The sequence below is a fragment of the Eubalaena glacialis genome, chromosome 4 (assembly GCF_028564815.1).
Source record: "Eubalaena glacialis isolate mEubGla1 chromosome 4, mEubGla1.1.hap2.+ XY, whole genome shotgun sequence".
NCBI lineage: Eukaryota > Metazoa > Chordata > Mammalia > Artiodactyla > Balaenidae > Eubalaena > Eubalaena glacialis.
Window position 1 is genome coordinate 177,353,205 of NC_083719.1, and position 481,875 is coordinate 177,835,079.

General features: G+C 45.8%; 3 protein-coding genes, 2 non-coding genes and 1 pseudogene across 9 annotated transcripts; 2 read left to right on the forward strand and 4 right to left on the reverse strand.

Annotated features, from left to right (window-relative positions):
• Positions 1-567: 567 nt before the first annotated feature.
• On the reverse strand, positions 568-3,398 carry STX10 (syntaxin 10). Of its 3 annotated transcripts, none has more exons than XM_061190360.1 (8): positions 3,301-3,398; positions 2,891-3,060; positions 2,631-2,725; positions 2,492-2,554; positions 1,445-1,552; positions 1,244-1,350; positions 1,052-1,146; positions 568-954 (listed from the first exon to the last, which is right to left on the reverse strand). In XM_061190360.1, exons 1-8 carry the CDS (start codon positions 3,333-3,335, stop codon positions 878-880), a joined length of 750 nt encoding a protein of 249 aa, XP_061046343.1. In that variant the 5' UTR covers positions 3,336-3,398; the 3' UTR covers positions 568-877. The 3 variants fall into 3 exon arrangements, with proteins under 3 accessions (XP_061046343.1, XP_061046342.1, XP_061046344.1); XM_061190359.1 differs by having other exon boundaries at positions 1,052-1,149; XM_061190361.1 differs by having other exon boundaries at positions 865-954; positions 1,248-1,350.
• A 1,245-nt stretch (positions 3,399-4,643) lies between these two features.
• Positions 4,644-8,071, forward strand: IER2 (immediate early response 2). Its single transcript, XM_061190362.1, has one exon. It carries the CDS (start codon positions 6,054-6,056, stop codon positions 7,101-7,103), a length of 1,050 nt encoding a protein of 349 aa, XP_061046345.1. The 5' UTR covers positions 4,644-6,053; the 3' UTR covers positions 7,104-8,071.
• A 33,188-nt stretch (positions 8,072-41,259) lies between these two features.
• Positions 41,260-276,964, reverse strand: CACNA1A (calcium voltage-gated channel subunit alpha1 A). Of its 3 annotated transcripts, XM_061188734.1 has the most exons (48): positions 276,672-276,964; positions 232,922-233,027; positions 230,388-230,527; positions 166,078-166,169; positions 163,043-163,195; positions 158,819-159,012; positions 143,839-143,942; positions 142,634-142,749; positions 141,471-141,527; positions 140,121-140,210; positions 131,814-132,023; positions 128,481-128,593; positions 127,141-127,253; positions 126,860-126,991; positions 126,494-126,566; positions 124,555-124,672; positions 124,343-124,419; positions 120,571-120,677; positions 118,084-118,887; positions 109,196-109,659; positions 107,394-107,532; positions 105,682-105,811; positions 101,165-101,224; positions 100,296-100,402; positions 91,406-91,505; positions 89,047-89,207; positions 86,392-86,529; positions 84,397-84,598; positions 82,710-82,874; positions 80,305-80,415; positions 76,451-76,534; positions 73,437-73,442; positions 68,750-68,866; positions 68,339-68,404; positions 68,047-68,162; positions 66,546-66,696; positions 62,653-62,780; positions 60,342-60,438; positions 57,816-57,921; positions 48,556-48,663; positions 48,320-48,420; positions 47,081-47,190; positions 46,840-46,978; positions 46,565-46,678; positions 45,201-45,236; positions 44,015-44,201; positions 43,431-43,681; positions 41,260-42,647 (listed from the first exon to the last, which is right to left on the reverse strand). In XM_061188734.1, the coding sequence occupies exons 1-48, from the start codon at positions 276,962-276,964 to the stop codon at positions 41,931-41,933; spliced, it is 7,503 nt and encodes a 2,500-aa protein (XP_061044717.1). In that variant the 3' UTR covers positions 41,260-41,930. The 3 variants fall into 3 exon arrangements, with proteins under 3 accessions (XP_061044717.1, XP_061044715.1, XP_061044716.1); XM_061188732.1 differs by lacking the exon at positions 73,437-73,442 and having other exon boundaries at positions 124,352-124,419; XM_061188733.1 differs by lacking the exons at positions 60,342-60,438; positions 73,437-73,442 and adding an exon at positions 61,280-61,376 and having other exon boundaries at positions 124,352-124,419.
• Positions 276,965-352,325: 75,361 nt separating this feature from the next.
• Positions 352,326-353,834, reverse strand: LOC133090351 (mitochondrial transcription rescue factor 1-like; annotated as a pseudogene).
• A 33,600-nt stretch (positions 353,835-387,434) lies between these two features.
• LOC133091614 (small nucleolar RNA SNORA20) lies at positions 387,435-387,522 on the forward strand. Its single transcript, XR_009700948.1, has one exon. It is a non-coding gene; the product is annotated as a small nucleolar RNA SNORA20 (small nucleolar RNA).
• Positions 387,523-452,942: 65,420 nt separating this feature from the next.
• Positions 452,943-453,105, reverse strand: LOC133091599 (small nucleolar RNA SNORA62/SNORA6 family). Its single transcript, XR_009700934.1, has one exon. It is a non-coding gene; the product is annotated as a small nucleolar RNA SNORA62/SNORA6 family (small nucleolar RNA).
• Between the last annotated feature and the right edge of the window lie 28,770 nt (positions 453,106-481,875).

Genomic DNA, 481,875 nt, shown 5'->3' on the forward strand with positions numbered 1-481,875 from the left:
ACTGAGAAGGGTGGGCCTGATGCCTGATTACATAATGCTCAAGATGGAAACATCTAAGACAATAAGTTAAGATTCACAGCACTTACAAGTTTTCCTGGCTTATAGGAATCATTTCTCATACTCAGGAAGGCTCTATGGCAAAGCCCTTAAATTTACAAACGCTTTCTTGTTAGAGTGAAGCATCACAGGGATCGAAGTGACCAGGTGTATGAGGGAGCCCAGTGGTACTCAGAGGCCCCTCGGAAGTGACAGCTCAGTTCCACAGCTAAGGGGCTCACCTACCTATCTTAGACAAAGAACAAGCAAAAGACGTTTAGGGGGCACTTCAAAAACTCAAGAAGAATCAGTGTTTGGAATTTCGATGGTAATAAAATTATCCGTCGTGAAATCCAAGAAATAAACCAGAATAGTCTTTTCTGCACCAAATATCAACCACTGAAATCCTTAACACACACATGCGCACACATGCACACTGGGCCCCAGCATGTGCAAGCAGGGGGCTTAGAACAGGAGTTCCCATTCAGGGACAGCCACAAGTTCAGATCAACACATCATATGATACAAATATATATAACAAAGGCTGGGATTTTATTTCCAAGTTGACACATGTAGAAGGCACACGGGCAAAGCGATGGCTTTGGGGCACGGGAAGGAGAGATGGGGAGGGGCGTGTCTGAGGTCCCCCTACCTCCACCACCCCCTAAGCGCACTTGAGACAGAACCAGTGGTGGGGGCTCCCACCCAGGGCCCTGAGGGTCCTACTGGCTCTGGATGAAGCCTTGGGACAGCTCCCCAGGCATGATCCCCCTCCTCCCAGGGGGCAGGGCTCTGCTGGCCCCCCCAGTTGGAGGGACCAGCTTCCTGGGGAGGACCAGGATCAGAGAGAGAAGAACAGGATGAGGACCAGGAGAAGCACCCCCAGCAGCACCACAATGGCACACCACTGTCGGCGGTCTGGGGGCAAGAGGGTCAGAGTTCACAGAGGGGAGGCAGCACCACCCACAACCCACTCCCCCCACTGCCGAATTGCCCCCCCCTCCAGGGGACTCACCACTGGTCATGTGGGATACTTTGGCCATCTTCCTGAGGACCCCATCCATCCGGGACTGGGTGTGGTCCATCTCATGAACAAAGGTGTCCAGCATACTGCTGAGATCAGGATGTCATCAGCCCCTGGAGGGTCTGTGCACACCAGTGCAGCCGGCTGAGGGTTCCTGGCCCACCCCCGGGGTCCTGGCCTCACATGCCCTGCTCATCTAGCTCCTCCCCGACGCGGCCGGACATGTGTTTCAGAACCTGGATACTCCCAGACACCATTTCCAGCTGTTGATCCTGCTGGTCCATGATCAGCTGCAGGTTGGAGGGGTGGGAACTGTGGTCGGCAGGGAGCCCTGAGCTGCCTGAAGGCTCCTCCAGCCCGGGGCCTCCAGCCACCCACACACACCTGCTGTGTGGCCTGCTGCTCTTCAATGTAGCGAGAGGTGGTTGAGACCACACTGGTGTCCAGCAAGTCGCTGGATGACTTCAGGGTGGCTGGCTTGCCTGTCAGCATCTGTGGAGGCCAAGACCACAGGCTCAGGGAGGGTCGCCCACTCACGGCAGAGACAGACAAGGTTTGTGGCAAATTTAGATGGTGGTTTGTCAGGAAGGCAGTCTCTGGAGTGGGACGGCCTGGGTTCCTCAGAGCCACCACTTACTAGCAAGGTGACCCCGAGGCCATATCACTTGACTTCCCTGTGCCTCAGTTTCCTCATCTGTAAAATGGGGAGAGCTATAATTCCTGTTTCCTGAGGATGCAATAAGGATTTAATGAATTAATCCAAGGAGAACAGTTATTATCCTATAAACACATGTATTTAAGAATTGCACTTTAATACCCAAAGCAGCACACATGGAAGGCATGTGGACCCTGCTATAGGACTCCAAGCTGCTGCAGACCTCAGCCCTCCACCCTCCCAGACCCCATGTGGGTTTAATGGGTGAGGCTGCTGTTTACAACATGCAAGAACGAACACACAACATAGAGGGAAAAGGTGTACAGACAGAGGCAGCAGAGAGAATGCCCACAAAAGGCATGAGTGGGTACACACATGGGGCAAGCACACCCACAGAGGGAAATGGTGTGCATGCACAAGGCAGATGGGGATCCACTCAGAGATCAAGTCCAGCGAGGTCAACTGCATACACAGATTAAAAAGGTAAGCATCAAATCCTGAAAACGGTAACACAGAGAGCTAAAAAAAAAAAAAAAGAAGGAAATAGGCCACCCCCCACACACAGGAAACCAGTATAGACCCACAGGAGAAGGCAGAAGAGATTATACACACAGAGGGAGCTCAGGTGTACACATCCAGAAAGAGTAGGCAGGTAGACAGCATGGAGACAACTGTGCACAGAGAAGATGAGCACTGACACAGAGGGTGGCTTGCACTCAAAGGGGAGGGTCACCCCGAGAGACAGGGGGTGAGGATATTATGTCAGGATGCCTTACCTCTCTATTATTCCTCTCCATGAAGGCTATGGCTGCGGGGCTGACCATATGGTCCTTCATTTCCTAGGAGTAAGGACAGCATCAGAGAGTAATGATACCCCAACCTCCCCACCCTCATCCCACTGGAAACTCTCTTCACCTGGACTGCTTCCCGCATCCTCTCCACAAACACCTTTCTCTCCTGCATGTCTCCGGCTGGGAGCTTGAACTTGCCTGGGTTGGCTTCCACTATGCGTAAGGCGCGGGTCAAGAGTCAAGGCCAGAGCCCGACAGAACGCCCTCCTCTGCCTCAAAGCCCTCAACACCTCCTAGGTGTCCAGCCTCCCCGAGGGCTGGCTCCCACCGTCCCCTGCCACTTCAGTGGGCTCTCCCATGCCGCCCTCCAACTCCCCAGGATATCGATGGTCTCCTCCAGGTCCTCGAGATCCCACTCGATGCTGCGCAGGCCATTCCGCAGCTCATTGGTCGTCCAGTCCAGCTCCTCGCGTCCGACCGCCGCGCCCTCATGCAGAAGCTCGCACCACCGCTGGTACAGCCCTCGAGCCGTGTTCACCGCCTTCTGCACCTCGCTGCGGGCAGGGGCACAGCGGGCGCGGCTGGAGGCAGGCGGTCCTCCCTCCCACCACTGCGCCCCCAAACGAGCTGGGGACTCAGGAGACCCTCATATCCCACTGCGTACCCCTCCCACACGGCCACGGGGCGATCCCGACGGCCGTGCCCAGAATGCCTGACATGCTCCGGCTGGCACGCGGGCACTGGCTGGCAGGGGGACAGCACACCCGCTGTCCTCCCCCATCGCTGTCACTCACCCTCGGACTACAAAAAACGGATCTTCGAGAGACATGTCACGCCCCTCACCCGCCTGAGGCCGAGCCCCCTCCCCTCTCGGGCTGGGAAGCTGGTTCCCTCCAAGAGGCGCAAAACGAGCCGTCACCCCCGCCCCCGTCACGTGACCCCTGCCATCATTGAGAGCTGGGCCGCCAGGGGAGAAAGAGAGGCCTTGGCAGCCCGAAGTGCGGAAACATCCGCTCTCTCTTTCGCCATCTTGGTTGTGGGCAGAGACGGCTTCCTGTCTGCACGTACCGCCCCTTCGCGTCCTGGTCCGCGGAGGTGTCCTAGTTCTGTCTGGCTGGGTTCGACTCAGAGCTCCAAACCCCTCGGTTCGAGACCCAACCTCTCGGATTGTTGCTGCGCAACCTGTTTCCCTTCCGGGCAATGTAAATAATAATAGTCTCCTTTAAATCAGGCGAGATTATGGCTGGGGAAGGGGCTCATTCAATTTGTAGATCATCTTCATGGGCTCCCTGAGCCTGCGCCTCGATCCTGTCCTAGGAGATGGGAGATGAGAGATGGTCCCAGTCCAGGGTCGGGAGTGGCAGGTTTGGTAAGGAGTACTGGGAGAGGTTGTATCCCCACCTTCCCGCGGGGGCAGGGTGAAGTGCGGGCGTTCTGTGGGGAGTTCTGCTGGACTCTCCCCTCCTCCTCTTTTCTCCTGCGGAGGAGGGACGCCTCGAGATCGCCCTGGGGCGGGTTGGCCGCGAGTGGGGGCCTGGAGATGCTTCTGGGGGGTGAGGTCTTTCTGGGTGCGATCCTGGGTGTCGCGGGAGTGGGTGTGGTGGTGGCTCTGAGGATGGTCTGCAGGGAAGTCCTCTGCTTGTGAGGACGGGTCAGGAATGTCTGGAGAGGGACTCATAGGGTCGCCACCTGTGTGACAGAGCCCTTCTGTGTGGGGTCTCCGGGAAAGCACTTTTTTTATGGGCGGGGGCGGCAGCTGTCGGCTGAGTGGGGTCCTGATCTCTGGAGCGGGATGTCTGAAGAAGTCCTCGGAGGGTCGTCCCCGTTGTGTGTCAGAGATAGCGTCTGGGCTGAGGATGTCATTGTGGAGTTTCGTGGGGGGGGGGGGAATGGGGGCGTCCTCAGCAGGTTGCCGTAATATGTGGCAGGATCGCTGAATGGGGACAGTTTTGGGAGAAGTCTTTTAGAAGAGAGAGTAATTGTTGTTTCCGTGTGCCGGGGTTGGGAGTGGGGGACATGAGCATGCTCCAAATGTGCACGAGAAGAGCAATTTTTTTGGCGGAGGGGCAGGAATACATGAGAGGGGGCCTGGCAGGGTCTCCATGGGGGGGAAGGGGCGGGGACAGGAATGTAGTGGTCCTCAGGGAGTAGCTGCTTGTGTTGGCAAGGTCTTGGTGTAGGTCTCTGGGAGATGGCGTCAGTGTGAGCCCTGAGGTGGCCCCTACCCGCCGGCAGGGGGCTTTCCGGAGAGGCGTCACACCTTCCTGGCCTCCGGAGGGAAGGAAGCGAAACTTTCTTCTCTCTCTCCGCGGGCCCGCCTGGACGCCGCTCCGGAAACCGGGGGTTCCAACCGGCTCTAGCGGCTGGGAGAGGGAGAGCGGAGGGGGCCTGCCCGGAGGGTAAGGCACCATCCCCGCCCGCCCGGAAATAGCCGGCTAAAGTCTTGTATAGAGAGCCTGGCCCCAGTCCTTATATGGGCAGACGGAAGCGGCTAGCGCGCATGCCCTACGTCATTACTTCCAAATTTAGTTGTGGAAGTCTGGCAGATCTAGTGGCGGGAAGGTTCGCGCACCAGTGCGGGGGTGTGTGTGGGGGGGGGGGAAAAGCCTCCCCTTAAAGGGCCCGCACCACGAATGAATGGAGCTGTTCGAACAATTCTGCATTTTCTGAGGAACTGGAATTAGGTTTTCTTGGAACTGTAGTGCGTAGCGGAAGGTGGGGCCGATGTTTTCTGTCTATCTGCTCTGTCTCTGCGTTGCTCAGTTTCTAGGTCCTATCCCAACTCCGCCTCCCGGGAAGCAGAGGCGGAGCACGGCTGCGTCGTTTGGGGGACCGCAGCCACATGTTCACTCGGGCTGTGTTGCGGCCGGGTCCTCCGCCTTACGAGCGCCACACCCACGGTGGATTTCGTGCCGACGGAAACTGGGGTGGGGGGGCGCGGAATGCTCAAAGCGGAGCGCGGAGATGGCAGCCTGGGCTGCGCTTGTGTCTGCAGACGTCCGCCGGCCGTGTAGTGGGCAACTTTGCCCTAGAGCCAGCCAGCGTGTCCCGCTTTCTTACCGCTTCCAAACGAGGGGAAGACGGGGGGGCGGACGGGGGCTGGCAGACGCTGGAGAGACCGGAGAGCTTCAGGTTACACTGGTCCCCTTTCACCGCCGTGGCTCATTTATTCGTTTAGCAAATATTGGACGAATCATTCTGCCTCGGTTTCCTCACCTGAAGGAATAAGATATAACTACCCTCCGCGGAGTGGAGGTGAGAGATCAATGAGATGTTTATGAAAGGAAAGCCTTTAGCGCCTGGCACGTAGTTAAGAGCTTAGTAAGTGTAAGCATCGTCATTGATTAAAAAAACAAAAACAAGACATTAATTAGGCGCCTGGTAGATGCTAGGCACAGTTCCCACGGGGGATGTACCGGTTAGAACCCAAGTCTTCCCGGGCGCGAAGGGAAACGTGCCACGTACGACCCGCAGGGGTCTCCAGACGCAACCCGTGGGTAGACCCTGAGCCCCACCCACGGCCCCTCTCCCCTGGGCCCGCGCGCGGATGCAGTGGGGGGCCCTGAGGAAGCAGGCCGCCCCGAGAGCTCAGCTTGGACTGGGGAACGCTCCTCCTCACACGAGTTCGGGTCCCTTTTCTTTGCTCGGTAAATTCCACCCTGTCGCTTTAAGGAGTCTCTCGGCGCGGAGCTGTGGAAAGCCCGGATGCGGCTTTCTGATTGGGCGGGGCGTCTCAGTGACTTCACTTGGGGTACAAAAGGGCCCGGGTGGCGGGCGCCGGGGCAGAGCGTCCTGGCAGCGTCTCATCGTGGGTTGGCCCGTAGAGAGAGGCGTGAACGGGCGCCTTGTTCAGCGTGCACCTGCCACCTGCCCTGCCCAGCCCAGCCGGGAGTCTCCGCCGCCTTCGCCCCTCCGTCAAGCAGCTATGGAAGTGCAGAAAGAGGCGCAACGCATCATGACCCTGTCGGTGTGGAAGATGTACCATTCGCGCATGCAGCGCGGTGGCCTGCGGCTGCACCGGAGTCTGCAGCTGTCGCTGGTCATGCGCAGCGCCCGGGACCTCTACCTCTCAGCCAAGGTGGAAGCCCAGGAGCCCGAGGTGACCTTGCCGCCCGCCCGCTCCCCTGACCCTTGCCTGCACCCGCGGCGGGAAGCGGAAGCCGCAGCAGAGGCAGCGCCCTCCGACGGTGAGCAGCCCTCTCCGGAACCCATGGACACGCAGGAGGCACCGAGAGCGGAGGAGACCCCTGCCCGCTGTGCCCAGCGCCCCGCCAAAGTCAGCCGCAAGCGGCGGAGCTGCAGCCTGAGCGACGGTGGGGACGCCGCACTGGTCCCGAGTAAGAAAGCCCGCCTAGAAGAAGAAGAGGAGGAGGAAAGGGTTTCTTCGGACGTCCTTGATCGCCTGCAGCCCCCTCCGGCGCAAGCGGAGGGCGCCTTTCCCAACCTGGCGCGTGTCCTGCAGAGGCGCTTCTCCGGCCTCCTGAACTGCAGCCCCGCCGCGCCCCCGACGGCGCCGCCGGCGTGTGAGGCGAAGCCGGCTTGCCGCCCGGCGGACAATATGCTGAACGTACTGGTGCGGGCCGTGGTGGCCTTCTGAGGGTCCGTGAGCGGCTACCAGATCCCAGAGCGCGGGCCGAACCGTCGGCCAGAGTGCGCAGACCCGAGGCGAGGCCCACCCCCGGGGGAGCGCCCGCGGAAACCGTGGAGAGGAGCAGCCGGCCGGGCTGCCGAGATGCCCTGAGAGGGACTCTACCTACGGGGTGCCGTCGCCACCTGTGTGCAGCGGCGATACCGAGAAACCTGAGCCGGGGGCGCGGGCGCCTTCCCCCAGACCTGCTGCGCCCACAGGTGCTGTCTTAACGGACTGGGATGTGGACCTTACCCTCTCCTTCTGGGACTTGGAGAAGGGAGCTTTGGTTCTTTAAACTCCTCAGGGTCGTACTTTATTTTTTACTGGGGGCTGTGCTGCCCTTTCAAGGTTTTTCAATAGTTGGTGTTTGCGTTTCCAACCTCAGAGAATTCCAGGCACTCCCCTTCCCCCTCCAGTGACATACTTGTGCAAGCGGTCATCGTTGCGTCATGGGCAGACGTGGGGAGCTTCCTGTTGCCTTGCGTGGGTGTGAGGCCTGGGAGGAGGATCTGGGGTGTGGACGCCCAGGGGAATGGGAGGAGGGCGGCCTGAGTCACTTTGCCTCCGCGTGTTGTGGGTTATTGCCCCGAGCCCCGACGCCTTCGGGGGCAGAGGGCAGATCTAATTTCAGGTTAAAATTTTTCTCATCTGGTGTGTTAGAGGTGGGAATATGTTGACAGCCTCAAGCTTGATCCTCCCTCAGACCAACAGACAAAATCAACCCAGACGTTCCTGGTCTGAATCACAGAAATGGGGGGAGGGAGTTGTTCAGAGCGCTGTAAAGCTGAGCTGGGATCAGTTGCTGGTGAGACTGGGCCAGTTTGGGGGGAGGGGGGTTCTGTTTACCTTTACTGTGGTGGATTCTGTTAACTCCATCTGTCTGGCCTTTTTGCTAGAAACGCCAGATAGGAAAATAAAGACCATTTGAAGAAAAAGTCTGTGGAGCCCGTCTGGTTTTCTTCCCTGGTGGGGGAGGGGCAGGGTTAAAGGGTCAGGAGCTGGCTGGCGGCTTGCTGGGGCCCCAGAAACCGGTCTGACCGGCTACCACGTGGGCAGAGTGGGCGGGAAGGGGCCGGGCCCCTTTTCTTTGCCAGAGCACTGGGTGCTGATTGTCTGGTGCTCTGACCTTTCTTTAACCCTCTCACGTTTGGGGGTTCCTTGGACATTCTCCTATATTTCTGGCTGGGTCAGAGTGCTTTCCGAGTTCAGACGTTTGGGGGATACTTTGGGTACTGTGCCCCCAGCAGAGTCGGGGGACCACACCTCCTTTGGAGACTTGAAGGATGTCTCCCAACAGTCCTCCCCCCCTCTCCCCCTCCCCCACCCCCGCTTGATTAACTGAATCAGCAGGGATCCCACAACTGGGGTGGATCTGAGCAGGTGAGCTTTGGAGCACCCTTTATGCCCAGTTCCAGTCTCTGGCGGTATAACTGTGTGGTTCAGGCAGGGAGGTGTGCTCCCAGCCTCAGTTTCCTCATCTGCAAAGTGGGCCTCAACAGCTTCCCTGCGAGGCTGTAGGTTTAGAAATACCCGTGGGAGCGCTTGTTTTCTTTGGCCCCACCCCATCCCCAGGTTAGCCCCCCAGAGAGGAGGAAACCCTCACAATTTCCCCAGTGCTGGTTTAGGAGAGTGGCTGTAGACGCTGCACCGGGGCTGGGGGGTGGGGGCTGTTGGGAGGACAAAGGAGCCGCAGGTGCGGGCGGTGAGGGCGGCGGGAGGCGCCGGGAAAGCTCCCGCCCCGCCTCCAGACGGCAGGCTCCGCCACGGCGGGCCTCCCGAGACCCGGGGGACCTGACCCCGAGGGTTGAGGGAGGAGGGTGCGGGGGAGGGGCGGCCCCGCCCCCGAATGCTCTCCCCTGGCTCCCCTCCTGCCTCGTTCACCCATCGCACTCCCTCCTCCCTGCCTCCCTCAGGGCCCCCCAGGGGAATCTCGCCTCCACCTCAGCCCGTTTCCTTCCCAGGAAACGTGAAAGACTTTAGTGCCGCCCACTCAGGGGACCGACCCCAGCTCCGCAGTGGGATGTTGGGGGACTGGAGCCTCACACCCCTCGCGGTAGCTCAATGCGTCCGCGTGGGAGCAACTCCCTCGAGAACCTGGCCCGGCCCCGGGAAGTCCCCGGCGGCTGGGGAGGGGGCATCACTGCGCATCCTGTCGCAGGAACCGCCGGGCGCTTCCTTCCGCGGGAAGCTGCTTGGCCGACCCCCGCCCCCGCCCGGGCCGCCTGGGGGTTTCCGGTACCCGGTCACTGGGGGCTGAGGGCTGGAGGGGATGCTGTGGGAGACAGGCCAAGTGCCCCTCACATACATCCGCTTAACGTATGCCCTTCCCCAAGACCCCATGTCACCCATCAGAAGAGACAAAATTGAAAATTTGTCACAACAGTCGACATTGATGAGCCATGGAGTTTCCACGCCATTACATGGCATTGGGTTATTGGGACAAGCCCTCTGGGGAGTAATCGATTGGACAATAGCTGTGAAAACTAAAACTGTCACAGATCTCATGGCCCGTGGATCCCCACGGAACCTCAGGCCTGGAAAAAGAGGCTCCAGAAGGGTATTCACTACAGCATTGTCCAAAACTGGCACAAATTGGGGACTTCCCTGGTGGCGCAGTGGTTAAGAATCCTCCTGCCAATTCAGAGGACACGAGTTTGAGCCCTGGTCCGGAAAGATCCCACATGCCGCGGAGCCACTAAGCCCGTGCGCTACAACCACTGAGCCTGCACTCTAGAGCCTGTGAGCCACAACTACTGAGCCCGTGAGCCACAACTACTGAAGCCTGCGTGCCTAGAGCCCGTGCTCTGCAACAAGAGAAGGCACCGCAATGAGAAGCCTGCTCGCCGCAACTAGAGAAAGCCCGCTCGCAGCAACGAAGAACCAACACAGCCAAAAATAAAATAAATAAATAAATTTATAAAAAAGCACATACAGCAGATATTCACTACTATATATAAAATAAACAGCAAGGACCTGCTGTATGGCACAGGAAACTATATTCATATCTTGTAATAACCTATCATGGAAAAGAATCTGAAAAAGAATATATATCTAGGGACTTCCCTGGCGGTCCAGTGGTTAAGACTTCGCCTTCCAATTCAGGGGATGTGGGTTCGATCCCTGGTTGGGGAGCTAAGATCCCACATGCCTCAGGGCCAAAAAACCAAAACATAAAACACAAGAAATATTGTAACAAACTCAATAAAGACTTAAAAAAAAAAAAACGGTCCACATGAAAAAATCTTTAAAAATCTATCTATCTATCTATCTATGTCTTGGGGCTTCCCTGGTGGCGCAGTGGTTGAGAATCTGCCTGCTAATGCAGGGGACATGGGTTCGAGCCCTGGTCTGGGAGGATCCCACATGCCGCGGGGCGACTGGGCCCGTGAGCCACAACTACTGAGCCTGCGCGTCTGGAGCCTGTGCTCCGCAACGAGAGGCCACGATAGTGAGAGGTCCGCGCACCGCGATGAAGAGTGGCCCCCGCTTGCCGCAACTAGAGAAAGCCCTCGTACAGAAACGAAGACCCAACACAGCCATAAATAAATAAATTAATTAATAAATTAAAATAGCACCCCACTCTGCTACCTACTCCTTTACCCTGTTCAGCCTTCTTTAGAGCACTGCTCACCTCCTGAAAGGATATATTTTATGTTCTATTTAGCATCCATGCCCCCATATAAATGTCAATTCCATGAATGCCCAGCCCAGGCCTGAGTGAGTGAATGAGGTTGTCTGGGGTAAGCAGGTGCTAAATGCTTAATATTTATTATCTCATTAATCAGTGGCTTCCCATGGCTCTTAGAATTGAATTTCCCAAACTTCAGACAGTTGAGGGTCAGGATTTTTGTCATATCTGCTTAACAACAGTAGTATTATTTAAGTAATATATTTTTTAAACTTAACCCACTCACCATACTTAGAAGGTAACAGTGTATAAAAGTTACACTGAAAATGAAACACTGTCATAAGAGCCTGCTGAAACAGTAGCCAATGTTAGGTTCCAGACAGCTTTCTTTGTTACAAAGGAAGATTAGAAAGGTTAAAGATACATTATTGCCAAAGACGATCCTTAGACTAGCTGAAAAGGGAGAGACTCTGAGGGATTCATTACATTATTTAAATAACATTGAATCACTTTGCCCACTGTCCCAGAATTAGGAAAATTCTGCTTCTGGAAGAGGGACAAAACCCCTACGACTGTCTGAAAGACTCTGCTTAATCTGTGCCCAGCCCATCTCTGGCTAATCTTGCATCATTCTCTGGCCACACTGATCTGCTTTTTGTTCCTTATATTTCCACAGTCTTTCTAGCCACAGGGCCTTTGTATATGCTATTATCTGCTAAGAGTCTTTTCTCTTCCCTATTTACTTAGTTAAGTCAGCTTAGCTCAAGGGCAAATCATCAGGGAACTTAACCTTTCTGCCCTCCATTTTAGTCTAAGACTCCTATATTTATTGCCATTCTGATCAGGAGCTACTTTGTAGTAGTAGTAGTAGTAGTGGTAGTAGTAGTGGTGGTAGTAGTAGTAGTAGTATTTATCACAACTGCAATGTTATATTTGTTTCTGGGTCTGTCTCTTCTAGCTTGTGGCCTCCATCAGGGCAGAGATGAATCTAGTAGATGCTTACTAAGTGTTTTTTGTGAGTGAATGATGCATTTGCTACTTTCCTTTGAGGTCGGTCCTTTTAATGTCCACTTTTTACAGACTGGGAAACCGAGGTCCAGAGAGGATTGTCCTGCAGGAGAGCAACTACGGGACAGGTCTGGTGGTGCCCCATCCCCCCATCCAGAGATTCGCTCACCACGCCCACCCCCACCCCCGCCTCCTCCACTGTGTGGGACCCAAGGAACAGATGCCCCAGTTCGGACTCCGCTGAGCTGGGAAAGGGCCGGTCCACAGGTCGAGACCAGCCAAGAAGCGGCTCCCAGACCGGCTTACCCGGTTCCAGGAACCTGGGTGACGTCCACCCGCCCGAGGCGGTAAAACGCAGGCCTCGGCCAGATTGCTAGTGGCGCGGGGCGAGGACTTGATCTAGGCTGGGAAATTTAAGTCCGAGGCTGGGCCCTCTGGGTGGGTAACGTAGCCAGGGCGCGGGGCGGGATTATCTGGGTGTCAATCACCGACGGGGGCAGGATATGCAAATTTACCCGCTTTGCACTCCTCTCTGGGCCCCGCCCCCGAGCGCTGCGCCGAGCTAAGTACTTCCTAGAGCTCCAGGTGTTGGTCTGTGACCTCAGCTCCGCCCCTCGCCCCCAAACTGGTCCCTTCCGGATTCCGCCCAGACCTTCAGAGCTTGCCTCCCCTCCCGCCCCAGCGCGCCCTGCGGTTGTAGGGGCGGGGTTTAGGCGCGGGGCGGGGTTTAGGCGCCAAGCAGGAAGGCAGAGGTCGAGCTGGGGGCTCCTGGGGCTGGGCGTCGGCTCGGAATCAGGTAAATGGCAGAGAAAAGCCGAAGGGAAATGGGGGTTGCCAGAGTTTGAGGCTCACGCTACCCGCCCTTGGCGTGGGGGCTACTGAAACTCTCCCCCCATGTATGTTTAGGCGAGCCCAGAACCCCACACCGGTGTCTAGGGGAACCCAGAACCTCCACATCAGTGTGTAGTGGAGGTCAGATCCACACACCTGTGTTCAGGGGAGCCCAGACCTTCCCCACCTGTGTCCGGGACTGCTCTCACTAGGGTATTTCATATCTGTTTGCTGAGGCTCAGCCTAGAGGGGTGCTCTGCCCACCTGTGTCCGGGAAGCTAAGGTCTCCCCAAATTTGTGTCCAGGAGAGCTGAGCCTAGGGACTAAGGCCCTCCACCTGCATGTCCAGGCCCGAGCCCTCTCCAAGGCCAGCTCCCTGCCTGCCCCTTTCTTGCAGCCCCTCTCAGCAGAAATTCCCCTGGGTCCCTACCCCGCCGCCCCTCCCTGCCCTTTTAGTTCTCGCTGCCTTCCAGCCTCCTGGCCCAAACGGCTTCAGATCTGCGCCCCCTCCCCAACACATTGTTGACTCTCACTTAAGAAGTTATCTCAGCGTTCAGTCTCGCCACCCTCCCTCCTGTACCTAGGTAGCTCCCCGGGGGCCCCCTGGGGTCCTGCCTTCTCCGCCCACCCCCACTGGCACCAATTAATTTCCTCCTCAACCTGTCCACTCACATCTGGTTGCCAGCTGCTCACCCTCACCCTGCTTGCCCCCCAGGGTCTCCCAGGGAATTGCTCACAGCTCTCTGCCTCCTTTTGCCCCTCAAATCCAGGCCGCCCCGCCAAAGCACAGCACCCACTCCCCACCCCCCCGCAATCCGAGTCTGCTAATCAGAAAAAGACGGCGGTTAGTGCCTGCAAGAGAGATCTGAAATCAGACGGAGGAGGGGTGCGGTGTGAAACTTTCTAACCCAGAGATGCTGGGGGTGGGAGGGGTGGGGGGCAAATGGGTGGAGGGAGGCAGGAGCTTAAGTTGTACTTAAAGAATTGAGATCAAAGCCTTCCGGCTTCCAGATGGGGACTGTGGGGGAGGGCTGCACCCCCCCCAGGGGCGGGTGAGGCCGAGCCCCCCTTCCTCGGAAACCCCCCGAGACTCTGCGGTGACAGCTGTACCCCAGCCCGCGCCCGGCGGGTTTCCTTTTCCTGTGCTGGCTCTCCCGACTGGCTGGCCTGCAGTATGGAGACACCGGCCTGGCCCTTTTGAAGGAGCTCCCTGGAGGGTCTTCCTGGACGAGGGGGAGGGGGCCAGCTGGAGAACAATGGGCTTCTGTGGCTGCAGGACGCCAGGCGCTTCCTGTTAACTCTTCCCTCGGGGCCCAGCTGCAGGGGGGAGCAAGGCGAGGGGATTGACAAAACCAGCAAATGCACAGCTTTTTCTCTTGTTCCACGACTTGTTTGTGAAAGTACCTGGAAGTGGTGAGATGAATGCAGACCTTGCTCTCCTCAATGGAGTCACAGGGCCTGTTTCTTTTCCCCTCTGTTGCTGAGGGTTGTACCATCAGGGGACGGGGCATGGCTAGAAATCCCGGGATCTCTGGGGCTGGGCTGGGCCGGGCAGGGGACTCAGGTGTCCCAGGTGAGTCCAAAGTACAACTATGTTTGCCAACCACGGTTGTTCTAACTGCCCTGCTGGGTGAGCTCGAGGTTGCGCCCCCCTGAGCTATTCCCTTGGTAGTCTGGGCCTCAGTTTCTCCCAAGGGATTGACCAGAGCACAGGGTGGTCCTAAGGGGCCAGAGTGAGCTGAGCAGAGCTTGCAAACGCTCTGCTCTTCCTTGGAGCCCTGGGAAGATGTGTTGGGGAATTAGCCGCTGTGTCAATTGAGGCTTCATGCAAAGTCCTCTGTGTTTACAGAGCTAACCTGAGAAGCACCCTCAGAAGATTCTGTGAGACTCTGAAGGGCCCCTGAAGATTCAGCATTCAACCCCAGGGGCTGCCGGTTAGAGACCAGATAACATGCCCTGTTCTAAGAAGAGACAGTGTGTATTTATACTGACTGCCAGCCAGGTGCTTTGCTGCGCTCATTCTACATATTCACTTAGTTAACCCCTGCCCCAAGCCTGGGTCAGAATTAAAGTAGGCACTTTCACTAGCCCCATTTTATGGATGAGGGAGTTGAAGCACAGAGAAAACATGTGTCTACTAAAACATAGTCCATTGTTTTTCTTTCTCTCCTGGGATTTGGGGGCAGGGGATGGGGTGGATGGGTAGCGATCTTTCTCCAGACCCGGTGGACTTTTGCTTACGTATACCCAGCAACTTATCGTAGATAAGGAAACAGAGCTCAGGGTGGTGAGATCCATGGTCCAGGTCCTCTGGCCACCACCGGGCGGCCTTTTCTCTCCTGGCATCCTGGGCTAGCCACCCACTGGCTTCGCCCACCAGCTTCCTCCTTCAGCTTTTTCAGACCCACTTGCTGGGTGATTCTGTACTGTCTTTTCTCCTGCTTCCTCTGGTGAAAACATCCCCAGAGGCCAATTTGTGCATGCTCAGCCCAGGGGCTTGATGAGGACAAAGTTGGGTTTGGGTTTTAGTTTTTGTTGTTTTTTGTTTTGGGTGATCATTATTAACTGAGCAAATCCAAACTGCCCACACTGCTAGACTAGAAAGGCTGCTGCCGGGCCCCCTTGCAGGTGTCTGGAACAAGAAATGGCTCACTGTTTCACCCTTTAGACCCGGGGGCGGGGGCGAGGGCAGGCCGGGAGGGCCATCAGAGGCCACCTGCCACGTTAGGGGTGTGTTAGAGGCCGCAGGAGCCTGGGCCTCAGCCCATGGGCCCCAGGCCAGCCCACTGCCAACCAGCCTCCACCTGAGTACCGCCCTTGCTCCACCGCCACTCCGCTCCCCTGCTGTGGCCCGCCCTTCCAGAATGAACCTTGTCCTGGCTTGGAGCCACCAGGAAGGCCAAAGCAAGCCTGCAATTACTGCCAGGGCCCTGCCGGCTGTGGCTTGGAGGCTCAGCATGGGGCGGGGGTGGAGCTCTTCCCTGTCGGGCTGTGTGCCTGGAGTGGTGGCTCAAGTCTGCAGCTTCTACCACCAGGTGGTCCCCTGCTGCCTTCTGGCTCCCCAGGGATATTGTCTTGTAAACAGATACTTGGATTTTCAAAGTACTCTCCTGTTGTTTGGGACAAGGCATTACCTTTCGAGAGGGGTGGGCATGAAACCAGTTCTTTTTTTTTTTCCATGCCCTGGGGCTTGCTGGATCCTAGTTTCCCAACCAGGGATCGAACCCGTGCCCCCTGAAGTGGCAGCATGGAGTCCTAACCACTGGACTGCCAGGGAATTCCCTCTGAGGGAGAAACTGAGGCTGTGAGAAGGGGCTTGCCCCAGGATCCCCAAAACCTTCCTTTTAGCAAGGGGGGCTTCCCCTCTCCTTGCTTTGCATCTCTGGCTGCTGCTGCGGAGATGAGGCTACCGAGGAGGGAACGTGCAAGAGAGGGCCTCTGGGGACTCTGCAGTCAGTGGGCTCTAATGTGTCTGTCTCTGCAGCCTGTGCGTCCTTCTGTCTCCCCTGACCTCCCTCCCTTCTCCCCAGGCTTGTCCCTCTTTCTCACGACTTTCTGGACATCTGTGGGCGGTGCATACTTGTTGCCTAATCTCCCAGTGGTTCCACTGTGACTAAAGCCAGCTCTGTCCCTGGAGGCTGGAGCCAGGGTGCACCCCCGGGGCCACATGTCCCAAGCTTGGACCTGGGTTTCTGGTCAGACTGGGCGAGTGGGCAGGCAGGCTGGGTCTTCTCAACACCCTGAGCTGATTCTAGGCCCAGCAGGTTACACACACACACACACACACACACACACACACACACCTCTGGGAAATTCTCTGCCCACCCTCTGAATGGCCCAGCTTCCCTCTGATTGTCCTGGATTACCCTAGTGTACCTGTCCCGGCTCTTGGTGAATTTCCCTCCTTGCAGCTACCCTGTATGTTCTAGAAAGCTGGGGAAAGATCCTAAGAGCCATCCTCCTGCCAGCCACCCACCAGATGGGCCAGGTCTCAGGCATGCTCCCTGCTCTGTGCTCAAGGCCAGCATGATTCTTCCCCCAAACCTTCTCCAATTCATATTGCACCAGAGCCCGTCCTGTCCCGTTGCCATGGCATCTGTGGTACCCAGAAGCCAGATGGTCTTATGTTCCCTAATGCCCCTTCCAGGCTCATGCACTTCTGAGCTCTGCGAGAGTTTACTCTGTACCCCTAAAATCCCCCCCACCACACCGAGGCTGTGTGCCCCAGTAGCTCATCTGTCTCCCCCCATGACTCTGAGCCAGGCAGTGATAGCACTTGTCTGAATTTCAGATTTGAACTCGGGTCTGTGGGAGCCTTGGAGCCTAAGGTTGACCTTAGGAGCCTAAGAATGACCATCATCATAACAGCTATTGCTTCCTGGTGAGGCACTTTACCTATGGAGTCCTCACCGCAAAGATTTATTACCTTATCCTCATTTCACATTGTTGAAACTGAGGCACAGGGAGGCTGGATAGCTTGCCTGCTCTATATAGTCTTTACAGCGAAAAAGTGCCAGTTTCTTGACTCTTGACATTTGGGGCTGGATCGTTCTCTGTTGGGGGTGGGGGCTCTGCCTTGTGCATCTCAGGATGTTGAGCTGCAGTCCTGGCCTCCATCCACTAGTGTTACCTGAAAACTGGGATCACCTCTAGGAGGGTGTCAAGCCAAAAGACACAATCAAGCCAAAGATTGGGAGAAGGAAGGATTTATTATTTGCAGCAGGTAAGGAGAATACCAGAGATCTTTCCTAAAGCAGTGTCTCTCTGAACAGCAAAACTGGGGAAGTTTCAAGTAAGGGTACGTGTATATTCAGGAAGGGGCTTGAGCAGAGGAGAATTCAGCATAGAATTGGGGCAAAGGTAGATGGAGTCCAAGCTTTACTTGATTGAAGTCGGAAGGGTCAACATCATCATTCTATCTTCCACCTGAGTCGGGGCCTTAGTTTCTGCAGAACTCAAAGACCTGTATCAGATTGTTATGTATATCCCTTCAGGAGGAGCTAGGTCTCTATTTTATCTCTGAAATATTGTTTCTTGACTACTTTTCCTGTGTTTCTGCATTCCCTCGCTTCCCTTAAGGTCACTGATTACTGAGACCCGTTCAAGGGCAAGCATTGTGGCCAGGCTTAGATCACAAAGTGGCTTAGGCCAGAAATGACTTCACTTATGTCAAGAAAGCCATGTCTGGTTCTCTTTCTTTGGGGACCCCCTACCCTATCTACTTACACTAGGTACCAGAGCGCCTCTTCCTACAGTCATGGCAACAAATAATGTCCCCAGATGTGCCTTTAATTTGGTGTGGGGTGGGGAGCAGCCTCACCACCTGCCTTTGACTGCCCTGACTCTCCACATAGGTGCCCGCCTGCAGAATATCAGTGTGTGTGCGTGTGTTTGTGTGTGTGTGTATGTGTGTGTGTGTGTGTGTGTGTCTTTTCCCAAAAACGGGCATGGAGTTCTGGGGATGGAGGTGATTGGTAGGTTCTGGCATCTTGGGGAGGGGTCAGTGGGGCTGTCATTCTAGGCCATGTCCCCTTTTCCTGGCGGGAGGCGTGCAGGTTCCCCAGGCCCTGGCGGGTGGAGACAGGCAGCCCTTTTCTTCCCTTCTGGTTCCCAGGGGTGGGTGATAGTGGCAGAGGCAGCCCAGGAGCCAGAGGGTATGGGGAGCCGCGACCTGGCCTCCGGATTTACTGGGCGGGTGCCCGGGTGTGTGCTCTGAGACCCAAGGGCCCTTGTGGGTGTGGAGGAGAAACCAGAGGCTAAAGTAGGTCTCCCCACCTGCCTGCCTGCCACCCTCACATCCCACCCAGCCCTGGCTCCAGGCCAGCAACTGCCAGAATAGTGACTCACAGAGCTGCAGAGCCCAGGAGAGAAACAGGATGCAGGGTGGTGTGTCCCCCTCATCCTCAGCCTTCCCAGCATCCCCGTTAAGACCAGGACCCTTGAGGCTGCATTTCACTCTCCCTGCGTGACACTGCCATCCCCCTTCCCCGCCCCCCACCAGTGGGATTTCTTTTTCTCGGCACCGGCACCGTGCTATGGCAGGAAGACAGAAATGAGTGTGGGGCATGGAATGTCTCTGAGGTTGGAATATATTTAGGCCAGGATGAGAGAGTATGTGTGCTGGGGAGCAGTCCATAAAAACTAACCACCCTATATTGTGGGCTGCTCTCACCTTTTGAAACAGACCCCATTCTGTCTATGGATTGTGTATCTCTCTCAATAAATCTCCTTACCTGTCACTTTGCCTCTTGCTGAATTCCTTCTGCAATGAGATGTAAAGAACCTGAGCTTCTTTAAGTCCTGAGACCAGGTGTGCTATTTCAATTAAAAGACAGTGGGTTTGAGTGTCAGCCTGTGGGTTCAAGTCCCAGTCTGAGTTTTGGCTGAGTTCGAGTCTCATTTGAGGTGCGATTGGGTTCGAGTACCAGTCTGAGTTGTGCAGTTTCACGATAAGGGATAGAGTGGAGTTGTGACAGAGACCCCCCCAACCCGGACATATTCCCTAACTTGCCTCTTGCTTGCTGATCTCTGGATTGTACAGATGGGGGCCTTTCCATCAGGGTCGGGGAGACAGGCAATATTTGATACTCAAGTGCACTGATAAGCTCAGAAAAAAGAAAATAACAATGGGGTTACAAGAGAAGGAGAGAGTGCTGGGGGGAGAGCAGAGTGGTGGCTAATTTAGAAAGATGGTCAGGGGCACATTTGAATGTTCTTTCCATCCCAGGCCTGGAAAGGAGGTCTATGTGTGTTGCTGCAAAGACCCCCTCATCTGGTCTCTGCCAACCTGTTCCTCCTGGGCAGCTGGGGGGCCCGGGGGTGCTTAGGGGTTTTCTGGCTTCTGACTGTGGCCATGATGAAGTGACCTGGTGTCCCAGGGGTCAGGGCAGTGTCTCAGGCAGTTTAACTTGGGGATTTGGAAGGTGATGGATGTGGAGGGGGGAAGAGAAGAGGGAAGCTGTCCCCAGCTGTCACCTGCCACCCTGCTTATAGCCACTCTGTGCTGACGGCCAGATGCAAGTCAGTGCCAGACTCCTGTACATTTCCTTTTTTTTTTTTTGGATAATAACTTGGACTTTATTAAAATTAAAATTTCTGCTGTGGGAAAGGCAGTGTTAAGAGAATAGAAAGACCAGCTACAGATTAGGAGAAAATGTTTGCAAAACAAGTATTTGATAAGTGACTGGTATCCAAAATATACAAAACCAGAACAAAACAACACAAAACCAAAACCAAACCAAAAACAAAAAAACCCTCTTAAAACTCAACAATGTAAAACAACAATAAGATACCACTACACATGTATTAGAATGGCCAAAACTGGGAACACTGACAGCATGGAATGCTGGTGAGGATGTAGAGTAATAGGAATTCTCATTCATTGAGTCCTGTACCTTTCTTCCTGATCCTTTCCACATAAGCTTGTCAAAGGGCTCATCCTGCCCTGTCTGCTTCCTCTGCCCCTTTCTCCTGGGTCCTCCCACCCCGGCATTTGTAGTGTGGGCCAGGAAGGGAGTAGGCCCTGCAGGATGGTGGACACACATGACCTAGGGCACCTTGTGGGGGGATGCTGCCTCCACCCTACAGGCTGGCCTCACCTTCTGGGCAGCTGTCTCAGGGGAACCCCAGCACCCTGTTCCTTCTGTTCTTTAAAGCTGGACTTTGAAGGTTGAGACCTTTCCAGAAAACCACTTGGGTCCCTAGAGTTCAGGAAGGAGGAGCCTACATTCCTCCTCGTTTTTCTGGGCTCACCTGACCACCATCCCACCCCAGCTGCTGCATTTAAGGCCGTCACCCTAGCCAGTCAACTTCTCTGTCAACAAAAACTGCAGTGCTCCCAGGAAAGTTTCATCTAAACATTGATTCATTGCTTCATTCCACACACATCTAATGAGCTCATCCTGCAAACCATCGAAGACTGGGTGCAGAATTGGCCTGCCACTGGGATGTCTTTGCTATATCGTTAAGTAAAAAAGCAAGTCATCATCCCCCAAAGAATTGAAAACAGGTACTCAAACAAATCCTTTTACACACATGTTCATAGCAGCACTGTTTACCATCGCCAAAAGGTGGAAACAACAGATGTCCATCAATGGATGAATGGATTAACAAAAAGTCCATCCATATGATGGAATATTTTATTCAGCCTTATAAAAGAATAAAGCACTGATACATGCTACAACATGGATGAACCTCAAAAACATTATGCTTAGTGAAAGAAAAGGTCACAAAAGGTCACATATTGTATGACTTTGTTTATATGAAATTTACGGAATAGGCAAATCCAGAGACAGAAAGTAGATGAGTGGTTGCCAGGAGCTGGGAGGAGGGGGGATAAGGAGTGACTGCATAATGTGTATGAAGTCTCCTTGTGGAGTGATGAAAATATGGAACTAGATAAGATGGTTGCAAAACATTGTGAATGTACATGCACCCCAGTGTTGATAGCAGCACTATTCACGATAGCCAAGACATGGAAACAATGTAAATGTCCATCCACAGATGAATGGACAAAGAAGCTGTGGTACATATATACAATGGAATGCTACTCAGCCATAAAAAAGAATGAAATAATGCCATTTGCAGCAACATGGATGGACCTAGAGATTATCATACTAAGTGAAGTAAGTCAGAAAGGGAAAGACAAATACCGTATAATATTACTTATATGTGGAATCTAAAATATGACACAAATGAACGTATCCACAAAACAGAAACAGACACACAGACACAGAGAACAGACTTGTGGTTGCCAAGGGGGAGGCATAGTGGGGGAGGGATGGATTGGGAGTTTGGGATTAGCAGATGCAAACTATTATATATAAAATGGATAAACAACAAGGTCCTACTATATAGCACAGGGAACTATATGCAATATCCTGTGATAAACCGTAATGGAAAAGAATATGAAAAAGAATGTGTATATATATATATATATATATATATAACTGAATCACTTTGCTGTACAGCAGAAATTAACACAACATCGTAAATCAACTATACTTCAAAAAAAACCAAAAAAAATGTGAATGTACTAAATGCCACCAAATAGTAGAGTTTATTACTTTTTAAAAAAAGTTTTATTTATTGTTGGCTGCGTTGGGTCTTCGTTGCTGCGTGTGGGCTTTCTCTAGTTGCAGCGAGTGGGGGCTACTCTTCATTGCAGTGTGCGGGCTTCTCACTGTGGTGGCTTCTCTTGTTGCGGAGCACAGGCCCTAGAGCGCAGACTCAGTAGTTGTGGCGCACGGGCTTAGTTGCTCCGTGGCATGGGGGATCTTCCCGGACCAGGGATCACACCTGTGTCCCCTGCATTGGCAGGCGGATTCTTAACCACTGCGCCACCAGGGAAGTCCCTGTACAGTTTAAAATGATGGTTACTGGTTGGGAATTCTCTGGCAGTCAAAAAAAAAAAAAAAAAAAAAAAAGAAGAAGAAGAAAGAAAGAAGGAAAGAAAGAAAGGAAATGGTTCCTAGTTAATTTTATGTTCTGTGAATTTTACCTCAAATTAAAAAAAAAAAAAAAAAAAGCAAGTCACCAAATGTAAGTATTGCATGCTTCTACTTTGGCTTCAAATAAAAGGACTTACAAGGGTGTGGGGTGGGAGGCAGTGCCGTCCAGGAGTGAAGGAAAGAGCCTGCCCAGTATCAATCCCCTGCTCCTACCAGTCTTCAAGGCTTTGCGCCTCCCAGCCAAGTCTGCACAAATGGATGTGGCCTCCGGCCTGTGGGAAGGGTGGCTGCTTTGTGCCTGCCCATTGGAGGGGCTCAGCAACAGTGAACTCTCAGGATGGTGGTGAGAACAGAGTCCCAGTATAGACCAGATGGCTAACAGTAGTCACTCAGGCAGGAGGGCACTGGGTGGCCACTTTGTTCATGAGCCCATTGGGTGATGACAGGGGTGGCTGGGGAAAGAGGCCAGTTGGTATCCACAGACTCCTATCCATTTGATTATTAAAATCCTCTTCTGCTAAGGCCATCCTTCAGTGAATGTCTTGGTCTGTTCAGGCTTCTATAACAGACATACCATAGACTGGGTGGCTTATAAACAACAGATATTTATTTCTCATAGTTTTGAAGGCTGGAAGTCCAAGATCAAGGTGCTGGCAGATCTGGTGTCCGGTGAGAGCTAGCTTCCTGGTTCATAGATGGCATCTCCTTGCTGTGTCCTCACATGGCAGAAGGGACCAGGGAGCTCTCTGAGGTCTCTCTTTTTTTTTTTTTTAAATGCTAAGTAATTAATTAACTAATTAATTACTTAATTTTTGGCTGTGTTGGGTCTTCGTTTCTGTGCGAGGGCTTTCTCCAGTTGCGGTGAGCAGGGGCCACTCTTCATCGCGGTGTGCGGGCCTCTCACTGTCGTGGCCTCTCCCGTTGCGGACCACAGGCTCCAGACGCGCAGGCTCAGTAGTTGTGGCTCACGGGCATAGTTGCTCCGTGGCATGTGGGATCTTCCCAGACCAGGGCTCGAACCCGTGTCCCCTGCATTGGCAGGCTGATTCTTAACCACTGCGCCACCAGGGAAGCCCTCTGGGGTCTCTTTATAAGGACACTGAATCTCATTCAGGAGGGACCCACCCTCATGATCTAATTCCCTTCCAAAGGCCCCACCTTCTAATACCATCACCTTGGGGGGAAGGATTTCAATATATGAATTTTTTTGGGGGGGGGACACAAACAATCAGAACATAGCAGTGAGCATTGACATGGGATACCTCACACTTATTGCCCATTCAGAGAAGCCTGTTTGCAGATCTCTTCCCCAGACTTCTTCGTCATGAATTTTCCAATCATCTTCTTTTCAAGTACCTGATCATCCAGCCAAACCACTGGCTCCAGCCCCCGAATCAGCATATAATCACACATCTGGCCATTTCTCCTTCCAGGTAAAATGAACAACCAAACCTGGTGCACTGCTCACAGTTCTGCCCACTGGGATTCCCTTCACTACTGTCCTTCAGGGGTGTCCCAGAGAGGGGCTATAGTGCTGCAGCTGTTCAGCTTCAGGGGGTGTCTGCAGATCATGCAGAACCATCTGTAAACCAGGCCTGAATTTTCTTTTCCTTAACTGATCGTAGGGACCTCCCCAGGAAGCCATAGGTGCAACATGAGAAAGAGCAGGTAGCAAGGCTCTGTACCATGTCATCTTTTGCTTAAACAGTGCAGTTTTATATTACCCCTATAATAATTTTTGAAAACCTGTATACTCACTACTGTGGTCTGACTGTTTGTGTCTCCCCCCAAGCCCCCAATTTGTATGTTGAAATCCTACCCCCCAAGGTGATGGTACTAGGAGGTGAGGCCTTTGGAAGGGAATTAGGTCATGAGGGTGGGTCCCTCATGAATAGGATTAGTGCCCTTATAAAGATAACCAAGACTCCCTGATATACACTATTAGAAGCGACAGATGTGGGGCAAGAGATCATGCTAGAACCATCCACAGCGTGGTCGCTAAATGCAGCCTGCTGTCTGTTTCTGTACAGCCTGTGAGTTAAGAATGGCCTTTTCTTTTCCTTCCTTCCTCCCTCCCTCCCTCTTCCTTCCTTCCTTCCTTTCTTTCTCTCTCTCTTTCTCTTTCTTTCTCTTTTCCTTCCTTCCTCCCTCCCTCCCTCCCTCTCTCTCTCTCTCCTTCCTTCCTCCTTCCCTCCCTCCCTCCCTTCCTTCCTTCTTTTCTTCCTCTCTTCCTCCCTCCCTCCCTCCCTCCCTTCCTTCCTTCCTTCCTTCTTTCCTTCCTTCCTTCCTTCTTTCATTTTTGACCATGCCTCACGGCATGCAGGATCTTAGTTCCCCAACCAGGGATTGAACCCATGCCCCCTGCAGTGGAAGCACGGAGTCTTAACCACTGGACCGCCAGGGAAGTCCCCAGGCCTTTTCATTTATAAATGGCTGGAAAAAACTTTCATGACTTGAAAATTATCTTCAATTCAAATTTTAGTGTCCAAGGGATTGGGGGGATAGAACAGATATTGTTGAAGGGCATAAACTTGCAACGAGTAGTAAATAAGTCCTAGAGTTCCACAGATGCACAGAAGAGTAAATATAGACAACAGTCTTGTATTATAATCATCAGACTTGCTAAGAGACTAGCAACTTAATTATTCCCACCACTAAAAAGAAATAATGATGTAACATCATAGAGGTGCTAATTATGGATACAATGGAAATCATATTACAATATCTAAATCAGTTACAATATATAAATGTATCAAGTGTTGGACACCTTAAATTTACATAGTGTATATGGCAAATATATTTCAATTAAAAAAGTCAGAGTTCATAAAGTTTTATTGACACACAGCTGTGCTCATTCATTTACCTATTATCTGGGGCTGCTTTTACACCAGGCAGAGTTGAATCATTGCAACAGAGACTGCCTGGCCCTCAGAGCAGAAAATATTTCCTGTCTGGCCCTTTCCAGATGTTTGCAGACCCCTGCTCTAAGGAGCCTAAGACCTGAATGTTACCTGATGCTGACTCGGGGTTTCCTGGTTGGCACAGCAAAGAGGTGGGTGGGAGTTGGAGTTGGAGGGGAGTGAGGACACGCAGAAGACTCTGATGATTAACATTGGAGAGGGGACGATGAGGATACCCCCGGGGGGAGGGGACACTTGAGCCTTCAAGGTGGAGTGAGATTGAGCACTGAGATGGGCAGGCTGGTGGGGGCACAGCAGGAGCAGAGACAGGAAGGCCAGACCTGTCTCAAATTATGGCTTCACCCTGGGCTGATGGATGGGATAGAACCATCCCATGAACCACCCGCCTTCTAACCAGTCACAGGGTCCCATCTCCTGTCTCCGTGTTTCTCCCTTTCCTCTGTTTTTCCCTGCCCCTCCCTGGTGCCATCATCTGTCACTGCCTTGGGTTCCGAGATGTGCCCCACCTCCCTTCCCTGGTCTCCCTGCCCCACTCATCTCTTTTCTCAGTGTAGCCAGTGAACTTAACTTTCCTTTCCTTTTTTTTTTTTTTTAATTGAGGCAAAATAAATAACATAAAATTAACTTTTTTTTTTTTGGCCTGCGCCACATGGCTTGCAAGATCTTAATTCCCTGACCAGATATTGAACTCGGGCCCCCAGCAGTGAAAGTGCCAAGTCCTAACCACTGGCCTGCCAGGGGATTCCAAACCATTTTATTATTTATTTATTTAATTTTTAATTTTTATTTTTTGGCCATGCTGTGCGGCTTGCAGGATCTTAGTTCCCTCAACTAGGGATATTATTTTTCCTCCACCAGGGATTGAACCCGAGCCCTCCACAGTGAAAGTGCGGAGTCCTAACCACCGGACCGCCAGGGAATTCCCCAAACCATTTTAAAGTGTACAATTCCCTGGTATTTAGGACATTCACAATGTTGTGCAATTATCACCACCATCCATCTCCAGAATATTTCCATCACCTCAAGAAACACTGTACCCATTAGCCGCCATACCCATTCCACCTCCCCCAGCCCCTGGCAACCACCAATCGTTGTTTTCTGTTTCTATGGATTCCCCTATTCTGGACACTTCATATCAATGGAATCATACACTATGTAGTCTTTTGTGTCTAGCGTCTTCCAGTTAGTTTGTTTTTGAGATTCATTCACGTTGTAGTATGTATCAAACTGATCATTTTCTGAACGAACACTCGATTGTATGGATATACCACAATTTGTTTATCCATTCATTTGCTTATGGACATGTGGGTTGTTTTCACCTTAACTCATGACATAAATATACCTAACATAAATTGTACCATTTTAATAATTTTTTAAACTTTTTAAAATTGTGGTAAAATATACATAAGATTTACCATTTTAACCATTTTTAAGTGAAAGTTTAGTGGTTTTACATACATTTACATATTGTCACCCAACCGTCACCACCATCCATCTCTGGAACTTTTTCATCATTCCAAACTGAAACTCTGTCCCTGGGAATTCCCTGGTGGTCCAGTGGTTAAGACTCCGTGCTTCCACTGCAAGGGGCATGGGTTCAATCCCTGGTTGGGGAACTAAGATCCTGCAAGCCGTGAAGTGCTGCCAAACAAACAAAAAACCCCCACCAACCAACCAAGAAACAACAACAAACAAACAAAAAAACACAAACCAAACTCTGTCCCCATTAAACAATAACTCCTCATTCCCCTCACACCAGCACCTGGTAACCACTGTTCTTTCTGTCTCTAAGTCAGTGAGCTTTTACAAATGGAAGTCTGAGCATGCCAGCTCTCCTGAGCCTTCAGAGGCTCCCTACTGTTCTCAGAATAAAGACCAAGTAGTCCCAAGGAGGATGTACATGGCACCTTGGTCTTCTCAATTTGCTCCTACTCAGAGCTTCTTTCCCTGCATGGCATGTCCCCACCCCTCCCCCTTCTCCCACCAGACCCTTGTCCTTCAGGCCTTGTGTATATTTTCCCTTCCCCTTCTGAGGAAGGTCAGCCTCTCTGCAGTGCTCTGGGCTGTTCCTTCACTGCACACATCCCAGTTGTCATTCATTATTTCTCTGCTTTTTCTTTTTGGTTTGTCGATGTTGGTTTGTCGATGTATGTTTGTCGATGTGCCCTTTGCCTCCTCCATCCGACTGGGAGTCCGTGAGGATGTGACAGTGCCCATCTTACTCTCCACTGTGCATTCCCAGCTCCTGACCTGTGCCTGGCACCTAGCCGGTGCCCTATGTACCGTTGAAGGACCGGCAGAAAGTCCCCGCAAGGGAGGGGGGGATGGGCTGTGGCAGGAGGTGGACATCTCGAGCTCCGGATGGTGTGGGGAGCTTGGGCTGCAGGTGGGCTGCATGAGCAGAGAGCCCAGGGAAAGGGGGGCGCTGGCTGGGTGGGGCTGCAGTTACCCTGATGGAGGAGGGAGGGTCTGCCCAAGTGGAGCAGTGGGTGTGGAGAGCTGGACAACTGGGCAGAAGTGCAATCTGGAAGCGTGATCAGGTGGAGGTGGGGCTGAGGGACAGGTGAATGATCCCATTGCATGGGTGGCTGTCCTGAATGCACATTCAGAGCCTGGGGAGGCCAGCCTGGGGCTGGAGCCCTGCTAAGGGCTGGCAGCCTTTGTCCCACAGTGTCCATGTGTCCCCCCACCCTACCCAGGTACGCTCCTGGAGCGGGCTTGACCTGCCTCAGCTGGAGGCATCTGCACAATCTGCAATTTCCAGCACCCAGTTCCGGCCAAGGAGAGAGACCTTTATAAAGTCAGACTTGGCTTTCCCCCAACTGGCTGGCCTCCTTATCCCTGATTCTAAATGCCAGCTTGTCACAGTGTGTCTGCACGCAAGCAGGAGCCTGCATCTCTAGGGGCGGTGGTTGGGGGGATGTTTGCTGTGCTAGGGGCAGCATGGGGGTGGTATCTCTTAGCAAGCTGGTGGCCATTTCCCACCCTTCCACCCGCCCCATGGTTCTTTTTATAGCTCACATTTACAGAAAGCCTAAACATCTGAGCCTGGGCCTCGTGACAGCAGGCTGTTTGAGGCTGCAAGGGAAGGGGCGAGAAGGCAGAGAGGCGGGGGTGTCTGAGCCCAGCGTGGAGGACGGCTGGCTGGGTCAGGGGCGGCTGTTGGCTTCCTTCCATCAGCCCCACAGTCTCAGATGGTGCTGAGCTATATTTAAAGGCTTCTTTCTCTGCCTCCACTGATGAATGAGTCAGAAGGAGGGCTGGTGTGGCCCCAAGGCTTGGCCGGGTCCACCCTGAGAAGCTGGGAACAAACTCCCCAAAAAGTAATCCTGTAGCAGCCCCAGCAGGGTCGCTACTGACCTGGCATCTCCTTGCTCAGGCCGCCCTCCCCATCCCTGCACCAGCTGTGCACCAGGTGAGAAGCCCAATGAATGACCCCTGACTTAGGGGTACCCACAGGCAGCTGAGGACCAGTGATGGCTCCCTGGGCTTATGCAGTGGCCTCTGTAGCCAGGTAACTCCTGCAGGATTCCCAAGGCAACCACTTCCTCTGGAAGTGCACTGTTACGTTTTCTTGCTTTTATAGCATCACCATGTGCCACTGTGGTTGGCACTGCATGCACACACAGTGCCAGGTAGCCCCGAGGGGCCTGCACACACATGTCCTCCTTACCTGACTCCTATTTTATTGATTAGAAGGCTGAGTCCAGGGTTGGGATGTATCTTAGTCCATCTGGGTTGCTATAACAAAATACCATAGACCAGAAGGCTTATAAACAACAGACATTTATTCTTCACAGTTCTGGAGGCTGGAACATCCAAGATCAAGGTGCCATCAGATCTGGTGTCCAGTGAGGGCTTTGTGGTTGACAGATGGTGTCTTTTTGCTGTGTCCTCACATGGCAGAAAGGGCAAGTGAGTGCTCTGGGTTTCCTTTGATAAGGGCACTAATACCATTCACGAGGGCTCCACCCTCATGACCTGATCACCCCAAAGGCCCCACCTCTTAATACCATCACATTTTCTTCTAAAATTGGAGTATAGTTGCTTTACAATATTGTGTTAATTTATACTGTACAGCAAAGTGAAGCTATATGTATACATATATCCCCTCTTTTTTGGATTTCCTTCTCATTTAGGTCATCACAGAGCATTGAGTAGAGTTCTCTGTGCCATACAGTAGGTTCTCATTAGTTATCTATTTTATACATAGTATCAATAGTGTATATATGTCAATCCCAATCTCCCAATTCATCCCACCCCCCCTTCCCCCTTGGTATCCATACATTTGTTCTCTATGTCTGTGTCTCTATTTCTGCTTTGTAAATAAGATCATCTATACCAATTTTTTCAGATTCCACATATATGCGTTAGTATATGATATTTGTTTTTCTCTTTCTGACTTAATTCACTCTGATGACAGTCTCTAGGTCCATCCATGTCTCTACAAATGACCCAATTTTGTTCCTTTTTATGGCTGAGTAATATTCCATTGTATATATGTACCACATCTTCTTTATCCATTCCTCTGTTGATAGGTATTTAGGTTGCTTCCATGTCCTGGCTATTGTAAATAGTACTGCAATGAACATTGGGGTGCATGTGTCTTTTTGAATTATGCTTTTCTCTGGGTGTATGCCCAGTAGTGGGATTGCTGGGTCGTATGGTAGTTCTATTTTTAGTTTTTTAAAAATACTGTTTTCCATAGTGGCTGTATCAATTTACATTCCTACCAGCAATGCATGAGGGTTCCCTTTTCTCCACACTCTCTCCAGCATTTATTGTTTTTTGTTTTTTTTAAAATTTATTTTATTTATTTACTTTTGGTTGCGTTGGGTCTTTGTTGCTGCTCGTGGGCTTTACTCTAGTTGTGGCGAGCGGGGGCTACTCTTCGTTGTGGTGCGCGGGCTTCTCACTGTGGTGGCTTTTCTTGTTGAGGAGCACAGGCTCTAGGTGTGCAGGCTTCAGTAGCTGTGGCGCATGGGCTCAGTAGTTGTGGCTCATGGGCTCTAGAGCACAGGCTCAGTAGTTGTGGCACACGGGCTCTAGAGCGCAGGCTCAGTAGTTGTGGCACACGGACTTAGTTGCTCCGAGACATGTGGGATCTTCCCGGACCAGGGCTCGAACCCATGTCCCCTGCATTGGCAGGCGGATTCTTAATCACTGCGCCACCAGGGAAGTCCCGGCATTTATTGTTTGTAGATTTTTTGATGATGGCCATTCTGACTGGTGTGAGGGGATACCTCATTTTTGATGTGCATTTCTCTAATAATTAGTGATGTTGAGCATCTTTTCATGTGTTTGTTGGCCATCTGTATGTCTTCTTTGGAGAAATGTCTGTTTAGGTCTTCTGCCCATTTTTTGATTGGGCTGTTTGTTATTTTGATATTAAGCTGCACGAGCTGTTTATATATTTTGGAGATTAATCCTTTGTCAGTTGCTTCATCCACCCTCATAACCTGATCACCCCAAAGGCCCCACCTCCTAATACCATCACATTGACAGTTAGGGCTTCAACATATGAATTTTGTGGGGGCACAAACATTCAGACCATAGCAGGATGTGTGTGTATGTGTGTAGGTGGCAGAGCAGGGATTGGAGGATGGTCTGTCCAACCCTACTATGCAGATGTCACCTACTTACCCCAGTGCTGAGGCCCACAGATGAGTGAGATCCTGCACTTGGACACTAGTGGGCAGCGGTAGGGGTGGCCCCCCCCCGCTCCCCGCCAGGCACAACAGAGCTGGAGAATGATGCCAGGAGTGTGAGATAGACCTGTGCTGTCCAGGATGGTCGCCGTGAGCCACACGTGGCTATCGAGTGCTTGAAAGGTGCTGATCTGAATGGAGATGTGCTCTGAGTGAAAAACACATGCTGGGTTTCAAAAACTCAGCATGAAAAAAGAATGTAAAAGATCACAATAATATTCATATTGGTTACATGTTGAAATGATTATATTTTGGCTATGTTGTATTATTAAACAAACATATCATTCAAAATAATTTCCAGGACTTCCCTGGTGGCGCAGTGATTAAGAATCGCCTGCCAATGCAGGGGGCACGGGTTCGAGCCCTGGTCCGGGAAGATCTCACATGCCGTGGAGCAACTAAGCCCATGTACCACAACTACTGAGCCTGCGCTCTAGAGCCCGTGAGCCACAACTGTTGAAGCCCTCGCGCCTAGAGCCCATGCTCTGCAACAAGAGAAGCCAACTCAATGAGAAGCCCGTGCACTGCAACGAAGAGTAGCCCCCGCTAGCCGCAACTAGAGAAAGCACACGCGCAGCAACAGAGACCCAACACAGCCAAAAATAAATAAATAAATAAATAAATAAATAAATTTATTTATTTATTTATTAAAAAAAAAACCCAGCTGACATATGTACAGCCTGCCATATGCCACACACTGGAGATAAAGAAATGAAGAAAGATCACATCATAGAAAACAAAAACAAAAATAAACGAACAACAACAACGAAACCAAAATAATTTCCCTTCCTCAAAAAGCTAAAAATAGAGTTATCATAGAACCCAGCAATTCCACCCCTAGGTATATACCCCAAAGAATTGAAAACACGTGTTCAAACAAAAACGTGTACGTGCATGTACATAGTAGCTCTACTCACAATTGTGAAACAACCTAAATGTCCATCAACAGATGAATGGATAGACAAAATGTGGTCCATCCACACAATGGAATGTTATTCAGCCATAAAAAGGAACAGAGTTGTGAGAATTCCCTGGCGGTCCGGTGGTTAGGACTCTGCACTTCCACTGTAGGGGGCCGCAGTTCGATCCCTGGTTGGGGAGCTAAGAGCCTGCAAACCATGCAGTGTGGCCAAAAAAAAAGAAAAAAGAAAAAAGACTCCTCCACGGGGCTTTCTCCAAAAACAAAACAAAACGAAACAAAAACCAAACCAAAACAAAAACCAAGGAATGGAGTTGTGACACATGTTATGACATGGGTGAACCTTGAGAACATTAGGCTGCGTGAAAGAAGCCAGACTGAAAGGTCACATATTGTGTAATCCCATTTATGTGAAATGTCCAGAAGAGGCAAATCCACAGAGATAGAAAGTAGATTAGTGGTGGCCAGGGGCTGAGAGGGGGCAATATGGAGAGTGACTGCTAATGGGGATGGACTTTATCTTGGGGTGATAAAAATATTTTGAAATTAGCTAGAGGTGGTGGTTGCACAACATTGTGAAGGTACTAAATGCTGAAGAATTGTCCACCTTAAAGGGTTAATTTTATGTTATGTGAATTTCTCCGCAATTTTAAAAAAACTAAAAAACTTCACTTGTTCCTCTTTTACTTTCTTTAATGTGGCGACTAGAAAACCCAAGTGTGACTCACTTTAAATTGCCGTTGGACATGGCTGGTCTAGATCACTGTGCCTTCAGGGGAATCAAATCACACCTGTACCCTCTGCTCAGGGGGGTGAAAACCCCCAGGACCACTGCTGACCCGGAGCAGGGCAGGGAGGAGCTATAGTCCTGGGGGCTGAGGAGGGGGGGAAGGGAGCTGTGACTGTCCATCCCTGTCCACCAGGGGACTTTTGATGTATTTTTCGGATAGTGAGGCAGCATGACCTTGCTCTCCCCGGCTGGCCAGAGGAATGGAGGACTGAGGTTGGTGCAATACTCTGAACCACCTTGAACTTTTGACACCTGAAGTTCAAAGACCTGGAGACTGTTCCTGTTGCTTGGTGGTTTGGTGGTTTGCACCCCCAGCAGTCCTGGTGGGCAGGGAGGTGTCACCTGGGAGTGGGTTTAGGATGAGATGACAGCAGAACCAGAAAAGAGGGCACAGCACGGAGGAGACAAGAGGTAACTAGGCTCCAACCGGCAGGGGCATGTCATGTCCAGGGCTGACTGGGGGGGAAACCAAGTGGATGAGGGTTCAAGGTCTACCCTTTTCCACCCATGTGACCTTGGGCAAAGGATTGAACCTTTCTAGACTCTCAGTTTTTGATCTTAAAGTGCCTCCCTCATTTCCTCCTATCCAGTCCCTCCTCTCACAGCGTTCCCGGAAGCATCTCTGCTGGCCTCCCTCTCCAGTGGGCTCTTCCTGAGAAAAGTGGAGCCAGAAACTTAGTGGCTCACAGGGCCTTCAGCTTTAGCCAGACTTAGCTGGCTTGGATACTGGGTCCCCCTGAACCATCTGCTCTGTTCTGAGCAGTCGTTAGAAAGTTCTTTCAATAGAGCGCCCGGCCGTTTACTTGCGTGATGTCCCGCAGGTCCTGCTTCTGACCTTGGAGCAGGGAGTAGGGGTGCTCTCACGCTCTCTTCTGGCTCCACTTCCGCGTTCCCGGATCCCCTAGTTACAGCGATCACGCGCTCGGCCATTCGCCATCTGGCCTCTAGGTGGCGCTGCCTGCATGCCTGGTGCACCTTGACTGGTCCAGCCTGTGCAACCTCAGCTCAACCAACGCCCCCTGGGCGCTCCCACGGACCAGGAGCTGGGGACATGTCCTTGAACAAGACCCAGGCCTTGGTTTTGGGGGGAACACAGTCTCATTTGGTTGTCCAGTGGATTGATTATTATTGTGTGGTCTTTGATTGGCCTGGAAATCTGGAGATCAGAGAAAGCACTTTTTGCAGGAGAAGGCGTCTGGATGCCTTTAAAAACTGTTTCCTGATTACAAAAGCGATCGTGTGTATTTGTAGAATTAATTACCAAAGTCTACACTCCCTCCATTGAGGGCCTTCCCCACCCTCTTCAGAGATAAACAAAATGGTCCACAGCTGGCTGTATTTGTCTTCGGATCATTTTCTACTGAGCAAATGGAGTCTTGGAGGATACTTCCTCAATGGTGAATTCTTTCTCCTGTTTAAGAGCTGGAGCAGGGTGGATGAGGGGGAGGGTGTGGGGAGGAGCTGGGCCTGTGGGGAACTGTCTGGGAGGTGGGGAGGAAGGTGGGAGCTGTGGGCAGCTTGCAGGGCCCAAGGTGGTGGGCTTGATGGGGAGATTGCAGGAGGGCCCGGGCCACCATTCTGAGCAGGGACAGGAGGCCTGATGAAAAATGGGTGTCATTTTTGGCAGATGGGGCTATCATGGCAGATCGAGGGCAGGGGTGGGATGATTTTGGTTCTGGGCCCATCCCCTCTGCAGACTCTCCTCCAGCCAGCAGCCCTCCCCCCTTTTATAAAATTAATTTTTTAAAAATTGGAGTATAGTTGATTTACAATGTTGTGTTAGTTTCTGTTGTACAGCAAAGAGAGTCAGTTATACACATACATATATCCACTCTTTTTTAGATTCTATTCCCATATAGGTCATTACAGACTTTTGAATAGAGTTCCCTGTGCTGTACTGTAGGTCCTTACTACTTATCTATTGTGTATATAGTAGTTCATATATGTCAATCCCAATCTCCCAATTTACCCCTGCCCCCCTTTCCCCCTTGGTAACCATAAGTTTGTTTTCTTTTTCTTTTTTCTTTTGGCCGCGCTGTGCGGCAAGCAGGAACTTCGTTCCCCCACCAGGGATCGAACCCGCACCCCCTGCAGTGGAAGTGTGGAGTCTTAACCGCTGGACTGCCAGGGAAGTCCCATAAGCTTGTTTTCTACATCTGTGACTCAATTTCTGTTTTGTAAATAGGTTCATTTGTACCATTTTAAAATTTTTATTTATTTATTTTTTGGCTGCGTTGGGTCTTCATTGCTGTGTGTGGGCTTTCTCTAGTTGCGGCGAGTGGGGGCTACTCTTCATTGCGGTGCACGGGCTTCTCACTGCGGTGGCTTCTCTTGCTGTGGAGCACGGGCTCTAGGCACTGGGGCTTCAGTAGTTGCAGCGTGCGGGCTTCAGTAGTTGCAGCATGCAGGCTCAGTAGTTGTGCCTTGTGGGCTCTGGAGTGCAGGCTCAGTAGTTGTGGCACACGGGCTCAGTTGCTCTGTGACATGTGGGATCTTCCCGGACCAGGGCTCGAACCGGTGTCCCCTGCATTGGCAGGCAGATTCTTAACCACTGCACCACCAGGGAAGTCCCTGTACCATTTTTTTAGATTCCTCATACAAGTGATATCATATGATATTTGTCTTTCTCTGTCTGACTTACTTCACTCAGTCTGACAATCTCTAGGTCCATCCATGTTGCTGCAAATGGCATTATTTCATTCTTTTTTATGGCTGAGCAATATTCCATTGTATATACCTACCACAACTTCGTTATCCATTCTTCTGTTGATGGACATTTAGGTTGCTTCCGTGTCCTGGCTATTGTAAATAGTGCTGCAATGAACATTGGGGCAGCAGCCCTCTTCTGCTCATCCTCTGCAGCAACCCCACCAGGCCTTCAGCAGGTGTTTGGCTTAGTCTGTTCAGGTGCTAAGAATATCATGGACTTGTGGCTTATAAACAACATTCATTTACTTCTTGCAGTTCCAGAGGCTAGGAGTCCAAGATCAATTGGATTCAGTGAGAACCCATTTCTTGGTTCATAGATGGCTCTCTTCTCTCTGCGTCTTCTCATGGGGGTCTCTCTGAGGTCTCTTTTATAAGGGCACTAATCCCATTCATGAGGGCTCCACCTTCATGACCTAACCACCTCCCAAAGCCCCACCTTTTAATACCATCACATTGGAGATTAGGTTTTAACAGATAACTTTGGGGGGACACAAACATTCAATCTATAGCATCAGCCAGCATTGGCAAGGGAGTGGGTGACTCCTCATCACAGTAATTGTGTACAGGAGACACAGGCTCAGGGTGAAGTCAGCTCCTGTAGGACACACAATGGGTGACAGAGCCGGGGGTCAAACGCTTCCTTGTCTGGCTGTGTCCCACACTTTGGTCATTCACGAGCACTATCTCAGTTTTTCCAAATCTACTTTACTGCTTGTATTACTGTCACTGGTTGAATAGTATCTTTCTGGAATCCATGTCCACATAGAACCTCAGAATGGGACTGGGGTGTTTCCTGACATTGAACATGTGGGTTTTTTTCCCCATGCTAACCAATTCTCTGACACTAACTGGATGTCCAACAAATCATTTAGTTCTGACACTATTTTCCTGGAGTTAGCATCACAAGTTAAAGGGCTTAGTCCCACAGAGCACCCTCACTTCAGACACAAGTCCCAAGTCTCGGGCCACCTGTACTTCTGACCCACTGGCTCTAAATCGGGAGTTCCCAAGACCCCCTTCTCAGGTTTGATAATTTGCTAGAATGGCTCATAGAACTCAGGAAGGCATTTTTGATGTTTACTGGTTTATCATAAAGAAATGAACAGCCAGATGAAGAGGTATACAGGGCAAGACCTGGGAGGGTCCTGAGAGCAGGCGCTTCTGTCCCCATGGAGCTGGGGTGTGCCACTCTCTGGGCATGTGGATGTTTTTGCCAACTCAGAAGCTCTCCATACATCTTTGTTTTTACAACCCCATCTCTAGCCCCGACTTCCCATTCCTCCCTGGAGGCTGGGAGTGGGCCTGAAAGTTCCCATCCTTTAATCACTTGGTTTCTCCAGTGATCAGCCCCCATCCTGAAGCTACCTAGGAGCTACCTACCATCCTAAGTCACCTTGTAGCATAAACTCAGGTGTGACCCAAAGGGGCTCCTTGTGAATAACAAAAGCCATGAGCCCTCGGGCCGGGCATTGTCACCCATCCAATCCCCCCACCGCAGTCCCTTGATGCCAGATGAAGGGGATCAGGATATGTCACCCTAAATACGCTGCTTTGGCATACGGGTTATTCTGAGCTGAAGGCAATTGAGAAACAACAACTGCAGGAAGAGTTCTCTGCCCTCCTCTTTTCTGGCTAAAAGCAGGGCATGAATTTCCCCTGGAGAAGGTGACATAAATTTCTCTTTGTGAAGGTGTCCCCCCTTCCCCTGTACCAGGAAGAGGAGAGTGACTCTTTTTTTAATTAATTAATTAATTAATTAATTAATTAATTAGAGAGTGACTCTTATCGCTGGAGACAGAGAGTCAGCACTGAGATGAGTCTGAATAAATGAATCTTACTAAAAATAACCCTGAGTTTCCATTAGTTTCCCTCATATATTTCCTAGTTACTCCCCCACAATTTATTGTCCCTTGAAGCTCAAACCCTTTTTCCTTTGTTAAAATGATAGATAAGTCCCTGAGTCTAATCGCTCTTTGAGTTTCACTACTTTTCTGTGAACTTCCATGCATGTAAATATTAATAAAAATTGTGTACCTTTTCTTCCATTAATCTGTCATTTGTTGGTTTAATTCACAGACCCTAGTCACTGAATCTAAGGAGGTAGAGGAAAAGTTTTGCCTCCTTGACACAGTAGTGGGTCCCCATTTTACAGACAGGACTTGAGGCTCAGGTAGCAATTGGAGGCTGTGGATTGTAGGGAAGGGGCAGTGATACCTTGAAGCCCCAAGGACACATCTGAAATGGAGCCTGGATTTTTTGGATCTCTATGCCCCATGAAGGGAGCTGCCCAGGGCATTTGTACAGCATAGCTTGCTCTCAGAGTTTCTGTTTCCTTGCCCCTTTTTCAGCCTTCCATAGGACGCAGCTCAGATCAGGGACCAAAGGGATGTGAGACCACAGCCTAAGCCCCACTCTGCCTCTTCATCCTCTAATCCCCCCACTTTGTGTCTCCTGGGCAACTTACACTCGCTCCAGCCTAAATGTGTGGGCTGTGGATGCCTGAGGTTCAGCCTCCCAGCACTGAGCCAGAGTCTTGCCCTTTGGGTCCAGAGGTGTGGGGGGCTCGGGCAGTGGGTCTCATTCCCTGGTGTTCAGGTGGCTGCAGCTTCCCTGGCTCCTGAGGGAATTGCATGCATCTACCTGTTCCTGAATTGCCCCAGCACCACAGGAGGGGGAGCTTTGCCAGAGGCCAGCCTTGCCTTGGGCAGGCAGCTGGTCTAGAAGTCTGCGGGGGTTGTGACTGGGCAAGCTGCCTGGTTAGGAAGCTAAAACCCTCTTTAGTTTCTTATTCCACTGGTCTCTTCTTAGGTGCATTATAGGGGGAGCTCTGCCTGTCCTGCCATTTGGAGTCCCTCAGACTCCTCTACTCGAGTTCAGCTCAAAGCTTGGGGTCTGGAGCAAGTCCTTTTGGAACTTTCTGCTTTGATGCTATGGTAATAATGGCCATAGCAAAAAATCGCTTACTATGGGCCAGATATAATTTGTTCTGAGAACAGCAGTTCTCAAAGGGGTCCAGAAACTTGGGGGTTACTGAGATCCTTCCAGGGGGGCCCATCAGGCTGAATTATTATTTTTTTTGGCTGTGCCCCATGGCATGCGGGATCTTAGTTCCCCGACCAGGGATCAAACACATGCCCCCTGCAGTGGAAGTGTGGAGTCCTAATCAGCGGACTGCCAGGGAATTCCCATGAACTATTTTTATAATATTAAGATGTCCTTTGCCTCTATCACTTTCATTCTCTCACATGTGTATGGTGGAGTTTCCAGGGGAGACTGGCTATTGCAACAGGTGGAGTGCAGAATCAGATATGAGAATCCAGCTGCTTTCTGTTCAGCCGACATTAATGCGAGGCAAACATGTAAAACAATGCCTCTCTTTTTATGGAATGTTTTTGTTTTGAATGTGATTATTTTTCATTAAAAATGTTATTCGTTATCATTAGTAGGTTTATTGTTGACTGTAATTTAAAAGCTAATAAATAAGATGAATGAATAAAGAAGATGTGGCACATATATACAATGGACTATTACTCAGCCATAAAAAGGAATGAAATTGAGTTATTTGTAATGAGGTGGATGGAACTAGAGTCTGTCATACAGAGTGAAGTAAGTCAGAAAGAGAAAAACAAATATCATATGTTGACGCATACATATGGAATCTAAAAAAAACGGTACTGATGAACCTAGTGGTAGGGCAGGAATAAAGATGCAGATGTAGAGAACGGACTTGAGGATACTGGGGGGAAGGGGAAGCTGGGACGAAGTGAGAGAGTTGCATTGACATATATACACTACCAAATGTAAAATGGATTGCTAGTGGGAAGCAGCAGCATAGCACAGGGAGATCAGCTCGATGTTTTGTGACGACCTAAGGGGGTGAGATAGGGAGGGTGGGAGGGAGGCTCAGGAGGGAGGGGATATGGGGATATATGTATACATATAGCTGATTCACTTTGTTGTACAGCAGAAACTAACACAACATTGTAAAGCAATTATACTCCAATAAAGATGTAAAAAAAAGAAGGTAATAAATAGTTTAAAAAAGTCTCAGTTTTAATTTCTAAATGGCAAATATTGGTAGCTATAACCCATATAAACAGATGCGCTTTGGGATCCTCAATATATTTTTTGAAGAATGGAAAGGGGTGCTGGACTTTCCTGGTGGCACAGTGCTTAAGGATCTGCCTGCCAATGCAGGGGACATGGGTTCGATCCTTGCTCTGGGAAGATCCCACATGCCGCGGAGCAACTAAGCCCGTTCACCGCAACTACTGAAACCCGCGCGCTCTAGGGCCCCGTGCTCCACAACAAGAGAAGCCACCGCAATGAGAAGCCCGTGCACCCCAACAAAGAGTAGCCCCCGCTTGCAGCAACTAGAGAAAGCCCACACGCAGCAATGAAGAACGCAGCCAAAAAAAGAAAAAGAAAAAAAAAAAAAAGAAGAAGAAAAGAAAGGGGTGCTGAGACCGAAACATTTGAGAACTGCTGATGTAGAAGAGTGGTCCAATCCAGCCCTATGCCTGTTTTTATAAATAAAGTTTTATTGGAACACAGCCACACCCACTCGTTAACATAAGGCTGCTTTCCTGGTGCAACGTCAGAGTTGAAGAGTTGAGACAGAAGCCATTTGGGCAACAAAGTTGAAAATATTTACTCTCTGTTCCTTCAAAATAAAAAGTTTGCTGATGACTGATGTAGAATAATGCATTTAATCGTCACAAACAGTTCTATTACTAGTTCCCGCTTACAGATGGGAAAAAGAGAGGCACAGAGGGGTTAAGTCATTTTCTTAAGGTCACACAGCCAGGGGCTTGGTACCCCTTCTTCTGGTACCCCAATGTTCCTTGAAAACGATCCCTCTCTCCTTATCTGCAGGTTTTCCGGGATTCTCTGAAGCCCTTTCTTGGGAGAGGCGGGAGCTGCCTTTTCAGACCAAAGAAAGGCCTTTCACCTCAACTTGAACACGGGGTATAACTGGCCTTTTGCTCACCTGAATCAACACAGCTCTCTGACCTCCTAATTTTACTAACTACAGTTCTGTGGCTATCGACTATATTCACAGAAGCATTCACAGAATAGGCAGGGAGGTGAGGCCCTGGGGGTGGGGGCAGCGGGGTGGGGGTGGGGTCCTCTACCACCTTCATCTTTGGGGCCAGGTTCTGGAAGCCTGGAGTGGGACTGTCCCAGCAGGTGCATTATGGCCCGATGGAAAGACATGTTGGGTGGGGCTGAAGGTGGAGGGAGGGCAGACTGTCAATCCCCTCGTAAGAAGCCCATCCCCACCTGTACCTCTGATATGCTGCCTTCACCTTGAACTGGCCATGACCATCTTCTGCCACCTATGGGCTGCTCTGAACTCTGATCTCTAGGATTCCCCAGTGACTGCGGGTAACTTAGGGGCATCTCAAGAAAGTCTGTGAAATGGGATACAGCTTGGGGTGGAGCCCATCAGAAGCAGCTTCTTGGGTGCAGGTAGGTGGGGTGGGAGTGCCAGAGGCCTCAGGAAGGGCTCACCTCCCACTGGGGGAAAACTCTCTGGGCACAGGGTGTCTGAGCTGGGTTTCCAGGTACCTCCTCCAGGGTGCTTCCGATAGGAGTTTTGCTAATATGTTGGGTCTCACACATACTCCCTGGGGCCTCACTTGCCAGATCGTGTAGGATGGTCATCCAGGAAGGTTTATCATCCAGGATGGTTGCTTTAGGTACAACCTGGCCTGCAGAGGCAGCAGCAGGCAGACTGTGGAACCCCCGGAGGGCTGCGGGTAGAGGCATGGGCTGGTCAGTGTCTTTGGCTTTAACTTTCTTGCAAGGAGTGCTGGCTGGAGAGCTACAGCTTTCTCATCCTTAGCCACTTTCAAAGCGCCTCCTTCCATGGTTTCCCCAAAGAGACCTGGGGAGTACTTTGCAGAGGATATAAAGACCATTCCAATCCAGAAGCCCTTTGATTCAACTTTTTTTTATTATTTTTTTTTCTTTTTGAATGTCATGCAATAATTCACAGTCCCAAGCCCACAGTTTTCAAACAAGGTAGGAAAAAGGAAAAAAGAAGCAAAGGAAATCGGTGGTGTTTTTTTTTTTTTTCTTTTTTCTTTTGTTATTTCAAGCAGGACCAAATGTCAGAAAAAAATGCTTCTTTTCTCAATCATTAATTTTTTGTCCTTTTAAAATTGTTTATTTTTTTAAATTGATTTCTGCAGGCAGTTATAGTAGGGTTTGATATAACCAGCAAGCACTCCTGTGTGTGTCTGAGAACGTGTGTGGGGTATGAGTGTGTCTGGTGGAGGTCTGTGTGGGACGCTGGGTTTCCTCTTCGCTTCCGGCTTCTCGCCACACACGGGCCACCAGCTCGCGTTCACCAGGGAAAGGAAAGATTCAGTTGAGATGATAAAACTCATCAATAGAAGCAATTTTTTTCTCCCCGTTTTTCTTTTAAAAATGTTTTTTTTTTTTTTTTTGAAATTTCCATTTTCCCCAAGGTTCTCCAAAAATGGCTGAGTTAATTCGAATCCCTTGGCTGTATGGTTTGTCTGCCCCCGAGGGACCCCGTCGTGGGGGGTCGGGGCTGGGTGGGGGGCGCAGTAGCTGCCCAGGAGCGGCTTGTCCGGCTGAGGGTCTTTGCGGGACACCCTGGTGTGTCCCGGCCCTGGGGACTCCCTCCAGAGGCCGGGGCCGTCCAGCTGGTCCTCTCCTGGGCCCTCCCGGGCCTCCCCCGTGTGCTGGGCAGGTGGCAGCGAGGTGGCCCCGCGGCCGGTGCGGCTCCTCCCCGGGGGGGCGTGTGCGTGGGGTGCGTGGGAGGGGGCCGGGCGGGCGCGGGTGCCACCTCGCCCGGGCTTAGCACCAGTCGTCGTCGTCGGTCTCGCTGTAGGTTTCGTGCAGGCCTTTCCGGGAGCCCGGCCCGCGGGGCCTGGCCAGTCCGTGGGCCGGGTAGTAGCCGTTGGGGAGTCGCCGGCCGTGCCTGGAAGGCGAGGCGCAGGCCGGGCCAGCGGCCCGGGGAGTCCTGGGCGAGCACGCGTGGCGCGCGGGGGGCGGCGCGTCGTAGGCGGCGGCCCGGGGCTCCTCCCCGCCGCCGCCGCCGCCGCCGCCCAGGCCGTCGGGCTCGTCGTAGTCGGAGCCCCGGTAGTAACCGTGGTGCCGGGGGACCGGGGGCCCCTCGGCCGCGTGCGCGCCGGACGCCGGCCACCGCGCCCCGCCGTGGCGACACGCCCTGGGGGACTCGCTCCTGGCCATGCCTGGGACCCGCCGCTCCATCGTGGGCGAGCGGCTGCTGCCGTGGCCCCCCGTGGGCGGCCGCTCCCCGGCCAGGGGCTCGGCCGCGGGGCCCGGGTACCTCCGCGGGCCGCTGGGGGCCGCCCGGCCTGGCCGCACCGCCGGCTGCTGCTGCTGCTGCTGCTGCGGGGGACCCGAGCCGCCGGCCTTACGGATCACGGGGGAATAGGACACGTGTGGCCGGGGGGTGGAAGGGGTCTGGGGGAGCTGGCGGCGTCCCCGCCGCGGAGTGCTGGTACCAGATGTTGAGGGGGCTGGGCTTCCACTTACGGAACTACTGCCCTACACGAAAATTGAAACAAAGGAAATCAAAAAAAAAGATACACCAAAATCAACCAGGAGATGGAAGGAGACACAGAGGACGGGAGGGTGAGGACCGAAGGAAAACCAAAGGACAGGAGAGGGACCGGGAGGAGGAGGAGGAGAGGGGGACACAGGACATTCGAATGGAAAAAAAAGGAGAAAAGCAACAGCCACAGGGAGGATGAGGGCAGGAAGAGGAAGAGGAGGAGGAGGAGGAGGAGGAGGGGGAGTGGGAGAGACAAGGAGGGAGGGGGAAGTCGAAAACCAACACAACAAAGTGAAAAGAGAAATGAGAAATGGAGTTTTGTAAGTTTGGGGGTTAAAATAGCAGAAGTTTAAAAAATTACTCACAGGCGTCCAGAGGACAGAAATCATAATCGAAACAAAAAAAAAAAAACGGAAGCCGGGTTAAACGAAAGCAAAAGGCAGCGGGGCAGCCAGCGTGGCCATGAGTTGTAAAGACTACGCTGGCCAGAAACTCAAAACGTGATCCACAACCAAAGAGGAAGCAGCTGCGGGCAGGGAGCGGGTGGCAGGCGGGCAGGGAGGCTGGGGTGCAGAGTGGGGAGCCAGAGTGGCAGGGGACAGTGTTCACCCCTGCCCGAGCCCAACCCCCTGGCTTGGGGAGCCCACTCCATGGTGGACAGGGTCAGAGGTCACAGCAGCAGTGGGGGACCCTGCCCAGAGTGGCTGTGGGGTGTAGGCCCCCTCCTCTCCCGGGCCCCAGGGGCTCGGCTCAGGGGTACCTCCTGCCACACCCACCTGCCGGTGTGCCATGTGCTCTCGGCCCTCACTGGGTGAGCGGGACCAGCGCTGGTCCCGGGCCCGGGTCCGGCCGTGGTCAGGCCGCTCCTGGGCGTAGCGCTCCTTGTCTGGGGGCGGGGGGTGGTGGTGGTGGTGGTGGTGATGGTGCTGCCGATGCTTCCGGTCCTTGGGTCGGCCCCGCTCCTGGTCTCGGTCCTTTGATGGCAGGTCCCCAGACTGGGTGGTCATGCTCAGGTCTGTCCCCAAGCCTGGGCCAGACGGGGTCAGACAAATAGACAGATGGCTGTGAGGGAGGGGTGGCATGGTCTGTGCACATGGGAGGCCACCAAGGGGGTCTGTGGGCCCTAGAGAGGGGCACCTTCCCCTGGACCACCCTGGACCAAGGATGGCCTGGTGGGTGTTGGGAGGGGGGTCGGTCCCCAGGTTCTGAGCAGCAGCTGTCACAGCTTGGTCCCTTTGGTCTTGTCCAGGCCTTTCTGTCTTTCTCCTTCAGTGTCTACCCCACTCTGCCTTCTGTCCTATCTCCCCTCCTCTGTCCCCTCATACAGCCTCCGGTCCCTGGGCCCCGCAGGGCGACCCACCTGTGTCCACGTCCGTGTAGCGGCCCAGGGAGCGCTCAGAGGCGCGGTGGCTGCGCTCTCTGCGCCGCGGGTGGTGCCGCTGGTTCTCTTCGGGTGGCACCCTCTCCAGGGAGTAGTCGTCCAGGCGCCGGGCCTTGGGGCCCAGCACGGAGGCCGAGCGCTTCATGGGGCTGGTGTCTGAGATGGTCTGGGGGGGACAGGCCGGCAGACCGGGGTCAGCGTCTGGCACCAAGCAGTCCCGGTCTGTCCTGCCCCATCGGCCATCAGTGACTGCGGTGTGACCGTCCAGGGGCGGGATCCTGGGCCGGAGGGGGGCCATGGGCCTCAGGTCCTGATCAACCAGAGCTCCAAGACTCCTCTGTCACCCCCCAGGCTCATGCTGGGTTCTGGCCAGGAGGCCCCATTCTATCCACCTCCTGCTGGGACAGGCAGGCCGGCACTCGCCCTGCCTGCTCGCCAGGGCGGGTGAGGAGCCTCTGCCTCTCCTCGCTGTCGGGCCTCCAGGCCCAGGGCCAGGCACCCAGCTCACTGTCCTCCTTGGCCAACTGGGCCTGGACTTCTCTGACCACCTGAGTCTGGCTTCCGTAAGGAGCCCTTGAGGGGCTGCCCTGGCATTTGAGGCCCCGAGGGATCTGCTCTCCTCATCCTTGGCCTGCAGCCTGGGGGCCTGCATGTGCTGCACCCACTGGGTCCAGCTGCGTTCTCTGTGGCTGGGAGAGGAGAGGAGGAAGACAGGGCAGACGTTGCCCAGGGCCCGGCCCAGCTAAGGGGGCAGCGGTACTGCCCGAGGAAGGAGTTTTAAGGAACACAGGGCTGCGGAACCAGAGGTTCAGGGGTGGTGGTAGGGGAAAGAGCCCCTGAGAAAGAGTGGGCCAGGCAGGGCTGCAGGTCAGACTTCTTGGAACGATGGACCCCCTGGCTTGCGGGCTCTGAAGAGAAGGGGGTGGTGAGGGGGGAGGGAGGAGGGGGGCGGGGCAGGGTCACTCCTCCAGGGCACACGTGGGGCACACAGAGAACACAACACATGAGGATGGGGCTCCACAGGGGGGGAAGGGGGAGGGGGTGCAGTCTGCAAAGAAAGGGTGGGGTCCGAGGACAGGGAGAGATGACAGGACTCCCACGAGGGGGGGTGGGCGGGAAGAGGGGGCCGGAGCCCAGCTGGGCGGCGGGCGGGCGCGGTACATACACTGAGGTTATTCCCACGTGGCCGGCCCCTTCTCCTCTGTCACAGCCCCACGGGATGGTGCACACAGAAAAAACAGAAAGAAGGAAATAAATATAAAAGCTGAGAGGGAGAGTGGAGAGGTGGTAGATGGAATAGATGCCAGGGTCGGGGAGAGGAACCTGAGGGGGAGGAGAAGGGGGAGGGAGTGAGAGGTTAAAGTCCCCGGTGGTGTGTGGGCGACCCCAGGCCCAGCCGGCAGTCCTCCCATGAGCACAGAGGAGACAGACAGGAGACACCACAGACAGATGGCAAAGGCACGAGACCGACAGATGGGACGGCGTGGCTGCAGGGCCCTGGCCCTGAGCTTTGCCTCATGCAATGCGCCCCAGCCTTGGCTCTGCGGACACTCAAAGCTTTGGGGAGGGGTGGCCGTCGGCTAGCTTGTCCCACCCGTCTCCTGGGGCCCAGCAGCTCAGTCCTGGTGGGTGGGGGGGCGGTGGGGGCCCGTCAGGATGGGGCTGGGTAGCCACATGCAGGCTGGGTGCCTCCCGCCCAAGTTCCCAGCAGCCAGAGGCCAGGCCCCTGGGTGACCCTGGCCCAGCCAGGCACAGCACAGCCTCCCACCCCGTGCAGATGTCACGGCACAGCACACGGGCAGCCCGCCACAGTCAGACATGCCGCCCCGCCTCTCAGGCTGGGTGGGCAGCCAGCCATGCTTCTGGCTCTGGCCCCTCTGTCCCCGTGGGCCTGGGGCAGTGGGACCCCCCCCTCCAACCACCCGCCCACCCGAGCCCTGCAGCTGGGTAAAGCAGCCACACACAGGCACACGTCAGGCACACACACCTGTTCCTCCCCAGCGGCCCCCACAGAGACCAGACAGAGAGACGAACCCCAGCTGCCCCCAGGCCCACCCCAGACTCCGCTACCAGGTCCTAGGACCTGCCAAGTTCCCCAGAGCGTGAATGTATATGAGCACACGCATCCGTGTACGTGAGAGCGCGTGTGCACGTGTGTGTGTGCATGAGTGTATATTCTTGATTGCAGCTCTCACCTGGGCCAGACACATCACCTCCCATACCCCCTCTGCAACCTCCACATCCTCCTGCCTCAAGTACCCCCAAACGGGGCAGAGACAAACCACTTGGCGGTGCCCACGGTACCCTGCCCCAGGGGAACCTCGCCCCCTCTCAGCCCTCCGTCAAGGAGGAGCTGAGAGGACCAGGGCCTCCAGGGGCTCCAGGTGTGGCCTGTAGGGGCAGTGGGGCCTGCACACTGCTGCCGAGGGTGCAGGAGGCCCGCCCAGCCCCGGGTCCCTGGGCTCCGTGGGGAAGCAGAGACTCCAGAGGCCAAGTCCAGCCCCCAGGGTGGTGGGTGAAAGCCCTCACCTGGTTCTCGGCGGGGAGGCGGGGCATGGAGGCGGCCCGGGCCTGGCCCTCCATGGGGAGGTAGTGCTCACTGTCCGAGTAGCCGTCTCTGCCCATCTCTCGCATCTCCACAGACTGCGGGGCAGATGGCGAGGCCGGGTGAGCCCCAGGGCCTGACACGTGGACCCCGGGGGTGGCCCGGTGTGTGTGGAGCTGCAGGTGGGGGGCCCAGACCCCTCCTTCTTGTCCTGCCCGGGCCTGGGAGCCATGGGGGGCGTGGGGGGTTATGGAGGCACCTGAGAGTTGGGCTGGCTATTGGGCATGTCCGTGGGGGGTCCTCGCTCTGGGCTCCACGTGCCCGTCTTCTGGAACATCTCCTGGGCCCGCTGGGTCACCCAGGATGGGCTTTCCTTCATGCCGCTTTCGTGAGCCATCCTGTGTGGGGCACAGAGACCAGGGTGGTGGTGGGCACTCCAGGGGCTTTCACACCCGACCGGCACCCCCGTTCCCCCGCCTCCTGGCCAGAGGGACACTCACAGGCCTCCTCCTGGGTCCAGCTGGGTGGAGGGGAGGGCATTCTGGCCGGGCCCCCCCTCCTGTGTTGGAGATGGGGGCTCCATGCGCTGGAACATGAGAGGTGTCCGGTTCTGGGGAAGCAGAGAGCAGTGTGTGTGCACAGGGTAGAGGGGGACAGGGGACAGGTGGAGGAGGGCACCCCAGGCTCAGGCTCTGGTCAAGGCTGCAGCGGGGAGGCTATGGAGGGTATGCTTAGCCCACCCCTGGGGTGAAATCCCAGGAGTCATTCTTGACATGGCCCCCCACCCCAAAACGCACACACACTCAAGTCTGATCCATCAGCTAGTCCTCAAGACTCTTCCTTCCAAATCCATCCATAACTGGATCACTTCTTACCACTCCACAGCCGACATCCTGGTCCGGCCTCATCAGTTCCGGCCTGGACCAGTGCAGTTGCCTCCTCTCAGGTCTCCCAGCTCCAGCCCTTACCCCCCATGGCCACTAGAGGGCACCTGTGAACACCTGCATGAAGTCACTTCCCTCCTCTATTGAGGAGCCCCCATGGCTCCCACATCACTCTGAGCAAAAGTCAAGGGCCCACTAGGCCCTGCATAATCTGTACTGTCACCTCCCCACCCTTGTCTCCTGCTACTGACCCTCTTGCACACTCTGTTCCACCATATCGACTTCCTTGCTGTTCCCCGAACTCAAACTCATGGTCCTGCCTCAGGGCCTTTGCACTGGCTGTTCCCTCTGCCTGAAACACTCTCCCCCTAGGTATCTGCTTGGCTCCCTCTCCTCTTCCTTCAAGTCTTTCCTCAGATGTCACTTCCTCAGCGAGGCCTCCCCTGACTACCCCTTTCAAATCACATTCCCGCCCCTGCCCCCAATTTTTCCCATGGCACTTAGCATTTTCTGCAATGCTATGTAATTTAATCATCTGTCATCGTTGGCATTCCCCCAACTGGAAAGTCTGCTCCACAGGGATTCTGGTCTGCTTTGCTCACAGATGCACCCCCGGAGCTGAGAACCATGCCCGGCACACAGTAGGTGCCCAATAAATGTTGATGGAGCAGATGAGTTAATCCAGGCTACGTCTCCTTGGCACTGTCCTACTTTTCAGTGACCTGCCTTGGAGCCTGGCCTCATCCCACTGTTCTGGTTGGTCCTCATGGTGACAAGGAAGCCACTGTCTCCCAGCCTGGATGTCCCCAGAGCGATGGACATAGCAGGGCAGGGCCCTCAGGGCTGGGGCCATACCTGCTCCTCGCGCATGGCCTGCAGCTTCTTGGCCTTGCTCTGCCGGTAGTACTCCATGATCATCATGGCTGCATAGATCTTCCCCACCGTCAGGTCCGTGGCTGGGGGCACAGGATGAGCTCACTGTGGGTGGGGGCCTCTGTGTGCACCAGCCCTGCCGTCCCTGGACCTCCTCTTTGCCTCCCCCTCCGTCCTGGTGGGACAGAGCCCAAGGCCAGGCCGGGCCTGGCTCTTACACTTGTGAGGGGTGACCAGCAGGTCCAGCGTCTTCTGGGACAGGTTGGGCCAGATGGCCATCATCTCCTTCCGCAGCTCAGCATCCATCTGTTGTTTGTCGGCTCCACCTGTGGGTGGGCACAGAGAGGCATCAGCCGGCCTCTGGGGCAGCCGCAAAGCCAGAGGCTCCTGTTGACCCAGGCTCTGGGGTCCTGGTTCCCAGCGGGTCACCAGTGCCCTACGGGCCTGACCCAGAGGAGTCTAGTCCTCAGCAGGGCCAGGGCCTTTGAAAGACCATGTGGGGGACAGTCCAGCTTCCTGAGGGGCCAACCTGGTTCCCACTTACCAGCTGCGTGACCTGGGTGTTAGTCTACTGTGCTGTGCCTCCGTTTCCCCATCTTCAAAATGGGGATGATGGCAATACTACCTGCCTCACTGCGTTGTCTGAAGATCAAAGTAGTTAATGTACAGCATTAGGACGGTGCCTGCTGTAGGGAGCCTGTGGTAAGCCTCAGGGAGCAGTCCTGATAGAGGACGTTCTCCCTCAACCAAGTATCCCCTCCTGTGAATGTTGACCTTGGACAGAGCCAAGCCCTGGTCCCTCACTCCAACCATGGTGGTCATTTAAGTTCTTTGGCAGCAATTCCTGGTCCCTCCTGCCCGAGTGCATGGGAGTGTGGCCCTTCCTGGCCCCTGGGGTTGACCAGGGCCATGGGACGAGTTCTTGCCAATGAGGTATGAGCAGAGTGAGGTCCCACTTTGGGCATTAAATGGCCAGTGCAGGACCCTCCTGAGTTCTCATTCCCTCTGTCACAGCGGCTGGTAATGTTGGGGACAGTGGTTGCCCCCTCAGGCCTGGTCCCTAAGTGACTGATGAATAGAAGACCCTGCTGACCCCGGAAGTTCCCACATAATGGAAGTGGGAAGCGAATCTTTGTTGGTTCAGGACCTTGGGGCTGTTTGTTACAGTAGCACATTCTCATCCATCCTAACTGATACACCAGCTTGGCCCCTGCTTCTACTCCTGTTTCACAGCCCCAAACAGAGGCTATTCTAAACATTTACCAGCTGGTAGGGAAGGGACACTGATGACAGAGCTAGAGCAAGGGCCTGAAGGCTCCCTGCTGGACCAAATATTAACCCTGTGGTTGCTGGATTATGGGAGGAGATCTAGGGGAAGGGCAGGAGCCAGCTGCCAGCCAGTAGAGAACTATTGCGGTGTTTAACAACCATCCACGGGGGCCTGTGGCTGAATAGCTGGACCGCCCAGACAGCCTCAACATCCCCCTTTGCCTCCATTCTCTGCCCACCTCTCATTGCCCAGCATCTGCCCTCTTTGTCCCTCCTTCTCCCACTCCTCCATTTCCCGGGCCCAGCCCGGAGCTCCCTCTGGAACCCCTGCCCAGCTTCTCCTTCTCAGCAGATGTGGGTCAAAGCACAGACATCTGCCAGGCACTCCGTGGAGCTTTCACTCGTCTTCCCCCGTGTGACTCTGGAGATGGATGCCTTTATTCTGAGAAAAATCCTTCAGAAGGGCTTTTTTGCAAGTCAAGCTCAGATCCTGTTCCAGAGTGAGGATATGGAGGCGGTGGGGAGCTGAACTGCCTGGACCAGTGTAATCGCTTCTGCCTAGGTCGCCTTGCTCCTCCCACAGCCACCAGAGGGCGCCCGTGAACACCTGAGTGCAGTTGCCTCTGCCCGGGTCCGCCTCGTCCTCCCATAGCCACCAGAGGGCGCCCACGAACACCTGCATCAGTCACCTGCCTCCTCTGCTCAGAGCCCTTCAAGGCTCTCACCTCACCCAGGGTGATCCCCCAAGTCCACAAGGCCCTGCACGATCCACCCTCATCTCCTCTACTTCCCCCCTTGCTCACTCTGTTCCAGCCACACCAGCCTCCTCGTTGCTCAGCAAACACGCCAAGCACCGTCCTGCCTCAGGGTCTTTGCATGGGTTGTTTCCTCTGCCAGGATGGTTCTTTCTACAAATATCTATGTGGTTCCCTCCCTCACCTCCTTCAGGTCCCTGCCCAAACCCTTTATCAAAGAGGTCTTCTAGCTGCCTCCCAACCTAAAACAGCCGCCCCCCCCTTCTATGCTTTTTTCCTGCTTTATTTCTCTGCTCTTTATCATCTCCTGCTATTGTTCACCACCTCACCACTAGGGGGCACGGTCCATGGTCTGGTCTCTTTTCGCTGCTGGTGGTTGCAGGGTCTAATGATACAAGGGACTGTGGTCACTGGGGCCGACCTGCATGGGTGTAGGGATGATTGGCGGGCCTGGACACAGGTTGGGAGGTTGTGGGAGATCCTTGGGAAAATCATCTGTGTAGCTGGGTTCTCAACATACTTGACACCAACCTATGACAGTTTTTTTTTTTTTTTTCCTCTAGGGAAGCAGTTGGAATTAATAGCTAAGTCTCTTGTCCACTGTAGCTAAGTGAGGTGCCTGGGGTCTCTGTGGCTCCTTCTCAGAGACATGGGAAGGGAAAGAAGAGAACATGACATTCTTGTGAAAAGTCACTTTCTCCTGACAGCTTACATATTTCCTGTTTCTAGTGGAGAAAAGGAAGATACCTATTGTTATGGACTGAATTGTGTACCGACCACCCCCCCCCCCCAATTCATGTTGAAGCCCTAACCCCCAGTGTAACGGCATTTGGAGATGGGGCCCTTTAACGAAGTAATTAAAGTTACATGAGGTCATAAGGGTGGTCCCTAATTCAATAGGACTGGTGTCCTTATAAGAAGAGAGAGATAGACACCAGGGATGCACATGCACAAAGGGAAGGCCATGTGAGGACACAGCAAGAAGGCGGCCATCTGCAAGCCGAGGAGAGAGGCCTCAGGAGAAACCAAACCTGCGGGCACCTGGATCTTGGACATCCAGTCTCCAGAACTGTGAGGAAATAAATTTCTGTTGTTTATGCACTCAGTCTCTGATATTTTGTTATGGTGGCCTGAGCTGATTAAGATACCTGCTCTTGGCGTCTGAATTAGGTAAGGTCAAGGTTTCTCCCCCTGTCAGCACTGTCGACACTTGAGGCTCGATCATTCTTGGTTGTGGGGTCGTCCTGTGCATTGCAGGATGTTGAGCAGCACCCTTGGCCTCCACCCACTAGTTACCAGTAGCGCCCCCTCCCCCAGTCCTGACAACGAAGCCTGTCCCCAGACATTCCCAGGTGTCCCCTGCTGGATAAAACGGCCTCCAGTTGAGAACCACCTTAGACTCTTTCTGCTTTAATTCACCGGGAAATCTTGCATTCAGGATTGTCGTTCACATTTAAATAAAGGGAAAATCCTTAGGGGATTTCAAGGTGGCCCTCCCCTGGGGTCACGAGATCTGCTCAAGGCCGCATCTCAGGTTTACTCCTCCTCCAGGTACGGAATTGTTAACACCGGGGTTCCCAGGGACAGAGGGCTCCCTGGTATTCAGGCATCAGTCCCCCACAAACCAGTTGTGTCCCGAGTTTATCGCCCGAAGGGTCCTCCCCTCTCCCACATCACTCTGCACACCTCTGGTGAACCTTCGCTGTTGCAGGGTCTGTCCCGTGCACTCTGAGACATTCAAGCAGCATCCCTGGCCCCTACACACCAGATACCGTGAGCACCGGCCCTCTCCCAGTTGCGACGACCCAAACTGTCTCCAGACATTGCCAATGTCCTCTGGGGGCAGAATTACGCCTGGCTGAGAACCCCTGACTTAGGGTTTAACCCCTGACCTGGATCCACAACCTCTGACCCTGCTCTTTCTTTTCCATAACACTTCTCGCTCTTGAACACGTGACATATCTACTTATTTATCGTTGCCTGTTTGTTTGTTGCCTCTTTCCCCGCAGCCCCACAAGGGCCGGAGGTACATCTGTCTTTCACTGCCACATCCCACATGCCAAGGACAGGGCCAGGCACACAGCAGGTGCCCCATGGATGTTCTCATTCAATGAGCTGATAATGCAGGCAGGTCAAAGCCCTTCAGCTCCCACCAGGCCACCCCAGAACCTTCCAGCCCATTGCAGAACCCACCTCCAGACAGAGCCTGGTCTTTGAGGGTATTAAAGGATGAGACAGTGGCCTTTTGGCTGGTCAGCCACGTGGAGTCCTGAAGGAGAATCCAGGCTGGCCCGGACTCAGGGAATGCTGGACAGCTGTGGAGATTCTGTCACTGGCTGGCTGAGGCCTCGTCTCTTCTCCACACAACCCTCCACTGCTGTCCACAGTTGTTAGCGTGCAGACGGCAGTGTTTATAAAGCTCTCCCTGCAGGCTCTCAGCAGAAGCCAGAACGTTAGCTTGAGGCTGGGGATTTTTTAAAAAACTTTTATTTTATATTGTAGTTTTCTTGTTTTTTGGCCGCACCGAGTGGCTTGTGGGATCTTAGTTCCCCAACCAGGGATCAAACCCCGGGGCCCTGGCAGTGAGAGCGCCAAGTCCTAACCACTGGACCAACAGAGAATTCCCTGGAGTAGTTGATTAACAATGTTGTGTTAGTTTCAGATGTACAGCAAAGTGATTCAATCATACATATACATGTATCTATTCTTTTTCAAGTTCTTTTCCCATTTAGGTTATTACAGAATATTGAGCAGAGTTCCCTGTGCTATATTGTTGGTTATCAATTTTTAATATAGCAGTGTGTGTATGTCAATGAGGCTGGGGATTTTGGATTTTGATGCGTTAACGGGGTTTACATTCATTCAGGCAGGTGGCTGGCTCTGCCCTCATCACCTTCTGGTTGGGGTGGGGAACAGGAGGGCAGTGGGGGATGAAGGGACACAGCCCAAGCCCCTTGGGGGAGGTTTCAGGGATCCAGACACAGCGTCTACAAGAAAAAGAAACATGAAGACAGAGGATTTTCCCCCAGACAAGAATGAGATTCTTCTGGGAGGAGAGAACAGAGGGGTGGGTGGGAAGGAGAGACAGACAGAGAAGAGGAAGGACAGACACAGAAGGGACACAGACAGATAAGCAGAGGGACCTGCCTTCTCTCTCCCAGCTAAGATGGGCCTCACAATTTTTGAAGAATCTGAAGAATCACTGAGGTTAATCCACTCCCCCATGTTACCCCCTGCCTGCTGGAAAGGAACTCAGTGTGTTTAGAAGCAAATTCAGTGTTGAAAAAAAGTGTGTTGTACTCTCAGCCGGCGTGAGACGCGATTCTGTTGAAATGGCTGTGATTGTCATCACTGTTAGAACTGTTGTCCCCAAGCTCTTGGCTGAACTTCCTTGACTCCAGAGCTGTGCCCCATGGAAATTTGGGAGGGGACAGGACGGGGAGGGGTCCCTGGCTCAGAGATGCTGGGGGCATGACACTCTGGGAGCTGAGTAGGGTCCGGGGTATGAGTGACAATGACAGCCAAATGGCAGGCACATCCCTGGAGTCCTTGAAATCCTCATGTGGGGAATCTGGTGAGTGTCCTAAAGGCTGAACTTGCTAGAGTCCCACAGAAGGGGTTCTTTTTTAAAATATATATATTTATTTTATTTTTGGCTGTGTTGGGTCTTCATTGCTGCGTGCAGGCTTTCTCTAGTTGTGGTGAGCGGGGGCTATTCTTTGTTGTGGTGCACGGGCTTCTCGTTGTGGTGGCTTCTCTTGTTGCGGAGCACGGGCTCTAGAGCACAGGCTCAGTAGTTGTGGCGCACGGGCTTAGTTGCTCCGCGGCATGTGGGATCTTCCCGGACCAGGGCTCGAACCCGTGTCCCCTGCATTGGCAGGCGGATTTTTAACCACTGCGCCACCGGGGAAGTCCCACAGAAGGGGTTCTGTGCCGTAAAAGACAACTCAGCAGGCCTGGGTTGTCCAAACCCTGCATATTCCAAAGGAATGACTGGTTCTTGACCAGCTCCTGGAAGATAATATCTAAGTCCTTAGAGTGTCCTGCCTGATAAGAGTGTTTTTGTTTACCTGGGGGCCTTGGGCCAGGCCAGATAGTTTATCCTAGCAATGTGATTTATGGTGGGGGCCGTTGAGCCACGTGGTATCAGTGTGACCTATAGAGGGGCTGGAGGCTAAGCAACTAAGGTCAGCCAGGCTTATACAACCAACTCCCAATAAACACGCTAGACACCAAAGTTCAGGCGGGCTTGGGTGGCTGGCAATACTGCATACATGTTGTCACACATCATTGCTGGGAGAAGTAAGCAGTGTGCATGTGACTCCACTGGAAGGGAGTGGAAGCTCCCTCTTGGTCTCTCCCGGACCTTGCTTCATGTGCCTGTTTCCTTTGCAGATTTTAATCTGTATCCTTTTGCTGTAATAAACCATAACTGTTAGTAAAACAGTTCTGAGTCCTTCTAGCGAATCACTGAACCCAAGTCTTGGGTTATCTTCAGACCCCTGAACACAGGTCCCCAGAGGGAAACAGCAGCTGGGATACAAAGGCATTAGGTACCAAGAGTAGGCGCACTGTTGGACCCATTTTACAGAACTGTGGCAGGCAGAAATCTAAAGTTGCCCCTTCTTTCCCAGCAAAATTCTGGTTATTCAGTCAAATGCTTGGGACTTCCCTGGTGGTGCAGTGGTTAAGAATCCACCTGCCAATGCAGGGGACACTGGTTCAGTCCCTGGTCCGGGAAGATCCCACATGCCACGGAGCAACTAAGCCACAACTACTGAGCCTGTGCTCTAGAGCCTGCAAACCGCAACTACTGAGCCTGCGTGCTACGACTACTGAAGCTTGCATGTCCTAGAACCTGCGTGCCAAAACTACTGAGCCCGCGTGCTGCAACTACTGAAGCCCGTGTGCCTAGAGCCCATGCTCTGCAACAAGAGAAGCCGCCACAATGAGAAGCCCACACACTGCAACGAAGAGTAGCCCCCACTTGCCGCAACTAGAGAAAGCCCACAGGCAGCAACAAAGACCCAACGCAGCCAAAAAAAAAAAAAAAAATTAAATCAAATGCTAGTCTAGGGACTGCTATGAAAGGACTTTGCAAATGTAATTAAAGTCCCCAGTCTGCTGACTATAAGCTGATCTGGGTGGGTCTGACCTAATCAGGTGCTCCCTCTAAAAGCAGACCATTTTCTTGGCAGCAGAAGAAGTTAGAGCGATTTGGAGCACATAAAGAATTAGATGCATCCCTGGGAGCTAAATGCAACCTCTGGCTAAAAGCCAGAAATGAAACAGGGACCTCAGTCCTACAGCCACAAGGAACTGAATTCTGCTAACATCTAAATGAGCTTTGGAGTAAGTTTTTCCTCAGAGCTTCTACAGAAGCTATAGAGAAGGTGGCCTTGCCACCTTGATTTTGGCCTTGTGAGACCCTGAACGGAGAGCCCAGTTGAGTCCACCTGGACTTCTGACCTACATAACTGTGAGCTAATAAGTAGGTGTGTTTTAAGCTGTTAAATTTGTGGTCATTTGTTACATGGCATAGCTAGCTAATACATGTGCTGAGGCTCAGAGAGGGTGAAGTCTTCTGCCAAGGTTTACAGTTGAGGACAGGGAAGGTAGGTGGGCAAGGTGAGTCCACTTTCCCACGTGATAACAAGAAAGCTGCTGCCCACACTTCTGCTTCCTCACCTCCCTGGGTTGGAACCTCCACCAGCTTCAACCATGCTGATGAGCAAACAGTCTGGGGCAGGCAGTGCCACAACACAGACAGAACCTGGGCCCCCACTGGTCATGTGCACCGAGATGCTTGGCAAGTCCGGACCACTTGCCTCTGACTTGTTGCACGAGAAAGAAACTTACACTGTGTGCCAGACAAGTGGCACTTATGCTGTCCCCTGAGTCTCGGCCTCACTTCTGATTCTTTCTCACTCTATTTGGGGGCACCTCCTGCTCTATCTTCATCTGCATGTTTCCTGGCTCTAATAATGTCTGTCCTCAATGTGCCCCGCCCCTTCACTGGGCACTGTCCCACTGGAAGCTGCTGGTCTCCTTCCCTGAATGTCCCCACTCCGAGCAACTTCCAGTTTTGGCTCCTCCTCCCCCTCTTCTCCCCAGGACCCTGGAAAGAACATGTGTCCCTAAAGTGCAGTCTTCCTTCCTCATAACCTCCCAGGGGCTTCAGCTGGGTGGAGTCCTGGCCTCTCTCTTCAGCCCCTGATTCACAACCCTCTGCTGGACGATGGACACAGCCCTCCACCAGCTACTCTCCCAACTTCCTTCTCTCTGGTGACCCATGTGTTGCTCTCTCTGCCCTGCTGTCCCATCCACTGCCAAGTCACATCCAGTCTACCGCCAGGCCTCAGAAACCCACTCCAAGCAGGAGGACCGTGACCCCTCCACCAGAGCTGCCCTGGTCAACGTGACCAGTGGTGACCTGGCACAAGATCCACCAGTCACTCTTGGTCCTCATTCTTCCTTGGTTGCTGGGCAGCACCTGACACACTGGAGACGCCTTTTAGGAGCCTGAGTTGCCTTGGTCTCCACCCACCTCCCTGGCCACCTTTAATGCTGGGGTGGCCCCAAGCTCAGTCTTCGGGGGTCTCTCGATCCACTCAACCCCTTGGAGAGCTCGTCCAGTCTCCTGGCTTAAAATCTGCCAGCATCTGACGCCTCCTGACTCTACATCTTCAACCCAGCCAGGAAGACTCATCCCCTCACTTCCTTCAGAACCTTCTGGGGGGGCCTCCACCAGAAGTGTAAGTTGGAGAGCCCCCTGCCTAGCCACCATCTTCATGTGCCACCTCCGACACCAACCTCCTGCCCTCCCTTTGCCCCAAACCTGCCCCTGCCATCTCTTCTGTCTCAGGGCACGGCAGCTCCATCCTTCAGGCACGGGGGCCCCAACCCCTGGGGGTGGCCTTGTTGCCTCTTTCCCTCACACCCCACATTCCATGCATCAGCCTCTGGTCCTCTTGACTCCCAGGAAATATCCAGAATCTGAATATTCCATATCCCCTCCTTCCCAGCCGCCATCCTGTGTTCACAAGAGTTATGTCAGGCCTCCTCCTAGCTTCTCCTCACTTCTCCCTACCTTCTCCCCACTGTGGTTAGAGGGAGTAGGTGCCTCCTCTGCTCTCGAGGCTGCTTGGTGCCCCCATGCGCAGAGTGCAAGTCAGTTCAACACAGCCCCAGGTGGGGGGAGGGGCTCTGCATCCGCTGGTCCCTCTGTCTGGAGGGCTTTCTCCCCAGGTATCCACGTGACTCCTTCACAACCTCGTTGGGGAGGCCTCCCCCCACTGGAAGTGTAACCTGCATCCTCCAGCCTTAGAGCGGTGTCCGGCACACGGGAGGGAAGCTAGCTCTCAATATTTGCTGAGCAGGTGAATGGGTGAGCCCTCCGAGGCCCTGGCTCCATCCACCCTGCCTCACCTCTCTGCTCCTGTTCCTGCCCTTACCCTTGGCGATCTTGATATCCAGGGCTGTGCGGATCAGAGCCATGAGGGTAGAATTGAAGTGGACGGTGTTGTCATCGGCAACAGGCAGGTCCATCCGCAGGAGCCTCTACAGAAAACCAAAGGCAAGGGCAGTCATTCCCAGGCACCCCTCCCCGATCCCGTGAGCCACACCCACCCTACCCAGGGAGCCCCAGGAAGAACTCTGAAGGCAGCGGCTAGGGTGTCCTCCACCCTCAGGTTACCTGTCCCAGTGTTCCATTTCCTGATTGCCCTCGGTGGCTCATAGGGAGGGCACCAGGGGCTCTCCTATGCTGCAGAGCCCCTGCCCGTTCCTTGCCCGCCTGCTGGACCCTAAGGCTGGCATTTCCAGGGTTGGCCCACATCCTTGCCCTGCCCCAGAGTTCTTCTGGACAGCTCCGTTCCATTCTGACCCCAAAGAAGAAGAGCACAAGCCAGATTGCAGCAGACATGCAGCAGCCAGGCAGAGGGGTCCATTGCCACAGCCGCTGGGGGGGCCGCTGGCTCTCCACCCCCAACCCCTGGCTTGGCCCAGACCAGACCAGATGGGCACAGACCACATCATTCCTCCGAGAAGCGGCAGGCAGGTGACTCCCCCTGCTGATGGGGTGGGCCCCTCGCGCAGCACATGCAGTGAGGCCATGACACACAGAACAGCGGACAGGGGCGCATGCAGACGGAATCTCGAGACTCATTCATAGCTCCGTGGAAAGTGTATCTCAGGGGCATTTCCAGATCTTGGCTCTTTGTGCAATGGCAGGGGGAAGGGGTGAGGGAGGTGTTCCCGTGGCCCAGGGAAGAAAAGATTCCCTGTATCCCAGGCAGGGGCTCTGTCCCCCATGCTTGGTGGCGTGGAAGGGGATGCTGGGCTAGTGTGCACCAGCCCAGGTTGAGATGGCATGGAGATGGAGATTGATGTTCACCAGAGGATTCAGACACAGGTCAGCAGGAAACACAGAGTTGGAGATGGCGAAGGGGATGGCAAACTCAGAGCCGAACACAAGAGATGGGTTGAGGCAGGGTGGGGAGGGAGATGGTAGACAGAGAAACACATACACACTGGGCCACTGTGCACAGCTGTTCAGGTTGTGCACTGCACAAAGGGCTCCCCATCTTAGAAATCATGGATTTGTGTATTTAAATGACAGCTTCCCAGCTGATAGTGGAAAAGTATCTTGCTCTCCCCACATTGGTGGATTCCAATTGTTTTCCCACAGACAAAGTGTTCTGTGCAAAGGATGTTCATTTCAAATTTGCACAAAGGTGCCTTATGGACCTGTGGCGGCCCTGCACAGAGACCAGGAAGGGAAGGGCACTCTCTCCCTCTCTCTTGCACACGCTCACACACACACCCACACTCGGCCAAGGAGAGACCAAGAGAAGGACAAAAGAAAATTAGAGAAGTGACAGGTACATGGTAAGGCTGGTGGGGCCATCTCCTGGTCTCGCCTGGGAAGGAGGAGTTCATGGAGGGAGGAGGAGGAATGAGGTTGTGGGGAGGTGGTTACACGAGGCAGGAAGAAATGGGATGGACAGAGGGGAGGGAGGACTCTCGTAGACAGAGTAGGCCAAGGTGGATGGGTGAATGGAATGATGGGACCATTTTTTTTTTTTGGAGGGGCTGACTGTAAAGGTCATCTCTGAACTTCTAGTGGATGAATTAGGGGGAACAGAGCATCTGTCCTTGGGTGCCAAGGGAGATTCCGGGACGGGGTCTAGAGGGGTGGCCCGGCCCAGCCGCCTGGCGGCTACTTCAGCCAGCATGCACCACCCCCCCGGTCGGCCATGGTGCCTGCCCGCCCCAGGCCCCCGCCAAGGCAGCGTGCATGGCCTGCGTCAGGGTGCCACGGTCCAGGGGTCCAGCTGCGGCCCGCCTGCCCACTCTGGAACAATGGAGAGGCATGTTGGGGTGTCTTGGAGGGAGATGGGTGGCTTAGGGACAGGAAGACTGGAGAAGCAACTCCAGGGGGGAGGGAGGGGAAGAGGGGCTCTGGGTGCTCCCCGGGAAGTCTTGGATCCCCCAAGGCCCTAGGTCAGAGATCAGCTTCAGGTGTGTGTGGGGGACCGTGAGACCTGGGGGCTCAAGATACAAAAGATGGGGTCCAAGCCCCTCCCTGCAAGGCACCTGCCCAGGTCTGGGCATGGGGGCCGCTCTGGGCTCATTGGCGACCCCCACCTCCCAAAGGGTGTTTGTGTCCAATTTGGTTCCTGGGGGACCAGGTGCGAGGGGACCTGGGGGCTCCCCTCACCCTCCCTCCGGCGTGTCGGCCATAATAGAGTCTCAAAACACCAAGACACACTGATCAGAAAGGACGGACACAGTATACTGCTTAGAATCAAGGGATGGTCATGATCCATTTACTCAAGGAGGAAAGGGGAAAAAAAGGAAAAAAGAAAAAATAAAAAAAGAACAGTAACGCTGGAAAAAGAGACTCGGCTGGTTGTTCCTGGTCAGCACTGAAAAATCCCCAGTGCCCGGACATTGGTGGTCGGCAAGGGTTAGACTACCTTGTAAGCCACTCTGGCCGGACACTTCTTCCCCAGACCCAGGGGCGGAGACATGTGTCTCAGCATCTGATACATGTCCGGGTAAGGCATGCGGCCCCTGGCAGCACCGAAAACAAAAAACGGGGGTGGGAACGGAGAACCAAAGGAAGGGTGGGTGGAGGGAGGGGAAGAAAAGGAAGGAAAAAAAAAAAAAAAACCAAAAAAAAAACCAAAAAACCAAAACAAAAAAATCACACGAGCCGAAAAAATAGAGAGAGAAAGATGCAGAGAACGATAAAATAGGTATTTCAAATAAATGGAAAAGAGGAGGAAAAAAATGGAAGAGGTAATTAAAAAAAGATTATTTCACTGCTTACTAGCAGGGAGAGAGAGAGAGAAAAGAGAAAAGTCAGATTCACTTTTGACTCTGAGCTATGGTTCTGGTGGAATGTGGACGGAAGTGGGGGCTTCTCACTTGGAAGCAATGCTTTGGTTCAGTGTCATTTAAAAAACTGGGTCAAGTTCTCTGGTTTGGCTGAGGCTGGTCTCTGAGGGGGCCTAGATGGGGAAGAGGGGCCAGGGCAGTGGAAGGAGGGCTGGGGGCTTTGGGAGGCGAAGGGTGGAGGAGGGGAGAGTGGAGGAGATGGTGGGGGGGTCAATGCAAAGTTACAATCTCCCCGGATATGTCTGATTTGGGGTGCCGTTGAGACCCCGGGATGGGCAGCTTCAGCTAAGAGCAAGCAGAAATGGCTGAAGGGAACGGAGAGATATATGTTCCATGCTTCATCAAGTCTATGTGACTGCATTCTGTTGGCTAAGTTTTCTAGTTTAGCGCAAAAGAGAGAGATGGCTCTGTTTTTTAGATTATATATATATATATATATATGAAATATATATATTGAAGAACCCCAAGCCACACTCATTCCATGGATGCTAGCAGGTTTTAGTGGAAATCAAACCTTGCAAGCAACCCTATGAGGACATTTCTTGCCTAAGCCGAGAGGGGGAGATATTACGCGCAATAAACTGTACATATCCTTATAATGAATCCGACCGCTGAAAGGAGAAGAGAGGGGATTAGTGGAGGCATGGGGTTAAGCTGCGTTCACACTGGCTCCCCGTGCACACAGTGAGGTCATGATGCCAGGGGCTGGGGACCCCCTGGCTTGGAGTAGGGGAGATGTGGGATGAGTGAAGGTCCCTGAGATGTTCCCAGACACTCACAGACCCTGGGGCAGAGGGTTTCATTTGGAGTGGGTTGGGAGCTCTGGGCTGGGGGAACCTCCCCCAGGGCTCTCTGTGTCTCCCTCCTCCACAATCTACATGGGCCACACTGGGGGCTGGGGGGGTTCGTGGAATAGAGGACAGGGGGACAGCATCCAACTGCTGTGACCTAAAATCAAAAGAGGAAGAGTTAGGAACCAACTGAAAGTCAAGCCCCAGCCCCGCAGCTCACCCCAGCCTCTTGGTCTCATGGAGCGTTTGTCCGGGGCTGAAAGAATGGCAAGGATCGACTCCGTCCCGCCTTCTTCATGAGGCTCCCCTCTAGTGTCCAGGCTGCTGAGGGCCCCCATTTAATGCTTTCTCAGGCCCCAAGCTCAGCCTCAACTAGGATCCTCAGTTTGTGGTTGGTGGGCTCTGAGCATCAGGATGGCACCTCTGAGCATCCTGCAAGGGCTTGGTGTTCAGCAGGCACTCAATACACTTGAGCAGGGTGGAGACCACCCTTGGAAACCATCACCTGTCAACCAGGAGGGGGCACTCTTGTGCCTACGGAGATGGGAGAGCTCACTCCCTTCGTGACCATGAAGATGCAAGGACCACCAAGGCTCTGTGTTCTCTCCCCTGGCCTTGTGTGACCACCTGCTCCAGGGTCCTGGGATCCCAATGGGAGCTGGGTTCCACCACTCTGATCTTGCAGCCAATTCTGTCTGCCAAGGGTACTAAACCAGCCCTTCTCCCCATACTCCCAGGAGAAATGAGGCTGAGAGGCCTCTGGCTTCCTTCCTGGGGCCTGGATAACTTGTCCTCACCATCTGGAAGCCTCACAGTGGTGGGGGCAGGAGAGACTCATAGGAGGTGAACTCATGGTGGATTCCCTCCCTCGTCTCCCAGAAAACCTGGGGTTTGAGCAGCAGTGGTACCCAAATCATTTAATCCAGGATGTGTGAGGGTGCTGATTCTCATCTCTTTTTTCTAGACTGATCCTCCTGAAATCCCTGCTAGCTCCCCAGGGAGCCAACACCCCAAGGTCTGGATCCTGACCTAGACTGTGCTCCAGTGCCAGAAAAAGGTGGGTGATGTGGCTGGAGGATTTGGGGTGACTGCTTACCACGCTGCGGGGTCGTACTCGGCCCAGACACGCACGTACTCATCCAGGTGGTGGGGACCCAGGATGGAGGAATCTCGGGTGAGGTACTCAAAGTTGTCCATGATGACAGCAACAAAAAGGTTCAGCATCTGTGGGGACCCCAGGGGCCAAGACGGGGTGGGGGAGAGCAAGGCACATCCAAACACATATACACAGAGGCCCAGAGGGAGAGAGGGAGGGAGATAAAAATGGGAAAAGGTAGTCAGAGAAAGAGATGGGGGAGATAGAGGAAAGATAACATGCTCACAGAAGGAGCCCAGAGACAGAGAGATGGAGAAATGGAGATGGGGGAGAGAGACAGAGAGATGGAGAAATGGAGATGGGGGAGAGAGACAGAGAGATGGAGAAATGGAGATGGGGGAGAGAGACAGAGAGATGGAGAAATGGAGATGGGGGAGAGAGACAGAGAGATGGAGAAATGGAGATGGGGGAGAGAGACAGAGAGATGGAGAAATGGAGATGGGGGAGAGAGACAGAGACAGAGATAAAGATGGAGACAGAGAAAGATACAAAGAGAAAAAGACCAACAGTGATGGACAGAGACAATCGGAGAGAGAGGTAGAGAGGCTATGTTAAATAGAGGCCAACACCAAGGGGACCACCATGACCCCAAATCCTCCCACACCTGACCCCCAGCAAGACCAAAGTGAATACTCCATGGGCCAGAACGCTGTCATGTTTCCATCCCCAGCATAAAGTAAGCATTCAGCAAATATTTCTTCGATGGATGGATGGATGAATTTTCCTGCATTTGTCTACATCTTGTAGCACCTTGTCACGTGCTCTTCTAGCCTTTAGCACATGGGGTGCTTGCATCAGCCTTGCCTCCAGGCCTTAGTAAATGTTGCTCCCTCAGTGGACATCATTTTTCTCCCTTTGGATAACAGTATCTGGGGAAAACCCCACCCTTATACTTAGATGCTGTTGTTTGGTGTGGCTGGCTTCACAGGTGGTGGGCACATGACCTTGTGATTGGTTAGGGAGGGGCACATTACCCAAGGTGGCCAATGAGAGCCTTCCTTGGGATTTTTGCTGGCACTCTGGCAGCCATCTTTCCTTTATAGGGAGAAAGTTTGAGAATAAAGCCAGTGTGAAGGAGAACAGCAAAGAGGACAGGGTCTGCTATTGCCTGGATCCAGCCTCATTTGGACTTTTCAGTTATATAAGTTAGTGAACTGCATATGTCACTTGTCAGTTTTGGTTGAATTTCTGTTACTTGCAACCAATTTGATCAATACATGGTCTAAGCCCTGCCCACAATCCCTGAGGGCCACTCTTTGAAATCTTCCTTCCCTCAGTCTGAGTCTCCCCTATCAAAGCACATATCAGATTGTATTGCTACTGTCTCCTGACTTGTCTGCCCAACACCCCTGCAAACTGAGAGAATTATGTTCTTTCCTTATATCCCCAGTGCCTAGTATAAGGCCTGGCACATAGTAGGTATTAAGCAAATGTGTAGACGTAAGCATAGTAGGTGCTTAATAAATGACCTGTCATTCTAGGTGTCCCTAACTTTAGTGACTCTACTTTTTTAATATACATCGTTATTGGAGTATAATTGCTTCACAGTGCTGTGCTAGTTTCTGTTGTACAACAAAGTGAATCAGCCATATGCATACATATATCCCCATATCCCCTCCCTCTTGAGCCTCCCTCCCACCCTCCCTATCCCACCCTTCTAGGTGGTCACAAAGCACCGAGCTGATCTCCCTGTGCTATGAGGCTGCTTCCCACTAGCTATCTATTTTACATTTGGTAGCGTATATATGTCAATGCTACTCTCACTTCGCTCCAGCTTCCCCTCCCCGCCGTGTCCTCAAGCCCATTCTCTATGTCTGCTAGTGACTCTATTTTTAATTCATCATTTCGTGATATTGATTGAGCACCTGCTGTGGGCCAGTCACTGTCCTAGGTGTTGGGGATGCAGCAGTGAACTAAACAAAAATTCCTGCCTATGAAGGGCTGATGATCAAGTGTTGTAGATGTCTTCTAGGGTGCCTGCCCTTCCCAGATGGGACGTAGTATAAGACTGTGTCTCCATATGCACCCAAAGCTACTAAGACAAGGGTGGTCATTTGACCAGGAGCTAGGATGGCCCATTCAGACTCTCTTCTGGGAATTTGGAACTGGGCAAGGGACCGTCTAGGTCAATGGCTGTTGACATTGGACTTGGAGGGTGTGTTGCTGTGAGACTTAGGCTGCAAGTCTCTCAGTGTGAGACCGACCGCTGGTCTGAAGAGGGTGGATGTGTTGGGCTTTTGCTGACAAGACGCTGGTCCTTGGGTTGAGTTCTGAAAATAACATCTTCCACACTCCCTGGGCAGCTTACATCCTGCCCGTAGGAGCCATGGGTAGGGGGCCAGCCTGGGGAGGAGAGAGAAGGAGGAGAGGAGCTTCCTTCTGCTTCCCACGTGGGTCTGTGTTGTGGGTTGAACTGTGTCCCCCAAAAAGATATGTTCAAATCCTGGCCCCCTGTGCCTGTGAATGTGACCTTATTTGAAAAAAGGGTCTTTGTGCACGTCATCAAGTTAAGATGAGATCATACTGGGTTAAGGTCCGCTAAATTCAGTATGACTGCTGTCCTCCTAAGAGGGAAATCTGGACACAGACACACACGGAGAAGACCATGTGATGACAGAAGCAGTGATTGGAGTGATGTTGCCACAAACCAAGGAACACCACCTGTGGCCACCAGAAGCTGGAAGAGGCCGGGAAGGATCCTATCCTAGAGGCTCTGGAGGGAGCATGGCCCTGCCAACACTGTGGTCAGACTTCTAGCCTCCAGAACTGGGAGAGGATAAATTTTTGTTGTTTTAAGCCACCAAGTTTGTGGTTCTTTGTGACAGCAGCCACAGGAAACTGTCTTCAGTTGTCCAGGGGCAGCAGACAGCTAGGGTGCCAGCACTCCCTCAGGGGTGCCAGGGGCAGCTTGGTTGGTTGGTAACACCTTCTTTTCCTTTTAATACCCCAGCCCTGGCCTTCCTGCAGTTGTTAATCCCTGGTGACTTCAGTGTTCTCTGTTTGCTCTTTCAAGCCTGTGTAGCCAGTCCCTATATTAAATCCCCTCTGCTTGAAATACCTAGATAGTTTCAGTTCTTCTGACTGTGCTCAAACTGCTCCAGGAAGAGTGGAGAACAAAAAAAGATTTGCCGAGATGAGGCCCCAGAGAGAGTGAGAGAAAGAGAGAGCAGGATGGAGGTTCCTGATATATATTTTCATTCGTCCTGGTTTCAATCTTGCAGTGCTTTATATTCTCTGGTCCTAGGAGAGTCCTCCTCTTGGCAAACATATCTTTTACTAGTAAAAACCCATTCAATTTTTTGCAAAGCCCCACAGCTCCCAGAGAATGTTCACGTGGTTGACTTTTTCCTGCCTTCTGATCGTACAGAGGAAGGCGCCCACCTTTCAGAGGGCAGATGGGAGTCTCCCACAGCTCAACTAGATGGGTCCTGGGGCCAGCTCTGAGCTCCATTAATTTTTCCCTCAGCACATCCAGTGGGTCTCAAATGGGGGAGATTCTGCTCCCTCCCCCAGGGGACACTTGATAATGGCTGGAGACATTTTTGGTTGTCACAACTGGGAGGGTGGTGGGGCATGTGCTACTGGCATCTAGTGGATCAAGGCCAGGGATGCCGTCAAACATCCTAGCATGCACAGAAAAACCTCCAACAGAGAATGACGCAGCTCCCGATGTCAACAGTGCCGAGGGTGAGGAACCCTGGTTAACCTAATCCTGGGCTGGCCCAGAGAAGGCTTGGAGGGAGAAAGTGTGCAACACAGCCACGTTCTATAGCATCCACACCCCTGAGAGGGAGCCAGGTCTAGGGAGCCCACCCACACGTCCACAGACTCACCAGAAATGAGCAGAGGAAGATGAAGGAAACGAAGTAAAAATAGGCAAATTCACTGCCGCACTCATGAGTCAGGATGCCAGAGTTCTTATCACAGGGTTTACCGCTGAGGCAGGAAAGCATGATGTTGTGCCAAGCCTCCCCAGTGGCACTCCTGAGGACAGAGAGGGGGCATCAGGGACCTGGGTACCCAGCTGTGGACACCAGCACCCCCCAGGGAGGCAGAGCATTGAGGTTAAACACTTAAGCTCTGGAGCTGGACTGGTGTTGGTTCAAGTCCCAGGTAAATCACTTTTTTCCTCTTGGAGCTCAGAGAGGGGGATTCTCATCCTTGGCTGTGCATTAAAGCCCAAGGAGAATGTTTTTTGAAAATGCTGATGCCAATGCCCCACTCCCACAGACTTGGATTGAACTGGTCTGGGATGTGGCCCGGAGACATAGGTATGTTTCAAAAGCTTCCCTCTCTCTAGGTGGTTGTCATTTCTTATTTCTTTCTCCTTAGGTTACTCTGCTCCAGGCACACTGGTCTCCTTGCTGTCCTCCAACATGAGAGCTATGCTCCTGCCTCAGGGCCTTTGCACTTGCTGTACCCTCTACCTGGACTGCCCTCCCCCAGATATCCACATGGCTCTCTCTCTCAACTATTTCTCTCAAATATCACCCTCCTCAAGGGAGGCGTGACCTATCAGCCTTCCTTTTTTTTTTTTTTTCAGTTGTTACTTGAGAAAAAAATTTAGTGTGACAAAAATATACATAAATTTTATAATTTTAAGCATTTAAGTGTATAATTCAATGGCAATAAGCACATTTACAGTGCCATGCAACCATCACCACTATCCACCTCCAAAACCTTTTTATCATCCCAAACTGAAAAATTGTACCCCATTAAACAATAACTCCCCCTATTCCCCTCTCCCAGCCCCTGACAATATTGATTCTAGTTTTTTCCCCCAAGAATTTGCCCATTTTGGGTACCTCATGTAAGTGGAATCACACATTATTTTTTCTTTTGTGCCTCCATGTCCCTCTTAATCTTGAATTTTATCTCCTTCTAGTAACTGCTATAATTTGATTATTGATTGTCTGCCTCCCCCACGGGAATATAAGCACCCAGAGGGCAGATAATCTTGTCTCTGCTTTGTTCCCAGTATTTACAGCAGTGCCTGGCACACAATAGCTGCTCAATAAAACTCTGATGAATGAATGAAGGAACCCTAAGTGCCAGGATTAAGAATCAAGGCTCAGAGTCTATTCAGAGTCTATAAGCCTTTTTCCTCATCTGTCAGGTGTGGTTGCCAAGAATCCCTCGACAGGATGCTCAGGAGGATTCAATGAGATAATGCCTGAAAATGCCTTCATGTTTACGTCCCAGGGCCTTCAGCTCCTGCCCTGCCAGGGTCCCTTGGCCCCCCACGCCCACTCTAAACCTCAGTGGAACAGAAGGTTGAGGGCACGCCCCACCCCCCCCACCAGAAGAGAAGGATGAAAGTGTGCCCCCTCTCACCGGAAGAGAAGCATGAGGGCCTGGAAGAAGGTCCGGAAGTTATTGTGCTCAGTGATTTGGAATTCATCCTCATCACTATCCTCGTCCTCTACGTCGATGCCAATGTTGCCAAACACCTGGGGAATTAGATGGTGATGACTAGGGGTGGCCACGCCCCCTAGTGGCTCCAGGAAAACTCCACTCAACCTTCAGGGGCTGCCTCTCTGAACTGGGCTCCCTTAACCCACCCCCACCTAAGGGCGGTGGCCCTCCTTGGGAGCGCTCTGGGAACATTATGGGGGCTGGCACTCACCTGCATCCCAATGATGGCGTAGATGAAGAAAAGCATGGCAATCAGCAGACAGACATAGGGCAGGGCCTGGTGGGAAGGAAGGCAATTAAGAATAGTGCTGGGGGCCCCTTATCCACACTGTTTCCTTCATTTGTCCCCACTGCTCCACCCCCATGGGGTGGCCGCGTGCTGTGCCAGAGTGGTGCCAGGGTTGGTGGGCCTCTTTGGTGGCTCTGGGAGATTCCCCTTGGAGCTCTCAAGACACACCAGGGCAGGAAGTTAGACAAGAGCCCTGCATATAACACATTCTCAGCAAGGTGTATCATAGAGGCATTTCCCCCTGATTTCTAGATTCAGCCAGAGCAAGTCGGGGTGGGGGGGATCCTGATTTTTCTTCTCAGTCCTGGGCTGGAGGCAGGGGCAGGGGCTCACCTTGAAGGACTGCACAAAGGTCCAGAGAAGAATTCGGATGGTGTAACCCTGACGGAGGAGTTTGATGAGCCGGGCCGCTCGGAAGAGGCGCAGGAAGCTCAGGTTGATGAAGTTATTCTGGGGAGACGGAGAAAGAGGGGTGACCATCCACCCACCCCCAGGGGCTCAGAGCTGTCACCACTCACAGAGGCCCCTACATGAAGCCAACCAACAGGAAAAAGCAAGCCAGACCCCAAATAAGGAGGGAGAGGAGAGAAAGCACTATTAATGCAATGGTGCGGAGGAAAAAACTCGAAAAAACGAAGTGGGGTGTGGGGAGGAGAAAGGGTGAGAGGGAGGAAAAGGCATCAACTCAAAGGCATAAACCCTCCCTGCCAGCCCCACCCTCAATGGGGAAAGGAAAGAAAAAGGAAGAGAAAGGAATGTGGGTGGGTCGGGTCGTGGAAGAGATAACAAAAGAACAAGGAAAAGAAAATATATCCGAATCATCCAATCAGGAAAAAAATCGAGATGGTTTTTGTTTCTCCCAACAACCAAATGCACTGAGACAATAGGACACAAGCAGGTCAAGTTGCGGAATCCATCACACATGTACGATGCACAAACACCAGGGCGGGGTGGGGGCAGCCAGTACGCTCAGGCCTGGTGGACATGTGCGGGTTCCGAGGGCATGTTACGCTCCGGGCCAGAAATGCATCTGTCATGGGACTCACCGGGCACCCTGCCCTGCCCTGCTGAGCTGCCCACCCTCTCCTGCCCGCCCTGACCTCACCCCACGGCCAAGAGGAGCAGTGGCTGAAGCCAATTGGAGAAGCGGAAGAGCATCTTTTCTTACCCCCTTGGCGAGCGGGAATGGGGAGGACGGGAGGGAGCTGGGGCTGTTCGGCTGCAGGGCGAGTCCTCGCTGCCCGCTGAGTCGGAGAAGATGCATTTGGGGCCCTTTCCCCCCTCTCAGGGATGGCTTCTCAGCTTCTGGGATTGGGTGGAGTAGCACGGGACCAGGCCTGCAGGAAGCAGGAAGTACGCAGCGCCCGTGGGTGGCTGAGCTCGCCGTCAGCCCAGGCCCACCGAGGGGCCGGTGCTGGGGGCCGGGAGGTGGGGCTGTCCCTGCCCCCAGGACCTCCCTGGGTGGACCCTGCCTCTGCTCAAAGGCCCCCTGTCTAGTCACTGCCTCTACCTCCTCCCTCCCGAGCCAGAAGAACCCCAGGTCGGGGTAGGGGTGGGGAGACAGCTGTGGAGATGGTGGGTCTTATATGACTGTCCAGGGGCTTGTCTGCTGGGGCCTCTGGTGGGGTACTGGAGGCTAGAAGTCACAAATGGACCAAATTTGGCCAACGAAACTATTTTGTTGGGCCTGAGAAGTTTTCCTTTAGAAATTAAAAATAGCTGCTAGTGTTTAAAAGTCAGATTTTGCCCCCAAATCTGGCTTTCAGGCAACCCTGAGGCTGCTTCCACGGGTAGCAGTTACTTGAGGCTCAGATGTGGCTGCCCGCCGTGAAGCAGGCCATGTTTCCTCCAGTTTGCCAAGGTTCCCATATACTAGAAATGGAACTGGTTTCCTGGCTTACGGCATCTGCTTGGTCCCCAGAGGCATTTGAGTTTGAGATCCCTGCTTCAGGTAGGCATGGAAACCACCACTGATCAGTGGGTTGGAGGCAAAGGGGCCTTAAGGGGACTTGGAGGAGCGCTAGATACAGGCCACGTAGCAACGTTTAAACTGGCCTAGCTCTCACCCTGCAAATGGCACAGGGGTGATCATACAGGTTGCCCCAACAGTCATAGCACCCCTTTCGGTCTCAAAAGTTTGGACAGTGAATTATATGGGCATCCTATTTGATGGTTCCTGAGGGCTTCCCAGCCACTGGATCTAGCTAGCTCTGCTGGCCTGGGAGCTGAGAGGCAGGGAGAGGGGTTTCAAGGAATTTCTGAGGTTGGCAAGAGGCCTCTGGGTTTTCTGGAAAAGTCTAGGATGCTCTCTGGGACACATCAGTTGACCCTTAGGCCTCTAGGATGGGGGAGGGGTGTGGGGATCCTACCCTGACCACATTTGGGGCCTAACCACTGTGAGAATCTCTCAAGTGCCTCGAATAAACCCCCAAACTCAGCTTGGCTGACGGTCACCCTCCGTGCCCTGTTGACCTGACTCCCAGCCCTGCCTGGCCACCTAGCTCCATCTGGGGACAGGGCCGATGGCCCAGGTGTCCCCAGTCCCCTCCCGTCCATCCCCAGAGTACAAGCCATCCCTTCACGGGGCGGGGCATAACATGTGGACCCATGCAAAGTCAGGCGGGTCCTGGAAGCAGCCTCTGGGGGTCTCAGGGCAGAGCAGGGCTGTAGGGACTGCCACCATGCAGGAGAAAGAAGGGGGGTTTGCAGGGAGACGCGTGCAGAGAGCATGCTGCCCTTCTTGGGGCCAGGGAGACAGGAAACACACGGGGGAAGTAGGGGTGGAAATGAAAGAGGTCCAGGTGACAGGGCAGGGGAAGGGTCTAGTCTGCCCTCATCAACCCCTCCATCTCTTCCTGCGTTTGCATAGAGTCCTTCAAGTGCTCCCAGAACTTCCGACTTTCTTCTTCCTAGCTTCCATCCTTTTGTCCACAGCCAGGAAGGAACAGCTGTCCTCTCCTCCAACCCTGCCCAGTGCTTCCTGGTTCTAGGCTGAAGGGGAGTGATGTGGGCCCTGGAAGGCTTGCTGTGTTCAGGGGTGCGAGTACTCAGAAGGACATGGGGACTACCCTCCTGAGGGCTCCAGAGAAGTCCTGCACTCACAGACCCCACCTCCAGCCCAGATCTTGCCTCTGCACTCCAGACCCACTAACCCACTGCCTACCTGACTTCTTCTGGGGTGCCCTTCAGGGCACTTCAAGACCACTGTGCCCACACTTGTGCTATTCCCCTAACCTGGTCCTCTCCTGGCATTCCCTAACTTCCATCTCCCAGTTCAAGCCAGACTCAAGTCTTCCAGGCACCTCTCTCCCCCGAGCCCAGACCCAGCCCATCTCCAGGTCCTGGAGAGATCCCTGCTCAGACGGCCAGTCCTCCCACAGCTCCTGCTTCCCCTGCTGTCATCTCTCCTTGGGATTCCTGGTGCTCACTTCCAGCCCAGCCCGCTGCCTACCCATTCCCTGCTCTGCACCTGCAGGGTCTGGTCTAACCGCACTTCCGATCACGCCTCCCCTGCTCCAAATCCTCCCAGACTCCCACAACAAGGCCCCAAGGTCCTGTCCCCTTCTGCCCTCTTTACTTTCTCTGGGTCAGCCTTCCTCTGCTCTTTGCTCCAGCCACACCCTCTCACTCGCAGACCCTGACCCCAGCATGCTCCGACCTGCCACAGGACTTTTGCACATGCTATCCTGGGCCTCAAATGCCCTTTTCTCCCCCTCTCCACGTTGTTAACGCTGCTCATCCTTCAGCTTGCAACACAGTTACAATTTCAAGTGGGTTTCAGGGGTTATTTGACCAATGCCTGCCTCCTCCCACCTGACTGTAGGTGACACAGGGGGTGGGGGCAGTGATGGTGTCCCCTTCTGCCCAACCCTCCATCTGTGGCACCGAATTGGGGCTCATTAAATGTTTGGTGGATGAGTGCCTGTGTATGGCTAGCAGGGGAGGGATCCCGGTGCAAAGATGCCATTGCGGGTCCTTCAAAGGGGTTCAGAGGATGGTGGGGGAGGGGCAGAGGCAGGTGGGATTTAACAGAGTAAGGAGTGTGCAAGTGTGCAGAGAGCCGAATAAGTGAGGCGAGGGAGAGATGGACACGGTGCATCCAGGGTTGGGGTGTGGGTTTGCAGGGGGGATGGATATAACAGAAGGGAGGGATAGTGTGTGCATGTGTGTGTGTGTGTCAGGGGGTGGGGGAGGATCAAGAGAGGGAGATTGCAAGAGCAAAAAAAGAGAAAGGGAGAGAGAGACAGAGACAGACAGAAAGAGGGAACGAGAGTCAGAGACTGAACAGGAAAGAGGAGAGAGCACATGTGTTCAGTGACCGTGTCCGGGTGGGGGGAGGGGAACAGGAGTACATGCAGATCAGGGCTCCAGGAGAGGGCATCAGCTGGCCGGTCCATCTGGAAGCAGCCAGACCTGAGTCCTGGCCGTTCAGCCAGAACCGGTTCTGGCCATTCTGAGTCCCCCTCGTTTGAGCGTCTTTGCCTGCACATTGCAAGGCCCTCAGACCTCCTCCATCACACTTGGAGATTTACATCGCTGCCGGTCAAGCCCGAAGAGCTCGTGGGCTTGGAATGGGGTGAGGACTGTTGGAGCTTTCCTGGGGGCCCGGGATCCATGGAGTTAACCAGGGACAGGAGTGGTGTGAGAGAGTGCCTGATGGCTCTGAGTACAGGGCTGTGTGTAAGGAATGGGGTGGGAGACTCAGCCAGCCAACCCGTCCTGTTGGAGGTGTTGCATGGGGCAAACCCATCCTTTTCTCTGCAGAAGACACAAGCCAATCCAAACAGAAAACCCTAATTCAGAACCCAATACCAACCAGAGGAAGAGAGGCTGCAGGAACAAGGCGGGGGCGGGGGGGGGCGGGTCGGGAGGGCGGACAGACATACGGGGGTGGGGATGGGGGGGTGCATCAGGCAATCCAAGTTTAGAAAGCCCAGGGTGTGACGTGCAATGCTGATGCGAGAAGATGCGTTCACAGTTAATGTAAGGCATTTAGACTTCAGAAAGAAGTAAGACCAACCGGATTCTAGATGCAGATGTTGAAGATGGAGGGGGAGCAGGCGGGCGGGGGCAGTTGGGGAGGCGTGTTCAGCGTTTTTTTAGGTTGATTTGTAAACCGTGCCAAAAAAACCAATGGGTTTCGGTTCCCGGGCGGGGAGTGGGGGTGGTGGTGGTGGGTTGGGAGATAGTCATTGGTGTATGAACACACAGACCACGTCATGGATGAACAAATGAATTTCATAGTGCATTTTGATTGGATGAGTTTTTCAGACGGCGTTGTGCCAATATACAGTTTAAGGAGCAGGCATGAAAAGAGACAAGACAAGAAACACAGTCATTATGCATCGCACGCAGGGCAAACCCACGTCACCCCAGCCACTTGTGGGTGGCAGCTGAGGCCCGGTGGGCCTCACACCCTCTCCCCCTCCCCCCAAACCCTGGGGGCCTTGCCCTCCCAATGGTCTGGCTCCCCTTGCCTCAGCCTGGCTGAGCTCTGTCTGGCCTCAGACTTAGTGGGCTTACCTGGGAGGCACAAAGGGGCTGCTGAGGGCTCCTTGCCTAGCAGGGCAAACCTTCCCCAGCTCCAGGTCAGGCGTTTATCCTCCTAAAGGGGTCCAAATGCCCACCCTCTAGCTTTCCCGCCAAATGATTATAATTCAGGGCTGAGGGGCTGCCTAACAAACCACAATCCAAGTACGTTCACAGGAATAACAGCAATAGCAATACTAATAACCACCATTCGTGAACTAATTCCTGGCAGGTTCTGTGCCAAGCGCTTTACGTCAATCGCTCTGATTTGTTCAAAGTTGCCATCTCTTGCCCTAGAATGTCAGCCCTCTGGGGGCAGGCATTCTTGTCTGTTTTGCTCTGTTCCCGGCACCTCTAACAATGCCTGGCATACAGCAGGTGCTTAATGCATGCTTCTATGAATGCATGAATGAATGTGGGGCTTGCAAGGGTCTGATGAGGTTGGCTATGAAGGTTAGTCCCAAATACAGGACGAGAAGAGGTAGTACAAGTTACCCAGGGTCTAACAGCTCATAAGGGAGGGCTGTTTGACTACCGCAATAGTCCTGATATCCCTGAATTGGATTCCGTGCCCCATTCTCCTGCCCCATCCTCCTGCCCTCCCATATCTTGCAGCCAGGAGAACAAGCCGTTGGGGTCCAGTCCTACAGATCTCTTACTGGCAACTAGAGCTTCAATCAACTTCCTCCACCTGCCCTACTGGGGTGGTGGGTCACCCCTTCTAACCTCTTGACCCAGAGGGATATTTGTTCAAGGCTGTCTTGTCTTCAGCTGGATGGCAAGATATTTTGACTGCCAGGAGAACCTCCAGATCTCTTAGAAACTTAGGACAGAAGATGAGGTCTAAGCTCTGGCCCTCTGCTAGGGGACAGTGGCCAGATGGGGGCACCCCAATGGGGATAGCCCACAGCTGGGCATGACCTCTCTAGAGGAAGGTGTCAGGGGTGAGACGGGGGAAGGGGGAACTTCTGGTTCACTGAAGCTGAAGGCAAATAATTGTGGCCAGGATACCACTTGGGTGGGGGTATGGGGGATGCGTCAGAGAATGGCCCCTCTTCTGTGTAGCTTCCCAATCCTATCAGGCTTCCAGGATAGAAGAGTGGGCCAATTGATCCCTTTGTTGCTGGTGGCTCAGTTAGGGACACCCCAGGGAACACCAATGTGCCCTCAGGAGTCACCAGGTCTGGCTGCATGACTTTAAGTAGGTCCCTCATTCTCCTCAGCATTGAGCATCAGTTTCCTCATCTGTGAAATGGGGCAACACCCTCTTCCTCGGGCCCCACCCCACCCAGATCTATTCTCTGCTCTCCTCTGCCTGTTCTGAGCATCACCCTGGCTCTCTGGCCTTCTGGCTCCTTTCTGGCTGGGCTTGGCCAATGGAAGTGGCTGGCAGGAGATAGAGAGTGGCAGGAGAGAAAGGTAGGGGTATTTCTCCCCCGATGCTCCATGCCTGCTTTGGCCCTGTCTCTGGCAGGAGCTCTGTCCCTCCACGTTCACAGCTCCCACCAGGCGGCCCCTCTCTGACTTCAGCACCTGGGCAGGTAACAGTTCCCCACGGTGGTTGGGTGCTGGGCCCCTTCCCCTCCGCTCTATGAATAGTCTCTGCTTTTGGATCCCTTCAGTTGAACCCTCTAAAGGAATTCTTTTATATGCTGAGCCCCCGACCTGTACCACGAGCTAATCCATGTAAAACGCTTGGCACAGTGCCTGGCCGTCCCTGTCAGCTTTTATTATTGTTATTATGACAAGGTCGTTACCACCCCCGGCCCTTGGCTCTGCCACTCTTTGCCCTTTTGCTTGGCCTGTGAGGACCTCCTATCCTCCCACAGCCTCCCGAGGGCCCTCAAGCCTAGGCTCACTGGCAAATGGCCAGGGAGGGGGTGTGGGGCAGGAGCTCTGGGACCTGTGTCTTCCAGACGATGTGGTCCTGTGAGGGGCCACCACAGCGAGGTCCAGAGACCACCCCCCCACCACGTTGGGAACCTCCCAGGCCTGGGGATAGAGGAAGACACATGTCTCAGGGACCCTCCTAAGGTCCTGGGAATGGTGTCCCCCCGTTAACCCAAGGGCCATGGCATCCTCCTCCCTGTGAGCCAGAAGATGCTTAATTCAACCAGAATGGACGTGAAGCTGGTTCCCTCTGGGTCCCCAACACGGTGTGGTGTTTGTGGGGTGGGGCTCAGCCTTGGGATCCTTTAAGTGTCTCAGTTTTCTCAATGAGCTCATCCACATTATTTAATCATAAGTCGGTAGCCAAGAGGCAGGGAAGTTCACGTTGCAGCGCTAGCCCCACGGCGGTGGCTTTGGACACCCCTGTCTCCCCGCATCACCCTCCTGAGGGGCTGCCCTTGCTCTCAGGGGCCCCACTTCTCCCTCTTTGGTTATGGTCAAGCGCTGGCTTGAGCCAGCTGTGGCTGCCGGGACCCACTGCTTCTTGATGACCTCTTCCTCGCCCCTCCCAGCCCAGCCAGGAACTGCCCAGAGAGAAGCCGGAGGGAAACTCACCCCAAACTCGGTCACCAGGATGTCAGTGATGCTGCCCAGAACAGTCACAAAGTCGAAGATGTTCCAGGCATCGCGGAAATAATTCTAGAATGGGGACGCACAAGATAGAGATGCCAACATAGGGCTCCATGGCTGGCCCCCAAATCCAGCCCAGGGGGCCCGTTAGGAGCACAGCTGCAAACCAGTCAAGTGCCCGGGACAGTTACAGTCATTCAAACAGCAAAATGTTGCTGGATGGGCTGCTCAGTATCATCTGTTCTGAGTCCCCCCTCCCTGGGACCCCCCAGCCTTCCCACGGCTTGCTTGGCCCCAGAGGGGGTTCTCCGGGTGCCGCTTCAGCTCTATTCTGGGGGAGCGCTGCCTTTCTGGGCTGTGCCCTGTTTCTCCAACAGTTCCAAGGGCTCTCTGAGACCTCAGATGCTTCATAAATGACGTCACTGGGATCCTCATGAAGACCCTCGGAAGGAAGGTTTATCACCCATTTTATATAAGGCGACCGGGGCTCAGAGAGCGAAGATGCTCACCTCAGGCAGCACAGAGGTGAAGAGTCAGGATTTGAACCCAGGTCTGGGCAAGCCCAGAGTCTATGAACAGGACCCTGCTGAATCAAGACCGTGCTTATAGCACACTTGCTAAGACAGCAGCCTCTGGGTTCACATGCCAGCTCTGCTACCATCCAGCTGTGTGGCTGTGGGTCAGTGACTTAACCTCTCTGTGCCTCCATTTCCTAATCTGGAGAAGGGGGATAGGAACAAGGGTGCAGAGGCCTTCTGGGCATACACGAGGCTACACTTCCTGGCCCCCTTGTGGTTAGATAAGGTTGTGTGTCTAGTTACAGCCGATGGGTCGTGAACAGAGGCAGCGTGAATCACTTTCTGGCCAGTGCAGGACCCGCCGGAACTCTCTTAACCCTGGACCTGGTGACCAGTAATGTTCCAGATGACGGCTGCTCAGTGAGCCCGGGTCTCTGAGTAAACCCTTTGTTGATTGGAGGAACTGAGATGTGGGGGGAGAGTAAACCCTTTGTTGATTGGAGGAACTGAGATGTGGGGGAGAGTAAACCCTTTGTTGATTGGAGGAACTGAGATGTGGGGGAGAGTAAACCCTTTGTTGATTGGAGCAACAAAGCTGTGTTTGTTACCACAGCTTAACTTGAGCTATCCTGACTGGTATATCCCTGGGCTGGGTTCTGGCTCAAGTGGGACACACAGGTATAGTATGCTGTTGTTAAAATACTGAAATATTGGAACTTCCTGGTGGCGCAGTGGTTAAGACTCCACGCTCCCAATGCAGGGGGCCTGGGTTCAATTCCTGGTCAGGGAATTAGATCCCACATGCATGCTGCAACTAAGAGTTTGCATGCCACAACTAAGGAGCCCGCCTGCCACAACTAAGACCCGGTGCAACCAAATAAATAAATAAATACTAAAAAAAAAATACTGAAATATTTCACACTGTTTGAGCCCACAACGAGTAGCACCTCTGCCTGGATGTAAGGGTCTGGCTCAAATAGACGGCCCTTCCCTCAAGGCTTGGTGGGACCCATGCTAAACACAGGCCTTCCCAGCAACCTCACAAAAGCAGAGGCCAGGTCGGGGCTTGGGCCCCATTCTGAGCAGTCATCTTCTCCCCTGAGCATCTGACCCAGCGGCAGCCCCTCTGCCTCACAGAGAAGGACACAGGCTTTGGATCTGTGCTTCTCAGGATCAAATTCTTTTAGCATGTACGAATCAAATGTCCTCGGAGTTGGACTGCTTGGGCCTCAGGGTCCTCTTCTGGAAGATAAAGGTATAACAAGAATCTGATAATGAATGTGAGTCACTGAGTATGGGGTTTGGTATATAGTAGGTGCTCAATAGATGGATGTTGTTTTATGATTGTCTAAAAGGAGTGCAGATTCCACTGGCACTTTTTGGTATTTTAGCAGGTGCTGCTGGGGCCCTACCCATAACCCCTCATATTTTGACTGTGTACCCTTGTTACTCTGCCCAGGGGCTTTCTCTAGCTGCACAGGGGAATTAACAGCTCCTGTGGGAGCAGCCCTTGACTATGACTGATGGGCACTGGAGGATAAATACTCCAGCTCCCCCACCATGGGTGACATGACCTGAGTATGTGCTCTCTGCTGCATCCCAGAGGTCCTCCATGGAACTGCATCCCAGTTATACCCATAGGGAACCTGCTCACCAACACACCCTGTACCGGCTGCCTTCCCTTCCCTGTCTCACTCCCTCTTTCCCCTATGGGGCTTCCTGGAGTCACCTCCCAGATAAATTCCTTGCATTCAAGTTTGTCTCAGGCTCTACCTCTAGGGGAGCACAAACGAGGACAACTTTATAGGTGTTTGGCTACAGGCCTCAAGCCCCTGGATAGTCCCTCTATCATTTAAACTCCACACTCCCACCCAACCAAATGAATAAGGATCTCTTGAGGTGGGTCTGGGGCATCATTCAACTTTAAGTGCTTCTGATGGGTTGCAGGCTTGGTAGCCACTGCTTTGGAGGAGAAAGGTCAGGTGATGAGCTTTATTGTAACACTTTCTGGTATTTACTGAGTGCTCGCAACATGTCAGGCTTGGACCCTCAGTCTCCAGACACACATTATTTGCATTTGGGGTTTGCAAGAGCTCTTTCGAGGGAGCGGCAGAGGACGGGCCTTTCTTGCAATGGAGGAGAGAGAGGTGAGGTGACATAGCCTGGATACGATTGGACTCGAGGTCTCTCTGGTGCCAAAGCCGACAGCTTTTACCACCTTGGGAAGCCGAGGTATGACCCCAGCCTCGGTCTGCTGACACCACGGACTGTAGGTCATTCTCTTCAGAGAGGTGGGCTAAGCATATCCTCAAGTCCTTTACAGTCAGGCCTCTGTATCCGCGGGTCCCACATCTGTGGATTCAACCAATTGCCAATCGAATTGGTTGACTCCGTGGATGCAGAACCTGTGGATATGGAGGGCTGACTTACCTGCAACCTCTGGGATGCGATATGAGAACATCTGATTTTTATCAGTGACACAGATCATATTGGTAATCCTGCGGGGGTTTGCTGTCTACTTTCAGCATGGAAGGAAAAGCAAAAGTCCAGTTAGCAGCTGGTGAAAAATAAAGAAGTAATTTTTTTCACCTCTTATTTCCTGGGCTCCCTCACCCCACCCTACATCCATAGATCCCTTAGGGGGTCAATGGGCCTCAGGTTAAAACCACTTGCATTAGTGGGAGACGAAATCAAGTTAGTAGTTCATGAACTGCATTAAAAAAGGAGGGGCGTGACTTCCCTGGCGGTCCAGTGGTTAAGACTCCGCGTTTCCACTGCAGGGGGCGTGGGTTTGATCCCTGGTCGGGGAACTAAGATCCCAAGTGCCATGCCGTGCGGCCGGGGGAAAAAAAAAGTGGGAGCGGGGCGGGGGGGGACATGGAATCAAGGAGATAGACAACTTCAGAGTATAGGGCATGTGCTAAGGGGAGATACAGATTCTGTGACTATTGCATTTTGGTTGTCTGTTTGTACGTCTGAGTACTGGGCTCCACTGCAAAATGTATTTCTTACTGCGATTGTGGCTAGAACAGTTTGAATGCTATGGACTTGGCCTGTCTGGATCTCAGTTTCCTTATCTCCAAAATGAATCATTACCCCTCTCATCGCATCATTTAATAATAGATATGTGCCTGACACAGAGTTTGGTGTTACTTGGTAAGTACAAGAACACCTAAGTAGAATCTGTGCACATTGGAGGGATGCTCAAGTCACCATTGGGGTTGGGGGCAGAGGGGCCAGGTGGGGAGACCACCACCCAGCACCCAGTGCCCCTCTGGGCTTTCCCTTAACCCACAGCTCTAGCTCCAAGGCTGGACTTACCAGAATCCCAAAAGCCATGACTTTGAGAAGACATTCCAGAGAGAAGAGGGAAGTGAAGACAATGTTGAATACCCTCAGGGCATTTTCATAAGCGACAGAGGCCCCGTAGAACTAGAGAAGGAAGGAGGGAGAGTAGTGGGGTCAGTGGGCACAGTGTCGAGGACCGGGGCTGGGGTGGCTTCGTGGCTGCCCTTTCCCCGGGGCAGGCAGGACTCGGACACTTGGTTTCCCTATTGATGTCCTGTGGAGCCAGCCCGGGCCCCAGGCAAGCTCTTCACTGGCTGGGCTACTCTTTTCAGGTCAAAACAAAAATTCCTTTCTTGAGTCCTATCTTAGCAGCCGAGATCCCGGGAGAGCCTGGCCCTGTCGATGGGTCTCCTGATGGAATGCAGGATGTCTACAGCATCCTCTTTGCAGTCATTTCTTCTTTTTTTTTTTCCTTCCAGATGTCTTTTTTAATTCTTACCTGTACACTCCTATGAGACCACTTCCCAGACCAAGATTTAGAACATTTCCAGCACCCCTCCCAAAAGTTTTCTTGCACCCCTTCCCAGTTGATAACCCACCCACCCCAGAGGTAACCGCTATTCTGACTCCTTATGACTCTTGCCCAAACGAATCAGATTTGAACCGATAACCTTTAAATCTAACTACCAGGTTACAGGAAATCCAGCAGGTGGAGTAAACCAATGCACCCAGAGGTGGGACAGTTTTCATTCAACTCATCTGGTTTCCTCAAAAAGTTAACAGCGTGGGGTGGTGGGGGGTCGGGGGATGGGGCAGAGGACAGAGGTTTAAAAACAAAAAACTGGAGACCATGTGTAGCCATTTAGATCTTGGCTCAAAAAACAACTTACTGTAAAAGATGTTTTGGGGACAATTCAATATGGATCTTACGGTGTTAACACTAATCTTGTCAAGCATAAGAACATGTAGGAAAATGCTCTGATTACTTTGGAAAGCACACTGAAGAATTTAAGCGTGAAATAGTGTGGTGTCTATCATTTAAAACACTTTAAAAAATAGATGAAATGTCCAGAATAGGTACATCCATGGAACACAGATTAGTGGTTGCCAGGGGCTGGGGGAAGGGTAATAGGGAGTCACTGGTAAGGGGGATGGGTTTCCTTTTGGGGTGATGGAAATGTTCCGGAAATAGATAGGGGTGGTGGTTGCACAACATCGTGAATGTACCAAATGCCACTGAACTGTACACTTTAAAATGGTTAACTGTAGGTTATGTGAATTTCACCTCAATTTTTAAAAAAATGAGAAAAAAATAGATGAAGCAAACATAGCAGAATGTTCCAAATGGGTAACTCTGGGTGATGGAGACTGGGTATTCACAAGCGCCTGGATGCTCAGGATGTGGTCCAGGGACCTACAGCATCTGCATCACTGGGATGCTGGTTAGAATTGTGGAGTCCCAGACCCACCCGGACCTGCTGAACCAGAATCTGCAGATTCACAAGATGCCCAGCTGATCTGTGAGCAGTTTGAGAAGGGCTGTGCTATTCTATCTTTCTCTCTTCTGTTTGTTTGAAACTGTTATGTTCCTAACAATGAAAAGACAAAGCACTTGCTTATGGAGATGAATTTTCAGGTGAATACAGGCACTGCTTTTTTACCAGTTCAAAAAATCAACAGCTAAACTTGTTGAGTGTTTTTAAGAATTGAGAAATGTGCTAACGTCTTTGCAGGAAATTTCTTATTCAATCCTAATCCCTACCGGCGGCAAGGAACGTGCTATTATTATCCTTCCCATTTTACTGACAGGGAAACTGAGGCCCTGAGATGCCACTGGTCACTAGTGCAAGGTTAAATGGTGAATTAAATGGTGAATTAAATGGCAGAGCTGGGCTCAAATTCAGGCTTTTGGTCTCCAAAGCACAGGGTGAAAAGTTTTGACTTTTCACCCTGAAGAGGCTCCACGGCCCCGAGGCTCGCAGGGTCTTTACCTGCCCTTCCCTCCTCATTTCTTTCGTCAAACATTTATCAAGGGGCTCTTGTTCCCTCTGAGTTAGGCCCTCTCTGAACCCATGAAATTCAGGGGTGATCAGTACTTGTGTGGCCCCTCGGAGCTCACAGGCAGGTGGCAGACCATCAGGCAACCCAACACTGATATCGTGGCATGTGAGATAACAGACAGGATGCTTGCAAACACCTCATGCGGTCCTGGGAGGTCAGGGAAGGCTTCCTAGAGGAAGGGCTCTGCAGGGGCAGCTGGAAGGGGCTGGCCAGACAAAGTGGTGGGAACCGTGTGTCAGGCAGAGGGAACAGCAGGAGTGGGGGCTTGGCGGTGACACAGAGTGTGGTCTGCCTGGGAAACTCGTAGCCGGTTCTGTTTTGCGTGGGGCAGGGGTGCGGTGGGGATTAAGCAGTGCCTGGGGGGAGGGGGGACTCACCTTCATCATGAGCACGATGGTGTTGAGGGCGATCATGGCCATGATGGTGTACTCGAAAGGCGGGGACACCACGAACTGCCACATGCGGTATTGGAAACTCTGCTTGTTCTGGGGCATATGTCGGGTCAGGGGTTTAGCGCTGATGGCGAAGTCGATGCAGGCCCTCTGCGGGAGAGAGCGCAGCAGTGTGAGGGCCTGAGGCAGGAGAGAGGCGGCTGGACACCCAGCACCCCCCATCTCATTTGATGCAGCTCTTCTGCATGTCTGCCTGGATGTCTGCCTCTCTTGCCCACCCCACACCCCCCATAAGCTCCTCGCCATGAATGTTTTCTTCTCCCGACAGCTACAGCTCCTTGAGAAATTACCATCGGCCAAAACTTGTGCTGACACTCCCCCATTATCTCATTGAATCCCCTTAGCAAACATGATCAATGGGTACTATCAGCAGCCCCCACTTTGCAGATGAGGAAAATAAAGGCTCAGAGAGGTTAAGCCTGACGTGGCACAGCTGCCTAGTGGGCGAACCTTGAATTTCAACCAGAGTCTGACATTGAAGCCTAACCATTCTTTTTTTAAATTTTATTGAAGTATAGTTGATTTAAAATGCTGTGTTAATTTCTGCTATACAGCAAAGCAATTCAGTTGCTTTTTTCATATTTTTTTCTATTATGGTTTATCACAGGATATTCAATATAGTTCTCTGTGCTATACAGTAGGACCTTGTTGTTTATCCATCCTATATATAATAGTTTCCCTCTGCTAATCCCAAACTCCCAATCCTTCCCTCTCCCCCGCCCCCGCCCTTGGCAACTACAAGTCTGTTCTCTATGTCAATGAGTCTGTTTCTGTTTCATAGATATGTTCATTTGTGTCATATTTTAGATTCCACATAAAGTGATACCATATGGTATTTGTCTTTCCCTTTCTGACTTGCTTCCCTTAGTATGATAATCTCTAGGTCCATCCATGTTGTGAAGCCTACCCATTCTTTCTTACCGACTATTTTGCTTCTCCTTCTCTTTGAGGGAAGGAGACAGGGAGGAATAATAGTTATTTAGTCTTAGAGGCCAACAAAGCAGAGGAAGAATGCATTCTAGGTCCTCCATCTAGCTTGGATGATTCTAGAGAAGCAAAGGGTCATGCCTATACTCTCTGGTAGACTGGATTTTCATTCGTAAATATTCACCACCCCTCCCTGGGGGAGATTATATTTCCCTGCCCCACTGACATCAGACATGTGACTAGCTCTGGCTAATGAAATGTGAGAAGTGACGTGTCACTTCTGGGCACAAGCCACAAGAGTTGGACCATGGTTTGCCTTTCTCTCTTTTTTATCTGAAGCATCTTAGAGGGGAACCAGAATAAAGATGACATGCAGCAGAGCCACCTGGACATGCAGTCCAGTTCCTTTGTGGATATCTGGCATTGAGATGTGAGGGCTGCTTGTTACCACATCATAACCTAGTCCAAACTGACTGATACATACACAACTTCTCTCTGATGTGTTTTCCTCTGGAAACCCCATGAAGGGTTGCCCTTCATGCAGACTGGATTCTGCTTGGAGAATGCTGATGTTCCCTCCCCAGATGCCCCCAGAAGCTGGTTCCTCTGTGTGTGTGTGTGTGTGCATGTGTGATGGGGGGGTGTGTGTCAGTTTTTAAGTGGGGATATAAGTGGGAAGTGGTACCTCATTTTTCTCCAGGCTGTATTCCTCCATCATTTTGTCCCCCTGCTCCTGGAAGGTGATGATGATCAAGGCCACAAAGATATTGACAAAGAAGAAGGGGAACACCACAAAGTAGACGACGTAGAAGATGGACATCTCCATGCGGTACCCAGGGCTGGGACCCTGGTTTTCAAAGGTGGCATCCACGGAGTGCTTGAGGACCCTGTGAGGACCAGGGTGGGGAGAGGGGGAAAGTGAGACAGGGGAACAGGAATGGAGGAAAATATTAAGAGGAAACAGAAAAGAAATGAAGTCATCACTGTTTTCTGACTGCAGTCACTGTGGTTACTTTATGAAGCCGTAATCTTCCCACCTCTTTTGCCTGTGGGGAGTGTTGACAGCAATGTCAGTTACTTCTACTGCCCTGTATTGAGGGCCTGTTACGTGCCAGAAATGATGTTCAACATGTTATTCATTTTCCCAGCAACCCTCTCAGGGAGGTTATTACTGGCTCCGTTTTGCACACAAGGAAACTGAGGTTCGGCTGTAGATCACCCACTCAGGTGCGGCCAAGGTGGGATTTGTAACTAGGTTTGTGGTGATGAATGGGAGTGAGTAGGGGGTCACGGAGGCAGGCGTATGTGTGTGCATGCGTGTGTGTGTGAATATTTAAGCACAGGTGGTCATTCGAGCCAAGGAGGGGTAATGAGGATGCACATGGAAGTGAGTGTATGCGCGGCTGCCCTGTACATCTGCACAGATCACGCACTGCTCAAGTGCTCTGCATCTAAGGGGCACCATTCATACTGTAGACCTGATAGATTTGTGTATTAATGGTGACAACTTTTTGGCAGGTGGCCATAAAGTGCCTTTTTTGAGCAAGGTCATTAAGTATATTGCAACACTTTTCTGACAGATGGAAGTAAAGTCTGTTGAGGAATGGGTGTCTTTAAAAATTCCCTCAAAGGTGCCTGAAAGGCTAGCACTGGCCCTGCGTGTGTGGATCCCGAGTGTGTGCATGGGTGATCAGACAGGCATGTGTGGGTTGGGGTGTTTGCTGAGCGAGGGAGGGAGGTGAGGATGCTGAAGGCACACGCTGGAATCTACCAAACCTTCAGCCTGCATTCAGCCGAGACCTCTGGGAGGAGGACCGGGACTAAGGTGAGGCGAGAGAGGCACTTGCCATGGGCACAAATTCAGGGGGTGTCAAACCCCTCAGTAATCGAGATAAATAACATTTCATTGTAATATTTAGTATTTCCTGCAATATTTTAAAAACTCAAAAGAAATGCCCCAAAGCCCCTGATGAACAAAATCTCAAAAATTTAAATTTTGAGGACTTCCCTAGCAATCCAGTGGTTGAGACGCGTGCTTCCAATTCAGGGGGCGCAGGTTTGATCCCTGGTTGGGGAACTAAGATCCCACATGCCACGCACCGTGGCCAAACCACTCCCCCCCCAAAAAACACCCCCAAAACAAAAAAAACTTAAAAAAGAATTAAAGTTTGGACTTGCAGAAGTCAGTCTCACCCGTGTCACCCCAGCCTTAGCCCTGTCTGGGACAGATTGGTCCTGTGGTCAAACCGACTTGGAAAATGCCAGGTTCATACCCCCCTGGCTTGGAGGTTTTTGTTCACCAGCACCGGAAGGGTTAAGAGGATGTGACCGCATGTGTATGTACATGCGGCCTTTCTGTAAATTAGAAACGGTGCCTGTTCTGGGAGCACACAGCCCCGTACACTCAAGGGGTTGGCAAGCCAAGCGACCGCTAGATTTCTGCCCCGAGAAGCCCAACCACACATGGGAGATGCTGTTCTGCTGACGTCTTGCATCTTGCATTGTCCCCACTCGCATCTGACATCTGGTGCCTCTTGCATTGTCCCCACTGCTGGAAGCCAGGAGCAAACCCCTCCCTCCCTCAGACCTTTCTCAGCACTGGGCTCTTGGACCCTTTCCTCTCCTGCTCCCTGGAGGCCCCCGAGCTCCTCCTGTGGGGCTTTCTGACTGGACCACTTACTGTGGCCAGCCTTCTCCCGTGGACACGGTGAAGAGGGTCAGCAGAGCCCATAGCACGTTGTCATAATGGAACTCATACTTCTTCCACTCTCGGTCCCGCGCCTTCACCTCGTTCTTCTCATAAAGGAGGTACTTGCCACTGCCACAGAAATTGGGGACCATTAGTAAACGGAGGGACACCCGTATTTGGCCACCAGAGAGACGGGGGAGGAGGAGGAAGAGGGGCTCACCAGCCCACGCTGCTTCCCACAGCCCAGGAAGCCCGTTTCTCCCTGGAGCTTGTGTGCAGCCATTTGGAGATAAATCCACAGATGATGCCACAGCCCTGTGTCCAGTGGGAGAGCCAACTCAGAATCTTGTATCCTTTTCCAACTTGAACACTTCTAGACCCAAGGGTGGGAGCCTCAGGCTTGGGGGGCAGTTGAGAGCAGGGAGGGAGACAGGCACATTTCTGGGTTCATCAGACCAAGGGGGGCAGCCGCTTGCTGCCCCTTCTCAGGGTAGGAAACAAAGGTTAGCCCCAGACTCCTAGCCCAACGCCTGGGATCCTTCCAAATCCAGGAACCCGCCACCAAAATAACCACCGGCTGCCCTTTGGTGCATAGTAACCGTTTATACTAGTGACAAAAGCAATATTGACTGAGCGCTTGGTTAGTGAGTGGCACAGCACTTTCCTGGACTGAGTCCAGAACTTTCCGTCATGAGGATGACCCAAAGATGGGGGGATTTCAGGTCCACAGTCCCTTAGCCACAATTCCAAAGTCCAGAAAGCTCTGAAAACCAAACATTTTTTCCTAATCCGGCAGTTGGCAAGTTCCAGCCTGCAGACCAAATCTGGATCTGCCTCTGGGTGGCCCACAAGTTAAGCAATGGTTGTTTACAGTTTTAAATGGTTGAAACTAAAAGAATTCATTCATGACAGATAAAAATGATAAGAAATTCAAATTTTAGTTTCCAGAAAGAAAGTTTGATTGGAACACAGCCATGCCTGTTCTTTTACCTATTGTCTGTGGCTGCTTTGGAGTGGCACTAGGTGCAATGGAAAGTGTATGCAAAGTCAAAGATAGTTACTATCTGGCCCCTGACAGACAAAGCCTGCCCATCTCTGACCTAACGCGTTTGGCAACAAAACCTGATGCAATTGGATGTGAGGCTCTTTCGACTTGTTATTTATCCCATTTGGTGCAAATAGTTGTATGATCCCAGGCAGAAACATTGCATTTGATCACAGGGCTGCCTTAATTTAACTGTGTTATGTGCTATGTGGGACACGCACCCCACAATTTTTCTAAAAATCTCAAGGTATTCTGAATTTTGAAACACATCTACCTATAAAGGTTTCATACAAGGGAACCGAGATGTGTATTAATATCCCCTACTTGACAAAGGTGGCAACTCAAAAGTTAAGCAACCAGCTTATGGCTCATCCTGAAGCCATGGGTCAGAGACTCCTATTCCAAAACTGTCTTTCTTTCTACTTACAGATCCAAGCTGGTTGTAATCGGGTCACCCCCAACGCCCAATGCCTCAGTTTCCAAGCCCAGGATGAAATGGAGCAGGACCCTATGGTCCTTCCCCCCCATATCCTCAGCCTGCCTTTTGTCTGTGCAAAAACTTTAGCCAAAGAATGAGTTTAATCAGAAAAGTGAGAAAATGCAGAAGCAAAGGAAAACAGTCAAAGGAGATCAAATAATAATAGTTTAGTCATTAAGCATAGTCAAGGACCTTTAGTTCCTTCTCAAGGGCTATAGATAATATTCTGAGCCATATCCTTTGATCTGTCTCATAGATACTGAAACCCCACCAGGTGGAAGAAGTCAACTACATGATGACCAGACTGTAGCCATTACATAAGCTCCACAATTCTGAGAATTGGCCTCAAGGAAATGGGAAAAAACTGACCCTGGAACTGAAGATTGACTGTACTTAAAACAATCAAGATGACGCTGATCAGACCACCACATGATCAATATCAAGATGACTGTCAGGGCTTCCCTGGTGGCGCAGTGGTTAAGGATCCGCCTGCCAATGCAGGGGACACGGGTTTGAGCCCTGGTCCGGGAAGATCCCACATGCCGTAGAGCAACTAAGCCCGTGCGCCACAACTACTGAGCCTGCACTCTAGAGCCCACGTGCCACAACAACTGAAGCCCGCGTGCCTAGAGCCCGTGCTCCGCAACAAGAGAAGTCACGGCAATGAGAAGCCCGTGCACCGCAAAGAAGAGTAGCCCCTGCTCGCCGCAACTAAAGAAAACCTACGCACAGCAATGAAGACCCAACACAGCCAAAAATAAATGAATAAAATAAATAAATAAATTAAAAAAAAAAGTTGACTGTCACAGCTGACCGTGCTGTTTCTACATGTAGCTCCCTCTCTCCATCTATAAAAACTTTTGTCCACTGGTTGTCAGTGCCGGGGGAGGAGTTGGTCTTTGGACGAGAGTCTGCCCTCCCTGCACCAACCCCCCCCCACCCCCCGCCCGCAGTTGCCAGAATCCAAAATAAAGCAAACGTTCCTTTCTACTAACTTTGCCTCTTTATTGGCTTTTGAGCGGCGAGCAGCCGGCCCCCACTTTCGGTTACAAAGAGACTGGTGCATCTGGCCGCCCCCCACCTGCCAGCCCCGACGGGGAGGCCTAGGAGAGTCAAGACTCACCGGCAATCTTTCTCAAACTCCTTGGACTCATCGGTGCAGTGGAAGAACTTGCCCTTGAAGAGCTGCACGGCCACCACGGCAAAGATGAACATGAAGAGCATGTAGACGATGAGGATGTTGAAGACATTCTTGAGTGAGTTCACAACACAGTCAAACACGGCCTGGTGGGTGGGGTGGAAGGGACAGCGTGAGGGGCTGGGAAGCAGCCCGGCCTCCACCTCCAGCAGCTCATAATACCCAAGTATTGTCATTATTCCTATTTTCCAGGCAAGGACATGATCCAAGTCACTCGGTTAAGGCCACGCAGTTCTGAGAAATGTTGGGGCTCGACCCAATTCTGAGTTTTTATGCATCGAAAACCCCCAATTTTAACTCCTGGGAAATGGGACCGCTTCTCCGAGCTTCTCCAAGGTAAGCTCATGGCTCTTCAGGGCAAGAGGAAAGGTCCTCGATGGAGATGTCATTTCCTGTTCATTCTGTGTCCCTGCTTCACGTCACTCCCTTCCCCATAATCTGGAGTTGTGGTCCCCTCCTTTTTGCCCACTGATCACTTGGGGGCACTCTGGATTTGCGAGCTGGCTTCACGTGCCCTGGAGATTCTGCCCTGCGTAAGATGGAATCCTTCCATCCTCCTCCAGAGAAGGCGGGGGTCCCAGCCTGGAATGTCCCCCACTGCATTCTGCTATTAATCACAGCGGGTCCTAACTACAAGTAGGCATCAAGGATTGTCAACCTACTGGAATCACACGTTAGCTCCGCCAGCTTCCCCTGGGGGAGAGAGTGCATAGCTTTCATGGGGCTTTCAAAGGGGGCTGTGACCCAGAAAATGGGAAAGAGCCACTGAACCGACTACTTCTGGATTCCACGTATCTCAGTGCAAGCAAGCTTTCCCGTCCAGAGGGCAGCCACATTTCCTCTTTGAATATTCATCAACAAAAAGGGGGCATTCGAATCATTATTTCCCAAATCATGGGGGAGGGGCACACCACTGGTGATATCAGACGTACTTTTAGGTCCTATAGGAGCCCAAGACCAAGTAACACTGAATCACATGGTAGCAAAGTTATTCTCTAATTCTTTCAATCCTTTTGAGTGAAGGAGAAAGTCTTCCTTAGTTGTTACTGTGTTAACACCTAACATTTATACTTTTCCTTTGTTTTTGGCCGCGCCATGCGGCATGCAGGATCTTAGGTCCCTGACCAGGGATCGACCCTGTGCCCCCTGCATTGGGAACACAAAGTCTTAACCACTGGACCGCCAGGGAAGTCCCTGTACTTTTCCTTTTTAACCAAGAAAGAGCAAGTATCCATGCTCAAAGTCTTTGTCAGGCAATTATTTTGGGCTAGATTTTAATAACAGTTCTCTTATTTTTTTGAACAGATATTTAGTTTTACCTTCTATTAACAGTGGGTTCTGGTTTTCCAACTTAAGAAACTTGACAAGCATTTCCTTTTAAAATAAATTCACTTAAGTAAAAAATAAAGTGACTTGACTTAACGAAACATATTAAGAAAGAGATAATACAGGTGATCCTCAGGTGCATCATAAATTGAAAAGGGGTGTTTGAATGACTAGGTTTCATTTCCTTCCTTCCTTCTTTTTTTTTTTTTTGAAACAACAAGCTTTTGGGAAATGCTGGTTCATGTTATTTTTTTCAAGTTTCATTTATTTATTATTTTTTTATTGAAGTATAGTTGCTTTACACTGTTGTGTTAGTTTCTGCTGTACAGCAAAGTGAATCAGCCATACGTATACATATATCCCCTCTTTTTTGGATTTCCTTCCCATTTAGGTCATCACAGAGCACCAAGTAGAGTTCCCCTTGGTATCCATACGTTTGTTCTCTATAGGTCTGTGTCTCTATTTCTGCTTTGCAAATAGTTCATCTATACTATTTTTTCTAGATACCACATATATGTGTTAATATACAATATTTGTTTTTCTCTTTCTGACTTACTTCACTCTGGTGGTTCATGCTATTTTGGAACAGGAGATATTGGACCCTAGAATAGGCACGTGAAAAGTTAAAGGTTATGTGGGACCAGAAACCTAGTTTCCTGCTTCCCAGATTAGGGTTACGCCCTGTTTTATCCACATGATGCCTTCATGGGAATTAAGAAAAGGGATCTCAACTTTGCAAGAGACATTTCATCTATTAGAAAATTACCATGATATACAGATTTTGTTCCATTAACTCACTTTACTGCCATCTACTGGAGAGTTGTAGTGATAAGTATATCCATATATAATGGCTGTGATGTTAGCAGCATCCCTTTCAATGTAGTGTCCTTGAGCAGTGTGCAACCTGCTCAACTGTACGTGGCAACCCTGATAGATCTTCCACATACCCCAATCTCACCTTGAGCTTTGGCAACCGCTTGATGGTTTTAAGAGGTCGTAGCACCCGAAGGACTCGGAGGGATTTAATCGTGTTGATGTCCTTTCCTTTGCTATTGCCACTGTGGAGGGATGTTAGAATGGGGAGAAGGGAAGAGAGGGAGCCAAGGTCAGGCTGGGTGGTGGGTGGTCCACAGCCCCAAGTGGCCCCACCCTCCCAGGCTTAGGAGTCTGGGGTGGGCCTGGCATAGCCATGTCCTTCCCGGAGAAGAGTAGTCAGCTCCCCTGCTACATCTGGGCTCAAGAGCTGGTGAGTAGATGGCCTTTTGTGGTTTTGGTCTCAGGGTTTGTTGAGGGCCCTGGCTGAGCCTGAGCAGCTGCATGGGGTGGCTCTTAGATCCAGCACGAGGAAGTTGGCTGCCCTCTGTGTGCTCTCTTTGGAGGTGGTCTTAGTGAGCTTTTAGAAAATGGGATTCCTCCCTCTTCCAACAGGATCCAGGAAATGCTTAAAGTGGCCTTTAAACCAGAACTCCCTTCCCCCACCCCCTGCCCCAATATTCCCTGAGCCCACAGGAGCGGAAGGAACCGGAACATCAGATGTCGAATCACTGCCTCATTCTTTCAGGGTATCTGAGCTCATCTTTGTCAGACTGCTGCATAGAGGTTCAGTCCAGGGTCTCCTGGGCCTGAGTCTTAGCATTGCAGATGTCATGACACCCTTGGCCAACCATGATTCAAGTGCCCCCAAAAGGAGGGCATTGGGTGTGGCCATCAAAGGCTTGTGATTAATGGAACTCACCACCCACCCAGCTGCCCAAGCCAGAAACCCAGCACTTGTGTTCAGCTTCCTGCCCTCCATCCTCATCCCCAAAGGGTCACCCTCCTACACACGGCACCATCCTAGGTCAGACCCCCATTATCCACCTCCCAACTTTCCCCCCACTCCCTGTCTCTCTCTTCTTGCATCTTTTCTGCACACAGCGGCCAAAACCAATGACCATGTCACTCTCCTGCTCCGACTCCTGCTGGAGAAACTGAATTCCTAGAAGTGCGAACTCCTATCTTGGCATTCAAGGCTCTTTGGAATCTAGTCCAACTTACCTTTCTGTTTGCATTCCCATTGATTACTACACACCCCAAGCCCCAGCCACACTCTTTTGCTTCTCTTCCCTCTGCTAGAAATGCCCTTCCTCCACTTCTCCATTCACAGAACTATGCAGCCCTCAAAGCCCAAGGTAAATGTCCCGTCATCTGACAGCCTCCACTGACTGCCTCTGGGCTGTGCCAGACCCCAGTGCTGTTTCAGAATCACCTTTGTTCCTGTCATTGGCTTCTGGCTTTAGACAGAAAACTCTTCAAAGGTGAAACTGTGATTTCTTCTTCTATGTGTTCATTTTCCCTTTAATCTTGGTTCTTGTCTCTGCCCCCAGCATGTGCCTGGTGTGTAGTTTCAGGACACGTGTGAATGGATCCAGATCAGAGTTCTTTGGGGGCCAGTTAGCAAACATCTCCCTACAGCTACCTCTTGGGTCATGAGTAGAGCTGCCCCAGAAACACCCACCGTGGTGTGCCCGGGTATCCAGGTGCAAAAACATTCTTCGTGACATTTGCTTTTTTTAGGGTTCCTTTTTCTCATCTTTCAGAGAAAAAAGAGAATTGGACTTTAACCTGCCAGGCACAACCGTGCTCCAGGATTCAGCAGTCTGAACATGGTTTTTTCTTTTTTAAACCAAAGTCATCATTATTATCTCAAGGCTGTGCCCCCAAAGTATGAGACACACATCAGGAGAGTCACTGAGATATTTTCAGGCAGATCACAAACACAATTAAGTAATGGTATCACACAGGGAAACAGCTATGTTTTCTTCAAGTTATCTTTCAGGCCTCCTGTTTTGGTCAGAGACGAAGTCTCTGCTATGCGTTCATAGGTCTTTAATGCCTCCCTAACACTCACTAATTTCCCTTTTAGCAAAGAACCCAGCTCGAATGTAACAACTGCTACATAACTGTTTCATTCTTGTTGGATTCACTTTTGCGGTTGCCTGTTCTATCTGAGGTTAACAATACTGGTTGTAAGGGGATGGCATAAAGTGTTCTAGCAAAACTAAAATGAAGTTTAGACTATGTGTTGGTGGAAAAAACATCAAGCAAGTGGACATCTAGGTTGTATGTGGAACTGGCTAAAATCTTGATGGGCCAAACTGCTGACATTTGGGAACACACCTCCTGGGGCACATCTACTCATCTAAAAATGACTCCATGGGCATTCTGGGGGTCTCTCTCCTAGGAGGCACTTCTCCCTTGGGAGAGGCTGAGAACAATCCTGTTTGTTGAGACACCAAGGAGAGTGTTCCTGGCAGTTTGGCTCCTGAGCATGCAGGAATGGCTTGATCAAGGTGTTCTCACAGAAAACAACCAGATTTTCAAATCACTTTGCTGAGAGTGTAGATGCTCCTGTTGGGGGGGGGTTACTTACTGCTCTTAAAGCCCAAGCCCTGGTTGTTTGGACTGTCCACCTTTCTCCCATCTGGGAAGCTGGACATTCACTCCCCTGATAACCACCCATCCGGCTCGTCTGCCCTATTGAAATAAGACCATGGGGAGACCCCCTTCCATGCCCTTTATGTTCTCTTCCAAGAACTGGGCTAAATGGTGGGTCCTGATGAGAGGCAGTGGCCAAGACCCCTCCAGCCTCCTGCTCCTTGGGGAGCAGGCTGAGGGGACTCTGGTCACTGCAAGCGACAGGACGGTGGCAATGACACAAGGCTACAGAAACAGGCCCAGAACCAGTGTGGCTGCATCAGGGCACAGAGAGCGAGACAGAACGAGAGAGAGAGAGAGAGAGAGAGAGAGAGAGAGGCACTTTACCGTGTACTGCTCCTGGTGACGTGGCGTCGGAGGGAGAGACAGATCGTAAGCGGCCTCAGAAGAAAGAACACAGAACACACACATACATGCACGCACACCTGAGCACTCCCTGCCCTGCCTGGGTACCAGGAGGGGCCGCCTCAGGCTCGTGGCTCTGGATGGTGTCCATCCTTCCATCTGGAAGACGCTTGTTCCGTCCCCTGCCTTTGGCTGGCCCCCGGCACTGCCCAACAGCACCAAGAAAGCCGAATTTCCAAGTAGCAGAACAGCCCGAAAGTTATCAACTACCAAAGGCGAATTAGCCACTGAAGGTCCCTGCCAAGAGCTGGAGGAAAACCCCTTTTCTCCAGAGGTTCTGGGACTGGAAATTTTTAGAATGTCTTTTTTTTTTTTCTGGCCACGCCTCACAGTATGCGGGATCTTAGTTCCCCAACCAGGGATCAAACCCGCGGCCCCTGCATCAGAAGCATGGAGTCTTAACCACCGGACTGCCAGGGAAGTCCTTTAGAATGTCTTGAAGGGGGTGAGCTTTGGAGTTGGGGGGACCTGGGTTTGACTCCCAGAACTGCCCTTAATTATTGTCCTCATCTGTAAAACAGACCTTTGGGGTGCTGATGTGTGATACACAGTAACTATGGCCTTGGCTTTACCCCCTAAGTTATGAAGGAGAAGGGGGGCAGCTAAGAGTTCCAATTTGGGATGAAATTAAGGGGCAACTTTCAAGAGCCTTCTGGGAAAACGTGGGCCTGGGGGAAGCTCTCTGCATCTGGCAGTGGCCCCTTGCACAACTCATCTTTGGAATCAAGGCTCAGTCTCATTATGACCCTCCAACCATGACTGGAGATCAAGGTGCAAGAAACTTGATTGCCATTAGAACAGTGGAAGCCCTACTGCCAAGCAGGTACTCTACAGAATTTCCCACCTGCCACCCCCTTTTGAAGTTAGTGACATTTCTAAAAACATAATGGGTTAAAAGCTTACAAATATTCCCACTGGATTTTTCTTCCCCCTGCTACCTTTCACTTTACCTCAGTGGCTTTCAAAGCTTAACATATCTAGGAATTATTGCATAGACAGAATTGTATAGATTCTCCTTTTTGGATTATTGAGGAATTTTTCAGTGACAGTGATTTCTGCCCAACCTGATGGATGATGTTAGGTGTAGTATGTGAGTCTTCTGAATGTCACTCAATCTGTCTGTGGCAAGGTGGTACCATTATACCCATTTTCCAGATGAGGAAGCTGAAGCTCAGAGAGGGAAAGTGACTTGTCCAAGGTCACACAGCCGGGAAGTGGCAGACTGAGATTCAAACCCAGGTTTGTGTGTCTTGCATGCTAATCTCCTTTCCATTTCATTACACACACACAAAAGAATGCCTTCAGGGGTAGGGGTTGTTTTGAGGATGGGGATAAAAAAAAAGCAGCCCGGGGGGCTCCTTCTTTGGCTTCCTGGCAGTTGGGTTCCTGAGCATGCAGGAGTGGCTTGATCAAGGTGCTCTGCCAGCTGTGCTTTGAGGGAGGAGTGGCAGCCCCAGACGGACTCTTGGCAGTGAGGGCAGGACCATGATTTGCCAGCTGCTGAGAAATGTCAGTTGGCTACCCCGTTGCATGGGCACAGAGCGTGATGTCAAGTGTGGTGACTCATGAAATGGCGTGTTAATGGTGGTCGCATGGACACAGCACACAGTCAGTAGATGGAGCAAGACACACGCACACAGATATTTGGGGGAGGTGCAGGAGGGGTGGAAACCGTCGGGAGAGCTTCGACACATCCCTTGGAGGACCACAGGGATCATTTTCCCATATCCGAGACGGGGCCACAATCACAGCACTGCAGAATCCTTGCCTCCACCCCAACAGGCCAGAACAGCAAGATTCCTTTCGACAAAGAAGGGAATAGTCTCATGCCCTCTTCCCCTGGACTTCTAGGCCCTGCTGGGGCCTTGAGGAAGCCAGGCTGGCTGGGCTGTCAAGTCTCATTCTACTGACTTGTGAAAGTCTCCACGTTCAGTGCTGGGAGATGGGCAGCAACCCTCAATCTGACAGCTGACTTCCCTCCACAATCTCTCTGGTCGTCAGTTTCCTCATGTACAAAAAAGGAATAATAAGAGAAGTTCCTGCGTGGGGTTGTAAAGATTAAGTAAACGGAGGCTGTTACTATCATTATTACCCAGTCAAGTTTGTCAAAGTTATGGGGAAACTGAGGCACAGAGAGGTTCAGGGACTTGCACATCTAGAGAGAAACCGGACAGACTTGCTGGAACCTTTTTCTAAAACCATCAGGTTGATTTAACACTTGTTGGGGTTCCCAGCCTTGTCTATGAGGAGACAGGCACACAGGACGGATAATGTGAGTTAAAAGAACAGAAAGAAAAGAAGCAAAGGACTCTGGGATTGGACACTCAAGTGGAGACTCTCAGAGCAACCCCTACTCCTGCCAATGTGACATCCATCTGGTAACAAGGAAAGACAATAAGCAAAGTCCTTGTAGGGTGAGAGACCTTCTCAGGTAAGAGAGGCCAGAAACCTGAAGGCAGAGGGAGGATTCTGAAACTTTTCTGGGGAAAAAAGTAGCAGCCTGGGTGGGGGGGTCCCTTCTCTGGTTTTCTGGCAGATTGGCCTAAGGCATGCAGGAGCAGCTTGATCAAGGTGCTTGCCAGCTGTGCCTGGCCTGTGGCCCTGCCCTGGAGGAGGAGTGGCAGTGACAGATGGATTCTTGGCAGTGAGGTGGGGAGGGTGTGGCAGGGGTGGGGTCTCAGGGTCTACCTCTTCCATCCCTATGACCATCACATAACGGTGCTCCCCAGGTTGTCAGCTCTTCTAAAACCCCAAGAGAGTCCCTAACACTTGTCAGGACCCCACTGGCAAAATCTTACACACCCCAGTTCCTGCAAGATCCACGAGCTCACTGAGACTCATAGGGATGACCTTAAATCCCTGTCCAGACCCTTCCCTCACATAGGAATTAAAAAAACAATTGGAAACAGGGATTTTCAATGGCATTAACCGGCTGGCTTCATGCCTGTAGCAACTTCATAAAACCAGTTTCAAAGGTTGACTCTACAAATATGCTGCTAAATTTCTCTGAGCTGTAGGCTCATTTTGAATGCCCTTGTATAACTTTATATTTAAAACGAAAACTCAAAAATTAAAAAACAAAATCAGCTCCCTGTGGCAGATTCTTCTGCAGACACAAAGAATCATTTTCCTTGATTCTGGGTGGAAAAATAATTTTGTTTTCGCAGATTAGGTTTGCTTAAAGTTGAGCCTAATTGTAGCTCCAGGAAAACTACGGCCCATCATGGCAAAAGCTCTACGGTTTGAAAGGCTTGTTCCCAGGTCTTTCGAAGGCCACACTTTTCCCAAATTGAGAGGCCAAATGAGGGATGGAGATGGGACAGGGCAATAGTGGGGGCCCCCTCTTCAGCACTGAAGCTTGTTGGCTCTCACAGAGGTCTGGAAGGAAAGTGTCAAGGATGAACTGATGGGCAGCAGACACTACCTCTATTGTACTACACCCAGTGGTGGCCACGGAGGGCAAAACCCACCACCCAGGGCACAGCTGGCAAAGGGGGCTGTTGTGTGTGGACAGATGGATGTGATCTCTTTCTGAGCTCCGGGGGAGCTGGGGGCTGCTGGGCAGACATCATCCTGGAGGGCTGGAGGAAGTGTGGGAGGGGTGCTTGCCTGCACTTGCCTTCCCTGGACATGAAGACCACCCCAGGTCAGAACATGGTGGGGACTGGGTTTCTGATGCCAGAGCAAATGGCAGAGTGTCTGCCTTCTCCAGGCCATGGGGCCCGGGTTAGGCAGAAGGTTAAGGCGAAGGACAGGATGGAAGGGAGAGAGAGAGAAAGGGTCTGGAGGAGAGGGAGAGGGAGCAGGAGAGGGGAAGGGGGAGGGGAGAGGGGAGGAGGGAGGGGAAGGGGAGGTGGGGAGAGAGAGAGAGAGACAGAGAGAGTAGGAGAGGGAGTCAGAGAGAGGGAAGAAGAGAGAAAAGGGGAAGGATAAAGAAGGAGAAAGACAGAAACAGGAGCAAGGGAGGGAAGGGGATTTGAGATGGATTCACTCCAGGATGAGGGCAGTCAAATGTTCTGGCTTTTCAGAATTGAAACTTTCTCAGGACCTAGCATGGTGCCTGACTGACACCTTGCAGAAGTCGCTCAAATAACTGATGGACAGAGGGAGAAGCATATTTCATTACATTCTCATATACACCTTTTAGAATCTTTTTTGGGGGAAGAAATTTGTGCTAACTTGATAAGAAACAAATTGTATCTTGTTTGTATTTTATACATCTCCTAATTCCAATGAGGTAGGTTTTTTTTTTTCATTTTTTATTAGTCAGCATTCTGTGAAATTTCTGTGTTAAATCCTGTGCTCACTTACCTATTGAGGTTCAGTGTTTCTTATTGATTTGTAATTGCTTTTTATATATGAAGGCCATGGACACCTTGTCTTATTTGTGGTAATCTTTCTCCTCTAATTTGCTGTGCACTTTACTTTGATTATTATTATTATTAAACCTACAGGACATCTTAATGAAAATGTAGCCAAACTTCTTGAATTTTTAAGATAATCTCTTCCATTGTTCTAATGATCAAATACTCAATTACTTAAAAAAGTGGGAGAGAGAGAAGGAGGAGTGGAAGAGGGACAGAGGAAGAACGAGAGAAAAGGAGAGGGGGTGGAAAAGAGCAGACACAGAAAGAGGAGGAGAAAGTAGAAGACAAAGAGAAAGGGGGTGAGAAGTCTGGCCAGAGTCAGAAATACATTCAGCTTCCTGACCTTCATGGTACATCTCCACCAGCTCAGAGGTGTCCAGAAACTCTGGAGGTTTCTTGCTCTTCTGACACAACTTGATCTCATTGTGTTCCCAGGGAAGGATCTGAGAATGGCCCAGTTTAGCCCTTAAATTGGAAATGGGCCACCACACTGGCCTCCTGAAATACCAAGTCCTCATTGTTTGGTCAGGTGGGTGGGCCATTCAAGGGCTCTTCCAGGTCTGCTGAGAAGGGGCTCAGGAGGCAGAGGCAAAGGGGAAGCCCCTGATTTCTCCTTATGTAGGTGAGGTGGGTCCGAATCCCTTTGAGACTTTCCTTTCTGGGAATGATCCACTGTGATGGGCACAGACAGGGTCCCTAAGAAGATTTGTTTATGGATTAGGGGCTGATTAGGTTTTTCCATCCTGCCCCAAGCATCTACAACTTGAGGAATGTACTGCTAAGTTTGCTACCAGGGCCCTAAGAGCTAATGGCTACTCAGCCCTTGGATGCCGTCTTGGAATCGCATCTTGGAATGGCTACTGAGCCTTTGGGTGCCATCTTGGAATGACTACTGAGCCCTCAGGTGCCATCTTAAAATGACTGCCCAGAATTCGGGTGCCATCTTGGAATGGCTGTCCAGAACTCATCTGTCATCATGGAATGGCTGCCCAGAATTTGGGCACCATCTTGGAATGGTTACTAAGCTTTTGGGTGCCATCTTGGAATGGCTGCCCAGAACCCAGCTGCCATTTTGACATGGCTGCCCAGAATTTGGGCACCATCTTGGAGCTGCATGATGAGGCATGACCTTTCAGAGTGTCCTAGGACTGCCAGGAGAAGTTCAAGACACACAAGGGGAGTCATCAGGTCTATAACTACAGGGCCTTTGGGCACAGGGTGGGGATCCAAATTCTCATGCACATTCGTTTCCTTATTGTCTTTTTAGGGGCTCCCCAAAGAGACAGTGGCTTGGGCAGAGCTTGTAGAGCAGAGGGAAGATGAGATGTCCCGGTGGGGCTAGTCTACGGAAAGCAGCACAGCAAGGGGTCGGTGGCATGGCTGTGTGAGGAGGTAGAAGGTGGGAGGCCTTCTCCTTCTTCCTCCGTGGTGGGCATCATGCAAAAGCCAATCGAAGCTCTTCCTGGTGGCATGCGGATGCTTCCCACCACCCTGGAGCCCACTCTCCCCTTCTCTACACCCCGAGAACACATCCCCTGATTCAATGGGCTGGGGACGGAGGGACGAAGGGGCAGGTGGAGTCCTCGAGAGGACACTTACGTGAAGGCAAAGGCCACCAGGGCCCCACTGACCACTATGAAGTCGAGAATGTTCCAGAGGTCACGGAAGTAGGCACCCTGGTGCAGGACGAGCCCCAGGTCGATCATCTACGGGAGGAGAAGAGACAGCGCTCTGATCCCTCATCCCCACCTTGCAGAGCAGCATCCACCCTTTAGCCTCAGGAGGAGGGGCAACAGGAGGGGGCACGGTAGCCAATGGGACCACCCACCTCATCCTGAAAGGCTGGGACAGTGGCCAGAGGACCTGGGGGAGGAGTGAGAGCCCCTGCCCAAGGCACCTTCCCACCTTGTGAAAGGTAGTTCTGACTTGCTGGTTCTTAGGTCAAAACCTTGGGATCCCCCTGGGCTCCTCACCCCACATCAGATCCATTAGCAAACCTCGTTGGTTCTGCCTTCCAAACCTTCCAAGAATCTGCCCACTTTTCACCACCTTCTCTGCCACCACCCTGGGCTGGTCCCCATCATCTCCTGCCTGGACCAGTGCAATCGCCTGCTCCCAGTTCTCTTGGGTCCCACCCACCCTGCTCCCCCTCCCAAGCCTGTCCTCCCAGAGAGGCTAGAGGGTGGCTGTGAACACCTGAGTCCAATCATGTCCCTCTTCTCAGAACCTTCCATGGCTCCCACCTCACTTGGGATAAAAGCCTAAGTCCTCCCTGTGGCCCCCAAGTTCCTGCATGATTCGTCCCTCCCTGCTCATCTCCCTGCCCTGGTTTCCCCACCCTCCTCTCTCACTCATTCCAGCTGCACCAGCTTCCTTGATGTCCCTCAAACACACCAAGCATTTCTAATCTCTGGGGTGAGCCTCCTGCACCAGGGTGGCATTCTTGAGGGTGGAGCCCTGGCACTCACCTTGATCACCATCTCAAAGGTAAAGACGCCTGTAAAAACATAGTCAAAATATCGCAGCACCTGCAGGGGATAAAAGCAAGGGGGCAGCGGATCATTGGCTTGCTCCAGCAGAGCTCCCGTGCACCTAGCCTTGGTCCACTGGGGTGTGTGGCCTCCAACAAAGTCCCCAGGGAGCAGAATCTCCATCTACATGAGGAAATGCTGCATCCATGTACAGTTGGGCAGGTCGTGCACTACCCAAGGGCCTCCTCCCACTGTCTCAGGGCAGATTTGTATGTTGTGAATGAAACTGTCCAGCAGATGGCAGCAAAGTCCTAGCAAAAATCACTCTACCAGGCTGGTCTGCTTACCAACGGAAAGGGTGCCTTTTTTATTTGCCCAAAGCACTATATAGACTAGAGGTGGCCCCAGGGAAGTTCAGGGAGGACTGCATCTCTGTGGGCGACAGATCTGATCCCCCAGTGCCTCTGACCTGCTGGGTCTCCTGGGTGAGTAACTGTTCCCACATAGGGTTTCCTAAACATGATTAGCCATCCAGGACAGACACTGGGGACAAACCTCACTGTGGCGCCCATCTCCCTCCCCACTCCGGGGCCACACACTCAGCAGGGTGGGTTGATTCTCCCTCTCCCCACCACTTTACACAAGACCAGGCATTAGTGGTTTCTGTCTGGATGGGCAACATCCTGCACTCTGGCCCCTCTCCTGGCCATGCCATAGCACATCCCTGGTGTGACCCTGGCGTGAGGATGTTGAGTGTGCTGGCACAGTGCCCAGCACATGGTAAGCACGGGGGGCTGACTTCATCAGATTTGCCTTGGAGAAGTAAGGGCTGGTAATTACTAAGGATGGCCACCAGAGGGCGCCTGTGAGCACTCAAGTCAGGTCACCTGCCACCCTCTTCTCTGCTCAAGAACACTCTGTGGCTCACACCTCACTCGGGTAAAAGCCAAAGTCCTCCTCGTGGCCTCCAAGGCCCTGCACAATCTGCCTGGCCACCTCCTTGCCCTCATCTTGTCCTACCCTCCCCCTTGCTCACTCTTGATTCTGCCACCCTGGATGTTCTCACCTCAGGGCCTTTGCACAGGCTGTTCCCTCTGCCTGGAATGTTCTTCCCCATGTTCCAACTGATTCCCTCTCTCTCCTCCTTTATGACTTGGCTCAAATATCACTTTCTCAGTGAGGCCTTCCCTGACTGCCCGTTTAAAATTCCACCAAGTCTACCCCTTCCCCCATATCCCTCATCCCTAGCACTTATCACATCCTGACACACTATTTGTTATAGTTATTAATAATCTCACTGTCCACCTCCCCAACCTGAAAGTCAACCTCACAAGGGCAGGGATGTTTGTCTGTCCCTGTGGCGTCTCCAGCTTATAGTACAGGGCCAGGCATACTCAAGAAATGTTTGCTGAATGAATGCATAACAGCTGTGGCTGCACTGGGTCCTGCAGGAGCTGGGATCTGTGATCTGTGTGGTCACCACTGACATTCTCATTATGTGTGGTGCTTGAAGGGCCATTGGAGACCAGAGCGGCCAGGATGGCTAACTTCCTGGGATGTGCAGCAGGTGCAAGGGGCTGGAAGGTTCTGGGAAGGCTGAGGGGATGGTGGTGGGAGAGCATTTCAGGTGTACCAGGCAGAGGGCACAGCACGGATAAAGGCCTGGTGCTCTGTGAGCTCTGAGATGGCAGGGACTGTCTCATACCCTGTCAATCCTTGATGTTTAGCTCAGCACGTGGCACACAGTAGTTGCTCATTAAATAATTACTAAATAAAGCAATGAATGGAAGCAAAGGAGGAAAGAAGGAAGGAAAGGAGGTGGGGGGAAAGGCAGGCCAGGTGGTCAGCTGAATCAAATTCTGGAGAGCTTAATAAGTGGAGCAAGAGGAAATCAAAAGACCAATAAATTAGGTTCAAACATATCTAATATGTAGATCTTTTGGACCTCTACAAAAGGCAATTTTCTGTGGCTCACTGGAATCCAAAAAGGTTCTCAGTCTCATTTATCACAGGGAAATGCAAATCAAATTCCCAATGAGATTCCACACCCACCAGGTTGGCTAAATGAAAGAGCTGACAGCACCAAGTGTGGGCAAGACTGTGAAGCAGTGGGAGCCTTGTACGTTGCTGGTGCGAGTAAACATTCTGGCTGCATCTTTGAGGCCAACCACATGTAAATTCTACGTATGATCCAGAAACTCCATTTCTGATTTTAGACCCTGGAGAAAGTCAAGCCCAGGGGCCCCATGTTGGGGGTAGGGGATGCTGTGACAGCATTCTAAACTGCAGACAATCCAAATGTGTGTCAAATGGAAGATGCATAAACAAATTATGGCATGGAGTGGAATATTAAACAGCAACGGAAAAGAATGACTCTCACTACCAGCATCAATACATGCTCATGTCATGGTGGACACGATTTTGGGTGACAGAGAGATGCACAGAATTTATCCCATCTGTTCAGTGTTAGAAACAGGCAAAAAAATTCTAGTGTTTAAGGATGCATGTACAGGTGGGAAAATCAGAGCAGCTAAGAAACGCTCCTTCCAGAAGTGGGGATTTTGATACCTCTAAGGTAGGGTTTTTCAAGCACTGTTGACAATACGGGTCAGGTCATTCTCTGTGGTGAGGCTGCCCTGTGCGCTGCAGGGCGATGAACAGTGTCCCTGGTCCCCACCCTCTCGATGCCAGTAGCAACCCTCCACCTGTCCCAACTCACAACACCCAAACATGTCTGAAGACCTTGTTCCCACTTGTGAACCCGGCTCCAGAGGGAAGGGATGGGGGCGATCAAAGAGGTGCCTGTGGTCACGCTCAGTTTTGTTCTACGTCTTGGCTTGGGTGGTGCTTACATGGGGGAGTGCACTCGATAAATGAATGGATCATACGTGTTCTGGGCACTTTTCTGAGGCCTGTTCTAGATCAGCTAATAAAAAGAACTCGGGAGGGGGCCTGGGGTATCAGCTGCCTTACCATGCTCTTGAAGAGAGAGGGCTTTTAAGAAAAAAATTATTATTATTTTTTTGGCCGCGCGGCATGTGGGATCTCAGTTCCCCAACCAGGGATCAAACCCGTGCCCCCTGCAGTGGAAGTGTGGAGTCTTAACCACTGGACAGCCAGGGAAGTCCAGAAGAGGGAGGGCTTTGAGGAGAGAGGTTTCAACTGTGAGATGGAGCAGTGGGGATGGGGCAGGGGAACCAGAGCTCTGCAAACGCTCCACAGGGGCTGGTCTGAGCCCTGCCAGGGTTCTCTACAGCCCCAGGAGCTGCAGCGGTCCCCCTGGAGCCCCCATGCCCATCCCCTCCCTGCCAGAGACAAAGCCTGCTCCAGTCTCCTAGAGTCAGCAGGGGGTTTGCTGACCCCTCTTGGGACGCCCCTTCCCCAAGCCTGGCTCCCTGGGTCCCTAGTTGAAACCAGGCAGCAGGAGATAACAGAGTACAGCCTCAGCCCTGCCCTGGTACCAGTTTCCTCCAGGAGGCTTGTTCTAATTATTTCCTTCCATCTCCCCCATCGGGTCCCCAGGGGGCCTGCCAGGCCTGTGAAGGAAGGGAAAGTGCAAAGTAAGCTGAGGACGGGCTTGATTTATGGGACTTGCCAGCCTCGCCAAGGCTCCTAGCCTGCTTAGCGAGGGCGGCAGGGCCTGACTCCCAGAGGAAGATGGCTCGTGTAGGGGGTGATGGGGGTAGAGGAAGGAGTTGGGGAAGAAGGCGCTGCCACCAGTCCAGCCTCTGTCATGCCCTGGCCTGCTGGTGCCTTGGTTTCCCCTCTCAACCACGGCACACACTCATTCCTGCATGGCAGGACTTAAGGGGGGACATGCGCACAGCAGGTGTTTGATAAATGGAGACAGTTGAGGGAAGCAGCGGGAGATCTAGTGGGGGCAGAATTGGAATTCTGCTGTGTGACCCTGGGCAGGTCACTAAACCTCCCTGAGCCTCAGTTTCCTCATCTGTCCAATGGGGATACCCCAAGCACCTGGGGTTGTGCCTGGGACACAGCAAGTGCTCAACTGACAGGGGCTGTTAGCAGACCTTGGGCCCCCAAACGGAGAGCTTTTTAGCTCTCCCAAAAGCTCAAAGTTTAGGAGGTGCCCCTGAGTCAAAATAATCCTTTCTTTCAAAGCTTCACATCAAAACCAAAAATTCCATTTGGTGAGACCTGACTGCAGAGGAGATGCCTCTGGAGCACCCCCTGTCTCAGTACCCCCCCCACTCCATGCAGAGCTTGTGCACCTCCACATCCTGCCAGACTCACTCCCCCCACCAGGGATTCCAGCAATTTTCAGCCCCTCTTGGCCACCTCTTCCCCACCAGGCACACAGAACCACAGTCGCAAGGAACATCCTTCCTCAAGAAGAGAATCAGAGCTTCCCCTCCCAACCAGTGGCCACAAGGGCTGTGCCCAGGGGTGCCCCCAACATTTATTCCACCCTAGCTATCAGCTTTTATGATGCAGGAGAAAGTGGCCCATGACAGAGTAGCTGGGCTGGAAGGAACCTGCTGGGTGGGACTCACATTGTTTCGCGGTGCGTTGGGCTGCACGGGGTCCTCAGCTGCCAGGGCGATGCTGCTCATGGCGATGACCATGAGGATGCACATCTCAAAGTAGCGCAGGTTCAGGATGTAATGGCACAGGCGGCGAAGGCTGTTGCGGACAGGTAGGCGTGCAGAGGTCCACTCAGACCACAGGCTATCGAGCCCCTTCCTCTGTAATCTCCTTATGTCACCTACCACTATCTGAGATCTCTAACTCCCAAGGTCCCACACCCAACAGAGTAACAAGCTCCTTCATCTGGGGACCCTCTTGGGGCAGGGGAGCCCTCAGCGAGGGAAGATATCCATGTCTCTGTTTATAAGTTCCCATCACTTCCAAACCACCCTCTTGGAACATCTTAACTCATAGGCTGAGTTTAAGAAATATTGTCCTTGATTCTGTAGAAGATGAAAAGCTTTTTATGCATAAAATGTCACATGGTCAAACAAAATTGGGAAATTCTGGGTTAAGTAGATTTCCTTTTTTTTTTTCAATTAGTTGAGTGACCTTAGGCAAGTTATTGTACCTCAGTGCCCTCATCGGTAAAGTGACCATAACAACAGTGCCTAACTCACAAGAATGTGAGGATCAAAGGAGTTAATATATGCCTGGTACATGGTAGGGGCTCCAAAAAGTTAGTTACTTAAATTATGAATTGCAGGCCTTATCAGAGCCTTCAATATGCTAATGAGATAATAATGAAATAATTAACCTCAAGTGGAGCTAATAATGATAAATATGTCATGAGATTGTGTGAATGGCTGCAGGGCTGAGTGGCTAAGAACAAGGATGCTGGAGTCAGTCTGTCTGGGCTCTCCCACTTGCTTGCTGTTTGACTTTGGGCAGGTGACTTCACCTCTCTGGACCTCAGTTTCTTCATCTGTCCAATGGGGATAAGCAAAGTACCAACCCCTATAGGGTTATTATGAGAAAATTTTTTTATTTGTAATTTGTAAATTATTTTATTTGTAAAGTATTCAGAATAGTGCCTGTTGCTAAGTGCCACATAAGAATTTCTTTATTAAAATAGATAATGTCAACCACATAAAAAAGTAAATGCACAGGGTGAGTCTCCAAGAGGCAGGTTAGAGAAAGCAGTTTCCCCTGCAGCTTATTGGACATGATTCTTCTTTGCCAAGAAGCATTTTGAGGGACGAGGGTTTCAAAAAATACCCTTTGGAAAAATGCAATTCTAAAACAACCTCTGAGCCACCAAGACATACATGCGATAAATTTCTCCCCTAAATAATCCAGCCTCCTCAAGGATGCCCAAGACAGAGGACCATGAACTCAGAGACCATCCACCCAGAATTCAAATCCTTGTAGAGCAGAGCTCAGGGACCAGGGCTGCCATGTACAATTGTACAGGTTGTGCACTGCACAAGGCAGCCATTTCTAAGGGACACCTCTCACATCACAGACAGTGTAGATGTGGATATTTATGACAGTGGTTTTTAGTTGGTGGCAGGAGGGGGTCTTTTCCAACAAAATCAGTACTTTATGATAAGTTTCTATCTTCTATGACTTAAGAAAGGGACATCATTTTTTAATTTGCTCAAAGGTCTCCTATGGACTCATGGTCTTAGAGGCAACTCTCCCCCACTACCCTTTGTCTGGGTCTGCCCTCTGTCCTGACTTCCACTGCCCCATTGGGAGCCCTGGGCCCCCTGCCCTGGCCATGGGCCATACTCACGGGTTGGTCGTAGAGAGGATAAACATGGAGCTGTAGGGGGGCATGGGCTTGGGGCCGTCTTCCCCGGGGTCGTCTTCCTCCTCCTCTTTCTTCTCTTCCTCCTTTTTTGGCAGTGGGTCTGGGTTGGCGTTTTTGTTCACTGTTGGGAAAAGAAGCAACACAGGGCTCCCGCCACGATTTCCCGCAAACCTCTGGTCTCCTGCCTACTCTCCAGAGCAGGCAATAAGCAGCTGACCCAAAGTGCCTACTATGTGCCAGGCACCCTATTATGCCATTTAATCCTCACCTGACCCTATGAGGTTGGTACTTTATGATCCCCACTTTACAGATGAGGAAACTGAGGCACAGAGAGGTAAAGTGGCTTGCTTAAGGTCACATGGCTGGGATGTGGCAAAGCTGGGATTTGAACCCGGGTAGCCTGGCCCCAGAGTGCTTGCTCTCAACCACTCTACAGCCTTGAGTCTGCTGGGACCCTCACGGGAAACTAACATAGACCTACCCCCCAGACTATGATGACCTTTATATTGTCACTTGGAGACAGGCAGGGTGGCCAAGAGCCCCACTTTACAGATGAGAATACTGAGCCCCTCCCAGAGTCAAACTGCAGGGTTTTCCCCCATTAACACCCCTCTCCTGAGTGGGGTGAGGCACCATCCTCCTGAGCATTGATCCTGTAGCCTAGCTACTCTATGGGTCCGTGGACAGGCTGAGCCTTGCTGAGCCTCAGTTTTTTCATCTGTGAAATGGGCACAATGACAAGATCCACCTTGTAGGACTGTGGCAAGCATTTATAGAGCAAACTCATGGACAGCTTTTGCATAGAACTGGGCTACCATTATCATCTTAAAAATAATAAGCTCGGGGTAATTTCCAAATTCCTGGTGCTTCTCAGATCATAATCTTACAAGGGGGAGTTTGGTGGGGGGGGGGCAAAAACAGCCAATCCCTCAAGGTCCTAGACCTGCACTGTCCAGCATTTGAAACGTGGCTAGTCCAAACTGCGGCATGCAGTGTAAAAACAAGCCAGATTTCCAAGACTGAGTATGAGAAAAAGAATTTAAGGTAGCTCATTAATAATTTAAAAGGTATTGATGCCACATTGACATGTTAACACTTTGGATACAGATCAATAGTATTTTGGGTTAAATACGATTTAACTATTAAAGTTCAATTCACCTATTTCTTCTTTATTTTTAAAATCACTCCTTCCTTCCTCCCTCTTTCCTCCCTCCTTTTCTCCTTTCGTCCCTTCTTTCTTTCTTTTAACATGGCTACTAGAAAGTTTAATAAATAAATAAATAAATAAATAATTTTGGCTGCACCACTCGGCTTGCGGGATCTTAGATCGCCAACCAGGGATCGAATCCATGCCCCCTGCAGTGGAAGCATGTAGTCCTAACCGCTGGACCACCAGGGAATTCCCCTAGAAAGTTTAAAATTACATAGGTGGCCTGTGTCACATTTCTTTTGGACAGCGCTGGCCTAAAGAATCATCTGACTCCCCCAGATTTCCATCAGAGGAATCCGTTGACTCCTCAAATATGGTGGCTCCCTGGCTCCCCTGTGGGAATTTGGGATGCAGGAAATGTTGCTAACCTATTGTGTACTTGCCAGGCATCGTATGCATATTATCTCATTTAATTCTCCCAGCAGCCCTGTGGGGGCAGGAACTATGTCTCTACCCATTTTCCAGATGAAGCAACTGAGGCCAGAGAGATGGAGCCACTGTCCAGAGTCACCCAACTGAGCCTCTGGGGATTGAGCCCAGGAGGCTGGCTCATGTGTGAGATTGGAGCTCATACCTTGGACGACGGTGTGGTTGAGGGGGCGCGGGCAGGCTGGGGGGATGTCCACCGTGGTGTGGTCGGGTTTCCTGGCAGTCTTAGCTGAGGTGGTCTGGGTGCTGCTGGGGTTGGTGACGATAAGGCTGTTCTCGGGGGTCTTGGGGGGGCCGGGGTTGGACGGGTTCCCCGGGTTGTTGGGTGTCCGGCGGCTGGAAGCATGCTGGGGGTTGGTGGCCATGGCAGGTGGGGCAGGCGTGGGGCTGGGGTCGGTGCTGTTCACCATCTTGGCCGGGCTCTGGGGCAGGCCGGCATGGCCGAGGCTGTCGTGGGGACTTGCTGACTCCGCGGTGGCGAGCTTGTTGTTCTTCATGTTGTCAATATCCTCGGCCAGGGGTGGGTCTTGGCGGCCCAGGTCCTGCTGGATCGGCCGGGTGGTTGACAGGTTGGGGCCCGACACGGGGACCCCGGAGCCCTGGTTCTCTCTGTGGCAGGCAGGCCAATGAAAAAGAACCCATAAGTGAGTTAGAACATAGAGGGAATGTCTCCAGATCCTGCCTAAGATTCCACCACTCGAGGTACAAGTTGGCGGTCGAGGGGCCGTGTCCTGAAACTCTCCGGTGCCTGGTCCGTTCTTGTTAGGGATCAAGACCCCGTGGGAGTGTAAGTGCCCACCCTCCCAGGTTTCAGTGTGGTGCTTCTCCTGCCAGGAGGGCTGCTTCCTAAGAGATGAGGCTACTCCTTCATGGAGAAATCAGAAGGGAAAAGAACTTTCTGCCAGAGCCCGCATGTCTCCAACCCAAACCTTCCTGACCCTGCCTATGTGTCTCCCATTAGCTCTGAGGCAGGACGGGGACACACAATGTTTCCAGGAGTGGCTAAAGCAGACACAGGGACATCATCTCTTTAGGGGTGAACTGCCTCATGGATTTATCTTTTTGTTTTGTTTTTTGGCCACGCCATGTGGCTTGTGGGATCTTAGTTCCCTGACCAGGGATTGAACCCCGGCCCTCGGCAGTGAAAGCGTGGAGTCCTAACCACTGGAATGCCAGGGAGTTCCCTGCCTCGTGGCTTTAAATGCTTGTAGTAAGTATGCCCCTTCCCAATATTCCAGTTAGCGAAAGCAGGTAATATATGTACATTACCATAATAAAAAATAACAATAGAAATAATAACAGCAAACATTTCAGTAACACACTTGCCTTGTAATAACCCCTTCGTCCTTAGCCCTAAGAGGGATAATTACTAGCACCATTTTACAGATGAGAAAACTGAAGCTCAGAGAGGTTAAGTCTCTTGCCAAGGCTACACAGCCGGTAAATGAACAAGGTAATTTCTCACAGGGATACAAGTGTGGTGGGCAAAGCATTCCAGGCAGAGGGAACAGCCAGTGCAAAGGCCATGAGGTGGGGATAAGCTTGTTGAGTTTCAGAAGGCTGGTATGGCTGAAGGTGGAGAGTGGGAGAGATGAGGTGGGTAGGGGTTTGGTGCCTCAGTGACTCAAATAATTAACACCATGCAGATAGACATGAGAAGAAGAGTCTGAGTGCTCAGTGCATTTGGAGAAGGAGAGGAAAAAGTTAAAGGTCCTTGCTTAGCTTTTCCGACCTCAATGCCCACTGAGACATCAGTTCCGCAAGGCAAGGGGTTTATTTTTGTATGTCTTGTTCACAGCTGTGATTTCAGTGCCCAGAACAGGGCCTGGCACATGGCAAATGCCTGGTCACTTCTTGTCAAATGATAAATGAGTGTCCCCATTTTTCAGATAAGGACACTGAGGCCCAGGAGAAGTCCCACAGGCCTAGACTTGCCATCAACCCCTGCCTTCTCCCATCTGCACACTCACCGCCAGCTTGTCAGAGACCCCCAGGAGCCCTGGCTCTGGTGAGGGTGGCTACAGGCCCTGCTCACTCTATGTCTTCGGCTGGTCCCAGCTCTGCCTGCCTGTGCATGGATCTGTGTGGACCTGACGCCCAGTTTGTTCTGTTTGCCTTCAGACACCTCTTCTGGACCCTCGATCCTCAGATAAGAGGCCCCATTCTTCCCCCATCCCTGGGCACTGGCCCTGGCAAAGTCTGTTTCCCGGAAACCCCAGGACATCTGTAGTTTATAATCTCAACGACTCCTCTCTCCAGAGGGCTCTGCAGTCCAAGACTTACCCCTCTGGCTCTTCTTAAAGGCACCCCCCAATTCTGTATCCCATGCCCTCCACACCTCCTCATAAGAGCTCACACATATTGAGTACTTGCTGTGTGCCAGCCTTGACACGTCAGCTCATCTAATCCTTAGAATAACCACAGGGAGTGGGTAGTACTGTTATTCCCTTTTTACAGATGAGAAAACCAAGGCCCAGAAACACGAAGGGCCTTGCCCAAGGCCACACAGTCAGTTGCTGGCAGAGGCAGTTTGGACCCAGACCACATGGCTCCAGCACCCATACTAACCCCCACCTGACACTGCAGCTCTCTTACTAAGCAGTTTGAGATCTCCCAGGAGGCTCAGCCCACAGCTGCTGGGTGCAGGGAATCCTTGGCACTCACTGCAACCTCCAATAGTGTGAGCCAGCCTCTCTTCTATTTTGACTCATTAACTTCTGGGACAGTCTTATGACGCCTGAATTGTTAATGCTCCCATTACACAGTTGAGGAAACTGAGGTCCGGAGAGGATGAGTTAGGCATAGTAGAAAATGGTTTTGTGGGACTTACCTGGTGGCGCAGTGGATAAGACTCCGCACTCCCAATGCAGGGGGCCTGGGTTCAATCCCTGGTCAGGGAACTAGATCCCACATGCATGCTGCAACTAAGAGTTCGCATGCCATAAATAAGGAACCCACGAGCCGCAACTAAGGAGCCCGCCTGCCGCAACTAAGGAGCCCATGTGCCACAACTAAGGAGCCTCCCTGCTGCAACCAAATAAATAAATAAATATATAAAAATTAAAAAAAGAAAATGGCTTTGTCAGGCTGTCGCCATCACGCACTCACTCAAGAGACCAGATGTGAGCAAAAGACAGCCTTCAGATTGTATCCATTCATCGAACACCCAGGAGATTAGGTACAACCGCAGGAACCAACCAAAGCCCCTGGACAGCATAGGCTTGCTTCCTGAGGCCCAATCTGTAACCCTAAATCTACCTAACACTTAAAAATTTAAAATAAGCTGGCCTCTGTAAATCAACTATACTTCAAATAAAAAATAATAATAATTAAAAAAAAAAAGAAAAAGCTGGCCTCCCCTGGAGGCCCTTCCACTGGCTAAGCCACCAGTACCCTCTTTCTTGTTTTATTTTTGCATTTTAACTTGCAAAAAGTCCATGGTGTTTTTAGCAAGCAGAAGAGAGATGAGGTAATTTATTTTCAGGCTTGTGTCCCTGAGGCCGCAAAGGGAGAAGGGCAGGTCCAGGCGAATTCCTCACTTCTCAGTCACGTGAGCAGGTCCTACATTGACAGACTGACCTGGGTTTGAGTCTCACCAATGCCACTTACTAGCTGTGGGATCCTCTGTAGCTTGATTAACCTCCCTGAGCCTCAGTTTCTTCATCTTTATTTATTTATTTTTTAAATCTTAGCAGAGTTTGTTCAATTTTTAAAAAAATATTTATTTATTTATTTGGTTGCACCTGGTCTTAGTTGCAGCAGGCAGGCTCCTTAGTTGTGGCATGTGAACTCTTAGTTGTGGCATGTGAACTCTTAGTTGCAGCATGCATGTGGGCATCTAGCTCCCTGACCAGGGATTGAACGCAGGCTCCCTGCATTGGGAATGTGGAGTCTTATCCACTGCGCCACCAGGGAAGTCCCAGTTTGCTCATCTTTAAATTGGGGATAATAGTAGTAGAACCTTCTCTATAACATGGAGACTAAAGTGAAGATCCTGAACTTATTTGCTATGTGACCACCGGTGATTTACTCAGCCTGTTTCTCACCCATAACATGGGGATGATAATCTCGCTGAGTTCCTGTGAAGAATAAATGTGTGAATGAGCTGAGAGCTAGAGCATTGCTCGCAGGCCTGGAAACCTAATGGAATTTGCTCTGTTGGATTTAGAACTTGCTGGGGACCAGAGACGTTTTATTCCTTCCAACTTCCCCCTTTTGGAATAGGAATGTCTATTTTTGTGCTTGTCCCACCTTTGTGTTTTGGAAGCAGATAATCTGTTTTCTAGTTTTCAGGTCCACCGATGGAAGAAAATTTTGCCCCCAAATGGATCATACCTAGAGTCTTACCAATACTGGAGTTAGATGATGAGATTTGGAATTTTTGAGCTGATGATGGGGTAAGACTTTTGGGGATGTTGAGACGGGGTGAATGTATTTTGCACGTGTACATCAGATGAAAAGCTGACTGGGAATATTTTCTCATCATTTTGTATATTCTTTTAAGTAGAGCTCTACCAAAAAGCAGGCTCAGTGAAGTTATCATTTCAAAGAGAATCTGAATCTTTTGGTCACCATCTAGAGAGACCGTACTAAATAACACAGCAGTTGAGATCACGGCGTACGTTTTGTTAGAGGGACAGCCTCACACATGGACCAAGAGCCCCTTGTTCGGATGGAAAGGGGATCTGAGGGTCTTTGTTTTGTCTTGCTTTTGTTTCTTCTGCTGGCTCTGTTCGCAGTGCAGTTTTAACAAGCTCAGCCTGCAGAGGCCTAGTGTCCATCTCCAGGAAGTTTTATTTCCAAGTGTCTCCGAGGAGAACTCAAAAGCGGCAGAAAACTTTGAAGTCAGGCCCCTTCCCCCTTCCCTCTTGGGGATCTGCCATCATCTGCCCGGAATAGGCAGCTGATTGCATAATGCCTGTCCTGCACTGCATCCCTTTGCCAGCTAATCACTTCAGCATCCCTCTGCCAAGGGCTATGGACATCTTGCCTGGGGCATGCTCAGGTCCCTAAATTCAGAGGATGCTGCTTGTGTCCCCACTATCCTTAGGACCTGCACATGTTAACTCATTTAGTCCCCACAGCAATCACCATCTGAGGTGCTATTAGGATCAGGCCCATTTTACAGACGAAGAAGATGATGCCCAGAGAGGCAAAGGCACTTGCCCGTTGTTATGCAGCTGGGAAAGGGCTGAGTTGGACTCTGGCCCTAGAGATCTTAAGCTACAGCACCACTCAGTGAAGAAAATGGGGCAATGGATGACTTGGTGTGCGTGGAATGGAGGTGCTGAGACTGGCTAAGGCAAATTGGGGGTGCTGTTAAGAATCAGGGTATTAAGGGATGAAGCCTCTCCTCTCCACCCCATGCTGGATAAACTGTGAGGCTCGGAAGTCCAGTATCTCTCTTATTGCCCCTTTTGGGGAGTAGGTTGTCTTGGTGATGAAAGCAGGTGGAACTAGTATGCAAATAGCCGAGATATTAATTCTAGGGTGGTGCAGGTCTTGCAAAAGGTCCCGTTGCTCAGTCAAATCTAGCAGGAGGCACTGCCCAGCTATCAGGGAGTGGTGGATGCCCTGCAATCCACAGATTTTTTACTGGGAGTCAGAGAAAGCTCCATCCTCACTTTGGTGCCCCTGGGGTGACACTGGGCTCAGCCACCTGGTGTGGGAGATCAGGGGTTAGTGACTGTTTAACGATACAAAACAGAGTGTGCTCTACCCCCTTTTTAACTAGGGTGAGCCAGTGAAAGCTTTGGGGGTGGGGGACATGTAAACCTGGGAAAACTGAAGTGGAAGAGATTAAGGTAGAAATGGTGGGGGAAGACAGGGGAAATAGAAAGAAAACAATTCTATTTATTATCAATGCTCTGGAGAATCAAAACACAGTGTGTGTCTGGGGAGAGGCCTAAGGAAGGACAAGAGGAGAAATGTGTGAGGCAGGCCTGTTAAGGGCCACTGCCTTTGTCATAATACAGAACTGAAATGTCTTTTTAGTATGTTACGTTCTTGAATAAAATTTTATCTTCGCCATTCTTATTTTATTTTTTTGGCTGCGCCACACGGCGCATGTTTGTCTTGGATTTTTTTCTCTAAAAGTGCCCAAATCTTCATGAAGTTTTATTTCCAATGAGAACCTTTTTATCAGCCAAATGAATAATGCCTCTCCTGGCCAGGGCGTTCGACACATCTATTAATAAAGGAGTGAGCAGTACCCTCCTGGTGCAGATTTGGGGGTGGAAGTGGGGGAGGTACTTTGTTCCTCTGGAGAGGAGGGGGAGCAGGGGCCACCTGAGGAATTCAGGAAAGCTGGGTTCTTATCACACTACTGCTATCAGCTGGCTGGCTGCCCTTCGGGAAATCTCTTTCCCTCTCTGGGCCTCAGTTTCCCCATCTGTAGAAAGGAGTTTGAGTGGACAAACAAAAGGCTATGCATCTAAAGTTTTGTTTTTTAGTCTATGATGCAAGTGTCTTAATAGTAATAATGATAATAATAATAGTAATAGCTAAAACTTATCGAATGCTTATGACTACTGCTACTGTGAAAAATAGTTAACATTTACTGAGTACTGAATAATAATAATATTCATACTAATAATAGCTAATACTTACTGCATACCTATTATAAGCCAGGCACCATTTAAAGCATTTTGCATGTATTAACTCATTTGAACCTTATACCTACCCTAGGAGGTAGGTAGCATTCTTATTCCCACTTTACAGATGGGGAAACGGAGGCCCAGAGAGAGGAAGTGACAGGCTGCAAGTCACACAGCTGGGAAGTGATGGGGCAGCAGTGTGACCTCTGGCTCCAGAATCCTTGCCCTTCACTACCAGGCTGTGCTGCCTTTCTGTCCCTGTCATCCTTCCTCCTTCAACGATAGGAGTAGATATAATACAAGGATGATAACAACGGTAATATTAGTAGTATTAAAATAATAGCACCAGGAGACTTGCCTGGTGGTCCAGTGGTTAGGATTCCTCACTTCCACTGAGAGGGGTTGGATCCCTGGTCGGGGAACTAAGATCCAGCATGCCACGTGGCATGGCAAAAAAAAAAAAAAAAAATAGCACCAGTGATCCACTGGTTCTTAATTATGGAGTCCTGTGCTAAACACTTTATTCCACATAAAATCCCTTCAGTGGCCTCCCATTTCCCTGGGAGGACTCAAGGCTCTGCTGACCTATTACACTCCCTTCAATTTCTTTGTCTGCCACTCTCTCCTCACCCTCCAAATGGCAAACTGGCCTCCTGCCGTTCTACCTTAGGGCCTTTACACATGCTGTTCTTAGCCTAGAACACTATTCCCTTCTCAGAAACAATGGTTTTCAGGGGGCTGTTGCGGAGCTATGTGGAGACCTAATGCCATAATAATTGGGGGCATTGTGGGCATTTAGGAAATGGGAGGCAGGTATATAAGTATCTTACCATGTGCAGGGCAGTCCCACCGAGGAAGAATTATCCTTTCTCCTTCATGACTCTCTAATGTCCCTCACACAGGTGAAAACTCTGCTTGTAATGATCTGGGTCTTTTGTTTCAACCTAACTCTGCTTTATGTATCAGCATAAAGTATTTTTTGCATGTTTTAAATATACATCACATCTTCCCAGAATGCAAGTACTGGACAAATTAAAGGAAGAGTAGACTCTATTTCGTACGGAACTTCACCATTTTGGAACATCTCAACACTGATGGTAACTCCCTCATGTTATTCGAGTAGCCTGCATCCTGAGTCAGCTGGCATTTGTACCTGTCTCATTCATGGTGATTTTGTGTATAGGTGTCTGCATCAGAATTGCTTCACTCTGTCTTCTAGGGTCTCATTACTCAAAGTGTGGTCCCTGGACCAGCACTGGCTCCTTAGAAATGCAGAACCTCAGGCTGCACCTGAGACCTACTGAATTAGAATCTGTATTTTCACAAGATCCCTGGGGATTCGTGCACCCCCCCCATTCAATTTTGAGAAGTGCTAGCTTAGTGCATATGGCATGTAACAGAAGCATTTAAACACATCATTAAAAATTAATATGGTGCTGATGTATGTAAATGAAATCATTATGTTGTACCCCTTACACTTATACTGTGCTGCCCGTCAATTATACCTCAGTAAAAGTGGAAGAAAAAAAAAGAATACCTAATGCCGAAAAAAGAAAACACAAAAAACTTACAAGAGGGTTTTTTTAAAAAAAGAAAAAAAAATCAAAAGGATGCCCTAGTGGCGGGTGATATATAATAAAAGAAGAATAAGAGATCAACTATACTCCAATAAAAATTAAAAAAAAAAAAGAAGACTAAGAGGACGTTAATTAATGAAAGAACACATGTAAGTTGTTTGGGCTCCTAAATGTACAGTCACCGTAGGATTTTCTAAGGAGTGTTACAAAATATTGTTATGAAAAACAGGGTGTCGTTTCTGACTGGGTGAGGTGCTGGCCTGGAAGTTGCTGCCAAAAGCCTTGAACCCTGCTCTTCATTCAATTCTGAGGGCCCAGAGTGGCTTTTCAAACCCCCCAAGAATAGCATCAGGTGAAAAATGATTGACTCAATAACAGCTAAAAAGGGTCTAAATTTCCCAAGCACTTATTATGTGTCAGCTGCTCTTTCAGGCCCTTTGCATATATTACATCATTTAATTCGAGCAATGACCAAATTAGACCCCACTATCTCCATTTTACAGATTGTGAAAACTGAGGCCCAGAGACATGAAGTCCCTGCCAAAGGCCACACAGCAAGCACATGGAAGAGCTGTATAATTCTGGGGGAAAGTTCTTGTAGAGTTTCCCTGAGACGTACAAGGGCTTGATAGTTTGCAGCTTCTGGCGCGCCAGATGACCTGGGTTCAAGGCCACTTATTAGATGTGTTACCTTGGGCAAATCAGCTCCAACTCTCAGTTTCCCCATCTGTGAAACGGGGCCATGACAATGAGGGGGCTGTCAAGAAGCTGAAATAAGTGGCTCAGGAGAGTACCAGGTATCCAGAGGTGCCACTTTGCCTCATCTTATCATTTCTACTATGGTCATCGCTTCCACTTACTTCCTCCTCCGGTGCCTGCGCTCCTTGTCCTCCCTGCGTGCGTCCCCGTCGTAGGCGGGCGGAGGGCCAAGCCGGTGCCGCCTCCTCCGCTCGCCGCCGTCTGGGCCCTCGCCTTCGCCGCCCCGGGCCGGCCGGCTGCCCTCGCGGTGCCGGGACCTGCGATCGGCCTTGTCTTCTGGGCCCTCGTCGCCCGGCCTGCGGTGCGCCCGGTGCCTGCGGGGCTCCCCGTCGGCCCCCGTGCGCGGGGACCCGCTGCGGCTCTCCCGGCTGCACCCCTGCCGGTGGGCGTGCCTCCGGTGCGGGTCGCAGACTTTGCCCCGCTCCGCCTCGCCCTCCCAGAACCCCGGCTGCTCCAGGCCGCTCTCCCGGGCGTGGTTGTCCGACTCGCGGCCGTAAGGCCCCTCCCGGCTCAGCTCGGCCTCCTGGCTGCCCGCCCAGGGCCTCCGGGTGTCCAGGCCCACGGAGCCGCAGGGGTCCCGGGCCCGGTCGTGGTAGCGGGCCTGTTTTCTCAGGAAGTCCTCGGCTCGCTGCTGCCCGAGGCGCTGGTCCACCGTGGGCTCGGCCGCCCGGCTCTTATTGGTGTTGTTGTTGCGGTTCTCCTGGGGATCGACCACCAGCGGCCGGTCCAGGTGGGTCTTCATGTCGGGCCGCAGGTGCCGGGCGTAGGAGGCCTTCCAGCGCTCGTCCGGGTCCATCTCGTTGTACAGCGCCTCCCGGCTGGCCAGCAGGTTCTGCTTCCGCATCTCGCTTGTCCGCTGCTCCCACACGGACTTGGCGGGCTTCTGATTCTTCTGTTGTTCCTTCCTGCAACGGAAGGGCGCAGGGGTTAGGGCACTGCTGGGCACCGTGGCCTGCATGGACCTCTCGGGCTAACAGGCGTCTCAGCCCAGGTGGGCATCTCCACCCTGGCGGGTGTCTTGCCCCAGGTGGGCATTTCCGCCCAGGTGGGTACCTTGGCCCAGATGGGCATCTTGACCAAAGTGGGTATCATGGCCTGGCTGGGTATCCCTGCCTAACTAGGTGTTTCAACCTGTGTGGAAAACTCAACCTGGCCGGATGTCTCATCCTTACAGGCGTCTTGGCCCAGATGGGCGTCTTGTTCCAGTAAGGTATCCTGGCCTGGCTGGGCATTTCGGTCTAATGGGGGTCTCAGCCCAGGTGTATGTCCCCACTGACCTCTCTATTCCTCTTCAAATTTTAGCACATGGCCTCTGGGGGCTGTCCTGATGTTCAAAATATTTTAACCTCTGAGACAGCCAATCATAATGGACACTGACCTGGGGCAGGTTCTGGAAGCGCTGACATGAGCGCTTGGGAGTCTTGGGACAGTACCTATCTATCCACCGGTGCAAAACACCAGTGGGGTCATGGCTGGGAGTGCTGGCTGGGCTGAAGCCCTGCCTGGAGCACACAGATTTTTCCAGGGGTTCTATGTGTATTGATAGTTTTATACAGACCATCAACTTCTATAGGCTTGCCTGCCTGAGCATGTACCTTCCTGGGCTCCCCTTCCACAGCCATCTCCTTGCACTTTGAGAAAGAAAGCCCCCTCCCCATTGTCCCATTATGCACCGCCCCACAGTACGCAAAATCCCAGGACCACCCAACAAAGGTGCAATTCAGAATATCTGTGTTAACGAATCTTTAATCAAGACACCTTAACTCTTACCACCTTAACACCTCTGATCCACCAGCAAATTCTGTCCACTCTGCCTTCATGATCTGTCTAGAATTCAGCTACATCCATGACCTGTTCAGTCACCACCCTGATCCAGCCCCCACTATCTCTTTTGCAGGGAACAATGCAGTCTTCTCCAACCTGGTCTCCTGGCTCCTGCCCTTGCTCCCCTGATAGCATCCAAAGGGTACCTGTGAGCACCTGAGTCCCTCCCTATCCCTCCTCAGCTCAAGAACCCTCCATGTCTCCCACCTGGCTCAGAGCAAAATTCTAAGTCCTCCCTACAGCCCACAAGGCCCTGCCTGATCTGCTCATCACCTCTCTGCCCTCACCTCCCCCTACTCGCCCCCCTCACTCACTCTACTTCAGTCACACTGGCCTCCTTCATGTTCCCTAAACACACCAGGCATGTTCCTGCCTTAGGGCCTTCGTACACGCTGTTCCCATTGCCTGCGATGCTCTTCACTCAGACCCCCCCAGAGCTCCTCCCTCACCTTCTTCAGGCTTTGTCACCTTCTCAGTGAGACCTTCCCTGACAACTTTACTTAAAATCATAACTCTCACCACCTCTAGCCCTCCCTATAAACCTCAACCTCTTGTTAACGCTGTATTCCCAGCAGCTAGAACAGTGCCCGGCACATAGTACCTGCTTATTAATTATTTCTTGAGTGGAAGTGGGTGGGAGGGCAGAAGCACCTCTTCCTAAAGCTCAACCCAGTCAGGGACTGCTCCCTGCCCCCCAAATCCTTGACTGGGAGGGTGCAAAGGTTGAGGAGCCCGGAGAGCATACCGGAGTTGGGGGCACTTACACAGCTATGGACATGTTGGCTGCAGACAGAGGGCTCACTTCTGCCACCTCCTTGGCTTTCTGGAGGGCGAGTTTCTGGTTGGCTGCCTCTTCTTCTTCTTGTTCATCCTAAAAGTCACATGTGATCCCTGTTCACAAAACATGAACTGGACCTTGGGGCCTGACCTCTGACCCTATTGTTAACCAGGGGCAACATTTCAGATATTTACAAACAGGTGTGGCCTGGGTGTCAGCCAAACAGAGCGGAGGCCCAGTGATTGGAAAGGACGCCCGTCAGTTGAGTATACTGCTATCCCCTTTATGTACAGGCTCACTATCTAGCTCATTATTAACCCTGTTTTAACACACAGTCAGAAGAAAAGGAGAAAGACTCCCTTCCCTTCCCACAATGGAAATTTTTCTGTACCCTGTCTCAATGAGCTGGAAATTAATGCAAAGATTTTCCTCTCACTCTACTTCCTGGGCCATTTAAGCTCTCTGAACCAAGACTTTTAAAGAACACTGACAAGCCCCCACGTGCAGAAAAATCTGGCATCCCACAGCCCATCCCATGCACTGCCAACAGCCTCCAGAAGGGGAAGTAGGAGAGGATCTTATATTCTCAGCCAGTTAGGTTCAGAGAGGAGGAGGATGGGGGAAGATGTTTTAAAAATACACACAGAAAAAGACGTTTTGGGGCTTTAAATCCTTCTTCAGCCTTCATGCAGGGCCTCATTCGTAAAACAGAAAAGCCAACAAAGAAAAAGCAAAGAAAAAGCAACAAGAAAGAAATGGCCAGAGATGAACCCGCCAATAAAAAAGGTCATGCGGTGGCAGGGCACCTCTCCCACTGTGCTGAGCTGTCTGGGGCAAGAAGCAACCTTACCACCTCAGAAATGGTCAGATCAGGACACTCTCTGTCAGTGACAACACAGGGGTGGGACCCGGCTGGCCACCCTGCTCTCCCAAGGCCTCCCCTCCTCCTGGCATCACACCCAGTATTTCTCAGAGCTGAGTCCCTGGACCACCTGCCTAAGAAACACTGCAAATGCAGATTCCCAGGTCTCCTGAAGAACCTGGGCTGGGCCCTGGAATCTGCATTTTCAGTAAGCTCCCAGTTGAGTCTGAAACACGTTCAAGTTTAACCAGCGTTGCATGTGATTAGAAGCACAACTTCTGGACCCATCTGGGTTCAAATCTCAGATCCTCCACTTTCTGCTTACCTTGGACGAGTCTCTTAACTTCTCTGTTCCTCACAATCTTCATCTAAAATTTCAACTCTCCTCGACTTTCCCCACTTTGTTTTTCTCTTTAGCACTTACCACCATCTGACAAGTTTCTTTCTCATCTATCTCTCCCCCTAGAATATCAACGAGGGCAGGGATTTGTCTGTTTTGTTCCCTGCCATGTCCCTGGCTCCTAGACCCCGTTCACAGTAGATGCTCAATAAAGGCTTTTCCTTTTTTAATTTCAATTTTAATTGATTAATTTATTTTTGGCCGTGCTGTGGCTTGTGGGATCTTAGTTCCGTGACCAGGGACCGAACCCAGGGCCCTGGCAGTGGGAGTGCCGAGTCCTAACCACTGGACCACCAGGGAATTCCCAAATGCTTTTCAATGAATGACAAAATCTGTAAAATGGGGATCAGAGAATTTGCCTCCTAGGTTTTCTGTGAGGGTTAAATGAGATAAAAACCTATTACTACTATATATAAAATAGATAAACAATAAGGTCCTACTGTATAGCACAGGGAACTATAGTCAATATCTTGTAATAAATTATAATGGAAAAAATATGAAAAAGAATTATATATATGTATAACTGAATCACTTTGCTGTACACCAGAAACTAATACAACATTATAAATCAACTATACTTCAATAAAAAAATTAAAAAAAACCCCAACCACATAAGGGGCTTAGTGGGGTCCCTGCCACATATTAAATGCCTGAGAAATGCTTGTGGAATAAATGAAGGAAAGAATGAGGGTCTGGAAGACATGTCACAGGAGATGAGCTTTCTCCTTCCTCTTCTCCCAACCTCCTGAGGTATCTCCTCCCCCATGATGGCCCTTGAGGATGAGGTCTTGGAACCTGGATGAGATCATGGCTGGAACAGCCCCTGAAGCACTGACGCCAGCCAGCTCCATGGTGGCCAGGACTGTGGCTGTGTGCTTGGGGTGGTGGAGACTTCCGTTTCCCCCAGTCAGAGCTGGGCCCAGGAAAGTCTCTCTCCCTCCTGCCAAGGCTGGCAGATGGAGGGTTGGCAACGTCTGCTCGGTTCAGTTCAGTTCCCTGAACATGGCCTGAACACCTCGAGGCACTGGGGATGGGGCTGTGAAGCTGAGGCAGGTCCCAGGCCTGGACCTCCTAGGCTGAATGATTCTGCACACGTTCTTTTAATGTGATGAGGCTGCTGGCGAAAGGCTTAGGTCAGACGACTGCTAGCTCCTAAGATGCCTTTGTTCCTGACACCCTCCCCTCAAATTGCAAAAAGGTGCCCAGCTTCCTTCGTGCAGTGCACAACCTGTACAACCGTTCCCAGCCGCTCTGCTTGTGGGCTATCCCAGGGGTGTGAGCTGTGTTACTGAAAGCAATATTGCCTCCTCTATGACTAGCTGAGGTGGACCTGAGTCCCAGGGAGTCCAAGGCTGCCCTACGGGGCATCTGGCACCAGGTTTTGTCCAGATAATCCAGTATCATTGACCATGAATGAAAACTGGACTTCTCCTCACATGGATGGTTCTCACCACCCATCCCCCCAATTCCCTTCTGATCTCATTTCCTGTACTCTTCTCTCTTTTCTGTTCTTTGAGGGGTCACACCTCTGCTCTTTCAGTTCCTAGATATGTGGTGAGGTCACAACCTCTCTGGGCCCCAGTTTTCCCATCTGTGAAATGAGCATAACGGTAACTCCCTACCTCTTATGCTTTCTGGTGTCTGGCATACAAGAGGGGCAATCACATTTTCCCTGGTTGTTGTTATTTTTATTTTTATCATTACCTGCTCAGCTGGGGCTCAAATGAAAGCTGGCAGGGTGTGTGGGTAGACAACTTAGGTTCTGGAACTTGCCAAGTCTGGGTTCGAATCCTAGCCTTCCCTTTACCAGCTCTGTAAAATGTGAGCTCTAGGTCCAGGTGCCTGCTAATGCCAAGTGACTTACAAAGGCTCCCTTTATTGAGCGCTTCCTGTGTGTCAAGAACGGTGCTGAGCACCTGACATGTATAGCATGATGCTCTAAATAGTAGCGGACATTATCATCCCATCTGGGGCCAGTGATTTTGCCTTTCTGAGCCTCAGTTCCCCCTTCCGCAAAAGGGAGATAATAGCAATGCCTGGAACCATGAGCACATATAATTCTTTACTGCTACCACTCAGTGATGAAATCCAGCCAGCTCCCAAGCTCACAGGGACACACACTGAGCCTCAGGACCTTGTCTGGGTTATTCTCCATCTGTCCCCTCCTTTCGGGTTTAGGGTGGTGACAGTGCCTGCTATCCTAGAGGCTGCCGCATTCCTTGGAAGTCCCTTGACACTGCCCACTCCTTATAAATGGGCACTCTGGTGGAGTTTGCCATCTGTTTCCTGTAGAAACCCTGCTGCCTTAGCCCCCCTCCTTTGCTGTAGAATCCACTTGATTATGGACAGTCTATTTTGGGGGTGGGGGAGGAGGCACTTTCTCCCTGGTACAGTGCATCCAGGGCAAAAGCTCTGACCCTAGCCCCTACCCCCACCTGGCACGGTCCTGATCTGCCATGAGCAGGTGGTAACTTTGCCACAGCAACATTCTCCCACCAACTCCACCTTGGTGAGCTCCTGGGCGTTGGCCAAATTATCCACTGCGATGGCCAAGAACACGTTCAGGAGGGTGTCTGCAAACGTGGGAGTCAGGGAAAGCATCGCCACTTGGACCTTGATATCTGGGACTCCTGAATCCCCCCCTTGTGCCCCCCAATCTGCTCTCCCTGAGGCCCGGGCACGTCCCCATTTCCCCACACAGAGGATACAGTTCCCAAAGAGCGTCAGCACGATGAAGTAGATGGAGAACACCATGCCGCCCTGCACACCCCCCTGAGACTTGATGCCGTCGTACATGACCTCATTCCAGTCTTCGCCCGTCAGGATCTGAAAGGGGAGGGAGAAACACACAGCCAACCCCCTCTCAACCTTGGGCCCCTCGGAGATGCAGCTGTGGAGCCGGAACCTGCCGTGTGGGCCCCTTCTCGGCCCTTGTCTCTGGGTGGGGAGGGTCTCATCTGTTTGCAAGAGGAAAGGGCTGTCCCTGCATTGAGGGGCTCTCAGCCTGTTCTAGGAAAAAGTGACCCTGCAGGAGTCACAATCTTTCTGTAACTCCATCTTCCCTGATGTGATAAGGGGATTTTGCTATAGGCTGAGTTGTACTGCCTAAATTCATATGTTGAAGTTCTAAACCCTTGTGTGATGGTATTTGGAGATGGGAGGGAATTAGGATTAGATGAAGACATGACAGTGGGGCCCTCATGAGGGGATTAGTGCCTTTATAAGAAAAGACACCAGAGAACTTGGTCTCTCTCTCTCTCCCTGCTACGTGAGAGAGAAGTGAGAAGGCTGCCGTCTGCAAGCCAGGAAGAGAGTCCTCACCAGGAACCAACCCTGCATGCACCCTGATTGTGGACCTCCAGCCTCCAGAACTGTGAGAAATAAATTTCTCTTGCCATATATTCACTGGTACTTCTGGACTGCTTTGTCTGGGGGTGGTGATGGTGGTGGTACTGGTGACCAGAGGAAGCCTCAGGTAAAGGGACACAGGTGCTGGCAAATAGAAGTTGTGCAGATGCATATGGGAAGGGCTAAAGGGATATGTATGTAGCATCCACACAGTTGTTAAAAAATATCCAACTTCCCTCCTTTGTTTTATTTCCATGAGGATAAAGTAAATGTGAAAGAACTCCCAAAACATTAATCTGTTAATGCAGGGTTTTTTAGCCTTGGTACTACTGACATTTGGGACTTCCTCCCATCCTGTGCAATGTAGGGTGCTGACCGGCATCCTTGGCCTCTACCCATTAGATGCCAGTAACATCCCCCCACACCCCCAGTTGTGACAACCCAAAATGTTTTCAGATACTTCTAGGTGACCTTGGGGGACAGACTCCTTCTTGGGCAAGAACCCTTGTGCTGAAGATATATGGATGGTGATTACTACTATTAATAATCATTTATGTGAGGGCTCAGAACTTCATCGATGGTTTCCCTTTCCAAGCCCCTGTCTAGGGGTCTCATTTAGAAATTACCTCTCCCCCAGGAGAAGAGAGGAGTGAAGTCACATTTTCCATAATCTCTCTGTCCCCTAAAGAGACAGAACCCACATGGAAAGGCTCTGGAAGTCCCGGCTAGGCCAGTTCCAAACCTCAGGGCATGTGCCTACCTGGGTACAGAAGTTGGTTTGGGGAGACCACCCAGGGTCAATCTGTTTGCCTTGGAATATGGGATTGGGGTGTCTTCCAATCTGGGGGAGGATGGTGTATTATCCATGTCTATTATTTTCTATATTCTGATGCTTTGACATATGTGGGAGGCCTTGTTGACCCTGGAGGGAGTCAGGACTAGCTAACTCTTAGAGATAGTAACCAACTTGCCTGTGAATGTGCTTTTCAAATGCAAACCAACCAATCCAGAGCCCACACTCCCAACCATCTCCACTATTGGGCTCTTACAATCAGGGCCAACCTTCTCCTGCCAGAATCAGCCCAGGGTCAGGTACCAGACAACTCAGGACAGCTCCAGGGCCTGATGAAATTATTTAAACTAGCCAATCCTAAGCCTGATTAATGTGCCTTGCCCATTTCTTCCTGTGGAAACCACAATAAAGGCTCCTGCCCACGTTCTCCGCTCCCTCTGCCTCCTGATGAACTCTGGTGCTTCCCTGTATGGCCCTGCATTCATGGGGCTGGGTGAAGGTTGTACCTGAAATACCGTCATTATTGCTGCTGGAAAGGTGTCGAAGTTGGTAGGAGGAGTCCCTTCATCGAAATTAAACCTGCAGAGAGGACACAGACATTTCACGTTGGTCCCACCTCAGGTGTTCTGAGGGCTTGGCTCAGTATCTTGTTTCCAGGGCAGTATCTCTGTCCCCTAAAAGGACACCCTGCGTGGCACCCAGGGCCCCACTCATCTGGGTGAGTGCACTGGGCATCCAGGTCACGAGGAGGGCAGACTGTGTGATGCAGGTGGGCCTGGGTCTCTGGAGGCACTGAGCGAGGTGCCTGGGGGTGGGAGGCCCTGGGCTGGACCCCAGGGAAGCAGAAGTCAGAGAATCTGCTGAGCACTCACTGGCCACCAAAGAGTTGCATTCCCAGAAGGGCAAAGACGACGATGAACAGGAAAAGGAGGAACAACAGGCTGATGATGGATTTCATGGAGTTGAGAAGAGAGACGACCAGGTTCCTGAGAGATGCCCAGTACCTGCCAACAGAGGCCAGGGTTGGGGGGTGGGGGTCAGGCTGGGCCAGGGTGGCAGCAGCTAAGCCCACCTTCCCAACATGGTGGAGGTGGCCCCACCCTGGCCCCCATCCCCATTCCCATCCGGATGCCAGGGAACCCCAAAGACTTACTTTGTGACTTTGAAAATACGCAATAACCTGAGGGCTCGTAACACACTGATTCCAAAGGATGTGCCGGGTTTTATGACGGCCCAGATGACCTCAAAGATGCTCCCGATGATGACCTAGAACAGAGGACCCGGTCTTATGTCCAGGCTCCTTGCAAACGTGCCCTGGGTCTGAACCTTGCAGGAACCCAATCCAACTCCCACCCTCAAATAGAATCAGGGTGAGGGTCTCAGACCCCTCTCATCCCTTCTCTTTTTTAACTTAAGAGCTGATGAGCACAAAGAATTCATGAAACACATAATTACAGCGCGAATGCCCACGAAACCACCACCTATGTCGAGAAATAAGACACATCAGCAGCCTGAAAGCCTCCAGGGACCCCTAGACATAGCCACCACCTTGAATTTTATGCTAACCATTTCCTTTAACCATTTGCATTTAACAAATTGAGGTGGAATTCACATAACATAAAATTAACCAGAATGGTTAACTTAAAATACTGCACAATTCAGTGGCCTTTAGTACATTCACCATGTTGTATAACCATCACCCCCCAAGAAGACCCCGGACCCATTAGCAGCCACTCTCCATCCCCCTCTTCCCGGCCGCTGGCAACCACTAATCTACTTTCTGTCACTGGAGATTTGCCTGTTCTGGATATTTCATATAAATGGAAATATGTAATATGTGACCTTTTATTTTATGTCTGGCTTCTTTCGCTTATCATAATGTTTTCGAGGTCTTTGCCTTTTTAAAGCGTTCAAGGATCCTCCGTAATCCATATAGCTTAGTTTTACCCATCTGAACTTTCATCAGCAGAATCATGCTGCAGAATCATGCTGTATAGACTGGTTTTGTCAGTGTCTTGCTTCCTTTTGTGCAGTATTATGTGGCTGATGGGTGTGGCTGTTTTTGGTTGCCTCTCGTTGGTGCAGAGAATTCCATTATGTGGCTAGGCCACAACTTTATCCACTCTATTGCAAAGGAATATTTGGGTCGTTTGGTCTGGGACTAGCGAGGCTGCTCAGGACATTCTTGTATGTGTCTCCTGGGCATCTGTGTGAGTTTCTCTAGGGTGAATCCCTAGCAGTGGAATCGCCAGGTCAATCCTGCTTTCCAAAAAGGGTCCACAAATTTCCCCTCCCACTATAGCAGTGGTTGAGGAGGGTTCTAGGGGCTCTGTATCCTTGCTGAAGTTGGGATTGTCCTTTCATTCCTTTTGCATTCAGCAGAGTCTCTCGTATCCAGGGGTGATCCTACTTCTTGCTTTTGGATGTCCCCAGGTGTCAGCCATTCTAAGCTAGAGCTGGAGAATTGAAATCCTTAGAAACCAGACCACTTACCCCACAATCAAAACAGTTGAAGGAAGAGTGGAAGTAAGGCCGTGTCCCAAGCCCGTACATTTTTATAAACATTTCGGACATAAAGAGTCCTAAGAAAATGAATTCTGCATAGTCTAGAAGGGAGAGGGGGGAAAACAGAGGAGGTTAGATCTGTGGGGGGAGGTTCCAGGTGGCTCTGACATTCCTGTTAATTGCAACCCTGGCTGGTGGGTCCCTGCATGCTTACTATATTATTTTTTTAAAAAGTTAATTAATTAATTTAAAAAAATTAAATTGAAGTATAGTTGATTTATAATGTTTCAGGTATACAGCAAAGTGATTTAGTTTTATATATATTCTTTTTCAGATTCTTTTCCCTTATGGGTTATTACAAGATATTGAATATAGTTCCCTGTGTTACACAGTAGGTCCTTGTTGTTTATTTTATACATCTTACTATGTTTTTAAAATGAACAAATGAATGAATTAACTAACTGACTAACAGCTAACTGACTAACTAATTGGATAACTAACAAAATAAAGTGGTTCCATAATGCCAGCATGTCATAATCTAAGAATTATGACTAAACCACTTTATATGTCTGAGTTCCAAAGGAATAATAGAAATAGAAATCATGACAGTGTTCTATTTGTAATCCTTGTGCTGGGGACTTAGTTGGAGCACCACAGGCCACTAATCTAAGGCATGGCTTTTCTCCGAACTTCACGTCCCTTGGAAATCCTGTCTTGCTGATGCCTGAAAGTCGTGATGCAAGATAAAGCCTTTTGTTTTTTGGTGAGAAAGCATAATGGTGCAAATACCTTGGGGAGAGGTAACTCATGGTTATTTGTTTGCTCCAGCAAAGAAATGTTTAATAGCAGTCCCTTTTCTGAGATGGCTTTCTTGGTGGGGTAGGAAGTTGAGGGGTCAGGAAGGGCATGAGTAGTCACCTACTGGAGGGGAAGGAGAGGTAAGGAGGAATTCTGAGGGGAAGAAAGCATACAGAAAGGGAAGACAGAGGACCCAAACCTCCAAGAATTCCATTTTGGTCACATAGCTAACTCTGTTTGAAGGTCAAGGGTATTTGTTATATCATTCTTTTTTTTAATGGTGTAAGATTTTTTTCTAGTTCTTTGTGATTTTACTTTCTTTTTCTTTTTTTTTTTGGCTGTACCGCACAGCTTGTGGGATCTTAGTTCCCCAATCAGGGGTTGAACCCGGGCCCTCGGCAGTGAAAGCGCAGAGTCCTAACCACTGGACCACCAGGGAATTCCCTGTTATATCATTCTTTTAAGAGGTGGTTTGAACTGACTGTTAAGGTCTTACCCACTCATTCCTGATTGAAACTTGCCCTTAGTTTTAGGACTCCAGGGAGCTCCTAGTGTCTGAGGGAAACTCTAGGGTCTCCAGGGCCCCTGGGACCAAAATGTCAGCAAGGGAAATCTGTCCATAACATCTGGTGTATTCCAAGAACCATCAGAAGAAACTCTGGGAGAACTTAAGCGTTTCCAAGATACTTGTTCCCCAGTTACCATGGAAATATGATAGCTGGTGATGCACAAGACCTGAGAGAATTACTTCTGTAGCACTAGTGGGTCTGGAAGAACTTTCAGGGTCATCAAATCCAATTTCCACCAAGTACAGAAGAGGAATTTGAGACCCAGAGAAACGACTACACTTCATTGATTCCAAGACACATATTTTTGTTCACATTTTGACATCTCCGAAACGGGTGTATCTTAAAATTGGCATGTCCTAGTTAAGATGGCAGCATTGTTTTATTTCTTAGTGGCACATAAAATAAAAATAAAAGAGTGCCTTATAACTGAAGATGTGTTTGATTGATGGACAATGGTAAGAGCTTGTCCAAGGTCACACGGAGAGTTAGGGGCAGGGCAGGCATCAAGACCCCAGGTTACCTGGGATTCAGGGCAGGGATGTACCATCAGATACAGCTTGGACTCTGGGTTCAAATCCTGGCTACATCACTAACTAGCTGTGTGACTCTGGGCAAGTTGCTTAACCTCTCTGTGTTGCAGTATTCTCAACTGGAAATTGATAATTAAAGGACGTTTACAGACACAGAGGCCCCAGGCGGGAAGTCCCAACCCCCTGTTCCTGAACCAGGACAGATAGAGCAAGGTGATTAGTGGGGAGAATATGGGAGATTAAAAATAGGCTATCAGAGGAGGTTAAGACAAAAAGTAAATAGTTCTCATTTATAAGTGACTCCAGGGGGACTAAATGCAATTACTAAGGTTGGAACTAGGTCAGGGCTCTCGGAAGGAGAACTGGCCCCTGGGGAGTGTCCTCGGGGGGGGCCGGTCAGCCAACATGACTGGGAACAATGAGGGTTACAAGGAGACAATGACCTGGACCAGGCCTCTCTAGGCTGAAGACTCAACTTCTCCAACGGTTGTCTGGGTTAATTCTGAACCAGGTCAGAAGGGCAGAGAATCTACAGACCTAAGTCAGACAAGCCAGTAGATGTAGGAGGAGGGCAGCCAGCAGGAAAAAAGGTTTTGGGGAGCCCTCACTCGGGGCCCATAAGCCAGAGCCAAGATATCCACTTGCCTTCCTCACTGTCCAGCCATCACTCTTGTTGATTCCTCAGAGCTCTTTACTTTTTAAATCCTGCTCAGAGGTCTCCCCACCTTGCACTGCTTCTTTTCCCCCAACCTGGTCATCAGTTTTGATACTATCTCACATTAATTCCTGAAATCTTGGAATAGGCCCAAAAGGGCAAAGCCTTGGAAATCCTGGTACCCACTGAGGGAGCAAGATGTTTTCACACTTGTTAGAGGGTATCTTCTAGGAATGAATCCCAGACATAAGGAAGTCAAAAGGACAGGAGACGAAAGGGGAAAGAAGCAGAAGGTTTGAAAGAAAAGGGAAGAAGCAGAGAGTCAGAAATGAGGATAGAAAATGGGTACAACATACGGGTCACTTTTTTATCTCTAATGTGCCCCCATCTCTCAACCATAAATTATTTGATTCCCAGAGATGCACCTAGAAATCACATGTATGTTTCTGTCTCTATCTGGCTGTCTTGCAGTCTCTGACTCTCTCTGTCTCTCTTCCAATGCACCCCTATGTGCCTTTCTTAGAAACTGATCATGAAAGTCTCTGGTGGCCTAAATTCCAGCTTCCAGCTCAGGCCCAAAGAAATTGGGTTCTGTCATTGTGGCAGCAGCAATATCAGCCCCCAAGTTGAGTTGTAGACATGGCCAAATGAAAGGGCAAAGTCAATGAGGACCAAAGAAGGAACACATACCATCAGAGAAAGAGAACTGGAAAAAGGGTGTGAGGAAGGGATCAGGGAGCCGGTGGGGGCGGGGCCAGGAGGTACTCACAGAGGAAGTCGGAGAGCCACTCGGGCTGGTTGTAATGAACGATAGCGACACACAGCGTGTTGAGGGCTACCAGACTGAGCACAGTCCAGTAGAAGGCCTGAGTTTTGACCATGCGGCGGATGTAGAAACGCATCCTCCTCTCCTTTTTGTGAAAAAAAGTTGAGTTCTCCAGCTTGGCACTTTTAATGCTGGCTCGGGCGAAGGGAGACCCTGCCAGGGAAAGGATGGAGAATGTCAAGGTGTTCCTGCAGAGGAAATTAACCAATGCATAGCCCAGGCACGGATTGTGGCCAGGGAATCCATTAGCCTCCCAAGCAAGGAAGCCCCTGGGAACCATCATGACCTATGGGCTTAGCTTTCCAGAGATGGAGCTTATGAGAAGGTGATGTCCCTGAAAATAATAGTATTGGAAATAACCAATGAGCGCTCAGGATGTCAACGGGGAGGCTGATGACTCTTCATTGCTGGAGCCAACTTTCCGTATCTTCCTCTCCTGGCCATGTCTGATGACTCTGGGGGGGTCATGCTATAGGGTGGGATAAGGCAGGAGCCTCTGCTCAGGACTCCCAGTGCAGAACTGCATGGACCATACTTGGAAAGCCTCCAGGAGGAGGTGTGGACAGGATCCTAGTTTTCCATGGACATTTCACTTTAGAAATAATCACCAAAGAATGAGACAGCTGTGCCCTCTGCCTACATATATTTTTGCTCCCAAGCATTTACAAGGTACCTACTGTGCCAGGCTCTGTCCCAGGTGTTCCAGATACACGTTAACAGAGTCCTGCACTCCTGGGACTGATACTCCAGTGGGGGAGACAGACAGCACACATAATATAATAAATAGTAAATTAATAGCATGATGGGGGACTTCCCTGGTGGTCCAGTGGCTAAGGCTCCACACTCCCAATGCAAGGGACCCGGCTTTGATCCCTGATCAGGGAACCAGATCCCACATGCTGCAACTAAGAGTTCACATGCCACAACTAAAGATCCTGCGTGCTGCAACTAAGACCTGGCACAGCCAAATAAATAAATAAATAAGTAAATATTTTAAAAAAATAGTGTGATGGAAGGTGAAAAGTGCTTTGGAAAAAAGAGAAAGTAGAGCAAAATAAGGGGACTGGGACCCCCCAGGAGGGACCACTGGGCAGGCTGCAGTATTAAATCAAGTGGTTAAGGTGAAGGGGTTGGCCTGAGTTACCTTAGTATCTTAGGTGCCTTATGCAGAGGAAATAGCAAGTGCAAAGGCCCTGAGGCAGGAATGTGCCTGCCTGACATATTTGTGGGAACAGCATAAAGAGAACAGTGTGGCTGGAGTGGAGTGGTTCAGGTGGGAAAAGGGAAGAGGTGAGGGTAGGGAGGAGGCTGGGCAGGTTGTGAAGGGCCTTGGGGGCTGTGGGGAGAACTTGGGCTTCTGTTTTGAGTGAGGTGGGAGCCATGGAGGGTTTGAGCAGAGGAGGGATGTGACCTGACTGGGGTTCACAGGTGCCCCCTGGCTGCTGTGGGGGGAACAGACTGTGGAAGGCAAGGGCAGGAGCAGGGAGGAGGTGACTGCTCTAGTCCAGGCAAATGATAATGGGACCACCACTCCATAGTGGCTGAGAAGGAAGAAGAGTGGGCAGATTTGGGATGTATTGTTAAAGGTAGATTTCAACGTTTGCTGATGGACCAAGTGTGGGTGGAAGAGAGAGGGAGAAGCCAAGGTTTTTGGCCTGAGCCCTGGGAGGGATAGGGGGGAGGTTCAGAGCTCAGTTTTGGATAGATTGATTTTACCTTCTAAAATACCTCCTCTTGAAAATCTTCCATTGCATTCATTTGTTTATTGTTCCTCATTGGTTCATTCATTCTTTCATTTATTCATTAGTGTGCTCATTCATTCATTTATTTGTGCATTCATTCATTTGTTCACTCATTGGTATGTCTGTCATTCATTCATTCTTTCATCATTTGTTCATTAGTGCATTCATTAATTCACCAATTTGTTTCTTCATTCATCATTTTTTCACACATTCATTCATCCATCCACCCATCCATTATTCATTTGTTCATCCATCCATCCATCCATTCATTCATTTGTTCATTTATACGTTCATCCATCAAGCACTTCATCAACCTCATCACACCAGCCAGGCATGGGACACAGAAAACATCTCTCAGGATGCCTCTTCCTATTAGCAAAATTCTAAACAGAGGTTGTGAGTTGGCACCCCAGGGGCCATACTGGTTCATCCTGGGTTTGTGAAAGTTAAAATTATTGGTCTACATTTAAAAACTGGGAGATTTTCCATAAAAATATGGATTTCAGCTTCTCATGAATGAAAATAACAGCTGACATTTTTTGAACATTTAGAAGGCACTGCGGGGGATGCATTTTACACAGTAAGCTCCTCATCACAACCTTAGGAAGTAGGGACCATCATTAACACCATTTTACACCCTGAGCAAACAGAGACTGAGGGGAGTCCAGTAACTGGTTAAGAAGTGTTGAGTTAGTTCAGAGCCTGTGCTCTTGGCCACCATGCTGCACTCACTCCTGGAACATGTGGCCGTGAGGAAGGGACCACATTCCTGCCCAGCAGCAGTTGGCCAGGTCCAGTGGCTGGATCCTTCCCTCATGTCCACCACCTGCCTGACCCCACGGGCATTGGGAACCCTAGGGTGGATCTTCACACCCCTTCCCAGTTGGGACATTTCTGGTCCTTATGGCTCCCAAAGATGTGCCCAGACCCACAGGCATCCACAAGGCTTGGCAATCACACCAGGAAGGAGGCCCCTTACCCCAACTCCTGCTGGAGTCACATGGAAACCCAGCTCCATCACCAACCGGTGAGTGACCTTGGGCAGATGACCTCGGACAAGTCACCTTGCATCCTGGGACCCCAGTGCCTTCCACCTCACAGGGCCGTTGGGAGAAATCAATGAGTTAACACCCCCTAGCATGATGCTGGCACATCATGCTTATTGGTAAGATTAAAATCTCTTACTACAACCCTAAGAGCTGAAATCAAGACCTGTTCACATATCAACGCCTGGAGGAAGTCTTTCCTGATCACAGGGCTTGGAGACATATCCCATAATAGGCATCTCACTCATCAGGAATGGAGAGGAAAGTGAATATTAACTAAACACCTACTGCATGCCAGGCCGTGTGCCAGCTCTGTACTGTCTACTCTATTTATTGCATTTCATACTCACTCTGACCCATGCTCCCTTTTTCTATACACTCTTGTCTATACTTTTCCTCTGTGGTCTGGAACTGTAATTGCTGGCAATCCTTAGATTTTAAAAATAATTTTAATAAGCTATTTTATGAAACCCCATATATCTAAGATATCAATTTCAATGTGGAATCGATATAGAAATACATTAAAGAGATATTTTACACTCTTTTTTTTTTTTTTTTGGTACTATGTATTCCAAATCTAATGTGTTAGTATGAAGCACATTTCAGTTCAGATCAGCTACATTCAAGGAGTCAAGAGCCAGAGGCGACCAGTCCTAGTCAGGAATGTTCCACGGTGAGGACAGCAGTATGGCACCACCAAGGCTGAATCTTGGGATTTGGGGCAATTTATATGCTCGTCAAATTCACTGTAAATTGAAATAGGTGCTTCCCAAATTGTGGGTTGAACTGTCCTTCAAAGAGATGTCCCTAACCCCTGGTACCCGTGAATATGACTTTATTTGGAAATAGGGTCTTTGGAGATGACACCAAGTTAAGATGAGGTCAGACTCGATTAGAGTGAGCCCTAAATCCAATGACTGGTATCCTTATAAGAGGAGAAGAGACACGGAGATACACAGGAAAGGACCAAGTGATGACAGAGGCAGAAATTGGAGTGAGGCAAGTAAAAGCCAAAGAGAGCCCAGGATTGCCGACAACACCAGAAGCTAAGAGAAAAGCGTGGGGGCAGATTCTCCCCTAAAGTCTTCAGAGGCAGCACGGCCCTGCCAACATCTTGATCTCTGTTTGGACTTCTGGTTTAACTTTTTTTTATTTTTATAAATTTATTTATTTTATTTATTTATTTTTGGATGGTTTAACTTTTTTATTTTTTATAAATTTATTTATTTTATTTATTTATTTTTGGATGGTTTAACTTTTTTTAATTTTTATAAATTTATTTATTTTATTTATTTATTTTTGGATGGTTTAACTTCTGGCCTCCAGAGCTGTGAGAGAATACACTTCTGTTGTTTTAAGCCACCCAGTTCGTGGTACTTTGTGACAGCAGCCCTAGCAAATGAATACAGCCCACACTGAGCTTATACCCTTAAAACCATCTAAATGGAATCTGATTTTCCTAAAGAACCTGTGTTGTGATGGCAGATTCCATTCATGGCTCAATTTTTCCTAACAATGACTCAAGGTCCATATTTCAGCAGTCAGTTGATCAACTCTACATGAAACTGTTTTGTAATGTGTTTATCAAATGAGCTGACAGCACAGTAGAATCATCAGTTACATAAAGCTGCATTTACTAGGGTACAACATGAGGGCAAATGCCACACAGTTCCTGCCTGACTTTGAAACACATTATTATTATTATTATTTTACATAAATAAATAAAGGTAAAGGCATTTCCTTGTCAGAACCCTGGAATTTCAGAGGTCTCTTTCAGGATTGTTTAGGAAGCCCCTGCTAGCATAGGGGCCCCTTCCTGTGGGTTTTTGATCTATCAGGCAAGGGAGCTGGCTTTAGGTGGGTTTGCCTGTAGCAAACCTGTCCTGGGAGAACAAGCCACTGGCCTGTGTTTTGGACCCATCTACAAAGTTGAAAGTCACCTGCTTTCTTAACAGAGGTGCTGTGGGACAGCGCTGGCACTTATTCAGTGTGACAGCTTTCAACTTCGGTTTCTCGTCTTCCTTTTATCACACATTTATCAAATGCCAGCCTTGAATCTGGGTTCTCCAAGTAGCAAGTTTTCTTATGTCAGCCACAAATTCGAGCCCCGGGGTCTCCCACAGACAAACCCTCTGTGAATCTATCATGGCTTCCTGGATCATCCCCACTCCCCCCTCGTTAGGAGCTGAACCATAACCTCCCACAAATTCATATGTTGAAGTTCTAACCAACCCCCACCCTGCCCCCGGGATCTCAGAATGTGACTGTATTTGGAGAGAGGGCCTTTCAAGAGGTAATTAAATTAAAATGAGATCATTAGGGTGGGCCTTAATCCTCTATGACTGGCGTCCTTATAAGAAGAGATTAGGACACAGACACACATGGAGGAAAGACCACGTGAAGACACAGAGGAAGACAACCATCTATGAACCAAGGAGAAAGGCCACACCAGAAACCAACCCTGCCAACACCTTGACCTTGGACTTCCAGCCTCCAGGACTATGAGAAAGTAAGTTTCTGTTTTAAAAAAATAAGTCACCCAGTCTGTGCTATTTTATTATGGTGACCTCAGTGAACTAATAATACTCTCCCATTGCACGTGAAGCCCAGTTAAAAAATGCCTCCTTCACGAAGCTTTCTTTGCTCTTCCACCAGACAAATTCCTTCCTGCCTTGGATAGCTCTTAGACTCCTTATAATTAGTCTCTGTTGCTTTTAAGTAACTTTAAACTTGCCTAATTACTTTTCTGATTTCAAAAGTAATGCCTGTCACTAATCCATCCATTCCAGGAACATGTCATGGAGAAAGTGAAAATCCTTTGCAATCCCTCCAATTTCCACATCTTTAAGTACCTCTCACACTTCTTAATATTGTTTTCAAAATGGGACCACACATTTTACATTTTGTTGTACAACTTGCTTTTTTTCACCAAAAAATATATTTCAGACATCTTTCCATGCCACAGCAACTCCATTCTTTTTCCTGGCAGCAGAGTATTCAATTGTATATAAATACTATAATTTCTTTAACCATCTCCCTATTTGGGGGCACACGGGTTGTTTCTGGTTTTTACTTTTTTGAATACCAGAAACAGTGCTGCTGAGAAGAGGTTGGTACATAGATCTTTCGCATATGTGAAGAAATGTTTTGAAGCAGAAATTCTAGGTCAAAGAATATAAACATCAATAATTAAATAATGCCAAACCATACATCAGAAACACTGCAACCTACATTCCTGACAACGGCATATGGCTATGCCCATTTCTCCTCATCGTTGCCAACACTGGGTGGTATCACTTTTTCATCTTTTTTAGAAGGACTGATGAAAAATAATATCTCCCTGTTAATTAAGAACAGGTACCCAATCTTATCCATAGAGGAGATCTTGGGTACCCTGTTTTTTTCAGTGCCTGACATTTAATAAATGTGGTATAGACAAAAAATATTTGCCTATCAAAATATAACAAAACAGATTAGAAAAATGGAAGCAACCTAAATGGGAAAAGATGTGGGACAGATGTAATGGATCAAATTCACAGAGCATTGATGGAGCACTCCAATTCCTGAATTTGCTGGAAGGAGAGAAACAGATGTATCCACAAGTGGAAACAGGACTTGTTCATCATTACGAGGAAAAGAGTGTTTTGGCTAGAAATTAAAAATGCAAATGAAAACAAGCTTTAAGGTATCATTACAAACCGACTTATCTGGGAAAGGAAATTAAACGGGTAATAGGCAATGGCCGGTGTGGGAGAATCCGTGAGTGTCTGCATACTTGGCAGGTTTATAAATGGGTTCAATGTTTTTGAAACTCAGAATGGCTCTGTGAATGAGTTGAAAACCTGTTAATATCTTTGATCCTATAATTATCCCCAAGGAAATCCGCCCAAAGGGTGGGAGGAGTCATTGTACGTAAATGTTCCCAGCAGAGCTCCTCGTAAGGGCAAAAATTGGAAACAACTCAAACACCACATAATAAAGCCACGCTGAGCAAACCATAGTGTAGCCACCCTCTGGAGTGTGGGACAGTGACGGAAATCATTTTGAAACTCAGCAGTAAGCTTATAAACTAGGGGTGAATGAAAAAAGCAGAGTATGAAGTAGTTGGTTCCTGGGGATTAGAAACACGCATATATTTTGATTTTTTTTTTTTTTGGCCGCGACTCAAGGCTTGTGGGATCTTAGTTTCCCGACCGGAGATCGAACCCGTGCACCCTGCAGTGGAAGCGCCGAGTCCTAACCACTGCACTGCCAGGGAAGTCCCAGAAACACGTGTATATTTTGAATTCCCTCCATCTCTCATCCTTGCCTCTATGCTCCATATACCCCATCAGCCTTAATGCCTTCTCCCCTCAGAGTCTTGTCTTATTTCCTCTGCCTGGAAGCTCCCCCACCCACTCTTCATAACTGGAATTTTTATTTTTATTTATTTTAATTTTAATTTTGCTGTACTCATGCAGCTTTCGGGATCTTCGTTCCTGCACCAAGGATTGAACCCACACCCTGGGCAGTGAAAGCGCAGAGTCCTAACCACTGGACTGCCAGGGAATTCCCTTCATAATCGGAATTTTTAAAAACCCATTTCAAAAGATAGTAGAGTCTCCTTGGAGAAGATCGAAAGCAACACAGTCTCAATCAAGAGGGGTGAGAAGGAAAGAAGTCAATGTCCTCTCCCACCTCAAACGCTGCCCTTGGAGATAACCAACAGCAACAGCCCGAGCACAGCCTTCTCTCTGCTCTCACTGCCATGGTGAACCCCTACCCACCCGTCAGTTCTCAGTGTCAATGTCACCTCCTCTGAGAAGCCCTCCCTGACCACACTCCACTCTTCCAGAGCAGGCTGAGCGCGGGGCGTCTCCTCTGCAGTGCTGTTATCATTACAGGTTTATTTGTGTAATGACCTGTTTAATATCTATTTTCTGCACTGGATGGCAAGCTCCACATGGGTGGGGATTTGGTCTCTGTCTTGTTCACAATTGGGCACCTAATAAATGTAGCCCCTCAATGAGAACTAGTGAACAATAATAATCTTATTCATAAATAATTAATAAATAATAATATTAGCCAATATCATGGGGACCTTATTCTCTGCCACATGTTGTTCTAAATGCTCAATGTGGATTATTATTATTATTCTTTTGGTCACGCCACGCGGCATGTGGGATCTTAGTTCCCCGACCAGGGATGGAACCTGTGCTCCCTGCAGTGGAAGCACGGAGTCTTAACCACTGGACTGCCAGGGGAGTCCCTATATGTAGATTAGTTTTATTTCTCCTCCCAATAATATGAAAAGACATGCTCTGTTGTTATTCTCATAATCATGTCATCTGCCCCAGGACACACAGGTGGTAAGGAGTAGAATCAAGACCCAAATCTAGCCAGCCTGGTCCCCCAAGCTCTCACACTCCATCTCGAGGGCGATCAGTAATAAACGACTGCCAGGCGGCAGCAGCAAGACTTACCCACGGAGGCAATATCGGCCAGCTGATCCTCAGCCTCCTCGGGGTTGAGCAGGTCTGTCTTGCTTTTCTTTATGGTGGCTCTCCGCAGAGCTCCAACAATGGAAACATGGCAAGAGAAAAAGACGTTACCCTTTTTGCTACAAAAAACGACATCGACTGAGTGTGTCCTGGGGTGCTGGGCGCTCTACCAGGGACTTTCTATGTGTTGTTGGATTTTACCCGCGTGGTGGTCTGGTTTGGTGGAAAGTAAGAGCATGCGCATTTCACAGATGTGGAGACAGAGGCTTAGGGAGGTTACGTGACTTTGCCCAAGGGGTAAAGATGAGAACCAAATCCCGTTCAGTCTGACTCTAAGTCTGGGCTCTCAGCCGTCATTTTCCCTCTAGGAGCCCTAGGATTGGATATGTAGTGACTCCTGTGAAAACAGTGCACCCCTTAACCTTTAGCACACTTGCTAGGCGGGCTGGGACTGTGGAAGCCCTTCCTCGGTATTTAGGTTCTCCACCCTCAAGAGCTCGCCGGGGGACAGTGAGTGCAGGCATATACTTCCAATAAAGTGATTTAGACACCCCCAAGGGTAATCTCTTTCCCTCTCCCCAAAATCCATTTTGTAACCGACTGAGATAGGGCCCCAGCTCCTTTCCTTCCTTCTCACTCCTGGTCTCTCTTCAATCCAAAGTCATTGCTCTGTCTAGACAACTTTCTAACATGTGAGACAACTGTCCTTAATAGTAAGCTGGATTCTTGGTGAAATTTTTTTTTTTTAATTTAATTCATTTTATTTTTGGCTGTGCTGTGTGGTTTGCGGGATCCTAGTTCCCCGACCACAGATTGAACCCGGGCCACTGCAGTGAAAGCGCCAAGTCCTAACCACTGGACTGCCAGGGAATTCCCATTGGTGAAATTATTATTTATTTTACTTAGTGAACACAAATGGGGCTGACCCCGAGCCAGACACTGTTCTATGCATTCTATTTGCAATAATTACTATAATCCTCATAAACAATCAACTAAGGTAGGTATGATTATTATCGTGCCCATTTGACAGATGGGGAAAATGGAGGCACAAAGCAGAAGAAGCTGGGCACGTGGTCAAAGCAGAAAGGGCAGGCAAGAAACGGAAACCCTGTGCCAAGGTCCTGAAATTCCTCAAGGAAGCAGATTCCCACCATTCCCTTTATCTTCCTGAGCCTGACCTGGTCTTGTGCTTGTTCTTGGCATCACCTGGGCACTGAACATCCATTCCCTGGAAGCCCCCTCAGAATGGAGTAGCCTGTCCCCCCAGCCCCGGCTCCTCCTGTGTCCCCTGGGACCCACCCCCACCCCAGGAGCCAGGTTCAGAGCAGTTACCATCAAAGGGATGCCTCTGCTCCCCGTCGGTTTCATCCTCGGCGAGGATCACCTCTTCTGAAGAGGAAGAGCACATAGTTAAGCTCCAATGTCTGGAGGACTCTCCTGGGGATGGGTTCCCTTGGACCAAGAAGGAGAAGGGTCCTCCTGGCCACTCTACTCTCCCCTTGCTGAGTGACAACTCAATCAGCCAGAAATGTGCTGCTCACTTGCTTCTGACTCCCAGCCCCACTTCAACGATGGTCCTAAAGCCAACATCATCCCTACCTCCTTCAAAATAAAAACCGACCTCCTTACCATAGCCTATAAGATCTTGCCTGATTTGGCCCCCGTCACCTCCCTGTCCTCCTTTTCTCCCACTCTCCCCCTCACGCTGCTCCAGCCACACACAGCTTCCTTGCTATGACTCAACTCTACTCCCACCCCTGGGCCTTTGCACTTGCTGTTCCCTCTGCCTGGAAAGCCCTTCCCCTAGACATCCACATGGCTTCCTTTTTCACTTCCTTCAGGTCTCGGCTCAGAGGTCACCTCCTCAGAGAGACCCTCTCTGATCACCCTGCCTTCTCTGACTGTTTTCTGCCCCCTACTCTGTTTATTTTTCCTCTCAGCATTTGGCAACATCCAACATTATATGTATTGGGTTATTTTCTGCTCTCTCACTAGACTATCAGAATCCTGCAGGCAGAGACCAAATCTCAGTGCCTAGAACAGTGCCTGGCACACAGCAAGTGTCCCATAAGTGTTTAAATAGCTGACCAAATAAACATGTACCTACTGTATGTGAGGCACTGCTCTTCTTAGGTGACTTAGCTTGGATTACCTTAGAGACTCCTCAAACAGCCTTATGAGGTAGGTACTGTCATTATCTCTGTTTAACAGGCAGGGAAACTGAGGCACAGGGAGGTGAGGTGCATTGCTAGGAGGTGGCAGAGTTGGGATCTAAACCAATGTCTGATTTTAAAGCTCTTAAGTGTTATGTATGTCATATCCTGGCTTCATCCCGCTGGATCCTTGTTGCTAAAAACTGGAACTACCAGTGCAGATCCTCTTTCTCCTCCCATCATGACCCCTCCCTCATCCATCTCCAAACTGCATGCATGACCCTCTGTGTGCTCCATGGCCTGGGATTTCAATTCCTGAGCCCCAGGATGAAAGGGCCTCACCTGCTTTCGAGATCCACTCCATGTACCCATTGAGTTCTCGTTCAATCTGTTGCTGCCGCCTCAGCTTCAAAAAAGCCCGCCGGTTCTCTACCCGCTCCCTTTCTTTGGCAAACTCCCTGAAGAAGCACAGAAGAGTCAGGTCTGGCTGTTTTAGAAATTTTAGGGAGTCTGTGTGTGTGTATGTTTGGGGATTCAGAATCCCTGGAGGGTAGTGCATTTCAACAAGAGGAATCAGGTCTTCTGAGAGAAGATCAGAATATTACAGGAGTGGGTATTTCTGCCAGCTTCCACATTTCCCAACAACTGCACCCAGTTAGAGAAAAAAAACAAAACCATAAACCATGCCATGCCAACCACTGCTGGCTGCATACCCCATTCTCATTCTCTGTACTCCTGGCTAAAGAATAGTTTCATCCCTCTTTTAAGTTAAGTTAATGACACATGAGCTGAAGATTTCTGCAGCAGCCTCACTTCTGTGATATAGGACTTTTCCAGTTTCCCTTCTTCCTCTTCCTGTTTGGAATGTGAGATGGCTATCTTGTGAGCATGAAGCAGCTATTCTGAGACCATGAAGCATCCATGAGATTGAAAGTCTCCAATAAGGATGTCAGAGTGGAAAGCTAGAAGATGCTGGGGTCCATCATGGCATCATGGAGGTACCAAACCAGTCCCCAGACTTCTTGTAGTGAGAAAAATGAAACTCACTTATGACTAAGCCAGAAAAACAATCTTGGGGGTAGGGGACAATGTGTGTCATGAAAATGCATGGTTGATTGTATGCTACGATTTTATATTTGGAAAATAGGGGAGGGGGGAAACCCAACCAATTGTTTCTTTGAAAAAATGTAAATTAAAGCTCTATAGACTTTTCTTGTGTTTTGGGTTGTGGGCCTGAAAATTTTGAGAAAACCTTCCAAGTGAGAGGTCTAAATTACAAAGAGGCTTCCTGCCCCCTGGGTGGAGGTAGCTCAGTGCCAGCGGCACAGCTTGGTGAGTGAAGGCTGGGCTGGATTTCACCTCCCATGAGTCCCTTCACTGGGTGCCTCCAGCAGTGCACAATTTATGCACCTGTACATGGCTTGCTGATAACTGTCTAATAACCCAAAGCAAGAGAAGAGGCCTATTCTCTGCCTGGAGAATGATGGCCTCTTCCTGGGAAAAAGATGGTGAGGGGGAGTGGGATGGGGGGAGTAGCAGAGACTTACCCAGACAGCACACCCAGCACGAGGTTCAGCATAAAAAAGGAGCCGATGATGATGAGGGGGATGAAGTACAACCAGTTCCAAGTGTTCCCTGAGGCATCATTGCTCTATGGGGGGGTGAGGAAGGAAAGCAGGTGAGCACTGAGTGGGACTCAGGTATGACCTGACAGGTGAAGGAAGGGGGAGCTCTTGTTCTCCTGGGACTCTGTCCTTAAATGTCCTTGGCCTGTGGAGTCCTAGAGCTCTGGTAGCCCAGAGAGGGAAAGAGAGCACAGGATCAACCAGTAGGGGAGACTCCAGAGGTACCACTAGAAGGACAAAGCCCCCTCCTAATCATGTAGTCCTCACAGGACCAGAAACCAGCATGAAACTCAGGAGGACTCCACAGATCAAACTCCAGGAGGAGAAGGAAAAAAAGCTCATTGAAATGTAGAAATGAACCCCCAGTTCCCTCCCTTCTCCCCCAAGCAGTCATGATGGCAGGGTCTGATAATCAGGTTAAATCACCAAGCCAGATGGCAGGGCCGTGAACCTTTTCCTTAAGTGTCTCCCTCCTCTATTGCCTGCAGCCTCAATGTCAACCACAGAAAAATTCCCAGAAATGCCCAGATCAATTTTCAAGGGGAAGAACTCCACAAATAGAACATTCTTCTCTGGGAGAACAGAACACTGTGCCAATAAGTGAGAGGAGGGGAAGAAAATCAAGAATAGAGAAAGAAAGAAAGAAAAAAAACCCCCAGCACTTAAAGAGTACTTATTTGTGCCAGACATTCCTCTAAGCATATTACATACATTGGCTTATTTACTCATTTAATTCCCATGATGTCCCTATGTTATTGTCATGCACTGAGGAAACTAAGGCCCAGAAAGACAAAATTGCCAGCATGAGGTCACAGAGCTAGACAGTGGTGGACATGGGATTTGAACCAGGTGGCCAGGACCCAGAGCCTGTGGACTTAATCTCTGTGCTGGGGAAGCCTTCTGGTGGTTCATCAGCTGTATGGCATCTGAGAATGGGGGCGGGGGGGCCCAAATGTGGCTTTAAAAGCTCACCTTTAAAAGCACTTTCAGTGCTACTGCTGCCCTGCAGAAAGGCTAAAATGAGAACGACTGACACTGGTGCTGTGAATCTGTGGAGGAACTGGAACTGTCGCATGCTGCCAATGGGAGGGTAACATGGTGTATGAGTTTCTTTTGGCTGCTGTAATAAGAAACCACCAAGTGGGTGGTTTAAAACAACAGAAATTTATTGGTTCACAGTTCTGGAGGCTAGAACTCCAAGATCAGGGTAGCAGCAGTGTTGGTTCCTTCCGGAGGCTCTGAGGGAGAATACGCCTCTCCCCTGGTATCTGGGGGTTTGCTGACAATCTTTGGTGGTTCTTTGGCTTGTGGATGCATCACCCTGATTTCTGCCTTCATCAACACATGACTTTCTTCCTGAGTGCATGTCTGTCTCTGTGCCCAAATTTCCCCTTTCTATAGGGACACCAGTCATATTGGATTAGGGCCCATCCTAATGACCTTATCTTAACTAATTACTCCTGCAATGACCCCATTTCCAAATAAAGTCACATTCTGAGGTACTAGGAGTTAGGGCTTCAACATGTGCATTTTGGAAGGGACACAATTCAATCCATAATACATGGTACAACCACTTTGAAAAATGGGTTGGGAATTTCTACTAAAATTAAATCATGCACCTTCACTATGTCATGAACATTCCATTCCTGGGATGTTATCCAACAGAAATGTGAACCTGTGTATGCCAAAGACACATGCAAGAATGTTCATAGTGGTGATCTTCGTAACAGCTCCAAACTGGAAACAAACTGAATCCTTCTCAACAGGAGGGAAGATAAATAAATGGAATATTGTGCAATGAATGACTGCTATCCACCACAAGAAACTTTACAGACTTGGCATCAAGCAAAAGAAGCCAGACAGAAAAGAGCATATACGTAAGATTCCATTCATGCAAAATACAAAAACAGGTAAATGAGTTGATGATGTTTGAGGCCCAGAGGGAGCATCCTTTGGGGAGGGTAGTGACTCTGGAGGGAACAAGAGGGGGACCTTCTGGGGCTGAGAAGGTTCTGTTTCCTGATCTGGGTGCTGGTTACACATGTGTGTTCAGTTTGTAAAAATTCATCAAATGTGATCTGTGAAGTGTCCTGTATGTGTATTTTACTTGAACCAAAAAAAAGTTGTTTTGTTTTTTTTTAAAGAAAGTCAACTTTACCTTAAAAAGCAAGGAAATTCTGACACATGCTACAACATGGATGAACCTTGAGGACATTATGCTAAATGAAATAAGCCAAACACAAAAGGACAAAAACTGTATGATTCCACTTATATGAGGTTCCCAGAGTTGTCAAGTTCACAGAGACAGAAAGTAGAATGGTGGGCAGGGGCTGGGGGAGGGGGATGGAGGGTTAGTGTTTAACAGGGACAGAGTTACAGTTTTGCAAGATGAAAAAGTTCTGGAGATGGATGGTGGTGACAGCTGCACATCAAAGTGAATGCACTTAATGCCAATGAACTGGACAGCTAAAAATGGTTTAGATGGTAAATGTTAGGTTATGTTTATTTTACCACAATAATTAAAAAAAAAGAAAAGAAAACAAACAAACCAAAAAAGCCAACTTCCATGATGGACACAGAGAGGTTCAGGGGACAATGACTATGCCAGTCCCCTGCTCACACCCTTGTTCTAACAGAGTTCCAATACTTTGCTTCTTGAAGGTTCTGGAAGAAAGAAAAGGGTCAGCAGAACAGGGGTGGACAGAAGGCAGGACTGGCTTTGTGCTTCCCCCTCTGATGCTGCTGCTGTGGCTGAGGCCTTTTCGTCACCATTTCTTAGGGCTAACTATAGCCCAGGGAGAGACAGCCTGCACCGGCCAACAGAAGAAAAAAGTCTGGCTATCTCAGGAAGCAGGTTTGGGATGGAGACAGAGCAGTGGGTGGGTGGGGGGAGAGGGGCAGGACTGAACGGGGAGAAATGGCTGAGGCCCTTGGTACCAAGGCAGCCCCTCCACCCCAGGATCTGCCCACACCCCAGCTCCCTGATATGCTTAGAACCACCTGGCCCCATGATGCTGCCCAGCATAAAAGACACTCACAGTGCCAGGTCCTCAGCCTACTTGAGCTCATTTAATCCTCTCACAAAAGGTGGTATGTAATCCTCCCCATCTTCCCGGGTGAGGAAACTAAGGCACATAGAGGTAAAGTCCCATGCCCAAGGTCCCTGTCATGGGCTGCACTGTATCCCCCTAAAAGATATGTTGAGGGACTTCGCTGGAGGCCCAGTGGTTAAGACTCCGTGCTCTCAATGCATGGGGCACAGGTTCAATCCCTGGTCAGGGAACTATGATCCCACATGCTGCATGGCACACCGCCCCCCCCCCCCCAAAAAAAAGATATGTTGAAATCCTAACCTCCAGTACCTTTCAATGTGACCCTATTTGGAAACAGGGTCTTTGCAGCTGCCATCAAGTTAAGAAGAGGTCATGATCGTGGGCCCTAGTCCACTATGACTGGTGTCCTTTTAAGAAGAAGAAATAACAGGTGAAGACAGGGACACACAGGGGAGAGGACAGCCATGTGACAATGGAGGCAGAGACTGGAGGGACACAGCTGCAAGTCAAGGAATGCTGAGGGCTGACAGTCACCACCAGAAGTCAGGAAGAGGCAAGAAAGAATTCTACCCAGAGTCTCAGAGGGAGTATAGCCCTGCTGACACCTTGATTTTGGACTCTGGCCTCCAGAACTGTGAGAGAATACATTTTTGTTGTTTTAAGCCATCCAGTTGTGGTACTTGGTGATGTCAGCCACAGACAAAGAACACAGTAACTGAGCTACTAAATGGCAGAGGTGCCACCTCCCGACCCCATCACTTCCAGGCCCTGCTCTCCTGTCATTCTCCCCCTGGATCACTCCAGCCACATGGCCTTCCTGTAGCTCCTCAAACGCACCAAGTACAGTCCCACCTCAGGGCAGGGCCTTTGCACCTATTGCTTCCTCTGCCTGGAATGCTCTTCCCCCAATTTCCTACATGGCTCCCCTCACCTCCTTCAGATCTCTGCTCAAAGGCCACTTTCTCGGGCAGGGTTTTCCTGATGGCTTTTTACAGTTGCACCTTCATTTCTAGTCTCATTTCCTGCTCTATTTTTCCCTTAGTGCATCTCCTCCTCTATACTTATTTCTCCTGTTCATTGTCTGTCTCCCCACTGTCAATTCCATATGGGGCAGGGACATTGTGCTTTTTTCCCACTGCTATATTCCCTATCACAATGCCAGGCATGCATGCAGTGTCCAATAAATGTTTGTTGAATGACTGAATGAGAGGTGGCTCCCCACACAGCCCACATCCTCCACCCCAAGCTGTGCTCCCTTCTCCCTCCTCTCTCCTTCTTCCTCCCTTGTCTTGCTTTTCCCTCCCTGGGGACTGGGGTTCTGCTGCCTGATTTTAGAGATGCTTGTTCTCTTTCCAATCTAGCCCAGATGACTCAATTCCATGCTGTGGATCCAACAACTCACAGAGAAGAAGCTGGCAGAGGGTTGGATGCAGTTTTTGATTAGTAGGTGGGCTTTCCTGGGGTTTGCTCAGGAGAAAAATGGGAAATATATTTCCCAAGCCGAAAGACTGGAGCTTCCTTGGCCGTTCTGTGATAGCACAGAATGTGGGGGACACAAACCTCCTATCCTGGGTCTTACCTCCTTTGGCAGTTCAGGTTAAGCGTGGGTGTGCTCATGAGTCTGGGTATGGGGAGGAGGGAAATTGCTTGCTTGTCAAAGTCATTAACACCAGAAAGATACACTCGCAAGATCGCCTTGTCTTTCTTCCCAAGGCTCAAAGAGTTCCACTGCCTGAAACTCTGTTCTTCATTAGTGCTGTCACTAAATATTTCCTGAGATACGGCAAGATGGCCCGTCCCTGTCTCCCTGTGGTTGGCTGAGGGCCATATGATGAGTGCTGGCCAATGAGGAGTGAGTGGAAATACCTAAGTCACTTTTGGACCAGAGCATTGAACTGCCAGTGTGGGACCCTCCAGGGCTCTCTTTCCTTTTGGAATACCAACTGGTAATGCTCTAGGTGCTGGTTGCTCCATTAGCTAGGTCCCAAGTGACTCTGCTGAGTATACCTCCCTTCTTCCTCACTGCCAACCTGCACTGGACATGTACCAGAAAAGACATTTGTTGTTAAAATCACAGTGATGTTGGAGAATGTTTGTTACTGCAGCATAACCTAGATTTTCTGACTGATACACCCTGATATTTCCTTGGTTCACTCCTTTATCTCCTTTAGACTTCTCTCAAATATCACTTTCTCATTGACTTTTATATGGCTCTCAGGAGGCAGATGGGGGAAAAGAATGTTTCCTGTATGTCTGACAGAGAAATTAATGTTCAAGATTACAATGAGCTGGTTGTCCTCTGAGCCTCTGCCTGGAGACAGTTTCTCCTAGATCTTGACTTGGTTGATTCCCTCTCATTACTCAGCCTTTCATTCTACTGTGCCCCCTCTCAGAGAAGCCTTCCAGCCAAAAGGGCTTGCCCCTCCTCACAGCACAGACAGAACTCTCATTCACTTCCAAGCATGTTTTGCTTTCTGAATCATTTTGTCAATATATGCATTTGCATTTGAAGTCCATGTGGGCAGATTGTTTAAATAATAACAATGACAGGGAAATGTATTTATCCCAAGTCCCAATGATCAGGCTGTTTCCCTGGGAAACGAAGAGGCAGGTGGGACAACAACGGTCACTTTAGTAGAGCCCGTTTGAGCTGACAAAACACCCCTTGATTCCCAGAATCTCCAGTGGATGGGGAAACTGAGGCAGAGGGAGATGATTTGCCTGGCTCACACAGGGTGCGGATGGCACAGCTGGGGCTAGACCCATCATTCTGGCTTGTATCCGACAGATTTTTTTTTCTACCTCACTCCTTCACTGCACTTACATAGTATTTTCTGTTTATAACAATTGGCCCATGAGAGCCTTAAAGGAGAGGGAAAATACTGATTCACCCCCTCACTGTTGGTACCTAGCATGATGCCTGGCGCTTAGCAAGCGCTCAGTACTCATCAAACAAATGAATGGCTGAGTCCCAGTAAAATCCTTAAGTGCCTTCTGTTTTATGGCTTATTTTCCTCTAATTTTTTGAGCATGGTTCAGTCAGAAAAAGTATAGAAGATATAAAAAAACAACAAACCTCAGCTCAAGAGAACACCCAACTCCCCAGTATAAGGGATAAAAATGGGGTGGATTTGACTGTGAAAGAGCCAAAGCCCCACAGTGGCCATGAGGGAGGTCGTATGTCTGTCCCAGTTTGTACCTGTTATTAAATCATGTGACGCCTGTTAATTATTTTTTGAGTTCTTCTTTCCCCATTCACTCTCAAAATTCTCCTGGTTTGGGCAGCGAATTATATGGTCTTTCTGCCTCTGAGGTCTCCTGTCACCTCCCCTGGCCTCTTCAGCTCCCTTGCTCACCCTCACTCCCTCACTTCCAGCCACATGGGCTGCCTGGCTGCTCCTCACAAATGCCAGAACCACTCCTGCCTCAGGGCCTTTGCACTGGCTGTCCTGTCCACCTGGGTCTCTCTTCCCTGACATACCTACATGGCTCTCCCTCACCTCTTTCAGGTCTTATTAGAAGAACTTCAACCTCTCACCTTGAGGATCCACAACCCCTCTACTGCTTTATTTTTCACCTGAGCTTTCATCACCCTCTTACACAGGAGTTGACAAACCACCACCTATGCGTGCCACCTGTTTTTGTAAATTAAGGTTTATTGGCACACAGCCATGCCCATTCATTATGTATCTCCCCTGTGGCTGCTTTTGTGCTATGAAAGCAGATTGAGTAGTTGTGACAGAGACTGCATGGCCCACAAAGCCTAAAATATTTGAGATTCTGCCACATATATAAAATTTTCTTAATTATTTTGTTGGCTGCCTGCTTCTCCCACCAAAATGTCAACTCCCCCCAAACAGGGATTTTTTTGTCTCTTCCATTTGCTGCATATCCTTGGTGCCTAGAACGTTGCCTGCATGCAGTACACATTCAATGAATGTTTGTTGAATGAATGCGTGATCTAAAGTCCCCCAGATCTGATGCTTTGATGTTGGCCAAAATAAACATCTATGAATTATACAAAGGCTTAGGTCAAAGATCAGTTTCAACCAATAGTGACCATTTGTCAAGGGACTTGCATTTATAATCATCAACTAAGCACAGTTTTACCACTTTCTTAATTGACATTAAGTGAGGAATAGAAATAGAGAGTAGGAGAAACACACAGAGAAAAGCACAGAGAGGTGGGGGAGAGAGAGGAATAAAGAGGCATAGAAAGGAAAGGAGGAGAGAGAAAGAGAGAGAGACAGGAAGAAACAGAGAGAGACAGAAAGACCAAGAATTAAGAGAGACAAAGACAGAGAGGGGAAAAAAAAAGAGAAGGTGAGAGTCATAGAGAGAGGGAGGGAGCGTAACAGTTAGTGCCCAGTGCTGGGTTCAAATCCTGACTTCACTACCCTTGACTAGGGGATCTTGGCAGGTCACTGCATCCCTGTGAGGCTCAGTTTCCTCATCTGGAAGATGGACCTAAAAATATTTCCCCTCATGAGGTTGTTTTATGGATCAGTTGATGATACAAGGAAGATGTAGGGATGCAGCAGGCTCTCAGCGAATGGTGAAAAGTTAACTCAAGATGTACAGGTCCTGCCAGGGCCCCAGACTCTTCCTCTCCCCACCCTGGTAGCAACTAAGAGAGGGCAAGTCCCATCGCCCACACTGCACCCCCAGGCTGCTTTGGCTCATTCGGTGAGAAGCATGTTGGGTATGTCCTCTGTGTGGGGTGGAGGTGATTTCTGATTTTTTTTTTTGTTTTTGAGTCATGCATGCACATATGGTGAGGGAGTCCTTGTGAAATAAGGCTGCCTGTTGCTCAAGCAATACACAGAGCCACCAACTTTTGTCTCCAGCAAATGGCTCCAGTGCAGCCCTCCTGGGCTTCCCCATGCCGCCCCCTTGAGCTCAGAGAGCCAGTCCTCCATCCTGTTTGCCATGGGAGGTAGCAAATAGCAGATTCTGAGGGAACCAGTGTTGAGTCAGAGCTGGATTCCAACCTTAACTCCCTGTGTGTGGCCTTGGCCCTCAGTTTCCTCATCTGTAAAATGGGACTATTTAAGGCTCTACCTTAGAGGGTTACCATCAAGGAGTCACGGGCTGGTGCACAGAGAAACACCCAGAATAGTGCGATACAGAGGAAATAGCTGATAGCCCATTAGGATTCCAGAAGGCTGCCCAGATCCAACGTGGGCCCCAGGAAGGTCCAGGGATGGGCACAGGAGCCCTCTGGGTCCTTCAGAGGTCCAGGACAAGGGTAGAGCTCGGCTATGTTGTCTGAGGTTCATTTTATAGCAGTTAGACATGACTCGGACCACTCTTTTGGCACAGAATTTCAATATACTTGCCTTTGTGGTCTTTGGGCTTGGATAAGCACTCACCCCACTACAAAATCCTAATGTGGGCAGGTCCACCATGCCCAGGGATGCCTCAATGCCCCATCTTCAAGGATCCCTGGTCTTCTAGAGCAGGGTTTCTCCACAGTGGCACTCTTGACATTTTGGATTGGGTAACTTGTGGTGGGGGTTGAGCCAGACACGGACAGCGAGAATTTCAGTTACTTGCTAAGTTATCACCTCCTCGGAGGGTTTTCCTAGCCAAGCAACCACAGAAATCACTGCGAGATTCCCTCAGGCTCAACTGGGGTGGGAATCCTTGGGGAGTCTGTGAATTTGCATGGAAAAAAGTTAATCCTTCACTTCCCCTAATTTCCACCAGAAAGTGGGGCATTTTCTTCCATTATGAGGGGAGGCAGCAAACTGCAACAGTGTGGGCAGAACCGGTGATGCCCCTCACCCACAGAAATCACATGTAGTTCACAGATATCCCACAAAATCTTTTAGCTTCAACACTCCCATGAAATTATGGGGGTTATCTGACTCATTGCCAGGTCCTGTTGGCAATGTGTTATAAACACTAAAACGACGTCACCAATCTGTTTTTAACAATATTTTTATAACAATTTCAGTGCATTTGGCTTCCTTCATCATCTCCAGTCTTTTAATTTATTAGACTTTAAAAATAATTACACTGACAAAGGGGTCTGTGGCTCAACAAGGTTTAAAATTCTTTCAGGTGGATTCTCTTTGCTCCTGATCTTCCATCTTTCTGCCCCAGACTTAGTGAGAGTTTTAAGAAATTCCTCCTTTGAAAATTAACTGCCCTCCTTCCCTCCCGCCCTTCCTCTCTCCCTCCCTCCTTTTCCCTCTCTCAACCCCCCATCTCTCTCCCCCTCCCCCCCAATATCTATTTCTCTGGGTTCAGCTCAGAGCACAGGGAAGAGGAATGCAGAGCTCACAGGCTGGTACTGCCATTTCCTGTCTGGCAACCCCCGGCAACTTTCTCAACCAGACTCTTATTTGTAAAATGGGTGACAGTAATCTCTCCTTCACCAGTTATTTATAGACTTTATTTGGGTTTGCCCCCTTTTCAGGATCCCATCCAGGATCCATCATTTCATTTAGTCCTCACGCCTCCTTAGGTTCCTCTGGTTTGGGTCAGTTTCTCAGTCTTTCCTTGTTTGTCACGACCTTGACAGTCTTGAAGAGAACTGCTCAGATATCCTGCAGAACGCCCTACAATCTGGGTTTGTCTGATGTTTTGCCTACGATTATGGGGTTATGAGTCTTTGAGAAGAAAACCCCGGAGGTGAGGTTCCCTCCTCATCATACCAAATCAAAGATCCTATGATCACACATCCACTGGGATGTCAGAATTTGTCACTTGGTTAAGGTGGTGTCTTCTAGGTTTCTCCACTGTGAAATGATATATGTCCTTTCCTTACGCTATTCTTTAGAAGCAAGTCACTAAGTCCAGCCCATCCTCAAATTGGGGGTGGGGGAAAGATTAAACTCCATTCCTGGAGGGGGACTGTCTATATATATTAAATGGAATTCTTTTGTAAGGAAGATTTGTCTCTTCTTCACTTATTTTGTTTATTTAATAATAAAGCAATAAAATGACCATTTATTATTGTTATGTCAATCAATAAGTCATTTATTTATTTTGACATGAACTCTCTCTGGACAGGTAATATAAGATAAAAACACCCGGCATACGATGGGCACCCAGAAAATGCTCTTTTTCCTGCCCTTCCTCCCCATCTCCTGGTCTACGAGTAACCAAAAATCTTTTTCCTCCTAAACTCTTAGCAAGACAAGTTTAAATGCACTCCCTGCTTATAAAAGTCAATTATGAAACTACTATACATAAAATAGATAAGCAACAAGGATTTACTGTATAGCACAGGGAATTGTATTCAATATTTTGTAATAACCTAAAATGGAATATAATCTGCAAAAGAATAACTGAATTACTATGCTATACATCTGAAACTAACACAATATCGTAAATCAACTATCCTTCAATTTAAAAAAAAAGAGGATAAAAGTAAATTGTGCTCATTGTAGAAAATTTTGACAATATAGAGAAGTATCAAGAAGATAAAGATTCCCAAATCCCACTACCTAAAGGCCATCTTGGCACAGCGGACTGCAGTCTTTTTTCCTTATATTTTCAAAATGACACACTTGAGATTATAAGGTTCTATGGACTGAATTGTGTCCCTTCTCCAACCCAATTCATGTGTTGAAGCCCTAATCCCCGATGTAATGGCATTTGGAGATGGGGCCTTTGGGAGGTGATTAGGGTTACAGGAGGTCATGAGAGTGGGGCCCGTATGATGAGATTAGTGTCCTTGTAAAAGTCACTAATCCCAGAGAGCTTGCTCTCTCTCTCTCTGCCCTTACCATGTGAGGACACAGTGAGAAGGCAGCCGTCTGCAAGCCAAGAAGAGAGCCCTCACCAGAACCGGACCACGCTGGCACCCTGATCTCAGACTTCCAGCCTCCAGAACTGTGAGAAAGTACATTTCTGCTGTCTAACCTGCCCAGTCTATGGTGTTTTGTAATGTCAGCCTGAGCTAAGACATAAGGCTTATCTCACCTTGATTCTATTTTTAAAATCAGTTCCCCCCCCCACTTGTCATTATATGGTGAGCACTTCCCCGCATCCTTAAATATTCTCCCAACAGATGATTTTTAATGACATGATACTCCATCATATGGAGGGACCATACGGTATTTAACCAGTTGCTTCCAGTTTTGTTCTATTTTTACAAATAACGCTGGGGTGCACATCCCGATATAAATCTTCGACAGGGGTGCTGATTAGTTAAGGTTAGGCTTTTTCTAAAAGGCACTTTAACCAGGAAGCCAAGTGGGAAAGAAAGGAGACAAATTGAAAAGGGAAAAACCTGGACGGGGCCCCAGCACACCGTGTAGGCGAGCTGCTGTTCCCTTTGCCAAGAACGCTCTTCCCCCAAACATCTGCCTGGCTCTCTCAGTCTCTGTGGAAATGTCACCTCCTCTGAGGAGCCTTCCCTCATTGCCTGACCTAAACTAGCCCCCACACCCCAACACCTGTCCTTTTATGCTGCTGTTGTCCTCATAGGATGACACAGGTCATGTCACCACGTCCCACATTATGTATTTGCTTAATGTCTATCCTCCACCTTCTGAATAGTTTATTATTTATAATGTTTATTGGTCACATCTGTCTCCCCTACAAGGATGGGGAGTTTTGTCTGTCTTCTTCATTGTGTTGTCCCTGATCACCTGATAATTTCCTGGCACACAGTAGGCACTCAATAAGTAATTATGGAATAAACAAATGGATTTCAATGATACTGAGAAAAGAAATGAGATGTTGGGATCATAAAGCACTGCCCACCCAGGTGGACGACATCCATCTGGCATCTGTGCCTGTGGATTCTAAGATGCTTGGAGCAGGTGCTTCTGGACTCTTCCCATGGATCTCACCTGATAGCGGATGGTGAGGTCATGCCCACGGGCTTGGCTCTAGCACAAGCATAAAGGACAGACAGTCCAGACACTGTGCCTGTCTGTGGCTGGATGGAGCTAAGGGAGTCCTAGGGCAGGCCTGGCAAATGGCAGAGCACAAGGGCAGGACCCAAATGAGTCTGGAAAAGCAATAGCTCTATCCTCGTCAGCAGAAACTCAAAGATGCCACTTAGCCCCTGCCCTTAGCAATGAGTTGTCCTAGTGGTTGTGTTTCAGGCTGGGGGGAGGTTGTCTTAATTTAGGAAGCCCCAGACAAGGGTTCAGGTGCAAGCACTTCATTTGGGAGATGTTATGAATTGAATTATGTCCCCACCACCCCTGCCCCACCAAGATCTGTTGAAGTCCTAACTTCCAGGACCTCAGAATGTGACCTTATTTAGAAATGGGGTTATTGCAGATGTAATTAGTTAAGATGATGTTGTACTGGAGTAGGGTGGGCCCTAAGCCAATACGACCAGTGTCCTTATAAGAAGATGGCCATGTGAAGATGGGGTATTCGAGTGGACAACAGAGAATCTATAAGCCAAAGAATGCCAAGGATTGCTGGCAGCCACCAGAAGCTGGAAGAGGCAAGGAAGTATCCTCCCCGAGAGCCTTTGGAGGGAGCCTGGCCCTGCTGACACCTTCTGGCCTCCATACTGTGAGGTAATAAATGTCTGTTGTTTTAAGCCACCCGGTTTGTGGTACTTTATCACTGCTCTAGGCTCACATCAGGCTCAAATCCCTGCTCCCTGGGTTTCCACCCAAAGCATGACTGTGGGATGTAAGTGCATGGAAAGTTCTAGAAGGCTACTCTGAGTTAGTGGCAGTTACCAGTGGGGTGAGAGTAGCAAATAAAGTGGGACCCAATGGCTCACTCCACTTCTTCAGGTGCTGCTGGAGTTCTCACAATGAAAAATTCATTTACATTTTTAAAAGGAGTGCCCTTTGGGGTGGAAAATTTGGCCTACAAATTTGGACCATGCACTGTTCTAAATGCTTCACATATATTCACCTCCCTCAGTCCTTGTGCCCTGTGAGGTAGGACTGCGCTTCCCCTCATTTTGCACACATGGAAATGGAGGCACAGAGAGCCCAAGTGACTTGTCCAAGGTTGCACAGCAAGGAAGTGGTGGAGTCGGGAGAGGAACCCAAGCAGCCTGATGCCTTACTCTGTTCTCTCAACTGTTTCCCTTGAGTTTGCTTCCCCCAAAGTGATTGAGCTCTAAGCTTCCAGGGCAAATATCCCCTAAGATGATGGTGCTTACAACTATAGAACCCTGTGGAAATTCGTTTCCCTGCTCACACTTCCTCATCCACCCCTGAGCTCATCTCCATTGTCTTCCTATGAACCTCGGACCCTTTTTCTGGATGTCCAACCCCATGATATAACCTGTTTCCATGTTCACACTTTACTTAGCTCCTGTTCTCCACCCCCACTCTCCACCTAAATTCCCTTACCTTCCTGTCTCCCAGCTCTGTTTCACTCCCAGGAGGGTTCATTTCCCTCTGAAGCCTCCTCTTGCAACAGCCTTGTAAAGAAGAAAAACCTAGGGACTTCCCTGGTGGTGCAGTGGTTAAGAATCCGCCTGCCAATGCAGGGGACACGGGTTCGAGCCCTGGTCCGGGAAGATCCCACATGCCGCGGAGCAACTAAGCCCGTGCGCCACAACTACTGAGCCTGCGCTCTAGAGCCCGTGAGCCACAACTACTGAAGCCCGCGCGCCTAGAGCCCGTGCTCCGCAATGAGGGAAGCCTCCGCAATGAGGGAAGCCACCGCAATGAGAAGCCCGCGCACCGCAACGAAGAGTAGCCCCGCTCGCCGCAACCAGAGAAAGCCCGCGTGCAGCAACGAAGACCCAACGCAGCCATAAATAAATAAATAAATAAATAAATAGATAGATAGATAGATAGATAGAATTAAAAAAAAAGAAAAGAAAAAACCTAGAGCCCAAGCAAGCTTTGGCCAATTGGGTGTAACCTTTAGTCCAAGCTCTTTGCAGGTCAGGGCCAAGAAAGAGCCTGAGCATCTCAAACCTGCTGTCTGTTCCTAGAGATGCTGTGCAGGACGGAAGGAGGGGGGGCAGGTAGGAGTGTACATCTTTCTGACCTGAACTTAACATTTTCAAGACCTAGGACAAGAGTACCAACCGAGGCCCACATATATGTGTAAATATTTAAAAGCTACTAAATAAAACATGCTGTATGCGTCTCCTTTACAAACACACCTTCATGAGCACTTGGAAGGTCAGTCTGGAATTTAGAATCTGGATGTCTGCACTGGATTATGGGGTGGGGACAGCCTTCCCTGCCCCTTGACCATGGCCTGCCACCTGGAGGCAGGGGAGGGGGTGCTCCATACACACACCTGCATGGACACACCAACTTGCATGTCCAAACTCCAGCCACATCTGTGCCAACAGCCACCCCAAGGACACCCTTGGCCCTCAGGGGATACAAATGGGTGGTGTAGTCAGAGAACAGACCCATGGAAGAATCTCATGCAAGTCCATGGAATCTGGGCTTAGGGAGGGAATTCTAGGATCTAAGATGACCCAAAATGTGATCTAGAAAGTGGAGTGGTGGTGGCATTAGCTCCTGGTAGACATTTCCTGTCAGCCCCATAGGGAGGGGCATGGCTGGAGGAGGGCCAGTGAGGGCTCCAGTGCAGAGCCCCTTTGCATAGGTGCTCAAGGACATTTCTCTTTCTCTCACCTATGTTGGTTTTTAACTTACACAACCTTTACATATTCAAAAATCTAAAATTATATTTAAAAACTTGTGCAATTAAAAATTATTCAGCATCTGTTTGCCCTCTAGATCTCCATCTCCCGAGGGCCCTTCTCTACTTAAGAGTTCTGAGGACAACACTCCCATATCCTCAAAGGACTGAGCCTCAGGCTGGCTCTCCTGGGGCCGTGTTGAGTTGTCCTTCGGCGGCCTCCCCGGCTCAGGGTCCCTCCACTGCAGCCTCAGGAGTTGGCTGGTCCTGGCTCTCCACAACCCCTTATCACTTACGTTGTAGAGGAGGTCAGTCCACCCTTCCATGGTGATGCACTGGAAAACAGTCAGCACTGCAAATAGGATGTTGTCGAACTGAGTGATCCCATTGTTGGGCCCTTCCCAGTAGGGCTGACATTTGGTCCCATTGGGGCAGGTGCGGGCAGGTTCCTCTGTCCCACACGGAGCTGGAGACTCACCCTGAATGTCATCTGTGAAAGGGAAGGGGAGAAAAATCAGGGGAAAGGGCCAGCGAAACCAGCTCTGAGAAACAGGAGCCAGCGAAGATTCAATGCTGTTGAAGAAAAATGGCTATTAAGATGAATTTATCAGTCTCTTTCCAAAAAAGTCCAGTGTTTGGCTTTGTTGACCTATTCATCGTTTTCCATTTCATTAATTTCTTCTCTAAGCGTTGTTCCTTTTTTGTGCTTTTCCTGAACTTTTGGGATGAATTAATGTTCCTTAAGGCTATAAACTACTCTTTAAGTGCAGCTTTAACTGCATCTCACAAATTCTGTCATGCATTAGTATCATTATTGTTCAAGTAAAATATTTAGCAATTTCCATTATTATTTCCTTCTTTGACTCATGGATAACCAGGAAGCATTAAAAATTTGTCATATATCTACAAAAATAGAATAATATAATGAATTCCCCTGTACCTATCATCAATTTCAACATTTATCACCTCAGGGCTAATCTTGTTTCATCCACATCCCCTCCCCATATTAAAATATTTTGCCTTGCCACTAAAATATTCTTAAAGCACATCTCAGACATCCTACCATTTCATCCACAAATAAGAAGCATGTCTCCTAATTTCCAAAAACTTTGATTTCCAGCTTAATTGCACTGTGGTCAGAGGATATGTTTTGTATTACTCTGTCCTTTGAAATCTGTCGACATGCACTTTAAGGTCCCAAATACAGTCAGTTTTGGTAACTGTGCTGTGTGCATTTTGAGGTGGTTGGGGGCAGTGTTCTCCAGACTTCCATCAGCACAAATTTGTCAATTGGGTTGTGTTATTCTTCTATAGCCTGACTGATTTTTTTTTTCTTGAGATGTACTGGGCTCAGGGAGCTGTTCTGGGGGTGAAGGAGGCCAGTACACACAGTACTCACCCTTAGACACAGTAGCTAAGCTTTCTCCCCAGATAGCAGGAGGCAGATTGTAAAAATGTCACAAGGAAAGAGACACATGTCAATGGATGTCCCTTTTGCTGGAAACCTAAAACAGCTTCCTGGTAAAGTTGGGCTGGGCCATAAAGGTCGGGTCTGAATTCTAAGGTGTTGATGGGGAGACCGAGGAGAGACGCCTTCATGAGAACACGGAGTTAGGGGAGCACAGAATATCCCAGGCTTTTCCCCATTGGACCAGAGCCGCGGATATGAGGGGATTCTATTCAGTGAACGATACTTTTGAAGGTTTTCAGAGAGTGACACTGTCCGACAAGAAATCAAACAGCTGAGTGTGTAAACTCAAGCTCCCACTAAACAAAAATATATCTCAATTGATATATTTATATATAGGCTATATATAGCCTACATACAGGCTTTGCAGCCCATTCTTAACCTCCACTTAGTAAGCAACAGAGTGAAATAAACCAACATAGAATGCATGAATCTTATTGGTCTTTGAAACTCTGGTTAAATAGAAACTCTAGGTCATGCAAAATGACATTTACCATCTCAGAAGGGACACCTACTACTCAAGAAGCAATGACACATCGGCCACTATTTTAAGTTGTGGGAAACCCCTTCCCCACTCACGTCAGATTTGGTACAGGGGCTATTATTTAATGAATACAGATGGGAAGGCAAAATCTTTTAAACTTAAGGCTCAGGGCAAGGGGGAAAATTCCATGGGCTCCTGTAATGAATGAGAACCATTGTCTGTTGGGAAGGTCACCTCTGTCCAAAACCTTCTCCATTTCCACCTTGTGTCCAAGTCTGGCTCAATACCTATCCACCAATGTGCCCCCCCCACCCCCCAGCCTCCGGGTTAGCCCAGTGAACACTGGTCCCTTTCTTTCCTCGGGGCTACAATAGTTCCCGAATGTTCACATTTGGTGAGGAGACAAAAGCAGCATCAACCTGCATTGCTATGGACTAGTTGCAGACAAGGGGTCTTGTTTCCTCAAACTATTTTGGAAGCTCTTAGAAAGCAGGATGCTTCCACTTTTCCTTGGCATTTCTCTGGGTGTTTAGCGCGGTGCTGGGCACACAGGAACCGGGTTCCTGATGATAAGGAGAACCTGTCTGCAAGAGAAAACCTGTCTGTCTTTAGCAGCTTTGCCTAGTGGTGTTCTTGATTGCGACCCACTCCCCACAACCCCCCACCTGCCCCCTCATCACGAAACACTCTGTGGGCTGCTTCTAGAAAAGCAACCATCCAGAGAGTCTGAGGAATTTGATTATAAATATATTTTAAAATTAACCTGCTGCCTGGGTGTCTGTTTATATCTGTCTCTTACTCACATGCCTTATATTTTTAATTGCGAGCTTTTCAGTCATCATCCCTAAATCAAGGCCTCCTACCCTCCGGTTGCCCCACCCACATCTGTCCCCTTAAAACCTCAATTCAGACTCAAGCCAGTCCTCTGTCCCCTTTGCTGGAGAGAGAGAGAGAGAGAAAAAACAACAACAACAAAAAACCTAGGATCCAGGAATCCTGGTTTCTCTACCTTCGGCTGATTTTTCCGAGGGGCCCTGCCCTGTATCTCTCCCTCTAGCATTTCCGCCTGGATGACGAGGCCAGGAGCAGAAATAGCTCTGCCTCAATTAACACCTTCTTCATCGGGGAAAGAAATAATTAGGACATCCCATATTGAGCAAACTTCACAAGCCCAGGAGAGAAGGAGACGGGGGGAGCAAGAAAAAGGAGGCAATAAAAGCATCTCGAATAAACCTTCCTTACTGGGTTTTGCTGCCCCCTGGGAGGTCTGGGGAGAGGGCTCTGCCACCCGGGGGTCATCGGGAAGAGAAGGTGGATGGGAAACCACTCCAGGACAGAATCTTCTTCCTAATAAGACAGGCCTGAAATCTCTTTCCCTTCCCAACGGGCTCCCCTTTGGGCTTTACTGTCTCAATTCACAGTTTCTTTGACGCACGACTAGCGCTGTCATTCAGCCGGTCCACATTGAGGCGGCCCGTGGTCCAAATATTGAAATACAGGCTTCCCTCCAATTTGATTTGATTTGGTTCTTGGTCAGAGAGCAAGTAGCTAGGTTTGGATAGCAGGGGATTTAATCAAAGATGTATCTGGAAGCTATTGGGTCCTTGAGTGTGTGGATAGCGTGGGACACTATCCCCAGCAGTTGCCCCGCTGCTGATTCAGAGATGAGCACCAGGCCTGTGCCTCCTGGCCCTCCTGGGTTTTCTCCTGCACCCACCCTGCTTTCTCGATCCAGCAGCTAAGGGGTTGACACTGGCATAGTGCCGGGAGCACGTGAGCCAAGATCCTGCTTGCGCTCTGGTTCTGACTGGCTGGTGCCAGGACTCCCAGCGGGATGTCTTTAAGGCACATTCTGGGGGAGACCAGGAGGAGCCCTCCTCGACTCTCCCTTTCCTCCAGGGTAAGGAGGCTTTAGAACTCAGCATGCGCTAGGGTCTGGGGTCACTGCAAGGTAACTAGGCAGAGGCTGTGGGCACTGCGCCTATATTCTGCTGTCATTTGCCCCTACATGCTCCCACCGAAAACACCTTTGATATGTGCTCCAGCCCAGTGTCAGGGCAGCCAGCTGTGCCAGGGCCTTAATGCCCTCCCAGGGGGCAGTCCTTGCCATTGTCGGATAGAATTTGGTGGATAAGTCGCCAGCTCCCTCGCCCCACGTGTGGGATGGCTCTGAGTGTGACCTACACTGTTTCCCCGAGGTGCCCAATGCAACTGAGGTCTGGTTGCCCAAGATGGTAACCTACTTGATAACACCCCCTTTACTAGATGTTTTCCCTTCCCTGTCTCACTTCTCCACTCCTCTGATGGTGCTTCCTGGGATCACTTCCCAAATAAACCACTCACCCCAGGATAGCTCCTCGGGGACCCCAACGCAATGCCCCAGCAACAACCAAGATCTCGGGAACAGTTTCACCCCCTGCCTTGCCTGCAGTGCTTTCGGGAGGAGGTTCTCCCGGCTTCCAGGAGAAAGAAGCAAACCCCTGTAGATCCCTTCCAGGAGCTTATCCCTAAGGGAGAAAAGAAAGGGGAGGAAGGTTGGAAAAAAAATATGCTGCTGCTTGGACCTACCTGTGCCCTCTTCAAAGCAGGTGGTATGAAATTTTCCCATATAAAATTCTAACCCTATGATTGCAAAAATAAGGATTGCAAAAAATAGGAGGAGGCCGATCTGCAGCAGGGGGATCATTGCCTTCATGATCGACTTCAGGACGACTTGTAAACCTGGGGAGACACAGAGAGAGAGGCCCCACAGGCCCGTGAGAAGGCACCCCAAAATCCCACCCCCAAGATGCCTCCTGAGGGAACCCAGAGCACACAGGAGGCTGGGGACTGGGTGATAGTGAGGGAAGATAGACGGAAGACACAGAGGCTGCTCGTTATAATAATAAGAACAATTCCTCCTAATATTTTAGAGCACTTTTTTTTTTTTTGTTTTGTTTTGGCCGCGCCGTGCGGCTTGTGGGATCTTAGTTCCCCAAGCAGGGACTGAACCCGGGACCATGGCAGTGAAAGCTCGGAGTCCTAACCACTGGACCACCAGGGAATTCCCCACTTTTTATCTTTAAAATATTTTTAAAAGTATTGGACATAGGCTGTCCCATTTGATGACCTTTTGGGCAAGAAAGAGGTGGAAATTCATGGCTTTCTGAGCCCCATTCTTGGGTGTTGGGTGGCTTTCACCCAGAGCGGGGTGACTTTTTCTAACTTCTTTCCACCAAGAGAGGGCGTCTTTTCCTAATTCATACAAAGGCGCCATATACGCTAGTTGCAGCTCTGCCTGGGAAAGCGGTCAATGTCCTAGTTCCAACCCTGAGAAACCAGACATTATTTCATTGGCTTTTAGCAACAACCCCGTGAGGCAGGTGCACGTGTAAAATTATCCCCATTTTACAGAGGTGGGAAGCAAACCTCAGCGGATGTCATGATTCACCTTAGGGCATGATAAATAACAGGGCCAGGATTTGAATCCAGGTTGGAATGATGTCAAATCCTCTGTTTGTAACCACTGTTCTGTATGTTTAGGAAAGTCTATGGTTAAAATGAGGATTCAAACATATAGCTTAGGTCTTGCTTCTTGATGAGAAGAACTTCCCATGGCCCACGATTAGCACCTCCTGATGGGTGGAGACCACAGGGGGATTATGCTACTCCAAGGGGTCCAAAATGTAAGGGTGATGCACATGGCAGAGTGGCTAAGGCTCTGGACACTGGCTGAAGTTGATGCCCAGGCCAGATCTCCTTTGCTGTTGGTGGACCCTCCCTCCAGCTGCTGTGGGCATTTGCTGCTAACGGCTCCCAGATGCTCCTCTTTTCATAGAATTGCCCTTGGTTATCAAAAGCTCCCCACCTGGGAGGCTATCGCTTCCCCACCTCCCACCCCCAATAACTGACCACAGAAGTACAAAAGACCAGCCTGTTGCCTCAAGTGGGAGACAACTCTGATGCTATTCACACTCCAGAGCTCCCTGCAGGATCCGGCTGAGACTGCGTCCTTGTTCAGATCCTTCCACTACCCCGTCCTGCTGCCCTCATTCTCTTTCTCCTGACAGCACTCCCCCAATAAAGCAAGTGCATCTGAACACCTATCTAAATCTGCTTCTAGGGAACCTGACTTAGTCATCTCCTGACTAGCAAAGTGATCTTGAGCAAGTCACGTTCCCATTCTGAACCTTGGTTTCTTCATCTGTAAATGGGATTAGAATAGCACCTCCCTCTCAGAATTAAATGAGAGGGTTCATACCTAGCAAAGTCCCTGGCACATCATAGGTGGTCATTAAACAAAAATTCTTATTAGTATTAGCTTTGGTATGGCCCTTGATTTAATATGACGTAGGCACCCACTGGAATCTTGCAGACACCTGAGTAGAAGTGCCTTCTTTCTAACAAAAAGACCCTGCTGGTGGTTATCTGGAAAATCTTACTCTTTAAATCTGGATGGCAATGAACTTGAAGAATGAAGCTAATGAAATGTAAAATGGTGGTAATAACAGAACCTACTTCACAGGCTTGTTGTGAGGATTAATGAGTTAAAAAAATGGCAAATACTTAGAACAGTGCCTGGTACATAGTAAGTGCTTATAAATAAAAAATAATAGCACAGGGAGATCAGGTCGGTGCTTTGTGACCACCTAGAGGGGGAGGATAGGGAGGGTGGGAGGGAGACGCAGGAGGGAGGGGATATAGGGATATATGTATGCGTATAGCTGATTCACTTTGTTATACAGCAGAAACTAACACAACATTGTAAAGCGATTATACTCCAATAACGATGTTAAAAAATAGGAATTATTGTTATTATTATTACTACTACTACTACTGAGGCAGTAGGACAGAAAAAGTTTAGCCCTGTTTTGTTTTTCTTTTGTTTTTTCCAGCTGAACCTAATCCTGACCCTGTATAGTGCAGCCACCCACAGAGGATCTGGAGGAGAAGTATCCCTGGAGGATGAGAAAATAGCATGGAACGAGTATAGACTTTGGAGCTCATCGCTGTCAAGCTGTAAGAACTCAGGTGAGTCATTTAACCTTTCTGAGCCTCCACCTTTTCATCTGTAAAATGGGTTCACTGGGTGATTGTGAGGATGAACTAAGATAATACACAAAAAGCTCTTTCTGCCGTGCCCGGTACACAGTAGGCACTCAATGAATGGTAACGGTCATTGCCACCAGTATTACTAGCCTTGGGGTCAGACTGGCTAACTCCTAATTCTGCCATTCTCAGCCACGTGACTTTGCTCAAGTTATTCAGCCGCCCTGAGCTTCAGTTTCCCCATCTGTAAAATGGAGATAGCAGCATCATCGACTTCACAGGGTTGTGAGTATGAGGACCTGGGTGGCGCTTACCATGGCTCCTGATAGAGAAATGCTCAATAAATGGGTGCTGTGGTGATGGGTGAGGCTCCTGGCTGGCTTTCAGGAGCTCACCCAGACCTGCAGCCAGATGCCTGGTGGGGAGTCCCCTGAGGGACTTCCCCAAAGTGGAGGCTGCCCTGACCCAGGCTGGGGAAGCACCCAAGGGTTCCTGTGACACGCTATGCAGAGGGGAAACCAAGGGCTCGCGGGACCCCTGAGCAGACTCCTGGTCACGGTTGGAAACTCACGCACTTGGGATTCCAGACACCAGCTTGAGCGGCCGCAGCACTCGAACTGCCCTCAGCGTTCTTAGGTCAAACTCCGTCCCAACTGTTGCCAAGATGCTGGAAGAAAGAAGCCAGAACAGAAAGCAGAAGGTGGGTTTCAGGGTCAGACAGGTGGGCGGGGGTTCGATGTTGTGGTGTATTGGCTGGGTGACCACAGGCAGGTGATTTTACATTGCTGGGCCTCAGTTTTGTCACCTGTAAAACAGTGTTAATAGTACCTGCTTCACAGGATAAAAGATGATTTACAAAGACCCCAAATAGGTGTATGGTTGATGATACTCAATAAACATTAGGCTGAGAAGAACAGAAGCTTCCTGTGGCACCTGGTCGGGGTGACTTTCAGTGTATTTTGCAACTCACAATCAGGATGGATCCTGGGGAGGCTGGGAGGCCCTGGGGGAAGGACCAGGGGGAGTGGCAGATCCTTTGGGGCTCAGGTCTCTTTACCAACTGGCAAGAAAGCAGTTTAGTGTTAAGATCCCAGCCAGCATGGGTTCAAATCTCAGCTCTGCTACTTCCCAGCTGGGTGACCTTGGGCAAGTTACTTCCCCTCTCCATGCCTCAGTTCCCCCTTTTGTATAACAGGGATCACAACAGTACCTACACCTCAAAGGGGTGTGAGGATTAAATGAATTGATGCATGTGAAGTGGTTGGCATTGTGCCCAGAACACAGGAAGTGTACTCAGCTACTCAAACAACCCAAACAATGGGTGTAGCCCTGCGGGGGTGGACCAGCTGACATCAGCTCCAGAAGGGGGCTACAGACCCCGAACCTCAGGGTAAAAAGTCACTCCTGTAAATACAGGTGAGTAAGAATCACGGTGATAGGTGAGAGGACCCTCCCGTAGAAAGCCCCCCCGTAAAGACCCCATCCTAAGACCTCATTTGTAAAAAGTATTGCTGGTGAGAAAAAGGGTCCCAGAGACCCTCCTCAACCCAAGGAACCCCCAGACCCGTTTCCTGAATAAGAAATGTAGTAGGAAACACCATGGAACTATGCCACAGAAGAGGTTGTTGTTGGAGCCTCACATGATGGGCAAGAAATGCTGAAAAACAGAGGGCTCTGTGGTTAAGAGGAGGGAGACCACGCAGATAATTTGGGGGTGTCTTCAGTTTTGTCCAGGGATCTGGATCTTATGACTTTTACTTTGAACAACCATATCTGCATCTGTGAATACCCAGTATCTACATCTCTTTGTCTTTTTAAAAAATAAATTTATTTATTTATTTATTTTTGGCTGTGTTGGGTCTTCATTGTTGTGCGTGGGCTTTCTCTAGTCGCGGTGAGCGGGCTTCTCCTTGCGGTGGCTTCTCTTGTTGTGGAGCGTGGGCTCTAGGCGTGCGGGCTTCAGTAGTTGCGGCACATGAGCTCAGTAGTTGTGGCACGCGGGCTCAGTAGTTGTGGCTTGCGGGCCCTAGAGCACAGGCTCAGTAGTTGTGGCACATGGGCTTAGTTGCTCTGCGGCATGTGGGATCTTCCCAGACCAGGGCTCGAACCTGTGTCCCCTGCATTGGCAGGTGGATTCTTAACCACTGCGCCACCAGGGAAGTCCCATCTTTGTCTTTTTTTTAATTTAATTTTTATTTTATATTGGAGTATAGTTGAGTTTCAATGTTGTGTTAGCTTCAGGTGTACAGCAAAGTGATTCAGTTATGCATATACATACATCCATTCTTTTTCAGATTCTTTTCCCATATAGATTATTATAGAATATTGAGTAGAGTTCCCTGTGCTATACAGTAGGTCCTTGGTGATTATCTATTTTATATATAGCACGTCTCTTTGTCTTTGAGACAACCAGTATCTGCATCTGTAAATAACCAATATTGGCACTCCTTTGTCTCAGGACTTTCTTTGAAGCTGAGACAGGCCCAGGGAGTGAATTCCCCTGTGAGAGCAGCCCTCCACCAAAGATTGCTGGGAGTAGGTGTATGAATTCCCCAGCTCCCTTGCCCCCTCCTCCCAGATCCTCTGAGGTGTGAGTTCTACACAGGCTCCCAGAGAGGCTGAGCCCAGCTGCCCGCAGCGGGTAACCTGCTTGAACCTTCATTCTTCCTTGTCTGCCCACCCTTGTCCCCCACCCACACTATTGACCCTGAATCCTTGTTTCAGGGTCAATATGGAGGCACACCAAACTAAGACAGGGGTGTTCCCAACTATTCCTAGAGCAGAGACGGGTCTATTAGGTTGGGCTGATCTCCTTTTCCACCATCAACAAATGCATATCTGAACACGTCCTGTGTGCTGGGCAAAGCAATACCTGAGGTCCTCCTTGCCCCACGGAGCTGATGTGGGAGAAAAATGTTTCACCAAAAAAGGCACACAGAGAAGGAATCCGTCACAGGTGTCATGCATTCTTAGAGAGAGCAGGGGAAAACAACAGCTCTGAGGGCACACAGCAGGTAGTGTTAACTCGTCTGGGACCCAGGGAGGACCCCGTCTCAAGCTGAGGGCTCACGGAAGAGGAGGAGGAATCTGGTCCGTAGGGGAAGAACTTTCCAGGCTGACGGAATGGCAGAGACAGAGAGCCTGGGGTGGTAAGGAGCTTGGCAAATTCAAAGAATGAGATGGTGCATGGTGGGGATTTGGATGGTGCCATGAAGCTGAAGTATAGGTGGGGGCCATGCCATGCAACCCCAAAGAACTTTTCATTCATTTAATTCTATTTTTCTTTTCCTCTCCCAACTTTCCGATATTCACTGGCATTCCTCAAACTCCATCCTACAGATCACCAGTCTATTTCACTTTCTTCCTTCTTGGCAGATAAAAGCCATGGGTGAGGGCATGCACAGTAAATGACAAGCATTTGTTGAGTTTTCATTCACTCACTTCACAAACATTAACTGGGCACCTACAATGTGCCAGGCCCTGTCTAGGTCCTGGGGACAAGAGTCATAGGAATCCCTGTTTGCATGGGGGAGGCTGAGAATAAACGCAGTAAATATGCCAGATGTCAGGGTGATGAGTACAAGGGAGAAAAGCAGTGCAGAGAAGGGGGTGCATTGGTAGCGTGGGGCAGGGTGAGGGGAGTGATGACACACATATCAATTGGTAAAGGCCAACTGCTCTTTCCTACCTGGCAGGTAGGTAGTTCAGAGTTAAGGATGTTCAGACCAGCACTGCCCAGTAGAACCTTAAGAAGAGCCATGTGTTGGACATAGAGAATAGACTGGTGGTTGCCAAGGGGGAGGGGGTTGAGGGAGGGATGGAGTGGGAGGCTGGGGTTAGCAGATGTAAGCTTTTATATATAGAATGGATGAACAACGAGGTCCTGCTGTACAGCACGGAGAACTATATTCAATATCCTATGATAAACCATAATGGAAAAGAATATAAAAAAAGAGAATGTATATATATGTATAAGTGAATCACTCTGCTGTATAGCAGAAATTAACACAACATTGTAAATCAACTATACTTCAATTAAAAAAAAGAAAAGAAAAAAGGAAAAAAAAAAAGGAAAAAACAAGAAGAGCCATGTGTGAAATTTAAAATTTTCCAGTAGCCACATTAAGAGTCAAAAGAAACAGGTAAAATTAATTTTAATAAATATAGTTTCTTTAACCTGGTATATCCGAAGCATTATCATTTCAACAGGCAATCAATATGAGAGATTATTCTCAAGACATTTTATACATTCTTTCCTTTGGAGTACGTCTTTGAAATCTTGGTGCATATTCTACACTTATGGCACATCTCAACTCAGGTGCTCAATGGCCACACGTGGCCAGTGGTGAATGGACCACACAGCTCAGGTACGGAGAAAGAGTCAGTGGGATAAAGATGTGAAGTGAGCCACAGGAATATGTCAGAGGAAAACTCTAGGCAGAGGAACAGTCAGTGCAAAGGTACATGTGAGGAACAGCAAGGAGGCTAGTGTGGCTGGAACCGAGTAAGCCAGGGTGACAGTGGGAGGAGATGAGGCCTGGGGGGTGATGGGGCAGATGGTGCAGGGCCTTGTGGGCCACGGTGAGGACTTCGGCTCTTTTGCTCCGAGTGAAGTAGGAGCCATGCAGGGTTCTGAGCACTGAAGAGACATGATCTGACTTGTATTAAAATAAGACCCTTCTGGGGGTCAAGGCCAGAAGCTGGGAGACTAGAGGGGAGGTGACTGCCCTGGTCCAGGTGAGAGATGATGGGTTTAGACCCGGTGGTACTGGACACAAGGATAAAGCTGAGATGAACTCAGCTCTGCCCTTAGATGACCATACAAGTAAGTGGGTGAGAGATTCAAGTCCTTTTGGCTCCAGGGCTGTAGGAGGCAGGAACGAGGAGGAAATGAGTACAGACAGGAGGGCTGGGGACAGCATGATTGTGGAGCCCAAGTCTGAAGAGGCAGCACAGCACAAAATGTTACAAAATCTTAGATCTGGAGTTAAACCCTGACCCTGAATTTTCTCATTACATGGCCTTTGCCCTAACTTCTCTGAGCCTCTGAAATGCAGACAATCCAACCTCCCTCCTGCCCAGTGCAATCTTAGCTGGCACCCAAGGTGTACTATCTCCCGACCCCCTCCCTGGATGGATGACAAAGAGTTAGGAGAAGAACAGGAGGAGGGGGAAGGCTTCTCAGGCCGAGAATGTCCTACAGAGGCAGAAGGCTTCCCTCAGGATACGTGGTGGGGGGAAACCGGAGGCAGAGAAGGTGGGTCTTGTCGTCTGGACAGTGAGAGTCATGTAAGGTTTTGGAGCAAGGGAGGGATGTGATTAGGGTTGGCGTTAGGAAGACAAGCCTGACAGCTGAAAGGACAGATTGGTGGTGATGGAGGGAGGAATTAGGAGGCAGCCACAAGAGCCGACCGGCGTAATGAGGGCTAGAACTAGGACAAAGGCAGTGGGAGTACAAAGGAGGCCCCAATTTATATATAGCTGCCATTGACTGCTGTGCACCAGGAAACTTGCCTGGGCTCATCAAGTCCTCCCTGCATCCCAGCAGTCAGCAGGATGAGTCCCATTTTACAGAGGAGGAAACTGAAGCCCAGATAAGTTACTAATGCATGGAGGTCCACACCACCAAGTAAGAATGTGAACCCAGGACCCCAGGACTCCTGAACCCCAGTTTTCTACTTCACGTGGCTTGTTGGATGGGGAGGAGGCAATGGTGGGAAAGAAAGGGAAGGGAAGAATGGCTTTCTGATTATGATTGGAACACCAAGTGGTCCATTTATTCAACCAGGGTTTATTGAGTACCTGCTATGCACCAGCCACTCAGGTAGGACCTGAGGATGCCACCATGAACAAAGTGACAATGGGAAAATAAACGGTATGTCAGATGGTGTGAAGCACTATGGAGAACAATACGGCAGCCACCAGGGCTTCCAGTGGAAGGATGGAGCATGTGGTGGGAGAGAGGGATTAAGACTGGGCTACCTGAAGGATGGAGTTGTCAACTGAGATGGGGACGATGGAGGAAGGGGGTGGTTTGGAGGAAGATCAAGAGCTGGATTGTGGACACGTTAAGTTTGGGAAGCCAGTTTTCTGTAATTCCCTCATTAAAACCTTCCAGTGGCTTCTATCAGGCTTAGAATAAAATCCAAACTGTAGCGTGACCATAAGACCTTGTGTGACTTTACTCCCACCGACTGCTCTGTGCTATACTCCAGGCACTTTGGCTTTCTGTTCTTCCAGTGGGAAAATCTCCTTTCCACCTTGGGAATGCTATGTTGGCCATCTCTTCTACTTCAAACACTTGCCCCATCCCGTCAACTCTCTCCCTCTTTTCTTAGCTGGCCCTCTTCAAATCCTTCAGATTGCAGCTCAAATTTTTCTTCTCAGAGAGGATTTCCATGTCCCCTCCAGATAAAGAGAACCTTCACTCTCTGGAATTATATTGTTTATTAAGTTGTATATATTATTCACCTCCTCTTCTAGAATATCAGCTCCAGGAGGTCAGAGACTTTTTTTAAATTGGGGTATAGTTGTTTTACAATGTTGTGTTAGTTTCTACTGTACAGCAAAGTGGAGTTCCCTGTGCTATACAGCAGGTTCTCATTAGTTATCTATTTTACACATATTAGTGTATATATGTCAATCCCAATCTCCCAATTCATCCCACTCCCTTGGTGTCCATACGTTTGTTCTCTACGACTGTGCAGAGACTTTTTTTTGGTAGTACCTGCAGCACCTTTCATGATGCAGCAGGTACTCAATGCATATTTGGTGAATGCGTCAGGAGTGGTCGAGGGTAGGGTTATGGTAGACCAGATATCCCAGGGTAGATAGATAAAATGAAAAAAGCCAAGAATCCCCAAAGGAATGTTGGAGAAGGGCAAAAAAAAAAAAAAAAAAAAAAGAGACAAGTAGAGGAAAGATATTGGTGAAAAAGAGGGAGAAGTCACAGAGGCAGGAGGAGACCTGGCAGAAGAGTGTCATCCCTAAGGGTCAAGTTCAAAAGCGTTTCGAGAAAGGAGAGGTCATTGGTCTCCAGGGCAGCACAGAAATGAGTAAGATGCAAGGGATGAAAAGCATCCATTACGCAACACTGGGGAGTCTCGCCATGGTTGATGGCTGGAGAGAACAAGAGGAGAGGAACTGTAAACAAGAGCCTGGGTATGAGAAGAGAGTCTTTTTAGGGTGGAAGAGAACTGAGTATGTTTATGTGTCGAGAGAGAGAAGAGTCGATGATGTATCCCTTGGCCTTTAGAGCCATGCTGCCTGATAGAGTAACCATTAGCTACACATAGTTATTTAAATATACATTTATAACTAAATTAGACATTCAGTTCCTCAGTCACATTAGTCGCACTTACACATAACTATTTAAATATATAATTAATTTAATTTAAATTAAATGAGAACTTCAGTTCCTCAGTCGACTTTTAAGTGCTCCACAGCCACATGTGGACAGTTGCATACAAAGAACATTCCCATCATTGTAGAAAGTTCCATTGGATGGTGTTGCTCTAGCATGTACCCCCACTAGGGCAGGAATTTTCATCTGTTTTGCTCACAGCTGTATCCCCAGGACCTAAAACTGTGCCTGGCATAGAGTAGGTGCTCAATAAATGTTTGTTGAATGAATGAATGAATAAATAATGAAGTGAAATGTAGGAAAGCATAGTGATAACTAATAGACTATATTCCAGAAGAGATGGAAGGCTGTGTAGATGACAGGACTTGTCTTAAACTAGGAAAAAAAATCAGGGAAGACACAGATGGTTGTCTACTCGATAGACAATCCCACCCCCTCCCTTGCTAATGGAGCCCACCTTCCATCAAAGAGGCAGAAAATACCCAATAGTCTCTTTCTCCCAGGATTCCTTGCAATGGGAGCACTGGTCACATGACCCAGTCTTGTGCTTAACAGGATCTGAATGAAAGTCTGCTGGGTGCTTCTGGGAAAGAGTTTCCCTTCTTTGAGAAGAGTCACAGGGCAGGAGACAGCCCTTCCTCTTCTTTGGCCAGATGCTTTTGTGCCTACATGGGATGGCTGGGTAGACATCTTGGAACTGTGAGTAGTAAAGGTTACCAAGAAAAGTCCTTACGCTGAAGATGGCAGAGTGGAAAGATGGAAAGGATTCCTTGGAGACATTGCTGAGCTGCAGAACCAACACTGCAACCAAGCTCCCAGCCTGCAGACTTCCTGTAATGTGGATAACAAACACTCTTCCTAGCAGTTAAGAGCCAGAGAGCCCTGGTTCAAATCCCAGTTCTGCCAATCACTAGCTGTGTGGCCTTGGGCAAGATACTCAACTTCTCTGTGCCTCAGTTTCCTGAGCTGTAGAATGGGGATGATCATAGTACTTCCCTTTATAGGTGTGGGAATTTAGGTGATATGCTTAGCACTGTGCTTGGAATTTAGTCAGTTCTATATAAATGTTTGCTATCATCATCATCATTTAAATTTTTATTTTGTTACTTGCCCCTAAGTTATACCAGAACTGACTGATCAAGGAACCAACATTCATTGAGTTTATTCTCTTTGCCAGGTTATATGCTAATGGCCTTACATACTGAGGTCCCATTTTATGCCTCAGCATCTTTACCAGGTGAATGCTCTACACTCAGTTCATTGACAGGGGAACCGAGACACTGAGGGGTTAACTACTTGCCCACAGTCACACAGCTAACATGTGGTGTCTGTATCCTGAGTCTGGCTTTGCTGCACCTAGGGAGCCTAGGGCCCAGCGAGAGTCCCAGACTGCTGCCCCTGGTTAACTTCACCACACCCACTTACCCTCTCCTGGGACCTCAGCCAATTTTATACCTCCACTAACCTTAGTGTAAGAAGGAGCTAGATTTTTCTCTAGCTGGCTGGAAGTCAGAATGCCAATAAATATTCGCAGAGGAGCAACTACTATGCGCCAGGTGGGTGAGGAGGGGAACATGTGCAAAGGCCCTGGGGCTGGAGAGACCTTATGGTGAAGAGTGAAGTTACCAGATGAGAGGGAGGGGCAGGGGACAGGAGAATGAGAAGGAGATGTTAGCGTGGTTGGAAAGCAGGGGAGAGGAGGGGGGATGTCGTCAAACCCCTGACCTCTGGTTAGAAGAAGCACCTGCCCACACTATTTACAATAGCCAAGACATGGAAGCAACCTAAATGTCCATCAACAGATGCATGGATTAAGAAGATGTGGAACATATACACAATGGAATATTACTCAGCCATAAAAAAAGAATGAAATAATGCCATTTGCAGCAACATGGATGGACCCAGAGATTATCACACTAACTGAAGTAAGCCAGACAGAGAAAGACAAATATCATATGACATAATATGATATCATTTATATGTGGAATCTAAAAAATGATACAAATAAACTTATTTACAAAGCATAAATAGATCCACAGACATAGAAAACAAACTTACCGTTACCAAAGGGGAAAGGAAGGAGAAGGATAAATTAGGAGTTTGGGATTAACATATACACACTATATATATAAAATAGATAAACAACAAGGACCTACAGTATAGCACAGGGAACTATACTCAATATTTTATAATAACCTATAAGGGAAAAGAATCTGAAAAAGAATACATATATGTGTGTGTGTATGTATATATATATATATATATATATATATATGTAAGAGTGTATATACATACATATATATGTATAACTGATTCACTTTACTGTACACCTGAAACTAACACAACACTGTAAATCAACTATACTTCTATAAAAAATTTTTTTTTTAATTAAAAAAAGAAGCACCTGCCCTCATAGATCTGGGTCCAATCTTCCTGAGATGAGTATTTAGGAGCATAACTAGTTCCCGTACAGTCTATATTCTTGCCATTCATAGATTTTGCAAATCTTCTTCAAGTTCATTCTTATATCACCTAGATTTTAGCTTCTCTTGGGAAAACTATTTCTAAAATTCCTTTTTTAAACCCTCAAATGCAGAGAGTTGAGACAATCGCTTTTTCAGTTCATGGCATAGCTTTGCCTTTGGTCTGTGCAATACCCCTCTCTTGTTCGTTCGTTCGTTCATTCATCATTCATTCCTTTTTATCTCCATATTCTACTTTCATTCTTTTTCCCCAAGACAACTGATATGTCTAATTTTGTCTTATTGGAGTGCATTCTTGTAAAACGTGTTTTATTTTGAGTGCATATATTTTAAATTTACACGAATGGCATGAAGTTAGGAATATACTGTTGTTCTCTGTTTTCAGCCAATGAAAACAGAACAGCAGACGTGCATTCTGGGGCTCTCGCTGGTCCCCAGGCTCCCTAGGTGAAGCCACCACATCCCACCTCCCCATCCCCCAGGGACAGACACCAGGCAGCCTCCAGATCCTCTTCCACAGATGGCGATGGAGTGAATATGCCCATACTCAGTCCTTACAGACCCAGTGAAAGTCTCCCTGAGATGGGTTGCTGGGAGCATCTGGACTTAACTGGACTAGGCACTGCCCATGACCCTCCAGAGTGGCCACCCAGGCCACGCCCCCATGAGTGGGGAGGATCTTGCTCTGTCCCCACATCCCACTGACCCTTGACTTAACCACCTTTCTAATTTTTTCCACTCTAAGAGGCATGCAGAGATACTCACTGTTTTTTCATTTTCATCTTTCTGATTACAAGTGATTTTGAGTACCATGTCATCTACTGATTAGCTTTTCAGACTTCTCTTCCCTAACCTGTCTGATCACATTTTTTGCCTGCTTTCCTCTTGGGGTTGCTGTGTTATTTTTGGTTTTGGTTATTATTATTATTTTTATTGGAGTATAGTTGATTTAAAATGTTGTGTTAATTTCTGCTGTACAGCAAAGTGATTCAGTTATATATATATATACATATATACATTCATTTTCATATTTTTTTCCATTACGGTTTATTAGAGGATATTGAATATAGTTCCCTGTGCTATACAGTCGGACCTTGTTGTTTACCCAGTCTATGTATAATAGTTTGCATCTTCTAGTCCCAAACTCCCAATCCAACCCTCCCCCGATCCCCCCACTTGGCAGGGGTTGCTGTGTTATTGTTGTTGACTATTCCCCCCTATAGTCTTTTTTTTTTTTTAAGAGTATTTTTTTTAATTAATTAATTAATTTATATTTATTTTTGGCTGTGTTGGGTCTTCGTTCCTGAGCGAGGGCTTTCTCCAGTTGCGGCGAGCGGGGGCCACTCTTCATCGCGGTGCGCGGGCCTCTCACTATCGTGGCCTCTCCCGTTGCAGAGCACAGGCTCCAGACGCGCAGGCTCAGTAGTTGTGGCTCACGGGCTTAGTCGCTCCGCGGCATGTGGGATCTTCCCAGACCAGGGCTCGAACCCGTGTCCCCTGCATTGGCAGGCAGATTCTTAACCACTGCGCCACCAGGGAAGCCCCGCCCTGTAGTCTTGATCAGTGCTGCCCAATATGGTAGCCATGGGCTGCATGTGGCTATTGAGCTCTCGAAATATGGCCGGTGTGAGTGAGAAGCTGAGTTTTAAATTGTATTTACTTTTAATTCATTTCCATTAAAAAGAGTCACATGTCATAGAGAACACATTTGTGGCTGCCAAGGGAGAGAGGGGGTAGGAGAGGGATGGATTAGGAGTTTGGAACTAGCAGGTACAAATTATTATATATAGAATGGATAAACAACAAGGTCCTACTGTATAGCACAGGGAACTATATTCAATATCCTCTAATAAACCATAATGGAAAAGAAAAAAAAAAAGTCACATGTGCCTAGGGGCTCCCATAATGAACAGCTGTGAGCTATTAATCCTTGGTCACTTTTTTTTCTACCATCCATCCTATGCACTATTTACAAACACTACTTTAGTTCTTACCACATGTCAGGTGTTATTTTAAATGATTATAAATATTAACTCATTTCAAACTCCTAACAGCCCATAGGTAGATGCTATTCTCTCCATTTTATCGATTAGAAAACTGAGGCACAGAGAGGTGGAGTAACTTGCTCAAGGATTCGTAGGACATTGTACAGCTAGGATCTGGATCTGGGAACCAAAGTGTCCCCATTATGTCCTTATTTGAACAGAACGTCTTAGTTTTCATATAATCAAGTTTTTTGTTTCTTTTCTTTTTTTTTTGCTTTAGAGTTTGTGCTTTTAAATTTGAGAAGTCCTTCCCCCTCCCTGGGTGGCACAGATATTCTCCTGCTTTTTCTCCCTTAATGTGAAGTTCTTACCACTCACACAATGTCCTCTCAAGTGCCTTAACATTTGCATGGAACAGTTCTTCCTCTTATTTGTCTTTTAAAGTAGAGGATGGCACAAAAGGGCACGTTTCTATTTTGGGTGATTCCTGAAGCTGTGTTAAAGTGCAGTGTTTTCTTAAATAAAAAGGAGCAGAAGCAGATGCAAAAACCCCAGAAGGTGCAAGGTAAGTGATTCTAGAAAAGACGAGAGCCACAGAGGGGTGAGTTTGCTGGGGACAAAAAGGGGATGGATGTTGAGTGAAGGTCTGTGGATCTGGAGATGAGCAGGTCGTGGTGGGCCTCCTGAAGGGCCTTATTGCATTGCCTTGCTGATTGCCAGGCTGAAGGAGGCAGCGGAAGAGAAACCTCTCCTTGAGAGAGACTGGGATGAGAAGAGGGGGGAAGAGAATGTGGCAACTTGAGGGAGGTGGGGGCAGAGTGTCTTCCAAATAGAGGAGATCTGTCCAAGTTTGCAAGCAAAGAGCATTGTGTCCCCGGAGAAGGAGAGCCTGAAGATCCAAACGAGATATTTGATGGAGTAAAGCTCTCAAGGAAATGGATAACTACGTTTACAATTTAATTCCCAGACATTTAGTGGGCACCTCCTACAGGAGAGGCACTTGTGGAGCAAAATAAAAACAAAAGCTAAACTCTCGCCCGCAGCTGGTGGGAGTTGCAATTGGTTCCACCACTTGGGAAAATTGTTAGGCAGTTTCTGCCAAAGCTAAACAGATTCCACCCCATGACCCAGAAATTCCACCCAGGAATACCTCCCAGAGAAATGGGAGCTGTGGTCACTGAATGACAAGTAGGAGTGTCAACAGCACTTTTTTCTGTAATAGCCCCAGAGTGGAAAGTATCCAAATGCCTACCACCAGCACAGTAGATAAACAGCCATGAGAATGAATGACCTACAGCTACAGCTACAACATAGATGGATCCCACACATACAATGTCAAGGGAAAGAAGCCAACGAGAGCACACCTTATGATCCCATGTGTTTACAATTAAAGAATAAGCAAGATCACGCGCCAGGGCGGGTGGGGGCTGGGAGCTGAGGCTCGGGCTTCGGAGGTCGGATCCCAGGGAGAGGACTGGGGTTGGCTGCGTGAACACAGCCTGAAGGGGGCTAGTGTGCCACAGCTAGCCGGGAGGGAGTCCGGAAAAAAGTCTGGAACTGCCTAAGAGGCAAGAAACCATTGTTTTGGGGTGCGTGAGGAGAGGGGATTCAGAGCACCGCCTAAACAAGCGCCACAGACGGGCGCCAGCTGTGGCTATCAGCACAGACCCCAGAGATGGGCATGAAACGCTAAGGCTGCTGCTGCAGCCACCAAGAAGCCTGTGTGCAAGCACAGGTCACTATCCACAACTCCCCTCCTGGGAGCCTGTGCAGCCTGCCACTGTCAGGGTTCTGTGATCCAGGGACAACTTCCCCAGGAGAACACACAGCGCGCCTCAGGCTGTTGCAACGTCACGCAGACCTCTGCCACCAAAGGCTCACCCTGCATTACGTACCCCTCCCTCCCCCCGGCCTGAGTGAGCCAGAGCCCCCGAATCAGCTGCTACTTTAACCCCGTCCTGTCTGGGCAGGGAACAGATGTCCTCTGTAGCAGGGCAGAAAATAGCAGAAAAACTGAGGCAGAAGAACAGATAAGTGACCTGGAAGATAAAATAGTGGAAATAACTACTGCAGAGCAGAATAAAGAAAAAAGAATGAAAAGAATTGAGGACAGTCTCAGACACCTATGAGACAACATTAAACACACCAACATTCGAATTATAGGGGTCCCAGAAGAAGAAGAGAAAAAAAAAAGGGACTGAGAAAATATTTGAAGAGATTATAGTTGAAAACTTCCCTAATATGGGAAAGGAAATAGTCAACCAAGTCCAGGAAGCGCAGAGTCCCATACAGGATAAATCCAAGGAGAAACAGGCCAAGACACATATTAATCAAACTATCAAAAATTAAATACAAAGAAAAAATATTAAAAGCAGCAAGGGAAAAGTAACAAATGACATACAAGGGAATCCCCATAAGGTTAACAGCTGATCTTTTAGCAGAAACTCTGCAAGCCAGAAAGGAGTGGCAAGACATATTTAAAGTGATGAAAAGGAAAAATCTACAACCAAGATTACTCTACCCAGCAAGGATCTCATTCAGATTCGACGGAGAAATTAAAACCTTTACAGACAAGCAAAAGCTAAGAGAATTCAGCACCACCAAACCAGCTCTATAACAAATGCTAAAGGAACTTCTCTAGGCAGGAAACACAAGAGAAGGAAAAGACCTACAATAACAAACACAAAACAATTAAGAAAATGGTAATAGGAATATACATATCGATAACTACCTTAAATGTAAATGGATTAAATGCTCCAACCAAAAGACATAGACTGGCTGAATGGATACAAAAACAAGATCCATATATATGCTGTCTACACGAGACCCACTTCAGACCTAGGGACACATACAGACTGAAAGTGAGGGGATGGAAAAAGATATTCCATGCAAATGGAAATCAAAAGAAAGCTGGAGTAGCAATTCTCATATCAGACAAAATAGACTTTAAAATAAAGATTATTACAAGAGACAAAGAAGGACACTACATAATGATCAAGGGATCAAGCCAAGAAGAAGATATAACAATTGTAAATATTTATGCACCCAACATACGAGCACCTCCATACATAAGGCAAATGCTAACAGCCACAAAAGGGGAAATCGACAGTAACACAATCATAGTAGGGGACTTTAACACCCCACTTTCACCAATGGACAGATCATCCAAAATGAAAATAAATAAGGAAACATTAAAAGCAACGATATGCCAAAAAAATGGACAACCTGGAAGAAATGGACAAATTCTTAGATAAGCACAACCTTCCGAGACTGAACCAGAAAGAAATAGAAAATATAAACAGACCAATCACAAGCACTGAAATTGAGACTGTGATTAAAAATCTTCCAACAAACAAAAGCCCAGGACCAGATGGCTTCCCAGGCAAATTCTATCAAACATTTAGAGAAGAGCTAAGACCTATCCTTCTCACACTCTTCCAAAATATAGCAGAGGGAGGAAGACTCTCAAACTCATTCTATGAGACCACCATCACCCTGATACCAAAACCAGACAAAGATGTTACAAAGAAAGAAAACTACAGGCCAATATCACTGATGAACATAGATGCAAAAATCCTCAACAAAATATTAGCAAACAGAATCCAACAGCACATTAAAAGGATCATACACCATGATCAAGTGGGGTTTATCCCAAGAATGCAAGGATTCTTCAATATACGCAAATCAATCAATGTGATACACCATATTAACAAATTGAAGGATAAAACCATATGATAATCTCAAGAGATGCAGAAAAAGCTTTCAACAAAATTCAACACACATTTATGATAAAAACTCTCCAGAAAGTAGGCATAGAGGGAACCTACCTCAACATAATAAAGGCCATATATGACAAACCCACAGCCAACATTGTTCTCAATGGTGAAAAAGTGAAACCATTTCCACTAAGATCAGGAACAAAACAAGGTTGCCCACTCTCACCACTATTATTCAACATAGTTTTGGAAGTTTTAGCCACAGCAATCAGAGAAGAAAAAGGAAAAAAAAAGGAATCCAAATCGGAAAAGAAGAAATAAAGCTGTCACTGTTTGCAGATGACATGATACTAAACACAGAGAATCCTAAAGATGCTACCAGAATACTACTAGAGCTAATCAATGAATTTGGTAGAGTAGCAGGATACAAAATTAATGCACAGAAATCTCTTGCATTCCTATACAGTAATGATGAAAAATCTGAAAGAGAAATTAAGGAAACACTCCCATTTACCATTGCAAGAAAAAGAATAAAATACCTAGGAATAAACCTACCTAAGGAGACAAAAGACCTGTATGCAGAAAACTATAAGACACTGATGAAAGAAATTAAAGATGATACAAACAGATGGAGAGATATACTATGTTCTTGGATTGGAAGAATCAACATTGTGAAAATGACTATACTACCCAAAGCAATCTACAGATTCAATGCAATCCCTATCAAACTACCAATGGCATTTTTCACAGAACTCGAACAAAAAATTTCACAATTTGTATGGAAACACAAAAAACCCCAAATAGCCAAAGCAACCTTGAGAAAGAAAAATGGAGCTAGAGGAATCAGGCTCCCAGACTTCAGACTACACTACAAAGCTACAGTAATCAAGAGAGTATGGTACTGGCACAAAAACAGAAATATAGATCATTGGAACAGGATAGAAAGCCCAGAGATAAACCCACGCACAGATGGTCACCTTGTTTTTGATAAAGGAGCAAGAATATACAATGGAGAAAAGACAGCCCCTTCAATAAGTGGTGCTGGGAAACCCGGACAGCTACACGTAAAAGAATGAAATTAGAACACTCCCTAACACCATACACAAAAATAAACTCAAAATGGATTAAAGACCTAAATGTAAGGCCAGACACTATAAAACTCTTAGAGGAAAACATAGGCAGAACACTCTATGACATAAATCACAGCAAGATCCTTTTTGACCCACCTCCTACAGAAATGGAAATAAAAACAAAAATAAACAAATGAGACCTAATGAAACTTAAAAGCTTTTGCACAGCAAAGGAAACCATAAACAAGGCGAAAAGACAACCCACAGAATGGGAGAAAATATTTGCCAACGAAGCAACTGACAAAGGATTAATCTCCAAAATTTAGAAGCAGCTCATGCAGCTCAATATCAAAAGAACAAACAACCCAATCCAAAAATGGGCAGAAGACCTAAACAGACATTTCTCCAAAGAAGGTATACAGATTGCCAACAAACACATGAAAGAATGCTCAACATCACTAATCATTAAAGAAATGCAAATCAAAACTACAATGAGGTATCAGGTCACATCAGTCAGAATGGCCATCATTAAAAAATCTACAAACAATAAATGCTGGAGACGGTGTGGAGAAAAGGGAACCCTCTTGCACTGCTGGTGGGAATGTATATTGATACAGCGACTATGGAGAACAGTATGGAGGTTCCTTAAAAACTAAAAATAGAACTACCATACGACCCAGCAATCCCACTACTGGGCATATACCCTGAGAAAACCATAATTCAAGAAGAGTCATGTACCACAGTGTTCATTGCAGCTCTATTTACAATAGCCAGGACTTGGAAGCAACCTAAGTGTCCATCGACAGATGAATGGATAAAGATGTGGCACATATATACAATGGAATATTACTCAGCCATAAAAAGAAATGAAATTGAGTTATTTGTAGTGAGGTGGGTGGACCTAGAGACTGTCATACAGAGTGAAGTAAGTCAGAAAGAGAAAAAGAAATACCGTATGCTAACACCTATATATGGAATCTAAAAAAAAAAAAAAAAGTGGTCATGAAGAATCTAGGGGCAAGACGGGAATAAAGACGCAGACCTACTAGAGAATGGACTTGAGGACACGGGGAGGGGGAAGGGTAAGCTGGGACAAAGGGAGAGAGTGGTATGGACATATATACACTACCAAATGTAAAATAGATAGCTAGTGGGAAGCAGCTGCATAGCACAGGGAGATCAGCTCGATGCTTTGTGTCCACCTAGAGGGGTGGGATAGGGTGGGTGGCAGGGAGACCCAAGAGGGAGGAGATATGGGGATATATGTATACATATAGCTGATTTGCTTTGTTATACAGCAGCAACTAACACAACATTGTAAGCAATTATACTCCAATAAAGGTGTTAAAAATAAAAAGAATAAGCAAGAGTAATCTATGCTGTACCATAGCAGGATGGGGTTACTGGCAACTGGAGGTGAACGAGAGGGTTTCTGGAGCTTAAGGATGTTCTGTTTCTTGAATTGTGTGCTGGTTACATGAGTACGTTCAGTTGTTGAAAATTATTCAAACTGTATTCATATACATGTGATTTTCTCTTTGTACCTCCTACTTCTAAATATAAAGCTAAAGCCCACAGATTTAGAAAGAAGCTAACATTTATTCAGTGCTTGCTGTGGGTCAGGTGGTGTGCATTATTTTATCCAATCCTCATGACGACCCTATGAGGTAGGGTAGAAAGTATCTGGTATACTTTCCAGATCAGAGAGGTTAAATCACTGCTCCAAGCTCACACAGCTAGTACATGGCTGAGCTGGGTTTTGATCCCCTGTTCCATTCACTTCTAACTACTCTGCCATACTTCCCAGGCTTGGGAAAGTGATGGGACATGGACATCTCTGAGACAGAGGAGAAAAAGGAAACAAAAAAGAGATGATGATCCCAGGAAAACTGAAAGGAAGGGAGTTCATAAAAGTGACTACCAACAACTCAAGAAAAAGTTGGCAAGATCCTAAGGAATCATGGAAAGGTGGGAAGCAGATGTGGGGTGAATTTAATAAGGCATTGACTAACGATGAAGCATTGAGGGATACTGAAGATCCAGCGAAAGGGATACCGTGCAGGAAAGAAAGGTTTTCTTGTGCCATTCTGGCCTACACATTGGTTTTCTTGTGCCATTCTGGCCTCAGTGGTCATTTCCCAATATGGCAACAATGAACACTTTATACAGTCTTACTTTTCCATAGCCCCGTTCATGGGCATCGTCATCATGGAAAATGAGCTGACACCCACATCGATGATGAGCAAACTGGGGTTCCAAGAGGCCAAGTGTCTTGTCTGAGATCACACACTGGTTAAGTTTCAGAGCTGACCCTGAACTGAAGCTTTCTGACTCTACTCTGCCCCAAGGGCTAAAGCCTCTATCCCAGCAAAGCTGCTCATTCAACCTCCCTGCTTCTCCCTCCGCTCCTTTATCCAGAGAATCTCCTCCCCACCAATCTACACTCTGCCCCGCTTCAAAACTGCCTCTTTGGGCTTCCCTGGTGGCGCAGTGGTTGAGAATCTGCCTGCCAGTGCAGGGGACACGGGTTCGAGCCCTGGTCTGGGAAGATCCCACATGCCGCGGAGCAACTAGGCCCGTGAGCCACAACTACCGAGCCTGCGCATCTGGAGCCTGTGCTCCGCAACAAGAGAGGCCGCGACAGTGAGAGGCCCGCGCACCGCGATGAAGAGTGGCCCCTGCTCGCCGCAACTAGAGAAAGCCCTTGCATGGAAACGAAGACCCAACACAGCTAAAAATAAATTAAATAAATAAATAAATAAATAAATTTTAAAAAACTGCCTCTTTCACTGTCCAGTCTCACCCCTGACTCCCTTCTATTCCATCTCATAACCTGCAGGGCCTCAGGTTACATCAGAGCCACGCCAGCCCATGAAACTTTCTATGAACATTTCAGGAACATTCTATTCTGAGCTGTCCAATATGGCAGCCAACAGCCATGAATTAAAATGTGACTAAGCAACTAAATTTTTCGTTTCATTTAATTTTAATTGATTTACATTTATATCTAAGTAGCCATGTGTAGCTAGTGGCTACTCTGCTGTATCGTGCAGTTCTAAAGTCGCATTATAGAGTGGATTACATCATCGAGGGCATGCAGTTGGTCACACACTGGTGTGTGCTGATTATTCCCCGTTTGCCCCCCCCCCAGATCCATTCTCTAGCTTGCTCTTGCCCTGCCAGGTCAGCCCTGGGGACTACATCTCCCAGAATACTTGGTTCTGGTTCCTGTTGGGTTGGCCAGTGGGAGGCACCGGCAAAAGATGAGGGAGAGAGGTTGGAGTATTGCTTCCGTACTCTTTCCCTGGTTCTGAGCCTAGCCCTTCCTGTGTGGCTCTGCCTTCATGGGGTTCCAGGAGTGTAGGGACAGCAATGACTTCCTTCACGGGATCTCAACATCCATGACCTGTTTCCTTGACCTGCCCTCACCTCTTAAGGAGTTTCTTCATGACATGCTCTTCATATGAAACCACTTGGTGGGTGGATTCTGTTTCCTGTTGGGACCTTGACTGATAAAAGGGGGAACGGCTGACCATGAAGCCTGCCCATCTGATGCGTCCTAAAGCCCCCAGTTTCTGAGACAAAGGTCTCTGGAGAGGCAGGATTCAATTCTAGGTTTCCTCACCTCAGGAGGCAGGAATACTCTGCTGCCTTTTCCAAATAAGATTTCAAATTAGGGGAAAGACATTCTGCCAGGTTCCTGCTTCACCCCATTTTAAGGCAAGAACAATTCCTTAGAGCAGGAAGTCCAAGAAACAGAGGAGGTGGGTGGAAGAAGATAGGGGTGTCTCTCTCTTTTTTTTTTTTTAATTTAATTTATTTTTGGCTGTGTTGGGTCTTCGTTTCTGTGCGAGGGCTTTCTCCAGTTGCGGCGAGTGGGGGCCACTCTTCATCGCGGTGCGCAGGCCTCTCACTGTCGTGGCCTCTCCCGTTGCGGAGCACAGGCTCCAGACGCGCAGGCTCAGTAGCTGTGGCGCACGGGCTTAGTCGCTCCGCAGCATGTGGGATCTTCCCAGACCAGGGCTCGAACCCGTGTCCCCTGCATTGGCAGGCAGATTCTTAACCACTGCGCCACCAGGGAAGCCCAGGGGTGTCTCTTAAAGCTGTCCTAAGGTAGGACTTGTAAGGAGGTGACGTGGATCAAAATGTGGAGCTTGACTGTCATGAAGACCCACAGCAGAGACTGCTTTTTGTTTCTTCTTCCTGGGCACTTAGCTAGATTACATTTCCCAGCCTTGCAGGTAAGTGTGGCCATGTGACTAAGTTCTGGCCAGTGGAATGTGAGGAGGAGTGATGTGGCCTGGCCCAGAAACATTTCCCTTGTGCTCTCCTCCATACTGTTTTCCCTTCTGGGGCTTCATGTCAAGGAGCCCAGAGACCTTGGAAGCCATGGGTTGAAGATGAGGAGCCATAATACGGAAGGAGCCTAGGCTTTTTGCCTCTCTACTTGGAAGAAAGCTGCCCACTGCTCCAGAAAACTCACTTTGGATTTTGTGTGTGCAAGAACTAAACTTCCATTGTGTTTGAGCCCTTAAACATTTGGGGGGTTTTTTGTTACAGCAATAAGGAGTATCTAATACACTTCCTAGTATCTCTTTTTTTTTTTTTGGCCACACCGTGCAGCTAGTGGGATCTTAGTTCCCTGACCAGGGATTGAACCCAGGCCCACGGCAGTGAAAGCACAGAGTCCTAACCACTGTACCACAGGGAATTCCCATACACTTCCTAGTATCTTAACTTATTTAATACACAGTGACTAATACACTTGTGCATCTAAAATGTCAGCTGCATGAGGCCGTGCAGACTATCATCTGTCTCTTATTCACTGATGGACCCCCAGTGCCTAGAACAGGGCCACTCAGTACATGCTGGGCCTCAATAAGTATCTGTTGAATGAGCCAAGAGCTTCGATGTTTCTTTCCAGCTGAGTGAAATGCAGAAAAGCGTAGCAGATGTGAGCTCTGGCTCTGAGGTGGGAAGGGGCTGGGTTTATAGCCTGCCCAATTATTTACTAATTTTTTACACTGGGCGAATTCCCAAGCCTCAGTTTCCTCACAGGGAGAATGGAGAATTATATAAAAGCTTTTTCTTCTTACAGACAGTGGCAGGATTAAATGTGACCATTCATGAAAAGTGCTGAGCACACCGCCTGAGGCATAGTAAGCCCTCAGGAAGTAGCGGTCACGATGATCTGAACTTCTCTCCTTCCCCCGGCAAACCAAAAGCCCTGAAACCGCCTGTGCAATTGACCCTGACAAATTTCAGGCCCCAAGGTATTGGGAGTGGGGGAGGGGAGAATCAGGGCTTGAGCCTGGGATTATAGCCAAAGACCAACTTAGGAAATGCTATTACATTCCCATGATCCTTTCGCTGTCCCAGGAGGGCTCGATACCCCGTTTCTCATTCTGACCTCAGACTAGCTCTGCAGGAATTAGCCCTGCTGCTTTGGGGCTCAGATCAGCTGCTTCTGGATCAGGGATTTCCACTGCGGACCCGGAATTTGGAGGGCCTGGTGGAATCCTCAGGAGTAACAGAGGGAACAAGCTGTTGTTTAATTAAGGGCATCCCACATTTTGTGGGGGGTATTCTTATTAATAGAACCAGCCTGGAGGTATGGGTGATTGGACACATGCCTTAGAACTGATTGGGTTTTTCTCCTTCATTAATTAAAATGTGAATCATAGCTGAGTCACTGAAGAAGGAAAACGGTCAATGAACAATTCCGACTTCCTCCCTCCTTCCTTGCTCGGAGAGATGAGTCAGCAGAAGTCCGGATCCAAAAATGAGAAGGAAAAAAAAAAAGCAGAAGAGACGCAGGGCTTGGAGAGCAAGCAGCAAAATGAACCTGAGTCAGTTTATTCTTTGTCTTGGAAGAATGTCCCCAAATTCCCGTCCCAAGGCCAATCAGCCAAACCCTCTAGTGAGCATGCCTCTGTTTCTCATTTTTACATAGACCTACAGGCACCCTGAGTTCTAAACAAGCCCTGACAATCTCCTTTCTTGCTTTCTTCAGGCAAAGGCAGGCTCCTCCCCATGCCAAGACCACCTCACATCTCCATTCTTCTGCTTCATTTTGCCCACAAAGCCCAAGCTCCCCTTTGAATTCGTACATCATGATCACATTTCATAAACTAATGGAAGACTGGGGAGCCATGTTGCCCCTGGTCAATAGGAAAGGGCCATGGGGAGCAAGATTAGAAGATTCCAGAAGTGGGGGTACCTTTCAGGATCAGGGCAGCCATGGAGTCTAATGGCTAAAAACATGGCACCTGGAGCCCGGCAGGGTCTAAATCCTGGCTCTGCATAGACCTGGGAGAGTTAGTCCATCTTTCTGAGCCTCAGTTTTCTCATCTATGAAATGGGAATAGTAAAGAAACCTACTCACAGTAGAATATTCAGTAAGCACCCCTTAGAAGTTAGCAATGATAATATTCATTAGAAAAAAAATAATCCAGCAATTCCTGCTTTACCCGGAAGGTCAGTAGGATGCATAGTGCCTGGCACACATACTCAAGCAGGTGTGTGTGTGTGTGTGCATGCAATTTCCCCAGCAAAACTGCCTGATCACACGTAACATCCCACACTTCACTTTTGATTTCTGCATCATGAATTTTCAAGAGGATTATTTTCATTTTCAAATTCCCAGGGGTTTCACCAATTACCCCTGTCTTGATACTTTGATATTCAAACCACTCTCTTAATTTTAAAGAGCTTATGGTGTCTTTGTCCTTGTCAATTTTTAACTAGATGAACAATGGTCGGGTCCCATCTGTTAAATGTCTCCCATCCAAGTACTAACCAGGCCCGACCCTGCTTAGCTTCCGAGATCTGGTGCATTCAGGGTGGTGTGGTCGTAGATCATCAGTTAATGTCTTAGGGTGTGATTTCAGCGGTTTGCTACCATCATGCTCACGGACTTTATGAAATCCTGCATTTTTAAAATAAGGTTGGCAATTTCAAAGTCACTCTGCCTTGGACTTGCACTATATTGTAGGATAATATTTAACAATCTAGAACAGTGGTTCTCGATCAGGGGCAATTTCAGCTCCCTGGGGACGTTTGGAAATATCTGGAGACATTTTGATGATACAACTGGGGGGTGCTACTACTGGGGTCTAGTGGGTGGTGGTCAGGGATGCTGCTACACATCCTACAATGAACAAGACAGAAAGAATGATATGGTCCTAAATGTCAACTGTGTTGCTGCTGAGAAAACTCTGATCTAGAACCTTACTAATAAGAATGAGGACCCAATGGACCATAGTTGCTCTGGGGTGAGATATTTGAATCGGGATTCATTTTTACAAGTGGTCAGTTCCTTCCTGACCAAAAAGTGGATTATGCCAATTTTTGGACTTCTCTGCCTCCAACTAGTGTAATGAATTTGTGCTAAGCTTGGGGCTTTGCAGCCAGACTGCCTGGATTCCAATTCCAGCTCTGCCACTTCCTAGCTGTGTGACCTTGGGCAAGTTACTTAACTACTCTGGGCTTCAGTTTTATTGTCTATAAAGGGTGGCTAATAATAGTGACCACTGAACAGTAATGTGACATGAGATGAGTTGATACTTAGTACAGTGCGTGGTATACAGTCCGTTGGAGGATGGGTGGGAAATGAACGGAATCCCTGGTACAAACGTGGTACCAATCTGCCCAATTAAGATTTACATTCCCCTTCCATAGGGTGGCTGGGAAATGGCTGCCTAGTCAGAAACTACATTTCCCAGCCTTCTTTGAATCTAGGTGGGGCCATGTGACTAAATTCTGGCCAATGGAATGTGAGAGGAAGTGAGGTTCACCACTTCCTGGCCTAGCCTGTAAATACCTCCCACTGCACTCTCCCTTTCCCCCACTTGCTGGCTGGATGTGGACTCTTAGGGTAACCTTAGAAGCCACATGTTGAGGAAGGCAGAGACTCCATCAGCCTTGATGGAGTCTGCATAGAGCAGAACCATACTTGCACCTCCTACCCTTCCACCCCATCCTATCCCTCACAAGTTGTACTTTAGAAGTTTATTTCTCACTCACGTATACTCCTAAGCCAAAGATTTTTGGTTTTATTTGTTATAGCAGCTGGTGTTAACTAACACAGCCTCTTCCCTCATCACTGCCTTTTCTCTACCTACCAGCAAATATCGTCATCTCCCCACCATCTGACCAGCTTCAAGATGACTCTGGAATCCTTTCCTTCATACCTTCCCTATGACCTGGCAGGTAAGCTGGAGAGAAAGCCCCTACTCCCAGTGGAGGTGGAGAAGGGGGATGGGTTCCCCAGGCTAGGATCTTAGTAAATATATTCTATGAGATACAGGAACAACAAGGAACCCAAGGGTCCTGCCTCCTCAACCAAGTTTTGGATCTCAGGCCAATTCATGGGAGCAAGTGAAACTTCCCCCAAATGAAATTCAAACTCATATTAGTACCACCGAATGGCAGTGATAGATGCCAACACCCTGGTAGTCTGCTCAAATGACCTTCCCTATGAAGCCTACCCTGACCATCCCATTGAATACTGCATCCCATACCCCTACTCAACATTCTTAACTTTCTTTACCCAATTTTACTGTTTTTCCCATGGCAACCCCTCCTTTTAGCACACCATTGTTATAGTATATGCCCCCCCGCCAAGATCATAAGAGTGATGAGGTCTCCCCATCACCTAAAACAGTGCCTGGAACATAATAGGTGTTCAATAAATCAATTGATAGATGATAGATAGATAGATAGATAATAGATAGATAGATGTTGATGTAAGTGCTTGCCCTGTGCCTGGAACATTCTAGGTGCTTCACACATACGAACTCATTTTAAGGCTCACAACAGTTTGACAAAGTGTAGATTATAATCATCCCCATTTTACAGATGAAAAAACAAGTTCAGAGAAGGCACTCAGCCAGGAAGTGAGAGAGCCAGAATCTGAACCCAGATCATTTCGGTCTAGGTCTTCTGTAATTTGCTTTGTTTGAGCCCATGTCACAGAGTCAGCTAATCCTGGATGAGCATGAGGGGAATCTAAAGCAGAGCTGTTTATTTATTTTAGTTTGAAAAATATATGATGTGTGAACATGGCTAGGCTCACAAAATTGTAATTGGGGACCATTATAAGGGTGGAGAAGTACGTGTGATCAATCTTGGCCCCTCCACTCACCAGCTGTGTGACCTGAGGGCAGTAACTTAACCTCTCTGTGCCTCAGTCTTATCATCTATGAATTGGGTTGTTGGGAGGACAAAAATACGTTAATATTTGTAAAGTGCACAGAACAGGTTCATAGTCACACGCACACATGGACACACAAATGTGCACATATTCACACACAAACATAGAAAGGTTCATAGTAAGTTTCAAGTAAGCTATACAAGTGTCCATTAAAGAAAGAATTATCACAGTTCCCACCTGAGGCTCGGAGAAGTGGGGCAGGCCACCTGAGAGCAGAGCCGATCTCTGCCCTGTGCTCAGCTGCATGCCACCTGGGGAAATGTATGGAATCAAAAGAGCTAAGTAATGGTGGCCCTCTGATGACTCCTGCTAATTTTAAGGACAAGCTTCTCAGTGCTGACTCTTGAGCTAATTGTTGCCTTTTAAATAACAGCACCAGGTGTGTGCTTACAGGCCTTCCACTGGGAAGATGTCCTCTCTCGAGAAAGCTGAAAGTGGCAAGCAGTCCAGACTGCCCCAAACAGGACAGAAAATGGCCCAGAGCAGAGCAGAGGTGGGCAGGGAGAGAACACATGAGGGACCTATCTTTTGTGTCCTTCAGTTCCTTCAGGCCAAAGGAACTGGTGTTGGCTTAGATATCATCCAAGCCCAGCGATGTTTCCAGCCTGCAAAGCATGTGCAGCTCCAAAGTGCTTTCAAGAAATGAGCTAATGAATCCCCAGGGATGTGTCATTGACACTGAACATGGTCACCTTGATGGGAAATGTGTGGAGTTCCATTCCAAGAAAATTGGCAAAATGGTGAGGCAGGGAATGAGAGGCCCTTAGTAACAGTGATGATGATAAAGATGAAGATGATAAAAAAGATAATGAGGAGGATGATATAATCATTATTAATGGTCTCTAATATTTATTGAGCATTTACAGGGAGCCAGGAGCTGTTCTAAGAGCTATACATGGATTATTTCAATTAAATATCTACATAATTCTAGGAAGTAGGAGTATTATTATCCCCATTGAATAGATGAAACAAATTAGGCTCAGAGAGGTTCAGGAACCTGTTCCAAGTCACACAGCTTGCAAGAGGGGGAACTGGTTGGAACCTAGGTGGTGGTCTGGTAACATAGCATCCTCATGATCCTCACCATGATAATGATGTTCTGTATACTTTACAACCCCCTGAGGTTGGCTATTATGGACCTCATTTTACAGATGAGGAAATTGAGGCACAGAGAGGCTGGCTGACTTGCTCAGGGTCACACAGCCAGGAGGTGACAGAGTCAGGATTCATCTACGCTGCCTTTCTGTTTCAATGCCCACATTAGCACCACTGGATGGATGTTCTTTCCTCAAGCCAGCTTTATAAAGCAGAGAACCTGACCCCCCACATTAGTGGGACAGCTTCAATTCAGGATTTGAGCAGGACAAGAAGCTGATACACTTGATACCCACTGCCTGACTTCAGAGTGGGGCTGCTCAGCTTCGCCAGAGGCCTCCACATCCATTCTGCTGGGTGGAGAGGGTGGGCAGGCATCCTCATACCAAGGCAGGGGGAGTCCTTCACATACACTTGTATCCTGGCCACACACTTCAGCCAGAGTGATCCTAAATAAAAATCTGATCACATCCACCCCTTGTCTAAATCCTTACGTGGTTCCCTTGTACTTTCACGATAAATGCCCAAACCCTCAAAACATGGCTTGACCTTCTGTAGATTCTTCTCTGGCCACTTTCCTCTCCCAGAACACAAGCATGAGTACATGCACCCACATACATGCTCACACACACGTGCACATAAAATCACATGCAAATGCCCACGTGTAAGCTTGTATGTGCACGCATGCATGCACACACACACGTGCACATGCACAGAGCTTCTGTTACACTGTTTTCTTTTTCTGCATAAATCCTGCATCCAGACTGTCTGGTTTTGAATCCCAGCTCTGCCACTTGGGCAAGTCACTTAAATTCTCTGTGCCTCATTTTCCTCAACAGTAAAATATTTTGCTCAACCATGTTTTTCTAGAATCTAGGAGCATCTGGCACACAGTACAACTTAATAACTGCCATGGACTGAATGTTTGTGTCCCTCCAAAATTTGTATGTTAAATCCTAATGCCCAATGTGATGGTATGTGGAGGTGGGGGCCCTTGGGAGCTGATTAGGTCATGAAGGTGGGGCCCTCGTGAATGGGATTAGTGCCCTTATAAGAGACCTCAGAGAGCTCACTTGCCCTGTGTGAGGATACAGTGAAAAGACAGTCATTTATGAGCCAGGAAATGGGTTCTCACCAGACACTAAATCTGCTGTCACCTTGATCTTGGACTTCCCAGCCTCCCAAACTATGAGAAATAAATGTCTGTTGTTTATAAGCCACCCTGTCTATGGTATTCTGTTATAGCCTGAACAGACTAGGGCAATGGCTATTTTCTGTCTGGTTTTGTGGAAGATTATAAACATATGTGGTCTGTGATTCAGAAAAGCATAGAGCATTTACTGTGGAAAGTAAGTTTTCTCTGGACACCCACTTCCAAGTCACTCAGGGTCCCTCTACAGAGGCAAACACAATTATTAGTTTCTTATGGAATCTTCCAGAAATAGTTCATGCATTTACAAGCAAATTGTAACGGCTATATGTACCACGAGGAAACTTGCTCTTTTCACTCGACAATATAACTTGGATACAGAGATTCCTATTTCCCCATCTGTAAAATGGGAATATGACAAGATCTACCTTACAAGCTTATTATAGAATTAAGGAGTTGATAGGCATTTTAGAACAGTATTTAGAATGGTGCCTTTTATACAGTAGGTGCTCTGTAAGTGCTAAGCTCTTAATGGTACCCAGAGATCTGTTTTTTCCTTTTTTAATGCCTTCACAGAATCCCGTGGGATGGATGTACCATAATTTATTTAATAGTTCCCTACTGAGTTATTGGATACTTGAGTTATTTCTAGCCCTTTGCTATAACAATAAATATGGCTGAACAAGGAAAAGAACCAATGAATGAAGAGATAAATGAAGAAATGCACTTCGAGTAGGATGAAAAGATCTTGGGTGAGCTTCAGCGACTCAAAGTTCTTCAAAGGTATCTTCCTAGACACTGAATCCTGGGCTTTTACAAATTGCTTCCAAGTGGTACTAAGGGTATACGTTCAGCATCACCAGTGCGATCAGATGATGCCACTGTGCATGTGGTATTAATGTCAGTTCCTTGATGGAGAACTGGTCTACCCACTGAGAGAACCCTTATACGTGTAAGCTAAGCTGGTCCAGTTTATCAACTGTTCTTGCCCCAAAGAATGTAGTTAGTGTCTTTTCCATCAACTCATGACTTTTGAGGATATTGTTGGTTCCTAAAGAGAAGATAGTAGTTGGTCAAAGGAGGACCAGTTTGGCCCAGGGAGGGAGTCATGTGGTGAGGGAACAGCCCCAACCTGGGGTATCCTTGAGGGATTTGAAGGAGACCTGGTGAGCTTGGATTGAGTTGCAGGATGAAGGGTGAAGAAGAGGTGGGAGGGAGAGGGGAGGAATGAGGTGGATCGTGAGCTTTATTAAAATGTATTTTTGTAACTCCGAGTTGAAAATAGGCACACCGACTTCATGCTGACTGATCCATCTTGATGACATATCCCTGCTAGTGGGGGCCTTTCCATTCAGCACATCTCCGTGGCAACAGACCACTTCTTCACGCTATCACCAGGGTTACCTTGCTTGGCTCATTCATGATTGTTGCCATGGATACGGACCCATTGATACAATCTTGATTCTTTGGAACTTTGCTTTCTTGAAAAAGAGAGTGTTGGCTTTGGGAGTATGGATGGGACCATGATAGGAAGTGGGGTGAAGAGGGTTCTAAGATGTGTTGGGGGGAGGGCAAAAGACTTAAAATCCAGCAAGAGGAAGACGAGGTGGTGGGAGACGGGGGAGAGGAATAGATAAGCATCCTTCCTGATTTTGGCTTGCTGGTCCTAACAATCTCACGTGTGTATGTCCGATGTCTTCTACTGGACAGGAAATAGAAATACCGCAGGTGCTTAGCTGTGCCTTTGTTGGCAGCTATACCCCAATCCCCAGCACAGTGCCTGATACAGAGTAAACATCCTACAAATAATTACTGAACATAGTTGAATTTGTTGCTCACGAACCTGTCCTTGATAAATCGTAAGAAAATAGAGCATTAGAATAGAAGTTCCGCAAGCACCCGCCACTACATTTACTCCCCACCTCCCAACCCATATAGTGCCTTCCCTTATATTTCTATAGATGACTTGTATATGCTTCCATCTAAAACAAAAAAACATTCCACTTGTACACCAAATGCCATTCCCTCCCGGCGGCTGAGAGATGTCCCTCCTGCCAACCCTCTCCTTTTTCTCCGGCATCATCATGTTTTTCCTCCCTACTGGGTTATTCCCATCAGCATAAAATCTGCTGTTAGCTCTCCAATCTTAAAAAAGAAATATTTCAATTCCACTTTCCCCACCAGCTAACACCCTTTTTCCCCACTCCACCCTTCACAGCAAAAACTCTTTTTAAAAGAACTGATAACAGTTCTAACAAGGTCCTATTGTAGAGCACAGGGAACTATATTCAATATCCTGTAATAAACTATAATGGAAAAGAATATGAAAAAGAATATATATATATATGTATAACTGAATCACTTTGCTGTATACCAGAAACTAACACAACACTGTAAATCAACTATACTTCAAAAAAAAAAAAACTGTTAGTAATCCCTCCAGTAGCCTTTTGCCTCAACCTCTCCTCAAAGCAACAGTGGCTAGGACCACCAAAGACCTCCATGCTGCTAAATCTAACAGCTGATTCTCATTCCTCTTTGGAGTAAACCCACTGGCATCAGTGACACTATCAATCATTCACTCCTGGACTTCCCTGGCAGTCCAGTGGTTAGGACTAGGTACTTCCACTGCAGGGGGCACGGGTTCAATCCCTGGTCGGGGAACTAAGATCCCACATGCCCCGTGGCTCGGCCAAAAAAAAAAAAAACATTCCCTCCTACTGTACTAATGCCTTCACGCACAGCGTCCAGGTCGCACACTCCTTTCATTTGCTCCATCTCAGTCTCCTTTGCTACATCCTCCTCATCTTCCCCCCTCTTTAATGATGAAGAGCCAACCCCAGGCTCAGTCCTTGGTGCCCTTTTACATCCACTCCCTTATCCACTTTCGTGGCTACAAATAACCTCCAAAGGCTGATGACTCCCACATTTGTACTTCCAGCCCTGTCTTTTCTTCTTAACTTCAGGCTCCGAATACTCAATGGTCAACACAACATCTCTACTCAGGCATGTAAAACTTAGCATGTCCAACGCTGAGCTCCTAATCTACCCCCGACCCCGTCCCCTTCCCATCTTAGTCGATGGTAAATCCATTCTTCCAGTCACCTCCCAAAGAATGTCTCTGCTTCCACACACCCTTCAGTCTATCCTTTTTTTAAATTGAAGTATAGCTGATTTATAATGTTGTGTTAATTTCAGGTTTACAGCAAAGTGATTCAGTTATACATACATATATATCTATTCTTTTTCAGATTCTTTTTCCTTATAGGCTATTACAAAATATTGAGTATTGTTCTCCCTTCAGTCTATTCTTGACACTGAAGCAGGCAGTATAATCCTTTTACTTCCTCAGTCAGGCCTTCCATGACCATCCTGTTTATTTTTTCTTTTTTGGCTGTGCCATGCAGCTTGTGGGATCTTAGTTCCCCAACCAGGGACTGAACCCGGGCCCTCAGCAGTGAGAGCGCAGAGTTCTAACCACTGGACCACCAGGGAACTCCCATGACCAACTTGTTTAAAATTGCACCCCCGCCCCAGCATCCCCTCTGCTCCTTCCTGGCTTTAGTTTTCTCTATAGCACTCACCACGATTTATTCACTATATATTTTATTTATTAAGTTTATTGTCTGTGGTCTGTCTCCCCTCTTCTAGACTATCAGCTTCATGAGTTCTGGAAATTTGTCTGTATTGTGCTCCTGGTACCTAGAAAATTGCCTTGCACATAGCAGATGCTCAATAAATGTTTGCTGACTGACGGAATGAAGGAGGATAATGAGAAGGAAGGCTAGTGAGCTGGGCCAGGGCCAGACAAGGTGGCCACAACAAAGAGTTTGTCTTTTGTCCTAAGGTTAGTGAGTTCAAACTGGTTTCCGCAGAGGCGCCTTAGGGGTTAACTCATGGCAAGGGGGAGTGGGGTGTGGGCCAGCAGGTGGAACTTTCTGGAAAGTCCTTTTCTGCTTCAAAGCTTCATTTTTATTGCTTTACATATTGGGATTCAAATAACATTACAGAAGTTTAGTTAATAGTAATGTACTTATGTCAATTTCTTAGTTTTGACAACAGTACTGTGGTCATATAAGCTTGGTAACATTAGGGGAAATTGGGTGAGGGGTATATGGGAACTTTATTATCTTTGCAAGCTTTCTGTAAGTCTAAAATTGTTCTAAAATTAAAAAGTTTATTTCAAGGTAAGATTTATTTGGTAGAAAGGGTTCCATTGCTTTAAAATGGTTTGAAGACAACTGTTTAGATGTTTAAAGCAGGAAGTGACATGATTTGACTTAAATATTAGATGAGGATGGTTTAGTTAGAACTTCGGAAAGTGGGTTAGAAGGAGTGGATGCTGGAGGTGAAAGCCCAACGGGATGATGACCACAGGTTCAGGTGGTCCAGGTGAAGGATGATAAACCCTGAACTGAAGGAAGGGCAGGGGATGGAGAAAAATAGATACATGCCTCTGAGAGACATTCAGGAGGTGGGCTCAACAGATGTAGTGATTATGTGGATAAGAGGAGGGAGGGATAGAAAGAAGGCAATGATGGCTTCTAAGGTCCTGGTTTGGGTGAGTGAGGCAGACATGGTGTCATTGAGTAGGAGGGGGTTGGAGAACAGGCTTGAGTTTTCACTGATTTGGGGTTGCTTAGATATTTAGCCATGGAGCTCCTAGAGAAAATTGAGCACAGGCTTGGTGGTGAGAGGCTCAGCATCGACTGGATGTTCTCCAATTTCCATGTTCTTGTCTGTCCAGGCACACTGCTAGATTATATTTCCCAGAACCCCTTGCATCAAAACAGGGTCATGAGACTAAATCTGGCCAATGGGATGGGAGAGGAAGTGATGTAAGCCACACCCAGGCCAGGTTCCTGAAACTAGCTGCAAGATCCTCCATGCTCTCTCTCTTCTCCTGTCCAGTGTCCAATTGTAGATGATCTAGTGGAGGACTCGAGGATGACAGAACCACAAGAAGGATGGAGCCTGGGTCCCTGCATGACTGTGTGAAGCAGAGCCCGACCTCCCCCTTCTAATCAAACTGTGACATGTGCAAGGAATAATCCTTCAAGCCACTGAGATTTGGGAGTGGTTTGTTACAGCAATTAGCCTATCCTAATACAGCATCTTAAGCACACAGGTGATAGCTCAGTTTAGTTCAGTTAATTGAGCACCTACTATGTGTCAGCCATTTTTCTCAGTATCAGGGATACAGATGTAAATAGAAATGTGACATGCTCCCTTTCCTTTCAAAATACTGTATTAAAGGTTACACTAATAATAGCTAACACTATTCCATTAATTGTTTCATTTAATCTTTCAAAGAACTTTATGAGGAAGCTACTGTTATTTATTTCCACTGTACAGATGAGGAAACTGAGGCGCAAAGAGGCTTGTAACGTGCCCAAGGACACACAGGTAGTAAACGGCGGAGCTGGGACTTGAACCCAGGCAGCCTAGTTTCAGAATATGGGCTCTTAACTTCTGCTCTATGTATGTATGTACCACTTGCTTTGGAGCATGATGAAGGGAACAGAGCTCAGCTTGGGGGAGTGGAGATGACTCCAAGATGAACAAGTGGGAAGGGTGGTTTAGGAGGCTGACTCAGCATGAGCAAAGGCTTGGAAGTATGAGAAGGCTGCATGTGTGGTTCCACTGGAACTGGGATAATGCAAGGAGTGGGCAGTGGGATTTCTCAGGGCATTTACCCCGAGAAAACCGTAATTCAGAAAGAGTCATGTACCACAATGTTCACTGCAGCTCTATTTACAATAGCCAGGACATGGAAGCAACCTAGGTGTCCACCGACAGATGAATGGATAAAGAAGATGTGGCACATATATACAATGGAATATTACTCAGCCATAAAAAGAAACGAAATTGAGTTATTTGTAGTGAGGTGGATGGACCTAGAGTCTGTCATACAGAGTGAAGTAAGTCAGAAAGAGAAAAACAAATACTGTATGCTAACGCATATATATGGAATCTAAAAAAAAAAAAAAAGAATGGTTCTGAAGAACCTAGGGGCAGGACAGGAATAAAGACGCAGACATAGAGAATGGACCTGAGGACATGGGGAGGGGGAAGGGTAAGCTGGGACGAAGTGAGAGAGTGGCATGGACATATATACACTACCAAATGTAAAATCGATAGCTAGTGGGAAGCAGCCGCATAGCACAGGGAGATCAGCTCAGTGCTTTGTGACCACCTAGAGGGGTGGGTTAGGGAGGGTGGGAGGGAGACGCAAGAGGGAGGAGATATGGGGATATATGTATATGTATAGCTGATTCACTTTGTTATAAAGCAGAAACTAACACACCATTGTAAAGCAATTATACTCCAATAAAGATGTTAAAAAAAAAAGACATATACTGTATGATTCCACTTATATGAAGTCCATAGGGTAGTCAGATGAATAGAGACATAAAGTAGAATGGTAAGTGCCAGGGGCTGGAGGAGGTGACATGGGAGTATTTGTTTAATAGGGACAGAATTTCAATTTGGGAAGATGAAAAAGTTCTAGAGATGGTTGGTGGTGATGGCTGCAAAGTAATATGAATGTATTTAATGCCACTGAACTGTACACTTAAAAATGGTTAAAATGTTAAATTTTATGTCTTGCATATTTTACTGCAATTTGAAAAAAGCAAAAGAAAATTTTAATTCACACATGGCTAGCAGAGACCGAGACCGAATTGGACAAGTGCAACTCTAAGAATGTTTCCAAGGATGGCTTTGATGACCACCTCAAGGCTCACAGTCTTTCGAAAGAGACCACCATCCCTTCCTTGAGGAGGCAGCCCGATGTTCCAGGAGGTGGCAGCCAGGTGTCCAGGTGAGAAAGCAACTGCCAAGAACTTGCTGGACTTTGGCAGTCGGCCAGTTGCCAATCTGTCAGCTTGTATCTGGAGGGCTGGAGAAGTGTTGCATTTGCTGTGCAGCTCTCTGCTGCCACACATGCTTGGTGTCCAGGTGCCAGAGGGTTTCCACTCCACTGGACAGAAACAGGGAGGAAAAGCTGTCACGCCTGAGTTTCTGCATGCCCAGCAGCTGTGGTGACAGCAGGAGAGAGTGGCCAAGGGCTGAGAGTGGGAGTGCCTGGCTCCCCAAATGGAACAGTCTACCCGAGTCCACTGTAGAGGCAGCAAGGCAGGTTTCAGTCAACCAGCAGCAGAGTCTCTGCTCCTGTTTAGCTCTGCACGCAAGTGCCTGGCTTTCTAGGGGTGAACTGGTGAGGGTTTCTCTGATAAAACCAGCACAAGAAGTTAAGTGAGATCCGGGCCATCTTAGATCAAGATGCAGATCCCCATCCCCAGCTCTGTCATGGGCTCTCCTGGCTGCATGTTCTCTTTCTTCCTGGCTCTTAGCATAGCAGAAGCTCAAAAAGTATTTGGGACAACACTTATAAGGTAGTTTGAGCACACATCTATAGTCAGATCATACAGGTTAGAATCTTGGCTCTGCCACTTACTGTGTGTCCTTGGGGGAGTTACTTAACCCCTCTGTGCCTTGATTTCTCTGTGGTTTTATACACAGAGACAGTGAAATCAGTTGATGCACGTAAAGTCTGTAGAAGAGATTGGCATGTCGCAAGGGGAATGAAGCCCCCAGGCTGGGGGCAGGATGCTCCAGGTATTAAATACAAGATGGGTCCTCAGAGGTCTGAAGTCGAATTCTAAAGTGCACTGTGGGTGTGCTGGGCTGAATAGTGAACCCCCCTCCCAAAAAGTAGGTCCACGTCCTAATCCCTGGAATCTGCGAATGTAACCTTATTTGGAAAAAGGGTCTTTTCAGATGTGATTAAATTAAGGATTTGAGAGGAGGAGCTTATTTCTGGGTTATATGGGTGGGTCCTAAATGCAGTCACATGCATCTTTTTATAAAAAAATTTTTATTTATTTATCTGGCTGCATTGGGTCTTAGTTGCGGGATCTTCGTTGAGGCACGTGGGATCTTTCTTTGTGGCGCACGGGCTCTTCATTGCGGTGTGCGGGCTACTCTCGGTTGTGGCGTGCAGGTTTTTCATTTTCCTCTTCTCTACTTGTGGTGCGCAGCCTCCAGGGCGCGTGGGCTCTGCAGTTGTGGTGTGCGAGTTCCAGAGCGTGTGGGCACTGTTGTTTGTGGCACGCGGGCTCTCCAGTTGAGGCGCATGAGCTCAGTAGTTGTGGCGCCTGGGTTTAGTTGCCCCACAGCACGTGGGATCTTTGTTCCCTGACCAAGGATCAAACCCGCATTCCCTGCATTGGCAGGCAGGTTCTTTACCACTGGACCACCAGGGAAGTCCCACATGCATCCTTATAAGAGGGAGGAAAAGGGAGTTTTGAGAGAGAAGAGGAGGAGGACATGTGACCACAAAGATTAGACTATGTGGCCACAAGCCAAGCAACACTTAGAGCTACCAGAAGCTGGATGAGACAAGGAAAGGACTCTCCCCTAGAGCCTTCAGAGGAAGCACAGCCCTGCCAAAACCTTGGTTTCAGACTTCTAGCCTCCAGAACTGTGCGAAAATAAATTTTTGTTGTTTTAAGCCACCAGGTTTGTGGTACTTTGTAACACAGCCCTAGGAAACCAATACAAGCAGAGAAAGATGAGGCGACATGCCCCCAATTCTCTCAGCTTATTTTGAAGCAGTTTTGTATCAGATAGATCCTGTTTGACAATTTGATTCAATAAATATGGTGTTAACCACTGGATGCCCACCAAAATCCATCCTTCCCCTTGCTATCTTTTACAGCTATGGAATTTTAGCCAGGCCCTTGGCTTCCCAGCAAAACCACATTTCCCAGCATCCCTGGCAGCTAGGTGTGATCACATGACTAAGTTTCCACCAATAGTATGTGAGCAGAAGTACAGCGCCACTTCCTGGTCTGAGACTTAAAGAGACTGGGATATCCCCTCCATCCCCTCTTCTGCCTTCATAAGGCCAGTCGGTTTTGATTGTGCGAATGATGCTAACCCCCTTGGCAGCAAGAAGAGGGTAGGAACCTGGATACCTGAATGACTTTGTGGAACAGAGCTCCCCTGTCAACCCGCATAGCTCATCTTGGAGCTATTATGGGAGGGAGAAATAAAATTCTTTATTGTTTTAAGCCACTGATTTTTTGAGGTCTCTTATTATAGCAACATAGCTTTACCACATAATATAACAAATATTGATTATATACCTAAGATGTTCCAGGCACTGGAGAAGTGACAATGGACTGAACAGGGAGGGTTCTGCTCTCATGGAGCTCACAGTCTAGTGGGAGGAAAGCAGATTGTGAAAATCTCAATGATAATATAACAGAACAAGGGCACTCTCAGAGCATCAGGAAGTTTCTTAATCCAGATTTGGAGGGTCAGTGAAAGATTTTTGGAGGAAATGGTGCCTATTCTGAGACCTGAAGGCAAAAAGAGAAAGAGTATTTCAAGAAAAAGGATGAATACTGCTGAGGCTGCCCAGTGGGAGAAAGCACAGAATGCTAGAGGATCTTAAAGAAGGTAGATGTAGCTAGAGAGGAGAGATGACCCTGGTGAGGTGGGCAAAGGCCAGATGATACAGGATTTCAAATGCCCCGCTAAGAGCAATGGATCAACTTGGGAGGACTTTACGAGAAGAATGACTTGGTTAGATTTCTATTTTATGCAGTGAAGGGTTAACTCAGCAGGGCTGGGGGTGTCTGAACCATGCAGATTCCAAAGAAAGGACTGCCTCTTGACTGGATCCTAGGAAATAACCTCTGGAATATCCTGCCTGGTAAGAGTGTCTCTGTATACCTGGGGTCTTGGGGACTGCCAGGTAGTTTACACTAATAATGTGATTTACGGTGAATGCCTATTTGTGTTCACCTGGGCCCTGGGCCATGCTGTATGTGTTTGATCTCTGGAAGTGCTGGCGACTAAGCAGTTAAAGTCAGTCACATGGGTGTTCCGTGCCTATGTGATCGAACCCCAGTAGCACCTCTGGATACCAAGGATGGCACCAGATACTGCCCTTGGTTGACAATACATCATGCCTGTTGTTACATGGTGTCGCTGGGAGAACTGAGCACTCCACAACTCCACTGGGAGGGGACGACTGTGCCCGGTCTCTCCTAGATTCTGCCCTAAGCACCTTTTGCTTTGCACATTTTCAAGTGTATCCTTTGCCCGTAATAAACTGTAACCATGATTATCACAGCTTTCCTTTGTCCTGTGAGTCCTTCTAACAAATCGTCAAACCTGAAGGTGGTCTTGGGGACCCATCACACATGGTCTTACAATCTTAAAGACGCTTCAGACCAATGAGATTCCTGTTCTAGCTGCATCTCAAGAGAAGGCAATGCCAGTTGACACATTTTAGAAGTCCTGCCTGTTTGCCTGGCACAGAGCCTTAGTGAATTCAGAAATAGACAAAACTGGTCCCTGTCTGCAAGTAGCTCAGAAGATAGAGGGCAAGACAGAAAGGATGTTGAGTTCTTTCATGGCAGAATATGTGATGGAGGGCTAGTGGGTTTATTTCTTCTTTAACTTCTAGCCAGGAATGGGAAAAGTAGCAGCTCCCAGCTCATGGATTAAGTTGATGGAGCTGGGTGTGTGTGTGTGTGTGTGTGTGTGTGTGCTGTGTATCTCAGGGTGAGGAGGAGGTAAAATGGAGCAGCCAATGCTGCCTGAGCCAGGATTGAGCCCCAGAGAGAATTTTCTTTCAGAAACTCCACCAGGAGCAATGCAGCATTCTGGGTACTCAGAGCTACTCCAAGAAACAAATGAGGCTCCTGTCCAATGTTGGCTAAAATCTGAAATACCATCCAAGGGAATCTGCATCACACCCTCTGACTCTACCACCCCACAGCACCCTTGCCCTGCCATCCAGGGAATGCCCCTAACCAAGACCTGTTCTCCATTCCCTTTCACACCATCCTCAGAAACAATTAAAGTAGCCAACACACGTCAAGCACTGCACTAGATGCCCTCCTATTTTATATAATCCACATGACAGACGTCCATTTCTGGTAATACGGCAACCTGGGCAATCAGACTGACCCTCTTGCCGAAAACAATCATAAATCCTGCATAAAATCCTAAGACCCTCTTGTCGAAGAACTCAAGTCTGGACAATTTAGTAGGTAATTATCAGTCCTACGTTTAAGTGAAATCAGGGACCTCCAGGAGGTAGGCAGAGCATCAAAGCCACACTTGCTCTGAGGGCATGTGCTTAATTCAGAGAACTGCTACTTGAATTTTCATGGCTTCCTGGGGAGCAGGGATATAAGGTAAAGCCCAGGGCCCACCTAAGATAGAGAGCCTTAAAAGGAGCACCCCCCGAATTAGGACAGGACCCCAAAAGGCTACTGTTTCAGGGTAAGAAACCTGGAGTAAATTTACTCCATCCTCCCATCCCAAAAGAATTTGAGGAAAGTTACTTTGGCACTTAGCTGAGAAGGAGAAAAATAAAAGCCTTTAAAAATTATCACAAGCTGGCCCTTGCAAACACTGGCATCCTAAATTCTCAACACATAGGTGGTCCAAAAGTTTAAGGTGACCCTGGGATGTGAGTGCCCCAGGCACCTGGATAAAGTAAGTGCAATTCTTCCGGGGAAGATACACCTTCATTTCAGGCCTCAAAGAATTCCCTCCAACGATGTCCCAAAGAAAATGAGCGTTTCACAATCAAGAATAATAAAACACTCAAGGAAGCAAGAGACAGCAGGGAAAAAGCCAAAAAGAATTTAAATACTTAAGTTATCAGACACTGATTATAAGATAATTCTTTGCATATTATGTTTAAGGAAATATAAGATGTGCTTGAAAATACCTATACAGCAATTCTCAAGTGGCAATGAGTCTGCCCCCCCCCCCCCACAGGACATTTAGCAATATCTGAAGACATTTTTGGTTGTCACTACTGGGGAAGGGGTGCTACTGGCATTTACCGGGTGGAGGTTAGGGATGTCGTTCAACACCCTGCAGTGCACAGCACGGCCCCTTAGAGTAAAGTATTATCTAGCCCAAAACGTCAATAGTGCCAAAGTTGAGAAACCCTGCCATAGGGACAGAATAAATGCTGGAGAGGGTGTGGAGAAAAGGGAACCCTCTTGCACTGCTGGTGGGAATGTAAATTGATACAGCCACTATGGAGAACCGTATGGAGGTTCCTTAAAAAACTAAAAATAGAACTACCATACGACCCAGCAATCCCACTACTGGGCATATACCCTGAGAAAACCAGAATTCAAAAAGAGACATGTACCACAATGTTCACTGCAGCTCTATTTACAACAGCCAGGTCATGGAAGCAACCTAAGTGTCCACTGACAGATGAATGGATAAAGAAGATGTGGCACATATATACAATGGAATATTACTCAGCCCTAAAAAGAAACGAAATTGAGTTATTTGTAGTGAGGTGGATGGACCTAGAGTCTGTCATACAGAGTGAAGTAAGTCAGAAAGAGAAAAGCAAATACCATATGCTAACACATATATATGGAATCTACAAAAAAAAAAAATGGTCATGAAGAATCTAGGGGCAAGACGGGAATAAAGACGCAGACCTACTAGAGAATGGACTTGAGGATATGGGGAGGGGGAAGGGTAAGCTGTGACAAAGTGAGAGAGTGGCATGGACGTATATAAACTACCAAATGTAAAATAGATAGCTAGTGGGAAGCAGCCGCATAGCACAGGGAGATCAGATCAATGTTTTTTGACCACCTAGAGGGGTGGGATAGGGAGAGTGGGAGGGAGGGAGACGCAAGAGGGAAGAGATATGGGGATATATGTATACGTATAACTGATTCACTTTGTTATAAAGCAGAAACTAACACACCATTGTAAAGCAATTATACTCCAATAAAGATGTTAAAAAAAAAAAAGGGAAACAAATTTACTACGAAATATGAGGCAGGTTGAAAAGGACCAGATGGAACTCATAGAAATGAAAATTTTAATACTCGGAATTAAAAAACTTAATGGGCATGGTTAACAGCAGATTAGACACAGCTAGAGAGGGAATCGGTAAACCGGTGAGAGGCAGGTCCAGTTATCCTCCTCACTGGACAAATGGGTAGACTGAGGCACACAGAGAACCAGCATCTTGCTTGCTGGGAGGAAGTAAGCTGAAAATTGGCATCTGCCTAACTCGAGATCCATGCTCTTAGCTACTCAGCTGTTCTATTTAAACCCAAGAGAATGGTTTCCTCTCCCTGCCTGTGTCTCTGAATTTCTTTCCCATTTGCTATTTTCTCTGGCAAAATATTTTGAGGAAAATAGAATTTGTCTAAAATGCCTGACAGAAGAAAGACACATTGTGTTGCATTAGTATGCAGGCAACAATGCCTGCACAGCAATTTCCATCTCTAAAGCATTTACCTTCCGTTAAATAATTATGTCCCACAGTTTACAGCAAAGGGACTTGGTGTGTTTATCTTTACACGGAAGCAGAGACAATGGAATAAATGCACCTATAAAAGCCTCCCCACTATGAGCCACTGGAGCCTCAGTTGCAGGGTCCAAGGCCACCCCAAATTTGCGACTCCAGAGTCCTCAGCTGCAAGATCTTGAGCAAACTATTTAAGCTCTCTGGGCTTCAGTTTCTCTCTCCATAAAATGGGGATCACTGAGAACAAGCCACATCAGATTGCTGCCAGGGTCCAATGAGATGTGTGTGAAGGGCACAGCACATAGCAATAGCTCAATGTGACTAAAGATTATTTTTATCAGAGGGGCAGGAAAGCACAGTGGTAAAGAACACAGACTCTGCGACCACTCTCCCGGGTTTGGGTCACTAGCTGTGTGACCTTGGGCAAGTTACTTAATCTCTCTGTGCCTCACACTCCTCACATATAAAATATGGATAATAACAACTCTTACCTTATAGGACCTTCGTGAAGATTAAATGAGCTAATATTCGAAAAGGGCTCAGAACAGCGCCTGGCTCATAGTAAGTGCTAGTTGCTGTTATTCTTACCACAATTTAAGAGAATTATTAGGCTGACGAGTGCAGTGTAGCTAGGCTGAAGTTCACTAGGGCAGGAAAGATATCTGTCTTATTGACCACTGTACTCTCAGGGCCTGGCACATAGTAGGAACTCAGTAAGCAATTTTTGAATTAATAGAAAATTTCCCCTTTACCTGCCAATATCATCCCAAAACATAACAAAACCACCACTACCATTTACTGAGAATTTCCCTTGGAGCTTCTTATGGAGGAAGTTATTTAGTTCAGTGCCTCAGTTTCCCTGCTCATAAATGGAAGATAATAATGGTGTCTTTCTCAGAGAATGACCATCAAGATAATGTGGGTGAAGTGCCTCACACAGCCAAGTCTCCATAAATGCAATCATCTCTATTCCACTTGTCGACTAACATCGACCGTCGCCATGATCCTGGGGTTCACACCTTGGGACTTACTTACCACCGCCCTGTGTTGGGTCTTGGTCTCCTTCGCGTTAGCTTTACTTTCCCTAAGCTAACTTATTCAGCATCTCCTCCCCCACGAGGCCTCCGACACTGTGTGCATGCCACGCCTGCGCATGCGCGCGAGCACGCGCGCACTTCCCCCCCCCCACCCCTTTCTCTCAGCCTCTTCAGCCCCTAAAATTAGCTCCATCTCCAGCCCGTGTCCCCAGCGCGTCTGTCCTGGTTTCTCTCTGGGCTCCCAGCCACTTGTGATATTGTGTCTCAGATGCCACACGCTGCCTTCCTGATACCACAGCCATTTCCTGAAGCAGGGGGGTATTTTGAGATACTGGAGCGGGTGGGGTGGGGAGGGAGGGATTTCACACATCTTCCTCCTGGTTTGTTTAAAAAAAGCTGACACAAGAGCTGTCGCCCCAACCGCCCCGCCCGCAACCCCCGCACTGTACCCCTCACCCCTATTTCTAGTTTCAAAATGTCCCAGGAAAGCTTTAGCTAATGAGACCTCCAGGGCCCCAGTGAGTAAAAAATCTTGATTTTTTCAAAAAATGGAAGAACAATGATCCAGCAATTTTACTTCTGGGTATATACCCAAAAGAATTGAAAGCAGGGACTTAAATAGATCCTTGCACAACCAATGTTCATTGCAGCATTATTTGTAATAACCAAAAGGTGGAAGCAACCCAAGTGTCCATTAATGGATGACTGAATAAACAAAATGTGGTCCATCCAGACAATGGAATATTATTCCGCTTTAAAAAGGAAAGACATTCTGACACATGGTACAACATGGATGAATTGAGGACATTACCCTCAGTGAAATAAGCCAGTCAAAAAAGGACAAATATTGTATGATTCCACTCATATGAGGTCCCTAGAGGAGTCAAATTCATGAGACAGAAAGTAGAATGGGGGTTGCCAGGGACTGGGGGAGGGGGAATGGGGAGTTAGTGTTTAATGGGGACAGAGTTTCAGTTTGGGAAGATGACAAAGTTCTGGGGATGGATGGTGGTGATGGTCGCATGACAATGTGAACGTCCTTAATGCCACTGAACAGTACAGTTAAAAATGGTTAAAATGGGATTATCATACTAAGTGAAGTAAGCTGGAAAGAGAAAGACAAATATCATATGATATCACACATATGAGGAATCTAAAAAAATGATACAATTGAACTTGTTTACAAAACAGAAAGAGGCTCACAGACTTAGAAAACAAACAAACTTACGGTTACCGAAGGGGAAAGGGGGTGGGGGAGGAATAAATTAGGAGTTTGGAATTAACATATACACACTACTATATATAAAATAGATAAGCAACAAGGACCTACTGTATAGCACAGGGAACTCTACTCAATATTTTGTAATAACATATAATGGAAAATAATTTGAAAAAGAATATATATATATGTATAATCGAATCACTGCTGTACACCTGAAAGTAACACAATATTGTAAATCAACTATACTTCAATAAGAAAAACTTTTAAATGGTTAAAATGGTAAATTTTGTTATATGTATTTTACCACAATGAAAATTTTTAAAGAAAGGAAGAACAGTGAGGCAAGCTGGTCAGGAGGAGACAGAACAGGCTGTGTAGGCGGAGGAGGGCAAGTGCCTTGGACGATCGGGCAGGGCTGGGCACCCTGCCACCTAATCAGGGCAGGGACTCAATGACCCCTGGAGCATTTCACTGGGACAATTCATTGCACAAATTATTTATTGAGCACCTATTATGTTGCAGGCCCTGTTCTAGGCTCTGGAACAGAGTAGTGAAACAAACAGACAAAAGTCCCCATTCTTGTGGGTCTGATATTCTTGTGGTAGAGATGAATGATAACCAAGATAAAAAATAAATGTGGTCTGGCAGTTGCCCATCAGAGGTGTGGAGGGAAATAAAATGGAGAAGGGGGAGTGTGAGTATCAGGAGAGGGGTGGGGCAATGACAGTGTTGAAGGACATTTAAGCAAAGACCCAAAGCAAATGAGGAGTCATATGGAGACCTGATGGAGGGAACAGCTCATGCAAAGGCCCTGAGGCTGGATGGTGACTGGTGTGTTTAAGGAACAATGAGGAGGCCCACAAGGCTGGAGCTGAGTAAGTGAGTGAGGAGAGTGGGGAAAGGTGAAGGCTGGGAGAGGATGGGACAGAGGATGCAGGGCCTTGTGGGCCATGGGGAGGACTTGGGTTTTTTCTCTGAGGGAGGAGACAGCCACAGAGGGTTCTGAGCAGAGGAGGGACATGGCCTGACTCAGGCGCTCAGAGGCACCCTCAGGCTTCTATGTGTGTGTGGGGGAATAGTCTATGGAGGAAAGGGCGAGGGGGAACATTAAGAGACCAGGATATGGGGGCACGGCCAGAGTAGGACTGTGAAAGTGGTGAGAAGCAGGTGGATTTCTGGGTAGATGCTGAAGGAGAAGCCAACAAGATTTGCTAATAGATTGGATGTAGGGGTTGAGATAAAGGGGAATAGAAAAAGACCCTGAGGTTTGGGGCTCCAGCGCCTGGAATGATGAAGCTGCCTTAATTAAGACGGAGAAGATGGCAGGTTTGGGCAACAATGATCAGAGTTCTTTTGTCAGAGTCATACTAAGTCCAGTACCTCCTATGTCAGCTGAAGAAGATGGACCCCTAGAGATGTGGAAACCGGCTTGTACACAGCCTCGGATCGGGGCCTGACTTGGGCTAAGGCTGACCTCAATCTGGTTGAGGGGTGCAGGTCAGATCACTGACCTCATTCCCGGGGTCTCATGCACAAGCAGGGGTGCTAACGGCCCCAATTGCAGAGTCACTGTGAGGCACCAATGAGTGGATCTATGCAAAGGGTTTAGACAAGCCCCTGGCACACAACAAGCACACTGTAAAAGAGAGCAATTATTATTATTAACAAGAGAACTGTTGCCAGTTGCCGTGTATCCAGCTAAACTCTCTCGGACAGCACTGCATCCACCAGCCACCGCCCCTTTGGAGCCAAGTTAAGCAGCGGATGTCTGGAAGCAGGGTCTTTACCTCCCTGATTCCCGCATCAGATAATCACCGAATCAAACACCTTCTCTCCATGTATTGAGTGTGGCTATTAAGAGCTTCGATCCCAGGGCCAAGCTTCCTCACGTAAATCCCAATTCCGCAACTTCCTAGCTGTGTGGCTTGGGTCAAGTCCTCTAGCTTTTCTGAGCCTCAGTCTTCTCATCTATAAAATGGGAATGATGACAGTTCACACCCCATGGGGAGACAGGGGCTGAATGCACTGATCCTTGTAAAGTTCTTAAAGCAGAGAGCCTGGCCACAGCATGCATTGTATCTGTGGTCACCATTATTACGAATATCTTTATTCACCCTGCAAAATAGGTATAAGCCCCATTCCTCAGATGAGGAAACTGAGGCTCAGAGAGACAAGAAGGTACACCAGAGGTCAGTAGAGGAGTGGAGGCGAGTGGGCAGCACCCAACTGCCTGGGTCCCTGCCCTGGCCCTTCCCTTCACTCTTCTCAGGGGGCCCCTCAGCCATTCTGTCCTTGTTTTCCCAGCTGTGAAATGGGGACAAGGACAGCACCTACCAAGAGGGATGTTCTTGGAGGATTAAATGAGATAATTTACTCCAAGGGTTGAGAACAGCACCAGCCACAATGGTAAATTCTCAGTGAATGTCAGTGTTGATTGTAACTGCCGCAGGTCCCACAGCTGGATGCTGGGGAAGCCCACGTCTGTCTAACTCCGGGATCTGGCTCTTGATCAGTGGGCTTTGCTGTTGAACCTACCGTTTAAAAACATGCTAACCTTTGCCCACTCCTTTAGAAAGGACTAGAGAATGGGAAATTAGGGGCTTTCCCCCAGCCCCCTGTGTTCTCCAGGTCCCCACTGCTCTTGGTGCCCAAGGCTTCCCAGGATGCCCCCCTGGGTGGCACAGCCCCTGGCACAAGGCCAGATTGAGAGGAGAACCTTGGCAGCTCCTGTGTCTCTGTTGCTTCACTCCTACTTCAGAGCACAAGACTAAAATCAAGGATATCCCGTTTTTCCCACTGTCTACCCTTCAGCAACGTCTATGCAAACCTACCAAAAGGCATGGTTCTCTCTACCACCGGCTATTCATTCATTCCTTCATTCACTTATTCTTTCAATAGATGTTTACTGAGCCCCATTCTCAGGTTCTGTACTAGGTTCTGGGTTCAGTCTTTGCCTTCCAGAGGAGGAAGATAGATGATTAACCCAGTAAACAATGGTGAAAGGTTTCACACAGATGCCACCAGATGCCCATAAAGAAGACATCTAAGCTGGCCTCATGGTGGGCATTAGGTGGGGAGGTCAGGAAGGCATTCTGGAGGAAGAGACTACTTATATCAGTAAATATGTACTTCCTTGAGCCCCATGAGTGCCCCTCGGCACCTCAGCCCTCTTCCAAGTCTCCTGGATCTCCCCATGAAGGGTCCACACTTGGCACAAAAAAGGGAGCCTCCTTTCTAATTGGTCAGGGCCCATGCCACCCTGGATGTTAAACACTTTAAGTGTCATGTCTGAGTAAGAAGTAACCAGACACAGAGAAGAGAGCATGTTGCAGACACAAGCAGTAGCATGTGCAAAGGTCCTGAGGTGAGTGGGCAGGTACTGCTGATATAGGAGGCTGGCATCCCTTTTCTTATTTTCTCCCACTAACATGCGATAGTGGACAGAAGGAAGCCTGGCTCTGCCGTGGGGTGGATCTACATCCAAAATCCTGGCTCCAGGACCTCCTGTTTGTGTGACTTTGGACATGTGGCTTTGCCTCTCTGAGCCTAGTTTTCCTCATCTGAGGTTTGAAGGTGATAAGGTATGCAAAGGGCCTGGCACATAGGAAGTGCTCAATTAATGCCAATTTCCTTTCTTTGAGGTTGACCTCCCCCACTGGTCTGGGTTCTCATAAAGCTAGAATTCCAGGAGGGAAGAGAGGTGGGAGTAGCTACAAAAAAGAAGGCAGAAACCAAAAGAAAGAGTTGGGGTGTGAAGGCAAAGGGATGAACAAAAAGGTCTCCACACAGATGCCCACCAGCCTGGCCTCTGTCCCTCCGAGCCGACAGAATCAGAATGAGGTTTCCATCCAGCTATAATCAGGAGTGAGTGACGTTTAAAAGGAAAAATGATATCAAAAGCTCCCGTTGACATAGAGAGCTGGGATGCATGACTGTGAACTGTGCCAGTTCAACATGGCAGGCAAGGGACTTCCCTGGTGGTCCAGTGGTAAAGAATCTGCCTTCCAACGCAGGGGATGTGGGATAGATCCCTGGCCGGGTAACTAAGATCCCACATGCCGCGGGGCAACTAAGCCCGCACGCCACAACTACTGAGCTCGCACACCTCAACGAGAGAGCTCGTGCACTTCAATGAGAGAGACCGTGTGCTGCAAACTACAGAGCCCACGTGCCCTGGCACCTGCACGCCGCAACTAGAGAGAGAAAACCTGCACGCCGCACCTAAAGAGAAGCTCACGCACTGCAACTAGAGAGAAGCCCACGTGCCGCCACAAAGAGACGCCGCCACAAACAAACAAACAAACAAACGTGGCAGGCAAGAAATCTTTTCTCTTGCTTCAACCACCCATGAGGGCTCAGAACTCAGATATCAAGTCGAGATTTGATAAAAGCAGAAGGAATCTGAGGAGGTTGTGTAATCTTCCTCACCTTTAATTCCCAGGTGGCTGTATGACCAGCCCTGGGCTCTCAGCAGAGCCTTTGTTGGCATTTTCTCTCCTTTTCACTGTGTGAGTGACATGGTAATAATAACACATCATCCCCATTTCTTGCTAAGAGTCAGGAATGGAAAGGAATGGAAAGGAATGGGGCAGATGGCCTCAGAGGATAGGAATTGGGGACACAATGGTCCCAATGAATAACTTCTTGGATATACACCCTTTGCAATGTGATGTATTGCTCTCCCACTAAGAGTTGGGGGGGTCTATCGCCCTACCCCTTGAATATGGACTAGGCTTACTGCTTGCTTTGGCCAACAGTGGCCAAATTGAGGGTGTCCATTCCTAGGACTAGCCCTCCAGAGACCTGTGTGCTTCCTCTTTCTCCTAGAACCCTGCTTCTTCCATGTGAACAAGCTCAAGCTATCCCGTTGGAGGACAAGACTATGTGGAGCAGAGCACAGTGGTCCCAGCCAAGGCCACCCTAGACCAGCCTACAGCCAGCCAACACCCAAACAGGAGATCCACCCAACTGCCCCACAGCTGACCACAGATGCTTGAATGAGCTCAACTGAGACCAGGTAAAGCACACAGCTGAGTCTCTCCAAAACTGCCAACCTGCTTCTTCCCTGCCTTGAATGTGGACGTGATGCTAGGAGCTCTAGCAACCATTCTGCAACCATGAGGTAAAGGCCAGGAATATTGCAGAGATGTCAGCCAATGCCAACCAGTACCCACTCCAGACAGTCTGTAACATGAGAATGAGTAAGCCCTTATTTGTTTAAGCCACCATGAGTTGGATTTTCTGTTACATGCCACTGAATGCATCCTAATACATCCTTCAAATGTTTCCCTGTTTCTGGGCTACATAAGACTCCACAATAGGAATAGAGGACCCACACTTATTCCTTTTTCAGGAGTGAACACATGGGCTGCTGTGCCATCCCCAATGGAGAGGCTACCCTGCTGATGCAATTCTCACCTCCCAGTGAGAGAAGCCCAGTTTGCTCATTTCTCCCTTCCTGGAACAAATTCTACTCAATTGTTGCCAGCCAAAGACAATAAAAAATGTTGCTAACTCATCCCTAATCCTGGGTCCTGGATCCCACCTGGACCCTGTTTGGCTCTTCTGCTTCGAATTTCCATGCCTTTAATGCACGCTGACCTCTGCTCTTCTCTGCACAGAAATCCTGTGACCCACTAGGCCAGGAAGGAGAGGGAGTGCCTTGTCTCAGGAATATCGATGGAGCCAAAACTCCCCAAAGGACAAGGGTCAGGCTTTCAGTCGCCCTTCATTTATCCCTTCCCTATGGAGCAACGGTTCTCACTTCCTACTTGGGGCCAACAGGGTGAGCCTTAGAGATGAACTGATTCTCCAAATGCTTCACTAGGAAACCTAAGCAGTTGAATGACAATTCACGGCAGAACTAGGTAAGTGTGGCCAGCAAGGCAGATACTGTGGGTGCCATGCCTGTGTCCCACACTTCACTGTGACCATCTATGATTTCCTGGCCACAGAAGCGTGTTCAACCCAAATATAGGGCAAGCCAGGAGACCCAGAGAGCTCACAGTCCAGAAGGATTCCCCCATCCCAGCTCCCTTACTTCTTTGGTGGGCTAACTCTGAGGGGCATGTTCTACTTGGCCTCCCAAAGTTCTCCAGAGAGATTAAGCAAGTGATAGTTGCCCACGGCACAAACTTGTTTGCTAATCCAACATTTTTTCCCGTTTATTTTTCTTTTTTTTTTTTAAAAAAAATTTTATTGGAGTATAGTTGACTTAGAGTGTTGTGTTAGTTTCAGGTATACAGCAAAGTGAATCAGTTATATATATGTATATACATATATATATATATACATATATATACACACAGTAAGTCCGCTACATACGAACGAGTTCCGTTCCGAGAGTGCGTTCGTTAAGTCCAAATTGTTCATAAGTCCAACAAAGTTAGCCTAGGTACCCAACTTTTACAGATAACGCCAGGCACGTGAACGAACTTATGTGACTGGATATGTGAACACACGTTTGCATCTTTGAAAGTTAGCAACTTGAAGGTTTGTATGCAGGGGGCTTAATGGGTGTGTATGTGTGTGTTTATATATGTATATATGTGCATATATATATATCCATTCTTTTTCAGATTCTTTTCCCATATAGGTTATTAGGTTATTACAGAGTATTGAGTAGAGTTCCCTGTGCTATACAGTAGGTCCTTATTAGTTATCTATTTTATATATAGTAGTGTGGATATGTTAATCCCAATCTCCTGCCCCCCACGTTTCCCCTTTGGTAACCATAGGTTTGATTTTGAGATGTGAGTCTGTTTTACTGGTTGCCTCCTCTTCACTATCTGAGCCCTCTATTCCCCTATCTGTGTTTCCCGGGATCTCCAAACAAACCACTGGCCCAGGGCTGGTTTAGGTTCTGGGTTGCAAAACCCAGAAACTGACCGGCTGGCTTCGGCATAAAAGGGATTTTTAGGAAGCTCAGATAACAACAAGAGGCCCAAGGAGGGGGCTTGGAAAATGGGCAGGGACAATGCAGCGAGACCAACCCCATTGCAGCAGGCTGCCATGAAGGAATCTGGAGCCATGCTTCATGGTTGAGTCACTTCCTCCATTTTCAAATTCTTGGGTGAGGAAGCACAGGACTGGTCGAGTTTAACTCACATGCCCTGACTACCAAGGGGTGGAGAGAGGAAGAATCCCCCCCTTCAACTTTCAACTTGTGAGTAGGGGTCCCATGGTCCAGCAGTATGATACACAAAGGAGGGTTCTCCCTAAATTGGAAGAAGAGGTTGGAATTTGGGTCTCCAACTAATAAGAGCAAATGTTCTCTACAGTTAACTTGCCGGTCTATGGAACTGGGTCTGGAGAAGTAGTAATAATTATTATCATCATTATAATTATAGTTATTAGTCTTACAATAGCTAATATCATTGAGTACCTACTCTCTGCCAGTTTCTAAGTGTTTTACATATATTATCTCATTGAATCCTACCTTATGAGGTAGGTACAATTATTATTCCCATTTCACAGATGAGGAAGCTGAGGTCCAAAGAAGTGCCATATCCCTTCCTCTTTCTTCAGACCATCCATTGGTAAATACCATTCATAAACCCAGTGTACCATGTGTCAGGTACTAACTCACTAAACAACTCTACATGGGAGGGAGTATCATTATCCTGTTTTCCAGTTGAAGAAGCTAACATTCAGAGAGGTACAATCACTTGCCCAAGGTCACACAGCTTGGAAACAGTGGAGCTGGGTTTTAAATCTGTTCCAACTCCAAAGCCCATTGTCTTAATCATTGTGTGTGTATACAGGCTGCCCTCTCATTTAGAGTTGCCTGAACAAGAAAAAGCTGTGTTGCAGGGCAGTGTTGCAACTTGAAGACTCTACTACCCAATTACCTTTCAATGTAGGGCTCAGATTTGAAACCATAAGATATATCACTCCCAAGAAGAGGCCAACCAGAGTTGTACCTCAATTCCTGCTGCCCTAGTGGATCTCAAGCGAATTTCCTGTATGTCACTGAGTAAAACCATCCCAAATGTACCCACCACATTTCATGAAAATCTGTCCAGATGTTTTGGTATGATATAACCAGAACTTTATTTATGAAGAGATACATGATATTATGTGATGCCCATTTTCTTCATCTTTCTAAACATGCCCATAATCTTACACTTCTGATGTAAAATTTTGTTAAGGAAAGGAAAAAGGCCCAGGAAACTGAGCTATTCCCCAATGAGACCACCTAACCCATCATATCTTTGGCATAGATGGTAGGAAAGACCAAATGTTTCCCTCCTTCCTTTCTTTGCCAAACTTCCTGAATGGGTTAGACTTACTGTTTACTTTTCTTTTCAATCAGAATTCCACTGCCAAGATTTCATGCATCCCCAACTTCCCTACAAACAACGCTCTTTTTCTCCCATTTTCAGGCATACTTCATTTTATTGTGCTTTGGAGATACTGCATTTTTTACAAATTGAAGGTTTGTAGGAACCCTGTATTCAGCAAGTCTATTGGTGCCATTTTTCCAATAGCATTTACTCACTTCATGAGCAAATTCACATTTTGGTAATTCTCGCAATATTTCAAACTTTTTCATTATTAATAATAACATATATATTATTATTAATATATTTGGCATAGGGATCTGTGATCAGTGATCTTTGTTGTTACTACTTCAACTCGCTAAAGGCTCAGATGATGGTTAGCATGTTTTAGCAATAAAATATTATTAAATTAAGGCATGTACATTTTTTAGATATAATGTATTGCACATTTAATAGACTATAGGATAGTGTAAACATAACTTTTACATGCATTGGGAAACCAAAAAATTCGTGTGACTCGCTTTATTGCGCTATTCACTTTATTGTGGTGACCTGGAACCGAACCCACAATATCTCTGAGGCATGCCTGTACAAAGCCCCAAAGCCCCAGAGATTTTCTTTTCTCTTCTGTTGCAATCAACATAGCTGACTATGGCATGTCTCTCTTCCTAACTATCCGTCTACCACATCTTCTGTTTCCTTCTCTGCTCTTCTTTCTCCCTCTGGTCCCTAAGTGTGGGTGCCTCTCTGACCCCGTGTTCCTGTCTGTTACATCATCATGCCTACAGGGCTCAGTCACTCTCAGATTTAACCAACTTTTTGTGGATGACTCAAATCTGGATAGGCCAGTCAAGCTTTAACTATATCTACCTCTGTCTGCAAAGCAATATTTCTGCTTTATGTCTTGCAGGGACCTCAACATGATTGAAATAAGTTCTTCCCACTAGAAGCACCCTGTGATCCTGATATGGCACCACCATTACACCAGCCAATAGTCAGTTGATTGTCATGTTCCGGAATGTTCTCTTTCTTGGTGAAATAGACCTTAAATCCATCTTTTCCTTCCTATTTCCATTATTCTAAGTGAGTCCCGAATCATCCCAGACTTAGAATCATCTCAATTCTAGGACTTACTCCATCACAATCAGGAATCTTCCTCCTCTTCCTCCTTTTCCCCCTTTTTTTCCTCCTTCCCCCTCCCCCATCCTCTTGACTATATTTTATTGAGCCCCAACTATGTACTAATTATCCCATCTAATCTTCACCTCAGTCCAATGAGGTATTAATATAAGCCTCATTTAACAAATGAGTAAAACAAGAACTAGGTCGAATAAATCATTTCCCAAAGTCACACATCTTAGTGGCAGAGCCAGGATTTGAGCTCACCTCTCCAAACTGGAGAGTTAAGTTATGGTTCTGAAGTCAGTGCACAAGGGAAAAATTGTATATACTCAAAAATGCCTTTGAAAAACTCTTAAATCATCCATAAGGGACAGTACACATGGTTTTGTGTGTTTAAGCCTGGGCAGTAATAGGTGTGTATAATATGTGATATAAAAGAATGAGAGTAGTATGGCACATGTGACAGACACTGCTAACTATCACAGTCATTTCTTTCTCCCATCTTTCCTACAGGCAGAGCTAGTCTCCCATAAAATAGCAAAAATGGTAGGTATTCATGTTTCTGGTCTTTCCTGAAGCTAGAAATGGTCATGTGACCCAGGTATGGCCAATAAGATGTAGGGGGAAGCCTGCTGGGAACTTATAGGAAAGATTTTTCTTCCTAGATTAAAAAGAGAAAAGCCTCCAATGAAAGTTTTCTCTTTCTGCCATTATTTTCCTGATTTTGGATGAGGCTGTGAGAGGAGGAGTGTGACAGCCATTTCGCAACCTTGAGGCAAGAAAGCATGAAGTAAAAATTCAACACACTGAGGAAGGTGGAGTGGAAGATAGAAGGACATCACTGAGCTAATCCTGGTCCACTGATTTGTGGATTTCTAAGTCAGGTGACAAAAGCCTTTAATGTGAAAGCCCCCTTTTAGTTGTCTCTTCTGTTACTTGCAGAAAAAAGCATTCCTAACTGATGTACTGGGATCTATGAAGAACAGGTATCATGCTGGTTCCTTGGAAAAAGTTCACTAAATGGAACGACAGGTAGAAATGACCTCACTATTCAATTTTTATATTCTTCCTTTTTCTTCTTATATGTGTGCCAGTTACATGTCAATGATTTTGTGTAAGTTAAATTTGCATAGGATGGGATTCTGCTACACACTTCCCAGTTTCTGTTTTGAAAATATCCAGGGCTATTTCCTACCAGTATAAACTCCTCAGTCTAGTTTAGGAAGACCTCCCAGTCTGATCCCTTCTGTCCATTCAATCTTATTAATATCCTGTAATCCCTGGAATACCAACATGAAGCAAAAGAGACAGCACCAGCCACATTTTAGTGCCCAGAGCAGGACTTAAGAGTCTTAGGTTTCCTTCCTGCCTCTGTCCCTGATGCCAGAGTTTCATATCTTGAAATTCTGTGGGTGGCCTCCAAATGTGCCTGTGAGCAGTGAAAACAAAACAGCCCATGGCCTGTGTCTCTACAGTACCACCTAAAAAACCTGACTCCTGAAATCAAAGCTTCTTAGGGCTAAAGGGACTCTTGGGAGTAAAGTATTCAATACTCTTTAGCCCACGATGTTCTCCAAAAGAGGTTTACACATAGGTGAGCTACACACTTAGAAAATGTACTCCAGCTGCCTGATCCTGTGTGCAACCACACATAGCAGGCCCGAGAACACACCCCTGCTCAGGCCCTTCCCCTTCTGCACAAACTTGTTCACCTTTGTGCCACTTTATTCATGCAAAGTAGCTAACAAAACTGATTCTGAAGGAGTTTTAGTCCGTTCAGAGCTATGACACAAAAGATACACCACACTTCCTGGAGTAGGACCAAAACCACGTGTACGCATATCCCAGCCCCTGTACATGCGATAGTTAAGGCAACACTCCCAAATGCCCTCCAAAACTGCACCATCTCATCTAGACCAGCTGTCATGCATGAGCACTCAGGCAGAGACTTCTCTGCCTTCAGATCAGTTTATTTCTCAGTGAAACTTCCCGCCACATTGGGAGGCCATAAGTACCACCGATTCATTCATTCAGTCAAAAACATTTATTGAGCACTTACTTACTGTGTGCCAGGCGCTATTCTAGGCACTGAGGAATACAACCTTGGGCAGAAGAAATGAAATCCCTGCCCTCATGGTACTTGACCTAGTGGAGAAGATGGGCAAAAAATAAATAGGTAAAATATCCAGTTTGTCAGAAAGTGCTAAGTGCGTGGAAAAAAATCTAAATAGAAGAAAGAAGACAGGAAGCATTGGGAGAGTGTTGAAATTGTAGACAAGGGGTCAGGGGACCCTAGAGTAAAGTCTTGAAGATAAGAGAATGGATGGAGCAGATATCTGGGGTAAGAGCATGACAGGCAGAAGAACCCAAAGTGCAAAGGCCCTGAGTTTTCAAACTTGTCTGAAGTGTTCAAAAAAAATAGACAGCAGGAGCCTGGTAAAGCTGAAGCCCAGTGAGCGAGGAGGAGGGTAGGGGGTGGTGAGGTTGGGAGGTGATGTGGGCAGATTGTGCAGGTAGGTCCCTGTGGGCCATGCTGAGGACTCCGGATTCTCCACTGAGCAAGACAGAAACCGCAGGAGGGATGTGAGCAGAAAAGTGATTTGATCTAATTTAGGTGCTAAAAGGATCCTTCTGGCTGCTTGTGTTGATAACAGGCTGTGGGAAAGGAGGGCAGAAGCAGAGAGCCCTGGGCAGAGGCTGCTCTAACAAACCAGCCGAGAGATGATGATGGCTCAGCCCAGGGTGGTGGCACTGGAGGTGGGATAAGTAGTGAATGCATATTAAAGATGGAACCTATAGAATTTGCAGAAGGATTGGCCATGGGGTGTGTGAGAGATGGAGGAGGCATCAAGATTTTTGACCAGAGCTCCTGGAAGGACAGAGCTGCCATTCACTGACAGGGGAAGACAGGGAGGGGCAATATTGGATATCAGGAGTTTAGTTTTGGACATCTTGAGTGTGAGATGCCGGTGAACTCCTCCCTCAAAGTGGGTACTTTGAGAGAGGTCCAGGCTGGAGATGTTAAGTTTGGGAAACATCAACATAGAAGGAGTACTTAAACCCCTGAGGTTGGATGAGATCACCAAAGGGCTGAATATAACCAGAGAAGTCATGAAAATGGGTTCTTTCTTTTTCCTAAACGAACACCCCCCAGTTCCCCCTCCCCCCAGTTCTCAGCTTCACCCTTCTACTACACAACCCCACTAAAGGTGAGGGGCTTTTGTCTCTGGGTCAGGCCCAGGTTCTCAGAGAGAAGAGACATTGTCCAGCTTCTGCAACCTCTGTCACAACACAGCATCTGCAGGTCCTATAGTTCCTCCCTGCATAAATCAAAGCACAGCGTCTTTTCAGTTGGCAGCCTCTACCTTGGCCCCAGGCACCCACTTGCTTCCCGTTCCATTGAGATTTCCTCTGCCCGCCAGGCAGCTACCTCCCTGCCTTGGTGAGAAGAGAGAAGTCATTAGTCCTGAAAACTGTAGAAGCAGTGGCCAGATGCCTCTCTAGAGGCAGGCTGGCATTTGTCACAGCAATTCAAGAGGACAAGACCGTGATCAGCCCCCAAACCTGTGGAGAGATAGATGGCAAAGTCTTCTCCAGCCACACAGGGAAAATGGCCGAGGAGCTCAGTACAGAACAATATTACCTGGCCATCTGGCCCTCACTCAATCTTTCCCCACCCCAGTCGGGGGCGGAGGGAGAAAGGAGGACACCTTTTGATAATCAAGTGTGCTGGGCGTTGCGCAGGGTGCTGCAATCTCTAACCCACTAGGCTTCTGATTATTGCTGCTTGCATTGATTTGGGATCCTCTGAAAGCAGATCCAAGACAAAGAGTCTTGGGAGGTGATCCATGGAGCTACAGGGGGTGAACTAGAAAGCAAAAAGTTGGTAAATGGTGTATAATGAACGGCTTCATTGTGAGCAACTGGGATTCAATCCTGTTGAGGACCCTTTGAGAGGCTGTAGAACACACCTCTGAGTTTTCTCACTGAACAATGGGAAAACCAGGGTATTTATACACTGACTTCCTCGCTCATTGGTTTAAGGGCTGTTCCTGGGGGTGTTCAGTGTCTGTCACGTGGGCTAAACAAATCGCCTTCTCCTGAGATTCTGGAGAAGGCTCTCCAACACATATGCAGAAAGATGAGAGAATTGGAGGTGCAAAGAGGTGAGCTTGCATAGGAACTGCCCACCACAGTTGCAGGTAAACCCAAAGGTGAGCTGTACCAATAAGGAGTGGGGCACGTGAAGCATCAACCACACTCCTCCAAAAGAATCTGTTTTAACTTTCCCTTCAGTTCACCAACTCCCATTTCTGAAGCACCCAGAAAGCTCCAGGGGCTCAGGTCACAGTATCTGCCACATATATTGCCTTCTTTATTCTCTACCACATCTCTAAGAGGTAGACACTCATTACTCTCCTCTTCCAGGTGAGAAAACCAAGATTCAGAGAGATTAACTCACATTCTTGAGTTCATCACTGGCAGAGAGTCCCCTGACTTTGAAGCCCAGGTCTTAGCCATCAGTCTATGCCAATCTACCATTTCTGGAAATCTGCCCAATTTTTTTCCTGCCACGATGGAGCCCAAGATGGGGGAGAAAAGGAAGGATCCCCCTGACTTCCCTGAAAAACTTGACTTTAGGGAAATAGGACTCAAGAAAATGGATTCTGGATCCAGATCTACCTGAGTTCAAATCCTGCATCTACTATTTATGAGGTGGGTGACTCTGGGCAAGTTTTTAAAGTTCTTTGAGCCTCAGTTTCTTCTTCTGTGAAATGGGGATAATAATGGTACTTAACTCAGAGGGTTGTAAGAATTGACTGAGCATATAAACACGTACAGTATATCATGTTACAACTGCCTTGTAAGTTCTAGTTTGTCAATGTTGCCACTATTGTTAATAACAGGTATTATGTTCATAAGGATACTGGGGTGGATATAGCTCTTTGCCTGAATTTAAGTTGGGCCCAGGGTTATCCTAGATTTAGGGATGTGTCCTAGCACAGCAGTTGAGATCCTGATCTGCCCTTTACTAACTGCGGGACCCTTTGTAAGTAGCTTGATCTCTCTGAGCCCCAGATTCATCTCTAAAAAAAGGTTTATGCAACTGAAATGTGATAATGCACATGAAATTGTTAATATAGTGCTGGCACACAGTAAGTGCTCAATAAATGATAAGAATAACAATCATGGCAGCCAGCATCATTATTATCACTGTCGCTGTTGTTACAAGATGGAGAAACAAGCTCCTGCTGCTAGGAAGTGAGGTGGTTCCTGATGGAACATGGTTCAGCAAATATCATGACAACCAAATGCTCTGAACAATAAAAAGATCGATGCTCTCTCAACGATAAAACTCTCTGAATGATAAAAAGCATTTGTGCCACAGTGGGGGATCCTTTTGGTACCAAGAGTGACTGATCCTCTGCTTGGGGAGGGGAGGGATTAATGCAAAGAGACATTAAAATAAAAATGCAGCTGGCATTTATAGGAGCCGTTCATTGGTCTCATGAGTTAGAATGCTACTTGTGTTTTATTGTTGTTGTTTGGAATGCTGTGTTTATTTGCAGGCAACTCAGAACAGCTGTGTAGGAGGTAAAGGAAAGAGGAGAAGCTGAGGAATGACTACAAGTGCTGTTCAATTAATCAAAAAGGGAAGAGAGAGCGAGCGGTGGGTGACTTTGGCCAAGTCATTTTGACCCTTCTGGTCGTCAGTTTCTTCAACTATCTAAGAAAAAAGGGGGAATTGGAATTACTCTCTGAGGCACCCTATTTCTCTATAAAGGGACCACAGGCTGGGTACTTGGGGGGACAAGAGAAAGAAAGAGAAGGCAAAGTTCTGATGGCAGAACCCAAGGGGTGGCAGTACTTATCTATACCACCCCTACTGCCCCCCAAACTGGGACTCCAAGGCTCCCTGACATGAACATACCTTCTGATTCTGGAAGACTCCTGATTATCCACCATCTCGAAGTGACCTTGGGCAAATTACTTAGCCTTTCTGTGTCTTAACTCCCTGTGAGTAAAATAAAGGAGTTGGACCTGCCAGAGTCCACTGAGCCCTTACATTCAATGATGCTATGAAAACAAAGCCAACATCCCTTCCCTGATGGTCTCCAAGTACTTGGGTCTTTTCCTCATTTCTGTCATCAACACAAAACTGCCCAAAACCTGGGGTGGTACACAGGACCTTCCAAAAAGGAACCTTTGTTTTATACAGTCACAAAATGTCAGGGTAGGTAAAGACCCAGAGCTCATCTGCCCCTTGCCTGCCTTATCTGATGTCAGGGTATCTGTCATAGGCTCCTGGACTGTTTGACTATTTCAATCAGTGCAATGGTCCCCATCTCCTTAAACAGCTTAGAAAATTCCCCAGAACACTCTGATTATCAGAAGTGTTACCACCTTCCAGTTTAGCAAGTATTTATTTTACTGAGCACCTACTATATGCCAGGTATGGTGCTAAGCCCATGAATAAAAAAAACAATCATCTTCATTCCTACCCTGGTAGTGTTTGCAGTACAAGTGTATTATCTGACCTCTTTGATGTTTACATGTATTTGAACATTACAGTAAAAGCTCTGTTATCTCAGAAATATAGCCAAGCTTCTGAAATCTTCCTCTTACACATTTTTAATTTAATGATCAGAACTTCAAATACAAGGGGAGGATGCTTTAAAAGGGGTTGATCCATTACAAAGTTAGAATTTCTCTGGGGCCTTGAGCTACACAGAGCACACAAAAATCCATGGGTAAGATCTTTTCCACCAAATGTCACACAAAAGAAGGCCAAAACCTTGGTAATCCACGAAAAATGAATGGTGTTTTAATGCTGCGGTTTGCTTCAAAATGTGAGAACACAATGAGTTAATCAGAAAGTGCACATTCAAGTCATCTTTGTCTCAATGTCAAATTAATACACTCGAGTCCCCTCCCCCAGGAACACGAAATTAAGAGTTTACTGCATTTCCCCACCGCTGACATTAAGCAGAAGGCTAGGTTTGCAGGGCTTTTATTCTTCTCTCCCTGTTTCTAGCTTATAACCCAACAGGAGACTAAACCGCCCCTTGCAGTTTGAAGTAATAACATTTGAGCTATGTGCCTGATTTGAAGGAGATAGAACCACCAGACAGTAAGGAAGAAGGGTTGGTTACTGGAGAAGTAAGAGTAAAGCAAGAGAAAGAAATGTGGGGAAAAATAAAGAAGGAAAGGAGAAGAGGTTAAGAAATGAATAGAATCTACAGTAGTGGCTCCTTGTGGCTTTTGACCCCCTGAGACTCTAACGAAAACTACAGACCAGAAAAATATACAAACACACAATTTTGGCATGCAATTTCAGAGGGTTCATGGATCCCATTACTTCCAACTCTGAAGCTATCTGTCTCAAATGAAGAATTTCTCCTCTAGAGGCCCAGCAGATATCAGGAAAGTAGAAGAGAAAAGACCACCTTGTTGTAATCAAGGAGCAGATACAGACATCCAAGTAGCAGACTGACTGACCTATTAAATGGCCGCCTTTCAACTTACTGATCACTTATTGAGATTTACTACATGCTTAACAGTATGTGAGCTTCCCTAGGTGTTTCAAGAACCATGTTATAAAAAGCCAGGTTTTCTTTAAAATTTAATTTAATTGTTTTTTATTGGGGTACAGTTGTTTTACAATGTTGTGTTAGCTTCTACTGTACAGCGAAGTGGAGTTCCCTGTGCTATATAGCAGGTTCTCATTAGTTATCTATTTTATACATAGTAGTGTACATATGTCAATCCCAATCTCCCAATTCATCCCACCCCCTCCTTCCCCCCTTGGTGTCCATATGTTTGTTCTCTACATCTGTGTCTCTATTTCTGCCTTGCAGACTGGTTCATCTGTACCATTTTTTCTAGATTCCACATATATGCGTTAATATACCTTATTTGTTTTTCTCTTTCTGACTTACTTCACTCTGTATGACAGTCTCTAGGTCCATCCACATCTCTACAAATGACCTAATTTCATTCCTTTTTATGGCTGAGTAATATTCCATTATATATATATGTACCACATCTTCTTTATCCATTCGTCTGTCGATGGGCATTTAGGTTGCTTCCATAACCTGGCTATTGTAAATAGTGCTGCAATGAACACTGGGGTGCATGTGTCTTTAAAAAACCAGGGGTTTTGGGACTTCCCTGGTGGCGCAGTGGTTAAGAATCCGCCTGCCAATGCAAGGGACACGGGTTCGAGCCCTGGTCTGGGAGGATCCCACATGCCTCAGAGCAACTAAGCCCGTGCGCCACAACTACTGAGCCTGCGCTCTAGAACCCACGAGCCGCAACTACTGAGCCCACGTGCCACACTACTGAAGTCCACGCACCTAGAACCCTGTGCTCTGCAACAAGAGAAGCCCCCGCAATGAGAAGCCCATGCACCGCAATGAATAGTCCCTGTTCACCACAACTAGAGAAAGCCCGCGTGGAGCAATGAAGACCCAACGCAGCCAAAAATTAATTAATTTTAAAAAACCAAAAAAACAGGGGTTTTTAAGGCTCCTTCCCACCAGCAAGGTCAAGCCAGCTCCTGGCAGCAAAAGTCAGCCCCAGGAAGCATAAATTGGTACAACCACTTTGCAGAGCAATTTGGCAATATCTAGTGAAGCTGGGGATACATATAGTACACAACTCAGCAATTCCACTCCTGGGTATATGCCCTACAGAAATCCACAGGCAAGACTGAGGAGACAGCTTGGTTCAAAATAGCACAAAACTGGAAACAACCCACATGGACAAATACATGGTAGACTATTCATACCACAGAATACCATGCAGCAGTAAAAATGGATGAATGGGAACTATTCTTGTCAATCAGATTGACCTCACGTTGAATGCTAAAGGCAGTTTGTAGAAGAAAACATTTATAGAGAAACTTAAGGCATGCATAACAACACATATATACTTCTTATATACTTACGTAGTCAAAATGTAAAATAGGTACCATATATGTCTTATATTCTTACATAAAAGTGTAAATACACAAATGGAAATGATAAACACAAAATTCAGGAAAGTGTTTCTGGATGGAGAGAGAAACGAATGGGGCCAGGGAAGGGAATGCAGGGACTTACACTGTATTATAAAGGTTTCATTTTAAAAAAAATTGTTATTGGAGTATAGTTGATTTACAATGTTGTGTTAGTTTCAGGTGTACAGCAAAGTGAATCAGCTATACATATACATATATCCACTCTTTTTTTAAAAAAATTAATTAATTAATTTATTTATTTTTGGCTGTGTTGGGTCTTCGTTTCTGTGCAAGGGCTTTCTCTAGTTGCGGCAAGCGGGGGCCACTCTTCAACGCGGTGCGCGGCCCTCTCACTATCGCGGCCTCTCTTGTTGCGGAGCACAGGCTCCAGGTGCGCAGGCTCAGTAGTTGTGGCTCAAGGGCCCAGTTGCTCCGCGGCATATGGGATCCTCCCAGACCAGGGCTCGAACCCATGTCCCCTGCATTGGCAGGCGGATTCTCAACCACTGCACCACCAGGGAAGCCCTCCACTCTTTTTTAGATTCTTTTCCCATATAGGTCATTAGAGAGTATTGAGCAGAGTTCCCTGTGCTATATATAAAGGTTTCATTTTGATGGCAGTTTGCCACCTCACCTCCCTGTCCTCACCTCCTCCACTCTTTCCCTCACCCACTCTGCTCCAGGCATGCTGGCCTCCTCACTGTTCATCAAACACACCAGACACAGTTCAGCCTCAGGGCCTTTGCACTTGCTGTTCTCTCTGCCTGGCACTCTCCTCCTTCAGCCATCCTCATGGCTTTTTCACTCACCTCCTCTAGGTTTTCATTCAGATATCACCTTCCCAATGCAAGTCTTCCCTGGCTTCTAGCCCTCCTGCCCATAATACATCCCATCCCTTCTCTGCTTTATTTTTTTCTCTGTAGCCCTCATCAACATCTAACACACTAGATATTTCATTCATGCATGCATTTTGTCTTTCTTCACCACTAGAATGTCAGTTCCACAAGAGGAGGGGCTTTTGTCTGTTTTGTTCACTGCTATGTCCCAGAGCCTGGCACATAGTAGTTGCCCAATAAATACTCATTGAATGAATATTTGCATACACAGGCATTTGTTATATTATTCTCTACTTATTCTCAAATGTCTGATTATTTTTATTATGCATTTTTTAAAACAACAACAACAAAGTCAACCACTGGGCTCTTGCACAGATGAGTTTCCTAGAGAGTGACAAGTGCCCAATGCCATAATATGTCCCAGGAACCTTCCAAGGTCCCAAGCCAAAGGAGTGTGGGCACAGCAAACAGAACTCCCTGAGTGAACACCCAAGCCTGCTAGAGCTAGCCCATAGTGCTCGCAACAGACCACTCAGATCTGAATGCCTCTAATGATACAGCCCGATATGATGCTTCTGTGAGAAGCAACATTGTTTTGAAACAACAGATATGTTCAAAACTTTAATTGTGAGAGCCCAGCCAACACAGCATGGGTACTAAGACCCGTGACATCTGCCAAGAGAGACAGGACCTGGAGCAGCAACAAACCCTAGAGGAGAAATACGATCCCATAGAACAGAACTACGACCCCATGCAGGATAACTATGAGGAAGGTCTCCCAATGAACAGGGGTCTTGGAAGAGAAGAAACAGACTTAGCTTGGGAGAGAGGAGTGGGTAAGCAAAGGAGCCAGAAATCATCACAAAATGGTAATGTCTATATTGGGACCTGATAAAGGGCTTTGGGGTCTGTGACAAAGATTGGCTGGCTATCCACCAAATGCATTTCCGTTTCCTTCTAAACACAGTCTGATGTTTCCCAGCTTCCCTGAAGCGATGTGTGGGCATGTGACTGAATTTTGGCCAAAGGCATATGAGTGAAAGAGGTTACATGCAGGGTCTCAGCCAGGCCCATACAACCTCCCAAGCATCACCATCCATGCTCGTTTCTCTTCCATGGTTTGATGCAGACAAGCAGACCTGATCTGTGGGTCAACAATAAGGAACCACCATGTAGCAAGGGCCCGGGTCCCTCAAACACTGTGTGGAGGAAAGAAGCCTGCCAATGAGGAACAGCTGTTTTGGTCTTTCAACGAGTGAGAAATAGACTGCTGTTGTGTTTAAATCATTACCTAGTTTTAGATTTTTTGTTGTTGCTGTTATAGCAGCTAGTGTTACCTTATACAAGGTCCTTGGTGGAAAGTGCATACACATTCCCCTTTCAACTATGGTTCATTGTATCAGATCTGAAAACTCCTCAAAGGCAGTAACTGCACCTTACTTAGACTGGTTTTCGCCATAATCCCACCTCAATCTCTTGCACCCAGAAGTCCTCAAAAAACATTTACCAACTTAAAATAAAGGCAAGATATCCCCAAGCAAAGCAAAAGAACCAAACATGCACAACAGTTAAAAACTTGAGTTCTGGAATCACATAATCTCAGGTTCAAATCCCAGCTTCATCACTTACTAGCTGGGTGATCTCAGATAAGGTCCCTCTGTGCTTCAGATTCCTCAATGGTCACATGGGAATATTAATATTTCCTAATTCATTGGGTTGTTGTGAGTATTAAATGAGAGAATGCCCATAAAGCACTTTGGAAGCAGTCAATTCTAATAAGCTATTATTCTAATTGTAACAGAAAGCATCCGCTCTGATATGCAGCTGAGATGAGGCCACTGGGGGGAAGAAGGCACATGCACATTGAAGAAGAACATGGGGGCTCAGCCTTCCCGAACCCAGCCTGGACCACATCAACCCTTAGGTTTCCAAAGTCCTCGCAATTCAAGATAATTCTAAGAAACACAGCACAGGCCACTTACCCTGTTAGCACCACCACGAAGTCCATCACATTCCAACCATTCCTCAAGTAAGAGCCTTTATGGAAGGCAAACCCAAGGGCAATGATTTTAATTCCAGCCTCAAAACAAAAAATTCCAATGAAGTATGGTTCTGTGTCATCCTGGAAGGGAGAAAAGGTAAGGTCAGTGTCTTTGGCTTGGCAGAGGGTGGCATGAACAGGGAACCAGCCCACTCAGATAAGTGTACCCACTTCCCCTCACCTCTCCTGACCTTCCAGCACTCACTGCCCTCCACTGCATCCTGCCTGGAGTTACCCTGTCCAAAGGCTTTTGCAAGAAAAACAGAAACATGGAGAAGACACTTCCTTCTTTCCTTTTGGCCAACTTTACACACTACTTGGCCAAACAGAATTGTTTGTTTGGATGTGAGCTGTTCAGTAGGGCAGCCACATGTGGCTACTTAAATTTAAATGGATTTAAATGAAATAAAATGAAATATTCAGTTTTGCAGTCACACTAGCCACATTTCCAGTGGCTACCATATTGGACAGTGCAGACGTAGGACATTTCTATCACTGCAGAAAGTTCTACAAGAAAGCACTTGTTTAGAACGTTTACTTGTCACCTATATCATTCAGGCGCTTGTGCTTGGCCCCTGTGCACTGACCTCACCCCCAAATCTGACATTTGCGATGGTTCTAAGCCGGTATGCACCAGTACAGCTGTTCAGGTTGCTAAAATATTGGAATCAATGCTTCTGCACTGGCTGGTAAATGGCCAATGTCCCAACTCCCAGCCCCCTGCCAGACCTCCTGCCAGATCTGGCTTCCAGCTGATAGTCTATAGTACTTGGAATTAAGCTATAAGCTCTGCTCCATCAGAGCCCCTACATGGATGTTTCCCCATGTGTTATGGCAATGTTTCTCAAGCTTCAATCATTTGCATTCTGCTTTCATGAGTCTTTCCATGCCAGCTTGCCACCAGTACTACTATTTGTTTACTATTCTTTCAACGGACTCTTTTTACTTAGCTTGATTGTAAGCAAAAACAAACAAAAAGTCCTGAAATCATAGTTTTTCTGGGCTAGTTATCTATTTTTAGGATACACATTATAATATGTAACTATTAACATTTAAAAGCCTTGAGATCATTGATGCTTTGTGGATTAGGAATGAGTGGATTCTAACATCTCTCTCTCCCTACACTTGAGTCATGACAGCTGGCTTTGAAATGGTGATGGAAAGGAGAGAGGTCTCCTTCTTGGCACTGTCAGAATGCCAGGAGGGGAACCAGGGGGCTGGGGGATGGCTAGGGGCATCGAGAAAGATCTTAGTACTAGTTTACAGCTCTGCAGAGTTTCACCAAATCATCAACTGGATTTTGAATGTCCCTCCAGAGCTGATATTCATATATAGGAAACACTGGGGATAGAAGAACAAGCTAAATGACATCCCAAGCAAGCAACCAGGCAAAAGTCAGAACGTGGGACATTCCTTACAGCAACTGGACTGGTTTCTGCAGAGTCAATGGCAGGAGGGAAAATAACTGCTTTAGATTAAAAGTCTTAAGCAACATAAAATCTAGACCATGTTTGGGTCGTGGTTCAAATGTCCTGTAAAATGCCATTTCTGAAACAATCACGGATATTTGATTAGTGGCTGGGTCTTTGATGATTCCCAGGAAACACTGTTGTGTTCGGTGTAAACATCTCACTGGGGTGATGTAAGAAAGTGCCCATATTTATTTTTTGGCCATGCCGCACGGCTTGCAGGATCTTAGTTCCCCAACCAGGAATTGAACACAGGTCACAGCAGTGAAAGCACCGAGTCTTAACCACTGGACCGCCAGGGAATTCCCAGAAAGTGCCCATGTTTTTAGCAATGCAGACTTAAGTATGTGGCAGGGAACTGACATTTTGTCTGGGATTTGCCTTAAAATACTTTGGCCAAGAAAGACAAACCAAGGAAATAAAAAAGGACAGAAAATATGAAATGAGGCAAAATCTTGACAGTTGTTGAATCTGAATGATGGGTTCATGAGGGGTTCACAGTACTGTTCTCTGTGTATTTGTGTATGGTCAACATTTTTCACAAGAATTTTGTTTTGTTTTTATTTATTTTATTTTATTTATTTATTTATATTTTTATTTTAATTTTTTTGGATGCGCCTTGGGGTGTTCAAGATCTTAGTTCCCCGACCAGGGATTGAACCCGAGCCCTGGCAGTGAAAGCGCTGAGTCCTAACCACTGGACGGCTAGGGAATTCCTAAGAATTTTGTTTTGAATGTGACTTTTCACGGACGAGGTGACCACTCTCACCCACCCCCGTCCAGATTGACATGAGGTCTGCTGGGGGGGTGAGAGTGGAGGATGGGCAGTGAGGGCATCTCTCTCCCCAGATGATTGTGTTCATGAAATTTAGGCTCCCCAGGTAGAGGGCCCACGATCCGGTTCTTGGTGCCAAGACGGAGAGCCCACTCTGCCCTCGGCTCCCATGGCCACACCAGTTTGCCACCAAAGCAAAGAAGAGACCTCCCCTAGAGAGACCTCACTCACCAGTCGTTCAGACATCGGGGTCTTGTCATCATCAGGTAGGTGTTGCTCCAGGGCGAGGACAATGCAGTTTGCTATGATGGTGGCTAAAATCATATATTCAAAGGGAGTATCACAGAATTAAGGAAAATCTTTCCAGCTTTGTTTAGGTTCAAAGCACAGTTGAGTGGAAGGTACAGAGATGTCCCATGTGCCCCTGTCCCCCACATAGGCACAGCCTCCCCCGTTATCAACATCCCCCACCAGAGTGGCACATTTGTTATAATCGATGAACCTACATTGACACATCGTGATGACACTCAAAGTCCATAGCTTACATGACGGTTCATTCTTGGTGTTGCACACTCCATAAGCCTGAACAAACGTTTAATGGCATGGATCCACCATTATAGCCTGATACAGAGCAGTTTCACTGCCCTGAAAACCTGGCAGATGACTTTGTAAGGAAAATGTGGATATGCTTCCTCCGTTTCACCTCCAACCTTTGTTGGACAAATATTAATTCAGCACCTACTGTGTGTCAGGTCCTGTTCTGGGCACTAGGGACACAGCTGCCCTTGTGGAGGAGAAGTGAGTAAGTGAGATAACCACATTATACAGTACATTAAAAGATGGTGAATGCTATAGACAGAAAAAGCAGGAAAGGAGATCGGTGGTTGCAATTTAAAATACAGTAATCATACCAAATGTAAAATAGATAGCTAGTGGGAAGCAGCCGCATAGCACAGGGAGGTCAGTTCAGTGCTTTGTGACCACCTAGAGGGGTGGGATAGGGAGGGTGGGAGAGAGACGCAAGAGGGAGGAGATATGGGGATATATGTATATGTATAGCTGATTCACTTTGTTATAAAGCAGAAACTAACACACCATTGTAAAGCACTTATACCCCAATAAAGATGTTAAAAAAATTGTATTGTAAAGCTAAAAAAAAAATACAGTAATCAGATCTGATATCAAAAGCATGAGCAACAAAAGAAAAAATAGATAAATTGGACTTGGCCAAAATTGAAAATTCTGTGAGCCAAAGGGCATTGGCAGTAAAGTGAAAAAACAAAAACAAAAGCAAAAAACCAACCAACAGAATGAGGGAAAGTACTTGCAAATCAGATATCTGGTAAGGGTCTGGTATCAGAATATATAAAGAACACTTACAAATCAACAACAAAACGATAACCCAATTAAATAATAGGCAAAGGGCTTGAAGAGACATTTCTCCAAAGAGGATTAGGAAAATGCAAATCAAAACCACAATGAGATGCCACTTCACATCCACTAGGATGACTAGAATGAAAAAAACAGAAAACAATAAGTGTTGGTGAGGATGTGAGAAATTGAAACCACTGTACACTGCTGGTGGGAATGTAAAAACAGTGCTGCCACTGAGGAAAATAGTTTGATGGCCCCTCAAAAAGTTAAAACACAGAATTACCATATGGTCCGGCAATTCCACCCCTAGCTATATACCCAAAGAATTGGAAAACCGGTACTCAGATACATGTTCACAGCATCAATATTCACAGTAGCCAAAAGGTGGAAAGAGCCCAAATGTCCATCAATGAATGAATAGTTAAACAAAATGTGGTATATCCATAGAATGGAATATTATTCAGCCATAAAAATGAAGTACTAACACATGCTACGATGTGGATGAACCTTGAAAACATTATGCTAAGTCAAAGAAGCCATACACAAAAGACCACATATTGTATGAATTCCATTGATACGAAATGTCCATAACGGGAAAACACACAATCAGAGAGCAGACTGGTGGTTGCCCAGGGCTGCGGGAGGGGAAAACGGTGAGTAGCTGCTTAATGTTTTGGAACTAGATAAAGGTGATAGCTGAACAACCTTCTGAATGTATTGAATGCTACTGAATTAGTCACTTAAAAATGGTTAGTATTGTTCTGTGAATTTCACCTCAATAAAATATAATATGGTGGTCAGGGCAAGTCTCCGAGAAGCAGACCTTTCAAGATCTGAGGGAGGGACGGGATGGTCGGTCCATATGGCTATTTCCAGATGTACATTCCCCCTCTCTCTAGGCACAAACTCCTCCCTGCATCCTGGGAACTCTCCTCCGGGTTGACGAGGCTACCAGATAGACCCACTGGAGGGTCTGTCCTGCTCACTTCATATTAGGGCCTGGTCTGCTGATCAGTCGGTAAACCAGAATATCCCTGTCCCCCTGCCAGATCTGCAAGAGCACCCTCAGGCCTATAGCCTTAGTAAACAAAGCTGGCAATTTCTTTTCTTTTCTTTTTTTAATTTAATTTTTAATTTTATATTAGAAGAGAACAAAAGAGGAAGAGAAGAAAAATGACCTACAAAAACAAATCCAAAACAATTAACAAAATGGCAGTAAGAACATACATATCAATAATTACCTTAAATGGAAAGGAAACTAACATAACAAAGCTGGCAATTTCTGAGAAGGAGGTTTAGGTGTGGAGAAATGGATGCTAGAGGGAGAAAGCCATAGGGTATTGGTTACTCTTCAGCAGGAGTTCCCAACTTCTGCACTACTGACATTTGCGGGTGATCATTCTGTGTGTGTGTGTGGGGGGGGGCGTCCTGTATATAGTAGGATGCTAAGCAGCATATCTGGCCGCCACCCACTAGATGCCAGTAGCATCCTCCTCTCCAGTTATGACAGCCAAAACTTATGACAACCAAAAGTCATCTCCAGATATTGCCAAGTATCCCCTGGGAACACTGAAATCCACTGTTTTGCAGAAAATCTAACAGCATGTCTTGAACTTGGCCATGTTAAACTACTGCCCTCCTCCCAGCTTTCTCTCTTACAAACTTAACTAGCCTCAGTCTCCTGTTTGGCCCTAGAGTTACATTTGGCATCTTGGAAGCTCTGTAAAAACCAAGGGATCTTACAGGCTGGAGGAGGAGTTGGAGTGTCTACCCACTTTGCAGGTGTGAAAACAAAGTCTAAAATAGACGACCTGGGAGTAAGAGTCTAAGTAAGCCGGGAAAACCAGGTCTTCTTTGTCACCAGCTTCAGCCTTTGCCTCCAGCTGAAAGCAGCTGAGCCACGCTCCACGCACACTTTGAAAAGCAAATCCAAGACTCAGGGCAATTTGGGGAGTCAACAAAAACCATTCCTGCTGACGATCATCTCTGATTGGCTTCCTGCCTCCGAGCTGACAGTCATTAGAAGCACAGAGAACAAAGCTGGGCTGTGTTGCACAAATACTCCATTCTGTCTCACCCTGCAGCCCAGAAAATAAGAGACAATATTTGTACACAAAGAAGCAATGCCAAGCCCTTCCCTGGCCTCCCCTCGCCGAGGCTTCTGAAGCCATGATTTGAATCCGATGATTTCACTTCCCTTCACTGCCAACTAGCTCCCTGTTAGCTTCTGCATGAAGCTGCCGCCTCACTTTTCAGGGCCCCCTGTCCTCCTGCCCCTAAACAGCTGGGATGTGACTTCCTTTGCATCAGATTCGAGCTGAGGTTCCAGGAAGAGTCCCAGAAGTCCAGGAGCAAGCTGCACTTTTATGGGCTGCATTCTCAGGCTTTCAGTTGGCCGCTGTCACCTGGATTTCAGACCCAGAGCTCTTGGGTACGACAATGAAGCCTTAGTCAGCATGGGGGCCAACAGAAAGTAGCTGCCCACTCCCACCTTATTTCTTTTTCTTATTTTTTGTCAGACATGGGCACACTGGCTATCAAATGTCATCCCCCTCTCTCTGCACACACCCATGCACCCCATCAATGTCCACAGACACACGCCAAATGGGTGTCTGCAACACTGACCTTACACCCTTGCTACTCAATGTGTGATCCATGAACCAACAGCATAGGCAACACCCATTAGAAAAGCAGAATGTCAGGCCCCACGGTGACCTGCTGAGTCAGAACATGCATTTTAGCAAGATCTCCAGGGGCTCTGTGTGCACACTGAAGTTTGGGAAGTGCTGCCTTAGATCTATTTCAGGGGGAGGAGGAGCCCAGGTAATTGTGGCTTTGAGTCATCCAGAAAGAAGTGGGGGCCCGCCTTTTTCCTCCAAGCCTTCTCCTCCATGTTCTGACCCCAGGAGGAGAATTCAGGAGGCCTGGACCAGTCTTCTGCCTCCACTGAAGGGGGCTGAAAAGAAACCCAAGATCTTGATGGAACAAGAGCAATGTTGGAATGAGACGAATAAGCAGCAAAGAAAATTCTGGCTTACTGCACGTGGAAATATGCACAGCCCTCCCATGGCTACCATCTCACTCAGAAGAAAAGTCAAAGTCCTCCCAGCAGCCAGCAAGGGGTCCTGCACCACCGGCCCCCATCACCTCCCTGCCCTCATCTCCTCCATTCTCCCCCTTGTTCACTCAGCTGCAGCCCCACTGGCCTCCTCCATCTATGAGGCACATTCTACCGCCAGGGCCTTTGCACCTGCAATTCTCTCCCCTAGAATGCTCTTCCCTCCACCCCCCCAGAGACCCACATGGTTCCCTCCCTCACTTCTTTTAGGTCTTTTCTCAAAGGTCATATCCTCAGTGAGGCTTTTACCCCCTTTCCCTACTTATTTTTTTTCCTTGGCCTTTGTCCCCAAACGTCTGCTATGTTTTTCTCCTTTATCTGGTTCACTGTTTCTCTCACCTATTAGACTATAAGCTCTGTGCAAGCAGGGATTTTTGTCTGCTTTGTTCTCAGCACCTAAGAGGAGATCTGTTGCAGAGTAGGTGCTCAGTAAACACCTGTGGAAGGAAGGAAGGGTGAGTGGGTCTTGCTTTCCACATCTCTCCCCTCACCTCATCATGTGCCAAGTCTCCGTGGGCACACTAAGGATACAACCGGCTCCTTGAAATATGCAATGTTGTGGCTGGTGCACAGACGCAAAGGTGGGGTACTGAGTTCTTGGCACAGGAGTTTCTCTCCCCAAGCAGAAGTCAAAGGTAGTCCAGGCAGGGGGAGGTAAGACTTTCTCAGCTCAACCCTGAGTCGTGCCTGATCCTCCCAATTTAGAAAGCCTGGGTTCTAACTCACAGCTGCGGTGAGCAATGCCTCTGCTAGCTGAGCTGAGCCTTCCCGCTCCCTGATTGGTTCAGGGAGAAAGCACCTGTGTCAGTGGTATCCAGAATAATCAGCCAGCCAAAGAGGCCAAGGAAGGGGTGGGGGGGGGGGTGGATGAAAGGAGAGAAGCATCCCTGGTGGGAGGAAAAGCTGGCTCCTGAAATGGCTCATGGAAGTCAGGCTAGCAAACAGCCCTGCAGGCAAGTGCAGATACACAACGCTTCTCCCACAATTAGATTGATCAGGACCCACAGAGGCCCCAGAGAGGGGCTGTGTGTGACACTGGAAACGACCAAGTGATTTCTTTGCAGGGAACAAAGCCTGCATCTGTGAACAGGAGCTGCTCAGAACATCAAGGAAAATCAACTTGTAAAGTTGGCATGGCTGATGGTTCCAGCCCCTTAGCAAGACCTTGCAGAATGTCCAAATAATTCATCCTTCTCTTTGTGGTAACCCCCATTCCCATCTCTTTTCCAGCCTCCTGTGGTTGGTGTGAAAAATCAGATCAGGTTTGTTAACTCATCAAGGTCTTGACACTACCATGGGGGCTGCCTGATGGGTGTGCTCTGAGGAAACACATACTTCAATGAGTCAACCAAGCAGTTGAGCTTATGGGGAGAAGCCCAGTAGGTCTTATTTTCATGTTAGTTCCATGCTCGTCACAATTACCAGGAAAAGAGTAGGAGGTACCAGGGCCCTGAAGGTATGGGTGTAGGACATATTCCTTGCTCCGCTAAACATGCCACAATTTAACTCGGCAATAAGATCAACTATTATGGGGCCATAACAGGCACAACAACATAATTACAGCTGCCATTTACTGAGTGCTTCGTTGGGCAGACACCAAGCTAAGCACTCGTTGTTTCCGTTAATTGCTTGCAACAATTCTACAAGGTAGGTTCTATTGCAAGCCCCATTTTCCAGATAAGGAAATTAAGGGTCAGAGAGGATAAACAAATTGCTCAAGGTCATACATGCAGTAGGGCTCACTCCAAGATCCATGCTGGTGGTCCCCGCCACAGACCACTCAACAGCTTACCCTTACTTGTTAGAAGGTGGATGTTTTTGCCTTTATTTGAAAATTGGAGTTGGGGTACACCTGGGGTGTTAACCATGGATGAGGCCAACTGGATCAGCCCTCACCTGACTTCCAACCACTGCCACAATTTAATGCAGTAATTATCAACCACTGCATGCTGGTTCACACCTTCATAATATTAACGAATATTTCAACTTCAAACAATACAGATAGTCTCCCTCGAGTTCTCAGACATTGGCTTCGAACTCTCCAACACACAGTACTAACCAAAATCAAGCTAGAAAAGAGCTCTCCTCCAGCAGATCAGCTCGAGACTGATGGGTGATGACGCGCTAACAAGGGCATCTCCGGAGCGGCCCGGGATATTTTCAGCACCACGGCCAGCGGCAAGAGGCCCAAGTTTAAATTACACATCCTCCCAGACATGGCAAGCTGGGGCAGGGCAAGTAAACCCAGTGTCAAGTATTAACACTCTCCGAGACAGTTGCAAAGGCCTACATTTAACATACACAGTAGAGGCATACACATGCAAAAAGATTCATTACGTCAGCAGGAAAATCAAATGAAGAGAAAATGAAAATCCCAACACTAAATAGATTTGATGTGCTGTTTGTTTTTTTAATATTATCCAAGGATTTTCAACACTTCGGTTCTGAAAAGAGAAGTCTATCCAGGGCAGCTAAATCATGCTTCAGCTCAGAAAATTGGAAATATCTGCATGAGAAATTATACAGCAAAGTAGTTGAAAGTGTTTGGGGGTCAGACATGGTTTTGGACTTGGGCAAAGGAGTTTCCTTCCCCAAGCCTCAGCTTCCTCATATATATAATGTGAAGAGTAGCACCTACCTCATAGGGCTGCGTGAGAATGGAATGAGTGGATACACACAGTAATACACGCAGAACAGAGCATGGCATATAGTATGTACTCAGTAAATGTGAGTGTTTTGTTATGGTTTACTCTGGTTCCTGTGAGATTGGGAAGCTTTATATGCTTACAAAAGCATAATACAGGGTTCATCTCATTGTAATCATGCAATCAATGTTCATTATTTTTATTTCAATTGCTGCTACCAGTATTACTAACTTTTCCTATTTCTTTTTTTACCCATGTAAGTCTCATTCCCCTCCCGTCATTGGAGAGCATAAACACCTAGTCTCATCATGGCTGATGAGGCTGCCTCTCAAATCTGAAGTGTTTCCAGGAACAAAACACAGTGAATGTGTGTGGTCCACTCTCTGAATATCAGGCTTACAATAAATGTTGCAAAAATATCCATCAGATATTTCATACAAATGGGATCCTACAATACGTGACCTTTTGTGTCTGGCTTCTTTCCCTTAGCATAATGTTCTTGCGGTTCATCCACATTGTGGCATGTATCCATACTTCACTCATTCTTAAGGCTGAATAATATTCCATTGTACGGATATACCACAATTTGTTTAACCATTCACCCACTTTGGGGCTGTTTCGACATTTTGTTTATCTAGAATAGATGACTCCATAGAGACAGAATGCTGATTTGTGTTTGCCAGGAGCCTGGAGGCAGCAGGAAATGCATAATGGGTACAGGGTTTCCTTTTGGGGTGATGAAGATATTTTAGAACTAGATAGAGGTGGTGGGTGCACAACACTGTGTACTAAATGCCACTGAACTGTCCACTTTATTTTTTATTGAGGTATAGTTGATTTGCTGAACTGTTCACTTTAAAATGGGTAATTATGATATGCGAATCTCACCTCTATTTTAAAAAAATCCCTGTTGTTTATCCTTCTCCTTTTTCCCCCCTTGATTCTCAGAGTTCACCTCATATGCTTCTATTCACTGACTTTTGCAGGTAACTTTTTCCTCAGACAGCCCTCAAGATCCCTTTTTAAAAAATAAATGGTTTTAATTATAATAGGAATATGTGCTTATTGTATTTTTTTCATTTTTAAAATTTATAATATATCATTTAAAAAGTGAAAAGTCCTTACACCACCCCGCTTCCCAGAGATAATCAATGCTAGCAGTTTGGTGTTTCTCTCTCAGATTTTCCCCTACACACATTCTTTGCACTGGCTGCTCTCTCTTCTACTTTCCCCCTAGTTAGGAGCAGGGCTTACTCTCTCACCTCCTTCAGGTTGTACTAAAACACCTCCTACACTGTTGGTGGGAATGTAAATTGGTGCAGCCACTATGGAAAACAGTATGGAGGTTCCTTAAGAAACTAAAAATAGAGCTACCATATGATCCAGCAATCCCACTCCTGGGCATATATCCAAAAAAGATGAAAACTCTAATTCGAAAAGATACATGCACCCCAATGTTCATGGCAGCACTATTTACAATAGCCAAGGCATGGGAGCAACCTAAGTGCCCACCAACAGATGAATAAAGATGTGGTATATACATACAATGGAATACTACATAGCCATAAAAAATAATGAAATATTGCCATTTGCAGCTACATGGATGGACCTAGAGATTATCATACTAAGTGAAATAAGTTAGACAGACAAATATTAATATGTTATCACTTATTTGTGGAATCTAAAAAACAATACAAAAGAATTTATTTACAAAACAGAAACAGACTCACGTAGAAAACAAACTTATGGTTACCAAAGGGGAAAGGGGGGTGGGGGAAGGGATAAATTAGGAGTATGGGATTAACAAATACATGCCACTATATATAAAATAGATAAACAACAGAATTTACTGTACAGTACAGGGAACTATATTCAATGTCTTGTAATAACTATAGTGGAAAAGAATCTGAAAAAGAATATGCATATATATATATCTGAATCACTTTACTGTACACCTGAAACTAACACAATATTGTAAATCAACTATAGTTCAATTAAAAAAAAAATTGTCTTCCCACTGAGGCCTTCCCTGGCTACCAGATCTAAAATCCCAACCCTGTCAACATCTCCACCTCTCTGCCCTGTTTGTTTTTTGCTTGTTTGTTAGTTTTTAGCAACTTTTCACATTAAACAAATTAGGTCATTTATTTATCCTATTTATGTTGGTCACCCTCACTGGAATGTCCACCCTAATCGGAGGGAGGTGGGGGCTAAGGATTTGTCTGACTTGTTCTTGATTGTATGCCCAGCAACTAGGACAGTACTAACACATAATAGGTGCTCAATAAATACTATCAAATGCATGAAAACAAGCATTCCAAATCGTGTTTTCCCTTTACAAAATTGGGATCATGATACATAACATTCTGTGATTTGCTGTGCCCCTCACCACACTGGACACATTTTCCATATCAGTACATTGGACTTCCCTCTTTTAAAAGGCTGTGCAGTATTGTTGTGAATGGATGCATCATCATTTATTTACTGTTCTCCTAAATGCTTCCAGTTTGTCTCTATTACAAGCAAAGCTGTGATGAATAATCTGACCATACATCCTTGTGTATCTGTGAGGACTTTTTCTGTGGGATAAATTCCAAGACATGGAATTGCTGGGTTAGAGGGGGTGCAGGGTGCACGCTTGACATTCTCATAGATACTGCCAAATCAACCCTGAGATTCACAGGGCTATATTTTACAGTGTTTTAGAAAGTGAGGTGAGTATGTGTGTTCATTCTGAAATTAAATCCCTGATTCAAATGTAAAAATTGCTCTGTAACAAAATGTTTAAATGTGGAAGAATTAACATGACTCACGGAAAACACACATACATACACACACATGCATGCACACACACACAGCAAAATGAAGTTCCCTTAATGAAAAAGAGAAAGGAAAGAAGTACCAAAACAAGTTTTGAGCAGGAGGTATTGGTTAATTTTAAACTCTTGGGGTCTGAGGCTCCAAATAAGGACTGAATACTTCTCTTTGTTTCTCTCTCTCTCTTTTTTCAGGACAGTAAAGTTCCCTGGAGACATCTGAGTGATGTGAGATCTCTGTCTCCTGGTCCAATTTACAACCATGTTCCCTGGCATATTCACTCTACTAAGAGGAAGTCATTCTCCTGTCTCGTTGTACTGTCACCCCTGTGCAGTGGTCAGCGAAATCCTCTATTTCCTCAGCATCTTCTCGATATATTTCATCTACCCCTTGGCTTAAATTCAAACCTGAAAATTCCCTGAAGACCATCAACTCCAAGGCCAAGGGGGCCACTGGCAGCTTCAGATTAGTTTCCCCAAACAATAGGAATATCCAGCCCAGGGAGACATCTGCCATGATAGCCCTAAGTAAACAGTGAAGCCAAGGAGAAGAGCCCCAAGAAAGCAAGAGAGACAAAGAAGGACCCTCCCAATCCAGGTGAGGTGAAAAAGGTATGTAAGAACCCAGAGGAGGTGAGTAAGGACCCCTCAAACCCAGGTGCAGCCAAGGAGAAGGTCCCCAAGAAAGGCAGGAAGGCCAAGAAATTCCCTCTCCCAAACCACACAAGGCCACACAGGTCTCTCCCAGTGCCACTGGGCTCAGCAGGAAGTCGTCCAAGGTCAAAGCCTCAGCAGCCAAGATGCTGAGGTCCACAGGAAAACAAAAGCTGGGAGTAAGACTTCGGTAGAGCCTGTAACTATGATCTTCAATTTCCATGTGGCAAGACCATTGTCCGTGCTGCCCCCTTCCATCCCTGACCATTGGAGGACATCCTTACATCCTCATCAATGACCAATGTCAACTCCAAGCCACACACACCCAGAAGTGACACCAGCTACCTCCAGAATGCCCCTTCCCATCATCTTTCTCTTTAAGTACCACTCTCCTCCTCCCAGCTAACTAACTTTTTAAATGCAAACCAACATCCATCCTATGAAGTCCCGCAACCTGCTGACCCCACCGTTTCTCAGCACTCTCTCCTGCCTTCATCTCCTTCCTTATCAACCTTACGTAGGTTGGTTATATATCACTCCCTTGCCTCTCTTTCCATCCTGGAAAAAGCCTGTCCTTGGATGAACCCCACCAGTTGCTTTCCCGGGGTCTGTACAGAGTAACATTCCTGAACGAGATCAACGATCTGGGAGGATGACATTGAATTCATGATCCTAAATCTCGAATGGCCATTCAAGAATTAGAGCGTCCTAGGTGGAAAAGATACCAGCACCTATTGGTACACTGCTGGGAATAACCCAATTTAGAGAAATAAATATCCTCCCATCATTAGAAACCCCACCCTTGACTTCAAATCTCCCTCCAGCCACCAAACCATTTCACTACTCCCCTTCGTAAAGAAGGAGTTGACTACACATGTTGCCTCCACTTCCTCACCTCAGATTCTTCTTCCACTCTCTCCAGGCTGGCTTCTAGCCCTGTCACGTAACCAAAACTCTTATAGTGAGGATCGCCAAAGACCTCCAGGCTGCCAAATCCCAGGACCACTTTTCTGTGCTCAGATTAATTGGTCATGCCCTCCTTTTGTGTTTTCCTACTATCCTTCTTGTCACTATTTCTCTGTTTCCCCTTCTCACTCCCCCGTTTCTACTAAATCTCTAAATGTTGGTCTTCCTTGGGGCTCAATCCTAGGCAGTCTTCCATTCTCTACATCTACTTTCTAGGGAGTCTCATGCATTTTGATGTGTTTTGTCATCTCTTGCTGCCCTTGCCTCCCAAATATGTACTCATTGCTCTGCTCTGTGTCTTGGGAAAAGCAGGACTGACTCTGGTAAACGGCATTACCCAGCCTTCCTCATCTCTTGCCTTCTGGGCGGGTTTGGCCAATGAGAAGCACCAGCAAGAGATTGAAGGAAAAGAGGGGGAGTTGGGATATTTCTTCATCCCATTTCCTCCCTGCTCCAGAGTGAGTTTCTGGCTATGGATGTGTCCTTTTGCACCTTCTCAGAGACATCTCAACCTTCATAGGCATATCTGTATTCATTTCCTACAGCTGCTGTAATGAATTACCACAAACTGGGTGGCTTAAAACCCACCCATAAAAACCCATAAAAAAAATTTATTCCCTAACAGTTATACAGGCCAGGAACCCACAATTAAGGTATCGGCAAGACCAAGCTCCCTCCAAAGGGTTCTAGGGGAGGATCCTTTCTTGCTTCTTCCAGCTTCTGGTGGCTCTAGGTGTTTCTTGGCTTGTGGCAACATCACTCCAATCTCTACCCCCATATTCACATGACCTTCTCCTGGGTCTTCTCTCCTCCTCATCTTTTCTAAAAACACTTGTCATAGAATTTGCTCACCATGACATCCTCAACACCCATCCCAGTGCTGAGCACATAGCAGGATCCCAATAAATGTTTGTCAAGTGAGCGAATGAATCCCTATCTATTTCATTTCTCTCTATATCTCAACAGCAGTCCTTTCTAAATCTTCCAACTTCTCTTCCAACTCTCCCAGCTGTTGCATTGGCAACCTGAGTTAAACAGATTTTCTGGAAAGCCCCAAGTCCCGGATGAAACCTCCTTCATTTGCTCCCCCATACACTTCTTCAAATATTTGGGTCTGCCCAGCCTTTTCCTCTGCTGGCCCTGCCATCCATGAAGATTCTCCTTGAGGCTTTATCATTAAAAAATAAACCAATATATTCTCTGCCTCCAAAAGAAGCTTTTACTTTTGCAAACTCTATTGATTTAATCCTAGAGGCTGCTGGCAGCAGTCCCAGGAGCTTCATCAATATGACAACACCCGGCGCAGCCGGAACAGCAAGGAGGCTCAGCCAAGATCTTCTGCTTGGGTCTTCACTGATCCTGACTGAATCTCTCACAATGATGAAGAAGGATTTACAGTAGGGGACAGGATATTTGCAATTGCTCCAGGATCCTGCTTAGGTGAGCAAAAGGAAATGTCTTCAAGCTTGAGGCACTTCAGAGTTATTTGTTAATTTGCTACTATAGCTGATTCCCAGGGGGTGCTAAGCAAGCAAGAAACCAAAGATAATGGAGGAACGCTACAGGTTCTAGAACTTGAGTATAAACTCCCTGGTGGGGTAAGCAGGAGTAGAACAGGCAAAGGGGAGGTGGGGAAAAGGAAGCTGAAGATGGCAAGAGTTAAAACAGAATGAGTTAAAACAGAGGTTCCTTCATCCCTCAGCAGATACTAAGTGATCGGGGAAGGAGAGAAAAAAAAGTCATAGGAAGAAGGAGGTTGAGGGTGTCTGAATCAATGGCCAGGGGTTTAGAAACCATTCATCTCCCCAAAGGAAAAGTCAAACAATTCTTTCTCTATTTTTATTCAAGATTGAAAAACAGGGAAAGGAAATAGAGTCTCCATAGGAAGAAAGCAAAAGGGAAATAATCTTTGTTAGCTGGAAATTTAAATGAGTATACATACCCCTCATCAGAAAATTGTGCTTAGATATTAGCCCCAGTGCACAGATGATGAATATACGTTCTGAATATTCTACATCCTGCTGCAGTAACAAAAAAACCTCCAAATCTTAGTGACTGAAAACATCACAGGTCTATTTTCTTGCTCATGCTATATGTCCACTGCAGATGAGATGGGGACTTTGTTCTATGCAATCCTCTCTCCAGCGTCTAATCTGAGGGAGGCTCCCTCTCTGTGCATGTGTGATGGTGGAGGCAAGAAAAAGGGAACATGGTGAATCATACACTGGCTCTTAAAGCTTCTACCCAGAAGTGACACCTGTCACTTCCCCTCACATTCCACTGGCTAAAGCAAGTTACATGACCACGCCTATCTTCTAGGAGGTGGGGAAGAGACACTCTACTGTGTAACCAGAGAAGAACCACAAACATCAGCTAAGCAAGGTGAAGGATTTCCACTCAGGAAGATTAAGTGACTTGCCCAAAGTCAAAACAGCTTCAAAGGTGGCAGAAGTGGGATCAGAATTCAGAACCATATGGGCCATGTTCTGCACATGACAAGACTTGAGAATAAAGCCTAGATAACTGTGAGGATAAATATCAATGCAGGCAGGGGGGAGAAGGGACAAGGGAAAATAATGCATTGAGTGAGGGAGAGACGGAAGGAGACAGAAAGCTAACACCAGAGCATAAGTAAAGAGGTCTCATCTTTAGAAACCAAAACACATCACAAACATCAAGAAAGGGATGAAGGGCTTCCCTGGTGGGGCAGTGGTTGAGAATCTGCCTGCCAATGCAGGGTACATGGGTTCAAGCCCTGGTCCGGGAAGATCCCACATGCCGCGGAGCAACTAGGCCCGTGAGCCACAACTACTGAGCCTGCGCGTCTGGAGCCTGTGCCCCACAACAAGAGAGGCTGCGACAGTGAAAGGCCCGCGCACCGCGATGAAGAGTGGCCCCCACTTGCTGCAACTAGAGAAAGCCCTTGCACAGAAACGAAGACCCAACACAGCCATAAATAAATAAATAAATAAATAAATTTATTAAAAAAAAAAAAAAGAAAGGGATGAAGAGTCTCACACTTAGAGAGAGAGGTCAACAGCAACAGAGAATGGAGTAGGGATTTGTATGAAGCCACGTAAGGAAGTGGAGGCACAACCATGAAGAGAACAAGTATGCTTCTTGCTCTTGCCCTGAAAGCTGCCATCTTGGTTGAAGCTCTAAACACTAGTTTGTGTAACAGCCTCAGGAAGCCAAGGCCAGGGCTTGCCAGAACTCCCATCAGCTGCATTGTCCCTCCCTGGACATTTTCCTGCACGGTTCTGGGAAATCTGTACCGGAGTTGGATGGTGTTCCAGAACGGATGGTGCTGGCTTGGCCCTTCTGAGTACTCCTCCCCCACCCATACCCAAGCCAGACTGGAAGTGTCAAAGATCTGGCTCTACTGTACACCCAGCCAGCAAGTGGCAATTCTAAATAGATGGGTAGGCCAGTTTAGCATTAGAGCAAGGCTTCTGGAAAGCACTCACCATCACTGCCAACACATCATAGCCATTTCAGCTGTGAGCACCTAGTATGTGCTACCTATGTGCTTTCTGCACATTAATTCATTGAGCCCTCACCACCTATCTATCCAAAAATCCTACAGATCAACCTTCAAATTATATCCAGAACTGGTGGTTGCCAGGAACTGGAGGGTAGCAGGGGAGAGAGAATGGGAAGTGACTAGTAATGGGTATAAGATTTCTTTTTGGGGTGATCAAGTGTTGTGAAACTAAGAGAGGCGATGGTTGCACAACACTGTGAATCTACTAACAGCGACTGAATTGTTCACCTCAAAATAGTAAATGTTATGTTATATATATTTTACTACAAAATAAATTTTTTTAAATTGTTGCCAGAATCCAACCACTCATTATCTCCACAGCTAATAGCCTAGTCCTGCCCCCACTTGCCTGAACCAGCACTGTCACTTCCTCCCTAATCCCCAGTTTCTGCCCTTCCCCCCACCATGGTCTGCTCCCCGCACAGTGGCCAGAGGAGCCTGTGAACATCTGAGTCAGGTCGCGTCCCTCCTCTGCTCAGGACTCTCCATGGCTCCCACCTTACCCACAGCAGAAGCCAATGTCCTCCCTATAATCCACAAGGCCCTGCACCACCTGCCCTGTCATCTCCCTGCCCTTACCTCCTCCCACTCTCCCCTTTGCTCACTCCCTTCAGCCACACCAGCCTCCTTGCTATTCCTCCAACATGCCAAGCATGACCTTACCTCAGGGCCTTTGCACCTGCTGTTCCCTCTTCCCCGAGACATCCTCATGGCTTCCTCCTCACTTCTGTTGAGCCTTGGATCAAATGCTACCTCCTCAGTGAGGCCTTATCTAATATAGAAACTGGTCTCCCCACCCCTTTTCCTTGTTTTCCTCCATTGCCCTTATAATCTTCTAGACTACAAGGCAATTTACTCATTATTTTGTTTGTTGCTTATCCTATGTCTCTCCCACTGAGTATGTAAGCCCATGTGGGCAAGGACTTTTGCCTGCTTCTTGTGTCTAGAACAATGCCTTGCCCACTGTATACATTTGATCAGTATTCGCAAAAGGAATATACAGCCCTATGTGGTGGAGACTATTTTCCATCCAATTTACAGAGCAGTAAACCTGAGGCTCATTACCAAACTCAGTCTGAGTTCACAGCTCAGGTTCTCAACCACAATGATTGACTTTTATTATTAAACATGCAGCAAGGATCAATTGAGCACCTACTATATGCCAGGTGGTGTCCTAAGTGCTGGGGATACGACAGAGGACAAAACAGACAAAGCTCATCTCTCATGGAGGCGACACAGAACCCAGCTTAGCGCTTTCCTGCCCAAACTCTCACCTGCCTTCACGTTTGGCTCCAACAGCGGCCGCTGGACCACATGGTTAGAGATGCCCTAAGAAATAGACTGTCTGTGTGATCTACACCAGCTCTCCACAGTGCTTCTGTGTCGGCTTTTATGACAATTTGTCATTGTATGACATCACATGATATTTTATAACACTGTATGACAGTGATTTGTCAACCCCGCCATCTTTATGATCAACTGCGAACTCCATGAGCTCAGAGACCTCAAGACAATTTTCTTTTCATCCCATGTTTGCTGATTTATGGATGAATGGAGCACGGAGGGCTGCCTCCTTCAAGAAGCAGCCCTTGATTTTTCCTCTTCATCTCTCTGTCCTTGGAAACCTAACTAAGCACGTTCCTGGAGCTGTTTTACAAATATTTGTGTTGTTGTGGGTTTTTTCCTTCCATTTTCCTGGGAGTAGAAAGTCCTGGCCAGAATGCCACCTGCACCCCTACAAAATAACATACATTGTGATAAGTGCTCTGAGGAATGATGAGGCGGAGACCTAATTTAGACTTGGGGGTGGTGGCAACTGGTTCAGGAAAGGCTCTCTGAAGATGTACCATTTAATGGGAGACCTAAAGGATTTATAAGGATTCTCCAAGTGAAGAGTTGGGGGAAGGTACAAGAATTTCACAGTGGCTTTATTCATAATGGACAAAACAAGAATAAACCCAAATGTCCATCAACAGATCAATGGATAAGCAAACTGAGATATTTCTATACGATGAAATAGTACTCAGCAATAAAAATGAATGAAGCTGTAGTGCTCACTCATCCAGCACACATTTATTGGCCACCTATGATGTGCCAGGTGCTGTTCTAGAAGGTTCTAGTCCACACTGGTGGACAAAACCAATAAAACTGCCTGCCGTTGTGGAGGTCACGGTAAAGTAGCGAGACAGACAACTAGAGGATGCCAAAGGGAGAAATAAAGCAGGGGAGTGGGTGGGAAGTGCTGGGTGGGCAATTTAAAATCATGTGGATGCTGAGAAGGTGGCCTTTGGGTAAAGACCTGGAGGGGGTGAGGGAGAAGCCATGAGGTTGTCTGGGGGAACGAGGATCCAGGCAGAGGGAAGAGGCCAGTGTGGCAGGAGCTGGTGAGTGTGGCGGGGCGGGGGGTGGGGCTTGCTGTGGGGAAAGGAGCTTGGAGATCCTCATGGGTTTCCCTGAGGCAGAGAAACTCAGTAATGGGCAAGGAGCATGGTGGCTTCTAGACCTTGGGAATGGGGGAGAGAAGAGAGGCCTGAGCTTGGAGTTCCTGCTACCCTCACTCTGCATGTCTTATCGGACAAACAAGCCTGGTGTTAGGAGAGAGTATACATTCCTTGGCCTGACACGCTTTCCTAAAAGACCAGAACAAAGAAGAAAAAGAAAGAAAGAAAAAAAAAAAGAAGAAGAAAAAGAAAGTCTGGCCTTGTGAGAAAGGAAGGGAAAAGAAGGATCTAAACAGAGGAACACAGAAAAGAAATTGCTGACATATATTAATACTTACTATATCAGGTCTTGGCAAACTACAGCCCATGGTGTGCTTTTATAAATAAAGTTTTATTGGAAAACAGCCACAGCTGTTTGTTTACATATTGTCCATGGGTGTCTCTGCTCCACCAGCAGAGCTGCATGGCCCCGACAGAGATTTATAGCCCACAAAGCTTCAGATCTTTACTATCTGGCCTGTTGCAGAAAAAGTTTGCTGGCCCCTGTACTATAACAATAACACAGAACTACATATTAATACGTTAAGTATTTACAGCATGTGTTTATATCTTAATATATAACTCCATAATATAAAATGATGTAATTACAATTATAATTAACATCTATATTAAGTGCTTATTATGTGCTGGGCACTGGACGAAGCTCTTTTGCCTAAATTATTGCATTAAATCTGTTCAATAGCACATTGAATTAGGACATTATCATTACTGCTGTTATTGATTAAGAAGAACACAGACTCTGGAGCCAAGACAGCCTGGATTCAAACCCCACCTGCGCTGCTCGTGGAGTGGGGGGCCTCAGACAAGCTACTGAACCTCCTTCTGTCCTGGTTTTCTCTTTTGCTACATGGGATGATGACAATGGTACCCACACCTTAAGGCATTGAGAGGATGAATTTAATCGATACAAGTGAGGTGCTTACCCTATTGTCCAGGGCTCTTGTTACTATGATTGTCTTTATTGACAGATGAGGAAACTGGAGCACAGGGAAGGGAAGTCACTTGCCCAAGCCAGCCAGTGGTCCAGTCGAGATTTGAATCTGTGCTGCCATTACTGTCAGAAGCAGGGATGTGGCAAAGTTGAGAAGAAGGTGATGAAAACCAGGAACCATGGAGCTCATGAGAGGTGGACCCCACACACCGCCCTGGAGGACTTGGGTCTGACCACCTCTCTTCTCATTGTTGTCCTGGATCTTGGAGTGATTGGAGGAAGGAGGGGACCTGGCCGGTTGGCTGCCAGAGGCGATGAGGGGCTGCTCTTCTGCTCTCCGTGGAGGGGAGGAGAGGCCAGTTAAGCTTGAATGGAGGAAGTCAAGACAGTGCTGCCCTCATCATCACAGAGCCTTGGGGGATTCAAAGAAGTAGGTGAGGCTGGGAGGAGACAGGCCATTGTTACAGTCGCTGGGCTGACCTTGGAGGGGGCTGGAGATGGGGATCCACTGCTAACACAGCCGGACCAGATTGGGGTGGGGTGGGCGCGAGCCATTGTTAGCACATCCGGGCTGCAATTTCACTTGTGCACCTACTTCTGGCGGCCAAAGAGAGGAGAGAGCAGATGTGGGGTTGGAGAGTTGCTTCCTGCCGGTAGGACCAGAGTCCACCTTCCTGGGCTCAGCCTGAAGGGCCTCTCCTAGGTTTCACCTCCAGCAAGATAGTCACTTTCTTTGGGCAGGAAGCTGCCCTCTCTGACCCCATCCATGCACCTTCCCCACCACAGCCTTGGTTTAAGCCAAGGGCCTTGCCAGAGGCACAGATTGCCTGCTGACACCCAAACGATCCGCTGTCTGAGCAAAGGGCCCCACACTCAAGCCTGGCATAAAACTGAACACCTTTCAAGGACACCAAAAAATTTCCTCTGAAAGGGAAAGAACTCTCAGGGCGAGGAAAGAGTAAAGGAGTTATTAGCACGCAGAGAGAACCAATAATCACACCACCACCAGCAACAATAATAATAGCAGAAGAGTAGATTCTTTTTTTTGCCATCTGGGAACCTGATTTCTCCTTGTGTAAAAGACAATGTAATGTGTCCACCAAACCTCCTCCTCCTGGATGCACACATGGACTCAATGTCCAGGTACGCTCTGCAGTTAGGTGAGCCATGGTACGGGCTGTCTTCTGTTACCCAGAATCCACTCCTCCTCCTTCTCTACTCTGCTATGCCCAGGGAGGCTGACCTGTGCAGACAGCCTCATTGAGCTCCTTATCCTCTGGCTTCCAGTTGGGTTTGGACAATGGGGATCCCCGGTGGGATATGGGGGGAGGGCATGAAGTTGGGGCATTTATTCTGTTGGCTTCCTCAGGTTACAGCTCCTGTGGGGCAGCTGTTCCTCCCTCTCTCTCCCTTCCTCCCTCCCTCTCTGCTTTGGTAACTGCCCGCCCACATCTCTTAATTCAATTCTTGATGTGTCTTCTGTTTCCTACTGAAGCCCTCTCTGGTACACACCATGGGACAAAATTTTGGTCGATTAGCATGCTGGCAGAAATGAGTTTCTCTACTTCTAGATGTGACTCACCAAAACCTCCTGTGTGAGCCTTCCTAATCTCCCTACAGGCTAGAAGCAAGACTTTCAAGTGCTTACGGGATAGTAGAGCCACGAGATGGAAAGAGCCTGGGCCCTGGAATCACAATGTGGAAGGCCACCTGCTGATTATCCGACTGGGCTTTAGGTGAGTGAGAAGTACATTCTTGCTGTACTAAGCCACTGCAGATGTGAGGGTTGTTTTTTACACCAGCTAGTACACCCTGATACACCTTTAAAAGGACCATTCCTCTTCCCCATTCCCATGGAGTTGGCTCCACCCCCAATGCCAGAGACCCGCTGATGTGACTCAAGCCTAAGTCAATCAGAGCACCCCTTCCCCCACAGTGATTGGTTCAGGCATGAGCATATCACCCCAGCACAGCCAATCAAAATCAATAAATCATTTGGTGAGAATGCTGGGAGGATGGCTCGGAAAGAGAATCACTTTGGAGAGGACCAAAGGTCTGGATCTTCAGGCATGTCCTGTCCACATGGAGAATGGAGCCAATTTCAAAAAGCAGAGCCCAGAAACCAAAGCCTAATGATGTCATCTGATTTGTGGATCCAGACAAGCCAGAAGTGGGTCACTTTCTATACTCTTCTGTCTCATAGGCTAGTCAACTCCTCTATTCTTGCTTAAGTCCCTTTGACTTTTCTGCTCCTTGCAGCTGAAGGGCACTAATGAATTCATGTAGGTAAATGTGATGAGTCTTCACTATGTGTCAGGCACAAAGTTTAGAGATAGGTATTTTATTTTAATTCCCATTTTACAGTCAAGGAACCTGAAGCCCTGTATATTACCCAGGAGCACTCAGTAGGAAATGGTTTGCAAAAGAGTATTTTGTGATCTTATAAAAACAGAACTGGGCCAGAAGTCAAGGTACTGAATTCCAATCCCAAAACCAACATTTTTTGGTGAGATCTCAAGTATGCCCTAATGCAAAGTAAAACATTTCTCTCTCCCTCACTCATCTCATTAGGGTTAGTTGGGGTGACACATGACGCAATAGCTAATCAGTGTTTTGAAGGAAAAACTATCAACTCATTGTTCATAAATAACATATTGTTATTAACAAGTGGCCATTGTTGAATTAAATCCAGAAAACCCTGGGGGCCAGGGGCTGTCCAGTGACTCTCTCGGCTAGATTTCCAAAGACCATCTGTGGCAAATATATCCTTCAGAGCAAATATCCTTGGCAGGAACACAAACTGCTTTCCTCACCCAGAAAACTCAACCACAAAAGGAACAGAGATAAAGAGAGGGGAGAGGGAGGGGGGGAAATTATGCCAGCTCAAAATATCTTTCAATCTGACCAGTGAATTCTATTTCCACAGCCACCATCCCAATCTAAGGCACACTGTCTCTTCCTTGAAGGACTACAGTGATATCCTCACAGGTCTCATGGCTTTCTTTCTTGCTCCCATAGAATTCATCCTCCACACAGCAGTCACTGGGGCTGTTCACAGATATAATCTCATTGCATTGCTGCTCCAGTGACCAGACAGTGCCTTTAGGATAAATACCAAATTTTTAATCATCCGCCACAGGACCTTGGCACATGCTGTTCCCTCCGGGAAGAACATCTTTCCCACCACTCCTGCCCTCTCTATATCAAAGTTCCACTAAAGACTCGCCACTGGTGAGTCTTATCACCACTTATCACCACAGTGGGGGTTTATCACCACTTCCTTGGGGGAGGTTTTCTTTTTCAATGTTTATTTATTTGGCTGTGCCAGGTCTTAGTTGCAGCATGCAGGATCTTTAGTTGCGGCATGCGGGATCTTTTAGTTGTGGCATGCAGGATCTAGTTCCCTGACCAGGGATCAAACCTGGGCCCCCTGAATTGGGAGCACAGAGTCTTAACCACTGGACCACCAAGGAAGTCCCGGGGGAGGTTGTTTTATGTGTTCCTCTCAGAGCAAGCTGGATTTGTCCTTCTTAAAACCTTATAGCATTTATAATTGTAACTTAAGTGGCCATAGCTATTTACCTGTCATCCTTGCCACACTGTAAGCTCCACAAAAGCACTGACTGCATCTGCCATGTTCACCATTGTAACCCAGTACCTTGTATATAGTTGGCACTCAATAAATATGTGTGGTTTGACTGGCTGAGCATGAAAACAGACAAGACCAAAAGAAGTAAAAGTTAAACAGTCAGAGAGGTTGTCTTGCAGATCATTGAGGCAAGACTTTTAATAAATGGTGCTGGGACAACTCTTATGGAATAAAAAGGAAATCAGACCCCTACCTCACACTATACACAAAAATCAATTTCATGCTGATCAAAACATACAATGAGCAAAACTGTAGAAGTTTTAGAAATAATATGACCTCAGGGTAGAAACAATTTTACTAAATAAGGTACAAAACCCACAAACTGTAAAGGAAAAGATTTCTAAATTCAACCACAATAAAATTAAGAACTGCTATTGATCAAAAGATGTCATAAAAAAGATCAAAAGACATGCTAAGAGAAGATATTGCACAGCATACAATGATGAAGGACCAGTTTCCAGAATACATAAGGATCACCTACAGATCAATAGGAAGAAAAAAAAATCAAACAACCCAATAAAAAAATGTGAACAGGGCATGAAGAGGCATTTCATGAAAGAAGAAACTTGAATAGCCAATAAATGTATTAAAATATGTTTACCCATTTTTGCAATCAGGTAACACAAACTCAAATCACCATGAGAAATCACCACACATCCACCAGAAAGGTTGCAGTTAAAAAGCCACAAGTGAACACTCCCATTTACCATTGCAACAAAAAGAATAAAATATCTAGGAATAAACCTACCTAAGGAGACAAAAGACCTGTATGCAGAAAATTATAGGACACTGATGAAAGAAATTAAAGATGATACAAACAGATGGAGAGATATACCATGTTCTTGGATTGGAAGAATCAACATTGTGAAAATGACTATACTACCCAAAGCAATCTACAGATTCAATGCAATCCCTATCAAACTACCACTGGCATTTTTCACATAACTAGAACAAAAAATTTCACAATTTGTATGGAAACACAAAAGACCCCGAATAGCCAAAGCAATCTTGAGAACGAAAAATGGAGCTGGAGGAATCAGGCTCCCTGACTTCAGACTATATTACAAAGCTACAGTAATCAAGACAGTTTGGTACTGGCACAAAAACAGAAATATAGATCAATGGAACAGGATAGAAAGCCCAGAGATAAACCCACGCACATATGGTCACCTTATCTTTGATAAAGATAAGGATAAAGGAGGCAAGCATATACAGTGGAGAAAAGACAGCCTCTTCAATAAGTGGTGCTGGGAAAATTGGACAAGTACATGTAAAAGTATGAAATTAGAACACTCCCTGACACCATACACAAAAATAAACTCAAAATGGATTAAAGACCTAAGTGTAAGGCCAGACACTATCAAACTCTTAGAGGAAAACATAGGCAGAACACTCTATGACATAAATCACAGCAAGATCCTTTTTGACCCAGCTCCTAGAAAAATGGAAATAAAAACACAAATAAACAAATGGGACCTAATGAAACTTAAAAGCTTTTGCACAGCAAAGGAAACCATAAACAAGACCAAAAGACAACCCTCAGAATGGGAGAAAATATTTGCAAATGAAGCAACTGACAAAGGATTAATCTCCAAGATTTACAAGCAGCTCATACAGCTCAATAACAAAAAAACAAACAACCCAATCCAAAAATGGGCAGAAGACCTAAATAGACATTTCTCCAAAGAAGATATACAGATTGCCAACAGACACATGAAAGAATGCTCAACATCATTAACCATTAGAGAAATGCAAATCAAAACTACAATGAGGTATCATCTCACACCAGTCAGAATGGCCATCATCAAAAAATCTAGAAACAATAAATGCTGGAGAGGGTGTGGAGAAAAGGGAACACTCTTGCACTGTTGGTGGGAATGTAAATTGATACAGCTACTATGGAGAACAGTATGGAGGTTCCTTAAAAAACTAAAAATAGAACTACCATTCGACCCAGCAATCCCACTACTGGGCATATACCCTGAGAAAACCATAATTCAAAAAGAGTCTGTACCAAAATGTTCATTGCAGCTCTATTTACAATAGCCAGGACATGGAAGCAACCTAAGTGTCCATCATCCGATGAATGGATAAAGAAGATGTGGCACATATATACAATAGAATATTACTCAGCCATAAAAAGAAATGAAATAGAGGTATTTGTAATGAGGTGGATGGAGTTAGAGTCTGTCATACAGAGTGAAGTAAGTCAGAAAGAGAAAAACAAATACAGTATGCTAACACATATATATGGAATCTAAGGGAAAAAAAAAAAGGTCATGAAGAACCTAGTGGCAAGACGGGAATAAAGACACAGACCTACTAGAGAATGGACTTGAGGATATGGGGAGGGGGAGGGGTGAGATGAGACAGGGTGAGAGAGTGTCATGGACATATATACACTACCAAATGTAAAATAGATAGCTAGTGGGAAGCAGCCGCATAGCACAGGGAGATCAGCTCGGTGCTTTGTGACCACCTAGAGGGGTGGGATAGGGAGGGTGGGAGGGAGGGAGATGCAAGAGGGAAGAGATATGGGAACATATGTATATGTATAACTGATTCACTTTGTTATAAAGCAGAAACTAACACACCATTGTAAAGCAATTATACTTCAATAAAGATGTTTTAAAAAAAAAAAAAAAGCCACAATGTTGGTAAGGATGTGGGGCAACTTGAATGCTCAGCTACTGTTGGCAGGAGTGTAAATCAGCACAAACACTTTGCAAGAACAGTTTGGCAGTATTTAGTCAAATTGAAGACGCACTAATCTTAATATCCAGCACTTTTGCATCGAGGCATGTACTTTTAAGAGACTCTTGCACACGTGCAGCAAAACCCATAACAACTAGCAACGTTGCTTATTTTCAGCAACCAAAAGAGAACAGACTCACATGTTCATCATCAGTGAACAAATATGACCACGAAGGAGCCGCGGCGACCACAATAAGAATGGATCTTACCAACGTAATTGTGAGTCAATGAGGCAAAATACAAAACAATTCATATCACATAATTTTAAAGTTTATATAAAATTTATAAAATTTTATAAAAGTAAAATTTATAAAGTTCAAAACCACGAAACATTTAACTATATTGCATACTTAGGTGGTAAAACCACAAAGAAAAGCAAGCTAAAGATTCCCATAAAATCCTCAATAGTGGTTCATCCGGGAGGGGTTGTGATGGGGGATTGTGATGCGGGTTGCGATGGGGGATGGGCACATGGGAGAATCTGAGGAGATGGCCGTGTTCTGGCCCTTGACCTGGATGAAAGGTATTTTTTTTTTTAATTGAAGTATAGTTGGTTTACAATGTTGTGTTAGTTTCAGGTATACAGCAAATTGATTCTGTTATACATATAAATATATATCTATTCTTTCTCAGATTCTTTTCCACTATAGGTTATATTAAATATAGTTCCCTGTGCTATACAGTAGGACCTTGTTGTTTATCTCTTTATATACAGTAGTGTGTATCTGTTAACCCCAAATGCCTAATTTATCCCCCCCTTCCCCTTTGGTAACCATAAATTTGCTCTCTGTGTCTGTGAGTTTACTTCTGTTTTGTAAATAAGTTCATTTGTATCATAACATGGTTTTTAAAATGTTCATCTATGCTCCTACACTCTTTTCTAGGTTTGTTTTCTCCCTCACTCCCCCCAGTACATACACACACACACACACACACACACACACACACACAGTCTTAGGCTAAAGACTGACTAGGAAAGAATAAGGCACATACGCCAAGGGATGGTTTATGAAGAGAAAGAGAAAAGGGATAAACATTGAGACAGAAAATTAAAAGATAACAGAGACACAGGAAATGAAAAGGGATGAGGGGCTGGCAAGAAGGCGTGAGTAAGGAAATGAGAAGTGGAGAGACAGAGGGAAAAGGGGGGGAAAAGATTGTCGAGGATAATGAGCAGGGGAAAAGATACTTGAAATGATATTCTCTTTCTTCTTTCTGTTCCTCTTTTTTCTTTCTCTGTATTTTCCCTCTTTCTCTTCCTCTTCCTCTCTCCCTCCATCTCTCTCCCTCTTCATCTTTCTCTGTGTCTCTCTCTCCCTCCCCCATCATTGTCTTCCTTGCCTCCCTCCAGATCCTTCCAGATCTTTTTCTTTCCCCTTCCACCTCTCCCTCCCTCCCTCTCTCTCCATTTTCTTTCTCCCTCGTCTCTCCGTCTCCTGCCTTTTTCTCCTCCATCTCCTCTACACATACACACAAACACACACACAATCTCGCTTTTAACATATATGTATCATGTGGTTACTCTCTGCCAGACACAGCGCTAGAGAGGGAGGCCACAGCCAGGGGGCACAGGATGGCATGGCCCAGCGCGGTGACCCAGATGCCTGCCCAGGTCTGTGCCACCAGGGTGCCCATGGCCAGGCTCAGGCATGGATGGACCTGTGGGCTGCCTGTGACTCTCTCCCCCTCATTAATTTCACTATCAAACACTCTCAGCATCACAAGTTGTAGGTCTTATTTATTAAATATTTAACTAGGAGAAACCCAGCTGAGATGAAACCTCTCATTTGTGGCAGCCTCAGGAGAGCAGAACACGGGGCCTGCTGCTGGGATTAACTGTGGCTGACGGGTGAAGCCCAGGGTGCCGGAGGGGGACACCGGTGGGGGCAGCCCTCATCCCAGAGGCGGAAAGACCCAGAGATAAAAAGAGCTGGGCCTTTTCCTAGTCTCTCTCGGGATGCCGAGAGGTGACGGCGCCAGGGGCAGGACACTTAAAAAAGTCTAAAACCAGAATAGGTAAATCTACAAAGACAGAATGCAGACTAGCAACCAGGGGAAGGAAGGAGATGATGGGGAGTGACTGCTTAATGGTACAGGGTTTCCTTTTGGGGTGATGAAAATGTCTTAGAACTAGATAGAGGTGACAGATGTACAACATCGTGAATGTACTAAATGCCACTGAACTGTACACTTTAAAATGGTTGATGTAGAGCATTTGAAAAAGAATAGATACATATATATGTATAACTGAATTACTTTGCTGTATACCTGAAACTAACACAACATTGTTAATCAACTATACTCCAACATAAAATAAAAATTTTTAAGATAAAATGGTTGATGGTTAACTTTCTGTTAAATGAATTTTACCTCAATCTTTTTAAAAAAGAAAAAAATCCATTAAAAAATAGAGTTTTGTTTCCTCTACTCCAGCTGTCAGCTCTAAGGCTGCTGATTTCATTTCTTAAAAGTAACATTTATGTAGGAAGGGCTTACTATCCACATCCCAGGCCCCCTGCTTAGCACTCTGAACCGTCACATCATTTACACCCACAGTCCTGGGAGGGAGGTGCCATCAGGTTCCTGGTTTTACAGAGAGGGAATTTGCGGCTCAGAGAGGGTAAGTGGCTTGTCCTAGGTCACACAGCTCCAACTCCAGTTCACCTGCTTTTCGAGTGTTCTTAACTACTCGGTGCTCTCTGTCAATTCTAGCTGAATCTAAGGATTGAATTTTGAAAACTGGGGAGTTTTCACAAGTCCCCGTGCCCAGGGACAGCCCTGGACCAATCTCACCAGCATCTGTGGGGTGAGGCTTGGGGCATCAGTATTTTGTTTTGCTTTTTGGCCACACTACGTAGCTTGTGGGATCTCAGTTCCCTGACCTAGGATTGAACCCTGGCCATGGCAGTGAAAGCCTGGAATCTTAACCACTAGGCCACCAGGGAACTCTAGGGGCATCAGCATTTTTAAAACTTTCAGGTAGATTCTAAGTACAGCCAATCTTACCTGGGGGGCGGGGGTGTTGTTGAAATACAGATTGGTACTGAGCAGGTCTGGGATGAGGGATGGAGATTCTGCATTTCCAACAAGCTCCCTCCAGGAGATGCTGTTGCTGCTGGAAGGTTCTGCAGCAGCAAGTCCCATAGAACTTGCCATGATGGAATGTACTAATCTGTATGGTCCAGTATAATGGTTACTAGCCACATGTGGCAACTGAGCATCTGAAATGTGGCTGCTGCAACTAAGGGAGTGACTTTTTCAGTTTATTTAATTTTAGCGAATTCTTAAGTGGAAATAGCCATGTGTGGTTAGTGGCTACCTTACTGGGGCATAGCAGGTCTAGACAACCTTCCAGGGAAGAAAGGCACAAGACATCCAACAGGTTAGAAAAAATGATATCCTCGAATTTTAATAAATAACCTAGAGTCTTGAAAATAACCCTGAGCTCGGTCTCTTTGCTTATGTCTTTAAGTGACCCAAAGGGATACAGGATGAGAAGACATCTTGAGGAGCAAGGAAGTTGGTTCTTCTCCATTCTTCCTTTTTTTTTTTTTCTTTTAGCATCGCTAACCTGCTTGGAAACTTCACCGGTTCCCTTCAGCAGCCCTACCTTGGGTCTCCCCAACCTACCCCTTTCACTCTCTAGACAAGAGTCCTCTATGAAAGAGACCTCCAGCCTCACTACAGCTGCCCCTCACTTCTGTGCTCTCCAGAGTGACCCAACTCAAGCCCACACCTCTCCTCAGGTCTCCTCCTAGCTCAGCTTCTCAGCACCAATACCCTCTGTCTTCACCACCCTGTTGTATCTCCTATCTCTGCTTTATTTTTGCACCACAGCACTTAACCAACCACACAAACTGTAACCTTTAACTGGTCCTTGGTCTGTCTCCCCAACTAGAATGTTAGCCACACCAGGGCAGGGGTTTGTGTCTGTCTGTGTGTGTTTGTGTCCCAGTGCCTGTACTAAGGAGAAAACAAAGAACTTCAGCTACCTGTCGAGCATTTACTCTGTGCCGAGCATGATGTTTGTCATTCACCATTGATTTCATCCTTACAGCATCTCTGGGTGGAAAATATTATTCTGTCCATTGTAAAGATGGAGAAATTGAGGATCACTGAAGTTAAGTAACTTCCCAAAGGCAACATCACTGTCAGAGAGGAACCTAGTACTGGCTGACCTCAATGTCCCTTCACTCTGTCCCTTAACTATTCCTTTGTACCATCTCTTCCCATAGGCATGCCAACCTCTCTGGAGCACAGATGTTTTCCCAGGCAGGACCTGAGCATCTGCCCCTTTGGGCCTTTGTTCCTGCCATGCCATTACCTGTCCCATGAAGTTTCCCCACATGATAGATGTGTGACCTTGGCAAGTGACTTTACTCTCTGAGCCTCAGTGTCAACATCTGTCAAATGGGGGCAAAAATAAACCCACTGAGCCCTTGGGACTGATATTAAATCAGTCAAAGAGTCTGAGGGCTCATAAGCTCTCCATAAAGAGGAGCTACTAACTAGATTTGAAAAGGCAGTCAGTTTCCATTCTCTCCTGGGATATGACACTTCATCTTTACTGGAGGTCTAGTGAAATCCCAGACATGAACAAGCACAGGGGCCAAGGAAAGGAAACCCATCGGGAATGTGAAAAATGGCCCAGTTGCTTTTTTGGGGGGGGGAAGCACGGGAGATCCTGTTTGGTCAGTTAAAAGAGCCATGGCTGGCACTAATTCTTGGAGAGCTTGCTCTTAATCACGTGGTGGCTATTGCACCCTGAAATAAAAGGTGCACCAACAAAGGCACACAGAAACACACACACTATTGTATGGAGGAGAGAGGAAGCTAATGCCTGGCCCATAACAATAATGAGGGCAAATTCTTATTCGTGACCCACTGTGTGCCAGGCACTGTTCTAAGTGCTGCTTGAGCCTTATAACAACCCCATGAGGCAGGAACTCATTTTATGCCCATTTTACAGATGAGGAAACTGAGGACTGGGAGGTGAAGTGACTTGCCCAAGATGATGCAGCTGGAAAGAAACAGAGCTGGGATTTGAACCCAGGTAGCCTGGTTCTACAGCCCTCCCTCTTAACCACTATACTGCTTCGAACACAACACAGAGCCACAGAACCCCTCAGTGTCTATAGAACCTGGTGCAACCTCCCCGAAAGATATCTATGAAGAATGTCCCTAGAGAAAACAGAGTCAAGGGTGTGACCAGGAACATCATGAAGGAAATACAGACAGCCCATATGGATTTGAAAAATGCTCTGCATCTTTGGGAACTGAAGAAATGCACATTGCACCACAAATAGATTCCACTTTTCACTTACCTGATTGGTGAAGATATAAAATCAAGCGCAATCTAGTTGGGCCACACAATCAGGGCAATGGGACCTCGGAGTTTGAAAAGGCACAGACTAACTGTTCCTTGCAGCCTGGCCCCAAAGCCTGACATATGACCCAGCTGTGCCACCTCCAGGAATCTGTCCTAAGGAAACAGTCACAGACGTGTGTAAAGACATCAACACAGCAGAGTTCACTGCAGTGTAGCTAGTATTGGAGAAAATACAGCAGCCCTCAAAACACTGTGTAGACACAAAGGGCCCTATTTTCTTATGGAAAACAGAGTATAGGTGTGCCAGGTGGAAAATGGGAATGATGATGCCATTTCCTTTGGCATAAAAATCTTCACTGTGGCCCACATAATCTACGCTTGTCACCTTCCTGCCCTCATCTCCCCTCACTCACCTGGCACATAGTAGGTGCTCAGTTAACATTTATGAATGAATGAATTTATCAGAATGCACTCCTTTCCCCCTTCACATCTCTAAGCTAATCTGTCTCAGTGGTGTCCTGGACATGTCCAAGGCCAACCTTGGGTGTGGGGACTAAAGGAACAGAGAACCACTGTCTCTACCAGCAGTACTCACCATGCCAGGAGCCCAAAGAAAGTGAGACACGATTTAAAAACTGGGCAACAGAAGGAGAAGGAGGGAGAAAGGGAGGTTGCAGCAGCTTTCATTCCAACATTTTCCAGCTGAGATTTCCTTCTATATACTCATCTATATTTACATCAACGAATCTGTCAGTAGCAAGCCTGTTGCTGATAGTGTGGGATCTAAAGTTCAGAGAAAGCTGGCTTAGACACCCAGATAGGAAGAGAAACTGTAAGCAAAATTTAAGTAACCCCCAAACTCTAAATCCACCCACTCTCCTCCAAGGAATCCGTGATATCTTTTACATCAGGATTTCTCATTTCAGCAATATTGACATCTTGGGTTGGATAATTGTTTATTGGGGGTGGGATGAGGGTGCTGTCCTGTGCATTTTAGGATGCTCAGCACATCCGTGGCTTCTACCTGCTAAGTACCAGTAGCACCCCACCCTCCACATTCGTGACAACCAAAAGTATCTCCAGACATTACCAAAAGTCCCCTGGAAGGCAAAAATCACCCCCAGTTCAAAAGCACTGTTTTACATGCAACCTAGGAAAAATTCCAAACCAATCAACTGTTCTTTCCCTACTCCTCCTCAGCTTCCTAAATTTCAAGTCACTTGGTCTGAAAATCTCTTTTACATAGTCAAGGAAAGTGGTGGCAACAGTTTTAAGACTTGAGTGACATCTCTAGACCAGAATTTTATTTTGAAAATAATCAGCACCTTGGACAGAGATTTATGCACAAAGATGTTTGTAGCACTGTTGTTTACAAGCAAAACAAACGACTGGGGAGGATTACAAGAAGTATGATATATCCATAAAGTGGAATGTCATCAGATATTAACAACAGTCTTTTCTGGGGTTGCTGCCAACCCATACAGCACCACTGTGTGAATTTAAATGACTCCCCTTTTTCAAGTTGTTAGGTCCATCTGTCAAAAAATTGTCATAATATCTTCATTTTGCTAGAACAAGATACTGAAGCTTTCATCATCTGAGAAATTGAAATAATAAATGTACAGCTCTATGATGCCTATGATATGAGATACAATACCCTTGTGCAGTGTGAACTCTGTACAACTATACATGGTAGCCCTGATGTTGTTGTCCAAGGATATCTAGTGGCATGGAAATGTGTTCAGAAAAGTTTATATCCATAAAAATGTATGGAATGTAACCATAAAATGTCACCAGGGGGGTTTCCCTGGTGGCGCAGTGGTTGAGAATCTGCCTGCCAATGCAGGGGACACGGGTTCGAGCCCTAGTCTGGGAAGATCCCACATGCCGCGGAGCAACTAGGCCCGTGAGCCACAACTACTGAGCCTGCGCGTCTGGAGCCTGTGCTCCGCAACAAGAGAGGCCGCAATAGTGAGAGGCCCGTGCACCGCGATGAAGAGTGGCCCCTGCTTGCCGCAACTAGAGAAAGCCCTTGCACAGAAACGAAGACCCAACACAGCCAAATAAATAAATAAATAAATAAAAATGTCACCAGGGACTTCCCTGGTGGCTCAGTGGTTGAGAATCTGCCTGCCAATGCAGGGGACATGGGTTCAATCCCTGGTCTGGGAAGATTCCACATGCCGTGGAGCAACTAAGCCTGTGTGCCACAACTACTGAGCCCGCGGGCCACAACTATTGAAGCCCACACACCTAGAGCCCATGCTCCGCAACAAGAGAAGCCACCGCAATGAGAAGCCTGTGCACCGCAAAGAAGAGTAGCCCCACTTGCCGTGACTCGAGAAAGCCGTGTGCAGCAACGAAGACCCAATGCAGCCAAAAATAAACAAAATTAAAAAAAAAAAAAAAAAGTCACCAGAGATTCTCTCTGGATAGGAGAGTATACATATATTTTATGTTCTTCTTTGTATTTCAGGTGTTCAACAAATGAAGAGGATAGGCCTCTTGGAGGATGTGACTTTTGGGCTGAGACCTAAATGAAGAGAAGGAATCAGCCATGGGGAGACCTGGAGAAACAGTGATGCAAGTAGAGGGAAGAGCCAGTACAGATGCCTACAGATGCAAATAAGCTAGCTGTGGGCAAAAAGGGCCAGTGGGGCTGAGACAGAGTGGAAGGGGTAGAGAATGGAAGAGATGAGATCAAAGACAAAACAGGGACTAGATCATGAGGGGCCTTGTAGAACCTAGTACATCTGTAATCTGCAATCTCTGGCAGTGAGTAAGCATCCGGGACATTTACCCAACCTACTTGGAAGAGAGATATTCCACTAGCCCACCACTCTTCACCAATGAAGCAAAATCCAAGGAATTCCACTTCTGGTCCCAGTGTTGAAATAAACAAAACCAGAGTGTTTCCAGAATTTTAATAGTCTTTGTAAAGAACACTGTTTATTTTCCTCATCACTACTCAGTTAACAAACACTCATGCATGATATAGTGTGGGAACTGGTGGGGGATGTGAGGAAGGTAAATCACTGTTCCCTACCCTCAAGGAGCTTTCTAAGTAGAGAGTAAGACATAAGCATACCATCTTATTGCTTTTCACAAAGCATGCAAGATTCACTTGACACTGAGGGCGGTAAGTGGAGGGACTTGGTCATTCCCAAGCCAATAAGAACACCAAATATCAGAGAGACCCAGACATGGACACCCACTCTTCCATACACCCTTATATCTAACATCCATCCATCCATCCGTCCACCCATCCATTCATCCACCCAGCCATCTTTTTACCTGTCAATCCAGTCTAGTCAGTCATCTGCCATCTACTCATCCACTCATGTGTTCACCCGTCCATCTTTTCTTCCTTTCATCATCCATCCGTCCACCACTCATCTAGTCACCCACCAATCAATACTTATCCACCCACCTATAACCCACCCAATCACCCATCCATCCAATATGTCCATCTTTTCTTTCTCTCATCTATCCATCCTGCCTTCCTTCATCCCACCTAGCCTATTCACCTATTTGTCCATCTGTCCAACCATCCACAGATCTTTCCATCCACCCACGCATTCAACACTAACTGCAGGAGATACTTCTCTTCTCTAAACCACAAATATCCACTGATGATCCTTAACTTAAAAGACTCCACTGTGATTAGGAACAGGCCAAACTTTTAAAATGTTACATTCTAACAACTCTTCCAAAAATAATTCAAATCCACAAACATTTCTGACTATTCCAATTTGTGCAAGACCCAAATGCTCCAAGTCCTTGTTAGAACTGCACAGAAGCCGGCCTATTCTCACTGGTTTGAAGTCTTTGATGTCTTCAAAGATGATGCTCTTAAAGCAAGGCTAGAAAGTAGGGTATGGTTAGAGGAAGGGGGAGCTGTGGGCAGACTGGAGAGTCTGGCACTGGAGAGAACCTGGCAGTGGGATGTAGAGAATGGGAGAGGAAGTTGATTAGAAATATAGACAAGGATTTCTGAGATGAGGAAAATTTTGCCTGGGCCTTGGAATCATGGAATTCTAGTATCTACAATCAACATGACCCTGTGATTGTTTTCCCCTTGGATTATACATTGGAGCGATGGTGGTTTAGTTAATCATCCAGGAGAATGGGTTAACAAGATAGATGCCAGAGAATAACAGAGATCAAGGGAGTTGAGAGCCTTGGCAAGAAAAGGCAGAATAATAATAACTAATACTATGTAGAACCTACTATGTGTCACACACTATTCCAAGCACTGGGTCAGAGAGATCACCCAAATAAACCCATCCTTTCGTCTTTCCTCCTATTGATCCATCCATGAATCCGTTGATACATCAATCCATCCATTCACATATAGACACATATAGTGCTAAGTTCCAGGCACTATTTTCTAAGCATAACATGTATTAACTAATTTAATCTTCCAAGATAGGTGCTATTAGAATCCCCAGTGGACAAACTGGGAAACTGAGGCACAGAACACTTAAATGACTTGAGCAAGGTCACACGGCTAGCGACCAGCAGAGTTGGGATTTGAACCCCAGCCCCCTGGCTCCAGAATCCATGCTCTCAACTCAGCCCTGCTGCTTCTCTACTACTGTAGCAATTGCCAATGCCTAAAACACAGGCTGACTTTCAGAAGACAAGGAAGAACAGGGGCTGCCTGGCTGACCCAGCCCTTAGAGATAATAATGGGTAGACTGTGAAATGGCTTAGCCAGTGCCTGTCAGATGGTTGGTGTTCCAGAAATGCTGATGAATCTCAGCTGATTCTAGCTGAAGCGACATTCCCAAGTACACAGACTAAAATTAACACCTTGAATTCATTCATTCAAAAATTATTTATTCAGTACTGCAGCACCGTTCATAATAGCAAAAAACAAGAAACCTGGAAACATCCCAAATGTCCATCACTCAGGAAAGTGGATAAATTGTTGTATCATCACAGAATACAATATTATACAGAGAAAAATAGATAACCTACAGCTATACTCAAATAAGAGAGATGAATCTTAGAAATACACAGTTGAGTGAAAAAAAGCCAGTGCAAGTTCCAGAAGGCTAAAAAGCTCAGAAACCACGAAAGTGAAACTTACAGAGTTAAGGCATATATAAATATGTGATAACACTTTTTTAAAAAGAAGGAAAGAAAGAGAATAAGACACACACAATCCAAGAGTGAGTGGTTGCCTTTGGGGGAGTGAAGTGGGGGAGGGGCAGGAAGCAAAGGCAGGGTCGGAGGCTACAGGTAGAGGTAAGTTATTGATCATGTTCTAGTTCAGGGTTCTCCCCAAACCAGCAGCAGCAGCATCTGGGAACTTGCTAGAAATGCAAATTCTTAGGTTGCACGCTAAACCCCCTGAATCAGAAACTCTGGGGGGCGAAGCCCAGCTACCAGTGTTTCAACAGCCCTCCAGGGGATACTGGTGCACGCCCAAGTGTAAGCATCTCTGCCCTAGAGGAGGTGATGCTGACCCTGCCGGGCTGGGGACCACACTTTGAGGACCACTGTTCTAGTTCTTGACTTCAGTGGTGGGTCTACCAGTGTTTCCATATAGTAGTAAAATAAATAAGGAAAGATAAGTAAAAGGAGAGACGATATTGAGAGTGCGTTGTAAACTCAGAACAGGATTAAAGCAGCTGGCTGTTAACCTGAGGCGAAAGAAAACACCCCACAATGATATATTCAGCCACTGTAGGTGCCAAGCACGGGGCCAGAGTGGTGACCACAACCGACCCAGCCCTTGCCGCATGGGAGTATACAGTCTGTCCATTCTGATACTTTTTTTTCCCCCATTCTTATACTTTTTACAGAGTGATCATATACACCACATGCTTTCAGTATCTTTTCATCCTCCAATTCCCTGGATGGAGGACTACTACGCCCATTTTACAGATGAAGAGACTGAGGCACAGCTACTGGGAGCCAGAGCTGAGATTTGCAACCAGGGTCACCTGTCCCCCAAGCCTTTTGCTTCATCTCCACCCTATATTACTTCCCCTCCCCACCTCTTCTCCTCCTTTTAGCCTCCACCCCTGGTGCTATTGCTCAGACAAGCACATCCCTCCATGGACGCCACAAACATTTCATAGCAGAAAGTGAAAGTCAGCAGAGGTGCCCATGCCCATCATTCTTAATAAAGGAAGTAATAAAGGTCAATGAGATAAAAGAATATGGCAGGTCAGAAACTGTGTAACCCCACACAGAGCAAGTTCTAGGTCTATACCAATGTCTCATTCAAGACGAATACGTCCATTTATTCTTAAGATCAGACTTAGCCCTCCTGCAAATGCCGCTTTATAAAAATACTCTTGAAATTGGTTTAAAACTATATAATATTTTACGCACAGGCCTAAAATGAGAACAGAACTTAACAGTGTGATTATTATTTACTGGCAGGTGGGTGACGAAACTGAGTTTCCCTCATTGCTCCCAGGAGGTGGGGTGCGGGCCTCCTAAATAGTGTTATGGGGGGAGGGCTGCTAATCCCAAGTTCCAGGTCCAACCTGAGCAGGGAACACCTTAAAGGAAGACCCAAAAATGCTCCCAGGCTGAAAAGAAGATAAAGCCGCTTCTGACCCAAGAGAGACGACAAAACTTGATCCGTATTTAACTCTGGAATTTCGCGCTTCAGAGCCGGGATCTCTCTCGCATTAGCTGCCTTAAATAAGCAGCTTCCAAAAGCACAATTCATTCCAAGATAAAGTCTCAGCTTTTCAGAGGGAAAAAGCTACCTATCTTCTCCTTTCCTGGGCATTGGCACCATCTCTGGCTCCCTTCCTCTCTGGACTGTTAAGAACTCACCAGTAGGGTCACCAACTTCCTTGTTTGCCCAGAACTGCTGGATTTTTCAAGATGCTAAAACCAGGACAGTCCCAGGCAAACTGGGACATCTGGTCACCCTACCCAGACAAGGACTAAAGCCCAGTGGTTTTTGAAACATAAGTTGCTGAGCCCACCCACCTGGATCCCTCTCCTGGAATGTTCCTTGCCTTCTCTATTCTCCCAGGAAGTGAGGGAGAGGGGAGAAAGAAGAAAGACAGAAACTGGGGGAAGAGGGGGATGCATTCTAAGCCCAAAGCTGAGCAGGGTTCTATTGTTAAACTCTCAGGAGTCACCTGGGGCGGCCACAGCAACTGTCCTAGGCCTGCAGCCTCCATCCTGGGCTGGACCCTTTGGCTCAGAAGAAGGAGAGGGGGGGTGGCGGTGGGCAGGGAAGCTAATTATACATTTTAAAACTCCTTTACCTAGTCACCCACAGAGGAAGGGATCAAGGGAGAAGAAGACAATTTTATCTCAGACCGAAGAGAACAGAAAAATAGGTCAAGTGGGCATACATTTTTCCTCCCTTAAAGCTTCCAGAGGGAAAAGAGAATGCAAATGGGTTACCAAAGGGGAAAGAGGGGGAGGGATAAAGTAGGAGGTTGGGATTAACATAAACACACTACTATATATAAAACAGATAAACAACAAGGACCTACTGTATAGCACAGGGAACTCTACTCAATATTTTATAATAACCTATAAGGGAAAAGACTCTGAAAAAAAGCATATATATGTGTATATGTATAACTGAATCACTTTGCTGTACACCTGAAACTAAGACAACATTGTAAATCAAATATTTCAATTAAAAAAAAAAAGAGTGCCACGCTCAGATTAATAAATCCAAACTGGCCAGTCAACAGAGGGGCCCTTTGCTCCCACTCCTACCCAAAGAGCCTGGTTTCTAGTCAAAAAGTTTCCAAAAAAGAACATAAGGAGCAAAAAGTACTCTCCAATATTATGGTTCATGCATTTTGGAGCTTTCTCCATGCCGGACACTGTGCTGGGCATTTCTCATGCATGACCCCACGTGACCTCCTCCAGAGTCCTCCGAGGAACATGCTATCAGAAGCAACGTCTTCATCATGTATATGAGGAAACAGGCTCTGATGCCCAAGGCAGCCTGGCTAGTGTGAGCCATTCGAACCTTCCTGGTGGTGTCTTCCATTGTTGAAGGAGTGCATGTTCTGTGCTTGCTACTGGGGAGGCAATGGGGGGGGGGTGTACATAATCCCCAAGTACCCAACAGATGTCCCCCCAACATCCCCTGAAGGAAGACTCCACTCTCAAGGAGCCACTGCTCCCCAATTTCTCAAGCACTAACATTTCAGAGACCTCCTTGGTCTGATACCCTCATGCACACACAGCCCTCCCGTCACTCCAAGAGCCACACCTAAAACCCACTGAAAAGCTAAAACATGGGTACATAGGTGAATCAGATCTCCAAGATTTGGCAACTGGGTGAAGAGAAGCACTTTTGTCACTCACTGGACAAACATTAATGGAGTGCCTACTGTGTGCCAGGCGTGATGGGGTGGCAGTGGTGAGTAGCATGATGGGTATAGGTCTTATGGCCTCGGGGAGCTTGCTTTTTACTGCCGAGTGGCAGGACCAAAGCACCCCCCAACCAGAGACCCCCTTCTCCCACACTAGAGACCCCCCTCCCTTGCTAGACCTCAAATCAGGGCAGGAACAGAGCTACAAATGACATCCTCACCCTTTCTCATTTCTCTGACTGTAACTTAAGGCTACCACTTCCTCTACTTTCTACACATCCACAACCCTTTACGCTAAACCCTCGAGGCCAGTTGTGCTCTGGAGCTTAGAACTTGGTGTTTTTAAAGGGAATCACAGGGATGGGAATGTTAAATGGCACAACCATTTTGGAAAACAGTTTGGCAGTCTCTTATAAACACATACTTACCATATAACCCAGCAATCCTACTCCTGGGTATTTATTTCCCCAAGAGAAATAAAATGTACGTTCCCAAAGTTCCCACTAAAATCCATCCACCAATGTTTACAGCAGCTCTATTCATAATCGCCCAACCTGGAAACACCCCAAATCTCCTGGGAAATCGATGAACAGTCCAGGTATCCCATAGAATATTACTCAATTACTCAATTACTCAAAAGAATGAGCTACTGATACACACAGCAACATGAACGGATCTCAAAGGCTGCATGAAAGAAGCCAGAATCCAAAGACTACATACGATATGATTCTATTTATACGACCTCCTAGAAAAGGCAAAACCATAAGGATGGAGAACAGATCAGTGCTTGCAAGGCACTTGGGTAGGGGGGTGCTGACTCAAAGGGTCACTAGGGGATATTGTGGGGTAATGGAACTGTTCCACATTTTGATTTGGGTGGTGGCTACATGCCTGCATGCATCTGTCAAACTCTGAGAACTTTACGCTTAAAAGGGTGAATTTTGCTGGAAGTAATTTATACCGCAATAAACCCGGTCTTTGAGAAAAAGAAAAAAAAGATAACAGGATGCATCTATGATGTGACCTGGATACTCCAAGTGTAACCAGAGGCTTGTTGGAAAAGCAGAATCCCAGACCCCACCCCAAATCTGCTGGACCAGAATAATCATTTTAACAAGGCAATCTTCACACTCAGGAAAGTTTGGAAAGTGCTACAATGTATACATAACACTCCCACTGGGTCTCCGGGAGCAGCACCCCATAATCAAGCATATCTACAGTTTCCTCAGTGAAATATACCAAAATGCACACCAAGTGGGATAAATTTAAGACTGTAAATTAAGCATGTAAATTTGGGTCAGTTCAAGGTAGGTTTTTAACCCCTACATGAGCTGATCTTTCGGTTTTCAGAGCTTTTTAGATTTGGGGATTGCGGAGGAGGAATCGCACCTTTGCAGGGGGAAAAAAAAACCCAAGGGAAAAAAAAAACATGCTAATTCCTACTTCCCAGAGTTTTGCCCTTCTGGAAGTACCTGCCACGCTGATCTAGTAGAAGAATTATACAGTCATTCCTTCCTGCCCTTCTAGCACAACCTACTTTTCAGGGTGGGCCAAGACACTGATAATATGCTCCAATTTCTCCCAGGGGGTCCCTCTGCTTCCCGTGCAGAATGTTCCTCTTTAGAGAGTCTTTGATTAAAAATAAAAAACAACAACAAGGGGGTGGGTGCCAATCAGCCAGTGTCCGTGGGTTACCTGATGTGATGAGACTCTGGGTTTCTCGTTAAGAGTCCCGAAAACAAGGGTATGAAAGCCCGGACTCCTGCAAGCACTTCAGGAGAAGGAGCGTGATAACACAGACCTGAGTCCGTGGCCCAAATTCCTACACCATGCTCAGCGCAAGATCTGCTGGCATCAGCAGGACTGGGGAAAGATGACATTCACATTGGCGCTTGGTAGCGCGTCAGAAGCACAAGCGGCATTAAGTGGGGGCTCTAGGAAGGTTGACAGATGTGCCTTATTGAGCTGACAGATTTGAGCTCTTTAGAAGCCATCATCAGAGCCCGTCACAGCCATATTTAAATCAGACTTCCAATCGAGGAGAACACGGAACCAAGGTGTGTGATCCAGACAGCTTTGCTGCCTGGAATCCTCCAAGAGTGAAAAGCACCAATGGAAATCTGAACATCAAAGGTTTCCATTTGGGTTTTCTGACTTAGAGACAAATGAAATTCATGAGAACCCCTTAATTCTCACTGATGGCTTCAAGCTTGAGCTGCCGAGGGAAGTGGGGTGCAGAAGGGGAAGGAATCACAGTGGCAAAGTGCCCGTGACCATGGGGAATGCAAGGTTGCACCCTCCCTCCAACCAGCGTGCCATGCTGGAATCTGCATTTGGAAGTAACACTCTTAGGCCCTCGGAGCGCACAGCCAAGTTCATGGAACAGCCACTGACTGACTCCTCCACGTGACGGTGACGAACCTGCTTTGCCCACTCACCTGCAACCCTCAGTAAACGCCATTTCCAAATACATGTTCCGCGACATGCACATCAAAGAACGGCAGTGGCGATTCCACTCCTAGGTATAAACTCAAGAGAAACGCCTCCCCAAGAAGTTCAACCAAAAACATGCACAGTCTGGAAATGACTCACATGGCCCTCAACTGTAGAACGGAGAAGTACGCTGTGGGAGAGTCAAACAATAAAATATCACACAGCGATGAGAAGGAACAACCAACAACGACCCACAGTGACATGGACGCATCTCACAGACAGATTGTTGAGAAAAAAAAAAAAAAAAAAAAGCCCAGCACAAAAGAACACAGCCTCTGACTCCATTTACAGGAGGCTCAAAAGGAGGCCAAATGAACCCATGGGGTCAGAAGTCGGGGTAGCGGTAACCCTTATCGGGGGAGTAACTGGGAGGGGGCAGGAGGGGACTTTCTGGGGAGCTGGTTACATTCTTTTCCTTGACCTGGGTGCCAGTGGCATGAATGTTCACTTACTAATCTGGACTTGACTTGTGTACTTTCCCATGTGTGTATATATATACATTAGACTTTATTTTAAAAGTTCTAAATAAGTACTTAAACACTTTTTTTTTTAATGGCAGAAATATTTAGATACTCAAGTCCATGTTCTGCCTTGGTACCCTGACTCTGTGGTGTTTCCACAGTCCATTTCTTTGCACTGGCCCCAATGCCCTTATCCAGCCCCCCATCTCTCTGTCCCCACCCCTCTCATCACCTCCCCCCCCCAGAGAAAGCTCAGTCCTGGATGACTCCGGTTGGTGACAGATTGGGGGATGGAGAGCTTTCCCTTTGAGAGTGGGGCTGTAGAATGTGTTTGCTGCCTCAGGCCAAAGAGAGAACAAAAACTGGCTGCAAAAAGCAAAATGCACAAACTCATCACAAAGCTCCCAAGAGCAAGAAAGCCAAAGAAAACCTCCAAAGGACTCCCAGTTCACCTGCATCCCTCTCTTAAGATCCCTCCTTCCGAGGGACTGTTGCCATCCCTTCCCTACCCAACAGCCCTCTGATCTGCAGGATTCAGGCTGGACCGGGGTGAGCTAAGGACACATTAGGATTCCCACCTTCTTCCTTTCCTCCTAGTAGACTCCAAATCCAGGCTCCAGAAGGCGATCCAGAGCCATTTTCAACACAGAAACCTGTCAGCCCAGTGAATCCCTCCTGGACACCCCCGAGGTATCTGATCTTGCACACATTGACACAGTGCCATTCTCCATGCCTCCCCCCACTCCTCCAGGGATTGGGGGGAGACAGGCAGAGTGATTACAAGACCCCTGAGCATTTCAACAGATCATCACAAGGTTGAAACTTAGGAGGCAAAGACTTGGCTCCTGCCTTGGGCACCAATCAAAATGACATCGTGATTAGGGGTACACCCCTCCAAAAAGACAGCAGCTGAACCTCTTAATTTTCACCACCCTAGAAGTAGACTGCTCACACACGCTCCAAAACCTCAGAGCCCCCTGTTACAGCTTCCGCACCCAGTAGGCAAAATTTCGCTCAATTCTGATCCCCCCTAAAAGTGAATCCACCAGCCAACGTGTTCCTCAAATAAGCAACCCCAGGACCACCTGGGGCTCAGCCCTGTTGAGTATATAACTGTCAAAACCATACACAAAAAGGATGGGGGCTCATCAATGAAGCCCATGGGCCCAACCAGCCCCATTCGTTTTTACTCCGAGGGCAGCCAGTTGGAACCGAGCCGAGGAGAGGCACATTTGGGCATGGCACCCTGGCCAGTCAGCCTGGGAAGCAGGGTTCGTCACCCTACTTGGAATCTGGGTCATCCTTAGATAACTGCTAGAAAGCCCAACTAATTACCCATCCTTGCCTCCCTACATCTCAACAGATGTTAAGCCCTCCTCAAGGTTTATTTCAAGCAGGCATGAATTTAAAGAAACACAAGGGGATCTGGATTTTGATAGCATCTCAACAGAGGAAAATGTGTACTCCACTTTCTTCCTCTGGATCTTTAATTTAAAAAAAAAAAAGGCATTTACCTGCCCAAGATGTCCACATGGATGCTGACTCTCCTGGTGTCCCCTCCCGGGTTTCTAGGGTGGAAGAAGCAGATCCCAACCCAAGGCCTAACACGGCACCCTAGGAAGGACCCAGCACCTCATTTCCTCTTGTCCTATCTTTCTTATTGAAGTAGCTCATCCTGGGTCTTCCAGGTCAGGGCCCCAGATGGGGCAAACGGGATGTTTTCTACACCTCAAAAGATGATGAGGTCCCTAATCAGTGGGTGGAAGGAAATGGAACCTGCAGACATGGGGAGTAATAAAATGCCCCCAATCCCTTCCTGGCCAGCGGCCCATCCCGGGATATTAATTCTGGTCAGTGCTGGCCCCTCAGTGTGAACACCACATGCTCTCCCACCGGCTCTTGGCCCTGGGAACCCCTAGGCACCCTCCTTGAGAGGGGAGCCCCCAACCTCGGACAAGCAGGGGTGGAGAGGCCTGAGAGCTGGGACTGAGCTCCAGCTCTGGAGGCAACCGTGGATTCCGGCGAGGGGCGGCTAAGGAAACCCAGCCAAGGACCCCATGCTTCCCCTGCCCCGGTCAGAGTGCTCAGGCCCCGGCCTGGTCTACGCTCATTCGGGGAGAACTCTGACCCATCAGGAACTGGCTCTAAAGGCCCCTGTACGACCCCAGGGCCCAGCCCTCATTCTGAAATCGGTCCTTGGGAGGAATCCACTCCCCCGGTGCCCACAACCCCAAGCCTCCACGGTACCTCAACCCAGCTCGGGCTGGAGAGATGCTCCACACTCCTCCCCGGTGCCCCCTCTCCCAGCCCCTGGAAGACCCCCCCCCCTCCGCCTCCCATCAACCCCCGGGTCTCTCCCAGCCTGGAAGAGGGGAAGCGAGGGAGGAGGGGGAGGCGCAGTTGCCGGGGTTTGGGCAAAGGATATGGCCATTCGGTGATCTTTTTGGCGTATTTTCTCACCACGTTGTCCTCGCTGAAGAGGAATAGAGACCGGTTGACCGTGAGGCAGTTCTGTCGGACGGGGATGGGGTTGTACAGGGCCATGGTCCGCGCTCTCTGCGCCATTGACTGCTTGTACATCCTTTGCGCCCCGGGCTGCCCGCCCTGCCGGCTGCCCCCGGCTCCTCGCCCGCCTCCGGCGCCCACGACCACCCCGGCGGCTGCCCCGGAGCCTCCTCCCCCGTAGCGGGCCGGCATCTCGTCTCCGAAGCGGGCCATTCTGCAAAGAGCAAAGGGCTCCGGGTTACGCTGCGGCGAACGATGCGGAAGACGCCGCAGCCGCCGCCGCCGCCGATGCCGATGCTGATGTTGCCGGGGCTGTGAAGACGGCGGCTGGAGCTGCGACTGCGGAGACGCTCCACGGCCCAGCCCATCGGGCGGCGGCGGCTCGGCGCCTCGGGTCGGGGGCTCACAAGGCGGCTGCCCGGCCCCAGCCGGGGATAGCAGCTCGGGACATCTTCCTGGCTGACCCCAGAGAAGGAGGGGCTGGAGGAGGGTGCGGGGGCGGGGCGCGGGGGCCGGGGAGGGGGGGGAGGGGAGAGGGAAGCAAGGCAAAAAATAACCGAGGAAGGAATCCAGGCAATCCCCAGTCCACCCACTCCGGAAGGAAAAAAACAAAAACAAAAAAAAAAAAACAGTTAAAAAAAACAAAACAAAAACGCACACCCCTTTAAGACTCGAACGGTTTGCAAAGGACGCCCCCCGGGACGCAGTGGAAGCTTCAAATTCCTCCGAGGTCCGGGTCAGGCTGGCATCTTGCAAAAGGAGTGCGCCCGGCTCATTAAAAACATTTTTTGTTAAAAAAATAAAAATAAAAACCAAGTCTTTGCTGGGGTGGGGGGGGAAGGCAGCCCCCCAAATTAAAAAATCCCCCTTTCTGTTTTGCTTGAGTTCCTAGACCTTAAAAATGCTGGAAGATCTGTAGCCAAAAAAATTAAATTAAATTAAAATTAAGAGTATTAAGGAAAGAAGGGGAGGGGAGAGGGAAACGCTCCGAAGGGCTCTTAAGGAGTCTTGAAGCCGCAGGGTCCGGGTGTATTTTTTTTTTTTTTTCTTCCTGAATCACCAGCGGCTGCCTCTTCTGCTCACGAAAGAGTGTGAGTGTGCGTGTGCGCGCAGCGTTTCGCTCAACCGTGCCTCATCTTGGGGTTAAATTGCAGCAATGAAATCCTGAAAATTCCCAACAGGAGGGAAAAAAAACGAGAGAGAGAGAGGGAGAGAGGTATGCGCCGTTCGCTTAGCCACTCAATAGCTGCTCCCGGATGCTGCAATGCCTAGCGTCCATCCCCCCCCCACCCCGCCCCCCAATGCCTCCTCTTCCTTCTCCTCTAGGTTTTGCTAAAATAAGACTGATGTGGAGGGGTGGGGGGAAGAGGAAGTAAGCGGGGGGGAGGGGGGAGGGGGGTGGGGGGGGGAAAATGGGCGCAAAGGTCTGAACCACTGGCCAGCGAAGCTCCAAAGAGGGGCAATTGATGAGTTTAACGGGAGAAAGACCCACCCAAAGTGTCGGCACATGATGGCCCGCGACCAATCGCGGAGGCGCGAAGGGACCTGTCTCAGCGGAGTTTTGTGGGGGAGAGAGGGGAGAGCCGGATGGTCGGGAGGCAAGGGGGAAGTTGGGACGACAGATTCCTCCTCCCTTGGGAGGAAACCTTGCTTTTCAGCGGGTTCCATTTCGGTTGCAGGCAGCCGGACGCTCCCAGCACCTTGCAAGGAGAAGGAGGGAGGAAGAAAGGAAGAAACTTAAAGGTAGAAAAGGAAGGAGATTCAAGTCTAGAGGTGCAGTGAGTCCTCTACACAAATTTGCTCTATTTAGCAAAAGGCAAATTTTAAAAACTGGGAGAATGGTTTGGTGGTACTTCTGTGAAAGTTTCAAATCGGCCCTGCAAGCTGGAATGAAAGATTGACCCCCATCGTCGGAAAAACGCCAGAGGTGGCAAATCTTAACTGCCAGGAGTGGATAACTAACCAGGTCCTTCTTGGCTGGATAAAGCTTCTGGCTTATATATGTTGCATGGTGTTCGCTTCTCTCCAGAGCCACTACAGTTTTATTTCCCACTCCCCTTTTTATATTGTGAAAGTGAAAACACACAGAAAAATACCCAAAGCATAAATGTACAGTGTAAGAATTTGCTGTGAAACTGGCACTCATGGAACTAACACCCAAGTCCAGAGCTGGCTCCCCGGAAACACACATATGCCCATTTCCCTCAGCAATAATCACATCCTGACTTTATGGTATTAATAGCCTTGCTATTCTTTATACTTTTACTACTTTATTGTGCATTCCTAAACAATACAGTTCCACTTTGCATCTTTTTGGATTTTATATGAATATAAGCATCAGTATATATTCTATGATGTTTGGTTTCTTTGGTTCAACATTACGTCTTTAACAGAGAACAGACTTGTGGTTGCCAAGGTGGTGGGGGAGGGGTGGGAGAGGGATGGATTGGGAGTTTGGGATCAGCAGATGCAAACAATTATATAGAGAATGGATAAACAACAAGGTATCCCTGTTGTTTATCCAAGGAATATAGCACAGGGAGGTATATTCAATATCCTGTGATAAACCATAATGGAAAATAATATGAAAAAGAATGTATATATGTGTATAACTGAATCATTTTGCTGTACAGCAGAAATTAACACAAAATAGTAAACCAACTGTACTTCAATAAAATAAAATTGAAAAAACCATTATGTCTTTAAGATTCATCTGCTGTTGTCACATGTCGCTGCGATTGATTCACTTTCACTGCTGTATGGTATTTCAATAAAAGAGTAAGCCACAATCTGTTTATCCATTATCTTGTTGATGGACATCTAAGTTGTTTCCAGTTGAGGCTCTTAAACATTCCTGCCTTGAATAATCCCGGCACCTATAAATATGCATTTCTGTAGGAATAGCCTTAAGTGTGAAATTTCTGGGTCACAAGGTAGCATATCTAAGGTTTGTAAGATGTCACCGAACTGTCTTCCAATGTGGATGTACCAAGAAACTGTTGAATTTTTACAAAAGCAATATATTGACTAGAAGGCAGGGGTGATAGAGAGGAAGGGGAAGAGGATGAAGAAGGCAAATATTTTTTCAAGGCTTAGCTGGTTGAATCCTATTTAATGCCCTCCCCCATCGGTATATGTGTTCATTTGAAACATACTAGAAAAGATGATATGTCTTTACATATATTCCCCATTCTGTGCCTGTGGGTAAGCCTTTACAGGTTACCTATAGCACTTTTGAGATTTCCTAACTTGTCAAGGTATGGACAAAATGATCAAACCAAGAGTGATCAGAGTTGCAAGGAAATGGGATGTGTAGGATTCTCAATAAATATTAATGATTTTTGTACTTGATATTTCAGATTTCAAAGGCAAATGATAGTTAATATGAATCAAGAAGTAATCCCATGTTCATGGATACAAACAGCCAGTCATATAAGAAGGCTGCATTGTGCAAAGTGAACTTACACATAACTTGTTATGATGGACTTTCCCAAGAAGACAGTTGAGTTTCATATAGCATAAGCATCACCTACAGAGATTTCTAAAGACCCAGAGCTTTTCAGAAAAGAGTAACCTCTCACTGAGAAAGTCCTTACCAAGATAAAGCATCTACAAGTTTTCATAGACGCCCCACTTTACAAGTGAAAACATTGAGGCTGAGAGAGATTTTAAAACATGCCCAGGTCACTGACATGGGTCTGAAACTACTTCTGACTCTGTTGGGTGGAGGTAATTGGATACAAACACTTTGGAAAACTGGCCATTTCTTCCAATGCTGGACCCTGTGAATACCCTGTGACCCAGCATCAGCGCTCCTAGGTATAAACCCAGGAGGAATGAGTACATAGGTCCACTAAAAGACACTCCCTGGAATGTGAACAGCATCATATTCATACTAGTTAAAAATTGGAAACTTCCCAAATATCTATCAATAGCAGAATAGATCAATACTCTGTGGAGCATTTGCACAAAGAGCCTTCTGCAGCAATGAGAATGGACGATCAGAAGCTACACACAAGTGCATGGATGAACCGCACAAAGACGATTTTGTACCAAAGAAGCCAGGCATACAATAGAACATGGTGTGTATTTTTTGTTATATAAACTTCAAAATGGGCAAAATGAATCTATGCTTTAGAAGTTGAAGTAGCCATCACCCTTGAGGGTAGAGGAGTAATTGGCACAAGGAGGGGGGGGCTTCTGGAATCTTCTCGATTTAAGTGGTAATTATACAGGTGAGTTCACTTTGTAAACGTTGTGCATTTTGAAAGTTTTCACTGAGCTGTGCACCTATAAGTTGTGTAGTTTTTTGGGTGTTCTCTACTTCAACAGAAAATGTTTGTAATGCTTCTGAATGTAGATCCCAGGTAGCACCACTTGTCATAGTGATCTGTGATAATTCTCCTTGCGGACTTTAACCATGAAGTCTCTACAACAAACTCTGGCCGCCTTTTTACCAGAAGACAAAGAAAATCTTCCAAGACACCCTAACCCAAGCCTAGACAGCAGACAAGCTGGCTGTATATCAGAAACGCCTGCAAAGTGTTGTAAAAATTCTGATTCCTGGGCCCTCCCTCTCCCCTGATTTTCATTCAGCAAGTCAGTGGGGGTACATCCAGGTTTGCTAATCACTGCTCTGGAGGGGACAAACTTATTATCCGTATCTTGGCATTCTCTAAAGTTATCAATAGTGGTGGTGTTGGCATTTTTGGTGGAACAGTTTTTGCTCTTTGAGTCTGTCTGGTGCATTGTGGGCTGTTGAGCACCCCTGGCATATGCCCACTGGGGGTCAGTAGCACTCCCAGTCTTGTGAAAAGCAAAGATACCCACACATATTTCCAAATGCCCCCTGTCAAGGTGGCAGAAGAATCTATGCTTTCTTCTCACCAAATGGCATTCCCAAAGCTTGCTTAACCCTGAAGTTTGACATGTTGGAGTTCCCCTCTCTTTCTTCAGAATCTTCCAAAGTCTTCCAACCCTCTCAATTGCTCTACTTCCCTTTTCTGGAAAGAACGCAACTCACGCACCCTAAAGTGTGACAGGGACCCAGGTGCATTATCCTAATGGATTCACTTTACAGAGAATGAAAATTTTATATAGCCAAAGGAATGAATCTCTAATATTGGAATCTTACATATCACCTAGCAGATGGAAATGGATGGGCAAGAAATCTTCATAGGCTCCTCAAATGACTGCAGCAGGTAGTTCCTTGCCCTCTTTCCACCATTAATCTAAATTAGTAATGTTGACCAGGTAGAAAGATTTAGAATCTCATTAACATTGCAGACAGAAGCAGTTTAACAAGAGGCCTCCAGAAATCAGTCTCAGCCATTGGTTCTAATCTTTAACACATCTCCCAGCTGGAGACTTAATTTATCAATCAGCAGCAGCCCTACCATACTGGTTCTGAGAATTACATTCAGTTGAACAGGGCTAGCAACTCTGAAATAAATGCCCCAAATAAATAGCTGCAAATCACATTCATTTGGTTGCTAAAACAATTACCAACTAATCCAGTCATTTTGAGTTGCAAGAATGGATCAGCCAAAAGACATTTGGTCTCTGCCTTCTAGTCTGGATACCCATTGAGAATGAGTGCCAAGATCTTTGGGAGATGGAGGGTATAAACAACAAAAACCAAATCTGATAATCCAGATATTTGCAGATCATGACGTAGGCACTCAAGAGTGAATCCAGAGATGGACTGTGGCTGTCCCTCCAGGCATAATATTGCACAGCAGTATGTGCCCTGCAAATTTCCAAAACCAAATGAGACAGAGTCAAATTCTGGATGCAGACCTGGGGACAAATCCTAGCTCTAATACCTCCTACCTGTGTGCTCTTGGAAAAGTGCTTAGCCTCTCTGAGCCTCAGTTTTTTTATGTAAAATAGAGACATGACTCCTTACCCCACAGATTGCTGTAAGGATTAATTAAGATCAAGCAGGTAAGCACGCACAATGACTAGTATATAATAAGCAAACAAGAATGATGGTAGGGGGACTTCCCTGGTGGCGCAGTGGTTAGGAATCCGCCTGCCAATGCAGGGGACATGGGTTCGAGCTCTGGTCTGGGAAGATTCCACATGCCATGGAGCAACTAGCCCCGTGCGCCACAACTGCTGAGCCTGCGCTCTGGAGCCCGCGAGCCACAACTACTGAAGCCCGCATGCCTAGAGCCCGTGCTCTGCAACAAGAGAAGCCACTGCAATGAGAAGCCTGCGCACCACAAAGAAGAGTAGCCCCCGCTCACCTCAACTAGAGAAAGCCCAAGCACAGCAATGAAGACCCGGCGCAACAACAAAAAAAAATTTTTTTTAATATGATGGTAAATAGATTTTTTTTTAAATCACCAGAGTCTGGAGAGATATTTCATGTTGATGGATAGGAAGACTCAATATTGATAAAGGACTGTTATCCAAAATATAAAAAGAACTCTTAAAACTCAATAATAAGAACAAACCTGATAATTAAATGAGCCAAAGACCTTAACAGACACCTTGCCAAAGAAAATATACAGATGGCAAATAAGCATATGAAAAAGATTCTCCACATGATATGTCATTAAGGAAATGCAAAGTAAAACAACAATGAGATACCACTACACACCTATTAGAATGGCCAAAATACAAAACACTGACACCACCAAATGCTGGTGAGGTTGTGGAGCAACAGGAACTCTCATTCATTGCTGGTGGGAATGCAAAATGGTACAGCCACTTTGCAAGCCTGTTTATTGGTTTCTTACAAAACTAAACTTACTCTTATCATAAGATCCAGCAATAGTGCTACTTGGTATTTACCCAAAGGAGTTGAAAACTATGTCCACACAAAAACCTGCACACAGTTGTTTATAGCAGCGTCATTCGTAACTGCCAAAACTTGGAAGTAACCAAGATGTCCTTCAGTAAATGAATGGATAAACTCTGGTACATCCAGACAAAGGAATATTATTCAGCACTAAAAGACATGAGTTATCCAAGCCCTGAAAAGATATGGATGAAACTTAAATGCAAATTACTAAGAGAAAGAAGCCAATGTGAAGAGGCTACATACTGTATGATTCCAACTATATGACACTCTGGAAAAGGCAAAACCATGGAGACAGTAAAAAGATCAGTGGTTGTCAGGGGTTAGGGTAGAGGGAGGGATGAGTAGGCAGAGCACAGGGGGTTTTTAGGGCAGTAAAATTACTCTATTTGAGACTGTAATGGTGGATACATGTCATTATACATTTGTCGAAATCATAGAATGTACAATACCAAGAGTGAACCCTAATGTAAACTATGGACTTTGGTTGTAATGTGTCCATGTAGGTTCATCAGTTGTAACCAATTCACCACTGTGAAAGGGATGTTGATAATGGAGAGGCTATGCATGTGTTAGGACAGGCACACTTGTTAAAACTGAGAAACCAACATTGGTACAATTAACTAAACTGCACACTTTTTTCAGATTTCACTGGTTTTCCCGCTAATATCCTTTTGTTTCAGGATCCCATCCAGGATACTACATTCTTTTGAGTCATCTTTTCTCCGTAGTCCCTCTGGTCTATGACAGTTTCTTTTCTTGTTTCTCACAATTTTGATAATTTTTAGGAATACTGGTGAGGTATTTTTTAGAATTTTTCTCAATTTGGGTTTGCCTGCTGTTTTCTCATGATTAGAATATGATGATGGATTTGGGGGAAGAAGACCACAGAGGTGAAATGCCATCCTCATTGCATCATATCAGCAAGCCATGACATCCATATGACTTGTCACTATGATGTTGACCTTGATCACTTGGTTAAAACAGTGCCTACCAGCTTTCTCCACTGTCGAGTTACTATTTTTCCCTTTGTCTACTCTACTCTTTGGAAATGAGTCACTAAGCCCACCCCACACTAGTTAGGAGAGGGGAGAAGATTAAACTCCATCTCCTGGAGGGAAGCGTATCTACATATATTCTTTTTGTTGTTGAAGTATAGTTGATTTACAGTATCGTGTTAGTTTCAGGTGTACAGCACAGTGATTCAGTTATATATATATAACTGAATATATATATATATATATATATATATATGTTTCTTATATGAAAGAAGCATATATATATATATATATTCTTCTTCAGATTCTTTTCCCTTACAGGTTATTACAAAATATTGAGTGTAGTTCCCTGTGCTACGCAATAGGTCCTTGTTGATTATCTATTTTATATATAGTAATGTGTATATGTTAATCCCAACCTCCTAATTTATCCCTCCCTCCTACCTTCCTTTCCCCTTTGGTAACCATAATTTTGTTTTCTATGTCTGTGAGTCTGTTTATGTTCTGGAAATAAATTCATTTGTATCTTTTCTTTAGATTCCACATATAAGTGATATCAAATGATATTTGTCTTTCTCTGACTTACTTCACTTAGTATGATAACCTCTAGGTTCATCCATGTTGCTGCAAATGGCACTATGTCATTATTTTATATGACTGAGTAATATCCCATTGTATATGCGCACCACATCTTCTTTATCCATTCATCTGTCAGTGGGCATTTACGTTGCTTCCATGTCTTGCCTATTGTAAATAGTGCTGCAATGAAAATTGGGGTGCATGTATCTTTTTGAATTATGGTTTTCTCTGGATATATGACCAGGAGTGGGATTGCAGGATCATGTGGTAGCTCTATATTCTTTAGAATACTTTGTAAGGGAAATTTGTCTCTTCTCCCTTATTCATTTATTCATTTATTTAATTTTTTATTTATAACAGTACAGACTCATATATTTATTTTATTCTTTGGATTACCCACGCAAACTGTATTATTTATTTTGTTGCTTGAAATGTTCCCTTTGGCCATTGGGAGCTCCTTCAGACTCGTTCTTGTGTTCCTTTGATGTGCTCCCATTTTTTTAAAGCCTCCTTACTTTCTGGCACTGTAAGAGGCTCCAGGATCATCCTTCACTGCCCTGCCCTAGAATTAGCCATTTCTCCAAGGATTCCTGGTTGCTTTCATTGGAGAATGGTATCTAATGATCTCAGGGCTGGGTGCAATATTGCATTTTTAGTTTTTATTTTGGTGAAAGTTGTATATGCAGGCAATTTGGCAATCACCATAAAACTTACAAGAACTCTTATGGATAAAAGTGCAAGGAGTAACAGATTTGTATAGTTACTCCCCACCCACAATTGTTCATTTTAATGGTAAATATAGTAACTGTAGAGTGGAGTGCCCTGGTAGATAAGCAAGTGATCAAAAATAGCACACCAGTAATGGGGCAAATTGACATCACATGCCTCTTGGTATGATGTACCAAGAAGGATACAACATGACTTCTGGGGACTTCGTGCCACGATTGTATCATTTGAATAAATTGAATTCCATAATGTTCAAAATAAGGGGCATTCTACGAAACAACTTGCCTATATTCTTTGAAAGTGTTAATGCCAGGAAGTTCAAATAAAGACTGAGAAACTTCTCCAGATTAAGGGAGACATGGCGACCGAATCCAACAAGGGAGCCAGAATCTTCTTTTGCTATAAAGGATGTTATTGGAACAGTTGGTGACATCTGAATAAGGTCTGTAGATTAGATAATAATAGGTACCAATGCTAATTTCCTGATTTTGACCGTTGTGCTGTGTTATATAAGGAAATGCCCTTCAGAAAACATTGAAGTATATAAGGTTAAAGGGCCATCATATCTATAAATTATTCTCAATGGTTCAAGGGTGGTGGGTAGACAGAGAATAAAGTGGAAGTAGTAAATGTTAACATTTGGAGAACCTGAATGAAGAATATACAGGAACTCTTAGTTCTGTTCTTACAACACTTTGGTAAGTCTGAAACTTTGTCCAAATAAAAAGTTAAAATAAATAAACAAGTGGCTACAAAAAAGTTACATATATACAAGTTTCACTTATTCCTTCATTTTGTTGAGCACCTGCTACATGCCAAGTGATTTTTCCGAGCACAGAGCAAGACAGACAAAAATCCCTACTGTTGTGGAGCTGGGTGGAAACAGGAAAAAAATGGAATAAAGACGGAAATGCATAGTTTGTCAGATGGTGTTAAGTGCTAAGGAGAAGAACAAAGCAGGAGAGGGGAAGAGAGAGTGCAGCCACTAGGAATTAAGAGTCAAATAGATCTTTGGGGCGTGTTATACAAAGCAGTGCAGACAATACATACTATCAGCTTTCAATAAAAACGTGTCAATTAAATATCACTTAAATTCTGATCTCTAAATGTAGAAGGCAGCTTCTGACAAGGCCTCCAATGATGCTTGCCTTTTGGTGTTCACACCCTTGTGTAACACCCTCCCCTTGAAAGTGGGTGGGACCTAGTAACTCACCTTTTTAAAATCTTTGCCTTTTTAAAAATTAAAAAAAAAAAATTTAATACAATTTTTAAATGTTACTTTCCATTTACAGTTATTACAAAATAGTGGCGGGCTTCCCTGGTGGTGCAGTGGTTGAGAATCCGCCTGCCAATACAGGGGACACGGGTTCGAGCCCTGGTCTGGGAAGATCCCACATGCCGTGGAGCAACTGGGCCCGTGAGCCACGACTACTGAGCCTGCGCGTCTGGAGCCTGTGCTCCGCAACAAGAGAGGCCGCGATAGTGAGAGGCCCGCGCACCGCGATGAAGAGTGGCCCCCGCTCGCCGCAACTAGAGAAAGCCCTCGGACAGAAACGAGGACCCAACACAGCCAAAAATAAAAAAATAAAATAAAAATAAAATAGTGGCTATTTTCCCCGTGTTGTACAATACATCCTTGAGCCTATCTTACACCCAATAGTTTGTACCTCTCACTCCCCCACCCCTATATTGCCCCTCCCTCCTCCCAACTGGTAACCACTAGTTTGTTCCACTACATCTGTGAACCTAGTGACTCACTTTCTAAAAAACTTTTATTGAAGTATAGTTGATTTAAATTTATTTATTTATTTATTTGGCTACGTTGGGTCTTCATTGCTGCACACGGGCTTTCTCTAGTCACTGTGAGTGGGGGGCTACTCTTCGTTGTGGTGCATGGGCTTCCCACTGCAGTAGCTTCTCTTGCTGTGGAGCACGGGCTCTAGGCACACAGGCTTCAGTAGTTGTGGCACGTGGGCCCAGTAGTTGTGGCTCACAGTCTCTAGAGTGCAGGCTCAGTAGTTGTGGCGCATGGGCTTAGTTGCTCCACGGCATGTGGGATCTTCCCAGACCAGGGCTTGAACCCATGTCCCCTGCATTAGCAGGTGGATTCTTAACCACTGCACCACCAGGGAAGTCCATGACTCATTTTAATGAATAAAAGATGAAAGAGTGATGGGATGGCACTTTTGAGATCAAGTTACAAAAAGACTGGTTTGCACATTGCATGCCCTCTCTATCTCTCTCTTTATTGTTTACTCTGAGGAAAGCCAGGTTCCATGTTGTGAGCTGCCTTATGGAGAGTTCCACGTGGCAAAGAACCAAGAGCAGCCTCCAAGAAACATCTAGTGAGGAACAGAGACCCTCAGCCCTACAGCCCATGAGAAACTGAATTCTTCCAACAGTCACGTGTTTAAGCTTGGAAGGGAACTCTTCCCCAGTTAAGCCTTCAGATGAGAATAGAGTCCCCATTGACACCTTGTTGGCAGCCTCATGAGAGACCCTGAAACAGAGGACCCAAATAAGCTGCACCCTGGTTCCTGCCCCACAGAAACTATAGGTAATAAATGATTGCTTTTAAAGCTGCTAAGTTTTGGGTAATTGGTTACACAGCAAGAGGCAACTATTACATTAAGGCTCCATATTTCTCCTCCTAAAATAAAATAGCTGTTTTTCTCCTTCTGGACCCCCCAAAAAGACTTATTCTCTAAGAGAGGCATCATAGATGTTCACCAAATATTTCCCTTTCTCCGTATTCAGGCACATGGTAAGATGGCATTCCCTGGTCCCCTTGTGTTTGCTGAGGCCATGTGACTAGTTCTGGCCAATGAGCTCTCAGTGGGAATAAAGTGGGTGCTTCCAAGTTGGAGCATTTAGTTGTCAGTGCAAATCTCTCGAGAGCTGCAGTGACTAGCCACATGTGACTATTATAATTAAACAAAATTGAAAACCTGGTCCATAGTTGTACAAGCCACATTTCTAGAACTCAAAAGCCACATGTGTCTAGCGGCCACCTTATGAGACAGCACAAATCAAGAACATTTCCATCACCCTCCTACATTGTTGGTGGGAATGTAAATTGGTACAACCACTATGGAAAACACTATGGAGATTCCTTAAAAAACTAAAAATAGAGCTACCATATGATCCAGCAACCCCACTCCTGGGCATATATGCAGAAAAGAGGAAAACTCTAATTTGAAAAGATACATGCACCCCAATGTTCATGGCAGCACTATTTACAATAGCTAAGACATGGAAACAACCAAAGTGCCCACCAACAAACAACTGGTTTAAGAAGATCTCGTGTATATACATACCATGGAATATTACTCAGCCATAAAAAGAATGAAATATTGCCATTTCCAGCAGCATGAATGGACCTAGAGATTATCATACTAAGTGAAGTAAGTCAGGCAGAGGAAGACAAATACTGTATGATATCACCTGTATGTGGACTCTAAAAAATAATACAAATGAATCTATATACAAAACAGAAACAGATTCACAGACATAGAAAACAAACTTATGGTTACCAAAGGGGAAAGGGAGGCGGGGAGGGATAAATTAGGAGTTTGGGATTGACAGATACAAACTACTCCACATAAAATAGATAAGCAACAAGGATTTACTGTATGAACAGAGGGAACTATATTCAATAACTTGTAATAACCTAGAATGGAAAATAATCTGAAAAAATATATATATATATAAAATGGAATCATTTTGCTGTACACCTGAAACTAACACAATATTGTAAATTAACTACACTTCAATTAAAAAAGAAAAGAACATTTGCATCTTCTGGAAAGTTCTATTGGACAGCTTTGCTCTGGAGCATTCTTTTGCACAGGAGCAAGCAGAGCTTCGGATGGTGACTACTCTTTAAGGTTGGGCCCCAGAGTGAGGATGACGTGGAGCACAGCCCCAATTTGAACTGTGAGGTTGTGCTGGGTGAGTAAGAAAGCAACATCTCTCATTTTAAAGCCACGGGACTTGGGGGTTGTAATCTGTAGCATGCCATTCACAGATTTCAGCAAATCTCTTTATTGGCATCTGCCTTAAAATGACTGTAGCTATAATTCTGTTGCCCACTCCTTAACCCAATTACCCTTTCGAGGACTTCTGACCTCTGAAATGAAAAGAGAATAATTTTCTGTTGTTGTAAGCTACCTAGTTTGTAGTAATTTAAAAAAAAAATTTTATTGGAGTATAGTTGATTTACAATGTTGTGTTAGTTTCAGGTGTACAGAAAAGTGATTCAGATATATATATATGTGTGTATGTATATATGTATATATATACATACATATATATTCTTTTTCAGATTTTTTCCATTATAGGTTATTATAAGATATTGAGTAGAGTAACCTGTACTCTACTCAACAAGTAGGTCCTTGTTGTTTATCTATTTTATATATAGTAGTGTGTATATGTTAATCCCAAACTCTTAATTTATCCCTCTCCCCCTTTCCCTTTAGGCAACCATAAGTTCTACGTCTGTGAGCATTTGACAAGTGTTTATTGAGCATCTATGCTCAATATGAGGCCTTACCCCAGGCACTGGGGATGGATACAGCCATGAATAGAACAAATAAGAAACTCATGTTTTAGGGCAGAGAAACCAGAAAAAAAGAGTGAGCTTGGATAGATCTAGCATATGTCAGGTAGAGATAGTTTTTATAAGAAAAATGGAGCAGGCATTGGGCCAGCTAGAAGAGGAGGGGGAGTTATTTTAGAAGGACCTCTCTGAGACGGTGACATTGATGGAGAGACTCAAGGAAAGAAAAGAACAGAGATGCAGATATCAGAGGGAGGAGTGTTGCAGACTGAGGAAACATCAACAGCAAAGGCTTGTGAAGACAGTGACTGGTGTGTTCAAAGGCCAGCAAAGAGGCTCATGTGGCAGGAATGAAGGGAGTGAAAGGGGAGGAGATAAGAGAGGTTTCGGGGATGACAGGGGTGTCATCCCCTGTAGGGGCTTTATTGTTTTAAAATGTAGGTTTTATTATTTTTCAGGGGTGGTGAGGCCAACAGATCGAGAGACAACTGCCATTGAATAGATAGCTTGTTTTACTCAAAGACCCCAGGAGGAGGAACACATCTTGCCATGCAGGGCCACGCAGGGAAGCACCAGGGTCAGGTGGTCAGGAAGCAGTGGGAGCAGGATGAGAAAGTGGGCAAGATCCTTTATTGTGGTTTCCTCAGAAAGGAAAAGATAAAGCAGGGTAAGCAGCCTTAGGATTGGCTGGCTTTAATAATTTTAGCAGGCTGTGGGGTGTAGGGGCTCTCCCTAGTTGGTACCTGGCCCTGGGGTGATCAGGGCAGTGGCAGAGCATATTTGCAATTAGAGCCTGGTAGAGGAGGTTGTGGAGACGCAGGCTCTGGATTGGTTGGTTTGTATTTGAAATGCGTGCTCAAGGCTGAATCCTTTACTATCTCAAAGGATTGGCTAACCCTGGGAGAGGCAGTCCTTCAGGGTCACCCAGATGCCAAAGCATCCAACACACATGGTTAATACATTTATCTTATGACACTTGCCAGAAAGACTTTTCCTCTTGTAAAGTCACATCATTGCCCCTAAGATGTTTTGAGTTCTGGGACCTCAAGGTCCTGCCTATCCTGTTCATTGCTCCAGCCTCAGCAACTGAGAAATGTCAAAATAGAAACCCACTGTCTTGATAAGTGAAAAGGGCAAGTTACAGAGAAGTACAGAACATGAATGATCTTTATGAAAGAGACAGAATGCATGAAAATATAAAAGTGTTTGTTCATGTCTTTAAGAAGAAACAAAGGATAAACCAGAGACCAATACAAATGACTTCCCAATAGGGAAGAAGAGGGAATGGAGCTGGAGGAAGAGCTGAGGGGAAATCTGATCCTAACACCTGGTTAGAATCAGAGTAGAATTATTTCCCTGGAAAATGTGGACTTATTCCTTTTATTTTCTTCTGTTTTCCCCAATGACTAAAAAAGAGCAGGAAACACACAGACATACACACACACAACAGAGAATGTGGTAAGAGTTAAGCTTAGTGACAACACGAATGGAAACACACACACGTGTTCGCGAGGTTATACGTAAATATATGCATACATCTGTGATGTCCTTCCATAGCTGTTCTGCTTTTCTGTCACTGAGACGACAACAGCTAAATAATCTCATGTCCCATATGGCACCCCGACTGTCACAAAGTTAACGCACTTAAAGTTAAGGAGGGTTTGCGAAAAAAAAAAAAACCTTTTGAATTATGAGAAGGTAGGTGTGTCATGGGTGTGCCTGGCACTGCCCAGCCTTGATCTGGCCACCTCAGTGCATACAGGACTGGCTTCCCACTGCCAGCCCTCAGGGGGCTTTCTCTAGCCACCAGAGTGTCAACTCGACAGGCTGGGATGCTAGGAAATGAGTGCTCCTGGGAGCACTTCAACCTGTGATTGATGGAAGTTGGCAGATAAATACCCCAGCTCCCTTGGTCCTAGGGTGTGGGAACTCTGAACAATGTGCTCTCTGCTGCCCCCCCAGAGGTCTCCACCGGTACTGAGTCCCAGTTGTTCACTATGGTAACTTGCCTGAGGGCACATCCATTACTGGTTGGTTCTTCCTTTCCCCACTCCTCTGCCAGTGTGTCCTGGGATCTCCACCCCAAAACAATTGAATCCTTGCTTCCATATCTGCTTCTGGGGGGAAGCCAAACTAAGACAATGGATTTGGACAGATTCTGTTAGCTATTTCAAAATCTTTAGGCAGAAAGAAGATCCTCCCTCCCTCCCTTCCTTCCTTCCTTCCTCCCTTCCTCCCTTCTTTCCTTCTCCTCCTCCTCTTCTTCTCCTTCTCCTTCTCCTTCTCTTTCTTCTTCTTCTTCTTCTTCTTCCTTTCTCCTCCCTTCTCTCCTCTTCTCTCTCTCTCTACTCTTCCTTCTTCAAAACAGAGTCTAAAGGGGCTTGTACAATAAAAGTTGAATATAAATCAGGTACCCCAAATATATGTGCTATCTCAGCCTCATTGTGTAATAGAAAAAAAACGCAGAACTACTTGTCAAAAGATTTGGACTCACACTCTTCAAATGTAGCCACAAGCCTCATATGACCACTGAGTGCTTGCAATGTGACTGGTCCAAATTGAGATGTAAGTATTAAAATACACACCATATTTTGAAGACTTAGTACAAGAAAAATATGTGAAATATCCAATAATTTTTATATTCATTATAGTAGAAATGATAGCATTTCCAGTGTGTTAAGTTAAATAAAATACATTATTAAAACTAACTTTACCTGTTTCTTTTTACCTCTTCTAATGTGGCTGCTGGAATGTTTAAAATTACATATGGTACCATGTTGTATTTCTACTGGACAGAGCTGGTCTGGATGATTACCCAGCTCTGTACTTCCAAGCTCCATGAATTAGGGCAAGACATTTAATCCCATGGAGATGGTTTCCTCACTTAGGAACAACACAGCAACAGTAACAAAGAGTAATAATACCACCCCTCCACACTAATGTCCAAACAATGTTCTACTGTGAGCTTGACCCATCACTGAATCTCTCCAAGCCTCAGTCTCCTCATCTGCAAAATGGGGATGAGGGCAGTATGCACCCTATGGGATCATAAAGGGATGACACACTGTATGTGATGGGCCGGGCACAGGATAGTAGAGAATGAGTGTTGGCTGCATTGATGATAATATTTTCTGTGTGCAGATGAAATTGCATCTTGTGTCCAAAGGAAGTATTCCCTGGAAGCATCCGATGCCCCAGAAACAAGGCAGGCAGCAGGGGAGGACCCACCAGATACACAGACAAATAAAGGTAATGGAAAAGAGATCCCAACAACATTCATTGGAAGGGAATAAAAGTTCCATCTAAGAATTACATGCAGAGAGAAACATGACTGTATTTGTGTTCAGGCTGCTGGAATGCATGTTGTCTCACAGAGAGACCCTAATGTATTGACTTGACAGAACATTAAGCCTCTTTTCCAGGTCTTTTTTATTCTCTTCTCCAGCATCATCCATGTCTTTTGTTGTGGAAAATGCTTTCATCCCATGCCGACAGAAATTACTTCACTCTCATACCTGAGACGCTTGCTTAAAAACATGTCTCAAAGTGTCTCGAGTTCTCAAATCAAGAAAAAACCCAAATCACCCTGTGGGGACCAGAAGCAAGGAAAAGAAGTTTAATTGGGCTCACAGATGTGTTTCAAGGCAGAGTGACTGGGGTGGAGCTGTGTGGCCTTGGGCAAGTTGCTCAACCTCTCTGGCTTCAGTGTGTTCATTTGTAAAACAGGGAAATTAGAGTGTTCACTTAATTGGTGGTTGTGAGGATTAAATGAGATAATCCACAGGTCGTGTTAGACAGACTCAGAGCCTGGGTGTTGGTGTTGCTACCTTTCCTTGCCTCCAACCTGGAGTCATTTTTTTGTTACTGAAGAGATTCCCATCCTCACAAATAAGTCTGAGGCTTTCTTTAAAGCTTTTGATGATTTGTTTTTAAATATTTTTCAAAAGTAAAGTCATTTTCATATAAAAAAATTTTAACCCTCTATCCCAGGACTACCCCAAACACAAACATTGTGAGAATTTTGTAGTATTTCTGTCTAGTTTCTCTCCCACCCCCGTGTTTTTATTTTACATATAGAGGTAATTATAGTGCAAAGATATTTTATATATAATAGTTCCTCAACATCCGAGTATTCACTATATTTTTTATTACCCAGATATCCACACAGTTATGAGTTTAGAGAAGCAAAAGTTGTCCTAACATAAATATATTCACAAATGAACTTCAACTCACCATTATCCATTCTGGAGTAACACAGACATCACTTTGGGGCCCATCAGATCAATATATTTGCCAATGTTTATCTCTCAATGTTGATGGGTGTTTGAAATTTAACAATACAATTCACAATGATGTGAATCGATTGCAACATGAAAACTGGAAATCTTTGCAGAGGACAGCAGGATTTCATGAAGTCAGTGAAAGTGATGTGGGAGAACCATTTGTAGCACAGAGGACTCCACTGACAAGTGAGGAACCTGAAGAGTTAGACTGGTTAACAATGGAAAAACAGGAAACAAGCAGATAACAGTGATGCTCAAAAGAGCAAAAACTGACGAGCAAAGGATTTTAAAAGCCCTGTGGGGAAATTGATGAAGATCTTGCAAACGTATGCAAAAAATGACCCCCTGTAGGAATACATCACAAAAGCCAAAGATGAAACGAAAGATGTTCCATTCATATAATTTTTCAGTAGGAAATTATATACATGCAAAATATCAACTTTTGACTCATTCTTTGTTAATTTGAAGAATTAGAGCATATTTGCAATTAGTACTTAAATATTGTTAAGTGGGATCTAAAAACAAACTTAGGTTTACGAAGTTGGGATTCCTTTTACAGGACAAAGTCCCAACTGGATTCCTACTTTCATTGGATTCACTCTAAGAAGATTTTTCCAGTAGTAAGTATTCTGGAATGGAGATTTCTTCTATCACTTTCTCACTTAATATCATATTACCACCATCATTTTAATGGTTACATTTACGTATTTACTTATTCCCCTTTTGCTAACTTTTAATAATGTTTCCAACTAGATGCTTTTAAAAGTAATAGGGCAGGTTCTTCTCCAGGGCCTTGGCGGCTTCCATGTCATCCAGGGTTTCACCCCACTCATGATGGGACAGCGTCTGCTTGTCCTGGAAAAGGGCATGTCTGACACACTGGTTTTGCATCTTCAAGAGACGCCGGGCACCTGGCGCTTCTCTTTTGCCAACTCAAAGAAGACATGGCTCAGGCCCTCTATAGCCACATCTTTGCAGTGAAAATAGAACAGAAAGAGTCGTGTGGCTGACAGGGTCTTGGTGCTCCAGCCGGGTGTCAGACCTGAGCCTCTGAGGTGGGAGAGCCGAGTTCAGGACATTGGTCCACCAGAGACCTCCCAGCTCCACGTAATATCAAATGGTGAAAACTCTCCCAGAGATCCCCATCTCAACGCTAAGACCCAGCTCCACTCAACGACCAGCAAGATACAGTGCTGGACACCTTATGCCAAACAACTAGCAAGACAGGAACACAGCCCCACCCATTAGCAGGGAGGCTGCCTAAGGTCATAAATAAGGTCACAGACACTAGAAAACACACCACTGGACGTGGTCCTGCCCACCAGAAAGACAAGATCCAGCCTCATCCACCAGAACACAGGCACCAGTCCCCTCCACCAGGAAGCCTACACAGCCCACTGAACCAACCTTAGCCACTGGGGGCAGACACCAAAAGCAACAGGAGCTATGAACGTGCAGCCTGTGAAAAGGAGACCCCAAACACAGTAAGTTAAACAAAATGAGAAGACAGAGAAACACACAGCAGACGAAGGAGCAAGGTAAAAACCCACCAGACCAAACAATGACGAGGAAATAGGCAGTCTACCTGAAAAAGAATTCAGAGTAATGATAGTGAAGATGATCCAAAATCTTGGGAATAGAATGGAGAAAATACAAGAAATCCTTAACAAGGATGTAGAAGAACTAAAGAGCAAACAGTGATGAACAACACAATAAATGAAATTAAAAATTCTCTAGAAGGAATCAATAGCAGAATAACTGAGGCAGAAGAACGGATAAGTGACCTGGAAGATAAAATAGTGGAAATAACTACCACAGAGCAGAATAAAGAAAAAGAATGAAAAGAATTGAGGACAGTCTCAGAGACCTCTGGGACAACATTAAACGCACCAACATTCGAATTATAGGGGTCCCAGAAGAAGAAGAGAAAAAGAAAGGGTCTGAGAAAATATTTGAAGAGATTATAGTTGAAAACTTCCCTAATATGGGAAAGGAAATAGTCAACCAAGTCCAGGAAGCGCAGAGAGTCCCATACAGGATAAATACAAGGAGAAACACGCCAAGACACATATTAGTCAAACTATCAAAAATTAAATACAAAGAAAAAATATTAAAAGCAGCAAGGGAAAAACAACAAATAACATACAAGGGAATCCCCATAAGGTTAACAGCTGATCTTTCAGCAGAAACTCTGCAAGCCAGAAGGGAGTGGCAGGACATATTTAAAGTGATGAAAGGGAAAAACCTACAACCAAGATTACTCTAGCCAGCAAGGATCCCATTCAGATTCGACAGAGAAATTAAAACCTTTACAGACAAGCAAAAGCTAAGAGAATTCAGCACCAGCAAACTAGCTTTACAACAAATGCTAAAGGAACTTCTCTAGGCAGGAAACACAAGAGAAGGAAAAAACCTACAATAACAAACACAAAACAATTAAGAAAATGGTGATAGGAACATACATATTGATAACTACCTTAAATGTAAATGGATTAAATGCTCCAACCAAAAGATATAGATGGGCTGAATGGATACAAAAACAAGACCCGTATATATGTGGTCTACAAAAGACCCACTTCAGACCCAGGGACACATACAGACTGAAAGTGAGGGGATGGAAAAAAGATATTCCATGCAAATGGAAATCAAAAGAAAGCTGGAGTAGCAATTCTCATATCAGACAAAATAGACTTTAAAATAAAGACTATTACAAGAGACAAAGAAGGACACTACATAATGATCAAGGGATCAAGCCAAGAAGAAGATATAACAATTGTAAATATTTATGCACCCAACATAGGAGCATCTCAATACATAAGGCAAATACTAACAGCCATAAAAGGGGAAATCAACAGTAACACAATCATAGCAGGGGACTTTAGCACCCCGCTTTCACCAGTGGAGAGATCATCCAAAATGAAAATAAATAAGGAAACACAAGCTTTAAATGATACATTAAACAAGATGGACTTAATTGATATTTATAGGACATTCTATCCAAAAACTACAGAATACACTTTCTTCTCAAGTGCTCATGGAACATTCTCCAGGATAGATCATATATTGGGTCACAAATTAAGCCTTGGTAAATTTAAGAAAATTGAAATCGTATCAAGTATCTTTTCTGACCACAACGCTATGAGACTAGATATCAATTACAGGGAAAAAATATGTAAAAAATACAAACACATGGAGGCTAAACAATACACTACTAAATAACCAAGAGATCATGAAGAAATCAAAAAATACCTACAAACAAATGACAATGAAAATACGACGACCCAAAACCTATGGGATGCAGCAAACGCAGTTCTAAGAGGGAAGTTTATACAATCCTACCTCAAGAAACAAGAAACATCTCAAATAAACAACCTAACCTTACACCTAAAGCAATTAGAGAGGGAAGAACAAAAATAAAACCCCAAAGTTAGCAGAAGGAAAGAAATCATAACAATCAGATCAGAAATAAATGAAAAAGAAATGAAAGAAACAATAGCAAAGATCAATAAAACTAAAAGTTGGTTCTTTGAGAAGATAAACAAATTGATAAACCATTAACCAGACTCATCAAGAAAAAAAGGGAGAAGATTCTATTCAAATCAATAGAATTAGAAATGAAAAAGGAGAAGTAACAACTGACACTGCAGAAATACAAAGGATCATGAGAGACTACTACAAGCAACCATATGCCAATAAAATGGACAACCTGGAAGAAATGGACAAATTCTTAGAAAAGCACAACCTTCCCAGACTGAACCAGGAAGAAATAGAAAATATAAACAGACCAATCACAAGCACTGAAATTGAGACTGTGATTAAAAATCTTCCAACAAACAAAAGCCCAGGACCAGATGGCTTCACAGGTGAATTCTATCAAATATTTAGAGAAGAGCTAACACCTATCCTTCTCAAACTCTTCCAAAATATAGCAGAGGGAGGAACAGTCCCAAACTCATTCTACAAGGCCACCATCACCCTGATACCAAAACCAGACAAAGATGTCACAAAGAAAGAAAACTACAGGCCAATATCACTGATGAACATAGATGCAAAAATCCTCAACAAAACACTAGCAAACAGAATCCAACAGCACATTAAAAGGATTATACACCATGATCAAGTGGGGTTTATCCCAGGAATGCAAGGATTCTTCAATATACGCAAATCAATCAATGTGATACACCATATTAACAAATTGAAGGATAAAACCATATTATCATCTCAATAGATGCAGAAAAAGCTTTCGACAAAATTCAACACCCATTTATGATAAAAACCCTCCAGAAAGTAGGCATAGAGGGAACTTACCTCAACATAATAAAGGTCATATATGACAAACCCACAGCAAACATCATTCTCAACAGTGAAAAACTGAAACCATTTCCACTAAGATCAGGAACAAGACAAGGTTGCCCACTCTCACCACTATTATTCAACATAGTTTTGGAAGTTTTAGCCACAGCAATCAGAGAAGAAAAAGAAAAAAAAAGGAATCCAAATCAGAAAAGAAGAAGTAAAGCTGTCACTGTTTGCAGATGACATGATACTAAACATAGAGAATCCTAAAGATGCTACCAGAAAACTACTAGAGCTAATCAATGAATTTGGTAGAGTAGCAGGATACAAAATTAATGCACAGAAATCTCTTGCATTCCTATACAGTAATGATGAAAAATCTGAAAGAGAAATTAAGGAAACACTCCCATTTACCATTGCAACAAAAAGAATAAAATACTTAGGAATAAACCTACCTAAGGAGACAAAAGACCTGTATGCAGAAAACTATAAGACACTGATGAAAGAAATTAAAGATGATACAAACTGATGGAGAGATATACCATGTTCTTGGATTGGAAGAATCAACATTGTGAAAATGACTATGCTACCCAAAGCAATCTACAGATTCAGTGCAATCCCTATCAAACTACCAATGGCGTTTTTCACAGAACTAGAACAAAAAATTTCACAATTTTATGGAAACACAAAAGACCCCGAATAGCCAAAGCAATCTTGAGAAAGAAAAACGGAGCTGGAACAACTAGGCTCCAGGCTTCAGACTATACTACAAAGCTACAGTAATCAAGACAGTATGGTACTGGCACAAAAACAGGAATATAAATCAATGGAACAGGGTAGGAAGCCCAGAGATAAACCCACGCACATATGGTCACCTTGTTTTTGATAAAGGAGGCAAGAATATACAATGGAGAAAAGACAGCCCCTTCAATAAGTGGTGCTGGGAAAACTGGACAGCTACACGTAAAAGAATGAAATTAGAACACTCCTTAACACCATACACAAAAATAAACTCAAAATGGATTAAAGACCTAAATGTAAGGTCAGACACTATAAAACTCTTAGAGGAAAACATAAGCAGAACACTCTATGACATAAATCACAGCAAGATCCTTTTTGACCCACCTCCTACAGAAATGGAAATAAAAACAAAAATAAACAAATCGGACCTAATGAAACTTAAAAGCTTTTTCACAGCAAAGGAAACCATAAACAAGATGAAAAGGCAACCCTCAGAATGGGAGAAAATATTTGCAAATGAAGCAACTGACAAAGGATTACTCTCCAAAATTTACAAGCAGCTCATGCAGCTCAATATCAAAAGAACAAATAACCCAATCCAGAAATGGGCAGAAGACCTAAATAGACATTTCTCCAAAGAAGATATACAGATTGCCAACAAACACATGAAAGAATGCTCAACATCATTAATCATTAGAGAAATGCAAATCAAAACTACAATGCGATATCATCTTACACCAGTAGAATGGCCATCATCAAAAACTCTACAAACAATAAATGCTGGAGAGGGTGTGGAGAAAAGTGAACCCTCATACACTGTTGGTGGGAATGTAAATTGATACAGCCACTATGGAGAACAGTATGGAGGTTCCTTAAAAAACTAAAAATAGAACTACCGTATGACCCAGCAATCCCACTACTGGGCATATACCCTGAGAAAACCACAATTCAAAAAGAGTCATGTACCACAATGTTCATTGCAGCTCTATTTACAATAGCCAGGACTTGGAAGCAACCTAAGTGTCCATCGACAGATGAATGGATAAAGAAGATGTGGCACATATATACAATGGAATATTACTCAGCCATAAAAAGAAACGAAATTGAGTTATTTGTAGTGAGGTGGATGGACCTAGAGTCTGTCATACAGAGTGAAGTAAGTCAGAAAGAGAAAAAGAAATACTGTATGCTAACACATATATATGGAATCTAGAAAAAAAAAAAAAAGGTCATGAAGAACCTAGGGGCAAGACGGGAATAAAGACGCAGACCTACTAGAGAATGGACTTGAGGATATGGGGAGGGGGAAAGGTAAGCTGTGACAAAGTGAGAGAGTGGCATGGACGTATATACACTACCAAACATAAAATAGATAGCTAGTGGGAAGCAGCCACATAGCACAGGGAGATCAGCTTGGTGCTTTGTGACCACCTAGAGGGGTGGAATAGGGAGGGTGGGAGGGAGACGCAAGAGGGAGGAGATATGGGAACATATGTATATGTATAACTGATTCACTTTGTTATAAAGCAGAAACTAACACAGCATTGTAAAGCAATTATACTCCAATAAAGATGTTTTAAAAAAAATTAAATTATTAAAGGTTTATTTTAAAACAATGGCATTGTGATTGTAGTTTTTAATGGACTCTTTTTTTTTACCATGTGTTTTTATTTTTATTTATTTATTTTCTTGACGTACAGTTGATTTACAATGTTTCAGGTGTGCAGCAAAGTGATTCAGTCATATAAAAAGAATATATATGTATAAATATATATATCTTTTTCAGAATATATATATTCTTCAGATTCATATATATATATAAATATATTCTTTCAGATTCTTTTCCATTATAGGTTATTATAAGATATTGAATATAGTTCCCTGTGCTATACAGTAGGTCCTTGTTTTTTATCTATTTTATATACAGTAGTGTGTATCTGTTCATCTCAAATTCCCAATTTATCCCTCCCCGCCTTTTCCCCTTTGGTAACCATAAGTTTGTTTTTTATGTTTTAATGGACTCTATATCTCTTAGAGATATATGCTGTAAGATTAACAGGTACAATGATATGATGCCTAGACTTTGCTTTAAAATAATCCAGCAAAGTACAGACAGTAGGTGGGGTTATAGAGAAACCAGATTTACCTAATGTTGATAGTTACTGATGTTAGGAAGTAAGTACATGAAGGTTGTTTTTATGATTCTTTCCAATTTTGGTAAGTTTGAACATTTTCATGACAAAAAGTTTTGTTTTTTTTTAATACATTTATTTAGTTATTTATATTTTATTTTTGGCTGCGTTTGGTCTTCGTTGCTGTGCGCGGGCTTTCTCTAGTTGCGGCAAGCGGGGCGCTACTCTTCATTGTGGTGTGCGGGTTTCTCATTGCGGTGACTTCTCTTGTTGCGGAGCATGGGTTCTAGGCACGCAGGTTTCAGTAGTTGTGGCACGTGGACTCAGTAGTTGTGGCTTGTGGGCTCTAGAGCACAGGCTCAGTAGTTGTGGCGCACAGGCTTAGTTGCTCCACGGCATGTGGGATCTTCCCAGACCAGGGCTCGAACCCATGTCCCCTGCATTGGCAGGTGGATTCTTAACCACTGCACCACCAGGGAAGTCCCTAAAAAGTTTTTTGAAAGTTAAAAAAGTTGAACCTACATGCTCCTAAACATGCTCCCCAGAGTAGACTGTATCTGCCTGGAGGAAGGAGAACATTCATCTCACCTGAAATGCCACTCTCCACCAGCTAGGCCATGTGTCCTGAATTGCAGGCTCCCCACTGCAGTCCAACAGGGTGCCTGGGCCTTGGCACACCTCTCCATGGAATGATGGGATGATGTAGGTGTCTGACCCCTGGGGCTGCTAAGTTCTCCCAACCCAACCTAGCTCCTAACCAACTCCATGTGACATCGTAGAATTTGCCTCAAGCCCTGTTGAATGATCAGCAGTGACCACAACTTGCCCCACACATGTTAATTTGGACAATAAAGCCCACAAGAAAATTTCCTGGGGACATCTGCAAGGAATCCTTGTCTCTTAAAAGACCTGTAGGAAACTACCCTCTTTCTTCCATTGGGCATACACAGGGAAGCAGGTAGCCCCAGTTGCAATGGCACCCACCCTAAGATCTTGGAACCTTGAGAGACAAAAATAGTGCTGGATCGATCCCATCTTGAAGCCCGCACCACTTCTGTATTTCCAGTCATGAAAGCCAGTACCTTCCCTTGCTGCTCAATCAGCCTGAGTTTGCTGTGACCTGCAACCCACCATCCTAACCTGGTCCAGCCACATAAAACTTTCTTCATGCAGGCTCCACATGTATCAGTTTAAGCAAATCTGTACAGATTTGCCAGAAAGGTAGGCCAAGAGTGCAATAGTTCATTTGAAACTGTCAAACTCAGAATCCCAGTTTAGGCCCTGCTGGGAATCCTAGTCCAGATGATACAAGTTTTTACAAACATTAATAATAGAACTAAACAGATTCAAAGCCTTCTTTACCACCACTATTCAATTAATCAACCAGCCACTTGTCAAATACTCCTCTAGCCCATTACCACTCAGTTCAGGCCTGCAACATCAATTGCCTGGACCATTGCAGTATCCTCCCTATTAATTCCCTTCAGTCATCTCTCACATTGCCCCTAGAGGGCTCTTTCTAACTCATACGTCTGATCAAGGAACTCTCTGGTTCAAAAATTCTTCAATGACTCTGCTTTTTGTTAAATTGTGGTAAAATACACATAACATAAAATTTAACATTTTAATTTTTTTTAAGTGTACAGCTCAGTGGCATTAAGGACACTCATACTTTCTGTCTCTATGAATCTGACTAATCTAGAGACCTCATATAAGTAGAATCATACAGTATTTGTCCTTTTGTGACTGGCTTATTTCACTCAGCATAATGTCCTCAAGGTTCATCCATGTTGTGGCATATGTCAGAATTTCCTGCCTTTCTAAGGCTGAATAACACTCCATTATATGTATATATCACATTTTGTTTGTTTGTTTGTTTTTCTGCTTATTTTTAGATAAACTTAAGTTTTTAGAACAGCTTTAGATTTTACGGAAAAATCTGAGTATAACACAGAGAGTTCTCATATACTTCACACCAAATTATATTATCATATATCTCCGCCCCTACTACCATCTCATATTAGTATTAGATGATACATTTCATACAGTGAACCAATACTGATACAATATTATGAACGGAAGTCTGCACTTGATTTGGATTTTCTTAGTCTTTTCCTAATATTCATCTTCTGTTCGAGGATCCCATCCAGGACCCCATATTACATTTAGTCCTCTCTTCTTAGGCTCCTCTTGGCTGTGGCATTTTCTCAGACTTTCCTTATTTTTGGTGACCTTGCCAGTTTTAAAGAATATTGGTCAAGTATTTTGCAAATGTCCCTCCATTGGGATTTGTATAAGTTGTGCTGATAGTACATAACCTTGATGTGAATGGATAAGAAATGGCACTTTACCTCTGTGGTCTTCCTCCCCAAAACCCATAACCCCAGTCTCACCTTAACAAGGTCATGAATTTTTAAAATAAAATGTATGATAGATAGTACACTCAATATGGTTCAAAATTCAAATGATGCCCAAAGATCCACAGTCAAAAGTCACCTGCGTGCCCCTTTCCCTCTCTGCCCAGCCTCCCCCCTCAACACTCACAGGCTTTCACTTGTGTTAGTTTCTGGGGTCTCCTTACAGAATCGGGGCAAATATAAACTCTTACAACCCTGCCACACACGCACACATTTTACACAGTTCACTATTCTGCTCCTTGCTTTTTTTCTCAACAACACATCCCAAGATCTGCCCGCGTCATGCACACAGCACTTCTTCACTCTTCCACACCCGTTCCACTGTGCCAGGGCCATCGTTCACTGAATGAACTAGTCTCCGACTCACAGACACTTGATTTACATTTAGTCCTCTATATAGAGAGTCCATATAAATGCTCCTCTACACATACCGTGAATAATCGTGTGCATTGTTCGTTTCACACAAATATCTGCAGGTACATCTCCAGGAAAAAGCATCCCCACGTGAGGCTGCTGGGTCAAAGACCACGCGCATGTGCAGTTTGGATAAGGAACGCCAAAGTGGCCCCCGACGGGGCTGGACCAACGCGATTCCCTCCGGCAACGGACGCACGCGGGGCTGCTTCTCGGCAGCTCTGTCCGCTATCCAGGACGTGACCAACTTGTGCATTATGCGATCTTCATAGGAAAAAAGTGGCATTTTTCATTGACATTCCCCTTTTCATGACGGGGTAGATGATCTTATGTTCAGGTGCCATTCGATGAGATTCCTCTTCTGTGAACTGTCTTCAGATCCTGGGCTGCCCCTCGGCCACGGGCCAGGCTCTGTAGGTGCTACACATCACATGGGCTCAAGTTGTGGAACGCAGACTGAGGAAGCCCAGAGCGAGACTGCCAGGCTAAGAATCAGGACCGTTCCAGAAGGGAAAAGCTCAGCTGTGGCTAGAGTCGCCAGGGAAGGTTTCACACCTGGAAGGTGGGACGTGGCCAAGGCCTCCAAGTTTCTTCTGTTCTGGAAGGTGGATCCAACAGTCTCCGCAGGTCACCGGGGCCGCCAACAGCCTTTCGGCGTGGAAATCCACTCAGGGGGTTCCGGGCGCGTGCCGGGGCCCATCCTCGCTCGCGGCCCCTCGCTGGTCCTCCGGGTCCCAGCCGCCCGGAGTCCGCCCGGCCCGCGGGCTCATGTGCTCGGCGGCCGCACGCGCTCGGCCCACTGGAGCGCGGGGCTGGAGGGCCTATATCACATTTTTTAATCCATTCACCCATTGATAAACACGTAGGTTGCTTCCACCTTTTGGCTATTGTGGATGATGCGGCTATGAACACGGTGTACAAATATCTCTTTAAGACCTTGCTTTCAATTCTTATGGGTATATACTCAGAAGTGGAATTGCTGGGTCATATGGTAATTCTTTCAATGACTCTCTTTTGCTTCTACATTAAACTGCTTTGCTCTAGGCCTCCATGCCTCCCACCCATATCTACACTGTTGCCAGAGGCTGCCCTTTGCCCACTGGATAAAGTCAAACGCCTTGATTTTACTTCTGCCTACCAGATCCCTATCTTGCTGCATCCTTCTTGAACCATAAATTCTAGCCCAGAGATGCTGGTTGCCCATTAGAATCCCCAGGGGGCTTTTAAAAATACCTACCCTCAGAGCATTTAAGTTCCCCAGAGCACCAGGTGAGCAGGCTTTTTGGAGAAGCACAGGTATCTATGCTCAATCACTTTCCATTCCTCTAGTACCTAAGATATTTTGTACCTCTAGGCCTTTGTGTACCAAGCTCTCTCTACCCTGGAAACCCTTTCACTCCCTGAGTGTTTGACACACACCAACCCACATCAAGAATCACACACTTTGTAAATTCTTTTCTAACATTTCTCAATAGAATCAACCAGTCCCCCCTAGAGGCCCTGTGTATCCCTATCTTACCAGGGTTGCCTACCCCATCTAGAACATAAGCCCTTTGAGAGGAGGGATTCCATCTTATCTTTGCCCCCCTTCCATCTAGAACAGTTGCTGGCAGACAGGAGCCCCTCAGCCAGAAGTCACCTCATTAGCATACCAAAGACACTCATCACTTCAGAGATTCCAAGGGTTTTAGGAGCTGAGTGCTGGGACCTAGGAACAAAGCCCAAATATTTTTTATTATACCACAGGCTGATGACCTCGTTTCAGCCCCCAAATGCAGGCATTCCTAAAACCTAACTTTACTTCAGTCCCTGGATGCAACCATTCCTGAAGCCTGATTTTTAAAATTACTTGAGTCAATAAATTCACCACTGCCACCCTTTTTTTTAAGCTGAGTCGGTTTGCGTTGTTTCCACCTCTTACACTAAAAGAATGTTGACTGATATCCCATCCATCGGGAATGCCCTCCTCAGGAGGGCAACACATTTATCAGCCTGACAAACTTCGGCTCATCACTCACACCTTGATTCAATGCTTCCTCCACTGGGTAGGCTTCCATGATTCCCCAGAGCAAACCTAGGGGTTCCCAGTACACTCTGCATGTTCCCCCCTGCAGCATTTGTCTAACACCGTGACGACTGTTGATCTGTGTTTCTGCTGCACTAGACCGTTTGTTCCTGGCGAGGAAGCACTAGGGCCTTTTTATGTTTGTGACCCCAGCGGCACCCAGTAAATAGCTGTTGTGTTGAATGAACGAGTAAGTGAATGATTAAATAGTAAAGTGTCACCTTCCTCTGACAATGGATTTATTTTTAAACAGGGAAAGAAAAGCAAAGGCTGTACCATTGATGGTGGCTTCAGGGCTCATGCGTGCATTCTCTCCTCCGATTAAATAGCAGGCAAGGTGTGTGGGAAGGGAACGGAGGGACCTCGGAGACAGGCAGATAAAGGAGTGGGTGGCTCTTGCCAGCAGCCTGCCTTTCTTTCTTCTTCTGCTGTGTGTGTCCAGCCACGGCCCCCAGTGCCCACCTGCCATGACCAACTGCTCTGGATCCCCGGAAACAATGAGAAATAATTTGTCTGAGGAGGGGGCGGGGGAGATCGGATGGGAAAAGGGAGGAAGATGTGTCCGTTTCATTCCAGCCAGCTCCAGCTCTCCACCACTGCTCCCTGAGCTAGCCAAATGCATCTTCTAATTTAGGTCATTCTTCTTTTCCCAGCCCCTGGTAATGGACCCACAGAAAACACTGTCAGAATTCAACCACACTTCCTCCCTATGAAAAGGAAAAGGGAGAAGGCATGCAAAAGAGAAATGGATGGAGGAAGAAAAGAAGGAAAAGATAAAGGAGAAACAATCATAGCAGTAGCTAATAAGTATAGCTCTGACTCTATGCCAGGCACTTGGCTGACAATTTGACATAGAGTAACTCAATTCATCCTTCTCAAAACTGTGTGAGGAAGGTCCTAGCATCATCCCCATTATACAGATGAGAAAGGGGAGCAAAAATAAAGCAGAAACAGGTCAGGGATTTTTAAAAAAATATTTTCAAAGGAAGGCACTGATGGATCCCAAGCCCTGGAACACAGATTAGCACATAGTAGGTGCTCATTCAATAATGTGGAGTGAAGTTTTGGAAGAAATCCTAGCCCACAGCAAAAAGACAACATCATCATCCCTTATTAAGTGGAAAAGAACACATTCCAAAACAATAGGTATGTATTATGCTAATTTTGCTTTAGTACACAAACGGGAAAAGTTCTAAAGGACCATTGCCACCATTAATGGGGATTATCTTGAGGTGGGGGTGGGGGATAAAGGATAAATTCAGTCATTTCAAAAGCACTGATTTTTTTTAAAAAATGAGAATTCTTTGATTTCATAGTAAAGCATATATTTGAGGGGGAAAAAAGATAGCATGTGCAGTACTTCCTGCCACTCTAAGCACAAGACCATCACAGCCAGATTTTTAGCAATTTTGGATCGAGCCACTGGGGTTAAGGGTGGGATTGGACTTTTGTATTAAACTAGGCCTTGAAGCTTAAGCAGCTCTGGAATTTTTACACTGAAAAGGCTTAGGAGCATCGACTGGATTTGCATTTGGGACTGTGGTTGTGTCTTGAAGTCACATTTGCATAACAACCTCATGCTTTTATTTGTCTTATTTAGTTATTAAATGTTACATAACAAATTACCCCAAAACCTAGTGTAAAACAGTGAACATTTATGATTTCATAGTTTCTGGCACAGCTGAGAGGGTGTTCTCTGCCTCAAGCTCTCTCATGAAACTGCCATCAAGATGGCGTCATCTAGGGCTGAGGTCTCATCTGAAAGCTCAACTGAGGAAGGCTCCATTTCCAAGCTTACTCATGTGGTTGTTGATAGGATTCAGCTCCTCCCAGGCTGCTGGCCAGAGATCACTCTCAGTTCCTTGCCTCATGGGCCTCTCCATAGGGCAGCTCACAACAGCTTGCTTACTCAGAGCCAGCAAACCAGAGTGCACAAAAGTAAAGCAAGACAGAAGCCACCATCTTTTTGTAACCTGATAGGAAGTTATATCCCATCACTTTGCTGTATTCTAGTTGTTAGAAGTGAATCATTAGGTCAGTATACACTCAAGGGATGGGGGTTACACAAGGGCATGAAGACCAAGAGGTGGGATACTTGGGACCGTCTCAAGGGCTACCACACCTAATTCGAGAGGCTGTAAGGCTTAATGGTTAATCCCAGAGCCAGACTGCCTGGGTTTGAACCCCAGCTCTGCCAAATTCAGCTGTGTGACCTTGAGCAAGTCACTTAACCTATATGTACTTCAGTTTCCTCATTGGGAAAGTGGGCATGATCTTAGTACCTACCTTGCAGGGTTGTGTGGGGATTAAAAGAGTTGATATATGCAAGACACTCAGACCTGTGTCTGGCACATAGTAAGCACTATGTAAAAGCTTGCTACTGTTGTCATAAGTCAATAAAAAGAGCAAAGTTTCCTAAAGATGTTTTTAGTCACAGTTACAACTGGGAAAATGGTAATTGTCTATGGCAAAAAATAAGAACATAGTGGGGGGAACTTCCCTGGCGGTCCAGTGGTTAAGACTCTGTACTTCCAATGCAGGGGGAGCAGGTTCCATCCCTGGTTGGGGAACTAAGATCCCACATACACAGTGAAAAGAACACAGTGGGGGTTTCCATTTATCGGAAGTTCAGGAATAGGTAAACCTAATCAATAGTAATAGAATAATGGGGGGCACTGGGAAGGGACACTGAGGAACCTTGTCGGGGGCAGGGTTGTTCTACATCTGGATGTGAGTGATGTTGACATTGTTGTATACCTTGGTAAAAATTCAACCAGCCTCCTTGGTGGCGCAGTGGTTGAGAATCCGCCTGCCAATGCAGGCAACCTTAAAGTATATGTGCTTTGCACTTCTTGCCCAATGCATCTTACATTTCATTTTTTAAAGACTTTTTAGTGCAATAAATAAATAAATAATAAAAGAGCATGATGTGTTAGCTGGTAGAGGGCTGCTGTTGGGAACTATGAGGGGCTAAAGCCCTAGGATGAACCATGGTCCCAGGTTGCTAGTCCCCCTGAGGAGGAATGAGTTAGTACATCTTTGCCAGCTCCCTTGGCTGTGACAACAGGAGGGCAGAGCACTTAGAGACACTGGCCTCAGCACTTTTAAATCTGAGACCTTTGGAAAAAGGCTCTGAGTCGGGGCAGGAAAAGAAGAGCATGGAAGAACTGGCTGGCAAGATGCTGCAGTGGTGGGGAAAAAATGCTTCCAAGGCAAAAAGGATGAAGAACCAGCTTTTCTGGGCTCTGGATGCATTGCCTGACAGGCTGGAGACATTCCCACCCATACCTGCTTCCTCTAGAGAAAAGAGGAGGTACAGTGTTTAAGCTTCACCAGCAACCTCCCCTCCCCCGACAAAAAATGAAAATAGAGCTCACTTTAAAAATATTTTTAAGCCTTTTAAAGAATATTTAGCCAGAAAGTGTTCCCAAGAAAATTGGGTACAAATACTAGGTCAACCTAACTTTAAAAACGCATACATATTTTGGGGCTCTGTGACTATCTGTCTGGTTGGCAGGCGTGGGTGGGAGCAGGTAATTTAAGGTCCAGACATTTAATCCATAGATGTATCATCTAATCAGAAAAAAAAAGGCAGATTTCTCTGTGTTTCTCTGTTCAGGTGCTATAATACTAAGATTTCAGGGCTGGGAACTGGTTTTGCTCCTGGAAATGAGCCAAAAAAGGAACTTTTAGGTTAACCCAGGGAGGAAGGCATGATTATGAACATGACGTTATCCACAAGTGAATTCCGCCCTTTATGCATAAAGGTTGTCAAGTTTTCATCCTCGATCTATCACCTTTGCAAAAGAGATTAGTCATGTTCACCAATATCCTAGCATAAGGATGAACTACATTTCCCAGCTGCCCTTGTGGTTCAGTATGGTCATGTGAACAGTGAAATGCAAGCAGAACTTTTAGGTGCCTATTCTGGACCTTAAGGAAAGGGACATCTCTTCTCATTTGGCTGTAATCCTTGGTGAGCCAGAAAATGACAATACCTAGAGGATGGTATCTTGGCTTGGGTTCCCCAAAAGGAGACCCTGAGACAAGGATTCAAGTGTAAATATTTATTTGTGAAGTGATTCCAGACAAAAAAATATAGCAGGGGAGTGGGGAAGTTAGACAGAGTAGGGAAAGCAGCCAGTTACCACCATGGGTGCCTGGAATTCAATCCTGCTGGAGAGTTCTGGAAGGCAACATATAACACACACCTTAGAGCCACCCCATCCAAGGGGGAGGGAGTTGCATTTATCCACCAAGCCTCAGCAGTCATTGGTTGGAGCTGCTACCTGGAGAGGGTAAGCTCCCTAGCACTTCAGGCTTGCCTTGCTTGTACACACAGTGAGCTCCAGCTGCCAGGAGAGGCTCTCAGGCAAAGAGATACAGGTGCTGTCTGTTGAGAATGGGGCTGGCAGGTTCAGAAATGGTAAGTGCCAGGGGGGTATGGGTGAGCATCAATAGCATCTGCTACAATGGCAAAGCCACAGAACAGAAGGAACCTGGGCCCCTGAATGACTGCCTAGAGCAGAGCCACACCATCAACCTGGTCTATAACAAATGAGAGGAATAAACTCCTAACCTCTCTATGGCATTGAATTAGTATTGGCCTCTTTGTTACAGCAGCCTTGCCTTACCCTAATGAATAGATCAGCCTTCTTTCCATTGAGCTTGGGAGCTACAGCTTCAGAGATAATAGCACCCAACACTGAGGACCTGTGGTTTTCATGCATTATTTCAATGAATTTTCATAAGAACCCTATGCCAGGTGCTACTGGTGTCCCACGCATGATATCCCCCCAGTGAGTTTTGAGGGAGGGAGGACAACCAGAAGTTCTGGGTGGTTAACATCCTCAGAAGCAATCAATGTCCTCAACCAACAACAGATGAGAACTGGTGGATAAATACCCCAGCTCCCTCTCCACTCAAGTGGGGTGACCCTGAAGAGTGTGCTCTCTGCTGCCTCCCAGAGGCCACTGGTGGAACAGAGCCCCCATTGTCCACAGCGGTAACTGGCCTGATAACATACCATTCACCAGCTGCCTTCTCTCCCTCACCTCCCTCCCCCTTTCCCTCCTGGTGTTTCCTGGGATCACCTTCCAAATAATTATTTGCACTTGAATTCTTATCCCAGGATCTGCCACCAGAGACCCCAAACTAAGACTGAGGAGGAACTATTATCACCTCCAACTTACAGACCAGCTAACATAAAAATGTCAAAGCCATTCCAGGTGACACAGCAAGGAGGTAACATGGCTGAGTGCAGGATTCCATCTCTTAACCACATCACTTCCAATGAGCTGCACCCCTACAAAAGGGAGTACTCTCCTTGCAAGCTCATTATGGGGAAAACCAGCCTCACCATCTTTTTTTCCCCCAAACCTTGTTACTCTCCAGGCTTTAAATGTCAGTTTGACAAACATGTATTGAGCACCCATGGTATGGCCACACATGCACTGGGGCCACATAGATAACTGATTCTGCTCTTAAATAGTTCAAGGTCTAATTGGGAAGCTAGTGTTTAAAAGAAGAAAACTCCAACTGGGAGGTTATAATCGCAGTTGCTGTTCACTCTCTGGGCTGTTACAATTGTGAAATATTTCTATTCCAGTTGGTACATAGCCACTATTTCTAGTCTCCCTGAGGGCCCAGGGAGCACACTGGGTGCTTCCTCCAAGCCATCCTGGACCTCCCCTTGAATCAGCATTTAAAGGGGTGGTTTGGGCACCTAGAGAAGCCCCGGGGTTCTACTCCAGGGTTATGGTCCCTGAACTCTGATTGGCTGACGCCTGTGCCCGATCTGATTATCATGGAGGTGAGTCCTCTGTGGGGAGACCAAAGCAGGTATCATCAGCTTTACCTGAGCTGGTCAGGTAAGGTCTGGGCTAAGTCATTTTGTTTTGTTTTATTTTGTTTTGAACCCAGAAAACTATAGCCCAGAATGGGTATGGGATTCTTTGGGGGATGATGAAAATGTTCTGGAATTTGATGTTGGTGATCATTGGACAACCTTATGAATATTCTAAAAGACAGTGAATTATGCACTTTAAAGGGGTGAATTTCATGGATGGGAATTCTCTCTCAAGAAAGCTGTTATTTAAAGTGAGACTGAGACAGAATGGCTATCATCAAAAAATCCAAAATCAATAAATGCTGGAGAGGGTGTGGAGAGAAGGGAACCCTCTTACACTGTTGGTGGGAATGTAAATTGGTGCAGCCACTATGGAGAACAGTATGCAGGTTCCTCAAAAAACTAAAAATAGAGCTACCATATGATCCAGCAATCCCACTCCTGGGCATATATCTGGAGAAAACCATAATTCGAAAAGATGCATGTACCCCAATGTTCATTGCAGCACTATTTACAATAGCCAGGACATGGAAACAACCTAAATGTCCATCAACAGATGAATGGATAAAGAAGATGTGGTACACATATACAATGGAATATTACTCAGCCATAAAAAAGAATGAAATAATGCCATTTGCAGCAACATGGATGGACCTAGAGATTGTCATACTGAGTGAAATAAGTCAGACAAAGAAAGAGAAATATTGTATGATATTGTTTACATGCAGAATTTTTTTAAATGATAAAAATGAACATATTTACGAGAAAGAAACAGATTCACAGACTTAGAGAAGGAACTTTGGTTACGGTGGGGGGGGCAAGGGTGTGGGGGAAGGATAGATTGGGAGTTTGGGACTGACATGTACACACTGCTATATTTAAAGTGGATAAATAACAAAGACCTACTGTATAGCACAGGGAACTCTGCTCAATATTATGTAACAACCTAAATGGGTAAAGAATTTGAAAAAGAATAATTACATGTATATGTATAACTGAATCACTTTGCTGTACACCTGAACTAACACAACATTGTTAATCAACTATACTCCAATATAAAATAAGAAGTTAAAAAAAAAAGATTTAGTCATGCACATAAAAAAAAAGAATGAGAAAGGTAAATACTGTAAGATATCATTTATATGTGAAATCTAAAAAATAATACAAATGAATGTATATACAAAACAGAAACAGACTCACAGATATAGAGAACAAACTTGTGGTTACCCAAGGGGAGAGGGAAGCGGGGAGGGGCAAATGAGGGGTATGGGATTAACAGTACAAACTACTATGTATAAAATAGATAAACAACAAGAATATATTGTATAGCACAGGGAATAATAGCCATTATCTTGTACTAATTTATAATGGAATATAATCTGCAAAAATACTGAATCACTATGCTGTACACCTGAAACTAATATAATATTGTAAATCAACTATACTTCTATTTAAAAAGCTGTTATTTAAAAGAAAGAAGGAGGGAAGGAAGGAACAGGGGGGAGGGAGCGAGGAAGGAAGGAAGAAAGGAAAGAACGGAGGGAGGAAAGAAGGAAGGAAGGGAAGGAAGGAAGACTACAGCCTAAATCCTTTTTCCTAACACCTCTGGTATCAGGGCTTGAATAAGTGTAAGAAGAGTAAGGCACTCATTTGCAGCAACGTGGATGGACCTAGAGATTATCACACTAAGTGAAGCAAGTCAGAAAGAGAAAGACAAATACCATATGATATCGCTTATATGTGGAATCTAAAAAAATGAGACAAATGAACTTATTTACAAAGCAGAAATAGACTCACATAGAAAACAAACTTATGGTTACCAAAGGGAGAAGGGGGGAGGAAAACAAACTTATGGTTACCAAAGGGAAAAGGGGGGACTGGAATTAACAGATACACACTAGTATATATAAAATAGATAAACAACAAGGAGCTACTGTGTAGCACAGGGAACTATATTTAATATCTTAAAATAACCTATAACGGAAAAGAATCTGAAAAAGAATACATATATATGTATAACTGAATCACTTTGCTGTACACCTGAAATATTGTAAACAACAAAGTGTAATTAAACAATGTTCAGTTAAAAAATTAAAATTAAAAAAAATTTTTTAAAGAGTAAGGTACTCACTGGGCACAAAATTTAACAGTTACATTGCCTGGCTATATTAGTTAGCTAGGGCTGCTAACAAACTGAGTGGCTTAAACAACAGAATTTATTGTCTTGCAGTTCTGAAAGCTGGAAGTCTGAGATCAAGGTGTCAGCAGAGCCAGGCTCCCTCTGAAACCCCTAAGGAAGACTCTATTCCAGGCTTCCTTCCTGGCTTCTGGTAGTTCTTTGGCCTGTGGCAGCCTTACAAGCTTTATACAGCATTCTCCCCACGTGCACATGTCTCTGTGTCCAAATTTCCTCCTTTCCTAAGGACATATTGGATGAGGGCCCACCCTACTCCAGTCTGCCTCATCTTAACTAATTACATCTGCAACAACCCTGTTTCCAAACAAGGTCACATTCTGAGGTCCTGGGAGTTAGGACTTCAACATAGGAATTTGGGTGGGGGGGACACAAGTCAACCTATAACACATGCCAAGCCATATTGGTGCCTGAGGCCAAACGAAAAATCAGAAATCCTGATCTAGCCTTTATTTAAAATGGTGATATTTTGTTCATGAAAGTTTTTTGTTTTGTTTTGTTTTTTTTGGCTGCGTCGGGTCTTCGTTGTTGTGCGCGGGCTTTCTCTAGTTTAAAGAAGCTGGGCTCTTTCTTATCTGCCCCTGCTGCCATCCTGGGCCTCACTTCTCCCTTCATCAAGGCTGTTCTTTCTGCCCCCCTGCCCCGAAGACGTTTCTTTTGAGAGAGAAGATGAAAGCAAAGCAAAATTGTTAGAGAAATGCAAATCAAAACTGGAATGAGGTACCACCTCATGCCGGTCAGAATGGCCATCACTAAAAAGTCTGCAAATAACAAATCCTGGAGAGGGTGTGGAGAAAAGGGGACCCTCCTACACTGTTGTTGGGAATGTAAATTGATGCAGCCACTATGGAGAACAGTATGGAGGTTCCTCAAAAAACTAAAAATAGAATTACCATATGATCCTGCAATCACACTCCTGGGCATATATCCAGACAGAACTATAATTTGAAAAGATACATGCACCCCCTATGTTCATTCCAGCACTATTCACAATAGCCAAAACATGGAAGCAACCCAAATGTCCATTAACAGATGAATGGATAAAGAAGATGTGGTACATATATACAATGGAATATTACTCAGCCATAAAAAAGAATGAAATAATGCCATTTGCAGCAACATGGATGGACCTAGCGATTACCATACTAAGCAAAGTAAGTCAGAAAGAGAAAGACAAATACCATATGATATCACTTATACGTGGAATCTAAAATATGACACAAATGAACCTACCTACGAAACAGACTCACAGACATAGAGAACAGACTTGGTTGCCAAGGAGGAGGGGGGCTGGGGAGGGATGGATTGGGAGTTTGGGGTTAGCAGATGCAAACTATTATATATAGAATGGATAAACAACAGGGTCCTATTGTATAGCACAGGAACTATATTCAATATCCTGTGATAAATCATTAAAAAAAAGAAAGCAGTGTAAGTGGTGCTCTCTCTGTCATTTCTCAAGTTGACACTCTCAGCGAATCCAGCTCTGCCTTGTTCATTTACTTCTTACGTTTCCTTCTGGTGTATGGAAAAAACATTCTGAGGAAAGCCTTTATCCCTGGTCAATAATATGTGGGAACAATGGCATTGGGTGTCTTGAGATGCAGTGCTTTGGTGACATTTACTTTGACCATTTCAAAACACACCAAAGTCTTCCTGGCATATCAGCTGTGTGAATGCAAACCTATTGAAGGCTGCACAGACTGAATCTCTCTCCCTCACCTTCCTCTGACCGTCAGCATCTTCCTAAGAACTGGGGGAGGGGGAGGGAGCACTGGAGAGGAGGAGAGAGGAGGGAAAACATTCAGGGTTGTAGGCACCATCCAGTGAGGTTATTCTGGAAACAGCTGTTTTAATATATTACCCACTTTTCTGCACAAAGAAGATATCTCAAATTACGGGGAAGGTTCAAACTTGACAGATCTCATAGTAGTGACAAGACTAGGAATAAGAATAAATAGGAAATACTTTCCTAGCCTCATCTACATGCCAGGTACTTTACATGTATTAACTCACCTTACGAGGCAGATATGATCACTATCCCACCTTACAGATGAGGAAACCAAGGTCCAGAGAGGTGAAGTGACTTGCCCAAAGTTGCACAGCTAGTAAGTGGCGGAAGTAGGACTCGAACACAACCATTTGGGCCAACTGTCCATTCTCTGAACTGCCATGCTACAGCTGCCCCTATTACTATTGTTGCTAAAACAGTCTTAATGATTATTCTAATGATAATAATATTAATCATCATGGACATTCATTACTAATAATTATTAGCTGGTTGTAATAGCAACCCAACACTGCATCATTTGGAGAGAGTTTATTTACTGTGCACGAGACACTGGACCAAGAGTCTTTCCTAGGGTTCTTCTAACAAGACTGGGAGGGAGACTCTCTTGTCCCCATTTTCCAGACATGAAAATGGGTTTACAAAGACCAGAGACCTTGCCCAAGGCACACAGCCAATCGTCCCCCCTGTAGCTGAGCTTAGAGCCACGAAGCCCTTGGGCCACATTGTGCTTGCCCATGAAACAAGAAAGATCATGCTCTATTTTTAACTCTCTGCTCCTCCTGGGCACACAGCAGCCTCCCTCCTAGGACAGCTGACATTTCCTCTCCAATGCGGCATCTCTCATTAGAATCTTAGTCTTGATAAGACACTGAATGCGCCAAGCTGGCTCCTTTGGTCGTACTTTTAGGTTTTCTCCCACTTGAAAATTCAGAATTTCTGGACCCCTTCAGGGCAGAATCCAATGCACATTAATGAACTATTTGGATCACTCAATCAAAGCACCAGTCAGAGAGGCAACAAACGAGCACCTGCTGTATGTGAGATGCTGTTCTAGGCCTGGGGGTATAGCTGTGAACGAAACAAAGATCCCTGCCCTCAAGGAGCTGATATTCTAATGAGTTGAGAAGGGGCAACCAATAAGGCCTCAAATGTATAAAGATAACTTCAGATAAATTTATAAATTTATAAAAATATGGGAACGTGATAGAGAATAACAAGGACAAGGGAAGGTCTCTTTGAGCAGGTGACTTCAGAGTTGATACTTAAAGTGGTCACATTGTGGGGCTTCCCTGGTGGCGCAGTGGTTGAGAATCTGCCTGCCAATGCAGGGGACACGGGTTCGAGCACTGGTCTGGGAAGATCCCACATGCCGCGGAGAGACTAGGCCCGTGAGCCACAATTACTGAGCCTGCACGTCTGGAGCCCGTGCTCCGCAACAAGAGAGGCCATGATAGTGAGAGGCCCGCGCACCGCGATGAAGAGTGGCCCCCACTTGCTGCAACTAGAGAAAGCTCTCGCACAGAAACGAAGACCCAACACAGCCATAAATAAATAAATAAATAAATAATTAAATTAGCTTAAAAAAAAAAGTGGTCACATTGTGAACCTTGAGAGAAGGGGACTCAAGGCAGAATGAATGTCATGTGCAAAGGCCCTGGGGCAAATAAGCCTGTGGATCTTAGGGGCAAGAGGGAGGCTAGTGGGGCTGAGAGTGGAAAACAAGGAGGGTTGTGGGGAAGATGAGATCAGAGAAGCAGGAAGGGACAGGAGTCCATGGGGAGCTTTGCTCAGTGACAGAAGAAGAGCTGAGTGATGCGGATTCCAAAGGGCTCAATAAAGACTTGCTGCCGTTCTTTTCAGATCTTTTCCACTTCAAAATCATAGGAAACCTTGAAGGAGAATTTCCTTGAGCCAGACGCCGCCCGCCCACATCGTCTCCAGCAGTAAGTCCTGGCAGTGCCAGCACCCCAGTACAACCCAAATCCATCTTTCCATCTCTACTGCTGTACCCCTCAGCCAGGTCAGCATTATTGCTCACCCAGACTATGACAATGGCCTCCTTCCTTCCCTCCCAGCTCTGCCCTTGACTCCCAACAATCTCTTCTTCACACAGAAACCAGTGGTATCTCTTAAAAATGCAAAATCCACTCCTAGGAATATACCCAAAAGAACTGAAAACAGGTATTGAACCAAGTTCATGTACACGAAAGTTCACAGCAGCACCAATAGCCAACAGGGGAAACAGCCCAGGCATCCATTAATGGATGAGTGTATAGATAAAACCGGGTCTAGCCATACAATGGAATATTATTCAGCCATGAAAAGGAATGAGACTCTGATACATGCTAGCGCATGAATAGACCTTGAAAACTGTATCCTAAGTGAAATAAACCAGACATACATTATATGAGTCCATTTGTCTGAAATATCCAGAAGAGATAAATCCATAGAGACAAGAAACAGATTGGTGGTTGCCAAGGGCTGGGGGTGATGGGAAAATGGGGAATAACGGCTTTATGAGTATGGGGTGAACTTTGGGGGTAATGAAAGTGTTTCAGAACTTGATAAGGGTGGTGGTTGCACAACGTTCTAAATATACTAAATGCCACTGAATTGTTCACTTTACTTTTTTTTATTTAAAGATTTTTTTTTTTGATGTGGACCATTTTTTTTTTTAAGTCTTTATTGAATTTGTTACAATACTGCTTCTGTTTTATGTTTTGGTGTTTTGGCCACGTGGCATGTGGGATCTTAGCTCCCTGACCAGGAATCGAACCCGCACCCCCTGCATTGGAAGGCAAAATCTTAACCACCGTACCGCCAGGGAAGTCCCGAATTGTTCACTTTAAAATGACTAATTTTATTTATTTGAACTTTACCTCTTTAAAAGGAAATTCTAAATCAAATCATGTTCCCCTCCTGCTTCAACCTTCAGTGGCTCCCCATTGTACTGAGGAAAACTAGCCCAGCCTCTCCTGCTAGTCTGCAAGGATCTGCATGATCTGATTCTTGCCAACCTGGTCTCCCACCGCTCACCGCACCCCCACTCACCCTGCTCCATCCTCACCTGCCTCTCTTCTGCTCCCCAAACACACTAAGCTCATCGCTGCCTCAGGGCCTTTGCACTTGCTGTTTTCTCAGCCTGGCACACTGATCCCCGGATCTTTAGTGGCTGCCTCCTTCTTTCCCTTCAGATCTCAGTGCCACCAACTCTGAGAGGCCTTCCTTGCCTGTGGTTGGGCATTGTCACTCCTCTCCCTGGTCCCACCTATAATTGCACCTGAAAGCATCTCTTTGTAGCGCTGATCTGAAATGACTTGCTGATGCTGGGATCAACTGTTTATTATTTGTCTTTCCTATGAGAATGTAAATTTCATAAAGGGCTGGCCATGTTATGGGAACTCAATAAATGAATCAACTTCACCCCTTTGGCACCTGCTGCTTTCTTTCTGCTCAGTAGCCAATGTCTTCCAGGATGAAAGGCATGAGATTCCGAAACAGAAATGGAAACCCTGGAATATCAGTGGTCCTGTATTATCAAACTTATTTTTATATCCTGAAAGGAGGCTGCTGGCACCTCTTTACCAGGCTTGGGGCACCCATCCCCAGGCTCCTGTGAGTTGGGCTGCTACTGGCTCCCAGCCCAGTACCCTAGCCCTGGGTGGGGTCAGTTCTACGGTGGTCTTCCCGCTCCAGAGCTCCCCCCACCCCAGCAGGCATAGGCTGACCTTGGGCTGAACCCACATCCTTAATTTGCTTCTTCCTCTGCCCTATCCTGCTTCCCTCATTTTCCATAGACCACTGGTTCTCAAACTGGAAATACCCCCAGATGTTCTGACTTAATTGGTAAGGAGTAAAGCCCAGCCATCAGGATTTTTTAAAGTCTCCCCAGGGAATCATAATGTGCAGCCAAGTTTGAGAAGCACTGCCTTAGAGGTCTCTCCAGAGAATACCCCCTCAATAAATCTCTAGCTCAAGAATCCCCATCTTAGGCTCTGCTTTCAGGGAACCTGACCCAAGATATGTGCTTTCCATGGAATGTGCCCCTCCAGTGGCTAAGACCTGTCACTGGGGTCTGGTCACACAGATGGAGCAGCAAAAACAGGGGTGGGTGAAGGGGGCATGAGAGAAAGTCTGCGCATGTGCGAGAGAGGGAGGGAGGGAGGGAGAGAGAGACTGAGAGAGAGAAAGAGACTCAGAGAGCTTCCCAAAGGGTCCCCATAAGATCATGAGAGACAGAGAAAGAGGGAGAAAGCTCTTCTAATCAGTTCTAGCTCCTTTGTGGGCAATAGATGATGGTCAGAGTATCTCTGACCCCCTCCCCACTTGGGACACCCAGAGACCTGACTCGGCTGGGGAGATAAAGAGGGGTGTCCAGGAAGGCTCCCAGAGCTCCCAGCTATCTTCTTCTTCTTCTTTTTTTTTTTTTAGTCTGATTTCTAGCTTCTCTTTATTTTTTTTTTAAACATCTTTATTGGAGTATAACTGCTTTACAATGGTGTGTTAGTTTCTGCTTTATAACAAAGTGAATGTCATACATACACATATATCCCCATATCTCTTCCCTCTTGCATCTCCCTCTCTCCCACCCTCCCTATCCCACCCCTCTAGGTGGTCACAAAGCACCGAGCGGATCTCCCTGTGCTATGTGGCTGCTTCCCACTAGCTATCTATTTTACGTTTGGTAGTGTATATATGTCCATGCTACTCTCTCACTCTGTCCCAGCTTACCCTTCCCCCTCCCCATATCCACAAGTCCATTCTCTAGTAGGTCCACGTCTTTATTCCTGTCTTGCCCCTAGATTCTTCATGACCTTTTTTTTTTTTTTTTTTTAGATTCCACATATAGGTGTTAGCATACAGTATTTGTTTTTCTCTTTCTGACTTACTTCACTCTGTATGACAGACTCTAGGTCCATCCACCTCACTACAAATAACTCAATTTCGTTTCTTTTTATGGCTGAGTAATATTCCATTGTATATATGTGCCACATCTTCTTTATCCATTCATCTGTCGATGGACACTTAGGTTGCTTCCATGTCCTGGCTATTGTAAATAGAGCTGCAATGAACACTGTGGTACATGACTCTTTTTGAATTATGGTTTTCTCAGGGTATATGCCCAGTAGTGGGATTGCTGGGTCGTATGGTAGTTTTATTTTTAGTTTTTTAAGGAACCTCCATACTGTTCTTCATAGTGGCTGTATCAATTTACATTCCCACCAACAGTGCAAGAGGGTTCCCTTTTCTCCACACCCTCTCCAGCATTTATTGTTTGTAGAGTTTTTGATGATGACCATTCTGACTGGTGTGAGGTGATACCTCATTGTGGTTTTGATTTGCATTTCTCTAATGATTAGTGATGTTGAGCATCCTTTCATGTGTTTGTTGGCAATTTGTATATCTTCTTTGGAGAAATGTCTATTTAGGTCTTCTGCCCATTTCTGGATTGGGTTGTTTTTTTTTTGATATTGAGCTGCATGTGCTGCTTGTAAATTTTGGAGATTAATCCTTTGTCAGTTGCTTCATTTGCAAATATTTTCTCCCATTCTGAGGGTTGTCTCTTGGTCTTGTTTATGGTTTCCTTTGCTGTGCAAAAGCTTTTAAGTTTCATTAGGTCCCATTTGTTTATTTTTGTTTTTATTTCCATTTCTCTAGGAGGTGGGTCAAAAAGGATCTTGCTGTGATTTATGTCATAGAGTGTTCTGCCTATGTTTTCCTCTAAGAGTTTGATAGTGTCTGGCCTTACATTTAGGTCTTTAATCCATTTTGAGTTTATTTTTGTGTATGGTGTTAGACTATACTAGCTTCTCTTTAAAAGGTATAAGATATGGTGGCACTGGGCTTATAGTGAGTGGCACAAGGCAGCAACTGGCTCTGACAGTTGTTTCCTTTAAAAGCATAAAGTGTTCAATTCACCTACTCTGCCATTCACAGAAGGCCTGCATGTGTACTTGAACCTATGGGACATTTAAGGGAGCGCTTGCTGGTTTGGAAGAAGCCTGAATTGACCACAAGGTGGTCAGGGACGGCCTGAGATGTTAACTTTTAAACTGAGATCTGTAGGAGATAGAGTGATCACAATCACCGTGCTTCAGTTTCCTTATCTGTAAAATGGGGCTGACAAGGCACAGTTGTGGGAGGGAGTGATGCAAAGGGTTTGGCCTGAACTCTGGAGGCCTGGGGGCATGACGACGATCCATGCTAATGTCCTGGGAGGCCCCGAACCCCAACACCAAGGGTTCTCCGAGGCACTGGGATGCCCCGGCTATCTTACCTGAAGCTGCCAAGGTAGCTCCTCCTCAGGGCTCCTGCAGTGGCTCACCAGCTGTGGTTGGTTAAATTTATCTTGGGTTCCTGTGCTCTGAGTAAATTGCCTCTTTGCAAAAAAGCAGAAGAAGACTAAACCCGTTTACAGTGTTTGAAACCCACTCACTAAAATATTTTGCAACCATCACCATAATGACTCGGATTTCCATCTCAGTCACCTCTCAGGAGCTCAGATTGTTGCAGGGACCTTCGGTGCTGCCTGGCACAGGGGTTAAGAGTCTGCACACTGGGGTCAAGTAGACACGGGTTCAATCCCAGTTCCTGCAACTGACCTGCCGGGGACTACGGCATGTGGTTTCAGTGTACCTGTAAATCGTATTGATGATTTCTGCCTCATTGGGGTTCTGTAAAAGATGAAATGCTAGGGGCTGAGCACAAGAGCTGGCAAATACCAGAGACCAACAGCTCAGTGGTTACAAGGGAACAAAATCTGTAGTCAGGCTGCTTGGGTTCAAATGCCACTTGTGCCCTGTGTGACCCAGGGCAAGTGACGTAACCTCTCTGTGCCTCAGATTCCCCATGTGCAAAATGGGGACAATGATAGTACCTAAATCACGGAGTTGTTGTAAGGTTACTTAAATTAATTCTTGGAAAGCATTTTGGAAATCGGTCATGCTGTACAATTCCAGGGGGTGCCATTGCATATACAGCCTGTGTAAATGGTGATCCAGGAGTTGTGCAAAGCATCAGCCGATAGCTACTATTTCAAAGGCCTTTATCTGCCAGGATGTTGATTGTGGGAAAAATTGTCAGCAACTGTGCTGGGTGTTTCATGTCTATCACTCACTTTATCCTCCTAAGAACTCTATGAACAGGTATCATTATGATCTCCATTTCACAGATTAGGAAACTGAAGCTCAGAGAGGTTGAGTCATTGGTAATAATCACACAGCTGGGAGGTGATGGATGAGGGATGCAAACTCATGCTTATCTCAGGCAGCGGGCCAGAACCAAGCCACTTAGCTAGTTAATTTAGGTGGATTATGGTCAACCTTAGCCTCATTGTTAGCAATTGGTTCATGGATGGGTGGCAGAGGTCAAAGAGGATCAAAATGATCCAAGGAAAGATTTAAGGGGGGCTTCTGGGAAGGAAGCTTCTTGCTCTAAAGAGGGCATCCCAGGAAGCCAGTCTTCCCCTCTTCCTAGATGTAAATGAGGACATTGTTAACTGGAGTAACAACCGTCTTGCAAACTTGAGAGTAGTCAATCTGGAAACAAAACCAACCCCCAGGGAAGGTGAATGCTGAGAGAATAACAGACAAAGCTGGATCCTTGACCAAACTGTGCCTGAAGCCTATCCCACTAGACCTGTGGTTATGGGAACCAACAAAACACAATAATGAGTATGGGGTTTCCTTCTGGGGTGATGAAAATGTCTTGAAACGAGGTGAAGGTTGCACAACATTGTGAATGTACTTAATGCCACTAACTTGTACATTTTTAAATAGTTAGTGGTTAATTTTATGTTACATGAATTATACCTCAGTTTAAAAGGAAACAGTGTGAGTTGGGTTTTCTGTTACTCGCAGCCAAAAGCTTCATAACTCTGATCCCAAAGTTGTGGGTTTTCCATTCCCCCACCATGCATCCTACAGACACTATTTCCTGTGTCCATATTTCTCAGGCTCATTTGCATTACCAACCTTCAGACTCTGCCTCCCTATACTATCCTGTATTTGTCTCATCTTTTATCAGCAAGTCTCTGCCTAAAATTCCAAATAGAATTCTTCAAAAAAATCTACATTCCTGGGAAGAAGCTGTGATTTCACTCATTTAATCAACCTGTTTTTTTATTAAGCAACTACTATATCCTTTGCACTGCACAAGGCAATATGAGGGATTCAAAAGAAGTTCCATAAAAGTTCTCATTCATTATTCATCTATCTGTTCATTCAGAGATATTGCTGAATGCCTACTGACTCCTGGCACAGTTCTAGATGTCGAGAGACAACGAACAGACAAAAGCCCTGCCTGGGAAGGGCCGATGTTCTAGAATATAAGTGGCGAGAAACAAACAATAAGCAGGATAAATAAGTAAAATGTATAATATGTTAGATTAGGCAAAGTGCTAAGGAAAATATTTTCAAAGGAATTGGGAATAGGAAATGTGTGTGGGCTCTAATTATAGACAGTGTAGTCAGAAAGTCCTCGCTAAGAAGGTGACATTTGAGGAAAGCCCGGAAGGTGAGGGAGGAGCCATGAGGATATCTGTGGGAAAAGTATTTCAAAAAGAGGGAACAGAAAGTGCAAAGGTCCAGCATTTGAGAAGCTCTTGGTCTGCATAGTAAATGTCTTAGTTTGTTAGAGTCACCGTAACAGAGTACCACAGACTGGAAGGCTTAAACAACAGAAATGTATTTCCTCACAGTTCTGGAGGCCAGAAACCTGAGATCAATGTGTCTGAGGCCTCTCTCCTTGGCTTGTTCCCAGCATCTTCTCCTTGTGTCTTCACATCATCCTTCCTCTGTGTTTGTCTGCGTCCCAATCCCCTCTTCTTACAAGGACTCCAGTCATGTTGGGTTAGGGCACATCCTAAGGACTTCATTTTACTTTAATTGCCTCTTTAAAGGCCCTATCTCCAAATTCAGCCACACTCTGAAATACTAAGGGTTAGAACTTCAACATAAGAATCTGGGGGGACATGATTCATCCCATAATAGTGAAACAAGACTAACCTATGAAACAATGGCAAAATATCCACCACAGCTAACAATTAGGTATTAAAGAGTGAAAGAGGGACTGTAAATGTTATGAATGTTTAAAGGAGGCTTCACTCAACCTAAATGTCCATCAACAGATGAATGGATAAAGAATATGTGGTATATAAATATATACAATGGAATATTACTCAGTCATAAAAAAGAACGAAATAATGCCATTTGCTGCAACATGGATGGATATAGACATTATCATACTAAGTGAAGTAAGTCAGAAAGAGAAAGACAAACACCATATATCTCTTATATGTGGAATCTAAAATATGATACAAATGAACTTATTTATGAAACAGAAACAGACTCAGAGACATAGAGAACAAACTTATGGTTGCCAAAGGGGAAGGAGGGGAGGGATAAATTAAGAGTTTGAGATTAGCAGATACACACTACTGTATATAAAATAGATAAACAACAAGGTCCTACTGTATAGCACAGGGAACTATATTCAATATCTTATAATAAACCATAATGGAAAAGAATATGAAAAAGAATGTATATATATGTATAACTGAATCATTTTGTTGTACACCAGAAACTAACACAACATTGCAAATCAACTATACTTCAATAAAAAAAAAGAAAAAAGAAGCTTTCACTGAAGCTGTTTTTTAAACACTGATGGGATTTGGAAAGGAATTAAAAGTGAAGGGAAGAATGTGGTCATAACAGTAAAGGGGAAGCCAGCATGCAGTATCTGGGTAAGTGAGAAATGCTATGATCATAGTCAGGATGGCTCGATTTTGCCGCTATAACAGCTCCAAGTCCCAGGGGCTTAACAGAACAAATGCTTATTTCTTGCCCCTGCTGCATGTCCAACATAGGAGGTAGGAGACTGTGATTTGGACCCAGGATGACCAAAGTCTTATCTTGTCACAACAGGAAGAAGGGAATGTGGCATGTCACACGTTGGCTTTTAAAACTCCCACCTAGAAATGACTCAAGTCACTTTCACTCACATCTTACTAACCAAAGCAAGTCATGTGGTCATACCTATTCTCTAGATAGAGGAAGCAGAGGACGAGAAATAGCACCTGTGATGAATATCACCAGTGACTATGTTGATCATTGCCTTCCTGATTGCTCTTCCATCAGACTGTAAACTCCTCACAAGTAAGAATCTCATCCAAGTTGACTTTGCACAGTAGGTGCTTAATAATTGGTAACAATTGCTATCCAATTCCCATTCCAATGTCCAGAACAACATAGGAGCAGAGTAAATGTCTGATGATAAATCAAATGGGAAGCTTTGGCAGCATGAAAGTGCAGCATATTGAAAAGTGGAATTGATAAGTGGATGGAGGAGACAGAAATTTGAGAAAATAGTGAAGAGGTTGGTCCAGTCATTGGCACATAGGCTGGTGAAGACTGGAACTTGGTGTCAGAAGTGGGGTTCTTAGGTGCCCACCAATGGTGGATGAGCAAGACATTTCAAAGCAAGAACGGAAAGTGCTTGATGACACACTGATGACCAGAACTGAAATAAAGAGATGAGTCAAAACATGACTCCCATATCCTGATGCTCAGTGATTAGGAAAAAAGATGTACAGCTCACCCACCTCCCCCTTGGTTCACATGAGACAATCATCTGGTTTTGAGCCATTGCTCACCTGGAAATTCCCCGCTTGGCCAATACCTGATTTCTTCCCAGTCTCTGTCTACTTGTCTCTTTGTTGGATCTGATGCTGGGAACCCCATTCTCCTTGAAACACTACCTTCTCTTGCTTTTCGTGATCTGATTGTAATCTCCTTAGCTGGTTCTTCTAGGTAGCTCCTGTGATCATGCCTCTTCATTCTTGTTCTGTTCTTGAGTTGATTTCCTGATTTAGGTCTTGGCTCTTGAGTCCTTTGGAAAGCTGTGACTAATTCCTCGATTATACCTCTCTTAAAGCATTTACTTCACTGGAACAGTCTACGGGGATGTCTTTGATCTCACTGAGGGCACTAACTAGGATGTATCCATCCTTATATCCCTGACATATAACACAGGAGCTGCTCCCCCTCCATCTTCATTTCCCACCACTCTCTCCTCACTCACCTTGCTCCAGTCACACTGACTGCCTGGCTGGTCCTCAAACACACCAGACATACTCCTGCCTCAGGGTCTTTGCACTTGCTATTCTCACTGCCTGGAAATTCCCTTTCCAAGATCTTTGCATGAATCCCTCCATGCAGGATTCAACTCAAATGTCAGCTTACCAGATTGGCCATCCTTGAACATCTTTTCTAAGATGGTCCAGTCCCAGTCACATTTCACCCCATCACCATGTTTTATTGTCACTTGTCACTACCTAAAATTATCCCATTATCTATTTATTTGTGTATCATCTGTCTCCTGTTAGAGAATTTAAACCCCATCAGAATAGGGTCCTTGTCTGATTTGTTCTCTGCCTCGAAGTATTCAATGAATATGTGTTGAATGAATGATTAATGAATAAACATCCACTTCCATCCCTTCTGTAATAATGGCTCTGTCTATAAAGTACTTACTATGTACCAAGTACTGTTCTAAATGCTTTGCATATATTAATTAACTCATTTGATCCTTTAGGAGGTACGTGATGCAATTATCACCCCATTTTACTGTTGGGTAAACTGAGGCAAAAGAGGTTGGTCCAAAAATTTATATACAAGCCAATGGAGTCCAGATTTGGTACCCAAAGGTGGGGTGCTGTTGAACACCACTAAGATTATAAAGCTGATAAGAAGTTGGGTCAGGATTTGAACCCAGGCACTCTGGCTCCCAAGCCCATGGACTTAACCACTATGCCCTCTCCTGTAATTTCTCACAGATTCCTGGGTATCTCCACCTTGACCTTCCCCAGAGTTCCCTTTGAACCCACCTCTTCCTTCACTTCCTAGATGAAGTGGCACTTAACTTGTTTTTAATTCAGGAAGTCTGTGACTTAGGTTGGGAAAAAAAATCACATCTTAATTTTCACTACCTCTAGCTGAAATTATGAATGGAGGTAACAAATTACAGTCGTATTAACAGTGTTAGCAACACCTGTGACTTTGTCATCGACAGCGTATTTTTATGTCACAATTATTGTAGATACCTTAAAATATCATTGCTTCTCATCACTACTTTGAAATTGTTAGGGCTGTCACCAGATCTCGTTTCTTACCAGTTATTAAAGAAGCACATTTTTAACGGTATGCAAATCCACCGCTTAAGATATTTTGATAATGAATTTCCAATATAATTGGTCTTTGTGTTTGATTTTATGCATTTAAAAACACAGCTCTGGGAAAGTGTCCCTGGGCTTTGTCCCTGGAGGGCAAAGGGCTCCATGACTCAGCAAATATTAAGGATCTCTGCCATAGCCAATGAGCTAATGAGTCCCATTGATTCTCCATCTGACATGTTTCTGGGTCTCTCCATCTTCACTCTCCACATTCCTGTCCCAATTCAGATCCACCCTGTCTCTTCCCTGATTCACAGCATTTCCTTCTTCCAGGCCTCCCTCTGGCTCACCTTGCCTTTCAGTTTTAAGAGCCCACAAGAAATTAATAACTAATATCTACACTGAGTACTATGATTTACAGCAGATGCTACAGAGAACTCACAAAAACTTCCTTGGTCTATCCACATCTTGAGATATAAATATGTTAAGAACAAGTCAGGAGAGTACACATAAAGATGGAATTTTTACTTTTTTTTTTTTTTTTTTTTTGCCTGCATTGTGTCTTCGTTGCTGAGTGCGGGCTTTCTCTAGTTGCGACGAGTGGGGGCTACTCTTTGTTGTGGTGCGCGGGTTTCTCTTGTTGCAGAGCATGGGCTCCAGTAGTTGTGGTACATGGGCTCAGTAGTTGTGGCACACGGGCTTAGTTGCTCCGCAGCAGGTGGGATCTTCCCGGACCAGGGCTCGAACCCCTGTCTCCTGCATTGGCAGGCGGATTCTTAACCACTGTGCCACCAGGGAAGTCCGGAATTTTTGCCTTTTCTCATAAAATCATGGCATCAATCAGCTTCTATTGAATGACGGCCATATCCTTGAGAGGGGGCTGGAGCTATCTGGTTTGCCACAGGCCACACCACTCCCTATTGTCTGGGATGGAAGCTGAGCATTCACTGAAATGTATCACCTTAAAGCAAGCCTGCCCCAATCATCTGTCACCTGACAAGTGAGTTTGGCAATGCTGGTTTACAAAGTACTTTACAAATATTTCCTTATTCGATCCTTCTAAAAGCCCCATAGGGTATGTAAGGCAGGGATTCTTACCATCCTCTTTCACAGATGATACAGCTGAGGGCTCAGGGAAGTTAAATAACACACATATGGTCACACAGAATAGAAAGAGCACTGGGGTTTCCATTCCCAGATTCTCTGTTCTTCCCGCTGAATGGTGCTCTCTTCTGTAATTACTTTCTAAAACACCAATATGATGTTTCTCCCTTCTACCCGAAGACTTCCAATAGCCTGCTTGACAGGATAAATTCCAAGCTCCCCAACCTGGTATCTGAGCTCCTTCAAACCTGGAAGCCTCCCTTTAGAGATGTGCAGCTTCTGCCTTCACATTTGGCATTCTCTCTTTTGAAATCCAGCCTCTCCAAAATCCAGGGCCACCATGCTGTGAGGAAGACCAAGCTAACCACATGGAGAGAAAGAGGCCACCGGAGACATGTGAGTGATGCCTCTTAGACTATCTAGCCCAGCCCAGCCATCAACACAACACAGCCAAGTGAGAGACACCAGCAGAACCAGCCAGCTGAGTTCTTTCAAACCCCTGACCTAAAGAATCCCAAAAAAACGAATCATTGAGTACTATTGCTTTAACTGGCTTTTACAATTTGGCCAGCTTCATCTCTCACCATTCCCTCAAACCCTCTCAACTTTCTCTCATTCGATGACTCTGGAAGGTACTTTCCCACCCTTGTGGGTGTGTCCTTGCTGTTCCTCCTCCTTGGCATGCCTCACCAGCCCTGCTTCCCATCTACTGCCCCAGGAAACCCTCCTCAATATCTCCAAGACCCACCCCAGACTCCCCAGACTCTCTCCCCAACCTTCACAGCCTCATAACTTTGCTCAATCCTTTTCTTCAAACACAACACTCTCTATTACAGAAAGTTGTGGTCTCCTGCCTCAGAAGAGACAAAAAGTCTCTGAAGTCAACACCTTCCTTGTCTCTTGGGAAATCCTGAACTCACTTAGGAAATTATACCAGCTGTGCCCAAGCGTCCCTAGGTTCCTTGAAGGGTCAACAAGTGGGAGAACCGGGAAGTTGGGGAATCCCCCATGTACAGACTGACTGTTCCCCAAAAGGGAAGGATGCATGGGGCATCTGGGGTGGCTGGACCCTCAGGAAAGGTTTCTAGGCCACCCCAAGGATTCTAGGTCCCAAACTTGTCTCAGAAGCAGCAGAGTCTCCAACTTGAGGGAACCCTGCAGTCTGAGACATGGGAGGGTCTCAAACCAGTGAGGACTAATGACTCAAGGGGCTTCTAGATGATTTGATATTGCATAAAACATATGCCCCAAGAGGGAAAAATGATAACTGAGGTTACACTACCTACATCCAGAAGTGAAAAAAATAATAATAATACTGCAGAAGGCAGCTTCTAAGACAGCCACCAATGGTCTCCACTTCCTGATGCTCACATCTTTGCATAATTCTCTTTCCTGAGGAACTTGCTTCTAACCAATGGAACATCTCAACATTGAGAAGATGTCACTTTTTTTTTTTTACTGAAGTATAGTGGATTTACAAAGTTGTGCCAATCTCTGCTGTACAGCAAAGTGACTCAGTTTTACACATATATACATTCTCCTTTTAATATTCTTTTCCATGATGGTTTATTCCAGGAGATTGGATACAATTCCCTGTGCTATACAGTAGGACCTTGTTGTTTATCATTCTAAATGTAATAGTTTGCACCTACCAACCCCAAATTCCCAGCCCATCCCTCTCCCTCCCCTTCTCCCCCTTGGCAACCACAAGTCTGATCCCTATGTCTGTGAGTTGTTTCTGTTATATAGATAGGTTCATTTGTGTCATATTTTAGATTCCACATATAAGTGCTATCATATGGTATTTGCCTTTCTCTTTCTGACTTATTTCACTTAGTATGATAATCTCTAGTTGCATCCATGTTGCTGCAAATTAGCATTATTTTGTTCTTTTTTTATGGCTGAGTAGTATTCCATTGTATATATGTACTGAGAAGGCGTCACGTTTGTAATTAGATTGCAAAAGATTCCAGCTTCTATCTTGCTAGCAGAGTCTCTTTCTATACGGACTTTGACAAAGCAAGCTGCCATATTGTGGAGGAACTGAGGGTGGGCCTCTGGCCAACAGCCAATTAAGAACCGAGGCCCTTAAATCAATAGTTTGCAAGGACTGAACGTTGCCAAAAACCAGGTGTGGCTTGGAAGCAGATCCTTCCCCAGACGAACCTTTGGATGAGACCCCACTCTGGCCAACACCTTGATTATAGCCTTGTGAGTGATCTAGAAGCAGAGGACCCAATGAGGTGACATGGAAATCCCTGACCCATAAGAACTGTGAGATAATAAACATGTGTTATTTAAAGCCACTAAGGTTGTGGGAATTTGTTACATGGTTTATGGCCATTTGTTACACAGCACTAGGTAACTAGTACAAACACTAGCACTTATTTGATAATAACTACACACCAGACTGCATTCTAAGGCCTGTCCATGCATTAATTCACGTAAGTCTCACCCCAACCATATGTGGAACTGAAGCAGAGAGGTTAGAGGACTTCCCCAGCTGGTCAATGTCACAGTCGGGATTGGAATCAGCACTACTCCCCTCTCCAAACATAAAGACACTTTCCCACACTCCTGAGTTTGTAAACCAACCTCCTACCTATTCAAGATACCCCTCTGCTCAGACAAGGAAACTAAAGATACGGATATTGGTAAGTAGTTCAAATGTACTCGGGAGAAATTTGAAATACTTAACAACAAGCAAGAGACGCCACCCTTGGAGTGTGCATTGTTAGGAGGTGTAGGAGGACCCAGGAAGGGACTTGGCTGGAGGGGGAACTCAGGGGGCTCCGGGAAACAGCTATTTACTAACTGGTATGGAAATATGTTAATATTTGAACAATCAGCTGTAGCAATGTGTCCCAGCTGAATATCTGCACTGAATACACAGAGAGGAGATAATTGAAGCCAAAAGAATAAGAATCCAAACAGTGAATCAAACAAGAATAATTCCACGTTGGCTTAGGAATGAATTAGACACCATGATTTTTTTTTTATCCCCCAACAGATTTTAAATTTCCTAGTTGTGTGTAAGCCTGGGAGCCTCCTCTGAGTGTATCATGAGCAAAGTGAAGAGTGATGACCCGAACCTTGGTTCTCAAGCATAACTACATGTTAGAACCACCTGGAAGCTTCCAAAGATCCCATGCCTGGACTCCACTCCCAGAGTGGGATTTAATGGGGGTATGGCCTGACTGTTGGGAACTTTAAAACTTCCCAGGTGACCTTAATGTGCATCCCAAGTTGGGAACCACGGACCTAAAGCCATGCTTCTCAAAGTGTGGTCCCCGGACCAGCAGTAGCATCACCTGGGAACTTGTGAGAACTGTAGATTCTCAGGCCCTGCCCTGACCTGCTGAATCAAAAACTCCAAGCAGGCCCTGCAATACCTGTGTTTTGTTTGTTTGTTTGTTTTTTGTTTTCTGGTTTTTGGTTGTTTTATTTCTTTTTTTGGCTGCGTCGGGTCTTAGTTGCGGCATGTGGGATCTTTCATTGTGGCGAGGGCTCTTCGTTGCAGTGCATGGGCTTCTCTCTAGTTGTGGTGTGTGGATTTTCCCTCTCTAATTGTGGCATGCAGGCTCCAGAGTGCATGGGCGTGGGCTCTGTAGTTGTGGCGCGGGCTCCAGAGCACATGGGCTCTGTAGTTTGCGGCATGCAGGCTCTCTAGTTGAGGCGCAGGGGCTCAGTCGTTGTGGTGCGTGGGCTTAGTTGCCCCACGGCATGTGGGATCTTAGTTCCCCAGCCAGGGATCGAACCACATTCCCTGCACTGGAAGGCGGAATCTTTACCGCTGGACCACCAGGGAAGTCCCAATACCTGTGTTTTTTTAACAGGCCCTCCAAGGGGTCAAGGGGTGATGATGTGTCCTCAAGGCCATGAGAGCTGCCAGAATTAAAAATCTGCTACTGATTATCCTTCAGGGCAGCCAAAGCCACATGGATGCACTGTCACCAAAAACTCTTTTCTGCTGCAAAGAAATCCATGACTCCGTGCTGCTAACCTGCTGAGGTCAGCCGGAGTCCAGCACACAGGCCTAACTCAGGTCTGGAGATTTTAGACACAGATCTAAAGAGAATTGGCAGCACTTAGAGGAACTAATCCGTGGCTAAGAAACCCAATCAGCTCTCCAGCCTGGCCCTGTTTGATGAAGCCTCTTTTAAATGGGGCATTCTTATTCTGAGGCAAGAACTGAAGAGTTCTAGAATGTTCCAGTAGGCCTACCAATAGGCCCAATGCACAAGCTCCCTACCAATTTGTAAAGAAATTCAATCACACGTGTAAGCTGAAAAACCCAGCACTTTCACATTAGTCTTCAAATGCTTCCATGTTTGCAAGGTTGCTTCTAGGAACTGTGTGTGCAGCTGTGAACTTTTATTTATTCATTTTTTAATAAATTTATTTATTTATTTTTGGCTGCATTGGGTCTTCATTGCTGCACACGGGCTTTCTCTAGTTGCGGCGAGCGGGGGCTACACTTCGTTGCAGTGTGCGGGCTTCTCATTGCGGTGGCTTCTCTTGTTGAGGAGCAAGGGATCTAGGTGCACGGGCTTCAGTAGTTGTGGCGCACAGGCTCAGTAGTTGTGGTGCACGGGCTTAGCTGCTCCGTGACATGTGGGATCTTCCCGAGCAGGGCTTGAACCCGTGTCCCCTGCATTGGCAGGCAGATTCTTAACCACTGCACCAGTAGGGAAGCCCCCAGCTGTAAACTTTTAAATGACAGCTTTGAAAGAACATTCCAGTCCTTCTCTGGCCTGCGAGGAAAATGACAGAACCGTGGAAACAGACCCAGCTGGGCTGAAACATTTCTGAGCTGTGTGACCTTGGAAAAGTTTCTTAACCACTCTGGTCTCTAGTTTCCTGACTTAAAAAAGAGGGAAAGATAATTAAAGGTATCCACCAAGATTGTCCTAAAGATTAAAAGAAAGTTTGAGAGAGCCTATTACAATGATCAGCATGTGAATAGCATAATATGTGCTTAATAAATGTTAATACATAACAAAAATAAATAGGCCCTTCAATTTGGGGCTTAAGGGAGACCACTGGTGGCTTTTGACATCACCCGTCTCCAGAAAGCACCATCTGAAATATCTTCTCTTTGTTCCCACTAACTCTCACTATGATTTATAGCAGGGGTCAGCAAGCTACATCCTTCAGGCTGATATGGCCCATCACCTGTTTTTGTAAATAAAGCTTTATTGGTACGTAGCCATGCTCCTTCATTTACGAATTTTCCATGGCCACTTTCACACTACAAGGGCAGAGTTAAATTGTTGCAACAGAGACCATAGGACCACATGACCCTCAAAGCTGAAAATATTCACCATCTGACCCTTTACAGAAGTTTGCCAACACTAGATTAAGAGGTTAGGTTTTTAATCTCTTAGCCACAAACTCATTCCAATCTCACATCCCACTTCCATTCAACCTTTACTGACCACCTACTATGTGCTTAAGCCCTAGTGATACATAATCAATAAGATAAGGTCTGAGCCCTTTTGGAGGTCACAGCTGGGGTTGTGGGTAGATATTTGTTCATTTTATTTAATGTAACATATCTATAACATTTATAATGTTCCAGGCATCATTCGTTCTAAGCATTTTGCAAATGTTTAATCCTTGTAATAACCCTACGTTATTGTATTCTGAATTTTCTACATGAGACAACTGAGGCTCAGAGAGGTGGGGTCACTTGTCCAAGGTCACACAGCAAATAACAGAACCAGAGTGTAAATCCAGCCAGGCTGGCTCCAGAGGCACTAAGCTGTGTGGGCTTCTTATTCAGAATTCCTTGACCTAAGATGCAGATTGGAGGAGCTACATGTACATATTGCCCAGGTGGTCCCCAGACCACAAGAGGGGAAAGACAAGGGTGACTTTTCTTCCGAGACCCTGTTTTCTGAGCCCTGTCTCATCAATGCACTCCCCAAGACCAGGTACTTTTGTAACCTCCCCAAGCACTCAGAGAGGCTGTGGCATTTGCCCAGGATCGACCAGCTCTAATAGGATGGGCTAAAATTTGAAGGCAGCTCCTTTTGCCCTCAAATCTGTCCTTTGTATCACATTTGAGGCCCTCCAGAAGACCTTAAAACAATCAAGAACAGCCTTCTTGGATGTCCAAAGAACACATTTGCTTTGCAAAGTGGAATTTCAGGGAGATGGTGGGATTGTTTTTTAACTGTTGCTGATCTGATTTGTGGCTCTGGGCTCATCCAGGAGGTTATAAGACCTACCCCCTGCCCAAAGGGGCTTTGAAAATTGGAAATATTAGAAGGTAAGAAATTATGTCATTTTATCCCAATTTGGCCTCTGTTAGGCTGGTTCTAGTGGCCAGGATTTAGAGACTGGGTTATGTATTCCACTCTCGCCTTCAGAATTTTATAGATTTCATTCTGAACCCATCTCAAGACTTGACACAACCCAGTTCAACAGATATTGAGTGCCTTCTACCCACAGAGCTCTGTGCTGAACAATTCCAAAGATTCAAGTATCAATAAGAGAAGGACCTTGCCTTCATGGAGTTTAGTACCTAAAGTGCAGGGAAAAGCTTAATGATTACAGTTCATTCATTCATTCTACTATGTGCCAGGTGTTTCCAAGTTCATGATCTTGTAAGGAGAGGAATTAAGAGCCTGGGCTCTGGATTTGAACAGATCTGGGTTTCAATGTTGGTTCTGCCCTATAGGCTTCATTATTTTTCTTTCTGTGCCTCAGTTGCCTCCTCTGTGAAATGGGTGCTGGGGTAAGGACCTCTTAAGCCCCTTGGCCCAGGGCTGGGCTCATGGTAGTTGTGGGATAAATGGGGACTGGTCTCTGTGTAGGCCCTGGATGCTGTGTACAGCTGCTTGTCTGTATGTCTGTCTCCTAGTCCAGGCAGACTCCCTTGAGTAAGAATGCAAGACTTGGAAAGAGGATATCCTGGATAGAGAACTAAAGAGAAAATGGGGTTCACTTGTTCTAAGGGGCTTTCGGGTCTCTAAGCCTGAGACATAGAGAGGTCATCAATATAGAGGTTCACAGCTTTATAACAAATGCTAAAGGAACTTCTCTAAGCAGGAAACACAAGAGAAGGAAAAGACCTACAACAACAAACCCAAAACAATTAAGAAAATGGTAATAGGAACATACATGTCAATAGCTACCTTAAATGTAAATGGGTTAAATGCTCCAAGCAAAAGACATAGACTGGCTGAATGGATACAAAAACAAGACCTGTATATATGCTGTCTGCAAGAGACCCACTTCAGACCTAGGGACACATGCAGACTGAAAGTGAGGGGATGGAAAAAGATATTCCATGCAAATGGAAATCAAAAGAAAGCTGGAGTAGCAATTCACATATCAGACAAAATAGACTTTAAAATAAAGACTATTGCAAGAGACAAAGAAGGACACTACATAATGATCAAGGGATCAATCCAAGAAGAAGATATAACAATTGTAAATATTTATGCACCCAACATAGGAGTACCTCAATACATAAGGCAAATGTTAACAGCCATAAAAGGGGAAATCGACAGTAACACAATCATAGTAGGGGACTTTAACTCCCTGCTTTCACCAGTGGACAGATCATCCAAAATGAAAATAAATAAGGAAACACAAGCTTTAAATGATACATTAAACAAGAGGGACTTAATTGATATTTATAAGACATTCCATCCAAAAACAACCAAATACACTTTCTTCTCAAGTGTTCATGGAACATTCTCCAGGATAGAGCATATCTTGGGTCACAAATGAGGCCTTGGTAAATTTAAGAAAATTAAAATCATATCAAGTATCTTTTCCAACCACAACGCTATGAGACTAGATACCAATTATAGGAAAAAATCTGTAAAAAATACAAACACATGGAGGTTAAACATTACACTACTAAATAACCAAGAGATCACTGAAGAAATCAAAGAGGAAATCAAAAAATACCTAGAAACAAATGACAATGAAAACACGATGACCCAAAACCTATGGGATGCAGCAAAAGCAGTTCTAAGAGGGAAGTTTATAGCAATACAATCCTACCTCAAGAAACAAGAAACATCTCAAATAAACAACCTAACCTTACACCTAAAGCAATTAGAGAAAGAAGAACAAAAAAACCCCAAAATTAGCAGAAGGAAAGAAATCATAAAGATCAGATCAGAAATAAATGAAAAAGAAATGAAAGAAACAATAGCAAAGATCAATAAAACTAAAAGTTGGTTCTTTGAGAAGATAAACAAATTGATAACCCATTAGCCAGACTCATCAAGAAAAAAAGGGAGAAGACTCAAATCAATAGAATTAGAAATGAAAAAGGAGAAGTAACAACTGACACTGCAGAAATACAAAGGATCATGAGAGATTACTACAAGCAACCATATGCCCAAAAAATGGACAACCTGGAAGAAATGGACAAATTCTTAGAAAAGCACAACCTTCTGAGACTGAACCAGGAAGAAATAGAAAATATAAACAGACCAATCACAAGCACTGAAATTGAGACTGTGATTAAAAATCTTCCAACAAACAAAAGCCCAGGACCAGATGGCTTCACAGGCTAATTCTATCAAACATTTAGAGAAGACCTAACACCTATCCTTCTCAAACTCTTCCAAAATATAGCAGAGGGAGGAACACTCCCAAACTCATTCTATGAGGCCACCATCACCCTGATACCAAAACCAGACAAAGATGTCACAAAGAAAGAAAACTACAGTCCAATATCACTGATGAATATAGATGCAAAAATCCTCAACAAAATACTACCAAACAGAATCCAACAGCACATTGAAAGGATCATACACCATGATCACGTGGGGTTTATCCCAGGAATGCAAGGATTCGTCAATATATGCAAATCAATCAATGTGATATTAACAAATTGAAGGAGAAAAAGCTTATGATCATCTCAATAGATGCAGAAAAAGCTTTCGACAAAATTCAACACCCATTTATGATAAAAACCCTCCAGAAAGTAGGCAGAGAGGGAACTTACCTCAACATAATAAAGGTCATATATGACAAAACCACAACCAACATCGTTCTCAATAGTGAAAAACTGAAACCATTTCCTCTAAGATCAGGAACAAGACAAGGATGTCCACTCTCACCACTATTATTCAACATAGTTTTGGAAGTTTTAGCCACAGCAATCAGAGAAGAAAAAGAAATAAAAGGAATCCAAATCAGAAAAGAAGTAAAATTGTCACTGTTTGCAGATAACATGGTACTATACATAGAGAATCCTAAAGATGCTACCAGAAAACTACTAGAGCTAATCAATGAATTTGGTGGAGTAGCAGGATACAAAATTAATGCAAAGAAATCTCTTGCATTCCTATACACTAATGATGAAAAATCTGAAAGAGAAATTAAGGAAACACTCCCATTTACCATTGCAACAAAAAGAATAAAATACCTAGGAATAAACCTACCTAAGGAGACAAAAGACCTGTATGCAGAAAACTATAAGACACTGATGAAAGAAATTAAAGATGATACAAACAGATGGAGAGATATACCATGTTCTTGGATTGGAAGAATCAACACTGTGAAAATGACTATACTACCCAAAGCAATCTACAGATTCAATGCAATCCCTATCAAACTACCAATGGCGTTTTTCACAGAACTAGAACAAAAAAATTTACAATTTGTATGGAAACACAAAAGGCCCCAAATAGCCAAAGCAATCTTGAGAAAAAAAAACGGATCTGGAGGAATCAGGCTCCCAGTCTTCAGACTATACTACAAAGCTACAGTAAGACAGTATGGTACTGGCACAAAAACAGAAATATAGATCAATGGAACAGGATAGAAAGCCCAGAGATAAACCCACGCACATATGGTCACCTTATTTTTGATAAAGGAGGCAAGAATATACAGTGAAGAGAAGACAGCCTCTCCAATAAGTGGTGCTGGGAAAACTGGACAGCTACATGTAAAAGAATGAAATTAGAACACTCCCTAACACCATACACAAAAATAAACTCAAAATGGATTAAAGACCTAAATGTAAGGCCAGACACTATAAAACTCTTAGAGGAAAACATAGGCAGAACATTCTATGACATAAATCAAAGCAAGATCCTTTTTGACCCACCTCCTAGAGAAATGGAAATAAAAACAAAAATAAACAAATGGACCTAATGAAACTTAAAAGCTTTTGCACAGCAAAGGAAACTATAAACAAGATGAAAAGACAACCCTCAGAATGGGAGAAAATATTTGCAAATGAAGCAACTGACAAAGGATTAATCTCCAAAATATACAAGCAACTCATGCAGCTCAATATCAAGAAAACAAACAACCCAATCCAGAAATGGGCAGAAGACCTAAATAGACATTTCTCCAAAGAAGATATACAGATTGCCAACAAACACATGAAAGAATGCTCAACATCACTAATCATTAGAGAAATGCAAATCAAAACTACAATGATGTATCACCTCACACCAGTCAGAATGGCCATCATCAAAAACTCTACAAACAATAAATGCTGGAGAGGGTGTGGAGAAAAGGGAACCCTCTTGCACTGTTGGTGGGAATGTAAATTGATACAGCCACTATGGAGAACAGTATGGAGGTTCCTTAAAAACTAAAAATAAAACTACCATATGACCCAGCAATCCCACTACTGGGCATATACACTGAGAAAACCATAATTCAAAAAGAGTCATGTACCACAATGTTCATTGCAGCTCTATTTACAATAGCCAGGACATGGAAGCAACCTAAGTGTCCATCGACAGATGAATGGATAAAGAAGATGTGGCACATATATACAATGGAATATTACTCAGCCATAAAAAGAAATGAAATTGAGTTATTTGTAGTGAAGTGGTTGGACCTAGAGTCCTAGAGATTGGACTTGAGGACACAGGCAGTGGGAAGGGTAAGCTGAGACGAAGTGAGAATGAGAGAGTGGCATGGACGTATATACACAACCAAATGTAAAATGGATGGCTAGTGAGAAGCAGTCGCATAGCACAGGGAGATCAGCTCAGTGTTTTGTGACCACCTAGAGGGGTGGGAGAGGGAGGGTGGGAGGGAGACGCAAGAGGGAGGGGATATGGGGATATATGTATATGTATAGCTGATTCACTCTGTTATAAAGCAGAAACTAACACACCATTGTAAAGCAATTATACTCCAATAAAGATGTAAAAAAAAATTACTGTGAACACATGTAAAACACAGTATCCTGAAAAAATCTTATAATAAATTTCTTTTGTAAGAGAAAAAAAAAATAGAGAGGTTCATGTTCCCAAGGATCAATCAGCTCTTCACGCAACAAACACTGGCACCTTCTATGCACTGGGCACTTTTCTAAGCACTCGGGACACAGTAGTGGACAAGAAAGACCAAAAAAACCTGCCCTCAAGTGGCTGGCAGTCTAATTTAGGAGAAAATACATAATTGTCAATAATGAACAGAGTGATATGATCCACCGTGCAGGGTAGGGGGTGGAGGGAATGGCTCTACATGAGAAGGTGACATCTGTGCTGAGATTGGAGTGCAAGAAGGAGCCAGCCATGGCAAAAGCGCTCCAGGTGAGGGAATAGCAAGTGCAAAGGTCCTGAGGTGAACAAGTGCTTGAAAAAGCAGGGAACAGAAAAGTGGCTAGTGAGCTTTGGCCAAAAGTGAGAGTAATCATGGTAAAAGTGTAGGCACAGAGGAAGGTGATAGACCCCACCTGGGTGGAAGCAGTTGAGAGAGCCTGGAGAAAAAGTGCACAGACACTGTCAAAAGAACCTTGCGGTGTTGAAAGGACAGACTTTTGGAGTGATGATGGCAGAATAAAAGATGGGAGGCAGCAGTGGGCAAGATGGTGACTCCGGGGGGACGTTTGTTCACAAGCTGCTTGGGTTCCAAAGACTCACATGGAAAATCTGTTAGATCATAAGGGACGCCATCTCTTGGGGGGAGGTGGGGGCGGTGGCCTCCCCAGGCCCTCCGAGGCTGGCTGCAGCCAAAGCTGCTAATTCAAAAGACAAAAGGAGGGTCTTTCTGCACTAAAAACCAGCCAGCTGCACTGAAAAAGAAGTTCCCTGGGACCAGACCTATTTTTTTTTTAATATCAACTAGGCTAGCATTGTCCAACTGCCTCCCTTGAAAAAGAAGAAAAAAAAAGTGCTCTGATTCTCAAGCAGGTCTTCTTTAAAGGCCAAGTCTCAGTTTAATTGTGATGTCTTAACAACCTGTTATCCTTTTTTTTTTTTAACTTAGTGTACACTAAGGCCTCTTGATACTTAAATGTTTACCCTCCTCAGGACAATACCAAACTGTTATCAAGCCTTACTATGGGCCTGCTCTGTTCTAAATGCCTGCTATATAATAATGCATTGAATTTCACCTTTGTCAGAATCCCAGAGGCGGGTGTTAATGTTATCCCCATTTTACAGACAAGGAAACTGAGGCAGAGCGGAGAATAATGCCCCTCCTCCAGAGTCACAGAGTCAGTGAGGGTCAGAGCCGCAATTTGAACTCCTGCCATCTGGCTCCCAGTCCAGGAATTCAACCACACCCCAGACCAAAGACAGCCGAGCCCCACACTCGACCCCAAGATCCACCTGAAACCCTTCAGCCCTCCTGGGAGCCATTCAAGCCCTGAGACCCGTCATCTTTCCCAAGCGCTTTGTGCATGAAAAAAGAAATCGCCATATATGTAATGACGAGTATTATATGATGACAATTGGATTCTAGATTTGGGGCTGCCTCCCATTTCTCAGTCCACCGCGAGCAGGAAGGGTGAGACCAGGAAGTGGGTATGGGGAAGGGTTTGCTGACCGCTCTCCCCACCTCCGCTGTTCTGCGCTCACCGGACTCGGGAGCCACAGCGCCACCTGGTGGCTAGTTGTGGCAGTTGCGGGTGAGAAGAAGTGAACTCAGGGGAGTGTGGGGTCCCCCTGGCCTCCGTCTCCCCACGCAATGACCAAAGTTGGCTGCTTATGGAACACTTAATCTGTGCCAGGAGCTGTTCCAGCCCAGGGGTACTCAGAATTCTTCTGCAAAGGGCCTCAGAGTAAATTTTTTTGGCATTGCAGGCCAGTCTCTGTTATAAAGACTCAACTCTGTAGCTGTAGCCCAAATAGCAACAGACAGTCTGCACACAAACCCACCGGGCTGCATCCCAATAAAACTTCATGGATACTGAATTTTGAATTTCATAGAATTCTCGCATATCAAGAAATATTCTTCTTTTTATTGTTTTCAACCACTTAAATATGTAAAAACCTTTCTTAGCCCGTGGGCCATAAAAAAACAGGGGTCCAGCTGGATTTGGCCCCCTGACTTTAGCTTGCTGGCGCCTGTTCTAGAAGCTGGGAACCTAGTAAAGAACAAACCAGAGAAAAATTCCTGCCCTCTTGGAGCCAGTGGAAAGAATACAGATAATCAACAAAATAAAAAGCCAGATATATGATACAAGAGTTGGTCATTGGTGCTAATGAGAAAAATAAAGTAAGGCAGGGGGAATTGACATGTATAGGGCCTGAATTTTAAATAGGTTGGTGAGGAAAGGCTCACCGAGGAGATGACCTCTAAGTAAAGGCTAGAAGGAGGCGAGGAAGGAGCCATGTGGGTATCTGGGGGAAGAGCATTTCCAGTAAAGGGAACAGCCAGTGCAAAGGTCCTAAGGCAGGACAACCCTGATGTGTTTGATGAACAGTGAGGAGACCCACGTGGCTGGAGCAAGTAAGCAAGGTAGAGGGTGAAAAGAAGTGACAGCAGGGAGGTGACAGGCAAGGTGACAGGTACTTGAGGACCTTGGGGAGGACTTTAGTTTTTACCTGAGTGAAGTGGAAGCCATAGCAAACCTAGAGCAATCTCAACAGCCATTGAGGTCACCTTCGGGTTAAACATCTCTCTTTGGGGTCCAGTGTCATTAATCATTTTACCAACAGTCTCATATAATCCTAAAGAATCCTAATTTTCCCACTGAAAACCATGGAACTGTTCTGTTGGATGTTGAAGATGGAGGCATTGGAGGGGAGGGGCAGAGAATAAGTGGGAAATTGTTTCACTAGAAGAATCAGTGTCTCCTTCCTCACCTTGCATATCCCCTCCTCTCAGCTCAGGCTCTGGGCACCAGAAAATTCAGGCCACCACCCTCAGCCCCAGCTGGTGACCTGCAGGATGGCTAGACCTGAGTCCCCACATCCTAGAAATGGCCAGTTCTGACCTAGGAGTCAAGATCATGCCATCCCTGTCCTGGTTGAGCCTCCAGATGCCTTGGTAACGCCCGGGAACTGTTTGCCCATCTGCATAAGGAGCAAAATAATAGTAAGAATAATAATAACAGCAACAGTACCTACCCAAGCTGCTTCATGATTCTATTGCGTGCATGAAGTAAGACAAGAAACTTAAAAACACTTTGGAAAACAAAGACATGCTGCAGACATCTTATTTATAACAATGGGGATGAGGATTAAATAATATATATAAAGGGCTTGGTGCTGTGCCCCACACATAGTAAGTGCTCCATAAATATTGGATATTATCATTATCACCTCAGCGTATTATTCATGATACTCATTGCAGTTCGCTTAGCTCTTCTCTCTCCACCCTCCATTCTCCCGCCCACGTCCTCTATTTGATGATGATGGCGGCTCAGAACTGGCTGCTCAGACCGTGGTCCACCGACAGCAGCACTGGCTCCAGCTGGGAGCTTGTTAGAAAGAAATACAGAGTCCCAGGCCCCAGCCCAGACCTGCTAAGTCAGAATCTGCATTTAACAAGACCCCCCCTCAGGGGTTCAAAAATGCAGTAAGGTGTGAGAAGAACTAGCCTGGAAATTTCTTCCTCACGGAGGCCTTCCCGGCTCCCCCCCAGACTCTTGCTTGGCCCTTTCTGGGCACTATTCCTGCTTGTCACCATTTGTTTCATGTTGGTTTTTCCTGCTGAGTGGAGAGTGTCATTCTGGAAAGAGCTGACTATTGACTGATGTGTTCCCAAGGCCCCACATGGAGCTGAGAACAGAGGTGATGTCCTAAATATTGGTGTAAGGAAGAAGGGGGGAGAGGAAGGGAGGGGTGAAGGGATGAGGAAAGGAGGTAGGGTAGGTGGAGAGGAGAAGGGAGGGAGGAGGGAAGGGGATGAAGGGGAGGAGGGAGGGGGATAGAGAAAGGAGGGAGACAAAGGAGAGGAGGGAGGTAGATGGACAGAGGAAGTGGGAGAAGAAAGGAGAAAGGGAGGGAGGAGGGAGAGGGATGGAGAGTAGGAGGGAGGGAGGGGGATGAAGGGGAAAGGGGGAGGAGGGAGAGGAATGAGAGGAGGGAGGTAGATGGAGGGAGAATGGAGGAAGGGGAAGGAGATAGGGATGCAGGAATGAGGAAGGGAGATAGAGTGGGTGGAGGGGAGAAGGGAGGGAGGAGGGAAGGGGAAGGAAGGAGGGAGAGGTGAAGGGGAGGAGGAGGGAGGCAGCATCTCCTCACTCAACTCTTTGTGCAAGAACCTCCAAAGTGAGTTAGGTGCACCCCCAGTGAGTACATCTGTGAAAGTATGGAACCAAATACTCGAACTTCCATGTCTGCTACTGTTTCATCTACAATGAAGCACTGGACTTTCTTAACCCTTCATGTATGGTTGACCAAATCCACTTAGCTGCTTGGTGGCAACCCTTCCTCACTCATTCTCATCTGGTGCCTTCATTCAACAGATATTTACTGAGTGCCTATGGGTGCCAGCCTCGGTCTCAAGCACTGGGGACACAGACGAGCATCCTTGCTGGGGACGTTCTAGTGGACAAGACAGACAAGAAACAGGATAAAGAACCGTGTCGTGGTGATGCACTGTGGTCTCCTTAGACCTGTGTAAATGGGTTCATGGATTGGGATATTGGCTGGCAAAGTGGAAGATTCCTGCCTGGAAAGAAAGGGTTGAAGGAAATAGTAACAAGAGCAGAAAGGAACAGTGAGAAATGGCAAAGCTGGGACTCTGTCCCCTCCTGGTACCAGGACTCCATCAGTCACAGGAAGAAGTAGAAACCATAGTGATCTCATTGAGTCTCTATCAGAAGATGGCCAAAAAACATTCCAAATTCTCATGAAGACATTTTGAAATGTGGAGTCATGTTCATTATGGTTAGCTTCATCTTGGTGGGCACTGTGCCTGGGTGGGATTCCTAAGGATGGGCAAAGCCGCCATAGTTAACAGGATTTGAAAAAATAAAGTTTCAAACAGACGATTCAGAATGGGGCGTATTCCATAGGACAATTGATGTGGTTTATTCTATGATAAATCACAACGGGATAGGAAAACATGAGGGGTGGGAGAGAGAGAATCCTTGTAGACTAAATAAGACTATAGAATTACCATATGATCCAGCAATTCAAGTTCTATGTATAGACCCAGAAGAGTTGAAAACAGGGTCTCGAATATATATATATATATATACCCATGTTCACAGCAGCATTAGTCACAATCGCCAAAAGGTAGCAACAACCCAAGTGTCCATCAGTGGATGAATGGATAAACAAAATGTGGTCCATCCATAAAATGGAATAGTATACAGTCTTAAAAAGGAAGGAAATTTTGACACATGTGACTACACGGATGAACTTCAAGGACATTATGCTAAAAGGACAAACACTGTATGATTCCACTTAAATGAGGTCTCTAGAGCAGCCAAATTCATAGAGACAGAAAGTAGAATGGTGGTTGCCAGAGGATGTGGGGAGGGAGGATTGGGAGTTAGTGTTTAATGGGGACAGACTTTCAGTTTCCCAAAATGAAAAGAGTTCTGAAAATGGATGGTGATGATGGTTGAACAAAATGTGAATGTACTTAATGCCACGAGCTGCACACTTAAAAATGGTTAAAAGGGTAAATGCTATGTTATATCTGTTTCACCACAACTTAAAAAAAAGAGATATGGCCACTTTGAGTCAGTCTTTCCTGACTCAAAGAAATCAACTGTAAAAAAACAAGCAGGGAAATTTGAACGTGGGCTGGAAATTAGGTGATATAAAAATCAATGTTAATTTTGTCAGTGTGATATTAGTAAGAAAATGTCTGTGTGCTTTAGACATGTAGTCTGAAGTTTGTAAAATTATATAAGGTCTGGGATTTGCCTTAAAATAGCTCAGAAAATGAGAAAGGAAAATGGATTTATGATATAAGTCTGGCAAAATCTTGATAATTAGTGTATTTGGGTGATGGGTTTGTCGGGTTCACTGTGCTCTTCTCTCTGCTCTTAGTGTATTTGAACATTTTCAGAATAAAGAGCTCTTACAAAGCACAGTGCTTGAAAAGTGAAGGCAAACTTCTAAAACACGATAGCGGGGGGAGGGGGAAGGATAAATTAGGAGTTTGGGATTAACATATACACACTACTATATATAAAATAGACAACCGACAAGGACCCACTGTATAGCACAGGGAACTCTACTCAATATTATGTAATAACCTAGAAGGGAAAAGAATCTGAAAAACTATATATATAGTTACATATATAATCACTTTGCTGTACACCTGAAGCTAACAAAACATTGTAAATCAACTATACTTCAATTAAAAAGTAAAATAAAATAAAATTTTAAATAAAAATGAACTTAAAAATACAATTTAAAAATAATAAATAAATAAAAATTAAAATGTGTAACACGCACACAAAACACGATAGCAAAAGTGTTTTGTACCATTCAATTAAAAAAATTAAAACCATTTAAACATACTTATCTCACTGATGTCTCATCCTTTGGGCATTTCGATTTTTATGTATATTTTATAGTGCATATAATAAACTCAGCAGAATACTTATATAATCGATAAGCAAAAATATATACATTATGTGCACGCTGAAAAGGTGTTTGTTTTACTGGTAGGGGTAGGAGCTCAGAAGTTTGGAGATCGTAGCTATAAAGACCCTTCAAGTCTTTTTATGGTCCTAGAAAGTGACTGGAATGGGAAACTGGGGCATAAGTTAGCCATCAAGGAGGTTGTGCTGGAAATGGCGCTGTAAGCAACGTCTCCTGATTCTGAATACCCTACAATGCTTCTCTCTTTCTCCCTGATGTGGCCGACTTTCTTATTTTCTGAGTTATTTAAGAGAAAATCCCTGCCACTTGCTGCTGTAGAAACTCTTCAGCCAAATGATTAAGAGTTTGAGTTTGGGACTCTGACAGGTTGGGGTTCGAATCTCAGTTCTGCCAGTGTCTAGCAAGTTACTTCGCCTCTCCCAGCCTCCCTTTATTCATCTGTAAATTGGGGATAATGTAGAATCTACAGCATGGCAGAGTTATGACAAGACAACAAGATCAAAAGTGTCTGGCATACAGTAGGTGCCCAATAAACATTAGCTGTCATTATTATTAGAAATTATAGTTATCATTTTCCTTGGGCAACAGGGTTTTAAAATTCTTTAATTCACTGTGACACTTTTCCTTATCCTAAAAATCTATTTTCAGTGGGTATGCAGAAATAACTCACTCTAACCCCTTAAAGAAGCCTCACTTTCTGCGAGAACTAATCAAATTTCTTTTTCAAAGGAAAATAAAAGGGGCTTCTCTGGTGGCGCAGTGGTTAAGAATCCACCTGCCAACGCAGGGGACACGGGTTCGAGCCCTGGTCCAGGAAGATCCCACATGCCGCGGAACAGCTAAGCCCGGGAGCCAGGACTACTGAGCCTGTGCTTTAGAGCCTGCGAGCCACAACCACTGAGCCCGCGTGCTACAACTACTGAAGCCCGCGCGCCTAGAGCGTGTGCTCCTCAACAAGAGAAGCCACCGCAATGAGGAGCCCGCACACCGCAACGAAGAGTAGCCCCCACTCGCTGCAACTAGAGAAGGCCCACACGCAGCAATGAAGACCCAATGTAGCCAAAGAATAATTAATTAATTATTTTAAAAAAGAAAGAAAATAAAAGGAAACAGGAGGAGAATGGAAATAAATGGGAAGGGAGGGGAGAGAGAAGGTGAGTCCTGGAGAGGGGATAATAGAAGAGTGGTATTTAGCATTGCAGCTGCAGATATTAGGTGCACCCTGGTTATTTATGAAATGATGGGTGGGTGGATGGATGGATGGATAGAAATATGGACAGGCGAATGGATGTAAGGATGGATGGGAGGATAGATAGGGAGATGGATGAATGGATAGATGGATAGAAAGATGGGTGAGTAAATGTGTGGATGGATGGATGGATGGATGGATGGATGGATGGATGGATGGATGGATGGATGGAAATGTGTGCAGGTGAAGGGATGGATGGATGAGGAGATGGATGAATGGATAGATGGATAGAAAGATTGGTGAGTGGATGGATGGATGATTGGTGAGCAGATGGGTGGGTGAGTGGGTGGATGGAGAGGTGGGTGGGTGGCTAGATGTGTGGATGGAGAGGAGAGATTGTGAAGAGGAAGACAGCATGGGGGAAAAAAATAAAGCTTGGTCACCACGTTGCCTTTCGATATGATGCCTGAATGTGCCACCAGATGTCAGCCTAACCTCAGGAAGCCACTTCAGAGGCCACATTGGCTTTCTCACCTACCCTGAAGCCCTCCAATTCAAAATGAGCACTGGCTCCTTTTGATAATACAGCTTTCATTGCACTCTGTACTTAACACTCCTCATCAGCACACCCCAAACCCAACTGGCATTTATAACCCGGTTCCCCCTTCCAGCAGACAGAAAATGGGTGGGGGGGGGTGAAGCCTGGTGAAGACATTGTTAACTTCCCAGAGGTCAGACTGGCTAGCATGAAGTGGGTGGGAGAAGGGATTTCCGGGTCCCCAGGAGTGATTAGTGTCCTTGTCAGCCTCAGCTCCAATAGCCCTAAACTCATATTCACATCCCACTTCCCTGCTTTCTGCCCAGGAATCCACTCAGCTCTGAGCCTTGGCCAAAGAAGCTCTTGAGAAAAAGAAAAAAGTACCAGCTCTCCCTCCATACGGGGGGACTGAACCTTCACACAAACCGCCTTCAACCCTCCAATAGCCTAGAAAGAGAGACTTCAGGGGTGGTGATTGAGCCCAGAGAGGTCACTTGCCCAAGATCACACAGCAGAGCCGTCTCAAAGCCCACCCTTCCACCCTATGGCGGCTCCCAGGAGAAGACCCACTTTGGGGGTCACTGGCAAAGAGAAAGTGGTCCCAGGACCAGAGTCACCAGAGTCACCACATCCTCCCAACCCGGCACCCACCCCCTGCCCACCCCACTTCTCAGGTTTAGGCTCAGGGCTTGAGGTGGAAGTGTGATTCCCGCTCCCCCCCCCCCCCCCCCCGCCCACAGAAAGTGGCATTTCTCATCCTGGTTCGGAAATGTCCATCCCATTGGAAAGATTTGCCAACCCCTCTGAGTGGGCACTCACAGAACCCCGGAGCAGAGCCCTGCGAGCACGCCCTGCCACGCCCACAATTAACCCCTTTGTTGCTGCCCCGTGGATGCCCCGGGGGTTCACAGAAGGGACTCCAGGCAGCGGGTATGGATCAACAGGCTGGGAAAGAATTTGAGATTTGAGATTTCAGCAACCAGCACAGCCGTATGAATCCGCCCCCGCACGCCAACCCCCACCTCCGCCACCCCGCCGCAGAAGCTTGTCAGAAACAAGCGTTACCTGACCCCAAGAGACCCCGTTTACTGCTCCCCATCCCGGGTCCCTGTCCCGGGCTGGGGCTGGCCGTCCACCCCGTGCATACTCACTCCCATTCTTTCCTCCTGGCCTGGGGGGTGCTGTGGATTTTGTGCGCCTGGTGGGCCAAGATGACATCGCGGTGGTCCACCACGCCGCCCCGCCGCTTCAGGGGAGGGCCCTTGCAGCCGCCGCTCATCAGGTGGGACCGCGCGTCCTGACGGATGCTGACTGTGCCCGCAGGGGCGCCGCCCGTACCTGCAGGCCCCAAGCCGCGGTCGTGCAGGGCATCATAACTGCGGGGCGAGAACATGGGGTCCGGGACCCGGGAGGACTTCGACATCCATGGGCCTCACTCAGAAATCCCAGGGTCTTCTGCCTCCAGCCCGGGATGAAACTAGAGGAGGAGAGAGAAGAGAGCGAGAAAGAGAGAGGGTAAGGGGGATGCAGAGAGCAAACACAGGGAGGAAGAGAAGGGAGGTCGGAGGACCGCACAGGGGGCTGGCCTCCTTCTCAGGAAGTCAAAATACACCCCAGGCCCGGCCCAACGGGATTTAGTATTTCCTTGGCAACTCGGGGCTGGGAAGCCAGTTCTTAGGAGCTGCCCGGCAACAGAGGCAGCACCATGGAGCAAAAGACCACGAGGCTGTGTCGCAGAACACTCGCTCCACCTCCCAGGTGCCCGCCACGGAGGGTGGGACCCCGGATTTCTCAGCATCTCAGTGTTGCCCTCGGCAAAATGGGTCATTAGGAGCCTGCTTGTTCACTCTCGGCTGGTCCCTGGGTCCTGTGAGCTCCAGGGAGTCATTTAGAAAACTAAAAGGGCGAGTTCAAAGGTCGTTTTTAAAATCCACACAGGGCGGAGCAACTAAGCCCGCGAGCCACAACTACTGAAGCCCGTGCGCCTAGAGCCCGCGAGCCACAACTACTGAAGCCCGTGCGCCTAGAGCCCGTGCTCCACAACAAGAGAAGCCACCGCAATGAAGAGTAGCCCCTGCTAGGCGCAACTAGAGAAAGCCTGCGCACAGCAACGAAGACCCAATGCAGCCAAAAATAAATTAATTAATTAATTTAATTAAATAAAAAAAAAATCCACACAGGGTATGGCCATCTGTGAGTGAGCCTGCTCCTTGCCACCTTGGCTGGTTCTTTAAAAAGAAAAAAGGGGGGGCTTCCCTGGTGGCGCAGTGGTTGAGACTCTGCCTGCCAATGCAGGGGACACGGGTTCGAGCCCTGGTCTGGGGAGATCCCACATGCCGCGGAGCAGCTGGGCCCGTGAGCCTGCGCGTCTGGAGCCTGTGCTCCGCAACGGGAGAGGCCGCGACGGTGAGAGGCCCGCGCACCGCGATGAAGAGTGGCCCCCGCTTGCTGCAACTGGAGAAAGCCCTCGCACAGAAACGAAGACCCAACACAGCCAAAAATTTTAAAATATAAATAAATAAATAAATTTATTTTTTTTAAAAAAAGTACATCATGTGGAGATCAGGAGTTGAAAAGTGCAGTGGAGGGCAATTAAGCAGGAAAGTTATATTCATTTGCTGGAGTTGCCATAACAAAGTACCACATGCAGGGTGGCTTAAACAACAGAAATGTATTTCCTCACAATTCTGAAGGCTGCAAGTCTGAGATCAAGGTGTTAGCAGGGTTGGTTTCTTCTGAGGCCTCTCTCCTTGGCTTATAGATGGCTGGCTTCTCCCTGTGTCTTCACATGGTCTCCCCTCTGCGTGTGTCTGTGTCCTAATTTCCTCTTCATTTTACCTTAATTACCTCTGTTTTTTTTTTCTTTTTTCTTTTTTCCCCCAAATGGTAGGAGAACTTTATTTTTTTAAAAGTCCTCTTTTTAACCTGGCCCCTTCCCCCACCACTAGAAAGCAGGTTTATTGCTGAAAAGGAATCCATTTATTTGAGCATACTCTTTTTAGGCAATTTCAATTTCTTCCACTGTCGTAACACCACTCTATATTTCTCATTGCCAGTCTTCTCTTTAAACACTTTTTTTTTCAGGAGAATCTGCATCACCGTCTCTGTTTCTGCTTCTTTATCCTCTCGCATTAGAAGATCCAACATATCTCCCACTTTCACCATTCTGCTTTTCTTCCATAATTTCCCCCCATTCAGCCTGAGTTCACCTTTGTGGGGTTTACTTTATTTCTTCTGATATCTAGGCCTAGCTTCGGAATAACATCATACCGAAAAGACTGCGCTACTTTTGTTCAGGTCTTTATAGTCTTTTTTTTTTTTTTCATTATTTGTGTTCTTTTTTTTTTTAACATCTTTATTGGAGTATAATTGCTTTACAATGGTGCGTTAGTTTCTGCTTTATAACAAAGTGAATCAGTTATACATATACATATGTTCCCATATCTCTTCCCTCTTGCATCTCCCTCCCTCCCACCTTCCCTATCCCACCCCTCTAGGTGGTCACAAAGCACAGAGCTGAACTCCCTGTGCTATGCGGTTGCTTCCCACTAGCTATCTATTTTACGTTTGGTAGTGTACATATGTCCATGCCACTCTCTCACTTTATCACAGCTTACCCTTCCCCCTCCCCATATCCTCAAGTCCATTCTCTAGTAGGTCTGTGCCTTTATTCCCGTCTTGCCACTAGGTTCTTCATGACCTTTATTTTTTTTTTTCCTTAGATTCCATATATATGTGTTAGCATATGGTATTTCTTTTTCTCTTTCTGACTTACTTCACTCTGTATGACAGACTCTAGGTCCATCCACCTCACTACAAATAACTCCATTTCGTTTCTTTTTATGGCTGAGTAATATTCCATTGTATATATGTGCCACATCTTCTTTATCCATTCATCCGATGATGGACACTTAGGTTGCTTCCATGTCCTGGCTATTGTAAATAGAGCTGCAATGAACTCCAAAACTTACAAGGTCTTTATAGTCTTTGACCACAGTGAGGTCGTCCTCAGGCTTCTCTCCCTGCTCACTCATCACATTATGGTCACTCTCTTCATCAGAGTCCCCTCCATCTTCCACTTTTTGAAGAGTCTTTTTAGTGGATTTCTTAGAGCTTATATGACTTTTGAGTCTTATGGAAAATTGGAAAATATATTCTGGAGACATTAAAAGCCTTGGGAATCTCAGTGAGACAATGTTATAGAAAAGTGTTTTATGGGAATTCCCTGGCAGTCCAGTGATCAGGGCTCTGTGCTTCCACTGCAACCGGTTCAATCCTGTTCGGGGAACTAAGATCCTGCAAGCTGTGCAGTGCGGCCAAAAAAACAAAAATGTTTTATAATGTGACGCATTTAACTTGGTACTAGAAAAATAAAAGTATTGGTTCCAGGAAGCAGAGTGTTTGTGTGAAGGTGTCTCCACAGAGTCCAATCCAGGCATCTGACTTTCTTTAAACACTGCTGGGCAATCTGACACTAGCCATAGCCATGGTGCAAATGACCTTCCTGGGTCCTCAAGGTCAAGGGAAACTGGACACCAGTATCCTTGAGCTCCCGATCTGCGCCTGCAGCCAGCAGGAGCAGCCAGGCCCAGGGGCAGACAGCCTCAGCCCACCGGGCTCCCATGGCCCCTACAGCCCCCGGGGTCCAAAGGGCATCCCAAGCTGGCCAGACCCGGGCAGGATGCGAGAGACTCACAGGGAGACCTGGCAGGAGTGTAGGCAAGGAAGAGGAGCCTTAATTGTGTCTTTAAAAGACCCTATCTCCTAATACAGTCACATGCTACTGTGGGTTAGAACTTCAACATATGAATTTGGGAGCAGGAGATGCAATTCTGCTCACCACAGAGGATGACAGGAAGTGGTGGGTGGGCTGGTTATTGTATTAAATAGGGGGTCAGAGATGGCCTCACTGAGGAGGTGACATCTGAGCAGAGGCCTGAAGGGGGTGATGCAGTAGTTCTGCTGGGTATCTGAGAGAAGAGTGTTCCAGGCAGAGAGAACAGAACATGCAAAGGTCCTGAGGCATGGCTGTGTGTGACTTGCTCAAGGAACAACGAAGGGGCCTGGGTAGCTGTGAGTGAGGAGGAGAGTAGAGGAGATGAGGTGACAGGGAAAATCACTCAGGACCTTGTGGACCATGGCAAATCACTCAAGACCTTGGTTCTTCTAGGAGTGAGATGGCCCATGGCTTTCAGATCCACAGCTCACCCAACAGCATATTTTTAACCTCAAACTGATTTTTTCCACCTATCAGCCCCCACCACTAGCCTCCCAGTGTCTGTCCAAGAAAAGTAAACCCACTGGAAGGCCGGCATAAATAAAATAGAATTAGGAGCCTAAATCTCATGCACAAATATTGCAAGAGTCACCTCAACACCCAGAGGTGTAAGGAGATGGGTGCAAAGAACCAGGTGTGGGAATAGAGGCTAATCTCCCTCCTGACTATTTCCTCTTGCTCTGCTTAAAGCCTTCAAAGAAATGAGAGCTCTCCCAGCCTCTCCTAAGAAGACCAACTCAATATCAGTTTAATGAATGCTGTTACCCTCTGGGTAGTGTTGTTTGTTTTTTTTCAAATCTTGTAACTAATGGAGTTTAATAGACCTATCTTCCTGACACCTTTAAGCTTCAATTTACCCCCATGAAACCTTACTCTTAGTCGCCGACGATCGTGAATTTATACAGCCTTTTGTGTTTTTCCAAATACATCCCCTTCACATTGAAAAAAATCCATTACTCCTTTCATAAGCACTTACACTGGAAGGCATTTTCCTTCCCATTTTACAGAAATAAAACTGAAGACAAAATGTGGGTTCAAGTGTCTTGCTACTAGCTTCCATTTCTACTTCTGGGAGTCACCCCTCCCACCCCCCAAAATATGCTTACTGTGTCAATATTAAAGAAAGAATCCAGCACAGGGAACTATACTCAATATTTTGTAATAATCTATAAGGGAAAAGAATCTGAATAAAAATAGAGATAGATAGATAGATAGATAACTGAATCACTGTGCTGTACACCTGAAACTAACACAACATTGTAAATCAACTATACTTAAATAAAAATCAAAAAAAAGAAAGAACCCATGAGGACTTCCCTGGCAGTCCAGTGGTTAAGACTCTGAGCTTCCAATGGGTGGGGGGGCGGGGTGCAAGTTCGATCCCTGGTTGGGTAACTAAGATCTCACACGCTCCGTGGCACAGCCAAAAATAATAATAATTAAAAAGAAAGAAAGAAAGAACCCAGCTTAGAGTTTGGGTGTGCCGTGTAGTATCTCCAACACAACTAAAACCCCAGAGCCCAGGCTTGATGGAAAAAGTTCCAGACACCTACAGAAGGGGAATTTGTACCTGGGAAGATGTGAGGAAGAGCAGGAAAACCTAAGGCACACACCCAGGTGACATCTTTTGAGACACCCACCTGCTGGTCCCACAGGCCCAAGACAGGATGTTCCCTTCCCTGCCGCTTTCCTACAGCACTTTGCTCCCAGTCTCCCCCATACCCTATCTCATCACAGGCCCCCCCGATTTACCTTCATGCCCATATCGTCACTCATGGTTCTCCCTTTCCCTTCACTACCCGACTCAAACCCATCAGCGGATCCCATCAACTCGCGTCCAAAATAAACCCTGAATCTGACCACTTCCTGCCGCAGCATAGCCTCCCTCATTGCTGGCCTGGACTTGGGAAGTTGCCTCTCCCGGGTCAGTTGGCTTCCTCACTCCCCACTCCCAGCCTGCGTTCTGCTCTGCAGTCAGTGGGGTCCTTCTGAAAAGAGTCAGTCAGCTCTTCTGCTGTTATAGAAATAAAAGCCACACCCTACAGGCTGCCCCATCTGCATGACCCCTTCCCTTCCCCTTCTCCCTCTTGCAGTCTAAGCTCCAGATTCACTGGCTTTGCCATTCCTGGACTCTGCCAAGCTCATTCCACCTTTGCAAATGCTGTTCCCTCTTCCTAGAATGCTCTTCCCCTCATCTCTGATGGTTCAGCTTCTTCTCATCATTCAGGCTGCGGTCAGATGCAGGCACTCCCCATCACAGCCTCCAGTGAGGTCTTCCTCGTGGGGCTTTTTGTCTCAGGATGTCGGTGCCATACGTACAAGGATCTTGACCTGTCTTGTTTGCCATTGGGTCCCTGACACCTTAAATATTTCTTACCTGAATGAATGAAAGAATGGTCTTAGGGATGCGTCTACCCAAGAAAACATCATCAAGCACCTAGAAAACTGCTGCCGGGGGTCTAGGACTTCTCCTAAGTAAGGAAGGGATGAAGTGTGGTGGGAAAGAAGACTTATTCCAGAGCCAGGTCCAACCCCAGCACACAATCAACTAGCTGTGTGGTCCCCAGCATTACTTAATCCTCTGAGTCTCTGTTTTCTCCTGCACAAGGTGGGGATAATCATAAGTAGTACAGAGAGCCATTGTGAGAGGTCAGTGGGTTAACCCGTGGGAAGGCAGCGCCCTGAGCACAGCTCCAGGCCATGGAAAGCACTGGGTCAACATTGGCTCTCAGGTTGATATTGAGGCAGGTGGGTGGAGCCTGGAAGCTGGGGGAGGGCAGGGAACAGCTAGCTACTCAAGCATCACCATCGAGTGTGCCCTGCAGAGCCCTCACAGGTGCTTTTAACAACAGAGCCCCACCTGTCCTGTGTGTACACACAAGAAACAAACACATCCCCAGCCAACGGCCGCTTCCAGCCAGGTGTCCTTCCCTGGCACCTGCGGGGCCCCGTGACGAGGTGTGCTGTTCCCTCTCTCTGTTTGTCCAACCACAGTGCAGAGAAAATGGCAAAGCGTGTGGGGTTTGCTTCCCCTAGAAGCAGCCAGTTTCCGCGAAGAGACGGTGCAAAGAGATGACAATGAGGAAAAAGCAAATAGAAGAAAAGAAGCGGCATTAAGCCTGAGGCCACAAAAAAACCTTACTGTTAGTGTAATCAGAATAGAACTTCCCTGAAGTACCAGGTATCGCGTGTGTCTACTTCCCCGAATCCAAACTGAAACCACACCTGAGATGGGGGTTGACCCCCATTGCCAAGCCTGGACCAGCCTGAGTTGCCATAGCAACCAGATGGCACCTGGAGATGCTCCTGATTAATACAGGCTGGTCCAGGAGCTATGGGGGGAAGAGCAGGGAGGGAGGGACAGCAGGGAAGTCTGGGGGCCTTCTGTGTACCACCCCCACATGGACAGGGACATTTACACAGCCGGGCTGGGCACCAGGCTTCACCACCCACAGGTGAAACTACTAAAAATTAGTAAAAGATATGGCACCTAAAAGTAGAGGACTTATGGTTACCAAAGAGGAAAGATGGGGGGAGGGATAGGAGGGATAGGATTCCAAATTAGGATTTTGGGAGTAACAGACTGAGGGCTCGGGTTCGATCCCTGGTTGGGGAACTATCAATAAGGTCCCACAAGCCACACAGCGCAGCCAAAATAATAAATAAAAATAAAGAGTGATTTTTTTAAATTTAATACAAAAATAAAATAAAATTAAAATAAAAAATAAAAGTAGAGGAAAAACATTCTCTAAAACTTCACAGGCTCCTTAAACACATTAGAGAGTATGGGAACTCAAAAATGCCCCAAGAGTTCCTTCATCCAGGAAACAAAAATAAAACTAGGCAGGGCCTGGAATGTAACCCTACAAGGCTTCAATTTATTCACTGGTGTGGGAGGATGTCTTTTTTCTCCATTTGGGAGGAAAATTTTAAAACTAAAAATGGCCAGTAATTTCACTCCTAAGTGCATCTAGCCACGGAAAGTCATATTCATAAAGCTTATTCATAGTAGCTTAAAACTGGAAACAACACAAAGATCCAACAACAAGAAAATAGTAAAATAGGGTGTGATGCATCCATCAAATAGAATACTACACAGCAATGAAAAAGAATATGCCACAGGCAGTGTGGATGAATCTCACAGATGGACACAGAGCAGGACCCACTGTGTGATTCCACTGATATGATGTTCAAAAACAGGTAAAACTAATCTATGGTGATGAGAGTCAGAATACTGTTGACCTTTGGGGTGGAAGGGGTGTTGGGCTAAAACAACAGGGGAGCCTACTGGTAGGACTGCCAGATAAAACACAGGATGTCTAGCTATATGAGATACACTTATGATAAATATCTATTCATTGTTTATCTGAAATTCAAATTTAACTAGCAGTCTCCTATATTTTTTAAATTTGCTTAACCTGACAACCCACTGAGGGGATGGAAATTCCTTGATCCTTTACCTGGGTGGTGGTGGGGAAACAGTATACAGACGTGTGTAAAAATTCATTTGTGCAGTTTTCTGTATATTTGTTACATCATTACGAATATTTTTAAAGCTAAAATAATCATACTAAATTCATTAAGAGAAATTAGATATGCCCTTCCTCCTTACAATCAAGCTTTGAATTAGGCAGAAAAAGTGATATAAGCCAGATCTCCCCACCCAAACACAAGTCCTAGAGGAAGTGGGAAATCTACTCCCTTGTGTTACAGATAACACTGAGGTTCAGAGAGGTGCAATGGCTCACTCAAGGTCAATCAGCCTGGAGCAGACAGGTCAGGGATGCAGATCCAGGTTTCCTGGGACTCCCAAGGCCTCTCTCTGAGGTCCAACGCAGAGTCTGACACTGAGCTTTTTCCTTGCCAGGCCCACTTCTCCCAAAACATAAACAATCTGGGGTAGGAAGGATTTTGTCCCCCATGATCTTGGCACATGAGTATGTTACATAACATGGCAAAAGAAAGTGGAACTAGGTTACATGCTTTAAAATAAGGAGAGTATCCTGGGTTATCCCTATGGGCCCAAGGTCATCACATAGGCCTTTAAAAGTAGAAGAGAGAGGCAGAAGAATAGGTCAGAGATGCTATGGAAGATGAGGCAGGAGAGATAAGAGGCATGAGAGGGACTTGACACATGGTCATCTGTTCTGAGATGAAGGAACCGCAAACCAAGGACTGCTGGTGGCCTCTAGAAGCTGAGAACAACCTCCGGCTGCCAGCCAACAAGGAAACAGTACCCCAGTCCTGCAACAGCTTAGTACCAACTTCTGCCAACAGCCTGAATGAACAAGCAAATGGATTCTTCCCAGAGTGTCCAGAAAGGCACACAGCCCACCAACACTTTGATGGCAACCCAGCCAAGCCTATCAGACTTCCAACCCATGGAAACTGTGGGATCATAAATGCATGCTGTTGGTAAGCTACTCATTTTGTGGTAATTTGATATGGCAGCACAAAAAAACTAATACACAATCCCAATCACGTAGAATAATTTTTTACAAGAATTTGTAAAAACTGTGAGATTATTTATATGTATGCATATATACAGGTATCTATATAGACACATATATGTACATAAACATATATACATAAAAGTCTGTGACTTTTTTTGCACTTAATAATATATCTTAAGTGACATTCCGCACCAGTTCCTATAGGGTTTTCTAATGACTCCATAGAATTTATCCAGTGTGGACATCTGGCTCGTCTTCATTTTTTGCTGTTCCTCAAAATGTTGTAGCCATCATTTTGTACATAAGTCCCCATGAAGCTGCTACAAGTTTTTCTGTAGGATGAATTCTAGAAATGGCCTTGCTATCAATATTTTAAAGATTATGTACGTTTTAAAATTTGACAGATACTGCCACCAAAATGAAGGCAACACCCTGGGGAATAGACAGTGATCAGGGACTAAACTCCCAGCTCCTCTTGAATTGGTATGGCCATGTGACTCATTTTTACCCATGGAATGTAAGCAGAAGTGTAGAGTGTCACCCTGGGCCAAAGCTTTAAGAAGCGGGTGTGCCCTCAATAAGTTCCCTTTCTCCTCTCCTGGCTAGATATGGAAGACACTAAGGGCTCCCTGTGTGGTGGAGCCATGAAAGGGTGGTGGCCTGGGTCCTTGAGTCACTGTGTGGAGAAGGAGAGCCATCCCCTGAATAGGAACACCCTCCCACGGCAATCAGGTGAGTTAGAAACAAACTTCTGCTGTGTTTAACTTTTTATCCAACTGGGAACCTACTCGTTAGAGCAGCATTCCTGACTTAGCTCGGGCTGCTATAACAAAATATCATAGACTGAGTGGCTTAAATAGCAAACATTTACTTTCTCACAGTTCAAAATGCTGGAAGTCCAAGACCAGGTCAGTTCCTGGGGAGGGCTCTCCTCCTGGTTTGTAGATGAACACTTTCTCTCTGTGTCCTCACATGGAGGAGAAAGAGAGAGAGAACGAGTCATCTAGTATCTCTTCTTATAAAGGCACTAATCCAATCATGAGGGCCCCAACCTCATGACCTTGTTTAAACCTAATTACCTCCCATCTCCAAATACCATCCCACTGGGGGTTAGGGCTTCAACATATGAATTTAGGGGGACATCAGTAAGTCCATAGCCTTTCCTTAACTAATATACTACTTGATGGAAGCAACACTGGTTTCATTCAATGAATGTTTTTCTTGTGCTCTGAAATCTTTGCATTCAAGGGGAATCTACACAGGTGTGGCGTCCTGTTGAGAACACCAAAGCGTTCATTAAAAAGAGAGCTAATCATGCAGCTCAATATCAAAAAAACAAACAACCCAATCCAAAAATGGGCAGAAGACCTAAACAGACAATTCTCCAAAGAAGACATACAGATTGCCAACAAACACATGAGAAGATGCTCAACATCACTAATCATTAGAGAAATGCAAATCAAAACCACAATGAGATACCACTTCACACTGGTCAGAATGGCCATCATCAAAAAATCTACAAACAGTAAATGCTGGAGAGGGTGTGGAGAAAAGGGAACCCTCTTGCACTGTTGGTGGGAATGTAAATTGATACAGCCACTATGGAGAACAGTATGGAGGTTCTTTTAAAAACTAAAAATAGAACTACCATATGACCCAGCAAGCAATCCCACTACTGGGCATATACCCTGAGAAAACCATAATTCAAAAAGAGACATGTACCACAATGTTCATTGCAGCACTATTTATAATAGCCAGGACATGGGAGCAACCTAAGTGTCCATCAACAGATGAATGGATAAAGAAGATGTGGCACATATGTATAATGGAATATTACTCAGCCATTAAAAGAAGCGAAACTGAGTTATTTGTAGTGAGGTGGATGGACCTAGAGTCTGTCATACAGAGTGAAGTAAGTCAGAAAGAAAAAAACAAATACTGTATGCTAACACATATACACGGAATCTTTAAAAAAATGGTTCTGATGATCCTAGGGGCAGGACAGGAATAAAGACGCAGATGTAGAGAATGGACTTGAGGACACAGGGAGGGGGAAGGGTAAGCTGGGACTAAGTGACATATATACACTACTAAATGTAAAATAGCTAGCTAGTGGAAAGCAGCCGCATAGCACAGGCAGATCAGCTTGGTGCTTTGTGACCACCTAGAGGGGTGGGATAGGGAGGGTGGGAGGGAGACGCAAGAGGGAGGGGGTATGGGGATATATGTACACGTATAGCTGATTCACTTTGTTATACAGCAGAAACTAACACAACATTGTAAAGCAATTATACTCCAATAAAGATGTTTAAAAAAAAGACAGAGAGATAATTATAGCGTCTCTGCAAGAAATCATTTCCTCTCACCTCTTTCCTCTTGTTCTCTCTCTCAGCCTTCATTCCCTTTCTTCTACTTGTTGTTTGAGCTTCTGTTAGGCAGTTTCGTTCCTTCCAATCTTGCTCTGTGTGCTAAGATCTGTCAGTAAGCCATCTTAATCTAGCCCCAGACAAAACAAGGGTTGCTAAGGCCCACGGAAAGAAATGGTATCCCCTCCTGAGTTCTAGGCTGAAGAGTGTGAAATTCAACAGACCGTGGATTCTGACAACCAAGGTGAAGCTAATCCAAATGTCATTTTTAACCGAGCTTCAGATGCATTCGTCACTTTCCAGATGTTTTATTTGGCTGATAGTAAAAGTGATTTCCGGACCCTGAGCAAACAATCTCCAGAGCAGGTAGCCAGGTAAGGAGCAAGTGTTAAGGCTCTACCTAGAAGTAAACACTTTTAACAGGGAGCAATAAAAACAAAAGTCAACAAGTGGGACTGCATCAAACTAAAAAGCTTCTGTACAGCAAAAGGAACCATCAGCAAAACAAAAAGGCAATCTACAGAATGGGAAAGGATATTTGCAAACTATATATCGGATAAGGGGTTGGTATCCAAAATCTATAAAGAACTCATACAACTCAGTAGCAAAAAAAAAAAAAAAAAAAAAAAAATGATTAAAAAATCGGCAGAGGAACTAAATAGACATTTTTTTCCAGAGAAGACGTCCAAATGGCCAACAATCACATGAAAATGTGCTCAACATCACTAATCATCAGGGAGATGCAAATCAAAACCACAGTGAGGTATCATTTCACACCCGTTAGAATGACCGTCATCAAAAAGACAAGAGATGACATATGCTCACAAGGATATGGAGAAAAGGGACCCCTCATGCACTGTTGGTGGGAGTGTTGACTGGAAACAGGGAAAGAATCCACATGTACATCTATGGATGAATGGATAAACAAAATATCCAATGGGATATGATTTGGCCTTGAAAAGGAAGGAAATCCAGACACATGCTACCACATGGACGCACCTTGAGGACATTATGCTCAGTGAAGGAGGCCAGTCACAAAAGGACAAGTACTGTTTGATTCCACTTATATGAGGTCAAATTATAGAGGCAGAAAGTAAAATGCTGGGTGCCAGGGGCTGGGAGAAGGGGAAATGGGAGTTAGTGTTTAACGGGGACAGAGTTTCAGTTTGGGAAGATGAAAAGAGTTCTGGAGAGGGATGGTGGTGATGAGGAACATTATGAATGTACACAATACCACTGAAGAATTGTTAAAATGGTAAATATTATGTCAGTTTTATCAAAAAAAAAAAGTGTAGAAAAACTCTTAACATGGGCTTCCCTGGTGTCACAGTGGTTAAGAATCCGCCTGCCAATGCAGGGGACACGGGTTCGAGCCCTGGTCCTGGAAGATCCCACATGCCGTGGAGCAACTAAGCCCGTGCACCACAACTACTGAGCCAGTGTGCCACAACTACTGAAGCCCACGTGCCTAGAGCCCGTGCTGCACAAGAGAAGCCACTGGAATGAGAAGCCTGCACACCACGACGAAGAGTAGCCCCCGCTCGCCGCAACCAGAGAAAGCCCGCGCACAGCAATGAAGACCCAACTCTGCCAAAAATAAAATAAATTAAAACAAAAAAAACCCCAAAAAAACTTTTAACAGGTCATCCAAAAACATCCACCCATCTTCTTTTTTTTTGGCCATGCCACGTGGCTTGTGGGAGTTTAGCTCCCCAACCAGGGATTGAACCCAACAGTGAGAGCGCAAATTCTTAACCCCTGGACTGCCAGGGAATTCCTGATCTTTTTTTTTTTTTTTAATTTATTTTGGCCGCGCTGCGCAGCATGCAGGATCTTAGTTCCCTGACCAGGGATCGAACCCGTGCCCCCTGCAGTGGAAGCTCGAAGTCCTAACCACTGGACCGCCAGGGAATTCCACCCCCCATCTTCTTGAAGGTACTTAAATATTCACAGTTACCCAAGAATTTCAGCTTTCTTGCCTCCCAGCATCAAATACCCACTTATTGAGGGCACCGATAAGTAGATCTAGACACAGACCAGAGCTTTCATGCTGATTCAGACAACCCAAAGCCACCCCATCTCAGGCAGTGTGAATTCACCCCATACCCCACCTTTGCAAAGAGAAGCTAAGAGCAAGGTGAAATGAAAAAGCCAGAGCCAACAAGAGCTCTCATCGCTTGGGGCCAAACTCCAGAATTGCCCCACATACATGAGAACAGAGCTAAATAAAATGCCAGGCCAGATGGCAAAGGCTGAAGGCTAGGCTGAGACCAGCACGCCAGCATAGCCCTGAATACGGCTGCAAAGGTCCATCCCCTGGTGAGAAGAAACCATGTCACAGCTGGTCTCATTTTTCACCCGCTCGTTCAATTGCCCATCACAGCACAGGGATACACACACTCCCTCCCACCAGGATGAACAGATCCCCTGGGATCGCTGGATGATTTTCACGGCTTCAGGACACATTGGGATTTAGGAAGGAGAAAGGATGGGAGACCTCCAGGGCTTAGGCTCGTGGGCAGGATCCACGCGAGCCACTGAATCTCAAGCTGAATCCTTCTCCCAACTTCAGTTTCATGGCTCTATTACCTTCCCCATCACTCATTCATTCATTCATTCGTTCAGCAATATTCATTAAGCACCTACTGTGTGTCCGGCACTGTTGTAGACACTGGGGACCCAGCAGTGAACAAAACAGACACGGTCCCTGCCCTCATGAAGCTCACATTCTAGTGGGGGAGACAGACAAGAAACAAGATAAACAAGTAAAATATGCAGATGGAGGAAAGAAAACAGGAGAGGAGGAAAAGGAAGGGGAAGGAGAACGTCATTTAGAGAAGGTGGTCAGAAAAGATCCTAGTGGGAAAGAAGCATTTGAGTAAAGATCTGAAGGAGGTGAGGGAGGAGCCATGAGGGTGGCTGTAGGAAGAGCGGTCTAGGCAGAGGGAACAGCCCATGCAAAGGCCCTGTGGCTGGAGCGTGCCTGGTGTGTTCAAGGAAGAGCTAGGAGGCCTGTGTGGCTGGAGTGGAGTGAGTGAGGGATGAATGGGGGGAGGCGATAGAGGAAGGTGACAGGGACAGATGGTACGGAGCCTTGTGGACCACAGGGAGGACTTTGGCTTTTGCTCTGAGTAAGGTAGGAGGCATGGAAGAGTCTAAGCAGAGGAGGGACTTGACCTGACTCAGGTGTTCTCAGGCATCCTCTGGAGGTCAGGTTTGTAAGAAACCCAAAAAACAGTGGAACTGATCACCCCAACCATTGTGGGACTCCCTCTCTCCCTCCTTCACCCCACATTCTACTCATCATCAGGGCTGCTGATTCTACCTCATACTTCCTCTCCCACTTGCCATGGTTCAGGCCCTCATTTGCCCCACACAGATGGACCGTAATACTTTCCTCCGTGTTCTGAGTCTCTCCTCCCTCCAATGCATCATAGACTATCAGGTCATCCATTGGCCAATCCCAAAAGGACTCCTCACTTCCAATCGTGAACACATCCCCAACTTCTGCAACTCTTTGCCTCCATCCTGAATGCCCTTCTATCTCCCTACCCACAAAGTCCATCTCAAAAGATGCTTCTGCTCTGAAGCCTCCAAGAGAATTCGCCAGTGCTAGTTCTAGCTGCAGGAGCGAGAGACACGCCAGAGGTGCTGGGGAGTTAATACCCTTGGAAGATTCCTCAACCAATGACTGATGGGAGTTGGTGGAGAAATATCCCCAGCTTTGCAACCAGCCTGCTTGGGTCCTGGATCTGCCCCCCTCCTGCTGCGTGACCTTGGACAAGTCACTTCACCTCTCTGGGCTACAGTTTCCCCATCTGTAAAATGAGGATGATGAGAGCACATATTTCATCGAGTTCTTGTGAGGATCAAATCATTTCATTTCTACATAATGTGCTTGGAACAGCATCCCACACATGGTAATTCCCTAAAGACGTGTTTGATATTATTATGACTGTGGCTACCATTATGATTCCACCTTCTGCTGAATCCTCAAAGCCTAGTACAGTGCCTGGCCAGCAGGAAGGACACAGTGAACACTTATTGAAAGATAGGTCAGGGAATTCCCTGGTGGTCCAGTGCTTAGGACTCGGTGCTTTCACTGCGGTGGCCCGGGTTCAATCTCTGGTAGGGGAACTAAGATCCCGCAAGCCGCAGGGCCAAAAAAAAAAAAAAAAAAAAAGGTAGATCAATTATTCCTCTTGTCCATGGCAATATCACAATTGGACCCATATTCTAGATGCTGGACACCATTTATCATTCTTAAACTTGCTTGACTCCATTGGTGCTGGAAGGTTAACAGGAAAAAGAACAGACTGCCAGGAAAAAAATAATAAAACTTCTCCCAGGGCAGAGTGTTCCTCTAAAGTTTCTCCCTTAAACTAAACTGTTACGCATTTGCTCTCGTCTGTGTTCTCGGGAGTGCGTGGTAGTTTACCTACCAGCTGCATCTTTGGAATACTTTTCCTTCAATACATGTTTTTGACTTCTTGGTATTTTGCGTTAGTGGGGATTTCACAATCTCCCTCATTCATTCTGCAACTTCGGCCAGTCAGTGGCTGTGGATGGTTATAAACATATTAATACGTGAAGACATTAATTCATTACCATGCTAATTATTAGTCCTGATGTGCTTCATTTGTTCAGCAAATATTTACTGAGTACCAACTGTGTGCCACTGTGACTCAATTATTGCACATCTTGGGATCTTAAAGTTCTCAAGAAATCGTCTAAAAGCTGCCTCCCCTTGAGGCTGAAAGAAATGGTAGTGATGGTTTTTGCTGGGGGGAAATAGCTGGATACCAAAATTGGAACCACTTTTAGAAAAAAAAAAAAAAAAAGTGAATAGCCCAGTCTCCAGTCCTGAAAAAAATATGTGAAATGAGCCTCCCTACACTTTGTTCTTGGTCACTAAGAATTAACGTGTGGATTAGTGGGGTCCAGAATATGTTTCCAATACTCATCTGACTTGCATGTTTTAGGGGAGGGATGGGTGGGACACGCAGAAGAAAGGGAAAGCTGAAGCATGAGCTACAGAAGAAATCAGAAGTGAAAAGAAGCCAGACACAAAGACCACCTATTGTCTGACTGCATTTCTATGAAACATGGAGAAGAGGGAAATCCGTAAAGACAGAAAGCAGATTGGTGGTTGCCCGTTGCTGGGGGACTGAGGAATGAGAATAACTGCTTCATCGGTAGAGAGCTTCGCTTTGGTATGAAGAGAAAGTTCTGGAAATAGATAGAGGTGATGGTTGCACAACATTATGAATATACTAAGTGCCGTTTAATTGTTCCCTTTAAAATGGTGAGAACAGTAGACTTTATGTTGGGTGTATTTTACAATTAAAAAAGTAAAGAAATTGGATACACATCTTTGCTCTGGAGAGAAATTTAAAAGTAGTCAAGTATAGCACAGGGAACTATACAAACTATCTTGTAATAACCTATAATGGAAAAGAATCAGAAAAGAATCTGAATATATATATATTCTTTATATATATATATAAATGAATCCCTTTGCTGTACACCTAAAACTACCACAACATTGTAAATTAACTATACTTCAATTTTTTTTCTTTTTTTTTTAACATCTTTATTGGAGTGTAATTGCTTTACAATGGTGTGTTAGTTTCTGCTTTACAACAAAGTGAATCAGCTATACATATACATATATCCCCATATCTCCTCCCTCTTGCGTCTCCCTCCCTCCCACCCTCCCTATCCCACCCCTCTAGGCGGTCACAAAGCACCAAGCTGATCTCCCTGTGCTATGCGGCTGCTTCCCACTAGCTATCAGTTTTACATTTGGTAGTGTATATATGTCACTTTGTCCCAGCTTACCCTTCCCCCTCCCCGTATCCTCAAGTCCATTCTCTAGTAGGTCTGAATGGTTAATAAAATAAAAAATAAAGAAAAAAATTTTAAAAACCAAGTTACATTGATCAACTCTTGCAAGAACAGCAACAGCAAAAAAAAGTGGCCAAGATTTAGTGAGCACCTACTATGTGCCCAGCACTGAGCATCACCTGGCCTGGCCTCCCAGGACCCCTACCACTGGGATGTCATGGTTAGCCTGATCGTCAGCTAGGAACACTGAAGCACAGAGGGGCTGAGTGATGCCCCTAAGCCTTCTAAGACTCTGACCAGCACTTAGCTGCCCCGGAATCCTGTTCAAAGTGCAGATTCTAACTCAGGGCTGAGTGGGGCCCAAGACTCTGCATTCCCAGAGGGTGCTGCTGGTCCAAGGTCTGCACTTTGAGAAGAAGGTCTGGAGATTCTGACCAGCGGCCCCTCCCACTTAGTTAAGTCAGTCTCACTGGCCGCCATCAGACAGGCTTGGCCTTGCCGGAAGGGGTAGGAGAGCTTGCCAAGAGCCCTTGCCTGTCTGTCACTATGAAGACAGTGGGATTGAAAGATCCTGGAATAGAATCTTCCCTCACTTGCCCTTGGCCATTAAGGGCCCTCTGGTCCTGTAAGCTAACATTTTGAAAAGAATAATAAATAAATAAGTCAAACCCTCTGCCGGAGCATGTGATGTCCAAGAGCTACACTTGGCATTACTTTGCAGGTCATTTACCCAGTAATTTGTTCAATGTCAAATGTGCCCTTTGCCTCCAGAACCCCGGTCCTGATCTTTCCCCTTACTTTGGGGGACGGGGAGGGGCAGCATTGAATAAAACCAGTCTTATCTAGAGGGAGGATGGCATTTGCCCTGAGTGACATCTTTATGTTTCTCTGCAAATCCCTGTGTCTTGGAGGAAAGCGATATCAACGGAATAGTCAGCTACTAAGATGGCTGGAGTTGGGAGACTTTCTGCAGCCTGGGCTTGGTATTGGAGGGACTAGAAACCAAGTAGGGGATGTGGGGCCAGCGTCAGCCACAGACACCCTAGACTCCTCCTCCCCACCTTACCCCTGTCCTCTCCCCACCTAGGACTGTCCTTGAAAGAGCCCGCATGGGAAATGGCAAGTCTGCCCTGAAGTTGTCAACTCAGAACAGGAAACTCAGGATGGAGCCCGGATACCTAGTGGAGACCCCCCACCCTCAATGCACCTTCGCTTGGAGCCAAGGAGAGATGGGGCACACGGATGAGCTCTCCCTTCCTGTCGGTTTACCCTCAACAGAGGTTACTGCCTCTGGGAAGGTATTCTGTCCTCCTGTTTACATTCTATTCTGGTTCCTTCTCCCAGCTCAGTCTCTCAGGAGCCCCGAAAGCAGGAGCCCCTGGAAAAGGCAGAGGAGCCCAGCCCGCGGGGCGCTTCCCCCTCCTGCCCCCACCAGCCGCGGCAGCCACGTGTTCTCTGAAGCTGTCAGCGGAGAGAGAGCGAGAGAGGAGAGGGATTCTGTCTCTCTCACTTCTTGAGAAATGAAAGCCACCCGGAGAGTCAACTCTGTCCAAACATTTTTTAAAAAGGGAGGGGTTGGTCTAGAGGGGTGTCAGTGCTGTCTCTGCTTTTCATTTGGTGCAAGGGAGGGGAGAATGTTAAATATTAAACGGAACAACTGGTTTCCTGAGACGGTGTAATTATCCTCAACAGCCATCTGTCATCTCCCTTTTTCCAACGCATTCACGGTGCGTTGAGCACAGCAAACAAGGACCGGCTACACGGGCGTCGCGAACTTTTGTTTCGGGGACCGCCTCCCGCAACAAAGCTGTAGGCGATAGGGGAGGGGGACGCGCGCAAGATCCCAAGTTCTGTCACTTGTCCAGCCTGCCTGGGTCTTAAAGCAGAAAGAGACTAATGTAGACTTGAGTGATGGGGTGGGGAGGACATAAAAAAATAGAATTAGACTTAGCTTGGAAACTATAGTCATTGGGGAAATGTCACATGTCCAGGGCAGGTGGCAGAGACATCAAGTACTACAAGGGGGCTAAGGGCAGTTGAAAGAAAATGGATTTTTCATCAAGAAACAAGTAGAAGCTGGAAATCAGGTGTCTGCCCCCACCAAGAGAAACCGCCCACCCCCAAAGAAAAGCTATTCGTAGGAAAGGGGGGGGGGGTCATTGGGTTTCTACCTTTGCATATACAGGTAATGTTGCAGCAAGGAAATAAAGATTAGACTGCCTGCAGGACTCTGCCCCCAGGATCTTGTACCGCTCACTCACCTGTATCGCATCGGCTCCGGGGCTCAGGCTGTGTGGTTACTGGGCAGCGCAAAGAGTCCTCCAGCTGCCCTGAGGGTCCCACCTTGTCAGCACCCAGGGCTCCAAGCCAGCTGAAGTCCACGCATCCATTGCCTGCCCAATGGAAAGGAAAAGGGGGCCCCCCGAGAGAGGAGAGAAAGGGGGTGCCAAGAGCAGCTGTTCTTCGAGCTGAGGGCTCCCCACAAAGGCAGGCACCAAGTGGGGCTGCTGTGCCAGCTGCCAGGGGGGAAAAAGCGAAGGAGGAGGAGGTTTCCTAGATGCTGGGAGGAGACAGGGGAGAACTAGCGTCACATCAGCTCCTGATCATCTCCAGCAAAGTACTGCACAGGAACTCAGCACAGGGAGACAAATCCAGCCCCCCCGTCCTCACATTGCTTCTCAGAGGAAAATAAAGGGAATTCTTACTCTCGTCTCTCCACCCCTTAACACTGCACCTCAACCTGCCAGCACAGGGCAGGACCCTAGTCTCTGGAAGGATGCTGTTTATCACCCCCTCTACCTCCTTTCAGACCGGCTTCTCTTAAGGAGCAGAGGAAAGGTGGTAACAGGAGAGCTCTTTCTCTTCCACTTAGGGGGTTTGCGGAGGGGGGTGTTTGAGGAGGTGGCGTGTGTAACAGGCGTGAAGCAGCAGGAATATGGAATCACACTTATAATTTAACCATCTCCCCTCCGCCAGATTGCAACCTACATTATTGATGCCCTTACAAAAACAATGCTAACCGCCCCCCCAAGTCTTTTCTGTTCACTCTCGAAACAGCTTCTCCTTACCACCCCACTATCTCCTCCCTTAAGGCGGAGGGGGTTGTATTATCTGAACACAAAGACAGAGAGAGGAAAATTGGAGTTTTTAGATGCAAAAAGGCAATTGATTGCAAGTTTCATAGGTTTGTTTGCTGCATGCGTGGAATTAGGTTCCCAAAACTGGGGTGACCCTCTTTCTCTTTTTAAAGGGGGCTCCTTTTAAAGGTGAGCAGTATGTTTTTCTTATAAGAGGCATCTAGGGCAGAGAGAAGCCCCATGTTTTTCCCAAGGTGGGGTCAAAGTGGGAGGCTCTACCTCACTGGGGAAAGTGGCATTGTTTAGACAGTTAGGAGCAATCAAACCGGGCTGGGTGTTAGGGGATCTTAAAGAATTAGGGTTCATTTTATATAGCCTGTTAGTAGTATTTTGATTATGTTGTTTTTTTTAGTCTCTACGTGTTAGAGAAGCATATTGGAGTATTTATGGGTGAGGTGATGGGTCGTTTCCAGGAAACCATCAAAACATCCATTGACTGATGAATAAATAAACAAAACGTGGTCCCTGTGTAATAGGGAAGTCACAAATGTGACTCCATATTGGGTCTGTTTCCTTTACTTTAACCTTTGTATTCTATTGCTTTTGCTACGAGTTAAGAATGTTGCCTGTAGACTGAAATATACCGGATAGCCCATTCTCAAGGCTCTGACCTTTAAAAGTATAACACTTTTCCGTTCATATAGAGATAAAAAGTCGCAGAACAGAAAATATCATTTGTCTTGGAGGTTTACAGAAACATCGTGACCTGACCTACGTGGACAGATGCAAGAACAAAGGATTCTGGCACCAAGAAGTTTGTAGCAACCACCCCCTCTCCTTTCAGTATAAAAGAAGCCTGGAGGATGGTGCGCGATTTAAAACTTCCCACCGCGGAAACCCCGGGAAGCGAACACTGCGGATATGGAGGGACTACTGTACCTGAATTGGTGGAAGGCTCAGGGGATACTGGGCACTCAGAGGCTCACAAATTAACCAGTTAAGAGGACATCAGCTTCACTAGGAGTCAGTGGTGACTGTCGTGTGCAGACCAGGACTGAGGCTAGAGTTCTGCGTGGGACCTGGCTTCTGCCAAACAGACCTATTACAGGAGACCTAGAGCCGTGTGGATGAAAGGCTCTTGGTGCTCCAGCCAGGCATCAGGGCTGTGCCTCTGAGGTGGGAGAGCCAACTTCAGGACACTGGTCCACAAGAGACCTCGCAGCTCCACGTAATACCAAACGGCGAAAATCTCTCACAGATCTCCATCTCAACATCAAGACCCAGCTTCACTCAACGACCAGCAAGCTACAGTGCTGGACACCCTATGCCAAACAACTAGCAAGAGAGGAACACAGCCCCATCCATTAACAGAGAGGCTGCCTAAAATCATAATAAGGCCACAGACACCCCAAAACACACCACCAGACGTGGACGAACCCACCAGAAAGACAACATCCAGCCTCATCCACCAGAACACAGGCACTAGTTCCCTCCACCAGGAAACCTACACAACCCACTGAACCAACCTTAGCCACTGGGGACAGATACCAAAAACAACGGGAACTACGAACCTGCAGCCTGTGAAAAGGAGACCCCAAACACAGTAAGATAAGCAAAATGAGAAGACAGAAAAACACACAGCAGATGAAGGAGCAGGGTCAAAACACACCAGACCTAACAAATGAAGAGGAAATAGGTAGTCTACCTGAAAAAGAATTCAGAATAATGATAGTAAGGATGATCCAAAGTCTTGGAAATAGAATAGACAAAATGCAAGAAACATTTAACAAGGACGTAGAAGAACTAAAGAGGAACCAAGAAACGATGACAAGCACAATAAATGAAATTAAAAATACTCTAGATGGGATCAATAGCAGAATAACTGAGGCAGAAGAACGGATAAGTGACCTGGAAGATAAAATGGTGGAAATAACTACTGCAGACCAGAATAAAGAAAAAAGAATGAAAAGAACTGAGGACAGTCTCAGAGACCTCTGGGACAACATTAAACGTACCAACATTCGAATTATAGGGGTCCCAGAAGAAGAAGAGAAAAAGAAAGGGACTGAGAAAATATTTGAAGAGATTATAGTTGAAAACTTCCCTAATATGGGAAAGGAAATAGTTAATCAAGTCCTGGAAGCACAGAGAGTCCCATACAGGATAAATCCAAGGAGAAACACACCAAGACACATATTAATCAAACTATCAAAAATTAAATATAAAGAAAACATATTAAAAGCAGCAAGGGAAAAACAACAGATAACACACAAGGGCATCCCCATAAGGTTAACAGCTGATCTTTCAGCAGAAACGCTGCAAGCCAGAAGGGAGTGGCAGGATATACTTAAAGTGATGAAGGAGAAAAACCTACAACCAAGATTACTCTACCCAGCAAGGATCTCATTCAGATTTGATGGAGAAATTAAAACCTTTACAGAAAAGCAAAAGCTGAGAGAGTTCAGCACCACCAAACCAGCTTTACAACAAATGCTAAAGGAACTTCTCTAGGCAAGAAACACAAGAGAAGGAAAACACCTACAATAACAAACCCAAAACATTTAAGAAAATGGGAATAGGAACATACATATCGATAATTACCTTAAATGTAAATGGATTAAATGCTCCCACCAAAAGACACAGACTGGCTGAATGGATATGAAAACAAGACCCATATATATGCTGTCTACAAGAGACCCACTTCAGACCTAGAGACACATACAGACTGAAAGTGAGGGGATGGAAAAAGATATTCCATGCAAATGGAAATCAAAAGAAAGCTGGAGTAGCAATTCTCATATCAGACAAAATAGACTTTAAAATAAAGACAATTACAAGAGACAAAGAAGGACACTATATAATGATCAAGGGATCGATCCAAGAGGAAGGTATAACAATTGTAAATATTTATGCACCCAACATAGGAGCACCTCAATACATAAGGCAAATACTAACAGCCATAAAAGGGGAAATCGACAGTAACACAATCATAGTAGGGGACTTTAACACCCCACTTTCACCAATGGACAGATCATCCAAAATGAAAATAAATAAGGAAACACAAGCTTTAAATGATACATTAAACAAGATGGACTTAATTGATATTTATAGGACATTCCACCCAAAAACAACAGAATACACATTTTTCTCAAGTGCTCATGGAACATTCTCCAGGATAGATCATATCTTGGGTCACAAATCAAGCCTTGGTAAATTTAAAAAAATTGAAATCGTATCAAGTATCTTTTCCGACCACAACGCTATGAGACTAGATATCAATTACAGGAAAAGATCTGTAAAAAATACAAACACATGGAGGCTACACAATACACTACTTAATAACGAAGTGATCACTGAAGAAATCAAAGGGGAAATCAAAAAATACCTAGAAACAAATGACAATGGAGACACGACGATCCAAAACCTATGGGATGCAGCAAAAGCAGTTCTAAGAGGGAAGTTTATAGCAATACAAGCCTACATCAAGAAACAGGAAACATCTCGAATAAACAACCTAACCTTGCACCTAAAGCAATTAGAGAAAGAAGAACAAAAGCTAGCAGAAGGAAAGAAATCATAAAGATCAGATCAGAAATAAATGAAAAAGAAATGAAGGAAACAATAGCAAAAATCAATGAAACTAAAAGCTGGTTCTTTGAGAAGATAAACAAAATTGATAAACCATTAGCCAGACTCATCAAGAGAAAAAAGGAGAAGACTCAAATTAATAGAATTAGAAATGAAAAAGGAGAAGTAACCACTGACACTGCAGAAATACAAACGATCATAAGAGATTACTACAAGCAACTCTATGCTAATAAAATGGACAACCTGGAAGAAATGGACAGATTCTTAGAAATGCACAACCTGCCGAGACTGAACCAGGAAGAAATAGAAAATATGAACAGACCAATCACAAGCACTGAAATTGAAACTGTGATTAAAAATCTTCCAACACACAAAAGCCCAGGACCAGATGGCTTCACAGGCGAATTCTATCAAACATTTAGAGAAGAGCTAACACCTATCCTTCTCAAACTCTTCCAAAATATTGCAGAGGGAGGAACACTCCCCAACTCATTCTACGAGGCCACCATCACCCTGATACCAAAACCAGGCAAAGATGTCACAAAGAAAGAAAACTACAGGCCAATATCACTGATGAACATAGATGCAAAAATCCTCAACAAAATACTAGCAAACAGAATCCAACAGCACATTAAAAGGATCATACAACATGATCAAGTGGGGTTTATTCCAGGAATGCAAGGATTCTTCAATATACGCAAATCAATCAACGTGATACATCATATTAACAAATTGAAGGAGAAAAACCATATGATCATCTCAATAGATGCAGAGAAAGCTTTCGACAAAATTCAACACCCATTTATGATAAAAGTCCTGCAGAAAGTAGGCATAGAGGGAACTTTCCTCAACATAATAAAGGCCGTATATGACAAACCCACAGCCAACATTGTCCTCAATGGTGAAAAACTGAAACCATTTCCACTAAGATCAGGAACAAGACAAGGTTGCCCTCTCTCACCACTATTATTCAACATAGTTTTGGAAGTGTTAGCCACAGCAATCAGAGACGAAAAAGAAATAAAAGGAATCCAAATCGGAAAAGAAGAAGTAAAGCTGTCACTGTTTGCAGATGACATGATACTATACATAGAGAATCCAAAAGATGCTACCAGAAAACTACTAGAGCTAATCAATGAATTTGGTAAAGTAGCAGGATACAAAATTAATGCACAGAAATCTCTTGCATTCCTGTATACTAATGATGAAAAATCTGAAAGTGAAATTAAGAAAACACTCCCGTTTACCATTGCAACAAAAAGAATAAAATACCTAGGAATAAACCTACCTAAGGAGACAAAAGACCTGTATGCAGAAAATTATAGGACACTGATGAAAGAAATTAAAGATGATACAAATAGATGGAGAGATATACCATGTTCTTGGATTGGAAGAATAAACATTGTGAAAATGACTCTGCTACCCAAAGCAATCTACAGATTCAATGCAATCCCTATCAAACTAACACTGGCATTTTTCACAGAACTAGAACAAAAAGTTTCACAATTTGTATGGAAACACAAAAGACCCCGAATAGCCAAAGCAATCTTGAGAACGAAAAATGGAGCTGGAGGAATCAGGCTCCCTGACTTCAGACTATATTACAAAGCTACAGTAATCAAGACAGTTTGGTACTGGCACAAAAACAGAAATATAGATCAATGGAACAGGATAGAAAGCCCAGAGATAAGCCCACGCACATATGGTCACCTTATCTTTGATAAAGGAGGCAAGCATATACAGTGGAGAAAAGACAGCCTCTTCAATAAGTGGTGCTGGGAAAATTGGACAGGTACATGTAAAAGTATGAAATTAGAACACTCCCTAACACCATACACAAAAATAAACTCAAAATGGATTAAAGACCTAAGTGTAAGGCCAGACACTATCAAACTCTTAGAGGAAAACATAGGCAGAACACTGTATGACATAAGTCACAGCAAGATCCTTTTTGACCCAGGTCCTAGAGAAATGGAAATAAAAACACAAATAAACAAATGGGACCTAATGAAACTTAAAAGCTTTTGCACAGCAAAGGAAACCATAAACAAGACCAAAAGACAACCCTCAGAATGGGAGAAAATATTTGCAAATGAAGCAACGGACAAAGGATTAATCTCCAAGATTTACAAGCAGCTCATGCAGCTCAATAACAAAAAAACAAACAGCCCAATCCAAAAATGGGCAGAAGACCTAAATAGACATTTCTCCAAAGAAGAGATACAGATTGCCAACAGACACATGAAAGAATGCTCAACATCATTAATCATTAGAGAAATGCAAATCAAAACTACAATGAGGTATCATCTCACACCGGTCAGAATGGCCATCATCAAAAAATCTAGAAACAATAAATGCTGGAGAGGGTGTGGAGAAAAGGGAACACTCTTGCACTGTTGGTGGGAATGTAAATTGATACAGCCACTATGGAGAACAGTATGGAGGTTCCTTAAAAAACTAAAAATAGAACTACCATATGACCCAGCAATCCCACTACTGGGCATATACCCTGAGAAAACCATAATTCAGAAAGAGTCATGTACCAAAATATTCATTGCAGCTCTGTTTACAATAGCCAGGACATGGAAGCAACCTAGGTGTCCATCATCGGATGAATGGATAAAGAAGATGTGGCACATATATACAATGGAATATTACTCAGCCATAAAAAGAAATGAAATGGAGGTGTTTGTAATGAGGTGGATGGAGTTAGAGTCTGTCATACAGAGCGAAGTAAGTCAGAAAGAGAAAAACAAATACAGTATGCTAACACATATATATGGAATCTAAGGGAAAAAAAAAAAAAAAAAGAGGTCATGAAGAACCTAGTGGCAAGATGGGAATAAAGACACAGACCTACTAGAGAATGGACTTGAGGATATGGGGAGGGGGAGGGGTGAGATGTGACAGGGTGAGAGAGTGTCATGGACATATATACACTACCAAATGTAAAATAGATAACTAGTGGGAAGCAGCCGCATAGCACAGGGAGATCAGCTCGGTGCTTTGTGACCACCTAGAGGGGTGGGATAGGGAGGGTGGGAGGGAGGGAGATGCAAGAGGGAAGAGATATGGCAACATATGTATATGTGTAACTGATTCACTTTGTTGTAAAGCAGAAGCTAGCACACCATTGTAAAGCAATTATACTTCAATAAAGATGTTAAAAAAAAAAAAAAAAAAAAGAAGCCTGAATTCTAACTCGGGGAAGATGGTTCTTTGGAATACTAGTCCGCCATCTTCTCGGTCTGCTGGCTTTCCAAATAAAGTCTCTATTCCTTGCCCCAACAACTTGTCTCTCGATTTATTGGCCTGTCGTGTGGTGAGCATTAGGAGCTTGGACTCGGTAACACCTTTGTGCAATGGAATATTATTCAGCCATTAAAAAGAAAGAAGCACTGATACATGCTACAACATGGATGAACCTTGAAAACATTATGCTGAGTGAAAGAAGCCAGGGTACACATAGGGGACATAAAAGGTCACACAGGGTATGATTACATTTATACGAAATGTCCAGAAGAGGCAAATCCAAAGAGACAGAGAGTAGACTGGTAGTTTCCAGGAGCAGGGAGATGGGGGGATAGGGGATGCCTACCTTTTGGGGTGATGGAAATGTTCTGGAGCTAGATAGAAGAGAAGTGGCATGATACTGTGAATGTACTAAATGCTCTGAATTGTTCACTTTAAAAGGGTTGATGTCATGTGATGGGAATTTCCCGCCAATTTTTTTTTTAATGCAACAAAAAAGGGAGGGGAAAATAAACATGACAGCACAACATCGCTAATTGAAGAAGCTGGGTGATGGGAACACGGGGGTCCATCATATTTTTCACCATATTTTTCTCTCTGCTTTGTGTATGCTTGAAATTTCTTTTTAAAATATGGGGGTGGAAATGGAATAGGAAGAACTCAGCCCATGGTGGTGGGTCTGGGCCAACAGAAGTGGGGTAGAGGGGGCTTCTCTCTAGGTGAGTGCAACCCTCAATTCAGCAACTAGGTGAACCCCTAGGCTGCGAAGCCAAAGTGTGGAGGATGGAGCTGAACCCTGGGGTCCCAGCGCCTGGGAGAGAAAACAGACCCCACTCCACCTTATCAGCCTGCAACCTCAGACAAGCCTCAGTCTCCTCATCAATAAAATGGGGCTAATCCTTCTTACCTTGTGGGGATTTTGTGAGCATCATATGAGATCGCATTGAAAAAGAATATCTGGGGACTTCCCTGGTGCTCCAGTGGTTAAGACTCCACACTCCCAATGCAGGGGGCCCAGGTTCAATCCCTGGTCAGGGAACTACATCCTGCATGCCACAACTAAAAGATCCCACATGCCACAACTGAAAGATTCTGCCCACCGCAACGAAGATCCCGCGTGCCACAACTAAGACCTGGCACAACAAAATAAATAAATATTTTTAAAAAAAGAATATTTGCTTCTATGTGTACTAAAACCTTCTCTGGAAAGATGCTAGAGAACTAATCGCAGGGGCTCTCTGTGGGGGTGGGGATCCCACCTGAAGGGACAGGGATGGAGGGGTTTTTCCTGCTTACTTTTTTATATTTAGCAGATTTTGAACCACGTGGGTATAATACAGATTAAAACATTAAATGAAAAAGTGGGATTGTCTTTGTCAAGCGCTGGCTCACTTTTTCTGTCAAGGGCCAGGTAATAAACATCATAGGCTTTGCAAGTCATATGGTCTGTATGACATCCAATCAATTCTGCCCCCACAGAAGCGCCATTGACAAAGTGTAAATGAATGGGTGTGGCTGTGTGCCAATGAAACTTTATTTATAAAAAATCATTACAGAAGATGGCAGAAGAGTAAGACGTGGAGATCACCTTCCTCCCCACAAATACATAAGAAATACATCTACATGTGGAACAACTCCTACAGAACACCTACTGAACGCTGGCAGAAGACCTCAGACCTCCCAAAAGGCAAGAAACTCCCCACGTACCTGGGTAGGGCAAAAGAAAAAAGAAAAAGCAGAGACAAAAGAATAGGGACGGGACCTGCACCAGTGGGAGGGAGGTGTGAAGGAGGAAAGGTTTCCACACACTAGGAAGCCCCTTCGCGGGCAGAGACTGCGGGTGGCAGAGGGGGGAAGCTTCGGAGCCACGGAGGAGAGCGCAGCCACAGGGGTGCGGAGGGCAAACCGGAGAGATTCCCGCACAGAGGAGCGGTGCCGACCAGCACTCACCAGCCCGAGAGGCTTGTCTGCTCACCCGCCGGGGCGGGCGGGGGCTGGGAGGGGCTTCGGTGGGATCGCGGGGAAAGGACTGGGGTTGGCTGCGTGAACACAGCCTGAAGGGGGCTAGTGCACCACAGCTAGACGGGAGGGGGTCCGGGAAAAAGTCTGGAGCTGCTGAAGAGGCAAGAGACCACTGTTTCAGGGTGTGTGAGGAGAGGGGATTCAGAGCGCCGCCTAAATGAGCTCCAGAGACGGGCGCGAGCCGCGGCTATCAGCGCGGACCCCAGAGACGGGCATGGGACGCTAAGGCTGCTGCTGCCGCCACCAAGAAGCCTGTGGGCAAGCACAGGTCACTATCCACACCGTTCCTCCCGGGAGCCTGTGCAGCCCGCCACTGCCAGGGTCCCGTGATCCAGGGACAACTTCCCCGGGAGAACGCACGGCGCGCCTCGGGCTGGTGCAACGTCACGCCGGCCGCTGCCGCCACAGGCTCGCCCCGGATTCCGTACCCCTTCCTCCCCCTGTCCTGAGTGAGCCAGAGCCCCCTAATCAGCTGCTCCTTTAACCTCGTCCTGTCCGGGCCGGAACAGACACCCTCAGGCGACCTACACGCAGAGGGCAGAGGTGGGGCCAAATCCAAAGCTGAACCCCAGGAGCTGTGCGAAAAAAGAAGAGAAAGGGAAATTTCTCCCAGCAGCCTCAGAAGCAGCGGATTAAATCTCCACAATCAACTTGATGTACCCTGCATCTGTGGAATACCTGAATAGACAACGTATCATCCCAAATTCAGGAGGTGGACTTTGGGAGCAATGATATATATTTTTTTTTTCCCTTTTTCTCTTTTAGTGAGTGTGTATGTGTATGCTTCTGTGTGTGATTTTGTCTGTATAGCTTTGCTTTTACCACTTGTCCTAGGGTTCTGTCTGTCCGTTTTTTTGTTTTTTTGGTATAGTTTTTAGCGCTTGTTATCATTGCTGGATTTGTTTTTTGGTTTGGTTGCTCTTTTCTTTCTTTCTTTTTTTTATTACTTTTAAAATTTTTTAATAATTATTTTTTATTTTAATAACTATTTTATCTTATTTTATTTCATTTTATCTTATCTTATTTTATTTTACTTTATGTCCTTCTTTCTTTCTTTCTTTTTTTCTCCCTATTATTCTGAGCTGTGTGGAGGACAGGCTCTTGGTGCTCCAGCCAGGCGTCAAGGCTGTGCCTCTGAGGTGGGAGAGCCAAGTTCAGGACATTGGTCCACCAGAGACCTCCCGGCTCCACGTAATATCAAATGGTGAAAGCTCTGCCAGAGATCCCCATCTCAACACTAAGACCCACCTCCACTCAATGACCAGCAAGATACAGTGCTGGACACCCTATGCCAAACAACTAGCAAGACAGGAACACAGCCCCACCCACTAGCAGGGAGGCTGCCTAAGGTCATAAATAAGGTCACAGACACCCAAAAATACACCAGTGGATGTGGTCCTGCCCACCAGAAAGACAAGATCCAGCCTCATCCACCAGAACACAGGCACTAGTCCCCTCCACCAGGAAGCCTACACAACCCACTGAACCAACCTTAGCCACTGGGGGCAGACACCAAAAACAACAGGAACTATGAACCTGTAGCCTGTGAAAAGGAGACCCCAAACACAGTAAGTTCAGCAAAATGAGAAGACAGAGAAACACACAGAAGATGAAGGAGCAAGGTAAAAACCCACCAGACCTAACAAATGAAGAGGAAATCGGCAGTCTACCTGAAAAAGAATTCATAATAATGATAGTAAAGATGATCCAAAATCTTGGAAATAGAATGGAGAAAATACAAGAAACGTTTAACAAGGACCTAGAAGAACTAAAGAACAAACAAACAGTGATGAACAACACAATAAATGAAATTAAAAATTCTCTAGAAGGAATCAATAGCAGAATAACAGAGGCAGAAGAACAGATAAGTGACCTGGAAGATAAAATAGTGGAAATAACTACTGCAGAGCAGAATAAAGAAAAAAGAATGAAAAGAATTGAGGACAGTCTCAGAGACCTCTGGGACAACATTAAATGCAGCAACATTTGAATTATAGGGGTCCCAGAAGAAGAAGAGAAAAAGAAAGGGACTGAGAAAATATTTGAAGAGATTATAGTTGAAAACTTCCCTAATATGGGAAAGGAAATCGTTAATCAAGTCCAGGAAGCACAGAGAGTCACATACAGGATAAATCCAAGGAGAAACACACCAAGACGCATATTAATCAAACTATCAAAAATTAAATACAGAGAAAAAATATTAAAAGCAGCAAGGGAAAAACAACAAATAACATACAAGGGAATCCCCATAACGTTAACAGCTGATCTTTCAGCAGAAACTCTGCAAGCCAGAAGGGAGTGGCAGGACATATTTAAAGTGATGAAAGGGAAGAACCTACAACCAAGATTACTCTACCCAACCAGCAACTCATTCAGATTTGACAGAGAAATTAAAACCTTTACAGACAAGCAAAAGCTAAGAGAATTCAGCACCACCAAACAAGCTTTACAACAAATGCTAAAGGAACTTCTCTAGGCAAGAAACACAAGAGAAGGAAAAGACCTACAATAACAAACCCAAAACAATTAAGAAAATGGAATATACATATCAATAACTACCTTTATTGTAAATGGATTAAATGCTCCAACCAAAAGACATAGACTGGCTGAATGGATACAAAAACAAGACCCATATATATGCTGTTTACAAGAGACCCACTTCAGACCTAGGGACACATACAGATGGAAAGTGAGGGGATGGAAAAAGATATTCCATGCAAATGGAAATCAAAAGAAAGATGGAGTAGCAATTCTCATATCAGAGAAAACAGACTTTAAAACAAAGACTATTACAAGAGACAAAGAAGGACACTACATAATTATCAAGGGATCAATCCAAGAAGATATAACAATTGTAAATATTTATGCACCCAACATAGGAGCACCTCAATACATAAGGCAAATACTGGCAGCCATAAAAGGGGAAATCGACAGTAACACAATCATAGTAGGGGACTTTAACACCCCACTTTCACCAATGACAGATCATCCAAAATGAAAATAAATAAGGAAACACAAGCTTTAAATGATACATTAAACAAGATGGACTTAATTGATATTTATAGGACATTCTATCCAAAAACAACAGAATACACTTTCTTCTCAAGTACTCATGGAGTATTCTCCAGGATAGATCATATCTTGGGTCACAAATCAAGCCTTGGTAAATTTCAGAAAATTGAAATCTTATCAGGTATCTTTTCTGACCACAGTGCTATGAGACTAGATATCAATTACAGGAAAAAAATCTGTAAAAAATACAAACACATGGAGGCTAAACAATACACTACTTAATAACCAAGAGATCACTGAAGAAATCAAAGAGGAAATCAAAAAATACCTAGAAACAAATGACAATGAAAACACGACGACCCAAAACCTATGGGATGCAGCAAAAGCAGTTCTAAGAGGGAAGTTTATAGCAATACAATCCCACCTTAAGAAACAAGAAACGTCTCAAATAAACAACCTAACCTTAGACCTAAAGCAATTAGAGAAAGAAGAACAAAAAAACCCCCAAAGTTAGCACAAGGAAAGAAATCATAAAGATCAGATCAGAAATAAATGAAAAAGAAATGAAGGAAACGATAGCAAAGATCAATAAAATTAAAAGCTGGTTCTTTGAGAAGATAAACAAAATTGATAAACCATTAGCCAGACTCATCAAGAAAAAAAGGGAGAATTTCTAATCAATAGAATTAGAAATGAAAAAGGAGAAGTAACAACTGACACTGTAGAAATACAAAGGATCATGAGAGATTACGACAAGCAACTATATGCCAATAAAATGGACAACCTGGAAGAAATGGACAAATTCTTAGAAATGCACAACCTTCTGAGACTGAATCAGGAAGAAATAGAAAATATGAACAGACCAATCACAAGCACTGAAATTAAGACTGTGATTAAAAATCTTCCAACAAACAAAAGCCCAAGACCAGATGGCTTCACAGGCGAATTGTATCAAACATTTAGAGAAGAGCTAACACCTATCCTTCTCAAACTCTTCCAAAATATAGCAGAGGGAGGAACATTCCCAAACTCATTCTACGAAGCTACCATCACCCTGATACCAAAACCAAAGATGTCACAAAGAAAGAAAACTACAGGCCCATATCACTGATGAACATAGATGCAAAAATCCTCAACAAAATACTAGCAAACAGAATCCAACAGCACATTAAAAGGATCATACACCATGATGAAGTGGGGTTTATCCCAGGAATGCAAGGATTCTTCAATATACGCAAATCAATCAATGTGGTACACCATATTAACAAATTGAAGGAGAAAAAGCATATTATCATCTCAATAGATGCAGAGAAAGCTTTTGACAAAATTCAACACCTACTTATGATAAAAACCCTCCAGAAAGTAAGCATAGAGGGAACTTACCTCAACATAATAAAGGCCATATATGACAAACCCAGAGCCAACATCGTCCTCAATGGTAAAAAACTGAAACCATTTCAACTAAGATCAGGAACAAGACAAGGTTGCCCACTCTCACCACTATTATTCAACATAGTCTTGAAAGTTTTAGCCACAGCAATCAGAGAAGAAAAAGAAATAAAAGGAATCCAAATCAGAAAAGAAGAAGTAAAGCTGTCACTGTTTGCGGATGACATGATACTATACATAGAGAATCCTAAAGATGCTACCAGAAAACTACTAGAGCTAATCAATGAATTTGGTAAAGTAGCAGATACAAAATTAATGCACAGAAATCTCTTGCATTCCTATACACTAATGATGAAAAATCTGAAAGTGAAATTAAGAAAACACTCCCATTTACCATTGCAACAAAAAGAATAAAATACCTAGGAATAAACCTACCTAAGGAGACAAAAGACCTGTATGCAGAAAATTATAAGACACTGATGAAAGAAAGTAAAGATGATACAAATAGATGGAGAGATATACCATGTTCTTGGATTGGAAGAATCAACATTGTGAAAATGACTCTACTACCCAAAGCAATCTACAGATTCAATGCAATCCCTATCAAACTAACACTGGCATTTTTCACAGAACTAGAACAAAAAATTTCACAATTTGTATGGAAACACAAAAGACCCCGAATAGCCAAAGCAATCTTGAGAAAGAAAAACGGAGCTGGAGGAATCAGGCTCCCTAACTTCAGACTATACTACAAAGTTACAGTAATCAAGACAGTATGGTACTGGCACAAAAACAGAAATATAGATCAATGGAACAGGATAGAAAGCCCAGAGATAAACCCACACACAGATGGTCACCTTATCTTTGATAAAGGAGGCAAGAATATACAATGGAGAAAAGACAACCTCTTCAATAAGTGTTGCTGGGAAAACTGGACAGCTACACATAAAAGAATGAAATTAGAACACTCCCTAACACCATACACAAAAATAAACTCAAAATGGATTAAAGACCTAAATGTAAGGCCAGACACTATAAAGCTCTTAGAGGAAAACATAAGCAGAACACTCTATGACATAAATCACAGTAAGATCCTTTTTGACCCAGCTCCTAGAGAAATGGAAATAAGAACAAAAATAAACAAATGGGACCTAATGAAACTTAAAAGCTTTTGCCGAGCAAAGGAAACCATAAACAAGATGAAAAGACAACCCTCAGAATGGGAGAATATATTTGCAAATGAAGCAACTGACAAAGGATTAATCTCCAAAATTTACAAGCAGCTCATGCAGCTCAATATCAAAAAAACAAACAAGCCAATCCAAAAATGGGTGGAAGACCTAAATAGACATTTCTCCAAAGAAGACTTACAGATTGCCAACAAACACATGAAAGGATGCTCAACATCATTAATCATTAGAGAAATGCAGATCAAAACTACAATGAGATATCATCTCACACTGGTCAGAATGGCCATCATCAAAAACTCTACAAACAATAAATGCTGGAGAGGGTGTGGAGAAAAGCGAACCCTCTTGCACTGTTGGTGGGAATGTAAATTGATACAGCTACTATGGAGAACAGTATGGAGGTTCCTTAAAAAACTAAAACTAGAACTACCATATGACCCAGCAATCCCACTACTGGGCATATACCCTGAGAAAACCATAATTCAAAAGGAGTCATGGACCACAATGTTCATTGCAGCTCTATTTACAATAGCCAGGACATGGAAGCAACCTAAGTGTCCATTGACAGATGAATGGATAAAGAAGATGTGGCACATATATACAATGGAATATTACTCAGCCATAAAAGGAAACGAAGTTGAGTTATTTGTAGTGAGGTGGATGGACCTAGAGTCTGTCATACAGAGTGAAGTAAGTCAGAAAGAGAAAAACAAATACCGTATGCTAACACCTATATATGGAATCTAAAAAAAAAAAAAAAATGGTCATGAAGAACCTAGGGACAAGACGGGAATAAAGACACGGACCTACTAGAGAATGGACTTGTGGATATGGGGAAGGGGAAGTGTAAGCTGGGACCAAGTGAGAGAGTAGCATGGACATATATACACTACCAAATGTAAAACCAATAGCTAGTGGGAAGCAGCCGCATAGCACAGGGAGATCAGCTCGGTGCTTTGTGACCACCTAGAGGGGTGGGATAGGGAGGGTGGGAAGGAGGGAGATTGAAGAGGGAAGAGATATGGGAACATATGTATATGTATAACTGATTCACTTTGTTATAAAGCAGAAACTAACACACCATTGTAAAGCAGTTATACTCCAATAAAGATGTTAAAAAACAATAAATAAAATAAAATGGGCAAAACAAAAAAAATCATTACAGGCTTATTTGGCCCCTGGGCTATAGTTTGCTGACCTCTGGTGTACGTAAATCCCTTAGCATCTGCTACATATCAAGTGATTTTATTAATTATAGGCTCTCCCACTGGCAAGCTGTGTGACCTTGTACAAGTCACTTAAGCCTCCATCACACCCTGTTCAAAACTAGGATAATAATACTTTAGGAGGGTTGTTTTGAGTATAAAATGAGACATCAGATATTAAAATGCATTGTGCACTGTAAAATGCAATGCAATGTAAGATGTTATTATTGTTAGTCTATGCAATTAGCATTGAATTTTCCTATTTTTAAATCACATGACTTGTATGAGTCACTTCATGATGAACATAAATAGCCATCCTGGTTTCCTTAAAAGTCCTTTGAAAATGTCCAAAATTTCTGCTTTTTCCTTTATGTGGATGAGACCATCCTGAGTCAACCAACTTTTAAACTCTTGTGTCTTTTGCAAGAGTTGGTGACCATGGATAGATTGGCCCCAACTATTCATTCCTTCCTGTATCCCTATCTTTGGCACATCCTCATCGTCGGTGACGTGTATTTCCTCAACGCTTGGCTTTGGACTTGCTTTGGTCAACAGCACATGGGCAAAAGTGGCAATAAGCCGGTTCCAAGCCTGGGCCTTAAGAGACCTCCCATGTTTCCACCTGCCCTCTTGCACCTCTGCTGTCACCATGAGCACAACTATCCCAGGACAAGGATGAAAGACGCATGGAGCCGAGTCAACCAGCTGAGCCCCTGTCAAGTTTTGCCAACCTGGAAGACTCACAGGTGCATGGGGATATATGACTATTGCTTTAAGCCACTGAACTTTGGGGTAGTTTGTAATGAAGCATAATTGCAACAATCCACTGATCCACCGGCCCAGAGAAGAAGCCCAAAACCTGTGAAATTCAACCACAGCCAGACTGAATTAAAACAAGAAAAGAAAGATGCTTCCCATTTATTTGCTTCTATAGTCTTTCAATGACATGAGCGGTTATATGCATGGGATCAAATAATGTTGGGCCATACTATACAAAAAAGAGATAACTAATAACGACCTACTGTATAGCACAGGGAACTCTACTCAATACTCTGTAAAGGCCTGTATGGGAAAAGAATCTAAAAAACGAGTGGATATATGTATATGTATAACTGATTCACTTTGCTGTACACCTGAAACTAACACAACATTGTAAACTGACTATACTCCAATACAAATAAAAAAAATAATAATAATGTTGGGCCGTTGTACATTGAGATGGAGTAACCATTTTACCTCTTCTGCATGGTCTAGACATTGCTTCCATGTCTAAATGTCCTATGTACACAGCATTTAATCAAGGCACTTAGAGTGAATTTCTATGTGGACTTATTAAAGTATTGATTTAAGAATTTCAAAAAAAAAAAAAGGAAAGGAAGATGAAATTGGCCCAATAGCCAAAGTCTGGGCACCTTCTGAACGATTCCAATTGGTTTTCCAATTCTGCCACAAAAATGATTCCTGAAGAGAGACATTTTAGAAGGCAGTGTGATGTGCTGAGCTAATCAGGAGACTGGGAGGACAACGGTCAGCCAGTCCAGAAGGAGTATCCAGAATGGTATTTCATTTAATTCCCACTTGGATTGGTTGCACCCACTGCAAGGAAGGCTGGAGAATGTATTCTAGCTGCATCCCTGAGAAGAAGAGGGGATGGATTTTGGTAAACACTCAGCAGTCTCTGCCTCAATGATTTAATGTGTGGTGAGATCACCTAATAAAGTCTCTGGGAAATGGTAGGTGTTCAATAAATATGTTCCCCCCTTTTCTCTCCACACTGAACTTTTAGTCACAAAACTAGGCCTTGGGGACTTCACACCTGCTCTTCCCTCTGCCTGAAATTCCGTTGCCTCAGAGAGCCCCCAGCCTCACTCCATCACTTTGTTCAGGTCTCTGATGAAATACTGAAATGGAGCAGGACCCTATGGTCCTTCGCCCCATGTCCTCTGCCTGCCTTTTGTCTGTGGAAAAAAACTTTAGCCAAAGAATAAGTTTAATCAGAGAAGTGAGAAAATACAGAAACAAAGGAAAACAGTGAAACAGGACAAAACATTAATAGTTTAGTCAGTAAGCAAAGTCAAGGACCTTTAGTTCCTTCCCAAGGACTATAGATAATATTCCAAGCCATATCCTGTGAGCTATCTTGTAGATACTGAAACCCCTACCAGGTAGAAGGAGTTAACTACATGATGAACAGACTGTAGCCATGATATAAGCTGCCACAATTCCGAGAACTGGTCTCAAGGAAATGGGAACAAACCGACCCCTGGAACTGAAGATTGTACTTAAAACCATCAAGATGGGGGAATCCATCCACTTGCGGTCCAGTGGTTAGGACTCCACTCTCTCACTGCCGAGGGCCTGGGTTCAATCCCTGGTCAGGAAACTAAGATCCCGCAAGCTTCTCGGCATGGCCCCCCCACACACAAAAAAAAACAATCAAGATGACGCTGGTCAGATCACCAGATCACGGCATGACCAATTTCAAGATGACTGTCAGAGCTGACTGTGCTGTCTCTGCATGTAGCCCCCTCCCTCTGTCTATAAAAGCTCTTGCCCACTGATTGTCAGTGTGGGGGGTGAGGTGGCCTTTGGACAAGAGTCCGCCCTCCTCCACCCCCCTCAGTTGCTGGCATCCAAAATAAAGCAAACTTTCCTTTCCACCAACCTTGCCCTTTTATTGGCTTTTGAGCACTGAGCAGCCAGACCCCCACTTTCAGTAACAATATCACTCACTCAGAGAGGTCATTTCTGTACCCTACCTGAAAAACAGCCCTCATCACTTTCTAACCCCTTACCCTGATTTTCTTTGTTGATCTTTTCATAGTTGTGTTTATCACTACTTGATATTATATTATATATCTGTTTATTGTTAGTTTCCCCCCACTGGAACATGAAATCCAGAAGGCAGGGGCTTTGTTTCATTCATAGCTGCATTTCCAGCACCTGCAACTGTTTGTAGCACAAGATGCTCAATAAATATTTTTTGAATGAATGAATAAATAAGTGAATGAATGAATGAATAAAATAAGCTCCTTTAAAATATTTGTTGAATGGATGAATGAATGAATATTCCCCTTTGTTCTATGTCTCTTTAAATAACAAAAAAAGTTTCCACTCCTTCCTCTTTGAAGCAAGGAAAGAGGGTTTTGCTAAGTGAAGATAAACTTTGTGTATGAGGCAGGATGTGGATGAAGAACTTGTGATTTCTAAGAGGAAAGACAACATGATGTAAAAGTCTCCCCAGCACCAAGATCCATGCAAACTGTAGCTCATGTGGGGCAGGGAAGGACATCTCAGATCTCTGGACTGAGATGTATTAATCAGTATAGGCTAAGTTATGCTGCAATAACAAATATCTCCAAAATCTCGGTGGCCAAAATGGTAAAAGTGTATTTTCACTCATGTTAAAAGTCCTTCACAGATGAAAAGTTCTCCACAAACACTGTCATCCAAGGACCCAGACTCTTGAAGTCTCCACCAGCTCAAACAACGGCAGTTACCATGGCAGTGAAAAGGAAGATGGAGAATGGTGCCCCAGTTCTTAAATACTCCATAGGAGTGACTCACATCACTTCTGCTCATATGTCATTGGCCAGAGCAAGTCACATGGCTACACTAAACTTCAAGAGGGTAGAGAAAATTTATCCTCCTCTGTTGGAGGATAAATTGTCATTGGCCAGAGCAAGTCACATGGCTACACTAAACTTCAAGAGGGTAGAGAAAATTTATCCTCCTCTGTGTCTACATATTAGTTAGCACTTTCTGGATAACAAAGCCACCCCCAAAATTAGTGGTTTAGAACAATAAAACACTAGTTATTTGTCATAACTGTTTAGGTTAATTCAGTGGTTCATCTGATTTTGGCCAGGTCAGCTGATCTCTGCAGTGACCTCATTCATATCTGCTGGCAAGCTGAGTAGTCTGAGGGTTATTTGCTAGAAGAACTCACCTCCACCCCATGTGGTAACACATCCTCCAGTGGACTAGCCTGAACTTGTTTATGTGGTGGCAGAAGAGTTGTAAGAAAGCAAGAGCAGAAGCTACAAATCCCTTGAGGCCTAGAGTCAAAACTCTCCTGCTATCATTTTTGCCATATTCTAGTGGTCAAAGCAAGTCACATGACCCAGCCCAGCTTCAGGGGTATGGGGAAATAGACTCCACTTCACGATGGGAGAAACTGCGAAAAATGTGTGGCCATTTGTGTCTACTACAGTCTGGAAGTTGAAAGCAACCAGATATTTGGAATGGTAATAAGGTGTCACTCACAGGATAAGTATGTGCTACTCCAACCAGACTGTTATGAGTGTTTCCACTCAAAAATAGGAGGCAACTGAAATAAGAGATGAGAAGGGAAGAAACTGCCATCACACCAGCTCTGCTGCATACAGCTAGGGCATCCCCTAGATTCGTGCAGTGCACAACCTGTGCAACCAATACATGATGTCCAGTCAGTAGCTCCTCCTCCCATTCTTTTACTCACCTCCAGAGAAGTGTTAGTGTAGAGCTCTGAGCCTGAACTATCAAAATTCCTGTGTCAAGAGCTTTCACAGATCCTGGACCAAAAACACTGTATCAGCTGCTTGGGCTTGCTATCACCTCTACCTGGCTCTCTTTTCTCTTTCTCTTCAATTACATCTATTTCTGACCCATCTCACCAATTCAACATCCAGCATTGGCTCTTCCTGAGTCTGTTGAGCCTGCCAGCCTTATGACTGGAACTACACCATTGGCTCTCTTAGATCTATAGTTTCCCGGCCCACCTTGAAAATTCTGGACTTGTCAGCCGCCATAATTGCATGAGCTAGCTCTTTATAATAAATCTCTTTCTTTATATATACATTCTGTTACTCGGGAGAACCCTGACTAGTACAGCAGGAGACAATAAAACCCAGTGATGTCATCTTTATAGATCAGCCTCTGAGGGCACAGAACAAGGTGGAAAACATGTGTAGCAGAATGGCAAATGGAGTTTAACCAATTTTTTAAACCAGTTTTTTGTTGCCAGAGCATCATCAGTTATTTTCTGAGTACCTGTGATTCGGGTCACTTTTCTCAGCAGTCTGCTTGACCTGATTTTTTGTCTCCTCTGGCTACAAAAGGAAACAGATACAAAAGGGAAAATACATTCTTCAAGGAATCCCCAATAAATCTTAAGGACTGTTCCACATATACATTTACATCTATAGTGATGTCTGTTTTTGAGCCAGCTCTCCCAAAGGAAGGAAGAGGGTCATTATTTATGTTCTCCTGATCATGTTTCTCTTGGCCAAAGAGCAGACAGCTGGCCAAACTTATAATGCCCTCCAGAGTGGTGTAGGTCTCTTTCAGAGCCCCACAGCTAAAACTGCACACACAGAGCTGCTGAGGAAATATGACACCGTCCACCACCAGCACAGTGAACGCCTTTGCCATCCTCCCAGGCTAGGGAATTGCTGCTTATATATCCTGGACAAAGTCCAATCACTTAGTTGGGAAGGGCAATCAGGAGAGAGGAAAGCAAGAGACGAAAATGTCACATGAAATGCCCTCATTCCTCACCCGTGTGAGCCAATCATTTAAACCAAGAAAGGACACACAGTGAAAGCAATCAAACTCTGAAATTGAATCTGTGGTCAGACTCCAAGCTTTGGCACCTCCTACCTTCATGATTTCTTTTTTTTTAATATTCAATAATTAATTTTTATTGGAGGGACTTCCCTGGTGGCCCAGTGGCTAAGAATCCGTGCTCCCAATGCAGGGAGCCCAGGTTCGATCCTTGGTCAGGGAACTAGATCCCACATGCCGCAACTAAGAGTTCTCATGCCACAACTAAAGATCCCACATGCTGCAACTGAAAGACCCCACATGCTGCAACTAAATATCCCACATGCCACAACTAAGACCCCGCACAGCCAAATAAATAAATAAATAAAATTTAAAATATTTTTATTGGAGTATAGTTGATTTACAACATTGTGTTAGTTTCTGCTGTACAGCAAAGTGAATCCTAGGTTGCTGTTTTAGTTTGCTAGCTCAGCCAGAACAAACTACAGTCGGCCCTTGGAATCCGTGGGTTCTACATCTGGGGATTCAACCAATCCTTGGATTCAGGGACTCATGGATTAAGTCCAACTGTAAGAGATTTGAGCAACCACGAATTTTGGTACCCACAGGGGACCTGAAATGAATGCCTCACAGATACTGAGGGAGGACTGTGCCACAAACTGGGTATTTAAAAAAACAAACAAAAAATATTATTTACTCATGGTGCTGGAGGCTAAAAGCCAAAAATCAAGCTGGCAACAGGACTGGTTCTTACTGAGAGCTGTGAGGGAAAGGTCTGCTCCAGCCTTTCTCCTTGGCTTCTAGATGGCTGCCTTCATGCTCACACGGCATTCTCCCTGTAGGTGTGGCTGTGACTGAATTTCCCATTTTTTATAAGGACATCAGTCACCTTGCATTACAGCCCACCCTAACGACCTCATTTTAACTAGTATGTCTGCAATGACCTTATTTCCAAATAAGGTCACAGTCTGAGATACTGGGAGGTAGGACTTCAAGGTAAGAATTTCAGGGATGCTATAGACTGAATATATCCCCCGAAAGTCATATGTTGAAATCCTAACCCCAATGTGATGGTATTAGGAGGTGAGGCCTCTGGGGTGGTGATTAGGTTATGAGGGTGGAGGCTTCCAGAATGGGATTGATGCCCTTATAAGAAGAGACCCCAGAGAGCTCTCTCATCTCTTCTGCCATGTGAGGACACAAGGAGAATATGGCCATCTAGGAAGCAGGACCTCACCAGATACTGAATCTGCTGGTGCCTTGATCTTGAACTTCCCAAGCTCCACAACTGTGAGAAATACATGTCTGTTGTTTATCAGCCATCCAGACTGTGGCATTCTGTTATAGCAGCCTGAACGGACTAAGTCTCTGAGGAGACACAATTCAATCCATAACAATTACTCTGAGTCTCAGTTTCCTCCTTATAAAATAGGTTAAGAATTGTGAATGGGCTAATCTTGATGAAGTGATTATGAAATAAATGAGCACTTTATTTTTTTAAGTAAACACTTTAAATAGTGTCCCACACAAAGTGGGTCCTCAAAAAATGTTGGGATAGCGAAAGACATGCCGAAGACTTCCAGGAGGAGTCCAACGGTGGGACAGGACATGGAGAAAAGCCCGTCACTATATCAAGTCCCTACTGGATAACACGGAACACACTGTAACCAACTTTACTGAGATATAAATTATCTACAATACAAGGCATCCATCTGAAAAGTACAGTTCGATGACTAATGTATACACCACATAACCACCACCACCATCAAGATTCAGAACATGTTCATCACCCCAGAATTCCCTCATGCCCCTTTGCTGTCAACACCCCCATCCCTATCACCAACACCCCATCACTGTCTCCAGACCTTCACTGATCTGTTTTCTGTCACTATAGATTAAACTCATCTATTCTACAATTTTACATAAATGGACTCATACAGTATTTCCTCCTTCGTGTCCAGCTCCTTTCATACAACATAATGCTTTGAGATTCATCCACGTTGGTCTGTTTACCAGTATCTGTTCCTTTTTATTATATTCCATTGTATGGCTGGACCACAGTTTGTCCACTCACATGTTGATAGACATTTGGCTTGGTGCTAGTGTTTGACTATTACAAACAAAGCTGCTGTGAACAATCACATACAAGCCTTTGTGTGGACATGTTTCCATTTATCCTGGGTAAATACCCAGGAGCGGAATTGCCAGGTCATAAGGTGAGCATACATTTAACTCCATAAGAAGCTACCACACTGTTTTCTACCAGCAGTGAGCACGTCACTCCCCAGCCTCGCCAGCAATTGGTATCATCTATCTTTTGGATGATAGCCATTCTAGTGAGTGTGTAGTCATATCTCCCTGGGCTTCTCATTTGCATTTCCCTAATGGTTAATGATGTTGTACAAATATACATGCATGAGTGAGCTCTAAAGAAATAAAGGGTTGCCCAGGAGTCAGAGAAGAGACAGCTGAGAGTCAGGAGGTAGACATGTGACATGGTCCTGAAAAAAGCTTGTAGAGCATAATGGTGAGGGTGTATTATGGGCTTTATTGACTCTGCAAGGCAAGAGATGAGGCCTCATGTCCTTAGTGAATAGATGAATAGGAATTGACATTTTCTATATACAGCTGGGACTCAGGTAGGACCACACCCTAGGGGATAGGTACCAGGAAAACTTTGTCTACCAGCCCAGGGAGAATAAAAGGAAGCTTGTCTCTTCCTTGAACATAAAAAAAAAAAAAAATTTGATAATATCCAGTGTGGGCTAGGATGTGGAAAGACACATTAATTCATGCTGTTCTGGGGGTAAATATTTTATAACAGTGTTGGGAGGGCAAAGTTATACTAATATTATTAATATTTATATTATTAAAATGTTATTTAAAACCCAAACATGCATGCTTATATTTATTTATTTATTTTGAAGTGTGTAGTATAAACTAACTAAAGGTAGCCTAAGCAAAATGATGATGATGATGATGATGATGATAAATGGGAAAGGACATGCCATACCTCATATAATGTAAGGTCAAGCATTCCTCTCACAGGAACTAGGACCAGTCATCAAAAAAAATCAGAGAAACTAACACAACATTGTAAAGCAACTATACTACAATAAAAATTAATTTTTTTAAAAAGCCATCAGAACCTGGTAGTTCTTTAATACCTACACATCAGCTGCAATCTTCTCACTCTGCATCCATCCATATATTCCTGCTCAATATTCTTTGAGCCCCTGCCATATGATGGCAGAATATATAGCACTGTGGTTAGCTATGTGAGAGGCAAATCTGTCTCTGCTTCTTTCTGACTGTGTGCTCTTGGGCAAGGTATTTAATCTCTCTGAGTCTCAGTTTTCTCATCTGAAAAACGGGAATAATCGTGGGACTTGAATTATAGGGCTGGTGTTAGAAAATGAGATAATAAATGCAGAGTGCCTGGAACACAGTAAGCACTCAAGATAGTTGGTGATTATTATTTTCTTGCATGCAGTATGTTGGGAAAGAAATAAAAATGGTCCCCTTCCCATTGCGCTTTCCAGTCAAGGGACCAATGGCTTAAACCAAAGAATCGTTTAGTCCCAATTCCAAAGGATAGTAAAGGCTCTGAAGTAGCCAGTTTGAGTGAGATACCCTTCCCAATCTAATCAATGGTGGCTGGGGAAGTTAGGAGGGAAGAGCAATCACATTGCACCAACATGGCTTCCTGGCCCATTCCTTTGGATGGGAGAATGATTCCCAAAGAGAGGGGTGGAGGTCATTGGATTGTAGACAAGTAGATACTGCAAAAGATATCCACTACAATCACCATTTTCTCAACATTTCATTTCTAGTGTTTACCCTAACCTAGAGAGACAGTTGCACAAATGCTCAGAACAACCTTGTATTGGTTACCTATTGCCATGATGATACTGCATAACAAATAAGCACAAAATATCAATGGCACACAACAGTAAGTTTGTTGCTCATATGTCTGGGGTCAGTTGAAGATCAAAGGGTTTTGCTGATCTTAGCTAGACTTTTTCACAAGATTGATGGTTGGCTGGTTGACCTTGGGGTGACAAGGGCAACTTGGCTATGCTCTGCATGTCTCTCATTGTCCAGCAGGTTACCCTGGGTGTGTTCTCATGGTGATGGCATTGGTGCAAGAATAAGTAAGCCCAGTCACATAGGCACCTTTCATGCATCTTCTTACCAACACTCCATTGACCCAAAGCAAGTCATATAGCCAAGCCCACAGTCAAAGTGATAGGATGCTACAAAATTAATGGCAAAAGGTGTGGATACAGAGAAGCAGGAAGGGAAGAGATATGGCAACATATGTATATGTGTAACTGATTCACTTTGTTGTAAAGCAGAAGCTAGCACACCATTGTAAAGCAATTATACTTCAATAAAGATGTTTAAAAAAAAAAAAAAAAAAAAAAAGAGAAGCAGGAAGAATTGGTACCATTTTGGCAATCTACCACAAGCATTGTTTGTAATGGCAAAACAAAAATAAAAACAAAAACCTTGAAGTAACCTAAATGACCACCAACAAAAAATATGTTAAATAGATTATACCACAACATGGAATGGCATCTGTATTAGTTTCTTATTACTGCTCTAACAAATTACCACAAACTTAGTTGCTTAAAATAGCATAAATGTATTGTCTGAAATGGGTTCCACCAATCTGAAACCTAATTGTAGGCAGGGCTGTGTTTCTCTCCGGAAGCTCTAGAAGAGAATCTATTTCCTCACATTTTCCAGGTTCTAGAGATGCATTCTTTGCATTTCTTGGCTCATAGCCCCTTCCTCCATCTTCAAAGGCAGCAGTGTATCACCTTCAGATACCTCTCTCCCCCTGCTTCCATCGTAGCATTGCCTTCTGTCTCTAATCTCCCTCCTCCTTCTTATAAAGACCCCTGTGAATACATTGGACCCACCTGGATAATCCAGGATATCTCCTCATCTCAAAATCCTTAACTATCGCATCTGCAAAATCACTTTTGTCATATAAGGTAATATTCACAGATTCAGGGATTAACTCAGTGAAGGAGCATTATTTAGGATACCTCAGCATCCTCTGCAGTTGTGAAATAAATGCATTAAAATCACAAGACATCCAATATATCTTATGACGTAAATAAAGCAGATAACAGAACAGTATGTACAATATGTTCTAACTTTGAAAACTAATAGTAGTGTATACTTCTTTTTTTCTTTTTCTTTTTTTTTTTTTTTGGCTACGTTGGGTCTTTGTTGCTGCACGCAGGCTTTCTCTAGCTGCGGCGAGCAGAGGTTACTCTTCATTGCGGTGAGCGGGCTTCTCATTGCTGTGGCTTCTCTTGTTGCAGAGCACGGGCTCTAGGCATGCAGGCTTCAGTAGTTGTGACACACAGGCTCAGTAGTTTTGGCTCACGGGCTTAGCTGCTCTGCGGCATGTGGGATCCTCCAGGACCAGGGCTCGAACCTGTGTCCCCCGCATCGGCAGGTGGATTCTCAACCACTGCGCCACCAGGGAAGCCCAGTAGTGTATATTTCTAAATAATGTTTGAGAGGATTAATTGCAAATGACTAATATTAGTGAGCTCTTCGTGAAAGATTAATGGAGATCGTTACCTTCCAGTTTTTGCATTTCTAAAGTATAGTCTTTCTTTCAATGTGTATAACTTTTAACAGTTATAAAAAAATTCAAAGGAAGATGAAATAGTGCTCTTTTAATCAGCTTTATTCAGGATAGTGTTGTATTTAGCCAGTTGAGGTCAAGATTATAAACCTTTGCTATTCTCAAAAAGACAGGAGATAACAAATGTTGGTAAAGATGTAGAGAAAAGGGAATACTTGTGCACTATTGGTGGGAATATAAATTGGTACAACCATTATGGAAAACATAAAAAAATTAAAAATAGAGCTACCCTATGATCCATCAATCCTACTTCTGGTATATATCCAAAGGAAAGGAAATCTGGATCTTGATAAGATATCTGTACTCCCATGTTCATTGCAGTATTATTCACAACAGCCAAGATATGAAAACAACCTAAATGTCCATCAATAGATAAATGGATAAAGAAAATGTGAAGTTAAGTAAGTGGCCTGAAACCTAGTGACAGCAGCACTGAGCTGTAAGTTTTGTTTTGGAAACTTTAGAAAAAGCTTCCCTGATTTAATGTCACTTTTGGAGGTTGCAAAATCAACTGATGAGTATTATACTGGAAATACAGGTAAGTAGGAAGTAAGGGGATAAGATGTAAAACAGATTTGGCAGTCATGAGTATCTAAGTGATATTTGGTGCCAAAAGGCTGGATGAGCTCCCCTAGGGAGGTGAGGAGAAATATGTGTAGAGGAAAAGTAGGCAAATGGGGAGGGATGGGATAAAGAAGCAACTGAGGACAGCCAAAGGCAGAGCGGGAAAGAGCAGCATCCTGAAAGCCATGGGCTGGAGGAGATCCAAGGCGTGAGCATCAGGAATGCCAAGTGGTAAAACAAAAAAAATAAAAGTGAAGGAAGTTAGGGCTGAAAATTAGTCAAGGGCTTGAGCAAATATGAGGTCACTAGCGACCGTGGCAAGAACAATTTGAGAGGAATGGTGGATTGGAAGGCAAGCAGCAGTGGGTTTAGGAGGAAGTAGCATTGCAAAATGCAGATATGACTCAAAACAGTTGGCTGAAAAAATGAATAATCATGCCTGATTGCTGCTGGGTTGTCATGACAACCAGCTAAGACAATGATGATGAATGCTGTTTCTTTAAATGACCTTTTTTATTGAGGTATAATTTATATACAGTCAAATTCACCCTTTATTAGTGTACAGTTCTATGAGGTTTGAAAAATGCACAAAGTCATGGAACCATCCCCAAAATCAAGATATAGAAGAGTTCCATCACCCCAAACAGTTCCCTCATGACCCTTTGTAATTAACCCTTTCCCACACCTTCAGTCCATAGCGATCATTGATCGATCTGTCCCTATAGTTTTGTCATCCCCAGGAGATCATATAAATGGAAGTATACTGTATGTAGTCATTTGATTCTGGGTTCTTTCACTCAGCATAATACATATGAGATTCCTCCATGTTGTTATGTCCATCACTATTTTATTCTTTTTTATTGCTAAATAATATCCCCTTGTATGTGAATTTACCTTGAAAAGTGTGAAACGCTATAGGAAATCGTAAGGACTTCTTACTCTTGGCAAAATATGTGCATGCAGGTGGGGGAGTGTGTCTTAGTTTGGGCTCTCAGAGGCAGACTCTTAGACACTATTCACTGAAAGTAGTTGATTTTAGAGGTGGTTCCAGGGGACCCAGGAGAGGAATGGAAATTGAGACAGGGAAGGAAGGCAGCCAGTACAGAGCATGTTATCAAGCAAGTTACCACAGTGGGAAACTGGAACTCAGTCTCTTTGGGAGCCTCTGGGAAGCAGCATAGAATACAGATCTCAGTATTTTCCAACCGAGGAGCAAGAGAGCTGGGGTATTTATCCACCACTTCTTACCAGTCACTGGTTGACTGCACTCACGGAAGGTGTTCTTTCCCTGGCATTTCTGGCCTGACTGTGTAGATCACAGTGTGTGCCTCAAAGGCCAGAGAAAGTCTCAGATAAATGATTACAGATGCTGGCCTTTGGAAGTTGGGCCAGGGTGTGATGACTGAGGATGAGAAGAGAAAAACTGGGCATTGACAGCTCTTATAATAGAGCAGATCCACAGTCAGATCATGAACTATCTTCTCTTAATTTTCATCTCTTTCTTGAACTGTAAATATCAAATACTTTTATAGCGACTCAAGATGCTTTGCATGAAGACCTTCTAAATCATCTGCACGTCCTCTAATTGGGCTTGTCACTCACAGCTAATATTGCTATATTTATAATTACTCTCACCATATAGGGTCTAAAGGTTTATTTTTGGATCTGTGAGTCAGGCGTGCATACCCCAAGTATGCACGTTCATATCGCTATTTATCTGTTTCTTTGGAAAAACAGGATGTCATTTCCCCCTTCTTCATTCTCCTTGCTGTGCCTACATCTGACCCTTGTCTGGCAGCCTTCTTGTTAATATTAATTTTCATGAATATCTTCCATGAAGTTCATATTATTCCAAACATTCATAAATACATTGTTTCACTTAATCCACATGGTAACATGAGGACAACAGGGACCTCCTGACTTTTAAGCATTTTACAGATGAGAAAACTGAGGCTCAGACTTATTAAAAATCACTTAAGTTCCCACTGGCTTGTTTAGGATGCTTCTGGTTGTGAATAAGTAAAATCTCAAACTGCATTGGACATAAAGAGAATTACTGGTTGCTATGGATTGAATTTTGTCCTCCTAAAATTCATATGCTAAAGCCCCAACCCCCAATGTGACTGTATTTGGAGATAGGGCTTTTAGGAGGTAATTAAGATTAAATAAGGTCATAAAGGTGGGGCCCTAATTCAATAAGAAGTCCTAATAAGAAGAGGAAAAGAGAGAAATCACACTGTCTCCATGTTCTTGAACAAAGGAAATGCCATGTGTGGATACAGCAAGGAGGCCATCTGAAAGCCAGGAATAAGAGCCCTCACTAGAAACTTAATTGACTGGAACATTGATCTTGGTCTTTTAGCCTCCAGAGCTGTAGTAAATACATGTCTGTTGTTTAAGTCACCCAGTGGATGATACACCCAAGCAGACACCATAAATATGATAAATGAAAAGTAGAATGGGTTTTCAAGAGAGGCTTGGTATATTGGCTCAATGATGTCACCAATGGCCTAGTTTCTTCCCATCTCTCTGCCCTGCCCTTCATGGTGTGGGCCATCCCTATGGTCACAAGTTGGCTGCCAGCTGCCCTGGAACTCCATGCTTCCTGTTCACAACTGGAGAAAGAGATAGAATGTCTGATTGGCCCAGCCTATATCACATGACCACCTCTGAGCCAATGATGATAGACAGGTAGGTGGGTACCTTGAGGACAGCACTTGTGTGAATGTTTGAGAGTTGAATTGGCCAGTTTTTTTCATGAACAGTGATTTATTTAAAGAACAACTAACACGCTAACTCTGGTGATTCAGACTTGGGTGTTTGGCAGAAACTTTCTCAAAAATGAATGAAATGGGCCTGCTGCTTCAAGGAAAACAACTGACAGTGATTGTTGCCAATAATGAAATTTGAGCTTTCAGCAGAAAATTAGAATTTTGGAAGTCATGTATTTGTCGCTGTGTTTGACAGTTTTCTAACATTGACTTTTCTGATGAGATTGGTGGTGATATTAAGAAATGGATTTTTTTTATCATGTAATGAAATGTGTAGATGTTTGGAAAATCTACATAACTTAGTGAACTAATATTTTCCAAAAGACCAATGCATGATGTCATAAAAAGTGCAAGGTAGACCAATGGATTTTAATAAAGCAGAACCCATTGAAATGGTGATTGCTCACTACAGCTAACCTTTACAAAACTACCACTCTTTGAATTCTAGTATAGTATAAAAAAGAATTCCTGAGTTCCTGAAAAGGCTATTGAAATGCTTTTTCCTCCCTTTTCCAACTTCATCTTTGTAGATTTTCTTCATAGACTTGGACTAAAACAAAATATCACAACAGAGTGATAAGATAGTTTCACAAATGAGAATACTGATGTCTTCTATTAAGCCTGACATTACGGAGATTTGCAAATATTCAAAGTAATGCCACTTTTCTCACTAAATTTTTTTTTTTTTTTGGCTGCATCTGGTCTTAGTTGCGGCATGCAGGCTCTTCGTTGCGGTGCACAGGCTTCTCTCAAGGTATAGGCAAGATTGGTTCCTTCTGAAGTCTCTTTTTTTAGTTTGCAGACAGCTTCTTTCCCGCTGTGTCCTCACATGGTCATCTCTCTGTGTATCCACATCCTTGGTGTCTCTCTGTGTGTCCAAATTTTTTCTTGTAAGGGCACCAATCAGATTGAATTAGGGCCCACTAAAATGGTCTCATTTTAACTTAATTACCTCTTAAAAGGCCCTATCTTCCAATACAATCACACCCTGAGGTACTGGGGGTTAGTGCTTCAACATATTAATTTGAGGGGGAGACACAGTTTAGCCCATAACACCATGGTTTCATTCATCAAACCAAGTTTGAAATAATATTTGCTGGAGAAATGAAAAATAATTGATCTAAAACAATCTAGATAATCCCATTGGCATTTTCATGTGTGTGTGTAGTTATATAATTCAAAGAGTACAAAAAGTCCCCAAAGAAAGGGAAAAACTTCTATATGCACCTCACCTCTAATTCTTTCATTAAAGATAATGTATTTATTAGGTTACTAAGATAAGCTGCTGTAACATAGAGGCTCCACAATGGAAAGGCTTAATGAAAATAGTGTCATTTCCCTTGCAAAACAGTCCAGACAGGGAAGTCCTGGTTCATGGGTGGCTCTGCTCCATGTGTCACTCAGGAACCCAGATTCTGTCCATCTTATTACTCTTCATTCTCTAAGGTGTTGTCCTCAATTGAAAGTTTGAAGCTGTCTTCTGGATCATGGGAAGGGGACATAGGGGACATTTCATGTGGCAGATTTCCAAAGATGGCCTCAGTAATATCCACCTCCCATCCCACGTGCTCTTCTAACAATGTCACCTTGGCACTCTTATGTGAGGTAGGATTCATGTCACTCTTCCTTGATCCTAGGTGGGCCTTTGTGACTGCCTCAACCAGTAAGTACAACAGAAATGACCCTGTGTGACTTCCAACACAATAAAGTCCAGGGCAATAAAGATACCATGCACTTATGTCTTGTTCTCTTGGGGCACTTGCTCTTGGAATTCAACCACCATGTTGTAAGGAAGCCTAAGCAGCCACATAGGGAGGTCACTTGTACTGAACAACAGCCCCAACTGAGGTCCCCCCACAACCCCAACACTCAGCATCAACCACCAGACATGGAAGTGAGACATCAGACTTCCAGATGATTTCAGCCTCCAGCTGTTGAGTCACCTCCACCTTCAAGCCTTCCCAGCTGAGGCCCAGACACCATGCAGCAAAATCAAGCCATCTTTGTCATGCCCGTCCTGAATTCTTGACTCACAGACTTTGATAGCACACAAAATGGTTGTTATTTTATGCCACTATAACTTGAGGGTGGTTCGATAAACGATAGATAACCCAAACTTCCAGGAGTAGAAATTTTCTTATATCTTTTCTCCTCCCTGTGTTCCTACCTTATTTTAATATACCTTTGCAATAATCTCATCATGGGCAGAACATATGTCCTCCCCCCTTGACTTTCAGTTTAATCACATGACTTGCTTTGGCCGAGAGAAAAAGACAAAACAGATGGTATGCCATTTCTGAGCCTAGGCATCAAGAAACCTTGAGTGTCTCCCCTTGCTTTCTTGTGCCTCTGCCATTGTCATGGGAAGGACATGCCCAGGCTCGCTAATCCATTGGTCCCTGAAAAAGAATGAGAAACATGGGGAGTAGAATTCAGTTGCCCCCGTCAAGGTCAGTCAACCTGTAGAAATAAATGAAAATAGACTATTGTCATTTTAAGCCCCTGCATTTTGGGGTGTTTGGCTACACAGCATTTTTGGCAATAGCTAACTGATACAGCAGACATTGCATGTATCACTTCTGCTTATATCCCGTTGGTGATAACTTAATTATAGAGCCACACCTGGCTCCAAGAGAGGCTGGGAAAGGTATTTTGGCAGCCAGGTGTCCAGTTTAACTAAATTATGTGGAAAATGGAGACGGGATTTTGGTAGACATCAATTGCTGCCATGGGTAGCTGCTCTTAACAATGTGTTATTACTTCAAATATAAAACATCTCAGGCATCATGTCATTAATTGTTTTGTCGCAAATACCAGACTCTGGCTTGAAAACGTGATATTTATTGGAAGGATATTGGGGTCCACAGAATTGACAAGGGCTGAAGAACCATCCTGGTGACACAGACAGGAGTGAAAAGTACCACCTAATGCCAATAAGTAGAAGACACAACAACCATCTTTTAATATGGTCCCCAGACTAGCAGCATCAGCATCACCTGGGAAATTCTTAGAAATACAGAACCTTGGACCCCACCCCAAAGATACTAAATTATAATCTGAATTTTAATGAGATCCCCTGGGAATTCATATGCACATTAATTCTAAGAAGCTGTGTTTTAGCAGACACCATCTCTCTGAGACCCCACTGCTGCCACCACTGTGTGAACAAATTCCCAAATGTCACTTAGGGTCACTCATTCAAAAGTCAAAACCCCTTGGGACTTTCCTGGTAGTCCAGTGGTTAAGACTCTGTGCTCCCAATGCAGAGGGCCCGGGTTCAATCCCTGGTCAGGGAAGTAGATCCCACATGGCGCAAGTAAAGACCCCGCATGCCCAAAACAGGAACATAGATCAATGGAACAGGATAGAAAGCCCAGAGATAAACCCTCACACATATGGTCACCTTATTTTTGATAAAGGAGGCAAGAATATACAGTGGAGAAAAGACAGCCTCTTCAATAGGTGGTGCTGGGAACGCTGGACAGCTACATGTAAAAGAATGAAATTAGAACACTTCCTAACACCATACACAAAAATAAGCTCAAAATGGATTAAAGACCTAAATGTAAGGCCAGACACTATAAAACGCTTAGAGGAAAACATAGGCAGAATATTCTATGACATAAATCACAGCAAGATCCTTTTTGACCCACCTCCTAGAGAAATGAAAATAAAAACAAAAATAAACAAATGGGACCTAATGAAACTTAAAAGCTTTTGCACAGCAAAGGAAACCACAAAAAAGATGAAAAGACAACCCTCAGAATGGGAGAAAATATTTGCAAACGAAGCAACTGACAGAGGATTAATCTCCAAAATATACAAGCAGCTCATGCAGCTCAATATCAAAAAAAAAAAAACCCAATCCAAAAATGGGCAGCAGACCTAAATAGACATTTCCCCAAAGAAGACATACAGATCGCCAACAAACACATGAAAAGATGTTCAATATCACTAATCATTAGAGAAATGCAAATCAAAACTACAATGAGTTATCACCTCACACCAATCAGAATGGCCATCATCAAAAAAACTAGAAACAATAAATGCTGGAGAGGGTGTGGAGAAAAGGGAACCCTCCTGCGCTGTTGGTGGGAATGTAAATTGATACAGCCACTATGGAGAACAGTATGGAGGTTCCTTAAAAAACTAAAAATAGATCTACCATATGACCCAGCAATCCCACTACTGGGCATATAACCTGAGAAAACCATAATTCAAGAAGAGTCATGTACCACAATGTTCATTGCAGCACTATTTACAATAACCAGGACATGAAAGCAACCTAAATGTCCATCAACAGCTAAGTGGATAAAGAAGATGTGGCACATATATGCAATGGAATATTACTCAGCCATAAAAAGGAATGAAATTGAGTTATTTGTAATGAGGCGGATGGACCTAGAGTTTGTCATACAGAGTGAAGTAAGTCAGAAAGAGAAAAACAAATACCGTATGCTAAGGCATATGTATGGAATCTAAAAAATGGTACTGATGAACCTAGGGGCAGAGCAGGAATAAAGACGCAGACATAGAGAACGGACTTGAGGACACAGTGCGGGAAGGGGAAGCTGGGACGAAGTGAGAGAGTAGCATTGACATATACACACTACCAAATGTAAAATGGATGGCTAATGGGAAGCTGCTGCATAGCGCAGGGAGATCAGCTCAATGCTTTGTGATCACCTAGAAGGGTGAGATAGGGAGCGGGGGAGGGAGACGCAAGAGGGAGGGGATATGGGGATATATGTATACATATAGCTGATTCACTTTGTTGTACAGCAGAAACTAACACAACATTGTAAAGCAATTATACTCCAATAAAGATGTAAAAAAAAAAAATCCCACGTGCTGCAACTAAGACCCAGTGCAGCCAAATAAATACATAAATAAATTTAAAAAAACGATTTTTTTAAAAAAAAATCAAAGCCCCTTGGTGAGAGCAAAGAATCAGCTGAGCCCAAGTCATGTGATTTTCCCAGCCTCCAAGGGGCAGGAAGAGGGAAGCTACCGGCACCACCTCCCATCACGGCAATCCAATTTTGGGGAATTCTCCCAAAACAAGAAGGAGAGTTGAATAAACGTTTATTATAGGCTTCTACTCATACGAATCTTCCTATATATTCCTTTTAATTTATTCAGAAGGAACCATATTGAGCCAATTGTTCTGCAACTTTGCATATTTTCACATAATAATACACCTTGTGGAACTTTCCAGAATAATACACACTATGTAGATCTATGTCTTTCTTCTATTGTGTGGAGGTGCCTTAATTTGTTCAAACAGTGTTTAAGATGTCAAATGATGGACCCTCTCCAGTTTTTATCTACTTCGAACAAGGCTGCAATGAACATTCTTATCCCTGTATCTCAGCAAACTGTGTCAGAAGAGTAAATACCTAGCAATGAGATTGCCAGGTCAACGTATATAATAGCTATCATCTTTTTTTCTCCAGGAAAGTTGCACACCAATTTATACTTTCATTAATAATGTAGAAGTCTACCCATTTCCCCACATCCTCACCAGCACTTGGTATTAGCGAACTTCTTAGTTTTTGCCAATTTGATGAGTAAAGTATTTAAAGAATTCCCCCTGGAATACTGGTAATATTCTACATCCTATCTTAGATGGTGGTCACACAAGGGCATACACACGTAAAAACTCACCAAGCTGTCGCTGAAGATTTGCTTAAGTTTACTCAAGAAGAGAAAGGTAATCACCATTAAAGCTTCTGCAGAAAGACAAGAAAATCACAGGATGGTTAGAAACCAGAAATAAAAGTCAAGCATAACTACATTTTGCTAAGTTAAATAAGTCAGTCACAAAAAAGACAAATAGTGTATGATTTCACTTATATGAGGTAGAATAGTCAAATTCATGGTGACAAAGATTTGAATGGTGGCTGCCAGGGTTTGGGGGCAGGGAGAATGGGGAGGTATTGTTTGATGGGGATAGAGTTTCAATTTGAGAAGATGAGAAAGTTCTGGAGATGGATAATGGTGATGGTTGCACAGAAGTGTGAATATATTTAATGCCATTGAACTTAAAAATGGTTAAGATGGTAAATTTTATGTTACATTTATTTTACCACAAAAAAAAAATTGGTAAAAAAAAATTCAAGCATCTCTAACTACTACCTCTTTGCCCTGAATACATTGTGTTCTTAATGCTTCTTGGGTAAATTTAGTATTCAGCTAGCCATTCTTTTTTTTTAATTGAAGTATAGTTGATTTACAATGTTGTGTTAATTTCTGCTGTACAGCAAACTGATTCAGATATATATATATATTCTCTTTCATATTCTTTTCCATTATGCTTTATTACAGGATATTGAATGTAGTTCCCTGTGCTATACAGTAGGACCTTGTTGTTTATCCATTCTATATATAATAGTTTGCGTTTGCTAATCCCAAACTCCAAATCCATTCCTTCCCCGCACCCCCCACCCCCTTGGCAACCACAAATCTGTTCTCTGTATCTGTGAGTCTGTTTCTGTTTCACAGGTAAGTTCATTCATGTCATATTCTAGATTCCACATATAAGTGATATCATATGGCATTTGTCTTACTTCCCTTCTGCTAGCAATTCTGAACATTAAATTTCTTCTGGATGCCCTTTACTCTCTCCTAACTCTATGAGGACAGTCTTTTCCTAACCCTAGGGACTGGTTGTCTCTTCTGCCTGGAGTGCTCCCACGACAACCACAGAGTATCTCTCAGAAACACAGGGCTGAGTGTCTTTCCAATGGCAGAACATCATGGAATTTCAGCATCACATGTATTATGAAATTGAAGAGCAGAAGTTCCTGGCCTTAGAAATCAGTGATCAGCCTGGGGACACATGGCACCTCTAAAAGGCCCCCAATCCAAACATCTGGTCTCAATTTGGGAAGCCAATTGGCCATAGCTGGGAACTTTTCCTCCCTTCTGGATCATGAGGCTTTCCAAGTGACACGTCACCCACAAGGACATAGACATGAAGGAAACATAAGCAGGGCAACAGAAGACTCTGGGAGGGGGCTTCTTTTTTAATAATATTTCTTCCATTATAGAAGCTGTCTGAGTCCATTTGGGCTGCTATAACAGAATATCATAGATTGGCTGACTTTTTTAAAAAATCTTATTGAAGTATAGTTGATTTACTATGTTGTGTTAATTTCTGCTCTACAGCAAAGTGATTCAGTTATACATATATATTTCCATTATCGTTGATCACAGGATATTGAATATAGTTCCCTGTGCTATACAGTAGGACCTTGTTGTTGATTGACTGACTTATAAACAACAGACAATTATTTGTCCCAGTTCTGGAGACTGGAAGTCCAAGATCAAGGCACCAGCAGGTTCAGTGTCTGGTGAGGACCCACTTCTTATTCATAGATAGCATCTTCTCTCTGTGTCCTCACATGGTGAAGGGATGAGGGATCTCTCTAGGGTCCCTTTTATAAGAGCACTAGTACCATTCATGAGGACTCCACCCTCCCAAAGGCCCCGCTTCCAAATACCAATACATCGGGGATTAAGTTTCAACATATGAATTCGGAGGGACACAAACATTCATCCTATAACAAAAGAAATACTTACTAACCAGCTAAACTCTAAAAGATATAGAGAAATCAAAGCACCATTTGGGTAGAGAGATACTATTTTTAACTGTGCAACACCCATTACCCCCTTTCTTTTTGATAGCTACAGCCTGATTTTCCTTTGGAGAACCACTCACCCCCATACTTTTCTCATTCCGTGTGGCCAGAATAAATCAGGTTGCATCTCTAGCTCCTGGGGTAAGCTCACCCCTCAGGAGGAACCCATTCTCTGACCTCTGAGATTGGTTCAAGGGTGGGAGGTGACCCAAATGGAACCAATCTGCTAATGCCAGGATTTTGACTGGAGCCAGCAGGAAAGAGATGAACTTTATCAATTGGTATGGATAAATTTAAATTTTAAAAGGGAATGTGAAATGATCAGGGTCCAGGATGCCATCATGAGGGGTTAGTCTGCCTGAGAATGAAACCTGAGTGGAAAGATGGAAAGAGATCGTGTTTTGACAACATCCTTCAAGTATCTGGGTCCAACTGTGCCCGAAGCTAAATCTATCCATGAACGTTTAGTAATGTGAGCTCATTAATTCCATTGTTTTGTTGTTGTCAAAAGCAATACAATTTCTGGGTATTCCCTGGGGGTCCAGTGGTTTGGAATCTGTGCTTTCACTGTCGAAGGCCCGGGTTCAATCCCTAGTGGGGGAACTAAGATCCTGCAAGCTGCCAGGTGCGGCCCAAAAAAAAAAAAAAAAGGCAAGATGTATTCTATTTCTGACCTGGGCAACCAACACACCCATCTTCCAAAGCCAACCACTGTTAACTTCTTGGCATTTTTCTCTTAAGTCTTTTTTTTCTTTGCACTATTATTTGGGCTTTGTGATCACACTGTATCCATATCTGTGTAGAGCTATAGTTTGTATTCGTTGGTTTTTGAAGCAATCATGCCATGTAACACACGATCACAAAATTTTTTTTCCTTGTTTACAGGTATGAGAGTCAGCAGGTTTTGTGACAGATTCGAATTTTCTCTAAGTATGACCATGCCCCATGTTCAAAGTCAATGGAAAAACTACAATAATCCAATTCAAGCAAGACTGCTAATGTGCTAATGGCCCAGACCTCAGGAATGAAAGTTTGGGTCACCCCACGAGGTAAAGAACCACGACCAACTGAGATGCTTGCTGAGGGCAAAGAGACTATGGAATGGGTAATAAAGGGTAATTATAAATACCAGCTATGACTATATGACCAGATACAGAAATGAGAACTATAACTGCCATATTTCTTTCTTATTTCAGTACAAATATGTTTTGTGCATATATTTATTAAGCAAATATCTTTGTTTTCTTTCTTTTCTTCCTTCTCGTATCCTTTTATAAGATGTATTAACTTCACATCATAATATATAAATATTGTTAACTTTACATCACAATATTTAAGTTGCAGAATATCAAGAAGAGTGAACATCACCCAAGGAGTTTGCATTCTTTTCTGGGGAATGGCTTAGTGCATTTTCAGTTGTTTGCAGGATAATTACAGCATATTAGGCAGAAATACAAATTTATTATTGTCTTTATTTGGATATTTAGTATGGTTTAAGAGATGTATATGGGTGCCAAGTTGTCAAAGAATAGACTGTGATGGTTAATTTTATGTGTCAATTTGTCTAGTTTATGGTACCCAGTTGTTTGGTCAAACACTAGTCTAGATGTTGCTGTGAAGGTAGTTTGTAGATGTGACAATTTACAATCAGTTGACTTTAAGTAAATGATTATTGATAATGTGGGTGGGCCTCATACAATCAGTTGAAGATCGTAAGAGCAAAGACTGAAGTTTCCTAGAGAAGAAGGAATTCTGCCTCAAGACCCAACATGAAAATACTTCCTGAAGGCTTCCCTGGTGGCGCAGTGGTTAAGAATCTGCCTGCCAATGCAGGAGACATGGGTTCAAGTCCTGGTCTGGGAAGATCCCACATGCCGCGAACCAACTAAGCCCATGCACCACAACTACTGAGCCTACGCTCTGGAGCCCGCGAGCCACAACTACTGAGCCTGCATGCCACAACTACTGAAGCCCGCACACCTAGAGCTCGTGCTCTGCAACAAGAGAAGCCACCACAATGAGAAGCCTGTGCACCACAACAAAGAGTAGCCCCCGCTTGCCGCAACTAGAGAAAGCCCGCACACAGCAACAAAGACCCAACGCGGCCAAAAATAAATAAATAAATAAATTTATTTTTAAAATAAAAAAAAATAAATCCTTCCTGAGTTTCCCATCTCCTGGCCTTTTCTACAGATTTCAAACTAAAGACCCTGACTTAAACTCTTGCCTGAATCACTCACCCTTCTTGAAACCACTTTATTCTCACAGCAAGTGGCAGAGTTGCAAGAGGGGTATGAAGAAAAGTAATTCTGCCCACTCTAGAGGGAGGTTCTGCAAAGTCACAAGAAAAACAATGCAAAAGTAAAAACATGAGGGTGTTCATTAGGGTCTGGCTAGGAAAATAGAACTATAGAGCTTTCAAACAAAGGGAGATAAATACAGGGAATTGGTCATGCTTGGGTGACCAATGCCTGGGTGATTGGGGGGAAGGGGGGAGAAGAGGCAACTCAGAAGTTAGCATCAGCAGGAATTGGCTACCACTCTTGGGGCTAGAGGGACAAAGTTTACCAGAGTCCAGAAGCAGGGCTGTTCTGTGGGAGCTAATACCACATGGATTGCCCAGAAGGAGCTGGGACAAAGAAAAAGGTGTGCAAGGGGAGCTGGAAGCATGGAGGAGACACCACCACTGCTGTGGAGAAGCCACAAGACCAGAGGGAGAAAGAGGAGATAAACCCCATCTCCTCCCTTGCCCCACCCTCCAATCTTCTATCACTGCCTCCAATTGGCCAACCTTCTTGGGCAAGGGATCCTGGGAAATGTAGATCCCTGTGACACTGGGAAAAGGGAGGAAGGAATGGATCTCAAAGAAAACAGGTATTTAACCTTAGGACCAAAGTATTAACAAAGGAAAGTAAGAAATGTGTTTCCTTAGAGATGAAAAATTATGCACATCTTGACATGACCAAATACATCTGTATGGGCACGAAACAGAATGCCAGCTTGACAACTTTGGCATAATTGAAATAATATTGCCCAGCTCAGTTGTATTAGCTGGAATTGGACTCATTTCTCTTTGCTTTAATTTTTTTTTTAATTATTATGTACGTTTCAGGTGTACAGCATTATAATTTGACATCTATATGCACTACAAAATGATCACCATGACAAGTCTAATTCTCATCCATCACCATACAGTTAACCCCCCTTTCACCCATTTTGCCCACCCCTCCCACCCTCCTTCCCCTCTTGTAACCGTTAATCTGTTCTCTGTATCTATGAGTTATTTTTTTTCATTTTGTTTGTTCATTTGTTTTGTTTTTTCAGATTTCACATGAGTGAAATCGTACGGTGTTTGTCTTTCTCCATTTGACTTATTTCAGTTAGCATGAAAACTTCAAGGTCCATCCATGTTGTCACAAATAGCAGGATTTCACTCTTTTTTATGGCTGAGTAGTATTCCATTATATATATAAGCCACATCTTCTTTATCCATTCATTCATTGATGAACACTTAAGTTGTTTCCATATCTTGCCTATAGTAAATAATGCTGCAATGAACATGGGGGTACATATATCTTTTCAAATTAATGTTTTCAAGTCCTTTGGATCAATACCCAGAAGTGAAATAACTGGGTCATATGGTAGCTCTATTCTTAATATTTTGAGGAATCTTCATACTGCTTACCATAGTGACTGCACCAATTTACAGTACCACAACGGTGTAAAGAATTCCCTTTTCTCCACATTTTCTCCAATGTTTGTTATGTCTTGTTTTTTTTTCTTGTTTTTTTTTATAACAGCCATTCTAACAGGTGTGAGGCAATAGCTCACTGAGGTTTTCACTTTAATTTTCTTTCCTGATAGAATTTACATTGTTGACTGGAGATGGCTGGGTTCCAACAAAATCCATCCTCCCTTTCCCTAATAACATGGCTCCTCCGTCAAGGACTACATTTCCCAGACTTCCTTGCAGCTAAACTGCTCACGTGACTGATGCTCAACAGTGGAACAGAAGTGACTGTGTCACTCCCAAGTTGAGGCTTTTAAGAAGATGTGTCCTCTCTATGCCCTTTCTCTATTTTTACGGGACTGGAAGAGCACCAAGGAGAGCCACCCAAGAAGTCATAGGTGGAAGATGGCAAAGCCACCATTGGCCTGGGCCCCTGAATGATTACATGGAGGACAGCTGCCCACCATCCTGGAAGAAGAAATAAACTTCTATCTTGTTTTAGCCATTGCTACTTGGGTTCTCTTTGTTAAAACAATTTATCATTTACCTTAACACCCTGGAGTAGAACATGGAGGACATAGAATTTTGTTTCACAATTTACATAGCAGACTTCTTATCCTTTTCATAGTTCTACAGAATTTCTGTTAATTTTTTCCCCTCTCTGAGGAGTTGGGAGAAGCCAGATATCCTTCCACCTCCACCTTCACAGCCATGACTTGATGCTAAGTTATAATTTCCCACATGGGTCTATCAAGAGGCAGTGTGGAGTAGTGGTTAGAGCCTCTGGAATCAGGCTGCCTGCATTCAAACTCCAGTCCACTAGTACTTATTAGCTGTGTCACATTGGATAAGTTATTCAAACCTGCTGTGCCTCTGTTTCCTCATCTATCAAGAGGATATAATAACAATACATACAGTCAATCCTCATTATTTTCAGACCCCATATTGTATATTGACCTACCCACTAAAATTTATTTGTAGCTCCAAAAACAATACTGTGGCACTTTGGTGTTCATTCCTGAACATGCACAGAGCAGTGAAAATTTTGAGTTGCCCAATGAGCACGGTCCCAGCTGAGGTCATACAAGGTGATGTTCTGCCCTTTTGTTTCAGCTTTCATACAGAAATGCCCAAAGGATGGAGACAGGAGGGGGCAGTGCAGCATTGTGCAAGAAACTCTGGCTGTGGGCCCAGTTGGATGGAGTTTGAATCCCAACTCTGGCACTAGTTAGTGGGATGGCCTCAGGCAAGTCACTTAACACTTTTGGCCTCACATTCACTTTTGTAAAATAACGAAAATAGGCTCTACAAGGATGAGTTGTTTTTAGGATTTAAGATTAGAATCTGTGTGATAGGAGATGTTTCCCTAGGAGCAATGGTTCAGAAGTCACTAATTCCATGTTTGAGTGAATTCACAGAACATAACTCCTGCAAATAAGAATCAGCTGTACTTCATAGTATTGTGAACACTGAGCTAATAGGTATAAAGCACTAAGAAGTAAGTGCAACATATGTTATTGTAAGTATTAAATGAGGGAAACAGAGGTAAAAGCACTTGAAGTCTGACAAAATTAAATGCATTAATTAAAAATTAAAATCAATGTATTTTAATACCCTTCTTTCCCCCTTGTTCATATGTTTGACTTCCCCTCTGCTCATCAAAATAGGCACCACAGTGCCAAGCATGGTGTCTTGTCTTAAGTTGGATCCCTTAGAAGCAGAGCCTGAGACAAGGATTCAAGGGCAAGTAGTTTATCTGAGAGGTAGACACAGGATGCATTAGTAGGGATATGAAACAGTGAAAGGAAGGCAGCTCATACAGGTGTGTCAATGAGCAGGTTACTACTGAAGGCTGATCCACTGAGAAACTTTGGAAGACAACACCACTTTGGAACACATACTTCAGAGTTATTGCACCAGAGGGATGAGAGAGCTGGGGTATTTATCCTCCACCTTCCATGTATCACTGGAGGGCTGCTCATGGGGGTGTTTACTCCCCCACACATCTAGCCAATCTTATATATGGTTAGTGTGGGTTCCTGTAGCCAGAGAAAGCCCTCAGGTAGAGTCAAAGTTGCAGATAGTAAGAAGCCATTGATATATGTAGGAAAGTTGAAGGCCAAGGGGAAATGTACAGTCCACCCACAGCAACAGTACTCAATAGATATTGGTTGACTGTGGGGTTAATTGCGTAGGAATTTTTTGCCCCTTGTAAAAGTGAGGAGACACAATGATGGTAGAGGCCATATGACCTCAAATTGACTTTTTTCAATCAAAATCAATAAATGCATAATCATTTTTACACTGGGCAGTTGAGAAGTTAGAGGCTTTGCATCTTGGAGTGGGAGCACACGGCCTAAAGTATCACCTGGGAGTATTGTGTGTGTGTATGTGTGGTTTGCATGATTCTATTCTATGTATAAATTTCTTCTCCACAAAATAACTTCCTTGTGCTAACCCTTTATAATCATACACCCCCCCTTCCTGAACCCTTGGCAACCATTGATCTGTTCTCCATCTCTATAATTTTGTCATTTCAAGACTTTTATATAAATGGAATCATACCACATGTAGCCTTCTCAGATTGACTTTTTTCACTCAGTGTAATGTCTTGAGATCCATCCCCGTTTTTCTGAATAGCCATGGTTTGTTCTTTTTTATTGCCAAATAGGATTCCACCTGTGGGGCTTTTTAATCTTTCACACACACCCACGAAGACTAACCACCCTGCACGGGGCTGCTAAGTCCCTGTTAAAAACTATTAGCCTACAGCTACAGTGTTTCTAACAGGGGTGTGTCATATCCCTTAGATATGCAGGGTGGTGGGAAGGCAGGGAGGAGGGAGGGATAAAAACCACTGCTTGTTTTAATTACCTCCCCTTCACCCCATTGGTGAGGGAGGGATTCCTGCCCTAGGTTCTGGGCATGGCCAAAAACGCAACACCCAACACTTGACAGATGAGATCAACAGCAGTTTATTAGTCACGTATACTCACAGCCTGGGGGAAAAGAGGGCACTGCATGCCATGCAGGGCCACATGGACATTGTACTCAGGAACAAAGTGAGCAACCAGCAGCTGTGGAAGGCAGGCTTAGCAGTAACAAGAGGGTGAAGTGGCCCTTGGTTCCCATGAGAGAATGTGATTGGCTTGTTTGAGTAATTCCAGGGGCTGACAGGGAAGTGAAACCCACTACCCCGGGGGTAAGCAGGCACTGCGCCTGATCTGTTTGATAAGAAAGGTCTTTTGGCCAGAGAGCGGAGTGCGGAGGGGAACTTATGATTAGGTCGTCTGATGCCCTCCTGGTTTTGTTGCAGGAAAATGGGGCTCGAGGGGATGGTCATGTCCCAGGTCTCAGGTGAGTCCCTGGGACGGGCTTCCAAGTGAGGGTCCTTGGCTTCGTGCAGGAAAGAATTCAAGAGCAAGCCATAGTAAAGTGAAAGCAAGTTTATTTGGAGAGATACACATTCCATAGACAGAATGTGGGCCTTCTCGGAAGGTGAGAGCAGCCCCGAAATATGGGGTGGATAGTTTTTACGAGCTGGGTAATTTCATAGGCTAACGAGTGGGAGGATTATTCCAACTATTTTGGAGAAGGGGTGGAGACTTCCAGGAATTGGGCCACCACCCGCTTTTTGGCCCTTTTTGATCGGCCTCGGAACTGTCTTGGCGCCTGTGGGTGTGTCATTTTGCATGTACTAATGTATTACAGTGAGCACATAATGAGGCTCAAGGCCCACTGGAAGTCGAATCTTCTACGATCTTGGGCCTAACAGGTTCCAATCAGTTTTTGTCGTATCCTCAACAGTTCTGTCATTCTTTTAAAGGTTGTTCCCTGCCCCCTTCCCTCCTTCCCTCCTTGCCTCCTTGCCTCCTTCCCTCCTTGCCAGATGTCAAGGCAGATTTTAGGCATCACACCACATTGCTTCAGAGCAATAGTTTTGAGAATTTATTATGGAGCAACAGAAAAGAAAGGTAGAAATATTTCTCTTAGGGGCTTTATTCAAAATTGCTGCAAGTTGTACACAAATCAGTATAAGGTATCTGTTTGTTTGTTTTTTTTTTTCTTGTCTTGGAAAACTAAACTCCCAATGAAGTGACATGAAATCAGAGAGAACTTTAACCTTGCTGCCTAGAGACCATGTTTCTCACTCATGGGGGAAAGGAGAGTTTACGTGAGGATTTCCTAAGGCGATAAGGCACCTGGCTGTCAACAATTCGAGATACTTAATGGACAGGCAGGAAATCATGGGAATTTCCTGGGATTGACAAGCTGAGAAAGGGAAGCTTCGGATCTGTGATATTGTGATTTATAGTAAGAAATATACATTATTTGATCTTCATCCTTGTTTCTAGCATAGAGCTCTTAAAACCTTGGAATTTCTGTGACGAGAGTGATCGAGGTGTCTTTTGTTATGTTAGGAAAAGCACCCAAGGATGTGGGCTGGTTGCCAGTGGAACCAGCCTTGTGATTAGAGGGTTTGAAATTTCACTCCCACCTCCCAACCTCCGGGGTGATTGAATTCAATCACCAATGACCAATGACTTAATCAATCACGTCTATGTAATGAACCCTCCAAAAAAAGTCAAAGATCGGGGTTCAGAGAACTTCCAGGTTGATGAACCAGAACACTTCCAGACTCCACGAGGACAGAAGTTCCTTTTTCAGGACCTTGCCCTATGTTTCTCTCTTCATCTGGCTGTTGAGTCATATCCTTTATTAGCCTTCGTAATAAACCTGTAATCTAGTGAGTAAACTAGTTTCCTGAGTTCTGTGAGCCGCTCTAGCAAATTAATCAAATCCAAGGAGGGGGTCATGGGAACCTCTGATTTATACCCAGTTGGTCAGAAGTACAGGTAACAACCTGGAATTGTGATTGGTATCTGCAGTGGGGGTAGCCTTATGAGACAGAGCCTTTAACTTGTGGACCCTGACGCTACCTCCAGGTAGATAATGTAGGAATTGAGTTGAACTCTAGGACATCCAGCGTGTTGGAGGATTGTTTGGTGGTGTGGGGGAAAAAGTCACACATTAGAATTGGTATCAGAATCATTAGGATCAAAATGCGTCTTTGGAGAGAGGCTTACTCTACCTCCTCATTCTAAACCAGGTCCCCCAATTCTATTCCCTCATCGTACCCTGAGCCTCGCCATCAGAGAAACTATCACCATTTGCAATTACACACCATTTGTGTCCTCCTTAAAAGTGAGCGTCAGGAGATGGAAGGCACGTGGATTTTTTTCATTGCCGTGTCATCAACAGAAGACACCAAGAACTAATATATATTTATAGAACAAATGAATGCATAAATTTAACACACACACACACACTCAAGGAGAACACCATATGAAGATGAAGGCAGAGATTGGGGTGATGCTTCTACATGTCAAGGAACGCCAAAGTTTGCTAGCAAATCACCAAAAGTTAGGAGAGAAACATGGGACAGATTCTTGTTCACAACCCTCAGGAAGAACCAACCCTACCAACACCTTGGTCCCAGACTTCTAGCCTCCAGAACTGTGAGACAATAAATTCCTGTTGTTTAAGCCCCTGAGTGTATGGTACTTTGTTATGGCAGCCATAGCAAAGGAAATTTCAAACTCAGGAAATTTGAAGCTTATGTTTGCCAAGCCTTGTCTAACATCTGTATAGATCAGTTTGGAACAATTGGAAAAATCACCGTCAAGTTACCTCTCAAAACACAGACACTCCTCTCTCATCCTCTCTCTCTCCTTCTCTCTCTTTTTCTCTGGGTGATTTATTTTGATCATTTATTATCATATTCTAAAGCCTAAAGTTTTGAGCTCATATCATATCTAAAAAGTATTTTCCCTCAGAAAGACTCCAGAAAGGGGAAATACTCTTGAATTTTATTCAGCAACCAATAACACACATAACAAAAATCCCATCTGGGGTTTATTTTTCCAGCATAAAACTTCAGTTATAAAATGTGACTTTATTGGCATATTTAGTTTAAAATTTTTTCAGAGTATGGTTTTGAGGGGTCTGCAAAAGTGCAAATCCCTTCCTTGGTTCTTAAGGGAGATTGTCACACATTGGCTTCAGGCTTGGCTGGATCCAGGCACTCAATCTGTGTCAGGAATCTGTCCCTTTCCATTCTTGGCCTTGCTTCCCTTTGTGCTGTCTTCATTAGCTGTCAGGCTCTCCCTGCTGTAGGCAGTTCCATTCTCCAAGGTTAGCCACTATGACAGAAATCGGGGATTAAATCTCATCGGCTTGAGATATGTGCTCATGGCTGAACTATGAGCAAAGAGATAAAATACACTGAATGGCTGGTCTTGGTCCTATACCCAATTCTAAAGTTGGGTCTTCTCAAACCACATGGGTAAGAATGGGTAAGAATGGGACAATGAGGGACTTCCCTGGTGGCACAGTGGATAGGATTCTGCACTCCCAATGCAGGGGGCCCGGGATCGATCCCTGGTCAAGGAACTAGATCCCACATGCATGCCGCAACTAAGAGTTTGCATACCACAACTAAGGAGCTGGTGAGCTGCAATTAAGGAGCCCACCTGCCACAACGAAGACCCAGCGCCACCGAATAAATAAATATTTTTTTTAAAAAAAGAATGGGACAATGATTCCTCAGATGAAAACCAGAAGAAAGATATTGACAGAAGAAATAGAAATGCATGTTGGACAGGCAAACCCAACAGATATCCACTATGCCTATGCTAAGTGAGTCATTAAGGCTTACTAAAACATAGTGTTCATAAATTTAAAACAAATTTACTACTGTTTATTGAGCTTTCTAATTTGGTGTTCCACCTAGAAGTCTGGCTGCCAAATAATACCCCACAGCATCACACACACATGTACACCAATAGTAGGAATTTCCATAATTTCCTGAAGGAACATTTTGTCTTTGTGTTATCTTGAGTCGGCCATGGTTTTCAAATGCTGTTGTTTTTGCTTAGCTAATGATAAATTACTATGGGCTTAGCTTGTTATTATCAATTTAATTTGTCATGGGTTATTTGGCAAATCCTACAGTGTTTAATAACACTCATTTGCATCAGCAGTACTTTTGGTTTATAATTTTTCAATAAGTAGACTTTAAGTCATGTATGCATTGAGTAAAAATAGAAATCAGCTCTACTCTTATCGTTAAAGCAGATGTATGCACAATTCCCCCAACTTTTAGGATGTGTTTAGGATGACGTGTCATTTTTACCACCCAATTGTTTTCCATCGGAAAGTGGGAAAAGGTGGGGTCTTGATTCTCTCCTAGTTGTGTTGGGGGACAAAAAAATTTTTTAGAGCTGATGGCTTAGAGGGACTTTGTAGATACCAGTTTTGTTTTTTAATTTTTTTATTGAAGTATAGTTTATTTACAATGTGTTAAATTCTGCTGTACAGCAAAGTGATTCAGTTCTATATATATATATATAGATATATATATATATACACATTCTTTTTTAATATTCTTTTCCATTATGGTTATCACAGGATATTGAATATAGTCCCCTGTGCTATACAGGAGGACCTTGTTGTTTATCCATCTATATATAATAGCTTGCATCTGCTAAACCCAGACTCCCACTCCATCCCCCCCAGCCCCCTCCCCATTAGCAACCACAAGTCTGTTTTCTATGTCTGTGGGTCTATTTCTACTTTGTAAATAAGGTCACTTGTATCATTTTTTTAGAGTCCACATATAAGCAATATCATATGATATTTATCTTTCTCTGTTTGGCTTACTTCACTTAGTATGATAATCTCTAGGTCCATGCATGTTGCTGCAAGTGGCATTATTTCATTCTTTTCTATGGCTGAGTAATATTCCATTACACACACACATACACACACACACACACACACACACACACACCACATCTTCTTTATCCATTCATCTGTTGATGGACATTTAGGTTGTTTCCATGTCTTGACTATTGTGAATAGTGTTGCTATGAACATAGGGAGTGCATGTATTGTAGATACCAGTTTCAATACATTGGAAAGTTTATGTCATAGAGTAGTTGAGTATATGCTTGAAAAACTGGTCTTAAATTGTGGAGGATCTGAAAGCTTGATCTAGACCAGGGTTGGAAAACTCCTGTAAAGGACCAGATAATAAATATTTTTGGCTTTGCAGGTTGTACAGTCTCTGTTGTAGTGACTCAAATCTAACTTTGTAGCATTAAAAACAGGCATAGACAGTAGGTATACGAATGGGTGTGGCTGTGTGCCAATAAAACTTTAAACAAAATTAGGTAGCCAGCAAATTTGGCTGGTGAGCCATAGTTTACAACCCCTGGTCTAGGAGTTTGAACTTCCTTCTGTCAAGCCCTTGAGGATGTTGCTTGTGTAAATTTCAGTGCCCAGTTTGGATACCTGAGAGCTGTAACTATTTTTTGGTAACAATTTCATGACTAGTTCAAGCCCCCATTCTGCCGGGGTGGTGGAAACTTCATCTCAGCCAATTTGAGGTGCTCTTCTGCTTGGTGGGGTGCTTTTTCTTGGTGCCGTAGTGCTGCATCTTAGTTTTCTGGGGCTTAGATGATGCCTAGGATGCCTAGGATGGGGATGAGGGAGGGAGAAAGGTAAACTAAGTTGCCAAGGCACTGTCTCTCCATGATGGTCCCACTGAGGGGTTCTTCATCATTTTGGTTCTTGGTTCCTGGCTGCTATGGGTTGAACTGTGTCCCCTCCCAAAAAAAAAAATATGTTTAAGCCCTAACCTCCAGTACCTCCAAATGTGACCTTGTTAGGGTCATTGCAGATGTAATTAGTTAAGATGAGGCCATACTGGTGTAGGGTGGGCCATTAATCCAATATGACTGGTGTCCTTTTAAGAAGGGGAGAAGACATACAGAGACACAGGGCGGGCACCATGTGACAGCAAGGCAAAGATTGAAGTGCTACAGTTGCAAGTCAAGGAATGCCAAGATGGATTGCAGGCAAACCACCAGAAGCTAGGAAAAGGTAAAGAAGGATTCTCCCCCACAGGTTTTAGAGGGACTGTGGCACCACCAACATCTTGATTTCAGACTTCTAGCCACCAGAACTATGAGGAAATAAATTTTATTGTTTTAAGCCACGTAGTTTGTGGTACTTTGTTATAGCAACCCTTGGAAATTAATACATTGGCCAGTGCCAGTCACTGCTAGAGCCACCTCTACAGACCCACTGGCTCTCTGGACCCCATCCTTTGTCCCATATCCATTCCCCTCTTCTTCCAAAGTAATAGAATGGTAGCCAGGAACCTAGTTGGTCAGCTAGACATTTCCCAGTCTCCCTTGCAGCTAGGTGGGATCATGTGACTGAGTTCCCACCAATGGGGCATGAGAGGAAGTGACATGTTCTACTTCCTGGCTTGAGTCTTATGACAACACATACATTTCCTGTGTACTCTCTTTCTCCTTCCTGCTGGCTGGAATTGAGATGTAATGGTGACCTGGTGTTGACCAGAGGAATAAAGCAATGCTACAGGACAGTGGGTCATAAACATGGTTATACATTAAGTCTCCTGGGGAGCTTTAAAAGAAAACACCCATGCCCAGGTCCCACTGCAGAACAATTAATTCAGAATCTCTAGGGGACTTCCCTGGTGGTCCAGTGGCTAAGACTCCACCCTCCCAATGCAGGGATCCTGGGTTCAATCCCTGGTCAGGGAACTAGATCCCACATGCCGCAACTAAAGGAGCCTGCATGTTGCAACTGAAGATCCTGCATGGCGCAACAAAGATCCCGCGTGGTGTAACTGAGACTCAGTGCAGCCAAATATATAAATAAGTAAATAAATACATATTTAGAAAAAAAAAAAGAATCTCTAAGGGTGGGGCCAAGGCATCCATCTATTTTTATACCTAACCCTAAGCTTAACCCTAACTGTAAATACCAAAGATTGAGAGAAGATCTTTAAAGCAGCCAGAGAGAAAGTACCTTCCCAGGTGATTTCAATGTGTGGCCAGGATGGGAACTAGTGCCTTAGGGAGAGTGAAGCAAGAAGAGGAAACTGGGAACCCGAGTGACCTCCAGGAACTGCCTTGCCAACCTGGACCATTCCCATTGGATGAGGGACTCTGATTTCTGCAGGAAACACAGCACTCACATCACATTTATAACATTCACCTTCAAAATTAGAGCAATTTTGATAAATTTTAAAAATGCATGTTAGTTTATATCTGTAACTGAGATGGGGAAGATATCTGATGTAGCAGGGTTTTATTTCAGGTGACTAGCAGAAGTATTACTCCTTCCCTCAACCATCCCATTCCTCTTGCAGTTCATGGGATCACTGCTCCTGTGTCCTGCTACCTCTGTTGCATTTCAAACATGTCAACAAATCTTCACTCCTTTGAATAACATTCATTGAGTGCTTAGCATAATGGGTTTAATCCTCACACAATGCAGTGAGGTGGGTATTGTTATCACTACATTTACAGGTGGGGAAACTTAGGCTCAAAGGTGTAAGTTAGCCAAGTTCCATCTGGGGTATGGTCTATGCTTTAAATTAAGTTATATTTTCTTCTAGTCCTTGTGAATTTTATTAAAAAATTTCGTTAATAAAATGTCACATTTATATGTTCATATGCCTTCAGAAATATTACAAGCCATACACATTATATGGAAACCAATGAATTTTAAACTTGAAAGGATTGTATACATAATTTTTAATTTAACTCCTTTATTGTAAGGTGAGAAAACCAAGACTGCATTCATCCATTTATCATTCATTCAATAAATGAGTATTGGGTATTAAAAAGTCGCACCTTTAATGAGGGCTAATTATATGTCAGGCACTGTTCTAAGCACGTATTAACTCATGAAACTCACAAACACCCTTATGAGGTAGGTACCATTATTCACCCCATTTTTGGATAGAGAATCAAGACACAGAAAGGTGAAGTTCACACTGCTAGTAGGTGGTGGAGAAAGGAGTCAAACCCAGGGGACTGATACCACAGGCACAGCACTAGATGAGCTCATAATTCTAAAATCACCAAAGCCATGAGACACAGCTCTGACTAAAAGTTAGGAGAAATAATCAACTAAATTTAAACCCCTGTCCAAGGTTTCAGATACTGGAATTGTCAGATACAAATAAAGAGCAACAACAGGTGAAATAATTTTAAAAATTAAGAATGCAATCACAAAGATGATCAAACAACAAGAAATTTGTAGAAACAAATAGAAAGGGGTTTTTTTTAAAGAGAATTTGTAAAAATAAAAATTTAATTGTTGAAATAAAAATTCAACTGATAAAAAGCAGATTAAACACAGCCCAAGAGAAAATGAGTGAACTGGAAGACATAGCTGAAAAAATAACCTTGAATGTAACACAAAGAGAGAAGAGATATAAAATGAGTCAGTAAGAGAAATGAAGAATAAGGTGATTAAATCCAAGGTACATCTAATCAAAGACCTAGGAGGATCAAAAGAGAAAATGGAGGAAAGGCAACACTTAAAGAGATTAAGAACTGCAAATTTTCTAAAACTTATGAAAAACGTAAGTCCTCTGATTCAAGAAGCATAACATATAACAAGCAGGATAAATAAAAAGAAATACATGCCTAGGTACATCTTGGTGAAACTTTAAACACCAAAGACAGAGAGATCTTTAAAGCAGCCACAGAGAAATCACCTACAAAGGAATGTCAAGTTCAACATAGCAGACTTTCCAACAGTAAAAATGGAAGGCAGGCAGCATTGGAACAATATCATCACAGAGTTAGAGAAAAAAGTCATTCTCCCCAAAGACCCTTAGCAGTTTTGGTGTCATGTGACCTGAGAAGGCCATCAGTGAGGATCACTGATGAGTAGGACACCCATGGAAAGCACTAGAGAAGGTAGAAAGGTGTCTGCCATTGGGACTTCAACAGCAGCAAATCTACCATGAGTAAACTATTTCTTCAACACAAGTTTTAAAAACCCTCAGAATTCTTCAATATAATGTGGGAAACTTGTAGAGAGGAGACAGTAAGGTCCTTCCTACATGTGAGAAATAATGAGTTATTAAAATTAAAGCATTAATGTTAAAGCAGCCTATGTAAAGCATTAGTATTCACAGGCTAGTTGGGCCTGGGCTTATTTGCCTCTAGGGTCTACTAATTGACCAATAAACTCTAATTTTTCAAAATAAATTTTGACTCAGATTAAGAGCCAAATGCATTTCCCTGAGATATACTCTAATGCCCAGATGGTAAGTGGATACATTATTGAGTATGTAAACAAGATTCTGAAACAAAGAGACCCAAGAAAACAATAGCTCAAATAAGAAACAAGTTTAATTCTCTCTCACTTCAGAATCTAGAATTAGGCAGGTGCTTTGACACGGGCTCCACTTCACAAGATCATGGAGGGACCCAGTTCATTCTATCTCATTGCTGTACCATCTCTAGAGTATGTCTTCATCCACATGCCCATCCTGGCTTACCACCATGGCCTTATTCCAACCATCATGAGGAGGAAAAGAGAAAAAGTGAAGGGCAAGCATTTCTTTTTAAGGAAGCAACACAGAAGTAGCATGGATTTTTTCCACCCATATTCTATTGCTAGCACCTTGGCCACATGGCCTTATATAGCTGCAAGAGAAGCTGGGTAACCACGTACCCTACCAAAACTCAAAGAAGTTCTATTACCAAAAGTACAAAGGGGAGGATTCCTAGGACAGAGGAGGACAATGCCTGCCATGGAGGGAGGGGGATAAGGGCATGCTGGGGTTTACTTACAATTGTTTTTACTACTAATAATAATACCAGCTAACATTTATATATGATATGCCAGGCACTACCCAAAGTGCTTTATTTGTATAAACTCATTTAATCCTCAACTTTATAAGGTAGTTAAATACTATTGTAAATCTCATTTTATAAATGAAAAAATTAAGATCTAGAAAGACTAAGTGATGTGACCAGTGACACGCAGCTAGTAAGTAGTACAGCTGGAGTTTTAAAACTCTAGCTGAAAGTCTTAAGAAAATCCATTTCCAAATCTTACTTTGCATTTACGTGCAAAGTAATTATTTGGGGGAATGATAAGGACATTCCTAGGACTGTGAACAAGGAAGCTAGCAAAACAACTGATTTAGTACCAATGTTGCCGAAACTCGGCCTCTGTTCACCAGGGCCAAATAGAAACACGGAGACAGAGTTTTGGGTGAAGTAGAAAAGAGTAGCTTTTATTGCTTTGCCAGGCAAAGGAGGCCACAGAGGGCTAATGGCTTCAAGACTCCGTCACCCACCCAGGAAGGGGTAGTGAGGAGTTTTATAGTGTTCAAGGAACAGGGAGTGATTAGCTTGTGGACAATTCTTGGATTGGTTGGCATCAAGGTGAAGTTTCAAACATCATCAACCTTCTGGTTTCAACCAGTCTAGGGTCTATGTTCTTTCAGTCAGCAGTTTTCATCTGGTGGGGGTCTGTTTCCTGTATAAACAACTTAGGAATGTGTGTCGGGCCTTTATTTATATCTTTCAGGGAACTGGGAGTTTGGTGATTCTGCTATATGGCAGAATTACAGCCTAAATTGTTACCTGTTCCCCAGCCCAACAGCTATTCTTTGTTTCTACATCTTCACATTTCCCAATCATTAACTCCTGAGACAGCCTTTTACTTCAAAAGACAAGGACACAGGGGCTTGTACACGGTTTCACCAAGAAGGCAAACTCTTATTGAATATACAAAAATAAAAACAAAAACCTTTCCTTGATTCATCTCTAAAGGCAAATGTTTTGAGAGAACATAATCCATTCGCCCCTGAGATGAAGTCACAGCAATATCAATCTCAGGGTTTAATCTTTCTGCCAAATATGGGCTCTGTTACAAACCCCCTTGGCTAGAAATCTTCAGGATCCAGAGATGATTCCTTCCTGGTCCCTAACATACAGTTGCTGAGAGCAAACATTTGTCCCCTGGGAACCTTGGCAGGGAAAAATCCGAGAATAGCTTTTCTGCCACCAAGCTACTTTGGGAATTAAGATCATTAAATGCTAATAGTAGCCGTTAGGTACTTTGCAAATGTAGCTAATCAGCCACCCATACATGGGGAAGTATTCTAAATACACCACTGCTGCTAAATCCGGTGGTGACTGCAATACTATTCATCTCCCTCTTGACCAGGTAATTAGAAAGAACTGGATAATTGCCTTGGCCAAATAGCAGAGGCAGTGATATATCACAACCTATGATGTATCACAAGCTGTGTGGCAGGATCAAAGGTTGAAAGTGCTTCTGAGCTGAGAAATATCACAGTAAAAAATAATGCAATAAGAAAGGCTTAAATTCATCAAGCCAGACTCTGTGGGAAGACTCTGACACATGTGCAGTGGAGATGTCTAGAGTGGACACAGAGATGCCCAGTTGGAGACTACATTTCCCTGTCTCCCTTGGGGCTAGATGTGGCCAGATGAGTAAGGACTTGCCAATTAAATGTGAGCCAAAGTGATGAGTGGCTTGTCCAAGAATTGGAATGTAGATGCGTCTGTAACCCAGTCTGAATCTATCAGATGAGGACAATGCCCTAAGGAATGGCAGAGCAACAACAAGGGAAGAAGCAGGATCCCGGAATGAAGGTGTGTGGAACAGCTCTGCCCTGCCAACCTAGACGGCTCATGAAAGACCATTATGGGAAATAGAAACATTTGTCTGTTCTCTATGAGCCACTGTATTGGGGGATCCTTTTTGTTACAGCATCTTAACTTTTACCCTAACTAATATAATAGGATAGTTCATTTAACCCTCACAACAATCCAGTGAGTTGATTACTTTTATCAGTCTCATTTTGCAAAGAAGGAAAGTGAGACTCAAGGAAGGTTAAATAATTTGCCCAAGATCCTAAAACCAGCAAGTGGTGCAAACAGAATTGGAAGCCAGGATTATCATTTTCCAAAGCCCATGCGGAAGGTTCTGATTCAGTAGGTCCAGGGCAGAGGCAGAGATTCTGAGTTGCTAGAAAGTTCCCAGGTGGTACTGATGCTGTTAGGCCATGAATCACAATTTGTGGAGCAAGGATTTCAACCACTCCACTCCCTTGCCTCTCCTAAGATTTAGGAGCTAAACTTCCAGGTTCCCAAATTCTAGTCTCAGATCTCTAAATGACAATGAAGAGCATCCTAAAATAAATGTTTCCATTTCTGTGCTGTTCCCTCTCCTGGAAATTAGTTGGATTCATAAATTCAGGGTTTTTTAATAGGCAAATTCTCTTTCAAGCATCAGATTTCTCTTAGGAAGGTGTCACTCTTCCAAAGAGCAGTCACTATGAAATTGTGAAGTATGATGCCACTTTCCGGAGGTCTTGTGACAGCTGTCTCACCTTCCATCTTTTCTAACTCTAGTTCTCTAACCCAAAATAACATTCGCTGAGGCTGTTGAGAAAAGGTGACATAAGTCATTCTGTGCTTATTTCAACAGGAAACATCAACTACGTGAAGGTAGAAGCACCCTCAGCCTGGAAGGATGTTATAATCAACAGCAAAAACCATTTCAGCGCCCAAGACACTTGGGAAATGTATCCCTACTGCAAACCCAACTCCAGCTTGAAAAATCAGCACATTGCAAAAGTAAGCCAACTTCAGTTCACAAAAGAGAAATATAAATGGCCAGTAAGTGTGTGAAGACATTCCATATTACTGGTAAATAAATGAAGTTTAAACAAGGTACCATTCTTCACTAGAAAACTAGCAAAAACTAAAAAGAAACATTAACACCCAGTGTTGTTGTTGGTAAGAAGAAATGAGCGCTGTAATTTACTGTGAAAGAGAGTACGTATGGGGAATCACATGGTTGCAGGTGACAAGATCCTGATTCAAAATTGCTTAATCAAAAAGGGAAGTGACAGGGAGATTTATCTATTGGTGACTCTGGGAAGTCCAAGGATGAATCAGGCTCCAAGCATGACTAGGTCCAGGGTTGTCATCAGAACTCACTCTCTCAGATCTGCTGCCCATTGGGTAAGGACTTCCTTTCCTCCCTCCCATAACCTAACTGTGACAGCTATGGGTAGATGGGATTGCATGAAATGCAATACATCTAGACCCTTTGCATGTGAAGGTGGAATGTCCTCCCTCATGAGTGGAGTGTATTTCCACACTGCATTGACACTGAGCTTGACCATATGACTTGCTTTGGCCAACAGGATGTTAGCAGATGTGAACAAAGGATTTAAATGTGCCTGCATGATTTAGTTTAGCGCTTGCACTTTGTTATTTTGTTAGGAGAACAGCATGCACCAGGGAGTTGCTTCCCCTTTCTCCTGGGCCACAGATTTAACAAACGTGGAGCAGAGTAAACCCAACCCTCCACATGGCACCAATTGAGCCCAATCAGTCCACAACCTGAAGCGGGATCACCCAGACAAGCCTTGAACAGATCAATTCTGAACCAATCTTTATCTGCAGACCCACAAGCATAAGAATAAAAGCTGATTTGCATATAAAAAGAATGAACTAATGCCATTTGCAGCAACATGGATGGACCTAGAGATCATCATACTAAGTAAGTCAGAAGGAGAAAGACAAATACCATATGATATCACTTATATGTGGAATCTAAATATGACACAGGACTTCCCTGGTGGTGCAGTGGTTAAGAATCCACCTGCCAGTGCAGGGGACACAGGTTCGAGCTCTGGTCCAAGAAGATCCCACATGCCATGGAGCAACTAAGCCCGTGAGCCACAACTACTGAGCCCGCGTGCCACAACTACTGAAGCCCAAATGCCTAGAGCCCGTGCTCCGCAACAAGAGAAGCCACTCAACGAGAAGCCCACGCACCGCAACGAAGAGTAGCCCCCACTCGCCGCATCTAGCCGCATTGCTGCACACAGCAATGAAGACCCAACGCAGCCAAAAATAAAATAAAATAATTAATCAATTTTTAAAAAATACGACACAAATGAACTTATCTACGAAACAGTAACAGACTCACAGACATAGAGAACAGACTTGCGGTTGCCAAGGGGAGGGGAGTGGGGAGGGATGGATTGGGAGTTTGGGAGTAGCAGCTGCAAACTATTATATATAGAATGGATAAACAACAAGGTCATACTGTATAGCACAGGGAACTATATTCAGTATCCTGTGATAAACCATAGTGGCAAAGAATATGAAAAAGAATGTAAAACTGAATCACTGTGCTATACAGCAGAAATTAGCACAACATTGTAAATCAACTAGACTTCAATAAAATAAAAATTTTTTTAAAAGAATAAAGGCTTATTTGGAGTAAGCTGCTAAATTTTGGGTGGTTTGTTACATAGCATTATTGTACTAATAGCTGATCAATATAAAAAACATGGCTTCAGCATCCAGGAGCCACATGGCAGCTGAGTCATTATTCACACACCACCCAACCTTCAATTGCAAGAGTATCATTCATCATTTGCATCCAGAGCTGATACCAACAAAAGAAATCAAATCTCATTTTTAAATAGACCAAGAGAGAAACTAAAATATATATGTCTACTCTCATCAACAGTAGCCCTGAGTTCACTTTGCAAATTTATTTAGGTACTAGTCGTTGTTGCAGCCTACTTCCTATAATTCAGTGGTTTATAACTTTTTTGGAGTCACAGTCTCTTTGGAAATCTGAGAGCTATGGCTCCTTCCTTCCAAAAGGCACATCTTCACACATATACACCATTTATTTTAGTGCACTGGAAATTAATTTCCTTCATGATATAGAAAAACAATGAGTGTAAAGTTATAAGCCTTTCTCATCCATTTTACAGGCAAGTATTTTTTTGATTGAAGTCTAGTTGATTTACAATGTTGTGTTAGTTTCAGGTGTACAGCAAAGTGATTCAGTTATACATACATATATATGTGTTATTTTTCAGAGTCTTTTCCATTATAGTCTATTGAATTGAATATAGTTCCCTGTGCTATACAGTAGGACCTTGTTGTTTATCTATTTTATATAAAGTAGTGTGTATCTGTTCATCTCAAACTTCTAATTTATCCCCCCCACCCTTTCCCCTTTGATAACCATAAGTTTATTTTCTATGTCTGTGTTTACAGGCAAGTATTAATGAATGCTTCCTAGGATATTTTGAAATTAATTCCAAATTGAACAGTACAGTGACTGTATAACCACTAAAGAATTACTTTTTCCCCCAGAACTCCCTTTCTTCATCCAAAAAAATGGAGATTATTAATAGCACCTACATTGCAGGGTTGTCATGGGTGATAAATGAATTAATAATGAGTAAAGTGCTTATCACAGTACCTGGCATACAGTGAGTGTAGGACATGTTTATTATTGCATCTCTTTTGAGTCAAAGTTTTAACTACTCATTGCTCTCAAAGTAAAAGTTGGAATGGAACAGATTGCAAAATTCTTATGTGTACAGTTTGATGAATTTTATATATGTACACCCTTCTGTATGTATTTATATATTTATGTATGTACACCTACATACAATCCCCTAGATCAAGTAATAGAAATTTCTAGCACCCAATAAGTCCCCTTCATGATACCTTCCAGTCAGTACCCCAAATTAGAGACAACTCACTATTCCAACTTTTACCACCATAGATTAGTTTTGCCTGTTCTTGAAATTCATATAAACAGAATCTTACAATATGTACAATTTTGTGTCAAGTTTCTTTCATTGTTTTATATTTTATTGAAGTACAGTTGATTTACAACGTTGTGTTAATTTCTGCTGTACTGCCAAGTGATTCAGTTATACATATACACACATTTTTTTCATATTCTTTTCTATTATGGTTTATCACAGGATATTGAATATAGTTCCCTGTGCTATACAGTAGGGCCTTGTTGTTTATCCATCCTACATATACTAGTTTGCATCTGCTAATCCCAAACTCCCAATCCTTTCCTCCCCCACCCCCCTTCCCCCTTGGCAACCACAAGTCTGTTCTCTATGTCTGTGAGTCTGTTTCTATTTCACAGATATGTTCATTTGTCTTGTATTTTAGATTCCACATATAAGTGATATCGTATGGTATTTGTCTTTCTCTTTCTGACTTACTTGGCTTAAAATGGTAGCCTCTAGTTCCATCCGTGTTGCTGCAAATGGCATTATTTCATTCTTTTTTATGGCTGAGTAATATTCCATTGTATATATGTACCACATCTTCTTTATCCATTCAACTGTCGATGGACATTTAGGTTGTTTCCAAGTCTTGGCTATTGTAAATAGTGCTGCTATGAGCATAGGGTTGCATGTCTCTTTTTGAATTATAGTTTTGTCTGGGTATATGCCCAGGAGTGGGTTTGCTGGATCATATGGTAACTCTATTTTTAATTTTTTGAGGGACCTCCATAGAGGCTGTACCAAGTTACTGACTGAGGCAGTTAAGAACTGGTGTTTCTCCTCTGCCCAACAACCTTGGAAATCATGTGCTCCATTTGGTATAGCTATAAGATGGAAGAGGGCTGCCCAACCTACTCCAAATGCACACAAGTAAGAAATAAACCTTTATTGTGTTAAGCCACTGAGATTTCAGGACTTGCCTGTTGTAGCAGCTGCATTGCTTAATCTAACTAATGCCCAAGGAGAATCAGAACTCTGGTTAATAGAAACTACCAAAGCTCTGGAAGTTTTTCCCAGCAGTTTCTGTGTCCTCAACTCAGAACTGAGCTTCCCTTTGGCAAGGTTCTGCATCACTGATTTCTTAGGTCAGATTTTCCCAGAAGCAGAACCTGAAACAAAGATTCAGGTGCAAGTAACTTATTACGAAGCACTCCCAACATAACCATGAAGGGAGTGGGAGAAGCAGGACAGGGAAAAGAAAGAATCCACACACAAGGATGCAATGTCAGGTGAAGTCCCAAATTCAGACTGATCCAGCAGGTATATAAATTATACCCAGGCAAAAGAGCCTGGTTTTTTTTAACACTTTGGTACCACAGACTGAGTGACTTAAACAACAGAAATTTATTTCTCACAATTATGGAGGCTAGAAGTCCAAGATCAAGGTGCCAGCAGGGTGGATGTCTAATAAAGACTCTCCCCTGGGGTTGCAGACAGCCACCTTCTCACTGTGTGCTCACGTGACCTTTCCTCGGTGCATGTGGGAAGAGAGAGCTATCTGGTGTCTCCTCCTATTCTTATAAGGGCACAAATCCTATCTGATCAGAGCTCCACCTTTAATACCTCATTTAACCTTAATTATCTCATAAAGCCCCCATCTCCAAATGCATTCACATTTGGGGGTTAGGACTTCAACACATAAGGTGGGGGGAGGAGGGGACACAAACTTTCAGTCCACAACAGACTCCTAAATCCATCAGCAATTAGCCACCCAGGATGGGGAAGTGAGACAAACTCCCAGGTACTTCTGGTATTCTGTATGAGGAGCATGGCTCCAGTACTAATGAGCGACCCTCTGAAGGTCACAGGTGTGAGCAAGTAGCAGGTAAGCTTGAAGAAGCTGGGGGATGCACACACAGAGCTGGGGTCTATGTCTAGGTGGCAACAACACTTTATGCTACTCCAGTGCGAAATCAGTAAGAGATGGCTTATAAATCTGTTTTAATGGGGGAAGTAAATTATAATTGTATATCTGCACATTTCTGTCCCTGCACACCAGGCTGCAGAAGTCTCCTACTACAGTTTGAAATTTCCACAGAGTTAGCCCCGATCTCCTCTTACAACCTGGCAATTCGACCAAAAGAATTCCTAGGTTTTTCGCAAAATCCAAAATTGTGACCACAGGACCTTGATTTCCCTCTCATTCAGGTGGTTCCAAAGTACTGCTGAGCCCTGGTTAATCTCCCTGTCAGATTGTTCTGACAGTGAGAAAAAACCCAAGGAACTTCCTCCTAAAGGCCAATCAAGCATTTGTCTTAAAATCATTTGCCTTGAAATCCAGCCAACTTCTGTGCAATAAGAAAAAAGAATCCATTTTCTGCTTCTATCTCTTGACCAACCCCTAGGAAGAGGCAATTATTCAAGTCCTGAACTCCATGGAAGTCAGTGGTTGGCACAGGAGCAATGAGATACCTATCAGTGGGCTGGCAGTCCCTACAGAGAGGCTGTGACTCAGGATGTCACTAGCCACTCCATCATCCCCTGGAGCAGCCAAGCCAGGTGTGGTGCCAAGCATCACAGGTGCTCCTGAGCTGGAAGACCAAGAGATTTCTTCCAGTTGAAGTTAGATTGGCAAGGAAATTCCTCAGTCTTTTACAGATATTGACAGCCTTGTCATTTCCAAAGTGGGGTCAGAAAATGGAAATTCTCCTTGGATGGTGTCCACGGGCACATGGTAGCTGTGCATTTGCTCTTTGCACTCAGAAACGTCTGTGGTTCCATCCAGTTGCACATGGAAGAGAGATGGGGAGCTGCCAACTCCTCCATAACCAGCTTCCAAAACATTAAAAAGAACCGCTAGCAATCCTGGGTTGATGGCAAACACAGTTCTTTGGTTTTCTTCACCTGCTTCAAATCACAAAGCAATTCAACCATTTCTAGGACACATAACTCTACTGGAGTCCTATTCCACGTGCTATAGTAGGGGTCACGACAATGTCTCGTGTTGGGGCCATGCCAACTCCTTGTAAAGTTTTGCCTTTCTAAATTGTGCTTTCTACACACACACACACACACACAGGTTCAAGGTGGATAGACTTAACATATTCAGTCTACTTTGAAAGCATCTTAATTTGAATTCCCCCAGAAGCTGAGACAAGGATTTGAGGATAAATTGACTATTTAGAAAGTAAGCCCTGGAAGCATCAGTAGAGAATAAAGATGTAAGACAGGAAAGAGAAGGCAGACAGTAAATGATCCATTGGCAAGAGAGTTACTGCCATGGGTAACTAGAGCTTAATCCCTCTGGGAAAGTCTGGCAGCCAGTGTAGAACACACCCCTGAGAGTTATCCCACCTGAGTGGTGAGAGAGCTGGGGTACTGATTCACCGACTCCAGTCAGTCATTTATAGAAGGCTGCTCTCAGGAGGACTTTGATTCCCAAGTACTTCTGGCTGCCACAATGAAGGCAAAACAGACTCTGGTTGCAAGAGGAAGCCTCTGATCAAAAAAAGGCAGGACTTGGGCTTCCCTGGTGGTGCAGTGGTTAAGAATCCGCCTGCCAATGCAGGGGACATGGGTTCGAGCCCTGGTCCGGGAAGATCCTATGTGCTGCGGAGCAATTAACCCCGTGCGCCACAGCTACTGAGCCTGCACTCTAGAACCAGCAAGCCACAACTACTGAGCCCACGCACCACAACTACTGAAGCCCGCGCACCTGGAACCCATGCTCCGCAACAAGAGAAGCCACTGCAGTGAGAAGCCCGTGCACCATAACGAAGAGTAGCCCCCACTCACCTCAACTAGAGAAAGCCTGCACGCAGCAATGAAGACCCAACGCAGCCAAAAAATAAATAACTTTTTTTTTAAAAGGCAGGACTTGACAGCTGGAAATCGGGCCAGTGTTCACTAGAGTGTTGAGGAAGAGGGAAAATCCTCAAGCTTCAGGGGATGAGAATCTTGCCACATAAGCAGCACTAAGCTTTTGTGATACATCAATTGAATGATAAATAGAAAACTGAAAGGTTCAATGGATCAGGCAGGGTTAGTTTAAGGTGGGAAAAAGCCCTTCTTTTTTCAATTGTGGTACAGCTACATAACATAAGATTTACCATCTTGACCACAATTAAGTGTACAGTTCAGTACAGTTTCCATATTTTGTGTAACCATCACCACCATCTATCTCCAGAACTCATCTTGTAAAACTGAAACTCTATACCCATTAAACACTAACTCCTCATTCCCCCTCCCCAGCCCCTGGCACCCAACATTCTATTTTATGTCTCTATGAATTTGACTCCTCTAAGGATCTCAAGCAAATGGAATGATATGGTGTTTGTCCTTTTTGTGACTGGCTCACTTAGCTTATGATAATGTCCTCAAGGTTCATCCATGTTGTAGCATGTTTCAAGGCTTCATTTCTTTTAAGGCTGAATAATATTCTATTGTATGGATATACTACATTTTGTTTATCCATTCCTCCGTTGATGGACACTTGGGTTGCTTCCACCTCTTGGCAATTCTGAATAATCCTGCCATGAATATCTAGTACACATTTTACAGGGTTGGTGTGGGAAGGACCCCAGCTGGAATCTGAAATCCAGCATTGCACAGGTGCTGAGGCCATGCTTCCCATGGGCTGCCCCCACAAGTGACTGAGCAGGGCAAGGACACTGAGGCAGTCCAGGTCCTGGGAGACCAGAACTCCTCTGGAACAAGCAAATGAGCTCAGTGACCTGGCCAAATCTCTCAGAGCTACCCTGCAGTCTAAGCTGCATCCATCACACCTTCCTTCCTTCCCTCTCTCTTTTCCTCCCTTCCCTCTCTCTGTACATCACCAAGGGCTCTCCCAGCCTCCCTGGCTCCATCCATCTCATTTCCCCACATCAACATGGCCTCCAACAAATCTCTCACACGGCTGAACTCATCTTGACCGCTGCATCTTGAAGATTCCAGACTCAAAAGGGAAACCATTTGACAAATACCACCATTGACTTCCCATGAGCAAAATTCATCCTTCTATCGTCTTAAAACACACTAGGGTTACAGGATTTATCTGTTACAGCAGCTGTTGTTACCTTAATTAATACAGGAGGGAGTCGGGGTGCCACTTCCCAAAATGTTAAGTTCAAAACCACAACTCCAGGTCTGTGATTCATAGATTGGGAAGCTGCCACTGCAGCTGCTACAATTTCTTTTGAAACTCATAAAGCTAAGGGCTGGACACAGGAATTCTGCTAAGAAATAAAAATGAAAAACCAAGGTCTCACCAGCCAGTCACCAGTTATGTTGCCAAAACTCAGCCTTTGTTCACCGGTGCCAAATAGAAACACGGAAACAGAGTTTTGGGTGAAGTAGAAGAGAGTAGTTTTTATAGCTTTGCCAGGCAAAGGGGCCACAGCAGGCTAATGCCCTCACGACTGTGTGTCCCACCCTGGAGGGAGTAGTGAGGAGTCTTATAGTGTTCAGGGAGCAGGGCGTGGTCAGCTCGTGGACATTCTTCTGATTGGTTGGTGGTGAGGTAATGGGGAGTCAGCATCATCAACCTTCTGGTTCCAAATGGTTTGGGGTCTACGTGCTTGTGGGCAGCAGACAGTTAACATCTTCCACCTGGTGGGGGTTTCAGTATCCGCAAAACACCTCAAAGGACATGGCTCAGAAGATTATCTATAGTCCTTGAGGAAGAACTAAATGTCCTTGACTTTGTTTAATGGCTAAAGTATTATTATTTTGTTTTGCTTGACTGTTTTCCTTTCTTTCTGCATTTTCTCAATTCTTTGACTAAAGTTTTTCTACAGACAAAAGGCAGGCAGAGGGGCGGAGTCAAGATGTGTACTAGGAGGACGCGGAATTCGCATCTCCTCACAACTAGGACACCTACCAGGCACCAGTGGGGGACCACGGACACCCAAGGGGGTGGGAGGAACCCCCAGAGACCGGTGAGCTCTGCTTTTGGCTTGTTTCCTCCCCCCACCCCCTTTTTTCTTTTTTCTGTTGTGGCCTTATTTTACCTTGATGCAGTTGTTTCGATTATAGTTTTACTTTTCCTAATATATTTTTTATCTTTCTAATTTTATTTTGTGCCTCCAAGAGGTCCTCATCTCAGCACCAAGACCCAGCTCTATCCAACTGCCTGCAAACTCCAGTGCTGGATGTCCAGGCCAAACAACCAGTAAGACAGGAATACAGCACCACCCATCAAAAAAAAAAAAAAAAAAAAGAAATGACAAAAATAATTGTTACAGATAAAGGAGCAAGGTAAAAACCTACAAGACCAAATAAATGAAGATGAAATAGGCAACCTACATGAAAAAGAATTCAGAGTAATGATAGTAAAGATGATCCAAAATCTCGGAAACAGAATGGAGAAAATAAAAGAAACATTTAACAAGGATCTAGAAGAACTAAAGAGCAACCAAACAGTGATGAACAACACAATTACTGAAATTAAAAATACTCTAGAAGGGACTTCCCTGGTGGCGCAGTGGTTAAGAATCCGCCTGCCAATGCAGGGGACACGGGTTCGAGCCCTGGTCCAGGAAGATCCCACATGCCACGGAGCAACTAAGCCCGTACGCCACACACAACTACTGAGCCTGTGCTCTAGAGCCCGTGAGCCACAACTACGGAGCCCACGTGCCACAACTACTGAAGCCTGCGTGCCTAGAGCTGGTGCTCCGCAACAAGAGAAGACACCGCAATGAGAAGCCTGCGCACCGCAACAAAGAGTAGCCACTGCTCGCCACAACTAGAGAAAGCCTGTGTGCAGCAATGAAGACCCAACGCAGCCAAAAATAAATAAATAAATAAATTAATTAAAAAAAAAATACTCTAGAAGGAATCAATAACAGAATAACTGAAGCAGGAGAACAGGTAAGTGAGCTAGAAGATAAAATGGTGGAAATAACTGCCAGGGAGCAGAATAAGGAAAAAAGAATGAAAAGTATTGAGGACAGTCTCAGAGACTTCTGGGACAACATTAAATGCACCAGCATTCGAATTATAGGGGTCCCAGAGGAAGAAGAGAAAAAGAAAGGGTCTGAGAAAATATTTGAAGAGATTATAGTTGAAAACTTCCCTAACATGGGAAAGGAAATAGTCAATCAAGTCCAGGAAGCACAGAGAGTACCATACAGGATAAACCCAAAGAGAAACACACCGAGACACATATTAATCAAACTATCAAAAACTAAATACAAAGAAAAAATATTGAAAGCCGCAAGGGAAAAGCAACAAATGACATACAAGGGAATCCCCATAAGTTTAACAGCTGATTTTTCAGCAGAAATTCTGCAAGCCAGAAGGGAGTGGCAGGACATATTTAAAGTGATCAAGGAGAAAAACCTACAACCAAGATTACTCTACCCAGCAAGGATCTCATTCAGATTTGACAGAGAAATTAAAACCTTAACAGATAAGCAAAAGTTAAGAGAATTCATCACCACCAAACCAGCTTTACAACAAATGCTAAAAGAACTTCTCTAGGCAGGAAACACAAGAGAAGGAAAAGACCTACAATAACAAACCCAAAACAATTAAGAAAATGGTAATAGGAATATACATATCAATAATTACCTCAAATATAAATGGATTAAATGCTCTAACCAAAAGACATAGACTGGCTGAATGGATACTAAAACAAGACCTGTACATATGCTGTCTACAAGAGACCCACTTCAGACCTAGGGACACATACAGACTGAAAGTGAGGGGATGGAAAAAGATATTCCATGCAAATGGAAATCAAAAGAAAGCTGGAGTAGTAATTCATATATCAGACAAAATAGACTTTTAAACAAAGACTATTACAAGAGACAAAGAAGGACACTATATAATGATCAAGGGATCAATCCAAGAAGAACATATAACAGTTGTAAATATTTATGCACCCAACACAGGAGCACCTGAATACATAAGGCAAATGCTAACAACCATAAAAGGGGAAATCAACAGTAACACAATCATAGTAGGGGACTTTAACACCCCACTTTCACCAATGACAGATCATCCAAAATGAAAATAAATAAGGAAACACATGCTTTAAATGATACATTAAACAAGATGGACTTAATTGATATTTATAGGACATTCCATCCAAAAGCAACAGAATACACTTTCTTCTCAAGTACTCATGGAACATTCTCCAGGAGAGACCATATCTTGGGTCACAAATCAAGCCTTGGTAAATTTAAGAAAATTGAAATTGTATCAAGTTTCTTTTCCGAACAAAATGCTATGAGACTAGATATCAATTACAGGGGAAAAAATGTAAAAAATACAAACACATGGAGTCTAAACAATACACTACTAAATAACCAAGCGATCACTGAAGAAATCAAAGAGGAAATTTAAAAATACTTAGAAATAAATGACAATGAAAACACGACGACCCAAAACCTGTGGGATGCAGCAAAAGCAGTTCTAAGAGGGAAGTTTATAGCAATACAATCCTACCTCAAGAAACAAGGAAAATCTCAAATAAACAACCTAACCTTACACCTAAAGCAATTAGAGAGGGAAGAACAAAAATAAAACCCCAAAGTTAGCAGAAGGAAAGAAATCATAAAGATCAGATCAGAAATAAATGAAAAAGAAATGAAAGAAACAATAGCAAAGATCAATAAAACTAAAAGCTGGTTCTTTGAGAAGATAAACAAAATTGATAAACCATTAGCCAGACTCATCAAGAAAAAAAGGGAGAAGACTCAAATCAATAGAATTAGAAATGAAAAAGGAGAAGTAACAACTGACACTGCAGAAATACAAAGGATCATGAGAGATTACTACAAGCAACTATATGCCAATAAAATGAACAACTGGAAGAAATGGACAAATTCTTAGAAAAGCACAACCTTCCAAGACTGAACCAGGAAGAAATAGAAAATATAAACAGACCAATCACAAGCACTGAAATTGAGACTGTGATTAAAAATCTTCCAACAAACAAAAGCCCAGGACCAGATGGCTTCCCAGGCGAATTCTATCAAACATTTAGAGAAGACCTAACACCAATCCTTCTCAAACTCTTCCAAAATATAGCAGAGGGAGGAACACTTTTAAACTCATTCTACAAGGCCACCATCACCCTGATACCAAAACCAGACAAAGATGTCACAAAGAAAGAAAACTACAGGCCAATATCACTGATGAACATAGATGCAAAAATCCTCAACAAAATACTAGCAAACAGAATCCAAAAGCACATTAAGAGGATCATACACCATGATCAAGTGGGGTTTATCCCAAGAATGCAAGGATTCTTCAATATACACAAATCAATCAATGTGATACACCATATTAACAAATTGAAGGGTAAAACCATATGATAATATCAATAGATGCAGAAAAAGCTTTCAACAAAATTCAACACCCATTTATGATAAAAACTCTCCAGAAAGTAGGCATAGAGGGAACTTACCTCAACATAATAAAGGCCATATATGACAAACCCACAGCCAACATCATTCTCAATGGTGAAAAACAGAAACAATTTCCTCTAAGATCAGGAACAAGACAAGGTTGCCCTCTCTCACCACTATTATTCAACATAGATTTGGAAGTTTTAGCCACAGCAATCAGAGAAGAAAAAGAAAAAAAAGGAATCCAAATCGGAAAAGAAGAAGTAACACTGTCACTGTTTGCAGATAACATGGTACTATACATAGAGAATCCTAAAGATGCTACCAGAAAACTACTAGAGCTAATCAATGAATTTGGTAGAGTAGCAGGATACAAAATTAATGCACAGAAATCTCTTGCATTCCTATACACTAATGATGAAAAATTTGAAAAAGAAATTAAGGAAACACTCTCATTTACCACTGCAACAAAAAGAATAAAATACCTAGGAATAAACCTACCTAAGGAGAAAAAAACCTGTATGCAGAAAACTATAAGACACTGATGAAAGAAATGAAAGATGATACAAACAGATGGAGAGATATACAATGTTCTTGGATTGGAAGAATCAACATTGTGAAAATGACTATACTACCCAAAGCAATCTACAGATTCAGTGCAATCCCTATCAAACTACCAATGGCATTTTTCACAGAACTAGAACAAAAAATTTCACAATTTTTAAGGAAACACAAAAGACCCCGAATAGCAAAAACAATCTTGAGAAAGAAAAATGGAGCTGGAGGAATCAGGCTCCTGGGCTTCAGACTATACTACAAAGCTACAGTAATCAAGACAGTATGGTACTGGCACAAAAACAGAAATATAGATCAATGGAATGGGATAGAAAGCCCAGAGATAAACCTACGCACATATGGTCACCTTATCTTTGATAAAGGAGGCAAGAACATACAATGGAGAAAAGACAGCCTCTTCAATAAGTGGTGCTGGGAAAATTGAACAGTTACATATAAAAGGATGAAATTAGAGCACTTCCTGACACCATACACAAAAACAAACTCAAAATGGATTAAAGACCTAAATGTAAGGCCAGACACTATCAAACTCTTAGAGGAAAACACAGGAAGAACACTCTTTGACATAAATCACAGTAAGATCCTTTTTGACCCACCTCCTAGAGAAATGGAAATAAAAACAAAAATAAACAAATGGACCTAATGAAACTTAAAAGCTTTTGCACAACAAAAAGGAAACCATAAACAAGACAAAAAGACAACCCTCAGAATGGGAGAAAATATTTGCAAATGAAGTAACTGACAAAGGATTAATCTCCAAAATTTGCAAACAGATCATGCAGCTCAATATCCAAAAAAAAGCAACCCAATCCGAAAATGGGCAGAAGACCTAAATAGAGATTTCTCCAAAGAAGTTGTACAGATTGCCAACAAACACATGAAAAGATGCTCAACATCACTAATCATTAGAGAAATGCAAATCAAAACTACAATGAGGTATCACCTCATACCGGTCAGAATGGCCATCATCAAAAAATCTACAAACAATAAATGCTGGAGAGGGTGTGGAGAAAAAGGAACCCTCTTGCACTGTTGGTGGGAATGTAAATTGATACAGCCACTATGGAGAACAGTATGGAGGTTCCTTAAAAAACTAAAAATAGAACTACCATACGACCCAGCAATCCCACTACTGGGCATATACCCTGAGAAAACCATGATTCAGAAAGAGTCATGTACCATGATGTTCATTGCAGCTCTATTTACAATAGCCAGGACATGGAAGCAACTGAAGTGTCCATCAACAGATGAATGGATAAAGAAGATGTGGCACATATATACAATGGAATATTACTCAGCCATATAAAGGAACGAAATTGAGTTATTTGTAGTGAGGTGGATGGACCTAGAGTCTGTCATACAGAGTGAAGTAAGTCAGAAAGAGAAAAACAAATACCGTATGCTAACACATATATGGAATCTAAAAAAAAAAAAAAAAGGTCATGAAGAACCTAGGGGCAGGACGGGAATAAAGACACAGACGTAGAGAATGGACTTGAGGACACAGGGAGGGGAAGGGTAAGCTGGGACGAAGTAAGAGAATAGCATTGATATATATACACTACCAAATGTAAAATAGATAGCTAGTGAGAAGCAGCCGCATAGCACAGGGAGATCAGCTTGGTGCTTTGCAACCACCTAGAGGGGTGGGATAAGGAGGGTGGGAGTGAGATGCAAGAGGGAAGAGATATGGGAGTATAAGTATGCATACAGCTGATTCACTTTGTTATACAGCAGAAACTAACACAACACTGTAAAGCAATTATACTCCAAAAAAGATGTTAAAAAAAGAAAAAAGAAACAGAAAAAAGAAAAGGCAGGCAGAGGACATGGGTGGGGGTCTAATCTGGGAAGGCCTCATAGGGTCCTGCTCAGTTACAATTAGTCACCAGTACTAACAGTTGAAACAGCAAAGAGTTGGCCTTCAACCCACACCCCCCTTCCAAATCTAGAGTGCTTCCAGTTGGCTGGACCCAGTTCATCTCCAACATTCTAGCTGCAAGGGATTCTTTGAAAGGTCATGTTTTGCTGGCCAGTCTCTGCATTAAATATTAGAAGGGTGTTGGGATGGAGACTAAGTGTAAATCCAGCCATATCGACCTCCAGGCGGAAACTTTAAGACACTTTCTGTTTTTGACATTTTCCAACTTGCACTGATTCCCATATAAACAAAAGCAGATGGCCCATAATCCTAACAACAGGTGTATTAGTCTGAGTTCCCCCAAGAGCAGACTTTAAGACAATTATTTCAATGTGAGCAATTATTGGGGAGGTGATCCCAGGAAGCAGGGTGAAGGAATGGGGAATCAAGACGTAGAAGACAAGTCAATAAAATGTGTGATACCAAACACTGTATTAATTAGTTATTGCTAAGTCCCAAAACTTAGCAACTTAACACACTTTTTAACCTAGGAGTTTCTAAGTGTCCCAAATCCAGGTTAGGAGGCAGGGATCGTTGGGGATCATCTTTGAGTCTGTCTTCCACAAGCACATCCCTACCCTTAGCAATGAGAGCTCAATCCTTCCAGGGCACTCTGAGAGACCATATAGCAGAGCCCTCAGAATTGACCCCCTGAGGAGTGAGGAAGTAGAATATCTATCCACAAATGCCTGTCTCACATTGTTTGAGGACCACTCCAAAGGCAATTATCTTATAGTATGTATTAGTCCTTTGGGACACTACAACAAATTACCATAGACTGGGTGACTTATATAGAAATTTATTTCTCAGAGTTCTAGAGGCTGGAAGTCCAAGATCAGGGTGCCAGCATGGTCAGGCTCTGGTGAGACCCCTTTTCTGGGTTGTAGATACTGACTTCTCATTGTATGATCACTGGGCAGAAAGACAGCAAGAGAGCTCTCTGACCCCTTCTTACAAGGGCACTAATCTTATAAACAAGGGCTCCGCCCTCATACATAACTATGTCCCAATTCTCCACCTCCTAATATCATCACGTCGGGAATTAGGATTTCAACATATGAATTTGGGATTGGGGAGGACATACATTCATTCCATAACATCCACACAGGCTGAGGAGAATGGCCTTAGTGTAGTGAATTGAATGATGGTCTCCCAAAAGATATGCCCTAACCCCTAGAACCCGTGAATGTGACTTTATTTGGAAAAAGCATCTTTTCAGATGTAATTAAGGATCTTGAGATGAGATCATCCTGGATTTAGGGTGGGCCCTACATCCAATGATTGGTGTCCTCCTAAGAAGAGGAGGTAACACATAGAGACACACATAGAGAAGAAGCCCACATGACAATGGAAGTAGAGATTGGAATGATGTAGCTATAGGCCAAGAAATTCCAAGGACTGCTGGAAACCACCAGAAGCTGTGAGAGCATGGCTTGTCCCTCAGAGCCTCCAGAAGAAACCAACACCACTGATACCTTGATTTTGGACACCTGGCCTCCAGAACTTACAGATTTCTGTTTTTGAAACCACTGTGGTCATTTGTTATGGCAACCCTAGGAAATTAATGCAGTCAGAGAGCTGAAGGCAGTTGTGGTGTAAAAGAGAACTGTTTGCAAGTGACCTCCAAGGCAGTCCAAGGCAGTAGCGGCACCAATAGTATCTGCTATAATAGAATATTTTTATTTTTATTTTTTTGTCTCTGGAAAATTGTTGCAAATGCAACCAAGAAATTATGAAGGTGACAGCACCTCATTCCCTTGGGGAGCTGACATTGGCTATATTTCTGGCTACCTGTCATTTACCCTTCCATCTTCCTATGATCACCTTGATCTCCCTTTTATTTTTTTTAATTTATTTATTTTATTTATTTATTATTTTTGGCTGTGTTGGGTCTTCATTTCTGTACACGGGCTTTCTCTAGTTGCAGTGAGCGGGGGCTACTCTTCCTTGCGGTGCACGGGCTTCTCATTGTGGTGGCTTCTTTTGTTGCAGAGCACGGGCTCTAGGCTCACGGGCTTCAGAAGTTGCGGCTCATGGGCTTCAGTAGCTGTGGCTCACGGGCTTCAGTCGTTGTGGCGCACGGGCTTAATTGCTCCGCGGCATGTGGGATCTTCCTGGACCAGGGCTCGAACCTATGTCCCCTGCATTGGCAGGTGGATTCTTAACCACCGTGCCACCAGGGAAGCCCTGATCTCCCTTTAAGGGGGAAAATTCCCCACTGAGAATAGTCTTAGCATAATGGTTCTTCCAACACCAGCCTCCCCACCTGGGGCAGGAATGGGACCCATGCTCAGCCAACATAAGGCTCATTGTTTTGACTCTTGGATGAGTGGCCCAGGGTCATTTGAAAGTGTTTGAAGGACAGTGGCAGGGGTAGCATGTGGCCAGAGCTGTCTGCCAGCTCTATGACCTTGGCTCTGAATCCTCTCACTGGCCCGCAAGGAGGAAGGCTCATCTAACACAGACGCGCTGAGGATATACTTCCTATGAACTTTCTATCCATCATGAAAGTTCACCGACGTCCTGTGATAATATACAAGCGACCAGGAGAAGGGATGCACTGAGCCCTGCTGGGAACTTCCCCCCTCCCCACAACATGAAGTATTAGCTGGGTAGAAAGAAGAGGAAATCTGAACAGAACTGTGTTCCCAGACCTGGGCAAACTTGCTGTGCCCAACTCCTGTCTCTGGGGCCACTGTCTCTAGGTGACTGGGAGATGTTAAGGAAAATTCTATATGTCAATATTGACACCATTTCTCAGCCCTTCACTCTCCATGTGGGTTCTAATCCAGTAATGTGGGGGCTTCTGCCATGGAATACAATTGTCTTTGCTTGGGTTCCCGCAGAAGTAGATACTGACCCAAGGACTCATGGGCAAATCATTTATTTGGGAGGCGAACCCAGGAAACACAAGTAGGTGTTTAGGGATATGAGAAAGAAAGGGGAGGGCACCCGATACTGGTGCACAGATGAGCAGGTTTCCCCTGTAGGCAACTCTGGCCCAGCCCTGCTAGGAAACTCTAGGAGACTGCATTGGACATGCCCCTCAGAGTTATCCCACCTGAGGGCAGAGGGAGCTGGGGTATTGATCCACCAGTTCCCATCAGTTGTTAGTTGATGGCTGCTGATGGTGACAGGGGTGGAGATGTAGCTGTTAGCTGTTCATTCCCAGGCACTTCTAACATGCTGTGCAGGCTTTGGCAACTTTAGAGAAACCCATTGGACAAAAGATGCAGACACTAGCAGCTGGGAGTATCTACCAAAGGTTACGGCCATTCATCTTTAGCATCAGCAATTCATAACCCTCATGGTGTCCACTAGACCTCCAGAGAGCCCTCAGTTTCACCCCTTTCTCCAAGACTATTTCTACAGCTTTTGGTCAATTTTGTGAGCCTCTGATATTAGTTCCATGAAACTCATCCTTTAAAGTTAGTATGCACAGAATCCATTTCTGTTGACATCCTACATTTGGAGCGAAATAATCTGTAAATAACATAACTGGGCATGTAAAAACTTTTTTCCCAAAGATAATTTTCAAAGTAACAATAAGGAAATTAAAGAAAAAATATTTGTCCAGATTTCAGGGGCACCCCACATACTCAGGTTAATAGTCTCTGTTGAACTGCTACCACCCTGGTCCAGCTTCCACCATCTCCTACCTGGTCTAGTGCAGTTGCCTCCTCTCTGGTCTCTGGGTTTCCACCCTCACTCCTCCCATCCCTGTATCCTACCCACAAGCAACCAGAGGGCGCTTGTAAGAACTTAAGTTAGATCATGTCCCTCCTCTGCTCAGAACCCTTCATGGCTCCCACCTCACTCAGAGCAAAAGCCCAAGTCTGTCTTGTAGCCCACAAGGCCCTGCCTCATCATCTCCCTGCCCTCACCTCCTCCCACTGCCCCCCTCGTTCATTCTGATCCAGGTTCCTCGCTATTCCACAAACGTGCCATGCCTGGTCCAGCCTCAGGGCCTTTGCACTTTCTGTTCCTTCTTCCTGGAATGCTCTTTCCCAGATAACCATGGGGATTGCTTCTTCACTTCCTTTAATTCCTTCAAAGTCAGTGAGACCATCCCAAGCCATCTGATCTAAAATTGCAAACAACCCTGTTTTAAAATGTAGATTTTATTATCATTCAGGTATGGGGAGGCCAACAGATCAAAAGAGGACTGCCATTGAAAAGACACAGTTCCCAGCAGGAGGGGAGGCACACCGTGCCTTGAAGAGCCACACAGAGAAGCACCAGGATAGGTCAGGAGGCAGGGGGAGCGAGGGGAAACATGGTGGTTTCATTGTGGTTTCTGCAGAAAGGAATGGGTGAGGCACAGTCAGCAGGCTTAGGCGTGACTAGTCTGGATAATTTCAGTGGGTTCTGGGCATAGGAACTGTCCTTAGTTGTCTGGTATCCGGCTCTGGAATGATTAGGATAGGTAGATAGTGGCCCAGAGTGTTGGAACTGATAAAAAGAGGTGATTGGGGTGTGGAATCTATATTGGAGTCCTTTACTAGCTCTAAGAATTGGTTAACCCTGGGAGGGACAGTCTTTTGAGACTCAACCAGGCCCCAGATGTCAAAGCATCAGAAACATGGTTAACACAAAGCCCCATGCCAGCACTCCATTCCCCTTTACTGCATGGTTTGTCTCCACAACAATTAACAATCCGTGACATACTGTGCAGTTTACTTCTTTACTTTGTTGACTGACTCCCAGACTGGGTGCCAGCCCCATGAAGCATAAACATTTGTATGTTTTAGTAGTCCCTGTTCTAACGCCAGCACCTAGGACAGCACCTGTCACAGTGAATTGAATGAATGAACTGATATATATATTCCATGAGTTATGGAATGATTACTCTTCAGCAGTTGGTAGTGAAAGTCCAGAGACTGTATAGAATCTTAGTGGTTTCCCTGATTTGACCCTCAAACACTGTGCTTCTTTGCATCCCCAGCAGAGCAGGAAATCTTCCTAGTATTCACAATCCAGTAATGGGGGAAACTGTATCTTGTGACCATCCGCTTCTCAGACTTGAACCATTCACAGGAGTGGGCATCTCTAGCTGGGTGAGGCCCCTAGTTCTGAGCCAGAGGAAGGGGATGCTCCTTCCTGGAGGTGGCTCTTGGTCACATCTTTCCTTCACCCCCTCCTTTGTCCTAAAAATAACCAGGATGCTGGAAGCTGTTGAGGCTGCATTGAGCTATTTTTAACCTTAGGATCTAGGTTGTGACCAGGCTGGACTTACCTGCAGCAAAAACATGTCAGTGGAGAAGTCTCACCTCAGAGAGGATTTTGAGCATCCTTATAATGTACAAGTTACAATATCTGGTTTAGTAGATGGTGTGAATTGAGAGTTATTGGGGAAGCAACAGAAGAAAGAGTGAAATGAAAGAATTTATTCATTCATTCAGTGCCAGGCCTTTTTCTGGGTACTGGGAATACAGTAAGGAAAAAGCAGACAAAAATCTGTGCCCTGGAAATAAACAGGATGAGCTTAGAATATCTACTTGTGTCTGAAAGCAAGGAAAGGGCTTTTAAAGACTAAGGGTTCTGTCAAAAGAACACACAAACTAGCTTGAAGGGGCTCCCACTGGTCAAAATTGGGATAAGATCCTACCCTGTTAGCCAAAATCCCATGTCATAAAAACCTTGCTTACAGATGTTAAATTCAATTTCTTACAGCTCCAATCAGAGCAATTAAATAAACAGACTGGAAGTTTCACACCACAAGAATAAATAGTCAAATGCCAAGGATTTTTGAAAAGCAATATGGTGCATTATTTCATCTGGGATAGTCACACTGAACCATGGATTAATCAAACATGGAGCTGGCGCCCTAGAAAGTATTCTGCTATCAAGATGTGTCATTTCTGATTGACTTATTCTACTTTGGAATAGTAGGAGCTGCCAATTTCTGGGTCCTTTCTGGGTCACTCTTCTACGTGCTTCAGGTACATTATCTCACTTGATCCTAGCCACAAATGAACAAGTTAGGTTCTGATTACCAGTGTTTCATAGAAGAGGCAACTGAGCATCCAGACCCTCTAAAGCACAATTTAGCAAAAGAGGAGGAGAAAGAGAAGGATGAAGTATTATTACCCTGGTAGTATCCAAACACTTCTCCTGCCATATCCAAGGTACTGGAAGTCAAGTCTCTCTCTTTTCTCTAATAGAAAGAATAAGCAGTGTTTGGTGTTCACCCATGTGTTCTCCTCCATTTCCCAGACCCTCTTGCAGTTAGAACAGAACGATGTGACTCATTCTAGCCAATGGATTTTCACTACCAGCTGGAGGCAGTTAACAGCTGGTGTGCCCCCTCTATCCTTCTCTTCCCCTCGCAAGGTAGCTTTGGAAGCCTGTGAGAGATGGTGCTGGTGCAAAATGGAGGAAGGTTGGATCCCTGAGTCACTGCTTGGATGCAAGCCCTGCTAACCAGCTTCACAGGAATGAGAAACAGACTTGTGCTGGGTACAGCCACTAAAGTTTCCAGTTTGTTTGTTATCACCACTGAACGGAGCCTTACACTGACTAGCGAGCCTACTTTGTGGACAAAGGGAGAATTCTCAGGGAAATTTTGCAGACGTTACATGTCATTTTCCCCAGCTACAGTTCGCATAATTCATTTTCTGAGAAGAATTCACAGAACTTAGTGAAGAACTAAGACCTATAGGCAGCAGTTTGCTGATCCCCTTTTCATGAGAGAGGAGAAATCATTTATTACATAGTGGATGCCATGGGGTCTCTTTAGAGGGGATACAGCCAAGAGCCTCTCCTAGGAGTGAGGCACATAAATCAATTCACCAATCTGGGTCTCAGTTTCCCCATTTGGAAGGCTGTATGGGAAAGTCTCTGCAATCCATTCTCTCATTTTAAAAAATTTCCTTGATTTTAATTTCAGTCTGAAAAATAACTGGGGAAGGGGAGAAGAGAGGAAATTTGGAAATAATTACCCTCCTTATAGCAACCCCTGAAGATCACAAAAAGGTTATAGTGAGAAGGGGAGCAAGAATTCTAAAGCTTCTCCACTCCTGGGGAACCTGCTGTCCTAAATTTAAACTTGGCAGAGATTTTGGCAACATCCTCAGGACTCTTTCTGCCAAGAAACTCACTGAAATTAACAAATGGCTTATTTGCTTATGTTTGGTCTGTCCTCAGTACAGGAACAGTTTTCCAGGCACATAACTGATTATATCCAAATTTATTTCCAGTTTTCTCCTCTCTGCAGTTGTGTCATGTCCTCAGTTTGAAAGGTCACGTTCATCAGATTAGAATATGAGAGGTTGGCATGCAGACATTTCATGTAAATGCCTGAATGCCTGAGGCAGGATAAGGAGGAAACAAACTTCTGCAGAAGAAAAATAATTATCATAACAGCTCAGGCACAGTCCTAGAGTTGTACATATATTAAATTTAGCAATATCCAACTTTTTTAACCACCTGAGCTCCTTTGCCGTATGTAATTTCTTTTGCCCAGACCATTCCAATAAATTTGTAACCCATAATAATGAATTTATCATACAAAAATGCAAAAGGTGAAAATTGATGATCTAAAATAACACAAATTGTTAACACCCTGGTCTAAGCCTCCATCACTTCCCACATGGACCAGTGCTGTTGTTTCCGCCCAGGTCTCCTGGCTCCTGCCCTCACCCCTGATGGTCTGTTCCCCCTGCAGCAGCCAGAGGACGCCAGTGAGCACCTGAGTCCAGTCACTGGTCTCCCCCGCTCAGAACTTTGCACAGCTCCCACTTCATTGGGATAAAAGCCAAAGTCCTTCCCACATCCCCCAAAACCCTGCACAATCTGCCACCAACAACTCCCTGCCCTCGCCTCCTCCCACTCTCCCCCTCACCCACTCCCTCCAACCACACTGACTTCTTTGCTGTTGCTGAAACATACTAGGCATGGTCCCACCTCAGGGCCTTTGAGCTTGCTGTTCCCACTGCCTAGAAAGCTCCTTCCTCCCAGCTTCCTCATTACCTGCATCAAGTTTACTCAGTTCTCACATTTCTAACCCACTTCTAACCCCCTAAAACTGCAACTCACTCCCCAGCACTCCCGATCCACTTACCCTGTTCTATAGTCTTTCTTCCATAGTATTTACCACCTTTTTCTTTTAGGAAATAACTTTTTATTTTACATTGGAGTATAGTTGATTAACAATGTTGTGTTTCAGGTGTACAGCAAAATGATTCAGTCATACATATACATGTATCTATTCTTTTTCAAATTCTTTTCCCATTTAGGTTGTTATATAATATTGAGCAGAGTTTCCTGTACTATACAGTAGGTCCTTGTTCGTTATCCATTTTATTTATTTTTTATTTTTTAAATTTATTTTTGGCTGCATTGGGTCTTCGTTGCGGTGCGCAGGCTTCTCATTGCGGTGGCTTCTCTTGTTGCAGAGCATGGGCTCTAGGCGCAGGCTTCAGTAGTTGTGGCACGTGGGCTCAGTAGTTGGGGCTCGTGGACTCAGTAACTGTGGTGCACGGGCTTAGTTACTCCACAGCATGTGGAATCTTCCCAGACCAGGGATCAAACCCATGTCCCCTGCATTGGCAGGCAGATTCTTAACCACTGAGCCACCAGGGAAGTCCCTGGTTATCCATTTTAAATATAGCAGTGTGTACATGTCAATCCCATACTCCCTATCTATCCCTCCCCCCACCCCTCCCCTCCCCCACCACCGTAACCATAAGTTCATTCTCTAAGTCTGTGAGTCTGTTTCTGTTTTGTAAATAAGTTCATTTATATCATTTTTTTTTAGATTCCGTATATAAGCAATGTCATACGATATTTCACTTTCTCTGTCTGACTAATTTCACTTAGTATGATAATCTCTAGTTCCATCCATGTTGCTGCAAATGGCATTATTTCATTCTTTTTAATATCTGAGTAATATTCCATTGTATATAGGTACCACATCTTCTTTATCCATTCCTCTGTCGATGGACATTTAGGTTGCTTCCATGTCTTGGCTATTGTAAACAGTGCTGCAATGAACATTGGGGTGCATGTATCCTTTTGGACCATGTTTTACCACCTTTTAACATACTTTATGTCTCGGGGGGGTTTAATATTTATTTATTTACTTTGGCTGCACCGGGTCTTAGTTGTGGCATGTGGGATCTAGTTCCCTGACCAATCTAGTTCCCCTGCACTGGGGGCGTGGAGTCTTAACCACTGGACCACCAGGGAAGTCTCTACGTCTCGTGTTTATTATCCACCACCCTCCACTCGAATTGAAACCCCTTGAGGATGGTAGCTTTGTTTATTCACTCCTGTAGCTCAGACATCTAGAAAGTACCCGGCCCATGGTAGGTACACAATACATATTATTGAAGGAACGGATAAATGAACAAATGAATGACTTGCTTTACAATATCTGACTTACGGAAATTTTGGAATATCTAATTTTGGAATATCTCAGTGTCGACTTTTTAATAAGTTTTCATTTTCTTCTTCCTCCCTATTGTTTCCTGTTTGAGTTCAAATCCCATCCTCGGTGCTCTAGAATTCTCTCCACCCACAGGCATACAGCCCCCATGCTCCAACCTTCTGTATTTTTTTTTTTTTTTAAGAAACTGTTTCTTTTCCGTCAACCTACTTCCATTTTAAGAGTTTGTGGAAGAGCAGCTTAAGACCACTCAGTGGTTGTTCCTACCCATTCAGTGGCCTGAGCAGTGAGAGCTGCAGACCAGTCTTCAGTGGCAGGCTAAGCACTCCAGTCAGTGGGGAACTGCTGAATAGGCACAGAGGGCACCTGCACACCTTCGGACCAGTCCGCCACCTCAGGCTGAGTAGCAGTGAACTCAGGAGCTGGAGCAGTCCATTCACCCTGAAATTCTTCCTTGGTCACAGCCTTCACAGCTGCCACCTGCTCTTCCTTTTCAATCTCTTCAGGATCTCTGTTGAAGTAGAAATCAAACATGACCTCCCATGGGTGTTCACGGGAGATGGTGCCACGCATGCGCAGAACTTCCCGGGTAAGCCACCAAATCAGACCCACTGAGTGAGCTCCCTTTTTAGGATCGTACAGCAGGATACATCAAGTTAGTCTGAAAACAGAAAGGCCAAATAATGCCTGAGAGGTCCAAGATGAAGAAATCATGGAGAAAAGCAGAAGAAAACACAGGCCATCTTTAAAATGTTTTCATCTCTCCTTAAAGCTTTCGTACATTAAAATCATACATTTGTAGCAAGTATTACTATCAAACTCCACTCATTGAGCCAGAGACCCTTGCGGTGTTAGCGAAAAACTTGCCCCTCCTGTAGAACACTACCTACACTTGTGAGTTCATCAGCCAGTGGCTGTATTTTTACTAGACCTAAATCTCATGGAATAGTATCAACACCTGGGCCTTTCTGGTGGCATGACAGCTCTGTAGGTTTCATATAAACAGAGACCAGGTTTTCTCAACCTCTGCACAGTTGGGTCCAGATCCTTCTTTGCAGTGGGGGCCGTCCTGCGCATTATAGGAAGTTCACAAGCATCCCTGGCCTCCCCCCCACTAGATGGCAGTAGCCCCCTCTGACCCCATTCACGACAATTAAAAATGTCTCCAGCTTTGTCAAACTCTCCAAGGAGAAAAGGCACCCCAGGTCAAGAATCACTGGGTTAAATGTTCCTCGCAGATTACCAAACCCACAATCCAATGAACTTCCCAGATAGTGCACCATTTCTTTTTATCCATGTGAGACAAAATCCAAGTGCACACTAGAGCCAAAAAGTCCCCAGCCATGCCCAGAGGTGAGCACAGCACCACTTCCACAACTTTCGCACCAAAATGGCATTAATCAGGAGGAAACATCAGACAAAGCCAAACTGAGGGGCATTCTACAAAGTACTCAACCTGCGCTGTTCAAAAGAATCAGGGTCATGTACAGCGTGGTGACTAAAGTTAACAATACTGTGTTATATATTTGAAAATAAGATCTAAGGGAGTAGAGTGGATATATGTATACATATGACTGATCACGTTACTGTACAGCAAGAAACTAGCACATTGTAAAGCAACCATACTCCAATAAAAATTAACTTTTTTAAAAAAAAGAGCTTATGTCCCTAGTAATGGTCTGTCCTATTGATAACCTGGGACCACTATCAGTGTTAACATATATTAAAATATTCTACTGAAATTCTTGATTTTATTTGTCATTTAACAATTGAGGGATTTACTACTTGCAAGGCACTGTGATGGGGTATGGGGAATGATTATAATATTTGGTGAGCACAGGCTGTATGCCAGACACTAGACAAAGCTTTTCTGTGGGTTATTTTGTTCAATCCTTACAACAATCTTGTGACGTAGGAGCTGTCCCACCTCTCCTCACTACATATTACAAATAGAGAAAATGAGATGTGAAGAAGTTAAAGCTGATTTTTTTTTTTAAGGAAAAAATAAATCTTAGGGAGCAGATCTTAAAAGTTCTCTTCACAAGAAAAAGATTTTTGAACTATGTGCAATGATGAATGTTAACTAAACTTACTATGGTAATCATTTCACAATACATACATATGTCAGCAAACAAGGACCTACTGTCTAGCACAGGGAACTATACTCAATATTTTGTAACCACCTGTAAGGGAAAAGAATCTGAAAAATATTGTATATATATGTGTGTATACATAAATATGTATATATGTATAACTGAATCACTATGCCGTACACCTGAAACTAACACGACATTGTAAATCAACTATACTTCAAAAAAATAAAAAATATATATATACATATATCAAATCATCATGTTGTACAGCTGAAACTTATACAATGTTATATGTCAATGAAACTGTGAAAAATAATACGTGTGTAAATGTATATACATATAAAGACAGACAGAGACATAGGGAGATGAAAATAACATGGAAAATGTTAATAATTGGAGAGTCTAGGTGAAGGGTTTGTGGATGTTCATTGTACTGTTCTTGTAATTTTTCTATAGGTTTGAACATTTACAAAATAAAATGTTAGAAGAACAAGTTACCTCGTCTATTGCCAAAATTTTAATTAATTCAAGTATGGAATCTGGGTATCAAAATGCCCCCCAAGTTAGAGTTTAATAAAGGAAATAGAGGAAGAATATTGGAGATTTTCAGAAAATATTTGGTTATCAATACACATTTGCCATGGATGATCTACATTTTCCATCTCTACCCACAAGCAACATTGCGTTGTCCAGATTAAAGAGCCATTTTTCTACTCTGAAAGTAGGAATGCTTTCAAGATTTACATAAACCATTTCGGGGCCAGGGAACCTTAGGATAGATGCGAATCTTGGAATGTGGGTTGTTAGAATATTTTGAAGCTGGTGAGAAAAAAAAGACAAAATATCTGCAAGACAAAATAGGCATCTGCAACTCCCGGTCAACACAAAGATAAGTAGAAACGTGTCTGCCCTTGTGGGAACAGATTGAGTGGAGGGAGTTGATGGGTGTGAAGGCGATGCTGTCAAAATCCCGAAATAAAGATGTTCAAAACGCCCTTTCACAGCATGTCAGACAAATGCCGCATGGGGACCTCGACATCCCACAGTGATTGAATGTCAAGCAGAGATTTTGAGAAAATGAGAGAGGGCGGAAGCTATGCATGAAAACATACCCTTTTCCTCTCTTTCCAAATCTGGGTCAAAGTGCCCAGCTGTGGGACCAGGACAGTTTCTCAGCTGTCTGGGAAGCAACACCACCTTATCCAAGTCTATCAGGGTGCCAGAATAGTTGGGCTTCCTATTATTAATTGATTTGTTTGATATACATTCATGGAGTGCTTACGTTCTAGGTGCTATGCTAAGCTTTGGAAAACACAGAGGATTCTGCCAGTTCCTGCCCTTGGAAGCTTGTAGTACAGTGAGGAGTACAAGAGAAGTAGTAACAAGAGTAAATTGTAACAAAGAGAAGTAGTAACAAGTGTGGTAGATTGAATTACTGGTCCCATTTCTTTACCCCTCCCCAAACCATACCCTGCACCATGGGACTTTACTGTCATTCTCACTAGAGGTAGAATCCCTGCCCCTTGTATTTTAAAATAGTGTATTTTAGGGGGAATTCCCTGGCAGTTCAGTGGTTAGGACCCCGTGCTTTCACTGCCATGGTCCCAGGTTTGATCCCTGGTCGGGGAACTAAGATCCCGCAAGCTGACCAGCAAGGCAAAAATAAATAAAATAAAATGTATTTTAGAAAGCTTGACTTATAGTAAGACCAATAGATCAGGAGATGATTTCCATTGAAAAGATAGTTTATTACTCCAAGTTCCCAGAAGGAGGGGTTCAGGCCAATCCATGTGAGGCCACACATGGATGCACCAGGGTCAGCCAGAGGAAGAGGGAAGGGGAAGTGTGGGTAGGAGACTTTATTGTGTTTCCCTTAGGAGGAAACAGGTGAGGCTGGGTAAAAAGACTTGGGATTGGCTAGTTTGAGTACTTTCAGCAGTCTCTGGGCATAGGTGCTGCCCCAAGTTGTCCAATACCTGGGCTTGAGTTGATTAGGTCAGGTGGAGAGTGGCCCTGAGTGCAAGAGCCCAATAAAAGAGGTGGTTGGAGTGTGAACTCAGGATTGCTTGGTTTGCACATGAAAGGTACATTCATAGGCAAGTTGTTTATTATCTCTAGGAAATGACTAACCCTAGGAGGGGCAGTATCTGCAGGGTCAGCAAGATCCCAGATGTCAAAGCATCACAATACAGAAAACAAAAAAGAAGTCATTGATACTGGGTCATATGACCTGCTTTGGTCAATGGAATGTAGTGGAAGAATCACTATGTCATTTACAAGCCTAGACCTCAAAAGACCTCATGTGTTTCCACTTGCCCTCTTGTCTCTGTCATTACCAGGCAGAGAGCTTCCCCCTGGGAACAGCTACTTCTTTGGCTGAGGCAAACACATACAGAGTAGAAGTGGACCTGGATGCAATCTACAGAGAAGCTCATGCATGAATCAAGGCAGGCCAGCTGATCCTCACATGCATCAGCCAAGTCCCAGTCAACCCTCAGATGTGTAGGCAAGATTAAAAGATAGTTACTTTTGGAACATTCACCAAAGTAGCCCATATGCTAGGCTGGAAAGCAAGTCTCAATAAATTTTGAAAGACTGAAATCATACAGAGTATGACCACAGTGGAATTAAACTGGAAATCAACAACAGAAAGTTAATTAGAAAAGTCCCAATTGTTTGGAAATTTAACCACATAGCTCTTAAAAACCTATAGATCAAAGGAAAAAATCACAGTGGAAATTAGAAAATATTTTTAACTGTATGATAATGAAAATGTAACATGTAAAAAGTTGTGGGATGCTGCTAAAGCAGTGATTAGAGAGAAATTAGCTTTGAATGCCTATATTTCAAAAGAAGAAAGTTTAAAACATTGTCGTTTCAAGATACTGAGTATTGGGGGGTTCTTTTCTTATGCAGCAATAGCTGACTACCACAATAACTAGCATCTACAGTGTATTCTAAATACCTTATAGCGACTACCCTGGTGGTCCAGTGGCTAAGACTCTTCGCTCCCAATGCAGGGGGCCTGGGTTTGATCCCTGGTCAGAGAACTAGATGCCACATGTTGCAACTAAGAGTTCACATGCCACAACTAAAGATCCCACAAGTTGCAACTAAAAGATCCCACATGCTGCAACTAAAAGATCCCGCATGCTACAACTAAAGATCCTGCATGCCACAACTAAAAGATCCTGCATGCCACAACTAAAGATCCCACATGCTGCAATGAAGATCCCATGTGCCGCAAGTAAGACCCAGCCCAGCCAAATAAATAAATTAAATTAATAAATATTTTAAATAAATAAATAAATAAATACCTTATAAATAATATATATTCATATATTTATATTATATCTAAACATATTTATATATTTATATAAAGTTATTAAAACCTTATAAGTGTAATAGGAGGAACATACTATTATTTTCTCCTTTTTTTAGATGTATGTAAACAGAGTCACAGAGTTTATGTAAATAGCTAATGAGAAACAAAAGCAGGATTCAAATTCAGGCAGACTGACTCTGAAGTCTAGGTTCTTAGCCACTTTGCTATACTGCCCTTAGAGGAGAAAGCTAATTATTACAACATTGTGATAAGTACTATTAATTCACAGAGGTGGGAGGGGCCTAACTCAGAGGATAAGAAAAAAACTCTGGAAGAAGTGATGCTTGAACTGAGCATTGAGTACAAAAGGAATTACATAGATGACTAAGAGACAGTCAAGACTGATGAAAAAGTTGTGTAAAGGCCCACAGCCATGAAGAACACAGCACAGATTTCGGTGTGGCTGGCCCATAGGGTAGGCATGAGTGGCAGCAGGAAATGAAGTTGAAGAGCTAATCCAGACCCAATCAAGAAAGGTCTTGCTAAGAGATGAATGGGTACAGAAAATGTGATATATATATATCACATATATATATACACACATATATATATATCACATATATGTATATACACACACACACCATAGAATATTACTCAGCCATAAAAAAGAAGGAAATAATGCCATTTGCAGCAACATGGATGGAACTAGAGATTATCATACTAAGTGAAATAAGTCAGAAAGAGAAAGACAAATATCATATGATATCACTTATATGTGGAATCTTAAAGAAATGATACAAATGAACTTATTTACAAAACAGAAGTGCAGCATTGTCAAAAGAAAAAAACAACAACAAGACAGTATTCGGGACTTCCCTCGTGGCACAGTGGTTAAGAATCTGACTGCCAATGCAGGGGACACGGGTTCGATCCCTGGTCTGGGAAGATCCCACATGCCGCAGAGCAACTAAGCCTGTGTGCCACAACTACTGAAGCCCACGTGCCCTAGAGCCCACACGCCACAACTACTGAGCCCGCATGCTGCAACTACTGAAGCCCTCATGCTTAGAGCCCATGCTCTGCAACAAGAGAAGCCACCACAATGAGAAGCCCACGCACGGCAACGAAGAGTAGCCCCTGATTGCTGCAACTAGAGAGAAAGCCCGCGCCCGGCAATAAAGACCCAACACAGCCAAAAAAACAAAAAGCAAAAAACAAAAACAAAGAAACAAACAAAAACAGACGTAAACACAGACATAGAAAACAAACTAATGGTTACCAAAGTGGAAAGGTCAGGGGAGGGGATAGATTGGGAATTTGGGATTAACAGATACACACTACTATATATAAAATAGAGGGACTTCCCTGGTGGCACAATGGTTAAGAATCCATCTGCCAGTGCAGGGGACACAGGTTTGAGCCCTGGTCCAGGAAGATCCCACAAGCCACAGAGCAACTAAGCCCATGAGCCACAACTACTGAGCCCACATGCCACAACTACTGAAGCCCACGCGCCTAGAGCCCGTGCTCCACAACAAGAGAAGCCACCACAATGAGAAGCCCACGCACCGCAACGAAGAGTAACCCCCACTCGCTGCAACTAGAGAAAGCCCACGTGCAGCAACAAAGATCCAACGCAGCCATAAATAAATAAATAAATAAATATATAAATTTATTTTAGAAAAATAAAATAAAACAAAATAGATTAAAAAAACAAGGACCTACTGTATAGCACAGGGAGCTACACAGGAACTATTCAATATCTTGTAATAACTTATAATGGAAAAGAATCTGAAAAAGAATATATATATATATATATCTCCAAATTACATTGCTATACACCTGAAACATTGTAGATCAACTACACTAGAAAGAAAGAAAGAAAGAAAGAAAGAAAGAAAGAAAGAAAGAAAGAAAGAAAGAAAGAAAGAAAGAAAGAAAGAAAGAAAGAAAGAAAGAAAGAAAGAAAGAAAGAAAGAGAAAGGAAGGAAGGAGAGAAAGAGAGGGAGGGAGGGAGGGAGGAAGGAAGGAAGGAAGGAAGGGAGGGAGGAAGGAAGGAAGGAAGAGAGAAAGTCTTGCTGAGGCATTTAAATTGAAGTTTTATCCCAAAATCTTCAGAGATTCAAGCCTGGTTAAGTAGGGAGTTGATGTGATCAGATTTGCACCTCAGAAAGATCAATCTATAGTACAGGGGATTGGAGAGGAGACAGGAAGTTTAAAAAAATTCAGTTGAGAGGCCACTGAAGCATTGACAAAAACTCTTCCCTTAAGCAAATGTTGGATAGGTTCTTCTGAGCCCTCTTTTCAACAAGGCCTCATCCTTGGGCCCTGTCCTCAGCCTGCCTAAAACAGTCTAAGCAAAGAATCCCGCTAAGTCATCCCCTAAGGTGATATCTGATCACTGTGGCCTGCCTTCAGCAAGAATCCTGTTAAGTCAGTTTGGCAAGAATCCCCCTAACTTTGAGGTCTCCACTGACCCTCGCCCTCTGCTTGTTGGCTATGAGTCTTTGCCGCATTTGGACTTGAGCCCAGTTCTATACTGAAGTCTCTTTTTCCCTGTTGCCATAGTACTAAATAAAATCTATCTTTACTGCTTTTAACTAGTGTCTGGCTCTACCTCTCTTTGACAGTACCCATATGAGTTACAAAAATCTGAACTAAGGCATTAGCAGTGAAGGTCCATTCACTCATCAGGCATTCATTTAGCACCCACTGTGTGCCAGATTTTGCGCTAGGCCTTGAGGATACAGCAGTGAGCAAAAGGGGCAAAATTCCCTGCCCTCATGGAGCTGATATTCTAAAGAGTCAAATGTGAGGGTCAGATACAGAGTATAATCTAAAGTGATGAGTGACTGGTTCATTGTGAGAAATGAAAAGAGAGAGGAGAGTCCAGGAGGACATTCCCATCTTCAGTGGTCTGACAGGCAGATGGAGAAGGGAGTGCTGGAGTGAGAAGGTTTGGTTGGTGAAATACCAGAATCATCTCTGGGCATGATGAAAGTCAAAATCACATGTGCAATCTTAAAAAAAAAAAAAATGCGTTCATAGAAACAGAGAACAGATTGGTGGTTACCACAGGTGGCAGGGGTGGACAAAATGGATGAAGGGGTCAAAAGGTACAAACTTCTAGTTATAAAATAAATAAGACATGGGGATATAATATACAGCATGGTGACTATAGTTAATAACACTGTATAGTATGTTTGAAAGTTGCTAAGAGAGTACATCTTAAAAGTTCTCATCACAAGGAAAAAAATTCTGTAACTATGTATGGTGGTGATTGATAACTAGACTTATTGTGGCAATCATTTCACAATATATACAAATATCAAATCAGTATGTTGTATACCTGAAACTAATGTTATATGTCAATTGTATCTTAATTTTTTTTTTAATTTAAACATTCCAGTGGAGATATCTCATCTTCAGCAGGAAATATGATTCTGGAACTTGGGGGAGAGTTCTGGGGCTGCAGAAGAGAAAGCTAAGGCGTTTGTGTGGGTGAGAAGGGTCAGTGATAGTAGAGAGAAAAAGAGGAATAAGGACAGAAATCCAAGGGGGAGGGGGACCCATCTATGGATCAAAGAGTGTGATGACCATGAAGGAGATTGGAAAGGAATGTCTAGAAAAGGAGAAAAGGGTGTATTAGTTTCCTAGAGCTTCCATAACAAAGTACAGTAATCTAGGTGACTTAAAAAAACAGAATTTATTGTCTCACAGTTATGGCATCCAGAGGTCTAAAATTAAGGTGTTGGCAGGGCCATGGTCCTCCTGAAAGCTCTGGGAAGAATCCTTCCATGCCTCTTCCTAGCTTCTGGTGGTTGCTGGCAATCTTTGGCGATCCTTAGCTTGTAGCAACATCACTCTCATTTCTGCCTTCTTCTTCCCATGGCCATCTTCCACTGGGTCTCTCTGTGCCTTCAATGGCCTTCTCATAAGGATACCAGTCACTGGGGTTGTGATGATTAATTTTATGTGTCAACTTGACTGGGCCACAGGATGCCCAGATGACTGGTTAAACCTTATTTCTGGATGTACCTGTGGAAGTGTACCTGTGGGAGGGGGGAGGGAGGGGGAGGGGAGGGGAGGAGGGGAGGAGAGGGGTGGGGAGGGGAGGAGAGGGGAAGGGAGGGGAGAAGAGGTGAAGGGAGGGGAGGGGAGGGAGGGGGAGGGGAAGGAGGGGAGGAGGGGGAGGAGGAGGAAATCTCTTCCTAGATATATATAGATATAGATGTATGTAGCTATATAGAGAAAGAAATGGAGATGGAGGTAGATAGATAGAGAAATAGATATATAGATAGCTACATAGATAGATAAATAGATACACAGATAGATACATAGATAAATATTGGGTTGGCCAAAAAGTTCCTTTGGTTTTTAAGTAAAAATAAGTCACCAAGAACTTTATTGAACAATGTATTCACCATTTTGTTCCACTACCCTCTGCCATTTTTCAGACAACTTCAAAATTCCATCTTCCCAAAACTTTTTATCTTTTTGAGCAAAGAACTCTTCCAGGTGCCTTTTATAGTCTTCCAGGGAATTGAAATTTTTTCCGTTAAGAGAATTTTATAAAGACTGAAATAAATGGAAATAGATACATGAAGAGACACACAGATACATAGATGACAGAAGTTCTATTGGTTCTGTTTCACTGGAGAACCCTAATATGAAGCCTATCCTGATACAGGATGACTTCAACTTAACTAATTACATTGCGAAGACTCTACTTCCAAATAAGGTCACATTCTGAGGTTCCAGGTGGACATGACTTTTGAGGGGACACCACTCAACCCTGTACAGATAGTAAATTGAAAACCCAAGGCAGACACTTTTTTGCCCCATGTCCCATGCCCTTAGCCCACCTCTGATTTCAACACAGAAGCGGCATAAGTTCTGTGCATCCACAATGCCTCCCACCTCAAGTACACCCCATGATAACTCCTTTTGCTGCCTCAGAGATTTTCTGAAGCTACAGAAGGCTCCTCTGCATGCAGGTGCAGCCCAGGAGTACAGGGGAGATCAAGCCCCCAGGAGGAAACTCTGAGCCCATGGAGAAAGGGAGTCAGTGGGTGAATGTCCCAAACTCCCTCCTACACAGGGCCCATATTGAGGTGTATTCTTCACCATGTGCCCGCAGTGATAACCAGCTCAACAATGCAGCCTTTATTGGGGCTCCCTTCTTACTTGTCTCCCTCTCCCAGCTTCTCTGCTACTACTTCCTGAAGCCACTTTCCAAATAAACTATCAGAAAAACAAAACTAAGACACAATGGCAGAGAACACGTTTAAAGACAAAGAGTGGTCATAATGTCAAATGCTACAGACAGACCACAAATTATAGTCACAGTGAGACAAAAAAAAAGAAAAAGAATTGGTATTTGGGGAAAAGAAAGCCATTTCAAATCACTAATTCATCCCAGGGCAAAAGGAGAAGTATTTGGTTCTATTCTGAAAATAGTTAATTAAAAGTTACAGAGAAAGTAAATAATATGTTTCCCTCTATCTCTACCTGTCTTATTTCTCTTCTTCCAACTTGTGGGTAAAGGTATTGGAGACATTCAAAAGAGCAGAGTTGCTAAGAAGACATGAAAAAACTTGGGAAACCCTCCTGATATGAGTTCATACCTAGGGACCAACCCATAACACCTGTGCTCATTCTAAGAGAGGGAATAAAAATACAATTTCTCATCTTAAAACTCCAGGTACATTATGCTAAGCAAAATAAGCCAGACACAAAAGAACAAATGTTGCATGATTCCACTTATGTGAGGTCCCTAGAATAGTCAAGTTCATAGAGACAGAAAATAAAATGGTGGCCGCCAGGGGCTGAGGAGAGGGGAAATAGGAAGTTACTGTTTCATGAGTACAGTGCTTCAGTTTGGGAGGATGAAAGGGTTCTGGAGATAGATAGCAGTGACGGTTGCACGCGTTGGTGGTGACGGGGATGGAGTGTACTTAACGTCACTGAACTATATACCTAAAAATGGCTTAAATTTTATGTTATGCCTATTTTGCCACAATTTTTTTAATCCAGGGAGGCAATAATAATTGTTTCAGGCAAGAACCATCATTAGATACTAAAATTAGTGGTCAAAAGTTTGATGAGAAATAGGATATTTGCAAAAACTCAAAGCATTCCCCCCACAAGACAGTGCTTCATTCCTTTTTATGGCTGAATAATTTTCCATTGTGTGGATATACAACGTTCATCTATTTACCCATTGATGCATATTTGGGTAGTTCCCTCCTTTCGGCAATTATGAGTAATGCTGCTATGAACATTTGTGTACAAGTTTTTGCTTCCAAAACACCTCTTTCCAGTTGCTTGGGGTGTATACCTAGGAATGGAATTTCTTCTGCTATTTTGGCAACTTTTTTTGTAAGGCTGACATTCTTTCCAAATGTTAGAAAAAAATAAATAATCAAAATCCAGGTAGGATTTGTGAATAAATTCACATTCGTGGAGCAAATTAGAAGGAAAGGGTAAATAAAAGAACTCTTTCTGAGACAACGTCTAATATCTGGGTACGGCGACAGATTTCCTGTACCCTCCTGTGGGTGTCATGCGCCAGAATGGGTAATGCAGTTCGAAGACCAACTGGTGAGACCCACAGGGACTCCAGGCCTTTCAGACACACGCGATCCGAAGCATCCGCCAGCGGAGTTCCAGGCAGCCGTGAGGCGAGCAAGTTGGAAGGACATAGCAGGAGAGTGCAAATGAAAAGCTGGATGAAGCGACTTAACGACACAGTGTCCTTTACACCAGTGATTTTGAGAGCCTCCGAGAAGCTGGAAATGTCCTACCTCTGGAAGCTAGTTGTGGTTACTTGGGTGTATACAAATGTAAAAATTCATCAAGCTGTATGCTTAAGATTTATCCATTTATGGATCTAAGTTTTAGCACCAGCACGCCTTTTCTACCACTGCAACTGTTCCCACCCCCAGCTAACTACTCTTCTTCAGTTTCCAAGGCTCTCTGTCCACACTTTAAATTTGCCATAATTATATATACCAAGGGTTGATGAGCCTTAAAGGACCAGGAAGCAAATATTTTCAGCTTTTCTGGTCAAATGGTCTCTTTCAAAATGACTCAGCTCTGCCCTTGTAGCATGAAAGTAACCATAGACAATAGGTAAACAAATGGGCATGTCTATGTTCCAATAAAACTTTACTTACAAACACAGGTGGAGGGCCAGATTTGGCCCTAGGGCCATAGTTTGCGAGCCTCTGATATTTACCATGCCTGAATTGCTTCATCTCCTCTATCAAGTGTAACCACCTTGAGACAAGGGCAAGTTTTTCCATCCCTGTAGCTTCACCATCTGGTCCAGCACCTGACACAAAATAAATGATTGTCCACAACCAAATCAGTGAGTGATTTAATTGATTGTTTACTCAGCTTGCACCTAAATGAGAAGTGCAAGCAAAAAGGCAAAGTTGAGTAATATAAGGGCATGACAAAGGATGCAGCCCCACACAAGGCATAAAAAAACCTTCCAAGTAGCCCCAATACTATGGGGGTTCTGGCTATTACATTCAATTCATGATTACTGAGTACAGAATTTCCTTTAGAGTGATGAAAATGTTCTGGAATTAGATAGAGGTGATGGTTGTGTTACCCAAAAACTGAGTTTGCCTCTTGGTGGATATTGAGCCAAAAGGCACAACCAAGCCAAAGATCGGGAGAAGGAAGGATTTATTACCTGCAGCAAGTAAGGGGAACACCGGGGATATTTCCCAAAGCAGTGTCTCCCCAAACAGCAATATTGGGGAAGTTTTAAGCTAAGGGTACGTGCATATTCATGAAGGGGCTTGAGCAGAGGAGACTTCAGCATAGAATTGGAGCAAAGGTCGACAGAGTCCAAGCTTTAGTTGACTGAGTCCCGAGGGTCAACATCATCATGCCATCTTCCACCTGGGTGGGGGCCTTAGTTCCTGCAGAACTCAAAGACATGTATCAGGTTTTTATGTATACCCTCGAGGAAGAACCAGGACTCTGTTTTATCACCGAACTATTGTTTCTTGACTGCTTTTCCTGTGTTCCTGCATTCCCTCACTTCCCTGAAGATCACTGATTACTGAGACCTGTTCAAGGGCAAGCATTGCATCCAGGTTTAGATCACAAAATAGCTTAGGCCAGAAATGGCTTCACTTATGTCAAGAAAGCCAGTCCTGGGCACTTCCCTGGTGGTCTAGTGGTTAAGACTCTGCACTCCCAATGCAGGGGGCCCGGGTTTGATCCCTGGCAGGGAACTAGATCCCACATGCCACAACTAAAGATCCCACATGCCGCAATTAAGACCTGGCGCAGCCAAATAAATAAATATTAAAAAAAAAAAAGCCATGCCTGGGACTTCCCAGGCGGTCCAGTAGTTAAGACTCCGCATTTCCAGTGCAGGGGGCGCAGGTTCGATCCCTGGTTGGGGAACTAAGATCCCACATGCCGGGAGGCTCAACCAAAACAGAAAACAAAAGAAAAGAAAGCCATGTCTGGTTCTCTTTCTCTGGGGATCCCTACCCTATCTGCCTACAGTTGCAGAATGTACTAAACGCCACTGAATTGTTCATATTTAAATGGTGAACTTTATGTTTTGTGAACTTCGCTTCAATTTTTTAAAGCAAAAAAATAAGTGATATACAAATGTGAAAACTTTGCTAAAAGGAAAAACAAAGGCTCCCTCTGGCTGCTGTATGGAGAATAGACTTACTACAAGGCAGGAGCAGATGCTGAAGTTACCTAAGTCCTCCAGCTTCAGTCATTTTACTTTTGTTGGTTTCTGAAATATTTCTTGAGAGACACAAAATGTTTGGTCTCAGTGCTACTGGGACTGCTTAGCTTCTTGGTCTTAGGAAATGCCAAGAAATAAAGGTGCTGCCACTGGGCAAGCTGGTGGGGTCCACAGTTTGGCAGTCTCGGACAGATACTGCCCCAGATTTGGCATCTTGTAGTAGTAGCTAACACCCTTGGTGAGCTTGCTATGTACCAAGCACCATATTAATCTATTTACTCTTTTTTTTTTTTAAAGGAATTCCTTTATTTTTTTTTTTATTTATTTTTGGCTGTGTTGGGTCTTCGTTTCTGTGCAAGGGCTTTCTCTAGTTGCGGCGAGCGGGGGCCACTCTTCATCGCGGTGCATGGGTCTCTCACTATAACGGCCTCTCTTGTTGCGGAGCACAAGCTCCAGACGCACAGGCTCAGTAGTTGTGGCACATGGGCTTAGTTGCTCCGCGGCACGTGGGATCTTCCCAGACCAGGGCTCGAACCCGTGTCCCCTGCACTGGCAGGCAGATTCTCAACCACTGCGCCACCAGGGAAGCCCTAATCTATTTACTCTTGAGCATACTCTTGGGAGCTGATGGGCTGTCTTGTCATCCTTTATGCAGTAGACCCTCTAGTGCTACACGTCCCTTTCTTTCAGCCCCTTCTGCTTTCAGCCTCAGGGGACAGTTCCTGCCAGCTTCACGTGACCTCTTGCTGATTGTGTCCCATCTCAAGACTATGCCACACATCTTTTCACTTAATCCAGCCTTCTCCAACCCTGCAGGTTGGAGAAAAGTGTGAGCTTGAAGACCCCTGGGGTGCATCTTGTCACGGTTAACATCAACATACCACATCACATGTTCCCTAACAGGATATAATCAAAAGGACTGCCATAAACTTAAAGTCTGTGTCCTTCCAAACTTCAGGTGTTAAAAGTCTAAGTGCTCATGTAATGGTATTAAGAGGTGGGGCCTTGGGCTTCCCTGGTGGTGCAGTGGTTAAGAATCCGCCTGCCAATTCAGGGCACACGGGTTCGAGCCCTGGTCTGGAAGATCCCACGTGCCGCGGAGCAACTAAGCCCGTGCGCCACAACTACTGAGCCTGTGCTCTAGAGCCCACGAGCCACAACTACTCAGCCGGCGTGACACTACTGAAGCCCATGCGCCTAGAGCCTGTGCTCCACAATGAGAAGCCCGCGCATCGCAACGAAGAGTAGCTGCAACTAGAGAAAGCCCACACACAGCAACGAAGACCCAACACAGCCATAAATAAATAAATGTATTAAAAAAAAAAAAGAGGTGGGGCCTTTGGGAGGTGATTAGGTCATGAGGATGGAGCCCTCATGAATGGAATTAATGCCCTTATAAAACAGACCCCAGATCATTCCCTCAACCCTTGTGCTATGTGGAGACATAGCAAGAAGATGCCGTCTATGAACCAGGAAGCCCTCACCAGATGGCAAATCTGCCCGTCCCTTGTTCTTGGTCTTGTTCTTGGTCTTCCCAGCCTCCAGAACTGTAAGAAATAACTGTTTGTTGCTTAAGCCACCCCATCTATGGTGTTTTGTTATTGCAGTCCAAACAGACTTAAAGCAAAGACAATACAGCATCACTTCTATGAATTCCGGCCAGCAATGCATAACCTCATACCTAGAATAGTCAAATCCATAGAGACAAAAAGTAAATGATGGTTGCCAGAAGTTGTAGAAGAGGGGAATGGGCAGTCAGTATTTACTGGGGACAGAGTTTCAGTTTGATGATGAAAAGAGCTCTGGAGATGGATGGTGATGATGCCTGCACAACAGTGTGAGTGGGGTTTTTTGTTGTTGTTTTCTGAGGGGTTTTTTGTTTGTTTTTTTGTTGTTTTTCAGCCGTGCTGCAGGCTTGCGGGATCTCAGTTACCCGAGCAGGGATTGAACCTGGGCCACAGCAAATCCGAACCACTAGATGATCAGGGAACTCCCAATGTGAGTGTATTTAATGCCACTAAACTGAGCCCTTAAAATGGTTAAAATGGCAAATTTTATGCTATACCTATTTTACCACAGTGTTTTTTTTAATTGAAGTATAGTTGATTTACAATGCTGTATTAGTTTCAGGTGTACAGCAAAGTTATTCAGATATAAATATATATAGGTATATATATTTATATTTATATATTCTTTTTCAGATTCTTTTCCATTATAGGTTATTACAAGATATTGAATATAGTTCCCTGCGCTATACAGTAGGTCCTTGTTGTTTATCTCTTTTACATATAGTAGTGTGTATCTGTTAATCCAAAACTCTTAATTTATCCCTCCCTCCCCCCATCTTCCCCCTTGGTAACTTAAGTTTGTTTTCTTTGCCTGTGAGTCTATTTCTGTTTTGTAATTAAGTTCATTTGTATCATTTTTTTAGATTCCACATATAAGTGATATTATATGACATTTGTCTTTCTCTGTCTGACTTACTTCACTTAGTATGATAATCTCTAGTTCCACCCATGTTGCAGCAAATGGCATTATTTCCTTCTTTTTTATGGCTGAGTAGTATTCCATTATGTATATATACCACATATTCTTTATCCATTCATCTGTTGATGGACATTTAGGTTGCTTCCATGTCTTGGCTATTGTAAATAATGCTACTATGAACATTGGGGTGCATGTATCTTTTCAAATTAGAGTTTTCATCTTTTCTGGGTATATACCCAAGAGTGGGATTGCTGGATCATATGGTAACTCTAGGTTTAGTAAGGGGGGGTTGTTTTTTGGTTTTTGGCTGCCCACGGGATCTTAGTTCCCCGACCAAGGATCGAACTCGTGCCTCCTGCAGTGGAAGTGTGGAGTCTTAACCACTGGCCCACCACGGAAGCCCCTAGTTTTAGTTTTTTAAGGAACGTCCATACTCTTCTCCATAGTGGCTGCACCAATTTACATCCTCACCAACAGTGCAAGAGGGCTCCCTTTTCTCCACACCCTCTCCAGCATTTATTATTTGTAGATTTTTTTGGTGATGGCCATTCTTTACCATAATGCTTTTAACTGATTTTCTGGGTGTAGAACTATAATCCTATTTCTACAAGCACTTGTAAAATAAAATTTTAAAAAATGCATAACCTCATTCTGAGAAAACATCAGGAGGGACATTCTACAAAATACCTGGCCAGAATGCTTCAAAAATGTTAAGATCATGAAAGATAAGGAAAGACTGAGGAACTGTCACAGACTGGAAGAGACAAAGGAGATGTGACACTAAATGAAATGTGCTGTCGTGGATGGGTTCCTGGTCCAGATAAAGCTTTCACTAGTGGAAAACCTGGTGAATTCCTAAGAAAGGCTGTAGCTGAGTTAATAGTATTCTACTAATGTTAATTTCTTAGTTTTGATAAATCTCTGGTTACATAAGATGTTAACATTCAGGGAAGCGGAGTTAAGTATATAAGAACTCTCCGTACTCTCCTGGTAACTTTCCTGTAAATCTAAAATCATTTCAGGGCTTCCCTGGTGGTGTAGTGGTTAAGAATCTGCCTGCCAATGCAGGGGACACGGGTTCCAGCCCTGGTCCAGGAAGATCCCACATGCCGCGGAGCAACTAGGCCCGTGCACCACAACTACTGAGATTGTGCTCTAGAGCCCGCGAGCCACAACTACTGAGCCTGCGTGCCACAACTACTGAAGCCCGCCTAGAGCCTAGAGCCCGTGCTCCGAAACAAGAGAAGCCACTGCAATGAGAAGCCCGCACACCGCAACGAAGAGTAGCCCCCGCTCGCCGCAACTAGAGAAAGCCCGCACACAGCAACAAAGACCCAACGCAGCCAAAAATAAAAATAAGTAAATTTTTAAAAATTAAAAAAAATAAAATCATTTCAAAATAAAAAGTTTAAAAAGAAAGACTTCAGGTTTTGACCTTCAGCCGATGGAGAATCTGATCCAGTGGATAAATGTTCCTGCCTCCAGCTTTCCAACAGACATTGTTAGGAGGAATCTTTACCCTGTGGCCCACAGCAGTGACCGCAATAACACACCTTATCTTGGCTTTTCCCCCTTGTTGGTCATATTCTCCCAGCTCTCTCACTCCTGCTCCCTGGGGTCACCTCTGACAAGGACCCCTCTCTTTGGCCAAACTTTAATCAGGCTCCTCTGAGCTCTCTCTGGCCAGCCCTTGTCCTTGTCCTGCTGCGCCCAGTTGAGCAAGAACCTCCCCACACTTGACACATAACCAAGTTCCTCTTAGTAACTCTCCATCCACTGATTCCCCCACGCTACCCATTGGCTATAACCTCCCAGCTGCCCCTGCTGTATTAGGAGTTGAGGTCAGTCTCTCTCTCCTACTTCCATAGTCTTGAATGAAATCTTCCTTGCTTGTTTAACACTGTCCAGTGCAATTTTTCTTTGATGCCTCCCAAATAAACAACCTGATCCCAAGTCCTTATCTCAAGGGGACCCAAATTAGGACAATCCCCATTTAACAGATGAGGAAAATGAGGCACAGAAATTAAGGTGTTCTCCCAAGGTCTAACAGCCAGGAAATGTTTGAGATAAGGCATCAACCAGACAGCCCAGCACCAGAGTCTGCCCTCTTGATGACTACTCTATACTGTCTCTAAGAATTAAAGTATTTTCCACTTTAAATTTCACTAATTTAAACCCAGGTTTGTATCCCCATGATTCCCTAACACAAACTCAAACACCATTCTCCTGCCAACTTATTCAAATAACGTGTGTAGGGCAGAGAAAAGTGACAGCTTGAAACTACTCTAATTTTACTTACAAATAATTTGGTTGATTCATGCTGTTTTCTCCAAAACCTTCCAAAAAAAAAAAACCTGGTAATCTGGTTGGTGTTACAGAATGCCAAGTTTGTCACATACATCTCTCACAACTTCTACAATTCTCCCTCGAAAGCAACACTCAAAAGCAGTCAGTCACAAAACTAGGGTAGTAAACAAGGGATATTCCAAGACAGGAAAAAGTTAGCTTTCTAAAACAGATGGAATGAGAAAAAAAGGAAGGAGGAGGAAAGTGAAAGAGCAGCTTCTGGAAGAAAGAAACTTCAGTGTTCCATGTTGTAAAGATCATTAACAGGGTAAAAAAGAACTAAGTTGCTATAACAGACACCCAAAAATGTACCAGTATAAAGAATGCAGAAGTATGAACCTTATTCAGGTAACTGTCCTCAGGTAAGTGGTCCTGTTGTGCATGGTAGCTGCTCTCTGTTTGATCACTCGGGACCCAGGTACTTTCATTCCCTTGCTCTGCTATTGTATTAGTTTCCTAGGGCTGCTCTAACAAACTGCCACAAACTGGGTGGCTTAAGACACCATTTATTCTCTCATAGTTCTGGTGGCCAAGAGTCCAAAATCAAGGTGTTGGCATGGCCATGCTTCCTTGGCCTGTGATAGCAACATTTCAATCTCTGCCTCTGTCTTCAGGTGGCCTTCTTCTGTTTCTCTCTGCAGTGCCCTCTTCTTATAAGGACACCAGTCATATTGGAATAGAGCCCCCTTAATGACCTCTTCTTAACGTCATTATATCTACAAAGACCATATTTCCAAATAAGGTCACTGCTGAGATGTTTTTACTTACACTTTTGACACCAAGTGTATTTTTTCCACACCAATAACCTATTTTCCAACTCTCTGGACACCAACTGGGTGTCCAACAATTCAATTCAGTTCTGACACTAACTACTCAGAGTTCATGCCAGATGCCAAAAGTTAAGGGCTCAGTTCCACAAGACTGTCCCCCACCTCATATGCCAATCACAAATCCTGGGCCTCCTGTACTTATGACCAACCATCTATACATCAGGGGATCACATGATCCCCTCCCTGGGTTCAGTAATTTGCTAGATCAGCTCACATAACTCAAGGAAAACAGTTTAGTTACTATTACTGGTTTATTATAAAGGATACTTTATACAGTTAGAATAACTGAGGCTAGGAAATGATATAATTTGGTCAAGGTCATACAGTCAGTAAGTGGCACAGGGAGGATTGGAATCCCTGCTTCTCTACTATGCAATGCTGCTTATCAAATATAACAGGACCCTTCTTCATCAACCAAAAACAAAACATTTACCATATGTCTGCTTATTTATTCAAAAAATTTGATGAGCCAGTCCTTACCCTCAAGAGGTTCACAACTTAAAAAAAAAAAAATCCCCAGCATCCACTCTCTCTTTATTCCTTTAAGTAATACAACCTCCTGAATTGTAGGGGTACATATGGCCCCCAGCTAGAAACTACATTTCCCAGGAACCCTTGCTGCCAGGTGTGGCCATGTGACTACGTTGAATCCCAATGGGATTCAAGCAAACATCAGAGCAATTTGGAGGTCATCTCCTTAAACACAAAACTACTCGCCTTAGACTTCCTCCTCCCCCTTCTGCTGGGAACTTGGATACAGAGGCAAGCCAGCTCCTACTGTGTATCTGAGGACAGATCCTAGGAGCTGGAGAAGCAACAAGATGGAAGGAATCTGGGTTCCTGGATGACCTGATGGAGCACAGAAAAGAATTAATACCCAATCCTACATGACCTTATTTGCCCCTGTTTAATTTTAATCAAAGACTTGAGTCCACACAAAGTCTGTGGCATGAATGAAATGGAATGACATACTATAAAAGCTTGTTATAAACATTCCATAAAGCTAAAAACCATGCAACTAATTACGGTAAAATTATTATGTGCAGGAAGGTAGCTGGCGCGGATGCAAACTTCATGCAAAGTTTCCATGAAAAAGGCATCCATTCTAACAGAATTCGAATAAGATGCACTGTCCTTCAACTTGGGGAACACAGCCTAGGCTGGATTTCAGCCCCCTTTCCAGCCTCTCAGCCAGGCACAACATGAACAGCCATACACAGCAGTTTACATCTATACGCAGAAAAAGGGGGGTGGGATCTTGTATTTAAATGAATTTTATATAAAGTGAATCGTTTTGAGTGCACTGAGGAAGTTTTCTATTTAAAGAAATCCTGCTGCAAATTCCTTTGCAGGGAATGCTTTCCTAATGGAATTAGTCACCAATGAGTCATCTCTACAAAATTCAGATTCGTGATTTGGTCTTAGCAGGATCTGGCCGGAGAAGTCAGATGAATTATAGATATCAGTAATAAATTATAGAGTACTCAAAAGCAAAAGAGGAAAGAAAAAAAATGGCACGTGGATGTGAACCGGATGGACACAGGGAGATCTTCAAAGTGGTCCCCACCAGCACCTGATCTTGGCCGGGATCCGCCCGCCCGTGGTTGTCATTTAATGGTCATGGGGATAGAAAATCAGGTTCTGTCCAATCGGAAAGTAAATGAACGAAGGGACAACACAGAACAACTCGGAGAAGCGTCACCAAGTTGAGGTAAAAGGCTGTGAACGAACAAAGGAAGCCTAGGCCTTCAAGTTCTCGGCCCGCCCCGCCCCGGTTGCCCTGACAACCGAGCGGGCGTCAGAGCAGAGCCTGGGACACGTGGCCAGCCTCCCAAAGGCCCCAGCGCACTGGCGCTCGCGCATGCGCCTGAGGACTGGCGTTGCGCTGCGGAGGCCGCACCTACCTTGGGCTCCTCAGACCCTGGCTTGGCTGCTGCTCATCTGTGAGAGCCTCGCCGAGCGGGGAAGCGGGATCACAGGGACCCAGCAGGGATAAGAAGCTCGTCTGGGCGCCCCCTTAGTGCTGAGGGCCCTCTGGGGGGACTCTGGAGAAGACACCCGCCTTCCAGGCCGGCACCTTCCTCCAAAGCTGTGAGACCGCACTCCAGGTCCCTGGCTAGACTCAGTTTCCCCATCTGTAGAGTGGGGGTTCACAGTTCCTACCTCAGAGGCCGAAGAAGATTTATAAAACTGGAAACAGGGCGGGCTCTGTGGTGACCGCTCAGGGGCCTTCTTGGTGGGAGTGGTAGGGTGAAGGGGTGCCCTTCAACAACCCGAGGAGGTGGGCATATTATTCTCTTTTTACAGGGAAGGAAACTGAAGCCAGAAAAGTGAAGTGAGACCCACTCAAGGGGCTCAGCTAGTGCCTGGCAGAACGAGGAGGGGAAGCTGCCCACCCTGGAGTAACCCCCGTTGGAGGATCTAGGGGTGCGATGCGCCTTGTGCCTTGGCAGGAGTGAGCGGGTTGTGTTTAAATGTTGGGGGTGGGAAGAAGGAGTGAGGGCAAGAAATAGCCCCAAATGCCCCGAATACCATCCGGATTATAAACGGGATGGGGAAACTGATGGATGTAGGAGCCCAAAGATGCTTACCTTTTGAAACAGTACCTTTGCTGGCAAATTCTTCAGCCCGCTTAGCATCTCCACCAGGGTCCAGATTCCAGTCTGAGCTCCCGTGTTGTTTCCTGTGCCTCTAGCGCAGGGTTTCTCTACATCAGCACTACTGACACGTGGGGCCGGATCATTCTTTGCGGTAGCGGGGACTGGCCTGTGCGCTGTGAAATGTTTCTGTCTAGCAGCATAGCCAGCCTCTATACCCGCTAGATCCCGTGAACATGACCCCCCCAAGATGTCACAACCAAATGTCCCCTGGGGGACAGCTCTCCCCAGTTGAGAACCACTGACCAGGGCCAAAAATTAAAAGATCAATTTATTCCTTTTTCACTAAGTAAATTTTGAATTCATGAACCATGTTCTGTGCCCCGAAGTATATATTATATTAATTCTCGCTCTCTCTGGAGACCCTAAAAATAGCCCGATTTTCTGGAAACTGGTTATCCCAATTGGATTATATGAAGTACAATGGATGATTGTAACAGACAGGTCAACTGTGGAATAAGCGTTGGGCAAAAATCAGGAGACCTGGGTTCTGTACCAAGTTCTGCCATTACAAACTCTGTGGCCTTTTCACTTAAGCTCTCTGGACTGATTTTCCCGTCTGTCAAATGAAGACAGTGAGATGATTTCTAAGGACCTGGAAACGCTCAGATTCTGACAAGATACCTCCCCCAACCTTGAAGTTATTTAAGCCACCCAGCCTCCCTCCCAGTGCCCCCTTCGCTCCCAAATGTCTTTTGTTACTTCTCTCAGCCTCCTGGCCTGGTCCCTTAAACACATCTTAAAGAGTCAGTCCTTCCAGGCTTTTGTTACCACTCAGACAAACTCATTATTATTCCTGATTCTAACAAGTAAATTATGGTGGTGTTTAACACAGCAGTGGCAGGGACTTGTTTGTGGGAAATTACGGTGTTTAAGCACAAGACACTCTGATGTCTGCGTGAGGAAAAATAAAACAAAATTAAAACTGGCCTTTTAAAATGCCCCATGATGTGGTGCTTCAATTATAGGAATGTCCCAAGCATCTACATAAATTATTCTGACCTGGCTGGTCTTCATACAAAAAGCCATAGATCATCCCTTTAATTGATTCTCTTCAGCATCCACCTGCCTTTCCACGTACTCTGCAGTTGCCAGATTGGAGTAATGGGTCACAAGATTCTATGACCTGTCTTCAAAGAGCAGAAACTTGAAGGAATCAGGATCCTGTTCATAGAGAATGGTCTGCCCAAGATGATGCAACCTGAACCCACCAGAATGTAAGCTCAAGAGGGCAAAGATTGCTGCTGAGGGCCCGGGTTCAGTCCCTGGTAGGGGAACTAAGATCCTGCAAGCCACGCGGTGCAGCCAAAAAAAAAAAAAGAGGGCAAAGATTGCCCGTCTTGTTTATCACTGCATCTCCAGTGCTTAGACCAAAGCTAGACACCTAGTAACACTGAATAAATGTGTCAAATGAATGACTGAACAAGGCATATTTGGGTAAGTCATAAATAAAGTCAATCTAAATATTTTGCTTGTGGTTTAAGATTATGTGTCAGCCTTCTAGGAAGTTTTGGTGTACTAGACAACATTTCCCTTTCTTCCCTCCTCCCTTTTTTCTATTACCCTCACCAGTTCTCTCATCTGACAAAGCGTCTCCTCCTTCATCTGGGTCGGCTCTGTGTAATCAGCACCCTTTTGGAGGGCGGCATTCACATGTGTTCCTGGTCACAGGAGGAGAAGGAATTTATTACCTGGAGCTCATGGTGTGGGGGACGGGGGGCAGTTCTGTGGTCCCTAAGCCTGATTCCTGTGCCCCGCCCCTGCTGTGTTGCATACTGGTCTTATTCCAAAAGCTTGTTCTATATGCTTCTGGTTCGCTGTTTGAAAACATTGCCTTAATGCAGGTGAGTCAGACAGTGGATGCCTGACTCACCTTTTTTTTTTTTTAAGATTTTTGTTTTTATTTATTTATTTATTTTGGCTCCACCAGGTGTTATTTGCGACACACAGGATCTTCTCTGTGGTAGGCGGGATCTTTTTGTTGTTGCAGCATGCAGGCTTCTTAGTTGCAGCATGCGGATTTCTTAGTTGCAGCATGCATGTGGGATCTAGTTCCCTGACCAGGGATCGAACCCAGGCCCCCCTGCATTGGGAGCACGGAGTCTTACCCACTGGACCACCAGGGAAGTCCCAAGGCTCCGAGTTCTGACTTTCTCTTAGCATCTCCATGCTTTTATTAGATCCATCTCAGAAGCAACAAAAGGAGAGACTTCTTAAAATTGTCAATAGTACTCATTTCTTTTGGACAACACACTCCTTAAGGAGGAGAACCATCTGTAGTAAAAGTCTCTATTGGGAATTCCCTGGTGGTCCAGTGGTTAGGACTCTGCTCTTCCACTGCAGGGGGCCCGGGTTCGATCCCTGGCTGGGGAACTAAGATCCTGCAAACCGCATGGCACAGCAATCAATCAATCAATCAATCAATCAATCAATAACTCCATTTGGCCAAGGGGGTGGTAAGGGGGTCCATTCCATTTCTTCCATATTTAAATTGTCTGTATATTGCAGTTACATCAAGCCTAGCTCCCAAACATTCTTTTTTAAGATTTTAATTTGTTTTAAGGGTGATATTCTGGACACACTTCTTTTCTTTACGGCCATTTCTCCTATGGACAATGTTTATCGTCATGAATTGATGTAGTGACTCAACATAGATGTCCTAGATGCAGAAGACCAAAAGTTACAAGTACTGGTTGTCTCATGTCAGTTTTGTTTTGTTTTTTTTACACTTTATTTATTTATTTATTTATGGCTGTGTTGGTTCTTCGTTTCTGTGCGTGGGCTTTCTCTAGTTGCGGCGAGTGGGGGCCACTCTTCATCGCGGTGCGCGGGCCTCTCACTGTCGCGGCCTCTCTTGTTGCGGAGCACAGGCTCCAAACGCGCAGGCTCAGTACTTGTGGCTCACGGGCCTAGTTGCTCCGCGGCATGTGGGATCTTCCCAGACCAGGGCTCGAACCCGTGTCCCCTGCATTGGCAGGCAGATTTTCAACCACTGCGCCACCAGGGAAGCCCTCATATCAGTTTTGATAAACACCAATTCATTTATGCAGTGGAAAGGGGAAAACCTATTTTCTAAGCCAAAGACTACAGAGTCAACATTGGTGGAATCTAGACTAAAGTACCAGGCATCATGCTAAGTGCCTTCCCAGTGTTATCCCATGAAACCTCTTCCGCAACTCTGAATTCTAAGGATCATTCTCCCCATCTTGGGGTGATGAAATTGAGCCATACAGTAGTTAACAACTTTGCCCAGGTCACAGAATTAGGAAGTGATAGGGCCCAAATTCAAATCCCTAGATTTGAAGTTAAAATCTTTGTAACAACCAGTAAGCAGATGATCATGGTCCAAACACGGGACCTCCCTGCATCCTGTCCACAGCAGCTTTGCAGCTGCTTTTATCAAAAAGACTTGTAGATCTGACTTGTAGATGCACTGAAGATAAAGATTTCACCTTTTTGATCCCTCGGACCATGGCTAAGCAAACCATCTGCCCTCTGCCTGATTTTTTTTTTTTTTTTTTTTTCCCACTGAGTTGGGTCTTCGTTGCTGCACAAGATTTCTCTAGTTGTAGCGAGCGGTGGCTACTCTTCATTGTGGTATGCGGGCTTCTCATTGCGGTGGCTTCTCTTGTTGCGGAGCACGGGCTCTAGCGCACGGGCTTCCGTAGTTGCAGCATGCGGGCTCAGTAGTTGTGGCGCACGGGCTTAGTTGCTCCTCAGCATGTGGGATCCTCCTGGACCAGGGATCGAACCCGTGTCCCCTGCAGTGGCAGGCGGATTCTTAACCACTGCGCCACCAGGGAAGTCCCCCTCTGCCTGGTTTTAGAAATACAGTTGTATTGACACACAGGCACACCTGTTCTTTTACATATTGTCTGTGGCTGCTTTCATTCAACAACCCCAGAGCTGAGCGGTTGCTATGGAGCTGTCTGGCCCACCAGTGTAAAATATTTACTCTCTGGCTCTTTACAGAAAGTTTGCCGACCCTGCCTTAGACTCTAAGTCTTCAAGCCAGGACCAAAGCATGTGTCAGCCCAAATTCTGGCCCACCTGCCTGTGACTGATCGCAGCACCCTTGTGCTTATCGCCCCCGTGTCCTTCAGATTTGGTTGTCAGAAGGACATTATGAAGTAAACTGCATTTGTGGGCATTTAATGGTAAATAAGGCACCACTGCAACAGGGCCGCCAAGAGAACAGCAACTGCCTTCCTCATGCACTCTGTTGGTACCATTGATCATTCCTGGCCGCCTCCCCCCAGCCGCAAGCAAAAATGCATTGAGTTATTCCTTAAAAGGCTTTTAGAAAACCAGAAATGCTATGAGTGTCTCGGCATCTCTGCTTCCTTGCTCTCTCCTTAAATTTCAAGAACAGTAGGCTCCAAGAGATTGTCAAACCCTTCCTATGGCACACCAGGTCAACCAAAATAGCAAGCGGCAGAGCCAAGAATAGAACCCACTGCTCCCGAGAATCCAGTTTTCCTAAACCCATAAAGGCGCAGGCCTCCTTTAAAAGTCCTTTGAACCTGGTACAATAAAAGCAGTGCCTGAGTTAAGCATGTCATTCTTCTTGTTTGGAGGTAGTTTGCAGATGGCATTGAACTCTTCAAGGTCCAGACCTCCTCCATGTTCTCTCTTGCTGATTACAGAGCCACAAAGCGTGATGGGGCCTCGTGGCTTCAAGGTGCCCTTCCACCACTGGGAAGGAAGGCTCCCTCTCTCATTTAATCCAATCCTGCCTTCTTCCTCTTTAGAGACAGCAGCCCAGTTAAGTAGCTCTCACTACCCTGCGTGGACTCAAAGCCCTTTGCATCGCCACACTCCTCTTTTCACACACGAAACGTATTTCTAATCAGATGTTCCTTTTCTTTTTTTCTTATTGAAGTAAAGTTGATTTACAGTGTTGTGTTAATTTCTGCTGTACAGCGAAGTGATTCAGTTATACACATATATACATTCTTTATTTTTTTTTTTTATAAATTTATTTATTTATTTTTATTTTTGGCTGTGTTGGGTCTTCGTTGCTGCACGCGGGCTTTCTCTAGTTGCAATGAGCGGGGGCTACTCTTCGTTGCGGTGCACAGGCTTCTCACTGTTGTGGCTTCTCTTGTTGTGGAGCACAGGCTCTAGGCGTGAGGGCTTCAGTAGTTGTGGCACACGGGCTCAGTAGTTGTGGCACACGGGCTTAGTTGCTCCGTGGCATGTGGGATCTTCCCAGACCAGGGCTCGAACCCGTTTCCCCTGCATTGGCAGGCGGATTCTTAACCACTGCGCCACCAGGGAAGTCCCATATACATTCTTTTTTATATTCTTTTCCATTATGGTTTATCCCACAGTATTGAATATATATAGTTCCCTGTGCTATACAGTAAGACCTTGTTTATCTGTCAGATGTTCCTTTTCAAGATTTTTGTTTTCTCCAAAGAATTTAGCTGCAGAATAAGCCAGGTGCGGTAGCTAACAATTGGAGGTGTGGCACTGAACTTGCTCGTTTTGCAGGTCCTCTCCTGCCCCCTCCTCTGGAGTTGCAGGATCATGGCAAGGACACCAAGGTTCCCTGGGTGCCCTGTGTGCTCAGAGCCTGGCCACTGGAGGAGTGGCCCACGCAGGAGCTGGCCCTGTCCTCTCTGTCTTCCAGCTTGCACCAGGAAGAGGATTTATCCTAGAAACCCAAGTGTTGTCCTATCTCATCAGGATCTGACAGAGGCAGATATATAGGCCTGTCATTGAGTTTTCTGTTTTGTCTGCAGTTGATTTGAAAATGTGTCAAGCTTCCTTTTGTCGAGTTCTTGATTCTACCTTTCATTTTCTCTCTGGACTCAGACCCCCTCAACCACCAAATCTGGAACTCTGATACTCCTGGGAAATGTGTTAAGTAACCTGCAAGTACAGCTTCATGTTAAGAGACCCAGACCAGTAGGATTGCACAAAGATCCATCGTCCTGGTTTTGTAGCCCCCTGAATTTCAAATCCTGTTATCTTGTCTTCCATAATCAGAGAGCTTGCATTATTGACCAGCCTCAGTGCTCACTTGTAAAAGATGATTAACTTGGTTTGGACTTCATTTTTACCATTCTATAGCTATTTCATACTTTGCAGTTCTACCTATAAAATGAATTGTTTGAGGCCCCCCAGTCTTGGTGTCAGTTTTCACAAAAAAAATAAGGTGAATGATCTGGAGTTTGTAAATTCCACATACGAACTCTGCATCTTAGACACAGATATTGTTAAACTTCTTTTGCTTGCAAGAAAGAGAAACTTGTTCAGATTAGCTTAGTCAAAGAGGAGAGTTTATTTTAGGGATACAGGGATATATCAAGCCACTTAAGAACTGAAAGGTCTCCAGGGATAAGGAAAGTTTTTCTGTCTATTTCTTTCTCTGCCTCTCTATTTCTTTCTCTTTCTCTCTCTTTCCCTCTTTATCTCTATTTCTTTATCTCTCTCTTTCTCACCACATGGGTTTCGTCTCTGCTTTTCTCTGCACATGGCTAAAGATGTCTTCCCACTAAGTCCCAAAATTCTATGTCCTCAGATTAAGCCACAAGCAGATTCCTGTGTATGTCTGGATCCCAGTTGTAAATTGCCAGGAGCAAACCCCATTGGCCCAGCTTGGGTTAAATCTATACCCCTGATCCAATCAGCTGTGGCCAAGGATGGGCCATAAATAGAAATGCTGCAGCACCCTCTGGAGGTTGGACATTCTCACACAAAGGTAGGGGTGGGGGCTGGACAGGCACCCCAAATAGTTTTGGTCACTATTAAATATAAAATGTCTAACCTATAGGGGCTGCTTTCTGAGCTGGTTGGTGACTGGGGCATGAAGACAGAGGTAGGCTTGAACCACAGACTCTTAGAGGTGGGAGGGAGCTGGAGGGCTGGCATGTGGAAGAGGGGTCGGTCCTCTGTGGCCCCCAAAGTTAGGAATAGGGCCACATAGTGGGTGCCAATAGCAGGGAAGTGGGTTTCAGTTTTATGTAAAGAACTTCCTGGTGCTTAGAGGTCGCCTCCTCCTCGGTCATTCTGCTCTTGTCCCCCAAAGCCACACCATGATCTTGGAACGCCCTTCCCGGCCCACTGGCTTCTCTCTTCCTCTTCAAACTGTTTTACAAATACATTGGTAGGCATTTACTGCATTTGTTCCCATGGGCAGGGCTGAGATATCCCACTTTACAGGTAAGCAGACAGAGGTGACGTGACTTGGTCAGGGTCCCGCAGAGCTAGAATCCAGGTCCCTTCCTGTCACCCTGCCCAGCCTGGCTAA

Excerpts from the sequence above, each read along its gene's own strand:
- STX10 (XM_061190359.1), bottom strand. The coding sequence starts at position 3,335 with ATGTCTCTCGAAGATCCGTTTTTTGTAGTCCGAGG. Across the intron at positions 3,061-3,300 it reads CCGTTTTTTGTAGTCCGAGG|CGAGGTGCAGAAGGCGGTGA; the intron begins GTGAGTGACAGC and ends CCCTGCCCGCAG. Across the intron at positions 2,555-2,630 it reads GGATGCGGGAAGCAGTCCAG|GAAATGAAGGACCATATGGT; the intron begins GTGAAGAGAGTT and ends CCTTACTCCTAG.
- IER2 (XM_061190362.1), top strand. The coding sequence starts at position 6,054 with ATGCAGTGGGGGGCCCTGAGGAAGCAGGCCGCCCCGAGAGCTCAGCTT.
- CACNA1A (XM_061188734.1), bottom strand. The coding sequence starts at position 276,964 with ATGGCCCGCTTCGGAGACGAGATGCCGGCCCGCTACGGGGGAGGAGGC. Across the intron at positions 109,660-118,083 it reads CGCAGGCACCGGAGGAGGAA|AGAGAACCAGGGCTCCGGGG; the intron begins GTAAGTGGAAGC and ends TGCCTGCCACAG. Across the intron at positions 57,922-60,341 it reads CGGCCAGAGTGGCTTACAAG|AGGCTCCTGCGGATGGACCT; the intron begins GTAGTCTAACCC and ends GGTTTTCTGTAG.